The sequence below is a fragment of the Bos indicus genome, chromosome 2, assembly GCF_029378745.1.
Source record: "Bos indicus isolate NIAB-ARS_2022 breed Sahiwal x Tharparkar chromosome 2, NIAB-ARS_B.indTharparkar_mat_pri_1.0, whole genome shotgun sequence".
In the NCBI taxonomy this organism is placed as follows: Eukaryota; Metazoa; Chordata; class Mammalia; order Artiodactyla; family Bovidae; genus Bos; species Bos indicus.
This window is the reverse complement of record NC_091761.1, coordinates 73,001,360-73,578,075: the sequence shown is the minus strand read 5'-3', so window position 1 is coordinate 73,578,075 and position 576,716 is coordinate 73,001,360. Positions and strand designations below refer to the sequence as shown.

Sequence of the window (576,716 nt, the reverse complement as noted above, 5' to 3'; positions counted from 1 at the left end):
ATGTGATCCTGGTTGCAGAGGGTCATAAATCTCTTAGGCTTCTCAGACAGAATTCCAAATAAGGCTCCAGACCTGCACTGTCCACCATGATCACCATGGCCATGTGTCCACTGAGCACTCACAGTGTGGTCAGTCCATATGAAGAGATGCTCTCAGTGTGAAATACACCCCAGATTTCTAAGACTAAAGATGAAAAATTAATTAACTCATTAATAATAAGTTTAGTCATTACTTGATAAGTTAAAATATTTTATTAGAATTGAATGTTTCTCTTTTTTTTTTTAATGTAACTTCTATAACATTTTCAATTATATATGTGCCTCACATTCTGTTTCTGTTGGGCAGTTCTGCTCCGGACATTCAAACCACTGAAAAGATCCTACAACTAACTCAGACCACAACCAATCAATGTATGCCAAAATTATACTACTTACAAACCAACTATCTATGAGAACAACCTGATGACTAGCAGAAAAGATTTTCCACAATTAAAGACACAATGAGATGTGTGGGAGGAATAGAGACATAGCATATCTGGATTCACACCCTTGCGTCAGCAACCTGCATAAGGAGGAACATTATAATCTCAGAGGTCCTCCTGAAGGAGTGAGAATTCTGAGCCCACATGGGTTCCCCAGCCCTACGCTAGAAAGAGGAGCCCCGAGAACATCTAGCTTTCAAAACCAGCAGGGCTTATGTTCAAGAGAACTGGAGGACTACAGGAAACACAGAATCTCTGCTCACAAAGGATGCGTGCAAAATCTCACCCATTCTAAGTCCCAGTGCAGAGGTGGCAGTTTGAAAGTAGCCTGGGTCTGACACTAATTGATCTTGAAGAGCTTCCCAGAGAGAAAGGAGGCAACTGAGATTTCCCCCAAGGGACACTGATGTTGGCAACAGCCATCTAGGGGTGTTCACTCTACCGTGAAACACCAGCGCTGGCAAACACCATCTTGGAAGCTTTTCTCTAGCCGATTAGTGTTGCAGACCCAGCTCTATCCTCCAGTGGACCAGCGCCAGCCCCAGGACATCCTGAGCTACACAGCCAACCATAGAGAAAGCCTACCTTGCCCTCCAGTGGCCCATGGCCATTACACAAGGCATGATCTCACAGACAACCAGGCCAGGAGCCAACCCTGCCTACCAACACATCCACTGAAGTCAGCCTGCCACAAGAGAAGGACCCTCATAGCCAACACACCCCTAGAGCATATACTCTGGTGGCCAGAGAGAAGCATACTGCTGGGCTTCATCAGACATCTATATAAGGCCACTTCTCCAAGGTTGGGAAACATAACTAACCTACCTAACACATAAAGATAAACACAGAGTTGGACAAAATGTAGAGACAGGAGGAATATGTTCCAAACAAAGAAACGGGACATAACTTCAGAAAAAAGAACTAAACAGAACTTCCCTGGTCGTCCAGTGGCTAAGACTCTGTGTTCTTAATGCAAAGGGTCATCCTTTGATTTCTGGTCAGGGAGCTAGATCCCACTTGCCACAACTAAAGATCCAGTATGCCACAATGAAGATGGAAGATCCCATATGCCACAACCAAGACCTAGTGCAGCTAAATAAATAAATAAAAATAAAGTAAAATAAAATACACTATTAGAAGAAGAATGAAAGTAGAGATAAACAATCTAAAGAGTTCAAGGTAATGATTAAAAGATGCTCACCAAACTTGGGGAAAGGATGGATGAATACAGTGAAAATTCTTAGAGGAAATGCTTTCAGCTTTTTACCAGAGTATGATGTTAGCTGTGGGTATGTCACATATGACTTTAATAATGTCAAGATATGCTCCCTCTATACCAACATTGATTTTTCCTGTGGTCATGTATGGATGTGAAAGTTGGACTGTGAAGAAGGCTGAGCGCCGAAGAATTGATGCTTTTGAACTGTGGTGTTGGAGAAGACTCTTGAGAGTCCCTTGGACTGCAAGGAGATCCAACCAGTCCATTCTGAAGGAGATCAGCCCTGGGATTTCTTTGGAAGGAATGATGCTAAAGCTGAAACTCCAGTACTTTGGCCACCTCATGAGAAGAGTTGACTCATTGGAAAAGACTCTGATGCTGGGAGGGATTGGGGGCAAGAGGAGAAGGGGACGACAGAGGATGAGATGGCTGGATGGCATCACTGACTCGATGGATGTGAGTCTCAGTGAACTCCAGGAGTTGGTGATGGACAGGGAGGCCTGGCGTGCTGCGATTCATGGGGTCGCAAAGAGTCGGACATGACTGAGCGACTGATCTGATCTGATACCAACATTGTTGAGAGTTTTTATCATGAATGGATTTGAATTTCATCAGACTTTTCTGCATCTGTTGAGAAGATTATGTAATTTTTATTCTTCAATTTGTTAATGTGCTATCACATTGATTGACTTGCAGATGTTAAACCATCCTTGCATCCCTAACTCATCTCCATCTTGAGAAAGAACAAAGCTGGAAATATCACACTCCCTGACTTCAAAGTATCATACAAAGTTACAGTAATTAAAACACTATGGTTTTGGCACAAAGAGACACATTGATCAATGGAACAAGATAGAGTCCAGAAATAAACTCACACTTACATGGTCAGCAATTCTATGACAAAGGAGGCAAGAATACACAAGAGGGAAAATACAGCCTCTTCAGTAAATGATGTGGGAAAGCTAAAGAGCTGTATGCAAAATAATCAAATCAAACTATTTTCACCATATGCAAAAATAAACTCAAAATGGATCAGACTTAAATGTATGACCTGAAACCATAAAATTCCTAGTAGAAGAAACATAGCATTACATTCTTTGACATATGCCTTAGCAATGTTTTTCTGGATCTTTCTCTTCGGGCAAGGGAAATAAAAGCAAAAATAAACAAATAAGACTACATCAATCTAAAAAGCTTTTGCACACCAAAATGAAAAAGCAGCTTACTGAAAGGGAAAAGATATTTGTAAATAATATATTCAAAAAGGGGCTGATATCCAAAATATACAAAAATTCATACAACTCAATATCAAGCAAACAAACAACCCCAATTTTAAAAAACCAACCCAATTTTTAAAATGGGCAGAGGATTTGAATAGACATTTTTCCAAAGACAGTCAGATAGTCAACAGACATATGAAAAGTTGGTTCAACATCACTAATCATTAATTAAATGCAGATTAAAAAAAAAGAATGGCTATTATCAAAAAGACAAGAAATAAAAAGTGTTGTTGAGGACATGGAGAAAATGGAACCATGTACTATTAATGGGAATGTAAATCGGTCCAGCTACTATGGAAAATAGTATGGAGACTCCTCAAAAGATTAAAACTAGAGCTACCATATGACCCAGCAATTTCACTTTTGGGTATTTACATGAAGAAAACAAAGACACTAATTAAAAATATATATATGCATATCAATATTTATTGCAGTCTTATTTACAATAGTAGCCAAGATATGCATGTGTGCTCAGTTGTGTCTGACTCTTTGAAACCTTATGGGCTGTAACCCTCTAGGCTCCTCTGTCCATGGGATTACCCAGGCAAGAATACTGGAATGGGTTGCCATTTCCTCCTCCAGGGGATCTTCCACACTCAGGGATCAAACTGGAGTCTCCTGCATCTCCTGCACTGGCAGCTCGATTCTTTACCACTGAGCCAAAGCCAAGATATAGAAAGAACCTAAGTGTCTGACTGGTAAATAATTTGTGGTATATGTCTACAATGGAATATTAGCCATAAAAAATGAAATCTTGCCATTTGCTACAACATGGGTGACTCTAAAGGGTATTATGCTAAGTGAAGGAAATCAGACAAACAACGAAGGATCTCACTTCTATGTGGAATCTAAAAAATAAAACAATCAAAATGAAACAAAATAAAAACATACAGGTACAAAGGACAAACAAGTAGAGAGAGGGATGTGAAAAAGGTGAAGGGGATTAACAGTTACAAACCTCCAGTCATAAAATAAATAAGCTGCAGGGATGTAACATACAGTGTAAGGAATATGGTTCATAATATGGTAATAACTTTGCATGGAAACAGATGATTACTAGACTTATGGTGATCACTTCATAATGTGTGCAAATGTCAGATCACTATGTAGTACCCCTGAAATTAACATAATATTGTGTATCAAGTATATTTAAATTTTATTTATTTATTTTACTGTTATTTTTTATGTGAACCATTTTTTAAATCTCTATTGAATTTGTTGCAATATTGCTTCTCTTTTATGTTTTGGTTTTTTGGCCATGAGGCATGTGGGATCCTTGCTGTCCAAAACGGGATTGGACTCACACCCCCTGCAATGGAAGGCAAAGTCCCAACCACTGGACTGCCAGGGAAGTCCCAGTATATTTCAATTTATAAAATAACTGTATGAATAGCTCTGACTGGTTGAACATGGGAAGCCCCCACCCTTCACCCCAATCCTGCCTCTTTCTACTTTTCTAGTTCTTTTTATTTTATTAAAAGGCAGCCTTCAGAATGGGAGAAAATAATAGCAAATGAAGCAACTGACAAACAACTAATCTCAAAAATATACAAGCAACTCCTACAGCTCAACTCCAGAAAAATAAATGACCCAATCAAAAAATGGGCCAAAGAACTAAATAGACATTTCTCCAAAGAAGACATACAGATGGCTAACAAACACATGAAAAGATGCTCAACATCACTCATTATCAGAGAAATGCAAATCAAAACCACTATGAGGTACCATTTCACGCCAGTCAGAATGGCTGCGATCCAAAAGTCTACAAGCAATAAATGCTGGAGAGGGTGTGGAGAAAAGGGAACTCTCTTACACTGTTGGTGGGAATGCAAACTAGTACAGCCACTATGGAGAACAGTGTGGAGATTCCTTCAAAAACTGGAAATAGAACTGCCTTATGATCCAGCAATCCCACTGCTGGGCATACACACTGAGGAAACCAGAAGGGAAAGAGGCACGTGTACCCCAGTGTTCATCGCAGCACTGTTTATAATAGCCAGGACATGGAAGCAACCTAGATGCCCATCAGCAGATGAATGGATAAGAAAGCTGTGGTACATATACACAATGGAGTATTACTCAGCCATTAAAAAGAATACATTTGAATCAGTTCTAATGAGATGGATGAAACTGGAGCCTATTATACAGAGTGAAGTAAGCCAGAAAGAAAAACACCAATACAGTATACTAACGCATATATATGGAATTTAGAAAGATGGTAACAATAACCCTGTGTACGAGACAGCAAAAGAGACACTGATGTATAGATCAGTCTTATGGACTCTGTGGGAGAGGGAGAGGGTGGGGAGATTTGGGAGAATGGCATTGAAACATGTATAATATCATGTATGAAACGAGTTGCCAGTCCAGGTTCGATGCACGATACTGGATGCTTGGGGCTGGTGCACTGGGACGATCCAGAGGGATGGTATGGGGAGGGAGGAGGGAGGAGGGATCAGGATGGGGAACACAGGTATACCTGTGGTGGATTCATTTCGATATTTGGCAAAACTAATATAATATTGTAAAGTTTAAAAATAAAATAAAATTTTAAAAAAAATTAAAAAAATAAAATAAAGTAAAATCATATGTTAAAGGTTTACACATCATTTTATTTTCCATCATCAGTAATGATAGAAGGAATATTTTTAAAAAATGGAATTGTATTCAATGTACATAAAATTTAAATCTATTTTCTTCAAACATATCAGTGAAAAATTTAACTTATTGTTCCTAAATTTCCCAAGAAGTTCTTTTTCTTCAAAAATAAGTAAAATTATCTATTGAAGCTAGCGAAACATAAGTAACAAATACCAAATTTTAAAATCAAATGTACTTAAAGCTTTTTTAATTTTTTCAAATTTAATTTAAAAATTTTAATGATTCATTTATATATAAAATTATTTGTGATTCTGGTGTTCACTATCTATATAAATGCCAAAGTAGAGTATCGTGTTTTGCAGTGTTATATCTAGACATGCATACAATATTGCAAAATGTTCGTCAGCCATCACATGCAATGTTTGTGAATACTGGACTAATCGGTGAGTCCTTCTAATTGGAACGTGAAAAAAAGAAAGAAAACGGGTGTCGACACTATTGGAAAATGACGCTGTTTTGTAAGACTGGAGTATTCACGTGTTCTGAGAGAGAGAATTTGACAATTTAATTAGTCTGTCTTCAAGGGAAAATTTGACAACTTAATTAGCTTTTCTTTTCCTTTACCAAGTGCGTCTGCAACTCAGACCCTCCTTGTGTCCCAAAACAGTGTTCATCTCCAAAATATGCGATGACATAGGCCTCAGACCAGCATCACCTTCCAACATGGTCTACTGTTATGCTGGGGACGGAGACTCAAAGTTTCTGAGGGGCTGTTTCCCTGGTGCCTGAAGGGCTTTAGTCAGGAGAATGGAGGGAGGGAGGGAAGCAGGGAGGAAGGCGGAGAGAGGGAGGGATAAAGCTACCAGAGCTGAACAGACCAAGGTGAGTAGGGGAGTTAGAGTACATGGGTCTATTTGAATAACCAGGAGAATGGAAACTAATAAATAAAAATCAACATTCCCCTTATTAATTCTAGCTACTCATTTTTCCCTGAATTTGACTGACACCCTGTCCTTGGGATGTTAAATGATGCTAGTATGAGGAAGCAGATAGTCTTCATGAAGCAGGAATAAGCACAGGCGAAATCTTGGATCCATACGGGAACTTCAGTGCATGCAGACTTTGACAAGCCCTCTTGGTGTTCTTTTTCCAATGATGACTGAGTTTGCTCACTGCAACTCCTGGTGTTTGGTGTACCACCCGTCAGCTTTCTAATCATTGTTAATTCTATCGCCACAGCAGTTATGAACCATCTGGCACATCCTTCCATTTTCACATGTTACTTACAGATGGCAATTACCCAAGTTAATGTGGCCATTTGGATGGCCAGCTCCTCACTCATTTCCAAGACACAGTTGCAGGGATGACATCATGTGAATATTCCATCAGGGCATTTTAACCCCATCTTCTCCTTTTCCATTTGCAACCCTCCATTTCCAGGGCGGGGGCTCACTGCTCCATGGCAGAAGGTGGCCAGGCCACAAACTCTTTAACAAAACCATAGGCTTAGAAGTCAGGCATTACAAAAAAAGACAAGAAAGGATTTGCTACATGTCTTTTTTTCAACTACATTTTATTGGAGTATAGTTGTGTCAGCTACAAGTTGTCACTTGCCATCACCTCTACAGGATTAAAATATGTGCTGCTGTAGCTGTTGATCTTCAACACTCTCTAAGAAGAAATCAGGGTGGAGACCAGAAGTGAGGCACTCTGTGCTCAAGGGAAATGGAGTGGGCAGGAAAGGACCTGGCAAAACAGGTCTCCAGATAGTTAGATATTAGTTAGATAATTTCAGGAACCGATTTCATGAGCCCAATTCTTGTATCTCCCCATATCTAGAAAAACACTAAAATCATTTGCCGGGGACCAGCCCCGGCTGATCCAGGGTATTCGAAGGAGAGACGGCGTAGGCGCTCCCCGCAATCATTCATGATAATGACTGTTCCTTGTAACTAGCAAAAGCGTCACAAGATTGGTAAAAACCTGGAAAAATATGTACTTGCTTGCATGTATTCCCCCTTCACCAAAATCACATATCCTTCCCCCACTGCCTCTTTGGATCAGATTCTTAGAGCTAACTGAGGTACTGTCTCCCGGGCAGAGGTCCTCATTTTGCCCCAAATAAAATTTAACTCACAACCCTCACACTGTACATTTTTTTTAAGCTGAAAGTTGATTTACATTCTTGAGTTAGTTTCCCGCGTACAGCAAGGTGAATCAGTTGTATGTATACATATATCCACTCTTATTTAGATTCTGTTTCCATATAGGTCATCACAGAGTATTGAGTAAGGTTCCCTGTGCTATGCAGTAGGTGCTTAGTAGTTATCTATTTTATATATAGTAATGTGTATATGTCAATCCCTATCTCCCAACTCATCTCACACCCGCTTTGCCCCTTGATAACCATAAGTTTGATTTCTACATCTGTGCGTCTATTTGTTTGGTAAATAGGTTCATTTTTACCTATTTACAAACAGCTTTTTTAGATTTCAATTATAAGTGATATCATGTGATATCTGTCTTTCTGACTTACTTTACTCACAATGACAATCTCTAAGTCCATCCTTGTTGCTGCAGATGGCATTATTTTGTTCTTTTTTATGACTGAGTACATTTCTTCAGAATCTATCTGATACGTTAGAAGCCAGGCCTGGGTAGGAGATCTGATCAGAAAAGGAAGGAAAAGCCCCCCTTCTGGCCCAGGGAATCCTGGGGAGAGGAGGCTTCTGGCAGGTGATGGGAGTAGGAGAGTGGGTATCAGATGAGGGCAGGGATCCAACTTGACTCCCTTCACCCCAGGATACCAGATGCCACCTTGGAGAGGAGATCGGAGGGGAGAAAGGTGGGGATTAAAAGACTAACATTTTTTTTCCTTAAAGGTTTGAATATGTTGGGACTCCCTTGGTGGTCCAGTGGTTAGGACTCCACACTTCCAAGGCAGGGTGCTAGGATTCGACCTCTGGTCAGGGAACTAGTATCCCACATGCCACAGGGCAGCCAAAAATGTTGCTAATAATAATAATAATAAAATAAGCTTGAAATGCATCAAAAAATTTTTTGAATATGTTACCTAACAAATTAATCAGGCCACACTATTTTAAACCTAGAAGGACTTAAAGTTAATTTAAAGGAACACTGCATTTATGGACAGCTTAAAGAAGCTCTACTTTCTCTAGACGCCTGAGTATGTTTGCAGTCTGCAACCTACAGCCACTTTGGTCAATTCAGATTTTCTCCACTAAAGTTGAATCCATACAAATTTAGATATATAAAATTGATGCTTCCATCAGAGGGACAAATAATTAACTGGGTTCATCTTACAGAGTAAATCAAATTATGGGAGAAATATTTACCTATTTAAAAGAATAAAACTATTAAACATCTCCCAAGCACAATTTACCTACAAAGAAGGTATTTTAGCTCAAGAAGTAGGGTGTGATGCTTAGGCCAGGGTTTGATATGCTAATTATGGCAGTCATCTAGTATGAATTTATTATTAATGTCAGCTAACATTTACCAAGACTTTATTATGGGCGGCCAACATGCTGAACACTTACTTTAGCTCCAGACTGTGAGGGATGTTATTACTCCCTTTCATAAAGGGGAGACAAGAGGAAACAGTCAGAGAAGGCAATGGCAACCGACTCCAGTACTCTTGCCTGGAAAATCGCATGGACGAAGGAGGCTGCAGTCCATGGGGTCGCAAAGAGTCGGACACGACTGAGCGACTTCACTTTCACTTTTCACTTTCCTGCATTGGACAAGGAAATGGCAACCCACTCCAGTGTTCTTGCCTGGAGAATCCCAGGGACAGAGAAGCCTGGTGGGCTTCCGTCTATGGGGTCGCACAGAGTCGGACACGACTGAAGCGACTTAGCAGCAGCAGCAGAGGAAACAGTGGAAGTGTTTATTCTATTTATCGAACTTGCTGTAGAATACACTCTATAGGGTTGTCACTAGCTAGCAAAACAATCAAATCTGTGTAATAACAAGGGACATTTTATTTCTTTTTTTTTTTTGACTTTTTATTTTATTTATTTTTTTTAGCATTTCTTTTTTTTAAATTTTATTTTATTTTTAAACTTTACAATATTGTATTAGTTTTGCCAAATATCAAAATGGATCCGCCACAGGTATACATGTGTTCCTCATCCTGAACCCTCCTCCCTCCTCCCTCCCCATACCTTCCTCTGGGTCGTCCCAGTGCACCAGCCCCAAGCATCCAGTATCGTGCATCGAACCTGGACTGGCACATTTTATTTCCTTTTTTTAATGAAGTATGCTGCTGCTGCTGCTGCTAAGTCGCTTCAGTCGTGTCCGACTCTGTGCGACCTCCATAGACGGCAGCCCACCAGGCTCCCCTGTCCCTGGGATTCTCCAGGCAAGAACACTGGAGTGGGTTGCCATTTCCTTCTCCAGTGCATGAAAGTGAAAAGTGAATGAAGTATAGTTGATTTATAATCTTGTGTTTATTTCTGCAGTACAGCAAAGTGATTCAGTTATATATATATATATATATACATTCTTTTTCATATTCTTTTCCATATGGTTTTTCATAAGGCTGTTGAATATAGTTCCCTGTGCTGTACAGTAGGGCCTTGTTGTTTATCCAGTCTCTATATAATAGTTTGTTTCCACCAATCTTAAGCTACCCCCTCCCCCCGCCCCCACCCCTTGGCAACCAGTCTGTTCTCTGTGTCTGTAAGTCTGTTTCTGTTTTGCAGTTAGATTCATCTGTGCCGTATTTTAGATTCCACATATAATTGATGTCATATGGTATTTGTCTTTCTCTATCTGACTCATTACACTTAGTATGATAATCTCTAGGTCCATCCATGTTGCTGCAAATGCCATTGTTTCATTCTTTTTATGGCTTAGTAGTATTCCATTGTGTATATATTCCATTCTTTAACCAGTCATCTGTCAATGGACATTTAGGTTCTTTCCATGTGAATAGTGCTGCTATGAAAATAAAGGTGCCGTATCCTTTTAGATTAGAGTTTTGTCTGGATATATGCTCATATAATTGCTGAATCATATGGTAGTTCTATTTTTAGTTTTCTGAGGAGCCTCCATACTGTTTTCCACAGTGGCTATGCCAACTTCCATTTCCACCAACAGTGTGGTTCACAAGGGACATTTTTCAATGGAACTCAACAGTATGAGGGTCTTTTATTTGGGGAATCAAAATACCACAGGAATAATTTTTGGATACACAACCTAAAAAAGTTTGTTTTCTTTTTGTTTCTGGGATTTTTTTCCCTTTATTTATTTATTTCAGTTTCTTTGTTTGTCTTCTTCAAGGAATTTAAGACATTTTCTCCCATTGCTAAGATGCAACTCCCTCTGACACAGAGATAAATGGAGGGCTTGACCCCCTCTTAGTGATACCAGAGACTGGACTTGCCAAAACTCTATCACAGGCCAAGGTTACAGACAGTACTGAGCACTTTTCTTGACTAGTTTTTAAGCTCTGAAGGCATGAAAACTCTTCCTTCAGTAAGAAAATACATTTCTTGCTTATTCTAAAATCTTGACTGAAAACTTCCCAATGGCAGCCGCAGCGGAGTCCCCAGTGCACTGCCTCCCTACCTACCCACAGGAGAGGCCTGGAGGGGGAAGGGAGGTTTCACCCCGTTTTGGTCACCCCTGAGAGTAGACTGGAACCTGAACTTTGATCAGGCAAATCTGGCCCTACCACCTATGTGATCTCTGAGTTTTAGCTACCTTAGCCATCAAAAAGGACATAATAAGAATATCTAACTCATAGGTTTGTATGCTGATTATATTAATATCGATAAATGTAGATAAAGTTCTTAACATCATATCTGGCCTGTGTTGAACACTCAGTGAATAGCAGCTATCACTATTTTACTGTGAATAATCACTTCTCAAGTAAAAACAGGGGCTGCACCAAATACTGGCCTAAGTACCATTCACATGGGAATAATCCTGACAGGGAATTTCCCCTTGACTTTCACACTAAAAGACTAAATGGCACTGAGAAAACCATAATTGAACAAGACACATGTATCACAATGTTCATTGCAGCACTATTTACAATAGCTAGAACATGGAAGCAACATAGATGTCTATCAGCAGATGAATGGATAAAGAAGCTGTTATATATATATGGGCTTCCCTGGTAGTTCAGACAGTAAAGAGTCTCCCTACAGTGCAGGAGACCTGGGTTCAATCCTTGGGCCACGAAGATCCCCTGGAGAAGGAAATGGCAACCCACTCCAGTATTCTTGCCTGGAAAGTCCCATGCACAAAGGAGCCTGGCAGGCTACAGTCCATGGGGTCACAAAGAGTTGGACACAACTGAGAGACTTCTCTTCACTTCATGTGTGTGTGTGTGTGTGTGTGTGTGTGTGTGTAGAGTATTACTCAGGCATAAAAAGGAAAAGGAACAAATTTGGTCAGTGCTAATGAGGTGGATGAAACTAGAGCTCATTATACAGAGTGAAGTAAGTCAGAAGAGAAAAATAAATATCGTATTTTAACACATATGTATAAGATCTAGAAAAATGATACTGATGATCCTATTTGCAGCATAGCAAAGGAGACACAGACATAAAGAACAAACTTATGGACACAGGAGCGGGGGTGGGGCAGAGAGGGTGGGACGAATGGAGAGAGTAGCATGTAAGTATATACGCTACTATATGTAAAATAAATAGCCAACGGGAATTTGCTGTATGACTGAGGGAACTCAAACCAGGGCTCTATGACAACCTAGAGGGTTGGGATGGGGTAGGAGGTGGGAGGGAGGTTCAAGAAGGAGGGGACATATGTGTACCTATGGCAGATCCACGTTGCTGTGTGGCAGAAACCAACACAATATTGTAAATCAATTATCCTTCAATTAAAAATATTTGTTTAAAAAAGGCTGAAAGGCAAGAAGATCCTTTTAAAAGCCCTTCATTGATAGAGGGTAGGTCAATTTGTTCAGGTCCGTTCTAGAGACAAGCCAGCTCCTAGTAATTTAAGAAGAAATTCAATATTGTGTCTCAGCCCAAGAAAAAAAGATAATGCTACTCCATTTTTTAAGGGAAATTTGAAAACATCCATAGGGAGCTCCCAACTTCCAATTCTGTATTTAAGAACTGAGCTGATTAGAGGGTTTTGCTATTAAGAAATTGTACAAACTCCACTGTTGATTTTAGAACTTTTTCTGCTCAAAATGGACCTGGTTGTTATAGGAATTATTTTCTTAAGTCACAACAAAATTTTAAGAAGCACATTCATCATCCCAAGGGTGCAACTGTTCACATTTGGATGCATAGCCTAATCTTAATGCTATCTTCCCAGTTTTCTGCTCCTTTTTGCACTAATTTCTTAGAAAAAAAAATTGCAGCAATTGCCTCCTCCAAATTCCTCCCTGGTGGGTCTGCCTTCAGACCTTCCCATCAGCTTTCCACTAAAAGAGCCCTCTTCTCTCTGGTGTTTGCCTCTCTTTCCCTCTCCTTCCTCCTGAAAGCTCTTTCTTTGCTCTGCTTGTAAGATGTCAGTCCTCCAGTCCCCCATTCCCCATCCATTCTTGGCTTGCTTTACAGTTTCTTCTCTTCCTCCAGCCTCTCAGAGATGGAGCACCAGGGGCTCAGTCCTCTTCTCTTCCCTGGGGTCCTTGTCTAGACTTAGGCTTGAAACAGCCCCTCCAAGCTCACTCCTCAGCCCTGCCCTCTCTTCCAATTCCAGACTCCCCTCTGTAACTCTCTACCAAGCATCTCTATTTGGCTGTGCTGTGGACACCTCAAATTCAATACCTGATGCTGAGACCTGATCAGTCCCAGCTCCACCCTTTCAGTTTCCTAGTTAAAAACCCTACAGTTATCTTCTCACACTCCCATCCAGTCTGTCCCCAAAACTGTATCATTTATGATTCAAAATATATCCTAGGAATTCCCATGTGGTCCAGTGATTAGGACTCTGAGCTTTCACTGCTGAAGGCACAGGTTCAGTCCCTGGTAGGGGAACTATGACCCCACAAGCCACACAGCACAGCCCCAAAATAAATAAATGTGAATCTATATCCCATCTCCTACCATTTCTGCTCACCTCTGACACAATCACAGGGGTCCCATTTACTTCCAACTCTCATCTATAGAACTGAAGTCATCTGGACAGCAAGGAAAACAAACCAGTCAATCCTAAAGGAAATCAACCCTGAATATTCATTGGAAGGACTGATGCTGAAGCTGAAGCTCCAATACTTTGGCCACCTGATACGAAGAGCCAACTCGTTGGATAAGACCCTGATGCTGGGAAAGATTGAGGGCAGGAGGAGAAGCGGGTGACAGAGGATGAGGTGGTTGGATGGCATCACTGACTCAATGGACATGAGTTTGAGCAAACTCAGGGAGATAGTGAAGGACAGGAAAGCTTTGTGTGCTGCAGTCCATGGGGTCACAGAGAGTCAGACATGATTGAGTGACTGAACAATCCCGTTGTTCTCTATGGAACAGGATTGTCCAGTGGAAATAGGAGGGGATCACACCCGTAAACTTGCATTTTCTACTAGCCACATCCATGAAAGGAGAATGAAGCAACTGGATTAAGTTTAACAATATATTTATTTAATTCGATATCTATAGCTTCCCTGGCGGCTCCATCAGTAAAGAATCTGCCTGTAATGTAGGAGACCTGAGTTTGACCCCTGGGTTGGAAAGATCCCCTGGAGGAGGGCATGGAAACCCACTCCAGTTTTCTTGCCTGGAGAATCCCACGGACAGAGGAGCCAGGTGGGGTACAGTCCATGGCATCACAAAGAGTTGGACTTATCTAGCCTCAAGAGCCATCTGAAGGGTTCCCAAGTCCTGGATACAGAGGAAACATGGTGACCCCCCGCGACACTGAGATCCAGAAAGACGTGCAGGTGCTGAAGGTATCAGCAGACCAATGCCTGTGTCACTGCAGCAGGCTGGTTGCAAAAACAGCCAGGAAGCCCTGCAGTATATACACGAGGAAGCATCCTTGAGGTATTATGGCTGTGGTCTGGTCATCTCTGAGTGTCTGGAAAACTGCTGGATTTTGGACCTGGGTAGTCAAATTAACTGAGATTGCTATGCTCTTAGTTAGTTTGTTGGTGAGAAGGGACATGTCACTGGAATAGACATGACAGGAGGTCAGGTAGAAGTGGCTAACAAGTACATTGAATATCACATGGAAAAATATGGCTTCCAGGCACCCAATGTGACCTTTATTCATGGCTACATAGAGAAACTGGAAGACGCTGGAATCAAGAATGAGTGTTATGATATTGTGATATCCAATTATGTCATTAACCTTGTACCTAATGAACAGCAAGTGCTGCAGGAGATATATTGAATGTTAAACATGGTGGAAGGCTATATTTCAGTGACATCTTTGCTAGTCTTGAATTGCCAGGAAAAATCAGGACACACAAAGTTTTATGGGGTGAGTGCCTGGGTGGTACTTTGTACTAGAAAGACCTTCCTATCTTTGCCCAAAAAATTGGCTTCTGCCCTCACGTTTGGTCATTGCCAATCTCATTACAGTTCAAAACAAGGATCTAGAAAACGTGATTGGTGACTGCTGCTTTGTTTCTGTAACATTTCACCTCTTCAAATTCCCTAAGACAGGACCAACCAAAAGATGCCAAGTTATTTATAATGGAGGAATCATGGGACACGAAAAAGACTCAATATTTGATACAAATTTAACATTTAAGAAAGATGAAACTGTTGAAGTGGATGAAGAAACAGCAGCTATCTTGAAGAATTCACAATTTGCCCAAGATTTTCTGATCAGGCCAATAGGAGAGAAACTGCCAACCTGTGGAGGCTGTACTGCTTTAGCAGCAAAGGATACAATCACAGATCCATCCAAGGTTGCGCAAGGGTCTGACAATACAAAGTCCAGAAGTCCCCTACTGTTGCTGGTTGCTGTCACAAAGAAATGCTGCGAAAACAACAGCTGTCCAGAAGACAGTGGGCAGGAGGTGACAGAATGAGTTACACGTGTTTAAACCTGCTCTTCTTCATAGCCCATATGACAAGAAAGAACAAATGGCAAAAATCCACTGCATTTCAGATAAAAATAAATGAATTATTTTTACAAAGTGAAAAAAAAGTCCATATATCTAAAATATTGCCATTTCAATGTGTAATCAAATATAAAAATGATGAAGATATTTTAAATTATTTTTTGTACTAAAGAATACAGACTTGGGCTTCCCCCAGTGGCTGAGTAGCAAAGAATCTGCCTATAATGCAGGAACCACAGGAAATGCAGGTTTGATCTCTGGGTTGAGAAAATCCCCTGGAAGAGGGCACAGCAACCCACTCCAGTATTCTTGCTTGGAGAATCCCATGGACAGAGGAGCCTGGCAGGCCACAGTCCATGGGGTCGCAAAGAGTCGGTCACGAATGAAGCAACTTAGCAGCAACAGCAGCAGCAGTATTGAATTCGGCCTTTGAGCCCAGCGTGTATTTTACAGTTACAATGCACTCAGTCCAAAGTAGCCACAATTCAGGTTCTCAGTGGCCACAAGGAGTTAGAGGTTATCATACTGGACAGTGCAGCTATAGAATATAATAAACACAGAAAACATCCCTCCCATTTCTCTTCAAGCAAAAGTAGAACTCCTGGCAGTGGCTTTCAGGACCGTCTGTAATCACACTGCTCTCACCTTTTTGGCCTCACCCCTCCTTGCCTGACTCCAGCCATATTGGATCCCTCAATGGTCCCTGGATGAGCCAGGTACACGTGGCCCCAGGGCCCTTGCAAGGTCCCCTTCACCTGGGGCCTTTCCTATCCCATGGTCACTCCTTCATCCCCCTTCAATCTTTTTTTTTAATTTATTTTATTGGAATATAGTTGATTTACTATGTTGTGTTCATTTCTTCTATACAGCAAAGTGATTCAGTTATACATACATATATTGGGTTGGCCAAAAAGTTCATTCGAGTTTTTTCTTACCATCTTAAAGAAAACCCCAAATGAACGTTTTGACCAACCCAATGCATACTTTTCCATATTCTTTTCCACTATGGTTTATCATATAGTCCCCTGTGCCACACAGTAGGAATTTGTTGTTTATTCACTCCCTCAATCTTAACCCAAATGCTACCTTCTCAGTGAGGCTGTCCAGACTGAGGCTTTTTTCAGACTGAAAACCCTCCACTCACCACCCCTACACACCCTCACCATCCTCTATCTTCCTTAGACGGATCTACTTTCTGTCACACTTTTAACCTCCTAACGTGCCATAAAATCACCTCTCTCCCCACACTAGACTGTCATCTACACGGTTACGTCGGGGTTTTGCTGTGTTTGTTCACTAATGCCTTCCTAGGGCCTAGAGCACTGCCTGGCGACACACAATAAGCACCCATTAAAGATTTGTTGACTCAGATTGTATTTTTTTAATTTAAATTTATTTATTTTAATTAGAGGCTAATTACTTTACAATATTGTATTGGTTTTGCCGTACATCAACATGAATCCACCACAGGTGTAGACAGGTTCCCAATCCTCAGATTGTATTTTTATTCACTTCACACAACACGAAGACTGTTCCTCCACCATTAAATATTCATCTTTATCATCATTTAATGATGGTATGGTATATATCATGTGTAGATAAAGTACATTTTTATTCACCCAACCTAATTGTGAAAATTAAGATATTTCCAGCTTTTCACCATTATGCAGCTATCCTTGGGATCTAGATAAATATTTGTTGGCAAATCTGATTATGTCTGGATCAAAAGAAATGTAATTTGAAAGCCTATTGTTTTTCAATCTCAGGTTTCCCATTATAAGTAAAATTTAATAAGCACTGTAGTTAGAATGTCATGTGCATCTGGGATTCTCTTTGAATAAATTCCTAGCAATGAAATAATGGAGGAAGGCAAACGTTTTTGTTATCATTTTGGTACATATGGACTGTACTTAATTGTTGACTAGCTTTAGCTAGACCAGTGAACTATACATCTTAATCACCTGCATAGTTTTTGTATTTTTTTTATTGACGTATAGGAGGATTATTCTTTTCCATTATAGGTTATTATAAGATACTAAGTATAGTTCCCTATGCTTATTGGTTATCTATTTTACATATAGTAGTGTGTTTATGTTAATCCTGAGCTCTTAATTCATCCCTCATCCCCTTCCCCTTTTGGTAACCATAAGACTGTTTTCTATGTCTGTGAGTCTATTTCTGTTTTGCATGTAAACTCATTTGTATTGATTTTTTTAATTTCACATACAGGTGATATCATACGGTATTTGTCTTTCTATGACTGACTTAACGTAGTATGATAGTCCCTAGGTCCATCTATGTTGTTGCAAATGGCATTACTCCATTCCTTGTTAGGGCTGAGTAAACACTTTCACTCTTCACTTTTCATGCATTGGAGAAGGAAATGGCAACCCACTCCAGTGTTCTTGCCTGGATAATCCCAGGGACGGGGGAGCCTGGTGGGCTGCCATCTATGGGGTCGCACAGAGTCGGACACGACTGAAGCGACTTAGCAGCAGCAGCAGCAAACATCTTTATCCATTCATCTGTCAATGGACATTTAAGTTGCTTAATATCCTGGCTATTGTAAATAGTGCTGCAATGAACATTGGGTTGCAGGTATCTTTTTTAATTAGAGTTTTCATCTTTTTCAGATATATGCCCAGAAGTGGGATTGCTGGATCATATGGCAACTCTATTTTTAGGGTTTAAGAAATCTCCATGCTGCTCTTCGGAATGACTGTACCAACTTACATTCCCAACAGTAGAGAAGCGTTCTTTTTTCCACATCCAAAACAGGACTTTTATTGGACCTGGGACAGTTTCACTTTTTTGATGTGGTCCTTCTAGAATGCACAGCTGCAAACATGTATGTAGACACTAAAGTTTAATTCAACCAACTACACCAAGTCCCACTGTCTCAGCACCAAGTTCCAGGGCAGAGCCACAGGAGAGGGACAACACTTCCTCCCTTCCACCTTGCACTGCACCCATCAGACACTAGTTTCACTGATAACAAGTTGGTGTTGTCCATGCTGGGGTAGTGGGGCACATAAACTAGAAAATGTGCTTCCCTGCAAGTCATTAAGGAGAAAACACCCAACTATCCGAAATGCTTGGGTGTGGTCAGCAGAATTGGAAGGATCAACCGAAGTCCCAGACTTTTTATCAACTGCAAACGTGGACACTTCTGTGGACAAGTCACTTGATTACTCTCTACCTCAGTTTTCCCATCAACTAAGTCCTTCACTGTGGGGATCAAACTATATGTTGTCTAAAGCAACAGTCCCCAGCTTGTTTGGCATCAGGGACCGATTTCTTGGAAGACAATTTTATCGTGGACCAGAGATGTCAGGCGGATGGTTCAGGTGCTAATGCAAGTAACGGGTAGCAGCAGATGAAGTTTCACTCGTTCACCCACCACTCACTACCTGCTCTGCAACCCAGTTCCTAACAGGCCATAGCCCAATACCAGTCCTAGGCCCAGGGGTGGGGACCCTGGATCTAAAGTACTTGGGACAACACCCAGCACAGAGTGCTGCACAGGGACAGCTACAGCCATTTCTTAATACCTCTGTGAGTCTTTATCTTTGCCATCATCATTTTCCATCTACATGTCTGCATTGCAGTGGGAATGTTTGAAGGGGGTGAAAAACATCTTACTCTTTTTGTATATAAAACACAAACATGCACAATATATGAACAGACACATAGTATACCTGTGCTATTAAAGGGTCATGTCATGCCCTGTATATTCAGACAAGCTCTAATATGAAAAGATAATTCACTCCAGTGTTCATTGCAGCCCTATTAACAACAGCTAAGACATGGAAGCAAACTAAATGTCTATCGACAGATGAATTTGAACAAAGAGATGGAACATATACAAAATAGAACACTACTCAGTCATAAAAAAAGAATGAAATGATGTCATTTACAGCAACATGGATGGACCTAGAGTTTATTGTACTAAGTGAAGTAAGTCAGTCCAGTCGCTCATTTGTGTCCGACTCTTTGCGACCCCATGGACTGCAGCATGCCAGGCCTCCCTGTCCATCACCAACACCTGGAGCTTACTCAACTCATGTCCATTGAGTCACTGATGCCATCCAACCATTTCACCCTCTGTCATCCCCTTCTCCTGTCTTCAAATTTCCCAGCATCAGGGTTTTTTCTAAGGAGTCAGTTCTTCACATGAGGTGAACACAGTATAGGAGCTTCAGCATCAGTTCTTCCAATGAATATTCAGGGTTGATTTCCATTAGGATTGACTGGTTTGATCTCCTTGCTGTCCAAGAGACTCTCAAGAGTCTTCTCCAATACCACAGTTCAAAAGCATCAGTTCTTCAGTGCTCAGCTTTCTTTATAGTCCAACTCTCATATCCATACACGACTACTGGAAAAACCATAGCTTTGACTAGATGGACCTTTGTCAGCAAAGTAATGTCTCTGCTTTTTAATATGCTGTCTAGGTTGGTCATAGCTTTTCTTCCAAGGAACAAGTGTCTTAGTTTCATTGCTGCAATCACCATCTGCAGTGATTTTGGAACCCCAAAATATAAAGTCTGTGAGTGTTTCCATTGTTTCCCCATCTATTTGCCATGAAGCGATGGGACCAGATGCCATGATCTCAGTTTTCTGAATGTTGAATTTTAAGTCAACTTTTTCACTCTCCTCTTTCACTTTCATCAAGAGGCTCTTTAGTTCTTCATCCAGCCCAGCATTTCACATGATGTACTCTGCATATAAGGTAAATAAGCAGGGTGACAATACACAGCCTTGATGTATTCCTTTCCTGATTTGAAACCAGTCTGTTTGTTCCATGTCCAGTTCTAATTGTTGCTTCTTGACTTGCATACAGATTTCTCAGGAGGCAGTTAAGTCAGACAAAGACAAATAGCATATGATATCACTTGTATGTGGAATCTAAAATATAACTGTGGAAAATTCTTAAAGAGATGAGAATACCACACCACTTACCTGTCTCCTGAGAAACCTGTATACAGGACAAGAAGCAACAGTTAGAACTGGACATGGGACAACAGAATGGTTCAAAATTGGGAAAGAAGTATGTCAAGACTGTATATTGTCATTCTCTTCATTTAACTTATATTCAGAGTACATCATGGGAAATGCTGGGCTGGATGAATCACAAGCTGGAATCAAGTTTGCTGGGAGAAATATCAATAACCTCAAATATGCAGATGACACACCCTTATGGCAGAAAGCAAAGAGGAACTAAAGAGCCTCTTGATGAAGGTGAAAGAGGAGAGTGAAAAAAATGGCTTAAAACTCAACATTCAAAAAATGAAGATCATGGTGTCTGGTCCCATCACTTCATGGCAAATAGATGGAAAAACAGTGACAGACTTTATTTTGAGGGGCTCCAAAATCACTATGAAAGGTTACTGCTCCCATGAAATTAAAGGACACTTGCTCCTTGGTAGAAAAACTATGACAAACCTAGACAGCATATTTAAAAGCAGAGATATTACTTTGCCAACAAAGGTCCGTACAGTCAAAGCTACCGGTTTTCCAGTAGTCATGTTACAGATGTGAGAGTTGGACCATTAGGAAGGCTAAGCACCAAAGAATTGATGTTTTTCAACTGTGGTGTTGGAGAAGACTCTTGAGAGTCCTTTGGACTGCAAAGAGATCCAACCAATCAATCCTAAAGGAAATAACCCTGAATATTCACTGGAAGGACTGATGCTGAAACTGAAGCTTTAACACTTGGCCACCTGATGCAAAGAGCTGACTCATTAGAAAAGACACTAATGCATGGGAAGATTGAGGGTAGGAAGAGAAAGGGGTGACAAAGGATGAGATGGTTGGATGGCATGACCAATTCAATGGACATAAATTTGAGGAAACTCCCGGAGATAGTGGAGGAGAGAGGAGCCTGGCGAGCTGCAGTCCATGGGGTCACAAGACTTGGACATGACTTAGTGACTGAACAACAACAGAAAATAAACACAAATGAACTTATCTACAAAACAGAAACAGACTCACATAGAGAACATACCTGTGGGTACCAAAGACGGGTAGGGATAATGGGGATGGACTGAGAGTTTGGGATTACCAGATGCAAATTATTATATATAAGATGGACAAACAAGAAGGTCCTACTGTATAGCAGAGGGAACTATGTTCTGTACCCTGTGATAAAGCATAATTGAAAAGAATATTTTTTAAAAATATCAGCCCTGGACCACAAGACTACAGAGCAGACCCACTGTCTTGGACTGCTCGGCCCCCATCAGAGCACCTGCCGAAAGGGCAGAGTTCATACAAAAACTCCTCTCAGTCTCAAGGGATTCCTTAAAAAATCCTCTTTCCCCTCAGGATACACTGAGACATTTCTGTTGTCTTTAGAATGTTTTATTGTTTGGTAGGATTTTTTAAATATAGAAAAAGATTCCTTTCTCTGCACCTTGAATCATATCATGCAGCTGGTTTACTGAGCTGCCTTTGTAGACAGCTGGCTTCAGGAACACCTCTAGTTAGAAACATGTTGAAATCAAAGCAGAATGTCCCAAAATGGAGCCTCACATAGAGGAATTACTCAACAGGTGTTTCTTGACCATACATTAAGCACATTTTATTAATTGAAGTATAGTGGGTTTATAATTTGTGCTGGTTTCAGGTGTACAACAAAGTGATTCAGTTATGTATCTTTGTATTAAGATATATGATAAAAGATCTATGTATTCTTTTAAAGATTTTTTTCCCTTATAGGTTATTACTAAATATTGAGTGTAGTTGCCTGTGCTATATAGTAGGTCCTTCTTGGTTATCTATTTTATATATAGTAGAGACAGGGTTTTTTTTGGTAATCTTGGTTGTCACTTACCTTTATTTTTACAGTAGGGAAGACAGGCCAAAGAACTCCACATCACAAGACCTGCAAGGTCACTCTGCCCACACTGAGGTTCCAGGCTGTGCCCCCAGGAGGCAGCAGGAAAGGGGTGCTGTTGAGACCCCCACAGACTGGGCTGGAACTACCCGGCTGGGTCATGTACATGTATCACTGCCTCTCTGTAAGTTGCATCCTAGCCCACCTGCAGGTCCACAGAGATTCACATCCTGAGAAATGGCATAAACAAAGAGGCAGAGACACAGGGGCCAGGAGGTGCCGGCATCTGGAGCCCCTCTCGGCTGAGCCCTGGGAGGAGGCGGTCAGATGTACAGCTGTAATTACCAACAGCAGGCTTCTTTATTTACACTTTCTCTTCGTTCATGTCTTTAATGAGCTCCTGCTAATGGCACATGTGAATTGGAAAGGCCTTAACTGCGCTTTCAACACCTTGTCATTCTTATGAGCCAATTACAAGGAGCTGCTCATTGCTGATTGCAGTGAACTGAACTGTTCATTACCCTGAACAGGTGTCTCACCAGTAATAATGATCATGATCATCTCCTACAGACAGGAAAGAAGGACGAAATTTAAAGACAATGGGAGGACGGCTCCATACCCTGCTAGCAATAGCAGCCGGTTGGGCAGCACCCAGTCATCCAAAATGCCCTCCCCTGCCCAGACAGATGGTTTTCCTCACTCTTTGAACCTCCTATTTACTATGTTCCAAATACTTAGCAGACTAACTATTGACAAGCCAAGACATGAACACAACCTGATTGTCCATCAACAGACAATTGAATTAAGAAGATGTGAGATACACAAATACACACATATACTTTTACACATATATACAAGGAGATACTATTCAGTCTTTAAAAAATGAAATAATGCCATTTGTAGCAATATGGATGGACCTAGAGATGATCATACTAAGTGAAGAAAGTCAGACAAACACCACATGATATCATTTATATGTGGAATCCAAAATATGACACAAATGAACCCATCTATGAAACAGAAACAGACTCACAGACACAGAGAACAGATTTGTGGTTGCCAAGGGGAGGCAGGAGTGGTGGGGGATGGACTGAGAGTTTGGCATTAGCAGATGCAAACTATTATGTGTAGAATGGATAAACAACATGGTCCTACTGTATAGCACAGGGAATTACATTCAATACCCTGAGATAAACCATGATGGAAAAGAATATGTAAGAGAATGTATATGTATGTACAACTAACTCACTTTGCTGTACAGCAGAAACTGATACAACTTGGCAAATCAACTGAACTTTAATAAAATAAATTTTTAATTAATTAACTAAAATAAAAGGAACAAAGTAGGAAAAAAGAATTTGCCTTTTGAACAAGGTTCCAGATAAGGCTGCTTCTGCTGGTGCCCGAACCACTGGAATAGTGGAATAGTTGTGAGGACAGTGCGTGTGTGCCAAGTGGCTTCAGTTGTGTGGAACTCTTTGCAACCCCGTGGACTGTAGCCCACCAGGTTCCTCTGTCCGTGGGATTTTCCAGGCAAGAGTACTGGAATGGGTTGCCATGCCCTCCTCCAGGGGATTTTCCTGACCCAGGGATCAAACCCATGTCTCCTGCAGCTCCTGTGAGGGAGCCTGTAGTATCAACTTAGGTTCAAATATTGATATAAACTTGCTTTTTACCTCCAATGGGATCATCGGCAGGTCACTAATTCTTTCTGAGCCTCAACTGTAAAATGGGATAAGATTATCTATTTGAGTGTTGCTCAGCTGGAGAAGGCAATGGCACCCCACTCCAGTACTCTTGCCTGGAAAATCCCATGGACGGAGGAGCCTGGTAGGCTGCAGTCCATGGGGTAGCAAAGAGTCAGACATGACTGAGCGACTTCACTTTGACTTTTCACTTTCATGCATTGGAGAAGGAAATGACAACTCACTCCAGTATTCTTGCCTGTAGAATCCCAGGGACGAGGGAGCCTGGTGGGCTGCCGTCTATGGGGTCGCACAGAGTCGGACATGGCTGAAGCGACTTAGCAGCAGCACCAGCAGAGGACAAGCAATGAACAGCTTTCCTGGTGGCTCAGATGGTAAAGAATCTGAATGCAATGTGGGAGTTCTGGGTTCAATCCTGGGTCAGGAAAAACCCCCATTCCCCAAAGGGGAATGGCTACTTGCTCCAGTATTCTTGCCTAGAGAATTCCATGGACAGAAAAGAACCTGGCAGGCTATAGTCATGAGGTTGCAAAGAGTCAGACACAACTGAGTGACTAACACTTTCATTTTCTTTCACTTTCAGAGGACAAACAATGAGCAAGCTAGGACTCATGCAGCAGGCACTCTGTAGCTATTACTGTTTGTTGGAGAGCCTAGGCATCTTGCTGCGTGGCACCAAGTCAAGCATGACAGTCAGAATTGGAACCGACATCTTTCTCCCGAGCTTGGCTGTCTTACTCTGAGGACTTCCTTAACACACTTACCCCACCCCTTGCCCCCAGGGTCCCAGTGCACTTAAGGATGTACCAAAAGGACTTGCCTGGTGGCTCAGTGGATAAGAAATGATGTCGTGGCCATCGTTTGTCCATCCAAGACCACACTTGAATTAGACTGTAAGTGACACAAGATCAAGAACCATGCCTGTCTTCTTTACAACTGTGTACCCAGAAGAGATCCTCAATCAATATCTGTTAGAAGAACAAAGCGCCTAGGTGAGCCCATAGGAAAGATTTTCTCCTTTGCTGCAATGGTTAGCGGGAAATTTCTGAAAGTAGGGAGATGGCCTGAAGCTTTGTTTTTTTAAAAATATTTATCTATTCAGCTGCACAGGGTCTTAGTTGTGGCACACGGTATCTTCAATCTTAGTTGCAGCACGCAGGATCTAGTTCCTTGACCAAGGATTGAACCCAGGCCCCTTTGTTGGGAGCATGAAGTCTTAGCCACGACTACCAGGGAAGTCCCATGATCTGAAGACTTCATTGCAAGTGATAAATGTTAGAGGTCACTGGCTAAGGTACACACTATATTCCAGTTTGCCCAGGACAGTCCTGGTTTCACCTTTTGTCCCATGTAATTAATACTCTGATTCTCAAAGTGTCCATGTTTGGAAAATGAGTCATGTGACCATTTTATCACCAGTCTAAATGAGAGTTGGTGACAGCACAGCGTTGGGATCCAAAAGCAGTCACTCAGACCTCCCAGGTCCCAGCAAGGCACATCACCCAGAAAGAGACAGCCTGAGGTCACTAATAACAAAAAGAATTTAGACATGGGACTACTCTCTCATCCCACCTCCCAACCTCTGCCCTTCGTAGCTTTAAAAACAAGTGCAAAACATACACTCGACCTCACTTGTCATCTGTGAGCCAGAAAGGTCTTTGCCAGAAATTACGTGCTGCTTCAAACTCATTGACATGGACCCTGAGCTGAAGATGAAGCCTTTTCTATTGTGTGCCCTGACACCTCAAGGAAGTAAGGCACATTTATTAATGGTTTTATGTCCCCTGCCCTCTCTCTCCGTTGCACAGGCTGTAAATTAAATAGGAAGGAGATGGAGCAAGGGAAGTAGAATTTCTATTTATTGGGATCAAAGTCACCCCGTCACCACCCCAAATGAGCTTTCCTCCAGCAATGCCATTGAGGCAGCTGGAACTTGGGACCTGCAGGTGCAGCCTAACTCTGCCAGCCTGCCTAGGTCTGTGCCCACAGTCACACATCCTTCAGGCAAGTGGACAAATTCCCTGAGTGCTCAGGCAGTCAGGGGTGCCTCAAATGCAGGTATAGCTGGGATATCCTGGAGAAGGCTGCAACCTGCACTTGAGCTACCTGCTGTCTCAAGGCTGGAAGACAAGAGTGACACATGCCTGAGGTGGCTGAGCGAAATTCAGTCCCCCAGGCTTTTACTGGGTTAAGTGGAACCATTCTGATGTCCAAAATGTGCCCTCACTTGGATGGCTCTATACAAATTCCATAGACCAGTTGGCTTAAATAGCCAACACTTATCTCTCACAATTCTAGAGGTGGGAAGTTGAAAACCAAGGTACCAGCAGGTGTCTGGTGAGAGCCTCTGTTGCCACTTTCTCCCTATATCCTTGTATGGCCTTTCCTTGGCATGTGAGCATGGAGGAGAGAGATGTTCATGTCTCTTCCCTTCTTCTAAGGGCACTAATACCATCAGAGGAGCCCCACCCTCATGATCCCATCTGAACTTACCTCTCAAAGGCCTCAACTCTTAATACGATCACATTGGGACTGAGGGCTTTGACACATGGATTTGGGAACATTCAGCCAGGAACAAAATGCCTATCTGTGGAAGATGAGTCATTTAATAAACATTTACTGTGACCAGCCACAAGACAGGCTGTATTCTGAGTACCAGAGGTACAGCAGCAGTGACTGTAAGAAACTCCCAACCTTCTTCCAATGAGGGGATTGGAAACCATCCAGATGATACAGCTGCCAATGTGTTTATGAATTTACATGCAAAGCAAATCCCTCAGAATCATAGTATCAGATACCATTCCCTGGCAGGCACTGTGGGAGCACTTCACCTTTGTTCCTTCTTCCATTTTAGCCAAGCATGGGAAAGGAAGTTGTAAAGATCAAAGGTGCCAGGAAGGAGAACTTTTTTGTGAACTGTCTCACCTTTTGTTGCAGCTGCTCTAGCTTTGGCATCTCAAAGCTCTGGTATCAACTCTCAAAATCTTGAATGAAATTTCCATGGAGATAGGTCTGTGGCCCCAGTAGGTTTGGCAGGATAATGTTGCTAAGCATATAAGCATCACTTTGAGCTTTCAAATTACAGATTTGAAACCATTGTCATATTGATCCTACAGTGAAATGCACAGTTGACTTCCTTAAAGCCACTGTAAACCTAAAACTACCAAAAACCAAAGCTCCCATTCATCCCAATTCTTAAGGTCAACATGGGTGGCAGTTCAGAGCTGAAGCAAATCCAAAGGCTTTAGGTACAACAGACTTGAGATCAAAGTGATGTGTGACCTTGGGTATGTTACATAATCTCTCTGAAATATGTTTTTTTCACCTGTAAAATGAGAACAGAGACCTTGCAGGTGTATTGAACTATAGCTAATAGATGTAATATGCATAGCACAGAACAATAACAAAGCAACTGGTACTTACTGCCAAAACTAATGTGATTGTCCTTGCTGTTCATCACCATCACTAGTGATTATAAGAGATATAATCCTGCATTGGTAATGTTATGTTGTCTGCATTAGTTGCTCAGTCATATCTGACTCTTTGTGACCCTACGGACCTTAGCCCACCAGGCTCACCTGTTCATGGAATTCTCCAGGAAAGGATTCTGGAATGGGTTGCCAGTCCTTTCTCCAAGGGATCTTCCCAATCCAGGGATCAAACCCAGGTGTCCTGCACTGAAGCAGATTCTACCCTCTGAGCCACCAGGGTAGCCTGTCTGCTATGTGTTGTCTGTAAAATGCATTAAAGTATCTCAGTATGAACAGCATCATGTATTTATGTAAACAAGTTAACTGTAATCTCTATCCAGGGATGGTTGAAGAACACCTGAACCACCTAATTATAAATCAACACTCCAAGAAGAGAGAACCTTCCTACACTTTCTCCATTGGTACAGCCACTATGAAGAGCAGTATGGAGGTTCTAAAAATAGAGCTACCATATGGCCCAGCAATCCCACTCCTGGATATACAGCTGGAGAAAAACACAGCCTGAATGGATACATGCACCCCCAATGTTCATTGTAGCACTGTTTACAATAACCAAGACATGAAAGCCCCTAAATGTCCATCGACAAAGAAATAGATAAAGAAGATGTGGTGCATGTATACTATGGAATATTACTCAGCCATTAAAAAGAATGAAATAATGCCATTTACAGCAACACGGATGGGCCTAGAGATTATCATACTGAGGGAAGTACGTCAGAGAGAAAAGGAGAAATAGCCTATGACATCCCTTATAGGCAGAATCTAAAAATAAAAGATACAAATTAACTTATTTACAGAACAGAAACAGATTCACAGACTTGGAGAACAAACTTATGGTTGCCAAGGAGGAAGATTGAGAGGAAGAGATAGTTAGGGAGTTTGGGATAGATATGTACACACTGCTGAGAAGAGCTAATGCCTATCCTTCTAAACTCTTTCAAAAAATTGCAGAGGAAGGAACACTTACAAGCTCATTCTACAAGGCCAGCATCACCCTGATACCAAAACCAGACAAAGACAACACAAAAAAAGAAAACTACAGGCCAATATCACTGATGAACATAGATGCAAAAATCCTCAACAAAACTTTAGCAAACAGAATTCAGCAACACATCAAAAAGCTCATGCACCATGATCAAGTTGGGTTTATTCCAGGGATGCAAGGATTCTTCAATATATGCAGTCAATCAATGTGATACACCATATTAACAAATAGAAAGATAAAAACTATATGATAATCTCGATAGATGCAGAAAAAGCCTTTGACAAACTTCAGCACCCATTTATGATTAAAACTCTTCAAAAAATGGGCATAGAAGGAACCTACATCAACATAGTAAAGGCCATATATGATAAGCCTACAGCAAAGATTATTCTCAATGGTGAAAAACTGAAAGCATTCCCCCTAAGATCAGGAACAAAACAAGAGTGTCCACCTTACAACTATTATTCAACATAGTTCTGGGAGTCCTAACTACAGCAATCAGAGAAGAAAAAGAAATAAAAGGAATCAAGATCAAAAGAGAAGAAGTAAAGCTCTAACTGTTTGCAGATGACATGATACTGTACACAGAAAACCCTAAATATAGTATCAGAAAATTACTAGAGCTAATCAGTGAATTTAGCAAAATTGCAGGATACAAAAGCAATACACAGAAATCACTTGCATTTCTATATACTAACAATGAAAAATCAGAAAGAGAAATTAAGGAGTCAATCCCATTCACCGCTGCAACAAAAAGAATTAAATATCCAGGAATAAACTTACTTACAGAGAAAGAAGAACTGTACACAGAAAATTATAAGACACTAATGAAATAAATCAAAGATGACATAAACAGATAGAGAGATATTCCATGTTCCTGGGTAGGAAGAATCAATATTGTGAAAAGGACTATACCACCAAATGCAATCTACAGATTCAACGTGATCCCTATCAAATACCAATGGCATTTTTCACAGAACTAGAACAAAAAATTTCACAATTCATATGGAAACACAAAAGACCCTGAATAGCCAAAGCAGTCTTGAGAAAGAATAATGGAGCTGGAGGAATCAACCTTCCTGACTTCTAATTATACTACAGAGCTACGGTCATCAAGACAGTATGGTACTGGCACAAAAACAGAAATATAGACCAATGGAACAAGGTAGAAAGCCCAGAAATAAACCCATGCACATATGAGTACCATATTTTTGACAAAGGAGGCAAGAATATACAATGGGGCAAAGATAGCCTCTTCAATAAATGGTGCCAGGAAAACTGGACAGCTACATGTAAAAGAATGAAATTAGAACACTTCCTAACACCATACACAAAGGTAAACTCAAAATGGATTAAAGACCTAAATGTAAGACCAGAAGCTATAAAACTCTTAGAGGAAAACATAGGCAGAACATTCCATGACATAAATCAAAGAAAGATCCTCTATGACCCACCTCCTAAAGTAACGGAAATAAAAACAAAAGCAAACAAGTGGGACCTGATTAAACTTAAAAGCCTTTGCACAGGAAAGGAAACTATAAGCAAGGTGAAAAGACAACCTCAGAATGGGAGAAAATAATAGCAAATGAAGCAACTGACAAAGGATTAATTTCCAAAATATACAAGCAGCTCATACAACTCAATACCAGAAAAGCAAGCAACCCAATCAAAAAGTGGGAAAAAAGACCTAAACAGACATTTCTCCAAAGAAGATATACAGATGGCTAACAAACACATGAAAAGATGCTCAACATTGCTCATTATTAGAGAAAGGCAAATCAAAACTACAATGAGATATCACCTCACACCAGTCAAAATGGCCCTCATCAAAAAGTCTACAAACAATAAATGCTGGAGAAGATATGGAAAAAGGGGGAATGCTCTTGCACTGTTTGTGGGAATGTAAATTGATATAGCCACTATGGAAGATGATATGGAGATTCATTTAAAAACTAGGAATAAAACCACCATATGACCCAGCAATCCCACTCTTAGGCATATACCCTGAGGAAACCAAAATTGAAAAAAACACATGTATCCCATCGTTCATTGCAGCACTATTTACAATAGCTAGAACATGGAAGCAACCCAGATGCCCATCAATAAGTGAATGAATAAGGAAGTTGTGGTACATATACACGATGGAATATTAGCCATAAAAAGGAATGCATTTGAGTCAATTCTAATGAGGTGGATGAACCTAGAACCTATCATACAGAGTGAAGTAATTCAGAAAGAGAAAGATAAATATGGTTTTCTAATGTACATATATGGAATCTAGAAAAAATGATACTGAAGAATTTATTTACAGGGCAGCAAAGGAGAAACAGACATAGAGAACAGACTTACAGACATGGGGAGAGGAGCGGAGAGGGTGAGACATATGAAAAGAATAACATGGAAATTTACATTACCATATGTAAAATAGACAGCCAACAGGAATTTGCTGTATGGCTCAGGAAACTCAAACAAGGGCTCTGTATCAACCTAGAGGGGTGGGATGGGGAGGGAGATAGAAGGGAGCCTCAAAAGGGAGGGGATATATGTATACCTATAGCTGATTCAAGATTGCTGGGAGAAATATCAATAACCTCAGATATGCAGATGGCACCACCTTTATGCTTCCCTGGTGGCTCAGAGGTTAAAGCGTCTGCCTGGAATGCGGGAGACCCGGGTTCGATCCCTGGGTCGGGAAGATCTCCTGGAGAAGAAAATGGCAACCCACTCCAGTACTCTCGCCTAGAGAATCCCATGGAGGGAGGAGCCTGGTAGGCTACAGTCCATGGGGTCACAAAGAGTCTGACACAACTGAGCGACTTCACTTTCACTCACCACTTTTATGGGCAGAAAGTGAAGAAGAACTAAAGAGCCTCTTGATGAAAAGTGAAAGAGGAGAGTGAAAAAGTTGACTTAAAACTCAACATTCAGAAAACGAAGATCATGGCATCTGGTCCCATCACTTCATGGGAAATAGATGGGGAAACAGTGGAAGTGACAGACTTTATTTTGGGGAGCTCCCAAATCACTGCAGATGGTAACTGCAGCCATGAAATTAAAAGACACTTGCTCCTTGGGAGAAGAACTAGGACTAACCTAGACAGCATTTTAAAAAGCAGAGACATTACTTTGCTGACAAAGGTCCATCTAGTCAAGACTATGGTTTTTCCAGTAGTCATGTATGGATATGAATGTTGGACTATAAAGAAAGCTGAGTACCGAAGACTGATGCTTCTGAACTATGGTGTTGGAGAAGACTCTTGAGAGTCCCTTGGACTGCAAGGAGATCCAACCAGTTCATCCTAAAGGAAATCAGTCCTGAATATTCTTTGGAAGGACTGATGCTGAAGCTGAAACTCCAATACTTTGGCCACCTGATGCAAAGAACTGACTCATTTGAAAAGACCCTGATGCTGGGAAAGATTGAAGGCGGGAGGCAAAGGGGGCGACAGAGGATGAGATGGCTGGATGGCATCATCAACTCAATGGACATGAGTTTGAGTAAACTCCAGGAGTTGGTAATGGACAGGGAAGCCTGGCATGTTGCAGTCCATAGGATCACAAAGAGTCAGACATTACTGAGTGACTGAACTGAACTGAACTGAACTGATGGCTGATTCATGTTGAGGTTTGACAGAAAACAACAAAATTCTGTAAAGCAATTATCCTTCAATTTAAAAAAATAAAATTTTTAATGGATAACAAACAAGGACCTACTATATAGCACCTACTGTATAGCACAGGAAACTGCTCAATGTTATGTGGCAGCCTGGATGGGAGGGGAGTTTGGGGGAGAATGGATACATATATGTGTATGGCTAAGCCCCTTTGCTGTCTACCTGAAACTATCACAATATTGTTAATCTGCTATACTCCAATATAAAATAAAAAGGTTTTTAAAATTTCAAAAATTAGAAGTGGGGCTATTTACAGGGGTTAATTTTTTTCATTTACTTAAAGTGGAAAGAGTCTTATTGAATCACTGATATTCCCTAGTGGCTCAGATGGTAAAGAACCTGCCTTCAAGCAGGAGTCTCAGGTTTGATCCCTGGGTCGGTAAGATCCCCTGGAGAAGGGAATGGCTATCCACTGTAGTATTCTTGCCTGGAGAATGCCATGGATAGAGAAGCCTGGTGGGCTACAGTCCTCGGATTCACAAAGTGTCAGACATGACTGAGTGACTAACACTTTCACTTTCACTGGGTAATATTAATGGCTCATGCTGCTGCTCCTGCTGCTGCTAAGTCGCTTCAGTCGTGTCTGACTCTGTGTGACCCCATAGACGGCAGCCCACCAGGCTGCCCCGTCCCTGGGATTCTCCAGGCAAGAACACTGGAGTGGGTTGCCATTTCCTTCTCCAATGCATAAAAGTGAAAAGTGAAAGTGAAGTCACTCAGTCATGTCCAACTCAGCGACCCCATGGACTGCAGCCTACCAGGCTCCTCCATCCATGGAATTTGCCAGGCAAGAGTACTGGAGTGGGGTGCCATTGCCTTCTCCCATTAATGGTTCATAGGGAATGTGAAATGATACTTTTCCCCCTTTGCTTCTCCTTTACTTTAGTAAACAGATATCACTATTTTAAAAGGCTGATTTATGCTGATGTTTGACAGAAAATGACAAAATTATGTAAAGCAATTATCCTTCAAATAAAAAATAAATAAATTTTAAAAAATAAAAATACACAATAAAATAAATGAGTAAATAAAAAATCCACACTCCAGAATAGAATAAGATGTTGCCTCTCAGAAGTTTTTATCTGTATGGATACCAGAGGATGCACTGTTTAGCCTAAGGAATGAGAGAGAGCACAGTGTCAAATAAGGCTCTCAAGAATCAGAGATCTTACCCAGTATCAAAAATTTTGATACTTTGTCTTTCAAAAATACAAGCAATTGTGAAGCAGAAGTGATGCAAGGAAGGGTCTAGACCCACCCCTGTCCCCGATATAAGCTTCCTAGATTCTTTTTTGTTACATTAACAAGACTCTGGGGTATGGCATGTAGCCACATCTCTCATGCAAAAGGGATACGCTTAGATTAGGAAATATGTCTGTTTTCACACTCAAATTGTCATATAGCCTACTGGACAGTTTCCAGGGAGTCAAAATTTTTGATACTGGGTGAGATCTCTGATTCTTGAGAGCCTTATTTGACCCTGTGCTCTCTCTCATTCCTTAGGCTAAACAGTGCATCCTCTGGTATCCATACAGATAAAAACTTCTGATAAAAAAAATCCCTAGATTCCAAGTTTCCTTATCATAAGCAACCTTACACAGACCAGGTACATCCTGCTAACAACATTCCACAGGTAAGGACTCCCCTGTTAGTTACCATTAATGTTATCTGCATGGCTTGAAATTAGCATGTTTACAAGAACTTTTACCTTCCTTCTTCCTTTCCCAGAGGCATTCCAGCACCCTGCCCAAAGGAAAGGACCAGGCTGAAGGGCTGCTGTGAACCATCCTTTCCCCACTGTGAGAAATATACCTTCACTGGTTCAGTACATGGTACTCAAGGACTGCAATTGGCTAGAAAGGCAGATGGGAGTTCACATCCTTACAAGAAATAATCTGTCAAACCCAGCAGATTTCGTCCATGGCTCCAGGTCTAGACTGCATTCTCTCATCGCCCTCAACATAAGATGCTGTCACCCGACCCAACCAGAAATTTCTGATTCTGCCATCAGAATACTGTTGCCTCTGCTTCTAAGTGAACATTTTTTGCAAGGTGCTTGTCAAAGAGCCTAAGAATTGGGTGTGGACTTGACAAAGTTTACAGAGAGAAGTTGTAGAACTCTTCTGTGCCTGCTTCTAGTAAACACGAATTTGGTAGTAAATAAAGCACCTATAGCAGAACTAGATGTGAAACATATTTTCATTCTAATTCATCACCTGATGGCAAAAGTGAGGGGAAGGGAGGTAGGGTCCCATCTTCTTCAAAACATCAAATTTGCCAGCAATTATTAAAAGGATGACATAGCCAAGATAAGTTGGCAGAGAAATTGGGAGACCCTGGTCCTTGTCCTGCTCTCACTCCCTAGTTGTGCTGCCTTGGCGCAGACAATCACCCTTCCAGCCTCAGTTTTCCGCGTGGACCCAATCCTACTCAGATCTGTTACACAGCAATTTCCTCCCTACTCTGACAGCTTTGTGCCCTGTTGAAGGGACTATGATAAAAAAAAAAAAATAGTGGATGAGGAGGGAGATGGTAGAAATTTGCTTAAACGAAAAATAAGCAAAAGTTGGGGGAAACTAATTATAGCCACATGATTGTGGGGAGAGGGGACATCTGGGTGGACAGGAAGAAGTTTGTTCTTCACTAGCACCTCTTGTCTTAGAGGAAACTGTGACATGAAGAAATCTGAACAGGTAGAAGGAAACAAGACTGTTAATATCTAGGATGATTATATAATTTCTTGACCATACCAGGACTCTTTTGAGAGTGAAAGGGGACATTATGAGGAGCTGCTTCAGAATAGGCACAAACTGTAACAATCCAGGCATATCAGGATGGACAGCCACCTGACCCAGAGCTGCTCTGGTCCTCACAGTGATGGACAAAGTTGGCCGTGGACTTGGTTCCTACCACTAAGAAGGATTAGCGAAGGTAGCAATGGTTTCTTTCAAAGCAAGAACACTGATTTTCAAAAATGAAAACATTCAAGCAAATGTAGAAATATCAAAAAGTAACTTGCCACCATCATTTTTTCACTCTTAATGACTATTTGAGCTTAATTGCCAGTCTTATTTTATCTTCTGTCCTTGATGAAGAACTTCAAATCTTGAGAGAAAAAAAGAGATTTTCCCCTCACCCATGGTATGAATATTTTAAATAGACAGACTAGAAAAGATCTTTCAAGCTTCAATAAAAAGGCCACTCAACTAACCAGACTGCCTTTCATACCATAGTCGTCATTAAAAATTAATCTACTAATTTCACCTTTTCAAATAAATTAGGGAAAGTACTACCTTGCTTCAGGGAAAAATGTATTTATTTGCGAGAGCAAGACTGAACTTGAGTGGAAACACTAAATCAAAAGGGTTGTAATGTAAATGTCTAACAGTAAGAAATGGTTATATAAATTCTAATGCATTCATATATGGGAAAATCATGTAGTCATTAAAGCTAATCATTTAGAATTATATTGACATACAAAGATGTTTATGATATATTAAAGGTATATTGAAACACATCAAATATTTTAAAATCTATTTGATACTAAAAACAAAAAAGAAAAAAAAACTGTCACTCATTTTGGGGGGATAATAAGAGACCAAACCATTATTTTGAAAACTAGGACATAAAGGAAAAGAATAAAGCATCTATCTTGTTCTTCCTGTGCTAATTTTCCCCATGGGTGACCAAATAGTGACTGGAGGAAAATTTATCTTTACAGTTTTATTTATTTAGCTGATAAACAATAGATATGGTAGGATTATAATATATAACAATTTTATATATTATATATTGTCTAATGAATTTATAGATGTATCAGTTTTCTAGAGCTGCCCTGACAATGTACCACAGACCAGGGGTCAGGGGTGCTTAAAATGACAGGAATTTATTTTTTCACAGCTCTGGTGGCTGGAAGTATGATCAAGGCGTCGGCAGCGCTAGTGTGTCTGAAGTGTCCTTTCTTGGCTTGTGGAGCCATCTTCTCCTTGTGTCCCCACATGGTCATCCCTCTGTGTGCGTCTGTGTCCATACTGCCTCTTTGTATCTGTTGTTGTACATTTGTCAAGTTGTGTCTGACTCTTTTGCAACCCCATGGACTGCAGCCCTTCAGGCTCCTCTGTCCATGTAATTTCCCAGGCAAGAATACTGGTGTGGGTTGCCATTGCCTACTCCAGGGGATCCTCCCAACCCAGGGATCGAACCCACATCTGCTGCATTGGCAGGTGGATTCTTTACTTGTGAACACCAGGGAAGCCCCCTGTTTGTATAAGAACACCTAATGACTTCATTTCAACTTAGCCACCTTGCCTCCAAATACAGTTACATTCTGAGGTACTGTGGGTTGGGACTAGAACATATGAATAGGAGGGGGAAAAGAATTCAGCTACAAATAATAGATCTAGGTAACATTTCAAAGTGAGATAGCAGCAGACTTTATGTGCCTCCTGGGTGTGTTCACAATACCATTTATGAAGTAGACTTGACTAATAAGGATGGAATCTGAATCTGATCAAGGTTTGAGATTGAACTAGCAATTTAAGGGAACATTATAAATGATGCCATAGGGAAGAAATCAGCAAAATTCAGACAGAAATTCTATAGAACAGATGACAAGTTTCTTCAACAAGTAAACTGCAAGGAGAAAAAAAAATCAAGGTGGAAACTATGGATGAAAAAGATTGAAGAGACATAACCAAAACAGCCAGTTACAAGTAGAAAACTTGATCCTGATTCAGACAAATCACTGTAAGACAAAGACATTTTAACAGTGACTGATATTTGAGAATTTCTAAGATATTGCTGTTAATTATTTAAGCATGAGAAAAATATTGTTATTTCTGAAGTATCTCTATCTTTTAGGGAGAAAGTTACTGAATAAATTATATGATGGCTAGGATTTGCTTCAAAATAATCTGGGGAGGGGGTAAATTAAAATACAGACAAAACAAGATTAGCCACAAATGAACATTATGCAACCATAAAAATGAATGAAATTCTGCCATTTGCAGCCACAAGGATGGACCTAGAGAATATTATGCTTAGTGATATATAAGTGAGTGAAAAATAAGTCAGACAGAGGAAGACAAATACCATATGGTATCATTTTTATGTGAAATCTAAAGAATAATACAAATAAATGTATATGCAAAACAGACTTACAGATATAGAAAACAAACTAGTGGTTACCAGTGGGGACAGAGAAGGGGGCGGGCAAGATAGGAGTATAGGATTAAAAGATACAAACTACTATGTGTAGAACAGATAAGCAACAAGAATACATTGTACAGGGGCTCCCCTAGTGGCTCAGAGGTAAAGAATCTGCCTGCCAATGCAGGAGACATGGGTTCAATCCCTGGTCCAGGAAGATCCCACATGCCACTGCACAACTAAGCCCCTGACCACAGCTACCGAGCCTGTGCTCTAGAACCCAGGAGCCACAACTACTGAGCCCATGTGCCGAAACTACTGCAGCCCATCCACCCTAGAGCCCATGTTCTACAGCAAGAGAAGTCACCACAATGAGAAGCCCACGCACCGTAACTAGAGAAAAGCCCTCACACAATGATGGAGACTCAGTGCAGACGTACATAAATAAATCAATCAAAATTTAAAAAATGATAGATTGTATAGCACAGGGAAATATAGCCAATGTTTTGTAATAAATCTAAAAATTTTTTTAAGATGAGTCACAAATAGAGAAGCAATATATTATACAATCTGCTTTAGTACATATTTGGAATTTTTCATGATTAAAATATTTTTAAATTAGGGGAAGGAAACATTTAGATCATATATATTATGCTTTATTATGAAAAAGGCAGGGGATGAACATACATATACATGTGCATGATCTTAGGAAGAAAATCAAATGGTAACACATTCAAACCTCTAAGGTTGTCCCTAAGTGGCAGAGTTATGAATCATCACTAATTTTTATACTATTCTTCTTTGTTTACATTTTTAAGGTGTATCAGTTTTTTTGCCATTCAGAAAAATAAGCTACTTTAGTATTTAATAAAATGAAAAATGAACAGTCTTTGAATAAGTGAAAGATCTGCATCCTTCAGGACCTTTGTCGATGGCAATTCTAGAATTATGCATAGAAAAAAGCTTCTTTCTCTGCTCATTCTTACTACTGGAGTCTGGGGGCTATAAGGGCCTCTCCCCCATGGAGTAAGATAACATCTGAGATCACATCAAATCAACTTTCGGATAGTAAAAATGACACCTTTCACAGACATGCCATAAAGAGCATAATTGGACCCATTAAATACAAAGCATGTGAGTTCCAAAGGCTACTGAATAAATAATGTTCCTTAACAAAGTGAGATTGAAGTGTGAACTGACCGAAATGAGAGTTCATTTCCCTTCTGAAAATTTCATTACCTTCCTTCAAAGAGTGAACCAATCAGAGCATTCTCTCCAGCCGGGTTCTCCCAGATCCCATCTACAGAAAGCCATGGATGAGTGGTCGAGAGTCATCTTTGGCAACAGTATCCACCAGAAAGCTTCACTGGGGGGTTGGTTCACACACATTTATTCAGTGCCTTCTGTGTTTGGCCCGCTGATGGAAGGTGGGGGGGCTATGAGGACAGCAGCTAAGAAAAGGCTTTTCAAACACAGCCTTGCTTTGGAAGATTGCAAAGTAGTTGGAATCACACACACACACACACACACACACTTTGCTGATACTACAAAAGCACGAACAAAATTGCAAGCATTCCCTGCTGTTACAGACTGAACTGTCTCTTCCACCCACCTACCTAGGGGCTTCCCAGGTGGCGTTAGTGGTAAAGATAATGCCTGCCAATGCAAAAGATATAAGAGACGCAGGTTCAATCCCTGAGTCGGGAGGATCCCTGGAGTAGGAAATGGCAACCCGTTTCAGTATTCTTGCCTGGAGAATCCCACGGACAGAGCAGCCTGGCAGGCTATATAGTCCATAGGGTCACAAAGAGTAGGCCATGATTGAAGTGACTTAGCATGCACACACACCCACCCACCCAAATCATATGTTGTAGCCTCAGCCCCACTGTGACTGTATTTGGAGATCAGGCTTTTAAGAGGGTCATCAAGGTTAATGAGGTCATAAGAGTGAGGTCCTAATCCAATAGGACCCATGTCCTTACAAGAAGAGATGCCAGAATGTGCATACACAGAGGGAAGGTCATGTCAGGACACAGAGAGAGACAGCCATCTGCCAGGCAAGGAGACAGCTCTCCCCAGAAACCAACCCTGTAGCACCCAGAGCTTGGACTTCCAGCTTCCAGAACTCTAAGAAAATTAATTTCTGCCAGTGAAGCACCCCAGTGAGTGGTAAACTGTTATGACAGGCCTATCAGACTATGACCCGGGCAAATCACCTTTACTCACTTCCACACGTCTTCCTTTCTTTTCAGGAATGGCCATTCTACCTAGGGGACAACAGAAGCAGTGGACACTCCTCTTGGCTGTCCCTCACCACTTCTCAGGATCCCATCCCAAATGTAGGGTGTCTGGGATACCCAAACCCAGAGCAGATCCAGGCTAGGTAGAACCTTTGGGGAAATTAGATCAAGGCCCTCCTCTGAGTCAAGGCCGCAGTGGGGGTGGGAGGAGCACAGCAAGGTGAGGACACACGACTTATAGGAAAACTGGAAAAATTGTGCCCTTTTCTCTGTGTAGGCTCTGCTCCATACCAGGTGCAAGGTTAAGTCAGCAGGGCCCCGTCACCTTGCTACTTGGCCTGATGTCCTTGTGCACAACGCTATGCAGGTCATAAGTGTGGTGTCCTAATCCAAGAGGACTCATGTCCTTACAGAAGAGGAAGATACCATGAATGTACTCCACAGAGGAAAGGTCATGGCAAGACTCAGAAAGATGGCTGTCTGCAAGGTCCAATCCAAACCCTCGACCCATCCTGTTCCCTGAGGCTGTTCACCTCAGCCCAGGGTTACTTCAAGGGGGAGGTGGCAGCACACATAGACACAGGGACAGTAACACCTGGGTTCCTTCCCCTCAGACCCCGCCACCAGCCGCAGCCCTGGTCCCATAGGCAGCAACATTCCACACCCACTACCCACCCGGCAAAGCAGCCCAGGCTAAGTCCGGGTCTTCCCCTAACCTCCTCCCCTGACCACTTTAACTCCCTGGGCCTTTGTTATCCCTACAAGGCTTCAGGGGCAAATGACTGAATGTCCCCAGAAGCACCTAGGAGGGAGCTTCTTATATTATCTGTTTGCTAACTATTAGTGGTAGAGGCTCTCCCTAAGAAGCCACCAGGGTGTTTGGGAGGGGGCGGGCCCATTGACCCTCTCACCCCAGTGGCCCCCACCCCCAAAGCTCTCTGCACAAGTGAGGGCTCTAAATGCTTTTCCAAAATGGCCACCCATGCAAAACTAATATCCTACTCTTACTCTAGTAGTCACATCCATTTGGAAGGACGCTCATATAATCATAGGTTGAAGAATCTGACTCAAGGCTGATTTTTTTTAAAGTGTGAAAATGCACAACACTAGTGTGAGGAAAACACAAATTCAGAGACTGAAGGGTGGTGACTGGGCTCCTCTATGTCTCTCTGCGTTCCTTCCAACCCATTCATGACCAGCTCAAAACTGATCTCGACTCTTCCAACTCCACACCTGAGAATTAAGAATGAGGACGATGCTATATATGAAATCTAGAAAGATGGTGCTGGTGAACCTGCCTACAGGGAAGCAATGGAGATGCAGACATGGAGAGCAGACTTATGGACACAGTGGGGGAAGGAGAAGGTGGAATTATTTGAGAGAGTAGCATTGAAACATACACATTACCATATGTAAAGTAGATTCCAGTGGGAATTTGCTGTGTGACACAGGGAACCCAAAGTCAGTGCTCTGTAACAACCTAGAGGGGTGGGATGGGGAAGGAGGTGGTAAGAGGTTTAAGAGGTTGGGGACATGGGTATGCCTATGGCTGATTCATATTGATGTATGGCATAAGCCACACACAGTATTGTGAAGTAATTATCCTCCAATTAAAAGTAAAATAAAATAAAAAGAATGAGGATGGCCTGCCTCATCATCCAAAAGTATGCAAATAACCAATGCTGGAGAGAGTGTGGAAAAAAAGAACCCTCCTACACTGTTGGTGGGAATGTGAATTGGTGCAGCCACTGTGGAGAACAGTAAAGAGTGCCTTCAGAAAACTAAAAATTAAGTTCTCATATGATCCAACAATCCTACTTCTGGTCATGTATCCAGAGAAAACCATAATTCAAAAAATACATGCACTCTGATATTCACTGCAGCACTACTCACAATAGCCAAGACACGAAAGCAAACTAAATGTCCATTAACAGATGGGTAAAAAAAAATGTGGTACATATATGCAATGGAATACTACTCAGCCATAAAAAAAAATTAAATAATGTCATTTGCAGCAACATGGATGAACACAGAGATTATCACACTAAGTGAAGTAGGTCAGAAAAAGACAAATATCATATGATATCACTTACATAGTAATCTTTTTTAAATGATATAAATGAACTTATTACAGAACAGAAACAGACTTAACAGACATACAGAACAATCTTATAGTTACCAAAGGGAAAGTGGAGGGATAAATTACGAGTTTGGGATTAACATATACACACTCAGTTCAGTTCAGTTCAGTTCAGTCACTCAGTCATGTCCAACTCTTTGCAGCCCCATGGACTGCAGCATGCCAGGCTTCCCTGTCAATCACCAACTCCCAGAGCCTACTCAAAGTCATGTCCATTGCACTGGTGATACCATCCAACCATCTCATCCTCTGTTGTCCCCTTCTCCTCCCGCCTTCAATCTGTCCCACATCAGGGTCTTTCCAAATGAGTCAGTTCTTCACATCAGGTGGCCAAAGTATTGAAGTTTCAGCTTCAGCATCAGTCCTTCCAATGAATATTCAGGAGTAATTTCCTTTAGGATGGACTGGTTGGATCTCCTTGCAGTCCAAGGGACTCTCAAGAGTCTTCTCCAACACCATAGTTCAAAAGCATCAATCCTTCAGTGCTCAGGTTTCTTTATAGTCTAACCCTCACATCCATACATGACTGCTGGAAAAACTATAGCTTTGACTAGACAGACCTTTGTAATGTAACATATGCTTCTGCTGCTGCTAAGTCGCTTCAGTCATGTCTGACTCTGTGGGACCCCATAGACAGCAGCCCACCAGGCTCCACCGTCCTTGGGATTCTCCAGGCAAGAACACTGAAGTGGGTTGCCATTTCCTTCTCCAATGCATGAAAGTGAAAAGTAAAAGTGAAGTCGCTCAGTCATGTCCAATTCTTCGAGACACCATGGACTGCAGCCTAACAGGCTCCTCCACCCATGGGATTTTCCAGCCAAGAGTACTGGAGTGGGGTGCCATTGCCTTCTCCAAATGTAACATATACACACTACTATATACAAAATAAATAACCAATAAGGACCAACTGTATAGCACAGAGAACTATACTCAATATCTTGTAATAACCTATAATGAAAAAGAATGTATGTATGTATATGTGTGTGCTCAGTCACTCAGTCATGTCCTACATTTTGCAACCTCATTGACTGTAGCCAGCCAGGCTCCTCTGTCCATGGGATTTTCCAAGCAATAATACTGGAGCAGATTGCCATTTCCTATTCTAGAGTATCTTCCTGACCTAGGAATTAAACCCACATCTCTTGTGTTTCCTGCATTGGCAGGCGGATTCTTACCTCTGAGCCACCTGGGAAGCCCGTGTGTGTGTGTGTGTGTGTGTGTGTGTGTGTGTGTGTGTGTGATAACTGAAATACTTCGATGTACACTTGAAACTAATATGAAATTGTAAATCAACTCTCCTTCAATTAAAAAAAAAAAGAATGAGTGTAACACTCTCCATCTTGGACATGATCACAGACTGGGCTTATCAATAGACAACAAACTGCACCAAAGGCTTGGCATGATTTGAAAGACATGTTGTAAAGACTTTCCAGCCCAAAAGGTCTCCCTCACCTCCCTGTCAAGTGGCCACCAGCATTGCTTTATTCCATTATCTTCATTCTTGACCCTTTTAAAATGCAACCATTTCTGGGAGCAATGACATAGAAGCTCTTCCTTTTTTCAGTTCATTTTTTTATTGAAGTACAGTTGATTTACAGTGTTGTGTTATTTCAGGTATAGAGCTAAGTTATTTATATATATTTGGCTTCCTTGGTGGCTCAGATGGTAAAGAATCTGCCTGCAATGCAGGAGATGCGGGTTCAATCCCTGGGTAAGGAAGATACCCTGGAGATAAACATATATATATGCACATATATACATATGTGTGTGTGTGTATATACATATATATAGATAGAGAGAGAGATACAGATTCTTTTCCAAAGAAACTCTTGCAATTGCACAGTAGGACAGCAGGCAAAAGAATGGGCTCTGGAGCCAGGCTTAGGGAGTCCCCTCCTAGCTCCAGCACTCACTGATGTGTGGCCTTGGGAAGGTTATTTATCCTCTTCTTGAGTTCCATTTCCTCATCTGTAAGATGAAGATAGTCATAGTACTTTCTTTGTAGGCTTACAGGAACTATTAGCTGAGGTCATGTATAAACTGGTTAGCGTAGTGACTGACATGGAGTTGAGTAATCGGTAACATTAACTCTGATTAGTCCTTAGTCAGTTCAGTTCAGTTCAGTCACTCAGTCGTGTCCGACTCTTTGCGACCCCATGAATTGCAGCACATCAGGCCTCCCTGTCCATCACCAACTCCCGGAGTTCACCCAAACCCATGTCCATCAAGTCGGTGATGCCATCCAGCCATCTCATCCTCTGTCGTCCCCTTCTCCTCTTGCCCCCAATCCCTCCCAGCATCAGAGTCTTTAATACTCAAGTATAAATTTCTCTATCAGCTCAGTTTCTTAGAAGATGACAGAAACACAGACATGGTTGGCTTTAATTAAATGACCAAAAAGTTAGTGAACCTGGCTTCTCCCAGTTGTCACCACTTTCTCTCCAATGTCACCCACTCTCAGGCAGATGCCACCACCCTCCCCATGAGCCATCCTCACTGCATTGCCACCTCCCCTTCCTGTGTCTTGGGGACACAAGGCTCACAAAGAAGGTGAAAAAGCTTCACCGTATCCAAAGCTTAGCCAAGAGCCTGCCCTTGGCCTTGCCTGGAAACTGATACGTGAGGCATAAAATACGAGAGTTGTTGAAAAGCCAAGTCCAGAGTACTTTACAGAGGGCAAGGTGAATGTGGCTGAAATTCTGTCCCTCTACACTGGCTGTAAATTTGATTTAATCAAGAAAGCATGGGTTAAGGATTTAATGGAAACTTGTCTCCAGCTTGGAAAGAAGAGTAAAAAGAAAGCGGTTATTGACATTTTTACTGCCTACAGGAGATGCATGTCTGGCCCAAGTGAGTGAATCAGGAAATCTATCAGCATTGGAAAATGGATGAGGCTCTGATCAATCTCCCGCCCACTCCAATGGAGCTGGGCAGCATCAACCAAGCTGTTCGCCAAGTAGATGCCAGCAGCTCTGCCTCTGGACTTACAGAGCCACTGAGGGCACAGCTATGCTGGAATTTGTTTGAAAACCTATGAAAGGGATGTTTTCTGTCCCTTCTCTGATATGGGCAGGCTTGGAGACTTGGAGGTGAATCCCCCTAGCACATAGATGAATGTGTGTCCCTCTACAAATTAACAGAAGATATCATAGCAGGAATATCCCCCATTCCAAAATACCTCCTCTACCTTTAGATTCACTGCTTTATCTTCCTATTCTTTTTAAAATTTTAAGTATTCTGGGAATAATAAAATGTTAGCATATATTAATGGCAGAAAGTAAATTCATTCATGTAGTTTCTCTCCCCAAGGTGGTGAATCAAAGGCTGGTTGTTGGGGAAGGTTTCAGTATTAGATAGAAGAGTAGAGATGGTGGCAGACCAACATGGGCCCACAGCATGACACTGTTGCTTGGGAGCCAGCCAACATTCCCTCGCTTCCCCTGCATTTGGGTGGTACAGGACTACATTTCCCAGCTCCCCTTGTATTTGGATGGCACCATATATCTTGCCAATGGAATGTGGGCAGAAGTGATACATGTCACTTCAGACTGATCTGGTTGAATATGAGGTGCATAAGTCTTCACATTCTCCCCCTACCTGCCCACTGAGTGACACCAGGCTGGCCTTTTTGTAGCACAAGCAGCACAAGATGGCAAAGTCATAAGATGGAAGCAACTTGGGTCCCTGCAACACTCCTTGGAAGAGAGCTGCCTGACTCAGGAGGAACGTGATGTGAGATCTGGGGGTCAGCCCTCAGCATCATGGCCTTGAAGGAGGAGCACTGGCAGAGAACAGGCCTGCGTGCGGCGTTCTCACTGGTCTGGCTTTGGGGAGTGAGGGCGATAGCACTTTAAAGAAGCGGGGAGAGTGAAGGGCCAGTAGTTACTCACACTGTGGTCAAGAATTCCCAGCCTGTAGCCATCCCGGTCAGGTTACAAGATGTCACTCAGTGAGCAAAAGGAACAGGAATCCAAAGAGGAGTTGTTTTATGAGAAAAAAAAAGTTTTCTGTATTTGGTTGAGAGTGATGGGCTGTTTTCCACTTTTAAGTTTGGTTTTGATTTGGCTTTCGTGAAGCCTGAAACCACACCAAATAAGACATAGTTTCTCTCTCAGCTTCTCTGCATCCCTATGGCTAAAATGCCAAGAAAAATTGTCCTCAACCCACGTTCATGCTGACACACTCATTTCAGTGGTTTTTTGAACCTCCAAGCTGGGATTTAGACCAGGTTATAAAGGGAGGTTAAATGAGGTCATTGATGGTATATATTTTACCCGATAGTCTCCTGCCCCTGGTCTCTGTTACTCTGTTCTCTTCCTATGGGCCAGCTGCTATTCTAGGAACTTGGTATTTGTATACATCAGTAAATGGGAAATCAATAAATGAAACACTATTCAAAATCATTCATCTTCTCAATTAGTTTAAAAATCTTTCAAGTCACTTCTATGAAGATTCCTCCAGCCTCCTCTCTCTATAAATACCGGGGACCAAATGTAGGGTGTGAAAGGTAGAAACCATGTCAAGCAAAATTCTCCCACATCCTAGTTCAGGTTAAGGGTTAGCCCAGATCTGAATCACCTCATTCATCCCACTAACGATTTCTGCTCCAAGCCTTCTTAGGATGAGGTCTGTGAGTGAATTGTTTCTTTCCCTATGAAGGCTTTTGAAAGCCCCAGTTGCTAATTCTCTAACGCACTGAGTTAAGTTCTAAAACACAGACATACACACAAAAAAAGTGATTTATAGTGTATTGAAAGCTCTAATAATCTGTGTTGTGCCAGGCAAATAACAGAAAACACCACCAGCGAAGTGAAGCAAAAAAGAAGTTTAATTGCAGTGCCTTGGCTAGCTCACAGAATCGATGAAGCCTGGAGAATCGGGTTCGGAATAGAGAAGAAAATGAAGGGGAATAAGACTTTGAGAAGCTCAGACCCTGAAAACAGCCTTCTGGGCCCACCACCACTGGTGGCCCTGTCACTGGACTCCTGTCTGTCTCAGCTACAGAGAACCGTGTCTTCCTATCCTGAGCAACCCTGTGGTGCAACTTTCAGGGTCCTGGGCAGGAACATCCAGCTGACTCAGGCTGGGTTCCTGCCTGCACCCTGGTTGCCAGGAAGCCAGGAGAGATGGCACCTGCCTCCCTCCATTTTCTGAAGTGGACTATTTGGATAGTAGTAGGTCAAAAATAATCTGTCCATTCCATGGCATCCCTTTGGCTCCCCAAAATTCCCTCATGTTATTCTTCTCGTATTTAAATCTCCTAAAGGAGGCTTTAACATAATACAATTATCCTTTAAGACACCAAAAGTACTTTCAACTCTCCCCAAGGTGAGGCCACCATATTATTTCAGTTATTTCATATATTTCATAGTATTATATTTCATATTATTTCAAGAATATATATATTCTTTTTCAGATTATTGATCAGGCTTCCCTGGTGGCTCAGATGGTAAAAAATATCTGCCTGCAATGCAGGAGACCTGGGTTCGATCCCTGGATTGGGACGATCCCCTGGAGAAGGGATAGGCTACCCACTCCAGTATTCTGGCCTGGAAAATTCCATGGACTGTATAGTTCATGGGGTCACAAAGAGTCGGACATGACCAAGGGACTTTCACTATCACTATATATACTCTTTTTCAGATTATTAATCATATTATTACTTAATGGCTATTGTTAATCACCAGTCACGTTTTCCTTGGATGTTGATTATCTCACAAAGAATGCAATCTGTACCAATGATGGACAATTCAGGCATCCAAAACAGAGCAGTGAGGAAAATTAAAGGAATAAGGAAGAGGCCTGGCCCTAGTGAAATCACTTCCTAAATAAGGCCTGCTGTTCAGCCAAACTGAAGACACCCTCAAGCACCCGGTTCTCCCAAGTGCACAGGACCTGTGGGGTAACAGGCAGGGGAGAGTTACTCTGGCCACATGGGTCTGCCACATGGGGGAGCCTACACCTGCTCGCAGGCACTCAGCACCACCCAGCTGCATCTCAATCCATTTAGCTTATAATAGCAGATATGAAAATTTCATCAGGTTTTCTGCTTTACTGTTGTGAAATATTAAACATTAATAAATTATTCAGCTCAATGTAAAATACTACAAATGTTCATAGGTTTCATCACGAGGTAGTTCAGCAGCCCGTTTGTTATAGGGCTATTTTGGGCAAAGCAATCTGCTCCAGGAAGCGGGTGTCTTTTTTCTTCTTCCATTATTTGTGTTCCTTAATGGGGAAATGTCTATTCTGGGATTCAGGTGCTACAAATAAGTACATAAGAATGCAGGAATATTGCCCATGGAGCGGCTCTATGCATTCAGGGATGGCTGTGGACTGGATATGGGTGCTGTGTTGGGAGGAAAAGAATGAGCGGAAGGAGTGTGGCCCAAACTTAAGAAGGACAAGGTTGGACATAGAGACCAGACTGGTGGCTGCCAAGGGGAAGGGATGGACTGGAAGATTGGGATTAGCAGATATAAAATATTATATAGAGAATAGATAGCCAAAAGGTCCTAGTGTAGAGCCCAGGGAACTATATTCAATATCTTGTGATAAACCATATTGGAAAAGAATATGAAAAAGAATGTATATCCATGTGTAACTGAGTCACTTTGCTGTACATCCAAGACTAACACAATGTTTTTAATCAACCATGCTCTAATAAAACAAAATTTTTGAAAAGAATTAAAGAAGTGTCTCAGGTGTCCCCAATGTGAGCTTTTTTCTTAGCCTCTGAAGCAGAAGCTCATCACAGGGCTGGCTGGGGCCATGGTGGTTGTTTGGGCATGCACATTCAGTGAATTGACCAGAAGCTGCCAAACCCAGTGTGTTATCCTAGAAGACAAAGGCCATTCCTGAGATAGAAGTCAAGCTGGATGTAGAACCAGCTTGTTGGCCAAGCCGAAGGGCTGACGCAACAGGAGACAGTTGTGTCCTGGGAAACTGAGGAGCTTCCTGGAAAGAGTGTCACCCTAAGAACATAAGACCTCCTGGTCTTTCATTGGAAGAAGTAATTCTGTGCCCAGTCTTGCAGCTAGTTCTCTAAACCTCCCACAGCCCAGCCTCATAACATGTTGTATCTGAGGAAGAAAAAGAAAGACAGTTCAAGTGATGCCAGAAATCCACAACAGGTATTTCAGGACCAGTGTTCCAGCAAAAACTGTTTGGAAGTTGCAACACACCTCAAAGTAAGGAACTGGCAGCTTTCTCGACCCAGGCTGGGCTTTAAAACCTGCTCAATACAACAGACTAGCTTCTCAGGTGGCGCTAGTGGGAAAGAACCTGCCTGCCTATGCAAGAGACGTAAGAGACAAGGGTTTAACTCCTGGGTCGAGAAGATTCCCTAGAGAAGGAAATGGCAACCCACTCTAGTATTCTCGCCTGGAGAAGGCCATGGACAGAGGAGCTTGGTGGGCTACAGTCCATGGGGTCGCAAAGAGTCAGACCAGCTGAAGCAACCTAGCACAATGCAACAGAGTCGCACGGCCCAGCCCCTGTCTTCCCAGTTCCCAGTCATCTTTCCACGCTCTGGACTCCATGCTACCCTGCTGCCCCACCTCCATCCTGCTGCCCCACCTCCATCCTGCTGCCCCGCTCCTACCTCTCACCTAAACGACTTCCAGTACCTCCAACAAGGTATTTGTTTCAATAGTCTCCCCCTTTTGTTTCTCATCCTAGTTGCCTGCAGGTCCTCATGATGGAGGCACCCAAATACCCAATGAAAAATTCAGGAAGATTATTTCTAAAGGAGGCCAGATTTGTGGGGCTGGGCTGTAGACCAGACATGGGTGTGCCAGAGAGGAGCCCAGGGCACCCCTCTTTCTCCTGCCCACCATGGGTTGGTCTAGTCCACACGACCAACCTCAGGGATGATGGGAGCCTACGTGATACCTTTGTGCAAATCAAAAAAGATGCCCCTTCTGAAAAAACCTAAGGTTAAAAAAAATGCTCCTTCTTAAGATAGTTCTTTGCCATTCATAGAAAAAATCATCATCATTTTCTGATATTTATTAAAATGAGGCATTTTACTCCCATTTTTGAGAATTAGCACACCAGACATATAAATCTAGGGTTTCTATTATGTGAATGGTACTCACTTAGATGTGGCATCCTTGGGCAGTGCACAACCCACACAACTGCACATAGAGCCCCTGCTTAGCTTTGCACCTGCTAATGCCAAGGTTACACCCTGAAGCCTGGCCCCTTCCCTCTTCTTTCAGTCATTGAAAGAACCTCTCTTACACACACACAAAGATGTATGAGCCAGCTGTCCACCTGAGTTCCAGAACCAGTTGCTACTTGGACATCTTACTTCCAACCCAACCACACTAGAGGCAGCTGATCCACCTTACACTTCCGACAGTCCCCTCCTGCTGACAGGGAAAGCCCTGGGGACCAGTGTCCTCACTCGCCATCTGGACCACCTTCCACCCCCAGGAAGGACACAAGCCCCAGCATCCGTCAGTGCTCAAAGCCCCTCCTTCAGATCACATCCCCCAACCCTCCATACACCTCGACCACTTCCTTTACCAGCTTTCGCCTCCATGTCCTGCTCCTGTCTGTTGCCCCCATCAGATGGCAGGCTCCTTAAAGACGGGCCTGTCCCTCATCCCTCCTCATAGTTTCAGGGTCACACCTAGTGCTGCTGAGCTGGCCACAGCAGGGATGCCTTGTCCAACCACAAAAAAGCTGGTCTTGCTTTTATACCTTCTTGGGGTTGTGAACATTGAGTCCAGGTCAGGGGAAGCAGGACCCTCAATTGCAGAGGAGGTGGGTGTGCAGAAAGAGCGGAGACTGCTTTTTTTTTTTCCAATTTATTTTGTTGAAGTATAGTTGATTTACAATAGTGTGTTAATTTCTGCAGTATAGCAGTGATTCAGTTATGCATGTATATATTATTTTTCATATTCTTTTCCATTATGGTTTATCACAGGATATTGAATACAGTTCCCTGTGCTCTACAGTAGGACCTTATTGTTTATCTATCCTATATATAATAGTTTGCATCTGCTAACCCCAAACTCCCAATCCATCCCTCCCCCCATGTCCCTCCCCCTTGGCAACCACAAGTCTGTTTGGACGCCGCTTTAAATGCACTAATGTTTAGGAGGGAAGCTGCTCTGCTCTCAGGGCTGGTGTCTTATATCATCCTGCTTCCTGAGAAAGATGTCCTGAGGGCTGTCAATGCCCTCCTGATAACCAGGCCTCCCTGTGGACCTGATTTCACATTCCTCTGGCTCTACCTGCTCATAGGACTCAGGGAACCATCCACGCTTCCCCAGGGAGTGGAAGCTAATGGATGCTTAATTCAATAGTGCTCACATTGTAAAGCACTGGCTAATAAAAAGCATTTATAGAAAATTCAGTGGAGGACTTTACATCCGCACTCCCTCCGTAAAAGCTTGATCGTCTCCCAATGTGACATATTCACGTGGGTGGAGAGGCTGGCTGTGTCCTGCACCAGGCTCACAGCAGAGCATCTGACCCCTTCCTGTCTCCCTCTTGCCCCATAACCTCGTCTTCCATCTTCCCTCCATCTTCCCTCCATCTTCCCCATCCTATAGTGCTGTTTCTAAATGAAATTTTTACAGTGGGTTCAAACTCTGACCATTTCAGGGGGAACCATTTCCAAAGGTGGCGTGTCAACCTAGGGCAGTTGTGGCATCCACAGGGGTTGCTCTTGCCCAGCCAGCTCCCCTCAGAAGAGTCATGAATAGTTTCTGGGGGGACCCAGGAACGATGATGGAGGGAGGGGTGGCTGGGTCTCAGAGTCATGCTGCAGAAGCCTGGACCAGAAAGGAGGTGAGGATGGTGGTCCACCACCAGGGAAGAGAGGGTGGCCTGTGGGGGAGCCGTAGGGAGGCTGGGTTGCTTGTCCTAAGAAATAACATTCCAGAAATCAGAACTTTCTAATTCGGGGAGGACTCCTCTTGAGATGCCAGTTCCATAAGAGAAGGGACTGTTGGTCTTCGTCACTGCACTCTCCCCACCTTAGAGCAGTGCCTGCTGCTGCTGCTGCTGATGATGCTGCTAAGTCACTTAGTGCGCAGTAAATATCAGTCACCTCTGCTGAATGTACAAGTGGACTGATGACTGAACAGACATGATGAGCGAGCCCTCAAGGGAGACGTGGGGACACCATGTGCTGGGCAAACGGCCTTGGGCGTGGTGCTGCTAAGTCAAAGGTGGTTGAATGGATGCCTCTAAGAAGCATCCCCCAGGCCAGGACACCACAACCCAGGGCTGCTGGCCGGGGAGCGCAGCCAGTTCTTCCTGAGCGACCCCTTGTCCCCTCCCTCCATGAACTCTGTAAGATCCAGCCCAGGGCACATCCAGAGCAAGTGTCCAATCCCATTTACTGCCTGCCTCCTTACAGGTCACACCCAGCCAAACCAACCAGGTCCAGGGGACTCTACTTTGAAATGATTCTCATCTGTCTTAGAGGCATATTCCACCTCCAACAGGTTTCTTAGCCAACTTGATGGTACTAAAATAATGTAGGAAATGGGGGCTTGATTTATAATATTGTCTAATTATTGTTATCAAGACTTTTAAGTAATTCCTGCCATACAAACCCTATTGCCTAGGTCTGGGATCCTAGGATTCAGTCAATCCTAAAGTACAATCAGTATGTCTCAGAGGTGGATTTTAAAGTTCACTGATAATGGAAGTCAATGCCCTTCTTGGCACGTGGTGGGCTGTCATGGTATGTTAGCTGATGAACCACTGGGGGAGTGAAAATGCGCATTCCTTTTGACATGTTATTATTATGTTATTTTGACATGTTATTGTGGGTGCCTGGGTACACAGAAGCCCCCCAAAGCTATGTAGGGGCAGACAGCCAATCTGCCAGGGGCCTTTACACATCATTCAGTTCAACCCACAAACAGAAAGAAGCTTACCTTTGGGAAGACAAATGATCCTGAGGGCACACTGCCTGCACTGCTTACTGGTGGCCTCACCTCGGTCAAGACATCACTTTTCCAGACCTCAAGTTACTCATCCATTCATGGGGATAATTCCTTGCTACTTCATGGGGGTGGTGGTGAGAAGTGATAACACAGGTTAAATGTCACTCAGAGAGCAGATGCCCAGTGGATGATGGTTATTATTTTCCAGGTGAGGAAACAGGCCCCAAGGCAAGATGCTGAGCCAGCATGAGCCTATTAGAGATGCTCAGAGGTCCGTGCTCTGCTCAGATGCGGGCCAGGGTCCCAGAGTCTCAGCACTGCCTCTAAGTCCAGGCAATCAGCATGGGGGACCCGGAACTTAGAGTCAGCCCCAGGTCCCCCAAAGGACTAACAATTTCTCCAGCCCTCTCCCCTGACCTCTCTAGAAGGTCAGCGAAGTCTTCTGGCCACATGGAGCTCCTGGGAGCTTGCAGGAACCTCAGCTACAGTAGGTTAAGGCTTGATGAAGTTTGATTTTTTATTAGATGAGCCCAATGAGGTGAAGAGAAATTCTATCTCTTCCAACAGCCCCCTCAGAAACCTTAGCTTCATCAAGGAAACCAAGATTAAGTCTTTTTTTTTTAAATCCCTGCCAGAGAGGCATTGTCTAAATCAGTGCCTTGTCCAATTAAAGAAAACATTTCTTGGCAATAGTTTCTGATGGGGCTCTTATGAGGCGTGGAGTATCCCAGCTTCGTGTAAAATCAGAGGTGATGATGCTGACATTTCAATTAGCTTCGTTTTACTTGAGGGATTTATACCTTTCTCCAGCATAATTACACTTGGAGCTTGTCCTCAAGTCCTCCCACCCTTGACAGTCTCTATCTTCATCTCCTCCTCCAGGAAGACTTCCCTGACCCTCACCCTGCAATCTTAATGACTCATCCTGAACTCTGATGTCCCAGATACTGCATTCTTCAGGCCCCTGATTACAGCTTCTCACACAACCTCCAAAACAAGCTGGCTCTCATCCTTGCATCACACCAGGCTAGCAACACAAGCAAAGTTCCCGTCTTTACAGAGTCTGCTGACGAGTCATGAACAGGCTGTTGCCGAAGCCTGAAAACACTCCCTTCCTAACCAATCTGCATGAACAGACAGCAGAGGGGTCTGAGGGACATTCAGGCTCAGCAAGTTCACCCTAAGAGAGGCCTGAGGACCATCAGGGAACGAAAATGTGCCCTCTGCCCTGCCTGTTACCAGGCATGAGTAGCCAAAAAACAAAAGAATAAAAAAAAAAGACAGAGGATATCTCTGGTGTCAAGAGCTCTGGGTCCAGAGAAAACCAGCACTAAATGCAGAGTGGCTGTACATGTAACCACTGCCCTCTCGGAGGGCACCCAAGGGCCATGGAGGCCCAGAGTTGACATCTAACCCAGCCCGTGGGGTCAGCGAGGGTTTGCAGGAGGGCTGATGTGCCTGGATTTACCACTTGAGTTTACAGCACACTCTCTCACTTTCTCTCTACGAAGCTTCTTGACCCTGAAAGGCAGTCACTGTCCCAGGCCCTACTTACAGACAGGCACTGAGGGAACCGTAGGTCACTGGCCCAAAGCCTGGAGTTCTCTCAGCCCATCTCTCAGCAGTACCAGTTAGCGTTGGATGGGCAGACAGGCTGAAGGGGTTTGATGTAACCAGTCCCCATGCAGGGGGTCCCGACCTGCCCATGGTGCCCACTCCCCGGCCATCTCAGGGATAGTGCCCTTCCCTTCCTGTGGCCCCGGAACCTTTGAGAAGTGTGACCTGCCCTCAGAGTCCCAGCCTCCAAGGACAGTGAGGCTGCCCAACCTGGCGACACCTGCCCCACAGACACTGTGGGTAGTGACGGGGGAGTCCAGGGCCCGGCCCAGCAGCTCTCACAAGGAGTGGGCAGACCACCAAGAGGCTGATGGGCTGGAGGGCAACCATCCTCACCCCCACTCCAGCCCCTGTCAGACTGGCAGCCACAGGCCTTCCCATCAAGGGTCTGGCAGGGACCTCAACCCCTTCAGGGCCTCAGGGGCTCCTTTGCCCACTTTTTCCTGGTCTTCAGGCTTGTGTGTGGCTGGGTAACATTTCGAGATAATCGTGGATGGAAGTACCTTCTCCCTGCCTTTCCCCCTTTCCTTGCTACCCCCAGAGCAGGTAGCTGATTAAGTCCTTTGGTGCCTCAGGGAAGGGACACCCCAGGGCAGAGAAGAGGAAAGAGCGGGTCTTGGTGGATCTTTGTCCCAAAAGTCTAAGCTCTTAGGACAGTGGTCCTTAAACCCCACAGGGTATCAGAACCACCCAGACGGCTGATCTGATACCCAGCCCAGAGTCTCTGCTCCCCAGTCTGAGGTGGGGCCCGAGAACTTCCACTATGGCCAGGTTCCAGGCACGCTGGTGCTGCTGGTCTAGGCAGCCACATTGAAAACCCCTGTCTTCCACCCATCCTTCTCACCTTAGCCATAGATCAGAGACACCTGGGGAGTTTTCCAAACCCCATCCCTGGCATGGTACACCCAAAGATTCTGGTCTCAATGGTCTGGGACAGGGCATGGGCACTGGAAATTCCTCAGTTTTCCCGGGCAGTCCCAGCTAACATCAGGCTCTAGAGCGATGGCCCCCTCAGCCGGGTCCTAGCACTCAGCCCGCCTCTAGGAGCTCACACAGGCCAGCTCCTCACATCCCACTGCTTCAGCATACTCCGTGCCCAGGGATGGCTCTGAGTTTATGCCCTCTGCTCACTGCCTGGAAGGCTCTGCCCCCATGAACTCCTCACTGTCCTCCCTGGGGATCTCACTCAAGCACCCATTGGGAGAAGCCAGCCCCCAAGCCATCTGGGCCCCACTTCTCCCAACCCCTCAAGTTCCCTGCCCACGTTCTGTCCCACCTGCACTGGGTAACAAGCATCACGGATCCAGGTCTCCCCAAGGCCCCAGACTTCAGGACAAGAATTGTGTTTGGTATTCACTTCTGTGTTCCTGTCACTTGGAATAGATTCTGAGCACAGTAAGTGCAGGTTGTTACTTGAAAGAGTCCTGAAATAATTCTCTTTCCACTCTGACCACATTGAGAGGCCCAGATTCAGCCTCAGACACCATATGGCTAAAGAGATCTGGAGCTCATTGGCCTGCAGGAGAAATACTAGTGGGAGACAGGGGGTTACGTTCAAATACCCAAGCGGCTGCAGAAAGGACCAGAGCATGGCTTTCTCCAAGTCACCGGGAGCTGGCCCCTGAAGGTGGAGATTTCAGGGCAAGTTAGGAGCAAGTCATTTCCATGGTGGTCAGAGCTCCCTGAAGAAGGCCTCCGGGCAGCATGCTGCTTTCCTCAGCCTAAGGGGCTGGGAGCAACCCTGTACCCTCCCACCCAGAGCATCCGTCAGTCCATGGTGATCATGGTGACCAGGCTCCCCACAGCTCTGGGAGCAGGCAGAAGCAGCGGACTTGGTGTCAAGATGAGGCATGTGGCTCAATGCCCTTGGTTTGACCAAGCCAGCTATATAAGGAGTGACCCATGCAGATCCCAGACCCCATGCTCAGAAGGACCTGGCTATTGGTTTCATGCTCTGCTGTCACCACCATGAAATTCTTAATAATTATTTTTGACCAGGAGCCCACATTTTCATTCTGTACTGGGCCTTGCAAATTCCATAGAGGGTCCTAGGTCTAGCCTCTCTGTCACTGTGAGCAGGGTGACCTCTCAGCTTCCTCAGCTGCAAACTGGAGACCTCAACCCTTCATGGAACATCAAGGGAAAGATAAGAGGGAGCAAATGGGAAAGCTTTTTGGAAAGGTCCAGCTGCTGTACAAGTGGTGCCTAAAGATCTGTGTTCATGAGGACGGATGGATGGGCTTGCCAGTAATCATCCTGCTACAGCTGCCATGCCTTTCGCATCTCCTCCATGCTCTATGTTTTCATTCAATTTCACAACAAATGAGAGACATGACTGTTTCCAGTGTATGGATGAGGAAAGGGAGGCTCAGAGAAGCTGAGTGATTTGCCCAAAGTGTCACAACTGTGACAAGTGGCAATACCAGGAGCAGAACCCAACCCTGCTGGAACCTAAACCCAGGCACTTCCCTCTGCACCAGTCAGCTTGGGTTCTTGGGGAGGTGTCACCTCCAGGGAGTTTCCTTGGACCAAAGAAATCCAGGGAAAATGAAGCACTGATCTTGGGTTAAAGGCGAGCCCAATTCCAGGCCGGGCCCATCCAGCAATGTCCCTGTGACAGTCCAGCTATTAATCCTGAGTGCTGTCCCTCTCTGCAGGCACTGCCTCAGCTGACCAGTCCCCGGCCCTCCTGTCCTCACCCTCATCCTGTAAGACGTTAATAGATTTCCTATAGCTTCAGGTATAGCAAACCTCTGCTGGTCTGAACTAATGTATTAGTATTTTAAAAAGACTTCTTGGGAATTCTCTATTTCTCTTCCTTATTTTCCCTTTCAGCACCAAAAGAAGAAAACACATGACCTCAATCTGCCAGCCACCTTTGAAAAGAAGGCCCCTCAGGGAAGAACACATTAGCAATCCACATGGCTTATTTAATTATGATGAAAATGCCAAATTATTAAATAGCCAAAAAATACTTTGAATAAAAAGTTGGTGATTACAGTTCCCATTTCATTTTTACCCAAACACATATGGTAGTTTCATAATGCAAGAAATTATTTTCAGACAGAAATAATTACATAGGGCTCTCAGGCCACTTTTAGCAAGGGACCTTGCTATGCACTTTTAAATCACAATTTGTGCTGCTGCTGCTAAGTCACTTCAGTCGTGTCCGACTCTGTGCGACCCCATAGATGGCAGCCCACCAGGCTCCCCCGTCTCTGGGATTCTCCAGGCAAGAACACTGGAGTGGGTTGCCATTTCCTTCTCCAATGCATGAAAGTGAAAAGTGAAAGTGAAGTCGCTCAGTCGTGTATGACCCTCAGCAGTCCCATGGACTGCAGCCTTCCAGGCTCCTCCGTCCGTGGGATTTTCCAGGCAAGAGTACTGGAGTGGGGTGCCATTGCCTTCCCAAAAGCATCCCAAAAGCATCCCAAAAGCATCCTTTGGGAATTGTAAGTTGCCCCAGTCAAAGCTGCATGCACAACTTCCTTCTGCTTGGAAGGATCAGGGTGAAGGTTTCATAAAGATTGGTATGGCTCTGGCTGCAGCCCATTTATAAATGCACATGTGGGTTCTAGACCCAAAGGTAGTTAACCCTGTGCCTGGCTAAGCTGACTGATCAATCAAACAGCTATGAAGAATAAAACAAGATACTTATTTATTTATTTATTTTTTTGATTCATGTTGATATATGGCAAAATACTTTTTTTAATTTTATTTTATTTTTAAACTTTACATAATTGTATTAGTTTTGCCAAATATCAAAATGAATCCACCACAGGTATACATGTGTTCCCCATCCTGAACCCTCCTCCCTCCTCCCTCCCCATACCATCCCTCTGGGTCATCCCAGTGCACTAGCCCCAAGCATCCAGTATCGTGCATCGAACCTGGACTGGCATCTCGTTTCATACATGATATTTTACATGTTTCAATGCCATTCTCCCATATCTTCCCACCCTCTCCCTCTCCCACTGATGTATAGAACAAAATACTTTTTTAAAACGGACTTTCTATTCACTTAATTGACGCAAGAGAAAGCAAAAAAGCAGGATATCAAGAGCCTGTCTCTCTGAGCTTTCTATCCATGCATCTGTTCAGGATAGTTGCTAAATCACTGTTCTTTCCCCGAATATGTGCACAACACATAGCTCCAGGAGTTTTTGAGAAATAACTTCATTCGATCTACTTAACATTTAACAAAGCACCATCTCCTAGTTCTGTACTCTATAGGAATCCAGAGATTTCTTCATCTGCATCTGTCAAGTCTTCTTATTCCTCTATTTGCCCCCGGGACTCCTTGCTGTGAGAGCCCCGTGAGTGATGCTGTGATGTCACTCATGGTAACAGGTGACTGGGCCAAGATTGGACAATTGACCAAAGCTAAGCCAATCAGAATCTCTCTTCCAGAAATTTGGAATTAACAGATTCTAGCCTCTCAAAAGGATGTAAAGCAGGCAGCTGATAGGAGTCGGAAGCCATGATATAACCTGGGAGGAAAGTAGGAAAAGTTGCTCTTCAGAGCAGGAGGATAGAAGAGAGATGGAAAGACGCTTTTACAATGTGTGACTTCCCTAATCTCAAGGCCAGACTGGCCTTCCTACTGCCAACTTCCCAATCTTCCCTTCTATATTACTTTATTTTTTTAAGAGATTTTTTTGGCTGCACCACGTGGATTTGTGGGATCTTAGTTCTCAACCAGGAATCAAACTTGTTCCCCCCACTGTAGAAGAGCAGAGTTCTAATCACTGGACCACCAGGGAGTTATCTTCCCCTGAAATGGAATACTACTCAGTCATAAAAGACTGAAATGATGTCATTTGCAGCAACATGGATGGACCTAGATTATCATACTAAGTGATGTAAGTCAGACAAAGACAAATATCATAGGATATCACTTATACGTGGAATCTATTAATAAAATACAAGACTTCCCTGGTGGCCCAGTGGTTAAGACTCTGTGCTTCCAATGCAGGGAGCACAAGTTCGATGTCTGGTCAGTGAACAAAGATCTTGTAAAACTGCACAGTGTGGCCAGGAAAGCAAAAAACAAGCTAAAATATTATACAAACGAACTTATTTACAAAACAGAGACATAGAAGAAAAACTTCTGGTCACCAAAGGAGAAAGAGGGAGGGATAAATTAGGAATTTGAGGTCAGCAGATGCAAACAATCATACAGAGAGTGGATAAACAACAAGGCCCTGCTGTATAGCGTACATGCGTGGTCACTTGGTCACTCAGTCATGTTTGACTCTGCAACCTCATGGACTATAGCCTGCCAGGCTTCTCTGTCCATGGAATTTTCCAGGTAAGAATATTGGAGTGGGTTGCCATTTCCTACTCTGGGGGATCTTCCTGACCAAGGGACTGAACCTGAGTTTCCTGCATTGGTAGGTGGACTCTTTGCCACTGTGCCACCTGCAAAGCCCTACTGCATAGCACAGGAAACTATATTGAATATCCTGCAATAAACTACAGTGGGAAAGAATATGAAAAAGGATACATATAGATATATACATATCATTGAATTGAATCACTTTGTTGTCCACTGTAAAGGAGAACAATATTGTAAATCAACTATACTTCAATTAACAAAATTAAGATAAATTGAAAAAACAAAACAAAAAAGGAACACAACTTTCTCCCTAGACCTGCCCAGTCAGAAAGTGGGTGGGGCCCAGCCCTGTGTGTCTCACAGCCCTCCAGGTGATTCTGATGCCCGCTCCCTACAGTTTGGGAACCACAGATTTTCTAGGTACCAGGGGCTTTCACAGGCATTCTCTGAGCAGCCCCTCAACATAACCTTCTGAATAACTGCTCTGATCCTGGTCCCACATCCAAGGATGCGGGGCTCCAGGCCATGACCTGGTGGAAGTCACTGGACTAGAGGAGACCCTGGGGGCCTGGCACTCAGGAAGCCTGCCCAGCGCTGTGCTCCCCTTTGCTCCTCCCCATTCAGCTCTCTGTGGGGTGGGTCTCTCCCTTCCTTCCCTGGAGACTTAGTCTCTTCTGGGTCCAGCTCAGGCCCACAGGACTTTTTCTACCACCAAACCCAGGCTCTCCCCTCAGCCTCATCACTCCCTGTCATTCAAGCCCTTTTGGGGAAAAGATTATTCTACACATACAAAGACTGACTTCCTCTCCTTTGATGCATCCCCAGCCTCGAGCTGGGTCACAGCACTCCATGGTTTCCTAACAGTCCCTTTCTAACTCCAGCTTGCACACACAGTTCCCACCATTATACAGACAGCCCACACAGATGGAATTTGTGCCCCAGGAAGCAAGTTTTACCTACGAAGCTTTAGATTTTGGCAGCAATGCAGCTTTCTCAGAAGGAATCCATGCTTAATCAATAATGGGTCATTTATTTTTAAGTGTGAATTGAGAATTAGTAGAAAAACTCCCTGTGTGTTGATAAAACTGATACAACCAGAACATTCACCAGGCTGACCAGAAAGAGCTGAGAGAGGACCAAGGAAGTGCATGCTGCCTCCCCGGAGCCTGGCCTTGTGGATAGCGGTTCTAAGATCAGGAGGAGAGAAGCAAGCGTAGAGGAAGACACTGAGAATTTGAGCAGGTGGGAAAGTACTGAGCTCAAAGATCATAGGTGTAAACAGTTTCCAGCCCCTTTAAACATGACCACGACCTGCATCTCTAGGCCTGAGGGATTGCTTCCCCAGAAATACAGAGGGCCACTCTGCCCATGAGGCAAGCAGAAATATCAGGAATTTAACAGCTGCCAGGAGCAGCCTTTCAACTTAGGAAGTGGTGTATAAATGCCCTGGCTCTCTCCTTGCCCCTGTGATAGGGCAATTCAGAATAAATTTTGCAACAATTCTCAGAATCTCCCTCAAAGATGATTTTCCAGGTGCCCACTGTGTCCGCTGGTTTAACAGGACCCTCTTCACTAACTGTTCCTTCTCTTGCTTACTGAGTTAGTCTCCTAGCAGTATGTTTTCTGAACTTCCCAAATACACTACTTGAACTTAAAAATAAATAAATAAAAAATAAATACAGCCAACACCACCCAGCAGGGTACCCTTGACAACCTATACTTCCACTGCTTACAGACTGTCTGCTTTTGGCCATCACCCTTACCCTGCTGGTACACCCACCTGGAAGAATGTGGGTCCCAGCATCTGAACATAATGGGGCCAGGGGCTTGGAGGAAAAGCAAAATGACAAGTACCAAGTCTGCAGGGCTTGTCCTTGGGAGAGAATTCCTAGGTCCACCTGCTCACAATGTCTCAGGAGCAGACTCGCAACTGAACCAGAGTCGGGGTCCCCGGGGCGGAGGACGGGGGAGGTTTAAATCATGTCCTGCTTCTGCTCTGGGAGGGTCTCTGTACAGAAATGTCAACAGGATCAAAACAAAGTAAACAGGCTGCTCCAATGGGCAGAGGCTCAGCCTCAGATGGACCTGCCCCTGGAGGCCACAGAAGCTCTGAATCAGCTGCATCAAGACAGCAGGGCAGGGCTCTGCTGGTCCCAAATAGTGCTGGACAAATCTAGTGAAGAGAGACAGTAGTGTCTCAGGTGTGAAGGAAACAGGAGATTTTGTTCTCATCCCCAAAAGACGAACAGAGAATCGGGGAATACGGAAGGAAGCCATCAAATATTCAAAAAATAGTGGACCAGCAGTGAGTAATAACTATAATAATAAGCCTGCTACTGCTGCTGCTAAGTCGCTTCAGTCGTGTCCGACTCTGTGCGACCCCATGGACTGCAGCTCACCAGGCTCCTCCATCCATGGGACTTTCCAGGCAAGAGTGCTGGAGTGGGTTGCCATTGCCTTCCCCGAATAATAAGCCTACCTGTGTGTAATAACAGAATGAGAAAATAGCAATGACTGTGTATAAACACCTAGCGGGTGCCTCACCTTGCGCTAGATGATTTCCATAGAAGATCTTGTTTAATACTCACCACATCCTGTAGCATAGAAATGATTACTCCCACCTTGAAGATGAGAACACTGAGGCCCGCTGAGATATCTGGGGGAAGTTGCATGCTGGCTACTGCTGGGCTGGCTCTTCTCTGAACAGCTTTGCTCCTTTCAGTCCATTGCCTTGTGCTTGAGGCCACCAGTCCCCTGTTCTGGATGGCTGCCTTTAGAGAGACCCCCCGGTCCCAATCACTCCAATATACGCCCTTCCTTCTTTCTGAAAGTGTTCACACAACATCTCGGGCTCCTCCACGAAAACTCAGCCTTCACCCAGTCCTAACAGCCCGAAGTCAGGTGGCCTCCTGGGCCCTTGCTCCCTTCACTCATCCCTCTCTCTCTCTCACCTGCTCCATTCAGTTCATTGCCACGTCCCTGCAGCCCAAATGCCGCCACCAGTGCAGGCCAGTGGCCCCATCACCTGGATGGCACAGCTGTTCCTCCAATAGCTCCTCCATCCCTCAGCCAGAATGCACCTCCCAAGATGCAAGATTGACCTGGACCCTTCCCTTTCATGGCACGAATGGCTTCCCGTGGCTCTCAGGGTGGCGCAAAGCCCCTGCTGCACATGGGCTTCCCAGGCCCTTCCCAGTCTGGCCCTACTCCCACTCCAGTCCCCATTCTCACTGTTGGCCACAGACCCTGAAATTGCAAAGCTCTCTTGTGCCACACAGCTCAGCCTGTACAGATCCTTCTCCCTCAACCAGCCTCCTCCTCCCCTCCACCCCATCCTGAGCTCACAATTGCTCCAACTGCTCCACTCGGACTCACCCAGACTGAGTCAAAGGAGCCTCCCCTGGGCTCCCACGGCCCCTTGCTCACCCTATCAAAGCCCCTGTGGTCCTATATAGAAACTGCTCTCTGCTTGCTTGTTTCTGCAGACAAGCCTCATTACTGAGAGTAGGGATCATGTCTTACTGATCATCATGTCCAGTCCCCTGAGAGTGCCTGGTGGGTGCAAACCCCTTCCCCACTCCCTACCCCTCTGCACCACACCCCTTCTCCAGTGCTGAGCCCTCAGTGCTGCAAGAAAGATCTGCTGCATCCTGCCAGTGCCTCCAGCCTAAGCCACCAAGAGTGCCCTTGCAGTGGGACTAGGTTGGGTTTGTTGACTGACTGCAACAGGGGAGAACTCAGGCCGTGGGGAACAAGGGGTATCTCACCCACAGGGTGTTAGAAAGGCCTTCCAGAACTGAGGTTTATGTTCGGTGACCGGGGGAAGGGCTTCACTCTGGACTGGAAGCTGTCAGGAAGCAGGGCTGATGGTCTGACTGGGTACTTTACTAAATCTTGTCTAAAAATTTAGTATTACATGAGGTGGAAGGAGCAGTCACTTTTATTAGCCAGAGTGTAGAGTGCATGCCACTCCTGTGGCCTGGACAGCATCCTTGTGTTTGAGTGCAAACGTGATGACGGAGGGTCTGGTTTTCACCTTGACTCATCGTGGTCACAGAGAGGGCTTCTCTGAGGTCAGTGTCATTGTCATGACACTGATCTTGCTCCTTAGGAGAGCACCAGGCCAGCTGTGGTACAGGCCAGCTTCCAGCCATCGGGCACTGTTGGTCTCTTTCTCCATCTTTTGCCAATCTGTCACGCAGTTAGCTGGTCATGCATCACCACCAGGGCGAGAGGCCGAGCCTTGTTCTTGGCTTCACATTCAAGCCTTGTGCTCCAACCCAGAATTCATGGGTGTAGGAAGTGCAAGTGGCTCTCCCCATGGCCCTAAATCTCCTTTACTCTTTTTGCTCCCCTGACCACCACCCTAAGCTTTTGTTTGGGTATCAGTCCTTTGGTTCCATTGAGTTCCATTCAAGGTAGGTCATGAATGGAGGGGCAGAGGAGATGCCAATTTTGCCACTGGATGGGAAGAAATAGAAAACTGACCTCACTGGTCCTCTCCCCAATGGTGTTTACCCAAAACCATCAAAGCTTCATGCTGCAGGGATCAGCTTCCTCTTGTCATGGATTTTAGAACCCTTTTGCTAAGATACACTCTCTCTTTCTCACACTCTCATGTGCTCACTCTCTCTCTCTACTTTGGATTGTACCACCAGTGGCATCCTATATCAAGAAGACACATTAAGGGAATTAAAAGAATTACCAGAAAGAAATAAACTACAGTGAATAAAGATGAAATCTTCCTTAATTATCTCTGAATCTCCAAATCCTTGAAGTCTGCTCTCTCCACATTGTGCATCTTCTCATTTGTACTGTCTCCCAGTCTCCCCTATGTTATTTGGTTCCCCTGATGAAGTCATAAACCCCCAAGAAGAGACCCGTGCCCCATTATTCTGACAGCTACCCTCCCAGTCCCAGCCCGGGTTGGCTCCCCCACAGTCCTGGCCATACCCATCTGAAATGTTCACAGTCTTCCCAGAATTGTTCTTCTATGGTCCCCACGGGGAGTCCAAAAGCATTTAAACAACTAAGCTTCTTCCAGGAATCTCCAGCTGGGAAGGGGCTGCAGGGGCAACCCCCCCTCTCATGGCGTGGAGCCTGCCCTTTTCTCCCACAGAGAGGCCCAGGGCCAGGCATTGGCCAAGGAGAAAATGTCAGTTGAGGTCCTCTCTCCACCATCACTAAGAGGATACTCCCTTGGCTGCAAGCATCTGAGGATGAGTGCATGGTATAAAATTCTCTTTGAGAATTCAGAAAATTTGCTCCATTCAGAACAATTGGTTCAAAGGAGAAAAACCACGACCTCTTCCTGAAGATGCGGTCTGGTTTTGTGAGTGTGTATTAGGGCAGATGAGGGTGGGAAAGGCAGAGATTCTCTATCAGCTCTCTGATATGTGACAATGGAGACTTCAGCCACCACCTCCATTCCCACAACACTTGTTCTCTGTACTCAACTGTGTCCAAAGCAGCACAGTCATAAACCAAATTTTTCCCAAATTGGTGTTGCTTCCTAACCAGTGTGTAGATTGGGGTTGGGGGCCAGAGACAGAATAACTATGATATCTTCAGGGCAGGACCTTCCTGTTTTGGAGTTAGGCATTCACCCCACAGTTGACTACACCTGGTTGGGCAGACAGACTAAGGTGCCGTCACATTCACAGTCTTAGATCTTAACTCTCCAAGGTCAAAGCCAAAAGCACCAGCATCTCATTTGAGACCAGGAGGCTGTTAAGGCTACCTGTTCATTCACATCTATTCTATGTATGAAAACACATTAAGAAATAGCCAAGCTTGGAAAAATTACAAATTAGGAGAAATTATTTGCATTATAAAAATATTTAATTTTTGGAGGATTTTCTTAAGTAATAAATACTTCTTATACTTTTCAGTTGCATGTTTCCAAGATATTACTTTCTCATCAAAATAAAAACCAGAAAAGTAGAGAAACTGAAAATGAAATTAGCAGATTAAAATGGTAAATACTAAAAAATTTAAATAGTAATAAGCTAAAAGAAAACAGAACTGAGTATATTTTAAACACATAAAAGAGAAAAAAATGTCTAAACTTAAAAAAATAGAACCCACAAAGGAAAATAAACACATCACATAAGTGAGATACACATGGTTAAATTTTAATGTCTAATATTAATACAAACTGATAAAAGCACAAAGCACAAACCATTTAGAAAGAGAAACTATAGTAAACTGTAAACATAGGAGCAAATATTCAACTTCATTGAAAATCAAATAAATATGAATTAAAACAACAGAAGAAAACTTCTTTAGGACATAAACACTTAGCAAAAAATGCCTGTTGTTGATGAAGATGTGGTGAGATGAGCAATAAACTGCATTCCTGGCAAAAGCGTAAACTAGTCTGTCTTGGAAAGAAGTGGAGACATGTATGTGTGTGTGCGTGTATACCTTTTGCCTTTTCTTTAGCTTTGGTATGATATGAATCTGTTATGAGTATATGTATGTATTATGTAATGCACTATAATACATAATATATATCTATAGAACTATACTATATTTTGGCATGTGAAATGGCAAACCACTCCAATATTCTTGCCTGGAGAATCCTATGGACAGAGGGGCCTGGCAGGTTACAGCCCATAGGGTCACAAAGTGTCAGACACAACTGAGGACATGACTGATACTATACATAATGTATTAATACCAGACTATATAAAATGTACAGATGTGCATATTAATGTATATCATGAAAGATTCACATCCTGCCAAAGCCAAAGAAAGAAGTTCAAATGGAGAAAAGACCAAAGACAAAGGCTTTTCTCTGCCACACCAATTAAACTGATACTCATATCTTCTACCAGAAGCAGCATCTGGCTTCTTCTCTTTCTGTGTCCCTTGCCAAGCCTGAAGATGCCGTCACACTGGTTCTTTCCCATGACCATCATCTTCATCAGTGACTCTCACATGTGAGCCTGCATCAGTATATCCTGGAAAGCCGATCAAAATACAGATCACTGGGCCCCACCCCCAGAGTTTCTGCTCTGACAGGTCTGTGGTGGGACCCTAAAATGTTCATCTCAGAAGTCTCCAGGCATGCTGCTATTCCCTGGATCACATTTTGAAAAGTACCAACCTGCACACCATGTATCCTTCTGGGTTTCCCACCAGAGCAGCCTCCTCACTCCTCAACTGTTGTTACTGAACCAGGTTTATTTGCTCAACATACAGCCAACCGAACAGAGACTCGAGGCGACTTTTGAGTGCACGTGCCCAGCTGGAGGGACAGTAGCCCTAACCTGTCTTAACCTTCCGGAGCTTGACCTGAACATGGCTGACTCCAAGTTCCTGAAAAACAACTTGGGCAAACATCTTACAATTCCTACCTCAGAGATGCTCTCTATAGGGATTGTGAAGGGGTACTGTAACATATTGTTTAGGCTACATGGCACTTGGAGGACACACAAGGTTTTGTAAAAACAATTAATGCACGCTTGATCAGTGAAGGCAGGTAACAGTTTATTATTTATTAAACAAGTTACAGTTGAATGCATCTAACTAATGTCTACCCTTGCTTTCACTGGCAGAACAGTGTTATATAGCTGTAATTTTTTTTATTTTATTGAAGTATAATTGATTTACAATGTTGTGTTAATTACTGCTAAATGGTTGTCTGAGGAGGCCTTACAAATAGCTGAGAAAAGAAGAGAAGTGAAAGGCAAAGGAGGAAAAGAAAAATATACTCATCTGAACACAAAGTTCCAAAGAATAGCAAGGAGAGATTAAAAAGCCTTTCTCAGTGACCAATGCAAAGAAATAGAGGAAAACAATAGCATGGGAAAGACTAGAGATCTCTTCAAGAAAATTAGAGATACCAGGGGAGCACTTCATGCAAAGATGGGCACAATAAAGGGCAGAAATGGTGTGGATCTAACAGAAGCAGAAGACATTAAGAAAAGGTGGCAAGAATACAAAAAAGATCTTCACGACCCAGATAACCACAATGTTGTGCTCACTCACCTACAGCCAGAATTCCTGGAGTGCGAAGTCAAGTGAGCCTTAGGAAGCATCACTATGAACAAAGCTAGTGGAGGTGATGGAATTCCAGCTGAGCTATTTCAAGTCCTAAAAGATGATTCTGTGAAAGTGCTACACTCAATATGCCAGCAAATTTGGAAAACTCAGCAGTGGCCACAGGACTGAAAGAGGTCAGTTTTCATTCCAATGCCAAAGAAGGGCAATGCCAAACAATGTTCAAACTACCACATAATTGCACTCATCTCACATGCTAGCAAAGTAATGCTCAAAATTCTCCAAGCGAGGTTTCAACAGTACGTGAACTGAGAACTTCCAGATGTTCAAGCTGGATTTAGAAAAGGCAGAGGAACCAGAGATCAAATTGCCAACATCCACGGGATCACAGAAAATGCAAGAGAGTTCCAGCAAAACATCTACTTCTGTTTTATTGGGCTTCCCAGGTGGCTCAGCTGGTAAAGAATTCACCTGTAATGCAGGAGACCTGGGTTCTATCCCTGGGTTGAGAAGACCCCCTGGAGAAGGGAATGGCTACCCACTCCAATATTCTGGCCTGGAGAATTCCATGGACTGTACAGTTGCAAAGAGTCAGACATGACTGAGCTATTTTCACTTCTTCTTTATTGACTATGCCAAAGCCTTAGACTGTGTGGATCACAACAAACTGTGGAAAATTCTTAAAGAGATGAGAATACCAGACCACCTGACCTGCCTTCTAGAAATCTGTATGCAGGTCAAGAAGCAATAGTTAGAACCAGACATGGAACAACAAACTGATTCCATACTGGGAAAGGAGTACATCAAGGCTATCTGTTGTCACCCTGCTTATTTAACTTATGTGCAGAGTACATCATGTGAAATGCCAGGCTGGATGAATCACAAGCTGGAATCAAGATTGCCGGGAGAAGTATCAATAACTTCAGATATGCAGATGACACTACCCTTATGGTAGAAAGCAAAGAAGAACTAAAGAGACTCTTGATGAAAGTGAAAGAGGAGAATGAAAAAGCTGGCTTAAAACTCAACATTCAAAAAACTAAGATCATGGCATCCAGTACCATCACTTCATGGCAAATAGATGGGGAAACAATAGGAACACTGATAGACTTTATTTTCTTGGGCTCCAAAATCACTGCAGATGGTGACTGCAGCCATGAAATTAAAAGACGCTTGCTCCTTAGAAGAAAAGCTATGACCAACCTAGACAACATATTAAAAAGCAGAGACATTACCTTGCTGACAAAGGTCTGTCTAGTCAAAGCTATGATTTTTCCAGTAGTCGTGTACGGATGTGAGAGTTGGACCATAAAGAAAACTGAGCACCAAAGAATTGATGCTTTTGAACTGTGGTGTTGGAGAAGACCCTTTAGAGTCCCTTGGACTGCAAGGAGATCAAACCAGTCCATCCTAAAGGAAATCAGTTCTGAATATTCATTGGAAGGACTGATGCTGAAGCTGACTAACCAGAACTTTGGCCACCTGATGTGAAGAACTGACTCATTAGAAAAGACCCTGATGCTGGGAAAGATTGAAGGCAGCAGGAAAAGGGGATGACAGATGAGGTGGCTGGATGGCATCACTGACTCGATTGACATGATTATGAGCAGGCTCCAGGAGTTGGTGATGGACAGGGAGGCCTAGCATGCTGCAGTCCATGGGGTATTAGAGAGTCAGACATGACTGAGTGACTGAACTGAGCTGAACTGATACAGCAAAATGATTGTTATACATATATACACATTCTTTTTCATATTCTTTTCCATTATGGTTTATCACAGAACATTGAATATAGTTCCCTGTGATATACAGTAGGATCTTGTTGTTTATCCAGTCTCTACATAATATAACTCTTTGCATCTGATATAGCTCTAAATCAGTCAACAAGCCACACCGCCTCAGCAGGGACACAGAAGTACTTACACCTGATTCCAGGACTTAATATTACCACTAGTGCTCAGATGGAACCCACCTCATTCCTCACAGCACACTCTCCTTTTCTTTAAGGGCAGCAAATCTCAGTCCCTGCGGTAAAGGAACCAATTGCTCCAGATCACTGGATGCCTTGATCTTCCTTCATTCCCTTCTCCTCCCTCTCCCATGCTCATCACCAGGCAGCTATCCTTGGAGGGGATTCCAGAGGGCTAAGAAATGTGTTCCCATCTTGCCTTAGCCAACTTCCAGCTATAGGACCCAGGACAAGTTCCTCCACCAGCTTGAGTTTCAGGATCTCTATTGGCTAATGGACATCAGTGCTGTGATTAAATTGAAAATGAACACAAAAATTCCTACTGGAGCAGTCAGTAAATGCTGCTCATTATTCACTGCCCAGTCTTACTTGCAACCATCCATTCTTCCAGTCAGTAATCCAATCTATCCCATTTGGTCTCTGTTGCTTATGTGCCTTTGCTTTTTCCATGCTGCCAAATGTGTTTGTTTGTCCATGGCTTTATTGAGGTCATATCTGTTTATTGTTTTAAGTCATTCATCCTGAAGTATGAAAAGAGAAAGCCCATCCCTCGTCTCCCCCAGTCCTCAGAGGTAACTGCTGCTAACAGTGTGGAGTCCATCCTTTCCGATCTTTATCCACAAATGTATAAACATATAAATACATATATGTGTTCTATATATTTTTTTCTCCAAAAATAAAGTAGTGCTGGGACTTTTCTAGTGGTCTGGTGGTTAAGATTCTGCCTTGTAAGGCCGGGGACACAGATTTGATTCCTGGTTAAGCAATTAAGATCCCACATGCCATAGGGCAACTAAGCCCTCAAACCACAATTAGAGAAGCCTGCAAGCCACAACTAAGACCCAACACAGCCAAATAAATAAATAATTTAAAAAAAAAAGTATTGCCACATCTTTCTGCAACTTTTTCATTTTCTGTTTTTATACTGAAGATTGTATTTCAGAGACTTCTGGTATCCACCTCAACATGTAAAGAGCTTGGAAGTTGCCACTCCCATCCTTACAAAATGAAGAAAGTTAACAAACTGAAAACCAATGACTTTTCTTAGACCTATAAGAGAATTAAGGTCATAGGGCAAATCACCACCCCTAAATCTGGAGAGACAGGTGAATCCAGACCATCTCAGCTGAGATCACCTTCCCTTGAGCACAGGCTGCTGCAGTCTTCAAGTGCTAGAACTTTCATGGTGACTTTGATGAATGGCTGAAGGTGGAGTGTGAGTGAGGTTAGAAGTGAGACTCCTGGGGCCATAGTTTTAGCAGAAACCCATAGTCATGTGGATTTTACCTCCAGGAACCCCACCAGGTTCTCACAGGAAAGAGATGAGAAAGATCCCCTCTGTCTTTGACAAGGGAGGAACCTAAGTGACCATGGATAAATGAATGGATAAAGATGCAGTGTATATACACAACAGAATGTTATTCAGCTATTTAAAAAAAAGAATAAAATCTTTTCATTTGCAGCAACACGGATAGACCTTGGGTTTCCCCTGTAGCTCAGTTGGTAAAGAACCTGCCTCAATGCAGGAGACCCGAACTTGATCCCTGGATCAGGAAGATCCCCTGGAGAAGGAAATGGCAACCCACTCCAGTATTCTTAACTAGAGAACCCCATGAACAGAGGAGCCTGGCAGGCCACAGTCCATGCGGTCGTAAGAGTTTGACATGACTTAATGACTAAACCACCACCATGTTAAATGAAGTCAGACAGAGAAAGACAAATACCATGTGATTTTATTTATATGTGGAATCTGAAAAACAAAACAGAAACAGACTCATAGAGACAGAGAAAAATCTGGTGGCTGCCAGCAGGAGGAGGGGAGAGGAGGAGAGAAATTGGTGAGGGAGATTAAGAAGTATGAACTTCCAGTTTCAAACTAAATGAGTCAGGTATGAAATGTAGAGTGTGGGGAATATAATCAACAATGATGTAATATCTTTGTATAGTGACAGGTGGTAACTAGACTTATCAAGGTGACTGTTTCAAAATGTATACAAATACAAATCACTATGTTGTATTTCTGAAACTAATACTGTAAGTCATTATACTTAAATTATACATATATATTATATAAAAAATAAGAATGGAAAGGAAAGTAAGAAGAGCTCATCAGAGACACAACAGCAGCTCCCAAATTTTCAAATACAGAACCAGAGAATTGCCAAGGAGTTTATTAAAATTTGGATTTTTGGATCTAATGCCCAGAGACATTGTCAATGGTTCTGGAGTGAGGCCCAGCAATCTGCTTGCAGAGCATCTTCCAGATGATTTTGCACAGAGGTCTCTGTGCCACACCTCAAGACTATACCCTAGAGAAGGCAGAATGGCTTTATCCCATGGAGACGGTGACCAGTGGGTCAGGAAGGAATATTTCGGTTCAGGGGGTCTCATCCCTGGCTGCATATTGGAATCCTCTGGGAAGCTTTTTAAAAACACTAATGCCTAAAAATCCTCATGGATCAGGATCTCTGGGCAGCTGTAGATTTTAAAAGCTCCCCTGTGGATTTTGATGTACGGCCAGGTTGAATATTGCTATGACTGAACAGAAAAGGCTGGCACCTTTCAAATGGCATCACAGAGGTGACCGCCAGTTTGGTCCATGCCTGGCTGCCTGCTCAGGCTGTCCATCACAAACCTTGGTGACTGGGCAGAAAACAATTTGGCTGAAAGCATGCTAGCCAGAATGCACATTTTAAATCCTTCAAACAGTGGACAAAGCTGAAAGCATGGCCAATGCAGCAGAGCAGACATAATTGGCTTTAAATGAATTCAGAACTTTCAAGGAACTCCAAAACCCTGAAAACTTCCTGATAATTTTCTTTTGCAACTTCCTTTGCTGATTTAGTGTTTTTGTTGTTGATTTCCTTTTACAAAAGCAATCCATTCCTATTAAAGAAATGGGAAAATATACACAAGCAAAAAGAAAAAGATAAAGAATATCTGTAATCCACACAAACAAAGACAATAAATAAACACCTTAGAGAGTATCTTTTTAGATCCTTTCTCATGCAGGTGTGTGCATCCATTTTTGTCTAATAGATCTTTCCAACTAATCCCATTAGGCATTTACAGCCATCCAAATCCATCCAAAGTGTCCCTTTTATAAGAAGCATAGAAGGAGGACTAAATGGCCAAAAATTAACTTTGTAAAAGATAAACGTAAGAAAAAATGAAATTCTGAAAAACTATCCAAAACTCCTCAAGGATGCACACATTTTTGCAAACCACTCCAATTATGTTCAAGTATTACCAAAAATGTCCCCCCTCAAATGACATGGATTTTTCATGAAACCATCACTGTGAGGAGCAACCTGACCAATTTAGCCAAATGAGAGTTTTTAGTCTGGGGGGTACCCTGCCCTCATTCCTGCCTCTCAAGACTCATGCCATCCTCCTCTCCGCCACTGAATCCCCTTCACCCTCTTCAGTTTATTCCAATCCTTCCCACCATTAAAGGCCAGTGTCATCTTTCTGCTTTGGGGATTTTTTTTTTAAGTATAGTTAATTTACAATGTCATGTTAGTTTCAAGTATACAGCAATGTGATTCAGCTATACATATACACATACCTATTCTTTTTAAGATTCTTTTCTTTAATAATTCTTTATCATAGAATATTGACTGTAGTTCCCTGTGCTATATATTAATAGTAGGTCCTACATGGTTATTTTATATACAGTGTGTGTATACATTAAACCCAACCCTGAGTTTAAGTCCCCAAACCAGGCCTCCAGGCCCCCAGCAACCAGCCCTGCCGTATTTTCTCTGAGCCCCTCAATATGAATTCTACCTGTGCCTGGAGCTTTTAATCAATTCCCTTTCTAAGCACCTCAGAGTCCCCCATGCACTAATCTCAAGTCCCCACCAAGGTCACTATCCCACCTCCACTGAATCCAGCTTAGCCTCTTCTGTCTGTCTCACAGCATGGAGCATGGTGCTGGGCACACAATAAACAGTCAATAAAATTTTTTTAAGACACTCCATTCATCAGTAAAACTCAGTGGCACACTGCTGCCAATGGGAGGGCCACAGCAGAAGCCTGGACGCTGTCATAAAGGATCCAGTGTTAAGTGGGGACAGAGTAGCTCTGCACTCTGAAAGACAGGCAGCTGGATGGAAATGTGGGGTGACAACCCAAGGTGGAGGACAAAGCTGCCTCCTTTTTGGAGGGCCTCTGGGTTGAACCCTCGACAAAGGCTTTCCCAACACAGTTCTCTAAGCTGCTCAGGGTCAGATAGGGCAGGAGGGGACCAAGATGAGCTGACACTGTCCTGGGAAGGCCATAGAAGCCGTATTGATGAAGACAGGAACCCACAAGGGGTGAGGCAACCAATTCCTGCCAACAAGGAAGAGCAGACTGTGATTCAACTGATGGCAGCCTTAAGTGACTGTATGGTCCTGGAGCCCCTGATAGGGGAGGACAGGAAAACGGGTCCAGGACAGCACTGCTGAAACTTTAAGAGATATTTTTATTCCATGAAAAGATCAGGATGATCCTGCGGCTCAGAACAAGTGGAAAGCAACTATTATATAGAGACTGGATAACCAACAAGGTCCTGCTGTATTGCACAGGGAAGAACAACATTCAATATCCCATGATAAACCATAATGGAAAAGGATATGAAAAAGAACACATACATATATATATATATAACTGAATCACTTTGCTGTGTGCCTGAAACTCACGCAACACTTAAGCCAATAATGCTTCAGTAAAAACTAAATTTTAAAAAAAGAGTAAGGTAGCAATCCAGCTTCATATTTTTCTTAAAAAAACAAAGTAAGTCCTCTAAAAATTCAAGCCTCCTTTTAGAGAAGAGAAGAGAATGCTGGTTTATCAACATCAAGGAGCATCCCCAGAGATCAGGAGGCAAATGTCCCCAGGGGATGACATCAAAATAATTTCATCAGGAAGACTGAAACCCAGGATGATCCAGGAACTGCCAAAATAAATTAGGGCAATAAAGTTGGCTTTTTAAAGAAAGATAAAACTTGTTTTCACAAGAATTCTTTCCAGGGATTGCACCATACTTGTTTAGAAGAAATTTCTTAATAAGTCACTTGGGACAGAAGCTGTGGACTGTAGCAAATTTGCCGAAAGCCATTTCGGAGAAAGTCAATTCTCCAAAACACATGTGGTTGAATGTTTAATTCACTGAATGACCACTTTGACAAACACTGTCAACAAACATGGTAAGATGGGTCCTTATCAGTTTGCTACACGGCTTCACCACACATCCTGCCGCAGGTAAGTGTATTGTGGCTCTTTCCACAGTTTGGCTTCAGGACCTTTCAGGATGAGACTAATTTGTGTACTCTGATTTCAGCAATTGTGCAGCACCTCCTCCTGTGTCCAAGGGACTGGGTTTCTGTCTTCCAGTTTATTTTCACTCACTCCACTGCCTTCTCCATATCACTTAAATCAGAGAGCAGCTACATCAAATGAATATTTTAAGCACGGTTCACATGCTTGGCAGCACTGCTTATCACTCCAGACACGAAAGGATGCCCCTGCTTTTTTACCATTTTATGCTGGTTCAGGGCTTCTCTATTTCATGAACTGTGATTTCAGCCTGCCCACAGAAGTGAGGATGCTGTGTAAGTGCAGACACTGTCTGTATAGGCTGATTTAGACATACGCAAAACCAGAAAGGACAGTGCCCTGCCCCCAAGGGTCAGCCACCCCATCCATTTGACCTGTTAGCCACTAGACTTGAGATCAGCTCTGTATGTGGAATCTAAAATACAACACAAATGAACTTACCTATGAAACAGACTCACAGACATAGAAAATACAGACCTGTGATTGCCAAGGGGGAGTGGGAAAGGGGGAGAGATGGGCTGGGACTGTGGGATTAGCAGGTGCAAACTATTATATATAGAATGGATAAGCAACAAGGTTCTCCTGTAGAGTACAGTGGTATCCCGTGACAAACCATAATGGAAAAGCACATGAACAAGAATATATATGTAAAACTGAATTACTTTGCTATACAACAGAAATTAACACAACATTGTAAATCAACTGCACTTCAATAAAATTATTTTTAAAAGAGAGTCAGGTCTGGGACATGAAACATACAACACTTCACACCCATATACTTGCACCAATTCTATGCAGAAACCCTGCGTGCTCCTTTATAATTCTGAACTTGGATTATCCAGAAACTGATTTTTAGCCAATTAGCACATATCCAAAAAGAGACCTCCCAAGTTAGCCAAAAGTATCTGCGTGTAACCATGCAAGAAGGAAGCAGGCAGAGCGGGTAATGTAATGTACCCGCAACAAGTCCTTGCCCCCTCCCAAACTGTGTGTGTGTGTGTGTGTGTGTTTGTGTTAGCCACTCAGTCATGTCTAACTCTTTGTGACCCCATGAACTATATAACTTGCCAGGCTCCTCTGTCCAGGGAATTCTCCAGGCAAGAGTACTTACTGGAGTGGGCTGCCATTCCCTTTTTCAAGGGATCTTCCTGACCCAGGGATCGAACCCAGGTCTCCCACATTACAGGCAGATCCTTTTTTTTTTTTTTTTTTTAATTTTAGTTGGAGGCAATATTGCTGTGGTTTTTGCCATACATCAACATGAATCAGTACAGGCAGATTCTTTATTGTCTGAGCCACAAGGAAAGACCCGAACTGTAGGTAAAAATCTGCAAAAAGTCATGAAGGGCTTGATGTAAGTGGCTTTCTCAAGAAGAAACAGCGTTCTACATCCAGGGAGCTGGGGGCCAGATAGAAGGGTGTTCTGTAGATGCAGGGTTGCTAAGACAGACAGAAGTCATAGGACCCTGCTGATGTCCCAGAGAGAGCTCTGGATCATCACAGATCAAAGAAGGTAGATTCAGTTAGGTTCAGCCACACCTCTAAGAGGCAGAGGCCCAGGTAACAACTGGGCTCCATGACCCAAGAGGAAACAAGGTTGGCCCACTTGCCTATGTTTAGAGCAAAAAGATGAACAGTAAAAGGGAAGTCCCGGTGCTTAGTGATGTTATTAGATTTATATGATGAAAAGAAGCAGAATTCTACACACTTAGCCTTGCTTTCATTTTCCCTCCCTGGGAAAATGGTCTTTAACTTTGAAACTTGATTATACTGAAAATCAAGGGCAAGGTGGGAGACAGGCAAAGATGCTCACATCCCAATCTCCAGCATCTATGAATATTACCTTTCAGCAAAAGAGACTTTGCAAATACACCTATGGTTGGGGAGATTAATCTGGATCACCTGGTGGGAGCAATATAATCACATTTGTCCTTAAAAAATGGAGAACACTTCCCAGCTGTTGTCAGAGAGAGGAGAGGAAGAAGAAGATATTCAAAGTGTCAAAAGGACTTGACTGCCATTCCTGGTTTTGAAGATGGAGGGAAAAGACACTGACCCCAGGAATTTAGGAACCTCAGAAGCTAGGACCTGCCCTCAGCTGTCAGCCAACAAAGAAATAGAGATCTGAGTTCTACAGCCAACGGAACTAAATTCTGCCAACAGCGCAAAACAACAAGGAAACAGGTCCTCCCTAGAGCCACCAGAAAGGAAGACAGTCCTGCAGACTCTTGATTTTAGATCTATATCAGACTTCTTTTTTTTAACTTTTTTATATTGAAGTAAAGCCAGTTAACAGTGTTGTGATGGTTTCAGGTGCAGAGCAAACTGACTCAGCCACATATATACAGGTATCCATTCTCCCCCAAACTCGGCTCCCATCCAGGCTGCCACCTAACATCAAGCAGAGTTCCCTGAGATATACAGAGGGTCCTTGTTGGTTATCCATTTTAAATACAGCAGTGTGTGCATGAGTATGTACAACCTCAAACTCCCTAAATATCCCTTCCCCTCATCCCTCCCCACTAGTGACCATAAGTCTGTGCTCTAAGTCTATGAGTCTGTTTTTTGTAAATAAGTTCATTTGTAACATTTCTTTATAGAGTCCCAATATAAAGAATGTCATATGATATTTCTCTTTATCGCTCTGTCAGACTTCTGATTCACAGACCTTGAGATAATATATGCATGTTAAGTTGCTTCAGTCATGTTCAACTCTTTGCAACCCCATGGACTATAGCCTACCAAGCTCCTCTCTCCATTGAATTCTCCAGGCAAGAATACTGGAGTGAATCACCATGTCCTCCTTCCAAAGATCTTAATACATCTGTGTTGACTGGCACCACTACATTTGTGGTGATTTTTCACAGCAGTTGTAGAAAACTAACACAGTGAATTAACAAATAAAAAAGAAAGCAAGCAACACCTTTAAATGAGTGCAGATCCCTGGACCTAGATTAATTATGTCAAAGAGGAACAATATTCCGCATGGCCAAGTTAAGAAGCCCTGTTCATTCTATCCTGTTCTTGGAACCTCGAAAGACTCATCAGCATATTAAAGGCTCTGAAAAGTCCTACCAAAAAAAAAATTTACCTTCTTTTTTTTTTGAGAGTCTATACCACTTTTTTTTTTTTTTTACTTTACAATATTGTATTGGTTTTGCCATACATCAACATGAATCCGCCACGGGTGTACACGTGTTCCCAATCCTGAACCCCCCTCCCATCTCCCTCCGCATACCATCCCTCTGGGTCATCCCAGTGCACCAGCCCCAATCATCCTGTATCCTGCATCAAACCTGCATATAAGATCCGTTTCTTATATGATATTATACATGTTTCAGTGCCATTCTCCCAAATCATCCCCCCGCTCCCTCTCCCACAGAGTCCAAAAGACTGTTCAATGTTCATCGCAGCACTGTTTATAATAGCCAGGGCATGGAAGAAACCTAGATGTCCATCAGCAGATGAATGGATAAGAAAGCTGTGGTACATATACACAATGGAGTATTACTCAACCATTAAAAAAAATTTACCTTCTTTAGTCTACCTTTTCCAAACTTATATAACCTCAAAACCCCATTTTGCTATAACATCTGCTGACACCTGGAGACACAGTTCCTGTGGGCTGCTCCTGATGGATCATTTCACTGTTAGGAACCCTTCAGGGACCACACCCCTCCCCCCAGGCCCTTCATAATGAGCTACTTGCCTCTTAGCAGGGCACTCAGTGCCTCCAAGTTCATGCCTGCCAAGCTCTCCAGCCTTGTTTACCAGCAAACCCCCCAAATAGTCTCTGATAATTGACTTATTTTGTATTGTCTTCTTGTAATCATTGTGCTATCTAACCCATTCAGAGCAAAATCCTGCCCCTCTCAGCTTTGCTCTTTCCTTTAATTCCAGTCATACTGAAGAATTTCTCTGGGCTTCATTTTCTCTCACTTCCATTTCTTCCCACATTTTATCTCCTTTGCCTGAAACACAAATTCTCAACTTTCTTTGCCTTGAAGTGTCTTCCATCCCTTGCAATTCTTCTCCAATGCCACTTCCTCCAGGCAGTCCTCCTGACTCTTCCTCACGTGATTCAGTTTAAGAGCCCCTCTATTCTGATCCCCAGCTTAGATCTGTTGTCACAATTGGCCCTCTAAGTGGTAATTTTCAATTTACTTCTCTCCCCTCCTCTCTAGACCATGAGCTCCCAGACAGCAGAAGTCTACACTCCCTCCCAGGCAAGCAGGAGGCCAATGGTTGTGACTGGCCTGGGCAGAAGTGTGAATAAGACAACAACCTAGATGCCCACTGATAGATGATGGATAAAGACAATGTGGTACATGTATATAATAGAATATTATTCAGCCTTTAAAAAGAAGGAGATGCTACCATTTGCAACAGCATGGATAAACCAGGAGAACTTTGTGCTGAGTTAAACAATCCAGTCACAGAAAAACAAATACTTCCTTAATTCACTTCTACATAGAATTGAAAATAGTCATACTCAAAGAAGCAGAGAATTGAAAATGGTGATTGCCAGAAGCTGGCCGGGAAAACGGAGATGTTGGTCACAGGGTACAAATGTTCAGTTATGTAAGATGAATCAGTTCTGGAGACCTAATTTTCCGCAATGTGACTATCATTAATAACCTATGAGGGAGAAAGATTTGAAAAGGAACATAGATACATGCATTCATGTGTATATACACACACACACACACACACACACACACGTATAACTGAATCACTTTACTGTATACCTGAAGTTAACACAATATCATAAATCAAATATACTTCAATTTTTTAAGTTTTTGACTAGGGGAAAAAGAACAATACTGTACCTCACACTTGAAATTTGCTAAGAGAGTTGATCTTACACATTCTTATCACCAAAAAAAAGAAAAAAGAAAAAGACAACTATGTGAAGTGATGGCTTTGTGAATTACTTTGATTGTGGTGATTATTTCACAGTGTAGACAGATATCAAAACAGTGAGTTGCACCTTAAATATATACAATTTTTATTCATCAGTTATACCTCAATAAGGCTGAAATGAAAAAAAAAGAAAAAAACCAGGAGGTGTCTCTGTGAAGATGACTTGAGTTGCAACCAGGATGACAAGGATGACCTGGGTATGGAGATTTTCAGGCAGAGGCAACAGGAGGGACAAAGGCCCTGGGGTTGGAACCAGCTTGGGGTATATGTGCCATGTTGGTGCAAAAGTAGCAAATGGGGGAGACAGACAGAGACTAAAGCAAAGAAGAAAAGGACCCCTGGCCATAAGCTTACAGTGTATTTTCTTTACCCAGAAGGAAGAAGGAAAAAATGGTCGACAGGAAATAGGATCTCCTCCTGTCCTTCAAATGCCCCTGCTCACTGCCACCCCTGAGCTGCTGGTGTTTAGCTGTCATCAGGCAGGTTCTCTGTTCTGTTCCAGGGCCCACATCCACCTCAGATTTTCACTCCGGAGACAGCCCGCCTCTGCTGTAATTTAGCAGAGCGGAAGATTAATTGCTGCGTGGAAAAAGAATCTGTGTTTCCACAGGTGCACTGGGTCTTCCCTCATCCTGTCCTTCCTCGCAGGGAGCCTTGCTCATCCACGCAGTCCAGCGAGAACATTCTGGGAGCTGTGATAAATGAGGCCATTCTTGGCGGAGACATTGTGTTTCCTAATCGGTTAAGAGTGAAATTTCAAGATGTTATTGGTGTAGCTGGTGGGCAGTTCTGCCCCATTTCATCACATTATCTTGAGGGCAGAGAGGCCAAGAGAGTTTGGGGTTTTTTTCTTTGGTGTTTGTTTTTTTTTTTTTTCAATTGCAACTCAGACAAAGGGTAATGGAATGGAATTAACCACATGTCTATGGCTGGAAAGGAAAGGGCAGGCTACCTTCTGAGCTTTCCTGACCCTTTGCTCTGGGGAGACAGAGCTTTCTGGCAAGTTCCTACAGGAAAAACCCGTGGCCAGCCTCAGATCAAGCCATCCAAAGGAACCCCCCCAGAGCAATGTGATGTCCCATTTTTCCCCAAGGAGACTGGATAATGGGAAATGCACTGATTAGGAAGCATAGTTTGCATACTGAGGACTATTGTCATCATTCTTCACGGTTGAAGCCAACATTATGACAAAAGAGAAAATCAATTGTGGGTGCAGTTTACGAGCTAGTGAATTGTTCACCAAGCAGCCAGCGGCCCACCCGATGTCAAGAGTTTCTGTTACTGTTAAAGGTTGTGAACTAAGCTGCATTTTGATGTTCTAGAAACCCTTTCATTTAGATTTGGTTTTAAGCCACTCAGGATTGACCTAGCAATGCTTCTTTCAACACATAGCTTTTATACTTAAGATTAAAACTCACTTTCACGGACTTCTCTGGTGGTCCAGTGGTTAAGACTCTGCACTCCCACTGAAGCAGGGCACAGGTTCGATTCCTGGTCAGGGAACTAAGATCCCATGTGCCTTGTGGCACAGCCTGCATATATACACACACACACACACACACACACACACATATATATATATACACCATATATATATATACATACATATATATATACCATATATATACACACACACACACACACACACATATATATATATATACACCATATATATAATATATGGCTTCCCTGGTGGTTCAATGGTAAAGAATCTGCCTGTCAATGCAGAAGACACGGGTTTGATCCCTGGGTCAGGAAGATCCCCTGGAGAAGGAAATGGCAACCAACTCCAGCATTCTTGCCTAGGAAATCCCATGGACAGGGAAGACTAGCAGGCTATAGTCCACGGGGTCACAAAAGAGTCAGACACGACTTAGCAACCTCCACATTTCCACATATGTCAAATAATTGCCTACTATGGTTCCACATGCTATAAAGACTAAAATAATAAATGATGCTCATGATTTTAAAAAAAAACCTTGGAGGGAGGTTCAAGAGGAGACTTATGCTTACTTATGGCTGATTCACATTGTTGTATGGCAGAAGCCAACATAGCAAAACCAATACAATATTGTAAAGTTAAAAAATAAAATAAAACAAAAAAAAAAAACAAAAGAAAAGATAAATGAATACAGGGATACAATGTACAACACAATGCATATAATTAACACTGTTGTACATTATATATTCAAATTGTTAAAGAGTAAATCCTAAGGGTTCTTACCACAAGGAAAAACTTTTTCTTTTTATAAAAAATATTTTTATCTATGTGAAATGATGGGTCCACTAAACTTATTGTAATAATCATTTCATGATGCATATAAGTCAAGACATTCTGTTGCACATCTTAAATTTATACAGTGTTGTTTGTCAAATATATCTCAATAAATCTGAAAGAAAAAAAAACCTCAGTTTCATTAAATCAGGAAAAGACAAATACTATATGATATCACTTATATGTGGAACCTCAAGTATGACATAAATGAACCTATCTATAAAACAGAAACAAACACAAAGATATAAAGAACAGAACTGAGGTTGCCAAGGGGTGGGGGGCAGGGATGGATTGGGAGTTCAGAGTTAGCAGATGCAGACTATTATACAATGAATGAACAAGATCCTCCTGTACAGCACAGGGAACTATATTCAATATCCTGCAAAAAACCATAATGGAAAAGAACATGAAAAAGAATGTATATATGTATAACTGAGTTACTTTGCTATACTGCAGTAATTAACATGTTATAAGTCAACTATACTTCAATAAAATCATTTCTAAAAACTAGCCTTCATCATGAAAGAAACATTTTTAAAAATAACTTTGTGATTGAAAGTCTGAAGTTTCCTGACTTCTAACCCTTTTTCCGGTTGAAGCAAGTAGGTTTATAATGAAGTGAGTCTATCATCTATTTCATAGATGCTGTTAGGAAAAATTAAGAATATATGGAAAGTACACAATGGACACTCATAAATGTGAAGTCTCTTCGTTCCACATATCTGACCTGTACAAAGAGTCTGAACTTATCTTAAAGGCTAAAGCAGCAGCAGCACTTTCAGAAACTTCAAAGGTTGATATGTAAAATTCAGATTTCAGAGCCAAACAGACCTGGTGAAATCCTGGCTTCTGCTCCAATTACTGTATAATACCTCTCTAAAGCTCAGTGTTCTCATGTATAAAATGAAGGTATGAATAGTATGTATCAGTTCAGTTCAGTTCAGTCACTCAGTCGTGTCTTTGCAACCCATGAATTGCAGCACGCCAGGCCTCCCTGTCCATCACCAACTCCCGGAATTCACTCAAACTCACGTCCATCAAGTCGGTGATGCCATCCAGCCATCTCATCCTCTGTCATCCCCTTCTCCTCCTGCCCCCAATCCCTCCCAGCATCAGTCTTTTCCAAGGAGTCAACTCTTCGCATGAGGTGGCCAAAGTGCTGGAGTTTCAGCTTTAGCATCATTCCTTCCAAAGAACACCCAGGACTGATCTCCTTTAGAATGGACTGGTTGGATCTCCTTGCAGTCCAAGGGGCTCTCAAGAGTCGTCTCCAATACCACAGTTCAAAAGCATCAATTCTTCACAGTCAAACTCTCACATCTATACACGACTACTGGAAAAACCATAGCCTTGACTAGACAGACTTTGTTGGCAAACTAATGTCTCTGCTTTTCAATATGCTATCTAGGTTGGTCATAACTTTCCTTCCAAAGAGTAAGCGTCTTTTAATTTCATGGCTGCAATCACCATCTGCAGTGATTTTGGAGCCCAGAAAAATAAAGTCTGACACTGTTTCCACTGTTTCCCCATCTATTTCCCATGAAGTGATGGGACCAGATGCCATGATCTTTGTTTTCTGAATGTTGGGCTTTAAGCCAACTTTTTCACTCTCCTCTTTCACTTTCAAGAGGCTTTTTAGTTCCCCTTCACTTTCTGACATAAGGGTGGTGTCTTCTGCATATCTGAGGTTATTGATATTTCTCCCAGCAATCTTGATTCCAGCTTGTGCTTCTTCCAGTCCAGCATTTCTAATGATGTACTCTGCATATAAGTTAAATAAGCAGGGTGACAATATACAGCCTTGACGTACTCCTTGTCCTATTTGGAACCAGTCTGTTGTTCCATGTCCAGTTCTAACTGTTGCTTCCTGACCTGCATATATATAGTATAAATGAATAGTATTGTATATACCCCACTAGAGTTTGGTCAAGGTAAGGTAAAATATGTGTGTATCAGACCCAGCCTAGAAGAAACCATCTATAAAATGAAAGTGTTGTCTCTTCAGGCCTGAAAAGGATGGAGCAAACCACCAGCTGAAAACCAGTGTCTTGCCCTTCTGGAATGGTTCTGGTGCGCTCTGAGTCATCATCTCTTGCAGGGAATTTCCCAGTTTTGATCTTTGAGACCCCATCCTGAGCCAGTAGCAAGTTATCTTCTCCAGGAGCAAATGCATGCATTATGGAATTTATAATGGACATTTTGCTGCTGTCAATTATTCCTGGGGTTACTGGGCATGAGGCTGACATTTGATTCAGAGCCAAGGTCCAGCCAAGATGCTCGCAGGTGATATATTTCATCGTCGCCATCAGTTAAGGATGGCTGCTCCCCAGAAGGGCTCCCTTTCCTCTCAGAACCCGAGACATGAGATCCTGGGTTCTCAGAACCTCCTGCACTGTCTCTCCCGCCCAGCTTCTCTTCCTGGTGGGGGTGGGGGGTACAGACTCCTCCCTTCCTCTCCTCACTCTTGACAGGAGACGGAGGGGCTTCCTGAGTGGGCTTCCCTTGAGTAGTACTGTCCCTGAGAGAATAATGTGAAGATGAACTTTTTCATTGTCACCTTTGCAGGCTGCACCTTGTGGCTGGGAAGCTCTTCAGGTCATTCATTTACTGGGTCGTCCACTCACCAAACACATGCTGAGTATCCACGGCGTACCCCCAGAGACCCCGCTCAGTCCAGTAGGACAGATGTGGACAGGTTCTTTCCCTGGGGCTGAGCATGCTCAGTCTCCAGGTTAGATCAATCTAGATGCAAACCATGCCTCTATCTGCTGGACCTCTGCAGTGTCTCTGAGCATGTTTTCTCATCTGCTAAAAAGGACAATGTTAACACCCATCCCAGAGTTGCTGAGATTTCTATGCATCCTGGTGTATCCTACAACCCTGATCCACCCCCTCTGCTCCCCCTACACACAATTCCAGAGCCCTCTGAGCTAGTCAGCTCCAGCTGAAGTTCATGTCCAGGCCCCCACAAGAATAATGCTGCCCAAGCTGCCATCTTGGTCATGACTGGTTTCCTTCTCGGCCAGCCTCTTACTCTGCTTTCCCTCCCCTCCAGGAGGCCTGAGCCTCTATCCCTTGGTCAGTCTCCTGGCCTCCACCTGATGTTGCCCCTCCCTCCTGGGGAGACCCCAGTGGCAGACCCCGCCCCTCCTCCTCTACTGTGTCCCCTGCAGGTCTTGGGGGCTTTGTTCTGCCAGATCCATTATGGCCTCCTGCAAAAAGGAAACAGAATCTGGAGCTAAAGGCTTCTCTCTGAGATATTCCCATTCTGGATCAAGCTTTGAGTGTGGACCCAACTCCCCCCGGCAAGTGGGAAAAAAAGAAGAGCAGGGTTTTCTGTGTACCTCACAGGGTAGCCAGCAATCAAGATAGAATAATATCAGGGGCACAGAAAAGCTTACACACCCCGAAATTCCTCCCTTACCTGCTCACTGATGCCTGAAATTACTTCCACAGAAAACAACATGCTTTATTCCACAATTAGAAGTAAGCCTTTAAATGTAGATTTCTCTGGTCGAAAAAACACAATGATTGCACTCATACTGAAGTATAAATCAATGATTCTCAAGGGAACAGAGGTGTGTGTCCTTCTCCTGAGGCAGAGGATTTAGGACAGCTGCAATTCTTTAAAGGCCTCTTCCATAGCCTAACCTAGGTTCAGAACTTCAAGAGGGCAGTTGGGTGGCGCCTATCAAAATGTTAAATATAGATACCCTTTGACCCAACAATTCCTCTTCTCAGTCTCTCCCTAGAGACACTATTGTGCGTGTGGGAAGCAGTAGGTACCAGAACGTTCCCTGAATCATAATTTGTAACAATAAAAAAAATAAGAATCAATTTACATGCTTATTAATAAGGACTTGTCTTAATAACCTATAGATTTCTGTGCTATAGAATACTATGTAGTGTTTACAAGCAAATAAGGTGAAGCTACCACCACTGGCGTAGTATGACCTTCAAGACATTTTAGAAGCAAAAACAAGCAAGCTGCAAAACAATGCACAAACAATAATAGTATTCATGTAGAAAGAAAGCAGACCAACTTATTTCTATAGAGAGTTGTGACAGTATATAAAGGCACAAGGAAAAGATCTGGAAAGATACACCTCTGAGATAAGCACATTTACCTCTTGGAGGGTCTTAGAATTGAAGGTGGTGTTTAAGAGGGTCTTTAGCTTTATCAGAATTTTACCTACAATGATAACATATTCAGGAAATATTTGCATAGTTCAAGGTATTTTTGGTAGTATCACAGAATCCTATGTTTGGAAAAAACCGTTTATAATCATAAGACAAGTACAATATTAAAGCTGGACATTGGGATTAACAAATACACACTATATATATAAAATAGATAACCAACAGGACCTATTGTATAGCACAGGGAACTCTGCTCAATATTCTGTAATAACCTATAAGAGAAAGAGAATATATATACATACATATATATATATAACTGAATCACTGTGCTGTACACCTGAAACTAGCACAGCATTGTGAGTCAATTAGACTATTACTGCAATTAAAATTTAATTTCTTAAATTTAATAATAAATAAATATATTGAAGCTAGACAGTTTTTAAAGCAATGGGTCATGGGCTAAAAAAAAATCTTTTAAGGTAATGGGTCAAGGGGGAATGGGGAGAGATAATTAGGAGTTTGGCATTAATGGATACACACTACTGTATATAAAATAAACAACAAGGACCTATTGTACAGCACAGGGAACTATACTCATTTGGCAAACACTGAAATGATAGCAATGTAACAACAATAATATTTTGCAAATTTGAAAATTATTTTCTCTTTTGCCTTCCTGATTATATAGTCTTCATTCTAGTTAGTCAGATGCATTCATTCGTACTTATTTGTTACAGAAAAAATGCAAAGGAAATGAATGAGGTAATTATTCTCTTCCTAGAGTGCAAAACATGATTTGTAGCAAAGCAATATGCTTGAAAGACGGGTGTGTCAGAGAGGCGAGAGTTTCCAATTCCTTTAGCTCTGACGTGGTGTATCAAGGGCAAAGCCTACGGGGTCTGTGACTCGGAATCTCTGCCACAGTCCACCAGATGAGGGAAGATAGTCCCTGTAACATGACAGGCAGGTCAGGGAGGTCGCAGCCTTGGGAGAGGAGCAGCATTAAGCCGCATCCCCTTTCCAGTCTGAAAGTCTAAGAATCAAACAGCGAGGACTAGAGCAAAACTGAGGGCATTCTTCTTGACTTGCCTTTCCAGGCTGGGGTGGTCAGCCAACAAGGAGAGCCCTGAGGGCATGAGGAGCTCCATGTGACTCCCCGGGTTGAGCTCTGGAAGGAGTGCCCCCATAAACATCCCTGAAACAGCCAGAGGACACCTCACCCAGGAACCCAGGAGACAATTCCCTGATCATCCACTCCATCTCAGGGAGAAGCCAGGAAGGAAGCAGAACATCAGAGAATCCTGAGACATAGGCAACTGTATCCAAGCAGAGAGACCAAGAATAGGTGTTGGGAGGATGCAGAGAAATGATAGACTGTAAAATGGTGCAGCTGCTGTGGAAACTGCCGTGGCAGCTTCTCAAATACCAAGCATGGAGTTGCTGTATGACCCAACAATTGCATTCCTAAGAGACGCAAAACATAGGTCCCAAGAAAAGCTGCACAAGAGCATTCATAGCACTGTTATTCACAATGGACAAAAGATGTGTAGAAAACATACTTATGGTTACCAAAGGGGATTGGGGCAGGGGGAGAAATAAATTAGGAGTTTGGGATTAATGGATACACACTGCTGTATATAAAACAAACCACAAGGACCTACTGTATAGCACAGGGAACTATACTCATCATTTTGTAATAATCTATAAGGGAAAAGAGTGTAGGTATAACTAAATGTATAGAATTTATACATATATATATATACTGAATCACTTGCTGTACACATGAAACTAATGCAGCACTGTAAATTAATTATACTCCAATTTTAAAAGTGGAGCCCATCCAGTTGTCCATTAATTAATGAATGAACAAATAAAATAATGATTTTGATCCATACAATGGAATATTACTTGGCCACAAAAATGAAGTACTGATATGTGCTACAACATGGATGAATCTTGAAAACACTGTATTGAGAAGCCAGTCACAAAAGACCACATATTATATGATTCCATTTTCATGAAGTGTTAGAACTGGCAAATCTATAGAGACAAAAATAGACCTGTGGTTTCCCTGAAGCTGAGAGAATTGGGCCAAAATGGGGAGTGTTTATTTTGTAGTGAAATTGTCCTATAATTGATTGCGGTGATGGCTGCACAGCTCTGTAAATCTACTAGAAGTCACTGAAGTCTACATTTTAAATGGGTGGATTATGTTTAGGTTAAGTAGTTGAAGGGCTTCCCCAGTGGTTCAGCAGTAAAGAATCTGCCTGCAATGCAGGAGACATCTTGCTGGTTCGATCCCTGGGTCTGGAAGATCCTCTGGAGGAGTGTATGGCAATCCACTCCAGTATTCTCACCTGGAGAATCCCATGGACAGAGAAGCCTGGCGGGCTACAATGCATGGGGTTGCAAAGAGTCTGACATGACTGAAGCGACCAAGCATATATACACAATGTAGTTGAAAATAGGAAAAGAGGTATAAAAAAGAGAGAATGAAGAAGCAGATGGTTTTGAAGCTGTATTTTATAGCAAGTTAGCTAAAGCAAACTATAAACAAAGGGAATTTTCTGGCAGTCCCATGGTTAGGACTCTGCCCTCTCACTGCCAAGGGCCTGGGTTCCATCCATGTTTAGGGAACTAAGATCCCATAAGCCATGCAGCACAGCCAAAAGGGAAAAAAAAAAACAAAAACCCTTAAAAACATATAAGAGACTCTGGACTTTCATGGCTCCTACCTTTACAGTTTTGCTCCTTACAGATACTTGACATAGTAGCTCTTGCCAGTTTCTAGAGTCACAAATTGCAACATCATATCCTCAAGGCTGTCTTGAGGGAGGAAGTTGCTGGGCTTGTGAGCATGGCAGACCGCCCATATCTGCTCCTCCAAAATAACCCTGTCTTCTTCCTTCATTGTAACATACACAATCATTTTTATAAGTGATGAACACTTGATTCTTTGCAAAAAATGACACCCAAAAGACAGCCAACTGCGTCTGTGGGTGAGGAGAGTGAAGAGAAAAGTGAAAAGGGCTAATAAAAAAGTAGATGCAGGGACTTCTCCAGTGGTCCAGTGATTAATATTCCACATTTTCCAATGCAGAAGGCACAGATTCAATTCATGGTGGGGGTATTAAGATCCCAAATATTGCAGCCAAAAAAAAAGTGTTTTTAATATATGTATACTGTGGCTCAGATCATGAACTCCTTATAGCAAAATCCAAACTTAAATTGACAAAAGTAGGGAAAACCACTAGGCCATTCAGATATGACCTAAATCAAATCCCTTATGATCATACAGTGGAAGTGACAAATAGATTCAAGGGTTTAGATCTGATAGAGTGCCTGAAGATCTGTGGATGAAGGTTTATAACATTGTATAGGAGACAGAGATCCTAAACTATCCCCAAGAAAAAGAAATGCAAAAAGGCAAAATGGTTGTCTGAGGAGGAGGCCTTACAAATAGCTGAGAAAATAAGAGAAGTGAAAGACAAAGGAGAAAAGGAAAGATATACCCATGTGAATGCAGAGTTCCAAAGAATGGCAAGGAGAGATAAGAAAGTCTTCCTAAGTGAACAATGCAAAGAAATAGAGGAAAACAATAGAATGGGAGAGACTAAAGATCCCTTCAAAAAAAAATTAGAGCTACCAAGGAAACATTTCATGCAAAGATGGGCTCAATAAAGGACAGAAATGGTATGGATCTAACAGAACCAGAAGATATTAAGAAAAGGTGGCAAGAATACACAGAAGAGCTATACAAAAAAGATCTTAACGACCCAGATAACCACAATGTTGTGATCAATCACCTACAGCCAGACATCTTGGAGTGTGAGTCAAATGGGCCTTAAGAAAGCTTCACTACAAACAAAGCTAGTGAAGGTGATGGAATTCCAACTGAGCTGTTTCAAGTCCTAAAAGATGATGCTGTGAAAGTGCCCCACTCAACATGCCAGCAAATTTGGAAAACTCAACAATGGCCACAGGACTGGAAAAGGTCAGTTTTCATTCCAATCTCAAAGAAGGGCAATGCCAAAGAATGTTCAAACTACCATACAATTGCATTCATCTCACATACTAGCAAAGTAATGCTCAAAATTCTCCAAACTAGACTTCAACAGTACGTGAAACAAGAACTCCCAGATGTTCAAGCTGGATTTAGCAAAGGCAGAGGAACAAGAGATCAAATTGCCAACATCCACTGGATCATACAAAAAGCAATAGAATTCCAGAAATACTTCTACTTCTGCTTCATTGACGATGCTAAAGTCTTTCACTGTGTGGATCACAGCAAACTGTGGAAAATTCTTAAAGAGATGGGAATACCAGACCACCTTACCTGCCTCCTGAGAAACCTGTATGCAGGTCAAGAAGCAACAGTTAGAAGTGCACATGGAACAATGGCCTGGTTCAAAATTGGGAAAGAGTTATGTCAAGGCTGTATATTGTCACCCTGCTTATTTAACTTATATGCAGAGTACATCATGTGAAACGCTGGGCTGGATGAAGCACAGGCTGTAATCAAGATCATCGAGGGAAATATCAATAACTTCAGATATGCAGATGACACCACCCTTATGGCAGAGAGTGAAGAACTAAAGAGCTTCTTGATGAAAATAAAAGAAGAGAGTGAAAAAGATGGCTTAAAACTCAAAATTCAAAAACCAAAGATCATGGCTTCCAGTCCCATCACTTCATGGCAAATAGATAGGAAAACAATAGAAACATTGACAGACTTTATTTTCTTGGGCTCCAAAATCACTGCAGATGGTGACTGCAGCCATGAAATTAAAAGATGCTTACTCCTTGGAAGAAAAGCTATGACCAACCTAGACAGCATTTTTTTTTAAACTTTACATAATTGTATTAGTTTTGCCAAATATCAAAATGAATCCACCACAGGTATACATGTGGTCCCCATCCTGAACCCTCCTCCCTCCTCCCTCCCCATACCATCCCTCTGGGTTGTCCCAGTGCACTAGAGACAGCATTTTAAAAAGCAGAGACATTACTTTGCTGACAAAGGTCCATCCGGTCAAAGCTATGGTTTTTCCAATAGTCATGTATGGATGTGAGTTGGACCATAAAGAAGGCTGAGCATCGAAGAATTGATGCTTTTGAGTTGTGGTGTTGGAGAAGACTCTTCAGAGTCCCCTGGTCTGTAAGGAGCTCAAATCAGTCAATCCTAAAAGAAATCAGTTCCTAATATTCATTGGAAGGACTGATGCTGAAGCAAAAGCTCCAATACTTTGGCCACCTGATGAGAAGAACTGACTCACTGTAAAGGACTCTGATGCTGGGAAATCTTGAAGGCAGAAGAAGAGGATGACAGAGGATGAGATGGTTTGATGGCATCACCGACTCAAGGGACATGAATTTGAGCAAGCTCCGAGAGTTGGTGATGGACAGGGAAGCCTGGCGTGCTGCAGTCCATGGGGTGCAAAGATTCAGAAACAACTGAGCAACTGAACAACAATACATGGATGGACCTAGAGGTTATCATACTATGGAAAAGTAAGTCTGAAAGAGAAGGAAAAATACTATATGATATCACTTACATGTGGAATCTAAAACGCAACACAAATATCAAACAGAAACAGACTCACAGACATAGAGAACAGACTTCTGGTTGCCAAAGGAGTGAAGGATGGGGGATGGATGGATTAGTAGCTTGGTATTAGCAGATGCAAACTAATATACAAGATGAATAAGCAACAAGGTCCTAATGTGTAGCACAGGGACTTATATGCAATATCCTGTGATAAACCATAATGGAAAAGAATACGAAAAAGAATATATGTATGTATAACCAAATGACACTGCTGTACAGCAGAAATTAACACAGCATTGTAAATCAATTATCCTTCAGTTAAAAAAAAATTGTTTTAAGTAGATGTTTTAACAGTGATCCTTCTTGTAAGGAAGGGTTAAGTTCTCAGGACATAAGTGTCCAAAACGACAGCCATCTTCTTTGATGGAAATATATAAATTGAGGGAAGCAGAAACTTGGAAACCAGGGGCACCAAGCCTTAACAAGATGCAGTTCAGTAAGAAAACCATGTTCCTGAATCCTCCCCAAGGACAGGCACTGTTCAAGGCACGGCAGGACCCTTGGAAAGCCAGTTCACCCTGTGTGGGCACTTGCAACCTGAACTGTAATGCGAGACCCAAACACTAGAAAATTTAAATAGAAATTCAAGAGAAAAAGACTTCAGGAGAGCAGCAGAAGACAGCCACCAGGCAGGACATGATTAATCGCTGAATGAACTGTGTGGCTGCATAGAGCTGGTGGAGTCCCGAGGCAGGAGAGGATATTATAGGGCAGGATGAAGCCTACATAAAAATAAAAGACCATCTGAGTAAGAAAATTGCAAGAGGCCTTAAGAAGACTGGCCTAGAAAAAGAAAAACATCATACAATATCACTTATATGTGAAATCTTAAAAAATGATACAAATGAACTTATTTGCAAAACAGAAATAGATTTACAAACACAGAAAACAAACTTATGGTTACCAAAGGGGGAGAGGGGGTGATAAATTAAAAGTACAGGGTTAACATATACACACTACTATAAATGAAATAATTAACAAGAACCTACTGTGTGACATGCAGAAATATATTCAATGTCTTGAGATAATCTACAATGGAAACTAATCTGACAAAGAATATGTGTCTTTGTATAATTGAATCATTTTGCTATGCACCTGAAGCTAACACAACATTGTAAATCAACTATAACTTCAATTTTTAAAAAACAGGTTTTTAAAAAAAAAGAAGGCAGAAGGGGGAAAGAGGAACATTTAGAAAGATGTTATGAAACATGAAAAATGAATAACAAAATTAAAAAGAACATTGCTTTTTAAAAAAAAAAGTAGACTGGCCTAGAAATATTTTGCCGTTTGATACTTTTTAATTGAACTTGTCTTTCCCATTGCAGTCTCAGTTCCTTCTTACAGACCCCAGAGTCTATTTTGCAGCCTGGATTCCCTGGTCATCTGTGAGCTGGTCACCTCTTGACAGGGAGGGAAAGGTATGGGGAGCAAAAGGACTCATATGAGTTCCAGCACACCCCCATTAAAGCTTGCTGCCGCCTCCCCATCCTCATCCCTTTAGGATGGCCAAACTAGCATCCCTTTGACCTCCCACTGTATTTCCCAAGTTCCTAGGGACTTGCATCAGAAAATTCCCATCAGTCTTCATGAGATCGGTAAAACCTAGCCTTACTGCCTCATTCCCACTGAAAGATGCAATGAGAAATGCACCGTGACCTTGAGAAGGCCAAGCTACTATCTTAGTCCATTGCAGAAAGCCAGCATCATTGCCCCTAGGAAGCCACGCCCATGGCAGGGAGCCAGAGGCTGACTCTGCGGCAGCCTATTAGGGAGACATGCAGAGAAGCAAAGGAAAGGAATTATCTATGCCCCAAGCCACCTGCTTGGACCTGCACATGCTTTTTTAATCTTCATGGTAAGACTTCAAGTTAGGTAAAATTATTCACATTTTATAGTGGTCAGATCAGATCAGATCAGATCAGTCGCTCAGTCATGTCCGACTCTTTGCGACCACATGAATCGCAGCACGCCAGGCCTCCCTGTCCATCACCAACTCCCGGAGTTCACTCAGACTCACGTCCATCGAGTCAGTGATGCCATCCAGCCATCCCATCCTCTGTCGTCCCCTTCTCCTCCTGCCCCCAATCACTCCCAGCATCAGAGTCTTTTCCAATGAGTCAACTCTTCACATTAGGTGGCCAAAGTACTGGAGTTTCAGCCTTAGCATCATTCCTTCCAAAGAAATCCCAGGGCTGATCTCCTTCAGAATGGACTGGTTGGATCTCCTTGCAGTCCAAGGGACTCTCAAGAGTCTTCTCCAACATCACAGTTCAAAAGCATCAATTCTTCGGCGCTCAGCCTTCTTCACAGTCCAACTCTCACATCCATACATGACCACAGGAAAAATCATAGCCTTGACTAGACGAACCTTTGTTGGCAAAGTAATGTCTCTGCTTTTGAATATGCTCTCTAGGTTGATCATAACTTTCCTTCCAAGGAGTAAGCGTCTTTTAATTTCATGGCTGCAGTCACCATCTGCAGTGATTTTGGAGCCCAGAAAAATAAAGTCTGACACTGTTTCCCCATCTATTTCCCATGAAGTGTTGGGACCAGATGCCATGATCTTCGTTTTCTGAATGTTGAGCTTTAAGCCAACTTTTTCACTCTCCCCTTTCACTTTCATCAAGAGGCTTTTTAGTTCCTCTTCACTTTCTGCCATAAGGGTGGTGTCATCTGCATATCTGAGGTTATTGATATTTCTCCCTGCAATCTTTATTCCAGCTTGTGCTTCTTCCAGTCCAGCATTTCTCATGATGTACTCTGCATATAAGTTAAATAAGCATAATGACAATATACAGCCTTGACGTACTTCTTTTCCTATTTGGAACCAATCTGTTGTTCCATGTCCAGTTCTAACTGTTGCTTCCTGACCTGCATACAAATTTCTCAAGAGGCAGATCAGGTGGTCTGGTATTCCCATCTCTTGAAGAATTTTCCACAGTTTATTGTGATCCACACAGTCAAACGCTTTGGCATATAGTGGTAGAAACAGTATATTTCACCAGTTGGGTTATGCCTCTGGGGCTGTCTGATCACCAGAACCCTGCTCTTTCCATTTTACTACACTGCCCTGCCTCAAGTCACAGCCCATCAGATCTTATTTTCTGTCTCTGCTGAAGACAATGGCACCCCACTCCAGTACTCTTGCCTGGAAAATGTCATGGACGGAGGAGCCTTGTAGGCTGCAGTCCATGGGGTCGCTAGGAGTCGGACACGACTGAGCAACTTCACTTTCACTTTTCACTTTCATGCATTAGAGAAGGAAATGGCAACCCACTCCAGTGTTCTTGCCTGGAAAATCCCTGGGACGGGGGATCCTGGTGGGCTGCGGTCTCTGGGGTCACTCAGAGTCAGACACGACTGAAGTGACTTAGCAGCAGCAGCAGCAGCAGCTGAAGAAATCAATAAATATGATCATTATTATAACACCAGTGATTTTGTTCTGGGCCAGATGCTATGCCAGAAGCTGCACTTGTATTATTGTCATACTTCAAAACAGAAACTTGTCAGGGAGTTAATTACTATTTCCATTTTACTGCTATGGATAGAGAGGATTGTATTAGTGAGTTTGGGTGAGGTTCAACCCAAAACCTCAGTAGCTTCACAAAATCCATGTTGCTCCTCATACTAATGTCTAACAGGCATCAGTAGGGACTTTGCTATACCTACTCAATGACCCAGATTAATGGAGATTTTGCCATTTTACAGATACACCATCTAGAACTCAGCCTTCCTCATAATTCAGCAACAAAAGTCAAGCACAGTGAACTCACATCTATTCTTCTATACTTCCATAAAGAAGAAATAACTTCCACTAAAATGCAAGGAGGTAGACAGGGATGTGTGCAGGAGCACTTGGATGTTAGGTGAGTAATTAACGTCACTTCCAGGTCTCTATTAGGTTAAGAATATTGTACTAAACCACAGAGCTCTGACTTGAAACTGGTCTGTGTCTCTTCAAAGTTCATGACCCATGGGGAATCCTGAAAGATAACTGCTTTAAGTCCATCAGAATCACTTACGGATCCCTCCAATTAAGACATAGTGTCTGGAAGGCGCACCCAGGGCTGCAGGAAGCTATAAATGTTCTTACTGTCCTCCATCACGGATTTTTGTGATGTCCCAAAGACCTGATTACTCTCAACCCTCCAGCATGAGAATTTGCTCTCTTTGGCAGATTTACCCCAGCCTCATGTAACTGCAGTTATTTCTGGGCTGCATTGCCCCTGCAGGCAAAAAGTTTTATGCTGCTTGTCTCTTTATTTGTATGTTTATATCTCACCCCATTCTATAAAGATGTGCTGCAGCATAATCAAAAAAATGCCTAGAAAATAAGTTTTAAAAATCAATCTGTGAAAAAATCGGGGTTGAGAAAAATAAAGATGGGAAAAATGAGATGAAGTTGAGGATAATGATACTGTACAAACTGCATACTGCTGGGTTCTACGCACTTGCTTCGATAAAGTCAAACATGTTTTCTGAGCTTTCAGGAAGCCAATGAAAGAAGGAAACCAAGAGTACCCAATCCATAAATACCTATAAGATTACAAACCAGCCAAATATTCAGGGGAAGCTTATCTTTTCCTGGCGCTCACACCTGATAGAAATCTTCCCATGCATCCACCCAAAGAGAATACAGCAAGAGAGAGAGAGACTACGTGTGTGGGTGTGTGGGTGTGGTATGTGTGTGTGCATGGGGGATGGGGTGAGGGGGACCGGCTGTAAAGGCAGTTCCAGAAAATAAAGGGCATAGCAATGTCTGATGAAACTCTGAATAGTCTTGGAAACAGATGGAACATAGGTTAACTGGAGTTAGAAAACTTCATTTGAGTCCAGGATGGAAACTTCCTGGACTTTTGTGATTCCCAGAGATCTGATTTCTCTCAACCCTCCAGCATGAGAATCTGCTCTCTTTGGAAGATTTACCCCAGCTTCATGTAACTGCATTTATTTCTGGGCTGTGTTGCCCCTGTAGACAAAAGTTTTGTGCTTGGATGGAACTTCCACCAGAAAACAGAGGTATCTGGCCAAAGAGAAAAAAAATCAGAAAAGAAACAAGAAACCCATGAAAACTTCAAGCAAATGTGAATGATTTTGCCTCCTCTTGATAGAATAAGGATGGGTTTTGCTCCACAAGACATTCAATTTAGAAATGAGAGGCAAAACAACATGGCAGCCAGGGATGCTTGCAGATTTCAGAGTCCAAATGGAAACAAATGCACCCCAGGAAGTACCAGGAAAGTGGGAGTCAAAGTCCAAAATCCTCCAACATTGAAACACTGTAGCTAGCTGACAGATGTCCACCAGACTATAAACATATCTGCTTAGCTAATGGAGTCTTCTGAGTTTCTATTACCAGTCACCAAATACACGGTTGTCTGTTCTAGATGAAATATAGTAATAAAAGTATGTGAGGAGTGCTGGTCTTAAGTCTGATGTTCTCAGGAATATTAGAAAAGGATATGTCAAAAACAGCATAATTAGAGGATCAGGCAAGTTACACACCTTATCTTTAATCCATGTCACAACCCCAAGCAGTAGGTATTATTACCTTCCAAAGACAGCTTCACAAATGGCGGTACTGAAGTGAGGAACAGGGAGTAATTTGACTGGTGTCGTACAGCTCATGAGGGGAGACTGGAGAAGTCTACCTTATCACTGGCTACTGCCATTGACTGTGGCTTTTCTTAACATAAAACCACCTTTTGACATCCAGGTAAATGGAATAAATGAAAATAGAAATAAAAATGCATTGAAATTCTAAGATAGAAAAGTAAACATACACTTTCATTTTTGGTCCCTCTGAAACCCACTGAAAACAAAAAAAAACGAATTTTTTTAATACATCAAACCATGGGATAAAGAACAAAGGATGAAGTCTCTGTATCAAAATTTTGGAAACAGGAAAGCAGATGGATGAGGGAGAATTGATTTAGAAGGATTAAGAACACAGAATCCTTCGCTGGCAGTAGGGAGAGATAAGAAGCATCCAAACTTCCCCCACACAAGGCTTACAAGATTCGGGAATTAGAGATATCCAATCCCTCTGGACTATAAATAGGGTTGATAGAAAGCCCACAGTGGAAGTCACTCAGTTCAGTTCAGTTCAGTCGCTCAGTCGTGTCCGACTCTTTGTGACCGCATGGACTGCAGCACGCCAGGCCTTCCTGTCCATCAGCAACTTCCAGAGTTTATTCAAACTCATGCCCATTGAGTCAGTGATGCCATCCAACCATCTCATCCTCTGTCGTCCCCTTTTCCTCCCACCTTCAATCTTTCCCAGCATCAGGGTCTTTTCAGATGGTTCAGTTCTTCTCATTAGGTGGCCAAAGTATTGGAGTTTCAGCTTCAACATCAGTTCTTCCAACAAATATTCAGGACTGATTTCCTTGAGGATGGACTGGTTGTCCATGGAAGTTGCTCAGTCGTGTCCAACTCTTTGCGACCCCATGGACTATACAGTCCATGAAATTCTGCAGGCCAGAATACAGGAGTGGGTAGCCTTTCCCTTCTCCAGGGGATCTTCCCAACCCAGGGATCAAACTCAGGTCTCCCACATTGCAGACAGATTCTTTACCAGATGAGCCACAAGAGAAGCCCAGAAAGTTCATATAAAAGCCAAATTCCACACAGCCTTGGACTGCTCCCCCTCCACCCAGCAGAAAACCAGAAGCTTGTTCTTTGGAGAGGATAAAACAGTGTCTGGACCAGAGATGCCAGGCACAGTACAAGCTGGAAAAACAGTTTTTAAAAGAAGTGGTTCAACTGCACATTTGCACATGGAATTATGACACTCACTGATCACTATCAGCCACATGAAAATATTCAAAACCAGAGACCGGAGAGATCTCTGGGAAAATTCCCAAAGATGCTGACCTTGAGGGGTACCCCAGTGGAACAGCCCAGCCTGATTAGCATACGTTGAAAACGAGCCACAGTGTCCAAACTGCCTATCAGTCTTAACAGCCTCAGTATGGATTTTGTGTGAACAATGATTATCAGACATTAGAGGAAAGCTTCCAACATGAACACCAGACACCAAAACAAAATTAGAAGACTATATAAGGGAAGATAACATCAAAACAAACTATCATTAATATCCTCAGATATTACCCATGTATGCATGAAATCAGAGGGGTTTTTTAACTTATCTTTCAGATAACAAAAAAAGGCTCTTGGAAATTAAAAATATGAAAAAAAATATGAGAAACTCCACAGAAGGTGTGGAATACAAAATCAAGGATGTATACCAAATTACAGTAACAGGATAGAAAATGAAAGATGTAAAACGTAGGATGTTGAAATAATCACATATCAAAGATTTTATTTAATTCATCAATTAGTGAGAAAACTAAAATGTTACAAATGGTTTAATGGAGAAACCAAAGAGCAGACACATAAATATATAGTCAGGAATACTGAAAATGTGTTAATAGATGTAAAACTGGTTTCTGGAGGAAAGGGAGGATTCTGCATACACACCAGACAAAATTTATTTGCATCTCTATAGAAAGGATCATTTGCATTATTACGGGTTTTCTACAACTTAAGAAGTTGCAAAATGGCTCAAAGAAAATGAAAGAGAGAGACCTTTTCTAGAATCAGATAACCCAGAAAGTGCACTATATAGAATACTCAGTACACTTTTTTCCTTACACAGAGAGAAAAGATAAGAAATTTAGAAAAACTTTCCAGTGTCCAGCGTTCAACTAATAGTAAACTTAGAAAAAGAAAACAAAGAAAACTTAAGGAGAAAATCATCAAAGAAATAATTCAGGAAAATATCCCAAAACTAAAGGATTAAAAGGGTTCATTTTTTGCCTAGATATTATTATACTAAGTGAAGTAAATCAGAAAAAGAAAGACAAATACCAAGTTACATCACTTATAGTACTAGTTTAGTCACTAAGTCATGTCTGACTCTTGCGACCCCGTGGACTGTAGCCCGCCAGGCTTTTCAGTCCATGGGATTTTTCAGGCAAGAATACTGAAGTGGGTTGCCATTTCCCTCCCTAGGGGATCTTCCCAACCCAGGGATTGAACCAGGGTCTCCTGCACTGTAGGTGGTCTCCTGCATCGCAAGCATATTTTTTTTTTACCGACTGAGTGACCAGGGAAATCTATATCGCTTACATGTGGAATCTAAAATATGACACAAATGAACTTATTTACAAAAGAGAAAGAGACTTACAAACATAAAGAACACACTGTGATTGCCAAGGGGGAGGAGTGGTGGAGGAGGGATGGATTGCGAGCTTGGGATTAGTAGATGCAAACTATTATATATCAAACGGATAAACAAGGTCCTACTGTATAGCACAGGGAACTATATTCTCTATCCTGTGATAAATCATAATAGAAAATAGTATGACAAACAATGTATATATATGTAAAATTGAATCATTTTGCTGTACAGCAGAAATTAACACATTGTAAATCAATTATATACTCCAATTAAAAATGATAAAATTTTAAAAAGAAAAAAGGGCCCATTTTTTTAAGAAACTTACCTAAACTCTTGAAACTATTCACTTAAAATGTTTGCATTTGTTGTATGCAAATTAAACCCCAATAAAGTTGATGTGTTTTAAAAAGGGATCTCAAGTCCTATCTATTTTAGTGGATGAACTAAGACCCACACAAAGATATTTACCATGAAAGTTTAAATCTTTGGATACAAAGAGAAGGTTCTACAAGCTTTCCTAGAATAAAAACCTGAATTACAAAAGATTTTTAAAAGTCAAATAGGGGCTTCCCTGGTAGCTCAGTGGTAAAGAATCTGCCTGCCAACACAGGAGATTTGGGTTCGATCCTTGGTGCGAGAAGATTCCACATGCTGCGGGACAACTGAGCGCTTGTACCACAAGGGCTACTGAGCCTATGTGCCACAACTACTGAAGCCCTAGTAGTTGTGGAAGCTCTAGAACCTGTGCTTTGCAACAGGAAGAGCCACTGCAATGAGAAGCTGAGCGCCGCAACTAGAGAATAGCCCCTGCTCCCTGAAACCAGAAAAAAACTCATGCAGCAACTAAGACCTAGCACAACCAAATAAATAAATAAAATTCTTAAAAAGAAAAAAGAATAAAATCATTTATCACAGTAAAAAAAAGGTCTTAAGACAAATAGTTTTAAACTTTTTGAAAGTTAGAAGATAATAAAGAAATGTCCTCGAAATGACAAAAGAAAACTTTTTCCCATTTAAAACTTCAGACTCATGTGGCAACATGGATGGACCTAGGGATTATCATACTAAGTGAAGCAAGCCAGACAGACAGAGAAAGCCACAGATCATACGACATCACTCACATGTGGAATCTAAAAAAGAAAACATACAAATGAACTTATCTACAAAAAGAAAGATACTCACAAACATAGGAAACAAACTTACAGTTACCAAAGCAGAAAGGTGGTCTGGGAGGGATAAATTAGGTGCTAGGATTAGTAGATATAAAGTGCCGTATATATGTAGTAGCTTGGTGGTTCAGACAGAAAAGAATCTGCCTGCCAATGCAGAAAACCCATGTTCGATTCCTGGGTAGAGAAGATCCCCTGGAGGAAGAAATGCCAACCCACTCCAGTATTCTTGCCTGGAAAATCCCATGGACAGAGGAGCCTGGTAGGCTACAGTCCACAGGGTTGCAAAGAGTCGGACATGTCTGAGCAAGTAACACACAAGAGAACAGTAGATATATGTATCTGCTATATAGAAAGAGTAGCTTATATAGCTGATACATATATATATATATAGTGTAAATATAGTAGTTTATATCTGCTATATAGAGAGAGACAAACAACAAGAACCTACTGTACAGCACAGGGAACTATAGTCAATATTTTACAATAACCTATAAGGGAAAAGAATCTGAAAAGGACAAATACATGTATATATATGTATAACTGAATCACTGTGTTGTAAACCAGAAACTAACACAATACTATAAATCAATTTTAATTTTAAAAAGTAAAAATAAGTGAAATATGAAAGAATCAAAAATAAAATGAAATTTCACACTCAGCTACCATAAATACGTGCAATCAGTTCAGTTCAGTTCAGTTGCTCAGGGGTGTCCGACTGACTGTTTGCAACCCCCTGAATCACAGCATGCCAGGCCTTCCTGTCCATCACAAACTCCCAGAGTTCACTCAGACTCACATCCATCGAGTCAGTGATACCATCCAGCCATCTCATCCTCTGTTGTCCCCTTCTCCTCCTGCCCCCAATCCCTCCCAGCATCAGAGTCTTTTCCAATGAGTCAGTTCTTCCCATGAGGTGGCCAAAGTACTGGAGTTTCAGCTTTAGCATCATTCCCTCCAAAGAAATCCCAGGGCTGATCTCCTTCAGAATGGACTGGTTGGATCTCCTTGCAGTCCAAAGGACTCTCAAGAGTCTTCTCCACATCACAGTTCAAAAGCATCAATTCTTCGGCGCTCAGCCTTCATCACAGTCCAACTCTCACATCCATACATGACCACTGGAAAAACCATAGCCTTGACTAGATGGACCTTTGTTGGCAAACTAATGTCTCTGCTTTTGAATATGCTCTCTAGGTTGGTCATAACTTTCCTTCCAAGGAGTAAGCGTCTTTTAATTTCATGGCTGCAGTCACCATCTGTAGTGATTTTGGAGCCCAGAAAAATAAAGTCTGACACTGTTTCCACTGTTTCCCCATTTATTTCCCATGAAGTGATGGGACCAGATGCCATGATCTTCGTTTTCTGAATGTTGAGCTTTAAGCCAACTTTTTCACTCTCCCCTTTCACTTTCATCAAGAGGCTTTTTAGTTCCTCTTCACTTTCTGCCATAAGGGTGGTGTCATCTGCATATCTGAAGTTATTGATATTTCTCCTGGCAATCTTGATTTCAGCTTGTGTTTCTTCCAGTCCAGCATTTCTCATGATGTACTCTGCATATAAGTTAAATAAGCAGGGTGACAATATACAACGCTGACGTACTCCTTTTCCTATTTGGAACCAGTCTGTTGTTCCATGTCCAGTTCTAACTCTTGCTTCCTGACCTGCATACAGATTTCTCAAGAGGCAGGTCAGGTGGTCTGGTATTCCCATCTCTTGAAGAATTTTCCACAGTTGATTGTGATCTACACAGTCAAAGGCTTTGGCATAGTCAAGAAAGCAGAAATAGATGTTTTTCTGGAACTCTCTTGCTTTTTCCATGATCCAGCGGATGTTGGCAATTTGATCTCTGGTTCCTCTGCCTTTTCTAAAACCAGCTTGAACATCTGGGAGTTCACGGTTCACATATTGCTGAAGTCTGGCTTGAAGAATTTTGAGCATGACTTTACTAGCGTGTGAGATGAGTGCCACTGTGCGGTAGTTTGAGCATTCTTTGGCATTGCCTTTCTTTGCGATTGGAATGAAAACTGACCTTTTCCAGTCCTGTGGCCACTGCTGAGTTTTCCAAATTTGCTGGCATATTGAGTGCAGCACTTTCACAGCATCATCTTTCAGGATTTGAAATAGCTCAACTGGAATTCCATCACCTCCACTAGCTTTGTTCATAGTGATGCTTTCTAAGGCCCACTTGACTTCACATTCCAGGATGTCTGGCTCTAGGTGAGTGATCACACCATCGTGATTATCTGGGTCGTGAAGATCTTTTTTGTACAGTTTTTCTGTGTATTCTTGCCACCTCTTCTTAATATCTTCTGCTTCTGTTAGGTCCATACCATTTCTGTCCTTTATCGAGCCCATCTTTGCATGAAATATTCCCTTGGTATCTCTAATTTTCTTGAAGAGATCTCTAGTCTTTCCCATTCTGTTGTTTTCCTCTATTTCTTTGCACTGATCGCTGAGGAAGGCTTTCTTATCTCTTCTTGCTATTCTTTGGAACTCTGCACTCAGTTGTTTATATCTTTCCTTTTCTCCTTTGTTTTTCGCTTCTCTTCTTTTCACAGCTATTTGTAAGGCCTCCCCAGACAGCCATTTTGCTTTTTTGCATTTCTTTTCCATGGGGATGGTCTTGATCCCTGTCTCCTGTACAATGTCACGAACCTCCTTCCATAGTTCATCAGGCACTCTATCTATCAGATCTAGTCCCTTAAATCTATTTTTCACTTCCACTGTATAATCATAAGGGATTTGATTTAGGTCATATCTGAATGGTTTAGTGGTTTTCCCTACTTTCTTCAATTTAAGTCTAAATTTGGTAATAAGGAGTTCATGATCTGAGCCACAGCCAGCTCCTGGTCTTGTTTTTGCTGACTGTATAGAGCTGATCCATCTTTGGCTGCAAAGAACATAATCAATCTGATTTTGGTGTTGACCATCTGGTGATGTCCATGTGTAGAGTCTTCTCTTGTGTTGTTGGAAAAGGGTGTTTGCTATGACCAGTGCATTTTCTTGGCAAAACTCTATTAGTCTTTGCCCTGCTTCATTCCATATTCCAAGGCCAAATTTGCCTGTTGCTCCAGGTGTTTCTTGACTTCCTACTTTTGCATTCCAGTCCCCTATAATGAAAAAGACATCTTTTTTGGGTGTTAGTTCTTAAAAGTCCTGTAGGTCTTCATAGACCCGTTCAACTTCAGCTTCTTCAGCGTTACTGGTTGGGGCATAGACTTGGATTACTGTGATATTGAATGGTTTGCCTTGGAAACGAACAGAGATCATTCTGTCGTATTTGAGATTGCATCCAAGTACTGCATTTCAGACTCTTTTGTTGACCATGATGGCTACTCCATTTCTTCTGAGGGATTCCTGCCCACAGTAGTAGATATAAAGGTCATCTGAGTTAAATTCACCCATTCCAGTCCATTTCAGTTCGCTGATTCCTAGAATGTCGACATTCACTCTTGCCATCTCTTGTTTGACCACTTCCAATTTGCCTTGATTCATGGACCTGACATTCCAGGTTCCTATGCAATATTGCTCTTTACAGCATCGGACCTTGCTTCTATCACCAGTCACATCCACAACTGGATATTGTTTTTGCTTTGGCTCCATCCCTTCATTCTTTCTGGAGTTATTTCTCCACTGATCTCCAGTAGCATATTGGGCACCTACTGACCTGGGGAGTTTCTCTTTCAGTATCCTATAATTTTGCCTTTTCATACTGTTCATGGGGTTCTCAAGGCAAGAATACTGAAGTGGTTTGCCATTCCCTTCTCCAGTGGACCACATTCTGTCAGATCTCTCTACCATGACCCGCCCGTCTTGGGTTGCCCCACGGGCATGGCTTAGTTTCATTGAGTTAGACAAGGCTGTGGTCCTAGTGTGATTAGATTGACTAGTTTTCTGTGAGTATGGTTTCAGTGTGTCTGCCCTCTGATGTCCTCTTGCAACACCTACCATCTTACTTGGGTTTCTCTTACCTTGGATGTGGGGTATCTCTTCACGGTGCTCCAGCAAAGCGCAGCCGCTGCTCCTTATCTTAGATGAGGGGTATTTCCTCACTGCTGCCCTTCCTGACCTTCAACGTGGGATAGTACCTCTAGGCCCTCCTGCGCCTGTGCAACCACCGCTCCTTGGACGTGGGGTTGGTCCTCCCAGCCGCTGCCCCTGACCTCAGACGGCGGGTAGCTCCTCTCGGCCGCCCCCTCTGACCTCGGACGTGGGGTAGCTCCTCCCGGCCACCGCCCCTGACCTCAGACTTGGGTAGCTCTTCTCCGCTGTTCCTGCCCTGTGGCAGCCTGGAACTCCTGGCCGCTGCCCCTGACCTCGGAAGTGGAGTAACTCCTCTTGGCCACTGCCCTTTGGGCATGGGGTCCTCCCGGCTTCTGCCCCTGACCTCGGACGTGGGGTAGCTCCTTTTGGCTGCACTTAGTGCGCCGGTCGCAGCCACCATGTCCCTCCCAAAAAGCTGTACCTCCCTTGTACTATTTCAAGTGTCTGTTGGAGGCTGTAGTCCATCAAATAAAGGTAGTAAACATACAGAAAAGGCTTGGGACACAGCACAAGAAAGAGGTAGGGGAGAATCCCTCAGTTGATGATACTGAAAGACTGCACAGTGATGCTGGGTGCCAGGTGCCAAGGGCAACCAGGGCACCAGGAGCAGATGAGCAGCCCCCAGGAGACAGTCTTTCCAGAAAACAAGCCAGTTCAGACAGCCAATGCATCTGAATCTATTGGGAAGATATTTAGATAATTGGCAAAGCATTTTGAGGTTAAACAAACGATGAAGAGTTAGAAAATTAGGCAAACAACCAAAAGCAAGAGCCTTCCTAACAAGGAAAACAAAACTAATACAGGAAGTAAATGTTATCTCGCTGTATTTTTTGATCAACCATGGCTATCTTTACATTTCCATAATAGTAGAAATGCCAAATAATGATGTAATTCAAATTCTGACACAATCATGTTGGAAAGATGGAGGACATGAGAAGGGGTGTGTATATGATGGGGTGATATAGTCAAATCTTTATCTTCTACAAAGAAGGTTCAGTAGAAACTTTGTTTTAAATCAAGAAGTAACAATAATAGCTGGTTATTGGGTGATATTGCAGATGGTGACTGCAACCATGAAATTAAAAGATAATTGCTCCTTGAAAGAAAAGCTATGACCAACTTAGACAGCATATTAAAAAGCAGAGGCATTATTGTGCCAAAAAGGTCGGTCCATCTAGTCAAAACTATGGTTTTTCCAGCAGTCATGTATGGATGTAAGAGTTGCACTATAAATAAAGCTGAGCACTGAAGAATTGATGCTTTTGAACTGTGGTGTTGGAGAAGAACTCTTGAGAGTCCCTTGGACTGCAAGGAGGTCAAACCAGTCAATCATAAAAGAAATCAGTCCTGAATATTCTTTGGAAGAACTGATGCTAAAGCTGAAGCTCTAATACTTTGGCCACCTGATGAGAACTGACTTATTGGTAAAGACCCTGATGCTGGGAAAGATTGAAGGCAGGAGGAGAAGGGGACAACAGAGGATGAGCTGGTTGGATGGCATCACTGAATAGATGGACATGAGTTTGAACAAGCTCCAGGAACCAGTGATGGACAGGGAAACCTGGCGTGCTGCAGTCTATGGGGTCACAAAAAGTCAGACATGACCGAGGGACTGAACTGATTGGGTGATAATGGAAGTAATCCAAAAAAATTGGTTAAAAGATGTTGGGACTTTCCTGGCAGTTCAGTGGTTAAAACTCCACACTTCCAATGCAGGGGGCACAGGTTCAATCCCTGGCTGGGGAATAAAGATCTCATATGCCATGCAGCAAGGTAAAAAAAAAAAAAAGAGGTTGACAGTACTCACATATGTTTTTCAGTCGTTAAGTCATGTCCGACCCCATGGACTGCAGCACTCCAGGCTTCCTTGTTCTTCACTGTCTCCCAGTTTGCTCAAATTCATGTCCAGTGAGTTGGTGATGCTATCTAACCATCTTATCCTCTTCTGCCCTCTTCTCCTTTTGCCTTCAATCTTTCCCAAAATCAGGGTCTTTTCCAATGAGTCATACTCACATATGCAGAGGATAAAATAGTGGGGACTCAGGGTGTCTCAGAAGAGAGCTGTTTTTTTATCTTTTCATTTCTTTAAGTTCTATGCATGAACAACTTTAATAAACATAACTTTTTAAAGAAAAAGAATGCATTGACAAAGCTATTATTACAAGTTTTTCACACCGAAGGAAAGTAGGGTTTCTTTTTACTAATTCCAAGAATCCATCTCCCACACTTATCTTAAAATTCTACAGTATCTCCAAGCCATAGTTGGCTAAAAGCTGTTGGGTCCTAAGCAGAAGCACAGTAACCCAGTCTCTGAATTTTTGCCTTTAATAACATAAGACGCAAGCCCCTCTGGGTGGGAAGAGGCCTGGTGTGCTGCTCAAAACATCAATATTTTACTTCCCAGTCATCAATCATTCACCAGCAGCCAGCAAACAGCACCTTCCAAGGGAGTATCTCCTGGTCTCCGTCCAGCACCAGGACCATCAATATTTTATGGCTGGGAGATGAAGTTGCTACACAGACACATTATCTCTGCCCAGGTAGCATACAGAGAAGCTCTTCCCTCCTCTGGGCAGCTCTGGAGCACCTGGCCGACCCTCACACTGCTCCAGGTCTTCCTATGAGCCCTGGAATCAAAGCATCACAGGCTGGAGCATGTAGGCACCTGCAGAGATGCTCCTCCACAAGGGACATCAGGGCAGCCTTTGAAGTGCTCTCAGTGCTTTCCACTGTTCATGGCTGTCTTCACCCCGAACCTCCTCCTTCCCAGACTTCAGGCATAACCAAGGTGTAAACTGAAGTTTTGGCTGATGGGACCTAAAATCCCTCCCATTCATCAAAAAGCACTTACTGAACAATGTGCCAGAAAACTAGAGAGGTGCTGGGAATACAAGATATGTTTGTGAGTATACCTGTCATCTCTCATGTTCTAAGCTTTTGCATACCAGTCATTGTTGTGGGCATTTTACAGGTGTGACTTCTTATTTTTGGCCTCACCATGCAGTATGTGAGATCGTAGTTCCCAGGGATCGAACCCAAGCCCCCTGCATTGGAAGCATGGAGTCTTAACCACTGGACTGCCGGGGAAGTCCTTAATTTTTTTTTTAATGCAGCTCATATTGTGTTGCACATTTTTATGCAGAGACCATGTATACACAAATCATAGACAAAGCTTTTTGCTTTCTATTTTTGTTTTAACTTTTATTTTGTGTTGGTCTATAGTTGATTTACAATGTTGTGTTAGTTTCAGGTGTATAGCAAAAATGCTTCAGTTATACATATGTCTATTCTTTCTCAAATTCTTTCCCCATTTAGGTTATTACAGACTATTGAGTAGAGTTCCCTGTGCTATACAGCAGGTCCTTGTTGGTTATCCATTTAAATATGCATGCATACTAAGTCGCTTCAGTTGTGACTGACTGTTTGTGACCCATGGACTGCAGCCTGCCAGGTCCTCTGTTCATGGGATTCTCCAGGCAAGAATACTGGAGTGGGTTGCCATGCCTTCCTCCAGGGGATTTTCCTGACCCAGCGACCAAACCTGCGGTCTCTTACGTCTCCTGCTTCGGTAGGCAGCCACTGCCTTTACCACTAGCGCCACAGCCTTTACAACTAGTGCCATCTGGGAAGCCCATTTTAAATACAGTAGTGTGAGAAATACAAAGGATCATAAGAGACTACTATCAGCAATTATATGCCAATAAAATGGACAACGTGGAAGAAATGGACAAATTCTTAGAAAAGTACAACTTTCCAAAACTCGACCAGGAAGAAATAGAAAATCTTAACAGACCCATCACAAGCACGGAAATTGAAACTGTAATCAAAAATCTTCCAGCAAACAAAAGCCCCGGTCCAGACGGCTTCACAGATGAATTCTACCAAAAATTTAGAGAAGAGCTAACACCTATCCTGCTCAAACTCTTCCAGAAAATTGCAGAGGAAGGTAAACTTCCAAACTCATTCTATGAAGCCACCATCACCCTAATACCAAAACCTGATAAAGATCCCACAAAAAAAAGAAAACTACAGGCCAATATCACTGATGAACATAGATGCAAAAATCCTTAACAAAATTCTAGCAATCAGAATCCAACAACACATTAAAAAGATCATACACCATGACCAAGTGGGCTTTATCCCAGGGATGCAAGGATTCTTCAATATCCGCAAATCAATCAATGTAATATACCACATTAACAAATTGAAAAATAAAAACCATATGATTATCTCAATAGATGCAGAGAAAGCCTTTGACAAAATTCAACACCCATTTATGATAAAAACTCTCCAGAAAGCAGGAATAGAAGGAACATACCTCAACATAATAAAAGCTATATATGACAAACCCACAGCAAACATTATCCTCAATGGTGAAAAATTGAAAGCATTTCCTCTAAAGTCAGGAACAAGACAAGGGTGCCCACTTTCACCATTACTATTCAACATAGTTTTGGAAGTTTTGGCCACAGCAATCAGAGCAGAAAAAGAAATAAAAGGAATCCAAATTGGAAAAGAAGAAGTAAAACTCTCACTATTTGCAGATGACATGATCCTCTACATAAAAAACCCTAAAGACTCCACTAGAAAATTACTAGAATTAATCAATGATTATAGTAAAGTTGCAGGATATAAAATCAACACACAGAAATCCCTTGCATTCCTATACACTAATAATGAGAAAACAGAAAGAGAAATTAAGGAAACAATTCCATTCACCCTTGCAACGGAAAGAATAAAATACTTAGGAATATATCTACCTAAAGAAACTAAAGACCTATATATAGAAAACTATAAAACACTGGTGAAAGAAATCAAAGAGGACACTAATAGATGGAGAAATATACCATGTTCATGGATTGGAAGAATCAATATAGTGAAAATGAGTATACTACCCAAAACAATTTATAGATTCAATGCAATCCCTATCAAGCTACCAACAGTATTCTTCACAGAGTTAGAACAAATAATTTCACAGTTTGTATGGAAATACAAAAAACCTCGAATAGCCAAAGCGATCTTGAGAAAGAAGAATGGAACTGGAGGAATCAACCTACCTGACTTCAGGCTCTACTACAAAGCCACAGTTATCAAGACAGTATGGTACTGGCACAAAGACAAAAATATAGATCAATGGAACAAAATAGAAAGCCCAGAGATAAATCCACGCACATATGGACACCTTATCTTTGACAAAGGAGGCAAGAATATACAATGGATTAAAGACAATCTCTTTAACAAGTGGTGCTGGGAAATCTGGTCAACCACTTGTAAAAGAATGAAACTAGATCACTTTCTAACACCATACACAAAAATAAACTCAAAATGGATTAAAGATCTAAACGTAAGACCAGAAACTATAAAACTCCTAGAGGAGAATATAGGCAAAACACTCTCTGACATACATCACAGCAGGATCCTCTATGACCCACCTCCCAGAATATTGGAAATAAAAGCAAAAATAAACAAATGGGACCTAATTAACCTTAAAAGCTTCTGCACATCAAAGGAAACTATTAGCAAGGTGAAGAGACAGCCTTCAGAATGGGAGAAAATAATAGCAAATGAAGCAACCGACAAACAACTAATCTCAAAAATATACAAGCAACTCCTACAGCTCAACTCCAGAAAAATAAACGACCCAATCAAAAAATGGGCCAAAGAACTAAACAGACATTTCTCCAAAGAAGACACACAGAGGGCTAACAAACACATGAAAAGATGCTCAACATCACTCATTATCAGAGAAATGCAAAGCAAAACCACTATGAGGTACCATTTCACACCAGTCAGAATGGCTGCGATCCAAAAGTCTACAAGCAATAAATGCTGGAGAGGGTGTGGAGAAAAGGGAACCCTCTTACACTGTTGGTGGGAATGCAAACTAGTACAGCCACTATGGAGAACAGTGTGGAGATTCCTTAAAAAACTGGAAATAGAACTGCCTTATGATCCAGCAATCCCACTGCTGGGCATACACACTGAGGAAACCAGAAGGGAAAGAGACACGTGTACCCCAGTGTTCATCGCAGCACTGTTTATAATAGCCAGGACATGGAAGCAACCCAGATGCCCATCAGCAGATGAATAGATAAGAAAGCTGTGGTACATATACACAATGGAGTATTACTCAGCCATTAAAAAGAAAACATTTGAATCAGTTCTAATGAGGTGGATGAAACTGGAGCCTATTATACAGAGTGAAGTAAGCCAGAAGGAAAAACACCAATACAGTATAATAACACATATATATGGAATTTAGAAAGATGGTAACAATAACCCTGTGTACGAGACAGCAAAAGAGACACTGATGTATAGAACAGTCTTATGGACTCTATGGGAGAGGGAGAGGGTGGTAAGATTTGGGAGAATGGCATTGAAACATGTAAAATATCATGTATGAAACGAGATGCCAGTCCAGGTTCGATGCACGATACTGGATGCTTGGGGCTAGTGCACTGGGACGACCCAGAGGGATGGTATGGGGAGGGAGGAGGGAGGAGGGTTCAGGATGGGGCACACATGTATACCTGTGGCGGATTCATTTTGATATTTGGCAAAACTAATACAATTATGTAAAGTTTAAAAAATAAAAAATAAAATAAAATAGAAATTTTTTTTAAAAAAGGAATAAATAAATAAATACAGTAATGTGTATATGTCTTGAAACAATGGCTACTTTTACTTTTTGCTTTTATTGGCAATATATGCCATAATACTTTCTGATCTACTCAGCCTATGATCTTTAAAAATAAGATTTTATGACACCTTAATTGGTAGCAGTCCAACAGGTTAAAAATGCTTTTCTAGAGGCTCTCTAAGTATGATCTCCAACACCACAACTCCATATGTCATTCCCTATGACGGTGTGAACTTTAATTTTAATATCAAGTTAAAATGTAATTAAATTATACTTCGAGGTAGATGAATAGTCAGTCTAAGGGACTTCAGAAAAGATCTTACTTATTTTGTCCTTATCAAGTGTATCGAGCAATTATGTACAACCAATACATTGCATCCATCTACAGAGTATAATTCTATAAGTTGTGACAGTTGTCTACAGCTCTGAATCCATCAAGATACAGCACATTCTGTCAGGCCCTAAAAGTGTCTTCATGCCCTTTTGTAGTCCACACCTCAGATGGTAAAGAATCTGCTTGCAGTATAGGAGACCCAGGTTCAAGCCCTCAGTAGGGAAGAACCCGTGGAGGACACGACTGAGTGACTAGCACTTTCCTCACTCTAACTCCATCCCCAGGCAACCCCTGATCTGCTCCTTGTCACTATAAATTAGGTTGTACTTTATATAAATGGAATAATCCAGAATGAATTCTTTTCTTCAGCTCCTTATACTCAACATAATCACTCTGAGATTTATCCATGCCAATGTGTGTATCAGTAGATCATTCACATGATATTTTGAAACCTTTCCATTCTATGGAGAGACCACATTTTGTATATCATTCACTCACTGATGAACATTTGAAGTGCTTCCAGATTTTAGCCTTTATGAACAAAGCTGCTGTGAACATTCATGTCCAGCTCTTTGTGTGGACATGTGTTTTCACTTCTCTTGGGTAGATATCTAGAAATAGAATGCTTGGATCATATTATAGATGTATGTTTTACTGCTTTAGTATTTTCTGATTATCAGATGTATGATTCTTTTGAATGACACACCAAGAATAGATGGGTTCCCTTCTACACTGCAGGTAGGAATGCAAATTGGTGCAACCACTGTGGAGAACAGTATGGATATTTCTTTAAAAACTAAAAAAAGAGTTACTATATCATCCTGAAATCCCACTCCTAGGCATATATTTGGGAAAAAACATAATTCAAAAAGATACATGCACCTGAATGTATATAGCAGAACTATTCACAATAGCCAAGACCTGGAAGCAAAGTAAACGTCCATCGACAAGTGGATGGATAAAGAAGATATGGTATATGTATATACAATGGAATACTTGTTGTTTAGTCGCTAAATCATGTCCAACTCTTCTGTGACCCCATGGACTGTAGCCCACCAGGCTCCTCTGTCCATGGGATTTCTCAGGCAAGAATACTGAGTAGGTTGCCATTTGCTTCTTTAGGGGATCTGCCCTACCCAGGGCTCAAACCTGCATCTCCTACATTGCAGGTGGATTGTTTACCACTGAGCCACCTGGGAAGCCCACAATGGAATACCACTCAGGCATAAAAAAGAATGAAATCCTGCCATTTGCAGCAACATGGATGGACCTAGAGATTATCACACTAAAGGAAGTAAGTCAGAAAGAGAAAGATAAATGCCAAATGATATCACTTACATGTGGAATCTAAAATAGGACACAAATAAACTGAGTCCCCACCTGCAATGCGGGAGACCCGGGTTTGATTACTGGGTTGGGAAGATCCCCTGGAAGAGGGCATGGAAACCCACTCCAGTATTCTTGCCTGGAGAATCCCCATGGACAGAGGAGCCTGGCAGGCTACAGTCCATGGAGTCGCAAAGAGTTGGACACAACTGAGCAACTAAGCACAGCACAGCACAAACTGTGTCCACCAAACAGAAAAAGACTCACAGACACAGAGAACAGACCTGTTCTGTCCCAAGGGGAAGGGGAATGGGAGAGGGATGAATCGGGAGTTTAGGATTAGAAAGAAAGATGCTAACTATAATATATAAAATGGATAAGGTCCTAGTGTATAGCACAGGGAACTATATTCACTATCTGGTTATCAAACAGAACAGAAAAGATGAATAAAGAATGTATATGTATGTACAACTGAATCACTTTGCTAGACAGTAGGAATTAACACGAGGTTTTAAATCAACTATACTTCAATAAAATAATTTTTTAAAAAACAAGAGTTAATATGTTGGACCACACATGCTCATTTCTGAATCAAGATGTACTCTGCTGCTTCGAGGCACCTACAAAACAATTAGATAGTCATGGGACCACCTGAGTTCTTATCCAAGCCATAGAGAGGAACTCCTCAGTGAGAACAATTTAAGGTGGTTTTGGTTTTAGTCACTAAGTTGTGTCTGACTCTTGCAAACCCATGGACTGTAGCCTGCCAGGCTCCTCTGTCCATGGGATTCTCCAAGCATGACTGCTGGAGTGGGTTGCCATTTCCTTCTCCAGGGGATCTTCCCAAGCCAGGAATCAAACCTGGGTCCCGTGCATTGCAGGTAGATTCTTTACTGACTGAGCTACAAGGGAAGCCCTCGTAATAAAATGAAAATAAGATGAAGTTGCATCCTGGTTATATGCCTCTATTCATCCTTGTTCAGCACACCAATTACAAACATTATTAACAACCAAACTATGGACAACTAAGCAGTGTTTACAGAGAATGAGGACTCACACAAAGATCTCCAAGACGTATTATTATGTGGCAGAAAAGCTAGCTGCAAAACAATACTTCAAGCATAATTACTTTTATCTGTTTTTAAAAAACGTATACAGATGTGTGTGTGTCTGTGTGTAAACGTGTGAGACAGAGAAGCTCTCTGCTCCCTCAACCCCCTTTGCTCAACCCCATCCTCACTCCAAATGTGAAAGAGGTCTTTTAGTTCAAAGACACATCAGAGTTCTGTATGAAAAATGATCGGTAGCACAGGAGAGATTTGCCTCACATATAGGCACTCTTCTCTGATGGACAGAAGGACATCACCCACCATTGTCAGGCAAGGATGAAGACAGGAACAGGTCTCTCAGGTTTGGACTTAGAGTTGGAAGTAGATGAAGCACCCTGACTGAGGAGCAGAAAAGGAACATCCTGACTGAGGGCAGGGGACACAATGGGTGGGGACTCCTCGCTCACTGAGCTGAAAGACCAGAATCAGAACAACAAGGAAATATTTTGCATCAACCTCTGTACTTGAAAGCTACGGATCAGCTAACAGCAGTCCTCTGGTCCTTCAGGGAATAGCCTACATGCACACCCTCCAGGCGTGTGAGAGCATGTTGCACTCACATGCTAGCAAACTAATGCTCAAAATTCTCCAAGCCAGGCTTCAACAGTACATGAACCGTGAACTTCCAGATATTCAAGTTGGATTTAGAAAAGGCAGAGGAACAAGAGATGAAGTTGCCAACATCCATTGGATCATAGAAAAAGCAAGAGAATTTTAGAAAAATATCTACTTCTGCTTTATTGATTACACCAAAGCCTTTGACTGTGTAGATCACAACAAACTGTGGAAAATTTTCAAAGAGATGGGAACACCAGACCACCTTACCTGCTTCGTGAGAAACCTACATGCAAGTCAAGAAGCAACAGTTAGAACCTGACATGGAACAACAGACTGATTCCAAATTGGGAAAGGAGTACATAAAAGCTGTATATTGTCACCCTACTTATTTAACTTATATGCAAAGCACAGAATGAGAAATGCCAGGCTGGATGAAGCACAAGCCGAAATCAAGATTGCCAAAGAAATACCAATAACCTCAGATATGCAGATGATACCACCCTTATGGCAGAAAGTAAAGAGGAACTAAAGAGCCCCTTGATGAAAGTGAAAGAGGAGAGTGAAAAAGCTGGCTTAAAACTCAAGATTCAAAAAACTAAGATCATGGCATCCAGTCCCATCACTTCATGGCAAATAGATGGAGAAACAATGGAAACAGCGACAGACTTTATTTTCTCGGGCTCCAAAATCACTGAAGATGGTGAGTGCAGCCTAGACTGCACTATTAAAAAGCAGAGACATTGTTTTGCTGACAGAGGTCCAAGTAGTCAAAGCTATGGTTTTTCCAGTAGTCATGTACAGATGTGAGAGTTGGACTATAAAAAAAGCTGAGTACTGAAGAACTGATGCTTTTGAACTGTGGTGTTGGAGAAGAACTTCTGAGAGTCCCTTGGACTGCAAGGAGACCATACCAGTCAATCCTAAAGGAAATCAGTCCTGAATATTCATTGGAAGGACTGATGTTGAAGCTGAAACTCCAATACTTTGGCCACCTAATGGGAAGAACTGACTCATTGGTAAAGACCCTGATGCCAGGAAAGATTGAAGGCAGGAGGAGAAGAGGATGACAGAGGATGAGTTGGTTGGATGGCATCACTGACTCAATGGACATGAGTTTGAGCAAGCTCTGGGAGTTGGTGATGGACAGGGAAGCCTGGCATGCTGCAGTTCATGGGGCTGCAAAGAGTTGGACACGACTGAGCAACTAAACTGACCTAAACTGACACTCTCCAGGCACAAGGCACAAAAAATGACCTTCAGATGGAAAAGTTCATGGAAGGGCGTAACAGGAAGCACACTCCTCTGCTAACAGTGGTCACAGTAGGGCACTCAATTGGGGACCAGAGAAGACAGATGGGCCCAGGAAGGAATAGGAAGGAAATTTCCATTCTTCATCCTATGTTTATGTTGAAATAAGATTTACAACAAATATGTGAACATGGGGTGCTTTTGTGGTTTTTATCATATGGTCAATTTGAATCAAAAAACTGAAGGCTGCAAGGGGGAAAAGGGGGTAGGATAAATTGGGAGATTGGGATTGACACATACACACTACTACATATAACAGATAACTAATAAGAACCTACTGTGTAGCACAGGGAACTCTATTCGGTGCTCTGTAATGAGCTATGTGGGAATGGAGTCTACAAGACAGTGGACACATGTATACATATGGCTGATTCACTGAGGCCGCCACTCAGCCTCCCAGTGAACGTGGGCTCAATACACCTGGCGGCTGAACTAATTCCACGGGACTGAGCACCAGCACTGAAGGGTAGGCCAGTCAACTGCTTGGATGAAATTCCCTTCAAAAAGTCCTAATCTTAGAGGATCAATTGAGACTGCTCTAACTTATATTAATCTTAGAAAATCATGTATTTAGCAAAAGGTAAAGCGGAGAAGGCAATGGCACCCCACTCCAGTACTTTTGCCTAGAAAATCCCATGGACAGAGGAGCCTGGTGGGCTGCAGTCCATAGGGTCGCTAGAGTCGGACACAACTGAGCGACTTCACTTTCACTTTTCATTTAATGCATTGGAGAAGGAAATGGCAACCCACTCCGGTGTTCTTGCCTGGAGAATCCCAGGGATGGTGGGAGCCTGATGGGCTGCCGTCTATGGGGTCGCACAGAGCCGGACACGACTGAAGCAACTTAGCAGCAGCAGCAGCAGACTTTAAAGAGTGTTCAGTCACAAGAGATCTTAAGTAAGCATGGCACTTTGAAAAGCAGTCTGACAGGACCTCTGAAGGTCAAATACACAGTTATCATAGAACCTAGCAATCTCACTCCTAGGTTATACACCCAAAGGAAGTTAAAACATAAATTCACAAAAAACTTATAACTGAATGTTCACAACAGAGTTATTCCTATGAGTCAAAAACAGAAAGAGCTCAAATGCTCAGCAAATGATGAACGAATAAACAAAATGTGGTCTATCCACACAATAGGATATTATTTAACCACGAAAAGGGATGAAGTTCTGCCACACATTATGACATGGATGAACCTTGAAAGCATTATGCTGACAGAAGCAAGACACAAAAGGCACACATCATATGATTCATGTATATGAAATGTCCAGAATAGGTAAATTTACAGATACGGACTTCTCTGGTGGTAGATAAGAATCCGCCTGTCAGTGCAGGGGGCACTGGTTCAATATCTGGTCCGGGAAGATCCCACATGCCACGGGGCAACTAAGCCCACGCGCCACAATTACTGAGCCCGTGCTCTAGAGTCCTCATGCTGCAACTACTGAAGCCCACAGGCCTAGAGCCCATGCTCTGCAACAAAAGAAGCCACAGCAACGAGAAGCCCACAGCAAAGATTAGCCCTTGGTCGCCACAACTAAAGAAAGCCTGTGCAAAAAAAAAAGCGACAAAGACCCGGTGCAGCCAAAAACAAATAAATAAATATACACAGATACAGAAACACACTGGCTGCCAGGGAATGGGAATGAGGAGAAGGTTAGAAGTTGATGGCTGAAAATAAAATAGTTTTATTTTCTTAATTGAAATATATTTGATTTACAGTGTTGTGTTAGTTTCAAGTGTAGAGCAAAGTGATTCCATTATGCATATACATATATTCATTCTTTTTCAGATTCTTTTCCCATATAAGTTATTATAAAATATTGAATATCATTTCCTGTGCTATACAGTACATCCTTGTTGATTATCTATTTTACATATAACAGTGTTTATATGTTAATCCCAATTTATCATTCCCCCCACCAAGATGATCTTTTTAGGTGATGAAAATGACTAAAATTGATTGTGATGATGGTTACACAACTCAGCCAATATGCTAAAAAAACACTGAATCGCATGTTTTAAATGAGTAAATTGTGTGGTAGGTGAATTATTTCTCAATAAAGCCATTGGGAAAAGGGAGAAAGAGATCTTTAAATAAGGTCCAGCTCACTCACTAATATCAAGATAGCTTTCCTTAGATCTCAGCTAGAATGCAGCCTAAGTGTTTTGCTGTTCACTTGTTCATTCATTCAACAAATATATATGAGGCCCAACGTAAGTGCCAGGCACTAATCTGGCAGTGAGGACACAGCTGTGAACAGTCACCAGCAAGAAATATGACTGTTATTAACAGATGGTGATAAGGAACCTGGAGAAAACAAATCAGGCCAAGGGGAGGTGGGCAAAGAGGGCCTGGCCTGGCCTCATCCTTCTCAGGGTGCTCAGGGACTGAGCCGAGGCCTGAGGGGAGCAGCTCGTGCAGGACGCATAGTAGCCGCAGGAACAGCAACTCCTCATGCAGGGAATGTTTCTCTCTAGTCCTCATAGTCTTCATTTAGAGGTGGGGTACCAGAGGCTGAGAAGTTACATCTTAAGCCCCCATCACTGGCAAATCTGATACAGGAGCCCAGTATCAAAGGCGGGGTGGAGTGGTATAAATTCAGCTCCCCAAACCAAACTGAATACACTTCTTTTCTTTGTTTTCTTTTTCCTTTTTCTCTTTTTTGAAATTGAAATACAGTTGATTTACAACGTTGTGTTTTTTTCTGCAGTACAGAGAAGTTTTGATTCAGTTATACATATAAATACATTATTCTTACATTCTTTTCCATTATGGTTTATCATGGGATATTGAATATAGTTCCCTGTGCTATACAGTAGGACTTTGTTGTTTATCCATTCTATGATAATAGTTTGTATCTCCTAATCCTAAGCCCCCAATCCATCCCTCTCCCACACCCCTGCCCTTTGGCAACCACCAGTCTGTGACTGTGAGCCTGTTTCTATTCTGTAGATAAGTTCAATTGTGTCATGTTAGATCCCACATGTAGGTAACATCATGTGTGAATATCCTTTTTTTCTTCTCACTCTCCCTCTCCACAGCCAGCTTCCATTTCTCAAAAAAGTGTTTGTTCATTAGCCCTGAAAAGAAAAGAGGATCTTTCCCAGAGGAGGTCAGTCTGTGGAGGGCAATGAGGGATTTGGTTCGCCGCTGCCCCTTTTTCAGGGCATCTGACTGCAAAGGCACAAAAGAAAGGCCCTGATTGAAAGGTGTGTGTGAGCATCTCCAGCTGACACTCAGGGCAGGGCCTAACCACCCACCCTTGATGAGAGTTCAGTGTTCATGACTGTACAGACTGTGCTGGGAATTACAGCACCAGGAAAAGCAAGATGACTCAACTGCAATATGCCATCTAGCAAAATGTTCACTTAGAGTTTATTTTATCAGAAATAAATCAATTTATATGAAATCCTGTCACTCCTCTCCAGACGGGTCCCCAGAGCCCGGATTATGGGGTCCCAAACAAAGGAAACTCCACAGATGGGAGAGATGAGGGCTGATCATCACTGGAAGATGAGCCATTGCAGAAAATGGTCTTCCCAAAACTCAAGCTCTCCTATCACCTTTAAAGTCTGTGTGGGAAGAAAGGGTAAATCCAGACAGACAGGAAGTAGCTGAGTGGTTGCCTGGGGCAGAGAATAGTATTAACTGCTCACAGCGGCAAGGGATCTCATTGGGAGGAATGGAAAACTTCTAAAAACGGATTATGGTAATGGCTGCACGACTCAGTAAATTTACTAAAAAATGAGTGAATTTTATGGCATCGTAAATTATTTTTTTAAAGTTTGCATGAGATGAAAAGTTACATTTGGGGGCAAGGGTGGCCATTGTAAAACATGACAGAGCATTTGCAGCAACACGGATGGACCTAGAGATTATCATGAAGGTAATGTACCTCAGAAAAAGACAAGTATCAGAGGATATCACTTAAACATGGAATCTAAAATACGACACAAGTGAGCTTATTTACAAAACAGATTCACAGATATAGAAAGCAATCTAATATTATGATTACCAAAGGGGAAAGGAGGTGGAGGGTGGGATAAATGAACAGTTTTAGATTAACAGATACACAATACTACACATAAAATAAACAATAAGGACATAGCATATAGCACAGAGAAGTATATCTTGTAATAACCTATAATGGAAAAGAATCTGAGAAAGAATATAAATGTTATATATACAAAATCAAGTCACTTTGCTATACCCTTGAAAATACTTCAATAAAGTAATTTTCTTTAACGTATGCTTTGGATAAAGAAAAAAAATAAAAATAAATAAAAGATGGCTGAAAATTCTTTGATGTCTCTCCCATTGAGAGGTGGGGTCTATACCCCTTCCACTTGAAGGTTTCTGATAGCATCTACCAGCAGAGGAGCCTGGCAGTGACACTGTGTGACTTCCGCCTTGTTAGCTGGGACCCTCCCCCAAGGCCCCAGGCTGGGAGGAGGTTCAGGCAGTAACCCCAGCTGAGCCAGCATGCAGGTCATCCTCATCCAGACTCAGGTGAGGAAGACTTCAAACCCCAGTCATTTGAGTCTTCCCAGTTGACAACCAAGACATTGTGGTGAGACGAGCTGCTCTGGCAGTGTCCCCTCCAAATTCCTGACCTGCAGTTTGTCGACTCTTATTTATATCTTATTTATAGCTTATGTCTGTTAACAGGGTAGTGACAGCAGGGTTGCAGAGAGTTGACCAGAGCTGTCATGGCTGGGACAGGATGTCCAAGTTCATCACAGACAGTCTAAAACAGAACTCAGCACCTGGGGCATCAGATTCTCCAGCCCCTACTCAGGGGGAGTTCCTTCTATATCTGCCACACAGCTATTTATCAGCACTTGAAGACATCGGCTGTTGCCATGAATCAATGAGCATCTCCAAAACAAAGAAAAAGAATTTTTTTTTTTAAATGAGCATTGCCACTCCCTTCCCAACCTAAGCCTTCCTTGGCTTCAACAAACATAAAACAGCCAGCCACACAATGAAGGACTTCTTTGCCATCATTTCCTAGCAATTGCTCCCACACCAGGGGCTGAGACAGACAGATGAATACCTAGTAGTCCTCCCCTCTGGAGACCACACAGTCTTATGAGAAAAACATATGTATCATCTTTGCCATTATTTACCTAACTTCTATTATTATTTTAACATCCATCTTCCCCACTGGACTGTCAACTCCTCGAGGAACTGGGTCTCTTCTGTTCACTTAGTTATTCCCAGCAGGCACTTGATAAATATTTACTGAGTGATTTTATTGAATTGCCAAGTAATAATCTCTTCAACACTGGAGAAGGAAATGGCAACCCACTCCAGTACTCTTGCCTAGAAGATTCCACGGATGGAGGAGCCTGGTGGGCTGCAGACCATGGGGTCATGAAGAGTCAGACACGACTGTGCAACTTCACGACACGAATTCACGAATCTCTTCAAAAGAGGTTGAAACAAGATCCTGAGCTATTGATGGGTGATATCCTTCCTAAAGCAACCTAGGCAAATGGGCAGGGTTTCAGAGGAGAAATGAAACACCCAGAACAAGGTCAGGGAAGGCTGTATGGGCCCCTCCCAGGAGCAACTCCCTTGTATTTAGACCAGCTACCATCTCCCTAGGCTCTGTTTCATCCCTCTCTGGGCTTTGTGACCCAGAGAAATAGCCCAGACCTACCTGAATGTACAGATGTGAGAATTGGACCATAAAGAAGGCTGAGTGCCAAAGAATTGATGCTTTTGAACTGTGGTGTTGGAGAAGACTCTTGAGAGTCCCTTGGACAGCAAGGAGATCAAACCTAAAGAAAGAGAGTCAATCCTAAAGAAAATCAACCCTGAATACTCATTGGAAGGACTGATGCTGAAGCTGAAGCTCCAATACTTGGGCCACCTGATGTGAAGGGCCAACTCACTGGAAAAGACCCTGATACTGGGAAAAATAGAAGCCAGGAGGAGAAGGGGACAACAGAGGATGAGATGGTTGGATGGCTCATTGACTCAATGGACCTGAGTTTAAGCAAACTCCAAAAGATGGTGAACAGGGAAGCCTGGCATGCTGCAGTTCAAGGGGTCGCAAAGAGTCGACACAACTTAACAACTGAACAACAACCTAAATATCAGCAGTACCAATAAAAGTAGGCTCCTGCTTACAAGTTCAGGGAACAGAAATACCAGGCCATGAATGTATTCCCTATTTATGTTTTTAGTTATGAAAAATGCATCTATTTCTTACCAGTTGTATAAGGAACTTCTTGTTTGTCATTCTAAAATTCCACTGTTTCAAGCTTCAAGGTTCCTCTCTGTCTAGCCCCCGAGATCTTTGTGAACAAAGTCAAATTTATAACTCCCCATCCCTCTCTCCCTCCTCCCCTGTACCATCAGCCACAATCTCCTGAAACCAGAGCAGCATCAGGCTCACAGACTGAACTCAGATCTCAGACTTTGGGCTGTCTTCCTCACCATCATTTTCATTTTCGTGCTGAATTTTACAGACCTTTTCAATTTCAGAGATGAGGAGGAACAGCCTCGGATGAGAGCAGATGAGACCCACATTAGCAGTCCGGTGAGCACGTGCTCAGCCAGGGAAGCCCGCCCCCATCCCACCCCACCCCAAACCCACCCCAGGTGGCGGAGATGAGCAGCCCTCCTCCCACTCGCCGCCGCATTAGAATGGAGTTAGAGTCAATCCTCACCAGGTCTGGTAGACCCCAGTGGCAAAGATAACAACGCCGCCACTCAGCCAGGCTGCCAGCCTCTGACTCTGTTCTGCCGCCGGTATATCTGCCCGCTATAATTAGATCACTGGAGACCTTGCCAATGAAAAAGATTCATCCTGGCTTCCTTTCTCTCCCCGGGACTCTAGGCTGCCTCCTTAATCCCTGAATCAGGTCTCCCCTCTGGGCTCTGAATGAGTAAAGAGAGGCCAGGAGATACTTCCTTCCGAGGAGCACTTCTTCCTACTCTTGGCTCCAGAGGGGGAAATCTTTCTTTCCCATTTTGCTGACTTGTTCCCCTCTTTTTCCCTAATTTTTTTTTAAGATTATCCTCCTAAAAGAATTTTCAGGTGGAAAATTTGGGAAGTTCAGATAAGTTCAAAGAGCTTGTGAATTCTTTGACCATATATGACTTTCTTTTTCTTTCATGTCTTTGGTTTGCAAACTGAGTCATTGGATGGCTTTGTTCTCCCTAGCAAACCCATCACCCCTTACCCCAACTGGCCTGCTCCACTCACACAAACAGCTCTTCCTCCCCTTTCCTGTTTGCCCATTTCTGTTCCCCTCTAACCTTAAAAGAGCCTAATTATAGGAATGATATCACTAGGCAATTTAACCTAACTACCGACTTGCACACCATGCCTGGTCTAACCTGTTGATTCTTTTCCTAGATCAAAGGAAGTAAGAATAAAGAATGAAGTATTTAAAGAATGACTAGCTCTCTATCTCCGATAGCCCCTTTAGCAATCCTGAAGGCAGATCTCACAGACAAGATAACATATGAAGGCAGTCAGATGGTCTGCACGCAATGGACAAGGATGTATACACAACCTCCTGCCTCGATGAGTCACTGAGATTCTCCCCAATCCCCCCTTTTCTCCTTTAAAAACTGTCTCATGTGAGCAGAATCTTGGGAGTTGGTCTCAGCACACAAGTCCATCTTCTCCCCAGATTGCTGGCTTTGCTGATTAAAGCAACTTTACTTTCTACTGACTTTTACCTCTGAACTATTGGCTTTTGAGCTGCGTGCTGATGAACCTGAGTTGGGTAACACTCAGACTGAAAGCAGATGTCCTCTGGGGCACAGGCAATGAAGATTCCAGGCCAGGCCTGGATCCACTAGCCCAGCTGGCTTACTCGAATTCCATGGACCTCAGGTTATCAGCCAGAAAATGATGTCAACTTCACAGAGTTTTGAGTCGATCAAACAAGATGACAGTTCTATCCCCACACTTAATGAATGCTCAGTGAAAGTTATCTCCCAACCCCTTTCATGGCCCCACCTCCATCCCCCAGCTATGCAGCCAAAGCTGCAAAATAGAAGTAATGCATTCCAGGTACAGAAGTGTCTATCTGAACAAGTGATTGTCACCTCAGGTCTCCCCAAAGCTGAGAACACCAAGGTGTGCCTGCTTCAGGTTCCAGGGAGAGTGTGCCAAGCAGCAGGTAAGCCTTAAAATGAACAAAAGAGAGTTGTGGTGAGCTGGGAACATTTTTCATGTGGCCTGTTTGAGTTATAACAGGACAGTGAGAACTTGAGAGTCATAGTCAAGAAGGCAAATGTAGGTGCTCTTGAATGCGGGCAAGAAGAAGAGCAACTTTCAGAACAAATGTTCATCTTAGAGGCACTCTCCCCAGAAATAATTCCAAAGTTCAGCTTTTTATAAAAAGTGAACATTAGGAACTTAACAATACATAATTTATGAAGGGCAATTTTGCCATATGCAGCAAAATCTTTTAAAATATGTATGTACTTTGACCCAGCAATTTCATTTCCAAGAATTTATCCCAAAGAGATAGTGATGCCAAATGCAATGTGGGGAGTCTGACTTCTGCTTCAAACAGACTAACTAAAAAGACATTTGTGAAACTACCAAGAAAGTTTGACGTTTGACTTCTGGCTGGATATTGGATAATACTCAGAAATCATTATTCATTTTTTATTAACTAAATTCTATGGAGTTTACTTTTATTAACTAAACTTTATTCAGATTGCCGTAGGGTTTTTTTAATTCTTTTTTTTTTCCTTTCTTTTGGCTTGCTGGCCTTCAGTCAGAACCTGAGCTTCCTCTAGTTGTTTGTTATGGTGTGTTGGCTTCTCACTGAAGGGGCTTCTTTAGTTGTGGCCTGCAAATTCACCAGTTGTGACGCATGGGCTTAGTTGCTCTGCAGTGCATGGGATCTTCCCAGACCAGGGACTGAATCCATGACCCCTGCATTGGCAGGTGGATTCTTAACCACTGGACCACCAGGGAAGTCCTTAATTCTTTTAATTTATGTTATTGCTAACTGTAGTAAAATACACATAACATAAAATGTGTCATCTTAACCATTTCTAGGTGTACGGTTCAATGGCATTAAGTACATTACACTACTATGCAACCTTCACAACCATCCATCTCCAGGACTCTTTTTATCTTCCCAAAATGAAATTCTAGGCCTATTAAACATTCATTCCCTCCTCCCTCAGCTCCAGGCAACCACATTCTACTTTCTATCAATATGAATGTGACTATTCTCAGTTCAGTTCAGTTCACTCTCTCAGTTGTGTCCAACTCTTTGCAACCCCATGGACTGCAGCACACCAGGCCTCCATGTCCATCACCAACTCCCATAGCTTACTCAAACTCATGTCCCTTGAGTCAGTGATGCCATCCAACCATCTCCTCCTCTATTGTCCCCTTCTCTTCCTGCCTTCAATCTTTCCCACATCAGGGTCTTTTCCAATGAGTCAGTTCTTCACATCAGGTGCCCAAAGTACTGGAGTTTCAGCTTCAGTGTCAGTCCTTCCAATGATTATTCAAGACTGATTTCTTTTCAGATGGACTGGTTGGGTCTCCTTGCAGTCCAAGGGACTCTCAAGAGTCTTCTCCAACACCACAGTTCAAAATCATCAATTCTTCAGTGCTCAACTTTCTTTGTAGTCCAACTCTCACATCCATACATGACCACTGGAAAAAGCATAGCCTTGACTAGATGGACCTTTGTTGGCAAAGTAATGTCTCTGCTGTCTAGGTTGTTTAATATGCTGTCTAGGTTGGTCATTACTTTTCTTCCAAGGAGTAAGCGCCTTTTATTTCATGGCTGAAATCACCATCTGCAGTGATTTTGCAGCCAAAAAAATAAAGTCTGACACTCTTTCCACTGTTTTTCCATCTATTTGACATGAAGTGATGGGATCACACGATGGTGTGATCACTGACCTAGAGCCAGACATCCTGGAATGTGAAGTCAAGTGGGCCTTAGAAAGCATCACTACGAACAAAGCTAGTGGGGGTGATGGAATTCCAGTTGAGCTCTTTCAAATCCTGAAAGATGATGCTGTGAAAGTGCTACACTCAATGTGCCAGCAAATTTGGAAAACTCAGCAGTGGCCACAGGACTGGAAAAGGTCAGTTTTCATTCCAATCGCAAAGAAAGGCACTGCCAAAGACTGCTCAAACTACCGCACAATGGCACTCATCTCACACGCTAGTAAAGTAATGCTCAAAATTCTCCAAGCCAGGCTTCAGCAATACATGAACCGTGAACTTCCTGGTGTTCAAGCTGGTTTTAGAAAAGGCAGAGGAACCAGAGACCAAATTACCAACATCCGCTGGATCATGGAAAAAAGCAAGAGAGTTCCAGAGAAACATCTATTTCTGCTTTATTGACTATGCCAAAGCCTTTGACTGTGTGGATCACAATAAACTGTGGAAAATTCTTCAAGAGATGGGAATACCAGACCACCTGGCCTGCCTCTTGAGAAATCTGTGTGCAGGTCAGGAAGTAACAGTTAGAACTGGACATGGAACAACAGACTGGTTCCAAATAGGAAAAGGAGTATGTCAAGGCTGTGTATTGTCACCCTGCTTATTTAACTTATATGCAGAGTACATCATGAGAAATGCTGGACTGGAAGAAACACAAGCTGAAATCAAGATTGCCGGGAGAGATATCAATAACCTCAGATATGCAGATGACACCACCATTATGGCAGAAAGTGAAGAGGAACTAAAAAGCCTCTTGATGAAAGTGAAAGGGGAGAGTGAAAAAGTTGGCTTAAAGCTCAACATTCAGAAAAGGAAGATCGTGGCATCTGGTCCCATCACTTCATGGGAAATAGATGGGGAAACAGTGGAAACAGTGGCAGACTTTATTTTTGGGGGCTCCAAAATCACTGCAGATGGTGACTGCAGCCATGAAATTAAAAGACGCTTACTCCTTGGAAGGAAAGTTATGACCAACCTAGATAGCATATTCAAAAGCAGAGACATTACTTTGCCAACAAAGGTCCATCTAGTCAAGGCTATGGTTTTTCCAGTGGTCGTGTATGGATGTGAGAGTTGGACTGTGAAGAAGGCTGAGCACCGAAGAATTGATGCTTTTGAACTGTGGTGTTGGAGAAGACTCTTGACAGTACCCTGGACTACAAGGAGATCCAACCAGTCCATTCTGAAGGAGATCAGTCCTGGGATTTCTTTGGCAGGAATGATGCTAAAGCTGAAACTCCAGTACTTTGGCCACCTCATGTGAAGAGTTGACTCATTGGAAAAGACTCTGATGCTGGGAGGGACTGGGGGCAGGAGGAGAAGGGGACGACAGAGGATGAGATGGCTGGATGGCATCACTGACTTGATGGACGTGAGTCTGGGTGACCTCCGGGAGTTGGTGATGGACAAGGAGGCCTGGCGTGCTGCGATTCATGGAGTCGCAAAGAATCAGACAGGACTGAGTGACTGAACTAAACTGAACTGATGGGATCAAATGTCATGATCTTTGTTTTCTGAATGTTGAGTTTTAAGCCAACTTTTTCACTCTCTTCTTTCACTTTCATCAAGAGGCTTTTTAGTTCCTCTTCACTTTCTGCCATAAGGGTGGTGTCCTCTGCATACCTGAGGTTACTGATATTTCTCCCAGCAATCTTGATTCCAGCTTGTGCTTCTTCCAGCCCAGCATTTCTCATGATGTACTCTGCATATAAGTTAAATAAGCAGGGTGACAATATACAGGCTTGACATACTCCTTTTCCTATTTGGAACCAGTCTGTTGTTCCATGTCCAGTTCTAACTGTTGCTTCCTGACCTGCATACAGATTTCTCAAGAGGCAGGTCAGGTGGTCTGGTATTCCCATCTCTTTCAGAATTTTCCACAGGTTATTGTGATCCACACAGTCAAAGGCTTTGGCATAGTCAATAAAGCAGAAATAGATGTTTTTCTGGAACTCTCTTGCTTTTTCAATGATCCAGTGAATGTTGGCAATTTGATCTCTGGTTCCTCTGCCTTTTCTAAAACCAGCTTGAACATCTGGAAGTTCACACTTCACATATTGCCGAAGTCTGGCTTGGAGAATTTTGAGCATTACTTTACTAGCATGTGAGATGAGTGCAATTGTGCAGTCAGTTCAGTTCAGTCACTCAGTCATGTCCGACTCTTTGCGACCCCATGAATCACAGCATGCCAGGCCTCCCTGTCCATCACCAACTCCCAGAGTTCACCCATACTCACATCCATCAAGTCAGTGATGCCATCCAGCCATCTCATCCTCTGTCGTTCCCTTCTCCTCCTGCCCCCAATCCCTCCCAGCATCAGAGTCTTTTCCAATGAGTCAAGTCTTCGCATCAGGTGGCCAAAGTACTGGAGTTTCAGCTTTAGCATCATTCCTGCCAAAGAAATCCCAGGGCTGATCTCCTTCAGAATGGACTGGTTGGGAGGGAGAGGGTGGGAAGATTTGGGAGAATGACATTGAAACATGTAAAATATCATGTAAGAAACGAGTTGCCAGTCCAGGTTCGATGCACGATACTGGATGCTTGGGGCTAGTGCACTGGGACGACCCAGAGGGATGGTATGGGGAGGGAGGAGGGAGGAGGGTTCAGGATGGGGCACACATGTATACCTGTGGCGGATTCATTTTGATATTTGGCAAAACTAATACAATTATGTAAAGTTTAAAAATATAATAAAATTAAAAAAAAAAAAAAAAGATTGGACTGGTTGGATCTCCTTGCAGTCCAAGGGACTCTCAAGAGTCTTCTCCAACACCACAGTTCAAAAGCATCAATTCTTTGGCACTCAGCTTTCTTTATAGTCCGACTCTCACATCCATACATGACCACTGGAAAAACCATAGCCTTGACTAGACGAACCTTTGTTGGCAAAGTAATGTCTCTGCTTTTCAATATGCTATCTAGGAGTTTGAGCATTCTTTGGCATTGCCTTTCTTAGGGACTGGAATGAAAATTGACCTTTTCCAGTCCTGTGGTCACTGCTGAGTTTTCCAAATTTGCTGGCATATTGAGTGCAGCACTTTCAAGCATCATCTTTTAAGATCTGAAATAGCTCAACTGGAATTCCATCACCTCCACTAGCTTTGTTCGTAGTGTTGCTTCCTAAGGCCCACCTGACTTCACATTCCAGGATGTCTGGCTCTAAGTGAGTGATCACACCATCGTGACTATCTGGGTCATGAAGATCTTTTTTGTACAGTTCTTCTGTGTATTCTTGCCACCTCTTCTTAATCTCTTCTGCTTCTGTTAGGTCCATATCATTTCTGTCCTTTATTGAGCCCATCTTTGCATGAAATGTTCCTTTGGTATCTCTAATTTTCTTGAAGAGATCTCTAGTCTTTCCTGTTCTATTGTTTTCCTCAATTTCTTTGCACTGATCACTAGGAAGGCTTTCTTATCTCTCCTTGCTATTCTTTGGAACAACACAAGAAAAGACTCTACACATGGACATCACCAGATGGTCAACACTGAAATCAGATTGATTATATTCTTTGCAGCCAAAGATGGAGAAGCTCTATACAGTCAGCAAAAACAAGACTGGGTGCTGACTGTGGCTCAGATCATGAACTCCTTATTGCCAAATTCAGACTTAAATTGAAGAAAGTAGGGGAAACCACTAGACCATTCAGGTATGACCTAAATCAATCCCTAACGATTATACAGTGGAAGTGAGAAATAGATTTAAGGGACTAGATCTGACAGACAGAGTGCCTGATGAACTATGGACAGAGGTTCATGACATTGTACAGAATACAGGGAGTAAGACCATCCCCAAGAAAAAGAAATGCAAAAAAGCACAATGGCTGTCTGAGGAGGCCTTACAAATAGCTGTGAAAAGAAGAGAAACAAAAAGCAGAGAAGAAAAGGAAAGATATACCCATTTGAATGCAGTGTTCCAAAGAATAGCAAGGAGAGATAAGAAAGCCTTCCTCAGTGATCAGTGCAAAGAAATTGAGGAAAACAGTAGAATGGGAAAGCTTTAAGTCAGAGGTTTCCATAAGCCCCTCCCCCTTTGGATTCAATTAATTTGCTAGAGCAACTCACAGAACTCAGAGGAACCTTTTACTTACTGGACTAATGTTCAGCACAAAAGGATATAACTTTGAAAGAGCCAGATGGAGGAGATGCACAGGGCAAGATGTGGGGAAAAGGGACTGAGCTTCATGTCTTCTCCAGACGCCAGTCTCCCTGAGTCACCATGTGTTCATAAACCCAAACCCAGTCCCTTCCTGTTTAATGAAGGCTTAATTATACATTATAGGCATGAGTGTGTGCGTGTATGCTCTACAGCATCTGACCATTTGAGACCCACCAGGCTCTTCTGTCCTTGGGATTCTCCAGGCAAGAATACTCGAGTGGGTTGCTATTTCCCCCTCTAGGGGATCTTCCCAACCCATGGATCAAAACTGCATCTCCTGCATTAGCAGGCAGATTCTTTACCTCTGATCCACCTGGGAAGACCTATACAGTATAGGCAGGATTGAATAAATCATTGGCCATTGGCAATTGATTCAACTTCCAGCCCCTCTCTCCTCCTGGTAAGTCAGTGGGGTGAGGCTGAAAATTCCAATCCTAAAGTCGTGTGGTTGGTTCTCCTGTGAGTCAGCTCCCATCCAGAGGATGGGTCCAAGTCATCCCATGAACATAACAGAAGATACCTCTATCATTCTCATCTCTTAGGAAATTTCAAGATTTCTAGAAGCTCTGTGCCAGAAATAGAACCATAGAAGTGTTCTTATTATAAGTCACACTATCACCTATTCCATTGTATCCCATTGTATTCCACCACGTATTATTTATCCATCCATGCATCAATGGATATTTGGGTTGCTTCCATGTTTTGACTTTTGTGAATAATACTTTTGTGAACATGAATGTGCAAATATCTCTCTGAGACCCTGCATTCAATTCTTTTGGGGAAAATTATTCCTAATTTTGGTAATGGAATTGTGGAGATGTAACTAAAACAAGAGAGAAACCTGGTCTCTTAGAGATACATTCTGAAGTATTTGTGGAAGAAATTATAACAGTTTAAATTTGCAATAGATGCAGTAGGAATGAGAGGAAACAAAATTGGGCATTTATATCATTACCAAAGTTGGGCAGTGGGTATTTGGGAGTTTGCTACTCTATTTTTTACTCTTGTGTTAGCTTGAAATCTTTCATTAAGAAAACATTTTAGGGCATTCCCTAGTGGTCCAGTGCTTAGGACTCTGTGCTTCCATGGTCAAGGAATTAAGAACCCAATGCCATAAGGTGCAGACAAAAAAATTTTTCAATTTTAAAAATAAACAAAATTAAAACTAAAGTTTAAAAACAGAAATGCTAATGGGTGCAAAGATGTATATTCATAGCAAAGCAGAATGCAAACTAAATGTGCAATAGTAAAGGTTTGTTAAATAAGTTATGATACAGTTATCATAGAGAATATACAAAGCAGTCTTTTAAAAAAAATTTATTCAAGTATATGTTACTTACAAGGATAGACATTTTTAATGTATTATAAAATATTAAAAAGCAAGCCTATAAAAATTATGTGAAGCATGTTTCTACTTTTGTTTTAAAACAAGCATACAGAAGGCTGTAACCAAGATACTATCAGAGATGACCTTGTATTGATAATAGTGGGATTAAGGGTAATCTTGTCTTTGTTTACTGGCATTTTCCAATTTCTCTACGATGAGCATGAGTTATTTGGTGAGAAATATTTTTAAAAGAAGGCATTACATCTGCATTCATGGCCACCTTGACCATTTCTTCATCTTCTCTTCCTATGTTTAGTGTATGTGTATGTTGCCTCCTTAAGTGACTAATGTCCATTTGCTGTTCAGTCGCTAAGTCATGTCCGCCTCTTTGCGACTACATGCACTGAGGCACCAGGCTCCTCTGTCTTCCAATTTCTCCCAGAATTTGCTCAAATTCAAGTCCACTGCATCTGTGAAGCTACCTAACTATCTCATCTTCAGTCACCTTCTGCTTCTTTTGCCTTCAATCTTTCCCAGCATCAGGGTCTTTTCCAATGATTCAGCTCTTTGCATCAGGTGGCCAAAGTATTGGAGCTTTAGCTTCAGCGTCAGTCCTTTCAATGAATATTCAGGGTTGATTTCCTTTAAGAACGGTTCACATATTGCTGGAATCAAGATTGCCAGGAGAAATATCAATAACCTCAGATATGCAGATGACACCACCCTTATGGCAGAAAGTGAAGAGGAACTAAAAAGCCTCTTGATGAAAGTGAAAGGGGAGAGTGAAAAAGTTGGCTTAAAGCTCAACATTCAGAAAACGAAGATCATGGCATCTGGTCCCATCACTTCATGGGAAATAGATGGGGAAACAGTGGAAACAGTGTCAGACTTTATTTTGGGGGGCTCCTAAATCACTGAAGATGGTGATTGCAGCCGTGAAATTAAAAGACGCTTACTCCTTGGAAGGAAAGTTATGACCAACCTAGATAACATTCAAAAGCAGAGACATTAGTTTGCCAACAAAGGTCCATCTAGTCAAGGCTATGGTTTTTCCTGTGATCATGTATGGATGTGAGAGATGGACTGTGAAGAAAGCTAAGTGCCAAAGAATTGATGCTTTTGAACTGTGGTGTTGGAGAAGACTCTTGAGAATCCCTTGGACTGCAAGGAGATGCAACCAGTCCATCCTAAAGGAGATCAGTCCTGGATGTTCTTTGGAAGGACTGATGCTGAAGCTGAAACTCCAATACTTTGGCCACCTCACGCGAAGAGTTGACTCATTGGAAAAGACCCTGATGCTGGGAGGGATTGGGGGCAGGAGGAGAAGGGGACGACAGAGGATGAGATGGCTGGATGGCATCACCGACTGAATGGACATGAGTTTGGGTAAACTCCGGGACTTGGTGATGGACAGGGGGGCCTGGCATGATGCGATTCATGGGGTAGCAAATAGTCAGACATGACTGAGCGACTGAACTGAACTGATAACTGAATCACTTTACTATACACTTGAAACTAACACAACATGGTAAATCAACTATACTTCAATTTTTTAAAATCCAAAAGAAAAATCCTTTGCTTAGTCAAATAACCTACTTCAGAAGAATCTAAGTCCATGATTTTATTTTCCTTACTACTCTCGTTCACTCGCACGTGCAAGGTGGAGTTTTCCAGAGGCCGTGTGAACGTGCCAGAACAACAGATTGAATGTAGAAGCAGAGAGGTATCCACCATCCTCCAGGAAGCCTGCCATTACAGAAACTTGCAAACAGGTTATTGTTGCTGTTTTTTTTTTCAAAGAATTAATGAATATTTTTTAAATGTCTCAATTTTAAATTCTAAATTCAGTAAATCTCCATAAATATAATCCTCAGAAACAAAATATTTTGGGGTATCCTCCACAATTTTTTAAAGTGTAAAGGAATACTGAGACCAAAAGTTTTTTGAGAACCCCTTTCTTAAAAACAAGCAAACAACACAGCAGCAATTCTTTGTGTGTGTGTATGTGTGGCTTTATTCTGTTTTTCCAATTCTTTATTTTTTATTGATGTATAGTTGATTTACACTGGTATATATTTCTGCTGTACAGCAAAGTGATTCAGTTCTACAAATAGATGCATTCTTTTTTATATATTCTTTTTGATTATGGTTTATCACAGAATATTGAGTATAGCTCCCTGTGCTATACAGTAAGAACGTGTTTTTTATCCATTCTATGTATAATAGTACCCATCTGCTAACCCCAAATCCTCATTCCATCCCTCCCTACCCCCCCTCCCCTTTGGCAACCACAAGTTTGTTCTCTATGTCTGTGAGTCTGCTTCTATTCTGTAAATATGTTCATTTGTGTCATATTTTAGATTCCACATATAAGCAATATCATGTGATACTTGCCTTTCTCTGCTGATTATTCACTGAGTATGAAAATCTCTAGGTCCAACATGTTGCTGCAAATGTCATTATTTAATCCTTTATGACTAATATTCCATTGTATATATATTTATATTTATATATACCACATCTTCTTTATCCACTCTTCTGTTGACAGACACTTCAGCACAACAGTAATTCTTAATAAGAACATAAAGTAATAAAAAGGACACAACGGCAGTAGGTTGAGGACCTGGACCCCAGAACTGAGCAATGCTCAGAGCCCTGAACAGCCTTGTTTTGGGTTTCTCCCTTTCTGGGGTCAGGGGCCTCATGACTTTATTTTCCTTTGGATGCTGGCCTCTCCTCCCTCCCTAAACCCTGATTTCTCTATTCTTCTTTCCCATACAAGACAGAAATGGCTTCCGAGGGGCCTCCATCACGACTAATATGACCCCATTGGCCTACCTCGACTTTGACAAAGTGCAGAGTCCTAACCGCTGGAGCACCAGGGAATTCCCTAAATAACCCCCTCTTGATACCGAAATCCTGGTATTCTAGGCTTACCGAAGTTTGACCCCAACAAACCACCCTAACATCGAACACCTGTCCCTCCTCCCCAACCCTGCATTCCAGCTCTTTCTGGCATACTTCCTTTTCCTTCCTTCCCTTGATGGCATTGACCCACCCATCACAAATGCCCTCCTCTGTTTCCTTATGACTAAGCCCTTCCCCTCCCAAATCACAGCTTCAGGACCACTTCTTCCTGGAAGCATTCCCCACTCACCATCATCAGCCTTCCTCCCTCCAAGCCCCTCTTGGGACCCTTAGTTCTCTCTTATGGCCCATATCAGATTACAGCTGCCTTGAGGGCCTGTGGCATAATAAAAAATAAATATGTGGTTTCTGGTCCCAGTTTCTGGCACAGAGCTCCTAAAACCTTTGGAATTTACTGATTTGATGTGAATGGGATGGATGGGATGAGGGGAGGGGCTTAATAGTTTCACGATGGAGGCTGGTGCCCAAAAATACCAACCAGTGATTAGAAGGTTAGAACTTTCCACCCCTCCTAGACCTCTGAGGAGGAGAGAGGATATGGAGATTGAGTTCATCAGTTGCCAATGGCCAAAGATTTTATCAATCAGGCTTGCATATGAAAGCTCCATAAAAAACCCTGAACAATGGAGTTCAGAGAGCTTCCAGGTTGGTGGCAGGTGGAGTACTGGGAGAGTGATGGGCACAGGAGCCCTGTATGTGCCCCCCGTATCTCACCCTGCACATCTCTTTCATTTGACTATTCCTGTGTGGTATCCATTATAATAAACCAGTAAATGTAAGATTGAACCTGGCAAGGAGTTGTGAGAACTTCCCAGGGTAAGACCAGTCAGAAGTACAGGTAGTCCCTGGGACTTGCAGGTGGCATCTGAAATTGAGGCAGTCTTATGGAACTGAGTCCTTCACTTGTGGGGTCTGTGCCACCTCCAGAAAGTAGTGTCAGGATTGAAATGCATGGTTGGACACCCAAGTGGTGTTGGAGAATGGCAGAATTAGCACGGGAAAAACACATTTGGTGTCAGAAGTGGTGTCACTCCTGGGACTTCCCTGCTTGTCCAGTGGCTGAGACTCCACACTCCCAATGCAGAAGGCCTGGGTTCCATCCCTGGTCAGGGAAGTAGATCTCATATGCCACAGCTTAAGATCCCGTGTGCCATAGCGAAGACTTAAGATCCCAAGTGTTACAACTAAGACTTGGCACAGCCAAATTAATTAAATTAAAAAAAAAAAACAACAAGAAGAAGTGGTGTCACTCCCTTTTATGGGCTACCAGGAATCATGCCACAGACAGTAAAGGAAAAGGCATGCCAGTATGGTAGAGGACAGGGCACAGACAGCCTGGCCTGACACTGCCAGGCAATGTCATACCAGGCCAGGCTCTGTGCACTTCACTTTCATTATAAAGAACTGAGACCCATTATCTCTGAGGCCCCTTCCTATCTAAAATGAGTTAGTTAGTTCCAGTCTGTGATTTTATGAAGCCTTGGAACTCAGGTCATTGTCAGTAGCAATCCTTCCCAGGATTGTATTTGATGAGTGGAGTGTCTATACATACTGACTTAAGATGGTGGGGCGGGGTGTGGGGGAAGGCACCCAATTGATTTTTGCCAAAATCAATTCTTTTTGAAAAATTAGGAATAATTTAATTTAAAAACCACACACTTTTTAAAGCACCAAAATCAGCTAGGAGAATTTGTTTCTCCTAAGTAAGCAACAGACTCGGTCATTAAATCTCTACTGGATTTTCTTTTTTCCAGGGAAGTTTCTTCTTATTTGCTGCCCATATATTTCAAGCTTTTAATTTGGGTATTAATTTGTCAGTCCTCCCTGCCGTGGTTCCCAAGGCTTCTCAGTCCAGAATCGTTTGTGACTTTAACAGAGACACTACTGGTCTCTCCTGGGTCATTAATAAAGTGGCTTAGGGGAGCGGGGTCCCACAGCTGCCCCTGCATGACAGATGATTGTTGGTCTTCACCCTTCACTGCCTCTCCTCTGTGTTTCTAAACTGCACCATCATGTCCTACAGAGCCAATGGAAACCATCATTTTTCAGGCCTCTTGGAGGAGAGGGTCACCTTCCCACTGCACCTGTTTCCTCCTGCACCTGTGCTCACTAGACCTTCCATCATTCACCTCCGTCTTCCCCACAGCATCTCTCCCCTTCTCCCCACATCTCACAATATACCAGCAGCCACTGACTGGCTGGTTTGGAGAAATCCATGTGCCACGTGCACAGATGCCCCATTCCATTCCCCCTCCTTCATCTGTCAGTGAATCCACATCCCCTGATCCTTGCCTGAGCCCCGGGTCTCCTAGTATTTCAGAGAGATGCACATAGCCGCATGGACCACAGACAGCCACTCCTGAGTCCCCACACGTGGGGGGTGATATAGGACAGCGTGTAAGGCTAGGCAAGAATGGCTCCTGGGGCACCTGAGAGTTACACCTGTCACATTTTAAGGCTGTAGCACAGAGAGTGCAAAGAGCACCTGACAGGGGCATTCAAAGAGGGGGGCTTCTCAGGACTGCCCCTCTTCCTTAAGGGCAATGTGCCCAGGTAGTGGCTGAGGCACTCACCTGCCCAAAGTGATTTCCTGCCCGATAGCTGGAAGCCCAAGGTCAGGAAAGAGGGGCTTCACAAGCCTCTTAGACTCCTGAAACGTCATCCTGAAACCTGTGCCTACATACCTGACGTGGTCGCAGAACTACCATTAGCAAGGCACATCCCCTGGATCCCACATCCAGGATTGGGGGCCCTCCTCCTCTACCCACTAGGTCCCCCTGCAGCACAGATGATAAGAAAATGAATAGGTATTGAGCACACCCAGCCCCATAGTACCTTGAGTTTGCACAATCTGAAAGCTCCTAAATTCCAGGGTCTCAGGGAGTCTGAGTGCAGCAGATGTAGTCACAGCCAACATCCCAGGGGAGAGAAGCTATCTTCCTGTTCAAGGACTTGGCCTCCAGGAGACCTAGGTGCACATGTAAACACACACACAGCTCACACACACATTAGCTAGGTCAGGCCCTGCCTCTCCAGTCCTGCTCATTAATCATCCTGTTCACCTGTCTAACTCTCTCCTCACCCTCACCATCTCTCACCTCAACCCCTGTCAGTCCCCATGTTAGGGGAACCATGGACTGAAACCACCCTTCTTGGCCAAGCTCCATAGAAACCAGTTGCATGAGTTATCTTAAACGTAAGGCCCTGGTAATAAACACGGAATTACCAATAACAAGCTACCACCAACCAGGTAATGGTGACCTCCTTCAAAAGGACTCGTGCCAGCAAGCCCCACGGCTCCCAGGACTGTGGTATTCAGTGCCCCTGACCCCACGGTAGGCCACTGTCAACCCACACCTCTGCCAGAAACTCTGGTCACTCACAGGCAATCTGGCTCAGTCTCTTGTGGGGTCACTACTCCTTTCTCCTGTGTACACAAGGTGTACACAAGGTTTAGTTTGTGCCTTCCAAGAGTCTGTTTCCCCAGTCCTGTGGAAGTTCTGTAATCAAATCCTACTGGCCTTCAAGGTCAAATTCCTTGGGGGTTCTCAGTCCCTTTGCCAGATCCCCAGGTTAGGGAATCTGTTGTGGGCCCTAGAACTTTTGCAATAGTTCAAGAACTTCTTTAATATAATTGTTCTCCAGTTTGTGGGTCATCTGCTCGGTGGCTGTATGGTGGAGCTAATGGTGACCTCCTCCAAGAGGATTTATGCCACATGCCATGCCTCCCAGGTCTGCTGCCACCAGAGTCCCTCCTGTCCCCACAGCAGGCCACTGCTGACCCATGCCTCTGCAAGAGACACCTAAACACTCAAAGGCAGGTCTGGCTCAGTCTCTGTGGGGCCTCTGGGTCCTGGTGTGCACAAGGTTTTGCTTAAGCCCTCCGAGTGTCTCTGGCAGGTATGGGGTTTGATTCTAAATGTGATCTTGCCCCTCCTACCATCTTGTTGGGGTTTCTCCTTTGTCCTTGGATGTTGAGTATCTTTTTGGTGGGATCCAACATTCTCCTCTCCATGGTTGCTCAGTGAGTTGCAATTTTGGAGTTCTCGCAAGAGAAGACAAGCACACATCCTTCTACTCCAACATCTGTTGACTGCTGCTGCTGCTGCTGCTGCTAAGTCACTTCAGTCGTGTCCAACTCAGTGCAACCCCATAGATGGCAGCCCACCAGGCTCCCCCATCCCTGGGATTCTCCAGGCAAGAACACTGGAGTGGGTTGCCATTTCCTTCTCCAATGCATGAAAGTGAAAAGTGAAAGTGAAGTCACTCAGTCATGTCTGACTCTTCGCAACCCCCTGGACTGCAGCCTCCGAGGCTCCTCCATCCATGGGATTTTCAAGGCAAGAGTACTGGAGTGGGTTGCCATTGCCTTCTCCTGGATATATACAAAAAAAGATCTTAATGGTCCAGATAACCACAATGATGTGATCACTCACCTAGAGCAAGACAACCTGGAGTGAGAAGTCAAATGGGTTTTAGGAAGCATCACTATGAACAAAGCTAGTGGAGGTGATGGAATTCCAACTGAGATATTTCAAGTCCTAAAAGATGATGCTGTGAAAATGCTGCACTCAATATGCCAGCAAATTTGGAAAACTCAGCAGTGACCACAGGACTAGAAAAGATCAGTTTTTATTCCAATCCCAAAGAAAAGCAATGCCAAAGAATGTTTAAACTACCACACAACCGCACTCATTTCACATGCTAGCAAAGTAATGCTCAAAATTCTCAAAGCTAGGCTTCAACAGCATATGAACTGAGAACTTCCAAATGTTCAAGCTGAATTTAGAAAAGGGAGAGGAACCAGAGATCAAATTGCCAATATCCATTGAACCTTAGGGAAAGCAAGGGAATTCCAGAAATACAACTATTTCTGCTTTATTGACTATGCCAAAGCCTTTGCCTGTGTAGATCACAACAAACCATGGAAAATTCTTAAAGAGATGGCAACACCAGACCACCTTACCTGCTTCCTGAGAAATCTGTATACATGTCAAGAAGCAACAGTTAGAACCTGACATGGAACAACAGACTGGTCCCAAATTGGGAAAGGAGTACATCAGGGCTGTATATTGTCACCCTGCTTATCTAACTTATATGCAGAGTACATCATGAGAAATGATGGGCTGAATGAAGCACAAGGTGGAATCAAGATTGCCAGGAGAAATATCAATAACCTCAGATATGCAGATGACACCACCCTTATGGCAGAAAGTGAAGAAGAACCAAAGAGCCCCTTGATGAAAGTCAAAGAGGAGAGTGAAAAGGCTGGCTTAAAATTCAACATCCAAAAAACTAAGATCATGGCATCCAGCCCCATCACTTCTTGGCAAATAGATGGAGAAACAATGGAAAGAGTTACAGACTTTATTTTCTTGGACTCCAAAATCACTGCAGATGGTGACTGCAGCCAAGGAATTAAAAGACACTTCCTCCTTGGAAGAAAAGCTATTACCAACCTAGACAGCATATTAAAAAGCAGAAACATTACTTTGCCAACAAAGGTCCGTCTCGTCAAAGCTATGGTTTTTCCAGTAGTCATGTATAGATGTGAGAGTTGGACTGTGAAGAAGGCTGAGCACCAAAGAATTGATGCTTTTGAACTGTGGTGTTGGAGAAGAGCCTTGAGAGTCCTTTGGACTGCAAGGAGATTAAACCAGTCAATCCTAAAAGAAATCAGTCCTGAATATTCATTGGAAGGACTGATGCTGAAGCTGAAACGCCAATACTTTGACCACCTGATTTGAATAACTGACTCATTTGAAAAGACCCTGATGCTGAGAAAGATTGAAGGCAGGTGGAGAAAGGAATGACAGAGGATGAGATGGTTGGATGGCTTCACCAACTCAATAGACATGAGTTTGAGTAAGCTCTGGGAGTTGGTGATGGACAGGGAAGCCTGGCATGCTGCAGTCCATGGGGTCGCAAAGGAGTCGGATATGACTGAGAGACTGATCTGAACTGAACCACAAACCAGAAGAATTCAGGAAAGGTCAGAAGGAGGGAAGAAATGCCATGTGTTCTACCAACCTCCCAGAATCCTCATTGCTGGCATCAACTTTGGCTGGTGATGCATGCCACCAAGAAAGATCTTGAGTCAGAATGATTGGCAGAGACAACCTGGAAACTAACCCCATCGCCATAAAACCTGAGACTGTGAGCCAAATGGCAGAGCAATTCTCCTGAGTTCCCTTACCCTGCTGCTCTCCCCCTAGGAGCTCCTTCTCAATAGTCTCTTGCTTTGTCAGCACACGTGTCTCCTCAGACAGTACATTTCTGAGTGTTTGACAAGAGCCCTCTCTCAGGCCCCCAAAGGGGTCCCCCTTCCTGTAATACCTGGATCCCCAACCCTTGACAGCCTTCCAAATAGATAACCCAAATGATGCTGTGTGATCTGAGGCTCAGGGGGCATTGTGCTCTCAGCCTTCTCTGCTACCAGCCCCCAGAATGTTTTCTCCTGCATCTCAGGCAGTCTTCCTGGGTGCTCCTTCTTACAAGTATCCAACTGCAGAGGGGACAGCACCCCAAAAAGGACAGCAAGGCTTTGAGGACAGACAGAGTTGGTTTAACTCTGAGATGAGTTACTGAGCCTCAGCTTTTTCATCTGTACAATTGAAACTGAGCAGGACCCTGTGGGGCTCCTGGGTACAGAAGCCTTTCTGTGTCCCCTGTTTCTTGATTACAGGAAATAGGCTTCATTCAGCCTCCATGACCTTCCTCAAGTTCCAGAGGGCAGGTTTAGTTGCTAATCAGGGAAGGAAAGAGATGCAGAGACAAGGGAGGAACAGCCAGGTAACAATAGTGCAGCCCTGGGGCAAGGTCCTGGCTCCTCACCAAGGGATATACCTAAAAATATCTCTGAACTGCGTGGAGATACTGAAACCCCCACCAGGTGAAGTTAACTGTATGCTGCCCACAAGCACATAGACCCCCCAGACAGATTGGAACCTGAAGGTTGATGATGCAGACTCCCACCTACCTCACCACCAACCAATCCAAAGAATGTCCACAAGCTGATCATACCCTCCTCTTTGAATCTTTTTTTTTTTTAATTTAAAAAAAAATTTTTTTTAAACTTTACATAATTGTATTAGTTTTGCCAAATATCAAAATGAATCCGCCACAGGTATACATGTGTTCCCCATCCTGAGCCCTCCTCCCACCTCCCTCCCCATACCATCCCTCTGGGTCGTCCCAGTGCACTAGCCCCAAGCATCCAGTATCATGCACCGAACCTGGACTGGCATCTAGTTTTATACATGATATTTTACATGTTTAAACTCCTCACTACTACCTCCAGATTAAGACACTTAATTTTGAGAGCATTAGCCCACTGTGGCCCCCTTTGCCTGGCAAAGCAATAAAGTTGTTCTTTTTTACTTCACCCCAAACTCTGTCTTCAAGATTTAACTCAGTGTCGAGGTGCAGAGGCCAGAATTGGCTTCACAACAAAGATAATGTTAGGACTGTCTGTCTTCCAGGGCTCTTGGGAAGGGGTACAAGCATAGCCAAATGCCAACCCCAGTGGCTAGCACATGGTGCTGCAAGGTGAGTGGGGTTTATAGTTGTTACCTTCATCCCTCCTGGAATACACAGTCTACAGTCTCTGATTCAATCACCCAGTCTCTGACCAGTAACTTGAGGGACAAACTGGAATTCAGGGGCGGATGCTTTGCAAGGTTCCTGAAACTTAGTGTTGCCAGATCCATCAAATAAATAACAAGATATCCAGTTACCCTTGAACTTCAGATATATGGCAATTTTGAGTGTAACTATATCTCAAGTATTGCGTGGGACATATGTGTATTTTTTAAAGTATTCATTGTTTTTCTGCAATTCAAAGGCAACTGGGCATCCTGACTATTACCTGGCAACGTTAGTCAGACTCTCATGTGATGGATCAGATTGCTGTCAGCCCAACCATACCTTATCTTGGAGGCTCTGCCCTATTCTCCACTATGAAAATACTAAGAATATCGCTGAGAAGCTCGAGTGAGATGCTTCCCGACACTTTGACAGTGGCTTAGGGAGGAATCTCAGTGTGTGAGGATATACACAGGAAGCTTTCATTTTCCGCTGGCCTGCTGAGTTCACTCACAACCTCCCCATCCAATTCCAGCTGGGGAGCAGCTCCCATAATGACATCCCAGTTGGATTCCCTAATATTGTGGTCATTTGCAGTTAATTAAAGTAACAGGCATTCTGGCTTTTAAGGCTCAATCCTATTCATCTTAGAACTTCAGTCTCATTTTCAAGTCAAGGCACAGCCACCCACTCCTCCAGCAGAAGCCAAGATCACAGACCTTGGAGGTAGGAGGATGAGTCAGGATGGAGGTGCTGACTTCACCCACCCTCTTCTCATGTTTGACCCTCTGGAGTTGGGGTGGGAGGATGAAGGAAGGCAGATGCCCCTCCCATGGCTGCCTGGGGAGGCTGTGGTCCTCTCCTGGAGCCTAACATGCCACAGCAAGGAGGCATGAAGCCCCTTGTGGGAGGCACTCCATCTTCCAGCTGAAACCCAGCCATGGGGCCCCCTGCACCCTTCTCTAATAACAACACCTCTGGCTACAGAGTTCCAGGCCAGCCAAGCCTGTTCCGTCACTCCCTATGGAGCCCACAGGCAAGAACAGGCTCCGGCAAGCCATGGCCAGCTCACCACCTATTATGCAGTCTATGAGCTAGGAAAGATCTGGGGATTTTTTAATCTGTGGGTTTAAAATCTTTAAGCTTACTTGATTTTGTCTCTTGACCTGCAAAACTTAAAACTGTTACTATCTTGTCCCTTTCAGAGAAATGTTGACCTTTCCTGGGTAGCGTTTGATCCTTGATAAAAACCTGGTTTGACAAACAGTCTGTAAAATACATTTTGGGAATAATTAGGGAGTTTTTACTATGAACTGGTCTTAGTGGTATTAGAAAATGTGTTAGAGATGTGTGCTGAATTATTCAGAGTTGAAATGTCGTAATGAGTGTAATTTACTTTAAATACTTCAATAAAGCAGATGAAGCAAATATGGTAAAATGTTAATGATTGTAAAGTTTAGGTGATGGATTTCATTATACCATCCTCATTACTAGATGTTTGAAATTCTCCTAATTAAAAATTAGGAAATTAATATACACCTTCCTCTTTTTCACCTTCCCTAGCTAACCCATCATCTAACTCCTGTCTGTTTAATTTTACTCTCTAAATTGCTCTCACATTCATCCCCCTCCTTCATCCCAACTGCCATAGTTTCAGCCCAGGCTTTCGTCAAAGACCACAGAGACATTTTGTATGGAAATAAAACAACAAGTAGCCCTAAACATGATTCCTTCTTTCAATGAATGTTCATGAAACACCTGCTACGTGTCAGGCTCTGAGTAGGCTCTGGTTTGCAGCAATGACCACACAGAGCTCAGTCCTCCCAGGTCACCAGCCTTCAACAGCAGTCACTACTTCCCGTAAGCATGGATGTTTGTGATAAGGTCCCCAGATCATCCTGAAAGTGTGTCCTTATGCTCTGAGCATCCTGGACTCACTCACTCCAGAAAGATTTCCATGAAAATATTTTTCATTTCTTTTATTGACTTTGTCCTGAAAGGTCGCTCTCAGGGGTCCTTTTCCTTTGTGCTGAGCCTTCAGGCTTCCCTCTCCTACCTTGCCATTCAGTCCCCAATGTACCATGGCTCTTTCCGATGCTGTGCTGGTGAAGTTTCAAGAACTAGCGTTTTGGAGAGGAGAGAGAAAACCCCGATGTGTCTGTTTGCCAGTTTCTGTGATGTAAATTCTCCCATTTAACCCAAATTACCAACATTTTGGCCCAGGATAACATGAAAATGGGGAGAGATGTATACATCACTCAGAGTTTTTGTCTGGTGGTGGTGATGGTGTGTTTTTTTTCCTGGCTGCACCATGAGGCTGGCAAATCTTAGTTCCCAGACCAGGGATCAAACCCAAGACCCTGCAGTGGAAGCTCGGAGTCTAAGCACTGAACCACCAGGAAGTCCCATAATTCAGTATTTCTATCATTCACTTACAATAGGTGGAAATATCCTCCAGAGCATAAAAAATAGCAAAAGATAATAAAATAACGAGAAAGTGATGGTGTTGAATATGCATTATCTTTTTAAAGTATCATTTATGTTATTGATGTTTATATGATTTAGTATTCAATAATGGCTGAATTGAACAACGGGCTTGCAAAATTCCTGCTCTCATGAGCTGGTACAATCCTGCCCCACTGCACCAACCATGGTACATCAAGGGATAAGACTGAATGGACTGGGATGGAATTGACCTCGGCTGAGTTCATTTAAACTAAATTGTCCAAATTCAATACCTAGGTCTCCCCATTTGAGCTGGCCAAGGAGTAGCTAGAAGCTGGACCACTCCCCACCTGAGCCACTTGGACGTTCCCTAATGCTCTCTAGGTCCCTCACCTGCCACATGCACTTGCCCTACCTCCCATTCAGGGCCATGTGAAGAAGCAGCTGAAGTGATACATAATAGCTGTGCACATGCTAGCACTTTTTCTAGAACGCACTCTAGAAAAATTTTGGGTTCTGCAAAATTGCACACTATAATTTTTTTAAACAGTGTTTACAAGAAAAGTAGGATTCAGGGCAGAATGGCCTCACATTGTAACCGTTGCACTAATAAAACTAGCAGCCTGCTAAAAACACCCACAGGCTCAGTGCCCTACCTGGGTGCTCTAGTTTCCCAGCTAGCCCATCCCTCGAACCCTTAAGCTCTGGAGCTTGGCTTCCTCCTCCAGAGGCAGGTCTTTGCATCAGAATTTAAATCATGATCCAGGATGCAGCCTGCCTTGTCCATCTTGTTTGAACACAATGGGAAATGTCTTCCCAGTTTCATCACAGCTGCAGACAGACACCCTCTTCAGACAGCTTAACGGTGTGGAAAGTGTAAGTTCTTTTTTTTTTTTTTTAACTGAAGTGTAATTTACAATGTTGTGTTAGCTTCAACGCTACAGCAAAGTGATTCGGTTACATATATATATATATATATGTGTGTGTGTGTGTGTGTGTGTGTGTATTCTTTCAGATTCTCTTCCACTATAGGTAATTACAAGATATTGAATATAGATACCTGTGTCTTTATTGGTTGTCTATTTTATATATAGTAATGTGTATCTGTTGACTTGCCTGGTGGCTCAGACAGTGAAGAATCTGCCTGCCATGAGGGAGATTCAGGTTCGACCCCTATGTTGGGAAGATCCCTGGAGAAGGGAATGGCAACCTACACCAGTATTCTTGCCTAGACAATCCCATGGACAGAGGAGCTTGGTGGGCTACAGTACATGAGGTCACAAAGAGTCGGCTATGACTGAGCAACTGACACTCAGATTAATGTATATCTGTTAATCCCAAACTCCTAATTTATCCCTCCCCACTTTTCCCCCTTGGCAACCATAAAGTTGTTTTCTGTGTCTATGAGTCTATTTCTGTTTTGTAAATAAGTTAATTTGTATCATTTTTTTAGATTTCAAAAGTGGTATCATATGCTATTTGTCTTTCTGTGTCTGATTTATCTCACTTAGCTTGATAATCTCTGGGTCTAGCCAAGTTGCTGCAAATGGAATTATTTTATTCTTATGGCTAATATTAAGTATAGGTTCTTAAAGTCCCCAAACAAGCCTTTATTTGCACAAAAGGAAGCCCTTGTGCAGAATTTTTGGCTTTTATTCCTTAATGTCTTCTTATACTGCCAAGGCTTTCTCTTTTGTTGTGGGAAATCTTGCCCCTTGCCACCCCTGGATGGCCTCAATCCTTACTGAGAAAAAGTATCAGTCCTCCCATATTACTGATGCCATTCCTCTAGTTACCAGACTTGTGTGAATTAATTTACCTCTGCTGTGGCTTAGAAACAGTTACTTGGAATAAAAAATTATTTTCTTTCTCCTCAAAAGCCCCACAGTACCTACAAAGCCCTTAAGTGGAGGAGGGGGCCAGGGCTTCAGGAATTATGGAACTGAAAACATAGCTTTCTTTACTTAGCAAGAGGTACCCCTCATTAGCAAATCTATATTTAGGATTACACATTCCTTCAGGATAAACACTCCCTGCACCTGCTTGGCATCAAGAAAGAGAAATGAGTCATTCATTTCCAAAAAGGGGCACTAGGCCCCCGTTACCACTTCACACACACACACACACACACACACACACACACACACATGCACACACACTGCTTCCAAAGCTACAGGTCTTCACTTGACCCACAAAAAGTCATAAATCCAAAACAAAAGGGCCCAAACTTCAAATCCTTAAGAAGTAATAAAAAATCCCCAGTGCTCTCCAGGAATTTTTTTTTTTCATTTTTTTGACCATCTCCATTTTGTAAAACCCTCTCTCCTCATTATCAAGTCAATTGAATACATGTTTATTGAATAATTACTGTGTCAGGCCTTGTGCTAGAAGCTAGAAACCTAGGAAAGAGATTCTGTTTAGAAAGCCTGGGATTTATATGATCAATTCAAGAAGATTTTCATTAACATTTATTTTAACTATGACTCCTGAATGTGATAAGCTCCTTAGGCTGTTCTCTCAAGCCCTTGGACCTGGGGTTCCCTCTACTCAGAGAGAATAGGAGAGACATAAAAATAAATTACTGAGGGGGAGGGGTAAATTAAGAGTTTGGAATTAACATGTGCACACTACTATTATAAAGTAAATAGCAAATAAGAGCCTACTCTATAGCATAGGTTGCCATATTGAATATCTTATAATTATAATGGAAAAGAATCTGAGAAAGAATATATACATACATACATATATATATATATAACTGAATCACTTTGCTGTACATCTGAAACTAATACAACAGTGTAAGTCAACTATACTTCAATAGAAAAAAATAATAATAATTACAGAATACTCTTACACCTGAATATGAATATAAAAATGTTAAATAGATTATTAGCAAATAGAAAATGAGAATCACACTGAGAAATATTTTTTAAAGAGGTTTAAACTTCCAGTTATAAGCCAAATAAGACATGGGGATGTAATAGACAGCATAAGGAATATAGTCAATAACATAGTGATAATTTTGTGTGGTGACAGATGGTTACCAGACATCATGGTGATCATTTCATAATGTATGTAAATGTCAAATCACTATGTTGTACACCTGAATCCAATGTAATATTGTATGTCATCTGTACTTCAATAAAAAGAAAAAAGAGGGGAAAAAAGAAATAAAATTACTGTGCAGCTTAAAAGTAGCAACATTCAAAATGCCTGCAAGTTGGGAATTTCCTGGCAGTTCCTGGTGGTTAAGACTCAGAACTTCCACTGCTGATGGCATGGGTTCAACCCCTGGCCAGGGAACTAAGTTCCCACAAGCCATGTGGCACAGCCAAACACACACACACACACACACACACACACACACACACACACACACACATACATATAAGTATACATATACCTATATGTACGTATACAGGTTGAAAAGGAAGACAGAGAGGGAAGTAATTAACTTTCATAGTCAGGATTCTGGGAGGCCAGGAATGATTTCCTAGAGACGGTGATACTTTAGATGAGTTTTGATTGATGCAAAGGAGTTTGCCAGTCAAACTGTGATTGGCAGGCCTCTACAAGGAAAGGGAATAGCAACCACTAAAGAGATGACTCAGAGGTGACTGAAAGGAGAACTTTATCTAAGCCTTCTCGAAGGAGGGATCCCCAAGCACTCTAGAGCAGTTTCTCAACCTCAGCACTGTTGATACTTTGGACTGGATGATTCTGTGAATGGCTGGGGCTGTCTTGTGCATTGCAGGAATATTGGGCAGCGTAATCTGTATGCAGGTCAGGAAACAACAGTTCGAACTGGACATGGAACAACAGACTGGTTCCAAATAGGAAAAGGAGTACGTCAAGGCTGTATATTGTCACCCTGTTTATTTAACTTATATGCAGAGTACATCATGAGAAATGCTGGGCTGGATATAGCACAAGCTGGAATCAAGATTGCCGGGAGAAATATCAATAATCTCAGATATGCAGATGACACCACCCTTATGGCAGAAAGTGAAGAGGAACTAAAAAGCCTCTTGATGAAGATGAAAGAGGTGAGTGAAAAAGTTGGCTTAAAGCTCAACATTCAGAAAACTAAGATCATGGCATCTGGTCCCATCACTTCATGGGAAATAGATGGGAAAACAGTGGAAAGAGTGGCAGACTTTATTTTTGGGGGCTCCAAAATCACTGCAGATGGTGATTGCAGCCATGAAATTAAAAGATGCTTAACTCCTTGGAAGGAAAGTTTTGACCAACCTAGATAGCATATTGAAAAGCAGAGACATTACTTTGCCAACAAAGGTCAATCTAGTCAAGGCTATGGTTTTTCCAGTAGTCATGTATGGATGTGAGAGTTGGACTGTGAAGAAAGCTGAGTGCTGAAGAATTGATGCTTTTGAACTGTGGTGTTGGAGAAGACTCTTGAGAGTCCCTTGGACTGCAAGGAGATCGAACCAGTCCATTCTGAAGGAGATCAGCCCTGGGATTTCTTTGGAAGGAATGATGCTAAGGCTGAAACTCCAGTACTTTGGCCACCTCATGCGAAGAGCTGACTCCTTGGAAAAGACTCAGATGCTGGGAGGGATTGGGGGCAGGAGGAGAAGGGGATGACAAAGGATGAGATGGCTGGATGGCATCACTGACTTGATGGACGTGAGTCTGAGTGAACTCCGGGAGTTGGTGATGGACAGGGAGGCCTGGCATGCTGTGATTCATGGGGTCTCAAAGAGTCAGACACAACTGAGCGACTGAACTGAACTGAACTGAACTGGCCTCTAAACATTGGATACCAACAGAACTGGTCCCCAGGTGGTAACAATCCCAAGTGTATTGTCTCTAGTCATTAATTCTGCTATGACACAGGGATAAAAATTTGGGCAGAGGGCCTACAGCGGGAAGGGAGAATGGATATCCCTTGTATCCTGTGGGTATTACATCAGTGGCTTCCCAAGCAGCTCACAGCCTGGCTGAGGTTCAGTGCAACTGCTCTGGGTGTTTTCACAGAGTAGGGAAATTGACTGAGTCATAAATATCAAGGACAGACACAGAGGCCCAGGGGTCCAAGGTATTGGGAAGACAGCTTCCTCTCTGTCCCAGACGTGGCATCCATCACACAGGGAAGCGTGAACTACCTCATTTCAGACAGTGATTCAGGGGAGCAGCCAGGAATTATGTGGAGCCAGGCCTGAGGTCAGAGGTGCAGTATGAATGTTTCCAGCATGTCTTTGCTGTCTGAGAGATGTTGGTCACTGTGCGGGTCACCCGCACAGCCTTTGGAGAGGGCATGGAAAGAGAGATCGCGGAGTCATTTCAGGGGCCGCCTCTGTCTCTGGTGGGTTAACTAAGGGTCCTTTCCCGTCCCCTTCAGGGCACATTTCCTAGTCGCGCATAGGAAAACAATCATGGCTCAAGAAAAGGGAGTGGGTCCACACTGGCAGTCAGGACTGAGTACACAAGTCTTAGGATGACCCAACTCATGCCCTGGGGACAGAATCAAGTTTCACAAGCCTGGGGATTCCAAGCCAAGTTACCTGAGGGATCCAGCCAGTTCTCCGAGGACTCGTCTCTTATCTCAACCCTTCATGTCCAAAGCTCTCCCCACTGCAAAGGCGACTAACCCTTCCACTGTGAACCAAGCCCCCCACCTCTGCCCACACTGCTCCCTCCAACCACATGCATCTCCTCCTGCCCCACAAACACCACAAACACAGCAGAGCTTCAAGACGCCATCCAGACACCCAGCCCCTCTTGCCCCTCCCCTTAGAGAAAAGTGTCCCCTCCAACCAGTCCCCGCAAGATGTCTGTCAGCCCACCACCCCAGTTTGTTGTCCCTCTCCTAGGCAGACCTCAAGCCCTGGAAGGCCAAGACCATTCTTCCTCCTTCTGATCCCAGCACCAAGCTTGGTGCCCATACAGAACAGGTGTCCACATGTCTGCTGAATGGGTACTGTCACTGTGTGCTCATTTAGGGTGTAAATGGCTAACAGTGCTCAAGTTCTTACCCCAGATGACAGAGGCATCCTCATGCGACCTTGAGCGCCTTCACACAGAGGAGGTGCTGGGGTATATGGGAAACATGAGATTCTCTGGACTAGCCCTGAGGGCTCTCTGGCCACAATTTCCTATTTCCCACCCTGTTACAGGGCATGTGCAGGCTGCCTCTTGCAACAGTAAGGACCTAGACACGTGCTAATAGCCTTGGGAGGAAAAATGCAGGGTTTATTTTCCCAGATACTTGGAACATTTTGGAGACTGAGTTAGCAAAGTGGTGAATGTTGAAAGCTCTTTCCAGAAGCCTATGGAAACTCAGGCAAATATATAAACAACAAGGTCCTTCTGTATAGCACCGGGAACTGTACTCACCATCCTGGGATAAACCATAATGGAAAGGAATGTGAAAAAGAATGTCTATATATACACATGTATAACTTTGCTGTATAGCAGAAATTACCACAACACTGTAACTCAACTATATTTCAATAAAATAATTTTTTAACAGAAGGGAAATACTTGAATACTATTCCAAAAGGGGATTCAGTGCAAATCAGAAAAGGTTTTACACACGATGCTTTTCGGCCATCTGCTGAAAGATGGTTATGGTGACTATGCAGCCCTGCAGTGCCTGCATTTCCAGAGAGCCCTGGAGGTGTGCTCTGTGAAGCACAGTCCACACACTGTGGGTGCTGCTGGGTGAGCTTCATGGTCAGGAAGCCAAAGTCAAGGCCTCAGGGACTGAACCTCCCCTGCAGCCAACAGGCCCATGAGGCCATGTCCACTGAGGTGGGACCATGCCCACTGAACTGGGACCACGTCCACTGAGCTGGGACCATGGAGAGAGCAGTCAGGACAGTCTCTTAACACTGACTAAGGATCAGGCCACTTCAAAGAAGATTCTGCATTGTTCTATTTGGATTATGTAACTTTGAGAGAGTAAGAGAAAAGGAAATGCAGGAGTCAGCCAACATGTTCAGAATTTTCTCACTGAACATTTTATGTTTCTTCTTAGGAAAACAGAAGCAGAGAATTCCTGGTTCTGAAAAATGGTGAAAGCTAACAGATGACCCTTCTGCCACAAATACATAGATGATACATTAAATAAAAATGCATTTTTTAGGAATCAGTTCAGCTATGCCTGTAATTAATAGACTATTTTAGAATGGTTTCTATTTATAGAAAAATTGAACAGAAAGTAGTTTCTATATTACCTCCTACACTGCACGCAGACACACAAATTTTATCATGCATCAGCATGGTACATAAAAATGCAGTTTTTAAATTTTCATTGGGCAAAAATTTGATTTATAATGGGTTAGTTATATTGGGTTAGTTTCAGGTGTACAGCAAACTGAATCAGTTACACATATACATATATCCGTCCTTCTTCAGATTCTTTTCCCTTATAGGTTACTACGGGATACTGAGTAGAGTTGCCTATGCTATACAGTAGGTCCGTATTAGTTATCTATTTTGTATATAGTAGTGTGTATATGTTAATCCCAATCTCCTAATTTAAAAAATTATTTTTTACTTTTTCCCATAAGTCAGATGAAATAGTCATTAGAAACCCAAGTCCCAAATAAGAGTTGGGAGGAAATAAACCAGTGATAGACAAGTAACCAGCCCAGAGGAACAGGAGCAGAGGAGCTGGGTCCTTATTTAACACTGATAAAAACATCCACCAGCAGGGACTTCCCTGGTAGTCCAGCAGTTAGGACTCTGAGCTTCCACTTAAGGGAGCACAGTTTCGATCCCTGGTTGGGGAACTAAGATTCTGCGTGCCCCAAGGTAAGGCGAAATAAATTAATAAATAAAAGACAGCTGTTGTCATTATTTTCTTTTAAAAATCCACCAGTGAGTGGAGGTAGGTGGTTGACACCCATTTCTTTTCCAGTCACCACACCCACATAATGAGGCCACTTCTTCTTTTTTAGTGGCCACATGTAAGTAGAAATCAATGTGGTTGAGCAAGGGACAGTGGATCATCTGTAAATTCCCCAGACTGCTGGTCTGGCAGTCATTCTGCAAACTGCCTATCTCTTCCTGCCACAGAATGCAGCTTTAATGAGCATTATTTCTATTATCTGTTTCCAAAAGCAAAATAGATAGCCACATACGAAGTGGACTTGGAGGACTTCCTACCCCAAAATGTCTCCACCACTAGCCAATGGCAGCCCAAAGTTGCACCAACAAAGATTCACTGTTTGGGATTAAACATTCAAAAGACAAATAGAGATTAGGGGCCGAGGAGGGGGAAGTCTGAGCACCTGCTGGATATAGAGGAAAAGGAAGGGGTGGTGACAGACAGTGGGGGCACCAAGACCAGTTCTGCGGGCTTTGCCCCTTGGCCGAGGCCTGAAGCAGAGACGCGCTTGGGAAACTCCTGTGGCCAAGAGCCAGGGAGAGGCGTGTGGAGTCACGGCCCAGAGTAAATCAGTGCAGAGAAAATTAAGAGGATCAATAAAAGAGTTTAATGAAACATAAACAGGTTCAGGGAAGGCTTAAAAAAATCCACAGTCAATCCACAGCAGATTGTTAAGGAGCATCTCTGACGCTTGGAGGTTGATGTTCTGGAAAAACAGCCACACCCTCTTCACAGCCACCCGGGAGCCCTGCCAGAGGAGGGATGGGGACTCTCTTGACAAATTGTGAGTTCAGAACAGGGAAGGAAAGGCTGTCCTCCAAATATTGCCAGGCCCACCTCACTTGTCATGGCAGGAGGACACAGATGTGGAAGGAGCAGAGCAGATGCCAGTTCCAAAGCACATGTGCTTTGCACCCTGTCCCCAGCCTGGGAGGCACCTGTGCACCCTGTCCCCAGCCTGGGAGGCAACGGGACAGATGTGCAGCCCCTCACCCTGCCAGCAGTTCCCCTGGTCCCAGCTCAGCGTCCCCTCCCATTAGGATGCAAGAACACGGGGTCACAACAATTCTGTGACCCAAGAGTGCCAATCAGGCCCTCTTTCAGCCCCTATACCTCATCATCTGATGCAGTCGCCCACGTTGATACAGCATAGACTACAAACAGGTCTATGCTAAACCTACACAAACTCCTCAAACTACCAACCTCTTGCCTACCTTGCCCCCAATATCCTCAGGTTCTGGAGAAATTAAAATGGAGGTAGTCTTGTTCAGGCTTCAGAAGTAGGGGAGCAGGCCTCTGACTGACTTCTGACCTTGCCTGGACCCTGCCTGTACTACATCCCTGCCTGCACGCACACCAATCATTATCAGCAAGCCAAGTGGCAGTTTAGAAAAGAAAAGGAGTGGGTCTTGGAATTCCTTGAACCCCTGGGACCCTGGCCAGCCCCCTCCGGTCTAAGAAAATCATATGACTCACAAGGTGAAACAAACAGCATTGTAAAAGTTAAAGAGAAACCAGAGTGGCATTTTTGCATGCAAACTGATGATCATATGTTTGCATCCTCGGATTATAAGCAGGAGCCCCCAAAATAGCAATTTGAAGTCTCATCCATGGGGTGGATCCACCATCAGGGACCCTTTCCCAATAGGGACTCCAGATGCTGCCATTCAGGACTTCCCAGAGCTGTTCAAGTCTGGATATAAATTGATTTTATTTATATATTTATATATTTATATATATATATATATGTGTGTGTGTGTGTGTGTGTGTGTGGTTTCTTTTGTTAATGAATCTTTTGAACCTATAATGAAAGTAAAACTTTTGGCAAAACACCAGGATTCCAGGACTCTGCTCAGAGGGGAGAAACCATCTGCCTGCTGGCCTGCCTGACTCTGACTTTCCCACCAGTCCCACTCTTCTCAAAGGTGGAAGGAAAGGCTGTCAACAGCTGCCTGCCCAGCTAAAGCCCTTCTAGCAAATGTTCCGCCCTCCTTAGGACAGCCTCAGTGCAACCAGGCTAGAAGGAAAAGTTTTGTCTCTTTGACAAGAAGAAAACCCTAGGATCAAGGCCACAGCATTGGGCTGTAAATATGGAGCCGTAGAAAAGAAAGCACTGAATACAACCTGGCATGTTCTCCCATTGTAAACTGTGCAGCTTACTCTTCTCCAGATGCTTCCAGCTTCCAAGGAATTGGGAGCTGAGTCTGCCTAGACAGAGTTCTCTGGAGTTGGCTGGGTACAAGGTGAAGTCCCCACCTCCAAACACTGGAGGTTCATTCCCCACAACCTTGATTTCTGCCCACTGGTCTCCCTCAACACCACCCAACCCAACCAGGGAGCCTGGCTGGTTGGGCAGGCCCAGAGGGTCTTGCATCAGAAGGCAAGAAGGCAGACAGAGGGCATCTGTTTCTACTTAGAGGCAGTGGGACCCAGCCTGGATCTCCCAGTTCCCAGAATCAATGTCCCAACTATGTGGGGTCAACCAGATCAGGGGACAGCATGATCCCTGTCCACATCACTACACGGGCCTTAACGTTCACATCAGCGTCCTCTCACCGGCCAACCCTGGAGATGCAGCATTCCTCCAAACAAACTCTCCCTGACCCAGATCAATATATTTGTGGCCTGATTTGTCTCTTGTTCTGCAAGAAGAAACTCAGACTGAGACAGTCTGGGACCTGGGATCCTTTGCTGCAGTGCTTGCACCTGGAAAAACATCTCCTCAAGCAACAAAATAGAAAAAAACTATAAGGGACTAAAATTATTGTGTGCACTCACAGGTGGAGCAAAATTATGGGCAAGGAGATACAAAAGACCAAAAATGCAACTGCTACTTCTGAAGAGTCAGGAACAAAAGCAGGGGGGTCAAGAGCAAAAGCAGGGTACTTCACAGGCCCCCTCCACACAGCACCACCAAAGGGGTAGGCAAACCACCTAAGCCACCTCTCCAGCTGGACCCCTGGACTCACCTTTTACCCTCATCCCCCTATAAGGAATCAGCTCACCCCTCACTCAGGGAGCAATCATTCAAAGGAACCTATTACATATCTGTTTTAATTCCTTCACGTAGCCAGATTAGCCCAAATAAAGCTTTGCTTGAATTTTTTGTCTGGTCTTTGATCAATTTCTACAGATTGAGGAAGGCCAACAACACTGGTCAGTATCAAGATCTTAAAATATTCCAAGCCTGAGAATAATAACTTTGATAATTCTGCTTGCAGCCCCCTTTTCCTCCCTCTTGATGACTCCCCAGTATCTGCCTCTGAACCGTTTTCCCACCCAGGCCACAGCCCTGGTCTCACAATGGCCAGGCTTTCCAATTACAACCAACAGGGCACAAAAACACTAGCCAGATTTTTAGGGATTCCTGACAAGACAAATAAAGTGGGTTTGTATTGAGCAGTCTCCACTCAGCGATGCAGAAACCGCCTCCTGCTTCACTTGAAATGATTGGTGAAGGCTTTGAGAGAAGAAAAGAGAACAACAGAAAGAAGATGTGGGGCTTCCCTGGTAGTCCAGTGGTTAAGCCTTCAAGCTTCCACTTCAGGGACTGTGGATTCAGTCCCTGGTTGGGGAACTAAGATCTCACATGCTGCTCGGAACCCAACACTGCCAGTCTGCAACCTGCCCATCGCTGACCGCTAAAAGCCAAGCCCATCCTCCCCACTTCCAAATCTCTCTGAAACTTGGTGATGCTTCTGCTCAATCCCAGATGTCCTTCCCTTCTCCCCTGTGGTGGCTAGGTGACCCAGGGAGAGGGTCCCATGACAGAGCAGAAAGGATATAGGCCCAGAAGGAGAATGATGAGGGCTGGGAGTGACGGTGGTCCAGTTTTTCTGACTTGCTTTCCCCAAACTTCAGAGCATGGTTTTCTCTGACTCCTTGTGCCAATGGGTTGGAACACAAGCAACAAGACACCACATCACTCAGAATGAGAGCATCATCCTGTGCGGCTTCTGCAGCTGAAAGCAGGTTTCCCATCAGGCCCACATACCCATGGTTACGATGCTCCAGCAGGTAACACATTGACAGCACCTCAGAGTCCTCATTTGTAAAATGGAGTGGACAGAAGGACCTAGTTTGGAGAGTTGATGCAAGGTCTAAATTAAAAGGATGTGGATATGAAATTCACTCAGTCGTATCTGACTCATTGAGACCCCATGGACTGCAGCACCCCAGGCTTCACTGTCCATCATCAACTCCTGGAGTTTGCTCAAACTTATGTCCATTGAGTTGGTGATGCCATCCAACCATCTCATCCTCTGTCATCACCTTCTCTTCCTGCCTTCAATCTTTCCCAGCATCAGGGTCTTTTCCAAAGAGTCAGTTCTTCACATCAGGTGGCCAAAGTATTGTAGTACATGGAATTCTCCAGGCCAGAATACTGGAGTGGGTAGCCCTTCCCTTCTTCAGGAGATCTTCCCAACCCAGGAATTCAACCCAGGTCTCTGGCATTGCAGGCAGATTCTTTACCAGCTGAGCCACAAGGGAAGCCTAAGAATACTGGCATGGGCAGCCTATCCCTTCTCCAGCCGGTCTTCCCATCCCAGGAATCAAACCAAGGTCTCCTGCATTGCAGGCTGATTCTTTACCAACTAAGCATTCAGGGAAGCCCTCTAAATGAAGACGTATACACACAAAACTTAGCATAGAAATGGGCATTTACTAAGTGATCAATATGTGATGGCCAGTATCCACTTGATGAGGGAGAGACGAAGAGCTCTGTCCACATCCTCATCCTTGACAGGTCTGCACAGTGCCTGCGTCATCTAGCAGGGCTATAGGACCAGGTCTGGCACCTGGAGAAGCTGTGGGCAAAGCTGGACTATTTTCTCATCCCTTTGGCTCATAGTGTGTGCGTGTGTGCTCAGTCACTTCAGTCGTGTCCAACTCTTTGAGAACCCATGGACTGTAGTCCACCAGGCTCCTCTGTCCATGGGATTCTCCAGGCAAGAATACTGGAGTGGGTTGCCATTTCCTTCTCCAGTCATAGTACAGGCATCTGCGAAAAAAAGGAAAGAAAGAAAGAAAAGAAAAGGCTTGCTTTATAGGACAGCTCTGCCCTTTCTGGCCCCTTCTTTTGCCCCAAGGAAATTTCTGGTCTTTGAAAGCCAGGCTTTGTACCATCCTCCAATTTATTTCCTACGGCTTAGTCCACTTCTAGAGACTAGACTCCCCAAACAGCTCAAGATTTCAAGATTTCCATTTTCTTTATTGCTTTGCTTCTTCCTTCTCTATTTTTCATATCCTGTGCCTCTTTTCGTGTCTAGCTAAAGACTCGAGTCTCATTAACCTTGCTGGCCTTCACCTCCTCCACAGAGCACCTGGGCGTCAAAACGTTATAAGCTGGGTGTCACTCAAACCTACATCAGGCATCATTCCAACAGCAAGGAGCAGAATCAGAAGCAGCAGGACCAGAGCTGCAATCAGGAGCATATACAGGTAGGGGTAGGCAAGGTGAGAACTGAAACCGAATCTGGCCTCTGTACCCCAGCACGGAATTCAGTCTCAGAGACAGAGTTTTGGGTGACACAGGAAAGAACAGCTTTATTGCTTTACCAGGCAAAGGGGGCCTCAGTGGGCTAATGCCTTCAAGACTGTGTGTCCCCACCTGGATCAGGTGGTGAGGAGTTTTATAGCAATGGTTCAAAGAGAAGGGTGTAATCAACTCATGGACAGTTGGTGGTGAGGTAATCAGGAGTCAGCATTGTCAACCTTCTGATTCCAACTGATCTGGGTCCACCTGCTTGTGGGCAGGGAACAGTTAACCTCTCCCACCTGGTAGGGGCTTCAGTACCTGCAAAACAGCTCGAAGGTACTGTTGTGTGTGTCCCTTGAGGGAGAACCAGAATGCTGCCCCAAGGCTGCACTGATGTTTCTTGGCTGCTTCTCCTTGTCTCTGCACCCCTCTCTTCCCTGATCAGCAACTGTTTGAACCTGCCCTTTGGAACTCAGGGACGATTGTGGAGGCTGAACAAAGCCTGTTTCCTGTAATCAAGAAATGGGGGACACAGAAAGGCTTTTGTGCCCAGGAGCCCCACAGGGTCCTGCTTGGTTTCAGGCCCAGCCATGCCAAGGTTGAGGGGGCAGCTGCCACTCTGGATGTCAACCAGTTTTACCACCCTCTGACCTTTGTCTAGACCCAGCTCTCTCCAGGAGCATCCCCGTGCTCAGGGGGAAAGAGGTTCCCTGAGAGAGGAGGATAGTGCCACTGTGGACACCGTCATCAGACCAGCATCTGTGCCCCATCACTTCTATTTAGCCAGGAGGTCCTCCCATCCCAGCCCCACCAGTCCATCTTTATAAAGACATCTCTTGGGCCACAGGTCACAAAGAGACCCATCCAGATACTGCCCCCGCAACCCGACACACTCAGGAGAAGGAAACCTGGTCCACGCCCAGCAGTCATGGTTTTTCCAACCTCTGCAAGGCCATGGAGACTTCACTCAGAAGAGAGGGAGGGAGGCCGAGAAAGAAGGGCTAGGAAGCAAGTATAAACATTCCACAGGAGGCATGTGCAATTCCCACCAGCCCCACAGTCAGGCAGGAGCAAAGCTGGCTGGCCCTCCAGAAGATGGTTAGGGGACCCTGGGCCTGAGAGTGAGAGTGAGGCAGGAGAGAGATGGGCCCCCAGACTGAACAGCTGGAGAATATCCCCTTGGACAAATACTCCAAGATGAAAAAGAGAAGGAGCTGAGCCCTGCCCAGATAGGAGACCACATATTTCTCATTCTCGACATCAGGGAGACCTTTCCAACTATACAAACACAGATAAGGCTCCTTGGAGGTAAAAAAGGGAGGGGTGCCACCCTATAGTAGGTGATGCCAACTTACCCATAGGCCTCTTCCACACACAATGGGAGGACCCTGAGATAAATCAAATACAGACTCAGTATCAGGAAGAATGGGAATATTGGCCAAAGGAAACCCAGACGAAATGCCCCACATAAGTGATTCAAACTACACGTGAAAGCACAGCTCTCTCTCTGAGCTCGCCCATGACTCTATCCACATGTATTCTTTTTCTCCCTCCTAATAAACACTTTCTTGTTTTGCTACTTTCCATTTTTTTGTAGAAATTCATTTTCTGCAAAGCCATTCGACCAGGGCCTAGTGACTAAGATTCAGCACCCTCCGTGTCACAGCCCAACCTCAATCTCTGGTTGGGAACCAAATTGCTGCTTCAAGCTGCTGCAGGTCGAGGTCACCTGAGATCAAGGATAGCAAGCAGCAGGGGACACGAGGTCAGAAGATGAAGCTGTGGCCCTGAGCAGAACCACAGAAGACCCTGGAAAGGCCGTGCAAAGACGCCTCCAAGGCTGAAACTTTGAAAAGTGTGGACAAGAGCCTCATGGACTGAACTGGGGGCAGGGCAAGTCAGCTTCCCTAATGCCAGTTTGGTATGCACGGGAACCAGACAACTCTCTGACACGCATTTTGCTGTTTTGCTCAGTATTGTTTGTTCGTTGGCTTGCTTTCATTCTGTGTCCTTTCCCGATTTTGGCTTACTCATTGACATCATGTTCTACTGAGGATTATGTGCTTCAGAAGCTTAGGGAAAGGCCATGGAGCTCGGGCTGGATCTGGACATCGAAGCATCTCTGAGAGCTTACTGCTGGTGGAATCATTTGTGTCCAGTGCCATCTTCTGGCCATATCTGAGAATTGCCCCTAACCAAACTAAAGGGCCTGCTGCTACTGCTGCTGCTGCTGCTGCTAAGTCGCTTCAGTCATGTACGACTCTGTGCGACCCCACAGACAGTGGCCCACCAGGCTCCCCCGTCCTGGGGATTCTCCAGGCAAGAACACTGGGAGTGGGTTGCCATTTCCTTCTCCAATCCATGAAAGTGAAAAGTGAAAGTGAAGTCTCTCAGTCGTGTCCGACTCTTAGCGACCTCATGGACTGCAGCCTACCAGGTTCCTCGGTCCATGGGATTCTCCAAGCAAGAGTACTGGAATGGGGTGCCATTGCCTTCTCCGACTAAAGGGCCTACTTGCCTGCAATGCTGATAAAAAGCCTTTCTCTCGACTTCTAGTTCAGGGAAAAGGCCAGTCTAACTTAACTAAGTCTGAGCTAGAGATTATTTCTAAGTGAAACAATGTTTTAAAACTTCAGTAGCTTGTAGGAACTGTTGCTGGGCCAGGAAGCAAAGCTAAGACTTGGTCCGTTCTTCTAGGAAACTCTGAAACAGTTCTTAAAGATTCAGCTTGTAGCTCATCCTCATTTTAGCCAATACCTACATAAAATCAGTTTTACATGTGAAAATAACTCTCTGGGTTTTGCCCCTAAGCTCAATGATCCACCTCTCCAAGCCAGTCCCCAAGACCCCTCACCACCCAGCACTTAATGCCTTGGGCTGTAGGAGCAAAAATCATATCTCCCCAAGGCCATGCACTCCTTGGAGATCTAGTCTTGCTGTGGCGCAAGCATGTCCAGGTGCCAGTGTCATCTCTGCATTTAGCGGCCAGACGGGGTTTCTCCTGCAAACACCCACCTCCCACAGGAATCACAAACTTGGACAGCCAGACCCAGCGATGCCACTTCTAGGGATATATCCTCCAGAGAAATATACAAGCGTGGAATAGTATTTGTATAAAGTTATCATAGTGCTGTTGTTTTAAATAGCAAAACATTAGCAATAATCTGGGCTTCCAGAATGGAAAAGTTCAGTTTGTAAAGAATCTGCCTTCAATGAAGGAGACCCTGGTTCGAATCCTGGGTTGGGAAGATCTACTGAAGAAGGGATAGGCTACCCACTCTGGTATTCTTGGGCTTCCCTTATGGCTCAGCTGGTGAAGAATCTGCCTGCCATGCGGGAGACCTGGGTTCAATACCTGGGCTGGGGAGATCCCCTAAAGAAGGGAAAGGCTACCCACTCCAGTATTCTGGCATGGAGAATTCCATGGACTCTATTGTCTGTGGGGTCACAAAGAGTTGTACACAACTGAGAAACTTTCACTTTCATCAATAATCTACATGCCTTTCACCAAGAGAATATAAAATAAATTGTGGATTGCAACATAACATGTATATGCATGCTCAGTCATTTCAGTCATGTCAACTCTTTTCGACCCTATGGACTGTGGCTTATTAGGCTCCTCTGTCCATGGGATTCTCCAGGCAAGAATACTGGAGTAAGTTGCTTTGCCCTCTTCCTGACCAAGAGATAGAACCAGCATCTCCTGTGTCTCCTGCATTGGCAGGCAGATTCTTTATCCACTGAGTCACTTGGGAAGCCCAACATATATATGCATATTCTTATATAATATATATTCTTTTTAATAAAAGACATACAAAAGAACAAAATGAAAAGATCTCCAAGATATATTTTATATGAAAACAGAGTACATAGTATGCCAGCACACACGAGTATGTGTGGATGGATGGAGAGATAGATAGATAATATATGTAATCTAATATTTCTAGGAAAGTATAAGAAAAAACAAAAATATTGGAGCCTTTAAGGAAGGGAACTGAGTGTATGCAGACAGGAATGAGAGGAAGACTTTTTAAATTTTAAAACAACTTATTCTAAATAAGTATATTTACTTCTTCAAAGGTAAAAAAAGAAAAAAGAATAACCCCTGTCACATAGAAGCCGACCAGGAGCTAGAATCCACCTGCAATGCAGGAGACCTGGGTTCAATCCCTGGGTTGAGAAGATCCCTTGGAGAAGGGAAAAGCTACCCACTCCAGTATTCTGGCCTGGAAGATTCCATGGACTCTATAGTTCATGGGGTCTCAAAAAGTCGGACACAACTGAGTGAGTTTCATAAGAGCTAGAAGGGAAGCTGCTGTGAAAGTGCTGCACTCAATATGCAGCAAATTTGGAAAACTCAGCAGTGGCCACAGGACTGGAAAAGGTCAGTTTTCATTCCAATCCCAAAGAAAGGCAATGCCAAAGAATGCTCAAACTACCGCAAAATTGCACTCATCTCACACGCTAGTAAAGTAATGCTCAAAATTCTCCAAGCCAGGCTTCAGCAATACGTGAACCGTGAACTTCCAGATGTTCAAGCTGGTTTTAGAAAAGGCAGAGGAACCAGAGACCAAATTACCAACATCTGCTGGATCATGGAAAAAGCAAGAGAGTTCCAGAGAAACATCTATTTCTGCTTTATTGACTATGCCAAAGCCTTTGACTGTGTGGATCACAATCAACTGTGGAAAATTCTGAAAGAGATGGGAATACCAGACCACCTGACCTGCCTTTTGAGAAATTTGAATGCAGGTCAGGAAGCAAGAGTTAGAACTGGACATGGAACAACAGACTGGTTCCAAATAGGAAAACAAGTACGTCAAGGCTGTATATTGTCACCCTGTTTATTTAACTTATATGCAGAGTACATCATGAGAAATGCTGGGCTGGAGGAAGCACAAGCTGAAATCAAGATTGCCAGGAGAAATATCAATAACCTCAGATATGCAGATGACACCACCCTTATGGCAGAAAGTGAAGAGGAACTAAACAGCCTCTTGATGAAAGTGAAAGAGGAGAGTGAAAAAGTTGGCTTAAAACTCATCATTCAGAAAATGAAGATCGTGGCATCTGGTCCCATCACTTCATGGGAAATAGATGGGGAAACAGTGGAAACAGTGTCAGACTTTACCTTTTGGGGCTCCAAAATCACTGTAGATGGTGACTGCAGCCATGAAATTAAAATATGCTTACTCCTTGGAAGAAAAGTTATGACCAACCTAGATAGCATATTCAAAAGCAGAGACATTAGTTTGCCAACAAAGGTCCGTCTAGTCAAGGCTATGGTTTTTCCAGTGGTCATGTATGGATGTGAGAGTTGGACTGTGAAGAAGGCTGAGCACCGAAGAATTGATGCTTTTGAACTGTGGTGTTGGAGAAGACTCTTGAGAGTCCCTTGGACTGCAAGGAGATTGAACCAGTCCATTCTGAAGGAGATCAGCCCTGGGATTTCTTTGGAAGGAATGATGCTAAAGCTGAAACTCCAGTACTTTGGCCACCTCATGCGAAGAGTTGACTCCCTGGAAAAGACTCTGATGCTGGGAGGGATAGGGGGCAGGAGGAGAAGGGGACGACAGAGGATGAGATGGCTGGATGGCATCACTGACTCAATGGACGTGAGTCTGAGTGAACTCCGGGAGTTGGTGATGGACAGGGAGGCCTGGCGTGCTGCGATTCATGGGGTCGCAAAAGAGTTGGACACGACTGAGCGACTGAACTGAACTGAGAAGGGAAGCATTCCATGGTGGACCATAAGCAGAAAATGAATGACACACTTTGTAGATAGACTGAAAATTTTAAGCTGTTCTCTGTAGTTTCTTCTTTCATTATTCCAGGGCTTTCCATAAAGTACTTTTGAACTCTCCTGGCTTGTTTCAATTATGCTGCAAGATTTAGCTTGCAATACCAAAAATGCTAAGATACAGGTTCTGCCTTCAAAGAGTTTCTGGTTTGTTGAGGTTAAGAAATGCTTATAGTATGTCACAGGAAATAAATTTGGATTATCTATTGCTGTGAAGCCAACTATCACAAATATAGTGTCTTAAAACAATATTTTATGGGAATTCCTTGTGGCCCATTGGTTAGGACTCTGTGTTTTCACTGTCACAGCCCAGATTCAATCCCTGTTTGAGGAACTAAGATCCCACAATGCACCTGTCATGGCCAACAAAAGAAAACAACAGCAACAAACAATTGTTTGTCACTATTCCCTTGTTTCATGGGTTAAGTGGATCCGCTGAGAGATTTTTATTGTGGATCTTTCAAGTAGTTGCAGTCTAAACTTATGGTGACTGGAGTTGGAGTCATCTGAAGGCTCAACTGGGCTGGACAGTGAAGATGGTGCTTCACTCACACATTTGGCTCCACAGCTGGGTGCTGACCCAAGGCCCTGTAAGCCCCTCACTGGGCTATTTTGCTTCCTCACAGCATGGCCATCATGATGATAAATGGCTTCTCCCAGAAGCCATGAGGCTTCTTATGGCAAAATCTCAGGAGTTAGGCAAGGTCTCTTCTGCTGCATTGGCCAAAAGCAAGTCATGGGGCTACCCAGAGTCAAGGGGAGACCGAGCAAGGCGTGAACACCGGCAGGTATGGTTCATCAGGGGGTCACCGCTGGAGAATGGTCCCTCCAAGCTAAGATAAAAACAAGTCCAGGGTGTCATAGAAGCCCAGATCTAGACCCCAGAGCTTCTTCTTCAGAGGAATGTTTTCATGCTTTTAAAGAAAAAGCTTGTTGGAGAGATATTATGCAAATTTCAAACCTGGACAAATGAGGGAACCCATCAGAAGTACTGCAAACCTTGTTTCTCATTTACTGCATTTGAGCGACACTTGGCCAAAAACAAAAAACCACACATCTAAGAACCAATTTTATTTAGCTGAAAACTGAGGAGCTTCTGGAATGTCAAGGCAGAGTCAAAGAACCCCCATGATGACACATGGGAAGATCTCTGCATCCTCAAGACTAGCCCCTTTTCTCCCCCAAAAGCACAGGCTCACACATATCCTCTGAAAAAAGAAAGACTGTATCATCTTCCTCCCTGTCCTGATCTCCTGAAACAAGACCACCATCACTGCTGGGCTTGCTTTACCCAGAAATGGACCCAAAAAATCAACAAGGAAGTTATTCAAAATCTTTAAAATGCTGATGAGATTCATCCTCCATATCCATTCAGACACATATGATATAAAGAGAATAGAGGAACTTCCCTGGTCCAGTGGCTAAGACTCCAAGCTCCCAATGCAGGGGTCCTGGGTTTGATCCCTAGTCAGGGAACTAGATCCCACATGCCACAACCAAAATATCCTGCATGCCGCAAGTGAGATCCAATGCAGCCAAGTAAATAAATATTTTTAGTAAGAAAGAGAATAGAACACAAATAGAATATCTTACAAAATTAATAAAAATAGCATATTTTGAACAAGATTTAATGATACCTTAAATCACAATAGATTATTAACTGAAAAGAGTAAAGATGCACTAACCCAACAGTGTACTCCAATAAAATGTTTTTTAAAAAGAAAGATACAAATATATTCACAGTATTTATCAACACAGAGGAAAAAAGATGAGTGGAAAATACACTGAAAATACACAGTGGAAAATACAGTGAGTATAAAAAACACTGAAAATACAGTGGAAAATACTTAGTGGTAATAAACAAAATAATACAGTGGTAATTCTCTCCAGTGGTAAGATTAGAGAAGAATATTATTCTTTATCCATTCCTCTATTTTATACAATAATCTTATATAGACCTTCTATATTCAGAAAAAAAATTCCATATATGCACATGTATCTACTGTGATCTCTCAAAATCCACTTTCCCAATTCCCACTGAGAATTTCCCTGTTGACTCTTGTTTGAGTTGACAGCTGGACCAAGGAATAGTACGTGGGAGATTCTGATGGTTTCTCTAGGCTGACAGCAGTCTACTCTTCGGATTCTGCTCTGGTCCTTGTTATTAGTACAAAGGAGCTGGTTAAAATGTCAAGCCACATATGACCATGTGGCAGGGCAGGAGGGCAGCTGGGACAAGGGGTTGGCATGATGAGGAGGGCTGTTTGGGCAGTAGCTTGAATAAAAGACATTCGAAGGCTAAGAACAAAGTCAAAAGTAGAGCAGAAGCAAGAGCATGAACATCCTCCTCCAGAACTCTCTTGGCCTATCCACTCTACACTCTCCCTCTCAAAGGCACACTGCTGACTTTCTGCACCTCACAATGGGCATCTTGTATTGTCACCATAATTATCGCCATCAGTGTCATAATCACCACCACCATTATCATAATTATCACCACTGTCGTCATCACCATCATCACCATCATTACCACCATCTTCCCACCTGGAATATTAAGTATGATCTCATTTAATCCCCCTAACAAACTGTTGTACAGGGATCATTAGCTACTTTTTAGAGATGAGAAAACTGAGAATCGGGGAAGAAAAGTGCCTTGTCTTAGGTCAAACAGCATAGTAGTCAAGTCAGCGGGAGCTATTTGATTCCCAGTTCTGCCACTTCTGGTTGTGTGACCTTGAATGAAGTGTTTAATCTTTCTCTGTGCCTCAGTCTCTTCATATGTAAAACAGAGACATTAATAGCGCCTACCTATATTTGTTTCCTATTGCTGTTGTGACAAATTACCACAAATTTACTGGCTTAAAGCAACACACATTTTTTCTGTTTTAGTTTCGAAGGTCAGAAGTCCAAAATGATTCCTATGGGGCTGACATCAAGGCATCCACAGGGCTGGTTCCTGCTGGAGGTTCCAGCAAAAAATCTGTGCCTCACCTCTTTGACCTTTCTAAAGACTGCTTCTTCCCCCTTCCTCCATCTTCTCTTCTCCCTGATCTCCTATCTCTGTCCCTCATGATCACATCAACCCTGATCACATCACTCTGATCATCCTGGATAACCTCTCCACTTCCAGATACTTCATCACATCTGCAAAGTCTCTTACCAGGTAAGGGAACATACTTACAGGTTCCAGAAATCAGTATGTGAACATCTTGAGGGAGGAGGCATTATTCAGCCTAAGAAGGTTGTTGTAAGCATAAGTGAAATAAAATAAAGGGAGGACTAGAGAACTCCATCTGGTATAATGCTGTATGTGTGTGAAAGCGAAAGCGTTAATCACTCGGTTGTGTCCACCTCTTTGCAACTCCATGACTGTAGCCTGCCAGACTCCTCTGTCCATAGAATTCTCCAGGCAAGAATACTGGAGTGGGTTGCCATTCCCTTCTCCAGGGGATCTTCGCAACTCAGGAATTGAACCTAGGTTATCTGTCATTGCAGGCAAATTCTTTATCATCTGAGCTACCAGGGATGGCAAAGAGTTTAGCTACTGTTATTCAGTTCCGTTCAGTTCAGTTCAGTCACTCAGTCGCGTCTGACTCTTTGCAACCCCATGAATCGCAGCACGCCAGGCCTCCCTGTCCATCACCAACTCCCGGAGTTCACTCAGACTCACATCCATCGAGTCAGTGATGCCATCAAGCCATCTCATCCTCTGTCGTCCCCTTCTCCTCCTGCCCCCAATCCCTCCCAGCATCAGAGTCTTTTCCAAGGAGTCAACTCTTCACATGAGGTGGCCAAAGTACTGGGTTTCAGCTTCAGCATCATTCCTTCCAAAGAAATCCCAGGGCTGATCTCCTTCAGAATGGACTGGTTCGATCTCCTTGCAGTCCAAGGGACTCTCAAGAGTCTTCTCCAACACCACAGTTCAAAAGCATCAATTCTTTGGCGCTCAACCTTCTTCACAGTCCAACTCTCACATCCATACATGACTACTGGAGAAACCATAACCTTGACTAGACTGACCTTTGCTGGCAAAGTGATGTTTCTGCTTTTTTAATATGCTATCTAGATTGGTCATAACTTTCCTTCCAAGGAGTAAGTGTCTTTTAATTTCATGGCTGCAGTCACCATCTGCAGTGATTTTGGAGCCCCCAAAAAAGTAAAGTCTGACACTGTTTCCACTGTTTCCCCATCTATTTCCCATGAAGTGATGGGACCAGATGCCATAATCTTCGTTTTCTGAATGTTGAACTTTAAGCCAACTTTTTCACTCTCCTCTTTCACTTTCATCAAGAGGCTTTTTAGTTCCTCTTCACTTTCTGCCATAAGGGTGGTGTCATCTGCATATCTGAAGTTATTGATATTTCTCCTGGCAATCTTGATTCCAGCTTCTGCTTCTTCCAGCCCAGCATTTCTCATGATGTACTCTGCATAGAAGTTAAATAAGCAGGGTGACAGTACACAGCCTTGACGTACTCCTTTTCCTATTTGGAACCAGTCTGTTGTTCCATGTCCAGTTCTAACTCTTGCTTCCTGACCTGCATTCAAATTTCTCAAGAGGCAGGTCAGGTGGTCTGGTATTCCCATCTCTTTCAGAATTTTCCACGGTTTATTGTGATCCACACAGTCAAAGGCTTTGGCATAGTCAAGAAAGCAGAAGTAGATGTTTCTCTGGCACTCTCTTGCTTTTTCCATGATCCAGCGGATGTTGACAATTTGGTCTCTGGTTCCTCTGCCTTTTCTAAAACCAGCTTGAACATCTGGAAGTTCACGGTTCATGTACTGCTGAAGGCTGGCTTGGAGAATTTTGAGCCTTACTTTACTAGCGTGTGAGATGAGTGCAATTGTGTGGTAACTTGAGCATTCTTTGGCATTGCCTTTCTTTGGGATTGGAATGAAAACTGACCTTTTCCAGTCCTGTGGCCACTGCTGACTTTTCCAAATTTGCTGGCATATTGAGTGTAGCACTTTCACAGCATCATCTTTCAGGATTTGGAATAGCTCAACTGGAATTCCATCACCTCCACTAGCTTTGTTCATAGTGATGCTTTCTAAGGCCCACTTGACTTCACATTCCAGGATGTCTGGCTCTAGGTGAGTGATCACACCATCGTGATTATCTTGGTCATGAAGATCTTTTTTGTACAGTTCTTCTGTGTATTCTTGCCACCTCTTCTTAATATCTTCTGCTTTTGTTAGGTCCATACCATTTCTGTCCTTTATTGAGCCCATCTTTGCATGAAATGTTCCCTTGGTATCTCTAATTTTCTTGAAGAGAACTCTCCTCTTTCCCATTCTGTTGTTTTCCTCTATTTCTTTGCATTGATCGCTGAAGAAGGCTTTCTTATCTCTTCTTGCTATTCTTTGGAACTCTGCATTCAGATGCTTATATCTTTCCTTTTCTCCTTTGCTTTTCGCTTCTCTTCTTTTCACAGCTATTTGTAAGGCCTTCCCAGACAGCCATTTTGCTTTTCTGCATTTCTTTTCCATGGGGATAGTCTTGATCCCTGTCTCCTGTACCATGTCATGAACCTCCGTCCATAGTTCATCAGGCACTCTGTCTATCAGATCTAGTCCCTTAAATCTATTTCTCACTTCCTCTGTATAATCATAAGGGATTTGATTTAGGTCATACCTGAATGGTCTAGTGGTTTTCCCTACTTTCTTCAATTTAAGTCTGAATTTGGCTATAAGGAGCTCATGATTTGAGCCACAGTCAGCTCACAGTCTTGTTTTTGATGACTGTATAGAGCTTCTCCATCTTTGGCTGCAAAGAATATAATCAATCTGATTTCAGTGTTGACCAAGTAACATCAGTCAACACCAAGTATTACCGGTGTAATCCAAGTCTATGCCCCAACCAGTAATGCTGAAGAAGCTGAAGTTGAACGGTTCTATGAAGACCTACAAGACCTTTTAGAACTAACACCCAAAAAAGATGTCCTTTTCATTATAGGGGACTGGAATGCAAAAGTAGGAAGTCGAGAAACACCTGGAATAACCAATGGAATACAGAATGAAGCAGGGCAAAGGCTAATAGAGTTTTGCCAAGAGAACGCACTGGTCATAGCAAACACCCTCTTCCAACAACACAAGAAAAGACTCTACACATGGACATCACCAGATGGTCAACACCAGCTCCCAGAGTTTACCCACACTTATGTCCATTGAGTCGGTGATGCCATCTAACCATCTCATCCTCTGTTGTCCCTTTCTCCTCCTGCCTTCATTCTTTCCCAACATCAGGGTCTTTTAAAATGAGTCAGCTCTTTGCATCAGGTGGCCAAAATATTGGAGTTCAGCTTCAACGTCAGTCCCTCCAATGAATACCCAGGACTGATCTCCTTTAGGATGGACTGGTTGGATCTTCTTGAAGTCCAAGGGACTCTCAAGAGTCTTCTCCAACACCACAGTTCAAAAGCATCAATTCTTTGGCGCTCAGCTTTCTTTATAGTCCAACTCTCACATCTATACATGACTACTGGAAAAACCATAACCTTGACTAGACTGACCTTTGCTGGCAAAGTGATGTCTCTGCTTTTTAATATGCTATCTAGATTGGTCATAACTTTCCTTCCAAGGAGTAAGCGTCTTTTAATTTCATGGCTGCAGTCACCATCTGCAAAGATTTTGGAGCCCCCCAAAATAAAGTCTGACACTGTTTCCACTGTTTCCTCATCTGTTTGCTATGAAGTGATGGGACCAGATGCCATGATCTTCGTTTTCTGAATGTTGAGCTTTAAGCCAACTTTTTCACTCTCCCCTTTCACCTTCATCAAGAGGCTCTTTAGTTCTTCTTCACTTTCTAAGGGTGGTGTCATCTGCATATCTGTGGTTATTGACATTTCTCCCGGCAATCTTGATTTCAGCTTGTGCTATATCCAGCCCAGCATTTCTCATGATGTACTCTGCATATAAGTTAAATAAGCAGGGTGACAATATACAGCCTTGACGTACTTCTTTTCCTATTTGGAACCAGTCTGTTGTTCCATATCCAGTTCTAACTGTTACTTCCTGCATACAGGTTTCTCAAGAGGCAGGTCAGGTGGTCTGGTATTCCCATCTCTTTCAGAATTTTCCACAGTTTATTGTGATCCACACAGTCAAAGGCTTTGGCATTGTCAATAAAGCAGAAATGGATGTTTTTCTGGAACTCTCTTGCCTTTTCCATGATCCAGCAGATGTTGGCAATTTGATCTCTGGTTCCTCTGCTTTTTCTAAAACCAGCTTGAACATCTGGAAGTTCACAGTTCACATATTGCTCAAGCCTGGCTTTACTAGCGTGTGAGATGGATGCAATTGTGCGGTAGTTTGAGCTTAGCGATACTTCTAAGGCCCACTTGACTTCACATTCCAGGATGCCTGGCTCTCGGTGAGTGATCACACCATTGTAATTAGCTACTGTTGTTAATAAGTCACAAATACACACATACAAAATGTCATATAGCTGAGATTTTATTCCATTACAAAGAAAAGCCCAGATGTCATAGGAACTATAAAAGCCTCAAGTAGGGGGAAAATCCCAGATGGGAAAAAAGTCTCGCCTGGTTCTGCAACAGACCCAGCAGCATCTATCTGGATTCCTTAATTAGGAAGTGTTTATGATTTACAAGTCTATTGGTTTTGACCTTGACCAAGAAGATAACACAGAATGCCAGACATGATCTCTGAATTATGGAAGGAACTGGGCTCCTAAGCTTTTATCAGGGTTGAGATGTTTCCCCAGGCAGAGCTACAAACATAAACAGAATCATAAGTCATGCCCTCAAGCTTTAATAGCAAGTTGGGGAGCTTCTCCCACCATCTGAAAGGGCAAATAGGCTCTTATTAATTTTATCCCATCACTTAGCATTTCTGATGGTTTTGACATTCTTTTAAAAAAAATGAGTGACTGCTTGAAAAAAAGGTTTACTGTTTGGAAGACAGCTGGTGAAACAGAAGGAGGGGAGAGCTGGGTTGGAAGCCACCAAACCTGGACTCCCATCCATTCTCTGAACCAACATCTGCAAACCAGAATGGGCCCTTCCTCCCCTCCCCTTCTCTCTTCCCCTCCCCCTCCCTCCTCCCCTCCCCCTCACTCCTCCTATGCCCCTCCCCCTCACTCCTCTTCTCCTCCACCCTCCCCCCTCCTCTCTCCCCTGGCTGGGCCTCAGTTTTCTCAGCAGTAAAATGAAGGATGAGACGGTTGAATGGCATCACCAACTCAGTGGACATGAATTTGAACAAACTCCGGGAGCTAGGTGAAGGATAGGGAAGCCTGGAGTGCTGCATTCCCTGGGGTCACAAAGATTCAGACACGACTTAATGACTGAACAACAACAAAATGAAGGAGCTGAGGTCCCCCCAGCTTCTGATATTAGATCATTCATTGATTCAGTTCTTCTGAAATGCCTTCCTCTTTCCCCTGCTCTCTCTTTTTCTTCAAGAGCACCAACACTTTCATCTTTTTTTTCTTCCCCCAAAAGAAAACACTTTGAAAACACTCATTATTTCTAATTTTCACAAGTTTATCTGATTTGAACAGATAGTGGAAGAAACATGGATTTGTGTTCTGGCTCTGTCATTTACCCTCTGTGTTCTTGTGAGCAAATCACTTAACCTCTCTGATTTCCCAACCCTAAAACACAGATCATTCCTCCTTTTAGGAATATTGCAAGACTTAAAAAAATGAAAAGGACTTAGAATAGTGCCTCCCACATAGCAAGCGTTTAATTAAAACTGACATTTTTAAATTTAAAAGTAGTTCATTAGAATTTATTTTTTAGGCCACATGTGGCATCCAGGATCTTACTTCCTCAACCAGGGATCAAACCTGTGCCCCCTGCACTGGGAGCATAAAGTCTTAACCACTGGACCACCAAGAAAGTCCCTTAACTGTTATTATTATCATTATTCATGTGCATGCTCAGTCACTTCAGTCATGCATGACTCTTTGTGACCCCATGGACTCTAGCCTTTGTGACCCCATGGGCTCCTCTGTCCATGGGATTTTCCCTGCAAGAATACTGGAGTGGGTTGCCATGCCCTCCTCCAGGGGATCTTCCCCAATCAAGGGTCGAATCAGTGTCTTCTGTTTCTCCTGCACTGCAGGCAGTTTCTTTACCTACCCCGGAAGCCCCATTATCATTATATACAATGTTGTTATTATTATTCTTTTTTTCGGTGGATCTCCTATATCCTAACTTTTGGTGATTTTAATAAAGGCATTTTGAAAATGTCGTTTCAGATGACAAAGTTTCCTGTCCTAATTGACGTCCTTCTTCTAGGAAGAAAGGAAAGAAAGAAGAAAAAGAGGAAGCTAGGGAGGGTAGGAAGGACTAAGAGAGGGAGAAAGAAAATTCAAACACCCAACATCAAAGGGATTTAATCACGATGGAAGAAAGATACCATTAGGAGCTGTAATTTCTGGCTTTCAAGAAATTATATCCACTTGAAAAGGAGCATTGAACTTGTACCTCCTTAGGAGAAAAATAAACAGCTTTCTGGAGGGTTAGGAGATATTTTTACATGAAAATTGAGTTTGTTTAAATGTCAGGAAAAGTGATTAGAATATTTGAGTTTCTCCTGCAAATATGGCAGCAGCTGGCCTGGAAGATTTTCAGTCAACTTTACTGATGGCAAATTTGACTACAAGTGAAATGGGCAGAAAAAAGTTCAGGCCCCTGATGGCATCTAGCTGGCAGCCAATCAGGAAGCAGATGACATCACCCACCTCCAGAGACCTGTCTCAGGCCTCTACCCTGCTCTACCCTACCCTAGAGGGCTCCCTCTCCCAAACACAGGACTCTCATATGGCATCTGCCTTCCCCACAGAGAGAGCAATTCTGATCAAACTACTGAGCAAGTATTTGCATTTTATGGGGTTTTATCTAATTACAAAGCCAATACATGTTTATTACAAATAGTTTGATAACATGAGACTAAAAAAGTAATTTTATTTAATCATTTCCCCACTCAAACTCAATCTCATCATCTAAGAAGACTGCAGTAAATATTTCAGGACTAGGAAGATACTTCTTCAGCATTACAAAGAATGGCTGCTGCTACTGCTAAGTCACTTCAGTCGTGTCTGACTCTGTGCGACCCCATAGACGGCAGCCCACTAGGCTCCGCCGTCCCTGGGATTCTCCAGGCAAGAACACCGGAGTGGGTTGCCATTTCCTTCTCCAGTGCATGAAAGTGAAAAGTGAAAGTGAAGTCACTCAGTCGTGTCCAACTCTTAGCGATCCCATGGACTGCAGCCCACCAGGTTCCTCCATCCATGGGATTTTCCAGGCAAGAGTACTGGAGTAGGGTGCCATTGCCTTCTCCCAAAGAATGGCTATTTCAACCCAACTGTCCATAGCATCCATTACAGTGAAATTCTAAAGCAGCATTTCCCAAAGTGAGTCTCTAGAGCACCAATACATGAAAGGTGCTACCAAACAAAGAAAGGAGGAGTCCCCAACACCCACTTCTCAGACATGCAATGAAAACTGTCATACCTAAGACCCAGAAGCTGTGCAAAATACAAGCAAACAAACACTTTTTAAAAATTTTACCAAGCATTACCCAAAACATCCTGAGAACCCAGAATCCTATGGAACACACTTTAGGATACATTGCATTTTTTAAATAATTGATTTAAATTTTATTTATTTATTTACTTATTTTTCTTTGCTGCACTGGGTCTTCATTGCTTTGTGCAGCTTCTGTAGTTGTGGTGAGCAGGGGCTACTCTTTGTACCAATGCGTGGGCTTCTCATTGCAGTGACTTCTCATGCTGCAGGGCACAGGCTCTAGGCACACGGGCTTTTGTAATTGCAGCATGCGGGCTCAGTAATTGTGGTACACGGCCTGTTGCTCCATAGCATGTGGAATCATCCCAGACTATAAGTCGAACCTGTGTCCCCTGCATTGGCAAGTGGATTCCTATCCACTGTGCTACCAAGGAAGTCTTATGACAATTATTATATATGCTTTTTCTAGATTATTTTTTTCTTAGCCAATACTATAACACATGAAAATGGAAATAATTGGAACTTTTAGAATGGCACAGAGAAAAATCATGTTGTTGGCAGATGTTTTAGCTACAAATTACAAAGAGTAAGCTCTAAAATTATTAGAATTAGTAACAATTCAACAAAGTTGCTAAAAGCCAAGTATTAAAAATAATGGATTTTCTATAGCATGGTAATAATTAATTAAACAAGTCAAAATATTGAATCACAACAATAATTTTTTACTTATGGAGATATGTCTATAATGAAAAAGAGTAACATTTTCATTAGAGAGATGAGGCTGTGTTTTATCAGTAATGCTTGAGAAAGAATGCTTAAAGAAGGGATTTAGTGTGAATTTAAGGAAAGAGCAAAGAAATTTTGAAGTTGGCCTGTCAGTTGAAAAATGGTGTGAGTCTTCCTTCTGGCCTCCGTGGTTTCTTATGAGAAATCCTCTGTCATTTGAATCATTTCGTGTTTATATATAATGCCTCCCATCTTTCCATAGGCTTTCAAGATTTTTTCTTTATATTTTTTCTTTGTCTTTAGTTTTTGATTTTGATGTGTCTTGGCATAGATTTCTTTGTATTATTCTATTTGGATACACTCGGCTTCTAGAATAAATAAGCTTATGTCTTTTGCCAACATTGGGAAGTTTTCAACCATTTTTCCAAATCTTTTTGGCCCACATTTTATCCTCTCCTTCCAGGACTCTAATGATACAAATATTAAATCCTCTGTTACTGCCCCACAGGTCCCTGAGACTCTTTTCATGTCTTTTTTGGTCTATTTTCTCTGTGTTATTCAGATCAGGCAATTTGTATTGTTCTGTCTTCAAGTTCATTGATTTTTTTCCCCTCTTTTATATTTGTTCTGCTATTAAGCACACCCAACGACTTTTTTATTTCAGTTCTTGTATTTTTCAATTCTAAAATTTCCACTTGGTTTTTCTTTATATCTTCTATTTCTTTAATGAGACTATTTTTTTCCTTTGTTTCAAACATGTTTGCTATTGCTTATTAAAGCATTTTCATAGTGGTTGCTGTAGAATCTAAATTCTGAATCATTTCCATATTGGTGTCTGTTGATTGCCTTTTCTCATTCAGATTGAAATATTCTTGGTTCTTGGTTTGAGGAGTGATTTTAATTGTATGTATATTTTGGGTGTTATTCTATAACAATATGGACTCTACTTAACCTTCTTTTTTACAGACAGTCACCCTTTTAGGTGTGGTATGCAGGTCTAAATGGAGCAGAAGTTCCCTACTGGGCCCCACAGACACCATCCCAGCAAAAGCAGAACACAAACTCACACCACTTCATTGTCTCCAGGTTATGATGGAAACATGCCTCCTCCAGATGGGGCCAGAAGTCCAGCTCACCACTCAGCCCCACCAGCACCACCAGGAACTGGGGAATTCAGCGGAAACTCAGAGGGAGTTTTTCCCTTGGTATTTGGCAGCAATGGGGTGGGTACTAGCTGCTGGGCTGCCCTTTTCTCAGACCTTTGGTTAGAGTGAGCAGGCTTTCTACGGGGTTTATTTCTGGTTATGCCTGTTGATAGTTTCAGATTGCTGGCCACACAGACACAGGAACACCTGGACTATCACATGCCAAGTGTCCTAAAGACCTTCCTAAAAAGCTGTCAATAGAAGGAGGCAAAGTGGTATTCCTGTCAGTATTCCTGTAAAACACAGATGCTTTACTGATATTTTCAGTTTTTTTCTTTTTTTAAACAGCTATATTGAGATATAGTTGTTTAACTATGTATATATATATAGCTATATATATATATATAGGTCACATGCCATAGAATTTGCCTAAAATTTAATGCTTTTTATTCATAGAATTGTGCATTCCTCATCACAATCAATTTTAAAATACAGTTCACCCTTGTGGGGGAAGGAAAGAGTGGGATGAACAGAGAAAGTAGCGTCAGCATATATACATTACCATGTGTAAAATAGATAGCTGGTGAGAAGTTGCTATATAACACAGGGAGCCCAGCTTGGTGCTCTGTGATGACATAGAGGGGTGGCATGCGGGGAGAGGAGGAAGGCTCAAGAGGGAGGTGATATATGTATAATATAATTACAGTTGATTTGTGTTGTTGTACAGCAGAAACCAACACCACATTGTAAAGCAGTTATTCTCCAACTAAAAAATAAATTTAAAAAGAATACAGCTCACCCTTTATCAACATGGGTTTGAACTGCACAGGTCCACTTATATACAAATTTTTTTCAATAAACATACTGGAAAGATCTTTGGAGATTTGCAACAGTTTGAAAAACCCCACAAACAAACCATGTAGCCTAGAAATGCCAAAAAAAAAAAAAGCATTCCATATGTCATGAATGCATGAGATTTACGTAAATACTAGTCTATTGTATCATTTACTATCATAAAGTATGCACAAATCTATTATTAAAAGTTAAGATTTATCAAAACTTACACAAACACTTCCCAAAAATGACACCATTTGCAGCCAAGAGAAATGTAAACAAACAAAAAGATGCAGAATTAAATCATAACTGCATAAAATTAACTGAAGTACATACTGTACTGGTATAACATTTTTATAGTCACCTCCTGTGGCTCTGGAGGGTGAATTCAAGTGTTATGAGTACCCACTTGAAACTCCATGTGACACTAATCATCTCCACGTGAGAAGTTAATCTCACAAGTAAATTACATACCACAGTAAAAAGTGATGCCTCACAGTTCTTGTGTATTTTTCATCACGTTTAGTACAATACCATAAACCTTGAGTAACACCAAGAGACCTGTACAAAGTACCACCAATGATGCTAGAAGTGCCCCTAAGAAGCAGAGAAAAGTCCTGATGTAACAAGAGAAAGTTGAATTGTCTGATATAGACCATGGACTGAGGTCTGCAGCTGTAGTTACCACCATTTCAAGATAAATGAGTCCAATATAAGGATCATTATAAAAAAGCAAAAGGAAATTTGTGAAGCCATTGTGAGCTACACCAGCAGGCATTAAAACTTTCCACTTTCGGCAAAATATTTTTAAACCTCATATTGAAAATGCAGCTGTATGGGGGTATAGGATGGCTATAAGAAAGACAAATCTATAGACTCTAGTATGACTGGAGAAAAAGCAAAGTCATTATGGGACTGTGCTGTGCTGTGCTTAGTCGCTCAGTCGTGTCCGACTCTTTGAGATCCCATGGACTGCAGCCCGCCAGGCTCCTCTTTGTGTGGGGATTCTCCAGGCAAGAATACTGGAATAGGTTGCCATGCCCTCCTCCAGAGGATCTTCCCAACCCAGGGATCGAACCCAGGTGTCCTGCATTGCAGGTAGATTCTTCACCATCTGAGCCACCAGGAAGCCCTCATTACAGGAAAACTTAAAGCAAAAAGAAAGTGAAGGATCCAAAGCTGGAGATTTAAAGCCAGCAAAGGGTGGTCTGATAATTTTAGAAAAGTGTTTAGTTTTTAAAATGTCAAGAAAACAAGAGAAGCAGCTTCTGCCAACCAAGAGGCACCTGACAAGTACCCAGAGGCCATGAAGAAAGTCACTTAGAAGAAAGGACATCTGCCTGAATGGGTTTTTAATGCGGACAAAAGTGCCCTATTCTGGGGGTGGGGGAAATGCCACAAAGGACATCTATCAGTAAGGAAGAGAAGTGAGCACCAGGATTTAAGGCAGGAAATGATAGGCTAACTTGTTTTGTGCAAATGTAGTTGGGTTTATGATCAGGACTGACCTTATCTATAAAGCCGCTGACCCCCCAAAACCTTGAAGGGAAAAGATAAAACACCAGCTGCCAGTCTCTAGGTTGGACAGCAAGAAGGTCTGGATAATGAGAGCACTTTTTCTGTATTGATTTCATCGACGCTTTGACCTTGAAGTCAGTAAGTACCTTGCCAGTAAGGGACTACCTTTTAAAAGTTCTTTTGATATTGGGCAATGCTCCTGGCCACCTAGAAACCTTAAGCTCAACACCAGCGGCATCAAAGTGGTCTGCTTGTATACAAATACAGCATCTCTAATTCAGCCTCTATATCAGGGTGACACAAGAACCTTTAAGGCTCATTACACCCAGTACTATATGGAAAGGATTGTCAGGACTATGGAAGAGAACCCCGATAGAGAGAACATCAAGATAGCCTGGAAGGATTATATCACTGAAGATGCCATCCTTGTTATAGAAAAAACCATAAAAGCCACCATGCTTTTTATTATTTTTTAAACAATAAATCTTTATTGTTTTGGGCTCCAAACTTTATTTTTGGGGGCTCCAAAATCACTGCAGATGGTGACTGCAGCCATGAAATTAAAAGACACTTGCTCCTTGGAAGAAAAGTTATGACCAACCTACACAGCATATTAAAAAGCAGAGACATTACTTTGCCAACAAAGGTCTATCTAATCAAAGCTATGGTTTTTCCAGTAGTCATGTATGGATGTAAGAGCTGAACTATAAAGAAAGCTGAGCACCGAAGAATTGATGCTTTCGAACTGTAGTGTTGGAGAAGACTCTTGAGAGTCCCTTGGACTGCAAGGAGATCCAACCGGTTAATCATAAAGGAAATCAATCCTGAATATTCATTGGAAGGACTGATGCTGAAGCTGAAACTCCAATACTTTAGCCACCTGATGCAAAGAATTGACTCATTTGAAAAGACTCTGATACTGGTAAAGATTGAAAGCAGAAGGAGAAGGGGACAACAGAGGATGAGATGGGTGGATGGCATCACCAATTCAATGGAAATGAGTCTGAGTGAACTCCAGGAGTTGGTGATGGACAGGGAGGCCTGGCGTGCTGCAGTCCACGGGGTCACAAAGAGTCTGACACGATTGAGCAACTGAACTGAACTGAAACAATAAATCACCTTTGGTTTCTAAATTTCGTCCTCCTCTTCTATAAAAGTGGCATGTGCGTGCATGCTCAGTCCCTTCAGTTGTGTCCTTTGCGACCCCATGGACTGTTGCGCACAGGCTCCTCAGTCCATGGGATTCTCCAGGCAAGAATACTGGAGTGGATTACCATGCCCTCCTCCAGGGGATCTTCCCCACGAAAGGATCAAACCTGCATCTCTTGTGTATCCTGCACTGCAGGCAGATTCTTTACTGCTGAACCACCAGGGAAGCCCTATAAAATTGGCACAGTATCTAGCTTTCAGATTTCTTGTGAAGATAAACAAACACAAGGCACCTAAGATAGCATCTAGTACACAACTGAAGACTGGTTCATGTTATCTTTTATAATAGGAGAAAATCAACTTTATTTTAAATTTATGAACAAATAAATGCATAGTAAATATATATGCTACCTGGCAATGGTTCCTATGGTCATCTATCCATGAATTCAATTAATGTCTCCTGAGAGCCAACTATACACCAGGCACTACTCTTGCCACATTCACCCAGACTGGTTGCTGGATAAATGTTCTGACACTCCTGGATGCTGAGAAGAGAATGTTTGAAGACAGGAAGGTTCAGATGAGCAGGTGCATTGCAACCACAGCTCTGGGGAAGGGAGAGAGAAATGTGAAAACACCCGACCAGGGAGATGGGACATTTTGAACATGCTTGCACCATCCTCAGGGGGATACTTGAATTAGAACCTAATCACAATTAACCTTGGAGACCTTGGAGACTTATTCTTCTACCCCTATATCTAATCCTTGACCCACAGAGCCACAGATGGCCAGACCCAATGTTATGAGGTGGGAGTCAGGCTGACATCTAGCTGAGAGCCACTGAACTCATTTGCTAGGGCTGCCATACCAAATACCACAGAGCAGGGGGTGCTTACACAACAGAAATTTATTCCTCACAGTTCTGGAGACTGGAAGTCCAAGGTCAAAGCGGTAGCAGGTTTGGTTTTTCTTGAGGCCTCTCTGCGTGGCTTGTAGAAAGCCATCTTCTTTCTCACTATGTCCTCATGTGGTCTTTCTTATGTGCATACACCCCAGTGTCTCTTCATGTGTCCAAATTTCCTCTTCTTATACAAACATCACTCAAGTTAGAGCCCACCCATAGGACTTCAGTTAACCACAGTTACATCTTTAAAGGCTCAATCTCCAAATATAGTCACATTCCGAGGTATTGCAGATTAGAATTTCAACATATAAATTTGGAGGGAACATAGTTCAGCCTATAACAGCCACCAAGAAAGCCTATCTTTCAATAGGGAGTTGTCTTGTGTAACAAGAAGTCTAGAAGTAGTTGTTCAAGACTGGTACTCAAAAATGTGATCAAGGACTCTGTTCCTCCTATCTTCCCACCCTCCTGCCCTAATTTAGTTTTCAGCCTCAAAGTCACACTTTCACTCCAAGCAGGAAGCTGCAGAAGCAGAGGGCCAAAGGTTATGCTAGTTACACCACGCCCCTTTTCAACACTTTCCTCCACTCCAACCTTCATGGCCAGGATGACATCACATGGTCGCCTCTAGCTGCAAGGGAGTCTTGGGAGATAAGCATGTTTCACTGGGCTTATGGTTTCTGTGATAACACCAGACTCTATTGGTAAAGGAGAAAGGAGAATGCTATTGGGTAAGAACAAGCAGTGCCTTCCACAAGTAAAGCAGTGAAGATGCTATTTTTCTAATGGTGGGCACTAGAAGTCCTTGAGGAGGAGTGTGCTGGGCTGCTGGCAAAATACTGAGATAATTATTTTGGGAGGAAGCCAACCCCACACTCTGGTGTCAGTTAACATCTAGCTATTAGAGGAAGGGGAAGCTGTGCCCTGTAATCAGGAGGAAGTACTTGGAGCTTCCAGAGGCCAACAGGGATGGAGGGATTCAACCAGAAATAGATTTGGGGGAGCAAGAAAGGAAAAGAAAAGTTAGTGAGATTGGAAAATCAGGGGGAAAGATGGGCAACTGAAAATTTAAAAAAGAAAAGCCTGGTAGTAGAAGGGCCAAGATGGGACTGAAATCAAGTAGGACCCTGTGGGGCTCCCAGGTACAAATCCTTTCTATGTCTCCTGTTTCTTACTCTTAGGAAATAGGTTTTATTCAGCCTCTTTGTCCTTCCCTGAGTTCCAAAGGGCAGACTCAAGCAGTTTCCAATCAGAGGAGGAAGGAGATGCTGAGACAAAGGAGTCTTGGGGCACCATCCTCGTTCCTCAAGGAATATACATAACAACCTATCTTTAGTTCTGCAAGAACTAAGGCCCCCACCAAGGTGAAGGATGGAATGATGATGATGACCCTCCTGATTTCAATCAACTAAAGCTTGGACTCTGTTGACGTTGGCCCCAGTTCTATGCTGAATTTTCTTCTGCTCAAGCCCCCTTCCTGAATATGCAAGTACCCTTAGCTTAAAACTGTTCGGGGAGAAACTGCTTTGAGGAAGACCCCAAGTGTTCTCCTTGCTTTCCACAAGTAATTAAGCCTTCCTTCTCCCAAGCTTTGGTTTGGTTGTGTCTATTGGCTCAACACTTACCAAGAGGCAAACCCAGTTTTCAGGTAACAAGTTTGGCAATTCTGGCAGGATCTCTCTCTCCTAACCCCCTGGGATAACAAAATACCTAGAGAGTAAGCAATGTCTGTAGACAGTGAAAAGTAAACCCCTCCTCCTCCCCCTCCTGAATCTTTGGCAAAGTCTACTTTGCTAACGAACATTTAGTTGGGGTGGGGGCACTCTGGAAAGGCATGGATTTTCAGGTCAGAATCAGTTGTGGCCGCACAGAGATTACTCACAGTTTCCTGCTTAAAGCAGGAAATTAAGAGTCTCTGGGAATCCACAGAAATGAGGGGCATATGTTGGGCTTTCCTAGACCTGGGGCTGATGAAGGACTGAACCAAGGGGTCTGAGGGCCCTAGCCATTGTCCAGGCCTCATAAGGGAAAGATAGTGGCTGGAAGAGACATGACTTCTTTCTGAGATCTTTCTTCCACTGACACCTGAGCTGGGTAAGAGGAAGCCAGCAGCTATAGAGAGATAGTCCCAAATCTCTCCTCTCCAAGTCACCTCGGTTTGTCCTGGGAGAGAATCTTTGAAGGGTCTGCTCTCAGTCAACTTCCCTGGAACAAAGTGGTTCTACTAATCTTCCCCCCAGTACACATGCCCCATCTCCCTCCTGTGCTCTATAGTTTATGTAGTATTGATATCATCTGGCACACTATCTTACATATGTATTTGTTTACTGTTTCAATTCAAATAGAAGCTGTGCAATGGCAGGATTTTGCTTGTTTCCTTCCTTCCCATATTCCTAGCTCTTTGCACACAGTAGCTGTTCAGTTAACATGTCACATGAATCAGTCATCAATTTTCTAGACAAGTCTAGAAGATTAGACAAGATTAGCTGAAATTAATGAAGTCAGCCCCAAAGGCATTAGCCTTTTAATTTATATATATCCAGAAGTTTAGAATAACTTAAATACTCAAATTAATTGTCTTTAAGTGAGGGGATCTCAGACAAATTGACAGACTGCTGTGGGAGATGTTTGAAAGCAGACAAAACTTCCTGCCCCACCTCCAGACACCCCATGAAATCAGCAACTTGCTCCCCAGAGGTAACTCCTATGGCAGAGATGCGTGGGCAGCTGAGTAGGTCCCAGGCCACTTCTCCTTCCAGGGATCATGTGCCCCCTCCACAGACCTGAGCCTACAGCCAGCCAGCCTCCACCTTGCAAGTTCTAAGACATCATTCTGGGGGAGTTTATGGCGTTATTAATATGGAAATATGCAGGGTGCTGCGGCCAGCAGCTCGCCCCTTTATTAATGGCAGTTATTCACAGCCCGGGAGTCAAAGGCGTTTCTGCTTGGGTACTCATTAAAACTGGCCCCATAAAGAATAGGAGAAGGGCAATAAATCAACCCTGGACGCAGCCACCTCATCTCCCTGGTGCTGGGGGGTTGTCGCCACCAGAAAGTGGGATGACAACCAAAGAAGTAATCTCAGATCCTGCTGACTGAGTAGTGAACTGGACAGGCCACTCCCTCAACCGCCACCTCGGTGCCACCCTGGCCCCCACTCCATTCCTGAGGAGGGAGGCCGGGACTGGGTCCTGTCACTTTGAGACTCTCCAGCAACTAAGGGGTGAAAAAAGACAGGAGAATCACACCACCTCAGAAACCCTGCCTGCCACCTACCCTGCTCTTCCCACAAGTCCTGTGAATCCCTGGAGTAAGAACCCCCTGGGTCATTAGGGTGACAGATGAATATTGACTCGGTACCCACTTCTGCAGGAAAGTGTGGACCAGTCCCTTGACTTGTCTCACAGATATGGAAATGAATAACATCTATGTGGGATTTGTGGTTTACAAAAATGTGTTGTCATTGTTTTTTAAGTTTTCCATCCTACTTCACACTCCATACATGTTGAGTCACAACTTTTTGTGTCATGATAATAATGTTTATCATTATTATTATTACTGTGACTACTATTAGGAGAAGAGATTCCATTACTTTGTAGAAGCTTCAAGCAAGACTACTTAAAGAATTTATCCAAGAAAGTATAAATGTTTCCAAATGATAGTCAGTCGTGACTTTCATTTATCAATGGCTGCAGAACAAATTGCCCCATTTTAAAAAAATTAATTTTATGGAAGTATAGTTGATTTACAATGTGTTAATTTCTGCTGTATAGCAAAGGGACTCAGTTATATATATATATATATATATATATATATACACACATACACACACACACACATATGTATACATAGGCATGCTCAGTTGCTTCAGTCCTGTCCAACTCTTTGCAACTCCATGGACTGTAGCCTGCCAGACTCATCTGCCCATGGGATTCTCCAGGCAAGAATACTGGAGTGGGTTGCCATGCCCTCCTCCAGGGGATCCTCCCAATCCAGGGGTTGAACCCAAGTCTCCAGCATCTCCTGCATTGCTGGCAGATTCTCTACTGCTGAGCTACCAGCAAAGCCCCCACCACCACCACACACACACACACATATATATTCTTTTTTAAATCTTCTTCCATTATGGTTTATCACAGGATGTTGAATACAGTTCCCTGTGCTCTACAGCAGGACCTTATTGGTTACCCATCCTGTGTGTAATAGTTTGCATCTGCTAACACCAAACTCCCACTCCATCCGTCCCCCACCCTTCCTTCCCCTCGGCAACCATAAGCCTGTTCTCTGTGTCTGTGAGTATGTTTCTGTTTGATAGATGAGTTCATTTGTGTCACATTTTAGATTTCACATGAAAGTGATAGATACGGTGTTTGTCTTTGTCTGTCTGACTTACTTAACTATGATCATCTGTTGGTCCATCCATGTTGCTGCAAATGGCGTTATTTCACTCTTTTCTGTGACTGCAAACTATCTCAGTTTGCTGACTTAAAACAATTTGTCATTTCTTGTGTTCTTGTGGGTTCCCTCAGCTCAGCTTCTTGACACAACAACTGGATCTTAAGACGACCCACACAAAAGATGCAAGGCCTCTGAAGGTCTCGGCCAAGGAGTCCCACTGTGTCCCACCTACCACATTCCATGGATCAAAGGCACGGGGCCACCCCAGATGCAAGGGAAAAGGAAGCAGACTTCCCCCTTGATGGGAGAGATGGCCATCTTGTTGCCGCCATCCTGGCTGTCCATCTGCCACAGCCCATACCCTTTGACAAAGGAGACCCACTTTCTCCCTGCGCCACTGTGTGCTCATCACCTCGCCTATGCCAGTCTCCACTTTCTTGCTGGTAAAGTGGAGATACTGGGGTCTGACTGACCTAAAGGGAACTGGGTTAGAGTGTAGCCTTTTAAAATTCCCTTCCAAAGGTGAGAGTCTGTCTCCCACTGCCTCACAAATGCTTTCAATCAAAAATGCTTTGGGGGGAATTCCCTGGTGGTCCAGTGGCTAGGACTCAGCACTTTCACTGCCAGGGCCCAGGTTCAACCCCTGGTCAGGGAACTAAGGTCCTGCGAGCTGCATGATGCAGCCAAAAAAAAAAAATTGTAGATGAACATCTATCTCCCCTCCACCAGCAAGTCATAAATTTTAAACTATGTTTAGTGATCTTTTACTTCTGCAATGAGGTCAGAACCAAGAGACTTGGCTGAATTTGTTCCTAACACTTTTTTTGACCCATCTTTTTCTACCAGATGGAAAGGAAAATAAGGGTCAAGAGTCAAATATGAGGCTCTTTCTCAGTATATCCCTAGGAAAGCACAAGACTGACAAGTGAAAGGGGAATTACATCATATCTGAGGAAAAGAGATATGAGCACTAGGTTATTGAACCCAAATGGACACGAGTTACAGGAGAGGGGTGGGGGGAATGAGTGACCCACACAGATGATAAGAAGGTCATCCCTTGTAAAGGGTCCTTTATTGGCCCATGTGTGCAACAAAAACAAAAAATCTTAGTTTTCAAAAAAAGGAAAAATTTTAAAGTGTTTTAAACACAAATTCTTTTATACAAACTCCAAATATTGTTAAATAAACTTATTCATGTAGCCAACCAAAAGCTCCCTGAAAATTCCAAAATTTACTCACGTAAATCACTTGTCTCATGCACCTCCGTGCCACTGCTTGTTGTTTTTTCTTTTATCTTCACATAAAATGTCATCAAAGCACCAAATAAATTTGATTTGTAGGTACAGCGTGTCTCATACCCATAACCCTTAGCTGTCTGTGTGCCGGCATCTCGTCCTGGGCTCTGAATATATCTCCACAATACCTGGAAGAGCTCATTAGCGCAGGATCCCATGAACTCAACAGAAGAATGAGTTACGAGCAGTTGAACCTTCACCATCACACGGAACCGCGTTCTGAGCATCAGCATATACAAACTAACTACATGGCAGGACCTTAGAATTAATTTTCAGGCTTTTCACCTGAGGAACCAGTGCAAACACAAAACTGAGCATCTCCTCCTGCCCTTTTACCAAGTCTTCGACACAAGGAAGCAGCTTCCTTTTGATCCGGACCCATATTGTTTCTGGCTGGAAATTCACAGAAAATCTCTGCAAAGGTTGTAACATAAAATATCAATTACATACCAAATATTCTATTTGTAATCATGTTAAGGGTTGTCTCCGCCAGTATCTTCCTTCTGTCAGTTGTTATGTGGCCCTGAGAAAGCTCTTCTGGAGCTTCTTCACCGCTTCGTGTTTGGTCCACATTCAATTCACTTGAGGGCATCTTGGAATAAGTTTCTGGGCCCTCAGGGACCACACAGCCGCTGGCCCGTGGGCAACACAAGTGCTAAACTCCGAAGCACGAGCAGCGCTAGAGCTGGCTGAGGCTCTGTGGTCGCTAGTCCCTTGGCTCTTGTTGTGTGAACGAGCAAATAAGACCCAGAGAAGTCATGTATTCTATTTACATGAGTTGCAAAGAATAAAACTGAATCTCCTATAAAGAAGTGGGGAGGGGGGTATAATGGAATACTACTCTACCATAAGAAAGAGTGAAATAATGCCATCTGCAGCAACATAGATAGACTTAAAGATTATTATACTCAGTGAGAAAGACAAACACCATATGATATCACCACTTATACGTGGAATCTAAAATATAACATAAATGAACATACCTGCCAAACAGAAAGAGACTCACAGACATAGAGAACAGATGTCTGGTTGCCAAGGCAGAGAAGAGATGGATTAAGAGTTTGGGGTTAGCAGATGTAAACTATTATACAGAGAATGGATAAAAACAAGGTCCTACTGGATAACACAGGGAACTATATTCAATATCTTGTGATAAACCTTAATGGAAAAGAATAAGAAAATGGAAATTTATATTTAACTGAATCACCTTTCCATACAGCAGAAAATAACACAATATTATAAATCAATAAAATAAACTTTTTAAGTACCAAAACATTTAAAAAAAGAAAACATCATGAACCTCCTGAATCCTCAGCAACTCAAATGGGACAGACTTTGGGTATTAGACTCACCACAGAGACTCTGCCAGGAGTGGGGATCTCTTGATTCTGTTGTCCCCTCTCAGGCCCAGGCCTCCCTCTGTCCCCACCTTCTAAGTGTCCTTTTGCAGCCCTCCCTGGACATGGCTGACATATGTCTTGTGTAAGTGTCCACAGGCAGGGCCAGCTTCCTGAGGGTGTGACCTGAGTGTAGAAGGGCCCATGCTGGATTACTTTAAGATTTTTTTTTTTTTTATGTAGACCATCTTAAAAGTCTTTATTGAATTTGTTACAATATTGCTTCTGTTTTATGTTTTGGTTTTTTGGCCACAAGGCGTATGGGATCCTAGCTCCCTAATGAGGGATCGAACCCACAACCCCTGCATTGGAAGGCAAAGACTTAATCACTGGACCACCAGGGAAGTCCCTTCGCCTCCAGCCTCCATACTTGGTTTAATATTCTAACACCATCATCTTGAAAGTCTTAGTCATTTTGGATCCTGGAAACCCATTTTCATTTTGCTCTGGGCCCTGTAAATTATATAGCCAGTCCTATCCACAGTTCATACAATAAAATAGTCACCTTCAACTAGATAGCAAAGAATACAAAGCTTAAAACTCTCCCTCACATCTTGAGCGGGCAGAACACAGACTTATTCCAGAGCAACAGGGACCTCCCCCACAGCTGTCTCCCAACGGGGACAGAGCAAAGAGATCAGTAAGAATCACTGCTCAAAAGTGAGTCAGATATATGTCAGGAAAGCTGGGGAATCAGTGCCCTAAATCAATGGGGATCAAGACTATTTTTATGGAGATGTAGCAGATTATATCATAAAAAAATCCCAGGTGGTCAAAAACTACAAACTTCCAGTTGTAAGATAAATCCTAGGGATGTAATGTAAAGCCTGGTGATGATAGTTAACAATACTCTATTGTATATTTGAAAGTTGCCAAGAGAGTTGATCTTAAAAGTTCTCATCACAAGAAAAAAACAAATGTAACTATGTGTGGTGATAGGTATTAACTGAACTTATTATAATAATCATTTTGGAATATATACACTTATTAGATCATTATGTTGTATGCTCAAAAGTAATACAATGTTATATGTCAATTATATCTCAATTTTTTTAAATCTCAAAATTAAAAAAAAAAATCATTGCTGAGAAGCCCCTATCCCTGTGCTGGGAACTCAGGGAAACGACCCTCGTTCCTGACACCCAACCACCTATCTGCAGCTGATGCAACCTTGAGCTAATTAACTAACCTCTTCTCTTCAATTATAAAAGCAATAAATGCACATTACAGAAAAAGTGCAGAAAAACAAAAGGAAAGAGCACCTCTAACCTTATTATCTAAGTACCAGCGTTGTTAACACATTTGCCAGTCTTCTTTCTCTAAGTTTCACTCTTTCAGATATGTAAGAATGGCCCACCTTCTTCCCCTTCCCCCCAAAAAGAATTTGGGTAACCTTGGGAAGTTTCTACTGCTGGTTGCCTAGAAAGCAGATTGAAAGGGTGGAGAAATAGTAGATGACCTCAAGGGTGGTGAGAGAAGCTGGGTGTTGTCCAGACACCAAGGCTCTTGGGAGGGCTGCTCTCTCTGGATCGAGAGGGGGCCCCAGAGAAGGACCTAGACAGGCCACCCAGCCTGTGACAGATGGTCTCCACCCTAAGTGCATCCTGCTCACTGGTTGCTACCCCAACTCAGATGACCAGGAAGTGGAATGAAAACAGGGAAGGAGAAATCTTCTATTGTAGGAGAGATTGTCAGAGGTAAGCAAACACGGGCTGGCAGGTCAATCTTCAAACCACAGCCCTCCTAGATGAATAGAAGAAATGGCCGTTTCTGAGGCCAGCATCTTTCCAGGACCAGAGGTGGGGCCTTCCATGAGGCTGGTGGGGGATGAGTTGGGAGATAGGAGGAAGGCACTGCAGGTCAGTCTCCAACTGACCCTGCGGGCTGATGGCATCTGGGAAATACCTGCAATATTAAGAGTGGATCAGAGTGTATGTAATGGTCTATGCTGTTTCTTCATGAAGCCTTATATCATAAATGATTTTCCACCTCATTATTAATCCTCATAAACTTTATAATTTTCCATTCCATGGATATACCACAATCAATTTGACAATGCAATGAACATCTTAGGAATTAAAGATTTTCCACATTTAGAATTATTTCCTTAGGCTATAATCCCAGGAGAAAAAATTAGATGAAAAGTATTGTACTTTTTTAAGTCACTCAATATACCAATTTCCAAATGACCCCAATTTGCAATTCACAGTTTTGGCTGAAAACTCTGTACAAAGGAGAAAATATGAATATAAGATGTCTGCCCTCTCTTGGCTACGCAGCGTCCAAAGCTGCTTGCCACCCAGGCTGTTGGCACATGGTCATCTTGGCTACAATTTTTGCACCCACATTCCTTTGTTTGTGTTAATTTTTCAAGCCTAGTTCTTTCCTGAGCCCAAGCTTGACTTGTCAGTCAATTCTGCGTGTTACTCGGTGGTCTTCCAAGGAATAACCTTTTCTGCTCAGGTTAGCAGGTGTCTAGTCCTGATGCTTCCAAGCAAGCGCCCTGACTAATAAACCACCTCGAGCAGACCTGTGCTGGTGCCCACACTGTGAGCCCTCGAGACAAAACAGACTTGCTCAGGGAGACAAATACAACCCCAGGGTAGTTGTGAGAAGGTAGATGGAGACCAGTAGACGTGTCCCGTCACCTCCTCCCACCTCTACTCCTCTGAGAGGGAATCCAGGATGATTACTGCTCCACTGGTGGCCAGGAGTTTGTCTTGCTGAGTGGCCCCCCACCAGCAGGGACCTCAAGGAGGCTGGGGAAGTGGGGAAAGAAAATAGAGAAGAGACCTGGCCAAAGACAGAGTCCAGCAGAGAGGATGCAGGAGAGAGATGCTGAATCTGGAAATCAATTACATCACGCTGAGTGGAGTGTCATGTAACCCCCAAACCGTTCTCCCCTTAAAGTCCTCTCTAAAACTCTAAGAAGTTTCTACCTCTCAGGGTCTTCTCTGCAACTAGCACCTTGAAACTGAGCCTTTATTGTTATTTATGCAGAGACAAGTCATCATCCAGCTCCTCTGCCTCCCAGACCTGGCCTTGTGGCCTCCACACTCCCAGGATATAAAACCACATTCAGTCATCTTTTCAAGTAAGAAGCCCACCTGTTCCTCAGGGGCCACAGTGCCCCCTTCATAAAGGCTGAAACAGCTGAGGAACTGCTCCTGCAGATCCAGAACATGGGGAAGTAGGGACTGGCATCATCTCTGTAACTAACAGGGAGACAGGAAGGGCAGGTCCTGCTGGCCTGTGGCTCTCCACTGCTGGCCCACACAGTGCCATGTGTTACCCCCGCAGGGTTAGCTTGATTTCTTTGAATTAGCTGCCAATTTTTTGTAAGTTCTCTCTCTCTCTTTTTTAATTAAAATATAGTTGATTTGTTGCTGTTGTTTAGTCTCTAAATCATGTCCAACTCTTTTGAGACCCCACGGACTGCAGCCTACCAGCCTATTCTGTCCATCAGATTTCCCAGGCAAGAATATTGGAGTGTGTTGCCATTTCTTTCTCCAGGGAGTCTTCCCAACCCTGGTGGCTCAACAGTAAGAATCTGCCTGCCCAGCAGGAAATGTGGGTTCAATCCCTGGTCAGGGAAGGATCAATATGTGTATACTATATACATTATATATTTTTTTAATTTTTTAGACTTTATTTTGTATTGTGTCATAGCTGTTAATATTGTGATAGTTTCAGGTGAACAGAGAAGGAACTCAAGCATGCATATACATATATCCATTCTCCCCCAGACTCCCCTACCAACCAGGCTGCTACATAATATTGAGCAGAGTTCCATATTCATACACTAGGACCTTGTTGGTTATCCATTTTAAATACAGCAGTGTATACATGTCCATTCCAAACTCCCTAACATCCTTTCCCCCATTCTTCCTCCTACCCTGCAACAGTAAGATTGTTCTTTAAGTCTGTGAGTCTCTTTCTGTTTTGTAAATAATTTTACTTGTATCATTTCTTTTTAAATCCTGCATATCAGAGATGTCATATATTTTTCCTTCTCTGACTTACTTCACTCAGTGTGACATTCTCTAGGTCCATCCATGTTGCCACAAATGGCATTATTTAATTCTTTTTAATGGCTGAGTAATATTCCATTGTATATATGTACCACATTTTCTTTATCCATTCCTCTGTCGATGGATATTTAGGTTGCTTCCATGTCTTGGCTATTGTAAACAGTGCTTCAATGAATACTGGGGTGCATATATTCTCTCAGATAATGTTTTTCTCCAGATATATGCATAGCAGTGGGATTGCAGGATCTTGTGGTAGTTCTATTTTTAGTTTTTTAAGGAACCTCCATACTGTTCTCCATAGTTTAGTTCAGTTCAGTTCTGTCACTCAGTCGTGTCCGACTCTTTGTGACCCCATGAAGTGCAGCACGCCAGGCCTCCCTGTCCATCACCAACTCCAGGAGTTCACTCAGACTCACGTCCATCGGTGAGTCGGTGATGCCATCCAGTCATCTCATCTTCTGTCGTCCCCTTCTCCTCCTGCCCCCAATCCCTCCCATCATCAGAGTCTTTTCCAGTGAGTCAACTCTTCGCATGAGGTGGCCAAAGTACTAGAGTTTCAGTAGGAGCTACACCAATTTACATTCCCACCAACAGTGTAGGAAGGTTCCCTTCTCTCCACATTCTTTCCAGCATTTATTGTTTGTGAATTTTTTGATGATAGTCATTCTGGCTAATGAGAGGTGGTATTTCATTGTAGTTTTTATTTCTTTATACATTTATATATATATGTGTATATATATATACACACACACATATTCTTTTTCATATTTTTTTCAAAGGATATTGAGTACGGTTTCCTGTGTTGTACAGTTAAGACCTTATTGTTTATTCATTCTATATATAAGAGTTTGCATCTGCTAATCCCAAACTCCCAATCTTTCCCTCCACCACCCCACCCTCCCCTTGTAATCGCCAATATTTAAATTTTGGCTGCTGCTCTCAAGAATCAGGAGACCTGGAAGCTCTGGGCCCACATGTCTGCAGCAGCATAGGCCACCCAGAGACAGAGTGTGTGCACTGTAGCAGCCCGCAGACCTGTTCTCTCCTGTCTTTTCCACAACAGAGGGCCTGGGCCATCCCCAACTAACCTGCATGGGGCTGGGGTTAAATGGAAGGCAGACCCAGTGGAGGCACTACGCAAGGGCAGCCTCTTTCTGTTCTCACCTCCGTGATCCACTTTTTTCACTTACCCGTCATCACAAAAGCAGTTAGCAACAAAGGAAAAGCAACAGAACAGCAATCAGCTATCTTCTGATGGGAAATCTAACCATGACCAGAGGCTGAAGCACTGGGAAGCCAAACCTTGTTCGAACATCCTCTTACCTAACAGCGGCAAAGAGAGGTTCCCATAGCAACTGGAGCTCTGGCCTCAGTGGTGAGTTTTCTCTGCCTGATGCTAACTACTGTGTTCAGAAAGCAGGAAAAAAGACAAAGACAGTTGAGCAAAGGCCCACAAGCAGAAAAACTGCTTTTTCATGAGCTCTCTTCTGTAGTCAACTTCCCACTGATCAGAGTGGCCAGCTGCTTCTGAATCACGACCTCTAAATCTGGGAGTACGGAGGGCTCTCTGACCCCCAAACACGGGTCACTTTCTCTTCCTCCCTCGTGTTTTGCAACAGCCCTCCCTACACTGTCTTGTGTAGCCCCCACACTGTAAGCAATCACTCAGTCGATGAGCACTTAATTGAGCATCTACTATGTGAACAGAACAAATGTGGTCCCTTTTGCAGGCAAATCACAACAGCTGTGATGGCCACTCTGAGGGGAAAATGCTGGTGGCTATGAGTGAGCCTCATTCACAATGAAAGAGGCTGAAGTTCTCTGTGAGGAAGGACCATTTACCCTGAGACCAGAGGATGAACAGGAGGAAGCTGGGCTGTGAGCTTTCCCAAAAGCAGAGCAAGTAGAAAGGCACCAAGGTGCACAAAACGTAGGCTGCTGGGGGGAAGCTCAGTAAACGAGGGGGGACAGTGGCCAAGCTGAAGCTGGGGACAGAGTGGTAGGGCTGGCCTGCATGGGGCCTTAGAGCCTCAGCAATTATTTTATGTTAAGTGCAATGGAAATGCAATTCAGGATTTCTAACAGTTGCAGTATGAAGAAAGATTAGAAAAGAGATCATGACAGGGTGATTTAAGTAGTGTCAGGCAAGGTGGAGGAAAGGAAGTGATTTGAGATAATTTTTTATGTAGACTTGACAAGCCTCTGTGATAGGGACAGGAGGCCAGGGAAGAGTATTCAAGCTCACTCCTAGAAATTAATTTTTCTAAGGTGTAAAATGGCTCTTAAATATATGAAAAGATGCTCAACCAGGCTCACAATAAAGGAAATACAAATTAAAACCACAAGGAGATTCTTTCCATGTCTGGGCAATTGTAAATAATGCCTCTATGAACATAGGGGTGCATGTGTCCTTTTGAATTAGAATTTGTCCAGGTATATTCCCAGAAGTGAAATTGTTGGGTCATATGGGAATTCTAGTTTTAGTGTTTTGAGGAAACTCCATACTGTTTTCTATAGCAGCTGCACCAATTTACATTCCCACCAATAGTGTACAAAGGTTCCCTTTTCTCCACATCCTTGCCAACATTTATTATTTGTAGACTTATTGAACCTAAGGGCCCATCAACAGATGAATGGATAAAGAGGATGTGGTACATATATACAATAGAACACTCATGTCCATCGAGTCAGTGATGCAGAGGGAGGAAAGATCAAAGCACATAAGAGATAAATAGTATGCTATATTTTGCAGAAGACTAAGTGGAAGATTCATTTGTTTGCATCTGCTTATATTTTCAAAAAGAAACATGGAAGCACAAGCAAGCAAAGAAAAATAAATGTACTGGACATCAACCAAACGACAAATATTGTATACCAATGCACGTATGTAGAATCTGAAAAAACTGGTATAGAGAATCTTATTTACAAAGCAGAAACAGACACAGACATAGAGAACAAACCTATGGATACCAAAGAGAAAAGGGGTGGGATGGGAGGAGTTGGGAGATTGGGACTGACACATATACATTATTGATACTACATATAAAATAGATAACTAATGAGAAACTACTTATAGCACAGGGAACACCACTCTGTGATGACCTAAATGGGAAGGAAATCCTAAAAAAACAAGATATATATATGTATACATATAGCTGGTTCATTTTGCCTACAGCAGAAACTAATACCACACTGTAAAGCAACTATACTCCAACTAAAAATTTTTTTTAAACACAGCACCAGGGAAGTGAAAAGACAGACAACAGAATGGAAGATAATCATTAGCAAATCATGTATCGGATAAGAGACTTGTATCTAAAATATATGTGTTTAGTCGTTTGTCACGTCTGACTCTTTGCAACCCCATGAACTGTAGCCCGACAGGCTCCTCGGTCCATGGAATTCTCCAGGCAAGAATACTGGAGTGGGTTGTCATTTCCTTTTCCAGGGGATCTTCCCAACCCAGGGATCAAAACTGCGTCTCCCATGTCTCCTGTGTCTCTGGATTGCAGGCAGATTCTTTACCCACTGAGCCCCCTGGGAAGTCCAGAATTTATAAAGAAACTCTTATAATTCAACAATTAAAAGACAAATAGACTTGAATAGACAAAAGACTTGAATAGACATTTTTCCAAGAAGAGACACAATTGGTCAAAAAGTTATGGAAAGATGCTCAGCATCATTAGTCATCAGGGAAATGCAAATCAAAACTACAGTGAGAGGAAAAAAAAAAAAAAAACTACAGTGAGATGCCAGTTTCTACCCCTGGGATGGCTATCATCAAAAAGTCAGATAGAAGCCAGTAGGAGCCTGAAACGTCCTGTAACTGCTGAAGATTCTTCAATCACTGTGTCAAGCGACAGAGACGTTTCTTTTTTTTCATATGATGAAGATCAGGGATCTAAACTTATCCAAAAACCTAGAGAGGCACCATTTGTCCCATTGGAATGATGGGTTTTGCAGCAATTGTTACATATGTATTATATAAATTGAAGAGCAAAGCAAATACTAACGTGTCTGTTCATCTGATCCACATGCATGTAGCGGTCACAGACTTTGTTGTGGGAACAATGACTTTCGATATGGAATATTCCCTGTATAGAAAATTCTGGGCAAAACTTAAACCTCCAAAGAGGAGATACTGCCTTGGTCTTGGTGGTGGTGCTTGCTTTAGCTAGACATCTCATATAGAGGTGATACGTCTATGTTGAAAATAAATTGTTTGGGTCAGACAAGAACATGGGAATTTGAATACTGTCTTCCTTTCTTGCAGGCTTGTACTGGGTACAAAGGCAGGCCATTCCTGAGGATGCCACTCCAGAAGAGAGTGGTGATGAGGGTAAGAAGACCCTGATAAGCGAATCTCATTGTGTTCCTCAAACAAACAAACTGCCTGTAAGGAACAGTTCTCTGACTCTGATGAGGAGGGAGAAGGCGGTTGCAAGAACTCTTCCAACTTCAAAAAAGCGGAGAATCAAAACAGAAGATGAGAAGGATAAAGACCAAGAAGAGAAAAAAGAAGTCACAGAAGGGGAGAAAACCAAGGAGAAGCAAGAAGCCAAAGGAGGAGGTCAAGGTGGCCTTAACAGACTTCTCCAGTTCTGGCTTCTTACCAAGTCCTCCACCTTTATCTTTCAATCCCTAAAATTGGATATTTTTTATTTTTATGTGCATTTATATAAAATATATTAAATATAATACCACACATCTTGGATCGTGTGTGGTTCGGTGGTTCTTGGTTGTGCAGAGAATTAGTTGTGCCCCATCTTCACAGCTAGATTTTCAAAACTTTCAGCATAGGCAACCCTACACAGCCTTCCAGTTCTGTCATCCAAGAAATGATGACTGCTCTACTTACCTGCGATAGGTATCATTTACTGAGCCCTTATTACGTGCCTAACACTGTGCTAAGAGCTTTACATATTTCATTTTATCCTTATGTGATTTTGTAAGGTAAACATTATCTGTATAGTATATGCCATAATAAACCAGTGATCACTAACACCCTGTACAGTGCTTACAATGTGCTAAGCCACTGTTCAATAGAAATATTATGTGAGCCACATATATAATTTAAAATTTCTAATTGCCACATCAAAAAATTCTAAATGGTAAAAATTGTTTTTTTAATTTTTATTTTATATTGGAGTATAGTTGATTTACAACGTTATGTTAGTATCAGGTATACAGATGCTGCTGCTAAGTTGCTTCAGTCGTGGCTGACTCTGTGCAACCCCATAGACAGCAGCCCACCAAGCTCCCCCCATCCTTGGGATTCTCCAGGCAATAACACTGGAGTGGATTGCCATTTCCTTCTCCAATGCATGAAAGTGAAAAGTGAAAGTGAAGTTGCTCAGTCATGTCCGACTCCTAGCGACCCCATGGACTGCAGCCCACCAGGCTCCTCCATCCATGGGATTTTCCAAGCAAGAGTGCTGGAGTGGGTTGCCATTGCCTTCTCCAGGTATACAGTAATGTGATTCAATTATACATACAGATGTATCTATTCTTTATTCTTTTCCCACATAGGTTGTTACAGAATATTGAGTAGAATTCCCTATGCTATTCAGTAGGACCTTGTTGACATTGATATCTATTGATATTATTTATTTTATATATAGTAGTGTGTATATGGGCTTCCCTGGTGGCTCAGATGGTAAAGTATCTGCCTGCAATGCAGGACACTCGGGTTCGATCCCGTGATCAGGAAGTTCCTCTGGAGAAGGGAATGACTACCCATCCCACTGTTCTTGCCTGGAGAATTCCATGGACAGAGGAATCTGGCGGGCTACAACACATGGGGTGGCAAAAAGTCAGACACGACTGAGCGACTAACACTTTCACTTTTCAGTGTGTGAAGTGAAGTGAAGTCGCTCAGTCGTATCCGACTCTTAGCGACCCCATGGACTGTAGCCCACCAGGCTCCTCCATCCATGGAATTTTCTAGGCAAGAATACTGGAGTGGGTTGCCATTTCCTTCTTCAGGGTATCTTCCCAACCCGGGGATCAAACCTGGGTCTCCCACGTTGCAGACAGACGCTTTACCAGATGTTGACATTTATTTTAAAAGATTTTATTTAAAAAATCCTAAAGGCAAGGAAAAAAACATAAAAAATATATTAAACCATATTCAGCAGACTTAATATTAATAACATCATTGGAATCAATATTGTGAAACTGTTACAGAGAGAGAAATGGATAGAGACACAGACAGTAGGACAAGGGATATAAGAAACTATGATTATATCATCCAGCACAAAAAAGTTTAGAGTAAGACAGAAGAGATACAAGCAGAAATTTCAGACTTAAAACCTGATAATCTATAAACTGAATTGGAAATATAAAAATAAACTTATGCATTATTTTTCCATTTTAAAAGCATGTCTTGGATAAACAAGGTCCTTCCTACTGTACAACATGGGGAGTATATTCAATATTCTGTAATAAAGCATAAGGGAAAAGAATATGAAAAAGAACACACATATGTATAACTGAGTCACTCTGCTGTACACCAGAACTAACACAACACTGTGAATCAACTATATGCCAATAATAAATAAGTAAATGTTTTTAAAATATGTCCTAGCAGTGTCTACTCAAAAGGTCCAACAGCAGTGATAAGCAGGAGCAGCCAGCACTCCTCGTGCCCACACTGGGTCTCCAAACACCATTTCTCATTAACAGAAAACCAGATACCCTGGAGACTGAATAATGAGTCTGGAGTATCTTAGGTTTGAATGTATAAAGCATTCAAACACTCCTAACTGCATCAAAATGTTACAGAAATTATTCTACTTAAGTTCACAAAGAGGCAAAATACACCCACTGTCAAGTCAGGAGATAGTGAAGGACAGGGAAACCTGGTGTGCTGCAATCCATGAGGTTGCAAAGAGTCAGACACAACTGACCAACTAAACGACAAAGTATACAGTTCAGGAGCGTTAAGGGCATTCACATTGCTATGCAATCCATCTCCAGAACTTTTTCGTCTTGCAAAACTGAAACTCTGTGTTTATCAAACACTAACTTCCCATGGCGCCTTTTCCCAGCCCTGGCATCCACCCTTCTATTTTCTGTCTCTATCTGTTTGACTACTCTAGGGACCTCATATAAGAGGAATCTTACATATTCGGTATTTGTCTTTTCCTGATTGGCTCATTTCACTCAACATAATGACCTCAATATCCATCCATTCTGTAGGATGTGTCAGAATTCCATTCCTTTTTAACGCTGAATAAAACACCTGGAGTAACAGGCAAATTTGGCCTTGGAATACAGAATGAAGCAGGGCAAAGACTAAAAGAGTTTTGCCAAGAAAATGCACTGGTCATAGCAAACACCCTCTTCCAACAACACAAGAGAAGACTCTACATATGGACCTCACCAGATGGTCAACACCGAAATCAGATTGATTATATTCTTTGCAGCCAAAGATGGAGAAGCTCTATACAGTCAGCAAAAGCAAGACCAGGAGCTGACTGTGGCTCAGATCATGAACTCCTTATTACCAAATTCAGACTTAAATTGAAGAAAGTAGGGAAAACCACTAGACCATTCAAGTATGACCTAAATCAAATCCCTTATGACTATACAGTGGGGGTGAGAAATAGATTTAAGGGCCTAAATTTGATAGATAGAGTGCCTGATGAACTATGGAAGGAGGTTCGTGACATTGTACAGGAGACAGGGATCAAGACCATCCCCATGGAAAAGAAATGCAAAAAAGAAAAACGGCTGTCTGGGAAGGCCTTACAAATAGCTGTGAAAAGAAGAGAAGTGAAAAGAAAAGGAGAAAAGGAAAGATATAAGCATCTGAATGCAGAGTTCCAAAGAATAGCAAGAAGAGATAAGAAAGCCTTCCTCAGCGATCAATGCCAAGAAATAGAGGAAAACAACAGAATGGGAAAGACTAGAGATCTCTTCAAGAAAATTAGAGCTACCAAGGGAACATTTCATACAAAGATGGGTTCAATAAAGGACAGAAATGGTATGGACCTAACAGAAGCAGAAGATATTAAGAAGAGGTGGCAAGAATACACAGAAGAACTGTACAAAAAAGATCTTCACGACCCAGATAATCACGATGGTGTGATCACTCACCTAGAGCCAGACATCCTGGAATGTGAAGTCAAGTGGGCCTTAGAAAGCATCACTACGAACAAAGCTAGTGGAAGTGATGGAATTCCAGTTGAGCTATTTCAAATCCTGAAAGATGATGCTGTGAAAGTGCTACACTCAATATGCCAGCAAATTTGGAAAACTCAGCAATGGCCACAGGACTGGAAAAGGTCACTTTTCATTCCAATCCCAAAGAAAGGCAATGCCAAAGAATGCTCAAACTACCACACAATTGCACTCATCTCACATGCTAGTAAAGTAATGCTCAAAGTTCTCCAAGCCAGGCTTCAGCAATACGTGAACCGTGAACTTCCTGATGTTCAAGCTGGATTTAGAAAAGGCAGAGGAACCAGAGATCAAATTGCCAACATCTGCTGGATCATGGAAAAAGCAAGAGAGTTCCAGAAAAACATCTATTTCTGCTTTCTTGACTATGCCAGAGCCTTTGACTGTGTGGATCACAATAAACTGTGGAAAATTCTGAAAGAGATGGGAATACCAGACCACCTGACCTGCCTCTTGAGAAATCTGTATGCAGGTCAGGAAGCAAGAGTTAGAACTGGACATGGAACAACAGACTGGTTGTTGTTCCAACAACCAGTTCCAACAGACTGGTTCCTGGTTCCAAATAGGAAAAGGAGTACGTCAAGGCTGTATATTGTCATTATGCTTATTTAACTTATATGCAGAGTACATCATGAGAAATGCTGGGCTGGAAGAAACACAAGCTGGAATCAAGATTGCTGGGAGAAATACCAATAACCTCAGATATGCAGATGACACCACCCTTATGGTAGAAAGTGAAGAGGAACTAAAAAGCCTCTTGATGAAAGTGAAAGTGGAGAGTGAAAAAGTTGGCTTAAAGCTCAACATTCAGAAAACGAAGATCATGGCATCTGGTCCCATCACTTCATGGGAAATAGATGGGGAAACAGTGTCAGACTTTACTTTTTTGGGCTCCAAAATCACTGCAGATGGTGACTGCAGCCATGAAATTAAAAGACGCTTACTCCTTGGAAGGAAAGTTATGACCAAACTAGATAGCATATTCAAAAGCAGAGACATCACTTTGCCAACAAAGGTCCGTCTAGTCAAGGCTATGGTTTTTCCAGTGGTCATGTATGGATGTGAGAGTTGGACTGTGAAGAAGGCTGAGCGCCGAAGAATTGATGCTTTTGAACTGTGGTGCTGGAGAAGACTCTTCAGAGTCCCTTGGACTGCAAGGAGGTCCAACCAGTCCATCTGAAGGAGATCAGACCTGGGATTTCTTTGGAGAGAATGATGCTAAAGCTGAAACTCCAGTACTTTGGCCACCTCATGCGAAGAGTTGACTCATTGGAAAAGACTCTGATGCTGGGAGGGATTGGGGGAAGGAGGAGAAGGGGAGGACAGAGGACGAGATGGCTGGATGGCATCACTGACTCAATGGACATGAGTCTGAGTGAACTCTAGGAGTTTGTGATGGACAGGGAGGCCTGGCGTGCTGCGATTCATAGGGTCGCAGAGTCGGACATGACTGAGCGACTGAACTGAACTGAACTGAATATTCCATTGGAGGTATATACAGTACTTTTTTTTATCCATTCACCCACCCATGGACACTGGAGTTTCTTCCACCTCTTGGCTATTGTGAATATGCTGCTATAAACTTAGGTGTGCAAATATCCCTTGGAGATCCTACTTTCAATTTTTTTGGATATGTACCCAGAAGTGGAATTGCTAAATATAATGATTCTATTTTTAATTTTTTGAGGAATATGCTTACATTTTTTCTTATCCTATCCCTATGCTTACATTTTTATCTAGCTGTGTACTTGAGATTTGTGCAGTATATAGAACATATGCTACTCATTGATCAGTAAGAATCAAAATGGTGTTTTTCTTTCTGGCTTACTTCACTCTGTATAATAGGCTCCAGTTTCATCCACCTCATTAGAACTGATTCAAATGTATTCTTTTTAATGGCTGAGTAATACTCCATTGTGGATGACCCAGAGGGATAGTATGAGGAGGGAGGTGGGAGAGGGGTTCAGGATTGGGAACACATGTACACCCATGGTGGATTCATGTTGATGTATGGCAAAACCAATACAATATTGTAAAGTAAAAAAAAAGAAATTAAAAAAAAAGAAAATGGTATGACCACTTAAGAAAATAAATTAATAAAGTTAAATATACACCTATCACATGACCCAGCAATTTCATTTGTAGATTTTTATCCAAGAGAAATAAAAACATATCCACACATGGGAATTCCCTGGTGGTCTAGTTGTTAGGACTCCAAGCTTCCAATGCCAGGAGCCTGGATTCAATCCCTGGTTGGGGAACTAAGATTCTGTGTGCAGCACAGCCAAAAAAAAACACATGGCCACACAGAGACCTGTATGGGAATGTTTACAGCAGCTCTCTTCATAATACCCAAACATCTAATCACTGGTGAATGGATACATTGTGGTACATACATACAAAGTAGTCTACTCAGCAACAGGAAAGGAAAAACTACTGATCTGCAAAAACCATACATGAATCTCAAAAGTATTATACTAAGTGAAAGAAGTCAGACACAAAAGCTACATACTATACATTTCTATGAATGTATATGGTGACTATACATGGTGACAAAGCAGATTAGTGGTTGCCAGAAGCCAGGGTTCAGGAAGAGGGCTGACAGTAAGGAGATACAGGAGACCTTTTGGGATTGGCAGAATTGTCCTACATTTTGATAGTGGTGGTGATTACATGATTATAGTCAAACCTCAACAAAATTGTATGCTTAAAACTGGTGAATTTTTTTAATTTAAATTGTACCTCTGCATCAGAATTTAATACAACATTGTAAATCGACTATACTTGTTTAACATAGATAAATAAGTAAAAATAAGAGCAGTTCATAACAAGAGAGTTAAAGTTTACAGCCCTTTAAGGAGGAAATGAACATTCTCATGCTTTCCTTAAGCTTTGTGCAACGATGCATCTTGCCTAAGAACGGGCCTTCATTTAGGTTGGGAACTAATAATCACACTGCACAATGTTTTACTCACGGATTTGCTTTTCTTAGGCTCTACGTTAATGATTATAATTGTAACAAATCATGCCTCGGAACCTGTTTCTCAAGACCTTGTACCCCTGATTACACAGCAACAGTATATCTTGCCCAGAGACATCGCCCAGGACCTGTTCTCCCTGGCTGATCTTATGCCAAAGTTATCTTATGATGGATGCCTTGGGAAAGGATCTGGTGGAACTCTTAGAACCTTGAGGTATTCCTTTTATCTATTCTCAGCAGCCAGATGAGAAGTATATAAGGCCCCGCTTAAACTAGTGAGGTGGGTACTCTCCTACCCGCTTCTGATGTCTGTTAGAAGCTTTTTCTGTCACTTTCACTTTAAATAAAATCTACACAAAGCACTGAGTGACTGAGACTGTCTTTGGCCCCGGAGTTAAATCTTCTTCGGAGACCACAAATACGGCAGCACTGTTCACCATTCACCACTAAGCTATCAGTAGCTTTAGTATAGCTTCTGGGAGCTGTTCTATATATTTCCAATAAATTCTTTTTTTAAGATTTTTAACTTAACTGAAGTTACATTCATTTATCACATTATATGCTTCATGTTTAAAATATTATTTCTACTTCTGTATATCCTATAGTGGGATCACCACCAAAAATTTAGTTTCCATCCATCCTCACTCCCAATCACAACTCTGTTCTCTTTATCTATGTGTTTGTTTTTGTTTGGTGTGGTTTTTTCACTTATTTGACAGTTTTTGTTTGCTTATTAGTTTTTTATATTATATATATGAATGAAATCATATTCTATTTGTTATCATTCTTGTAGCTAAAGACTTCTAGCTAATTCTTAGTTATTACTAGATGCCCAGCTGGCAGGATATAACCAGGAAGAAAGCCACCACAAAATCTCAAAGATGTCCATAATCTTAAAACAAAATGTATGCAGATTTTACTCATCAGCTTCCCAACAAATGGGAGCTAAGATAGCTCCAAGTTGTCCAATATAAATAAGTAGTCTGGGGATTTCCCTGGTGGTCTAGTGGCTAAGACTCTGCTCTCCCAATGCAGGGGGCCTGGGCTCCATCCTTGGTCAGGGAACTAGATTGCATATGCCACAACTAAGATTCTGCATGCTGCAACTAAGATCCAACACAGCCAAATAAATAACTTAAAAAAAAAAGTCTGAGATACAATATGAAGAAAAGATATAAAATATTTCATTAGTAATTTTTGTTTTGATTTTCACCTGAAATACTTTTTATATATTAGGTTAATAAAACATTAAAAGTAAAAGTAAACAAATAAGCAACCTGATTTTTATCTGTCAAGCCTCACCCCCATTTATCTCTCCAAGTCTCTCCCGATACATATGAATGACTTCTTCCCAGTGTCTGAGGCCTGGGCTACAGCTGACTCCATCTAGACACTTAAATGACCACATCGCCTAACTGGGATCTGCCACCCATCTTTTTTAAGGATATAAGATTCTTCAGTTCTTCTCTCGGGTCTCCTCTGTAGCCCTTTCCCATCCAGCTTCCTACAGAGGCAAGAGTTTGCTACAACTGCAGTATAATGAGAGGCTGAGAAGAGACAAAGAGGCAAGAAATTGGGGTCCCAATGGGCCAGGCTCTAGAGTATCAGACTCTATTCTCTGTGCTTATGGAAACGTTTTTGACACCTGAGGGGCTAGCATCCTACTTTATCTATTCTCCAAAAACACTCCACACTTTGCTAAGATAAAATTTGAATGATGTACTTAATGAAAGTGAAAGTTGCTCAGTCGTGTCAGACTCTCTGTGACCCCACAGTCTGTAGGCCCCATCAGGCTCCTCTGTCCATGGAATTCTCCAGGCAAGAAAACTGGAGTGAGTAGCCATCCCCTTCTCCAGGGGATCTTTCCAACCCAGGGATCGAAATCAGGTCTCCCACATTGCAGGCAGATTCTTTAATGTCTGAGCACACCAGGGAAGCCCAGAGGTACTTCATGTATTCCGTCAATTTAAAGTATCTGTTGAGCCTCTTTTACATGCCAGGCACTAGTGCAAGAGGCTGGCATTCAGTGATGAGCAAGACACAAGTCTGCCGACAAGGCAGTCAGATGGAGGTGGTGATGCAGTCCAGCAGGAGTGAGTACAGTGCAATCACAGCATCATAGGAGCCGTGTGTACACAGTGCCATTTACAGAGCCCTGATGCTGGGGGCAGGGCCTGCAAGTGAGCCTGCTCAAGGATCCTTCAAGCTTGAACCACTTAGCTGGCTGGGGTCTCAGTTCATCCTCTGCTCAGCCCCACACCTCAAGACGGCCTTCCTGGATGCTTTCATCACTGATATGCAGGAATTTTCATTACCCACCTGAAGTCACTCAGTATCTTAACTTCTTTTCCACATTTCAAGAGTAGAATTCTCTGCTTTTGCAGTTTCTCAGCCTTGGCACTGTTAACATGTAGGATTGTTTTTTCTTGATTGCAAAGGCTGTCCTGTGCCTCGTAAGGAAGTTTAGCGGCATCCCTGGCTTCCACCCACTAGATGCCAGAGGCACTTCCTTCCCACTGTTGTGATAACCAAAACTGTTTTCAGACACTGCCCAGAACCCCTGGGCCCCCAGCTGAAAAATCACTGCTCTTTGCTGTTCACAGATTTGAAGAGCTCTGGAGGCCTCTGAATGTGCCCCCTTTGAGTGTAGAGGTCTGCTTCTCACCAGAGTCATCAGTAGAGCCTTTGGTGAACTCCAACCCACTATGGCCGAGCTCCAAGTAGCCCAGAAAGCAGTGCTCAGAGATATGCAGGGAGGCTGCTCGAGGAGGAAGACTCTGTTATCAGAGTCTCCCATGCAGCCCGAGGAGCGTCTGCTCAATCCATCAGGACACCAGCAGCCATGGAGTGCATTAGAGCAGGCAAGGGACCAGAATCAGACTTGAGGATGATACTGGGGCCAAAGAATACTTGGCAGATTAGAGCAATGATAGTTTGGAAGCAGTGGACCAGCAGGCTTTTGGGACCGGCCTGGCAACAAGTGATGGCATTCTGATGGGGTAAAGTGGTGGAGTTGACTGGAGATCTACTGGGAACAGGTGGAGAGTGGAGAGGCCAGGGGAGAAGGGGCCTCAAGGCTGAGGCACTGGGGGTACTGGCAGGGCTGGCACTAGTCAGCTGAGCAGGGTCTGAGCCATGGCCTGGCAAGGGGCCAGTCATGTGGGCCTCTGTGCTCCATGCTTGTTTCTTCCTCTAGAAACGGAGATGAGATGAAACATCATGTGTACCCCCTATACACAGAGCCTGGCAGGCACTGGTGCATCTCCACACAGGGTCCCTGACAAAGACAGGGAAACCATGTGAGCAAACTGGGGAGTATATGGCAAGATCAGCTTTGGTTGTTTGTTAAGGTCTAATCTGCATACAATAAAATTCATCCCCTTTTTTTTCTGAAAAGGTAGGGCTTAGTCCTTGGCTGCCTCTTTCTGCACGGGGGCCATGAAATTGCTCAGCTCGTCTCTTTCCCTCTCTGCAGGGACGTGTTCTCATCCTTTTCTTGGTGGACTTGACAGCCTACTTGTCCTTGGAGAGCTTGAGCAGCTCCATGGCCCTCCGCTTCTAAGGGGTCACACACCCCCAGATCGTGTCCCACACGAATTTAATGCGCCTGGGGGAGCACCCATGGTAGCAGCTGTGCTCAGCTTGCTCACGTTCCTGTCCACTTTGTGGCCCTAGTTGAGGCCCATGGCCATAGGGTAGCACAGAAGCATGGCTGCTGCTCTTCAATGGCTGCCATGGCGGAAGAAAATTCATCCTTTTAAAGTGCAAAGTTCATTGCTTTTTGGTAAATTCATAAAGTTATACAAACATCACCTCTATATAATTCTAGAACACCTCATCACCCCAAAAAAGAACCTCCATGCCCATTAACAGCCACTCCTCATTCTCTCCTCTCATTACCACGGCAACCATGAACCCACCGTCACTCAGTTCAGGTCAGTTGCTCAGTCTTTCTGACTCTTTGCGACCCCTTGGACTGCAGTACGCCAGGCTTCCCTGTCCGTCACCATCACCCAGAGCTTACTCAAACTCATGTCCTTTGAGTCAGTGATGCCATCCAACATCTCATCCTCTGTCGTCCCCTTCTCCTCCCACCTTCAATCTTTCCTAGCATCAGGGTCTTTTCCAATGAGTCAGTTCTTCACATCAGATGGCCAAAGTATTGTAGTTTCAGCTTCAGCATCAGTCCTTCCAGTGAATATTCAGGACTGATTTCCTTTAGGATGGACTGGTTTGATCTCCTTGAAGTCCAAGGGACTCTCAAGTCTTCTCCAACACCACAGTTCAAAAGCATCCATTCTTCAGCGTTCAGCTTTCTTTATGGTCCAACTCTCACATCCATACATGACTACTGAAAAACCATAGCTTTGAATAGACGGGCCTTAGTTGGCAAATAAATGTCTCTGCTTTTTAATATGCTGTCAAGGTTGGTCATAGCGTTTCTTCCAAGGAGCAAGCGTCTTTTAATTTCATGGCTGCAGTCACCATCTGCACCATCTGCAGTGATTTTGGAGCCCAAGAAGATAAAAGTCTGTCACTGTTTCCATTGTTTCCCCATCTATTTTCCATGAAGAGATGGGACTGGATGTCATGATCTTCGTTTTTTGAATGTTGAGTTTTAAGCCAGCTTTTTCACTCTCACCTTTCACTTTCATCAAGAGGCTCTTCAGTTCCTCTTCACTTTCTGCCATAGGGTGGTGCCATCTGTGTATCTGAGGTTATTGATGTTTCTCCTGACAATCTTGATTCCAGCTTGTGCTTCATCCAGCCTGGCATTTTGCATGATGTACTCTGCATAAAACTTAAATAAGTAGGGTGACAATATACAGCCTTTCCCAATTTGGAACCAGTCTGTTGTTCCATATCTAGTTCTAACTGTTGCTTCTTGACCTACATACAGATTTCTCAGGAGGCAGGTAAGATGGTCTGGTATTCCCATCTCTTGAAGAATTTTCCAGTTTGTTGTGATCTACACAGTCAAAAGCTTTGGCATAATCAATAAAGCAGAAGTAGATGTTTTTCTGGAATTCTCTTGCTTCTGTTACTAGAGTTCCCTCTACTAAATGGAATCACATAGTATGTGGTCTTTTGTGGCTGGCTTCTTTCATGTTGTATGTTTTCAAGGTTCACCTGTGCCGTAGCATGTATCTGGACTTTGTTCTCTTTTATTGCCAAATAATACTCCATTGTATGAATATAACACATTTTGTTATCCATTCATTAGTTGATGGACAGTTAGATTATTTCCACTCTTTCACTATTATGATTAATGCTGTAGCAATCATGTATAAGCCTTTGCAGAAACACGTTTTCAACTTCTAAGTATTTACCTAGGAGTGGAATTGCCGGGTCATATGGTTAACTCTATGTTTAACACTTTAAAGAACTGCCAGACTGTTTTCCAAAGCAGCACAAGATCATTCTGAACCCTTGGTGCTGAGGTGTCAAAGCAGCAATCAGAATTCAAGACTAGACAAAAGCAGACGAGTCTGCAAGTGAATGACAACAGCGAGAACTCCTGGGAAAATCTTCGCCTTCATTTTCTGGGTCACAGTTTCCTGAAGGGTCAGAGACTGTATTACAGGATAGCATAAAAGTCAATGAGATGAATGTAAAAATACTTTCACAAAGCAGAATGTGACAAATCATTTTCTGATTTCATAGGAATATCCAACTGCAATATATTTGTTTCAATAATCCAAACTGGAATTCCAATAATTTGTATGAAAGGGATGATGTAAAATGTGCTACTGAAGAACAGACGCAGTTTAAATGTAGAACCTAAATATCTCCATGGAGTTTGGTGAGCACTGGAGACCAATTTATCTCCTGCACCTTTGTGGAAGGCACTCAGGAAAAAAAACAGACATGTTGATTAGCTAAAGGATAATACTAGGACTTCCCTGGCAGTCCAGTGATTAAGACTCCATGCTTCCACTGCAGGGGGCAAGGGCTTGATCTATGATCAGGGAACTAAAATCCCACATTCTGTATAGCATGACCAAAAACTAAATAAAGGATAATATTTCTGATCAAAGTTAATAGTAGAATCCATAATAAAGTTTGGATTTATTTTATCTCAAAGTTTTTTTAAGGCCAGTCATACATTTGGGATTTAAAAAATGTATATGCATCTCTAAGACTTTTTGTAATTATCCAATTTTCTACAATTGATTATACATTTATTTTTTTTTCATATTTCTTTTATAATCACAGTAGGAACACAAGTCAAAAAAGGGAAAAATATATAAAACATCAAAAAGCAATGGTCTGCACATTGACATATTTCTCAGAGTGTTTGCATAATCCTAGTCAGCTCTGACTGAATGCCAGGCAGTATGATCTATTCTCTCCTTCCAATGTATATAAAATATACAAGGATTAAAGGCAAAGTTCTTCTAGGGTCAGCTTAGAAAATGTTCCTGCCAGTCCTCTTCCCTTCTCTTTGTTTTCCTTTGGTGAGAGTATTTGGGAAGTATTCATTTTTCCAGACTGTTTCCAGTTGAAGGAAGGGTTGAAACCTTCCGCAATTTGAAGGTAACTTTGTTTTCAGCCACACCTCACAGTCTATGGAATCTTAGTTGCCCAATCAAGGACTGAACTCAGGCCCTGACAGCATGGTGTCCTAAGCACTGGACTGCCAGAGAAGTCCTATGAAGCCTTAAAGTTTATTGATCTTAGTTGTCTTTAACACTATGAGTTTTTGTCTTGTGTCAATTTTTTCAGTTCAGTTCAGTTCAGTTCAGTCGCTCAGTCGTGTCCGACTCTTTGCGACCCCATGAATTGCAGCATACCAGGCCTCCCTGTCCATCATCAACTCCCGGAGTTCACCCAGACTCACGTCCATCCAGTCAGTGATGCCATCCAGCCATCTCATCCTCTGTCGTCCCCTTCTCCTCCTGCCCCCAATCCCTCCCAGCATCAGAGTCTTTTCCAATGAGTCAACTCTTCGCATGAGGTGGCCAAAGTACTGGAGTTTCAGCCTTAGCATCGTTCCTTCCAAAGAAATCCCAGGGCTGATCTCCTTCAGAATGGACTGGTTGGATCTCCTTGTAGTCCAAGGGACTCTCAAGAGTCTTCTCCAACACCACAGTTCAAAAGCATCAATTCTTTGGTGCTCAGCCTTCTTCACAGTCCAACTCTCACATCCATACATGACCACTGGAAAAACCATAGCCTTGACTAGACAGACCTTTGTTGGCAAAGTGATGTCTCTGCTTTTGAATATGCTATCTAGGTTGGTCATAACTTTCCTTCCAAGGAGCAAGCGTCTTTTAATTTCATGGCTGCAGTCACCATCTGCAGTGATTTTGGAGCCCCAAAGAATAAAGTCTGACACTGTTTCCACTGTTTCCCCATCTATTTCCCATGAAGTGATGGGACCAGATGCCATGATCTTCGTTTTCTGAATGTTGAGCTTTAAGCCAACTTTTTCACTCTCCTCTTTCACTTGCATCAAGAGGCTTTTGAGTTCCTCTTCACTTTCTGCCATAAGGGTGGTGTTATCTGCATATCTGAGGTTATTGATATTTCTCCCGGCAATCTTGATTCCAGCTTGTGCTTCTTCCAGCCCAGCATTTCTTATGATGTGCTCTGCATATAAGTTAAATAAGCAGGGTGACAATATACAGCCTTGACGTACTCCTTTTCCTATTTGGAACCAGTCTGTTGTTCCATGTCCAGTTCTAACTCTTGCTTCCTGACCTGCATACAGATTTCTCAAGAGGCAGGTCAGGTGGTCTGGTATTACCATCTCTTTCAGAATTTTCCACAGTTTATTGTGATCCACACAGTCAAAGGCTCTGGCATAGTCAAGAAAGCAGAAATAGATGTTTTTCTGGAACTCTCTTGCTTTTTCCATGATCCATCAGATGTTGGCAATTTGATCTCTGGTTCCTCTGCCTTTTCTAAATCCAGCTTGAACATCAGGAAGTTCACGGTTCACGTATTGCTGAAGCCTGGCTTGGAGAATTTTGAGCATTACTTTACTAGCATGTGAGATGAGTGCAATTGTGTGGTAGTTTGAGCATTCTTTGGCATTGCCTTTCTTTGGGATTGGAATGAAAAGTGACCTTTTCCAGTCCTGTGGCCACTGCTGACTTTTCCAAATTTGCTGGCATATTGAGTGTAGCACTTTCACAGCATCATCTTTCAGGATTTGAAATAGCTCAACTGGAATTCCATCACCTCCACTAGCTTTGTTCATAGTGATGCTTTCTAAGGTCCACTTGACTTCACATTCCAGGATGTCTGGCTCTACGTCAGTGATCACACCATCGTGATCATGTGGGTCATGAAGATCTCTTTTGTACAGTTCTGTATATTCTTGTGTCAATTTTAGGTCTAATTAAATAGCTTTTGATTACAATAGAAAGAAAGTGAAATCGCTCAGTCGTGTCTGACTCTTTGTGACCCCATGGACTGTAGCCTACCAGATCCTCCCTCCATAGGATTCTCCAGGCAAGAGTACTGGAGTGAGTTGCCATTTCCTTCTCCAGGGGATGTTCCCAACCCAGGGATTGAACTCGGGTCTCCCGCATTCCAGGCAGACGCTTTAACCTCTGAGCCACCAAGGAAGCCCAATAGAACGGCCCAAATCACTGACTGCTCCCCCAAACAACCCCTGAATGATTTAAACAATCTTGCAGTCATCCCCCAGAAAGCAAAAACAAACACCCTGGTCTCTGTATTTCTCAAAATATGAGAATGAAAAATACTCTGGCTTCACTTTGATTGTCAGGATGAGCAGAAAGTTCATCCTTGGAAGGTTTGACAACAGGAACGAGGCAGAGGAGGCTGAAGGAGTCTTTACTGACTCCTGAACAGAGCTGGCTGGCCAGTCTAGCTGGCATGTCTAGATGGTGAGGCCAGCCTTCTGTCACCAAAACACACAGCTGAAATGGATGAATGCAGGACTCTAGCCAGAGCAGATAGCTGCAGGTAAATGTTAATTAACATTAAATGACACCAGATCATGAAGGGGCAGGGTAAATTAGGAGGAGAAATGACCAAGAAGGGACTTCCCTGGCAGTTCAGTACTTAGGACTCTGCGCTTCCACTGCAGGGGGTGAAGCTTCCATCCCTAGTTGAGGAACTAAGATACTGCAACCCATGTGGTATGGCCAAAAAAGAAATGTGACAAAGGAAGTAACTAACATGCCCAACTTTCTTGTCTGGGGATTCTACTTATTTTCAGTTTCGTTTCCCTTCAGTCAAAATCTTTAAAGTCTTTATAGTAAGTAAAGGATTTCCATGGCAATAGGAAGAAGCAGTATATGTACGTCATATTTCTGTTGGACCCTGTTCCTGCCTGGATAGCCCCGAACCAGAGGGAGTAACACAGGCCATCCTCTCTATGCTGTCAACCAGACACTGGCTCCTTAGGACAGTTCCGAGTGCAGACCTCCCCAGTGCTCTCCCACACCTCTCCCCCTTTCCAAGTGAAAAGTGTGAATGCGTTAGTTCCTCAGTTGTATCCGACTCTTTGCACCCATGGACTACGGCCTGCCAGACTTCTCTGTCCATGGGATTCTCCAGGCAAGAATACTGGAGTGGGTATCCATTCCCTTTTCCTGGGGACCTTCTTGACTCAGGGATCAAACCCAGGTCTCCTGCATCACAGGCAGATTCTTTACTGTCTAAGCCACCAGAGAAGCCTCCTTCCAGACAGAAGAGGATTCAAACGTCTACTGTATCTACAGGGCCCTAAATTCTAAGCCAAAAAGTACAGCACCCTGTGCAATCAGTCCACATCATAATCAACTCAACACTTGCAAAAGTGAGCTTCACGTCTTCCCCCAGAAGCTACCTCCAAGATTCCCATGTTTGTTCTTCTAGCAGCTCAGGAAGTTTTGACTCCTTTCACCTCCTCTTCCCTTGCCTTAGTCCATTCAGGATGTGGTAACAAAAATAGCATAGGCTGAGTGGCTTAAACAGAAATTGACATCTGGCAGTTCTGGAGGCCAGGAAGTCCAAGGTCAAGGTGCCGGCAGCTTCAGTGTCTGGTGAGGGTCTGATTCCTGGTTCATAGCCAGTTGTCTTCTGGCTGTGTCCTTACATAACAGAGGGTGAAAGGCTCTTGGGGTCCCTTTTACAAGGGCACTAGTAACACTGATGAGGGCTCCACCCTCATGACCTAATCACCTCCCACCAGCCCACCGTCAAATACAGTTAAGTTCCCTACATACAAACCTTCAAATTGTGAACTTTGAAAGATTTCAAACTGCATTCACACATCCAATCACGTAAGTTAGTTGTGTCTGGTGTGCGTCGTCACATGCCATCAGGTGGATGTGTTTATGTACTTTATAGTACTGTATTGATAGAGTACAGTGGTGCAGTATCTTTATTTCAAGCCCAGAATCTGTGCCAACAACATCAGGCATGAGTGAAATTGCAGCTCGTCCTCCGTCTCCTACTGCTGACTATCCATCAGCTCTACCATCTCCCAATTCCTCTCCCTCCTCCAGTCGGTAACTCTTCTGGCCTGTTTACTCAATGCCAGCCCCTGTATGCCAGCTGTTGTACTTTTCAAGAACTGTACTGTAAGATTAAATTTTTTTTTTTATTTTTTATGTATTTGTGTGAAAAATGATTATAAAGCTATTACAGTTCAGTACTACATAGCTGACTGTGTTGGTTGGGTACCCAGACTAACTTTGCTGGACTTACAAACGTGCTCTCAGAACAGAAACCATTCGTATGTAGGGGACTTACTGTATCAATCAACTGAGGATTAGGATTCTGCATATGAATTTGAGGGGAGACATAAAGCATCCAGTCCACAGCATCTATCTGCCGGTAGCTCCAATCAGCAGTAAGTTTACTTTTTTTTTTTTTTAATACTTTTTAAAATTTATTTTTTACTGTCTTCGTTGCTGCAAGGGCTTTTCTCTAGGCATGGCGAGCAGGGGTTGCTCTCTAGTTGCAGTGCACAGGCTTACTTTGGTGGCTTCTCCTGTTGCTGAGCACAGGATCTAGGACACATGGGCTTCAACAGATGCACACGCAGGCTCAGTGGTTTTGGCTCCCAGGCTCTAGAGCTCAGGCTCCGTAGTTGAGGCACACAGGCTTAGCTGCTCTGAGGCATGTGGGATCTTCCTGGATCAGAGATCGAACAACAGTCTCCTGCACTGGCAGGCAGACTTTATCACTGAGCCACCTAGGAAGCCCCAGAATATCCACACTATTCAGGAATAAAAAGGAACAAACTACTAACATGAAGTGAAAAGACATGAGGGACCATATACTCTACCATCCCACTTATAATAAGATATCCAGAACAGGCAAATTTATAAAGAAAGAAATTAGACCAGTGGCTGCCTGGGGCTGAGAATGGGAACAGGGATATCTTGGGAAGATAAAAATGTTCTAAAACTGATTTATGATCATCTTTGCACTGTCTGGTAAATCAAATCATTGAATAGTTCACTTATGAGTCCATTTTACATGTGAAATGTATTTTAATAAAGCTGTCAAAATTTTTTAATTAGACACTCAGTTGAATATTCATCTTACTTGTTAATGTATTTTCTAGCCACCCTTTCCCCTGAAATAGACCCTAATCTTGAGGGCAAGACCAAATCTCCCACATATTACATGAAATTTTAATACAAATTACATATAATCCAAAGCTATACACATACTGTGTTCACAACGATTTGTGGATATGACTTTGCTTTGTCAGGCTATCGGGTGACTGTAACCATCAAGAGCATCAAGGAAGAGAGGGTGCGTGAGGATGGACTGGCAGAATAACTGCATTTGAATCCCAGCTCCTCTAGATGTGAACTCAGGGAACTGCCCGCTGTGAGCCCAATCTCCAGGTCTGAAGTAGGAAAAGGGTTTCCCAGGTAGTGCTAGTGGTAAAGAACCCATCTGGCAGTGCAGGAGATGCAAAAGATGCGGGTTCAGTCCCTGGGTGGGGAAGATCCCTTGGAGGAGGACATGGCAATCCACTCCAGTATTCTTGCCTAGAGAATCCCCTGGACAGAGAGGCCTGATGGGCTACAGTCCATAGGGTCACAAAGAGTCAGACACAACTGAAGCAACTTAGCACACGTGCATGCAAATGGGGGGAAATGTGGTAGTAACCTCATAAGGTTGATCAGAGGATGAAATGAGATGATCTGAATAAAACTTTTAGCATGCTGCTTGGAACATGTTACAGCTCACTGAATCTTGATTTAAAACACAAAAGCCCAATCACAAACACACACACACCAGAGGAATCTCTTCACACAGGAAACACCTTCAACAACAGGGGACGACTACAGATGACCCACCCTCGTCCGTCACCCACCAGGCAGCAAGTGGCCTTGTGTCATCTCTTCTCCCTTCCAAGCCCAGTGAAATGCATGTGTGACCAGAAATACTACTCTTAATCATCTAACAAGAGGAGCTGAACAGCACCCACAGTTTTCATCATTTAGTTTGTCTGCCTCTCCACCCTCTATCCTACAAAGGTGAGATTCCACTTCCTGGCCCCCTTGGCATGAACAGGGTCACAGTTCTAACCAGTGAATGAGAGAAAATGACATGTCACTTCCAAACCGGAGCACGTGTTTGGACAAGACTCTCCCGAAGTAACTAGCAAAAGGTCCAGTTGGCAGCTGCTGTCAGTGAGCTACGTGAGGACAGCATGGAGTGGGTCCCCCGCTAACCTGTGACAGATGAGGAGCCTGAGTGGGAAATACACGTGCTCTGTAGTGCTCTGCATCACCCAGCCTCGCCTAAGTCACAAGGCTCATGGACTCGTGGTGCCTGCAGAGCAGCCAATTGAGATGTTCAGGACTCTGGGTGTGAGGGAAATGGGAGAGCGCTTTGGGGAACCCAAGCACATTGTGTCATAGATAAATCAGGGGGGCTGGAGGATGAGTGGAGCTTAGGAAAGTCACAAGCCCGACAAAGTCACAAGGCGCTCAGGCTGTGAAAATGTACATTTTTAATCTCTCACCTAAAAACCTAAGATACTTTACTCCCCTAGCTTCTGTGATGAGCCACTCTCCCTGTTCTGTCACCCTCTCTGACCACTTTATCTTCCCGTGGGCTCCACTTCCTCTGCCTCCCTGTCCCCTCCCCTTGCTGGTAACCAGGGCTCTGTCCTCAGCTCCACATGCCCTCTTAATGCTTATTACAATGAATACTAAGAAAATAAATTATTTCAGGCTCAGGGAAAAATCTTACTTGGTGTGAGGCATGATAGTGATGCTCTACCTGGGACAAACAGTGTAGTCTAGACCAAGAAAGAAGAAAGTTGAAGAAAGTTGTAACTTCTGAGTGCACAATCATGAAACAGTGCAAAAAGAGCCATATCCGAATCATCTCTTTAGCCAAGTGAAGGTCTCAAAACACAGCCAAAGGAGCTTTTGTTCTTTATTACATTCCCCTAAGCATCACTCATTGTTTAAGGCAGGGCAAATCCTGTCAAGTATTTATGGAGCTCTTTTCTTCTCCTTATAAATAAATAAATCTGTAAAGAAAGCATCCACTAATCTCTGTTTTCTCTAACCTGCTTGATTTTCTAAAGTTAAAAAAAGCAATCCTGGTGTCCTGAAACCACAGCCAAGGCTTCTCAACATTTTCAGTTAAAATACCTGTTATTTCCCAACCAGGGGAGAGCACACCACCATTACCTATACTTACAGCACACAGCTCAGTGCTGTTGACTTCTAACTATCACAGGGTAGTGTGTGCTCATTGCCCTGGTCTTCTTCAGCCGCAAAAATATTCAGAACTTGGGACTTCCGCAGTAGTCCTGTGGCTAAGACTACATACTTCCAACTCAGGGGGTGTGGGTTCTATCCCTGGTCAGGGAACCGGGCTCCTATATGCCAAATGGCATGCAAAAAAATTTTAAAAGAAAAAAACACTCAGAACTTACTGTCCACATAGAAGAGTTCTCATGGCAACACACTAAGTGACAAAAAGACCAAAAAATAAAAGAAACTGTTTTTATTGCTTTACAACAAGCCAGCAACAGACACAACACAATAATCACACATAACACTTGACATCCCCAAATGGTGTACAAAACCAGAACATGCTCCTCCACTTAAAATCTATTTGTGAAAACTGAAATCCAAAACTTCTCCCAAGAACTTTACTATTCTCAAGCAGAATCAATACTTTAAAGAAGCAAAGAAAACTAGTATCAAACTTACTGCATATGTCTGATCACATAATTCAGAACCTTTTACGCTCAATCCAGGCAGTGCTATTACTGCACATTTTAGATGGCCATCCTAGGTACTTTAAGACTCCAACAACTTTCTTCTTTCCACAAATTCTTTGCAGAAAGAGCTGTCAAGAAAATTGTTCTAAAACCCAACAATGCACAGCAATTTATGCCTCATTTCTACTTTTTTCCTCATAATGGAAAATTTGGCCGTCCTTAACTCAGCCTGATAACAACTCCAATGCCCATGCCGAAAATCCTACTTACAAACAGGAAACCTAAACTCATATTAGGCATGAGAGGGTGACACTTCTAAGTAGTTCCTATTATTCTGGACACACTGGCACCTTCCTTTCAATGAGCTCCAAGATACTGTGGTTTAAGTCACCATAATTCAACAGCAAGTTACATGGCAAGTACTACCTGAAAATGGGGGATGGGGAGGGTGCGGGTTGCAGGGGATGGGCGCTGTGCCAGTAAGATATATGTGACTTGCCCAAAACTGGAATAATTAACAACCTGAGAGGATTGTTTATTCTTAAAAATATGACCACGTCAGCTACTTTTTGCCTTTTAATTCAAGGTTTTCTCTTTCTTCCAGACAAAGCACAGCATTCTTCTCTCAGAATATCACCTGTCAGGGTGTTGAGAATTAACTGACTGAGAGGCTGCACACTCCCAGACCTACAGGTCTACCTGGCCATTAGGTAAGAGGTTTCACACTCAGAAATATATGAAATGTTTAAGATGCATGTGGAGAAGATGTTTAATTCTGCAACATCAGAATGTTAAGGCAACATCAGAAAATGGGTGTTTCAGAACCCTACCCCTAGTCCCCACCTGGTAAACATAGCCAGATGATGCTACTCAATCCTTATTACCAAACTGTCCAAAATAACCTGTTGAACTTGTCTTTGAAGTTTAATCTCTGATATTTTGATGGCAGTGAGATAGAACCCTGGGACTATACTTGCCTTGCAAAAAAATTCAACACCTGATTTACTCACAAGGCTTAAAATAAGGAAGGAAAATATAAAATAAGTTGTCCTTCACTTGGCAACCATCCGTTTAATTATCTGTTTTTACACTGTATCCAGGCCACACCTGGATATGGATGGCTAATGTGGAAATAGAAAACACAAGGATCACTCCTGGAAGAATCACAAACAAGACAATGAAGTTCTCAATCAGCACATCGACAGCATCAGGGTAAGCAAGAAAAGAACTTTACCAAGAGATCAACATGTACGTTTTCTGACAAAACTGAAGTATACTGAGTTACAGGGCAAATTCACTGAAAACAACAAAGAAAAACCTGTCTTTGTAAAGGCTATTCTGTCACCCCCTAAAAAGTGTTTCAACTCTGATACACCACACAACCGGTTAAGAAAATGAAGCGCGGTGTTTAGCGACGGGACATTCTAACTATCATGGGAGGCGCTGGGCTGGGCCTGGTGGGCACCACTGGAGTTAGCAGGGCTGGGGGGGAGCCCCCTACTTCTCCACGCAGGCTGCTGCCGTCTCCTTGTTGAAACCCCGGATGGAGAGGTCGTAGACTACCTCCTCCACTTTCTTCACGTCATACTTCAGGCCATCGTAGCGCTTCCTCAGGGAATCGTTTTTGAGGTTGAGGAGGCGGAAGCCGGAGTCCAGCTCGTTGATGAAGGTGGAGATGTGCAGGGGCCGGGAGTAGTCTCCGGCAGTCACACTGTTGACAGACAACCTCGACTGTGGGACAGAAGAGGAACGTCACAGCAGGGCTCTTCCTCCAAGTCACAGCCACGAGGCCGGTGCACCACATGACTTGTCCACACTATCCCTCATAATTACAGTTTTGACAACTGCTCGGTATTACTTACTTACTTAAAACTTAAGAAATCATTCCCCTTTTGATGGAGTTTCTGTGGTCTCCCGACTTCTCATAAATAAGGTTAGAGTAAATTCCTTTATAACAGCTTTCTTCTGCTTTTGATTTATTTTTATAGGACAATTTCTTGGAGTGGAATTAAGGGGTAAAAGACAATAACAACTAGTAAAAGTTCTATAGTTAATTGTTCCCCAAAACAACTATATAAAGGAACAGTTACCAGGAATATATACTGTGCCACTGCTCTGAAAGGAAGAAGTTGTTCTCATCTTTTTAAATCGCATAATATCAAGTGTGCAAGGCCACCTCATTGTCTGAATTGCCATCCCAGCAAAACATTAACACACACAGTACGCAGTCAATGACTACCCTGTGACCGACAGATGGCTTAGAAAAGAATGGGACATCTGAATTTTTGTACCCATTTAAAAAAACTGACAATGATGTGGAAAGATCAAAAAGAGCAAATGGCAAATCACTAAGCTTCTTACCAGTTCACTAGCGAGAATGAGAACTCCTGAGAGATAATCTTCCACATCCAAGTGAAATCCCTTCTCCCGATCAGGCTCAACTGAAAAATGTGACACGGTAAAGACAGGGTCATGATGGAAATGTAACTTACACCTAAAATTTTTTTTAAATACACACACATATACACAAGTACAATTTCTCTCAAAGTAAAAATAGGAGTATTTCAAAACTATCTTTTAAATGTAGACATATCCTTGGTAACAGACCTCACTGTAGAATCTTTGAGCTCTCAAGCAAAATTCAGTCTTTCATTTCGTTTTTCTTAAAGTAATACCACCAAGAATAGTATCCTGTTATGCATGAGAATAGCTTTTAGAAGGTATGCGTTGAAACATTTAAGAAGTCACGGGATCTATACCTGACTTCCAAACAGTTCAAACATGCCCCCAACACACAGTGAGGAGACTACACAGACAGGGCAAAACGTGAACAAGCAGAGGATCTCAGTGGGAGTAAGCAGGTGTTCACTTTCAACTTTTCTGTAGACTTAAAATTTTTAAAAACTAAAAGAAACGCCCAAGTACACAGAGCAAGCCCCTACATATTTTTAGTTTTCATCTGTCCAAGAAACCAGTTTTCCACTTAGTTCTCATTTGTTTCCATAAACAGAAAGCCCCTCCCACCAAAAATTAAACCGATCATGTGGATGGACACGACTGAGGACACTCACTGCCTAGGATCTCTGTAACCGCTTCTCGGGTCACTAGGGTTTCGGACTCCAAGTACACAACAAACGCTGCCAAGAAGACCAAGCGCTGCAGCACAAACCTCCAGTGCTCGTGAAACCTGCAGTGAGTGCAAGGGACCAGGTGTTAGAAAAGACAGGCACAGGACAATCACAGCCAAACACATGAGGCACGGGACCCTTTTTCAAATAAAACCTTATGTGAAACTCCAAAATATAAAATGTGTTAAGAACAATACAACATTTAAGTATTATATATAGATGGATTTAGTGTACATTTTGCCAGTCCAAATTTATAACAATTATTTATTATAATTTTAATATATAAGAAGCACGGTCCAATTCTGATGAATGCAAAAATTTACAACCAAATGTTATAGACAAGAGCAACTGTGCTTTAGAAGTTTAATCGGTGAACAATGATACTGCTCTGAGAAAAATAAATGCTGGCAAATGCAAATTGATGAGAACTGCAACGTACATCAGCCTCAGCATCTCAGTCCTACACTCTGAACTGAATGCAGGGTATCAAGAAACTCCAAAAAAAAAGAAAAAGAAACTCCAGCTTCACACACATGAGAAAGAACTACCGTCACTAAACAGGTGACCTTAAAACGTTGGGAATACAGTAGTTAAAGTGAGCGAGGAGACTGAAAAAGAAAAAAGAAATTTTATAACCCCTTGATGTTTATGCTATGCCTCCTGATTTTCAAATGTGGCAACAAATTCAAAAACATCTTTCAACACAACCTAGGTCAAACCAAACATTTTGAGGGCCAAATCAGCCAGAGGGCAGCCTGTATGTGAACGCCAAACTCCATGCTCTCTAAAGACCCTGCCAATTCTACTGTTCTATTCTCTAAGCGCCCACTATTAACCTTACAGCAGGGGTCAGCAAACCTTTTCTAAGACTGAGACTTTCTGGGTCACATTCAGTCTCTGTCACACTCTTATTTCTTTTTTTTTTTTTCTTAGGTAACTCTTTAAAATATAAATATATTTATACAAAATATAAAAGGTCACGGTAGTTTGCCAGCCCCTCCCTATCTTTCAACAATCTTGTGAGGTTACACTACCCACTCCCCACATACCTGTCTTAAGTATTTCTTGCCCTAACGTATCCTAAAAGAACATTGTCTCTAGTGAGAAAGCAAGTCTAAATAGAAAGTTTAGGTTCCTATTTACCATATTTCATCAACACTCAGTTTTTCCCAGTTTAACACCTGTGAAATCAGGAAGTATTAAACAATCTAAAACCTGTGAAATCAGGAAGTATTAAAGTATTAAACAAACATGTTTCATAATTATGAATAATAACAATCTTTTCCCTAATAATACAAAACATAACATTGTTTCTTAAAATTAATAGTGTTGTAGATTTAATAAAATAATGGCATAAAATATTAGCTGCATATGTTACTTGGCAGCAAAATTCAATATTCAGTTTATACATATACACTGCCACTTAATTCCATAATCTTAATAGCATAGATTCGGCCCATCCAACTTTACAAGTAACTTCAATAAACTAAAAAAATATTCTCCATTTTGACCTTCACATAATACATATTTTATTTTTATTACTTTCTCATTGCAAAAATTACATGTTCCTTAAGAAAATTATGAAAGTAAAAGGGAGAAAAAGAAAGTCAGCAATTTTGTCACCATTAAAATACTACCACTATTAACAGTTCCTTTTCCTCTCTGTTGTTTCTTCTAAGTAGGATTGTCATCTAAATCTAAGCAATCATTTAGTCCACATAAATTTTTCTCTTGCCTTCTTTTACTTAATGTTATACAAGATGCTACTTGTCTTACAAACCTGTAATACTGTTCAGCAGGAAACTTGGTCTTCAAAGACGTTAGATGTGTTTTTACTGTACCAAAATGTTCTCGAGCTTTCAAACACCTTTTTGGAACTGATCACAAAAAGATAGTCAAATGAAGTAATGAAAGACTTACCAAATTTCAAACACAGTTCTTGCTTAACAATCTATGCAGTCTACCTGGAAATAAATCAATTTTTTTAAATCTCATGAGCAAATGTAGAGCATGCATCTCTGCTATCAACCTGGCTCTCAAAATTTCATATCTAGTTTCCCTACTGAAAAATAAACAACAAAAAATTGCTAAAAGGGGGTATGTCAGGAAACACACTGGCAAACTTATAAATTAACTAATCTTTAAGCTGCCTTTCCTAGTCAGTCGCCAAAGGATGCCTAAAATTGGATTTTGAAGGCTCCTATATTTGGTCAAGGACTTCCCTGGTGGCTCAGATGGTAAAGCATCTGCCTACAATGCGGGAGACCCAGGTTCAATCCCTGGGTTTGGGAAGATCTCCTGGAGAAGGAAATGGCACCCCACTCCAGTATTCTTCCCTGGAAAATCCCATAGACGGAGGAGCCTGGTAGGCTACAGTCCATGGGCTCGCAAAGAGTTGGACACGACTGAGCGACTTCACTTAGCACTTATACTTGGTCAAAAAGCAGCTTTAGGACTTCTTTGCAAGTTCAGTGGTTAACACTCCATGCTTCCACTGCAGGGTGCAAGGATTCAATCCCTGTTTGGGGAACTAAGATTCCACATGTCACACGATGTGATCAAAAAATTTAAAAAAAAGTTTTAACAGCTTTATTCTCAATCAGGCTGACCAACTCCCTATCTCTCACAAAAATGACTTACCCCCGACACCTGTTAGCTACATTATGAAATAATTCTTAATCTGAAAACACATTTCACTTCTTTTAACTGTGTTATCTTTTACAATAGAGATTCCATTTCTAAACTTCCTATACTCTATCTCCATTCAAGAGACTGACTGTAAACACTGTGACAACATTTTACACTGGCCATTTTATTATCTAAAAGTACATACTAAATCACATTCAATGACTGAAAGATTGGTGTTAAGAAAAAGCCAAATAAAAGTTGCTATATACACAAGAGAACTATGGAACTACCACAATTATCATCAGAACTACACCACTAGAGAAAACATTCCTAATCCAACCTATGTGAAAGCATAAAATCAACAAAAATACAGAGAATTCCATAAACCTATAAAATGATCAACTCACTTATTTCTCCAATTTTTACTCACCATAAAAACATGAGGAACAATTTTCATAGTTAAACCTTACAGATTTGATATGTCTTCTGATTGTAAATTAACTCTTTAGATGAAAGACTGACAGAGTGGATAAAACCTTCCAAATCAAAACAAAGAACTTACTGTCCTGAAACCCAGCACCCTGATGGACCCCTTGAAGTAGAGTTAAAATCTCTCGAGCTGTTTGTTCTAAACTCTGTACAACTTTTCGGATTTCCTAGAAAGAATCAGATCAAAATATCAAATAAATTCAACATAAGTATTATATTATCATAGCCTCAAACCAAACATACTAGATAGTATATTTGATCTATGACACCTTCACATACATTTTAAACACTATCAACCTTTACAATGACACAAATGGTGCACAAGACTTATTCAGAACTGAATTCTGACTTTTCTACCTTCTCTATGAGATCTTCAGGAAGTCATTAAAACACATGAGATTCCTCATACAGATTTCAAACGGTAATAGCCACCCACTCGCCCCAAATATCCCATTGGAACACTGAAGGAGATGAGGTATCCAGACATAAACCAAAAAGAGAAAAACGTCCAGACACAACACAGGACTGAGTATTTTTCATTCATTCATTTTACAAATATTCACTGAGCACTTGTATGACTAGGGAACCAAGCAAATGGTCCCTTCTTTCCTGCAGTTGCATCAAGCGGGAGGCATTTAAAAAGTAACAACCGCACAAATTAATGCGCTACTATAAGTAAACATAACAGGAAAAAGATCCTTTTGATTGTGAGGTCAAGAAGATGACCAGAAAAAAAGAGTGGAAAAGAAACGCATTCCAGGAAAAGCAAGCAGTGCTTGCAAAAGTCCCGAGGCAGGACGCTATTTGGGGAACTGGAAGAATAAAAGGGAGGTAGCGTGACCATAGCATACAACAGAAGGAGTAAAATGAGACTGGAGAGACCCGTGGGCCACAGTTGGATCTGGATTTTTATCCTACGTGGAATGAGAAGCCATAGTAGAGTTTTAAAGAGAAATGGCCACACGTGCTTTTAAGACACCAATAACCCACACAAGAAACACGTGTTGTCTGAGTCCCACGCGCTGAGGGTTCGACATAAAAATGAATTAAAAATGAGAAAAACTGACACCCAAATAAGGTAGGTGATGCTGAAGAGCCGAGCCCTGAACACAGGGAACCAGGACCTGGCAGCAGAATCGGGGGCGGGAGCAAAGAGGTGCCCTAAGCCAAACGAGAAGGGTAGGAACCACCCCCGGAGGCTTCCCCACCGCTCGAATCAGAGCGACGGAGGAGGGCCGGGCGTCGCGGCCCAGCTAGGCAAAGAGAGGGGAAGGGATATGGGGAGACGGGGGCTCGCCTCTCGGATGTCCTGCTCGGCAGCCAAAAAGCCCTGCAGCTCCACGAAGATCTCGCTCACAGACATGGCGCCGGCCGCACGACCGTCAGCCAGGGCTGCGAGGGTGGCCGGCACAGTGCGTTCCGGAGACAACCTGCGCCTTCAGTTGCAACGTCCCGCCGCCACCGCCGCTGCCGCTGAGTCCACCGGGCCCTACACAGAGGCTGTCGCTGGGGTCCTCCCAGGCCCGCGGCGCCCAGGAAGCCGGGCTGTCCGCCGCGATGCCTGAGACGCTGGCCGGAAGGCAAAGCATGATGGGCGGGGCTCTTCGACAGGCATCGCTGGAAACAACCCGGGAGAGGTCCTCGGCGCACGTGGGCCTAAGAGAGGTGGGGACTTGGGCTAAGAAGTGTGGAACCATCCTGCTGTTAGCTAGTCGTTTCCTCCGTCAGTGTCATGCTATGTGTTTGGTCCCAGGAGCTGTGCACGATACCAAAACCTGAGGTCTCTTATATGAAATCATGTTAAGTTCAGTCGCTCAGTCGTGTCCGACTGTTTGCGACCCCGTGGACTGCAGCACATCAGGCTTCCTTATACATCACCAACTGCCGGAGCTTGCTCAGACGCCCTGTCCAGCCAGTCGGTAGTGCCATCCGACCATCATCCTCTCTCTTCCCCTTCTCCTCCTGCCTTCAATAAGGGTCTTTTCCCATTAAGTCAGTTCTTCGCATCAGGTGGCCAAAGTATTGGAGTTTCTGCTTCAGCATGAATTCTTCCAGTCAATATTCAGGACTCATTTTCTTTAAGATTGACTGATTGGATCTCCTTGCAGTCCAAGGGACTCTCAAGAGTCTTCTCCAACACCACAGTTCAAAAACTTAAATTCTTCAGCGCTCAGATTTCTTTATGGTCCAACTTTCACATCCATTCATGACTACTGGAAAAAACAGCTTTGACTAGATGGACCTTTGTTGGCAAAGTAATGTCTCAGCTTTTCAATATGCTGTCTAGGTTGGTCATAGCTTTTCTTCCAAGGAACAAGCATCTTTTAATTTCATGGCTGCAGTCACCATCTGCAGTGATTTTTGGAGCCCAAGAAAATAAAGTCTGTCACTGTTTCCATTGTTTCCCCTATTTGCCATGATGTAATGGGACCAGGTGCCATGATCTTTTTTTGAATGTTGAGTTTAAGCCAGCTTTTTCACTCCTCTTTCACTGTCATCAAGAGGCTCTTCAGTTCCTCTTCACTTTCTGCCATAAGGGTGGTGTCATCTGCTGTATCTGAGGTTACTGCTGCTGCTGCTGCTGCTAAGTCACTTCAGTCGTGTCCGACTCTGTGCGACCCCATAGACGGCAGCCAACCAGGCTCCTCCGTCCCTGGGATTCTCCAGGCAAGAACACTGGAGTGGGTTGCCATTTCCTTCTCCAATGCATGAAAGTGAAAAGTGAAAGTCAAATTGCTCCGTCGTGTCTGACTCTTCGCGACCCCATGGACTGCAGCCCACCAGGCTCCTCCGCCCATGGGATTTTCCAGGCAAGAGTACTGGAGTGGGGTGCCACTGCCTTCTCCGGAGGTTACTGAGGTTACTTGTAATATCTAATAAAATGTGTTATGTAAATAGTTGTTTAAAATAATGTGTAAATAGTTCCCAGTACACAGAAAATTAAAGTTTTACTTTTCATAACTCTGGAATTCAGTATTTTCTCTCTGGGGTTGGTTAAATCTGCCCATGTGAAACCACAGATTCAGAGGGCTGACTGTACAAGGTGTTTTGTCTTACAGCAGTTGGTAGGAAGATGCTTCAGTCCTGAAGGGTATGCGGATTCCAATCTTTGGAAAAACATTCGTCTCTGCAAAAAATACTCGGGAAAAATAAAAGTTATGCAGGACTGGAACAATAGGATGGATTAAGAGTAAAAATTTTCTCTTTGTACTTTTTTTTTTTTAAGTTTAACATCCCTGTAGGATTGTATTGCATTTTTTAAGATCATATGAATTTTTAAGCATTTCGAGTGTGAAGTTTCTCTTCTCAACTAACACTTTTCCTCCATTCTCCTTCCTTGAGGCAAGACTTTTTGTCTGACCAAATTCCATACATGTACCCTACAGACTGGAGCAGGAAATGGCAACCCACTCCAGTATTCTTGCCTGGAGAATCCCATGAACACATGAGCCTGGCTAGCTACGGTCCATGTGGTTACAAAGACTCACACAACATGACTTAACAACTAAACAACAACAACCCTACAGATATGTGTGTGTAGGGTGGACTCCAAATGAATTTAAATGATTACTTATATCAACTAAATGATACCTTATTGTTTGCTTTGTCCCACATGTTATTCTAAAACTTTACATGAAGGATCTAAAACTTTACATGAAGGACTTATGCAAATCTGATACTATTTTTATCTTATAAATGATAAGATGGTTGAGAGGTGGGGGAGGGGCAAATACAGACAGGATTAAGAGGTACAAACTACAAGTTATAAAATAGATAAGTTAACAGACGTAATGTACAGCACAGCGAAAAAGCCAATGTTTTATAATAATTTATATGGATGATATCTATAAAATCACCAAATTATTAAATTATATACTTGCAGTTAATATAATAAGTGAACTATACTTTGATAGTATAATTATACTGCCCACATTGAAGGTCAGGAAGGGCAGTGGTGAGGAGATATCCCTCGTCCAAGGTAAGGAGCAATGGCTGCACTTTGCTGGAGCAGCTGTGAAGAGATACCCCACGCCCAAGGTAAGAGAAACCCAAGTAAGATGGTAGGTGTTGCAAGAGGACATCAGAGGGCAGACACACTGAAACCATACTCACAGAAAACTTAGTCAATCTAATCACACTACGACCACAGCCTTGTCTAACTCAATGAAACTAAGCCATGCCCGTGGGGCAACCCAAGACAGGCGGGTCATGGTAGAGAGATCTGACAGAATGTGGTCCACTGGAGAGGGGAATGGCAAACCACTTCAGTATTCTTGCCTTGAGAACCCCATGAACAGTATGAAAAGGCAAAATTATAGAATACTGAAAGAGAAACTCCCCAGGTCAGTAAGTTCCCATTATGCTACTGGAGATCAGTGGAGAAATAACTCAAGAAAGAAAGAAGGGATGGAGCCAAAGAAAACAATACCCAGCTGTGGATGTGACTGGTGATAGAAGTAAGGTCCGATGCGGTAAAGAGCAATATTGCATAGGAACCTGGAATGTCAGGTCCATGAATCAAGGCAAATTGGAAGTGGTCAAACAAGAGATGGCAGGAGTGAATGTTGACATTCTAGGAATCATCGAACTCAAATGGACTGGAATGGGTGAATTTAACTCAGATGACCATTATATCTACTACTGTGGGCAGGAATCCCTCAGAAGAAATGGAGTGGCCATGATGGTCAACAAAAGAGTCCAAAATGCAGTACTTGGATGCAATCTCAAAAACAACAGAATGATCTCTGTTCATTTCCAAGGCAAACCATTTAATGTCACAGTAATCCAAGTCTATGCCCCAACCAGTAACGCTGAAGAAGCTGAAGTTGAACGGGTCTATGAAGACCTACAAGACCTTTTAGAACTAACACCCAAAAAAGATGTCCTTTTCATTATAGGGGACTGGAATGCAAAAGTAGGAAGTCAAGAAACACCTGGAGTAACAGGCAAATTTGGCCTTGGAATACAGAATGAAGCAGGGCAAAGACTAATAGAGTTTTGCCAAGAAAACGCACTGGTCATAAAAAACACCCTCTTCCAACAATACAAGAGAAGACTCTATACATGGACATCACCAGATGGTCAACACCGAAATAAAATTGATTATGTTCTTTGCAGCCAAAGATGGAGAGGCTCTATACAGTCAGCAAAAACAAGACCAGGAGCTGACTGTGGCTCAGACCATGAACTCCTTATTGCCAAATTAGGACTTAAATTGAAGAAAGTAGGGAAAACCACTAGACTATTCAGATATGACCTAAATCAAATCCCTTATGATTATACAGTGGAAGTGAGAAATAGATTTAAGGGCCTAGATCTGATAGATAGAGTGCCTGATGAACTATGGAAGGAGGTTCATGACATTGTACAGGAGACAGGGATCAAGACCATTCCCATAGAAAAGAAATGCAAAAAAGCAAAATGGCTATCTGGGGAGGCCTTACAAATAGCTGTGAAAAGAAGAGAAGTGAAAAGCAAAGGAGAAAAGGAAAGATATAAACATCTGAATGCAGAGTTCCAAAGAACAGCAAGAAGAGATAAGAAAGCCTTCCTCAGCGATCAATGCCAAGAAATAGAGGAAAACAACAGAATGGGAAAGACTAGGGATCTCTTCAAGAAAATCAGAGATACCAAAGGAACATTTCATGCAAAGATGAGCTCAATAAAGGACAGAAATGGTATGGACCTAACAGAAGCAGAAGATATTAAGAAGAGGTGGCAAGAATACACAGAAGAACTGTACAAAAAAGATCTTCACGACCCAGATAATCACGATGGTGTGATCACTGACCTAGAGCCAGACATCCTGGAATGTGAAGTCAAGTGGGCCTTAGAAAGCATCACTACGAACAAAGCTAGTGGAGGTGATGGAATTTCAGTTGAGCTATTTCAAATCTTGAAAGATGATGCTGTGAAAGTGCTACACTCAGTATGCCAGCAAATTTGGAAAAGTCAGCAGTGGCCACAGGACTGGAAAAGGTCACTTTTCATTCCAATCCCAAAGAAAGGCAATGCCAAAGAATGCTCAAACTACCGCACAATTGCACTCATCTACACGCTAGTAAAGTAATGCTCAAATTCTCCAAGCCAGGCTTCAGCAATATGTGACCGTGAACTTCCTAATGTTCAAGCTGGTTTTAGAAAAGGCAGAGGAACCAGAGATCAAATTGCCAATATCCGCTGGATCATGGAAAAAGCAAGAGAGTTCCAGAAAAACATCTATTTCTGCTTTCTTGACTATGCCAAAGCCTTTGACTGTGTGGATCACAATAAACTGTGGAAAATTCTGAAAGAGATGGTAATACCAGACCGCCTGATCTGCCTCTTGAAAAATTTGTATGCAGGTCAGGAAGCAACAGTTAGAACTGGACATGGAACAACAGACTGGTTCCAAATAGGAAAAGGAGTTCATCAAGGCTGTACATTGTCACCCTGTTTATTTAACTTATATGCAGAGTACATCATGAGAAATGCTGGACTGGAAGAAACACAAGCTGGAATCAAGATTGCCGGGAGAAATATCAATAACCTCAGATATGCAGATGACACCACCCTTATGGCAGAAAGTGAAGAGGAACTAAAAGCTTCTTGATGAAAGTGAAAAAGGAGAGTGAAAACAGTTGGCTTAAAGCTCAACATTCAGAAAACGAAGATCATGGCATCTGCTTCCGTCACTTCATGGGATATAGATGGGGAAACAGTGGAAACAATGTCAGACTTTATTTTTGGGGGCTCCAAAATCACTGCAGATGGTGATTGCAGCCATGAAATTAAAAGACGCTTACTCCTTGGAAGGAAAGTTATGACCAACCTAGATAGCATATTGAAAAGCAGAGACATTACTTTGCCAACAAAGGTTCATCTAGTCAAGGCTATGGTTTTTCCAGTGGTCATGTATGGATGTGAGAGTTGGACTGTGAAGAAAGCTGAGTGCCAAAGAATTGATGCTTTTGAACTATGGTGTTGGAGAAGATTCTTGAGAATCCCTTGGACTGCAAGGAGATCCAACCAGTCCATTCTGAAGGAGATCAGCCCTGGGATTTCTTTGGAAGGAATGATGCTAAAGCTCAAACTCCTGTACTTTGGCCACCTCATGCGAAGAGTTGACTCATTGGAAAAGACTGATGCTGGGAGGGATTGGGGGCAGGAGGAGAAGGGGACGACAGAGGATGAGATGGCTGGATGGCATCACTGACTCGATGGACGTTACTCTGAGTGAACTCCGGGAGTTGGTGATGGACAGGGAGGCCTGGCGTGCTGCAATTCATGGGGTCGCAAAGAGTCGGACACAACTGATCGACTGAACTGAACTGACTGATACTTTGATAAAAAAGAAAAACTGAAAGTCAGAATTTAAGAAATAAGATCATTCTTTTGTTAAGTCCTATTTTTAAAATTCTTGACATATTTTGTCAAATCACTTTTCAAAGACATTGAACAAATTTCCATTCCCCTGCCACCAGGGCCTGAAGCAGCCAGTTTGCCTGCACTCCCTCAGTGTGAATATTAACACTGTAGACATTTGGGGCTAATTTAAGGGTGAAAATAAACCTCTTTTAATAGTACTGAGGACAGTGTGATGGGTGGTGCACGTCTGCAAGGTTCTTTGAAGAGCAAAAGAGGCCAGAAAGGAGCGTGGTTGGGAGCTGTGGCCTGCAGTCTGAGGACAGGAGAAAGGGTTAGGGAGTCAGTGCAAAGAGAGAAAAACGAGATGGGCCTGGAGCTGTGTACCCATGAGGGTTTGGATTTTTTTTCTGATTTTAGTTATTTTTGGCTGTGCTACAAGGGCTTTTTTCTAGTTGCAAAGAGCAGGGGCTGCTTTTTGTTGCACTGTGTGTGGGCTTCTCAGTATAGTGGCTTCTCTCGTGGTGCGCAGGCTCTAGGGCATGCAGGTGTCAGCAGCTGCTGCCAGAGGGCTCAATAGTTGCTGTTCCTGGGCTCAATAGTTGTGGCACCTGGCCTTTGTTGCTCGGTGGCATGTGAGATCTGCCCAAACCAGGGACTGAACCCATGTCTCCTACATTGGCAGGCAGATTCTTTACCACTGAGCCACCAGGGAAGCCCCCATGAGGTTTTAATTTACAGAGGTGACATAGTGACAACTGGAAAGGCCAGTGCCACTGAAAGAAGAATTTATTACTTACATTTCCTGAGAGGACAGGGCACCATGCCATGCAGGACCACATGGGGAAGCACAAGGCTTACTCAGGAGGCAGAAGCAGGAGCAAGGAAAGCCAAGCCAGAGCCTGTGTCTGTGAGTACTTTGAATGCTTCTGGTGGGCTTCTGACTATAGGCGTGGTCTCAAGTCACCTCATACCTGGCCCTGGCATGACTTAGGGCAAGGAACCAATATTGGCTTTGTACATGAGATTCAGGTAAGGAGATGCTCCAGGCTGAGCCTTTGCTAGCCCTGGGAGAAATAGTCCCTCTGCAGCCAGCTGGCTTTTTTAAAATTTATTTTGTAATCAAATATAGTTGATTTACCATCTTGTGCTAGTTTCTGGGACACAGCAAAGTGACTCAGTTATATAGATATTCTTTTTCATATTTTTTTTGCTGTTATGGTTTATCACAGGATATTGATATTGTGCTAAACAGTAGGACTTTGTTGTCTATCCATTATATATATAATAGTTTGCATCTGCTAATCCCAAACTGCCAGCAAGCTTGTTAAGGTGTCAAAACAGAAAAAGAGAAAATACAAACATGATTAATACAGGCTAGGAAGGGGGCACCAGGATTTGGACTACAGGCCCTTCAGGACCCAGGACACCAGGGCCCACATCCCTCACTGAAGGGCTGGAAAGGATTCTGGGGTGAAAGAGGGCATTGGTGAGTCAGCCCAGTGGTTTTCCCAGGGAATCTGAACCCTCTGGGCAGCACCCACTCTCCACGCTTCCCACCCCTATCTCCCAGAGGCCCACCCAGCTTCACCAGGGTCACTGCCACACTTGGTATCTGGATTTGGGGCCTGTGCAGGACATTAAACACAGCATAGGGCAGGGTGTGCCCCAGGTGACAGACATCCACAGGACAGAGGAAGAAAATTTCCCTTCCAGCCTCAGGTCATGGGCCCTAAGTGGTCTGCAGACTGAATGTTTAGTTTGTCAGGTGACATGCATTGAGGCTGCACAGTTGAAGCTGGTGACACAGATGAGAATCGCTCCACACTTCTTCCCCTAAAACTGTGCCTTTCAGTCCCACATGAGAAGCCCTGTAACTAAGCAAGGGACAGTCCGGCAGGGCCAAGGGTGGGGTAGGGGAGTCTGCCCTCTTTAGTGGCAGCAGCTGGGTTCACGTAGCTGGGCTCTCATCCCGAGGGTGACATGTTGGATGACCCCACAGGGATCAGGCAGAGAGATGGAAGGGGAGGAGAATAGGGAAAGAGGAAGGTGGGCAGAGCTGGGCAGGCACCTTGGACCTTGTCGGTGCCCACCTGGTCTCCTCTCCTCCAGCCCTCAGCCCCACCCCACAGAGCCCTCTCCTCCCATGGCCCAGCTCCCCAGACACTCAGCACATCCTGCCTTGCCCTGCAGGTGGTCCCACTCTGCCATCCACCCCCCTAACCCCCACCCCCCACCCCCTGCCATCAACCCCAGCAAGCAGCCCTTGCTGTGCTGGGCCCCCAGCCCATAGGTGATGATAGTGGCACCATGGGAAAGACGTGCCCATATTCTATCCCAAGTGAGGGGTGGCATGGGAAGACAGAGGGGGAGAAAGATGGGGAGAACTGCAGTGAGCTCACTCAACAGTCCACTTGGTCTGGGGAAGTGCCTGGGAGGCATTTGTTACACGTTGTTAAGTGACTGGGGTGGGGTGGCGCTGGCAATGAGTGCTGGGGACAGATGCCAAGGCAGTGTGTATGGGACAGTCTAACTCAGTGAGAACCATCTCACCCAAGTAGCCTCCCCATTCTACATGCAAATCAGGAGGAAGGAAGAGAGGGAGGAAAACAGGGAAAGAAGTTAAGAAGGAGAGAAGGAAGGAAGAGACAAATATAGGCAGCCCACGTCTATTACCTGGGCATGTGGAAGGCCAGCTGCCATTCTGATCATTAGTACTGATGCTGCTGCCACTAAACAGTACAGACTCCCCCACCTCCACCCAGGAAACTTAACAATCATCTCAACCAAAATCTTATTTATGGCTGAGAAAACTGAGGTACCACCTGAGAGGAGGAGGATTTTTCCCCAGGCACATGGCCAAGGGTCTAGTGGGCTTCTGGATTCTCTGACCAGAAGAGCACAACTCCTATGATCCCTGGGCTCTAGACAGCAAAGTCAGAGGAGAATGAGATGGTCCCTGGCAGGGCCAGAGCATACGTCATTGAAGGCGCTGTGACTGACTCAAGCTCAGAAAGGGGAAAATGAAACAGGTCTGGGATGCAGTGAGGATTCAAGGGCTGAGACTCTGTCCCCAGTTAAGGGCAGACTTCTATGATCAGGTGAAGGCCAAGGGGAGGGTGTCCTGGTAGCTTTCTATGAACATCCAAGAGTTCTTCCACTACCTCGTGGTAAGGTGTCAAGTAAGCCCCAAGATTAATCAAAGTGTTTTCCTCAGAACATCATTTAAGGCTGCACCAAAGTGGTAACTGTATTCGTTTCCTAAGGCTGCCATTACAAATGACCACAAACTGGGTGGCTGGAAACAACAGAAATGTCTTCTCCCACAGTTCTAGAGGCTAGAAATCCAAGTCCCAGATTTTGGCAGAGCCATTCTCTTGAAGACTCTAGGGAAGAATAGTCCCTTACCTCTTCCAGCAATTCCTGGTGTTCCTCAGTTTATGACATCTCTCCAATCTCTGCCTCCATCATCACGTGGCATTATCCGTGTGTGTGTGTGTGTGTGTGTGTGTCCAAGTTTCCTTATTATAAGGACACTAATCATTGGATTAGGGCCCACCTTATTCCATAACAACCTCATCTGAACATGATTACATCAGCAAAGATCCTGTCTGCATCACAGGTGTTGAGGTGAAGACTTAAACATATCTTTTGAGGGGACAGCAATTCAACCCAGTTCAGTGATCAGTTCCCCATGTCTCTACTCCTGATAATCAAAGTGTAATCCACAGAGCATCAGCCTCACCTGGGAGCTTGTTAGAAAGACAGAACCTGAGGCCCTGCCCCCCCCCCTCCCCCCAGGAATCAGAATTGGCAATCCGCATGCTCACTCAATTTTGATAAGACTTGTGTCACCACCTGATCCTTTGGAGGCCAGGAATTCCTGAAGCGGGTCGGAGAAATCTGAGAGGGGATCTCCCAGAAGATCCCGTCAGTTTGCCGTCTTCCCCTACTCTGCTCCTCCTTTTCCCTCCCCATAGGAACTAAGAGATGTCAGGAATAGAGGGGGCTGTTCACACACACACACACACACACACACACACACACGGAAGGGACCCTCAGGGAACCGTAGAACCTGCTCTGTATCCTAGACCAGTATCTGACTCATACATCAAACATCTAATTTTGAGAACAGCCAAGAGGCCAGCCCTGCAACAATGCAAGGAGTGAAAGCCATCTCCTGTAGGCAACAGAAGACGACACCCTTGCTAAAAGCATCAGATCAGCTTAGAAAAGCCCTCCCAAGGGGAGTTCCCGGACACAGAGCTGACCTCGTTGGCAGGTAGAATCACTGTCAGGCAGGATATCTAAATATTGAGCAGCCAGGCGAATGAGCACCTCCAAATGGAGGCAACCCTGAACGTGCCAGACGACACCTGCCAGCCGAGAAGCCCCTTGAGCCCTTTCACCTCGCTGCGCCACGCCCTATGCCTCGCCCCCGCGCTACGCTGTCGCCCAGGCTCCGCCCCCGCGCCGTGCACCCAGGCTCCGCCCCCGCGCCGTGCACCCAGGCTCCGCCCCGGAGCCGTGCCGCAGGCCCCGCCCTCCCTTCCGCTTTGGGGAAGCAGAGGGTCTGGCGTTTCCGGGTGTACCGCGTGGGTCTCGTCGGAGTACGAGCTGGCGGCATGGCGGCGTTCGGTGGCCCGGCAAAGCCACTCCTGTCCCTAAACCCGCAGGAGGATGCCAAATTTAAAAAGGAGGTGGCTCAGGTTCGTCGGCGTGCGACCAAGGTGAGCGGCCGGCGCGGGCCCGACCGCGAGGAGAGGTGGCGGACCGGGTCTGGGTGTCCCGCCCGCGCGCCTCGGCCTCCCCAAGCGTGTGCTTCGTCCGGCGTCACCCAGGTCGGGACCCGACCTCAAGAGCTTGCGGGCCGAGGTTTCCTCGGGAGGACCGAGAAGTGACGGCTTTGGGCCGCGCGGACTTTAGGGTCCTTACGGAGGTAAGGTAAGGAGTGGATATCGCGGGGATGCTCGAAGAGAGGAGAGCCAGCTGTTGGGTCAGCCCTCGTCCCGCGGATCAGCTCCAGTCCTACTTCGGCTGGGCCCCCGAACTGGGGAGGTTTGTTTGCCTGGTTAGTGGTTTTGGAATTCTTAAAAGACAGTATTACCCAAGTTCTATTTGCTGTTTGGGGGCCCTGATATCAAGTTCAATAATATCTGCCCAAGATTTTATCATAAAATGTACATGGGAAAGCTTAAAAGTCTGTGTTACCGAAGGCAGGGATTCGAGGACAGAGATACTAAAAGGTTAGTAGGCTTCGTGGAGGTTTACTGACGTCTTAAAATTGTTTCTTTACTTGGGTGCGAGTAAATGGTGATCTGCAAACAATATTGAAGGGTATGTTTGTTAGAGTTCTTAGGCCAGATTTTATCTGTTAATTCAGCGTGTAGTTACTGAGTATTCGTGCTCGGAGAGGGAAGCTGAGAAGACAGGCTACTGCTTGGCGATTGTCTTCGAGGACACCCTTTTTTTTTTTTTTTTCCATTGGAGTTTAGTTGATTTACAGTGTTGTGTTAATCTCTCCTGGGGTGTTGAATATAGTTCCCTGTGCTATACCGTAGGACCTTGTTGTTTATCCATTTTCCATATAATAGTTTGCATCTGCTAACCCTAAACTCCCACTCCTCCCCCATCCCGCTCCCCCCCCCGGGCAACCATAAGTCTCTTCACTATTATTCTTTATAGTTTCTGTTGTGGTAAGTGGAAATACAGGGTAGGTTTTTGATCTCTTGTCTTAATCTAAGAGCAGAGTTTCACAAGTTTTGTTGCAGTGTGATTTTTTTTTTAATTAAAAACATATATATATATATATATATATTTCCCTGGTCTTTATGTTTTCAGCAACAGGAGAAACAAAAACCTACTCCTGGAGTAATCTATGTGGGCCACTTACCACCAACCCTTTATGAAACCCAGATCCGAGCATATTTTTCCCAATTTGGCACTGTTACAAGATTCAGACTGTCCAGGAGTAAAAAGGTAAGATTTTTGTATTGAATTAGATTGTTTTATTTTCCAAAAGCATATCATCCTTGACAGGTTTTGGAGCATGTTTGCATGTTCGATTATCACACTTCATTCCAGAAAGGGATTGGATAAGGTCTAAAACCTGAAGCAGATGGAAAACAAAATTAGTATTCCTGTGAATGTGTATTTTACTTTTTTTTTTTTTAAGGTAATTGCCTCAGTTCCTCAAATAAAATTGGCAATCCTAGTGAGTCCTTTTTATCCTGTAACTACTAACCCAAGGGTTCATGAACTTAAGTGTGAGGCTGGACTCTACACCTTACTGGTTCTGTGACTTTGGGCAAATTCTATAACCTGCGTGCTTGTTTTCTGATTTAAAATATGAGCAAAATTGCACTAGCCTCTCAGGAGTATTGAATCAAAGCTTAAATGAGGTAATAAGTATAAGATTCTTAGAACAGTGCCTGATACACAAAGTATTGTAAAAATGTCACTGTATCATACCTACCTCCTAATAAAGATTTGTGTGGTTTATTTCAGTAATAGGGTGTGGCCAACTTTATTTTTTTCCCACATACAATACTTGTAACCACAGAATTCTTGTTATTGGAATCTCTTTTTTTCTTGATACAGTTTTTTCACATTTTACCACTTAAGTTACAACAGAACAGTTAACTACTTGTCCCTGCTCTGTTGTCACTGCCTGAATATGCTGCAGTTTGTTTATCCACCCTCTTGTTGAACGTTAGCTTTCTTCCAGTCTTGTCGATGAAACTGCTGGGAACATTCTTTGTGCAGGTATAGGTGACTTTCTCTTGAATAGTATTTTTCAGACCTTGAATCCACAATAAGAAGTAAGTTTTACAGCACAAGCCAGCACACATGAACCTGTACGTAAACATTAACTGAAATAAAAATCTAGGAAGATAATACTTAATTTTCCCATTCAGTTTATTTAAAAATACTTTTCTGGCATAATAAATTGATTCTGCTGCCCTTTAAAAGGGCAACTTTTAAACTCTTCAAACTCTGAGTTTGAAAAATAGCACTTTATAATATATCCTCTGGATGAGTGTAGAATGATCTGCCTAATTTTTAGTGAGATTCAGTCAGTTCAGTCGCTCAGTCATGTCCAGCTTTTTGCGACCCCGTGAATCACAGCACGCCAGGCCTCCCTGTCCATCACCAACTCCCAGAGTCCACCCAAACCCATGTCCATTGAGTCGGTGATGCCATCCAACCATCTCATCCTCTGTCATCCCATTCTCCTCCTGCCCTCAATCTTTCCCAACATTAGGGTCTTTACCAGTGAGTCAGCCCTTCGCTTCAGGTCGCTAGAGTATTGGAGTTTCAGCTTCCAATTAGTCCTTCAGGGCTGATTTCCTTTCGGATGGACTGGTTGGATCTCCTTGCAGTCCAAGGGACTCTCAAGAGTCTTCTCCAACACCACAGTGCAAAAGCATCAATTCTGTGCTCAGCTTTCTTCACAGTCCAACTCTCACATCCATACATGACCACAGGAAAAACCACAGCCTTGACTAGACGGACCTTTGTTGACAAAGTGATGTCTCTGCTTTTCAATATGCTGTGTAGGTTGGTCATAACTTTCCTTCCACGAAGTAAGCGTCTTTTAATTTCATGGCTGCAGTCACCGTCTGCAGTGAGTTTGGAGCCCAGAAAAATAAAGTCGGCCACTGTTTCCACTGTTTCCCCATCTATTTGCATGAAGTGATGGGACCAGATGCCATGATCTTCGTTTTCTGAATGCTGAGCTTTAGCCAACTTTTTCACTCTGCTCTTTCACTTCCATCAAGAGGCTCTTTAGTTCTTCAATCTCTGCCATAAGGGTGGTGTCATCTGCATATCTGAGGTTATTGATATTTCTCCCGGCAATCTTGATTCCAGCTTGTGTTTCTTCCAGTCCAGCATTTCTCATGATGTACTCTGCATATAAGTTAAATAAGCAGGGTGACAATATGCAGCCTTGACGTACTCCTTTTCCTATTGGGAACCAGTCTGTTGTTCCATGTCCAGTTCTGACTGTTGCTTCCTGACCTGCATATAGGTTTGTCAAGAGGCAGGTCAGGTGGTCTGGTATTCCCATCTCTTTCAGAATTTTCCACAGTTTATTGTGATGCACACAGTCAAAGGCTTTGGCATAGTCAAGAAAGCAGAAATAGATGTTTTTTTTGTTTTTTGTTTTTTTTTTCTAATTTTATTTTTAAACTTTACATAATTGTATTAGTTTTGCCAAATATCAAAATGAATCCGCCACAGGTATACATGTGTTCCCCATCCTGAACCCTCTTCCCTCCTCCCTCCCCATACCATCCCTCTGGATCGTCCCAGTGCACTAGCCCCAAGCATCCAGTATCGTGCACGGAACTCTCTTCCTTTTTCGATGATCCTTCGGATATTGGCAATTTGATCTCTGATTCCTCTGCCTTTTCTAAAACCAGCTTGAACATCTAGAAGTTCACAGTTCACATATTGCTGAAGCCTGGCTTGGAGAATTTTAAGCATTACTTTACTAGCACGTGAGATGAATGCAGTAGTGAGATTGAGTATCATTATTTGTTTATCAGCCTTTGGTGTTCTGTGAAACACTTATTCATGTTTTTGCCCTTATTGTTTTTTTCAAAGACTTTTTTTTCTGCCTTTTGTGGGTTGTTATTTTGTAAGTGTTTTTCCATAAAGAAGTGCAGTTGTGTTCACCAGCCTTGTGTTCTGAAAATGTTGACAGGGAAGTAGAAAGGAAAGTGTAATGAACATCCTCCCTTGGATTCACTCATTGTTAATATCCTGATACACTAGCTTCATCTCTTCTCATGTCTATAAAAACGTACATACTTTTTTGGGTTTTTAACCTTTTGAAGAAAGTGATAGTTGTAATACTTTAATATAAATACATCATCATAAATCTAAGAATAAGGACATTGTGCTGCTGCTAAGTCGCTTCAGTTGTGTCTGACTCTGTGCGACCCCATAGACAGCAGCCCACCAGGCTCCCCTGTTCCTGGGATTCTCCAGGCAAGAACACTGGAGTGGGTTGCCATTTCCTTCTCCGAAGGACATTGTGCTACATAATCACAAAATGATAATCTCATTTACTGCCCCTCTTCAAATATCTGCAATAGTCCCTGCCATTCTGGGATCTAGTTAGGGTTTATGCATTGCACTTGATCGTTTATCTCTTCATCCTATGTAGAACAGTCTCTCTACCCCTGTTTTGCTTGTTTGGTTTTTCTTGACATTGGCTCTTTTAAAGAGTTGAGGCCAGTTTTCTTAGAAAGTCTGCTCCTTGATGCAGTGCACTGAAATGTAACATTTCCAGCTTTGTTGCATATTATAAAGCTACCCACCCCAGTTTTGACTATCTGCTTGGTATTTCTAACTTTCTTGGATTACTAGGTCAAGGTTTTGGCTTTTGAGTGTTTGGTTTGGGGGACACTTGACATGTATTTTCACATCAGATTTCAAAAGATTTATTATAGTGTCTTACACTCCACCATCGTTCCCCTCCTGAGTGAGAGTTGGGATGGTAGGAGGATTGTCAGACATTTAAAGTTTTACCAGAATCATCCTGTTGCAGATAACTAACCTGAGACTCTAGGTGGTGGCTGTGTCCTGATTGTTAGTCACTAGCACAGCTAGGAGTCAGCCTCCTGGCTCCCAACTCTTGTTAAGCCACACAGCCTGTGAATGGTTTCTTATTTCCAGGATCACATGACCAGTTTTGAGCCATATCCGAAAATAGTTTGTTTAATGCAAGATTGTAAAGTTTTCCTAGTTGTTGTCACTAAGAATTGGAACTGTAGAGGAGGGAAAGTTCTTTTTCTACTGCCCTAGGCTGAGACCCTATAAATTGGACTGAAAAACAGATTAAAAAGAGACTAAAATGTTTGCTTACTCATGGGAGTGCTCAAAGAAAGGGTTGTGAGAACTTTGAGGAGTGACAAGATGAGGGAACAGTGCTTTGAGTTTATGTGGTTGCAAGTTGTGGGGAGGCAAATATCAGGAGGCTCATAAGAATTCTAAAGTCCAAATGCCCAGGTTTGGATCTTAGTGATAAAATCTGCTTAGTAAAGTTTCTTGTGTGGATTCCTCTAACATCTTTCTGATAGAAGGGAGAGGACACCTTTCTAAATTTGTGTCCTGTTTTTAGGTAAATAAGGGGAGGGCAGAGTTTCTTGTTCTATTTCTCAGTACCTTCAGCTCAATAATTATTTGCCAGAGGAGCAGATGTGGGGTAGGCATACCCTGCCACCCTAAAGTAACATGTATTGACTACTTGACAAAAGTGTGGAGCACTTGCCAGTTATTTTGTGTTTTCATGGCAACTCTATGAGAGTGTTTATTTTATCCTCATTTTAGGAAAAACTGAGGCTTAAACATTCCTTATCTGAGTGTCAGAGCTAAGATTCAAACCTGAGCATTTGGACTTTAGAACTCCTGTTAGCAAGCTCATTATGTTGCGGTGTAGAGGCCAGAACCCAGCATGTGTGTCTCTGAGAGAGTGGTCCCTGGTCCTGTGCCCTCAGCTGTGGAGATAGTCAGTCGTTGTTAAACATGACAGTGAATGCGATGTTTTATTGATGGGCTGGGAGACACTGACTTAATTTCTTTCCTTTTTTTTTCATATAAATGGGAATTACATTACCTGTATTTTTGTGACGCATTTATTCCATCTCCCAAGTAGATGGATAATATGACCACCCATGAGGTCAATGAATAAAGGACTATGGAGCCTACCAGATTCCTTTATGTTGGCTGTTGCTACTGAATAAATTCCAACTATAATCCCAGGAAATCTTCAAAACCAGAGGCAAATTTAGACTATTTTGGATCTTTTCTTTCCCTGTAACAGTCTGCACACTATGTGATTTGAAGTTGAAAATTAAAGGTGTCTTAATGTTATTCCTTAATGCTATTCCTACTGGGAATTCCCTGGTAGCTCAGTCAGTATCTGCCTGCTGTGCAGGACACCCAGGTTCAATCCCTGGATCGGGAAGATCCCCTGAAGAAGGAAATGGCAACCCACTCTAGTATTCTTGCCTGGAAAATCCCATGAACAGAGGAGCCTGGCAGGCTACAGTCCATGGTGTCGCAGGAGTCGGACACAGCTAATGTACATTAATGACATTTTAGGGGTTTGGTGGCACATTAGTATGTAATTGTTCTGCTTTTTGTGGTGGATTTGTCATTGCAGACTGGAAATAGCAAAGGCTACGGCTTTGTGGAGTTTGAATCTGAAGATGTTGCCAAAATAGCTGCTGAAACAATGAACAACTACCTTTTTGGTGAAAGACTCTTGAAGTGTAAGTACCCGATTCTTAGCCTGTGGGATTTCAGGGATGCTCCTGCTGATGGTGGCTGCGGTGAGAAGTTGCTTAGCTGCTTGGACGTCCCACCTCATCCCTGGGATGAGTCTCCTAAGTAGTGGTGCAACAATTTAAGTGCATTTTCAAGATAGGTTTGAACTGGAATTTTAAGATTTCTGGAGTGAGAGCTGTTTTCTGCTGAGATGGAGTTGGAACAGTTTCCTTAAGGAGTAAATAGGAAGGGCTTCCTGGTGAGGTGTGGGAGGCTTCCCTGAGGAAGAGTCATTAAAGTTGGAACCTGAAGATTAAATAACAGCCAGGTGAAGGGGTGGAACTGAGAATTTGGTGGGGGGACAGCAAATGCCAAACCAGTGACAAACGTAATTGCCTTCAAAGAGCGTAGCAAGAAAATAGATGAATAAAGGTCAGGTTACCAGAAGCCATGTAAAGCACAGTTTAGAATACATGCCGAGGACAGCAGAAACCACTAATGGTCCTAGACAGGATGATGTTCAGGGTGAGGAGTCACATGTCAGCCAGTCTTCATGGCCTTGGCTGAAGCTCCCCTGCAGAGAAACCATTGGAAGTACAAGGGCAACAGTAGCAGATGAGAGGTTCATCCTGCAGGAGGTGGAGCTCCCACCGACCCGCCTCCCCAGAGCAGCTCATCCAGAGCCAGCACCCAGGTCACACCTCTCCATCTTAGTTCCTATTGCTGTGAGAGAGGGTCCCAGGAGCCCCCTGAGATCCTGGGTGTTATTCACACGTGAAAAATGTGGCTCTTGCCAGGACGAAGTGGGTGATTGGGTGACCACGTGTGTGAGATCCCTGCTGTGCTCCACCTGACTTCTGAAGGGTGGCAAAAACAGTGCCAAACTCCGATGTGAGGTGTTAGCCACATCCCCACCTTTTCTTTTTTTTGCAGGGGAGTAGTTTGTCTTGGAGGTGATCCCAGGGAAATACTTGTAAGGAGTGAAGATTTGACAGTCAGTAAAGGAAGGAAGGAAGTCAGTAAAGGGTATTTTAGCAAGCAGGTTATTTAGGCATTTGGGCTCCTTCCTGCTGGTCACCTTGGGAAACAGAATTATCCCAGCTGACAAGCACAGAAACTGGGATATTTGTGTACCATCTATCACTGGTGGAGGGTAGATCCCAGGGATTTTGGCTTCCCTGCATAAGGGGCTCAGTGTGCATCCCTAAACAGAGAGATACAGATAAGCAGTGAGCTGCCTTAGTCCTGGGCAGGTGCCTGGAGGATATGAGCCAGAAGGTAAGAGCTTCTGCTGTCGTGAGTCACACAGTCTAAAAGTGGGAGTCCTTTTAGCTTTGGGAACCCTAAGACTTAATTTCCACACTCTCCTCTATGCACTCGTCTTGTTCACTCATGTATCTCTAGTCCTGGAATCGTTCTTGGCACACAGTGAGTGAGTGGTGGGTAATTGTGGGCTGCCTGACTTTCCCTTGGGTACCTGCTTTTTTCTTTCAGGCTTCTCCTTGTAAATGGGGGACACATCAATTTGAGTATGCTACAAGTGACACAAGGGAGAGTCTGGAGTTCTCATTAAAATCCTCTCCCTCCTACTTGATTGAAAACTTTTTTTTTCTTTCTTTTTTAATTGTAGGTCATTTTATACCACCTGAAAAGGTACATGAAGAACTTTTTAGAGAGTGGCATATGCCATTTAAAAGGCCATCATATCCAGCAGTGAAACGGTACAATCAGAATCGGTCACTTGTTCAAAAGCTACGGATGGAGGAGCGGTTTAAAAAGAAGGAAAAATTACTCAGGAAGAGATTGGCTAAAAAGGGGATTGATTATAATTTCCCTTCATTGGTGTGTATTCCTTTGTATAAAATGTCTAACCCAGTATCTCCCCCTACGAGGTTTTGACTGAATTTTTGATACTGCAGTCATTGTAGGCTTGTCTTTGTAGGTTTGTCAAGCAGTCCTAGTATTTCCTGTTACACTACACAGGGGAGGAAATCCTGAACGGGATTAACCAATTTGCAACACGTACCTGATTTAGTAGTTTTAGATGATTGAGTGAAACCTTATTTGACTGAAAACCATAATGCTTGTAGATTACTAGTAAAGGTGTCATTGCCAGGATTAAATGTTTGGTTTATTGTATGTTACCAGTAAATACCAAGACTGTAAAATGACCATCCTTTATATGCCATTTTAGTTAAAATTTTGTTTCATGGTCCTTTTAAGTTGGAAATAGTCCTAAAAGTCTATGTCAGAATTAACTAATAAGCATATGTATAATGATCTAATGGTAAGTTTTAAAATATACATATGTGAGACTGCTAGTTTTACAACTTCTTTTTCTATTACTTCTGTATGCTTACTTAGGTTAAGGTATTACATAAAAATGAGGAAAATGCTTCAAACACTGGTCCTCAAAATTCCAGAAAGCACCAGGTAAAACTTTTGCTTATCATATTACCCACTTGATATTAGAAAAAGATAAATGGGGAAGTCCATTGAGGACCACTACATCTAGTCAACACGCAGATTGATGTAGTCTCTTAAAATTTATTGAAGGCTTTACGTAAGAAGAAGAAAGCCGCTTCAGTCACTCCTGAGACTCCTGAGAAGGCTGTGGATAGCCAGGTAAGATTGTCCTCAGTATTCTGGGAATCCAGTATTGCAGTTTAAAGGAGGAAAGGCAGTTGCTGCTACTGTCGCTTTGCTTGCTTAGTCTTGTAACGAAGTGTGATCAGCACCTAAGCGCTTGATCATGTGCAGCTATATCATCAAATGATGGAAACAGGCCAAAAATAATATGTGTAACTTATAAAAATAGAGGAGTGGTGGCGGGAGAGGGTCATTCCTAATATCTTCCCACATTTATGTATTATAATCTTTCACTTGAACCCAGGGTCCCACACCAGTTTGTACACCAGCATTTTTGGAGAAACGAAAATCTGAAGTGGCTAAAATGAATGATGATGATAAAGATAATGAAATAGTTTTCAAACAGCCCGTATCTGGTGTAAAAGAAGAAACACAGGAGACTCAATCACCTGCAAGTTCAAAGAAAAAAAGACGAAGGAAACACAATCAGTGATTTTTTTTTTAATGTGTATAGTTCTTCTGAAAAGATGATTTTATTAAGAAGACTAATTCTTTATATTTAACTGGGTACAGTGGAATGCAACCAGTAACAAGATAGTTGGGAAAAAACTGTCAATTCAAGTCCCTGAGGAAAGCAGTCGGTGATTCTGGCTCCCCTGCCCTTGCTGGAATGCAGGGGTGCACACCAGTTTACAGCAGCCAGGCTTCCGCTGCCTCTTGTCCTGTCCCTAGTTTTCTTTGCAGTTTTCACAGGTGCTTTTAGTTACTCTGCCTGGAGAGAAAATCACTATTAACTGCTGGTTTAAGTACTAAACTGTAACCTTTGTTGTTACCATCAAATAAAGAAAATCTTGCTTGACCATCAAAATAGTTCTCTATTAGACCAAGCGCATTTAACCCATCAGATGGCTGAAACTAGAAGTCAAATTCTATGGGGAGTGAGAAGGAGGTGTCAGTACTAATAGACACTCATTTATGTATATACGATCATTTTTACCAATGTTAAATTAGTTTGTGGTGGGCTGGCATGGATTAATTAATAACTACCATCTTATATCAGTATCATCAATCAGGAATTTGGTTTCAAGATTCATGTAGTGACCACCTGATAAACTTTTTCTGTTTTTTGTATGCAAGGGGAACTTGGATATCCTGAAATAAAAAATGTTGGGTTTTGCCTTTGAATGATCTTTTAAGGTTTTGATACCCTTGAAATGTGTCAGCTAATTGAAGTGAAGTAAAAATCTCTGAGTCATGTCCGACTCTTTGCGACCCCGGGGACTAATACAGTACAGTCCATGGAATTCTCCAGGACAGAATACTGGAGCGGGTGGCCTTTCCCTTCTCCAGGAGATCTTTCCAACCCAGGGATTGAACCCAGGTCTCATGCATTGCAGGTGGATTCATTACCAGCTGAGCCACAAGGGATCAGCTAATTCAGTTTCATTAAAAGGATTCATTACCACCAAACGTTTTTTCATGTAATATTTGTTACATATTATGATGATAATACTGACCTAGGTGAATCAGTTTTAATACACAGAGAGCATAGGGACTTGCCTGGTGGTCCAGTGGTTAAGAATTTGCCAGTCAGTGCAAGGGACACAGGTTCATCCCTGGTCAAGATTCTACATGCCACAGAGCAACTGAACCTGCGCACTTAGAGCCCATTCTCCGCAACAAGAGAAGCCACTGCAGTGAGAAGCCTGTGCCCTGCAACTTGAGACCAGCCCCTGCTCACTGCAACTAGAGAAAGCCCACAAGTACCAACAGAGCCACACGCACCCAAAAATAAACATACAAAGAACATCTTAGCTCTAGATTAGTCCCTATACAGACTATGTTCATTATGTTTAATTAAATTGAATGAGTAACAGAACTGCCTAACTCTTTGAACCATGTCTGAATTTGTGGATCTAGAAGTCCATCTGGTTTCCATTCTGGGAAAGCACCAGATAAGCTTACCAATGCAGCCTGACAGATTTTTATTATTTCCCTGTTTCCTGACCTACTGCCCAGACACTCCTCTTCCAGCATTGTACTGATCATCATCACTTGACGTGTGAGGAGTTTTTTGATGTACCCTGGAGCTGGATGGGGAGAGGGGTTTTTAGCATATATCATGGCAAAGAAATAGAGTTGAACTTAACATTTTCCTGGGGACTGTATTAGGAGCATTTGTCAAAGTAGTGTGGGGTTGATCCTCAGATTTTGTAGGGAAAAAATCAAGAATCTGGAAGTTGTAACCGTGGCTGATGGATCATGAGTGTGTCTCACTGCAGTACGGCAAAGGCTGTTCAAGGACTGACAGGTGGGCACAGCAGGGCTCTGTCCCCTGTGCAGTGATGCCCATGGCTGCTCTCAGCCCACAAGTGTGATGAATGTATACAAGTAATTTGCACTTTCTATAGGCAGAAAAAATCACAAGGCCCAAACCTAACTACATCATGGGGCAGCCTGTGGCCCTCAAAGCGACCAGTTATCCTGCTGCCCAATCCAACCCGCTGCAGGGTTTTGTTTTACATTTTTAAATAGTTGAAAAGATTGAGAAGTGAGTTTTAGGAAGTTCCCTGGTAGGGATCCTGCAAGCTGCCCATGCCACTAAAAAAAACAGTTAAGGGTAGGGATAGATAATTTAGGAATTTGGGATTAACATACACACCACTGTATATGAAACAGATAACAAACAAGAACCTGTTGTATAGCACAGGAAGCTGTACTCAATATCTTGTAATAACCCATAATGGAAAACAATCTGAAAATGAATACACATATAAACTGAATCACTTTGCTGTATGTCTGAAACTAACTTTGTAACTTCAATTTTTTAAAAAAGAAGAAGCTATAGCCTGGGTGCAAATATTTTCAAAGGACTTTTTATCCAGAATGGACCTCTGAAAAACAAGCAGCCTGAATTGTCTTACAGAACCCAATTTCTGCGTTCTGATAATAAAATGAAAAGTAATACAAGCTGTTTCCTTTTTTCCAGCTCTGAGGCATCTTATTTCCCCGACCAGGGGTTAGACTGCTACTGCAGTGAAAGTGCTGAGTCTTAACCGCTGGACCTCCAGGGAATTCCCCAGACTATTTTCAATACTTGTATTTCCATTAAGGACTCAGGTTTGATAGATGTGTGATGATAATGAACATTTATTAAATCCTTGCATGTGTATTAGCTCATTTAATCAGGACAACCTATGAAGTTAGGCAGTTCTGTTCCTATCTGAACAATGAGACTGAAGCCCAGAGAGCTTAAAGAACTTGCCCAGAAATAGCATATGGTGAGCCAATTCAACTGACTTCTTTTGACGTCCTTCCAACAAAATGGGCATGAAAGCTAGATTGTTAGTGACAGTGGGAAAAAGGAAAGACGCAAAAGCTTTGTGCTGACATGGGCTGGTGACTGGAATGGAGGCAGAAGTGGGGCACTGGGGCAGGCGTGGGAGGAGGTGAAAAGTTCGGTTCTTCGGAGCTCAGTTTTGAAGCAGCTGTCAGCAACCTAACACTAGATGGCAGCAGATCCCAGGCGCTTTAAATCTACAGTCCTCTCCGTTCGTTTAAGAAGCTAGCAAAATGCAAACTTATTAAAGGGGTTTATACCCTAATTATTTTTTAAACAAGACTTCCCTGAGAAAAACTATTATGTGTAGAATGGGTTAACAGCAAGGTCCTACTGAGTAGTACTGGGAACTATATTCAATATCCTGATAAACCTTAATGGAAATTAATGTTAAAAAATAGTATATATATGTATAACTGAGTCACTGTTGTATGGATGGGATTAACACAACATTGTAAATCAACTACATTTCAATTTAAAAGAAATGACCTCCCTGAGAAGCATCTTTTTACACACCCACACAGCACCAATTTCTAGACAACCAAAGATAGAAACTGCCACTGTGAAATGACTCTTAAGCAACAGGGTGCTTAGTAACATTCTTTGGGTAATTGGTTATTGTTAAAAACATACTCGCAAAAGGATGTCAGATAACCAGTAACACAACATACTGATGAAATGAACCGTGATCGTTTCTAGCTTATGAAGTTGCGTGTAGTTATGAATAAGCATAGCTTAGGGTCATTGGACAATAATTATGGGAAAATGGTTTTATAATTTGGTGTTCCCCAGTGTGTATTAGAATTTGGTGGCTGTATTTAAAAAGTTCATACAAGAGAATTTAGCTTTACTGTTGTCATCATTGTAAACAATCTTTAGCTCATTCTATTCAGAGTACTTCCTGTTGTCCACACACTATGCTCATTTAGGTTTTTTATTCATGAGGCCCAAATTAAAAGCACAAAATAAACAGATTGGGGCTTTTTTTCTTTTTTCCCACCATGCAGCTTACAAGGTCTTAGTTTTTCAAACAGGAATCGAACCCTGTTTTACAGGCCCTTGGCAGTGAGAGCTCAGAGTCTTAACCACTGGACCACCAGGAAATTCCCTGGGACATTTTTCTATTTCAATTAGTAAATCTAAACATTTGAAATTATTTTCAAGTTCTATCTAGGTGTTATATTTCTGGCCATTTTCCTCTTAGGAACAAAAACAGAAACAAAACATAATTGTTTGGGAAGTCAGGGCTTCAGTTGGCTTCAGTTCAGGGCTTCAGTTACTGCTCCATTGATCCAGAGAATATTTCACATGCTTATCTACAAATTTCTCCTGACTCAGGAAGCAATCTGTTTTAGAAACAAATTGCTCACCAAGTATCTGGGTGGCCTGCACTGCCTCTGTGTGTGTTGACAGAAAGAAGGAAATGTGTTCTGTGTTATGGAAGTTACATTTTTGTGCTCATAAGTGGCCAAGTTTAGAATTTCCCCTGTTAAGAATAAGTGCTGTCAACCCTACCATGCCCAGGAAAAGAAGTTCAGACATTCGATACTTGCCAAACATAGTTTCCACAGCAAATGTGCCCTGAGCGACGCTGCTGGTCTCTGGCGGCTCCATTCACAGGTTCTACTATGACTTGAGCACCAGAGGAAAGAGCTGTGGCCTTGGGTCAAGGGAAGAAGCACAGCTTTTGGACGAGAAACAAGGGAACAATCTGAATTGTCCATCCAAGAGAGAAACTATTCAGATGGTTTTTGGCAGGGGTATAGGATCATCACTGATGATTTTTTTCTTCTGGAGGAAGGTGTCAATTTTTCTTCTATTTTTGCTTTAACACTTAGCTAGATGATAAATATTGTGGTTTTTTTCTAATTAGCTTTAAAAAAAAGACTGCCAATGCATGTCTGGTACAATAAAAAATGCAAGCAAGTTGTTTAGTAAATGCAAATTGTAGAAGTGTTTCCTACCTTGCATATTTGTACAGAGCTAGTTATCTGATTTAATGTTAATGTAGAATCAGCCATATAAAGGCATGTTACTCACCTAGCTCATTATTTAAGGTTTTCTGGTGACTTTTTATTTTTTTTCAATTTTAAGTTATTGCCTGAATAGGTACTACACGCAAAAGGTAGAAAAGTTTGAATTGTTCCAACCGAGTGAAACATCAATCTGTCCATCCTGTTCAATTGCTCGCTGGGCTCCACCCCACCAGCCATGTCCCTCAGCTGGAGAAGTGCTCCCCCTTCGTCCTCTTGGGGTGCTGCCTCCCCAGGAAGCTGCCCAGTTTCTGGAAAAAAGAAGCCTTTTTTGTTTCCTCTTCATTGTTTGTTTGTTGTTGTTTACTTGCTAAGTCGTTTCTTTGCAACCCCGTGGACTGTAGCACTCCAGGCTTCCCTGTCCTTCACCATCTCCCAGAGCTTGCTCAAACTCACGTCCATAGAGTTGGTGATGCCATCCAACCATCTCATCCTCTGTCGCCCCCTTCTCCTCCTGCCCTCAATCTTTCCCAGCATCAGGATCTTTTCCAGTGAGTTGACTCTTGGCATCAGGTGACCAAAGTACTGGAGCTTCATTCAGCTTCAACAGCCCATTCCAAGTGCCAGTATTCCTAAGGGTAGGAGCTTTGTCCTAGTAATGGTTATACCCCAGTGATTGAAACAATGCTGGTACATCATATTTGTTTCATTAACTCAATGAGATAGCCCCCACTGTCACAACTCAAGAAAGCCTGCACAAAGCATGAAGACCCAGTGTAGCCCTAAATCAAATTTTAAAAAGATACCAGTGTAAATGGCACAGAGTTGGCGAAGAAGGCAGTGGGAGGAATGAGGGGGAAGGAAAGTGATGCCAGATGGGGCAGGTCCTCAGAAGCCATTGTTAATTGTTAGCCTTGACCCTGTGTAAGACAAAGAGCACTGGTGAATTTACATTTGGTGGCGAGGGGGTGGGTGGGTGTCTGTGTGGCACAGCTTGCGGGATCTTAGCTCCCCAACCAGGGATGAACCCTGACCAAGGCAGTAGAAGTGCTGACTCCTAACCACTGGACTTCCAGGGAATTCCTGGTGGGTATACATTTTCAAGGGATCCCTGCTATACTGAAAACAGACTGAAAAACCACCCAAGAAGAAGTTGATGCCCAGGCCTTCATCCAGTGGGCATCCATAGTGGGCTGGACCAGGGTGATACAATGAAAGAGACGAGGGGTGCTCGACTTGGAGATGGTGTGAAGGTAGACAGATTTGCTGATGTTGGCATGGTGTGAGAGGGAAAAAAAGAGAAGTTTGACACCAACTATTTTGGCCACAGCATCTGGAAAAACAGAGCTGCACTGACTGAGATGAAACCTGTGAGAAGGTGCTTCAAGGAAGGTCGGGGACCAGCAGCTACATGCCAGGTGGAAGTCAGAGGTGCCCATCAGACTGCCTGGAGATGTTCCTGAACTCAAGTCCGGCTGCTGCTGCTCAAAAATCGATGACTGAGGGAATCCCCTGGGGGTCAGTGGCTAGGACTCCGTCCTTTCGCTGCTGAGGACATGGGTTCAATCTCTGGTCAGGAAACTAAGATCTCGAAACTGTGCAGCCATAAAAAGAATAAATAAATGTTTAAGAGAGAGACAAATGTAGGTAGAAAGGAAAGTTGCCTTTAATCAGAATGAGGGCAATCTAGAGATGGTGGGCTCAGTGTACCCATACACCACCTCTGAAGATTTTGCTCGGCCATGAAAGTTGTTTGTTTGTTTTTTTAATAATTTTATTTATTCATTTTTGGCTGTGCTGGGTCTTTGTTGCTATGCAAGATTTTTTCTCATTGCAGTGAGCAGGGGCTACTCTCTAGGTATGCTTCCGGGGTTTCTCATTCCAGTGGCTCCTGTTGCTGCAGAGCACAGGCTCTAGAGCGCACAGGGCTTCAGTAGTAGCAGCTCCCAGGCTCTAGAGCACAGGCTCAGTAACTGTGGTGCACGGCCTTAGTTGCTCCAAGGCACATGGGATCTTCCTGGAGGATCCAGCCCGTGTCTCCTGCGTTGGCAGGCAGATTCTTTACCACTGAGCCACCAGGGAAGTCCGGCCATGAAAGTTTTTAAAGGGAAAGAGGGAAGTAATCTCAGTGAATCACTGAGGTGAGGGGTCAGAGTGGCTGCCACCCTTTACTGTGTACAGGCTGCTGCTAGGACTGCTCCTGATGCTATCTGTTTACACAGTTTATTCCTGAGATTACTGAAGGGGAAGCTGGGGAAGAGATCTGGTCATCTGTTAATTACTTGTTCATTTCTCTTCTTTGATCTATGGAAAGAACCAATACGTTAGACAAGGTATTGTGTGATTAAAAGATCTGAAAGGTATGCTAGGGCCAGAACTGAGTAGATCATGGGGGCGCCTGGTTTAAGGTTAATAACAAGACAAAGGGGCCTCCTGCAGAAACCTCTTTCCTGCCAAAAGCCACTTACAGAGATGACAGGTGCAATTGGACATACAGTCTGATATTCAGTGGAGACCTCTGAGCTGAAGACAAAGATTCAGGTTACAGTCCTAAGACCTAGTGAGCCCTAGAGGAGGTGGTGAGGGAGCTGGGGTACTCTAGTACATGGAGGTCAGGGTGAGGGGCAGGAGCCAGTCAAAGCAGGAGAATCGAAGTAAGATGGGAGGACAACCAGGACACAGAGGGCCTGGAAGTCAAGTGAAGATGGTGCCACTGGACAGGTCAAGGAAGATGAAGCCTAGGACGGACAGCTGGATTCATTAATGTGGCAGTGACTTGCAAAGGGACATCTAAGCTCATTTCCAGCCCTGAAGTTTTATGACTATCCGTTTGGTTTATGCAGTCTTCCCAGATGACTCAAGCAGTAAAGAATACGCCTGCAGTGCAGGAAACACAGGAGAATTGAGTTTGATCTCTGGGTTGAGAAGATTCCCCTGGAGGAGGAAATGGCAGCCCACTTCAGTATTCTTGCCTGGAGAATCCCATGGACAGAGAAACCTGGCAGGCTACAGTCCATGGGTCACAGAGTCGGACACAACTGAGTGACTAACACTTGGTTTATGCAAGTTACTCTGTTTTGAATTAAACAATTAAATAATGAACAGTCAAATCCTTCTTTCAACACAGTCCCCGCCCTCTCCCTGCTTCTTGTAGAATAAGGGCAGGAAGCACGGAATCCTCTTCCAGTCAATCTCTAACGCCATTACTCCTTCAGACGTTAATTCTGCTTAGAGACTCAAGCTTTTAGATTGGAGTCAGGATACAAACCCACTTTAGCCTAGTTTCAATGTCTCTATCCTCATTACATGTTTCTTTCCAGAGACATCCTGAAACTTCTGGAAGTTACAAATCAGTCTTTTCATCCATCTTCTGCTCCAAATTAGAAAAATTTGACACCTACATAAGGATGTTCTTTTTATTTTCCTCCAGATACTTTGATGCTGCTGCTTGGTCTGAAAAGCATCATTCCTCTAATCAAGAATTACATATTTGAGACAATTAGGGCCAAGGCTAAGACACAGGATCCCATAGGAGGGAGCAAGGCAATTAGGAGCCAGGCTCACAGAAGACCATAATTTGTTTTTGTTTTTGTTTTTTTTCATATAAGCAGTGCTTTAATAGCATTGGAGTTTGTATGTTGTTTCATTATATGTTACTTATATGTTGTTTTATTAAGTTTATATGTTTTTCATTTTCATTCAATTCAAACTATTTTTTAACTTCCCTTCTGCTTTATTCTTTGACCTGGATTGTTTAAGAGTATGTTATTAAGTTTCCAAATATTTGAGAATTTTCCACATTTTTTGTTACTGATTTTTAAATTAATTCCATTGTCTAAAGATAACATACTTTATATGATTTTAATCATTTTAAATTTATTTAGGCCTGTTTTATGACTCATAATGTAATATATATATGGGTAGATAGTCTGTGTGCATTTGACAAAAATATCCATTCTGCTGTCAAGAGAATTGTTCCATAATCTCCAACTAGGTCAAGTTAGTTGATAGTATTGCTCAAGCTTTTATGTTTACTAATTTTCTGTCCGATTATCAATTATCAAAAAAAGAGTGTTGAATTACTAACTATAATTATGAATTTGAGAAGACCACAGTTTTGTTGTTGGTGATTAGGGAGCCTCTGTCCAACTTCTGGGATACGTGGCATCCAAACTTATGTAACATAAATTCCTCCTCTGTGAGTCTTTAGCCTGCCTTGATCAGGCATCCTTGATCTGTGTGCTTGGTCCTCATGATTTGTACTCTCCCTCAGGAAGATCCAGCTACATGCCCTGAATTTGACTACAGACATGATCACTAATGTGTCAGAGTTTAATGGGCAGAGTGCTTTATTTCTTAATGCTACATGAGATAACGGGGTGTCTGACAATACACAGGTGTCTCCACTTCAGTTAAGTGTGATACTAGCTGCATGCAGACCCCGTGCCAGACATGCACGCAGCTGTAGGTACCCTGTCTGTGTGCACCACGCTCTCTGATCATCTCCTTCTCTTACCTCCCAACACACTATTTTTTTTTAATTGATATTAGCTACTTGTTACGTTCTTATTTCTTTTAATGGCCCAATGGAAATTTTTCTCGGCAACCCATCTTCCTTTCTTGGAAATGGCACTCTGATTGCCTTTTAGTTTTTCTTACACTGGATTAATTTTTTTTCGTCCCAGGTAATGAAATTGAGACACTTTGGGTAAAGCCTGGGCCTGGGTGCCGATGGAGCAGGACACCTGGGGAGGAAATCAGGGACCGGGGCCTCCCTGGCCCTGCAGGAGCTCACCAGCTGCCTCAGCCTTGCCCCTTCGCCTCCCTGAGCCTAGGTGTTTGGATCAGGCCAAGAAGTTAGGCACCGAGGTGGCCAGTCTCTGAGGTCTCTTTGGCCCTCACTTCTAGAGATCTTCACTGGCATTCCACCATGGATGCATACTCACCAGAAAGGAAGTTCTCCTCGCCCTCAGTCTGCCTGGTGATGGGAAAGATCTGAGACCTGGCTGGCCTGAGGATGCAAAGTAAACATACCCCCCATGACTACATCCCTGACCCCACTGCTGAGGGCTCCCCTCCACAGGTCAGTATGGTGCCCAGATTGCTGGTTGGAAGTGAGTTTGAGCTGTGAGGAGCCGAGGGACACTCCCCACTGTGGTGACTACTTATCTGCCTGTCTCCCTGGGACTGGGTCTTTATCCTCCTCCAGCCAACCCCTCTTTCACAGCCAGCCATCAACAGCACAGAACAGGTGCCCAGGAAGTGCCCATTGAGTGAGTAGGCCATATGTGAATGACTAAAGACAGTATAAGTGAGAGAAATGCCTAATCAGCTTAATGGGAAGGAGGAAAGCAAAGCAGACGACTATCTGACGCCACTCTGACTCTGGGAAGACCTGAGATTCAGCACACTGACAGCCAGCATGCTGGGTATTTGCTCAACAGAAAAAGAATGTGAGGGCAGTCTGCGTGGTTTCTGCCTCCTCCCCCCAGTTGTCTTGAATTGACCACCTCTCTCCATGACCGATCCCTGTGGTTTGAATGGAGTGACCCTGCCCAGGCCACATGGACAGGTGTGTTACAGGCTTTGAGTGGCTTCCCTAGGACTCCTGCTAGAACAGTTGGGAATAGGCTTCTGGACTCCCAGCACACAAGCCTTGGGTTGCCAGTGGGCATCTTAACACTGCAGGGAGCTCCAGCCTGAGAATAAAACCAATTCCAAAGAAAGCCGAATGGGTTTCTGACACACTCATTAGAATCCCTTGCTCCAGCCAAGCCCAACATCCCCTGAACTTTCCAGTTAGATGGGCCAGTAATTTCCTTTTCTTCCCCCTTAAAGCAGTTTGAATTGAGCTTCTGTGACAGATAACCAAAGATGTGCTGACAAAGCATCTTTTTTTTTTTGGCCACACCACATGGCATGTGGGATCTTAGTTCCCTGACCAGGGATAGAACCCACATCCACTGCCCTGGAAGCACAGAGTCTTAACCCCTGTGATCTCAGGTGGCCTTGGCCTGCACTGGCTTGGAGCCGGCTTGGGTTCCCAACCAGAGATTGAGGCTGGGTCGTGGCGGTGAAAGCACCAGATCTCAGCTACTAGACCGTGGTCAGTGACAAGGCCCCAGAATTTCGGCTTTACAGAAAAGAATTTCCTCAAAAATGATAAGTAGTGAAGCCAGTAAAGTATTTATTAGGAAGAAAAAGAGTACAGTATGTGTGGAGACACACGGGCAGACTCAGAGGGAGAGGCCCTGAGTTGCTGAGTCAGTCACATCCTCATTTCTTCCCGGTTTCCTTTGACCAATCATTATGACTTGTCTGGTTCACAGTCCGTATTTGGTGTATCTCAGGATCCTCCCATGTGTTCACATGCATCTCTTAGCCAGACAGATTCTACTGCAAAGTCCTATGGGTAGAACATCCCTTGACATGACTCCTCTTTGGCCTCTGAGGAGCCTTTCCTTATGCATGTGTGGAAAAGGAGGTCCCCTGACTTTGGGAACGAGAAATATGTGGTCTGTGCAGGGTCCAGCCTCCTCCCTTAATTGCCCTGCTATTCTCATCTTGGACTTTTGGTCAATAGAGAATGAATCTCCAATTACTTAACCCTGGGATGGGGCCCATCTGCCTCCTGCCTCAAGTGGACTGCCAGGGAAGTCCCAGATTTTTAAAAACTGGCAGTTTCGAAATAACCACAGGCTTTGAAGAGTCAAGTTTTATCAGAACAAACAGCATTGGAAAATATACTCTCAGAGGGGAGCCTGAGAACCATGCTGGAAAATAGGCAGGGGTCCCCAGCCGTTCCAGGTCCTTCTGGGCTGACGTGGCCAGGCTTGGGGACCACAGGGGTTAAGAACATTCCTCCCCTCCTTCCACTCCTCCTGTGGTCCTCCTGCAAGCAGGTGTTGCTATCTTTAAACAGGGCTTCTAAAAGTCTCAGCAAGCTGAGGGCAAGGGGCTCTAGAAGCCTGCAAGGAGTGGGGTGGGGGTCCCTGACACCTGTTTTGCTAGTAAAATGCAAGGAAGCCCACACAGACTCTTGCCACCCCCTAGTGTGGCCAATGGGGGAGTATCCCCATCCCCCTGTTTGCATTGTAAACATGTCTTGAATAATTTAGCCCCTCTTTTTCTGGTTAAACATTACCCACAGCTGCCTGCTGGATGGAAAAAGCACCCAACAAATCACTCAGCAGGTATGTGTCAGTGAAGAATTCCTCACTCGCTCACCAGCAGGATGCTGACCTTTCGTTTTAACAGCCTGGGGGTGGGAGGCCCTGAAAGTCACTTGTGCAGAGCGTGGAGGTCGCTGCTCATTGATCCTCCCAGAGGCTCCATGTGTCTAGAAACTGATGTCGTAAGGACCTCACATATCCAGCAGGCAGGTCCTTTAAGCAGGCAACATGGGCCCAGTAGCAAACTTACTTGTTTTTCCTTCCAAAAACTGTGTTTTCAGAGAAAAAAATTAAAAATTTGCTTTGCTATCCAGTGGTAGATGGAAGCTTGGTAGCTTCTCACATGTCCCTCAGAAACAAAACAGACTTTAATGTCACCTTACTGATGGTACTTATTGCTGGGAAGGTTGACATTATTTGGAATACATGCCAGGTCCTGGGAGATGCTTTGAACATACTCTTCTCGCATGTGTGTGTATGCTGTGTCTTGGTGGTGTCCGACTCTTTGTGACCTCATGGACTGTAGCCCGCCAGGCTCCTCTGTCCATGGAATTTTCCAGGCAAGAATAGTGGAGTGGGGTTGCTGTTTCCTACACGAGGAGATCTTCCCAACCCAGGGATCAAACCTGTGACTCATATCTCCTTTACTGGCAGGCAGATTCTTTGCTCTACCCAGCAAGCCCCACTCATCTTGTTTATAGTTCCCTAAAACATATACCTGTAAAGATAGACTTTATTTTTAGTGCAAAAATACCACACAGACAAGCCAACTCAAACCTAAGCAAATGGCTTAGTAAATGGCTAAGCAAATGGCTCAGACCTCAGAGTTTGTTGGCAGAAGAGAGCACATCCCCTGGGTCCACTGGACCCAAAATCCTATGTTCTGTATACTTTTTGCCACCTCCAATCTATAAATAAAGGAATAGCAAAAGTTAATTTATTCGTTTATTTTTAAAAAACTATTTTATGGAAATAAAGTTGATTTTTTATATTGTGTTAATTTCAGGTGCACAGCAGAGTGACTCAGTTATATATACATGTATATATTCTTTTTCAGAATCTTTTCCATTATAGGTTATTATAATATATTGAATAGAATTACCTGTGCTATACAATAGATCCTTGTTGGTTATCTATTTTATATATATTCAGTTCAGTTTAGTCACTCAGTCGTGTCCGACTCTTTGCGACCCCATGAATCACAGCATGCCAGGCCTCCCCGTCCATCACCAACTCCCGGAGTTTACCCAAACTCATGTGCATCGAGTCGGTGATGCCATCCAGCCATCTCATCCTCTGTCATCCCCTTCTCCTCCTGCCCCCAATCCCTCCCAGCATCAGGGTCTTTTCCAATGAGTCAACTCTTCGCATGAGGTGGCCAAAGTATTGGAGTTTCAGCCTCAGCATCAGTCCTTCCAATGAACACCCAGGACTGGTCCCCTTTAGGATGGACTGGTTGGATCTCCTTGCAGTCCAAGGGACTCGCAAGAGTCTTCTCCAGCACCACAGTTCAAAAGCATCAATTCTTCAGCGCTCAGCTTTCTTCACAGTCCAACTCTCACATCCATACATGACCACAGGAAAAACCATAGCCTTGACTAGACAGACCTTTGTTGGCAAAGTGATGTCTCTGCTTTTGAATATGCTATCTAGGTTGGTCATAACTTTCCTTCCAAAGAGTAAGCATCTTTTAATTTCATGGCTGCAGTCACCATCTGCAGTGATTTTGGAGCCCCCCAAAATAAAGTCTGCCGCTGTTTCCACTGTTTCCCCATCTATTTCCCATGAAGTGATGTATTAATGTGTCTATATTCATCCCAAACTCCTAATTTATCCCTCCTCTCTTTTCCCCTTTGGTAACCATAAATTTGTTTTCTGTGTCCATGAGTTATTTCTGTTTTATAGATAAGTTCATTTTTGTCATATTTTAGATTCCACCTATAAGTAATATCATATGATATTTGTCTTTCTCTTTCTGGCTTACTTCACCAAGTATGATAATCTTTAGTTTCATCCTTGTGAAAATTTAAATTAAGGATGAAAACTGTAAATTGAGTTTTCCTTTCTTGGTATTCTAAAAGCACTTACTGTCTCTTCACCATTTTAAAAAATCAGCTTTATTGAGATATTTTACATATGGTGAAATTCTATTTATTTTATTTTTTAAATGTTAAGTGTACAGTTGAAGGAGTTTGCACAAATGCACACACTAGTGACAGCAGCAGTGTTCAAGATACAGAACACTTCCTTCACCCCAAAGTCCCTCAGGCCCCTTTGCTGCCGACCCCCTCCCGGTACCCCTGCCTCCCAGCAAACACTGGTCTCATTTCTGACCCCAGAGTTTGCCTGTGTGTATGAATGGAATCGTAGGGCAGGCACTCATTTTGGTCTGTTTCTTTCACAGGACAGAATGCTCTCGTGATCATCTGTGGACCAGTATTTTGTCTTCTTCTCTGCGTGATGTCCTGAATGAAGCAGTTTATCCCTTCACCAGCTGAGGGACGTGTGGACTATTTCCGTCTTCTACTGTCATTAGTGAAGCTGCTCTAAACATCGGTGTACAAGACTTTGAAAATATATTTTTGTTTCTCTTGGGTAAATACCCAGGAGTGGAATCTCTAATTACGAGATAAATGCATTACAAGTTTGTAGAAACCCACCAAACTATTTCCAAAGCAAGTTTATGTTTCTAACAGTGCTGTATGAGGTCCCCAGTTGCTCCACATCCTTGCCAACACTTGGTAGAGTCTTTTTTTTTTTTTAATTTTTACTTTTATTCTACGCACCTGCCCAGGGATTGAACCTAGGCCTTCGGCAGTGAGAACATGGAGTCCTAGTCACTGGACCACCAGGGAAATCCTGGTAGAATCTTATTAAGGTTAGCCATTCTAGTAGGTATTTAGAGAGATCTTGTTGTAGTTTTGATTGCCGCCCTTCGTTTTCTCAGAGAATATAGGCAGTCAGCTCAGAGCTCAGGATGTGTTCTTGTGGCCTTATCTAAAGGCTGAAGCTGGGGAGGTAGCTCCCATGGACCCAAGTCAAAACATGTGGAGACCGACATGGACAACAGACTTGACTGCAAGGCTGAGGGGATGGGATGGGAGTTTGTGATTAGCGGATGCAGATGATTGCATACAGAATGGATAAACGGCAAGGTTCTAATGTGCTCGATGTGTTAGTTTCAAGTGCACAGCAAAGTGATTCAGCTATGCATATGTATATATATATATTCTTTTTCAGATTCTTTTCCATTATGGGTTATTACAAGATGTTGAATATAGTTCCTTGTGCTATACAGCAGGACCTTGTTTATCTGTTTTATGTGCTGCTGCTAAATCGTTTCAGTCGTGTCTGACTCTGCACAACCCTATGGACAGCAGCCCACCAGGCTCCCTATCCCTGGGATTCTCCAGGCAAGAACACTGGAGTGGATTGCCATTTCCTTCTTCAACGCATGCATGCATGCTAAGTCACTTTAGTCGTGTCTGACTCTGCGCGACCCTGTGGACAGCAGCCCACCAGGCTCCTCTGTCCACGGGATTCTCTAGGCAAGAATGCTGGAGGGGGTTGCCATTTCCTTCTCCAATTTTATGTGCAGTAATGTATATATGTTACATTACTGTGTATATGTTACATCTGCAAAGAGTCAGACAGGACTAAGTGACTGAACAATGTGTATACGTTAATCCCTAATTCCAAATTTACCCCTCCCCACCCTCCCTTGGGTAACTGTAAATTCATTCTCTATGTCTGTGTGTTTCTGTTTTGTAAGTAAGTCCATCTATATCATATTTTACTTGTTTGTTGGCAGCACCGTGTGGTTTGCAGGATCTTTGTTCCCTGACCAGGGATTGAATCCGGGCCCTCAGTAGTTGAAAGCGCTGAGTCCTAATCATTGGACTGCCAGGAAAATTTCCTGTATCATTTTTTTTTTCACTTATCACACATAAGTGATATCATATGATATTTGTCTTCCTCTGACATCAGTTTTTGGTTTTTTTTTTTAACCCATTTCAGATTGTGTTTTATAAAATCACTCTTCTGGCAGGAAGGAAAATGAGTCGGAAGGGATGAGACTCCCCTAGGTAGCTTTTTACAGACGCATAGATGGGAGGCTTTGAGAAAATTAGAAAACTTGCGGCTACTTTCTCATTAGCAGACACAGGGGCTGCGGGAAAAGAATTGTAAGGAGGAAGAACCTTTGAGTGTACCAGGCAAACTGAGTTCACAGAGGAAACGTGAACCCGGCCAGCCTTGGAAGGGGAGTGAGTGGCAGGGCCAGAAGGAAATGACCGTCCTGTGGACACCTGCTGCTGACCCTGCTCTGGGGACTGGGGACCCAGTGGTGGAAGGGGAGGGCAAGGCAAAAGCGTAGTTCTTGTGTCCTCAGCTGAGATGATGAAGTAAATCCTCACAGGAAGGGAGTTGTAAGTAGTGGTTAGTTATCTTTAGAAATAATTCTGACGACACTCGATTCATTCGATATTCATTTGCAAAGTGGCTGAACTGACTGGCACTGTGTTGTCTGAGAGTTGCTCACAGGTTAGGGAAGTTCCTTGGTTATCCAGTGGTTAGGACTTGGCACTCTCACTGCCGGGGCCCTCAGTTAATCCCTGGTTGGGCAACTGAGATCCTACCCTGCAAGCTGCGTGGTGCAGCAAAAAAAAAAAAAAAAGTTGCTCACAGGTTAGTAAGTGAGTGAAGGGAGCTGACCATTGTTTCTAGGAGTGTTTCCTTGGGTCTCTTATCTGTTTATTTGTAAGCTCTTGCTGGGATTGAACCTGGGCCTAGACATCCCCAAGGAAACAGGCCTGAAGCCAACATTCCTGCAACATCCCTTGGACAAGGTGAAGTTCACTGCATAACTTTGCAAGATGAATTAACACGGTGTTTATCTGCCAGGATTCCAGGGTCCTGGGCCCTGAGAGGCTACATCCTCAGCTCTGGTTCCCAGAAGCCACCCAAGCACCTATCTGACCCCCACCCTCAGAGCAGGCTGAGGTGGTGTCGCCCCCAGGGAGACTCTAGCAAGATTAAGAGGTCACAGAAGTATACCCATGCCAATCAATGGCACAGCTCCCGGCTCACCAGATTTATCAAGAGGCCAATCAGCTCTCAGCGCTCCCAGGGAGAAAAATGCTCATTTATTGGGAGAACAGAAAGTGGAGCTTTGGCTGAAACCACTTTGCCTTCAACAGCAACTTTTTAATCCCTTTGTCTGGTGCATGAAATCAGTTCCCAGAACACAGCGTTTATTAATAACTGTGGGACTTTTTCCCAGTCTCCAGATCAATTGGCAGAAGCCTCTGGTTCCTTCCTTCTGGATGCTTCTATCATTTAGAGCTGAGAAGTGGTCGGCTCCTTGAAACCCATATAGTTTTTTACATGACTTGGGAATTGCTCAGCGCCCTCTCCCCAGCCCATCCTAACAAACCCAATCCACCAGGAGGCCTTGCCCACTGTCTGTCGTCCTTGGCTGGCTCAGCCTGCTGGCGTCTTTGCTTCTGCTGAGACGCCCCGCTCTCTGCAGGGCAGTGCAAAGTGTGCCTCTCCTCCAGGCTAGCTGCTCACTGCCAAGTGCAGGCCCGAGTGTTGACAGGGATCCGTGGAGCCAGCCTGATTTAGAATAAGGTCACTTTGAGCTGGTTCCTCTCCTGTGGCTGGTGGAGGCCCCAGAGGCAGCTGTTGGGTAGGTGCTAAGCAAGGCCCAGGTCTCACCCTGGGCACATGGGGGATGCTGTGCCAGCAGTTCCCTTGAAGAAAGAGTGTCGTAAATAGGTCTTCCTCCAGAGCTGCCCCTGTCCTCTTCCTCTTCCTCTTCCCCACCCCTCCTGGGGGCCTAGCCATGCCCATGGTTTCCCCAGGCACCTCTGACTTCTACCCTCCAAGCTCCATATCACCCCATGCCTGCTGGTTGTACCCTCAGAGATGGCTCACCGGTACCCTAACCCCAGCATGGCACAGGGGGAGGGGCAGGCCTGGGGTCACCTCCTGGTCCCACGCCTATTGTGTCCCTGTGAAGAAACTAACAGAAGAACACCCACCTGGTAAGGATGGGTGACAGTGGGTGCAGAGTCCTGTTCACACACACACACACAGAGGGATGCTCAGGCTGATTCCCTCTTCCCCACAAACCTGCTTCCCGCGCCCCCCCACTTCCTCTATCAGTCAATAGCATCATCACTCTCTCAGTCACTCAGACTGAATGACAAAGCAGTTTTCGTGTCCATTTTTTTTATTAGTCTATATTTTCCTTCTGTGGGAAATGATACGTAACATAGAAGTTGCTGTTTTAACCATCTTTCAATGTACAGTAACATTAAGTATAACACATTCACATTGTTGTACTGCCACCATCTGTCTCCAGAACGTCCCTGTCTTCCCCAGCTGAAACTCTGGGCCCACTAAACACTAACCTCCACTCCCTCCTCCAGCCCCTGGCTCCCACCCTTCTACTTTCCGTCTCTATGAATGTTGACTATTCTAGGTGCCTCATGTAAGTGGAAGCATCTAGGACTGGTTGATTTCACAGAGCATAACATCCTCAAGGTTCATCCACGTTGTAGCTGGTGTTAAGGATTTCCCTCCTTTCTTAAGGCTGAATAATATTTCATGGTATGGATATACCAAACTGAAAAAAACCCATTCTTTGGTCTATTTTTAATAGGGCTTTTGGAAAGGAAATTAATACCAAGTTTTAAAACCCACATATTCCAGAGGAGGGGGCAGTGAGAGCGTGTCTCCTCCCACCAGCCCTCTGATGCTCCCCCTGCAGTGACCTCCCAATTCACCCTCTTGTGTGTGCCCACTGCATGTCCCTGGTTGCCTGCCCGATACCTTCCAGCTCTTACTGGTTTATCTGACCCAGTCTGCCATCTGGGAACTGTCTTGCTGGGCAAGGCAAGCCTTGGCTGTGGCCTTCACTCATGAGGCATTAAATCTGTGGATTCATGGCCATTCATTCAATGCCATTCATCAGTTTGGAGAGTCTTTTAACAATAGGAAGACTTTTGGTCCATGAATACATGATGTCTTTCCATCTACCTAAGTCTTCCTTAATTTCTTTAAACAATGTTTACTGTACAGATTTTCTACTTCTTCTGTTAAATCTATTCCTAAGTATTTCATTCTTCACCTTGATGCTATTAGAAGTGAATTGTTGGGATGTCCCTAGTGGTCCAGTTGTTGGGACTTGGAGTTTCCCTGCAAGGGGTATGGGTTTGATCCCTAGTCAGGGAACTCAGTTCAGTTCAGTCGCTCAGTTGTGTCTGACTCTTTGTGACCTCATGGACTGCGGCACGCCAGGCCTCCCTGTCCATTGCCAACTCCTGGAGTTTACTCAAACTCATGTCCATTGAGTCGGTGATGCCATCCAACCATCTCATCCCCTTTCATCCCCTTCTCCTTGCTTCAATCTTTCCAAGCATCAGGGTCTTTTCAAATGAGTCAGTTCTTTGCATCAGGTGGCCAAAGTATTAGAGTTTCAGCTTCAGCACCAGTCCTTCCAATGAATATTCAGGACTCATTTCCTTTAGGATGGACTGGTTTGATCTCCTTACAGTCCAAGGGACTCTTAAGAGTCAGTCTTCTCCAACACCATAGTTCAAAAGCATCAATTCTTTGGCACTCAGCTTTCTTTATAGTCCGACTCTCACATCCATACATGACTACTGGAAAAACCATAGCCTTGACTAGATGGACCTCTGTTGGCAAAGTAATGTCTCTACTTTTTAATATGCTGTCTAGGTTGGTCATAGCTTTTCTTCCAAAGAGCAAGTGTCTTTTAATTTCATGACTGCAATCACCACCTGCAGTGATTTTGGAGACCAAGAAAATAAAGTCTGTCCCTGTTTCCACTGTTTCCCCATCTATTTGCCATGAAGTGATGGGACCAGATGCCATGACCTTAGTTTTCTAAGTGTTGAGTTTTAAGCCAACTTTTTCACTCTCTTCTTTCACTTTCATCAAGAGGTCCTTTAATTCTTCGCTTTCTGCCATAAGGGTGGTGTCATCTGCATATCTGAGATTATTGATATTTCTCCTGGCAATCTTGATTCCAGCTTGTGCTTCATCCAGCCCAGCGTTTCTCATGATGTACTCTGCATATAAGTTAAATATGTTGGGGAACTGAGATCCCGCAACTCCTGAGGCTGGCAGAAAAAAGAAAAAGTGGAATTGTTTTCTTCATTTTCAAAGTAAATGTCTTTTTGCTTCACTGGGATCCGTTGGAATCCTCTCCTGATGGACGCTGTTTTACTTAGTGGCACTGAGTGATGACGGAGGCCTTGCGAAGGCAGGCGTCCAAGGCCTGGATCTCTGTGGGACATGTGTGAATTCCTTGAAGAAGCTGCAGGTCTCCACAGAGCACATTCCTTGGTGTGGGATACTGATCTCCAGTTTAATGGTTCCAATCTCGCTCCGACTCAGCTCCTAATGGCATCCCCCATACCCTTTCTGGGTTTTCTTCCCTTCACTGTGCATCCATTTGGGTAGGATTCAAGAGTGATAGCTCAAATGCATTTAGCTCCCACTCTGTTAAGTTGACAGATAGAGGCTGTCTTTCCAGATCTTGTAACTTACTGTAAGAAATAATAATTGTACTGCACCAAGGCACAGGGAAGGAAGAATAACCTCATGGGACCAGTAGAGAATCTAGAATATATGTCAAAAGTGGCATTACCTTCCTTCGGGAAAAGGATGGTACTTTCAAGAAACGGTTATAGAGCAGTTGGTTGTTTATTTGGAAAAAAAATTAGTTTCGGTTCTCACTGCACACAAAAGTAAATTCTAGGTACAAAGTTTGTTAAAACAACAACAACAACAACAACAAAGCTTACAAAAGCTAGAGGGAAATACTGGAGAATATCTTTATGACACTAAATTAAATCAAGGAAAGATGTTTTAAAAAAAAAAAAAAAGGCAGAAAATTTCCCCCATGGCCCAGTGTTTAAGACTCTGTGCTCCACTGCAGAGGGCATGGGTTCGATCTTTGGTCAGGGAGCTAAGATGTCGGGGAGCTAAGATCCCACATGCCACATGTTGTGGCCAAAAAAAACCCCACAAAACAAAATAAATTTAAAAAGAAACAATAAGCATTTAAAAAAGGAAAAGATTAATTAATCAGGAAAAACACTGTTATAAAAGTGAAAAAAATCAATCAAGTTCCAGACTGGGAGAAGATATTGGCTGTATATGACTAATGAAGGACTGATATCTACGAAAAATTTCTAAACATCAATAATAAAAAGACAAGTAGCACATCTGAAAAAGTAGTCCAGGCACAAAAGGAGATCCAGATTGCCTGTGGCCACATAGAAAGATACTTAACTGTATGAGGAACCAGGGAAATGCAAATTAACACCGTGAAGAAATACCATTTACATTCTTCAGATCAGTAAAAAAAAAAGTGATTAGTGAAAATTTACAGTGCTAGTGCTGGACATGCTGATATTCTGCTGGTTATTTTTGAGCTTTTCTTGTTAAGTTGAGGATGTGCACACACTAATGCTTTGTAAACATCACTAGGAAACTTGCACTCAGGGATCAGAAGGGAGTTTTATAAAATTGTTTATAGTAGTGAGGTTAGACAACAACCACAAACAAAACTAAACCCCTCAAAACTCACTGTGCTGTGCTGTGCTTAGTTGCTCAGTCATGTCTGACTCTTTGTGACCCCGTGGACTATAGCCCACCAGGCTCCTCTGTCCATGGGGATTCTACAGGCAAGAATACTGGAGTGGGTTGCCATGCCCTCCTCCAGGGAATCTCCCCAACCCAGGGATCCAACTCAGGTCTCCCACATTGCAGTCAGATTCTTTACCATCTGAGCTACCAGGGAAGCCCAAGAATACTGGACTGGGTAGGTCAAGAAGCAACAGTTAGAACCAGTCATGGAACAGTGGACTGGTTCCAAATTGGGAAAGGAGTACATCAAGGCTGTATATTGTCACCCTGTTTATTTAACTTATATGCAGAGTACATCATGTGAAATACCATGCTGGATGGAACACAAGCTGGAATCAAGACTGCGGGAAGAAATATCAACAACCTCAGATATGCAGATGACACCACCCTTACAGCAGAAAGTGAAGAGGAACTCAAGAGCCTCTTGATGAAAGTGAAAGAGGAGAGTGAAAAAGCTGGCTTAAAACTCAACATCCAGAAAAACTAAGACCATGGCATCTTGTCCCATCACTTCATGCAAATAGATGAAACAGTGGAAACAGTGACAGACTTTATTTTCTTGGGCTCCAAAATCACTGCAGATGGTGACTGCAGCCATGAAATTAAACAACACTTACTCCTTGGAAAAACTCCTATGGCCAACCTAGACAGCATATTAAATAAGCAGAGACATTACTTTGCCCACAAAGGCCTGTCTAGTCAAAGCTATGTTTTTTCCAGGAGTCATGTATGGATGTGAGTATTGGACTATAAAGAAAGCTGAGTGCCAAAGAATTGATGCTTTTGAACTGTGGTGTTGGAGAAGACTCTTGAGAGTCCCTAGGGTTGCAAGGAGATCCAACCAGTCCATCCTAAAGGAAATCAGTCCTGAATATTCACTGGAAGTACTGATGCTGAAGCTGAAGCTCCAATACGTTGGCCACCTAATGCGAAGAACTGACTCATTAGAAAAGACCCTCATGCTGGGAAAGATTGAAGGCAGGAGGAGAAGGAGACGACAGAGGATGAAATGTTTGGATGGCATCACCAACTTGATGGACATGAGTTTGAGAAAGCTCCAGGAGTTGGTGATGGACAGGGAAGCCTAGTGTGCTGCAGTCCGTGGGGTTGCAAAGAGTCAGACATGACTGAGCGACTGAACTGGACCTATCCCTTCTCCAGGGAATCTTCCTGACCCAGGAATCGAACTGGGGTCTCCTGCATTGCAGGAGGATTCTTTACCAGCTGAGCTACCAGGGAAGCCCCCAAAGTCACTTGTCTGTTAATAGGAGATTAGATAAATATGAAAACATTCATACAATGGAATACCACAGAGTAGTTAAATAGATGACCTAGGGGAATTGCCTGATGGTCCAGTAGTTAGGAACTCTGTGATTTCACTGCTGAGGGCCCAGGTTCATCCCTAGTGGGAACACTAAGATCCCACATGCCCCACAGCATGGTCAAAAATAAATAAAAAAATCAAGGAATGCTGGGGACTTTCCTGGTGGTCCAATGGTTAAGAATCTGCCTTGCAATGCAGGGGATGGAGGTTCAATCCCTGGTTGGGGAACTAAGATCCCACATTCTGCAGAACAGCTAAGCCTGTGTGCCACAACTACTGAGCCTGTGAACCATAATCAGAGAATCTACGTACCGCAAGGAAAGATCCAGCATGACACAAGGAAGCCCCAATGCAGTCAAATAAATACATTTTTTTAAAAAGGAATGCTAATATTGACCTTTTAAAAAATAGGGAAACAGATGACCTGAAGCTATCCTCTTTATTCACAGGGAAAAAAAATCTTAAAAATACAGTACTGAGTGGAAAAAAATAAAAATAAAAAATAAATAAATAAATAAAATTAAATTAAATTTAAAAAAAAGAAAAACAATAATAAAATTAACTCTTACAATTTATAAAAAAAATATTAGAGAGAGTAAGTAGCAGAAAGATATATACAATATGATAGCATTCATATAAAACTTAAAATATGAACAAATTTTTAAAATACTATCACAGATACATTTATAAATGTATGCATAAACACAAGAACAGGTTTGGAAATATAGGCACCAAATTCTGTAGAAGGAAATGGGGTCAGGTGGGCTACACAAAGTTCATCATAGTTTCTCTTCTTTTTTGTCTGCCTGAAATTCTTCACTCGAAGCCAGCAAACCAAAACATAGTAACTCTCAGTGTTGTGAGACAGCCCCAAATTAAATATTCCACCAACTCCTTTATTCTGTTCTCATTTCAGCCTGTTGCTGTTGTTGTTCAGTCACCCAATTGTGTCCAACTCTTTGAGACCCCATGGACTGAAGCATGGCAGGCTTCCCTGTCTCTCACCATCTCCCGAAATTTGCCCAAGTTCATGATCATTGCATCAGTGATGCCGTTGAGCCATCTCATCCTCTGATACCCTCTTTTCTTTCTGCCCTCAATCTTTCCCACCATCAGGGACTTTTCCAATGAGTCGTCTATTCGCATCAGTTCAGTTCAGTTCAATTCAGTTGCTCAGTCATGTCTGACTGTTTGCGACCCCATGAATCACAGCACGCCAGGCCTCCCTGTCCATCACCAACTCCCGGAGTTCACTCAGACTCATGTCCATCGAGTCGGTGATGCCATCCAGCCATCTCATCCTCTGTCGTCCCCTTCTCCTCCTGCCCCTAATCCCTCCCGGCATCAGAGTCTTTTCCAAGGAGTCAACTCTTCGCATGAGGTGGCCAAAGTACTGGAGTTTCAGCTTTAGCATCATTCCTTCCAAAGAAATCCCAGGGCTGATCTCCTTCAGAATGGACTGGTTGGATCTCCTGGCAGTCCAAGGGACTCTCAAGAGTCTTCTCCAACACCACAGTTCAAAAGCATCAATTCTTTGGCGTTCAGCCTTCCCCACAGTCCAACTCTCACATCCATACATGACCACTGGAAAAACCATAGCCTTGACTAGATGAACCTTTGTTGGCAAAGTAATGTCTCTGCTTTTGAATATGCTATCTAGGTTGGTCATAACTTTCCTTCCAAGGAGTAAGCGTCTTTTAATTTCATGGCTGCAGTCACCATCTGCAGTGATTTTGGAGCCCCCAAAAATAAAGTCTGACACTGTTTCCACTGTTTCCCCATCTATTTCCCATGAAGTGATGGGATGACCAATATACTGGAGCTTCAGCTTTAGCATTAGTCCTTCCAGTGAATATTCATTTCAGCCTACAGCTTTCACAAAAGGTTGTCTGTCCTCAGCCAGGTGGCATAATCAGTTTTTAACTTTAACTTGTGACTAATACTGTCCTTTGTCTTGGGGAAGCCAAGGACTTGCTTCCAGTGAGCAAGTCTGTACAGGAATTTCTCCCCACTTTTACAGCCACTGTCTTCCATTCAAAATTCTCCAACTTGTTCCCTAATTCTCAGAGAAATGGGTATTAATGTGCCGGATATAGGATACCTTTATGAACATCAGGTCAGAGTGTGGCTTGTCAAATGTACACGTTGGCCAGCTTTAACACGACTGAAACAGAGTCAGGATCATCCAGTCCTGGTTCTGAACCTCTGTCTACCCATCTGTGCAAGACCTAAGGTGAATCTCTTCACTGCTTTGGCTTCAGTTTTCTCACAAAGAGGAGTGGTGGATTAAATTGTTCCTAAGGTACCTTCTTGAGTACCAACTTTCCATGAGTCTAAGGCAGAATCTGAGGCACTGTCAAAAAATGCCTTGGCTCTGACATTTCCCTCTTCTGTCATTTCCACCAGGCTGGTTGGATAAATACTGGTGCTCGCCAATCTCTGGACAACATTTAGGGAATGCTGTATTTTTCATATATCCAAGCTGAAAGTACAAAGAGGAAAAAAGTTACTCTACCTGCCACAAGACAAACGTCTTGGCTGTTCACCTAGGTTTGGAGTAGCACTGTTTCTGTAACTTATACACCAGCAATTTTCTGGTAACCCTCCTGACGTGGCCGGTAGTCTCTTTGCAGTAAAAATTTTCTGCTTCTTTCCTGTTTGGCACTAAGAGGAATCTAATTTATATTCTGAGGTATAGTACACACATTTTATATTTAAATTGAGATATTGTGTTATCAATGGACCAAGAGGAACCATTGTTAAGAAAGGTATCATCTTGTCTTTGACTGTTACAAATGTAAAATATTATGTTCATGAAACTGTCAGATTCTAGTCAGACCTGTTAGTTTCAAGAGTTGGCAGCAACCTGCTGCCATCAGGAATTACAGGTTGAAAGCAACTGACATCAGTTGAATTCACATGGTGTTTGAATTCAAAAGAAATGAGATGGGCAAGTGGAGTTTACCTGTCACATAGTTAAGAGCAGGGAGGATGCCTAACCCCGGATGACTCAAAATGACAGCGCAGCGTGGTACATGTTGTAGAGAAAGGCAGTGCAGCCAAATTCATGAGAGAAGGAGATGCTAGGGATGGGAGGTAGCTACATCATGCCAAACAAAGGCAAATTCAGAGAATTTGAAAAACAAAAATACATTTGCAGGTTAGTGACAGTGACAGTGAACAGACTAGTATTGTGTATGCTATCATTTATTCAAAAATTAGATGAAGCAAGGGAAATCCCCTGTGATCCAGTGGTTAGGACACAGCACTTTCATAGCTAGGGGCTGGGTTCAGTCCTTGGTCAGGGAATTAAGATCCTGCAAGCTGTGGGGCATGGCCAAAAAAAAAAAAAAATTCAGTTTGGTTCAGTTGCTCAGTCGTGTCTGACTCTTTGTGACCCCATGAACTACAGCACGCCAGGCCTCCCTGTCCATCACCAACTCCCTGAGTTCACTCAAACTCACGTCCATCGAGTCGGTGATGCCATCCAGCCATCTCATCCTCTGTCGTCCCCTTCTCCTCCTGCCCCCAATCCCTCCCAGCATCAGAGTCTTTTCCAATGAGTCAACTCTTCACATGAGGTGGCCAAAGTACTGGAGTTTCAGCTTTAGCATCATTCCTTCCAAAGAACAACCAGGACTGATTAGATGAAGTAATAAGGAAAACAAAAATATGGCACGAATATTAGTAGATTATTTGAAAAGAAGAGAAAGGACCTGAGTTACTGCAGGCCCCTGAAGGCAAGAGAATTTCATCCAAGAATAGAAAACTCTGAATAAGTAAGACTAGGTAGGAAATACCAATACAAACCTTACAAATAATTTTAAAAGTTGCTGATTTCTTAAGGCATTGTTTAACTTTTTAAACTGTGAGTTGGCAGAGTAACACATTCCACCTCTCTTTCAAGTACTACTTGGTATAATTAAGGTGGCAAAAACAAGAATAGAAGGAACACAGTTGTGTCGTTCAAGTCAAAGTTCCCCATGAATGCCACCTGAAATTTGCAACAGATAGTTGGAATTATTTTATTCCTAATATATGTGAACAATAAGACAAGGGTCTGTTATTTTTACCAAAGCGAATATGGTAGAGTAGTTTCATTTACACATTCTGATCTATCTAATGTGTTCTTTTCTCACTTTGCTATCTGACTGTGAAGTGTGTTTATGTATGTGTGTGTGTGTGTGTGTGTGTGCGCGCGTGAGATGGTCCATCTAGCAAAATGTGCCCAATTTTAAAATATTATGTAAAACTCCAAATTACTTGTTAAAATGGAAATATTTAGAGTTGCTTAAAAATATGAGAACAAATAAACCCTATCCAAAATAGGAACCTGTCTAAATCATCATTCTAGTTCTGAGAATCTGATGATGTCATAATGGTAAGTTTCCAGCGTTTTGTTTATTTGGTTTAGGCTCAGGAACATTCTCTTTTACTCCTCCTCAGCTTTTGTTGACCCACCTACACCCGTGAAGTACCCTGCTTTCTGTTCCATCGTTATAGTAACTGTATAGACTAGTGATTGTTGTTTTCCATACCAAACTGACTTCCTTGAGTGTAAAAACTGTGTCTTTCCAGCTATGCTTACCCAGGGGCACATCAGGTTCTATCTAAAGAGAGGCTATTGGATGATGTATAAATGCAAGTGGACTTTGATAAAGTGGCTCATCGATAAAGACTCTTCCTGCAATGCAGGAGATGCAAGAGACATGGGTTCAATTCTTGGGTCAGGACGATCCCCTGGAGGAGGGCACGACAACCCACCACAGTATTCTTGCCTGAAGAATCCCATGGACAGAGGAGCCTAGCAGGCTACAGTCCTATCAGGTGGCAAAGAGTCAGATACAACTGAAGCAACTGAGGATGCGTGCATGCATAAATGAAAGCAGATTGTCCCTGCACTTGACAATGAAGACTCTAAACAATTCTTTGCATTTGGATGGGTAGATCAGGCAGTGGCACGAGTTCATCTGTAAGTTGCCATGATCCAATGTTGCTCAAGAGACCTCGCAGATGGAAGTTCAAAAAGAAATCCTAAAACTAAAATTCTAAGTCCAGTTATGTTTGGAATATGCCATTTGACCCTATGAAGGTGTGAGGAATGACCTTCAAAAAGCCTGAGCAGATCCAGATTTTGACACACTGGATGACAGGGAAGCTTCAAAGGATTATTTGATCGTTTGTTTTGTAGCAGAGTTACCCATCGAACCACCTAGATTTGTCAAGCTTCTCAGGGTAAGAACACTGAATTTTATACAACCTTTGTTACTGAGAAGTGGGTTTTTGTAATATCAGTTGCACTAGTTGTGACAACATTGGAAACCAGAACTGTGTCTCCATTAAAAGTGAAGTGACTCTGGTGCTTGGGGCTGAGTGGCTTGTCTGTGTGGCCAGCTATGAGGGTGCCCCTCCTCTACCAGCTCTCCAGTAACTGCTTCTGTGGTGTTTTAAGAGGGGCACTCCGGCAGCAGAGCACTTTGACAGGTGAGGAAACCCAGGAGAGGCAGACCTGTATTGTCTCCTCAGGTAGGTGATGCTTACCGGAAAGTCAAGTAATAAGCGTAATTGCTCTCCAGGGAGTGGTTACCAACACAATTAAGCAAACTAGTTTCCAATCTCCTGTTTTCGTCACATGCAAAAGACACACCCCACCTTTGCCTACACATTTCTGTAATACACAGCACTTCTGTAGCAAAGAAAATACTGTTTCTCCAATTTACAAATCCAGATTTCAAGGGGCTATGACACCAATGTGCAAAGTATATATTGCTGCTGTTCTTGCTGAATTTTAATTTCTGGAGGCACACAGTGTTTTCTTTTTCTCTGAGATTACTGAAGAAGATTAAGGAAGGCTGTCTATTTAGAGGTAACTACCTATTACCAAAGTATTTAGGTTAACCTAGACTGGAATATACTGCCTAACTGAGTCATAGGAAGACAAACAAATCTTTCCACTCAGCATTTAGTGATTTCTGTTTGTTAGGACATGCTATCAGACATATGCTATCAAATCCTTAAGAATAACATAAAAAATCACAAAAATACATGTTAATAGAATAAAATGAAGAATATCAACATTTGTTTTTTAAAAATGACAATTTTACCACCCAGACATAATCAGTTAGTGATATTTTGATGTGTTTGCTTCCAGAACATTTTCTATGCCCAAGCTGAACAGCCTATGTGAGCTGGTGCCTAGGTACCCATAAACCAGTTGTTAAGTAAAACATAAACAGAAAGCAGATAAAAACAGGTAGAGCTGATAAAAAAGAATGAAATAATGCCATTTGCAGCAACATGAATGGATGTAGAGCTTGTCACACTGAATGAATTAAGCCAGACAAAGGCAAATATATGACATTGCTTATATGTGGAATCTAAAAAACGGATACAAATGAACTAACATACAAAATAGAAAGAGACGCAGAGACATAGAAAACAAACTCATGGTTACCAAAAGGGAAAGGGGAGTGGGGGCTGGATAAATTAAGAGGTTGGGATCAACATACACACACTACAAAACAGGGCTTCCCAGGGGCAGTAGTGATAAAGAACCTGCTTGCCAATGCAGGAGGCACGAGAGACGTGGGTTCGATCCCTGGGTTGGGAAAATCCCCTGGAGGAGGAAATGGCAACCCACTCCAGTATTCTTGCCTGGAGAATCCCATGGACAGAGGACCCCAGTGGACTACTTACAGTCCATAAGGTTGCAAAGAGTCGGACATGAGTGAAGCGACACACACGTATAAAATAAATAACGAGGACCTACTGAATAGCACAGGGAACTATACTCGGTATTCTGTAATAACCTATAAGGGAAAGAATTTGACAATATATACATGTATAACTGAATCACTATGCTGTATGTCTGAAACTAAAATGATATTGTAAATCAACTTATACTTCAATTTTTAAAAAGGAGGAAAAAAAAGGTAGAGTTGAAGATGTTAATTAAAATGTCATCCTTAAAAATGTGAAAAAATCAAGAAAATACTTAAAATTATAAAGCTCCTTGTAGGGCTCTAAAAAAAATTATTTGGCTGCATCAGGTCTTAGTTACAGCATGCAGGATTTTAGTTGCAGCATGTGGGATCTGTTCCCCGGCCAAGCATTGAACCCGGGCCCCCCTGCATTGGGAGCTTGGAGTGTTAGCCACTGAACCACTAGGGAAGTCCCTACTGTAGGGCTATAGAGATCACTAGTACAATCTTTTATTCTGTGCATAGGATCTGGACAGAGAATATGACCAGCTGAGAGCAAGCACAACCAGAACTAGAATCCAGGAACCAAGGCTTTTGGCATGATCTCCCTGCTCTCACAATGCTTTTTAAACTGACTTTATTTTATACAGGACAGGATTTAATGATCAATAAACTCTGCCTTTGAAATGAACCTGTGAGGGGAATGATAATATATTGTAAGTATATCCTTTTTAACCCAGCCAAATGATTTTTGGTAGAACTTAAGTTCACTAAAAGCAGTCCTCCATAGTTTATGTCCCCATTATATGGATAGGAAAACTGAGGCACAAAAGGGAAGATGATTTGCTAAGGATGCTCAGCCAGTCTGCGGCAGAATTGTGAGTAGATCTCATCTCCTGACTTCAAGGCTCTAAAAATAATGTAGGATGTCATAATCACCAAAAGAGAACTTCAAAAAAAATCTCACATACTACGGATCAGTGGTCACCCAGTTACTTTGCCTTCCTTAGTCTACCTTCAACTGGACTAGTTCCGATTGTGATAAAGAATCTAGGCAGTACTCAGCAATGACTGTCAACTTCACAAAAACAGACTGTAGGATGATGTGACTCCTGATGGATATGTGATGTAGTTTTGCCAGAAAATTCAAATTTGAGTCAGAATAAAGCATACATAACCATCAAGTGTCTAGGAGGTAGAAGAATATGTTAAGACTCCCAGGAATATAATCAGAAAAATCTAGAATGTGGGAAACCTACAGGACAAATAACTTGGCTTCTTCAAAAAATAAGTACCAAGGAAAAATGAGATTGAAGGTGGAAATATACACATTAAAAAAGATCTAAGAGACAAGTAAGTCAAATGGCATGTATTGGCATTGTTTGGATCCTGATTTGAACAAACTGCTTTTAAAAAAAAGACACACTTTTTTTACATTACATTAATACCAACCTTACAGAATAAAAAAGATCATAAGAGAACTTTATGAACAACTGAATGCCAACACATTTTATAACTTAGATGAAATTGATACATTCCTAGAGGGGTACAAACTATTGAAACTGACTTAAGAGGAAATAGAAAATCTGAATAGACTTATAACAAGAGATTGAATTAGTAATAAACTAACAAAACTACCCACAAAGCAAAGCTAGAGTGGTTCAGTGGTAAAGAATCCACCTGCCAATGTAGAAAAAGTAAAGTCCAGACAGTTTCACTAGTGAATTTTATGGAACTTTTATTTATTTATTTTTTGTTTTTGGCTGTGCTGGGTCTTCCTTGCTTCATGCAAACTTTCTGTAGTCACGGTGAGCCAGGGCTACTCTTCATTGCGGTGCACCGGCTTCTCACTGCGGTGGCTTCTCTTGCTGCAGAGCACAGGGCCTAGGACCTGTGGGCTTCAGCAGTTGTGGTGCATGAGCTTAGTTGCCAGATGGCACGTGGAATCTTCCTGGATGAGGGAGCGAACCTGCGTTCCCTGCATTTACAGGCAGATTCTTAACCACTGAGCCACAAGGGAAGTCCGAAACTTTTTGTTGTTGTTGTTGTTGCTATTTAAATTGATTTCATTTATTTTTGTATCATTCTTTTGTTAGATCCCACATATAAGTGATATCATATGATATTTATCTTTTTCTGCCTGACTGACTTCACTTAGCATAATAATCTCCAGGTCTGTCCATGTTGCTGCAGATGGCATTATTTTATTCCTTTTAATGATTGAATAACTAAAACACCTGGAGAAGGAACTGGCAACCCACTCCAGTATTCTTGCCTGGAGAATCCCATGGACAGAGGAGCCTGGCAGGCTACAGTCGGTGCAGTCATCAGAGTCGGACACGACTGAACGAATAAGCACAGAACAGCACACAATTGAAACATTTAAAACAGAATAAACAGCAATATTTTAAAAACTCTTCCAAAAAAAGAGAGGAGGGAATACTTTTCAAATCAACTCAACTCATTCTGTATGGCCATTATTATTCTGGTACCAAAAACAAAGACATCACGAGAAAATTAGAGACCAATATATCTTATGAATATAGATGCAAAAGTCTTCAACAACATACTAGCAAATAAAAAATTAAGCAACATATTAAAAGGTTTATATACATGACCACGGAGAAGGCAATGGCACCCCACTCCAGTACTCTTGCCTGGAAAATCCCATGGACGGAGGAGCCTGGTGGGCTGCAATCCATGGGGTTGCTAAGAGTCAGACATGACTTCACTTTCACTTTTCACTTTCATGCATTGAAGAAGGAAATGGCAACCCACTCTAGTGTTCTTGCCTGGAGAATCCCAGGGATGGGGGAGCCTGGTGGGCTGCCGTCTATGGGGTCGCACAGAGTCGGACACGACTGAAGCGACTTAGAAGCATACATGACCAAGTGGGATTTATCCAAGCTTGGTCTGACATTTAAAAATCAATGTAATACACAATATTAATACAATTCTAGATAAACTTATAAGAGACCATCCTCAATCTGATAATGACCATACATGAAAAACCTACAGCTAACATCATATAATAGTAAAAGACTGAATATTCTCTCCCTAAGATCATGAACAAGACAAGGACGTCCATTCTCAACACTTCTAGTCAACATTGTACCAGAAGTTCTAGTTGGGAAAATTAGACAAGAAAATGAAATAAAAAGGATCCAGATTGGAAAGGAGGAATGAAAAAGAATATCTATTTCCTTAAGAGTTCCCTGGTGGCCTACTGGTTAGAATTCTGGGCTTTCACTGCTGTGGCCCAGGTTCAATCCCTGGTCAGGGAACTGAGATCCTGGAGGCTGTGTGCTGCTGCTGCTGCTAAGTCACCTCAGTCGTGTCTGACTCTGTGCGACCCCATAGATGGCAGCCCGCTAGGCTCCGCCGTCCCTGGGAGGCTGTTTAGCATGACAAAAAAAAAAAAAAATCAATATGCAGATGACATGACTTTGTATATAGAAAATGCTGAGGATGCCACTAAGAATCTAATAAATGAGTCCAGCAAGGTTGCAGGATACATAATTAATATGCACAAATTAATTATATTTCTATGTTCACTCACAATGAACATTCTGAAAATGAAATTAAGAAAATAATTCCAGGGAGGCGGCTACATCGGCAGTGGCCCAGAGCTGAGCCACAACCCCAGACTCAGCCTCCCTCCTTGGCGTTACCGCCACTGCTGCAGTCATGGCTGCTGATGGGGTGAACCAGTGCTTACCTCTGCTGTCTGCATCCCATTTGGGAAACATCACTCTCATGGTCCCACCATACGTACAAGAAAGCAGCCCCAGAGGAGACATGAGTTCAGTTCCTGGGCCGGGAAGATCCCACATGCCGAGGAGCAACTAAGCCTATGCACCACAACTACTGACCTGTGCTCTAGAGCCTGGGAGCCACAACTGCAGAGCCCATGTGCCACAACTACTGGAGTTTGCATGCCCTAGAGCCTGTGCTCCACGGAAAGAGAAGCCCCTACCATGAGAAGCCCTTGCACCGCAACTAGAGAGAAGTTCCGCACCTGCTCCCCACCCCTGCAATTAAAGCAATGCAGATCCAGAGCAGCCAAATAAATAAAAAATAAAATTATATGTAAAAAAGAAAAGAAAGAAAACAATTCCATTTATAATAGTACCAAAAAAGAAAATATATAGGAATAGATATTCTGCAAATGAATTGCAGAAGTTATACTATAAAAACTACACATTGTTAAAAGTAATGAAGATAAGTCAGATAAATGGAAAGATATTCCACATTCATGAATCAGAAGACTTAATATCAATTGGCAAAACTCTCCAAACTGCTCTACAGAGCCAAAGCAATGCTTATTAAAACTACAACTGCCTTTTTTGCAGAAATGGACAGGCTGATAGCAAAATTTATATGGAAATTCAAGAAACTCCAAATACCAAAACAATCCAAAAAGAAAAATAAAGTTGAAGGACTTACATTGCTTGATTTTAAAAATTTAATATAAACCTACAGTAATCAAAATGGTATACTACTGGCATAAGAACACGTATCAGTGGAGTAGAATTTGCAGTTCAGAAATAAACCCGTATATTTATGGCCAATTGTTTTCTTTATATTGAAGTATAGTTGATTTACAATGCTGTGCCAGTCTGTGTTATACAGCAGTGACTCAGTTATACACATGTATACATTCTTTTCTTATATTAGGACCCTGTTGTTAATCCATTCTAAATGTAATAGTTTGCATCTACCAACCTCAAACTCCCAGTCCACCCCTCGCCCCCAATCTCTTGGCAACCACAAGTCTCTTCTCTACAGCTATGAGTCTGTTTCCGTTTTATAAGTAGGTTCATTTGTGCCACATATATTTTTTGGCCATGCTGAGTCTTTGTTGCTGCGTGGGATTTTCTGTAGTTGTGGTGACTGGGGGCTACTCTCTAGCTGTGGTGCATGGGCTTCTCACTGTGGTGGCTTCTCTTGTTGTGGATCATGGGCTCTAGAGAGACTCAGCTTCAGTGTTGCAGTGTGTGGGCTCAATAGCTGCAGTTCCCAGGCTCTGGAGCACAGGCTTAATAGTTGTGCTCAGGCTTAGTTGCTCCGAGGCATATAGCATTTGCCCAGACCAGGGATTGAACTGATGTCTCCTGCATTGGCAAGCAGATTCTTCACTCCTTAGCCACCAGTGACGCCCCGTGCCATATTTTGGATTATACATATAAGTGATATCAGATGGTATTTGTCTTTCTCTTTCTGACTTCACTTAGGATAATAATCTCTAGTTGCATCCACATTGCTACAAAATGGCATAATTTCATTATTTTTTATGGCTGAATGGTATTCTATTATATATATATATATATATATATATATATATATATGTATACACACACACACACACTACATTTTTATCTATTTATCTGTCTATGGATATCGCACAATTGCACTCATCTCACATGCTAGTAAAGTAATGCTTAAAATTCTCCAAGCCAGGCTTCAGCAATATGTGAACCGTGAACTTCCAGATGTTCAAGCTAGCTTTAGAAATGGTAGAGGAACCAGAGATCAAATTGCCAACATCCGCTGGATCATCAAAAAAGCAAGCGTTCCAGAAAAACACCTATTTCTGCTTGATTGACTATGCCAAAGCCTTTGACTGTGTGGATCACAATAAACTGTGGACAATTCTTCAAGAAATGGTCATACCAGACCACCTGACCTGCCTCTTGAGAAACCTGTATGCAGGTCAGGAAGAAACAGTTAGAACTGAACATGGAACAACAGACTGGTTCCAAACAGGAAAAGGAGTATGTCAAGGCTGTATATTGTCACCCTGCTTATTTAACTTATATGCAGAGTACATCATGAGAAATGCTGGGCTGGAAGAAGCACAAGCTGGAATCAAGATTGCCGGGAGAAATATCAGTAACCTCAGGTATGCAGATGACACCACCCTTATGGCAGAAAGTGAAGGAGAACTAAACAGCCTCTTGATGAAAGTGAAAGAGGAGAGTAAAAAAGTTGGCTTAAAGCTCAACATTCAGAAAACCTAGATCATGGCATGTGTTCCCATCACTTCATGACAGATAGATGGGGAAACAGTGGAAACAGTGGCTGACTTTATTTTTCTGGGCTCCAAAATCACTGCATATGGTGATTGCTGCCATGAAATTAAAAGATACTTACTCCTGGAAGGGAAGTTATGACCAACCTAGATAGCATATTGAAAAGCAGAGACATTACTTTGCCAACAAAGGTCCGTCTAGTCAAGGCTATGGTTTTTCCAGTGGTCATGTATGGATGTGAGAGTTGGACTATAAAGAAAGCTGAGTGCCAAAGAATTGATGCTTTTGAACTGTGGAGAAGACTCTTGAGAGTCCCTTGGACTGCAAGGAGATCCAACCAGTCCATCCTAAAGAAGATCAGTCCTGAGTGTTCATTGGAAGGACTGATGTTGAAGCTGAAACTCCAATACTTTGGCCACCTGATGCGAAGAGCTGACTCATTGGAAAAGACCCTGATGCTGGCAAAGATTGAAGGCAGGAGGAGAAGGGGACGAAAGAGGGTGAGATCGTTGGATGGCATCATCGACTCGGTGGACATGGGTTTGGGTGGACTCCCGGAGTTGGTGATGGACAGGGAGGCCTGGCGTGCTGCAGTTCATGGGGTCGCAAAGAATCAGACACGACTGACTGAACTGAACTGATGGACGTTTATATTGTTCCCATGTGCTGGCTATTGTGGACAGTGCTTCTATGGACATAGGGGTGCATGTGTCTCTTCGAATTATAGTTTTCTTCAGGTATATTATCAGGAGTGGGATTGTTGGATCATATGGTAGCACTGTTTTTAGTTTTTTGAGGGATCTCAATACTGTTTTTCATCAGATCATAGTGTACCAAATTGCATTCCCACCAACAGTGTAGGAGGTTTTCTTTCTCTCCATACCCTCTCCGGCATTTGTTATCTGTAGCCTGTTTAATGGTGGTCATTCTGACCAGTGTGAGGTGGTACCTCATTGTAGCTTTGATTTGTATTTCTGTAACAGTTAGCAATACTGAGCATCTTTTCATGTGCATGTTGGCCATCTGTATGCCTTTTTTGGAGAATTGTCTATTTAGGACTTCTGCTCATTTTCTGATTGGGTTGTTTGTTATTGAGTTGTATGAGCTATTTGTATGTTTTGGAAACTAAGCCCTTGTTGGTCACATGGTTTGCAAATATTTTCTCTTATTTTGTAGGTTGCCGTTTCGTTTTGTTTCTAGTGTCCTTTGCTGTGCAAAAGCTTTTAAGTTAGATAAAGTTCCATTTGCTTATTTTTGCTTTTATTTCTGTTTCCTTGGGATACTGACTTAAGAAAACATTGCTACGATTTATATCATGTCCAAATAAAATCTTGTAATAGAATGTTCAGAATGCCATTATGTATAATAACCAAAAAGTGGGTTGAAACAACCTAATGTCTATCAGCTAATGAATGGATAAGCAAAATGTGGCATACATACATAATGGAATTTTGACAATAAAAAGGAATGAGGTAATATGACATGTTACAATATAGGTGAATTTTTAAAACATGCTAAATAAAAGAAGCCAGTCATATATTGCACAATTCCATTTACATAAAATGTTCAGAATAGGCAAATCTATGATAAAAAGTAGATTGGTGGTTGCCTACGACTGGATAGTGACTGCCAATGAGTATAGGGATTTTGGGGGGTGGGTGATGATTATATATCTCTTTAAATGTACTGAAGACTATCAAACTGTGTACTTTAAGTGGGTGAATTATATGTAATATGAATTATACGTCAATACACATGGTAGCAAGAAAAATTATGGGATAATTAGGGAAATTTGAAGATTGACAGGGTAGTGATAATACCAGTTATTACAGTTGAACTGCATGGGTCCATTTACACATGGATCTGAGGTTGGTTAAATCCATGGATATGGAACCCTGGATTTGGAGGGCCAACTGTGAGACTTAAGCATCTATGGATTTTATTATCTGCTGCAGGTTCTGGAACCAATCTCCCATGGACATTGAGGGATGTGCTATACTGTTAATTTTTCAAGCGTGATAATGGCATTGAGGTTATGTTTATTAAAAAATTGTCTTTTTACAATACTAAAATATTTGTGGGTTTAAATAATTAGAAACAACTCTTTTGAGCCTACCTATCACTTTATCACCTGGCTTTTCTGCCCCTCACCTTAAACTCCTTCTCCAAATTACCTATTGACCCCCTATCCCCACTTCTGTCCCTACAATTGTCTTTTGAACCAGTTCCAAGCAGGCTTTCATCCTCAGCATTGTAGAGCTGTAGCCAACAGTCAATTACAGCCAGTGAGTGCAGATATCCTCTTGTATTCTCAAGTTTTGCATTCACAGATTCAACCAACCAGGGATCATAAATATATATTTTTTTAATTATAGAATGTTCCAGAAACCAAAACCTGATTTTTCCATGTTCTGGCAACTATTTACATTGCATTAGGTAAAGTCATCCAGAGATGTTTTAAAGTATATGGGAGGATATGCACATAGGTTATATGTAAATACTATGTTGTTATTAAAATAAGAGACTTGAGCATCCAGAAGGATCCTGGCACCAATTCCCTCTCCAAGGGTGACTTAACTGACTCGGTTGCTTTTCCTCTTATTTCAGTTGCTGCTTTCTATTTCCTTTCCTAGTTTCATGACCATCTTGATCTCTAAATGCTACAGTGTCCCAGGACTCAGTTCTTAGATAATTTTTTTCAAATTTCTACTTATCTAGATGATCTCATGGCTCTAATGTTCTCTAAATGCTGGCATCTCCCATGACATGCCCAGCCTGCACCTTTTTTTGGAATTCCAGATTCATATTCCTAACTTTCTTCCTGATATTTCTATGTGTTAATTTGATATGCATCTCCAAATTTGAATTTGTCTCTTCTCATTCCCAACTGGTTCCTCTGTTTCCCCATTTCAATAAACAGCAACTTCAAACTGCTCAGGCCAAAAATCTTGGGAATCACTCTGGGTTCTCTCTCATTCCCTACAAGAACTGAGCCATCAAATCCATGTGCCTGAGTGCACACAGACACCTCGCCCTTCCACTACTTGTACTTTTCCCAAGTCACCTTGTCGCTCACTTGGGGTATTTTACTAGTCTCCTAAGTTGTCCCCCTCTTGCTCCCCTACAATCTATTCTCAAAATAGAAGCTAAAGTGAGTCTATAAAAACAGAAATTGATAAGCAAGGTCCTGTTGTATAGCACAGGGAACTAATTCAATATCCTATGATAAATCATAATGGTAAATACGAAAAAGAATGTATATATATGTATAACTGATTTACTTTGCTACACAGCAGAAATTAACACAATTGTAAATCAACTGTACTTCAATTAAATAAATAAAAAAATAGAAGTCAAATCATGTTTCCCTTCTGCTTAAAAACTTACCAGTGGCTCCCCATCTTACTTAAAGCCAAAATTCTTACATTGCCCTTGAAATCCACAATTTGGACTGAAGCCCCTGAATGTCACAATTTGGCATTCTCTTACCTCTGACCTCATTTCCTACTTTCCCCTCGCACACATTGCTTCTGCTACTCTGGCTTTTCAGTTCTTAGAAAATAGTAGGTGTCTGTCTCAGAAGGATTGCTGCACTGGCCTCTACCTGGAATGCCCTTCTCCCAGGGAAAGGACATTGCTTGCTCTCTCAAATCCTTCACACACTTGCTGTATACTTCTCAGTGCCCCTCCCCCTTGTGCTATTTAAACAGAAATTCCTTTCCCTATCCTCAGCACTCCTTAATTAATTTCCTGCTTCAGGTTTTCCATATTTATTCTACCTGGCTCAGTACATATTTTATTTATTGCTACTCTGCTTTCTATCTCCTCTTCCCAAAAACAAAGATTTTTTTCCTACTTTGCTCAGTGGTTGGCACACAATCAGTACAGAGTATTTGTGATGTGTTAATGCTGTTTATATTGCAGTTACATTCTCTGACTCCTTGTTTAACTGACACTAGCTTCTTGGGAGTTTGGCCGTGTCCCTGAGGAAAGTGAAACTAATTGAACAGACTGACCACTCAGACTGCTGTAAAAGAGCCCAAAGCACAGAGTGGGAATTCTACAGGTTCAGGTTTCGGTTGCAGCCTTGGTACCAATCAGCCATTAGGCGTTGGGCAAATCATTTTTTCTTTCTGGTCTTCTATTTACTCATCTGCTAAATGGAGCTCATTGCTTCAAATGACCTCACAGGATTTTTGAGAAAGCAAAAGTTAAAGATGAAGTGTTGAGTAGGAAATGGTGTGTCTCATTATTTTCTCTATTATAGACAAGGATCTACTTACCTGGAATTTTATAATTTTTAAGAGCAATGTGTAGGCCTGGACTAAAACTCAAGTGTTCTTTTAGGAAACTTGGAAGATGCAGATTTGCTGTGTTAAGCTTTTTTACACATCAGTAATTTGAGAGTGGAAGGTCTTGCTGTTAGCCTATTCTTTCTCCTGTGAAACCTCCCTCTCACATGTGAACTACTGTTTTTTAGCATTCTTGTCCAAAGAAGTGAATAGTCACTGCCCATGGGTGCCCAGCTCCTGTAGAAGTTTGTTTTCTGATCACTTGTGTGTATGTATGGTTGGTGAGCTTCCCCTCAGCCCATCTGTATCCCAGAACCTTGGTTTCCTCACTTGTAAAATGATGTTAATAACTGGCTGTTTATTTTATGGATTCAATGACATATCAATAATTTACATAAAGCGGTAGTACAATGCCTAGCATATATTAAAGCTTCCGAAATGCTTCCTGTAAATGGAGACTGCATTGAGCTGCCACACTCAGGGTCACTTTCTAACACAGTTCTTCCACTGTGTTACTACCCCTAGTTGAGGACCTAAAACAATGTGGCTCTCTCTACCTGATTTCAAAATATTCCCCACCCTATTGAAAGCAGAGTTCAAAGAGATATTTGTACACTTTTGTCCACAGAAGCATTATTCACAGTAGCCAAAAGGTATAAGTAACCCAAGGGTTCATTTTGGGAATATATATATATATATCTCATACATACAATGGAATATTATTTAATTTTAAAAAGCAAGGAAATTCTGGGATGTCTCTGGCAGTCCAGTGGTTAAGACTCAGTGCTTCCACTGTAGGAGGTTCCATTCCTGGTTGGTTAAGATCCTGAATGTTGTGGGGTGTGGTCAAAAAGGAAGCCTAAAGAATTTATAGATTATTACAATGAATAATGTGGCAAAAAAGGTGGGGCAGGGAAATTCTGACACCTGCTTCAACATGAAAGCAGGATATTATGCTTAGTGAAATAGTGTAATAAGTCAGTCACAAAAGGAACATGATTCCAATTACATGAGGAACCTCAACAGTCAAATTTATAGAGAGAGTAAGAGTGGTTGCCAGAGGCTGGGGCAGGATAGGGACGGGGCTGTTTAAAGGGTAAAGGATTCCAGATTCCTACAGTTGAATTCTGAAGACGGTAGCACAGCAGTGTAAATGTACATAACTATACACTTAAAAATGAATGGTAAATTTTATATCATGTGTATTTTATCACATTAAAAATCAGACATTCCTGTGACCTAACTGGCGGTCCAGTGGTTAAAACTATGAGCTTCAATGCAGGGGGCACAGGTTCTACCCTGGTCAAGGAACTAAAATCCCACATGCCACGTGGTGGGGCCAGAAATATTAAAAAAATTGAACATTCCCCATCCTAGTTACCAACATTACTTTCCACTTGTCTTTTCCGCCCCCCCCCCCCCCACCCCCCCCCCCCACAATTCAGTTAGGCTGCTCTCTTCATTGCACTCAGTAAAACGTCCACTGCCTCCTGAGCCCTTGCCCCGTGCTATCTTCTCTGGAAAGCTCTTTTATCACCACCCAGCGGCTGGCGTCTATGGGGTCGCACAGAGACGGACACGACTGAAGTGACTTAGCAGTAGCTGCAGCGGTTTTCATAAGGTCGCTTGTGCTTTCTCCAAAAGATGTCCTCCTTTCTAGATCTATACAGGAGTCACCTCCTACTTGCCATCGCTACTCCTTCAGCCCACAGTCCGCTCCCTTTCCTGCACTCCACAGAGGAGTCTACATAAGTCTTGTTTTAACTGAGTCTCTCCAAGCACATCATCTAAGTCCTGGACCTTTACAGGTAAGATCTCACGGGTGTCCACACACCCCACTAGCAGGAGCTCCGGACATGAGAATCGAGACGGAGGGAAGCCAACTCACACTCTGAGTGGGTTCCCCGGAGCAGTGTGCAATCTCAAGAAAGCTTTCAATGTCAAATTACAAGTGAGGGTAGGCGCCCGACGCAGCAAAACTGTGTGCCCTTCGAGATCCTTAAAGGGGAGCCCCGCAACTTGCACAGCTTTTAAACCTCCGAGACACTCTCCCACACTTCTTCCAAGAGAAAGGCGAGAGAGGGGATGGAAGCCGCCTGTTCTGTGCAGGCACTCAAGGAAGAAAGTCTCCAGGGTTTCCGAGGCTTCCAGGAGAAGTCTCCAGGGCTGGCTCGGCTTCAAAGAGGGCAAAGAACCGTTAAAAAGTTGTGCTTCCGGCTCCAGCGCCCGCGCCTACCCGAAAAGTGAAGGGGGAGCCTCGGTACGGAGAGTCACAAGGCACAATTTCCTTCGCCCTGGACGCCCAGATGGTGCGCCGAGCGCGTAACCCAGAAGTGAAAGGCCGGTTCCCTCAGGTAGAAGACCTCCTCGCCCCCACCGGAGGAAGTTCCTGCTGGACGCCTTTTACCCAAGCTTTCCTGGTTCTTCCTGAGGTCTACGCTCCCTGCTTTCTGGTGCCCTACTGCCATGGCTGCTTAGATTCAATCCTCTCTGCCTAGCCTGAGTTTTGTCGCAACTCGCCGGGGGTCCAACTTCAGCCTGGCCGCCCTTTTCTTAAAGAACCTTTCCCTACGGGTCCCCACCAGGGCCAATTGACGTTCTCCGAGTAGGCAAGAGCTCTAGGGACTGGCAGGTCCCGAATCCCGTCTCAGCCAGGGCGGCGCCTGCGCCGGGCGTTACCATAGAGAAGCAGGCGCCTCTCTGCTCTCGGTTTACACACTCTATGGTCCAGCCGGGTCGTGGCGGTAAGGGGAAAAAAGGGAGACCTCATTGCGCAGGCGCCCTGGGCTTCTAATTTTTTTTTTTTTTTAATCCCCGCACCAAGCGCTTAACCTCATTGGGGTGGAGGAGAAGGCGGCGGCCGTCTGGTCCGCAGCGGCAACAGGAGCGAATAATACGGCCGTAAGTGCTCGGTTAGGACGAGGGTGTGTAGACCCCAGGCCTCCCAGGCCCCTGCCCCCCTCGCGGTGGTGGGCACCGAAGCTGGGTGGGGGCTAGGTCCAGCGCTGTCATCCGCTCTTGGGTGCACTTTGGGGGGAGGGGGGCGGCCCTTAGGTGGGAGCTGGGCGGGGAACGGGAGTGGAGGACTGTTTATCCAGCCCGCAGATCGCTGATCCCACGCTGCTTTGCAGGGGGTTGGGGGTGGGTCTGGGGTCAGCCTGGCTTTGTGTGCCCCTCTGTCTTCTCTCCTGGACCCCACCCCGGGCCCCCTTCCCGACCCGAGTCTCGGGCCTGGTAGGAGAAGCCGCGTTTGAGAAGAGCCGGGGCTTGCGAGGGGAGGGGGCGAGAGGGAGAGGGAGAAACCCCCCACAACTACTACTGGCCGAGTGGTGGGTGTGGAGAAAGATCGGGAGGGAAGGGGTCCAGCCGGGCCAGACAAAGCCGAGCGCGGGCCGGGCGGGATGCGCAGGGTGCCGGAGGTCCCCGGGCCCGCAGCGAGCTGCTTCGGAGGCTGGGAAAGCGGACAAGTGCTGAGTTAAGCCTTGTGCAGCCTCCTCAACTTGCCTTTGTTGTTCTTCGGTATTGGCAGGGACGCTCTGACGGAGAGGAGTGTGTGATCTTGCACGTTAGCCTGGTTGGTACAATGGAACTCATCACATTTTGCTTTCTCGTTTTCCAAGCCCCTCGGATGAGTCTGGGGTTTTCCAGAGTCTCACTTATTACATAATTTTAAAACAACAACAACAACAACTTGTGTTTATTCCTAAAATTAAAAACAAAAATTAGGTGGAGCTTTGAAACATGTTTTATTGCATCTGGGTGAGTTTTTCTGTCGTGAGGTTCGTTCATTAATGTTGACCATTTGTAGAACCTGTGAGCTCTTTAAAGATGATACTTAAATTTGTAGATATGACATCCAGAGCTCTAGATTTCTCTAGTCCTTTGGGAGGCAGTGATGCAGAAGAGTCAGAAGTGAGAAATAGTTGCTTGCTGCCGTGTCCCTTGCACCCTGTTTGAGTGCCAGAATCTGGTATAAATAATGGCTTTAGAAATTGTTGCTTTTATTACAGTTATTGTGACATTTACTGTCCTCTTGGTCAGAGAAATCCTGGACAGTGGGCTCCTTTTGCTTGTCAAGGGAGTGGAGAAAAGTAACATTGATGCAGAGACCGTATAGATAAGAAAAATAACATCACAGTGTCCCAGAGTTACTGGATATTACTTATCTTTTCCATTTGCTAAGAAAGATTTAAATTTTGGTGAGCTGTTTGCTTATCATCTTTGTAAGATCGTGTAGTTGCACCTTTTTTTTAGCAATTGTTACTCAATGTTCAGTTTCTGAAATTCATAGCTTATCAGCGAACATGTAGATGTTTTAGGATTTTAAAGTTTTAATTTTTGTTGAGTTTTCAGCTGTAGTTTTGTATTCTCCCAGAATCCTTTGAAGAGACTGTTGGTGGTGGAGTTGTCAAATATTTTATCTCCATGTTACAATCTAAGTGGTAGTGAATAGGGAAAAAGCCTTTGCACCTTAAATTAGTGTTAGAACTGAAAACCTCCGTCTCCTAGAGTGCCAAGATTTTGGCCACAGGCTCAACTTTACCTGAAAGAGGTAGACATTTTTTTGTACTAACAAGAAGCAAAAATCTGAAGCTTGGTTTTTATGCTTGAGTAACTACTGCCATAGAATCTCTTAAGTGTAGTTCAGATGATGGGAACTTGCTTTTTATAGAGCAAGATTTCAGATCCTTAAAATAGTTTGACAGGGATGTTGAGACATGAATGGCCAGAAGACCATTAAGTTTATTGTTCACATGTGTTATGTTTTGTTCACTGGTTTGGGATTTAGATTTATTTCCCTTTAATCCTTTGTTCATTTTCAGCCCCCCCCCCCTTTTTTTAGATGGCTCAATCTCACAGTTTATAAGTTGGGTGAGATAGTTTTTTGTACCTGAGACATAATTTTTTCAGACTCCATTTATTCTTAACAGTCTAATACTTATAAAGTTGTAGCTTTTTAGATTGATGGATAATGCTTTTTATTTCATAGTACTATTGGTAAATGTTTTAATCATTTAAGGGATGATAACATTAGGCTCAGAGCTGAGTTTTGATAACAACTTTGATGATTGCAAGTGTGGTAGTCACATAGTGTAAAGAATAGACAGTAGCAGAAAATAATGTTTGAAAACAGAATCACTGATGATTCAGTCTTTGGTTTGTAAAATGTAATTTAAGAAAGTAAACTAACTTTTCTTTATTGAATGCAACCAGGTCAGCATCCATAAAGAGTGTGTGTGTTTGGTTAACTGACCTCTAAAGGCCTTTTCTTTTTAGCACCTCGATTTCTTGAGTGTTAGCTGTGTCTTTACACTGCAGGGCTTTCTTCACCTCTTTGAGCTCAGACCAGTACTGCCAGGCTGAATGTTCCTGCTCCTCAGATTCTTATGGCACCTCCACAGAATCCACTTTCCCACAAGCATCTTTAGGGATCCACTTTCCCACAGGCATCCCTGAAGATGTAGCTCAGATGTGTTCAAACGGCAGCATTTCTTCCATAATACTTCTGTTGACTTTTCTCCTGTTTCTTGCCTGGAAGTCTCCTCACTCCTTGTTGATTCCTATTGTATCCATTACCTTCCTCCTGGGAAGATTCTTCTGGTGATTTATTCTTCTCTAGGTCCTGGAAGGTCTTGGGAATTTGTAGAAGACTTTGTAGTAGCCTCTGTGCTTGGACTACTGGCCTTGTGTAACCAGTCTCTGTAGAAAGTGTGAAGGAATAAACCAGTGTATCTTAACTTAGAATAAAAGGATTGGAGCCTTGGAAGAGCTCTTAGAGGCCCTATAGTCCAACATCCTGCCTTTTGTCTACTGTATTCTGGTCTTGAGCCTCAAACCGCAGCCTGCTTTCCTGTCACTGGACAGGTCTTGATTGCTGGAAAGATATCCTAGACTGTCTCCACTCTGCCCCTCCCCTTATGCCTGTTGATCTTAGTACTCTCTGAAGCAACATGAATCAAATATGTTTCTTTTCCATGAAATAGTCTTTCATTTCCTAGGACAGTCATCAAGCCTTTTCTAGATTTATTGATTAATTTATTAAACCCTTTCTTTAGTTCCCTGGTGGCTTAGCTGGTCAAGAATCTGCCTGCCGTGTGGGAGACCTGGGTTCGATCTCTGGGTTGGGAAGATCCCGAGGAGAAGGGAACAGCTTCCCACTCCAGTATTCTGGACTGGAGAATTCCATGGACTCTATAGTCCATGGGTTGCAAAGAGTTGGACACAACTGAGCGACTTTCACTTTCAGGAACCACAAGGATATAGCTGAAAAGACATACATGGGTCCCATGCTCAAGGGCTCACTCACAGAGCAATGGAGGAGACAGATAAAATGTTACAAATTCCGTCCCTGTGATGCTGAAGAATGTAAACAGCCCTAGGCCCTTTGTCCCTTTGTGGTTTAAGCTGATATCACCTAAACTAGATATCACTGTGCTCTCTTTAGACAACTCTTGTTTGATGGTCCTTTAAATGTAGTATATGAAATAAAGCAGAATTTGATATGACCTGACCAGAATATATAGTTCCTGTCTTAGGTTAGGAAACTGTATCAAGGATTTTCAGACATGTGAGCTTTCTGGTTCTGTCACTTCCTAGCCCTGTGGCTTTGGGCCATGGGCCAGTTAGATCATCTCTTTGTATTTTAATAATTTCATCTACAAAAGGAGGGTGAAGGGCAGGCAGTGTTAATAGCAGCATCTTCTTATAGGGCTGTGTGAGGATGAAGTGAGATAACATATGTAAGATGCTGAGAATAGTGACTGGCATATACTGAGTAAGTATATGGACTTCCTGTCATGTATTCATGGTAAGAGTTAATGTAATAATAATAGCAGTAACTGGGACTTCCCTGGAGTCCAGTGGTTAAGACTCTGAGCTCCCAGTGCAGGGATAATGGGTTTGATCCCTGGTCAGGAAACTAACATCCTGCATGCTACAAGATGCGGCCAAAAAAAAAAAAAGCAATTATCACATTGCCAGAATCACTTGGAGAGGGTCTTAAAATACAAATGGCCTGGTCTTATTTATTGCTAGCCACCCAGAGATTTTGGTCAGTTAAGTCTTCGTCGGCCTGGGCGGCCACAATTTTTTAACAATCCTAAGGTAAATCTGGAAAACCCAGTTTGAAAGTCCTGCATTCTATGTTAATTTTGTCAGTGATTGCATTTGCTTTTACAAATTAAAAAAATTACCAGGTAACAGTCATAGATTCTCCTAAAAGATTTGAACATGGAAGTAAAGGGGAAGGTCTGGCCCCAGATCCTGCTGAGCCCCAGGGCAGGCGATACATCCTCTTATTACCAGTTCGGAGTATGTCTCCTAAACATGGTTACCCTTGTTTGTAGGAACATCTTCATAACACTAACAGCCAGATTTGAGGTAACAAACCCTGGATTTTCAAAACACTTTTACATTCTTAATCTTCTTTGTTCCCTTCAAAAAATCCCGTGAGGTAGGCAGTGGAAATACCACGATTATCCTGTCAATTTACAAATGAGAACCCAAGACCTCGGAGTTATATCCCAGTACATGGTGGAACGAGGATGAGAACTGGGCCTTCAGTTTCTCAGCCTGATGTTCTTTTTGTGTAAATTGTCTCTTAGCGACATCACTTTACACCTTATATTGAAGTTGTGGTTCTGAAGTTGCCTAATCATTTTTGCCATGTGAAATCCGCCAGACCAGGTTTCCTCTCTCCTTCAGTGTGTTTATACTTGCTTTTTAAAAAATGTAAATTTAAGATTTAATAGTTAATATGTTAAGATTTATCTTTTTGTGAAAGAAAATTTAGAACTGGCCTGTGCCCATCTTGCTACCATGGTACGCTTGGGTGCGTTTATCTTCATTCAGCATGACTGAGGTCAGTGAATCTGCCTTCTACCTCTAGAAGGGTTGCCCAGTTAACTTTCTAAGCAGAATGAGTTAAACTTATTTGTAATCTTATTACAATAATATGGCAATAATACAGAAAGTTGAGAGACCAGACAGGGGAAAACCTATATCAAGCCATCCTAACACAGGGTTTTTCTTCTTTTTTTTTTGTAATCCAAACACGTTTTTTGTATGTACTGAAGTAAAATTGACATGCAACAATATGTTGGTTTCCAAGTGTGTAGCATAGTGATTCAGTATTTTTGTATATTGTGAAATGATCATAATAAGTCAAGATCCATCACCTTACAGAATTTTTTTTCCTTGGATGAGAACTTTTAAAATGTAATCTATTAGAAACTTTCAAATGTACAGTACAGTATTGTTAAACTGTGGTCATCATGCCATACATTTGTTTTATAACTAGAAGTTTGTACCTGTTGATACCTTTCACCCATTTGTCCCCCTGCCCCACTTCCCTACCTCCAGGATTTTTCATAGTGTCCTGTCCATATGTCCCTGTTTTTTAGTAAGTCTTTTTAGGTCTTCTGTGTTCTATGAATGAAAGTGAAAGTGAAGTCGCTCAGTTGTGTCCGACTCTTTGCGACCCCTTGGACTGCAGCCCCTGCAGGTTCCTCTGTCCGTGGGATTTTCCAGGCAAGAATACTGGAGTAGGTTGCCATTTCCATCTCCAGTGTAATGACATGGTGTGCATCATTTTGATTTTTAATAGCTTTGTCATATTTGATTGGATAATGGCAGATTTTGGTAAACTGGGATCCTTATTTTTTGGCTGTGCCTCACAACTTGTGGGGTCTTAGTTCCCTGACTAGAGATTGAATCTGGGCCCTTGGCAGTGAGAGTGGACTCCTAGCCACTGGACTGCCAGGAAATTCCTGGTAAACCAGGATCCTTGATATGCAGGTATATATATATTTTTATATATTATATATCAAGGTACATAATACTCTATATTACAACAGTGGCTGTTTTTGCCATGTAGTGTGCTTTTTTGTGTTGTTTCCTTTGGATCAGTTCTAAGAAGTGAGAATATTGGGTGACTTTTGATACATATTGCCTGAATGCTGACCAAAAGCTTGTATCAGTTAATAATTACCCCAGCAACTTAAGAGTGCTTGATAACTGTGGCTTTGTAGTAGAGCCTGAAGTCAGGTAGGTTGATTCCTCCAGTTCCATTCTTCTTTCTCAAGATCGCTTTGGCTATTCGAGGTTTTTTGTATTTCCATACAAATTGTGAAATTATTTGTTCTAGCTCTGTGAAGAATACCGTTGGTAGCTTGATAGGGATTGCATTGAATCTATAAATTGCTTTGGGTAGTATACTCATTTTCACTATATTGATTCTTCCAATCCATGAACATGGTATATTTCTCCATCTATTAGTGTCCTCTTTGATTTCTTTCACCAGTGTTTTATAGTTTTCTATATATAGGTCTTTAGTTTCTTTAGGTAGATATATTCCTAAGTATTTTATTCTTTCCGTTGCAATGGTGAATGGAATTGTTTCCTTAATTTCTCTTTCTGTTTTCTCATTATTAGTGTATAGGAATGCAAGGGATTTCTGTGTGTTGATTTTATATCCTGCAATTTTACTATAGTCATTGATTAGTTCTAGTAATTTTCTGATGGAGTCTTTAGGGTTTTCTATGTAGAGGATCATGTCATCTGCAAATAGTGAGAGTTTTACTTCTTCTTTTCCAATTTGGATTCCTTTTATTTCTTTTTCTGCTCTGATTGCTGTGGCCAAAACTTCCAAAACTATGTTGAATAGTAATGGTGAAAGTGGGCACCCTTGTCTTGTTCCTGACTTTAGAGGAAATGCTTTCAATTTTTCACCATTGAGGATAATGTTTGCTGTGGGTTTGTCATATATAGCTTTTATTATGTTGAGGTATGTTCCTTCTATTCCTGCTTTCTGGAGAGTTTTTATCATAAATGGGTGTTGAATTTTGTCAAAGGCTTTCTCTGCATCTATTGAGATAATCATATGGTTTTTATTTTTCAATTTGTTAATATGGTGTATTACATTGATTGATTTGCAGATATTGAAGAATCCTTGCATCCCTGGGATAAAGCCCACTTGGTCATGGTGTATGATCTTTTTAATGTGTTGTTGGATTCTGATTGCTAGAATTTTGTTAAGGATTTTTGCATCTATGTTCATCAGTGATATTGGCCTGTAGTTTTCTTTTTTTGTGGGATCTTTGTCAGGTTTTGGTATTAGGGTGATGGTGGCCTCATAGAATGAGTTTGGAAGTTTACCTTCCTCTGCAATTTTCTGGAAGAGTTTGAGCAGGATAGGTGTTAGCTCTTCTCTAAATTTTTGGTAGAATTCAGCTGTGAAGCCATCTGGACCTGGGCTTTTGTTTGCTGGAAGATTTTTGATTACAGTTTCAATTTCCGTGCTTGTGATGGGTCTGTTAAGATTTTCTATTTCTTCCTGGTCGAGTTTTGGAAAGTTGTACTTTTCTAAGAATTTGTCCATTTCTTCCACGTTGTCCATTTTATTGGCATGTAATTGTTGATAGTAGTCTCTTAATGGAACAAAATAGAAAGCCCAGAGATAAATCCACGCACATATGGACACCTTATCTTTGACAAAGGAGGCAAGAATATACAATAGATTAAAGACAATCTCTTTAACAAGTGGTGCTGGGAAAACTGGTCAACCACTTGTAAAAGAATGAAACTAGACCACTTTCTAACACCATACACAAAAATAAACTCAAAATGGATTAATGATCTAAACATAAGACCAGAAACTATAAAACTCCTAGAGGAGAACATAGGCAAAACACTCTCTGACATACATCACAGCAGGATCCTCTATGACCCACCTCCCAGAATATCGGAAATAAAAGCAAAAATAAACAAATGGGACCTAATTAAACTTAAAAGCTTCTGCACATCAAAGGAAACTATCAGCAAGGTGAAAAGACAGCCTTCAGAATGGGAGAAAATAATAGCAAATGAAGCAACTGACAAACAACTAATCTCAAAAATATACAAGCAACTCCTACAGCTCAATTCCAGAAAAATAAATGACCCAATCAAAAAATGGGCCAAAGAACTAAATAGACATTTCTCCAAAGAAGACATACAGATGGCTAACAAACACATGAAAAGATGCTCAACATCACTTATTATCAGAGAAATGCAAATCAAGACCACTATGAGGTACCATTTCACACCAGTCAGAATGGCTGCGATCCAAAAGTCTACAAATAATAAATGTTGGAGAGGGTGTGGAGAAAAGGGAACCCTCTTACACTGTTGGTGGGAATGCAAACTAGTACAGCCACTATGGAGAACAGTGTGGAGATTCCTTAAAAAACTGGAAATAGAACTGCCTTATGATCCAGCAATCCCACTGCTGGGCATACACACTGAGGAAACCAGAAGGGAAAGAGACACGTGTACCCCAATGTTCATCGCAGCACTGTTTATAATAGCCAGGACATGGAAGCAACCTAGATGTCCATCAGCAGATGAATGGATAAGAAAGCTGTGGTACATATACACAATGGAGTATTACTCAGCCATTAAAAAGAATTCATTTGAATCAGTTCTAATGAGGTGGATGAAACTGGAGCCTATTATACAGAGTGAAGTAAGCCAGAAGGAAAAACACCAATACAGTATACTAACACATATATATGGAATTTAGAAAGATGATAACAATAACCCTGTGTTCGAGACAGCAAAAGAGACACTGATGTATGGAACAGTCTTATGGACTCTGTGGGAGAGGGAGAGGGTGGGAAGATTTGGGAGAATGGCATTGAAACATGTAAAGTATCATGTATGAAACGAGTTGCCAGTCCAGGTTCAATGCACGATACTGGATGCTTGGGGCTAGTGCACTGGGACGACCCAGAGGGATGCTATGGGGAGGGAGGAGGGAGGAGGGTTCAGGATGGGGAGCACATGTATACCTGTGATGGATTCATTTTGATATTTGGCAAAACTAATACAATTATGTAAAGTTTTAAAATAAAATTAAAAAAAAAAGAAATTAAAGGAAAAAAAATAACCTTCATAACAATGTTGTGGAATGTCAAAAAAAAAAAAAAGAAAAGAAAAATGTAATTTAAAGTCAAAAAAAAAAAAGAGTGCTTGACAAAAATTTTACCAAGTTCTGGTAATAAAATTTACCTTTTTTGTTTCCTGTGAGAAGTATAGAACATACAGGTTGAATTGGATTTTACCTGCAGGCGATCGCTTTCACGTCCATGGTTTCCATGTCCTGTGTTGCCAAAGCTACTGTGTTTTTCGATAGGCATGGAGGAAGACACAGCTCTTGCTTTGTGAGGCAGACTGGTCTGTTTGTCAACATCAGAATGTAGTCTTAGGACATCTCTGTACCTTCCCTTCAAGTGTTTCTTTAAACAGTTGTGCTCAAGGGCCTTTGCTGAAATACCTCGTGACTGGAATATTTGGTAGCAGGGGTGAGACATCTGTGTCTTTAACAGATTCTTCAAGTGATGCTGAGGCCACCAGAGCCTGAGAGCTGCCTCAGACCTTCTAACTGACTTTCTGCTCAGTTCCCCCACAGAGCATGTCTCTCCTGTGGGTGGAGGCAGGGCTTCGTTGTGAACAGAGGCTTGTTGTCTAGAGAGGAGTGAATTGTCTAGCAGCTTCCTTCCTAATGTAGAGTAGCTCGGTTCATTGTGCAAACAATAAGCCAGTCTTTCCAAGAGTCGTTGAACTGCATAGAAACAGCTCCTTCTCTGAAATCTGTGTTTTATTTGAGTTCTGAAAATCATAGAATTCTCCAGACCCAAGCCATATCCTGCCAAGCCTTTGGTTGGCCCAAGGGTGGCAAACAGACCTCTTGTCCTGGTGGTAAGAACCATTATGGACTGAACACCCAGCATGAGGCAGGCACTAGGCTGGGTGCCATGGGTGCTCTTTTGGCAAGTCTTATGGCAGCATTTAAAGGTAGATGCTATTTTCATTTTACAATGAGAGGAAGTTGAGCCTTAGTTAGAGCACTCGAGTAATCTGTCCATGGTTATGCAGCTGCAAAGTAGCAGAGTTTGGCTCTTGGATTCTTCAGTTTCCTTTCCACTTATCTCTGTTTTTTCCAGCACAAGTTATTTTTCTTGCAGGAAAGGTCAGTGGGCAGTCTTGGGGGAAAGTCTGCTGCTAGAGCATCTGGAGAGGCCTCTTCTCTGGTTAGGAAGGATGTAGGGATGTAGTCTTCTTATGAGGGTTACCATGAGGGTTGTTGGATCGGGAACCTACAGTCCCTTTTGGACTTGAGTGCTTGATTTGAGATCCACCCTTGGACAGGCCAGACTCCTTAAGACTTTATATAAACTCTTTTTTTCTTTTTACTTTGGCAAGATATGCTATTGTAACCATTTTAAAGTATACAGGTGAGTGGCATTAATAACATTCACTTAGGGCAGCAGTCATCACAGTCTGTTTCCAAATCTTTTCCATCACCCCAAACAGAAACTCTGTAAGCAGTAAATCCTCATTCTTCCTACTTTCTCAGGCCCTGGTCTCTATGAATTTGCCTATTCTGGCTATTTCATTAAATTGGAATAATTATATGTCCTTTTGTGAGTAGTTTATTTCACTTAACATAATATTTTCAAGGTTCATTTATATTGTAACCTGTGTCAGAATGTTATTCCTTCTTAATTGGTAATAGTATTCAATTGTATGAACACTCCAGTTTATTTATCCCTTCACCTGCTGTTGGAATTTGGGTTGTTTCCACTTTCTGACTGTTGTGACTGTAATGTATGTTGGTTCACAAATTTGTTTGAATCTGTTTTTAATTCTTCTGAGTGTATACCTAGGAGTAGAATTACTGGATCATGTGATAATTCTGTGTTTAACTTTTTGAGGAACTGCCTAATTTTCCACAGTGGCTGTACCTTTTTACATTTCCAGCAGTTTTGTACAAGGGTTTCAATTTCTCCATGTCCTTGTCAACACTTGTTATCTCTGTTTGTTTTTTAAAAATTATAGCTATCTTAGTAGGTGTGAGGTAGTACTCACTGTGGTTTTGATTTTTATTTCCCTACTAACTAAGGTGTTGAGCATCTTTTCTTGTGCTTATTGACATTTTGTATATCTTCTTTGGAGAAATATACATGCAAATCCTTTGCCCATTAAAAAATTGAAGTATAGTTAATTTATAATGTTGTGTTTCTGGTTTACAACAAAGTGTGTCAGTTATACGTATGTATATATACTTTCATATTTTTTCCATTATAGCTTACTACAAGATATTGAATATAGTTCCCTGTGCTATACAGTAAGACCTTGCTGTTCTCCTTTGTCCATTTTTATTTATTTAGTTAGTTATTTTTGGCTGCACTGGGTTTTCGTTGCTGCACGCGGGCTTTCTCAGTTGTGGTGAGAGGAGGGTCCTCTCTAGTTGTGGTGTGCGGGCTTCTCATTGCAGTGGCTTCTCTTGTGTAGAGCATGGGGCTCTAAGGCGCACAGGCTTCCATATGGTATGGGCCTTTGCTCATTTTTAAACTGGATTGTGAGAATGTCTTGGACAGAAGAGCCTGGCGGGCTACAGTCCATAGAGTCGCAGAGAGTTGGACATGCCTGCAGCAATTGAGCACATGTGTGTCTTTTTGGTTTAGAGTTTTAGGAGGTCTTATTAGATGCAGGAGGAGAAGGGGACGACAGAGGATGAGATGGCTGGATGGCATCACTGACTCGATGCACATGAGTTTGGGTGAACTTCTGGAGCTGGTGATGGACAGGGAAGCCTAGCGTGCTGCAATTCATGGGGTCGCAAAGAGTCGGACATGACTGAGTGACTGAACTGAACTGAACTGAACTGAAATATTCTGAACATTAAGCTCTTACCAGATGTATGATTTGCAGATATTTTCTCCCACTCATTCTGTAGGTTGTCTTTCCACTTTCTTGATAATGTCCTTAGTAATTTTGATGAAATCCAATTAATCAATTTTTTCATGCTTTTCATGTCATATCTAAGGATTGATTGCCAAATCTAAGGTCATGGAGATTTATTCTTATGTTTTCTTCTTAGAGTTTTATAGATCCAGCTCTCCATTCATCTTCGTGACCCATTTCGAGTTGGTCTGTGTGAACGGTGTGAGGGTCAGGTCTAACTTTGTTGTTTTGTACGTGGCTGTCCAGTTGTCCCAGCGCCAGTCTTCCCAGGTGGCGCTAGTGGTAAAGAACCGCCTGCCAATGCAGGAGACACAAAAGATACAGGTTAGATCCAGGGGTCGGCAAGGTCCCCTAGCATAGGAAATGGCAACCCACTTCAGAATTCTTGCCTAGAGAATCGCATGGACAGAGGAGCCTGGTGGGCTTCAGTCCATGTGGTTGCAAAGAGTCAGACAGTCAGACTGAAGGGAGTTAGCACAGCACAATGAAAACTGTACTTATCCTCTGTTATCACTTGGCATGTATATTGTGCTTTGGGTTTTTGACCTCACCCGCCTCAATTTCAGCACCCTCCTGCCCCTCCCTACTTTCTTCCCTAGTGACAGGATTCATGGATGTTGTATATTATAGCTTTGCTGCCTGACACATAAGATACACTTAGTAAATGTGAGTTCCCTTTCTTTAGATTTTGTCTAGTCTCGTGTTCCAATGTAGATTATAAGGACCTTCAGAGTAGACTGTATATTTCTTTGTTTTCCAATTTCTAACCTTCTTTTCTCCCCTATTCACTCTAATGCCCAGTTCAGTACTGTGTAAGGGATGTGCTTAAGTTTTATTGACTGAATTGTGAAGTTAAACTTAGATCTTTGCAAATATATTTGGGTAATTGCAGAAAATTAATCTTTTCTTTGGCTGTACTTTGCAACTTGTGGGGTTTTTTTTGTTTGTTTGTTTTTGTTTTGTTTTTCTGGTTCACTGAACAGGGATTGAACTCTGGCTCTCGGCAGTGAAAGTGCTAAGTCTTAATCACTGGACTGCCATGGAATTTCCAGAAAATTATTCTTAAAAGATTAGTGATCAATATATTATAAAGTTCTTTAAGATTTAAAATTCAGGTCCTTTTAAGTCATCTTCCTAAATGTGGGGATTGATACCTTTCAAATGCCATAGGAATTTGTTTTATATGTGACATTTGATACATGGATAAGCCTCAGGCTGCACAGGGGTTCATTTCATGGATGACTGAAACATTTTTAACTTGTTATTTATGATTATGATGAGTTTTAAATTGGGAATTTTACTCACTTTAGATGTGATTTTTGTATATCTAGATCTTGCTTTTTCATTTTTGACAAATGCTCTTAATTTCAAAGATTATTTTAAATTTGTGTGATGAGTGTATATCACTTTGTAATAGGAAAATTAAGTATCATTAGAAAATTCTTCTTTTGCCTAGAAATCCTAAAAGTTAACTGGTGGAAAAGTATCTGATCTTTCTCTCTGAGTCTGTATCATCAGATTTCCCTCCCTCACACTCTTTAGTGTTCCGAAAAGTCTAATGTTACTTGTCCTAAGTGATCAGACCTCCCTTGGGAATCCATTTTATAATCTGCCATCCAGATACCCAGGAGGGGAAGGCTCATTTCAAAGGTTGGCCTTGGTTGTTTTGTTTTCTGGTAGGTTTTGACTCCTAAGTAGGTATTTCTTAGCATCTTGTTATATAAACACTTTTATCATGAGATTCTCGTTATTCATCCAGTGCTTATTTTAGTAGATCCTTATTATTAACAGTGAAAACAAAGGAAGGAATTATTTTATTCTTGTATTTTCTAGTTCTGAACGATGTAACAACATCAGAGAGGCCAGAGCAAACCCAGTACTTGAGATGCTTTCGAGCTAATTGTCAACCAACAGAGTGATTCAGCAAGAGCTTGACCTCCCTTAGTAGGAATAATGGCTTATGCCAGGGAGAGTGGGAAGCAGAGATGCTGACCGTTTTCTTTTGCTACCTCTGGCCTTATTTATGGAGACTTTGGGCCTGGTGTGTAGCTTAATCTAAAGCTATGTCTTTGTCTAAAAAGTCTTGATTTATGAAGTATTTTTATTATTTAATAGATCCCTGTCCAGACATGGGATCCCATTCAGAGGAGGGTGGCCCTTTATAAAAAGAAATGTGCTCGTGCCCTGCTGTTCCCTGTGGAGTTGATGTTGGCTGATGAGGGTGGTATTTTAGCCTGTTGCTGATTGAACTCACCTAATGGTGGTGAATGCCAGTGGCCTGTGAGTGCATTTATAAAGTGAACATGATGGGAAAATCTTTTTATCCTCTCATTCATTTCAGAATTTGGAGTTGACTTCTGAAATTGCCAAAGAAGTTGATTTCTGAAATTGTTTGACAGAATAACAGTGTTTAGCTGAATTGTATAGTGATTATTTTGTGGAATCATGGAAGAGCGAGTAAGCCCTGGAAGATGAGACACATCTTGTGATCATTTGCTTGCTAGATCTGTTTTGGGGTGGCATGGGTGACCGAAGGGGATGCAGAAAGTGCGTACATAGATGTTCATGAGAGTGGGCCTAAAACACAGAGAGCCCTTAATGAGAACTACTGCTGTTAAAATAAGAGAGTTACTCTAGGGTGTATCTGGGTAATTAGTAGAGAATGGACTGTGTACCCTGATCAGAATCCTCAGTAAACTTCACTGTTTGTGCCTGAGGACAGAAAGTGGGGCTGACAGCCCTGTTCCCAAAGAGCTCCACTCCAAGGAAGGGGGCAATTGAAGAGATGGTTAGAGTGCCCTGTTGGGTATGTTGAATCCATATGGGGGACTGAAGAAGGAAGGGCTGCTCATCTGGAGTAGGAGAAGGATGTGTTCCTTCCTGTTTTCATCTGAAGAATCTGAGGCCCTGAACAGGTCCACACTCCCCGGTTGGGCGCTCTGGGGCCTGTCTGTTGCCTTCCATTTATGAGAGAGCTGTGTTAGCTGGAGACCGAGTTTGTGACAATGGACAGGGAGCCACGTTAACCCCATGGTCTAATGTGAAGTGGCCAGGGAAGCAGCCTTGCTGAGAGAAGCCTGAAACTAACCACTTACAGAGAACGCTGAGTCTTCATAAAATCCAGACTCTTCTATTATCAGGTCTTTACTTGAATCACCAACTAATCTTTCAGTTTTAGAATTTTGAGGGTGGGGATTAGACATTGTGCTTTTGGAAAGTTGGTTGCTATTGAGATGGCTTCTGGATAGTTATGGCATTATTAAAATTATATATATATATAATATATAATTATATATATATATTTATAAAAATATATATATAAATATATATATAATATATATATATAATTTTTACTGTAGTTGCAAGCTTATTACATGAATTATTGGTTGTAAAATTTTTTTTAAAGCATACCTCCAAGGTATTCTTGTGGGCCTTATGAGCAAGTTTAAATCTTGTTTGTGAAAGTTCCATTCATTTGTTTAAATTACCTAAAAAGAAGAGAGAACTTCTAGTTAAATGAATTAAATTTTTAAAATTATAAAATATTTTTTTCAACAAATAATACATACACATAATTTAAAATGCAGGCTTCCTCTTCTCCTGTCTGCCATCCACCCTCCCCTGGAGACCCCAGTGTTATTCATTATGTGTGTGAAGTAGTGCATATATATGCCCTCTCTCCACTCTCCTTTTTTGTACAGATGTTGACTATTGAATTTTGCTTTTTTTTTTTTTTTTACATTAATGTATCTTGGAAATTAGTCTATGTCTGTACATTAAAGGCTTCTTCATTTGTTTTTTGAAAATGAAGAGTATGGTTGAATAGTATGCGGTTGTATAGCATACCATAATTTACTCAGCCCTCTATTAAGGAACATTTAGTTTTTTCTAGGCTTTTGCATTTATAAAACTATGCTGTGAAGAATAATCCTGTAATTATTTTGCATGTGTATTAATAAATTCTTATAAGTTGACATTTGGGTTGAAAATTGTATCATTAATATTGTGAGAGATATTGTCAATTATCCATCTTAGAGATTTTAATAAAACCTACATGGCAGTAAGAGAATACTGTAGTTAATACACTTCAAACTAATTATATAGAAGCATATGACCTAAGAGTAGTTTTGTAGACATGTATGACTCTGTCTTGTTATTTTTGAATTAAAACATGGCTATAGTTCAGTGATCAAAAATGAATTGAGCACTTTTTTCTTATTGCTTGTGGGAGGGTTTTTTTGCCAGTTTTGTTGTTGTTGCCAGTTTTTGATTTTGCAAGAATTCCAAGACTGAAAGAGCTTAGGAAATACACTTGCTTCCCTTTGCATGCACAGTAAGTCACTTTAGTCTTTTCCCACTCTTTACAACACTATGGACTGTACCCTCCAGGCTCTTTGTCCATGGGATTCTCCAGGCAAGAGTACTGAAGTGGGTTGCCATGCTCTCCTCCAGGGATCAAACTCGTGTCTCTTAGGTCTCCTGCATTGGCAGGCAGGTTCTTTACCACTAGCGCCACTTGAGAAGCCCTTGCTTCCCTATTGGTGTTAGCAGTGCTGTCTTATAGAGATGAGTGTAGGCATGGACATGGACAGCTTGCTGAATGACTAGCTTTTAAAATGTTTTTTAGTTCTTTGTAGTAACTGATGATACCTATGGTTTCAGGATTCTAGTTCATTATGACTTTACAAATAACTTTCTGGTATTTATTGGACCCAGTTATGCTTATACTGGAAAGAATATTAACATACTTCTTAATGTGTTAAAATGTGTATTTCCTTTGACTAGATAATATATGTACATGGTAAGAAAGTTTAAAAAATGCACCAGGATAGAGAGTGAAATGTAAGCCTTCCTCCACCCTTTTTATCATTCTTCCACATCCCATTCCCAGAGGCAGCTGCAGTTTCTAGCTTCTGAAATGGTCTTCTAGATAACCTGTGCGTGTGCGGGCTGGCAATGATACTCTGTTATGACCACTGTTATTTATTTATTTAATTAAAATTGTTTTGTGTGCTGGGTCTTGCTGTGTTGTGCAAGCTCTCGTCTTGTTAGGGCATGCAGGCTTCTCTTGTTGCAGATTACGGACTCCAGAGCTCACAGGCTCAGTAGTTGTGGTGTGCAGGCTTAGTTGCTCCACAGCACGTGGGGTTTTTAGTTCCCTGACCAGGGGTTGAACCCACATCCCCTGTGTTGCAAGAGGAATTCTTAACCATTGGACCACCAGGAAATTCCCCAGGACCACTGTTACTTCAGCATTTTCTTTTCTTTTAAAAATTTTTAATTGATGTATGTTGATTTACAATGTTGTATTAGTTTCTGGTGTACAGCAAAGTGATACCATTACCCATATATCTTCTTGTATTCTTTTCATTATGATTTATTACAGCATATTGATTATAGTTCTTTGTACAATACAGAAGGACATTGTTGGCCGTGTATTTTACATATAGTAGTGTGTCTCTGCTAGTCTCAAACCCCTAATTTATGCTTCCCCCACCCCTTTTTCCTTTTGGTAAACATAAGTTTGTTTTCTGTGTCTGTGAGTCTGTTTTGTAAATAAGTTCATTTGTATCATATTTTAGATTCCACATGCAAGTGATGTCCTGATACTTGTCTTTCTCTGTCGGACTTCGGTTAGTATGAAAGTGTCTAGTCCATCCGTGTTGCTGCACATGGCATTATTTGATTCCTTACTGACTGAGTAGTGTTCCATGGCATCCGTGTACCACGTCTCCATTCATCTGTTTGTGGACATTCAGTTTGTTTCTATGCCTTGGTTATTGTGAATAGCGCTGCTGTGAACATTGGGGTGAACGTATCTTTTCAAATTAGAATTTTCTCCAGGTAAATGACAATGAGTGGGATTCCTGGATTGTATGGTAACTCTAGTTTTAGTTTTTTTAAGGAAAAAACTGCTCTCCATCGTGACTGTACCAGTTTACATTCCCACCAACAGTGTAGGAGGGTTCCCTCTTCTCCAAACCTTCTCCAGCATTGATTATTTACAGACTTGGTTGGTCATCCTGACCAGTGTGAGATGATATCCCATTGTAGTTTTGATTAGCATTTCTCTAATAGTCAGCAGTATTGAGCAGCTTTTTGTGTGTCTATTGGCCATTTGTATGTCTTCTTTAGAGAAATGTCTATTTAAGCCTTCTGCCTATTTTTTGTTTAGGTTTTTGGTTTTTTGTTATTGAGTTGTAAGAACTGTTTGTATATTTTGGATATTAATCTCTTTTTGGTAGTAGTATTTGCAAATTTTTCCTCTCATTCTGAACATTGTCTTTTAATTTTGTTTATGATTTCCTTTGCTATGCAAAGGCTTGTAAGTTTGATTAGATCCTGTTTGTTTCTTTTGGGGGGACTGACCTAAGGAAACCTTGCCGTGACTTAGGTCAGAGAGTTCGGCCATGTTCTCTTCTAGAAGTTTTATGATGTCGTGTCTTGTATTTAAGTCTTTAAGCCATTTTGAGTTTATTTTTTGTATGGTTTGAGCATGTGTTCTAACTTCATTGATTTGCATGCAGCTGTCCAGCTTTCCCAACAACCACTCGATGAAAAGACTGTCTTTTCTCTATTGTGTATTCCACCTCCTTTGTCGAAGGTCAGTTGACTGTAGGTGTGTATGTTTATTTCTGGGTTTAACATATTTTTAAAAAAATTACATAAATAGTACATTTTCATTGTAGAAAAATAGAGTGTGAATGCTTTGGTGTGTTTCTTTCCATACTTTTTCCGTGCATCAAGAATGTAAGTGACTATTTTTTATGTAACAAACAAACAAAAAAATCATAAATGTGTAGTTTTCTAGTTTGCTTTTTTTCCCCCACCAAATTGATTGTAGATATTTTTCCAGGCCAAGAAGTGTGTGTTTTCACTTTGGTTTTCAGTGTCTTCATGGTGTGCTGTTGTTTGGATGTACTGCAATGTCTTTTAGAATTTCCTTTTCTGAAACATTTATTTTTATCAAATTTTCATGAACAGCTGCAGTAAACAACTTTATACATTTTAATGTACTTAACAAATTATTTCCTTAAATGAATTCTTAGCTTTGGACCTTCTGGATTAAGACAAATATTGAAAGCTTATTGATAGATGTTTCCAAATTGTCCTAGATAGTTATGAATTTTATTCTCAACAGTGTGTTAAAATGTGTATTTGATTATATTAAATTACATTCTTAAGTGATGTTTAAAAAATTATTTATTTACTCTTTTTTTTTTTTTTGATTGTGCTGGGTCTTCATTGCTGTGTGGACTTTGCTGTAGTTGTGGAGAGTGGGGCTACTCTCCGGGTGCGGAGAGCAGGGGCCGCTTTCTAGTTGCGATGCGTTGGCGGCTCGTTGTGGTGGCTTCTTTTGTTGCAGAGCATCAGCTCTTGGGTGCATGGGCTTCAGTAGTTGCGGTTCCTGGGCTCTAGAGCACAGGTGCAATAGTTGTGCTCTGGCTTAGTTGTTCCGAGGCATGTGGGATCTGCCCAGATCAGGGATTGAACCCATGTCTCCTGCACTGTCAGGCAGATTCTTTACCATTGAACCATCAGGGAAGCCCTTAAGTGATTTGTTTAAGTGTGGGACTAGAGTTAGGTTTATTTTTTGTATTTTAAAGAAAACCATGTTAGTGATGAGTAGGAGTAAATCAATGTTGGAAAAATATTGAGGCACTCACGACTCAATTTGAAAAGTGAACATCTTTATGTACAGTTCAGTACATACTAACATAGGCAAGGCACAGACCTCTTTTTGTCCTTTTTCTTTTGGAAATTTTTTCCCTAAATTCAGAAAATATGAATATAAAAATGTTATTGTAGTAATAGCAGTGTTCTGTTATAGTTGATCTGAGAAATACAGCAAAATTTCCCTACCTGTTATGTGTAAGCTTAGTAAAGTACAGATTTAAAGTCTGTATGCTTGAAATCTGGTTGAATGGTTGATGGGTTGGAAGCCACATGTGGAGTTGTGTTTTCAGTGTCCTTGTCACTTAGCTGATGTTGCCAATTATTTTTCTCTGCCAGGTCACTTACACTGCACTGAAAAGATAGGAAGCTAACCCTAATAAGATTCAATGATTAAATAAATCTGTAAAGCCTTATTTCAATTTTTTATCTTCAGCATGTACAGAGTTCCTTATCATTGAAAGCTCTGTGACTGTAGGTCTTCTCAGTTCATCAGGTTCTGTGTCTCCAGTCTGAATCTTTCTGGAGCAAGGAATAAGAAGCAAAGAAAATGATTTGGGGGTGAGAGTAATAGAGCATGTTTTCATGGCAGTGCACCTGTAAGAGCATTCCCTGGGGCACTCTTATGTTTGTTTCACTATTGTAGTCTTTCTTTTTTCTTTGTCTTCTGAGGAGTCATCAGAAAAGTAGCTGATCTTCCAGGAAAACACTGTGGTATACTGTGTTGAAATAGATTGTTCACTTGTCTTTCCCTCCCTAGTGGACCTGGAGCTCATTGACAGCAGCATCTGGCAGATTGGCTGGCACCTTAGGTGTTCAGTGAACTTAAGCCTGTCCACATTATGTGCATTTTTTTCACTTTTTCCTTTTTTCATTTTGGAATAATTATATATTCACAGGAAGTGGCAAAAATAGTAACAGAATGTTTCTGTTCACCCTTCAGCTAGTTTCCCTCAGTGGTTACGAGTTACCCTTTTTCTTCTTTTTCTTTCCCACTTTTGACAATACCTTTAGCTTGCCATAGGCATCTGTGGGAAGTACTGAGCTCTCCGAGCTAAGGATTGCTGACAATTAGGTTTACTTCTGGGAGTGCCTGTGGTTCTTCCTCTTTGTTCTTTGTTTCTGGAGCCCCTGCTTAGTATGTGTCGCTGTGCCAGGAGGAGTTGCTGCTCTCTGTTCAGGCTATTCTGTTACTTTGGGATCATTAAATGTGGTGTATGTATGCTTCCTCTGTAGATCTTTTTCCTAAGTTATGTGTGCATACGTGCTAAGTCACTTCAGTTGTGTCTGACTCTATGCGTCCCCATGGACTGTAGCCTGCCAATCTCCTCTGTTCATGGAATTCTCCAGGTAAGAATAGTGGAGTAGATTGCTGTGCCCTCCTCCAGGGGATCTTCCTGACCCAGGGATAGAATCTGCATCTCCTGAATTGTACGTGGATTCTTTATCCACTAAGCCACCTGGGAAGTCCAAGTTATCTGTACACAGGTCTAAAGTACATAGAGAGTTGTGTGTATTCTTGATGAGAAAGCAGTGGCTGTGACCTGGTGGAAATAGTCCTGGATTTGGAGTTAAAAGCTGAGATTCAAATATTGATTCTGTTTCATACTGTGTGACCCTGGAATTTTCCTTGCTTCTGAATCTGTAAGTAGGCGTGACAGTAACAGTCTTAAAGAAGTTTTGTAGGGGAATAAAGAAGGTACCATTTGTATAATCACTTAGTGGATTGGAAAGTGCTATTCAAATGTAAAGTACCTGTGCTTATTTTGAATTGCTGAAATGAAACCCAAATTTTAAACTATTGCTGTGTTACTTCTCTATAGCTTGACTTCTTTATTCAGTAGCAGAAAAAAACTCCCCATGCTTTTTATACCCCAAGCCCTCTTACACCTTCTGTTTTTACACTGAATAACCAGTACTTAATAGGGTTTTCTTTTTCTCTTGTGGGTGTAACCCAGCTCCCTTGGGAAATTTGGGATGGCCGTGTCAGCTGTCATGCTATCAAATGACGTATCAAATGCTCTCCTCTCCTCTTATGCACCTAAGCCTGGGGATTTAATGTTTCAGAACCTGTTAGGAAATCTCTTGTGTGAGTATATATGCTCTTTTCTGCTAACCTTTTTGGTACGTTTCACTCTTAGAAACCAACTCTTAATATGGTGCTTAAAACTGAGATTTCTATTTTTAAAGAGAAGACCTCATCTATATATACATGAAGTGAAGTGAAGTCTCTCAGTTGTGTCTGACTCTTTTCGACCCTGTGGATTATAGCCTACCAGGCTCCTCTGTCCATGGGATTTTCCAAGCAAGGGTACTGGAATGGGTTGCCATTTCCTTCTCCAGGGGATCTTCCCAACCCAGGGATTGAACCCAGGTCTCCCGCGTTGTAAGTGGATGCTTTACCATCTGAGCCACTAGGGAAGTCCATATATATATACATATATATATATATATGTATATATATATATGCACAAATATATATATGGAGTAACTAACCAGTATAAAAATGGGAGATAATATGAAAATTTTAAGATTTATTTTATCTGTTTTTTGGCTGCACTATGCAGTCTGCAGAATCTTAGTTCCCCAACCAGGTATTGAACCCAAGCCACAGAATTGAAAGTGCGAGTCCTAACCACTCGATCGCCAGGGAATTCCCTGAAAAATTTAAGATTTAGATAACTGGCAGTTGTTTTTTTAAAAGTGCTCCAGTTGCAGATAGATTCTCTTGAATCATTAAGGGACAGACACCTACAGAACACCACATTCAATACAGATGAGTACGCATTGTTCTCAAGTACATGTGAACCATTCTCCCGGATAGATTATATGTTGTGCCGTAAAACAAGATTCAGCAACTTTAAAAGGATGGATGTCATTTAAAGTATGTGCTCTGAACTACAGTGGAATGAAAGTAGGTATCACTAACAGAGGGAAATTGGGAAATTCACATGTGTGGAAATTAAACAGTGCATTCCTAAATCACCAATGGATAAAAGAGGAAATCACAAGGAAAATTAGGAATTAGTCTGAAATGACTGAGAACAAAAATACAATGTAAAATGGTAGTACTGGTGGCACAATATTGTGAACGTACTGCTGGCTGTGCTGCATACTTGAAAGTAGCTAAAATGGTACATTTTATGTCTGGTTTACCACAATTAAAAAAAACCCTGCCATAATTCATTGTTTAAGAATGAATGTTGATTTAGCACTTACACAAAATTAAGCACCATACCATAACTTTGGGGATGCAGTGAAAGCAGTGCTTAGAGGGAAATTTATAGCTATAAACAGCTATATTAAAAAGAAATATCTTCAATCAGTAATCTAAACCTCCATCTTAAGAAACTAGTAAGAGAACAAACTAATCTAAAAGCAAGCAGAGGAAGAAAAAAGTGAACACTAATTTAGAAATAAATGAAATAGAAAAGCAAAAATCAACAGACCAAGAATTGAAGAGATCTATGAAATTGAGAAACCTTAAGCTAGTCTGGCCAAGAGAAACAAAGACAAGACTCAAATTAATAAAATCAGGAATGAAAGAGAGGACATCACTACCAACCTTACAGAAATAAAAAGGAATGAGAGAATACTAGGAACAATTACATGCCAACAAATTAGACAACACAAATAAAATGTGTGCATTCCTGGATATTGACTCAAAAAAAGAAAAAAGAAAAAGAAAATCTGAATAGTCCAATAGCAATAAAGATATTTAATTAAAAATCAGGAAACATCTCACAAAGAGCTCCAGCTCAGATGACCTCATATTTGGTGATTCTGTCAAATCTACCAAATGCAAATTCTCCACAAACTCTTTCAAAATAAAAAAGTAAATAGAATGTCTCTAGTTTATCTTTTGAGGATATTATTATTCTGTTAACAAAATCATACAAAGACATGATGAGAAAAGAAAATTACAGACCAGTATCCTTTATGATTATAGATGCAAAAAAAAAAAAAAAAATTCTCAATAAAATTGAGGCAAACTGAATCCAGCATCATATCAGAAGGATTATACACTATATGGCCAATTAGAATTTATCCCAGGAATGCAGGGTTGGTTTAACATGTGGAAATCAGTGTAACCATAATAGTAAAAGACGAAAATCACATTATCATCATAGTTGTTGCTGCTTAGTCACTAAGTTATGTCTGACTCCTTGCAACCCAGTGGACTGTGGCACACCAGGATTTCCTGTCCTTCACCATCTCTCAGAGTTTGCTCAAACTCATGTCCATTGAGTTAGTTGGTGATGCCATCCAATCCTCTCATCCTCTTTCATCCCCTTCTCGTCCTTCCTTCAATCTTTACCAGCATCAGGGTCTTTTCCAATGAGTCAGCTATTTGCATCAGGTGGCCAAAGTATTGGAGCTTCAGTTTCAGTATCAGTCCTTCCAATGAATATTCAGGGTTGATTTCCTTTAGGATTGACTGGTTTATTCTCCTTTCTGTCCAAGGGACTCTCAAGAGCCTTTTCCAGCACCAGAGTTCCAGAGCATCAATTCTTTGATGCTGGTCCAGCTCTCACATCTGTTTGTGACTACTAGAAAAACCATAGCTTTGACGGTATGGACCTTTGTCAGCAAAGTGATGTCTCTGCTTTTTAATACACCATCTAGTTTTGTCATAGCTTTTCTTCCAAGGAGCAGTTGTCTTAATTTCATGGCTGCAGTCACTGTCCGCAGTGATTTTGAAGCCCAAGAAAATTAAGTCTGTCACTATTTCCATTGTTTCCCTGTCTATTTGCCATGAAGTGATGGAACCAGATGCCACGATCTTATTTTTTGAATGTTGAATTTTAAGCCAGCTTTTTCACTCTCCTCTTTCACTTTCATCAAGAGGCTCTTTAGTTCCTTTTCGCTTTCTACCTTTAGAGTAGTATCATCTGCATATCTGAGGCTGTTGATATTTCTCCCGGCAATCTTGATTCCAGCTTGTGATTCATCCAGCTTGGCATTTCGCATGATGTACTTTGTACATAAGTTAAATAAACAGGGTGACAATATACAGCCTTAATGTACTCGTTTCCCAATTTTGAACCAGTCCGTTGTTGCATGTCTGATTCTAACTGTTGCTTCTTGACCTGCATACAGGTTTCTCAGGAGGCAGGTAAGGTGGTCTGGTATTCCCATCTCTTTAAGAATTTTCCATAGTTTGTTGTGATACACACAGTCAAAGGCTTTAGTGTAGTCAGTGAAGCAGAAGTAGATGTTTTTCTGGAATTTCCTTGCTTTTTCTATGATCCAGTGGATGTTGACAGTTTGCTCTCTGGTTCCTCTGCCTTTTCTGAATCTAACTTGTACATCTGGAAGTTCTCCAGGAACATACTGTTGAAGCCTAGCTTGAAGGATTTTGAACATCATCACAATAGGTAAAGGAAAAGCATTTGACAAAATCTTACCCCTTTACTTGATAAAAACACTTAGCAAACTAGAAATAGAAGGGAGCTTCTTGGTGTGATAAAAGCCACTGATGAATACCCATGAAAACCCTCAGTTGATGCCATACTTTGTGATAAAAATTGAATTTTTTCCAAGATCAGAAACAAGAAAAGGATGTCATTTTATGTCATGTCTATTCAACATTGTACGGAAACTTCTAACTGCGGCAGTTAGACAAGGAAATAAAGGGCATCCAGGTTGGAAAAGAAGTAAAAAAATCTATTTGCAGATTACATGATCTTGTAAGGAATCCACTATAAGGCAATTGAAACTAATAAATGAATTCAGTTAGGTTGTAGGATACAAAATCAGTATATAAAAATCAGTTGTATTTCTATACACTTTCAATGAATAATCCAAAAATGAAACTAAGAAGATAGTTCAATTCACAGAAGCATCAAAAAGAATGAAAAAGAATAAACTTAACAAAGAAGTATAAAACATATATTCTGAAAGAGAGAAAACATCATTGAAAGAAATTAAAGATCTAAATAAATGGAAAGACATCCTATATTCATGGATCAAATGACCTAATATGACACTATTCCCCAAATTGATTTGACACACTCCCTATTAAAATCCCAGCTGCCTCTTTGGAGAAGTTGGCAAGCTGATCTTCCTATTCATATGGTAATACAAGGGACCCTGAATAGTCAAAACAGTTTTGAAAAGGAAGAACAAAGTTGGTGGACTTAGCCTACTACAAAGCTATCGTAAGCAAACCAGTGGAATAGAATGTAAGTCCAGAAATAAATACTTAACATTTATAGTCAATTGATTTTCAACAAGAGTGCAAAGACAATTCAATAAAGAATAGTTTTTTCAGCAAATGATGCTGGGACAAGTTGATAGCCACATGCATAAGAATGAATTTGGACCATTTGTTCATATATATATATATACACTCAATCATAGATCAGAATGTAACACTTGAAACTATAAAATTCTTAGAAGAAAGAGTAGATACAAGTCGTTATGACCTTAGATTAGACAGTAGATTCTGTTTTTTTCTTTTATTGTAGTAGAATAGGTGATGGTTTCTTAGGTATGACATCTAAAGCACAAACAACAAAAGAAGAAAAAAATAGGTGAATTGGACTTTACAAAAATTTAGAACTTTGTTTCAAATGATACCATCAAGAAAGTGAAACCACACCCCATAGAATGAGAGAAAATATTTGAGAATCATTTATCTGATAAACTTTTATCCTGAGTATATAAAAAATTTTACAATCAAGAATAAAGTCAACCCAATTAAACAGGCAAAGAATTTGATTAGACATTTCTCCAAAGAAGATGCTGAAATGTCCAGCAAGCCCTTGAAAGAAGCCCAAATTCTTTGTTGTTAGGGAAATGCCCATCCAAACCACAGTGAGGTACTGCTTCATACCCTCTAGGGTGGCTTTGATAAAAAGGATGGACGATAAGTGTTACTGAAAACATGGAGAAATTGGAACCCTCATCTACTGCTGTGGCAGTGTAAAATGGTGTAGCCACTTTGGAAAACAGTTTGGTAGTTCTTCAAAACACTAAACATGGTTATCATATCCGGTAGCCTAGTTAACGCTGCTATTTGTATATCAAAATTGGAAAGTTGTCCTCATAATACTTGTTCAGGAGTGTTCATACCATTATTCATAAATAGCCAAAAAGTAGATGCAATCCTAATATTCATCAGCAGATAACTACATGAGCAAATTCTGGTACAGCTATTCGATGGAATATTATTCAGCCACAAAAAGGAATGAAATACTGATACATGCAATGAGATGGATAAACCTTCAAGATAGTCTGCTAAGTGAAAGAAGTCAGACATGGAGGACACATATTTTATGACTCTGTTTATATGAAGTGTCCAGAGTAGGCAGATCCATTCGATCAGAAAGTGGATTTTCAGTTTTCATGGGTTTGGGAGAGCAGGTTGGAGAATGACTGCTAGAGGATGATAGAAGTTTCATTTTGGAATGATTATGTTCTAGAATTAAGTAATGGTGATGGTTGCACAACTTTGTGAATTTATTTACAACTGCTGAATTACATACACTTTAAAGGGTACAATTTAATGATTTGTGATTTATAGTTCAAAAATCATGTAAAGGAGTCATTTTTACTAAAAGTCGTTGTAAGGAGTCATTCAGGTTTATTGATCTGTTTTTCTGGGAAACAAAGATGGTCATTACTATGATACTGTATGAGAAGTTCTTTGAAAAATACAATAGAAGTGAATGTTGTGGGACTACCTTGGTGGTCCAGTGGTTAAGACTATGTGCTTCTAATGCATGGGGCGCAGGTTTGATCCATGGTCAAGGATCTAAGATCCCATGTGGGATCTTAGACAAGTTGTGGACAAAAAGAAAAAGTAAATGCTGCTTGATTGAATTCCCTCTTTCTGGAAGAGCCAACATATTCATCACTGTAATAAGGTTTGTCTAACAAGTGGTTCTCTGCCGAGATCTCTTGTGTTCATGTAAGACCCTTCCTTGGGAATCTGTAATCTATATTACTGTTCTCTCCTACCCAGGGAAACTGTCTCTATAGTATAACAGTTTGGTATACTGTGGTTGACATCTCTCTTGTGGGAGAAGTCAGCAGTCAGTGGAGAGGTATCTTTCTCATCAATTAATTACTCTTGGTCTCACAGTTGTTGAATGAGTAAGGTAGATTTATGAAATAACTGCTTTTCTGTTTAACATTCTTAAAATGTTTGCCTTTTTCTTTATAGAAAATATGAAAAGTAGAGGAAGTTACTAAAAAATAGGAGATAAACTCATGTAAACCTGTTATTCAGAGGTTACATGTTAATCTTTTACGTACTCTATTTTTTTTCCTGTAATTGTTTCACATGTAGGCTATGTCATATTATATGTATATAAATGCCATACTGTACATTGTATATGCTATATGTATAACTGTATATATAATGCAGTTTCCGGAGAAGGCAATGGCACCCCACTCCAGTACTCTTGCTTGGAAAATCCCATGGACGGAGGAGCCTGTTAGGCTGCAGTCCATGGGGTCGCTAAGAGTCAGACATGACTGAGCGACTTCACTTTCACTTTTCACTTTCATGCATTGGAGAAGGAAATGGCAATCCACTCCAGTGTTCTTGCCTGGAGAATCCCAGGGACGGGGGAGCTTGGTGGGCTGCCATCTATGGGGTCACACAGAGTCGGACACGACTGAAGTGACTTAGCATAGCATAGCATAGCAATGCAGTTTCATATCCTAGACTTGTTTAATTACTACTTTTATGCAGGTATTTTTTTTCCACATAGACTTCAGCTTTACAATTCTTTTGAAGAAATTAAAGTATTTTCGATTTTTAAAAATTTCTGATAATTTTAAACATGTTCAAAAGTGGAGCGAATGGTGTAACATATTCTCATGTACCTATCAACATGCTTCAGCAATTTTCAGTGTTTGTCCATCTTGTTTCACCTTTGAGGAAGTTTTGAGGGTTAGAATAGAAGCAATTCTTCTCATTATCAACCAGAGGAGAAACAAAAAGTAAAACTATGTTCTCCTTCTGTAGTTCACAGAAAAAAATACTTAAACTATCTGAAAAATTAGTAAAAAATTACCTCCTTAAAATATTAGTGAAGGCAGGTAGTAATCATTCTTGTGCAGTGTTTATTTTCTTCTATTTTTTAATAGTATATATACAGTAATGTGTGGAGGGCATGGCAGCCCACTCCAGTACTCTTGCCTGGAGAATCCCCATGGACAGAGGAGCCTGGTGGGCTGTAGTCCGTGGGGTCGCAGAGTCGGACACAGCTAAGCGACTAAGCAGAGCACAGCATGTGTAGTAATGTGGAGCTGCCTTTTTTTTTTTTAATTTCTGTACTTTCTGTCTCTTCCATTATGTAGTTTTTAACCACATAATTTGTGGAAGTAACTAATCCACCAGTTCCATCTTCTTGGGAATTTAAAACTTCTTGTTTTACACTTCATTGACAGTTATATATTATATTCTGTAATACTGAACTGGAGAAGGACATGGCAACCCACTCCAATATCCTTGCCTGGAAGATCCCATAGACAGAGGAGCCTGGTGGGCTATAGTCCATAGGGTCACAAAGACTCAGACACAGTAATACTGAAAGGGAGATTTTCCTTCAGTATCAAATGGTAATGCCTCATTTTTGAATAATATTTCTCTCTTTGTAATTATAAAAGTAGCATATATTTTCTATATTACTCATAGAAAAAATTTAGAAAGTACAGAAAAGTACAAAGAAAAAATCCTAGTACCAGAAATTAGCCAACATTAATTATTTATTTCTGTTCATATGACCTTTCCTTTTAATATTGAACTTCATCCTTTTATTCACTTTTGGGCGTTTACATCATATATTAGAGTTGTTCTTTTGTCATGACTTCTCTGTAGTTAATTATTGTTCACTCTGGGGTGAGTGAGAGAGGGAGGGAGGGAGAAGGGAGTTCAACAAGATTTTTTTTTCCTCTCACAGAGTAATCTTGTGATAACTTGAGTAATTCCAGATTTTAATGATCTTTTCAATAAATGTATGCTCACCCAGAGTCTCCTGATTCTGCATTTCCAAGATGACATATGCAGAGCTCCCTGAAAGCCACAACACTGTTGACCTTTGGTGCCCAGTTGGCTGCTGGGCCTTGTCTGCTCAGCGCCAGACTTTCTGAGAATAAGAACTCTTTTCAGTGTCCAGCTCTGTGGAAGTGGGATTTCTGGTATCTGTTAGTTGAGAAAAATTATCAGGCTCAAAGTAAGAATTTAGAAATACTTTTACATTATTTTTGCATTTAAAGATTCATAACTGCATGTACATAAGTTTGAAAATATGGCTAGGAATACTTAGCTTGTGGATAAGTCATGGTTTGTGTCTGAACTAAATTAAAATCTCAGACAGCATTTTAATCACTCCATCTCTCACCTTAGGGGCAGCGTCAGTAGTGTTTACAGGTTGGGAACCAGTGCTTTGGCTTTTCCAAATTGCTTCTTTTCTTTTGAATAGGCCACAGTCTGTCATTTTTGTGTCTGTGTGCTTTGTCCACATATATTTACGCATTCCTTTTATCTGAAATGTTTTTTGCATTCTCCCAAGCCCCCCACCTCCCATTCCCCAAGAAGAAACTGAATTCAGTTAATGGTTGCCAATGAGTATTTTCTTTTGATTTTCAACTCAAGCAGACTTTATTCATTCAACAACTACTTCTTGAGTGCTCTGTTTGTACCAGACATAGTTGTAGGCATTAGGTTAACAAAATAAACAAGATCCCCTCATTTATAAGGCTTGACAGTCCTGTGGGAAGATCAGCCAGCAAATAGGTAAATAGACATATGATAAATTTTAACTTGTTGTGAGTGCTTTGAAGGAAGAGGACAGGATGCAGTGGTAAGGGACCCACTAGAGTGGTCATTAAACGACTTACTGAGGAGGTAACATTGAAGCTGAGGTGACTGGGCAATATAGGCATCAGGACTGTGTTTCAGGCAGAAGGACCAGCGAGAGCGAAGGCCCTGGAACTTCGCTGGTGGTCCAGTGCTTCCCAATGCAGGGATACCAGATTCAATCCCTGTTTCAGGGAAAAAGATCCCACATGCTGCAGCTAAGAGTTCCAGTGCTGCAACTGAGATTTGGCATGCTACAAATAAAGATCCCACTCTGCATGCCGCAACCAAGACCCGGCGCAGCCACACGAACAGAGAGTGAAGGCTCTGAAGTGGTAGAGAGTTTGGGACTGAAAAGAGGCCAGTGCCTGAGCCTGGTGTTCAGAGATATTTGACCCAGGCATTCAAATTTGGGAGTCATCAATTCTATAGGCTTTAAAAGTTTTTATGGAAATGGATGCACATTATTTTGGGGTGAGCCAAGTGAAAAGGGGAGAGGCTTTGGACTGAGCTGCTCACCAGAGCTCTGGGAGAGAGACAAAGATGATTACAGAAACTTGAGTAGGTGCTCAGCCAGAGGAGTCACAGCAAGGCAGTGCTCATTTGTTTTCATGAAAATGGAAAATTTTTCAGAAGGAAGGAGTGGTCAGCTTTGGGATGCTTCTGAGAGGTGGAGTTAGTGAAGAAGAGGAAAGTATTACTGGGATCTGCCAGCAGGGCAGTCACTGGTGATCCTGACAAGGGGAAACCCGAGGAGAGGTCCAAGGGGTGAACAGGAAGTGCCTCTGTGCAGCTCGCTGGTGGAGCGAGATTAAAGGGGCAGAAATCTGCTTAAAGGGGCTTCACTCTTTCTGGTGTCCCTGATGGAAGGCCTGTGAGCTCAAGAGGGCCTGTTAAAGACGGATGATTTAGAGAGTCTCAGCTGCTGGGAGGGAGCCGACCGAGGAGAGCTTGCAGATGCTGGAGAGCAGGCAACTGAAAAGGTTCAGAAGGCAAAACACGAGCGTTGTCCCATTATCAGAGGAGATGCTGGTGGCTGTTCTGATTTGCTGGTGAAGATCTCAGTTGTCTGGTCCTGTCTACTTTACCAATGGAGTAGGAGGTGAGGCTGTCGGGAGAGAGCTGCAGGGTAGGATAGGGTAGATGGGTGCTTGTAGAGAAAAAGGCAAACAGGCTTCCCAGAGAATGTGAGTGGGAATGTTGCTGGTGATCAGGGCCTTTCTGAATTTTGAGATGATCAATTAAAACCAGACTGGTTGGATATGTGTGTGTTCTCTTCCACATGGTCACCCCTGAAGGCCTGAGAAGGCAGCTGCTTCAGAGCATCGATTCACCCAAGGTTTGGGATTACTAGGCAGCTACTACAGAGAGAGAGACAGTGGAGGGTAGTGCCATGCTATTAACGCCCACGTGGAATTTAATCCAGCCTCAAAGGGGAGTGAGATTGAGAAGTTTATCTGATTAACGAGGTTGAGGCAGTGCCCTTGAACAGAAGAGCTGGAGGGATGGGCAGTTGTGGTGGGGAAGGAGGATCACGTGGTAAGGGACTGAGAGGCAGGAAGATGTGCTGCTATAGAGAGCAGAAAGCTGGAAGGAGGGATGTCGTCAGCCCTAGGAGGGGGCAGTCAGTACAGAGATGAGAGGAGCTGAGGTAGGAGGCAGGGAGGCTGGAGGCTCCGTGTGCTCTGGGTGAGGAGCATCTATGTGGGCCCAGGCGTGGAAGCCAGGCCCCGGGGAGTGGCTGCCCAACTGCCTGGTGTGCGGGGCAGGTCCTGTCCTGGAACACCCAGTTGGATTCCCTCAATCAGTGTCTCCTCCTTCTCTGCCACCGAGCACCTTCTTCAGGCCTCTGGTTTAGGGCTATCCTTACCGTGCCACCGTAATCTGTATTTCTGTCTTTTTGTCCTTTGAGGCAACGACCTCCTTGCAGCCTTGACTCTGCTTTCCTGCAGTTAGCCTCGTACATGTGTCAGCTCACTGAGTGACCTTGTGGCTGCTGGCAAGTGGGGTGCAGATCGGCCCAGGGGAGAGAGGCTTGCCTGGGACGTCTGTATAAGTCCACACCGTGTTGAAATTGTAGATTGTTATAGTGCAGAAGGTTGTCTTATTGATGGAAACAGCTGCTTTTGATGAGTGTGAATAAATTCTGCTCATTTCTGGCTTTCAGAGTTGGCTTGTCAGGTATGCTGTCTGCTTTCTCTGATTCTGCCAGGGAGACTTTTGATGTGTTTATTGATTCACTGGTGCTGGAAATATTACATTGTAGTTCTGTGCTGTGATTTAGAATATTATTTCATTACAGCTTCCTGAGTGCTTTGTAATATGATTTCTTGTTTCTTAATCCTCTACTTCTCATGCTCCATATGCTATAACTATCTAACATTTTCATATTTTAAGTTCTTAAGTACCCGTGCTGTGGACTTTTAGTGATGCAGTAGTATACTATCATAGTATAATGAAAATATTACTAACTTTAGGGCCAGGCAGATCTGGTGTTCAGTTACTGCCTGGTAGTTATTAGCTTTTACATTTTGGGCAAAGATGTTTTGGGTGTATTTTTGTTGTTGTTGTTGGCAGCACGCGCCACAGTGGCTTACAGGACCTTAGTTCCCTGACCAGGGATTGAACTTGGGCCCTGGCAGTGAAAGCTCAGAGTCCTAACCACTGGACCACCAGGGAATTCCCCTCTAAGCTACATTACTCTTTTCTTTTTTTAAAAACGCTGTTCGCTTTGGCTGCACTGGGTCTTTGTTACAGTACATGGCTCTAGAGTATGTAGGCTCAGCAGTTGCAGTGCTTGGGCTTAGCTGTGGCATGTGGGATCCTGTTCCCTGACCAGGAATTGAACCCAGGCCCTCCTGCATTGGGAGTGCAGATGCTTAGCCACTGGACCACCAGTGAAGTCGCTTAAGCTTCATTTCTTTGTCTTCAAAGTGGGAAATAATGCCTGCCCATTCCTTACAGGTGTCTCGCTGTCTCTGTCACCGCACTTCTCCCCTCAGCCATTCACAGGTTCCCACCTCCCTCACTTGCTTATGTTTTTTCCCCGCTCAAGTGCCTTAACTGATGTGTGACATCCTGTCCACGTTTCAAGACAGAGCTCCAGTTGAGCCTTGTGTAAATGGTTTTGACATGGTCTTCCAGGCTTTCTTGATTTATCCCTTCCCTAAGTGATTATAGTACTTACTCATAGCCCTTATGTGGCAGTATGGCATTCTGTCTGTGAAGTCTTCTATGTATCCTGTGTGTGTTGAATTCTTACACTGACAAGCTTTTTGTGAGTGTGTATATCTTGTTCTCTCCAAGTAAGTTGGAAGTATTTTCAAGTCAAGTCATAGATTATAGTTATTTCTTTTGTATCTTCTGTGGTTCAGTTCAGTTCAGCCACTCAGTCATGTCCAACTCTTTGCGACCCCATGGACTGCAGCATGCCAGGCCTCCCTGTCCATCACCAACTCCCAGAGTTTACTCAAACTTATGTCCGTTGAGTCGGTGATGCCATCCAACCATCTCATCCTCTATCATCCCCTTATGGTCCTGCCTTCAATCTTCCCCAGCATCAGGGTCTTTTCCAATGAGTTAGCTCTTCGCATCAGGTGGCCAAAGTACTGGAGCTTCAGCTTCAGCATCAGTACTTCCAGTGAATATTCAGGACTGATTTCCCTTAGGATGGACTGGTTGGATCTCCTTGCAGTCCAAGGGACTCTCAAGAGTCTTCTCCAACAGTACAGTTCAAAAGCATCAATTCTTAGGCACTCAGCTTTCTTTATAGTCCATCTCTCACATCCATACATGACTACTGGAAAAACCATAGCTTTGACTAGACAGACCTTTGTTGGCAAAATAATGTCTCTGCTTTTTAATATGCTGTCTAGATTGGTCATAATTTTCTTCCAAGGAGTAAGCGTCTTTAATTTCATGGCTGCAGTCACCATCTGGAGTGATTTTGGAGCCCCCCAAAATAGAATCTGTCACTGTTTCCATTGCTTCCCCATATATTTGCCATGAACTGATGGGACCGGATGCCATGATCTTCGTTTTCTGAATGTTGAGTTTCAAGCCAACTGTTTCACTCTCTTCTTTTACTTTCATCAAGAGGCTCTTCAGTTCCTCTTCGTTTTCTGCCATAAGGGTGATGTCATCTGCATTATCTGAGGTTGTTGATATTTCTTCTGGCAATCTTGATTCTAGCTTGTGCTTCATCCAGCCTGGCATTTCACATGATGTATTCTGCATGTAAGTTAAATAAGCAGGGTGACAATATACAGCCTTGATGTACTCCTTTCCTGATTTGGACCCAGTCTGTTGTTCCATGTCCAGTTCTAACTGTTGCTTCCTGACCTGCATATAGATTTCTCAGGAGGCAGGTCAGGTGGTCTGGTATTCCCATCTCTTGAAGAATTTTCCATAGTTTGTTGTGATCCACATGGTCAAAGGCTTTGGCATAGTCAATAAAGCAGAAGTAGATGTTTCTACTGTGGTAAGATGTGATGTATCATAAATTGTTGAGTAAATAAAAGTAATCAAGATGATGGGTAACCAAAGAAGATAAATGTATTTACCTCATTCAGGTATTCATTGTACAAATGTCTACAGACTGCACGTGTAAGATTGAAACACATTGCTGCACTCTTTTGAGGCTCCTGTTAACTGGTAGAATCCATTTTCTCACACTTTTATTTTGGGCTGGCCTTGTGACTTGCTTTGACAGTGGACTGTGGCAGAAGTGAATTGCAGGTTCTGCCTCCTGGGCCTTGTGAGGCCTGGCAGTCTTCCCTTTGCCATCTTGGAATGCTCCAACCACATGTACTGAACTACAGACTATATTACTGGGTTGTTAGAGATCACGTGTGGCAAGAGGTCCAGCCAACAGCCAGCATCATTGCCTCAGACATGTAGGTGATGCCATTGTAGACTCTTCAGCCTCAGTCAGGCTGGCATACAGCAGCAGCTACCTGAGTGATCCCAGGTAAGATTAGCAGAAGAACCTCCTGCTGAGCCCAGCCTATCATAGACTTGTAAGAAATGTCAACTTGTTACTGTTCTAAGTCACTAGTGAAAATGGCCCTACTACCTTTTTAAACTTCTTTTATGGAGAAGCCTTTAGTAGACTTGGAAGTTCAGAGCTCACAGCTGATTTTTGTTCTCTGCCCCACCCTCCATTGTCTTCACTCCTTTCTGGCGGTGACCTAAGTGCCACAGAGTAGTAGCTATAAGAAAGAGGTTCAAGAGAGAGCTATATATATATATATTTATTTTTTTTTTTTTTTAAATGCCCTGTGCAAGCTTTTCTGATCTTGAATCTTATTTGATGAATATGGAGCCACTCATCTCCCCATTGCCACCCTGGAAGTGCAGAGTCAAGACTGGAGGCTGTCTGACACATGTCCCTTACATCAGGCTGTCCTGCTGTGTGTTTCATTCTTGTTGAAGCTGGTATTTTTTAAGTTCTTTCTGTTGGCCTGTGGCAGAATTGTGCTGCTTCTTATGATGTAACTGTAAATACTTAAGAAACTCTTCCTGGGGGTGCAGAGGGAGAACACGTGTACTTATTTGTTGGGTAGCTAAAAATACCTGTGAAGGAAGGCACGGGAAGTTAGCAACACCTTTTGCTTTTAGGTGGGGAAATGTGGCCGGGGGATGGGAGTAGGGGCGAGATGTCTTGCACTTTTGTGCAAGAGAGGATCACCCATTACTTTTTTTTTTTAATTAAAGAAAAAGAACAAAGAGGACCCAGTTTGCTTAATGCTTTGGGGCTTCCAGTGTCATTCTGTGGATTTCATACACAGGAGTTTGTGACCTGCTTCTGAGTGTGGTAAACCTTTACTGCATAACTACTGTCAAGAAGCATATACTTACTTGTTAGAAATCATATGGAATTCCAGCTGAAGGTGAAGTTTTTATATAATACGTTTTTTTTTTTAATAAAATTTATAATACGTATTTTTAAAAATAACGGGAAAGAGCCTTAAATGCATGGGCTCCTTCCTCTCCTGGGAGTGGAGACTTTGCTATCTGGCCTGTTGCTTCCCAGCTCACCATGAAGTCTGACCTCCTTTCCCTGAGTTGGGACAGAACTAGGCCAGACTTGTAATAACAAGGATTTGAAGGTAGGAAAGGGAGACTTCCGGCTATGCAACCTTGGAAAATCACTTACCTTTGCCTCATTTTCCCCACCTGTAAAATAGGGATGTGTTAATGCCTACTTTATGGAAGTGGTTGGAGAATCAGAGATAAACTGTATAAATCATCTTGGCATAGAGCCTGACCCCTCATGTTGATGCTCAAAACTGATACCATCACTGTCATTACTGGTTAGTGTCTGCTGATTTTGGGCCCTTTGAAGGAGTAAGGGATATGAAATTCTTTTCACCGAGAATGAAAGACGTTTAGAGGAATAAGGAGTGATCAGTTATCTGCTGGTGTAACAGAGCACCACAAATTGGATGGCTTAAAGTATGAGTGAACAGTTTCTCATCATTCTGTGGTTTGACCAGGTGGCTTTTGTCTCCTTAGATGTATTTGTGTATCTGCAGTCAGACAGTGACTGGTAATGCTGAGTGGTCCCCCATGGACTCACTCCCATGTCTGGTGGTTGCTGCGGGCTGCTGTTTGGAGCGAGTTGGTTCTCCACTAATGGCTTCTTGTGCTCAGGAGGCTAGACCAGCTTCCTCACAGCATGGCAGTCACGCACGCTCCGGGGTCAAATCTCAGTTCATTTCTGCCGTCTCTGATTTCCCACTGGCCAGAGCAAGTCTCAGGACTCATCCCAGGGTCACTGGGGAGGATGAGGTTCCGTCTCGATGGAGGAGGAACAGCAAAGCCTTTGCAACCATTTTTAATCTACCAGTCTTGACCTTAACTAGCTTCTTGGCGAATATTGGGCCCGGAAAGAAAAGGTTCTATTGGTTTCTCCAGTTTTCATGTATTGCTGATATCTTCATTAGTCTGACATGGGAGCTGATTAAGGAAGTGGGGGTATTTTGTTTGGACTGAAAATTGGAGTGAAGGGTAATGGCTGCTTTGCTATATATGAAGACCTTTCCTGTGACGGAAGGACAAGTTCCATGGCATGGACATGACTGGAAAGCGATATCTCCTCCACTTAAGGAAGGACTGCCATGTGAGACATCAAGGCTTCTTGATTGGAAGGAAAGCAGAAAACGGGTAATCAGGGGCTAGGGACTTTGCAGAAGTGTTTTCCTCATTGGATGACTTGACTCATCTCTCATTCTAGGACTTGGAAAGAGCACTGTGGTTTTTTGCTAAGAGTGGAGGTGGGGTGGGTGACAGGAAGGGATAAAAACCTTGTGCACAGACTGGAAGAGTTACCCTGCCCTGAATTTCAGTCACTTGATTTATAAGATCAGATTTACCTGCTGAACCCCTGAGAGTTCACACTGACTGTTGGTGTGAAGAACATTTCTGTTTAGTACAGTGTTAGGGTTGCTGCATCTTGAAGATTGGTTTTCTGTGCATCTTCTTGGGTTAGGAATTGAGAAAAGACGTTGAAAAAATAAACATGTACAGTTGTTCCAGGAGCTGTAGATTAAATAGTCTGCCCATTCAGCCTGTCTAGTAAAAATGACTTTGGTACCTCCTCACATAGTTTGAGTTGTGCTATGCCAAGGGTGGTTTTGAGGTCTCCTAATTCTGTAGCAAAACACCAGGCCCAGTTGGTGCTTCTGCCCGTGGAGAACACTGTGTCAACAATGTGGTCAGAGTGTGAGCCTCTCCCCTTCTCCCTGTTGGTCACTTCTCTGGAGGAGGAGGCAGGGACCACTACCTGCTCGCCCTTTGTAAAGCTGCTGAGCAGGTGTAGGTGTCGCCTTTGACTTTGATTGTTGTTACTGGGCCAGCCAGTTTGGTCAGTGTTGTTTCTGTGGAGCCTGCCTCACTTCCTGCACTTGGATTGTAGGAAGCTGAGAGACAGGCTACAGTACGTACAGGGACTCAGACACAGTGGTGTTTGGTTTTTGGTGGGGAGCAGAATTTAAGGTACACATAAATCATCCAGCTGAAGCAAAAGCTTGCTCTTCTGACTGGTGCATTTAAAGCTGGAAAATTGTGAAAAACCTCAACCCACCAACTGTGAAGCTCATTGGTTCTTTGCTTTGGGCTTCGACGTTCTTCCTGATATAAATAATAATTATGTTATTCTGACATGTTTGCCAAGTGTTCATGCTTCTCGCTCCACTTGTGCTTAGAAACGATGCTGCAGCGCGAATGCTTTGTCTTTGATTAAATGTTTCCCAACATTTGAGCGTTTTGTTATCTGTGCTGATGTGTTTTTCTCTTCTCTTGCTTTTCAGAATGGACTGCTGAATTATGAAGTATTTCAGACCCAGGAGGAGAGCGTCACTCTGCCACTCATTCCTTTCTCCTCTACTAGTTATTTAAATTGGACTTTTAATATCCTCCCAGCTGCTCTTCAGCCACACATGGTGCATTGCTGCCATTCCTCGGATTGCATCTTTGACACACAGGCTCTTAGTAACCTTCAGCAAACAAAGAGGCCGCCTCCGGGGGCCGCTCACGGGGAGGGCGTCACCCCCACCGCCCTCTAGCTTCTGCGGCTCTGGATTGGAATTCCGCCATGGAGCCTCGCATGGAGGCCTGCCTGGCACAGGTGCTGCAGAAGGATGTGGGGAAACGACTGCAGGTTGGCCAAGAACTGATAGACTATTTCTCAGACAAACAGAAGTCTGCCGACCTCGAGCATGACCAGACCATGTTAGACAAACTTGTGGACGGACTCGCTACCTCTTGGGTGAACTCTAGCAATTATAAGGTAAGCCGTGTGCAAGAGGATGCTCTTCTAGGTGGCTGGGCTACCTAGCAGGGGTCAAAATGGGTCCTTTGAAGAGTCCTTTGAGAGCCATCAGCATGATTGATCCCTTGGTTTCCACTAAGACACTCAGTCACGTTGTGGCTTTTGGACATTTCATTCTAGAGCAAGTAGAGTTTTCTTTGATTTTTGTTGGGGATCAAAACACCCTTATTCTTCAGTGCACTGAGAGATGGCCCTGTGACCAGATAAAGAGAGGCTTTTATGTGGAAAAGGTGCAAGTATTTGAAGCCTTGAAGTTAAAGTGACTATCATGTCTTGCAGTGAGTGGCTCTTTGTGAATAACAAGTGGCCTCATTGATTTTCTTGGGGTTGGGGATTGGGATTGGCAGTAGGATGAGGGCTTCTTACCTTCAGGCTCCTATTTTGAAGTTGGCCCAGGTACCTGGCCAGCAATAGTATGGTTTGCCAAGGACTCTCCTGAGACCTGTTTGTGATGGCCTGGAGGGTATCCTTCAGGTTCCAAAGGTCAGGACTCCTCAGGTGCCCTTGGTGGGTGGGAAGGGAGCAGACAGGGTCCTATGACGCAAATGAGTTGTGAACCTTGTTGCCATTCAAAGACTGAGTTTTCATGAAGGAAAACTGGACTGGACTTGAAGTGCTGAAGGGGTGTCATTTCTCCCCCTCGTCCCCCTCCCCAGCCTTTAGTGTGTTAAGAAGCTGGCCCCTTTGGATCTAGGTTGAGATGGAAGACAGAGTGGGCTGTTTGCATGGTTGCTAATAGGTGCTATAGACCTTACAGACAAAGGGGCTTCCAGACACAGGACCTTCTGTGATTTTTTTTTCATTGTACCAGTCTTCTGACACATATGGACTTATAACGGCTGCTTACAGGATTTCTTTATTTGCTCTAATATAGACTTTGTTTTCCAATTACATTGAATCTTGATCTTATCTAAGAGTCAGCAGGCTTTAGATTTATTAAGGGTGTTTACCTCGGTCCCTAATATTTCATTTAGAACTGGACGTAAAGTTTACCTTCCTTGACTTTGAAAGTTGAGCTTAAATTTTGTCTGTTTCATTCATCTGTTTATTCATTTAGCTGACTTTAATAAGTACCTCTTACCTGGTCTGTGTTGGTGCTGGGTGGTGGGAGTGTTGCAGAGGGCAAGGGCGAGGTAGACTAGTGACGTCTCTGAGGTCTGTGAAGTCACCCTTTCTGTGTGCAAATTAGGATGCTTCTGGCTCAGAGTGACTGAATGCCGACTTAGTTGACTTAAAGTTTGCATAAGGAGATTGAGTAATTGCCTTTAAAAACTTAAGAAGTCCACATAGTTAAAGCAATTGCTAGGGAAGAAGAGTGACTGCTTATGTCTTTTACTTGGGAGGAAACCTTCTCTGAAGCTCCCCAGCAGACTTTTTTACATTACATTACTGCATAACTGGGAATGGACAGATGTCCACAGTGGCCTTCAGCCATCACGCTTCACCTCCTGGTCTCATGAAGGGGTTCAGCCTCCCCTGAGCCAAACCTGTGGCTGTGTGGAGGGGTTGGGTACCAGACTCCTGCTAGGAAGAAGGAGGCGAGGCAAGGGGCAGAGGTACATGGATGTTAAATAAGTAACCCACAGGTTTGCTGTACAGGGAGCTTTCTTAACCTCCCTGAGCCTGAGTTTCCTCATCCATAATGTGGGAAAGTTATTAGATGCACTAAATGAGAGTGAATATACAGTTATTACGGAGAAGGAAATGGCAGCTCACTCCGGTATTCTTGCCTGGAGAATCCTATGGGCAGAGGAACCCGATGGGCTGCTGTCCATGGGGTTGCAGAGTCGGTCATGACTGAAGTGACTTAGCATGCATGCATACAGTTATTATATGCCAGCCACATAATCAGCTTTCAGACATTGACAGTGTCAAGACTTGGTTTCTGTCGTCACTAAACTCGTAGTCTGGAAGTGGTGGGTAAGGATATATGAGTGAATGGTTACAATCAGTGTTGCGTGTGCAGTAATAAAGTGAAAGAAAGTGTTAGTTGCTCAGTCGTGCCCAGCTCTTTTGAGACCCAATGGACTGCAGCCCGCCAGGCTCCTTTGTTCATGGGATCTTCCAGGCAAGGACACTGGAGGGGTTTGCCAGTTTCCTTCTCCGTGGGATCTTCCCGACCCAGGGATCGAACCCAGGTCTCCTGCACTGCAGGTGGATTCTTTACCAGCTGAGCTATCAGGGAAGCAGTAATAAAGATGCAAGGAATTGGTGGGAAGACAGAAGAGAGTAGTAACACTGTCTAGAGGAACCCAGAGGTTTTGAAGACTGGGTTGATTATTCATAATAGGAATTGTAGGGTCACAGTGGAGTGAAAGATTAAGACTTGAGAACCTTTGTGAAGTAATTTCCAAGAAAGACAGCTCTGGGAAGGAAAGGAAAACAGGGTTTGCTGCTGATTTGCATGTGGTCATGGACAAGTCATTTTACCTGTCTGTGCAGGGCAGGTGTTTGACTAGGTCTTCACTCAGGAGCCTCAATCTCTGATAGCTTGTTTGACTTCATACTGATGGCTTTGGCGTCAAGGCCACGTCGTGTGGTTCTGATCTTACCTAGTGCTGAGCACCCCTCTGGTCTGTAAGGTCTCTTAAGTGTGGTGACCATGTGCCTTGTTCACACCTAAAGCCCAGAACCTGAAACACTGCAGGTGCTCAGCACATCCTAGTTCCCTGCGTGAACTCAGGAATTTAGGGGCATTCTTGGCAAATTTTCCTGGTTGCTTTACTGAAATCTGGAAGTGTATTTTTAAGGGACCTACAGCTGTTTTTTTTTTTTTCCTTAATCATGGATTGAGATTACTTAGTCAGAGCCTGAAGTACACTTCAGGTTTTATTTGAAGGGATTCACTTTGTAATAGGCAATTCTCTGAAGCTTGGCTTCTTGACATTTGTTTTTTTCTTTTTAAATTCAGAACTAAAAAGATAAGGGGAAAAGAGAAGCACTTTTGACCTTCCAAAATGATAACACTTAGGTATTGTTATTCCTTTTCCTAGTAAGAGAATGTGATGAATGCCAACATACTGTCTTATTTTAAAAAATAGTTTGCTGGAGCCTGGATCACGTTACCTTTGAGTATTAATGTGGTAGACAGGTTTGTACCTGGTTTTGATTAAGGTTTAATAGCTACTGATTCTTGCTTATTTACCATATGCATTTAATATCTCATTTAATCTTCATAACATTCCTGCAAGGTAGATGTGGTATCCTGATTTTATACATGAGGTCACGGAAATTACTGAGAATTAACGAGATAATTTCTCTTTGTGATCATGGAACTGGGATTTAAATGTATGACTCTGATTTCCTAGCCAGTGTTTCTTTCATTAGAATAGAGGTCAGCAAACTTTCTTAAAGATCACATGGTAAATGTTTTAGGCTTGGTGGGCCCTGTGGTCTTCTTGTAAATATTTAACTTGTTTGGGCCATTGTAAATGCAAAAGCAGCCCCAGATAATGTGTTTGTGAGTGGCGGTAGCTGTGTTCCAGCAAGACTTAATTTACACAAACAGATGGAGGTCGGCAGCCCCTGGACCGTAGTTTACGAGCCCCGGCACTGACTGAGGCACTGAGTGCCTGCGGTGTGTAGATACTTTCCTCACTGGTGGGAACTGTTCGTGATTCATTTGCGAGAAGAGTGAGCCTTATAATTTGTACCTAATTTGGGAATAGGGGAAGCCATCATTTTGATAGAACTCAGTTTGCTTTTGGAGCATCTTATATGATATTTTAGGAAGCTTTTCTGGCTCTTTCATGCAGACTCATTTTAGGGTCAGTATATGTTCTGTTAACCTGTCACTGATTACTGTGAGCTGACTTTGCTGAAATCAGCCTCTGTGCACTGGTACCAGATTGAATCTCAGAGACAGAGTTTTGGGTGAAGTAGAAAAGAATAGCGTTGTTGCTTTGCTTGGCAAAAGAGGCACAGCAGGCTTCTGCCCCCTAAAACTAGATGTCCCAGAGGTGGAACCAGGACCTTGCCTCAGGGCTGCACTGTGTTTCTTGGCCGCTCCTCCCTTGTCTCTGCATCCCTTCCCTTCCTGGATTAGCAACTGTTCCATCTGAACTCAGGGAAAGTCGAGGAGGCTGATCGTGCCCAGGAGCCCCTACAGTTGGCTTTGGACGTTGTTGGGTCATCTTGGGGAATGAGTAATTGGTTATTTAAATACTGTCCTCATACAGCTGGAACACCCCAGGACTACACTGTGGGGATGCTTTTCACCCCCATCCCCAATCCAGGGTGTCACTGTGTGGACTTTGTAAGTCCTTTGTGATGTCACAGTGACTGTGGGAAACACGGAAGAGATGGAGTCTTTATTTGTTTATGAGACTTCTTTTCTAGATTGTGTGTGTGTGTGTGTGTGTGTATGCTCAGTTGTGTCCAACTCTACAGACTGTAGCCTGCCAGGCTCCTCTGTCCATGGGATTCTCCAGGCAAGAATACTGGAGTGGGTAGCCATTCCCTTCTCCAGGGGGTCTTCCCAACCCAGGGATTGAACCCGGGTTTCCTGCATTGCAGGCAGATTCTTTACCGTCTGAGCCACCAGTACCAGTAGTTATGCTAAATATGTGTTCATTTTTAACTTATTATCACAAGATGAGATGGATCTTGGTATATTCATTTAACAAATGAGAACATTGATGTACAGATAAATCAGGTAACTTGATCAAGATGACAGAGCTAGTAATCAAGGTTTCTGGGCCTTGAACCTAAGTCTCATGCAGTGACTGAAGTGAATTAAGCACTGATCCTGTGTGGATAGTGCCCTGAGGGCTGGGTATCCCTGGGGGAAAGATAGGCCAGGCACGGTCCCTTCCTCACAGTGGAAGTGCTGGGCCAGTGCTGGGCAGCCTCACTCTGTCTGAATCTGATACATGCGGACTCCAGCCCAGGGCATTGTTGTCTCAAGGCCCAGGCCATGCTGACTTGAAATTTGTAGGATCTCTTTTAACTGAGGGCTTCCTTAATCTCTCCCCTAATGGTCTTAGTGGTCTAAAGGTAGGACTGTAAGGAATCTATAAAGTTGGAGAGGCCTTGATGGAAAGATGGGGTTAAATGGGACCAGAAAGGATCAAAAGGAGTGAATTGCAAATTCAGAGTGACTTCTCTTCCTTCTTGTTCATTCGTGTCTAGCAGCACTGTCTCAGTATAGACTGTAGAAAGTTTCGTCTCTTTTATAGCTGCTCTGTGGAGCACAGTATGACCACTGCCCTGGTTCAGGTGCCCTTTCTGGCCTGAGGGGAGGGTGCTAACAGATAAGGGAGGCTCCTCTGTGCCCCTTGCCTATCTCTAGAACCTTGACTTTCATTGAGGTTTTAATTTTCCCCCTGGTGTCCTTGAGAGAAGAGCCAGAAAGGATGATTGGATTCAGATTAAGTGACTTCTGTTTCTGGCTCTCTGCTTGGTGCTGCCACAGTGATGAGGCTTCTCAGAGGCTGTTCCTTTTCCCCAGGTTTTCCCTGCTGCCTTGTCCCATCGGTTGCAAAAGTTGAATTTTTCTGGGTATAGTTTAAAGACAGGTGCCTCTCTTCTAAGTAGGAAAGCTGCAGTGAGTGGTACTCAACAAAAACAAAAGCAAAGCAAAAAAAAAAAAAAAAAAAAAGCCAGGAAGAATTATTTTAAGAAAATTTATATGACTTGTCAAATAAAAATGGTGTCCTTTATGTATGTAATTAATGGCATTTCTTCCTGAGTGTGTGTGTATGTATATGCAAGGGCAGCAAAGTGCATTGGAAGTAGTTCAGATTGGAAGATGAACAGTCTGAATTCTCATCCTGGTTCTGCTATTTAGCCTTTTGAGCAAGTCAGTCTACTCATCTGTGAAATGAGTCTGGTGATAGCTGGTGCATAGCATTGTTATGAGGGTGCAGGGAGCCTGTAGATGAAGGTGTCAGGGCCGCTTGGAGTGAGCGTGTGGTCAGTGAGAGGAGGATGATGAGGATATGCAGTTACTGGGCCCAAAGACGACAAGATCTGTAGAAAGTGAACCTTTATGTGGGACTGAGTTTGTGTGCCTTCCTTAGTCCTGGTCAGCCTGTTCCTTGGAGCAGAGGCCTTGGATCCTTTGTAACAAGATATGAATCCTTAAACCATGCACTGTTGATAACAGAGGACCTGAGCAGAGCAGCAGCTGGCCTGGAATTCTAAGAGTGAGTTTAAAACCTACTGGCAAAGGCAGTCTGCTGATGGAAGACCCCTGTTTTCAGAGGGTTTCATTTGTTCTTTTTATTTTTAACTAATATTTCACCTTGTTTCAGAAAGCTCAAATTGAAATAAGGATACATATAATGAAATCATAAATTGAATGTCAGAGCAAAAAGAAAGAGAAACAGCTAGGGTGAGAGCACAGAGCCGACAATGAGGCTGATAAATCCGTGATTTTGATGTTTATGAATAGCTCACTTTTATGAAGCACTCATATCAGGATCCGTGAAGCACTTCTTGTTCATTGCTTTGTTTAATCATGAGGCAAGTACCCCTAATAAGCTCTGGGATTGCTCCCATTCAACAGCTGGGAACTGCTTAAGAGCAGAGAAGCAACTTGCCCAGGGTCACAGAACTGGAAAGTTATTTAATCTGGATAGTCTGTCCTTGGAGCCCACATCCGTAGCAGAGCAATACTGCTTCCTTTATAATGCTGCAACAATATTTATAGTATATTTATCAGAGCAAAAGAGTGTTATGGTGTACCCCACAGCTAACAGTGATGACTTTAGGAGACTGGGTCCTGAGTGACAGAGAAGCAGCTCATTTTGTACTTTAATAAAAAACCAAAACGATTTAAGATAAGTGTATTTAAAACAGTTTTTTGACTGGTCCTAATGGAATCTTGACCTTATATACTGTTTAACCTCTTTATTTTGGAAGATAGTCAAACCTACAGGGAAGTTTCACAAAACTGGAAAAAAGCATTGTTTACTATAGCCAAGATATGGAAGCAGCCTAAGTGTCCATTAATGGATGAATTGGTTGGCCAAAAAGTTAGGGTTTTTCTGTAAAATGTTATAGAAAAACCCAAAGGAACTTTTTGACCAACTCAATACGATGGAATATTATTCAGGCATAAAAAAGAATGAAATAATGTTATTTGTGACCTGGATGGACCTTGAGGATATAATGCTAAGTGAACTAAGACAGAAAAAGACAAATACATCCTGTATTATCTCACTTATATGTGGAATCTAAACAAAACAAAACACAAACCAAGTTCACAAATGTCTGCCAGAGGCAATAGTTGGGGCTTGGGCAAAATAGGTAAAGGGAGTCGAAAGGTACAAATGTCCAGCTCTAAAATTACTGAGTCCTGGTGGTGTAATGCACAGCATGGTGAAGTCAGGAATGCTGCCTTGCATAGTTGAAACTTGATAAGATAATAAATCTTAAAAGTTCCCATTATAAGAAAAAAAAATTCTGTAAATGTGTGTAGTGATGGATGTTAAGTAGATTTACCGTGGTGATCATTCACAGTGTATACAAATACTGAATCATTATGTTGTCCTCCTGAAACTAACATAATGTTGTGTGTCAATACCTCAAACCCTTCCCCACACCCAAACATTCCAGTGCAGAGTTTCCATGTGTTTCATCCAGACCCCAGTGGCAGTACTTCACCACTTGTTTATCTTCTCTGTATGTGAACTGTTGGACAGGAAGTGGTAGACCTTGTGCTCCGTCACTCCTAAATATTCATGTTTCCTAAAGACAAGGGCATTCACTTATATAGTCTTAATGCAGGTCTTGGAGAAGGAAATGGCAACCCACTCCAGTGTTCTTGCCTGGAGAATCCCAGGGACAGCAAAGCCTGGTGGGTTTGCAACCTCTGTGGGGTTGCACAGAGTCGGACACGACTGAAGCGACTTAGTAGTAGTAGTAGTAGTAGTAGTAGTAGTAGTAGTAATGCAGGTCTAGGACCTTAATGCAGGTCCTAATACTGTATTAGGATTGATAAGAGTACTAATCCCTGGAGGAGGAAATGGCAGCCTGCTCCAGCATTCTTGCCTGGAGAATCCCGTGGACAGAGGAGCCTGGAGAGCTACAGTTCATGGGGTTGCAAAGAGTGGGACACGCCTGAGCACACACACATGATCCAGTCTGTGAATCTTATGCATGTTTCACCTATTGTCCTGCTAATGTCCTTTATAGCAAAAGAAAGAAAAACTGTGGTCTACAATTAAGCTCCCCGGCTGCATTTTCATTCTCACTTGTATGGTCTCCTTTGACATCTGTCTTTGTCTTTCTTGACTTAATACTGGGCTGTTTCTTTTGTACAGTCCTTCCATTTGAGCTTGTTTTCTGCTTCTCATGGTTCGATTGGTTGTGTGTTTTGCAGTGGGAAAACCATGGAAGTGATCATTGTGTCATATCAGAAGGCACGTAATATCTTTGTCCTAGTTGGTAAAGAGATGTTTGCCAGGTTACTTCTGAAACGTGTTATTTTTTCCTCTTATAATGAATAGGTATCTTGTGGGGAGATATTTTGAGACTATGTAAATATCCTGTCTAGCTTTAGTATTTGTTGATGATCCTTGCCTAAGATAATTATTTGGATGCTAAAGGGTGATTTTCTGATTCCATCATTTCTTCTCCATTTATCAGTTGGCTTCATTTACTTTTGAAATGTATATCCAACTTATATGCAGAGTACATCATGAGAAACGCTGGACTGGAAGAAACACAAGTGGGAATCAAGATTGCCGGGAGAAATATCAATAATCTCAGATATGCAGATGACACCACCCTTATGGCAGAAAGTGAAGAGGAACTGAAAAGCCTCTTGATGAAAGTGAAAGTGGAGAGTGAAAAAGTTGGCTTAAAGCTCAACATTCAGAAAACGAAGATCATGGCATCCGGTCCCATCACTAAATGGGAAGTAGATGGGGAAACAGTGTCAGACTTTATTTTTCTGGGCTCCAAAATCACTGCAGATGGTGACTGCAGCCATCAAATTAAAAGATGCTTACTCCTTGGAAGGAAAGTTATGACCAACCTAGATAGCATATTCAAAAGCAGAGACATTACTTTGCCAACAAAGGTCCGTCTAGTCAAGGCTATGGTTTTTCTTGTGGTCATGTATGGATGTGAGGGTTGGACTGTGAAGAAAGCTGAGCACCAAAGAATTGATGCTTTTGAACTGTGGTGTTGGAGAAGACTCTTGAGAGTCCCTTGGACTGCAAGGAGATCCAACCAGTCCATTCTGAAGGAGATCAGCCCTGGGATTTCTTTGGAAGGAATGATGCTAAAGCTGAAACTCCAGTACTTTGGCCACCTCATGCGAAGAGTTGACTCCTTGGAAAAGACTCTGATGCTGGGAGGGATTGGGGGCAAGAGGAGAAGGGGACGACAGAGGATGAGATGGCTGGATGGCATCACTGACTCGATGGACGTGAGTCTGGGTGAACTACAGGAGTTGGTGATGGACAGGGAGGCCTGGCGTGCTGTGATTCATAGGGTCGCAAAGAGTCGGACACGACTTAGCAATTGATCTGATCTGAAATGATAGCAGGAATTAAGTGTATACTTTGATAGTTATCCCCAAAAGGAGCTACTGTGAAGAAGAAAATGTTTAAAATTAGTCTTTTGTAGGTACATTTATATTCATAAAGAATTTAAGGCTGCCTAATTGGACTGTGAAGAATGCTGAGCACCGAAGAACTGATGCTTTTGAACTGCGGTGTTGGAGAAGACTCTTGAGAGTTCTTTGGACTGCAAGGAGATCCAACCAGTCCATTCTGAAGGAGATCAGCCCTGGGATTTCTTTGGAAGGAATGATGCTAAAACTGAAACTCCAGTACTTTGGCCACCTCATGCGAAGAGTTGACTCATTGGAAAAGACTCTGATGCTGGGAGGGATTGGGGGCAGGAGGAGAAGGGGACGACAGAGGATGAGATGGCTGGATGGCATCACCGACTCGATGGACGTGAGTCTCAGTGAACTCCGGGAGTTGGTGATGGACAGGGAGGCCTGACGTGCTGCGATTCATGGGGTTGCAAAGAGTCGGACACAACTGAGCGACTGAACTGAACTGAACTGAATCCTTTGTGAACAGAAAATTAATGTGATGAAATTTGGTTTGGACTCTGGGCTTCCTGGAAGGCAAATAGAAACAGAGATGAAAGGAAAAAAAAAGAAACAGAGAGATGGTTATCTTTCTGTGTATTTTAAACAACTGTGGAAGGAATATAGAAAGGTAAATAACAATAGAATGTCTTCTTGGATTTAGCAGGATATTAAAGGACACTTTGTATGAGGAAGAGAAAGAAGAGTATGGAAAACACATGGAATAGAAGACAGTACCGAAGGAGGGGCAGGTTCCTGTGGACACAGTTGAGCAGTAGCTGTTGTGTGTTGTTTAGTCCCTCAGTCAGTCGTGTCTGACTCTTTTCAACTCCTAGACTATATGTAGCCCGCCAGGCTCCTCTGTCCATGGGATTTCCCAGTCAAGAGTACTGGAGTAGGTTGCCATTTCCTTCTCCAGGGGATCTTCCCGACCCAGGGATTGAACCCATGACTCCTGCATTGGCAGGTGGATTCTTTTACCACTGAGCCCCCAGGGAAGCCCTCACTAGTTACAGCTTTGGGCTAAGGGGGAAATTGTCAGGTGGCATCCAAGGTGACTAGGTAAGCAAGAGCTGACTGATAGCACTGAGTTAATCTTCTTAACAGGTTAAGTAGAGGAAGAGTCTGTGACAAGGACCACAGCAAAGAATCCAGAGAAACTGGATGAAACTGGCTTGAATAGACATGGGAATCGACCTGGAGGAATTATCTGGCTACAGCTGACTTTCACCAGGGATTTGGGGTAGGGGCAAAGACAGCTATCTGTTGTGGCCCAGATGCCTGGGGTTATAGATGGGTAGGTAGTGCTTGGTGCCAGGCCTGGTGGTGGGTCGAAATTTGTGTTTAATCATCTTTAAAGGCTTTGTGGAAGAGAGGGGCTTTGGGCGTTTTTTGGATGAGAGAAGGGAGATAGCTCAGTGACTCAATAAGCAGCGTGTCACGGGTGTCCTTAGTAGAGGTGATGTTCTGAGAGGAGTGGCATGTTCTGCACTCGTAGGGTGGAGCTAGAGCCCCAGGTAGGGAGTGCCTGGCCTCTGGCACCTTAGGAGGCCTGGGAACCAACTGGAGGGGGAATGGAAGCCATTGAAGGGCCAGAAACTCTGGGTGCTGATGTGGGTGGTGTAGACTCAGCTGAGTTGATGTAGCTTTAATGCATGCTTTTCTTCCATGAGTTTTTAGCTATCATTTCTTTATCCGTAGTTGTCAACATCTAGGCACAAGCCTCACTGCACTGAGCATCGTTGAACATGCGCACACTCTTGCCCTCTTGTGTGTGTCTGCGCTGGAACTTCTGAAGAGTTGAATTGATGGGTCGGAGTGGGCCACGTTGCCCACCCACCGGTGCTGTGTGAGTGCCCTGGAACCAGTCCAGGGTGTTATTTTCCTGAATGTTTTTTCCTTTTCACTGGGCAAGTGAAACGATGTCTCTGTGTTGCCAGGAGCAGTGTTGGAGAACCTTTCTACTGCTTCTGACCTTTCAGATAAAAGCAAGTCTTATAAGGATATAAAATAAATAATTTTATTTTTGTTAATCTCATTTCCTCCTTACATGATTGATGCAAATAGGTTCTGTCTGGGCCATCTTAAGACATTAACAGGGTAGGGGACGTCATTAGTCAGGAGGAGGGCATACGCATACCTTTACAAAGGCTACCCTGAAGTGGATTAAAGAAGTGGGATCTCTGTTGTCATTTATTTCCATTAGCTGTTCTTTCTTTTCTTTTTTTAAACACAAATAAGAGAGTTATAAGGAAAAAACAACCGTAATCCATTTCTTCTTAATGCTCCTTCCTTTTTCCAAGTGCTTTCACATCTACCAGAACCTAAATATCAGTTCATCCTCACTGGGCTTAGATGGGAGATGCTGAAGAAAGCTAAGTGGATAGTCAGTTGGTTTTTGTTGGGCAGTGAGGGTAGGTGCGTGATTCTGTTCAATTCTTCGTATAATTTTAGCCCAACCCAAGGAGTATTTTTTTAACAGCTTTGTAAAGAAAAGAACTGATATTAACCTTTCTGATTGTGATGAGGAAGTCAGGTAGACTTTGATTGAGTAGTAACTCAGTTCAAACCAGTTTAAGCCAGAGAGGGTGTTACTGGGGCAGACCACTGGCTGGGAGGGGTGTTGGGATGGACTACTGTGGCAGCAACATGGGGTGGGGCGTGAGGGGTCTTGCTCTGTCTGGCCGGTGGCTTCTGGGACACTCCGTTCAGCATTGCTCTCGGCCACCATGGCCCCACCTCACATCTTGTAGCCCCATCACCAGGGGCAAGAGTCTCTATTCTCCCAGCTTGGAGTAAATCACCTCTCCAAGCCCTTGGACCACTCACTGTGGCCAGGGAGGTGTGCTGCTGCAAGGAAATGGTGGCCTTGCTCAGAAAACATCTGTGTCAAGGGCTGGGAGAAGTCGTTGGATGGGTTCCCCTAGCAGAAAGAGGGCTTGGCTGGGGACAAGTGGCCTGAGCGTGACCACTGTGGGAACGATGAGCTTCATGGGAACTTCGTGTCTTTTTACTGGAGAGGCTGCAGGGGCTTCCATGCTGCTGCTGCTGCTAAGTCGCTTGAGTCGAGTCTGACTCTGTGCGACCCCATAGACGGCAGCCCACCAGGCTCCCCCGTCCCTGGGATTCTCCAGGCAAGAACACTGGAGTGGGTTGCCATTTCCTTCTCCAATGCATGAAAGTGAAAAGTGAAAGTGAAGTCGCTCAGTCGTGTCTGACTCTAGCCACCCCATGGACTGCAGCCCACCAGGCTCCTCCGTCCATGGGATTTTCTAGGCAAAAGTACTGGAGTGGGGTGCCATTGCCTTCTCCGAGGGGCCTCCATGGACAGCCCAGAAATTGGGATCAGAGCCCTGGACTCACACCACAGCTCTTGTACCTGTTGATGAGGCCTCTGCTCCTCGTGCTCAGGAGTCAGCACCCTGAGGCGGGCCCCTCACTTCTGGGCTGGCATCTCTGTGTGCGCCTCACTTCTTCTCTCCTCTGATGACCCCATGTTATGTGGGCTTTTAGCTCTGTCATCCAGTGAGAGCTTTCCCGTCTTTCCCAGCCCCTTTAAACTGAGAACTTGTCCTTAGTGTCTATTATACCAGTTTTTGTAATTCTGGTACCAAAATGCTAGTGTTTTTATGGATATAATGCCCTTCTTTCAGTAGTTTAAACATCTGAAATCTGGATCACATATATTTTGCTGGACTTAGAGATTCACATGCTGCTTTTTAACGTTTCAGACGTGCTCATGCTTACCATTTGCCTGTTCGGTTAAAACCATTCCTTCGTGTCTTGCTGTAACTAAGGAAATGGCAATTAACATGAGTGAAATTGAGGCTCTTATGTTTATTCATCACTTCCATTTTTCTGCGAGCCAGCTTGGGCCTTTCATTTCTGTCAGAGCTCCAAATGGAATAATTTTACAATTAGGAGGGGAGCGGTGATGTTCAGGAGATTGATTCTGAGGAGATTGCCTCGGGGACAGGAAGGGGATAACTCCTGGCTGCTTTCCAGCCTCCCCAGGTCTGGGTGGCTTCCTTGTGTCAGGGGCTAGACTCCTGCTCTTCTTCCCTGAAGCTCCAGGCCTGTTCTTTTTGTCCAGGCCTTTTTTCCCCCCAGGACTACTTATTTTAACCAGAATCAGCCTTCCCTCCCAGTTATGCTACTTTGAGAGAAGTGTGTTCAGAGCAGGTGGGTGAAAGGTAGTTCGCTTTCCAGGGAGTAATGCTTGGGGCCAATGCCAGACATGCTCCCAACCCATCCCTGGGGCCGCTCCCAGCTGGCTCTGTGTGGGACCCTGTTGCTTCATAAAATGAATGAGGAGGTTTAGACTTCTAGAGCCGCAAAGTGCAGGGGGATGTGGGCACAATGGGGACACGCCCCCACACCAAGGACAGCTGAGGTACAGGGATTTTTAAAAAAAATGCTTATTGAACTGTTTCTTAATGCTTATTTAGTTCAAGAAACTAAACTGTGTATATGCATCACTGATGCACATGGGGGTTATATGTTGCTTTAACATCTGTGCTTTAACTCTCCATGTACATCCGTACATAAATGATTTAGACTTAACATTTTCAAATACAGAAAGAATGGCATGATGCCACAAAAACACTGGCATTTTGGTACTAGAGTTCCAAGGAGAAGTCTGGTATGGCATGTACCAGACTATTAATGGAGTGTTTTTAAGGGGGAGGAGAGCATTTAAGGGAAAAAGGAATGTTTACATTACTACTTCATTAAGTATTTTCAGTCTTGGAGCTCTTTTTGGTAACACCTTGGCAATTAAAACCTCGCAGAGTCGGACACAAATGAGTGACTTTCATTTGACAATTAAAAATCCTTTTTCTTTTTAAGAATTTAGGCCCTCAAAAGTGTTCTTTCCACAGATCAGCTTTATTCATATTAGAGATGTGATTCTGCCTAGGACTGTTCTCATTAATAGCAGAGCAAGTGTAGTGATCAGGTTGAAGGTGGAGGAACAGGAAGCTGTCGAGAAGATGCTCTGGAGAGAAACCTTGAGTGCCGTGGGAGAAGGATTTGTTTTTTGAGGCCCATCGTTAATAATTTCATTTAAAAAATGTATTCAAGTATAGTTGATTTTCAACATTGTAATTTCTAGTGTACAGCAAGGTGATTCAGTTATGTACATATATACATTCTTTTCCTATGTACTTTTCCTTTTATGGTTTATCACAGAATGTTGAGTATATTTCCCTATGCTATACAGTAGGACTTTGTTGATCATCCATCCTGTATACACTAGTTTGTATCTGCCAGGATTTACTTTTATAGACTGAGATCTTGATCCCTTTCTGCAGAAAAAAATTGAACTGTTTCTTTAGCCAGCCCCCAAACGAGGTGCTCCCTGTTTAGGGCAGGGGTGCACTATGGACATGGGACACCGGCACAGCTGGGCTCCCGTGTTCTGTCTCCGTGGAGCCTTGATCTAGAATCTTACTTTGACGATCGCTTTCATAGCTTTTGAAATTGTGTCCTGCCTCTGACTACTCTGGCTATTGTTCCTTATCAATTGCTGGTAAATGCACCCAAGATGCGGAGATGTTTAGGAAGCCCTTTGTGATATTGGGACTTCCACTCATCAGTTCCTAGTTGATTCTCTCTCTCTTTTTTTTTTCCTCCTTTTTTGTTTGAAGGTGAGTCTGGTTCTGTAAAATACATAATTTCTCTTGGACGAGTTAAGAGCTTAGATTCTGGGGCCAGATGGCCAGGGTTAGAGGGCCTGCTCCTTCCCTTGCTCTCCCACTCAATGGCTGTGTGATGCTGGGTTACTTAACCTCTCCAGGTCTCAGTTTTTCATCTATAAAATGGGGACGATACCCATCTTAGGCTTGTGGTGAGGGTGAAAGAGTCCGTGAACAGGCAGTGTTTGACAGCTGCATGCTGCTGTAATTGCAGGCTTGCTGGTTTTACGGTGATAATCCTTCATTTCTCTGTGGTTGGACCAGCACTACCACCACTTGCTTTTGGTTACCTGTTATGACATTATCGACTCAGTGAACGTGAATTTGAGCAAACTTTTGATAGTGAAGCACAGGGAAGCCTGGCCTGCTGCAGTCCATGGGGTTGCAAAGAGTCGGACACAACTGAGCAACTGAGTAACAACAAATGGGTTTAAATGGTCCCAGAACCATCAAACAGTGGCAGAAAGAGAGGCCGCAGGGGAAGAAGCCTGTGGTTGCAAAGCAGCCTCATCTCGGGACAGTGCATTTAAGGGCGCTTTGGTGGTGCGTCTCTGCAGGGCACTGGGTGCCAGTTCACTGGCCCCTGCCTCTCTGTGCATTGACATACACTAAGGTGGGCAATGGGGTGTTTCCTCCCTCCCCCTCTCCCTCACATTTCATTGAGATGTGACTGACATATAACATCGTATTACCTTACAGTAGGAACATAATGATTTGTTGTGAAAGGATCACCGCAAGAAATCTAGAGAGCAAACATCACCTGATATAGTTACATACATTTCTTTCTTGTGATGATAACTTTTCAAATATACTCTCTTAGCAACTTTCAGCTACAGAATACATTGTTGTTAACTGTAGCGGTCATGCTAAGCAGTACATCCCCAGGATGTAATGTTTATTTTATTATTTAAAATTTAGTTTACTTAAGTATAATTGATCTACTGCTCTGTTAGTTTCAGGTGAAAAACAGAGCAATTTGATGTTTCTGTACATTACAAAGTGATCTCCTCTCCCTCCCTTTCTCCGATGAGCACAGAAATGATCACAGTGAAGAACAAAAGAGAACACCTGTGAACGGGAGCGGGACAGGGCTGGGGTTGGGGAGACAGTAGCCTGGTGGGTGTTCTATGAAAAGAGGAAGGTGGTTTTGCTTGAATGGAGTTAAAAGTGAATTAGAAGCATTTGCGCATTTTGCCAAAATGAATAACTAGTGAGGGAGATTGTGGAAAAGGAGCTGTCTGAATATCATGAAGAGAGTCACCAGATATTTGATCTCCTGCCCTGTGTCAGAAATAATAATAGGTTTCCATATGCTTTGTTCTTAACCCTACTTCCTAGAAATTGGCTAGTCCTGAGACCCCTCAGGGTTAGGTGATGTCCTCTAGCCACAGTGCACAGGACTGGACTTTACTGGATGTTTATAGGGTGGCAAGGCCTTTGCGTCCCTCATTCAGCCTCAAGAAGATTGAGGCTGAATCCATCTTGTTCAGGGGTTAAGTTCAGCAGCTGCTTGTGAGACAGAGGCATCGCAGTGTCTCATCACAGTGACTGGTGTCCACACGTAAGTGAGAAAAGCACCAGGTGAGGACTCCAGGTGGGCTAGCATTCTGTTTCAACAGCTAGAAGAGTAATGTTGATTACCTTAGAACCAAGATTAGGAAGAAAACATTTATTTATTTCTTACTAAGAACAAAGGAGCCTTTTGGAAAGGAGAGAAATGATTCTAGGTATTATTTATTTATTTAAAAAATTTTAATTTTATTGAAATATAGTTGATTTACAATGTTGTATTAGTTCCTGGTGGACAATAGTAATTCAGTTACACGTACATATGTATTCTTTTTTATGTTGTTTTCCATTATGGTTTATCACAGGATATTGAACATAGTTCCCTGTGCTGTACAGTAGGACCTTGTTGTTTCTTTAGGTACTATTTAATGGTACCTCTGAGGTCAGAAGGAAATAGCTTAATAATAGTGGAGCAGCAGATAAGGTAAAGTAAATAAGCAACCTTATTTTTAAAAATGAAGGCCCTTGCCAGGGTCAAATTCATGTTTTTTTGGGTGGCTTTGTTTTAATATTTGATTTGGACTCTCCGTGAGGTTTCGGCAAGGAAGCTTTGTTTTATGTTAATTTTAAAAAGTAATATGCATTTGGACTGAGATAAAGAATTGGAAGTTCCTGCTTGAATTATTTGGCTGGGTCAGTAGTTGACAGTGGGCCCTGGAGTCTCGCTTCTCATTTACATTCTGACCTGCCATCTGTCCGTCTGTCCGGGAGGGCTTGCTGCCTGCAGGTTCGGCTTGGGGTGCAGTGGCCTTCTTCCTGAAATGTACCCCCTGCTCTGGGGTCACCTTTGTGAGATGCTGATCTGCCAGAGAAGAGCATCTAAAGGTGAAAGTCAAGGTCGGCTCTATCAGACAGCCATTGCCAAAGTGACACGGTCAGACAGAGTGGATCTTCCCTCCCCACAGTCTTGGTACTAGAGGTCAGGGGACAGCTCTGATTGCAAGCTTAGGATAGGAGAGAGTGCTTTTTGACTGATTGAGGGCATGGCCTTTCATTTCTAAATGGTTTAAAGAATTTATGGCCCATTGTTTGTTCATTCCAAAGTCCTAATGATATGGGTGATATTTTTTTCTCAGACAGGAATGTGGGTTTTGGCAGTGACTCTGCATCACAATGACTTGGAAATAACCAAGTCCTTTGGAACCAAAATGAAAATGTGTGGCCTCTGCACGGGATGTGTGTCTGTGACAGAAATGTGTGCATGGCAAATAAAAAATCATTTTAAATTAGAAATAGTGGCTTCAGATTGGGGAAATTTCAAATATATAGCATGAGGAGAATATGAGATGTGTGTGTGTGTAAATACTTACATCTGTTTATCAGGAAGATGGTGTACTGCCCTCAGGGACCGTTTGTAAAGACTTTTCAGTGGGGAAATGCTGATGGAAAGATGTAAAGTGAAAAAGGCAGGTGCAAAATTTAGATACAGCAAGATCTCAACTGTGCACAAATGTGTAGGAAAAATGGTCTGGAAAGAACTGTGTGAAAATTTGAATGGTATTAGTCTATATAAGGAGATTATAGATGGTAAGTTTTCTTCTTTACATTCCTGTAATTTCTAAATTTTTCACGGTAGAGGCATGTGTTACTTTTATAAACAGAGACTTAAAACATTTTCTTCTTCAGCTGCTTTTGAGAAGATATTGGTCGGGAAGTAATAGGGATGACGTATCATCTATATTGTTTACTGCAGGAGGAAATGAATAGGAGTTGGATTTGTTGCACAACTGCATGTGTGAAATTAAGGAGGATCACCGGTAACTTACAGCAGTACCTTAATTTTTCTCTTGTGGAATTACGGTAACAATAAATTATGGTAACATTTCATACTATACGGAAATATGACTGATCCCCAAGTGGTATTGCAGTTAGGGTCACAAATCCACTCAGCATATTCAACTACGTCAGCCCTACTTTTTCTCCATCAATTTTCATCTAATTACTCTAAAAAGAGAAAAAAAAAATCTGTAGAGAATCTGTTATGCATTCAACACAAGAAATGTTGTGATAAGTTTTGCCAACTAAGTGAGCAAACATTGGTATGAATTTAGCTTATCTTGATGACTTACTTACTTTTTTTTTTTTTAACATTTAGTTTATCTTTTTGTGGTAATTGCTAGATTTTACTTTGCTGTTGCCTCAGAATTTTGAGATGGAAGAGTGAAATACGCCATGACCACATGTTCAGAGTTGATCAGCGGTGCAGTCAGAGGAAGCCAGTGCTGTCTGTGTGATTTGATTCCTGCGTTATAGTAAAAGGAAGATTAACTCAAGAGGAAAGTGCTGATTTATCTTCAGCAATGCATACATGTGAAGCTGAAGCGTATTCTTTATATAGTTCAAGCCGTCAGAATGGGGATCTTATGCCATTAAAGAATGTATTGCCTCTTCCTATCCCCTTCCCTAACAAATCAACCTTGATAACGATTATAATTGCATTAGCGATTGCCGGGGTCTGAGCAAAGAGGTGGGATGTGGGAAGCATGGAGTGGTTGCTGACGGTAACGGGGTTCTTTTGGGTGATGAAGACGTTCTGGAATTAGATGGCAGTGACAGCTGTGCAGCCATGTGCATATACTGAAAATCACTGGACTGAACATGTTAAAAGGATGACTTCTATGGTGTGCGAATGATGTCTCAACTTTTAAAAAAGGAACACGAGAAGGAGAAGGGACTCCATATGTGAAGGATTCCCATATGTGTCCTGTGAACTTCTTTTAGTCCTATTAGTATTTAATAGTAAATTACAGAGAAGCCTAGTTCTCCCAGAGAAGTCTGAGAGAAGGCTGAATTTTCACAGACATTTGACATGAGAGTTAAAAAAATCCCATGTGTTTAAATCATCAGTCCTGTCTAAAATGTTACAACGAAAAGACAAGCTAAGGACGTGGATAATGTCATACTTCAAAGATCTGTTTTAGGAGAACCATGATGGGGATGTATTAATGAAGACTGCCTTCTGTTTTAAACTTTAAAATGAAACAAACATGTATTAGGTGTAAATATATAATTAAGTGAAGGAAGAGAAAGGAAGTAGGTGGGTTTTGGATTTTTAAAAACGAGGGTTTTTTTTTTTATTAATTTATTTTAATTGGAGGCTAATTACTTTACAATATTTTAGTGATTTTGCCCTGCATTGACATGAATCAGCCACGGATGTACATGTGTTCCCCATCCTGAACCCCCCATCCACCTCCCTCCCCATCTCATTCCTCAGGGTCAACCCAGTGCACCAGCCCTGAGCGCCCTGTCTCATGCATCGAACTTGGGCTGGCGATCTATTTCACATATGGTAATATACATGTTTCAATGCTAGTCTCTCAAATCATCCCACCTTCGCCTTCTCCCACTGAGTCCAAAAGTCTGTTCTTTACATCTGTGTCTCTTTTGCTGTCTCGCATATAGGGTCATCATTAGCATCTTTCTAAATTCCATATATATGCATTAATATACTGTATTGGTGTTTTTCTTTCTGACTGACTTCACTCTGCTCCAGTTTCATCCACCTCATTAGAACTGATTCAAATGCATTCTTTTTAATAGCTGAGTAATATTCCATTGTGTATATGTACCACATCTTTCCTAGCCATTCGTCTGCTGATGGGCATCTGGGTTGCTTGCATGTCCTGGCTATTGTAAACAGTGCTGCAATAAACATTGGGGTACACGTGTCTCTTTCAATTCTGATTTCCTCGGTGTGTATGCCCACCAGTGGGATTGCTGGGTCATATGGCAGTTCTGTTTCCAGTTTTTAAAGGAATCTCCACCCTGTTCTCCATAGTGGCTGTACTAGTTTGCATTCCAACCAACAGTGTAAGAGGGTTCCTTTTTCTCCGCACCCTCTCCAGCATTTAAAAAATGAGGATATTTTAAAATATTTTTTTAAAGCAACAATTGCTTTATTGTGGTTGTCAAGTGGGGAAAAAAATAAGAGATGTAACAACTTTTGAATGTCTGGTTATTTGCCAAATTTTGTGGTAATCGCTTTCAGTATTTTATTCCATTTAAGCACCATAATAACCATATTTTCAACCATATTTCAAATTTGGGAAACCACAAAAAACTCAACTATTCACTGCCCATACTCCCTTAAAAAACTGCAGTTGTATGAGTGAATGCCTTCAGAAGTTCCCAAAGAACAATGACATCCAGTATATTGCCCCCAGAGATCACACACCTGGTGAACGTCCTCTGGGCATTTTCCTGTACGTGTATCACTGTAGAATTACACTGTGTTGTTCTACCGTCTGTTATTTGTTAATTTGTTTTACTCAGTGTAAAAAGTTGTAGGATTTTGGGGGCAGTAAAATATGGCTGTTTTTATGGTCTCGTGTTCAACTTCACTTTCACTTTTCACTTTCATGCACTGGAGAAGGAAATGGCAACCCACACCAGTATTCTTACCTGGAGAATCCCAGGAACAGGAGCCTGGTGGGCCGCCGTCTGTGGGGTCGCACAGAGTTGGACATGACTGACTCGACTTAGCAGCAGCAGCAGCACGATCTCATGTTATTCCTTTTTTACGTGCATAATGATTTACCTGATTAGTCTGAGATTTAGCTTGTTTGCACATTTTCACCATTTAAACAACACTGTGATGAGTATTCCTGTATAAGGGGTGTATTTTTTCCCCAACCTCTGGTTATGAGTTTTTCCCCAATATGCACGAAAGTAATGAGAATAAAACAGTGAATCCCATATATCCAGCTTCAACAGCTATCAGTGTTCTATAATTCTTGTTTCATCCGTGCTTTCTCCACTTTTCTCCCCTTAAAGTGTTTTAAAGCACATTCCACAAGTCTTAGTGTTTTACCTGTAAATATTTCAATACATGCTACATGCTAAGTCCTTCAGTCATGTCTGACTCTTTGCGACCCTATGGACCACTATAGCCTTTCAGGCTCCTCTGTCCATGGGATTTTCCAAGCAAGAATACCGGGGTGGGCTGCAGATTCCTTCTCCATTTCAATACATAATTCTGAATAAAAAAAGTACCTACAATGTCATTATCACACCCAACAAACTTCCTAATTCCTTAATATCTTATAACTACTGTAGGTTCAGTTATCATCTGTTTCAAAATTATCTTTTTGTAGTTGATTTTTTATAATTCATATCCAAGTGATGTCACATGTTACATTTAAATTTTTGTTAAAATTGATGTTTCTCCCCTACCCACCTTTTATCTATAGAGTTTATTTGTTGAAGAAACTGTATTGGTTGTCCTGTAGAAGCTGCCTTATTCTGGATTTAACTGATTGCATTTTTATGTCATTGTGTCATCTAGCATATTCTTCTGTTTCTGGAAAGCTGATCATTAGGCCTGATTCTGCTGCTAAGTTGCTTCAGTCGTGTCCGACTCTGTGCGACCCCATAGACGGCGGCCCACCAGGCTCCCCCATCCCTGGGATTCTCCAGGCAAGAACACTGGAGTGGGTTGCCTTTTCCTTCTCCAGTGCATGAAAGGGAAAAGTGAAAGTGAAGTCGCTCAGTCGTGTCCGACTCTTCGCGACCCCATGGACTGTAGCCTACCAGGCTCCTCCGTCCATGGGATTTTCCAGGCAAGAGTACTGGAGTGGGGTGCCATTGCCTTCTCCAATAGAAGATTCTAGGGCTTCCCTAATGGCTCAGTGGGTAAAGAAGCCACCTGCAATGCAGGAGACACTGGAAATGCAGGCTTGATCCATGTGTCAGGAAGATCCCCTGGATGAGGAGATGGCCACCCACTCTAGTATTCTTGCCTGGGAAATGCCACGGACAGAGGAGCTGGGCGGGCTACAATCCAAAGAGTTGCAAAGTGTTGGGCATGACTGCGTGGCTAAACAAGCAAGCAAGCAAGCAAGCGAGACCTGTTCCTAGAGGCTTGATTAGCTTCAGTGTTTCTCTCAGTTAACTACTGATTCCTCGGTACTGGTGTGTTCATCTGTCTGTGTCATGTTAGTGGGTCCTTACTGGCTGGTCATCCTACTTCTGGTGATGCCAGGATTGATCTGTGGGTTCAGGTGTCCTCACGGATTCCTCTGTTTTATGATTTCTTACTTTTAGTAGTTTCTAGTAGCAATTGATGATTGCTGCCTATATTATTTCATTAGATGGCAATAGGACAGTTTTCCAATTGTGTCATTTCTTTTAATTCTGTTATTAGTATTTATTCACTGTGGTTCTTCTATAAAGAACCTTGCCTCATCAACTAGTTGGTTACTCTGAAACACAGTCCATATAGAAAAGGCACTTTGCTTTATTCTTTCCTTCAGTTTATCAGTGTTTAGAACGTGAGCTGGTGCCTACCAGCTTCCAAAGTTGTCCAAAGAGGGTCTTTTTAGTATCAGTATAATTGATGAATTTAAACATATCCATTGTGTTCGACCATTACATTTGAGCATCTTCTTGGTCCCATATCTGGCCACAGAAGAACTTTAAAGTCATGTCAAAAGGGCACAGAGCCAATTTGAAAGGGCTGTTTTCCAGTAAAAGGAATTGGGGGTGCCTTAGAGAAATGGTTGATTCCGGGTCTAGGCAGGAATTGCCCAAGATGAGCCTGACATCTTGGGCAAGTCTGACATCTTGTCAGACTTAAAGGCCCGGAGGCGCTTTTAATCTGGTTTCCCTCCATGGAACTTAGCTATTTGTGTGTGGCTCCCCAGTAGAGCTGAGCTTCCAGAGAGCAGGGACAGACTGTGTTTCGTTTTTGAAGTTTCATAACCCAGAGCTATCCTCGCTGGAGGTTCTGCATCCCACCCCCAAACCCCTCCCCAACATGAAACTAAACAAGACTCAGCCGGGAGGTGCTCCTGGGACTTGAGAAAGGCACCATTTCCTCAGCTGCAGTGGTTTCCCCAGTGGCCTTCCAGGACCTGTGAGTGACGTCCTGACAGCTGGCTCTGGTGACTTGGAATCCAGTCTTCCTGTGGCTTTTTCTCCTGTGTCCTTCGGCAAGGCATGGAAAAGTCATGGAATTGACTGGGCCTGGACCACAGATTTTATGGATCAGCTGGGCTGTAGGCCCAAATCAGACCCTGGGCCATCAGTTGGTTAAGAATGGAGGCATAGTATGGGGCTCACACTGCTCTTTTCTCTCCCCTCTTTTCCCTCTTGCATGGGGTAGTCGAAGTTTTATTTGTGTCTTAGAACTAATTCTCTTGTATTTTACGGCTCTATTTTTCTTTTTTTCTTTCAGAGATGAATTTCTTTATTGCATATGTTATGGTCCATAAATTTGCGTCTCTTCAAACTTATTTCTCAACCTTCAGACTAGAACACACTGTTCTATATGACTTCAAAGCTTTCCCTTAGAGCATTTATCATAGCTTAACTTATCTTGTGATGATTTGATTAGTGTCATAATGATTAATGTCATAATTTCTCTCTGTGTCTTTTTTTTTTTTTTTTGGCTGCACCACATCGTGCATGGGATCTTAATTCCCTGACCCGGGATCAAAGCTGTGTCCCCTGCAGTGGAAGCGCGGAGTCTTAACCACTAGATTGTCAGGAGAATTCCTTTTTTTTTTTTTAAAGTAATTTTACCTATAACTTTCTTGGAATATAGTTGTTCGGTAAAGTTGTCTAATAAATGAACAATCCCCTACCTTTTCTGATACCATGTCCATGAGACCTTTTCTGCTCATGGTATTTGATGAGGTTTTTTGGTAGTTAAATGAGAAGAATATAAGAGAAAGCTGCTGCTGCTGCCAAGTCGCTTCAGTTGTGTCCGACTCTGTGCGACCCCATAGAGCCCATTAGGCTCCCACCATCCCTGGGATTCTCCAGGCAAGAACACTGGAGCGGGTTGCCATTTCCTTCTCCAATGCATGAAAGTGAAAAGTGAAAGTGAAGTCGCTCAGTAAGTGTCTGACTCTTTGTTACCCCGTGGACTGCAGCCTACCTGGCTCTGCCGTCCAAGGGATATTCCAGGCAAGAGTACTGGAGTGGGGTGCCATTGCCTTCTCCAAAGAGAAAGCTAGGTTGCATAATAATATATTATAGAGACCTGACTGTCAGGGTGTCATGGGTTGGCCCTGGCCTCTGTCGTGCTTCTGATAGCATCACTCATTTTGCAGTCATAGCAGGGAGCTTGCAGCTTCTGGTGTTGGGTGAGGTCTTAATGTGTCTCCTCTGGAGTTCATAACATGAAGCTGTCCTGTAGGTTGTGACGCTTGGTTTATTATTGGTGCCCCCGAGATGCTGTTACTTGAATGGAATCAGTTTAGGAGCCTTTAACCTTGCACTTCCTCCTTCCACCCTCCTTTGGTGGGACAAACAAATGTTTACACTGAGTTGTGAACACATGGATGTGGACTCAGGCAGGTTGCTTTATCTGAGCCTTGCGTCTATCTCTGTGCAGTGGAGACTCAGCAACGATGCAGGTCTTCCCTCCTCTCCGGACTGTGTGTAAAGCTGGAGATGGAGGAGTGATTCACTCTTTTCCTCTTACTTTCTCCTTTTTTACTTTGTGGTCACTGAGATTTGGGATCCTTAACATTTCTATGCTTTTACCTTTAAGTATTTAGCTCCAAAGCTTCCCTTTTTTTTTATTTGTTACATTCTGAGAATAGCAAGGAGAGATAAGAAAGCCTTCCTCAGCGATCAATGCAAAGAAATAGAGGAAAACAACAGAGTGGGAAAAACTAGAGATCTCTTCAAGAAAATTAGAGATACCAAGGGAACATTTCATGCAAAGATGGGCTCGAAAAGGACAGAAATGGTATGGACCTAACAGAAGCAGAAGATATTAAGAAGAGGTCACAAGAATATACAGAAGAACTGTACAAAAAAGATCTTCACGACCCAGATAATCACAATGGTGTGATCACTCACCTAGAACCAGACATCCTTGAATGTGAAGTCAAATGGGCCTTAGAAAGCATCACTATGAACAAAGCTAGTGGAGGTGATAGAATTCCAGTTGAGCTCTTTCAGATCCTGAAAGATGATGCTGTGAAAGTGCTGCACTCAATATGCCAGCAAATTTGGAAAAGTCAGCAGTGGCCACAGGACTGGAAAAGGTCACTTTTCATTCCAATCCCAAAGAAAGGCGATGCCAAAGAATGCTCAAACTGCCACACAATTGCACTCATCTCACACACTAGTAAAGTAATGCTCAAAATTCTCTAAGCCAGGCTTCAGCAATATGTGAACCGTGAACTTCCAGATGTTCAAGCTGGATTTAGAAAAGGCAGAGGAACCAGAGATCAAATTGCCAACATCCGCTGGATCATGGAAAAAGCAAGAGAGTTCCAGAAAAACATCTATTTCTGCTTTATTGACTATGCCAAAGCCTTTGACTGTGTGGATCACAATAAACTGTAGAAAATTCTGAAAGAGATGGGAATACCAGACCACCTGACCTGCCTCTTGAGAAACCTGTTTGCAGGTCAGGAAGCAACAGTTAGAACTGGACATGGAACAACAGACTGGTTCCAAATAGGAAAAGGAGTATGTCAAGCCTGTATATTGTCACCCTGCTTATTTAACTTCTATGCAGAGTACATCATGAGAAACGCTGGACTGGAAGAAGCACAAGCTGGAATCAAGATTGCTGGGAGAAATATCAATAACCTCAGGTATGCAGATGACACCACCCTTATGGCAGAAAGTGAAGAGGAACTCAAAAGCCTCTTGATGAAAGTGAAAGAGGAGAGTGAAAAAGTTGGCTTAAAGCTCAACATTCAGAAAACGAGGATCATGGCATCTGGTCCCATCACTTCATGGCAAATGGATGGGGAAACAGTGTAAACAGTGGCTGACTTTATTTTTCTGGGCTCCAAAATCACTGCAGATGGTGATTGTAGCCATGAAATTAAAAGATGCTTACTCCTTGGAAGGAAAGTTATGACCAACCTAGATAGCATATTCAAAAGCAGAGACATTACTTTGCCAACAAAGGTCCAGCTGGTCAAGGCTATGGTTTTTCCAGTGGTCAGGTATGGATGTGAGAGTTGGACTGTGAAGAAAGCTGAGCGCCGAAGAATTGATGCTTTTGAACTGTGGTGTTGGAGAAGACTCTTGAGAGTCCCTTGGACTGCAAGGAGATCCAACCAGTCCATTCTAAAGGAGATCAGTCCTGGGTGTTCATTGGAAGGAATGATGCGAAAGCTGAAACTCCAGCACTTTGGCCACCTGATGCAAAGAGTTGACTCATTGGAAAAGACTCTGATGCTGGGAGGGATTGGGGGCAGGAGGAGAAGGGGACGACAGAGGATGAGATGGCTGGATGGCATCACTGACTTGATGGACATGAGTTTGAGTGAACTCTGGGAGTTGGTGATGGACAGGGAGGCCTGGCGTGCTGCAATTCATGGGGTTTCAAAGAGCTGGACACGACTGAGTGACTGAATTGAACTGGACTAACTGATGTGGCTAAAGTAGATTGTGTTTCATAGGACAGAGCTGTCTACTTTGTGTGTTTTTTTCCCTTTAATTTTAAAGGATCCCCTGCTTAAAAAATTGAGATAGTAAAGATTCATGCAGTTGAAACTGTACAACACTTAGACCCACGGACATAGAAAATGAGCTTGTGGTTATCAAAGAGGGGCTGGGGGAGGATAAATTAGGAGTTTGGAATCAACATATACATAACTGCTATTTAAAAAAATAGATAATGAACAGTGTTTTAATGTATAGCCCAGGGAGCTATACTCATTATTTTATAATAACATACAATGGAAAATAATCTGAAAAAGAAAAGATGCATGTGTATATGTATAACTGAATTACTGTTCTGTGCACCTGAAACTAACATAACTTTGTAAATCTACTGTTGTTGTTTAGTCACTAAGTTGTGTCTGACTCTTTTGTAAGTTCATGAACTGTAGCCCAGCAGGCTCCTCTGTCCATGGGATTCTCCAGGCAAGAATGCTGGATCTCTTTTTCAGGGGATCTTCCCGACCCAGGGATTGAACCCACGGCTCCTGACACGTCTCCTGCATTGCAGGTGGATTCTTTACCACTGAGTCCCTGGGAAAGCCCAAAGCAACTATACTTCAATAAAAAATAAAAATAAAAAGAATATGCACCTATTTGAAAAGAGTGGAAGAGCATGAAAGTGAAGTCGCTCAGTCATGTCCGACTCTTAGCGACCCCATGGACTGCAGCCTACCAGGCCCCTCCGTCCATGGGATTTTCCAGGCAAGAGTACTGGAGTGGGGTGCCATTGCCTTCTCCAGTGGAAAAGCATAAGGAAAATGTAAATCTCACCAGTTACTTCATCTGCACTTAACTTCCAAACTTTTCCCTTTCTTTTCATTCCAGCCTCCTCTGACATAAGACTCAGACACCCCTTTTCCCCTCCCTGGCCAGTTGCAGTAGCTCCCTGACAGGTCTCCATCTCCAGGCCAAGTAAGCTTCCTAAAACACAGGCGGTTATGTCCATCCCTGCTGGAGGCCTTGGCAGCTCTGCCCCCGGCAGAACAAAGCCTGGACACCTGTTCCTGATTCTCAAAGCTATCTAATATTAACTTTTCTCCCACTGTGTTCCCCACACACCTCGGCCATACCTCAGTGTCCCCCCGCCCTCACCTCCCCTGGTATCTTCCCCTGCTCCCTACTCTCTTTCTTCTGTAGGGATGGCCTCTTCTTGGCCTTGTCAAACCCCTTTAGTTTGAAGGTTGAAGGCTCAGCTTTGAAGGTTGATGGCCTCTTCTTGGCCTTGTCAGACCCCTTTAGTTTAATGGTTGAAAGCTCAGCTTCAATGCTACGGTATCTGTAGAGCCTGTGCCGATTTTTCACAGTTGAGATGACTTTGCGCAATGGTTGATGCTCCCATAGTGCTTAGACCCCAGTTCATATTTGCCAGACCAGGTTTTACCTTAAACTGTGGCTATCTGCATATTTGTTTCAGCTATATTGTCGATGTTTTGTGGTTGAGAGCCACATTTTATTTGTTTTTGTATCTCTGAACCACTTGCTTACACAGAAGGACCCTGGATATCTTATAGTAATTACTTATTAAATTTAATTATGTGCAGCTGCTTGCCTGTATTTCCATGGCTTTTTTTCTTTTTCTCTGTACTTTTTGTTTAGTCTGCCTTGTCATTTTTAAAAATCACTAAGATAACATTTGCTCCTGTAGTCATATCCTAATGCAGTATAATATTACGAGAAGGACTAGCTGTGGCATAAATTTGTAGAAACGGTCTCTGCAAGGCAGGGGGAATTTAATGGACCTTCAGATCCCATGGGTGGTACTCATTTCTCAGGAGTATGAAGTGATGTGAGGTAGCCAGTGGGAGGGGACACCTGGGAATCAGCCAGGAACTGCCCTTGTTTCCTTCCTATCTAGTAAATCTGCAAAATGAGTTTTGGTTGGATGACTGCCTTGGCATCTATCCTAACCTTTGTTAGTAATTTAAGAACTTGATTTTATATTGTGATGTGTTGCCAGAAAATTCCAACTAGAAAAATCATGAGTGTCCCATAAGATCACATGGAAGGAAGTATAGAAATACAAAGTGTAGTTCTGACGTGAAAGCAATATAGATTCACTCACACCCTACCCACTTTTGCAGGGGGAAGCCGGGCTTCCTAATTGTACTCAGAACTGTGTCTGCTCTGTGATGGAGGAGGCCTGGCAGGCAGGGAGCCCCATGGATCATTAAGATCATTAGATTCTGTCTGCAGCTGTTAGAAAACGAGCATTCATGCGTGTGGGACTCTACCATGTTGCATAAATGCTCAGTGTGAATAACTGTGGCCACAGAGCATTTTTGCTTTAGAGAAAGGAAACTTTTTGCAGCCAAGGGAAGATGGCCTTCAGCTTTGAGAAACACTGCCCTCCTGAGTGGAACACTAAATCCCAGGTTGTGGGATTCCTTCCTCCTGCCATGGTAGTAGCTTCCAGTAGTGTAAAGGAGGGACACTTTTTACTCTGTGAACAAGAGAGTATCAACTGTCCGTTTCCTTCCAGAGAGAGAGGGAGAGAGGGAGGGAGCATGAGGACTGGCTCAGATGCTGCAGGCTACTGTTAGTGATATTTAGATACTTAGATATCTCCCCCTCTCTTTTACCCCTAAAGTTGAAACTAAAACACCAACTTTGAAATATTCACACTTAGCCTCCATTTTACAGAGGAGGAAACTGAGGCATTCAGAGGAAATAATTTACCTACAGTTACATAGCTAGTAAGTAGAACAGTCTAGGTCCAAAGTATGCATTCTTAACTACTGTGCAGTATTGTCATGTCAGTTTAAAAACAAGATTGGCCATGGTTCTTGGAACCAACCTTTCATTTTAAAGTTTTTTAAAATTTATTGTATTGAACTATAATCGATTTACAATGTTTTCTTAATTTCTGCTCTTCAGCAAAGTGATTCAGTTCTCTGTATACACACACACACATTTGTATACACATTGTTTTTCATATTCTTTTCCCTTATGGTTTATCACAAGATATTGAATATTGTTCCTTTGTGTGGGTTGGTAAAGAATCCATCTGCAATGCAGAAGACCTGGGTTTGATCCTTAGATCGGGAAAATCCCCTTGAGAAGGGCATGGCAGCCCACTCCAGTGTTCTTACCTGGAAAATCCCATGGACAGAGGAGCCTGGTGGGCTACAGTCCATGGGGTCGCAGAGCTGGACACGACTTCAGCAACTAACACTGTCACCTTCTCACCCCCTGTGTTATACAGTAGGACCTGTTGTTTGTCCATTCTGTATATAATTTTAATAGTTTGCACCTGCTAATCCCAAACTCCCAACCCATCCCTCCCTACCCGACTCCACCCCCTGCCCGGAACCAACATTTTAGAATCCTGTCTTAGAGGATATATGCCACCAGCTTAGGACACTGAAAGGCTGTTGCTTATCACCTTGTCCTTCCAAACTCTGCCACCTCCCAAACTGAAACTTTTGGAGATAGTTTTATCTCTCCCAAGTGTATCAGCAGCAAGTGAAGGCAGGACCTGACAGTTATAGAAGACTTCTTCTTGTGATGATTCTGGGCCTCGTCTGGTCTTGGAAAGGAACTCTTCAGCTTCAGCTCAGCACAGTGACTGTGTCTGTAACGGTGACCCTGAGACATCAAAAACAGCTCAGTTCAGAACATTCTCTGTAATAGACATGTCTGCTACATTTTGGGAGATTTCCATGAGCTACGGAGAAGGCAGTGGCACCCCACTCTAGTACTCCTGCCTGGAAAATCCCATGGATGGAGGAGCCTGGAAGGCTGTAGTCCGTGGGGTTGCTGAGGGTCGGACACGACTGAGCGACTTCACTTTCACTTTTCACTTTCATGCATTGGAGAAGGAAATGGCAACCCACTCCAGTGTTCTTGACTGGAGAATCCCAGGGACGGGGGAGCCTGGTGGGCTGCCGTCTGTGGGGTCACACAGAGTCAGACACGACTGAAGTGACTTAGCAGCAGCCATGAGCTAAATAGGAAGTTCAGACGTTTGGGACCAGTCCTCAGTTATCTTAGAGAAATCTCACCTGGTGGACTCACCTGTTCTCTTGGATGTGGGCCTGTGACTTGCTGAGTACTGGGCGTCTGCTAAAATGGCTGTGCTCATTAAAGAAATCTTTTTTGCATTTCTCCTTCCTCCTGTCTAGAACACAGTGTGTTCCTTACCTGACATCAAAGGCACTTTGAGTTTTTTGAGGATCATTAGCAAAATCTGATTAGACTGGCCCAGTGTGAGGGCCGTGAGGCTCTTAAGGCCTCCTCTGGTGTTGTGGTCAAAAGTGTCCCCCAAGGTCCACGAAGGAGGGAGACTGGGGCTTCCCAACCCCACCGGGTGGAGGTAGCTCCTGACCCTTCTGTCTGGGCTCCATGAGCCCCTTCTGTCACTATGCAGCTATGAATGTAAGAGCCTGTTCCAGTGGTGAAGTTCTCTGGCAAGTGTGTGGACTCTTCCGTATGGGGCCTTTCCCCCTCTTCGCTTTCAGGAAACATTTAATAGTGAGGAAAGAAAGGCCTTCATTTTCCTCTGTTTTTTTGTTACACTGGTATAAAAGCATGCAGCTGTTAGAAGATCATCAGTCTATCGAAACTTTTCTAGTCTCCCAACCCCATCTAAGAAGACAGAGGTCGTCACACAAAGGGAGAGACATTGCAGCATCTTAGCCAAGATAGATTATTGAGCCCTTGGTGTTATGTGGAGCTCTGTAGGTGTTTCTTTTCTTCCTGAATACCTCTTTATAACCCAGATTTCTCTTTGGGTTCCTTGGTTTAGTCATGGCATGGATAATTGGGTTACAGATTTATTTGCCCATTTCACAAATTTGTTTTGAGAACATATTTGCCAGTTGTTGAGGAGAGAAAATTATATTCTGGCTTCTGAACAAGTGATTATAGCAGTCAATATGGTTTGCATCCAAGGACCCTGTGTTTGATGGTATGGCTGACCAGTTAGGAGAGGTGCCCGCAGACAGCCCGAGGCTTCCCTTCTGTGGGAGGAGGCTGTGGAAGCCCCCCTCCTATGGTGGCCAGGGAGCTGGGTCTTAACAGATGCACAGGATTTGGGCTGGCTGAAGTGAAGTGGCAGGTGTGGCTGAAGCAGGCTGGGAAGACTCCACCTTGATGGGCTTGGTCTATGAGGTCACACGCCACCCTTCCCAGTCACGTGGTGCTGCAGGAGGCCTTGGCTGGGTTCCTCTGAGAGCCAGGCGCTGAGCACAGAGTGTTTGTTCACTGCATGAAGGAGGCTGGGGATGATGGCAGAAGCTGACGTCTGCTGGACAGTTCTCTGTCCCAGGCCAGTGCTTAGCTCTCGTAGGCAAGTCATTTAACTTCATCCTCACACCATCTTGTTTCTGTTGTAATCCCCCTTCAATGGTGAAGGTTAACTGGCATCAAAAACCTGGCTACTAGCTTCAGAACTCAAACGCTTTACTAAACAGTGCTTAGAAGGATAGGCAGGGAGGGGCTGGACCTCAGAGGGCGAGAAAGCACCTGTGCCCCGATGCTTAAAGTTGGGTTTTCACAGGCTGTGAGAAAGCAGTGAAGGGTTTTGAGCAGGCTTCTGGCGTGTCTGAGCTGCACTTGGGAACGTTAAAAAATTATGGTGGTATCCGAGCTGACCTGGGAACGACTGGAGGTTACTAGGAAATAGCTCAGTGAGATGGGTGGTAGTGAGGTTGGGAGTGGCTTGTTGGGGTGCCTGGGGGGAAAGCTGTGTAATAATTTGAGTCCTTGGCATTGGAATGTAGATGTTATCACCAAAAGTCATGGTGGCATCTGAGAGTAATTTAAACTTGAGCTTGTGCTTTGCACATGACAGGTCCTTAAGATAATAAATGGGTTTCATTTTCTCTACAATGCCTACTCTTTAGAACCTTGAATTTCCCTGAACTGTGGATGTCTTATGTGCAGACATCTGAGGTGTTATGCCTGAGAACGATACCGTTTTAGTTCTCCGTCGTAGCTCCCCTTGAAATCAGAGCCTTTCAGAAAAAGAGAGGCCTGAGTCATTCCATTACATGTTTGTAGTTGGTAGATTAGTAATACAGAGTACAGTGCAGTACAGAACACCCACTGTACAACATACTGGAGCTGTGTTGTTCATAAAGTAATTCCAGGATGGATAAGAGTGACGCTTCACATTCTGTCCCAACGTGCGATCTGATCACAGGGCCTAAGAAATGCAAGGCCCTTTCAGGTGGGACTGGAGCCTCCATTTCCACTCGTTTCTCTCTCTGTCCCTGCCCCCCCCCCCCCCCCCCCCCCCCCGCCTTCACTGTGGGAGAACCTTGAAACAGTTGGCACCTGAGTAGTTTGTGGGCTTGTTTCATTAGAATTGCTTGGTAACTTGCATGAAACCAGTGAAATCTAAGAAGGGTGCTGGAGATCCATTAATAGGACTCACAGCTGTCAGTCTCGGAGAAGCCGAGGCTGGAGCCCTGTGCCGACTCTTCTGCAAGCTTGTTTCTGGCCTTGGCCTTCCAAGAGCAGTCTGGTAGGACATCTTTACTCCTGCTTTCTGGACGTTTCCTCCTGAAATGAGAAACAGGCCCCAGGGCCCTTGTTTATACCTTCCCTGTGGATGAATTGTGACACGCTTTCCAAGGAGGAAGGGAAAGGACTTAGAACAGGTTTAGGTTCTTCCTCTGTGTGTATCGTGATCTCAGGATTGTGGAGCGGGCAGGTCTCCAGGCCACGACTGAGGAGCTGTGCTGGAATTGCTTAGCAGGAGGCCAGCTGGTGGGGCGGCGCTGTGGGGAGAAAGCTCTGGGCTCGTGCGTGGGAGCAGCTGTTGTGGCAGCTCTCGGCCCGGGGACAGCCCTGCCCAGCAAGGACAGGGGACAGGGAAGGTCACGGGTAGCTTGGGGACACAGTTTGAGGGCAGGACATCAGTTGGCTGGGGTGTGGAGGAGCTTCATTTCAAAGATAATTTAGGGTTTTTTTTCTTTTTTAATTAAAAAGTGCGCCTTCTTCGTCAGGTGCGCACCTGCCGCTGACGCCTGAGCCGCTGCCCCCTGGAGTCTGCGACAGCGGCCCCCGTAGAAACAGTCCACAAAATGCTGTCTACACCTTTAGAATGAAGGGAGAAGGCAGTCAGTTGCTCTGTTGCTCAGCCAGCGTTTCCTGAGGGCCCCTTGGCTTGGGGCATCTGCGGCAGGACAGGGCCTGGCCTCGGCCTGGCAGACACCTGCCTCGGAGTCTGTCCGGCCGTTTCCCTGAGCCAGGCCCCGTTTGTGCCTGCTGTCCCGGTATCATTGTTAACAGCACGACCATCCACACCCACTGTACCCCAGTGTGGGTGGTACATTATTTGCTTACCTTCCTCCCGGTCTAGTGGTGAGAGACAAGTGTGTGATCATTTTATCACAGAATTTCCATGGAATTGAGCCTGATGTGCAGAGGGGCCCAGCCTGGCCGGTTGGTGGACCCCTTCCCATGCCCCCACCCCCATGCCTGCTGCCTCCCTCGGTGCCCCCTCAAGTACCTGCTTTCTCCCCTTCCTCCTACTGTTCTGACCCTTTGCAGCCTCATAGCTGTCCTCAGGGCCCAGAACTTACCCAGGGTCAAGGCAGATGAACACCTATCCCCGTTGGAGTCCCCTTGGAACAGATTGTGGGGTGCAACCTCCCGTCTGTTCTTTTGGAATTGTCTTTGGGGAACATTTTCATTTCCTGACAGCCCCTTGAGTTTCCCTCCAGCCCATCCCCATTGTTTTGGAAAGAATCTTCCGTGCTTCTCTGCTGTCATTTTGATGGGCAGTCAGGAGGAAAGGTGGATGCACAGGTGTGCTTAGACTCCTGCCTTCAGCTTGGCCTGCCGCTAGACCCCACTTTCTGGGAAGAAGACCTGGTGCAGTAAAAGGAGCTGGACTGTGGAGCCCCCCAGACTTGGGTATGAGGACGGCCATGCCATTGCTGAGATTGGGATGCAGAGCACAGGATGGTCTTAAAGGCCCCTTCTGCTTGAAACCCTCAGTAATTCCTCTGCAGTGGTTTTGAGTTAGGGAGATGCCCTGATTGCAGAAGTCAAACCACTTTAGGGTCATGACCGAAGATGCTCCAGTGCTGGGCTAGAGAGATGAATTGACAATCTTAGAATGTGAATCCTAAAGGAGCCTTTGTAGAAGAATGGGTAAATGCTGGCTTTTCTGTTTCTTTTGCTTTGCCTCCTTGCCTCCCAGCTGGTACTAAATTATTTGAAATAATTCCATTGTGAACTTTTAATTTTCATCCCTGCCCTTTCTAGTTTATTTTCCCTCAGGTGTGGTCCTGCCTACTTTTGCAATTCGGAATCAGAATTAGATATGACTCGGAAGTGGTGCAGAAAAGACTGGCTTCTCCAGAGCTGAGAATTCACACCTAGTTCCCAGTGCCTTTCTGTTTTCCTAAAGGCTGGAAGTTAGAAGAAATTAGAGAAGCAAGTTTATTTTGATTTCTCTGTCCTGCCTTTAAGCTTTCTACACTAGAACAAGTTGGCTTATTTTTCATAAGTGAATTCATTAAATGTGCAGGCGTGTATATTTTTTTACTCTTTGGCAAGGCTGCCGGCTCTGTGTGTTTGAAAGCATGAATGAACTTGTGGACTGGAAGGAAAGGCACTCAGTTCACAGGCGCAGGCTTCTGCTGGTTCTTCGCGCCCCCTCACTTTCCACACTGTCACTTGCCCTCTAATAACATCACCTGGCTTTTACCCGACTCTCATGATGTAGGCACCACCAGCAAATTATCTGACAGTTCTCTTACGGCAGAGGAAGGAGCTGAGACCCAGGAGGGCCCGGTGACTCCCTTCACAGATTCTGAAAGAACAAAATCAAACAAAGGCGGGGAGGATTCCCGGCACTCTGCTGCATCACTGAGAGCTAGAGCTTGAAAACAAAACCCCAATAGCAGTGAAACCCCAGAGGACAAAGGCCCAGCTTAAGTGAAGCTCGCCTGTTGTGTTTCTGCGCTCCTGTTTGATCCCATAGTAAATAATTGAAGAATTTGGAATAGCTCCCAAATGGAAATGTTTCCCAGTCATATCCATCTGAGAGTGTTTGGAAGAGCTGTTCAGTATTCCACCCAGTTGAGTTTTCATCAAGGGAAAAAAGAACTAAGTGTTACAGTAACCCTGTTGTGTTCTAGCCCAGCTGTGGCTTTGGAGTTTCTGTTTTTGTCTGGGTGACTAGATAAATCATTGAAAGGCAGAATACAGGGAAAAGGATGAGAAAAGGATGTAGTGGGGAGAACCAAATTAGTGAATATGCCTGTTTCACAGCGATGTGCTAAGTATAAGTACTTCCTCTGAGTCAGCTCCCCCAGTCCTGGGCAGAGCAAGCCTCTCCTCCCACAAATGTTCATCAGCGCAGGAGAGCAGGTGGTTACAGTCAGTCCGGTTCCTGGACTGTCTGGCCCTGGGTTTTGGTCTAAGGAGACAGAGGCAGCCACCAGCTTGTCAGGCTGTTTCATTAGAGTCCGTAGTAAAGAAATCTATTTTATGTTGCAGCCCTTAGAAACACCTTAAGACCATAGTCAGAGGACAGACGATCCATCCTGAGAGAAACCCCGGAACACTAGAACACCTTCTGTCATGTGAAGCCCTAACAGAAATGAAACCTCCAGCTCCTGTACCGGGAGTCGCTGGTTCCCTAATGAAAGCCACTTCCCCTTTGATTTTAGCATACCTGTGCCCACGGCAGCCAGGTAGCAACCCTGGCCCTCGTAGTGGATGTGCCAGTCATGGGAGGAAACAGATGATTTTCCAGAGGAGAGAACAGTGAACATACAAAATTATAGCTTTATTTATACACTTTATATATACACTTTATATATAAAGTGGGGGTTTCAAAACCCCCACTTTAAATACCAGCATATCCTTCATTTAGGAAGCCTGGACTCACCAGCCCTCTTCTCATCTCCCAATGCTCGTCTTACTGTATTGTTTTGTCTCCGAGTTTTCCTTTATTGCTGGTGGTACAAGATCAGTGCCCCTCCAGATACTCTTAAGTCACTGCAGTATTTGGGGTCAGGGAGCAGGGTGGGGAGGAGGGCCTTTGGAGGGGCTCTGCAGCCAGGGAGCCTTCTTCCCAGAGACTTTAGTCATGCGTCTTACTCCTGATTCAGGAAAGATGGATCTTGAAAACCAAAGATACAGGCACCTGTGAAAGTTTTCTTTAACTTGGTTTTATGAAAAGTTTCAAACCCACACAGAAGTAGAGAGACTGTTGTAAGGCATCCACACACACTCGTCATCTGGCTGCAGTGGTTGCTGGTCCCTTGCTACTCTCAGAATACCTGTTCTAGACGTGAGTCTCTGCTGGTGGTGGTGGAAATACTGGAGGCAGAGCGATATCCTTGGATGTGGGTCCCCCTCCACTTTGCAGACAAAACTCCACCAGAAAACAGTCTTCCATTCTTCACTGGCTGGCAGCCTCTCAGGAGATTTATATTTGTTTATTGTTTAACATTTAAAATATTAAAGAATTTTGTATCATGTCTTGAACTAGAAAATTATAGGCGTTTGTTGTGGGAGGAAGCACAAGGTAAAAGGCTTGTTTTTTCTCGTACAAACACACCTGCACACAAACGATCCGTGTAGAGTTCTTAAAAAAAAAAAAAGGTCTATATACATAATGTTTTGTAGCTGTTTTTTGGATTAACTCTGTTTCATAGCATGACTTGTCAATTTCTGCAGAGAAAGGCAGCTGGAATTTTGATAGCAAATAACTTGAATCTGTAGATAAATTTAGAGACTGTTGCCATCCTAATATTATTAAGTCTTCAATTCCATGAACAAAAGATGTCTTTCCATTTATTTAGGTCTTCTTGAATTTCATTCAGTGGTATTTTGTAGTTTTGAGTGTACAGATCTTTCCCTTTTTGGGTTAAATTTGTGCTATTTTAAATGGAATTGTTTTCTTAATTTCATTTTTGGTTTGTCCATTGCTGGTATATTCATTATCATTTTTAATTATGAAAATAGAAAACATCCATATATAACTCATTTATCTTAGTTACCTTGATGAATATTTAGGCTTATTTTTAATGTTTTCCTTTCACAAAATAATGCTGTAGTGGCCATTGTGTCTACACTATGCTGTTTTCCATACCGTGTTAAAGTGTTTGAAATTGATTCCTAAAGACGAACTCACTAGGCCAACATTTATAGAGGTTAAAAATTTGATATATGGAACCTCCCTGGTGGTCTGGTAATTAAGAATCTGCCCTCCCATTCAGGGGATATGGGTTTGAGTCTTGATCGGGGAACTATGATCCCACATGCGGGGGACAGCTAACTCCCTGTGCTGCAGCTACTGAGTCCGTACGCTGCAGTGAAGAGCCCACATGTGCAATAGAGGTCATGTGTGCCGCAAGTAGGACCCAATGAAGCCAAAGAAAAAATAAACTATTTAAAAAAATGGATAGATATCAAATTGTGTGCCAAAATGCTGTATCACTTACAGTTACCAAGCTTGCAAGCAACTTGTTAGTATCTATTTCCAGGAACCCTCCCCAAACCTTGGAGTTATTAATCTTTTAAAATGTATTTGGGGAGTTCCTTCATAGCCTAATGGTTAGCATTCTGGGCTTTCCCTGCCATGGCTTGGATTCAGTCTCTGGTTGGGAAACTGATATCCCAAAAGCCCTGAAGCATGGCCAAGAAATAAAGTAAATAAAGTGGTGTTAAAATGTATCGTGATCTGATAAGTTATAAATGGTGTATCATTATTTTTATTTGCAATCTTTTGGTTAAAAGAAGATGCGTACCTTTTAATGTTTATTGCCTTTTTTTTTTAATAGAAATAGTCTATTGGATGTCTTTTGCCTATTTAAAATTTTTGTCTTTTTTTCTTAATTATTTCTAGGTTTTAAAAAGTATCATGGTATAATCCTTTACCATATATTTTACAGATATATTTTGCCTAGTTTGTTGTTTTTTTACTTGTGTTTATTTTTTCTTTCCCTTTTAGGAATATGGCATTTCTCTTTATCTGTGCCTTTTTAATGCCCATTAGTAAAATGTTTTATAGTTTCTTCACATAAGTTCTATGATTCAGTCCTAATTACCTTAGGTTTTTGTTGCAGTCACGAATTTAATTTTTTCCATTAAACTTTCTTCCTGATCCCAATTGGTACAATAAAAACGACATAGATTTTTCTTCATTTTTAGAGGATTTGGCCACTTGTTCTCTTGTCAGTTCTAATTTTCAGTTGATCCTCTTGGATATTTTTAGTAGACAATTTTGTTTTTGCAGGTAGCAATAATAATATTGTCTCATTTTCTAGTTCTCTTGATCTCTCTATGCTTTCTTTTTTTGTATTGTATCGCTCAGTCCTGTCAGGTTGGTAATAGGAACATCTCTTATCTCCACCCTGTCCCCGCCTCTCATGGGCACGCCCCTGGTGTTTTCAGTCTGGGGTCCTGCTGTTGGTTTCTAATAGGATACCTTTGCTTTGTTGAAAGATGTTTCCTCCAATTCTTCAGTTGCTAATAGATCATAGTCATAATCAAAAGTAGAAATGAGGGTTAAAGTTTTTATTTCCTTTCCTTCATTTCCACTGGCTAATTCACGCTGGTGCTGCGCCTTGTCACCTCATTTTCTTCCCTGGGATTCCCCTCTTCTCGGTGCCCTTTCCTACCCACACCTTTATTGTTCATAATTTCCCTTCCTCCATTCCCCAGAACAATCCAGGGCAGCCTCAACTATTTATTTTACAAATATCTCAGATGTTTATGATAAGGAGGGCACTTAAATTTTGTGATGGACATTTAGAGTGTTTCAGTTATGTTAAGATTTCTGGGGGTTGGCTGCTGTCAGCACACCCCAGCACCTGACGCCTGCACAGTCAAAAGAGCTTTCCGTCAAAGCTGGCCTAACACACTCACTGTGGTTAGCTGCCTGAGTGTCTGTCTGCCGTGTCGCGCCTGGGCAGGCCTTGGATCATCAGGCTTTGGCCTCCACGTTCTAGCATCTCTCCCAGCATCCTCCAGCTTCTCCTCTGCCGTCCTTTCCGTGGTGTGCCCTGCAACATCTGTCAGTTATAAACGCATTCCCTTATGTTCTTCATCTCCTCCTTCAGTCTGTAGAATATGTGTGTGTGTCTACCATTCTAGGAAGAAACAACCACCATCTTACTTGACCAGCAGAGTCTTCAGGCTGCCTTACTGAGTTTTGCCTGAGTCTTGCCACTGGGAGTTTCCTGCATTCTGTCTCAACTGACATCCCCATCACTCTTTATTCCACGTGTCTGACCTCTCCTTCCATGAACTTGTGGATGGGTGCAGGAATTGCCAAAACCATCTTGATCTCCTGTGACTTCTTATGTGATCAAGCCCTAATTGGCGAAGCTCTCTTCTTCACTGCCTTTTGTTGCCACCTCTGTTCTTTTCTCCTTCTTTTTTAAGTTTTTACTTTTTTGCTGCACCACAAGGCATGTTGAATCCTAGTTCCCTGACCACGGGTCATACTCGTGCCCCCTGTATTGGAAGCACGAAGTCTTAACCACTGAACCACCAGGAATGTTCCGAGTCCTTCTTTTCTTCTAGCAACCCTTTTTCATCTACTTGGTAGATACCTCTGCCTGCAGTCCTTGCAGATATCAAGATACCCACCTCAGTCTTCCCTCTGCATGCTGTGTGTTCTCACGGGGAATTCTCCTTCATGTGGGTGTTCCCAGAGACTTCTGTGCACCCTGCATTGCCCTCGTGGGCTTCAAGCAGACCTGTGCCTGCAGCGTATTTATGTGTTGATACCCCATCAGGCACCTGCAGCTCAGCATGTCAGAAGCGATTCAGCTCCTTCTGCAGTCACACAGACCTCATGGTACGACCACCAGCTTTGCTGCTCAGCTCAGAAACCTGCGATCTCTGCCCTCGTTATGCCCAGAGCCCTCTCTGCCTCCAGTTCATCCTCCCCATCTTTGCAAAGATGAGCGTGTAAAACTGCAGATATATCATTTCACACTCCTCTGTCCTCATCCCTTTCCTGCTTCCATCCCATCCCCTTCTTTTTTCCAAACTTTCAAATCTTGCAGTGATTCCCCAACACTTCAGGATGAAATTCCTAAGTTCTTACGATGCTTTGAACTTTTTTAAATCTCATGAGATGGTCATATAGACTTCTTAATTCCTAGGATAACCTCTGTCAGTGTGTTCATTGACTAACTGCTGGATTTGATTTGCTACTATTTTGAATTTCTTTCTCTTATAAGTGGGATTGGATGAGTTTCTTTAACTTTGCATGTGACTCTTGCCCAGTTTTGTAGTACAGTTTTGCTAACTTTTAGAGTGAGTTGGGACTCTTCTACCTCTCAATGCTAGCAGGTTTATGGATGGAGATATAATTTCTCACAGGGTGGAAAGGAAAAATGCTTTCTTCCGATTTGATGGCGGTGAAGTGAAGTGAAAGTTACTCAGTCATGTCTGACTCTTTGCGACCCCATGGACTATATAGTCCATGGACTTCTCTAGGCCAGAATACTAGAGTGGGTAGCCTTTCCCTTCTCCAGGGGATATTCCCAAATCAGGGATTGAACCAGGTCTCCCGCATTGCAGGCAGATTCTTTACTAGCTGAGCCACAAGGAAAGCCCAAGAATACTGGAGTGGGTAGCCTATCTCTTCTCCAGTGGATCTTCTTGACCCAGGAATCAAACCGGGGTCTCCTGTATTGCAGGTGGATTCTTTACTAACTGAACTATCAGGGAAGCCTCTATGATGATGGTGAGCACAGCAATGTCACCAACAGGGACAATGCTATTTTGGACCCAGCACTCTAGTGAAGAAACAATCGCGAGGACAAATGAAACACTGTAGACCATACAAACCATTTTGCAGCTCACATGCCTACAGACCTTCTAACATTGGCCTTTGTCAATTTTGATTTGTCCCTTGGTTTGTCCTGCAAATACTCTTAAAATTAGGGGGAAAAGGACTATGTTAAAATATACATAACATAAAACTTAGCACATTAACTGCTTTTTTGGGAGTGGGCCACTCCCGTCAGGCTTATGGGATTGAACCTGGGCCACAGCAGCAAAAGTGCCAAGTCCCAACCACTAGACTGCCAGGGAATTCCCTCAACTGCTTTTAACTGTACAGCTTAGTGGCTTTAGGTGTATTCACAGGGATGTTCAACCATGACCATTACCCATCTCCAGAACCTTTTCATCAGCCCAAAAGGCATTCATTAAACAATAACTTTCCATTTCCCCTCCCATCAGCTGCTGCTAACTGCTACTTTACTTTCTTTCTGTTTTTCTTTAATTGAAGTATTGTTGATTTATAATAGTATGCAAGTGTCAGGGGTGTGTGTGTGTGTGTGTGTGTGTGTGTTTGGCTCAGTCGTGTGATCAGAGGTGTGTGTGTGTGTGTGTATGTGTGTGTGTTGGCTCAGTCGTGTGATCCCATGGCTTGTAACCTGCCAGGCTCCTCTGTCCATGGGATTTTCCAGGCAAGGATACTGGAGTGGGTTGCTATTTCCTACTCCAGGGGATCTTCTTGACTCAGGAAGACCCGCATCTCTTGCGTTCCCTGCCTTGGCAAGCAGATTCTTTACTACTGCCCCACCCGGGCATACACAATTCTACTTGCTGTCTCTGAGAATTTGTCATTTCTTGGTACCTCCTATATACAGAAGCATACAGTATGTGTCCTTTTGTGTTTGGTGTATTTCACTTGTCTTAATGTTTGTAGGTGCTTTGAACATGATTTTTATCTCAGAATGAAGGGCAGGGTGTGTTTACTGTGTGTGGTTCCCTGTGCCCTACAGTTGAAATCGATTGCGTCAGTGATTCTCCCAGTCACCTGCAGAAGGCAGTATATTAGGTGTCACATCACAGATATATGCATGGAGTTTGAGGTGGTAACTTTCTTGCGGGCCCAAACCACGGTGGTGCCATGGTTTGAACCCAGTTTTGTTCGACTCCAAAGCCTACTTATGCTCTGTCTGCCACTTAGATCTCCACCTTAGCTTTGTACCCCACCCCATTCTGGGCTTCTGAAGGTGGAAATTTCTGCCGGGCTTGTCTTGAACTTTGTGGCTTGCACGTCTTACTCCATGTGGTTCATATCTTGTCTACCTCCATCACAGTGACCTGAAAGCTTTCTCCTTGAGTTTAGACACAGGGTGGCCATCAGGTACTCTGAGTAGTAGTTTTGCTGATAGGTACAGTTCAGTGAATTGATTTTCCATAAAATGTTCTTCAGATACGTAGCACAGTGGAAGCTTCGATTCCCAAGATCATTCTTAACAAAGCATCCTGAGCAGAGTGTGGTGGGATTTGGCTAGCTCTGAATGCTTCTTAAGTTTGAATCTGAAGAACCTGGGAATCCATCATTTTAACTTTCACTTCTCCCTTGATTGCAGTAAGATGCTTCCTAAGCCATGGGATCCTGGAAGGTTTCTCTGTGACCCACTGTTCCCTCATTTCCCATTCAGTTCAGTTCAGTTCAGTCACTCAGTCGCGTCCAACTCTTTGCGACCCCGTGAATCGCAGCACGCTATGCCTCCTGTCCATCACCAGCTCCCGGAGTTCACTCAAACTCACGTCCATCCAGTTGGTAATGCTATCCAGCCATCTCATCCTCTGTCGTCCCCTTCTCCTCCCACCCTCAATCCTTCCCAGCATCAGGGTCTTTTCCAGTGAGTCAGCTCTTTGCATGAGGTGGCCAAAGTATTGGAGTTTCAGCTTCAACATCAGTCCTTCCAGTGAACTCTGTTAGAATGGACTGGTTGGATCTCCTTGCAGTCCAAGGGACTCTCAAGAGTCTTCTCCAACACCACAGTTCAAAAGCATCAATTCTTTGGTGCTCAGCTTTCTTCATAGTCCAATTCTCACATCCATACATGACAACTGGAAAAACCATAGCCTTGACTAGACGGACCTTTGTTGGCAGAGTAATATCTCTGCTTTTTAATATTCTGTCTAGATTGGTCATAACTTTCCTTCTAAGGAGTAAGCGTCTTTTAATTTCATGGCTGCAATCACCATCTGCAGTGATGTTGGAGCCCCAAAAGATAAAGTCTGACACTGTTTCCACTGTTTCCCCGTCTATATCCCCTGAAGTGATGGAACCAGATGCCATGATCTTCGTTTTCTGAATGTTGAGCTTTAAGCCAACTTTTTCACTCTCCTCTTTCACTTTCTTCAAGAGGCTCTTTAGTTCTTCTTCACTTTCTTCCATAAGGGTGGTGTCATCTGCATATCTGAGGTTACTGATATTTCTCCCGGCAGTCTTGATTCCAGCTTGTGCTTCTTCCAGCCCAGTGTTTCTCATGATGTACTCTGCATATAAGTTAAATATGCAGGGTGACAATATACAGGCTTGACGTACTCCTTTTCCTATTTGGGGAAGCTAAGGGACGACAGAGGATGAGATGGCTGCATGGCACCACTGACTCGATGGACGTGAGTTTGAGTGAACTCCGGGAGTTGGTGACGGACAGGGAGGCCTGGCGTGCTGCAATTCATGGGGTTGCAAAGAGTTGGACACGACTGAGAGACTGAACTGAACTGAACTGAAAGCTTCTCGCTCTTGAGGCCGCTTTCACCTTTTAGATGACTGGGCTTCACAGTGGGTGCTGGGCAGGTCCTGGCACTGCACTAAGTGAGTTTTCTAAGTGAGAAATAAAGCAGATTGATGGGGTTCACTCCGTTATTCAACAAATAAGGTTCTGGGCTATAGCATTCAATAATTGGATACAAATTCTCTTCTTCATGAAGCTCATGTTTCACTTGGGAGAAAGAACCCATAAGCAAGTTAACTGAGTGAATTTTATAGACTACTGGGAAATGGAAAGAGCTGCTTTTTAGAAAAATACAGCCTGAGTGGGCCAAGGGCATGTGTACATGCCCACAATGTTCTTTAAGGTGGTCAGAGTGGGCCTGGCTGAGAACATGGCTTTGGGGCAGAGATGTGAGTGGGTGCTGGGATGGGGTGGGTGGCAGCCTTGGGGAATAGCATTTCAGGTAGAGAGAGTCTGGTGCAGAGAGGGGGCCCCATCTAGGGCAACGGAGGAGCAGCCAGGAGGCCGGTGAAGGGAGGGAGTGGCTGTCGGAAAGACGAGTTCCTGTGCAGCACTGGGAGGCATTGGCGGGTTCTCAGCGAAGGACTTGGTTAGCTTTTAGATGGACATCCTGGTCGTGTGGTGCGAGTAGAAGGAGAGGAACCCAGGATGGAGGGATACACACAGGGTCGCGTGACAGTACTTTTTACTGTCTGTGGTGTTGATTGGAGTGCACAGTTCATGCTGCTTTCATCAGGGTCCCCACAACCCAGGCTGCTGACTGGTACCAACCTGTAGCCTGTTAGGAACCAGGCCCCACGGCAGGGCGCGAATGAGTGAAGCTTCCCCCGCCACTCTCCATCACTTGCATTACTGCCTGAACCACCCCTACCTTTGGCAAATGTAGTGAATTCTTCGGTGATCCCATCATGGAAGATGATTTCTTCTTCATAGAAGAAGAAATGAAAGATTTCTCCCATGATGCAGAAAGATCTGAGTAGAGTTCTTTTAAATCTAGTAACTGATTTTTTTTTCAGCTTTACTAAAATATAATTTACATAACATTTATCTACTAAGTGTACAACTCAATTAGTTTTTAGTAAGTTTACAGAGTTGTACACCCATCACCACAATCCACCGTTAGAACTTTTCTCCATCACTCTAAAAGGTCCCTTGTATCCATTTATGGTCAGCCCCCATCCTCACCCCCAGCTGTAGGCAACCATTTATCTATTTTCTGTCTCTTGAGGATTTAGCTTTTCTGAGCCTTTCATATAAATGAAATCGTACAATATATAGTCTTTATGTCTGATTTCTTTTATTTAGCATCCTCTTTTCAAGGTTCATGTATAACATAGCATCTGTCACTACGTTTGTTCCTCTTTATTGTTGAATGGTGAATGGTATTTAACTGAATGGATTACCACATTTTGTTTGTTTATTCATCAGCTGATGGATATTTGGATTATTACCACCTTTTGGCTATTAAGAATAATACCTACTTTTTCCAGAAGTGCAGCCATAGGCAGGCAGATGGTTCTCTGGAGTGAGTACACACGAGAATGATTTTAGTTTTGGGAGCATCTTTATAAACTTTATGTTCTTCCTTTGCCCTTTTGTAAGACTGATGGATTAATGAATATTATTTGAGCCAGATAATAGCCAAGTGACCTTTCCATTCCCTGTTTCCTTATCTGCGAAGTAAGGATATTTATAGGTGTAGTGCTTGGCACAGGGAATTGTAAGGATTAAGTAAGATAGTGAAGAGAATACGTGCAAGGAAATGGTTAATCTCCCCTATTACCCCGCCTACCCCACTCACGTTATCTCTGAGGAAGTGGTAGAGCTGAGAGAGACTATGTGAGGACCACCCTGCTTTCAGGAGTGTGTGGTCTTATTGGGGAGAGATGTGGAGTGCAGGTGAAGGAGCAGAGGCCAGGTGAACTCCTGGACCAGGCTAGCTGGGTGGGTTTCTCAGAAGAATTAGGACCTCGGCTTGGAGGAGGGGAGCAGGGAGGCTCCTAGAAGAGTCCGGGCAACTGGGAGAGCCATAGGCCTGGCTGGCTGGGGCTGGCTGGAAGAGATGGGGGTGGAGGTCGGCTTAGGGGCATACTGGGAGAATTGTAAAAGCCCATGTGGAACGCTTGGATCTGTGTTTACCACCTTGGGCAACCATGAATGTTTTGGTGCCTGATTTCATGTTTATGGGGTGGGTATAGATGAGGGATGTTGCAGATTTAGGGGTCTTTGGCCAGATTAGACCCATGAAATGTTTTTTTTTTTTTTTTTTTGGAGGGGATTTCCCAGTCATTTAAATTCATTCAGACAATTCAGTTCAGTCACTCAGTTGTGTCTGACTCTTTGCGACCCCATGGACTGCGGCACACCAGGCTTCCCTGTCCATCACCAACCCCAGAGCTTACTCAAACTTATGTCCATTGAATCCGTGATGCCATCCAACCATCTCATCCTCTTGTCGTCTCCTTCTCCGCCTACTTTCAATCTTTCCCAGCATCAGGGTCTTTTCTGGTGAGTCAGTTCTTTGCATCAGGTGACCAAAATATTGGAGTTTCTGCTTCAGCATCAGTCCTTCCAGTGACTATTCAGGACTGATTTCCTTTAGGATGGACTGGTTGAATCTCTTTGCAATCCAAGGGACTCTGAAGAATCTTCTCCAACACCACAGTTCAAAAGCATCAATTCTTAGGCACTCAGCTTTCATTAGGAGAAGGCAATGGCAACCCACTCCAGTATTCTTGCCTGGAGAATCCCAGGGACGGGGGAGCCTGGTGGGCTGCTGTCTATGGGGTCGCACAGAGTCGGACACAACTGAAGCGACTTAGCAGCAGCAGCAACAACAGCTTTCATTATAGTCCACCTCTCACATCCATACATCACTACTGGAAAAACCAGAGCTCTGATTAGACGGACCTTTGTCAGCAAAGTAATGTCTCTGCTTTTTAATATGCTGTTTTGGTTGGTCATAGCTTTTCTTCCAAGGAGCAAGCGTCTTTTAATTTCATGGCTGCAGTCACCATCTGCAAATGATTTTGGAGCCCAAGAAGATAAAGTGTTTCACTGTTTCCATTGTTTCCCCATCTATTTGCCATGAAGTGAAAGAACTGGATGCCATGATCTTCGTTTTCTGGATGTTGAGTTTTAAGCCAGCTTTTTCACTATCTTCTTTTACTTTCATCAAGAGGCTTTTCAGTTCCTCTTCATTTCTGCCATAAGGGTGATGTCATCTGCATATCTGAGGTTATTGATATTTCTTCTGGTAATCTTGATTCCAGCTTGTGCTTCATTCACCCTGGCATTTCACATGATGTACTCTGCATATAAGTTAAATGATCAGGGTGACAATGTACAGCCTTGAAGTACTCCTTTCCCAATTTGGAACCAGTCTGTTGTCCCATGTCTCTTTCTACCTGTTGCTTCTTGACCTGCATACAGATTTCTGAGGAGGCAGGTAAGGTTGTCTGGTATTCCCATCTCTTGAAGGATTTTCCACAGTTTGTTGTGATCTACACAGTCAAAGGCTTTGGTGTAATCAATAAGCAGAAATAGATGTTTTTCTGGAATTTAATGGATGTTTGCAATTTGATCTCTGGTTCCTCTGCCTTTTCTAAATACAGCTTGACCATCTGGAAGTTCACGGTTCACATATTGCTGAAGCCTGGCTTGGAGAATTTTGAGCATTACTTTACTAGCATGTGAGATGAGTTCGATTATGTGGTAGTTTGAGCATTCTTTGGCATTGCCCTTCTTTGGGATTGGAATGAACACTGACCTTTTCCAGTCTTGTGGCCACTGCTGAGTTTCCAAATTTGTTGGCATATTGAGTGCAGCACTTTCACAGCATCATCTTTCCGGATTTGAAATAGCTCAACTGGCATTCCATCACCTCCACTAGCTTTGTTCCTAGTGATGCTTCCTAAGGCCCACTTGACTTCACATTCCAGGATGTCTGGTTCTAGGTGAGTGATCACACCATCATGGTTATCTGGGTCATGAAGATCTTTTTTGTATAGTTTTTCTGTATATTCTTGCCACCTCTTCTTAATGTCTTCTGTTTCTGTTAGATCCATACCATTTCTGTCCTTTATTGTCCCTATCTTTGCATGAAATGTTCCCTTGGTATCTCTCATTTTCTTGAACAGATATCTAGTCTTTCCCATTCTATTGTTTCCTCTATTTCTTTGCGTTGATCACTGAGAAAGGCTTTCTTATCTCTCCTTGCTCTGCTTTGGAACTCTGCATTCAGATGGGTATTATCTTCTTTACCTTTAGCTTCTCGTCTTTTCTCAGCTGTTTGTAAGGCCTCCTCAGACAACCGTTTTTCCTTTTTGCATTTCTTTTTCTTGGGCACAGTCTTGATCACTGCCTTCTGTACAATGTCATGAATTTCTGTCCATAGTTTTCAAATAGTTGCCAGTGTTTAAAATCTGGAGATCTGGCCACACTAACCTTGATTCTCACATAGGATCACATAAGCAGCACGTCTAGAGGAGTTCAGGTTTCCATGGTTACAAGGCTGCCTCATCTCTCCCTGCTGGAATTTGCCCCCAGTGGTCTGGAGCCGTGCTGGCCAGCATGGTAGCCATGTATGGCTATTGAAAGTTACATTAAGTAAATTAACGTGTTAAGGAAAATTTAAAATTCTTTTTCCCATTCACACGTCACTTGCTCAGTAGCCTCCTATAGTTGGTGGCTACTGATTTGGACAGTATAGATCTTGATGGAAAATTCCTTTCACTGCTGAAGATTGTATTGGACTGGTCCATATTTTTAAACAAAGGTTACTGACTGCCTTGAACTGTGTTAAACCCTGGTCTCCTGGCCTCACTGGGCCGTTAATGCTCTTGTGTAAAATGAAGTGCTTTGAGATGGATGATCTGAAGTTTCTTTCTTTTAAACTATTTTTTAATTTGTTTGGCTGCACCAGGTCTTAGTTGCAGCATGTGGGTCTAGTTCCTTGACCAGGGATTGAAGCTGGCTCCCCTGCACTGGCAGCATGGAGTCTTAGCCACTCCACCACTAGGGAAGTCCCTGAAGTTTCTTCCTAATGGTAAGACCCCAGTATGTGGGCAACAACAGTAACAAGCCTATCACTTCATTAGTCCCATTAATCTAATATCAATTATTTATATTTTGTGCTCAAAAACTCTCTGGAGGCCATTCCAGAAGAGGGATTTAAATTGTAAGCTGCTCGGTGGCATCTGGTTGGCCTGGGTGTCCCAGGACTCCCTGGGTGGTGCTTTGAAGGACAGCAAGTTTGGGTGAATAATTCTCCAGTGTCACATGAATACACAGGGTCATTGACTTTTATCACTCTGTTCTTGAGTATATGTGTTGTGCTCTTATTCTTGAAATTGCAAATGATCACATTGTAAGAGTTCCGTTAATTTCCTCCTTACTTAATAAGGTTGCAGTGTAGAGTCTTACAATAACAACAAAAAGAAAAAAATGTCTAGAGTGAGCATCCTGTAGCACCTTAGGGCACCTAGCACATTAAGGTAAAAATAATGCTGGGGACTCCTTGGTGGTCCAGTGATGAGGTCACCTTGCTTCCAGTGCAGGGGGCGCAGGTTGTATCCCCAGTTGAGGAACTAAGATCCTGCAAGCCACATGGCGTGGCAAAAAAAAAAAAGTGGGCATCAAGTGTACAGTGTGTGTTCTTTTGGAGAACTCATCCTAAGGCGGTAACGTGTTGAAGTCTGTATTCATTGAAGTATTGATGAAAATAATGACTGTTGGTAGGGGCTTGGCAGATTGGTCCAGTGATCCTGTTGCTTGTATACAACAGGATATCCAGCCACTGAAGGTGGGGTTGTAGATCACTATGTATTGATTTGGGGCTAATTCCATGCCATATGAACCCATTTATATAAAATTCATAGCACACACACGTGCATATGCGTGCGTGCAAGATGTCTTGAGGGACAGTCATCAGAATATTGGTACTTGGGGGACTTCCCTGGTGGTCCAGTGGTTAAGACTATGCTTCTACTGTAGGGGCCTTGGGTTTGATCCCCGGTCCAACTTATTATCCTGCATGCCTCATGGTGTGGCTAAAAGAAAAAGAAGAAGAGGACTATTGACAGTTGGGTGATGAGATTTCAGGCCCCTCACTTTCTTCTTTGGGGTTACGACCCCCCGCCCCGGTACTGTTCCTCTCTTTCCTCAAAGGGCTGTGCTTTGTTGTTTTTGTTTTTTTCAAAGCGTTGCTCTCGATCCCTGGTGGTCCATTGGTTAAAAATCCACCTGCCAATTTAGGCAAGACAGGTTCGATCCCTGGTCTGGAAAGATCCCACATACCATGGAGCGACTAAGCCTGTGGACCACGACTACTGAGCCTGCACCGCACTCTAAAGCCCGTGAGTCACAACCACTGAGCCCATGTGCCACACTTGTTGAAGCCCTTGCACCCTAGAGCACGCACAGCACAGCAGGAGAAGCCACTGCAACTAAAGAATAGCCCCTGCAAAGACCCAGCACAGCCAGAAATTTAAAAAAAAAAAAAAATGTGCTGCTCTCATAAAGAAGGGAACAGACACTTACTGAGTGCTTACAGCATGTAAGGCATTTTGCTAAAACTTTTAACCCTCTTGTGCACTCTTTGAGGTAAACATGTGATTATTCTGACTTCATGAATGAAGCATGTGAGGTCTGGAGATTGAGCATCTCTGCTGGACAGTAGATGTGGATCTGTGCTCACAACGCCCTTGGACTTTTTCCTGTTTGGGGCATTATCAGAGCATCAGACATGTTTGGAGCTGAGACCAGCTCTATCTCTGGCATTGGCAGAGGAGAGATGTGACCTGCTTAAGGTCTTCAGCTAGCTAGAGAAAGACAAAGAAGACTAAAAAATGGGGTTTTGTGATATTGTGATTATGCTGTAGTGAGATTGACCTTGATCAAGTCAGGAGGCTTTTCTTTTTCAGTTCAATTACTGTTGACTTTATTACCTTAGGTAAGTCTCTTTACCTCTTTTAAAATTTTCCTTATTTTCAAAATAAGGGTAATATGTTCCACACCTCAGATTATTTTAAGATTATTCAGATTCATCCAAAAGTACCTTAAAAACAATAAAGTATAATATGAGTGCAATATAATTCTGTTACTCCAGCTAATCCAGCCTTCCATGACTCAGGAAGTGACCTGTTCTTCCTTGTCTCTTATGGACATTTTTTTTTTTTTTTTTTTTTGAGAAAAAAATGAAATATTTCTTTCTCTATCATTAAATGGATCTCATTGTGGAGAGAGAACTGTGGTAGATTGCATTTGGGGGCTTTGACTTGTAGTTTGTAAGTAAGTAAGGTACTTGGACAAGAGGTCCCAGCCACTTGTCACAGACTTACATGTAGGTAGAGTGGTCCAGGTCACTCCCACTTTTATAGTTTTAAAAACCTTAAAAATAATTGGAACTATATATAGAAAGTGTGCAGTGTACAAAGGCACAGTTTAAAGAGTTGTCCTGAAGCTAACAGCTGTTTGATTGCTCCTCAGGACAAGAATTGGAGTACTGCCAGTGCTCCCAGAGTTACCACTCTCCTAACATTCGTGGCGTCGCTCTTTTGCTCTTCTTTTTAGTTTTATTGTCTAAATATGCAGCTTAAAATTAGAGTTTATGTTTGTATATATTTGGCATCTGGCATTTTCACTCACTGTTGGATATATCTGTATTGTTGAGGGTAGCTTTGATTCACTTATTTTGATTGTTTATTGTTCTTCCTAGCATGAAAACCACAACTTTCACATTCTACAGTAGATGGGCATCTGGATTTCTAGTTTTTGGCTGTTATGGATGGGGCTGCTCTGAGCATTTTTGTGCATTTCACCTTTTGTACCTGTGCGTGCATTTCTGTTGGGCATATGCCTGGCAGAAGAGGGAGAAGGGGGCAACAGAGGATGAAATGTTTGGATGGCATCACTGACTCAATGGACATGAGTTTGAGTAAACTCTGGGAACTGGTGATGGGCAGGGAAGCCTGGTGTGCTCCAGTCCATGGGGTTGCAGAGGGTCAGACATGACTGAGCGACTGAACTGAGCTGATGACTAGCAGTGGGGTAGCTGTGTATATACTTCACATTTGGGAGCTAAACCAAGATGTTTTTTGAAGTGTTGGTTTTACCAGGTTATATTCCTCCCAGCACGTGTGAGAGGTTCCACGGTAACACGTTCTTGTCAACACTTGGTCTGTGGGTCTTTAATTTTAGCCATGCAGGGAGTATGTAGTAGTCTCATTATATTTTATTGGGTTGGCCAAAAAGTTCATTTGTGATTTTCCATAAGATCTTACAGAAAAACCAAAATGAACTTTTTGGCCAGTCCAGTAACTTGTGTTTCTCTGACAAGTAATCGAGGTTGAACAACTTTTCATATATTTATGAACAAAAGATATAAAATATTTTGCCCATTTTTCTACTGGGTTGTCTGTTGATTGGGCTTGTAGATGATCTCTGTGTATCCCAGAATCAAGCCTGTTGTTGTTTATTTGTTTTATTAATATTGTTTTCCAATATGTCTTGACTTGCCTTTTACTTTCTTAGGATGTTTCAGTGTAACATGGTCCCTGATTTTAACGTGGTCCTGTGCATGGATTTCTCTTTTAATGGTTTATTGTCTGTTGTGTCCTGAAGCTGTTTTCTGATGTCACTTTTTGAAAGCTTTATTGTGTTGTTTTCCACACTTAAATCTGTAACCAGGAGTTCATTTTTATGTATGGGTTGAGAAAGAAGTCAGTTGCTTTTTTATTCCAGATGGATATCAGAGCTTTTTTATTCCAGATGGATATCAGTTGACCCGGGATTCTTAGTCCAGTGTAACGCCTACTTTGTCATAAAGAAAGGGCCTATCTATGCACTAGTCTGTTTCTGTCTTCTCTTCTGTAGGAAATCTTGATTTTCTGTGGGAGTGAGTTTTACCATCTTGTGTCCTGCCCTTTGCATTTCCACATAGATTTGGAATCAGCTTGTGAACTTCCTAAAGATAAATTACAGTTGGAATTTTGAGTGAAATTTTGTATGTAGATCAATTTGGGAAAAATGGAAATTTTGCAATATTGATTATTCCAACCTGTAGTTTCTCCCTCCATTTATTTTAATCATTTTTAATTTTTTTATTAGTCTGTAGCTTTGGGAGCAGAGAATTATTTTGGCTAGATTTATTCTTAGGTGTTAATTTTTATGCGATCAAAAATGGAAACTTGAAAAATTTCCTTTCTGACTTACTGTTAGTGTAGAAAAGTAGTTGAATTTTTTTTTTTTCCTTTTTGGTATATTGACTTTGTATTAATCAGTCTTGCTAAACTCACTTACAGTATACCTGTAGATCTTCTTGATTTTCTACTTATAATTTGACAATTTTGCTTCTTCTCTGTGAGTTTTATACCTTTCATTTTTTCCCTTGCCATAAAGCTTTAGCGAGGACCTTAGATACAGTGTTGAAAAGAAGATGCAGAATGGACTTTTTGGTCCTGTTCCCCATATCAAAGCGTAAGCTTTCAGTATTTCATCAATTATGATGTTCAGTTTGACCCTTGAATTAAAATCTGGCTATTTCTACCATTTAGCTGTTGGGAATAATGCAGCTCAGAATGTGATTGTTCAAGTAGTTATTGGAATCTTTGTTTTTATTTATTTGGGGTTTATATCTAAAAGTGGAATTGCTGGATCACATGGTAATTCTGTGTTTAATTTTTGGGGGAGCTTCCATACCATTTTCCACAGTGACTGTACCAACTGTACATTCCTACCAACAATGCATGCATAGAGTCCCAGTTTCCCCACATTCTCACCAACACTTGTTGTTTTCTGTTTTTTGTTTTTGTATTTTGGGGGATACTAGTGACCCAGATGGGCATCAGCTCTTGCTTCTGGTCTCTTGCTGACCTCTTCTTTTGAATCCATTGAAACTTATTATTCTGTTTTCTCTATGCTTAGTCTCTTATCTACTGTTTTGAATTTTCCATCCTTTTGTTTCTCTGGGCTTCATTCTGGAATTTTTCTGCAGACTTACTTTCCCATTAATTCCCTTTTCATCTGTGTCTAGTGTGTTTTTAAGTCCATCCATCCAGTACTTAATTTTGGACATTGCATTGTTTGGTTCTTTTAAAAATTTGTGTCACTTTTCGAAAGTAATCCCGTCTCCCCCTTATTTTAATCTTAAGTATTTTGTCTTCTTATACATAGTAAGAATTATTCTGCTTCTAATTATTCTCACGTGGATCTTCATTTCTGCAAGTTTCCGTTTATAGGTGTCCTGTGTGCCTGATTATCTTTGGTTGTGCTTTGGACATTGTGTTTGAGAATTTTTTATAGAAGTAAATTGAGGACTAAACTAGAATTATGTTCTCTCCGTCCAGAAATGATTTGTGCTTTTATCTTCCAGGGGTTTTAGGGCATCAGCAATCTAATAAAATCATTTATATCTGCTGTCAGGGATTGGTATTTTTCTAGGTCACCCAGTTTCTTGAAAATTGGTCTGCAGTACATCTGAAGGCTGTTTTATTTCCAGTTCACTCTCCAAATGTATAGCATTTGGATTTCCAACCCAAAGTGTAGGGGGTTGTTTGAGAATGTATGTTCTAGATCCAAGTGGTTATCACAAGTAATTCTCAGTGTCTTGTTGCCCCTTTCCAGTGTATAAACAGCCCTGGACTCTCTCTGGATTTTAGTTTTCTTATGTTGTTTTGTGACTTGGCAGTTTTTCTGTGCCTTCTTAGTTCTCCAGTGTTTCCAAGCAGATGTACTTTTATGTGAAATTCCGCATTTGTAGTTGTTTTTAGCATGAGGGGTGGCCTGAGTTAGTTATTACCTCCTTTTAAAAGTTATAGGATAAAGGAACTATGTTAGCCCTTGAACACATCTGTTCCAAACCTAATTCATTACTAGTTAGTAAAGTAGGGGTTTATTATCACTTACCATGAATCCAGTATCATGCTGTGCATTAGGGAAGTTTCAAGGAAATACCAGGCATGGTATTCCTTACATTCAAGGACATTTAGCTGGGGACACAAACATAAACTTAAAATTAGATCGAATATTGAAGGAGACAAGGGTCATGCAGGATTGCTGGTTTAGTGAAAACTATGGATAGAGTGAGAGGTGTGAGCTGACCCTCTCTCTGCCTGGCCATCTTCCCATGGTGGGCACAGTGCCCTGGCACTCCCTGCTGTACATTGCAGCTCTTCTTTTGCTCCTGCACTGTATTTAAGACGCGTCTGAGGCCCTTCTGGAGCTGCTTCCCCTGCCCCCTCCCAAGTCCTCAGGCTCCAGCTGTTCCACTCTTCCCACCTTCACGCCTCACTCTTCTCTCTGCTGGGAGGTCTTCTCTTCCTTTGGTGTGAGGCCAATTCTTCACAGCTTATTAGCCTTGTGCAGTGCAAGCCCTCCTGAAAACCTCCCCTGCCAGCCCAGGCCCTCTCCCCAGGAATCCTAGGCGTGGCCTCCGTTGATCTGAATCAGTACATTTGGCCCCTGCACTGGCAGTGACCATGGTTTGGGGCTAACAACTATCATGTGGGTCATCTGGCCCTTTCCATGCACCAAGCACTATTTCAAGCACTTCATGTGCACACAGTGACCTTCACTGTAGCTGTTACTGTGTCCCCATTTAACAGGTCAGAAAACTGAGGCACAGAGAGGCTTCACAGCTCCTAATTAGAGTTGTCTTCTGAGCAATGACTTTGTTCATCTCTCCCTTTCTTCAGTAGGGAAATGAGAATGTAGAAGAAGGGCCTGAACTGTGAAGATAAACATTTGTGGGTTGGCTCTCCTTTCCTGCCCCCACTGGGGCCGTGACTAAGGGTGAAGTAGACAAGTGTATGTGGGGTGATTTGTTTTTCTGTGAAGGTGCCTGGGACTGTGCTCTGCCCTCTCCATCCCAGGTCCCTGGGGCTTGCTGCATCCATCAGCCTTGTCTTCCGGAGCAGTCTCTGGACGCCCCCAGTCTGTTTGGGTGGGAATTTTGGGGAACGTTGCTGCCTAGGATTTAGTCAGGCCTGCTCTGCTCAGACCTGCCAGTAAACCTCCATCTTGAAAAAGTTTAAAGTTTGTTTTCCCGAATTCCACAAGTGGGTAAACTGACATGGGCTGTCATATTTGAAAAGACCATAGTCCTCTTACATCACAGTCTTGTGGGAGTTCTGAAGGGATGTGGTGAGAACTGAAGCCCGTTATTAATATTTCTGTAATGAATAGCACTCCCCCCTCCAACTGGTGGTGCACCCAGACACATGCTTAGGATTTCATCAGGGAAAAGCCAGTTCCTAATAATTGAGAGTTTGCTCTTTTTTTGAAAAAATAAACTTAAATTTTTAGGACAGTTTTGGATTTACGGAAAAATTGCAAAGGTAGTAGAGTCCCCAATGTATCTATCCCACATCGAGCCTCCCCATCATATATCATTGTTAATAAAGCAATATTGATAGGTTGTGATTAACTGAAGTCCGTAGTTTAGTCAAATCTTTTAAAATTTTATCTAATGTCCGTTGTCTATTCTAGGCTTCCATCTAGGATTTGTTGTTTTGGTTGCTAAGTCATGTACAACTCTTTTGTGACCCCCCTGGACTGTAGCCCACCATGGGATTTCCCAGGCAAGAAGACTGAAGTGGGTTGCCATTTCCTCCTTCAGGGAATCTTCTCAACCCGGAAATCTAACCTGCATCTCTTGCATTGGCAGGCATGACCTAGGAAGCTCATACTCTATCTAATTGTCTCCTAGGCTTCTCTTGGCAGTGACAAGGAAGAAGGAAATTTAACTTTCCTTCTTTTTGCTGACTTTGAGGGTTTTGAGATGTATTGGTAAGATATTTTGTAGGCTGTCCCTCTATGGGAATCTGATATTGTTATTAGACTGGGCTTGTGGGTCTTCAAGCTAAGGATCACAGACCTAAAGCCCCGGTTTATCACATACCAAGCATACACACCTCCAGCCTGATTGGTTGTTGATGTTGACCTTGATGATCTGGCTGAGGTACCAATACCCTTTGTCAAGCTTTTCCCACTGTACTATTACTCCTCCTACTCTTTAGCTACTCCCCCTACTCTTTAGAGCTTTGGAAGGAAATGAATGTGTGATTCCTCATCTTCTGTAGCTCATAAATGAAGTCATTAAAGTGTTTTTTTTTTTGTTTGTTTGTTTTTTTTTTACTGTTATAGGCTTTAAAAAAAACCTGTAACAAAACAATGCTCTCTTTATACAAAAACTTAAAAATTATGCCCTTTTAATATCTTTAAGTCACCAATCCCTTAGAAGGACAGTATGTGTATTGCGGTTATTATTGGGCAAATTTTGATTCCTTTGTTTTGAAACAGTGACTTTAAAGCTGAATAGAAAAGCCTGCTGTTTTTACTTGTCGCACAAGGACGAGTTGGCGGGGTGGGGGGGTTAAGAATCACGTTACTGTGTAAAAGAGAACACAACTGAAAGTGAAAGTGAAGTCGCTCAGTTGTGTCCGACTCTGCGACCCCATGGACTGTAGCCTACCATGCTCCTCCGCCCAGGGGATTTTCCAGGCGGTGTCATTGCCTTCTCCGGAGGATCTTTCTGACCCAGGGATCGAACCAGTGTCTCCCGCACTGTAGGCAGAGCCTGTACCGTTTGAGCCAGCAGGGAAATCACAGTACGGTACCTGTGTTCTTTTACAATTAGGTGCGAGCACGTGTCCCGTGCGGTGTGTTACTTGCTCAGTGGTGTCCGACTCTGTAATTCCACGGACTATATGTAGTCAGCTAGGCTCTTTTGTCTACTGGATTCTCAAGATTAGGAGTACTGGAGGCTACTAACAACTTCTGCAATCCGGGCGCCAGAAGGAGACAAAGAAACAATAAGGATTTAGCTAGTTTTTCATTGGGAAAGCGTGTGGGTTGTGAAAACTCAGAACTCTGTTCTGTCAGCTCGAAGCGCCACCTAGGGATTTTCTTACTAGTACTACAGCTCACATTTTAAGAAACTGTCTTTATAACAAACAAATCGTGGAAAAAGAGATTTTTCTTTTTTCCAAAAATTGCACCGTGATAAAGCTGCGCTTTAGCCGGTGCGGGCGTGTTGTATAGGTGTTAGCAGTACTGTCCTCACTAAGCGTTCATCGGACAGTAGCGCAACCCCAAGAAAAGGATGGTTGGTAGAAGCTTCGCGCGAGGCGCGAGTAGCAGGCGCCAACACTGGGTAAGCTTGTGGCGACCAATTCACCAGTGCCGCCGCAGCCGCCCGGCAGCCGGTGAACCTCCGCTGATCACGGCTTCCGAAGCTCGCCCCAAAACTTTGTTTTCGGAGGCTCGGAAGGTCACAAAGAGGCCGTTCAGTGGTACCCAGAAGGCTACGCGCCGGCCGCGAGCTGATTTGCATACGCGCGCCCTGACGGGGCGGGGCCTCGGCGGGAGCTCCCGCCTTCCTGGGCTGGCGTTCGGAGCCGGCTCGCGGTGTCGGTGTTTGAGTAGCGTCTAGCAGAAGACTCTGGTGTTAGCTCTGTAAACCGCCCCTTCGGACAAGAGCGGCCCTCTTCCTGATACCCACCTTCACCCTCGGGTCGGCGCTCGCTCGGGCTCCCGGGCTGCGTCTGAGCCAGAGATGCGGGGGCGTGCCTGCAACTGGCGGGCGAGGGCGCCGAGCCCGCGTGGGCCGCTGACGAGAGCCCGCTGTTTGTTGTTGCAGGTGGTTCTCCTGGGCATGGACATCCTGTCCGCGCTGGTCACCCGGCTGCAGGATCGGTTCAAGGCGCAGATCGGTACAGGTGAGCTCTCTCCTCCTCCCATCTCGGCCTTCACTGGGTCTCCCCACACCCTGCACGTGGCTGTACCCACCCCATAGCCAGCCCTCGTTCAGCCCCCCACCTTTTCTTTCTAGCCCCCCTCTCCCCGGCTCGCCCCCACCTCCTCCTGCATGTGTAGATGCTGCACCGCTGCCCTTGCTCCCCTCGTGGGCACGCCTGGATCTGCCGCCTCCGCGCACCTGCTGGCATCCCCCCCAACCCCCGCCCCCTTTCCATACCTTTCTGCTGTCTTTTTCCATCTTCCTGTTCTAGTACTAGCTATTACTTTTATTTCTTATGCCAATTAGCCATCATGCTGTGGTGCCAACCAAACCCTGTTTGCCTCTGACCCTTCTCTTGGAGAGCCATTGCCTTTTCTCTTTGAGAGTCTTAGAGATCCGACGCAGCTGTATTTTTAAACAGTTTATTGTTACTACGACCGTTTTCACTTTGGTTGTCAGTGTCATTTCAAGTGTGTGGTAAACGACCACTTTTATTTTGAAGGGAAAATAGTGTCAGAATAATGAAATAAAAATAACATCAGGTTTCAAAGGTTAAGAGACGATTTTATTCCCAATCTCTGGGCATTCATAATAACAAAACAAGCCCTAACCCTTTCCTTTTAGCATTTCTCGTTACAACAGGTACACATATATTTGTGAATTTCTGTTAACTTTCTGGTCAATGTGCACGTTTAGGTAAAGTCATGAGCTCTTCCCACTCTGCCATAAACCGTGTATCCGCAAATAAAAATCCCTCTTACTTTTATTAACTTGATTACTTAATACCAAATTAGATGAATTGTTCAGGGTTATTTTCTGTAAAAGAAATTTCTAATAGACTTTTAGAAGAAGCAAAGTGAGTTGACCTCTGACATCCAAGTGCCCTTGGAACAGCAGCGATAGCCCACCCAAGCTGTGGGGAGGAAGGGCAGGCAGAGAGCTGCATTCTGTCTGATGAGCATGCAGAGATGTTATGTAAAATGAAAAGCAGACTGAGCCTTAAGTGTCTGTTCTTCCACCCCCAAGCAGATGCACTGGGGCCTCTCTCTCTTACCTGGATTTCCTTTTGTGTTGACTCTTTCCTGCCTAGGTCGTCCATCGACATCCATTTTAATAACATTCCAGCAGCTTAGAAACACATTGGGAACTTCCCAGAGGAAGGTGGCATAAGGAAGAAGACAAATAGAGTGTCCATGCAAAGGATTTTTGCAAATTCTCATTGTAGCTCCCATGAATTTGAGCAGGAGGAGATTTATAGGGGTTGGTGCTTGATGTGCATCATAGAGTGATATGCATCATTTAGGTCAGGATTTTGAGATATCTTGTTAATTGAAATACCCACAGTTGGGGACTTCAGGCCACCAGAGTATGTTTTCATTTGATCAAGTTGCATTTTAATTTCCAGTGCTGCCGAGTTTAATAGACAGACTGGGAGATGCTAAAGACTCTGTGAGGGAGCAAGACCAGGCCCTGCTGCTGAAGATCATGGATCAGGCTGCTAATCCCCAGGTGAGACTGGGGTGTTCCTGCAAAATGTCCATGGGTTTCAGAGAAAAAAAAATTATGGTATTTCATCTAGCCCCACTTTCCCCCCATAGGATATTTACAGAGGGTGTGCCTTTGAATAAACTAGTGAACTTAACATGGGTATGGAGTGCTTGGTTTAATTTCTTAGACTCAAGCTCATTTATGTAATTGACTCTTTGTGTCTCTGAAAAGATGCAGCTGTGATGTCAGGGCCATCAGCAGCCTGGCTGCAGCCCTGGCCCATGTCTGCTGGTGAGCTGGGCTGCTGGGACAGACAGCCAGGGATACAGCTCTGTCTTACCTATCCAGCAGACCATTGTTGGGGGGTGGGGCAGGGTGAGACAGTGTGAAGAGAAACTTTCCCAGGGAAGGTAAAACCTAGACTAATTTGGGAAGCAGAGCAGGTTAGCACAGGGGTGGGCACAGCTCTTCTGGCCAAGAGAGCAGCGTTGAGTAAGTGACCTTTGGTAAGTCACCCAGCCTCTTCTGCTTCATTTTCCTCACCCAGTAACTGAGGACAGTCCCACCTCTTTTTCAGGGTTGTCGGGAAAATTAAATGCAATTACATAAAGGAATGTATTTTGAAAGGTTTTAGCTTGGTATAGAAACCTATGCTACCATTTTCCAAAAAGCTCCCCAGAGGGCTAGTGGAAGCGGGGAGGGATATGGCACCTGTTGTGAGGTTCCTGCCCTGGGGGCCCCTGGCTTGGATGGGCTGCAGCAGCCTCCTCCTCTCCTCTCCCCCCCTTACCTCTGCTGTCTGCAGTACGTGTGGGACCGGATGCTGGGCGGCTTCAAGCACAAGAACTTTCGCACCCGGGAAGGCACGTGTCTCTGCCTCGTGGCCACCCTCAACGCGTAAGTCTGGGTGGGGCCTGAGGGCTTCCTTGGCCAAGCTTTTGTGTTTGTAACTTTTAACTTTGAAATCATCGTATATTTATAGGAAGATGTAGAGAAGTGTCCTGGGAGGTGCCTCGTACCCACCCACTGTCTTGCGAGTCTGTAGTGCAGGGTCCAGACCAGGAAGTCGGTGTTGATATGAGCTTGTTCAGGTTCCTCCAGTGACACACGTGTGTTCTGTGTGTGCCCAACTCTGTCATGAGTGCAGCTCCAGATAACTCGCTGCCACGTTCATGGGCAGACCTGTACCTCACCCCAGCCCTCTCACATTGCTGTTCTAGCCAGTCCCCAACGTCTGCCAGCCAGTCACCTGTTCTCCAGCTCTGAGATTTTATTAAGAATGTTATATGAATGGAATCACACAGAATGTGACCCTTTGAGATCAACTTTGTTTGTTTTCCTCACAGCATAATTCCCTTGAGATTGTATATGTGCTGTGGCTGAACAGTTCATTGCTTTTTATTGCCAAGTAGAATTCCCCGGTATAGATGTATCATAATGTATTTAACCATTTACCTGTTGAATACTTCCAGTTTTGGGTTATTATAAATAAAACTGTTATAAATACATGTACCAGTTTCTGCCTGAACAGAAGTTATCATTTATTTTGGGTGAGTGCCCGAGAGTGCAATTGCTGGATCATTTATCAAGTTTGTTTTTAGTTTTTAAGAGAAGCTCTTAGCTATTTTCTATAGTTGTCTGTACTGTTATACATTCCCACTGTCAGTGGTTGAATGATGTAGTTTCTTCAGAAACTAGCGTTGAATGTTATCACTGTCTTTAATTTTAACCATTTTGGTATGCAAGTAGTCCATGTCATTGTGGTTTTGCTTCCTTAATGACTGTTGACGTTTTAAAATTAAAAATTACAGATCACCTTTCCTGATTATGAAAGTATTACTGTATATGTCACAGAAAATCTGCATGAAGAAGAAAGTGATCATTGTCTATAATTCTGCTACCTTCAGATAATCACTGTTAACATGTAGCATTTTGTTCCAGACTTTAGAGTTTTATTATTTTTTTAAAAACAAAATGGATAGTGTAATGTTTACATTACTTGGTAGATTCTTTCCCCTCTTAATGTGCTAGATTTTTCAGGGTCATTAATTATGGCGTATGTCTGAAGCTTTTAAAAAATGTTTCTAGCCTTTGATAACAATTGTTTCACTTATTTATCCTAAGGGAGTAATCCGAGGGTAGTCAAAGAGAGTTGTATTGAGAGAGCATGTCTGTGGCTGCGCTTATGGTGGTGAACAGTTGCCAGTAGCTTAGTTATTCTTCAACAGGGCAGTGTCCTCTCAGCCGTTCGTTGCAGCGTTTTCATCAAGCGGTCATTACCTGATGTAACGGTCTGTTGTAGCAGAGAACTGCAAACGCTGCAGGGAGAGGGAGAGGGTTAGCGGAGGGCTCCAGGGACCTGCCTGGTAGCACAGTGAGTCAGGCAGAGTAGGAACCATCATGGGACAAATAGTGATGCCAGCACGGTGGAACCCCACTGGGCCAGGCTCCGGCTTCGGCTTGGAGGGACACCAAGTGCAGGGGAGACTTGTGAGACGCACTCACAGTCTTGGACTCTGTGCAGAGGGCTTTTGGGCATGTGTTTATTTTGGAAGCACGTAAGGGAGGATAAGGAGTGAGCCTTGGTGAGAGATAGTGGTGGGGGTAGGGGAGGTGGCCTTCTGTCTTCTGTTTTCACCACCAGTAAAGCATTCCTTTTGTTTTCAGCTCTGGAGCTCATACGTTAACACTAAGCAAGATCGTGCCACATATATGTAACCTACTAGGAGATCCCAACAGCCAGGTGAGTGTATTTAGCAAGAAAGGAAAATCGTTGGTTTCACAGAGTGAAGGTGCATTTTGGTGATGTGTGGGTTGCAATTATTGGGTTAGTGCCCAGTAGTGCCCAATATCTGGTGTCTTGGGTAGACCTGGGAGCCACTCTGCTCTTCTCTCCAGGTCGGGATGGGACCCCCATTAGCCTGTAAAGTGACATCATCCAGACCAGCCTCCAAGAGAAGGACACTGTGGTCACCATCTGTGTAGCCAGAGAGGTGGGCATGGGGGAGGGAGCAGTGACCCCCTCCCAGAGAGGGAGAGGTGGGCTGTACAGGGCATGGGGGCACTTCTCAGAGGTGATGGAAAGGTGCCATGTTTCGCTTTGGGTGGTGGCCACACTGGTGCCCCATTGATGTTTTATGTAAATTAAAACAAAAACTGAAAAACAGCAAAATACCACTTCCCTAGTGTCAGGGCAGGTGGGGGCGGTGTTGGTGAGCGGTGAGCCCAGCTCAGAAGCACTGTTCCTCTCTAGGTCACTCCTAGTGTCATCAAGGGCCCTGGCTGTCGCCTTAGTTCACACAGCCGCTTAGATAAAGGGGCTTAACGTGGGACAGTGACTTACAGAAGTGTACACTTTGACCCTTGAACAGTATGGGTTCAGAGCACACAGGTCCACCTTCAGGCTGAGGTTCATAGGATACACTGCTATACTGCATGGACCCTGGTAATCTGGATCCAAGGAGGCTGAACCACGCATGCGTGGAGGGTTGGCGCCCTGACCCCCGCCTTGTCCAGGGGTCGAATGTACTCTGGGAACAACGTCTCAGTTTCAGCCTTGACTGGCAGCAACTGAAGTGCACTCCATGGACAAGTCTGCATTCCTCTCGCTGCCCCCAGCTCAGCTCCGAGGGCCCAGGGTCTGAACACTTCCTGCCCTCTCCTCCTTCCATGTCTCTGCCCTTTATCCCTACATTCCTGCCTCCTTTCTGGGGCTCTGCTGTGCTGCCCATTCCTGCTCGATGCTGGGCTATGCTGGTCTCTCTCGCCTGCACCCACTCTCTTCTTTCTATTCATCCTTTACCCAACCTTTATTGAGAACACTTGACATTGGAAATGTGATTTTCAGATATTTTTATTTTTTGAATTATGCTTTATTGTGCAACATTAATTTAAAAATACCAGAATCTACTTTTTAAAAAGATTCTAACTTACCAAATGAACTGTTTTGCCTTTTTGCCCCCTTAATGTCTTGTCTCTACTTTGTTTTCTGTGGGAAAAATAATTTCTGCAGGCTATACTCTGAGGCTGTGACTGCTGCTACATGGTGTCCTGTCCTTCTGTAGAGCAGGAACGCCAGCCGGGCTGGCTGAGGCGCTTTGTTCCTCACTCACGTGCTTACCTGGTGGCTCAGAAAGTAAAGGGGGAAGGAAATGGCAGCCCACTCCAGTATTCTTGCCTAGAGAATCCCGTGGACAGAGGAGCCTGGTGGGCCACTGTCCACAGGGTCGCACAGAGTCAGACATGACTGAAGCGACTTAGCATGCATGCATGCGTTGGAGACAGAAATGGCAACCCACTCCAATATTCTTGCCTGGAGAATCCCAGGGACAGAGGAGCCTGGTGGGCTGCCATCTATGGGGTCGCACAGAGTCAGATACGACTGAAGCAACTTGGTGGCGGCAGCAGCAGACAGTAAAGAATCTGCCACAATGTGGGAGACCTGGGTTCAGTCCCTGGGTTGGGAAGATCCCCTGGAGGAGGGCATGGCAATCCACTCCAGTATTCTTGCCTGGAGAATCCCATGGACAGAGGAGCCTGGCAGGCTGTAGTCCATGTTGTTGCAAAGAGTCAGACACAACTAAGCCACTAAGCGCAGCACAGGTGCTTACTCTGGTCTGACAGGTGATGTGAGTATTCACGCTGGGCCTGGGAGACAGAATGGGGGTCGGTGAGGCCGGGTTTAGCGAGCAGTCATTGGCCATCTGGAGTAGACAGCATCTGTAGCCAGAGTTTCCCACACTGAGTTTCCCACACTGAGCATCCGAGGAGCCTGTGTGTTCACATCTACCTGAGGAGGGTTTCTCTGTACGTGAGCGAGTGTGTGCAGACACACAGGCCCAAGGGCCTTATCGCCACCCCTGGGGATGCCACCTGCTCCCCCGACACCAACCCCCCCAAGTTGTCCCTCCTCCTGGGGGTGTCTGTCCATGTGCTTGTGCTCCTGACTTTACTTGCGTTTTCTTGTCCGTCTTTCCTGCTAGTCTCTAAACCATCAAGGTCCAGATTACCCTGTCTCCTCTTTATCATCCCAGGACTGCGTGGATTCTCCAGAGCTGTTTGCATGGCTTTTCCCTCTTAGTTGTGGACATCTCAGGCTGTTGAGGACAGTTGTATCTTCCTGGTGCTGTCACTGCACTGGGTGCCTAGCATTATGGTCAGCTTCCATCCAGCTCTCAGTCCTTTGGTGGTGGTGGTATGTGTGTGTGTGGGTGGGGTGGGGTGGGGGGGGGGTGGTTAGAGGGCTCTGCATGGTCCCGCACGTGGCTCCTCACGTCAGTGGGATTTAACTTTAAGGTGAGCCCTGTAGACACTCCTGCTCCAGAGGATGTGAGTCCTTTGATTGTGGTCTCACTGTACAGTGACCCAGCTCCTCAGAGTGGACCCCACACACAGGCTCTGTGTGGCTTAGAATGCTTTTGGCTGCTGAAAGTAATTCAGTCAGGAGAGCAGCGGGGACAATGTATTATCCCCTGTAAAGGGGGCCCAAGGGAGGGAGGCTGCAGGGCTTGTTAGCAGTTGTGTGATGTCCCCGGGCCTGTGCGTGCCTCGTCTTCTGCTGGGCTGCCCACCCCTAGAGCTTTCTTCTCTGCAGCTCTGCTCATAGGCCTGGCACGGGTGTAGTCCAGCTATATGTGTGTCCGGCCCTCCTGGCAGATGAAAATGTGGTGCTCCTCTGTCCCTGTCGTGTTTTCAGCTTTTTTATATCGAAAGGTTCACATTTAGGTAAAGTGGAGAGAGGGTTGTACTGCACCCCCTTGTGCCATCACGCAGCCTCAGCAGCGGACCTCTCAAGGCCAGTTTACTTTCATCACTTTTGCTCCCCCACCCCATCATTTGGAAGCAGAATGCATTGAATGGATGATTTTGAAGGAAGTCTTAGACATCAGGTGATTTAGTTCTTGACTACTCCAAAAGGAACGGGCTCCCCACCTAATCTTGACACCACTGTTGCTTCCTGCCCCTGTAGAATGACTCGTTCCCCCATGTCATTAAATGCTCAGTCCACGTGCACTTTTCCCTGCGGGTCTCCTGTGGTATAGTGTTCCCTGCGTTTCTTTCCCCAAGTGGAGAGACGTTTTCCAGAAGCTTTCCTCAGGTTTCCTGTCGTATCTCGTGGTTGAGAGTTGTATCTTGGGGGAGGGACAGGAGGATGGGGTGGCTTTACACTCACGAGATGTTACCTTCCTAGCTGAAGTCAGGGCTTCCCCCTTTGGGGTGTGGGTTGCAGAACAGGGCCTATGTCTGTTGCCTAGGAGTACAGGGCAAAGGCAGCCAGCAGTCTTGAGACACTTGCTCAATAGGGCGTCCCTCGCCAGATTGGAGAAGGAAATGGCAAATCCACTCCAGTATTCTTGCTGGAAAATCCCATGGACAGAGGACCCTGGTAGGCTATAGTCCATGGGGTCAAAAAGAGTCGACACGACTAAGCAACTTCACTCTCACTTTCTGCCAGATAGGGGAAACTCCAGTTCTGCCTGGAAACCTCTGATATATCTTCATTAGCTGCCCAGCTGGCCTCAAGCAGTGAGGTATCCCATCTGCAGGCCCTCACCACCCATCTGCTGTCTGTTTTCCTGAGGAGTTTGATCTGCGTCTTCAAAGCCTGAAAGCATCTTGCAGTGCCTGAGGACCAGCATTGATCTCAATGTTCTCTGCAGTTGGCCCTGGGCTGGGCTGGCTGTGCTTGGGTGCCAGGCGGGTGGGAGAGTGAAGTCCCTGGTGAGGGTTTGACCAGCACCTGAGAAGTGGGTGGGTTGGTGGCTATGGGGGATGGGGTGACTTTTGCCTTGCAGGAGTTTCTGGGGCCCTCCTTTTCCCTGAGGGTGAGGTGTCCCCTTGAGTTTCAGGCTGTGTAGGGAGCCTGTTTCCTGCCATTCACATCTGGGTGTAGTGTAAAGAGGTGAAGTGATAGACACGTCCTGGGGCCCTCATCTTTTGCTACCTGAGTGGTCTGAGCTGTTGGGGTTCCTTTGCAAGGTGAGCCTGTGGGTGGCCAGAAGCCAGACTGGGACCTACATCATTGTATGTAGAGGTGAGCACTGCTTTATCCCTTAAGCCTCAATTGACTTGCTTTAGGGACACTTGTCTTCTCAGCTGGGTTACAGTACTCTGTAGTGCCACACACAGTCTCTTCTGTGATTCTTGAATTGAGGGTCGTTTAACTGACCCCGTAGCTTTCTGAGCCTGACAAGTAGTTATTTAAAGGCTAAGGTTGTTAGTCTGAAAGATGTAGATAATACCAGCTGCACCAGCCATTGTGTTGAGTGCTTCACATTCAGGACCACAGGGCACAAACGGCTGGCCTGAACTTGAATTTCAGCCTATAGGTGGGTGTGTGTGTGTGTCTATACACGTGTCTGCAGGGTGATTTTTACTTTTGGAGTTTGGACAGTTTTACATTTGGGAGATGTGTATTTCTGATTTTTCTCCAAAGAGTGAGGATGAGGCAGAGCTGTACTTGCAGCACCCCAGTATGTGTGCCCCCATGGCCACGAGCTGGCGGCATGCTGGCAGCTGCCTGTCTGCGGCCACACTCCCCTGTCCTCTGCCCTTGGGGTCCCCTCCCGGGGTCCTGGGTCCTCATCCTCTCACCCTGTTGTGCCCATCGTGTTATCTGCTGGGCCATGTGGCACACTAGTTTGGCACCTAATAGGCAGTCAGATATTTGTTGAATTGAATCCATTATGTTTTTAACCCCAAAGCAACCTTCCAGTTATGAAGGAGGAAATTGAGATTAAAAGAGTTTAAATATTTTTTTTTAATTTTATTTTATTTTTAAACTTTACAATATTGTATTGGTTTTGCCAAATATCGAAATGAATCCGCCACAGGTATACATGTGTTCCCCATCCTGAACCCTCCTATCTCCTCCCTCCCCATACCATCCCTCTGGGTCGTCCCATTGCACCAGCCCCAAGCATCCAGTATCGTGCATCGAACCTGGACTGGCGACTCGTTTCATACATGATACGAGTTTAAATATTTTGTCTAAAGTTATATAGTCCCTAAATGGCCAAGTAGGTCCTGAGAGCTACTTTGACTCTGAGGCTAGTAATTCTGTTGATTGACTGAATGAATGAGTGATTCTTTGAATTCTGTAGTGCTTTACAGTTTTCTGAAGTTACACACACAATTTCATATAGTAGTCCCGTAATAGCCCCCTTTTCACACCTGTATTGCCCCTGCCCCCTTCCCTCTCCTTGCTGGCAGCCGCTAGTGTGTTTTCTCTATCCAAACATTTCTTTTTTGATTTATTCACTAGTTTGTTGTGTTTTTTAGATTCCACATATAAGTGATATCAGTGTTTGCCTTTCTCTGTCTGACTTATTCCACTTAGAAGGCTAGTCATTTTTTCACTAAATCCCTTAAACTCTTTACAGCCCAGACTTGTAAGTAGCAGACAGGATATTGATTGCTCTTTAAAGAGTTTCCCCAGTGTGATCCGCTCTGGCTCTGAGCAGATATCATGATTAGAAAGTAAGCAGTGGTGATGCACCTGTCATTGATTTCAGACAGTGGCATTGACTGCTTTGGTAAGATGTGCATGTCTCAATATGAAAATGTTTCCTGACATCAGAAATTATTCCCTTTCCAAAATAATCTGGTAATCTCTGTTATTCAGCTCAGGCTACCATGGCAGAATACCATAGACGGGGAGGCTTGAACAAGTGAAACTTGTTTCTGGCAGTCCTGGATCAGGGTGCCAGCATGGCCGGCTCTGGTGAGGGTTCTCATCCCATTTTGCAGACAGACAGAGCTCTCTTGACGTCTCTCTTATAAAGACAGGCCTCCTGTTGTATCAGGCCCATTCTTACGACTTCATTTAACCTGAATTCCCTTCTTCACAGGCCCTGTCTCTGTCTGCAGTTACATTGGGCTTCAATAGAGGAATTTTTCGGGGGCTGGCAGTGGTGGGGGAGGGGTGTCACAGACATAATTCGGTACATAGCATCAAGTTTTAAGTGAGAAGATAGTAAGAACCTGGAATTTGGCTATCTATCACAAGGGAAAAAATGTGAGTAAAATTACCTGTCATGCACTACTGTTAATCATAGGGTGACTTGCAGTGTTCAGGACTGTAAATTGTCTGTATTCCTACTTCCTTCCTCTCTCCTTCACTCTCTGTTTCTTTGATTTCATTGCTTGAGACCAAATCTGGAATCATGTTGTTCTCCTGTCTGTCCCTGCTCTCCTCCCCTGGGTACCCCCCACAGGCTGGCCTTGAATTCATTGGATTAAAATTTTTTTTTCTTTCCACCTTTTTACTGGCAAAATTTTAGACCTGTAGAAAAATGGAAAGGTTAGTATAGTGAACAGCTATGTTTACCATTTAACATTTTGTCACATTTGTTTCATAAGTCAACATGGATACTTATGCACACATGTACACACACATACACAGAGAAATTTTTTATTCTTGAACCATTTGAAAGTATCTAGCACACATGATCTTTTTACTCCTATATAATAACAGAGATATTTTTATATAATCACATGTTGTTTTCACATGAGAAATTTAGCATTGATAAACTATTAAGTTAGTGCAAAAGTAATTGCAGTTTTGGTCCATAGATTTTAAATCGTTATAACTAGGCTCAAACACATCTTTATTAGTCAGAATATGAACCATTGCAATCAACATACTTTGCCAACGAGAAGTAAGTTTGTTTATTCCTGTAGCATAAAAATCCATGCTTTGGGATTCGACGAACTCTTGGAAAGCATTTCCTGCCTCCTGGTTTTTAAGTGTTTTCCCTGCAAAAAGTTGTAGAGATTTTTGAAGAGGTTGTAGTAGGTTGGTGAGAGGTCAGGTGAACATGGAGGATAAGGCAAAATGTCATAGCCCAGTTTGTTCAACTTTTGAAGCTTTGGCTGTGTAACATGATCAGGTGTTGTTGTGGGGAAGGATTGGGCCCATTCTGTCGACCCATTCTAGCTGCAGGCATTGCAGTTTCCAGTGCGTTTCCTCCATCTGCTGAGCATACTTCTCAGATGTAATGGTTTCACTGGAATTCTGAAAGCTGTAGTGGATCAGACGGGCAGGAGACCACCAAAGAGTGACCATGACCTTTTTTTGGGGCACGTCTGGCTTTGAGAAGTGCTTTGGAGCTTCTTCTCAATCCAACCACGGAGCTGGTCATTGCTGATTGTTGTATAAAATCCACTTTTAATTGCCTGCCAGGCTCCTCTGTCCATAGAATTCTCTAGGCAAGAATACTGGAGTGGGTTGCCATTTTTTTCCCAGGGGTTTAATTGCAAATCACAATGCAATTGAGAAATGGTTTGTTGTCATATAGAATAAAAGAAGATGACAATTCAAAACAAGTTTTTTTAAATTTTCGATCAGCTCATGAGGCACCCACTTATCGAGCTTTTCCACCTTTCCAATTTGCTTCAAATGCTGACTGATCAGAATTATCAATGTTGAGTTCTTTGGCAACTTCTCTTGTAGTTGTAAGAGGATCGGCTTCGATGATTACTGTCAATTAGTTGTTGTCAACTTCCAGTGGCCGGCCACTGCACTCCTCATCTGCAAGGCTCTTGTCTTCTTTGCAGAACTTCTTGAACCACCACTGCACTGTATGTTCATTAGCAGTTCCTGGGCCAAATGTGTTGTTGATGTTGCAAGTTGTCTGCACTGTTTTACGACCCATTTTGAACTCAAATAAAAATGACTCAAATTTACTTTTTGTGTAACATCATTTGTATAGTCTTAAATATAAACAACATGTAATAAGTCATTAGCAATAAAACAAAATGAGAAATGTGCATTAAAATGATGTATAACACAACCACATTTATTTAAGAATGTATTCCAATATCAAATGGCAAAGTTCAACAATCCAAAATCCCAGTTACTTTTGCACCAGCCTAATGTTTGGTATATATACAATCCATATTCGGGTTCCCCCATTTTCTGTTTGTTTTTGTTTTAAATAAAGTTCATTCTGTCTCTGGAGCCTTATTTATCCGGACCTGTTCCCCCCTGTCTGTGTTTGGCCAGACTGCTGCCTTGAGCTTCCTGAAGCTTATGCTGTGCTGCTCCGCCTTCATGCGTCCGCACTGGCTGGTTAACCTTGTTTGGAGCCTGTCTCATCCCATTTCTTCCTGCTGAAATGCTGTGTTTCTAAGCACATTTTAAGTGGTTCCTTCCTCTTCCATAAAATGTTTCTTGGTATCCTCTGGTGTGCCCACTCCCCTCTACTGTGTGAGCTCTCTGTACTCTTTTGTATAACATTTATTACATCCTGTCCTGTATTAAATGTAGAATTTATGGACTTTTTTCCCATCTACCTTTTAGAACTTTGCACTTCTTGAATACAGGTGCTATGTAACCTTTACCACACTTTTCTGTTGCTAAGTATTTAATTGGCCTACATCCAGAATGCTTTACATGGTGTTTTTTTTGTTTGTTTGTTTGTTTTAAGAATAATTCACTTATTTATAGTGTTTTCCACTTTGGTCTGAAATTTCTAGTTTCCATACATCATCTTAAAGGATGAAAAGAACTAAGGGGTATAGACTTTAACATGGACACAGGGTTGGGATCTGAATTTTTTTTCCATACTCTCTGGAGTTGTGCCCACAGAGTCAGAGCTGTCAAAGTACGGCTTTGTCTCATCCCATGTCTCTAAGGGGTTGTGTTCAGAGTCATGTTGGTGAGTGGGTGATGAACTTGGGGTGTTGGATAGCCTGTTGTGTCCGCAGCAGGAAGCACTGGGGAATGACACAGAGCAGCTGTAAGATCTCTTCTTTTACATCTAGGTTCGAGATGCAGCAATAAACAGCTTAGTGGAAATTTACAGACATGTAGGAGAACGTGTGAGGGCAGATCTCAGTAAAAAAGGATTGCCACAGTCCCGGTGAGTTCAGACTTTTTCCTTTCTCTTGCTGTTTCCCCTCCTCTTTCTCAGTTAACATCATGGTTTGCACTGCTTATTTTGTTATGGGGTAATTTTTTTGAAAGACTCTATGGTGAGAAGATTGATGGATGGCGATCTTGTCCAGATCATGTCTCAGGGGTCCCCTTTCATTCCACTTGCTCAAAAGTAAGACTTTCTCACCCAGACATCTGACCTGGTCCCATGCCACAGACTGTTTTTAGAAGCATATTTAAAAGTGACCGGTGTTGAAAGATTTTGCATTCTCTGGGTTCATGTGGTTCTACATTTCGTATGTACATGGAACCTGGTATCTTGGGGGCTTAGAATGTATTTGTTTGAATGCAGCCTTTCCCAGATAAATCTGGATAGAAATATATAAGTGAGAATTCTGGACATCTTTGAGATGTTAGCCTTCTGGCTAGTAATGCCAGTTTCAACATCCAAGTCTCCAGTGGAAGGAGATTATTGTCTTACCATATCCAGAGTCCCCTTGAGTCCACAGATGTTTCTGTTGTCAAACTTTTAAAAATAATGAAAAATCAGTTATCTATGATTTTTAACTATGATGTACAAATTTTATACCAAATGAATTTTAAACCTTTTGACTGTCTAATTGGGAGAAAGTAATATGAAAACCCTGGGAAGTTAGGCCTGGATGGGACTCACCAAGTGGTTTATCTGGACCTGTCATTGTGCCCATGGGGACAGCTGAGACCCAGTGACAGGAAGTGACTGGAGACATGACCCAGCTAGAAAGTCAGGGCTCAGGCTGATATCCTGTGCTTCGTTTTTTCTATCCATTCCACAAATGAGCTTGCAGAGTATTAGGCATCTCCATCTGAGGCAAAATATTGAGATACACAGGAGCCATCTGTCTTGACGTCCCTCAGTTGGGTGTGATGGAAGTGGGCGACTGACCCTGCAGTCAGGGTGCCAGTGGCATTTGAGGGCGGACATCCTTCCTTGTTGAGTGTCACATCTGACCCCAGTGTTGCTTTCATCATGGTCCCTGGGCCTTTGTTTTTTTTTTAAAGCACTACAGAACAGTAGAAGGTGCTGGGGATACTCTGTGCTAGCAGACAACGTGATCCATGCACCCTGGGGGAGGGGTCAGCAGTTAGTGTGGTGGACACCAGCCATTTCCACTGAAGCCTTTCAGTGGACAGGGTCAACAGACAAGAATACAACTACTTTTCATGTTTTTTACATGAAGGTAATCTGTGAGAACGGGTTTTTAATTCCTGTATTTTATGAACCTCCACCTTGTAGTCTCTGAATATATGGTGAGAACACTTGGGAGGGAGATGAACTACAAAGTATTGACCAGGCTCTAGGGAAAACTGGAGACTGCAGGGAAGCAGGGGCTAGTTAGTGATGATGTCACCATAATTGTTGGGGAAATGGGTCTTGGGCCGTGAGAACCTCTCCTGCCCAAGGTCTGGTGGCACCATGCTGAGTGCCTCATGGTGAGTCTAGGCCATGGCCGGCCTGTCTTCCCCATGGGATTCCTGTGTCATGTTCAGCGGTCGCTACAGCAGCTGACAGCTGGGAATGTGACATGGTGAAACCAAGGTCTAGCGAGGTGGGCACAGAGGGTAACTCACATTGTAGACTGAGGCATCCTTACATAGGCCTGCATGTGGGGTCGGCCTGGACTCTGCCTGGACACTAGAATGTGGAGCTGCCCGTTATGTCCACAGAGCGGGGTCGGAAGTCTGGCCTGGGTGTGGCTGCCCACCTGCCTTCCTGTTGGGACTCTGGCATTTGTGGAGCCTTTGGCAGTGCTGGGTGAACAGCCCCCACAAACCCTGGCCCTCAGATGTAATGAGCTTGCCTAATGCCAGCATTCCATGTGTCTTGTCCCTGCTTGTGGCTGGGAATTGAGCATGTCCTGTGTGACTCCACCAGGAGAAACTCCACGAATCTTGAGTCTAGTTTCCTCTGGTCCTCACCCCTTTGCTGATTTTCTTTTCTGTCCTTTTACATTGTAATAATCACAGCTGTCAGTGTGACTCTGTGCCAAGGCCCTGAATCCTCCTGGTGAGTTGTGGAACCTGGACTGGTCTTAGGGACACCACAGAGTGAGTTAGGTATGGTCCTGGAGCTGGGGCTAGAGCCTTCTCTTGCAGACTCCCAGTCATAGTTTTTTCCCCACTGTCAACCCTACTTCCTTAAAAAAAAAAAAAGATTAAAAAGAAGTAACAGAAGAGTTAGTGCCTCTGTGATTAGGAATGAGAGTTTCCACTGTCTCATGTTAGCTGAAATCCTTCCTCAAATTCTGGACCAAAAGGAGAGGGTAAGCCTAAGGAAGTGACCCACAGCTTTACAGCTGGATACTTTGAGTATCCTAGACTTCTTTTACATCATTATAGGTTTTTTGTTGTTGTTACGTGAGCATAGAAGAGTCTTTAGCTTGGCAAGATTCCATAGCACTAACAAAATACTGTGGAATTTGCTTAAGGTTTTCTAAAACTTGCCTTTAGTCCTGGAATAAAAAATGTTGTCCTCTAGCAGCTGTTCTTGGCAGTCCAGTGGTTAAGAATCCACGAGTCCATTTCAGGGGACACAATTTTGATACCTGGTTGGGGAACTGGGGTCCCATATGCCGTGCAATGCAGCAGAAAAAGAGAAAATGTTGTCTTCTTATGAGTTTGTTCATTGAGTGAGTACTGTATTTGAGAAGCTTAATTGTGTCTCTAGGAAATAAATACATGATGAAAAAGGATGCCTTTCTCATGTCAGCTAACTGATGTAGTAAGAGTGATCTGATTTAGGCAGCAGTTTTCTTTGCTCATTTCACAAAGGAGAGAGAGTTGCGTATTCTTCAGCTTCACTTTGAAGGAGCTGGAATCATCCTCTGGGGCCATGTGTTCAATTCTTATTTGAGTATGTCATCTACTGGCTAAAGTCACTTTCATCCAGAGGAGAGAGGAGATATTCAGCCCAATCTCTATCTTAGGTGTCCCCTATGTGGGATCTCAGCACAGCTGAGCTGCGAATGTCAGTCAGCATAGTATTTGGACATTTTCTGTTGTTTTACATGTATTGTTTTCACAGTTGACATGCATGACGTGTTCAGAAACCAAGTACTACATGATTCACTTCTCACTGTCCATTTTAAGAGGCCATATCGCAGTAGGATATTTGTGAGGTGTCTCTGGATCTAAAGAAAATGTCGGTAGATTCCTGTCACTTACTCTCCAAGGCGTCCCTTCACAGGCAGATGCTGTCTGCCCACGTGGATACTCACTGTCACCCCACTGTGTATGCCAGAAAATATTTCTATTCCATGCCAGAAAATATTTCTATTCCATGTGGTATGATTTAGTTTGTGAGGCTTTGGCAAAATGATTGCTGGTGTGAAATTTCTTCTGGAACCATCATTTGGGAACCAAGCTCCTGAAACAGCAGCTGCTTTAAATCTAATGATAGTTTTAAGTTCTGCTGCTGCTGCTGCTAAGTTGCTTCAGTCATGTCCGACTCTGTGCGACCTCATAGATGGCAGCCCACCAGGCTCCCCCGTCCCTGGGATTCTCCAGGCAAGAACACGGAGTGGGTTGCTATTTCCTTCTTCAGTGCATGAAAGTGAAAAGTGAAAGTGAAGTCGCTCAATCGTGCCTGACTCTTAGCGACCCCATGGCCTGCAGCCTACCAGGCTCCTCCGTCCATGGGATTTTCCAGGCAAGAGTACTGGAGTGGGGTGCCATTCTAGATAGTGCTAAAACATGCCGTTGGATGCATTTTAACTCTTTGGAGAACTTTCTTTGTGAGCCTGCAGTTTTGAATATAGCTCTCATAGTATTTGTTTATAAAAACCTTGGAAACATTCACTAGACGTTATTATCTAATGATTGTATTGTTAAGGGGAGAACTGAAGCTTTCTTATTTTTGGTTTTAATTTGCTTGCTAAAATTTTGGTGTTAACAGGGAGGGCCCAGGGCAAAAGCAGATGAGAAATGTGCTCTGTAACACCCCTCTCATTTCTTTTTTTAAAAAATTTGTTTTTGGCTGCACTGGGTCTTTGTTGCTACTTGAAGCCTTTCTCTAGTTGTGGAGAATGGGACTACTCATGCAGCGCTCAGGCTTCTTATTGTAGTGGTTTTTCTTGTTGGAAAGCATGAGCTCTAACATGGGCTCAGTAGCTGTGGCTCACAGGCTTTGTTGGCTCCGCAGCATGTGGGGTCTTCCCGGACCAGGGATCAAACCCATGTTCCTTGCATTCGCAGGCAGATTCTTAAGCCCTAGAGCATTAGTGAAGTCCACCCCTCTCATTTCTAAATTTTATTTTCTGCAAGTCATTCATACAGAGAGGGTTGACTAGATTTACAAGATACATTGAAAAAAAGGGCAGTTTCTTATCTCTTCTGCCACTTTTCCTGTTTTTACTGACTCTTCTGTATCTGTTGCTTTGTCTCTAAGTACTATGCTATTTCTTAGTTTTTTGTCACTCTTAAGAATTTTACTTCACATTATGAAGGGTGAATTTCAGTTCTTTCCTCCTACCCTCCCTCAGGTATACTTACCCTCTCTACATCCACCAAACCTAGTCATGTCTTCATTTTGATTAGGACACCGTTGTGTTTCTTCTGTCACTGTGCATGCCGTTCACAGCTCATTGTTTATATTTGGTGAACCATGATGACTTTACCTCCCCGCCCCCCACCCCCACCCCATGGTTTCCCGGGGTTTGTCTGACTTTCACCTGGGTAGTTGTCTGTATGCATCTCCTGCGCTTGGCTGTCTACATACTGCCAGGTCAGGTATGTCTCCTTGAGCCTGCCCTTCCCGTCCTCACCAGCCACCTCTTCTGCCTTTTGTTTTATCATCCTCCTGGGGCTGCACTGCATCTTTCTCGGCAGGTGCACCTACTGATTCTTGGAGACATCGTCTTTCTTGGTTTTCTCCCTCACCAGTAACTTTCTGAGGAAAGATGTGGAGAAGAATAGTTTTTTGAGTCTGAGAATATCTTTATTCTCTCTTGATATTGATAGTTTGTCAGGGTCTAGAAATCTAGAAGTCCTTTTTTTCGTCCAAAATGTGGAAGCTAATGTGCCTCCCTCCCCTAATTAAGTCCCAGCTTTCAGTGTTTCTAGTGAGAAGTCCATAGTCACTCTGATTTTTTGGTCATATGTTGTCACTTTGCTTCTCTTTGTTCTCATCGTTGATCTGAAACTTGATAGTAGACCTTATGTGAGACTAGTTTCTTATGCATTTGGAGGGCCTTTCACAATGGACCCTCATGTTGTCTAGTTCAGGGCAGGTTTCTTTATAATGACCTCTTGGACTAGTTGATCCTCTCATCCTCTTATTTTTCTCTCCCATTTATGGCTTCTTAGTTTTGCCCTGTGAGTAATGCTGCGGTGAAATTGGGTGTGTAAATATCTGTTCCATTCCCTGCTTTCAGTTCTTTGGGTATATAGTCTGAGAAGCTGGAGCAAGTGGTAATTCTTTGTGTAAGTTTTTTGAGGAACTGCCATTCTGTTCTGTAGCTGTTGCACCAGTTTGGATTTCTGTCAGCAGCGTACATCCTTGCCAAAAATTGTTATTTTCTGGTTTATTTTGATAAATAGCCATTCTAATGGGTTTCTCATTGTGGTTTTGATCCTCATAGAATTTTTGTTGGAACTTTGTTGAAAATGAACTGACCATTAATGTAAAGATTTCTTTCTGTTCACTTCTATTCCATTGACCTATCCATTGATCTATTCCATTGCCTGTCCTACTAGTAGTACATTGTCTTGATTAATGTAACTGCGTAGAAAATTTTGAAGTCAGAGTTTGTTCTTTCTAAGATTGTTTTGGCAATTTTGGGTGCCTTACATGTCCTTGTGAATTTTAGGTTGTATTTGTCAATTTCTGCCTGAAAAAGTCACCTGGGATTTTGGTAGGAAATGAATCTGTAATGAGTTTGGGCAATATTATCATCTTAATAACATTGTCTTCCAATCCATGAACATGGAATGTCTTTCCATTTTTAGAAGTGTTTAATTACTTTAAATGATTGCTCAGTAGTGTCCAGAGGACATGACTTGTGCTTCTTTTGTTAAATTTATTCCTTGTGTTTTCTCTTGGTGCTATTCTAAGTAGAATTTCTTTTCTTATTTTCAATTTCAGATGGTTCATCATTAATGTATATAGATTATAGTTTGTTTGTTTGTTTTATATTGGTCTTGAATCCTGCAACCTTGCTGAACTCCCTGGTTCTAATGGTTTTACTGTGGACTTCTTGGGATTTTTTAATACAAGATATGTCAGCTGCCAGTAGAGAGAGTTTGTACCTCTTAATCCCCAACTACATATAATCCCTCACCCTTACCTCTTCCCACTGGTAACTGCTAGTTTGTTTTCCATATCTGTGAGTCTGGTTTTTTGTATGTTTTGTTCACTAGTTTTATCTTTATTCCACACATAAGTGATGGCATACTGTGTTTGTCTTTTTCTGACTGGCTTATTTCCTTTGGTATGTTATACTTTCATTTTCATTCATCTCAAGGTACTATCTAATCTCCCTTTTATTTTCATCTGACCTGTTTGTTATTAGGGCTGTTGTATTAAATTCCAACATTATTTCTATTTGTTATTCATTTCTACTTTTGTCCTGTTATGGTCATAAATCATAATTTCTGTGTTCCATGGTTTTAGTTCTTTGAAATTTACTGGAGCTTGTTTTATGGCCCAGTATGTGGTCTGTCCTAGAGAATATTCCAGGTGCACTTGATAGGAATCTGTATTCTGTTGTTATTGAAACATGCAATATCGAAATCGTCTCTTAATACGGGTGACTTATTTCTCTCTTCACTTCTGTCACTTTTTGTGTTATATATTTGGAGGCTCTGTTCTTGAAAGTGAAAGTTGCTCAGTCATGTCCAACTCTTTGCAACCCCATGTGAGCTATACAGTCCATGGAATTCTCTAGGCTAGAATACTGGCGTGGGTAGCATTCCCTTCTCCAGGGAATCTTTGCAACTCAGGGATTGAACCCAGGTCTCCCACATTGCAGGCAGATTGTTTACCAGCTGAGCCATGAGGGAAGCCCTTGAATACTGGAGTGGGTAGCCTATCCCTTCTCTAGCGGATCTTCCTGACCCAGGAATCAAACCAGGGTCTTGACCTTTTTGTATCATATATTTGGGGGCTCTGTTCTTAGATGCCTATAATTACGTCTTTCTGATAAATTGATCCTTCTGTCAATGTAAAATGTCCTTCTTTGTCCCTGATAGTACTTTTTGTCTTGAAGTCTATACTGTCTGATAGCCACCCTGGGTCTCTTTTGAACACTTTTTTCCATGGATTATCTTTTTATATCCTTTGGCTTTCAGCCCTTTTGTCTTTGTGACTGAAATGAATCTCTTGTACACAGCATACAGTTGGGTCTTGATTGTTTATTGAGCCTGAAAATCTTTGTCATTTAATTGAAGTATTTAATTCTATTCATATTTAATGTACTACTGATAAAGTAGACTTTATTTCTGCTATCTTACATTGCTTTTTGTGTTTTATATGCCAAGACTTTTTTATTTTTCTGTTCTTCCAGTGCTGCCTTATTTTGTAATAAGCAGATACTTTCTAGTATGCCAGTTTAATTTTCCTTCTATTTTTTTATGGAATTATTAGTGTTTGTTCTGGGAATTTCAATTTACATCTTAAATTATAGCAGTCTAATTTGAATTATTAATTTTAGAATTAAAAACTTTACTCCTACATAGCTCTGTTTTCTTCTCTATTGCTGTTCTTTTTAATGCATATTACATCTTTGTACATTATAAGCTATCCAGCATATAGTTTTCTAATTACTGCTTTGTGTAAGTGTCCTTTTAAGTCATGTAGGACCAGAGGACAGTAAACAATTAAAAAAAAATTGTACTGTATTTTATATTTACCTATGTTTTGTATTTGTTGTTGTTTAGTTGCTAAGTTGTGTCTGACTCTTCTGTGACCCCATGGACTATAGCCTGCCAGGCTTCTCTGTCCTTAGGATTTCCCAGATAAGAATACTGGAATATTGGTTGTCATTTTTTTCCCTGGGGAATCTTCCTGACCCAGGGATTGAATCCAGGTCTCCTGCATTGGCAGGCAGATACTTTACCACTGAGCCGCCAGGGAAGCCCGTGTTTTATATTTATATTTGTAGTATTAGTCACCTCTTGTTATCTGTTGGGGATTGGTTCCAGGACCCACTGTGGATGTCAGAAGTTCATTGATATGTGAGTTTGTTATATAATTGGGGTAGTACTTGTGTATAACGTATGTGTATACTTTAAATTGTCTCTAGATTACTTATAATAGTACCTAATACAGTGTAAATTCTATGTAAATAGTAGCTGGCATGTGGAAAATTCAAGTTTTCGTTTTCAATTCAGTTCAGTCATTCAGTCATGTCAGACTCTTTGCGACCCCATGGAGCACAGCACGCCAGGCCCCCCGTCCATCACCAACTCCTAGAGTTTACCCAAACTCATGTCCATCAAGTCGGCGATGCCATCCAACCATCTCATCCTCTGTTGTCCCCTTCTCTTCCTGCCCTCAAATCTTTCCCAGCATCAGGATGTTTGATTTTGGAACTGTCTAAAATGAAAAAAAAGTCTTTTTGATCCACCATTGGTTGACTCCCTGAATGTAGAACCCATAGACATAGAAGGCTGACTGAACTTTTACTGGTGTTCTTTATGTCTTCATGTGAATCTGGGCTATTGTATTGTGTTCGTTCATTTAAAGCTGAAGGAGTCTGTTATTTTATTTTTTGCTTATTGAGAAATGTCTGAAATTCTCCTTCATATTCTTCTACTACCCAGGTCTGCACTTTATTATATTGGCAGTATGGCTTCATGTAAAGACTGAAATACTTTTGGTCCAGAGACACTTCTCTGCTTCATTTTTTGAAGGGTAATTTTCTTGGGTATAGAATTCTTGGCTGAGATTTTTAGGTTTAGGGCTTATATTCCCACAACTGTCTGATTTCCATTGTTTTAAATGAAAAATCAGTTGTTAGTGTTATTGGGGAGCCCATGTATTGTGACAGATGGCTTCTTAATTGTTGTTTTCAAAGTATTCTCATGGTCTTTTTTAAAAAACAATTATATTTTTTGTTGTGCTGGGTCTTCATTGCTGCACTTGGGCTTTCTCTAGTTGCAGTAAGAGGGGGCTGCTCTTTGGTGTGGTGCGTGAGCTTCCCATTGCAGTGGCTTCTTCTGTTGCAGAGCACAGGCTCTGGGTGCACAGGCTGTAGTAGTTGTTGTACAAGGGATCAGTAGTTGAGGGGCACAGGCTTCATTGCTCTGCAGGATGTGGAATCTTCCCAGACCAGAGACTGAACCTGTGCCCCTGCTTTGGCAGTTGGATTTGCATCCACTGTACCACCAGGAAAGTCCTTCTCTTGGTCTTTTCTTTTCAGCACTTTGCTTTTCATGTGTCTGGGTTGGAATCTCTTTTAAGTTTATCCTATTGCAAGCCTGTTGAACTTCCTGAATTTGGAACATTTTTGGTCATTATTTCTTCACATATTCTTTTTGTCCTTTTTCCTTTCCCCTCTCCTTCTGGGATTCCCATTGAGTGTATGTGGGTATAATAAGAAGATAATCTCATAGGCTCTGTTTATTATTACCTTTTCCTGTTCATTTTTCTTCTGTTTTTCAGACATGATAGTGTCAATTGACTCATCTTCAAGTTTGCTGCTGCTTTGTTCTCTGAGATCACTCAAGTCACTGTTGAGCCTCTAGTGAATTTTTAATTTCAGTTGTCTATGAATTTTGAGAATTTCCGTGATTCTTTCTTGGGTTTTTCTGTCTCTACATTGATATTCTCTGTTTGGTGAGACCTTGGTTCTTATATTTTCCTTTATTAATAATGGTTGATTTCAAGTATTCATCTAGTTAGTCCTTTAAGGTTAGTTTCTGTGACTGATTTTTTTCCCCTGTGTATGGGCCATATTTACTTGTTTCTTTATGTGTCTCATAAGTACTTTGTTGAAACTGAACACTTAAGATTATGCATTGTGACAATTTTGAGAATCACATTCTTCACCTCTCCTCAGGCTTGCTGTTAGTGGTGCTTATCATTTTTGTTGCTCACTGCTTACTTAGTGACTTCATAATTCTATAAAGTCTGTATATTTGGTTGTGTGTGGCTACTATTGTCTTCTCTGCTTGGCTGGGTTAGTGTTCAGCTGATGATTAGAAGTTTCCCTTTCGTTGTCTTTGCTGAAGGCTCTCTGTGTTGGAACATACTTTCAGTGTTTTGGCAGGCAGTTTATACATTTCTGCCTTTAGATCTCTTTACTGCTGCTTGTGCAGAGTCTTAAGGTCAACCAGAGGTGAGACATTAGTGCCGTAGTCCTTCGTGGGCATGCACACAGCCTTGCCCATGTATGTGATCTTGTACATTCCCAGGAATTTGTCAGAGCTTTTCAGAGTTTCCTGAGAACATCTCCTCTTCCAGTTTTTCCTTGTAAGTTTTTTTGACAGTTTCTTTGCCTGGAATGTTATTGCCATCTCAGGCAGCTGCCGTGTTAAACAGTTGTGAATTCTTTTTGACTGTGGCCTCAGGAAGAAAGATCTCTCACTGAGCATGCTCTGAATGAGGTCAGGTAAAGACAAGCCCTGTGAATGGGGGTTCAGGAATATGCCAGACAGATCATCAGAAAATGACAGTTATCAGCCCTGGGATTTCTTTGGAAGGAATGATGCTAAAAATGAAACTCCAGTACTTTGGCCACCTCATGCAAAGAGTTGACTCCTTGGAAAAGACTCTGATGCTAGGAGGGATTGGGGGCAGGAGGAGAAGGGGACGACAGAGGATGAGATGGCTGGATGGCATCACTGACTCCATGGACGTGAGTCTGGGTGAACTCCGGGAGTTGGTGATGGACAGGGAGGCCTGGCGTGCTGTGATTCATGGGGTCGCAAAGAGTCAGACACAACTGAGCGACCGAACTGAACTGAACTGGGAATGGGGATTTTTTTAAGGGTCTCCAGGCTTCTTCAATTCAGAATTTCTAGTGGTTGTGAGTCTGCTGGGTTTCAAACTGCCATGATTGTGAGGCTGTTCGTTTTCAGCCTGAGTTGAAAATGGAAATAGGGCCCTTCCAAAGCAATGGAAAGCTTGCTGTTCTTACCAAGATTCAGCCTTTTTTGCTTGAAAAATGCTTGGATTGTTACAAGCCTTTGTTTAATTTCCAGAGTTTTGGAAAACTTGATTTTGTCTGATTTTGCTGATGTTTTCTTTACTTCCTTGAAGGACCAAATTTTCAAAGGTTCTTAGGGTACCTTTTTGAAAGGATCCTCCCTTGTTTGCTTTTATGACTATAATATTTTCTCATTTATTTGGAGATGTAAATAATGTATTAAAAAAAACTGTTCATAGTCTCCCCTCTAAATTGAGGAGCTTCCCTGATAGCTCGGTTGGTAAAGAATCCGCCTGCAATGCAGGAGACCCTGGTTCAATTCCTGGGTCGGGAAGATCCGCTGGAGAAGGGATAGGCTACCTACTCCAGTGTTCTTGGGCTTCCTTAGTGCACTGCTCAGCTGGTAAAGAATCTTCTAGCAGTGTGGAAGACCTGGGTTTGATCCCTGGGTTGGAAAGATGCCCTGGAGAAGGGAAATGCTACCCACTCCAGTATTCTGGCCTGGAGAATTCCATGGACTGTAAAGTCTCTTCTCTAAATTGAAGTTTTGGGGTATCTGTCTGTTCAGTTTAGTCTGTCTTTTTCATATTAGAAGTTTTGCTGATGTATCATAATCCTTGGTTACCTGCTCATATTTAAGAGTAGCAGACTGAAAAGCCAGTTATAAGCTGAATGTATAGGTAGAGCTTGTTTACCATGAGACTGCTAGTATTTGCTTTTAGGACATTATTTTAAAATTATAAGCTATTCTAAGATGGGATAATTTGATCACACTTTTGCAGTAAAATAAACACCAATTGTGTTGAGTTGAATATAAAATTTAAATTCAGAAAAACCAGGGTAAAAATGGTATTGGATTATTTGTCAAACTAGTGAAGAAATTTATTTTATATTTGAGATCCACAGATTTAAAATTTAAAAAGTGCAAAAAATTGGTGTCTTCAGCAGGTAATCATTAGCTATGTATTCAGTGTCTCTGAACATATAAAACTCACCTGTTAGACTTGTGCAGATTGATAGGTTCCAAAAGAGGCGTTTTGTATAGCTGTACTCAGAGCAAGTAGACAAAAGCCATTCTTAAGGGAGGTTTATTGGTGTTGAACTGTCATGAAGCCAGATTACTGCTCCCTGAAGGCGACCATCTTGACAGGAGCTATGGTCTAGGCATTACTGAGCAGTGAACAAGGCAGCTGTGAGACAGGAACATGAAAGCAGGGGGAAGGCATGCCTGCTTGCCTGAAGTAACTCTGAATTAAGGTGCAGGTGCCAACAATGGTAATCATTTTAGCATTTTCAGGCCTGGTTGTTGGGCCTGCTGGTTATGGGTAATGTGGCCACTGTGAGTAGATATCACCTGAGGTCTGCATAGAGTTTGCAGATGCTTCCACTGTTGCCATGGATAATGGTGAATACTCTCCTAGGAATGGAAGAAATACTCACCCCCTCCCAGTGATTTCAGGGAAAACCAGCTGGAGATCTCCTTTGTCCCTGCTGGGCAGACTTGCAGGCCTGCTCACGTCAGAGGGTATAGTTGTGACTCAACAAAGTGGTAACTTGGTCAGGGCAGACCCCGGCAACCTGTATAGGGATATTATTTATGGGCTTGTTAAGCCATTGGGAGTCTTTGTACTTAGAAAAGGGAAGGCGATGGACATCTTAAGAACTTGATTCTAAGACATCTTGCCAGATTTTCAGTGAAACCTGGAGTAGAAAGTGAGTGGTAGTGTTACTCATCTGGTCCAGGAGTGACAAATCTTTAATTCAGTGCCCATTGTGACACATTGGTGATAGCTGTCCGGAGCAGTTCTGAGGAGGATTCTGAGGGTACATCTGGGTACCTGGAGAGATGGGTTGAAAAGATCACTATCTGTCAAGAGATGGGAAGCAGGAGAGGCAGTGCATCAGGCTGGTTCACCTCCTTCATTTTACCTCTGTTTACTGCTGAGTATTTTGGGTCCTCTGTATCTTAGAATGTCACAGTGTAAGTAGACTAGAATGAAGTAGAGGTAAATAGGTGCTCTCGATGGTGGGAACTTTCCAGTCTCAGCACCCAGTTAGCTCAGTGCTGGCCCAGTGAATGAATGCACGTGTGAGTTGACACTAGAGTGTGTGAACTACCTGGCTTTCCACCTTTAGGGTGAGGGGCAGCAGCAGGTACCAGCCCTCTTTTGTGGTGACATCACCCTCTTGCATGATGATGCTTGGTGTGCACAGAATACCAAAGATGATACAGGTCCCATCCCTGCTCCCAAAGGGCTTCCATCCTGATTTGAAAGGAAATCAAACCTGTTTGAAGTGATTAGAACTTGCATGACAGGCTGGTTTGTAAGAAAGTGCTAACATTTCTAGTCTGGTCGCTGAAATGGGTAGCGCAAGTTTGAATGCAAAAATGCATGACTTTGTAATCTCAGCCTTTATGCTTATTCCAATATATCTGTATTTTGCTTGGAAAAGCCTCTTTTTTTCTTGACTTTTCCTACAAGGTAGGATTCCAACCCATCCCAGTTCCTCGCATTTTTGGTATCACTAGGATGGACTATTTGGACTAGTTAAGGAGTTTTGCTGCTTTCAAAATGTCAAAGTTAAAGTGATCCAATAATAGAAAATATGTATCATGTGGATTTTTAAGCTGAAGATTATCCAGTCACAACATTTACTTTTAGACAAGTTATAGCATTTTTTAAAAATAAGCAGAAGTCACAGAAAAGGCTTTGTATTGTAGTATCAATGCATTCTGAAAATCTGTACTCCAAGTTATCAGCAGTATGTGCTTAGAAATAGGAGAAACAAATATTTTTCATGATGCATGCATTTTGTTTGGAGATGTCACAGTTTAATATAATGTCTGAGAGCCTGGCCTCTGGTTCTTACTCTTGGGGCTGGCATCACCACCCTGACCAGCTGTATCACTTTAAGTAAGGGGGTCTGGATTTCTCCATCTGTAAAATGGGTATGATAATTTATAATTTCTTATACAGCTGTTACAAGAATTAAAGGAGATCTTTCAGTTGGAGCCATTAGGTCGGTGCTTGGCTTAAGCATGGCTCATTTCTTGTTGGCATAGTTACTGTTATTAGATGGGTCTCAATGAGTAAGACTCAACTTCACATTAGTATAAAATATAATTGTAAACAGTGATGGTTAATAGTTTATATATATATTTTTCATACAGGTTGAATGTAATTTTTACAAAATTTGATGAAGTCCAAAAATCTGGAAACATGATACAGTCTGCGAATGGTGAGTAGAAAAAGCAACCATTCTACTTGTGCTTTTCCAGGTTTGCTTTTAGCCTAAGGAATGCTATATTCTGATTCTGAACAGCTGGATTTGATATTGTGCTAAGTGTTTCTGGGTGTGAGCATTTAATCTCCATTTACCCACCTTCCCAGGCTGGAAAAGATGATCTTGTCATTGACTTTCTTCCACAACCTACACTGAATCCATTAGCTAAATTATTGGCTTATTTTAAAAATGCATCCAGAATCCCAAAGATTCCCAGTGTAACCACTGCTCTTCCTCTGGTTCAGGGCATTGTGGCATTTTACCTGCGCACTTGTGGCAGCTCCTAACCAGGATGGTTGGTTTTACTCTCTCAAAGCCTGCTTTTCACTCAGCAGCTAGAGTGATCCTTTTAGAATGCAGTGCAAGTGATGTCAGTCCTTTGTTCATTCAGAATCCTCTGAAGGTTGCCCAGCTCAGGGGCTCACGGTGTGCTGCGGGCCTGTGTGGTCTGGTGCATTCCCCCATTCTGAGATCATCTTGTATTGTTCTTCTCAGAAGTTCTCTTGGCTCCAGCCCATTGGCCTCCTAGCTAATTTGTAACATTTTACATTTGTCCTGCTTCAGGGCCTCTGTGCTTATGATTCCTTCTGCTTGAGACACTTGTCCCTGGCTGTCATTTAGGGCTGCCTTCTTACTCCATTCAGGTCTCAGCTGCAGGCTCCCTTCATTACACAGATGTCAAGAACAGCGTACCCAGTATTGTGAGGGAATGCACTCTGTACTCACCCTGCTTGATTTTCTTTCTTAATGTATTATAGTATTACAAAAATATCTTTTTGTTTGTTCATGAGGGTAGGAATTTTGTTTATTCTCTTCTTTATCCTTAGTGCCTTTTGGGAATCATCAAAAAGTCTGTTGCCATCAAGAACTTTTCTAGTCTTGGATACCTCGTTGTATGATAGCCATTTCACAATTGCTGGGGATCTTAGATCATAGTATAGTTTTTACATTTTGAGGTTGTTTTAAAAGTTTGAGTGATTTCTCCCAGAGTGACATGGTACCTAAAGGCAGAGTAGGGACAGAATCCAGGTCTTGTGACTCATACTCCAGCTTGCATACCCATTGTTGTTAGTAAGGAATTGTCTTTAAATAGCTTGTTTCTTATAAAACACTTTTAATAACCCTCATTTCTTTTTTGTACATTTGTAAAAACATAGCATTCAAAAAAAGATTAATTATGATTTAGCTATCACCAACAAAGTTATTTTTCTTTACTAATTAATTTTCCTGTAATTCTATAACGTATATTTAACCATGGCATACTTTATATTTTGTGTGTGTCTGTGTAGTTTGTGTGGTTTTCTAGTTAAAACTTGTTGGCATCAAGATATAAAGTACTGGGCAATGAGGTAGGAGGGGTGGCAGAAGCTGAGTTTGTGTTTCCTGACTTTATTGTATGTGAGACAGCATCTCATTATAATGCTGACACTGGGGACAAAGACCACATCCACATTGGAGGCCTGCCTGGAGGATTTTGTATCTATCAAGTCAAGGTAGTGCTCACTTGTGTTCAATTCTTTCCAACCCTATAGACTGTAGCTCCCCTCACCAGGCTTCTCTGTATGTATATCTATACCTATACATACATATATTAATACACACACACACACTTTATGAGTATTTTTTCCTCCATTTTATTGAGAAATAATCGACATACATTGTATAAGGACTATATAAGTTTAAGGCATACAGCATGGTGGATTGATTCATGTATACTTTGAATATTCTATGATTTTTTTATTTTAATTTATTTTTATGTATTTATTTTTGGCCTCACTGCACATACCATGGGGGATCTTAGTTCTCCCACCAGGGACTGAAGCCATGCCTCTTGCATTGGAAGCACAGAGTCTTAACTCCTGGATCGCCGGGGAAGTCCCTATTCTATGAGTTTTAATGAACATGACAATATGAATCCTGTGGCTCTGGGTAGTTCTCAGCAATGTTTTAATCTAATTGTCTCAGTAAGAATATTGCCCCCAGTTTCCTTATTTTTGTGGAATGTGGGTGTGTGTGTATGTCCGTGTATGTGTATGTATGTGGTATAGAGGTAGGGTTGAGGGTGAAAACAGTTCTGTTATGCATCTATATTAAAAACAGACAGTTTGTGAGAAAGCCTTAACGCAAAATTTATTAGAGACTTGTTCAGCTTTTTACTGTAGAGGCATACTTAGAAGATACTGTGGGTTTGGTTCCCGACCACTAAAATAAAGCAAATACTGCAATAAAATGGGTCATATGAAGTTTTTCATTTCCCTGCACTTATAAAGTTATATTTACACCAAACTAGTTGTTTTTAGTGTGTGATAGCATTATATCTGAAAAAAAGGAAATGTATGTACCTTAATTAAAAAATGCTTTATTGCTAAAAAAGGATACTAACTATCACCTTGACCATTCAGTGAGTCATAATCATTTTAAGATAGTAACTTTAATGATCACTGATCACAGATCACCATAACAAATAGTACTAGTAATGGAAAAGTGACACAGAGACACGAAGTGAGCAAGTGCTGTTTGGGAAAATAGCTTCAGTAGATTTGCATGTTGCAAGTTTGCCACAAACCCTTCAAGTGAAAAAAAAGGAAGGAAGGAAGGAAGGGAGGAAAAAACATTGCAGTGTTTGCAAAGTGCAGTAAAATGAGAGATACCTGTTGATTCATATTCTTACGGTTTTAATTGTTAGAGCCAGAATAGAATAATCTAAGGTATATGTATAAAGGCTTTAGAATTCCTAACCCAAATAATTTAAGTCTGTCATCGGTAACTTTGGGAGATCAGTAAGATGTTTACTCACTGTCATCTACAAGCAGGAACAGTTTTGAAGTCTTTCAGATGTGTATTCTTTTCCTTTTCTTGCCTAAGTGCACTGGCTGGAAGCTTAAAGTAAGAATGGTGAGAATGGAGCTCCTTGCCTGGTTCCCAGTCCTAGGTTTTTTATGACTAAGTTTGATGTTAACTGTAGGTTTTTGATAGTGCTCATTGATTCCTGTTCATCTGAGTTTTTATCATAGCTAGGTGTTAGAATTTTTCCCCATATCATCCGCCGATTTTGAATATTAAGATATAATTCATACCGAAAGAATTCACCTTTTAAAAGTGGTTTTTCATATATTCAGAAAATCTTATACTTATCACCACTATCTAATCCCAGAATATTGTCATCAGCCCCAGGAAACCTTGTGCCCATTAGCACTAACTAGTTCCCTTTCCTTCCGGTCCCTGACAGCCTACCTTCTGCAAAACAGCAGATTTGCCTGTTGTGGACATTTTGTATAAATGGAATCATATGGTTTATAGCTTCTTTCACTTCACATAATGTTTTCAAGGTTCATCCGCCTGGTGTGTATGTATATGTGTGTGTGTGTGTGTGTGTGTGTGTGTGTGTGTGTGTGTGTGTGTGTGTATATATATATATCAGTATTTCATTTCTTTTTATGGCTGAATAATATTTCTTTCTATAATTATTCTGTGTTTTGTTTATCCACTCATCAGTTGAAGGACATTTGGGTTGAGGTTTGAGTTTTTCAGCTGTGGTGTTTTCAAGATTGTTTTGACCCTTCTGGGTTCCTTGCATTTCCATATGGATTGTAGGATCCTGATAGGGACTATGTTGGACCTGTAGACCATTTTTAAGGAATATTGTCATCTAAACAGCATTCAGCCTTCTAGTCCATTAACATAAGATACCTTTCAGTTTATGTAGGTCTTGAAGTTATTTCAACAGTGTTTTGTAGTTTTCAGTGTACAAGTCTTGCACTGATTTTGTTAAATTTATTCCTGGGTGTTTCATTCTATTCCTACATATCTTGTTTTTTGGTGGTATTGTAAATGGGATTGTTTCTTCATTTTATTTTTGGATTGTTTAATGTCAGTATATAGAAAAATAGTAGAATTTTATATTTGATCTTGTATTTGGCAGTCTTGTTCAACTTGTTTATTCTCTTGATTTTCCCCTTCAGTGGCTTCCTTAGGATTTTCTATTTACAAGATCATTTAATCTGTGAATAGAGATTGTTTTTTACTTTCTAATCTGGATGCCTTTTAGGGTTGTTGGGGTTTTTCCCCCCCCAAAATGCTTCTTTGGCTTCTGTTGAGCCTGATGATATTGTGAGTTACAGTGCTTTTTTTTTTTAAATGGTAAACTGTTCTCTCATACTTGGAAATAAATCCCACTTGGTCCATAGTGTACAGTTCTTTGTGTACAGTTCAGTTTGTCATTACGATGTTGAGGAATTTTGCATCTAACTTCATGAAAGAGGTTGGCCCACACTTTTTCTCACTCTCCTCCCCCAACTTGTCTGGCCTATTTTGAGTGTCTTTCAGTAAAACCAGGCATATCTATATGTCTTCATCTAGTTTTTCTCGTTGCTTTGCCTCTCTCTTCCCCTGTACAGCAGACCCTGAGTGGTTTGCGTCAAAAAACACAAAATTCAGCTGAGTAAATTTTAACAATCTAATTGGCTTTATTGAATGAGTCTTGAGTTGGGCGGCATCCCATCTGGTGAGTGTGAAAAGGAAAGATTTTTAAAGGCAAGACAAGGAGGTCATAAACAGAAAAGATTATTTCAGGCTAAAGTAATGCCCCTGTGGGGGATGGGATGGGGCTGTGTGGCAGTGACCTCATCTTCCTCTGGGGGCTGGAGGACGCCCCGGAGACAGATGAGCTCATTGGTGCAGGCCGGGAAATTCCTGACCCACCACAGGACACTGCAGTCAGGGAACGTGGGCGCTGCACTCTGGTGGTGGGGCGTAGTGTAAGTGCCTGTGTTTTGGGCCTGTGGGTTTTTTTTTAACATCTGTATTCTGTGTCTCAGTCTCTTCACCTTGTAATCACTCCTTGGCCCTCTAGTCTCGTGGTCCCGTCATGTCACTGAGGCAGCCGCTGGCACTGTCACCAGGTGGCCTCTGTGCTGCTCGCCCTGCTGACGTTTCCCAGTCTGCACCCAACCGAGTCACTCACCTTGCCTCCTCATCCTTCCTCCTTGGCTCCTCTGGCCTCACCTCATTCTAATTTGTTACTGTTGTTGGGCTGTTCTTTCTAGATGTCCTTCCTTTGTTTAATGTCTGCCACTTAAATTCTGAAAGCTTAGTCCTAGGCCTGTTTCTTTCTCAGGCAGTGCTCTCCTTTGGGTGGTAATTATGTATGACTAGAACTTCATTGCATTGGAGAAGGAAATGGCAACCCACTCCAGTGTTCTTGCCTGGAGAATCCCAGGGACGGGGGAGCCTGGTGGGCTGTTGTCTATGGGGTCACACAGAGTGGACATGACTGAAGCGACTTAGCAGCAGCAGCAGAACTTCATTGACTAGCCAGATAATGCATCTCTTGCCCACACCTTGTCTTAGTGTTACTATGCGATGTGAAGGAGCTGCCTGTCTGACATTTCTTCTTGTATTGGAGACATGGTATCTAAATCCAGATTCACATTCTTCCTGTTGTTCAAAGACAAAACCCCAGACACCTAAACGCAACCTTATCCTTGATCTTCTCTGTACGTCTTCCACTGTCTGTCCAGGCATGTAAATCAGAACTTGCCTGTTGTCCCAAAGGCCTCATCTTCCTCCCTGCCTGTATGTGTCATCAATGGTTCTTGTGGCTGTTGACACTTCTCACTGTCTCCAGCACTCTGATCCCATCTATCTAAAACCACCTGCTCACTGTCCTTCTGCCTTCCTCCTGCCTGCCCCCATCCCCAAGTCTGTTCTATTTGTTGTAGGACATTGCCCAAAGGAGAACCAACTTTTTTCTCTTGAAAATTGTTTTGTAGTGGAAGAGACTGAGGCCAGAAGATCTACTGTTCCCTTCACCCAGGACAGTATTAAAAACATTTAAATATTACCTGCACTGTCACTTTGATGTTCGTTTGTGAAGTATTCACTTTTCCGAAGTCTGAGCAGATCAGACCTGCACTTTCTTGGAGGTGGACACAGTTTGTAGCCAAACTCTATGAACACACAATAGAGTGTGTGCTGCTGAGCAAGAGGTCTTCTGACCACCCTTCCCTTTTCATTTCTTTGTTTGGAAAACATTAAGTGTACATTAATGTAGATAGATGAGAGTAATGGACCCCCGTGTGGCCACCAGCCAACTTCACCAGTTGTCAGCATACAGCTTGTCTTGTTTTATCTCCCATCTGTCAGAAATAATGGGCTGTATGAAGAAGAGCTAGAATACATTATGTCATTCAAGTCAGATTCAAGATGCGAGCATGGCCCTTTATATTGAGTGTATTTTAGTAGAAACATTAAAATAGAAAGTAAGCATCAGTTCCAGATTAGGTATATTCTTTTTAGAAATTGTGCAAGTATTAATCTCCTGAAAATATCCAGCCCATTGTTACCATCAGCTTCCAAGAACAGAGAAAAACAGTTAAAATTGGTTACTCTGTTTCAAGAGAAAGGAAAAGACATTAATAATGCCATGTTAGTTCTGTGGTGATGGTAGCTGGAGAGGGTAGGCTTCAGTCCCATAAAGGGGTTAGTTGAAGAGTCTTTCAGAACATTTCTGTATTGCAGGCAGATTCTGCCTCCTGCCCTTCCTGCTTACTTTTTTCCTTTTTTAATCTTTTTACTATTTCAATTCATTGCTCTCAAGGTAACCCAAATCCTTCCCAGTCTGCTGTAGCCACACTGTCTAGCCCTGCAGCCTCATCTCAGTCTGGCCACCCCCTTGGGCCGCCTGTGGTTCCCTGTCCTCTTTATCCTTCCTCTTAAGATCCTGGTATAGGACTCTGCTTTCTCCTCTTAGTTCACCACTTCTCACTCTGTCCAGCTCAGCTGTGTGACTGAGAGCACATTGCTTCACTCCTGGGAGCCAGCTTGGTCCTTCGTTGTGCAGAGTAAGTGAGATCAGATGTCACATCTCCCAGTACAGCGCCTGGAAGGGGGTTGGTACTCAAAGTGATAGGTTTCTCCTCTCTTGCTCCATTTTCTGGGTATATTCATTTTTTCTTAATTATAAAGAACATCGTTTGAGAATAACTGTCATACTTCTGTTTCTTGTGGAGTATTGGATTATTTTGGACTTGTTGTCTTTTTTGGACATTTCAGGTGGATGGAACATACAGTCAGTGTTGATTTCTGTGTAGCTTATCTCACTTGACAGAACGTTTTCAGAGCTTGTGCATGTTGTGGAGTGCATCAGTACCTCTCTTCCATTGCTTGGCTGGGCCACATTTTGTTTATTGTGTTCAGCAGACATTTGGATGGTTTCTTCCTTTTTGGTATGGTGAATAGTTTACACATTTTTGTTGAGCATATGTTTTCAATCCTTTTGAGTATATACCTAGAAGTAGAATTGCTGGATCCTGTGGCATTTCTGTGTTCACAGAATTATTCCTCCTATTGAGGAACTGTCAAACTGTTTCCCATCACGGTTTCCCCATTTTTTATTTCCACCAGCGATGTGTGAGGGTTCCATTTTCTCCACATCCTCTCCAGCAAAACAAAACATACACTGTTTTCTTTCTTTTTTAAAAAAAATTAGTCATTGTAGTGGGTGTGAAGTGGTGTCTCATTATTTTGATTTGCATTTCCCTCATGACTAATGATGTTGAGTGTATTTTCATGTACTTGTTGGTTGTTTCTACAAACGATCTTATTTGAAAAGCTCTATTCAAGTCCTTTGCCCATTTCTAAATTGGTTTACTTGTGTTTTTATTGTTGAGCTATAAGAGTTCTTTTCATATACTAGATTATAAGACTCTTACTAGATATTTGATTTACAAATATTCTTTTTCCAGTTTTTGGTTGTGTTTCACTTTCTTGGCATCTAAGGTTTTAATTTGGATGAATTCTAATTTATCTATTTTTTGTTGTTGTTGCTTGTGAACAATAAAGCTCCTTTAAGTAAGAAATAAAAGCTCTGGATTTGAGCTAAGTTGAAAGGAACTATTAATGTAATAGCAATACACTTAGGGAAGAAATGGGTTTTGTCCTGGGTTGTAATTCTCTTGACATGTTCAAAACTATGTTTTAAGGTGTGTAATTGATTATATAAATGCCAAAGACTTCATTTTTCACAAGTATTAGACTTGTGACGAAAACAGCAGTGAAAAAGCATCTGAGCAGCAGTTGGGGGTGAGTGACCTGGCTGTAATGGAATACTTCATCTTTGTGTGATTCTTTTTTGTTGCTAGGTTACCTGAAGGCCTTTGAGTTTTGAGTGGCAGGAATATGAGAGTTAAAAATACGTTGTTTTGTAGATGTTTCTTTTTTTCCATCTCCATGTAATTAGCAAACCCCTTGAAGCAAAAATTACAGTTTTTCCTTCTTATGGGTTTCAAAAAGCAAATTATTTTCTATGTACATTTTTAAATCATGCAGATGTGCGTATGCTCATGGGAGAATTGGATTTTCAGCATGAAAGAGCCAGTAATTATAGACTAGTCATTGTCCTTTATCTGCAGCCACTTAATGATCTTTAATTGGGGTTGATTGAAATGAGGCCCATAGATGTTAATTTGGTTAAAAATGTGCATGCTTTTGAGTTTCTTGAGGAAAGCTAACATGCTTATGAGGAAAGAATGAAACTGTCATGCTGGTTAAATCTATGAAAATTCTATAATAAATCTGTAGCTAAAGAAAAGTACTTATTTGCTGACAAACTATAAACTAGATAATAATCATAAAATTATTGACCCTAACCCATGAATGTATCTAGGGTATCACTTTGCTGTAAAATGCAGCCTGCCTTCTTTTGTTTTACTAAAATAATTTGTTATTTGAAAAGTGTTAGATATCATTTCTAAGTTGTTGGAAATGAGAAATAAAAGTGTGAAAGCAGATAGACTCAACGGTGAATTGTTAGGTAAGCTCTGAACTGTTGTCCAGTGTAGCTAGGACAAAGCATTAATTTAAAGGTAAATTGATGGTCTTTTCTTTATTAAGAAGCTAAACCATTATTGTATAGTATTTTAAAACAGTGATTGTGAGTAAGTGGATCAAGTGCTGATAATGGGCTCCCCCTGCTTGTTTATTAGAGTCTGCATATTACAAGGCTTGGGATTCTGGTTCAGTGTCTTAGAAAAGTGTTTCCATAGTCACGGCTGTGGGGATGATATATCACAAGACTGGCAAGCTTGCTGTGCTGCCCAGGGAGACCACCCCCTAGAACAGCCTGGAAGAAACTGTTTCCTGATGCTAGCTTCAGTAGCTCAAGCTGCAGGTGACAGCTTACGTTATCATCCTCCGGGTGGAAATAAGATAGCCTTTGTACTTTATTTTTATTTAAAGTTTATGTTAAGAAATTCTCTTTTTCCATGGGGTGGGGGTTGAGCAAGTAGTTGGTTAAAATTTTTTTCCACACCAGTTTTAAAGAAGGTTCTCTGACATGAGTAACGTCAGCTAGAGAAAGGCCCCTGCCCCTTAAACAAGTCACTGTTCTTTATAGGGTAGGCTTTTATTTTGGAATAGGGCGGCCGCTGTCCTTGGTGCTTGGATCGCACTGGAGAAGCCTGTGGGTGGAGAGTTTGCTGAGGCGTCAGGGGCTGTGTGTGAGCAGGTGTAGCTTTCAGAGCAGTGTTTTCACTTGTGCCTCCATCACTGACAGTCATGACCGCTGGGAAAGGTAGGCTGTTCTAATATATTCTGGAAAGTGTTTGTAATTACTGCTGTTTAACTCAGAAAAAAGATATTTATGGTATTTTATCATTGCTTTGATAACTAAAGATCATGGGTGAAACAGGCAAATAATTGTTATGACTGTTTGCATTGAGGCAGGGAAAAATTTTGAAACTTGTGGCTATGTTAATGTTTATGTTGACCCACAAGGACTAGGAGAGAGGAATTGGGCATAGGAAGCTGAGATTAGCTGTGTTTTCATCAGCCTCTGGGTATTTATGTGCTTTTTAACTTTTTCCCTGTCTCTTGTATTCACAGTAAACGGCTCATGAAAATAAATTCTTTTGCAATTACAAGACATTTGCTAGTAAGTATAGGCTGTCTTTTTTTTTTTTTTTTTTTAGTATAGGCTGTCTTGAAAGGAATCTACTATAGTTTCCCAACAGAGGGTAGAAAAAAGTACATATAAACAGGGTAGTGGAGGGGTTGAATCTGTCTTGAGAATCATTGTATAAAAAATTTTTCCTTTTTAAAGATTTGCATTTTTTTTTTAATGTAAAAATGGAACTGGAAAACTATGAAAGAGGCATTGTATATCACAGGTCTTAATTGATTAGCCTTCGGTCTTTCCACGGAGGTTTGGCCCAGGTTTTGGGAACATTGAGAGGATGTGAAAGAGCTCCATGTGAACAAGGTTTGTGTTGGAAGAAGAATGCTCCATGTCTTGCTTTCCTGTGGGATGGGTTTCCTGGCAGGCTTTTAATTCGTTGTCTCAATGTTTCCAAACCCTTCAGCTGAAGCAGGTATTAAGCAGAGTAAATTGTGCACAGTAACAAGTGTTCATTTGTCTCCCTGTGGGGAAGCTGGCGTGCATGCAGCTCATCTGCTCTGTGTTCTTTTGTCCTGGATGGTGAAGGTGTGTATCTGTCTTCTGAAACTTAGTTTAGTTGAGTTTGCTGAAAACAGTCATACTGAAGTGCTGGATTATGCTTGTTAATTATATTTTAAAATTGAGAATTGAAAGCATATACTGCTAGTGCTCATTTTTATTTTCCTCCTTATTACAGTATTCTGTAATCAGGTTAAGTTGCTGTAGGAAATCAATACCCGGGAAGGAGAGCTAAATAATTCATGTGCTGAAGTGACCTCTTTCAGAACCCATCATTTGAGGATTTGGAAGTGTGTTACTTAGAAGTAGCATTTGTTTTATGTTGTATTTTACATTTTTTTTTTTTAAACAACAGGTAAATATAATTATCTAGTAGGTGATTTTATGTTCAAGATTATGGAGAAAACCTTATGGCTCTGAGTTTAAAATAAAGACTATTCTCTCATTTGATAATTCCTTTCAGATGACCTACCTCTATAGTCACTGTTATCTGGAATGCAGGCTTTAAAAGCACTGGTACCTTTTACCCTAGGGAGCTGCAGATGCAGTAGGAAACAACAGTTAAATGCTGTTTATTGTAGCAGGGCATATTCGAATCTTCCTCTGTCTGCCCATGTTCAATAAGGAGCCCACAACAGTCTGCAAAATATAATGCCAACCATTTTCTACTATGGTGGTGTGTATTTTAGTATTTTCAAAGTGTTTTTCCAAATGTCTTTTGTTTTTATTTTCAGATTTTCCCAGCAGCCCCATGAGAAGTAGGTGGGGGGACGGGAGGTTTGAGTTCTCTAGCTGGGCTGGTGGCCCTGGACTTGGCCACCTTAGACCTACCTTCCTGCCAGCAAGTGTCACCCAGCTGTTGTGATAAAATCCTGACTTTAGTTTATTTTTTTGATTCTGAAATTGTGCCATTTTTAATATAGATGCCTTAGGGAATAATTAAAAACTGTAAGCATTCAAAGAAATATTATTAAAATAGGCATTAGCCCATTTAGACAAATAGTATTTTAGACAGTTTGAAAATATGCCATCCCTAATCAGTTGTTCGCTCAGTGATGGATGGGTAGGAGGTGAGTGGGGTGTTCTGGGATTGGAAATCATCATACGAACATGGTGAGTTTGTTTTTGAACGCAGTGTGGTCTTCTTGGAGGGGAACGTGCAGGGGAAGATGGCAGGGGCCTTCTGGGCCATTCTAACAAGCTGAGGCTTTTGTTGCAGGCTGTTCATGTCTCAGATTTCAACTGGGCAGAGACTGAGGCAGGGTGACCAACTTTAATGTTACCACATGTAACATAACAATAGCCAAACAGCTCCATTGTCTCTCTTGTTTCAGAAAACAAGGGACACTTAACACCAGTTACAAAAAAAGAAAATTAAAATGATGTAATTTAGAATAAATGCTGTCCTTTTAAGTGAAATAAATTTACCTCTGAGACATTTGGAAGTTTTTCCTGAAAGTTCTCAGTTTGGCGCAGACTGGTTAAATTATCCAAAAACTGTTACTTGTCCTGTAAGTAGGTTTGGGGTCTAGGTGACTGAATCATAAGTGGAGAAGTGTGAGTAGGTGTGTGGACTTCAGAATCCCTTTGTCTGAGTGTGTGTATGTGTGTGTGTGTAGGGGGACCTGGGCAGGTGGCTGGTCTGTGAGCCCTGGTTTCCTTGTGTTCCAAGTGGGGGCGGTTAGTGACTCCTGTGCCACTCCGAGGAGTGAATGATGCACGTAACCAGTTGGTATGGCCCGTGAATACTGTCTAGTGTGTTACGGGGGTGCAGTGGCGGAGCATCTGCCTGCTAGTGTAGGAGACGCAGGAGATTCAGTTTCAATTCCTGGGTTAGGAAGATCCCCTGGAGGAGGAAATGGCAACCCACTCCAGTGTTCTTGCCTGAAAATCCCATGGACAGAGGAGCCTGGTGGGCTGCAATCCATGGCATTGCAAAGAGTTGGACATGCCTTAGTGACTGAGCACACACAAACCTGTTATGGGGACACAATCTAATGGGAGGGGAAAGTTGGGTTTAAGTTTTGAAATGATGCAGTTGATGTTCTTGTTTAGATGTGAAAGTTCCCTCCAGAGAAACAAGATACAGAAGCAGATGGAGAATAAGGTATCTTAAAAAGAATCTGCCACTCTGTGCCCCTGTCTTGGTTTCTACCACCACCAAGCTCCACAGGGATTGCAGATCCTAGGGCTGGAACAAGGAGTGTATGCAGTAAGCCTGGGTGTCCTGTAGAGCCAGACAGTAAGAACGTGCCCTGACAAAACAAAAATGATGGTTTGTCAGCGATCACAGGCGGCAGCTGAAAAGTGCCACAGACTAGAGCAAGAACAGTTTGAGCCATGAAGTGGTGCTGGATTATAATCCAGAGCACAAGTGTTGATGAGGGTGTAATGATGCATATCAATGACTGACTAAGTATATAAACAAGGGAAAGAGTTAAAATAAGTCTATAAGCAAGTCTCCATGCAGAATGAATGTAAATCATTTCTGTGGCCAGCCCCCCAGGGGAGGGGAGCGTGACTCCCGGCTTTGTGTGTGCTGTGCATGGTGTTGCCTTCCACAGGAGACGGTGTGGGAAGGGGAACAGCGCCCTTCCAGAGCAGAAACCTGACACACACCTGTTGGGGGCCAGAGTGAGGTACTCCGCCCTTGACAAAGGTCATGAGGAAGGAGGCTCGACGTACGCAAAGTCGGGATCGAGCCTCAGGAGTCCCCCTGGAAATCCTCAAGCATCTACCCCCATAACCAGAGCCTGTGCCTACTTTACTACTTTGTGCTCTCACCTACATCTCTGACTTTACGGGGGGCTGTCCCCCACCACCTCTTTCGGAGAAGGAGTTAACCTAGAGCTCCAGTTAATAATAATTCCTGGGCGTGATAAGAGTGTTTTAACTTACAAACTCCTCTGAAGGTTCTCTAGCCTGCCTGACAGGCTCGTCCGGCCACATGTGATTGCTCACAGCCTCCCAACCGTGAGAGGCACGAGATGCTTTAAACCCTCTAAAAACAGGTTCTTTAGAGAAGTTAGAAAACTATAAGTATAAGTATAGTGGGCTGATTAGAAATTGTGTTGGTGAAGGGTTTTTCATTTGTTGAGCCAATGTTTGTTGCTATGTCTCCACATCCCCTGCCCTTACACACATTAATGAATATATAGAAGAAATAAGTATTAACATTTGATATTAATCACGTTAGACCTTAGGCTAAGTAAATTCTTTCCTTAACTAAAACCCACTACACCGTCACCCTATAGGAATGTAACTTTATTTGGGTGGTGTCTGTTTTAAGAATAATCACCCCTGGAGAAATAAGTCTCCTGGTTGACTGACTGTTGTCACAAGGAGAGGGTCATAAATTGTCAGCAGGCCCCCCTGGCCAGAAGATGATGTAACACCCCTAAGACCTCTGTATACATTTGTATGAAGCACCTGACTTTGATAAAAGTCAGGACTGCTGACCCCGCGTGACTTTTGCATAACATCTCAGTGTATAAAAGTAGACCATGGCAAATAAAGAATTGGGATCAGTTTCTCGAAATACTGGTCTCCCCATGTCTCTCTCTCTCTCACTCTGGCTGAGTCTCCATCTGGAGTGCGGAACCCACCATGCTTACTAATTATGCCTGGGCTTCTAAGATCCGACCGGGGAGGCCTCAGTGTCTCCTCTCCTTCGGGAGAACGGAAGGACGCCTGTGGCCTACGTAAGTGGTGCAAACTTCTTGTCTTGAAGTTTTATTGGTCTCCCGAGTAAACCAAGCTACTCAGCCTCTTTTCTCCACTGAATTTTCCTACTGAGCTATCCTCATTCTATCACTCTTTATATCCTTAATTAACGTTTAATTAAGCAATTGTTTCCTGATCTTCGCCTACGCCGTCTCTCCTTCGAATACCCTGGATCAGCCGGGGCTGGTCCCCGGCACACACCGCCTCAGCCAGGTGACTGAGGCCAGATCAGCAGACTTGTCGACCACGTGTACTCTGGACAAGATGTGAGGAGAATGGCATTTTACCTCTGAGCATCTTCTTTCTCAACCCATAAGCTCTATGTACACTTGGGAACCTCAGGCAAACCCAAATTGAAGGACTTTCTGTAAACTACCCAACCCGCACTCCTTGAACTGTCAAGGTCGTCTAAAACAAGGAAGTCTGAGAAATGGCACAACCCAGAGGAGTGTGGTGGTGATTAAATGTCATGTGGTGTCCTGGATAGGGTCCTGGGACAGAGAAAGGATGGTGGGGAAAGTAGGGAACTCTGAGAAAACCTGCTCATGGACTTTAATAATGATGTATCAATATTGGTTCATTAATTATAACCAATTCCCCAGACTATGTTAACAACAGGGAGACAGGGCGTGGGGAATAGGGGACCCTCTGTACTGTCTTTACAACTTTTCTGTAACTTGGATCCTATTCCAAAACAGAAGCTTCATTAAAACCCAAACCTGGAATTCCCTAATGCTCCAGTGGCTGGGACTCCGTACTTCCACTGCAGGGGGCCTGGGTTTGGGGGAACTAGGATTCCATAAGCCTCCATGGCCAAAACAAAACAAAAATAAAACAAAATGCTGGAAAGTAGTAAGGGAGTTGGCTAGAGAAGCTTTTTAATCTCATTTTGTTTTCTTCTAATATTTCAATTATTTAACCATGTTTATACATTTGTTGATTTTGTTCTTTTGAAAGAGCCTGGAAAATCCCATGGACAGAGGAGCCCGGTAGGCTGCAGTCCATGGGGTCGCTCAGAGTCGGACAGGACTGAGCGACTTCACTTTCACTTTTCACCTTCATGCATTGGAGAAGGAAATGGCAACCCACTCCAGTGTTCTTGCCTGGAGAATCCCAGGGACAGGGGAGCCTGGTGGGCTGCCGTCTATGGAGTTGCACAGAGTTGGACACGACTGAAGCGACTTAGCAGCAGCAGCAGCAGCAGCAGCAGCAGAGTTTGTCTAGGGGGTAGAATTCATTGTATTGTCAGAATCTTACCTCTTATTTGACTCTGCATGCGTGCTCAGTTGAGTCCGACTCTTTGCAACCCCAAAGACTGTAACCCACCAGGCTCCAAGCTCCTCTGTCCATGGAATTTTCCAGGCAGAAATACTGGAGTGGGTTACCATTTCCTCCTCCAGAGTCTCTTCCTAACTGAGAGGTCAAATCCATGTCTCCTGCTTTGGCAAGCAGATTCTTTACCACTGCACCACAAAGCTGTCTAGGTGGTGAGACTAGGTGCTCTTAATGGTTAATGTTCTGTGTATTTGAAACATCTGTTGTTATTTTTTTTTAAAAAGACTGGAGGCAAAGAGACTGATTTGGACACTATTTTAATAGCAGAAATCCAGGTAAGAGGTGAGGCACACCTGAATGAGGACAGCCTCAGCGTGGTGGGAGTGGTGGTGAAGGTGAGAGCCAGGGGGGCTCTCTGGCCACATTTCAGGATGATGTGGGGGGAGATGGCTGCCTGACTGAGTGGTGCTGGGACTGGCTGTAGCAGGGCACTTGGGGAGTGAGCAGTTTTGAGGATGGAGAAATGATTGTAGTTTTAGACACTAGAACTTAGAATTCTATTTGTACGTGAGTTCCAAGTTGATATGTATCTTAGAGTAGGGATGGAGCTGGTATTAGAGGATTATAATTTATTAGAATGTAGGTGTTTCTTTTCAGTTGTCATCTTATTTTTCTGTCTTTTTATATTAGAATGTGACATTTGCTTCTCTTGGCTTCTTGAGAATGCAGTCATTAAATCAGGGATGGAGGATTTGAAGGATTATTGCATGAGAGGCAGACAGCTCTGGGTGCAGTCACTTTAATATGAGAAGATGTTCTGGTTGGGAACCTCTTCCAAATTTGGCTCTGGATTTTTCCAGCTGACTTGCTTTTGCTCCTGTGTAGTGGTTGTCGAGAAGAATTGGGTCAGGGTTGGTACAGTGATAATTAAAATGACATTTCCAGATGAATGCAAGATGTAGGTCTGATATTTGTGGGGTTTGGGTTCTGACATTAATTAAGCACAGTACCCCTTTAGGGCAAGTTCAAAGGTAACATAAGTTGTATAGTCAAAAGGAGAAAAGAATGTTGAATCAGTGAAACAATCCATTGCGATTTTTGTCACTGTGACATTCAGAGATTATCCGAGGTGTTGAAAGATTAGTTGCCACTTCTGGAAGTTCAGTTTTCAGTCATCAGTATGCAGACTTCGTTCACAGCAATTCACGGTGCTTAAAACGTCCCCCTTTTCCTATGAAATAGTAAACATGTCCACATATGTTCACTGAAAATAAATGTCTTCACTGTAGTTAGTTTTTGAGCACTTTTGTGAGAAGTGAAATGAAAGTTGCTCAGTTGTGTCCAACTCTTTGCTACCCCATGGACTGTAGCCTGCCAGGCTCCTCTGTCCATGGGATTCTCCAGGCAAGAATACTGGAGTGGGTTGCCATTCCCTTCTCCAAGGGATCTTCCTAACCCAGGGATCGAACTTCAGTCTCCAGCATTGCTGGTGGATTTGTGAGAAGTAACTACCGAGTTAAATCCCCTACTATAACTTATTACCATGTAGACAATTAAGGTCGTTATAATTAGTAATCACGGCAGTCTATGTGCCTGTGCTATCTTGGGATCAGTTCTGACTGCCGCTTGGGTTGTCTCAGCCCAGGGGCCGATATACTAGGGCTTCACACATGTGGATCCCACTGGAGTCCACGCTGTTGTCACCCAGCTTAATTAACATCTGCTCAGTTTCCACACGCAACCTTGCGGAGACTTCTCAGGGTCCCTTCCCTGGGCCTCTGAAGCCTCACCGTGGCTGTCAGCTCTGAGAGTGGAAGTGCTTCAGTCTCTGAACTGTCAGCATCCGGTTCAGGGTCACGTGAACATCTTCTGAATACACAGATCATGGGTGTGTGAGTGATAGTTATTCTATAGATGAAAGACAAGCATAGAGAAGTTTACTAACTTGTCCAAACTAAGAAATGGTGCCAGGTTTTGAAGTCTGGAGAAGAACTCTCTGAAATCTGTGCATTTTACCTCTCTGCGCGCTGCCTCCCAAAGCTAGAGTCACATGGGGAAGATTGAACTCCATTTACTGTTTGGTTTTCTCAGTGTGACCACATAGTAGCTGGTTTATGCTGTGCTAGAAATGCCAGACCTTTATCCAGCATGAAATCATTGACTGTGAGGTCAGAAGGCTCTCCCTGGCCCATCCTCCTGGTGGACGTGCACAGAGGCTGGGTCTAGACTCCGCCGTCACCCAGCGGCCCGCATGAGTGTACCACCTCTGCACACAGCCACCTCTGGCACAGATGCCCAGACATTGAAAACAGATCTACTCACTAGTCTTTGGAGTTGAGAGAATTGATTGAACAAGACAGAAAAAATAGTAAAATAGTTGGAATGGGCTTCACGAGCTCTTCTTATAGCCAGGTTCAAGGGCTGAGTAAGTGTATACATTTGATTTTTATAAAAATGAAATTGGAAAAGAAAACAATCAAAAGATCCTCTTTTTTAATCCTAAAGTCTTTGTTTGGCACCTTTAGTTTACTTGGGTTTCTTTGTACAAAAGTGTGAAGTAGGTTTGAGTGTGGCTAGGATAGGCGGTCACAGCAGCATTTCGACTGCTTTGTAATCATGTAAATAATTGCAGCGTTGTGAATTCCCAAGTAGCTATGAGAATAAGTTCAATGAAATATACTAGGGCCTTAGCAGCAGTAAATTGGTTTTAAGTCTGTGTGTATTATAGTTATTCAAAGGCCGTATTCTTACAAAAACTATAGAAAACCATCAACTACCTATAATGTGACTTAACTTTTCAGATGGTGAGATAGGAATTCAAATTTGAATGAAAATTGCACTAGAGAAAGAAGACATAATAATAGTTGGAGAAAATGTAACAGATTCAAACTCTTAAACATTTACTCAGAGATAGTTTCTAGGAAAGAGCGCCAAATTCTTTAAAAAACACGGTGGATTTTTGTTTGTTATGGTGGTTAATTCTTTCTTGGAATCTCTTTTCGAACTATCTTGAGCTTGACTGATCTGTGTTTCATAGGATTTAGGGTAATCTTTTGACAATCTTGTTTCCTAGAAGAAAAGCCTTGAAAGGAGTTAAAAATTCATGCCTGATGAATATGAGTCAGTAGTGAATTGACTTTAATTTTCTACCAGACTGTGTGTAGGGGCCGAAGCACGATGGATTCCAAGTTGTATGAGGATTGTCTTCTACCCCAGAGCACCTGTTGCATCTAGAAGAGAGAGCGTGGCTTAGGTGACCAGTGAGTTAAGCCTCCTGTCCCTTTTCCTCCTCTGGCTGATTGGCCTGGGGTTGGGTGGCTGGTGAAAGAGCAGCAGGATGGTCCCAGGTCCCCGCTCTGGGACCCTCATGGGCGATGGGAGCATGAGAGGGAGAGCTACCCCCTGGGGTGGCTCCTCCTGCGTTTCTCTTACCCTGGATGTGTCCAGAGCCCTGATAGAATGTAAAGCCAGGTCTTCCATCTGGCCAGAGTTTGTGGGGCTCACCAGTCCATGTTAATACAGAGACAGTTTGAGTCTTCCCTGAGCTCCATGGCCAGCTCTTCTGGCAGAAAGGCTGGTCCATCCTGGTCTTCCCTGCTGCTCCCCTGAGAGCCCTCTGATACTCAGGATGATAAAGTAGCCATCTCTTTGTGCCCTCCCTTTTGACTGGTTCCACGAAGAAGTTTATAGTCTCTTTGAGGTGTGTAGGGAGATAACTCTTCTTCAAGACTGATCTTCTGTACCTGCTATTGCTATGTTGCTGTGGGTTCTTTTCTTTGGGGAAGGCTTTGTATTAACATGGTTAGTTTAAGTTGGGCATCTAAACAGGTCAAGAGATGCCAACTTGAATAACTCAAACTTCTGGACATGACTTGGAGACTTTGCCTTCAGTCCTTTGTTCCCTGGTGCCCAGGATGGGGACAGTCCCAGAACTCTGGGGCTCCTGGACACATCTGTGAGCCTTGGCCCCTGGCTGGTTTGTTCACTGTCCCTGTCAGAAGTCCCTTGCCCCTCCTACATTTGTCCACAAGGAGTCTTTGGAATGTATTCTCTCTGCCTGTGTGCTCTCTCCGCGGGGCTGTCTACCATGTGCCTGCACTGTGTAGGCTGTGTGCCCATTTAGAGCATTTCACAGTCCCAGTTCATGATAAGTCCTCCACTGTCAGACCCAAGCAATGGAGTGAGTCATGTCAGAGTGTGGGTGGGAGGGCACAGTGGATCCTTTCTGAGTTTACTTGTCTCTGTTCTCTGTGCCCCTTTTCTGTATTCACTTGGCACATCCTGTGCGTGACTTGAGCAAAGCATCACACTGAGTCATGGCTGCTGTGAGTTGTGTGTGTCTGTTTCCCACGCTGGACTGTGAACTCCAGGATAAAAGCCACGCTTTTCTACCTTCCTCCCAGTTCCCTGCAGAGTACCTGGCACAGAGGTGTACTTGGTAAATAGATGGTGAAGAGATGAGGGAAGGAAGCTGCATGTGTTGTGCTCTTAGTGTTCAGTACAGTAACACCCCTCCCCACACCCCACCCTCTCACAGAGAGGAGACTTGCTCCCAGGCATGCATCCAGTTTTATTTTAGAAGCAACAAAGGGAATACAGAGACCAGATCACCTCTCAGGTGACCCTGTGCCCTGAACTTGAACTTCCAAGTCACAGGGAGGCCACAGAGAGTTTAGGAAGAATTTAAAAGTTGATGCCTCTTGGGGGAAGCAGATACCTAATTTAGCTTTTTTTCTTTTCTTTGTAAATAATGCATTTCTTTCGTGACCCTGAAAAAGTTGTCGTTGAGACCATCCCAGAGCTTTTTGACAAGGGAGCAGGTAGATCCTTTCATTTTGGAACCATCTGTAGGGAAGGTGGTTTAAGGCCTCCTTCTGTTTCTCAAAAAATGTTCATACATTTCTTTTCACTGTATAATCTGAATTACTTCTGTGCCACAATCTTCTGATCCATGAACGTGAAATGTCTTTCCATTTAGTAGGTCTTTAATTTCTCTCAATAACATTACATATTTTTCAGCAAACATGCAAACATTCTTTTTGTTAAAATTACTATTTTATTTTTCTTAATGCTATTGTTAATTGAATTACTTTCTTAATTTCATTTTTGAATTGTTCACTGCTGATGTATAAAAATACAATGAGTTTTTCTGTATTGGTTTTAATCCTGCAGTCTCTCTGAAATAATTTATTTGTCCTACTAGTTTTTTAGTGAATTCCTTAGAACTTTATATATGCAGATTATGTCATCTGTGAAGAGAGATAATTTTATTTCTTCTTATCTAATCCAGATGTTTTTTCTATCCTAATTGTCCTGGCTAGAACCTTGAGTATACTGTTGAATAGAAGTAGTGAGAGCAGGCTTCTTATCTTGTTCCTGATCTTAGGGGGAAAGCATATAGTCTGTCCCTGTTAAATAAGATTTAATAGTGTGCTTTTTGTATTTTGTAGCTGGTCTTCATCAGGTCAAGGGAGTTCCCTTCCAGTCCCTGTTTGTGGTATTTTTAGCATGAAAGCATCTCCCCAATATTGGAAATACATTTTGGTACATCTGTTGAACATGTGTTTTTGTCTTTTAGCCTGTTAATATGATGTATTAATAAATTAATTAAGTTTTATATATTAAACCAATATTACATTCTTGGGCTAAATCCTACTTGGCCATAGTGATAATTTTTTATATGTTGCTAGCTTTGGTTTGCTAATATTTTGTTGAGGATTTCTGTGTCTATAGTCATAAGAGATACTGATGGCTCTGTGTTTAGGAAATTATCTTAAGTAATTTTCTTAGGTAAGCAAGCATCTGTTACAAGAATTAAATAAAATGATGCACAGAAAGGTCTGAGCAGAGGTGCTCATCACACAGTGGCTAGTTTATGTGAGTTGCTGTTTTTTGTGGTCGTTTATCATCACGACTCTGATCCTAGGATCTTGAGTCAGACAGACATAGACCTGAACTCTTCCTTCACCCCCTTACTTATTAGTTGTGTGACTTTAGGCACTGCTGTTTGGATGTGTTAAGATTTTCCATCTTTAATGTGGAGTCATGATGGTGCTTCTCTCTTGGGGTTGTCAGGAGGATCCGACGAGGGCCCCCAACACAGGGCCCGGCACACAGGTATGTATAGACATAAGTATGCGTTCACTGTTGCCACTTTAGACACATGACTGCAGTGGCGTTTTGAGGGTGAAAGATTTGAAATAATCAAGCTATTTGTAAGTGATTGATCAAATATTATAGATGTGAGCAGTGTAATAATAGTCTTTAAAATGGATTAGACTGATATAGAAAAATGCTAAATATTGGTAGTGGGCAGAATGGTTTTTGTGCACGTGTGTGTATATTGACAGGTTTGTATATACACTGAAGTCTAGAAATGCATGTATATATCTCATATATCATTGTGAATAGTCTTATTTTGGGGGTTGTACTTTGACTTTAATTTTTAAATAGGTTTATGCTTTATCAGAAAAAAAATAAAGATATTTCTGACTGGTGGAAAATCAAGAAGGTTAAAAAACATTTAGGGTTGTATTTAGGGGGCCTCCCTGGTAGCTCAGTAGGTAAAGAACCTACCTGTGGTGCAAGAGACCCGGGTTCGATCCCTGGGTCAAGAAGATCCCCTGGAGAAGGAAATGGCAAACTACTGCAATATCCTTGCCTGAAAAATCCCATGGACAGAGGAGCCTGGTGGGCTGCAGTCCATGGGGGTTGCAAAGAATCGGGCACAACTGAGCGACTAACACTTTGACTTTTCAGGGTTGTATTTACCTTACTCTCTTCCTCAGACATTTTTATAACTTTATTTGATTTTATTATCCAGTGAAGGCTTATGCATTTTTAGAAGTCATGAAAGCTGAAAAAGATACATGAAGGATGGTTTGCATTCATTCGGAAGTTTTGACTTCTTTCCTGTGGACTGCCAAAGTTAAATATTTGATAGCCCTACCGTCTGTTGGCCCAGGCTCCGTTGTGGGTATTAGGAATACCAGAGAAGTACCAGCTGGTCTCTGCCCCAGGGACAGAGACAGAACAAATCTCCACACAGATCATTACAGGGTGAGACGGAGTAAAGGCACATGCATGGCTGTGCAGCCCAGGGCAGGACAGAGTCGGGCAGGATCACAGAGAATGGTGTATTCACAATTACATAGGAGTGTGCTTGGCATATGGGGTCATCAGCAGTGGCTTAGAGCTGTGACAGATCAAGACAAGAAACTTGGGGATTTACAAAAAGCAGCCTGCCTTTGAGCTTGTTATCGTGGCTCCGTGCAGCCCCCTCTTGGGAGTACTAATTATACTCCAGTTACTAGGCTGCCACATTTCTCATTCCCTTGGAGGAGAATTTCAGTAACAAGGAGTGGGTGAAACTGAGAGCCTGTTAGCAACATCAGCTTCCACAGGGTGCTCCCTCATGTAGGGAGACAGAGTGGGTTGTCTTTGTGTAGAAATGAGGCATTTTCTCTCCATTGGCTTTCTGTGGGTCAGAGTCTGCCTCAGGAGTGAAGAGAGGAACAGCTTGGTGGTTTAGGTTCCGGCCTCCCTGGCAGATGGATAATGGAGAACAACTGTCTCTTAGTTTCTGTGACATTTTGTTTGTCCTCACAGATGTGTGTATACATTTCTAAGTGGACAGTATATGTCAGAACTTGTAATTCCAAGTTCTATACACCGAACTCAAAGTCAGTCTTTAGAGTGGTATTTTTTTCCTGTCTCTTCGGTACCTGAAACTGTAGTCACAGTGGTGTGTAATGGTCTTTGATGACTTTTGACCCAAAGAGTCTGTGTGTGGCTTGTTGCTTTGTATTGTCCCAATCCAGTCTGATTGCAGTTCAGTCCTGAGGCTGCTGGGGCTCTGCTGGGCCTTCCTTAGCGGTTCAGATCTGAGTTGGGAGGCTGGTGAAGAGGCTGCTTCTGCCTGCCTGTGCTTGAGGCTAATCACCAGCGTCTGTCCAGCATCTGGACCGCTGTTCAGGGCTTCAGTGCAAGTTTACAAACTTACTCAGTTTTGAGAATTATGCTACTTTGCTGCTGAGTCCACAAATGACTGTACTACTCTGGACTTTTAATTTTTTCAAAAGGTCCCGTCTCTCCTGTGTTTTAAAATCTCTTTTGTATCTTCAGTTCTTTTGGGCACGCTATTCTACTGCTATTTGCATTTCCCTGTGCCTGCTAATTGGGTTATCAGGAGTGATTGAGAGTTGGATGAAAAGTACACTGTGACACTGTAGAAATTTCATGTGTAATTTTTAAATGTCTTGTCCCAATTCTGTAAAAGGGGGAGTAGAGGTCGGGTGATTTTTAAAACATTGGAGGAACTGAAGGTGCCAATAAGCTTATCCGAGCTTATCCGAGAGCTTATCCTAAGCTGTCACGTGAGAGAAGTGACCCTCAGAATGACAGCCTTGCAGTGGTGTCTGGAGATAGAATTAATTATTTCTTTGGGTTCAGAGAGAACCCATCCTTCTCTGAGAACATTTTCTATGTAACAGATGTTGTCTTGATGTGTGAAAAATTTTAAATTGATGTAATAGCACAAGCTCGCATAGCTAAAAATACTCATTCTCACACATGTGTTTGCCTTAGTTAAAGCTCTAGAAAAAGAGCCTCTATTCTAACAAATGTCTGCTTAGCTGAAAAGCCTAAAGAAAATGGGAATTTAAGGGACTTGTAGAGTTCAGTATGGATTGATTTAGTTGAAAGATACTGAAACATTTTAGACCATGAGGCCCCTCATCCTGGACTGGATCCATAGTGGACGCCCTCTGCACAGCACAGCAGCCAACACAGCTTATTTGTCCAGGTCAGGAACGGCATCTTCTACATCAGAGAAATTTAACCCCAATTAACTGAAACTGGATGAATACTTTTTGTAGGGCCTAACCCCCTTCTGAATTTGATTTTAATTTCTGGGTGTCCCAGAAGCTAGGAACCATAGGGGATACTTATTTGTAGATGGTGTACTAGTTTTCAAATAATAGGTTCAATTGACTTTTGTCCTCCAAACACCTTTTTGGGCGAAGCATCTCTAAACTTAAAGCAGTGTGTCCAACTGTTAATCTTGTAAATGAATATTCCCTTTTCCTTGTTCCCCTGAATTTTGGACTCAGATAGACAATGTGAATCACTTTGTTTGTTGGTGCACGAGTCACACGAGCAGCCATGTAATCTTGCTATCACATCGTCGTGGTGATGAGTGCTTGGTATCGTGCTCTTAGCTTGTGGCCTTGTGACGTGTGACTTGACCCCTGTGCTGGCACCGGTGTTCTAGGCGGGTTCAAGGATTTTTCTTAATGCGTGTTTGCTTTTTATCGTGTCTGTTTATCTGTTGGGCTTTCAACCATCACTTCTCATTCCCATCACTGTGTTTAACTACTGTGTTCTGAGCCCCCTTCTATTTTTGTATTTATTTACTTCTGACCTGGTTAGAAATTTAGGTAAGTCAGTCCATCAGATTTGTTTTCGTAGAGAAGTAAAGAGGCTAAGTTGGAACTAATGGAGCTCGGTTTCTAAAATCCCTCCACTGGCTGCCTGTTCCCCTTCCCTTCCTTGGGAGCCGTTTCCATGTGGGCACTGGTGATGAAGCAGCTGCCGCCTGGTGCAGCATGTGCAGCGTAACATCTGCAATGAGTGTGAACAATTTGTGATGAGCTGTTAAAACTACAAGCTCTTTGAGGACAGACCCTGAACTGCTTCCATTCCCTTCTTACTTGCCCCTTTTCTGTGTAGCTCCCCCTCCAGCAACATATGTCCTAATGCCCCACCCCCACCCCGTGCCCACATGCCAACAAGGATGCTTTCTCTGGCCATGGGATATTCTGACTGTAACATGAGAATACGAGGAGGATAGAAACCAAATGTTGAGTGTTTTAATCTTTGCTTTAAACAGTTATCTTTTGCAGTAATTCAAGTATAAGAATAAAGCCTTACATTACTTGCACATTTGCTCTCACCAGTACCCTTCATTTCTTAGTGTAATTCCAAGTTTCCATTTCATACCATTTTCCTTTTGCCTGGAGGGCGTCAGCGTTTCCTGGAGTGAGTCTGCTGGTGATGAGTTCTGCTTTCATTCAGTCTCTATTCTTAAAAGGTATTTTTGCTGGATGTAGCTAGGTTAATACCTTTCTTTTGCCATTTTAAAGATGCCATTCTGTTGTCTTCTTACATACGGGACTTCTGATGAAGCCTGTTGTCATTTTGTCCCTCTATAGAATGTGTATTTTTCCCTCTGGCTTCTGCTGATGATGTAGTTTCACTATGTCAGACTTGTGGATATGGTAATAGAATGCAGCCATGCTCAGTCCTTCACAGGTGTCCCTTGGCATGTGCTGTGCACCCTATTACCAGGTACTGCTTACTGCTGAACCGTTAGTGGAGTCCTGCTCAGCCATTGGTCGGTGCCACAGTGCGCCTCTTTCCCCAGCGAGCAACTGTCCATGAACGACCTTAAGTGGCCCATTCAACCAGTGATGGGAGGGGTGGTGGTCTTCAGGCAGAGAGTGAGGTAAGAGGTGGATACTGGCCTTCTCCCCAGGGCCCTCTCACTCAGCCTCATCTCAGTGGTTGAGTTGGAGGGGCCCAGGGAACAGGCTGGCAGCTGTGTCCTGCAGGGCTCCAGAGCCCTGGCCATGGCTGCCCACTGGCCGGGCCCAGGCCTTGAGGAGGCTGTGAACCTCTCCCCATCCCCAACTCTGTGACCTAATGGCAGTGGCCATCTGCATAGGATGCAGTCTGTAGGACGTGTACCCTGCTGTCTGGGCAGCCTGAGGAGCCTGAGGGCCAGTTGGGTCCTGGGCGCCTGGCTCCCTCAGTGATGACAGCTGGGCGGGGTCCGAGGACCTGGCCCTGAGGGAGCTGCCAGCTAAGTTCTGCCTCCTCTTAGCAGGACCTGGACCTCAGAGGGAGAAAGTTGTAACTTGGGGGTGAGCCCTTTCTTGTCAGAACAGAGAATAACATTTGTTTGGTGAAGGTTTACAGGAACATCATTACCTGACTTTGACCTGACTTCAAGAACAAAAGATCTGAAACTAAGAAGTTAGCAAACAACTCACCATGCCCCTGCCTTACCTTCCTTGGGAAAGGATTCTGCTGAAAGTTTTTAGGGAGTCTGAGGTTTTTAAGGCATGAGCCACACATCTCCTTGTTCAGTTCGGTTCAGTTGCTCAGTTGTGTCTGACTCTTTATGACCCCATGAATCACAGCAAGCCAGGCCTCCCTGTCCATCACCAACTCCTGGAGTTCACTTGTGGTGCTGCTAATAAGTCACTTCAGTTGTGTCCAACTCTGTGCGACCCCAGAGACAGCAGCCCACCAGGCTCCCCCATCACTGGGATTCTTGAGGCAAGAACACTGGAGTGGGTTGCCATTTCCTTCTCCAATGCATGAAAGTGAAAAATGAAAGTGAAGTCGCTCAGTTGTGTCCATCTCCTAGCGACCCCATGGACTGCAGCTTACCAGGCTCCTCCATCCATGGGATTTGCCAGGCAAGAGTACTGGAGTGGGTTGCCATTGCCTTCTCCAGAGTTCACTTGTAGGGCCCCACAATAAACCTTTTTGTTACAGAGCCCAAGCTCATTCTGCTCACCACCTGACAGGCCAGTAAATCGGAAGATAAGTTGTTGTAACAAGGAATAATGACTTTAACCGGGAAGCTAGCAGACTGAGAAGATGGCAGACTTGAGCATCTCGAAAACCATCTTCCCTCCTTCCAAATTAGGGCTCCTTTTATATACAAGATGGGAGGGGGAGGAGCCCACTGTGGTGCTGATCAGTGGCTGAGCAGGACAGCTGACAGTTGGCTCACTGAGGGTCCCTTGCTTGGGGGAGGGGCCTACTATGGCGCCTGCCAGTGGCTGAGCAGGGCAGCTACAGCTCATGCCTGCCTTGCTGCTGTTTCATCCTGAGAAGAAAGGTGCAACTCCTGACCGATGCCGGGTCTGAAGAAGTACCAGGTTGCTCTAGCAACGTCATCCTCTGGTACTTGGTGGAGCTAGGTGTGAAGACCTTGACCTTGGTGGTCAAGCAGAGGTGGTTGACATGACTATTACTGGGATCGCTGACTGAGGTGGCGGGTGCCATGGGCTCAGCCTGCCACTGGCTTCACTGGTCAGCTCCTGACCGATGAGGTAGCCAGAAGCTGGTGTTTCCAGAGCGGGGCTCCTGCCTGCCTGCTTGGTGGCAGACACAGGCTGGTCTGGTGGGCTGGGCACAGAACGTGTGGCGATGGAGTGGTCCCTGCACCAGGGACGGAGGAGGGAAGGGCCCACCATGCCTCAGGTTTGGTCTGGGGAGGCCACTGTTAACGCTTCTGCGCTCCACACTCCAGCGTTTTGGTATGTGGCCTCACTGTGTGTGACACACAGACACTTGAATTTGGTGACAAGTATCATCCTACAGGTCTCTGAGACTACTCCTCTTAGTTCTCCACCCTCCCTTTTGATATCTATGTTTAATTTTGATTAATTTTTTATTGCCATGTGTGTGTAAATTCTCTCATTTTCCCCCTTCTTTTGCAGTGCCTAACCTGCTTTGAATCCCATTTCAATGATATTTTCATTTCGGCTACTGTATATTCTTAATTTCTAGAAGTTCCATTTGGTTCTTTGAACTAGCTTCCTTTTCTTTCATTACACCTGTGAGTTCCTTTAATTCTTGAACATGGATATAGCAGGTTTCATGTTCGTATCTGAGAGTTCCATTGTCTCTGTCATTTCTTGGTGGGTCACTATTTTCTGATGGTTTTCCCTCCTGATTATGGGCCACATTGCTCTGCTTCTCAACTGTTCAGGAAATTTTGATTAGTATGTTATGTATCGTGACTGCTACATTATTGAGGATCCATGGTTGGTTGTGTTTATTTAAAGAATGTTTGGCAAGGCAGTTAAGTCACTTGCAAATCTAATATCCTTAAGCCCTGTTTTTAAGCTCTGAGAGGACAATTTGGTGTATTAGTTCAGCCCCCCTACTAAGGCCTGCTGTCTCTGGGGTCTCTACTGAATGCATTCGGTGAGTCGCTGAAAACACCCCAACTCTGGTGCTCGAAAATCTTCCCCTTTGTGTAAACTTTGCAAGTTGTTCAAATTACAGTTTCCTGGTCATTTTGTACCCTCCCTTAGGGAATTTCATTCACATATATGTGGCCCAGAACTTAGGACATTTCTAGAGCTCTCTTTCTATGGGGCTTCCTCTTTTTCAGCACTCCACCCTGTAACTTCCAGCCACCTCAGCTTCCCTGAAGTCTGATCCTCATTTTTTCCGCTTCGCAAGACTGCCAGGTTCATTTTGGGTTCCTCTTCCCCATAAGGGGTGACCTGGAAATGTTCACCAGGCAGGAAGTTGGAGTGATTAAAGAGCTCACCTTGTTTGTTTCCCTTCTCTGAGATGTCACAGTTCTATACTGCCTGTTGTCTTCTGAAAGTAGTTGTTTTATATATTCTGTGTGGCTTCTAGGAAGAGGTTAGGTCTTTGCTAACCCATCATTGTTGCAGGTGGAAGCCCCTGGGATTCAGTGAAATTGACCCATGAAAATAATTCTCAGTAACTGCACGCAGTTCCATACAGCATGCCTACCTGTGTTAGAGAACTAAAGGCAAATTATATGTGTTTCTGGGTGAAGCGTAGCTGTGGTCGCATCCCTTATAATTTACCTTCCCCACCGTCTGGAGCTGTCACTGATCTCCGAGGAGTGATGACCACAGTTCCACAGCCTCTGTGCTCTTGGGCTCCCCGAGGACAGACAGGCTGCTTCTGCTGTCAGTGCTCAGTGGGTGACCTCCTTCTGTATTTTAAGACCAGGTTTTACTCTTGCGTCCAGGCTTCCCTGGTGGCTCAGATGGTAAAGTATCTGTCTGCAGTGTGGGAGACCCAGTTTCGATCCCTGGGTTGGGAAGATCCCCTGGAGAAGGAAGTGGCAACACACTCCAGTCCTCTTGCCTGGAAAATCCCATGGACGGAGGAGCCTAGTAGGCTATAGCCCGTGGGGTCGCAAAGAGTCAGACAGGACTGAGTGACTTCACTTTTTTTTTTTCTCATTTTTTACTCTTTTACTTTTTACACTTTTACTAGTGTGCTCTGCAATTTAATAATCACTTTTGAGTCTGTATGGGAAGTCTGTGCTAAAAGACCACTGAACATCTGAATCAGTAAGACACTGATGCATGGATTGAAGAAGCCATCTGTGAAACAGCACAGCTTGCCAGGTGGTCAGAAGTGTAAAGGCATGTGGAGGGAAGCTAATCTGCATAGGATTCTGCATTTGTGAGGATGTGATTCCTCCTTTGTTGTTGTTTTGTTGACTAGTCACTCAGTTGAGTCCAACTCATTTAGACCCCAGGGACTGTAGCTCACCAGGCTCCTCTGTCCATGGGATTTCCCAAGCAAGAATATTGGAGTAGGTTGCCATTTCCTTCTCTAGGGTATCTTCTCAATCCAGGGATTGAACTCACATCTCCTGCTTGGCAGGTGGATTCTTTACCACTGAGCCACCTTAGAAGCCCAGTTTCTCCCTTACTGTTGAATAAAAGGACCCCTATGATTTGAAGTAGATTGTTGGTGAGCTGTAAGGAACATTCACTTTCACTTTCACTTAACACTAGAGTCTTAGGTAGACACAAAACTTGGCTGTGGATAGTTCAGCTGAGAAGCAACTAGATCAAGAAAAACAGATTATTTCTATCTGTTTTTGGTCAACAGTTACTTACTTTAGACTTACTGGTAAAGAACTAAGCCCTTTTTCAGAAATCATGAATATCGCCAGCTATGGATGTTAATTTTCTTTGTTTGTTTGTTTTTAGTAACTCCTAAGTTCTTTATATATCCTCCTGACTGACCCACACATGCTACATAAGCCCCTAGTGCTCTGTATAGTGCACTGTGATAGCTTTAACTTTTTTGTCATCAAAATGCTGTTCATCAGTATGCTCAAAGATGATTTCTTTATATATATATATATATATTTTTTTTTTTAATACAACTTGAGGAATATTGATGGGATCTACTGCTGTCTAAGGAATTCCCTTATAGCTCAGTCAGTAAAGAATCTGCCTGCAATGCAGGAGACCCAGGTTTGATTCCTGGGTTGGGAAGATCCCCTGGAGAAGGAAATGGCAACCCAGTCCAGTATTCTTGCCTGGAGAATCCCATGGACAGAGGAGCCTGGTGGGCTATAGTCCATGGGGTTGCAGGAGTCAGACATGACTTAGAGACTAAACCACCACTACTGCTATCTAGAAAATTTAGAAGTTAATGAATTTATTGAAGAAAAAAAAAAAAGCTTAATTTCGCTAAAGTGCAACACTGAAGAAGAGGTTGTTTTGGGGGGAGAAGCCTATCAAATTTTGTTTGAAATTTTAATATGGTAGTATTTTCAGTGTTGGCAAGAATGTGGCAAGAAACTCTGAATTTTCAGGAAAAGTATGTATTTATATGAACTTACTGAAGATAACTTGAGTAGTATACATCAAAAGCTTTTATATTCTGACTCAGTAATATTGCTTCTAGAAATTATTTTTCTTAAAGTTATTAAATATTCAAACAAAAACGCATGTAGAAAGGTGTCTGTTGCAGTATTATTTCTAAGCATAAGATATTAGAATATCCCTAACTGTCTTAGCAATGAAAATGTTTTTTATTTGTAGCATTTTCCAATTGCAAAGTACTATGGAACCATTAAAATGGCATTTATGAAGAATATTTCATCATGTGGTAAAATGTACATTTGAAATAAGCAATTTTCTAAAATGGAATATAAGGCGTACATTAACTATTAAAAAGTACATGAAAGAATGGCCAGAAATATACCAGATTGTTAAAGTAACTGTTCCTACATGATAGTTTCATGAGAGGTTGCTTTCTTCTTTATGATTTTTCTGTTTTCTGAAATTGGAGTGGAAAGCATTCCTGATATGTGAAAGTTAACAGGGTGTTCGTAGCTGCATTCTTGACTCACCTAAGGCTTTTCTAGACCCTGGGTGGACATCTCAGATTCCAGAAGAGAAGGCAAACCATTAATCTCTAAATAAAACTAGTTGCTGTTTTCACTTGAGATGAAAAAGTACTTAAAAATTAAAAAAAAAGAAAAAATTTCTTTGCTTACTCTTTAGATAAAAACTTTGATGATGAAGATTCTGTGGATGGTAATAGACCTTCTTCCGCCAGCTCTACGTCATCCAAAGCTCCAGCAAGCTCACGGAGAAACGTTGGAATGGGGACCACCCGTAGACTCGGCTCCTCCTCTCTTGGATCTAAGTCTTCAGGTAAGACCAAGCCCAAGCACAGTGCTGCGTGGTCCGCTGTGTAGGAGCTTAAAGCAGATGCGCATGCTGCTCACCTTCTGTGTCCTTTAGAGGTGCAGTAATTCTGTGGGCAGTATGAGTCCACTTTCTCTTCCTTAAGTAAATTGGTTCTCATCTATGGATGCTGATAAGCTGGTAGAATGTACGTCTGAGCTGCTGTGTTGCATGTTTGCTGGGGCAGAATCTTTGGGTGTGTGAATCCACCACGGAGCAGAGCTCATGGTATCCTAATGGCCTTGGGCTCCTGCCATGCCTGATGATACTTGCATGATATCAGCCAATTTCTGTGTCTCAGGACTGAGATTGTCTAGAAGTTAAATTGTCTTTAAAATGTATTTTGTTCCTGCAAGTAAGATTGTTCCTTATGAAACCTTGTAAGATACCGAATTAGTCAATGGTCAAGATTAGCTAGCTCCCTGAGGCTTTGAAAATAAATTTATAAGGATAAATTTCTTTATCCTTCTCTTCCATCCCCTAATTTAGACTGTTTTGGGTCCTTGTTATATATAGCTTTCATTTTGCTGTCACATTTAAGTTTATACACAAATTACCTACTTAAAAAATTTTTTTCATTGAAGTATAGTTGATTAACAGTATAGTGAAAATTACTTACTTTTTACTTTCGAACCATGCTTACTGTTAGCATTGGGCTTTTGAGCTTGGCTGGATGAACTAATCAGTTAAAGCTAGAGTGAGGACCAGCATCAGAATGCTGCCTCCTTGGGCTGGTCTTTCTTGCTGTCTGAACAGGCCTTGGATGTTGGTGTCCCAGCTTGTCAGCTTGGTGCCCCCACAACCTCTGCCCTACCGTCTCTGTGTTGGGGGAGCTGCTATTCTTAGTTCTTCCTAATCTTTTATGTTTTTTTCGAAATGTATTTTTTTTTTCAAATTTATTTTAACTGATGGATAATTTATAATTATTTTAACTGGAGGATAATAATTTATTATTAACTGGATGATAATTACTTTATAATGTTGTGTTGACTTCTGCCATACAAAAATGTGAATCAGTCATAGTTATAACTATATCCCTTTCCTCTTGAGCACCCCCCACGCCACCCCTTGCCATCCCATGCCTCTTGGTCATCTTTTATTTTTTGGTTCATTTAAAATATATACATTTTGTTGTTGTTGTTGTTAAAGAGCTTAAATTCATACAACATAAAATCAACCATTTTAAAGGTAACAATTCATTACCATTTATTATATTCATAGTGTTGGGCAACCACCACCTCTATCTAGTTTCCACACAGTTTTGAAACTAGACCCCATTAAAGGTCTTTCAAAAAAAGACCCTATTAAAATTCTCCCCATTCCTTCCTTCCTCAGCTCTGGCGATCCCTCCAGTCTATGTTATTGCTCTATGCTTTCAGCTATTCTAGGAATTTCAGAGAAACGGAGCCATCCAATATGTTGTCTCTTGTGTCTGGCTCCTTTCACTTGGCATAATGTTTTTGGAGTTCATCTCTGCTGGAGCGTGTATCAGTACTTTTTTTTTTAATGGCTGAACAGTCTTTCTAATCCGTTTTCTTGATCTGTCTTTGAGTAGCATCTATTCTACAAACTAAGCTTAGAAAATTTCTGTGTGATCAGACCATGTCTTTTTGTTCCCATTCCTTACCTGTTCCCCTTCCAACGATCCCACCTGTGTAGATTGTACAGAGATACCAACCCTGTCTTTCCCTCAGGCCTGATCTTGCCTTTTTCCATTTTGTTTAGCATCGTAGTTGTGATTTCCCTGTTGACTTCTCATCAGACTCCATGGGCCCAGGCCTGTGTATGGCCCCAAGCCCTCTTTGACATGCAGCTCTCTGCTTCACACAGAAAGGCGCTCCGTGTTTGTCAGCTTGGTGGGATCCAGGCCTAACCTAAAGCACACAGAGCACCACTCACAGTGTGTTACTATTTTCTGTCTGTAATTGACTTGTGAATGCAGAGAAATACTCATCAAGCATGATGACAAGTATTTACCACAAGCATCAGTTGTCTTTAAAGCCTTTTCTGTCTAGGTGGTCCATCAGGACCCCAGATGCCAACTAAGTTGTCAGGTAGGAAGCTCTGGAAAAGCACTCAGACTAACCAGTATAAATCATTAATGATGGTTACAGGGATGACTGTAGATGGCCATTCAGAAACCTTTAATATGAAGAAAAAACATCTGGTAAAATATCACTTGACTTTCATGTGTGAAGTGACATATTAACAGAAAGAAAAAGCTTTCTCCTGAATGATAGCAATTGTTGGGTCAATTTGCAACTGGCATATAAATGAAAAATTGACACATTATTGTGATTTTAAAAGGAAATGAAAATTTTTTTCCTTGAAAATATTTTGAGACTAATATGAAGTTGAGGTGAAACCATTAAATTCTTTAGAACTTATTTGAATGTTTCACAAATTTTGTTATGTTGGATTCCTAACAATGATATGATTTCATTTATTCCCTGAAGAATTGGAATTTCTATTATATGTTCATTAGGAATCTTTGAAAAGACTTATATATTAATACGGGGCTTCCCAGGTGGTGCTAGTGGTAAAGAACCTGCCTGCCATTGCAGGAGACGCAGGAGACGTGGATTTGATCCCTGGAGGAGGGCATGGCAACCCACTCCAGTATGCAGGCCTGGAGAATCTCACAGACAGAGGAGTCTGGTGGGCTATGGTCTGTAGGGTCACAAAGGGATGGACATGGCTGAAGCAACTTGGACGCACACACATAGATTAATACAATATAAATCACCTAAATCCTTTAAAGTCTATACAACTGATCTTCCTTAAGCAAGTACTATCTTTAGATGACTTTAAGCTAATATATGTTATACTGTAAAACTATTATACTTTATCTTAATATTGAAAGTCAGTAATACTTGTCTGTGCCACAAAACTCTAAACTTTTATTGACTTAAAAAAGTTACAAATCTTCCAAAATATAATTTTGATTTTGTGTATGAGTCCTCCAGTGCACACTGTTTACATTTTAAAAATTGATGTTTTTTTATAGCTGCAAAAGAAGGAGCTGGTGCTGTTGATGAAGAGGATTTTATTAAAGCATTTGACGATGTGCCTGTAGTCCAGGTGAGTGAAGATGTTTGGTTTGATTAAAAAGGATGGGCTTATTCTTCAGATTTCATTTTTCAAGCATGTGACACACACAGTTTCTTAGTAGGTAGGGTAATTCTGACTATCAAGACCACAGGAGGTCTAGGGTTTGCAGGCTAGGAAATGTTAGGGCCTCTCAGAACTGAAATGGATGACCTTCCAGTTAGAACTGGTGAGAAGTGGCTTGCTCCACTAGTGAGTTCGTGAGTCAGGTCACACAGAAGAGGGGGAAATAAGTGACTCCATTCCAAGAGAGAACAAAGAAGCATGCTTATGTCGGTATTTTCCTTAGAGAAGTCTGTAAATTTGAAGAATGTAGGTTTCTGAAAGGTATAAAAAATGTTTTCATAAAACCTTAGTTTATACCATCGTGATACTTCCCTTAAGTACCTGACATGTGAAGCAGAGATGACTTACAGAACTCACTGTAAACTGCTTTGTGCCCCAGCATTGTCTCTGGTTGATGGGGGCTTGTGGTCCATTGGATGTCGGTGCTCAGGATCCCTCCAGCACTTGGTATCTGTGTGTGTCCCTTGTCACCCACTGCTTAGTTGCCATGTGTATACAAAGCAGATAGCAGGTGTTTTAGGTTCAGGTTCATCCTTATGTCCTTGACCTTCCTATCATGCCTTACTCTTGGTGGATTTTTTCCTCCCCCTTACTGTCTTTGGAGTAAGATACCAGGATAAATGAGAAAATAGGTTTGAAAGTGTTTAAGGTTACAAGCATAGACACACCTTGCTGTATTGCCCTTCACGGTGTTGTGCTTGTAAATGCTGCAGTTTCACATCTATGGGCACCTTGCCTCAAGCATGTGTACGGTGCCGCTTCCCCATCAGCATTTGCTCACCTTGTGTCTCTGTCATGTTTGGTAATTCTCACAACAGTTCAACTCTCCATCAGCAAAAAGATTACAGTTCTCTGAAGACTCAGATGATGGTTAGCATTTGTTTTTTTTTTTTTTTTTTTGGCAATAAAGGATTTTTAAAGTATGCACACGGCCTTTTTAGACAGTGGGCATACTTTAATTGGGCAGTTAATAGACTGCAGTATAGGAAAATCTTTGTGACTCACTTCATTGTGATTTTCACTTTATTGCACCTGCAGTGCACTGAAGACACTAGAACTGACCTGGCAGTGTCTCTGAGGTCTGCCAGTATAGTGTGGTGTTACAAAAAAAACAAATCAGTGACTTGTGCATCTCCGCCCACTCCCCAGTGGGCTTCTTTCTCGGTTGTGCATGATATCATCTGTTATGGTAAAGCTGCATTTGAGGTGAGGTTATCCATATACGGGCATCAGAGCTGGTGAGTTTACATTCACGGTGGAAACTCATTCTGTGGCAAGCCTGTCTAGATGTTATCTCCGAGGTCCTTTTCTGAAAAATGAAATGATTTCTTTTACTATACTTAACAGATGCTCTTGACTTCAGTTAATTAAGAAATAATCTTTGTTTATTCAGCAAATTTTCTCATATTAATTGTAAATTAATTTTGCTTACAGATTTATTCCAGCCGAGACCTTGAGGAGTCCATAAACAAAATTAGGGAAATATTATCTGATGACAAGCATGATTGGGAGCAAAGAGTAAATGCTGTAAGCTGCCAACTTTGTGATTACATTTGCATTAGATATTTAAATATTATAAATACTTTATTATGAAATTGGGGTTCAACTGTAATGAATTTTAAGTAGTCAGTATTTTAAATATAAGGTACCATATTCACAGTTTGCCTTTTTAATAGATTACCTCACTTCTGTTTTTAAAACATGCCCACTTCTATCTTTTTGTGCATCTTGTACTTTTAACAAAGTCCTGCCTGTGGCATGGCCACTACTCTCGCCTTAGTAAAGGTTTAATTTTGCGATCCTTGGCCAGGGAAGCAGCTTCTTAGTGACTTACAGTGAGTGTCCCTGTTGCCCTTTCTTTCTTCATAGCACTTCTGCCCCTTCTGTTTTTAAAAGTACATTAATGACAAGTTGTCCGAACATTAAAGTGAACAGCATTTGGTGAAGGTATGTCTTTTCTGAGGAAGGTGATTGTGCACTGGTTGTCCAGCAGGAAGCAAGTTAGGAACATGGCTGCTGTGTCTGTTTCAGATGCCCTCCAGCCCCTTCAGTAACAGATACAGTGTGGGTACTTTGACCAACAGTGGGGGCGCTTCTTCCTGTGAAAGTGAAAGTTGCTCAATCGTGTCTGACTGTTTGCAACCCCATGGACTATACAGTCCATGGAATTCTCCAGGCCAGAATACTGGAGTGGGTGGCTGTTCCCTTCTCCAAGGCATCCCTGTTCCCTGTTCCCAGCCCAGGGATCAAACCCAGGTCTCCTGCATTGTAGGTGGATTCTTTACCAGCTGAGCTACTTTCCTGTGATTCATGCAGTAAATGGTGGTTGGATTGGGTGTTGGGAAAGGGGAACTTAGGGAAGGAGCTTTTTTACAGGCTACAATGAGATTTCAGTTATTTTTATCCTTAGTATCAGAGCATCTGTAAATACTCTAAAATGTTCCAATTAAAAAATACATTTTGTAGAATTATAATGCATTTATCACAGATGCTAATTTTTAAAAATTACTTTTTCTTATTTATGATACCTAGATTTCTTCAGTATGTTAGCTACTATTTAGTTGGTCTAATTCTAATTGGAAAACTGTATCATTTAACTTTATTGTTGATCCTTGAATATTTGTTGGCTTCAATTATTTTGTATTTCTGTTCTAAGGATTGTTTTGTCTGTCTCTTAATTTTTCTACCCCATTAGCTAAAAAAGATTAGATCTTTACTCTTGGCTGGTGCTGCCGAGTATGATAACTTCTTCCAGCACTTACGGCTTTTGGACGGAGCCTTTAAACTGTCCGCTAAGGATCTACGGTCTCAGGTAGTGCGGGAGGCTTGTATCACGCTGGGGTAAGGACTACGACGCTCCCGGTTCTCACATAATAAAGTAGCTGTGTCACAGAGCTTCAGAGATGGGTCACAGAATAATACATCCACTGGGATGTATATAATATAATACATATTATATAATATGTGTTATTATATATATGATAAATATTATATAATAAGTAATACACATGCCTGTCGCCTGGTCTCCAAGACTGATTCTATTTACACCCTGTTAGTACTTTTACAGTGTTTCCTGACCAGTTATGTTATTGACAGAGGGGATTTTTGCAAAAAATTAACACCTGTGGCATCAGTAGTACATCTCTGGTCGATAATGTGTTGTGTGACAGATTTTAAATTTTACTCAGTGACTTAGCTCTGAAGCCTCTGCTTTAAACTTGAAACAATTATTAATAATATGGAAAAATGAAATCTTATAAACTTCTGTTCTCAGCCTTTTCATTGATTTTGCTGGCAGAATATAGCACAATCAATAGAATTTTTGTTTGTTCCTATTGAATTCAATAGAAGAGTGGCTTTGCAGCTGTTCAAAATTTTGACCTCAGATATTGAAGCCTGAATGTTATATGCTGAAAATAAAAGAGCAAAAGAAAAAAAAGAGGCTAAGGGTGCTTTGTCATATTTATGTTTTATTAGTATTTATTTTTTGCTATTTGAAGAATAATTAGTGGGAAATGATTTATTTGTTTATTTTTTAAAAAGCAGTTCTTGGTGAGTGGCTATATGTAAAGTCCTCTGCATGTGCTTGGGGAATATTTGTATTTTACTTAGACTTGTTTTTATCCTTAGATGACTTCATACAAAGGCTCTAAAATGTTAAAAGATTTATATATTACACTGTTCCCAAGAACTTTGGTTCAGTCCAGTGTTCATTTCTCATTGCAGGCATCTGTCATCAGTGCTGGGGAATAAGTTTGACCATGGAGCTGAAGCCATTATGCCAACTATCTTTAATTTAATTCCAAATAGTGCCAAAATTATGGCCACCTCTGGTGTTGTAGCTGTTAGGTTAATCATCCGGGTGAGTATGTTTTGGAGCCGTATGTATTGTAGAATAAGCAAGTGGTAAATATTGGTGGTAGATAAGCAGTTATCAGAGACGTTTCCCATTTGAGTGATTATGTATGTGGAATCCCACTGTATGTACGGTATTGCCCCACCCTCACCTTCCCTTGCTTAACTGTCACATGTGAGCCTTTTCAGTTCCCTGGAGTGAATTACAGGTGTGGTGTACAGTTACTGACCTGTTGCTCATCCTCTCATCATTGGTTTTAAGCATTTGAGCACTTGTATCTGCTTCTGAGTTCTGTGTGTGTCCAGGTATTACTCCTGTTCTTCCCTCCTTAGTCCCCAACTGTTCATTTTAGGTATTTGTGCTTGTGGCTTTGTATTCATCTAGCATCTTTATTTAAATAGTTGTACATAAGCCTAAAAAAGAAAGATTATCTTCAGTTAAGTTTTCAAAGCACTAATTTATTTAATCTGAGTAATTAGCCAAGTAACTTATATGTAGATTTTCAATAAAACCTGACAGCTCACAAAGCGTTAAAGTGAAGTTCTTCATATCACCTTCTCCCCATGTCAAGTCCCTTTTCCCTAGAGGCAGCCCTCAAAACTGGAGCTTGATGATGCTAACTGAAATCTTCCCAGAATATTTGTGATTATTGTGGGTTACTTTCTTTGCATTATTTTAGTTCTTACTGTTTACAGTGCCCATTTCAGATATTAAACCAAAAGCCGTTACTGGACATATCCATTGAAATGGTATTAAAATACATTGGTCTACTGACTGCTTTTTACTCGCTTAGATTTATACTGCTCAGATAGTTTAGGCTTCATACCACTGATTTGTTTTGATTTTAGACTGACTTAACACATATCATCATGTTGTCTGTTTTGGCTCTGTACTTTTCATGCCCTTTGTAAGTGTCCAGTGAAATTCTTTCTCCTTTTTAAACTCAGTGAAATTCTAATCTTAATGTATTAGGTGCTTTACATAGGTGAGTAAGGAAGTGATTATCTCAGTTTTGTATTTTCAAGTGTTCGCCTCTGTGTTTTGATCTTTTCCACAGCACACACACATCCCTAGGCTAATACCTGTCATAACAAGCAACTGTACCTCCAAGTCTGTTGCAGTTAGAAGGTAAACTTTTAATGAATTTTCTAATTATTTTTGAATTGTTTTAAAACCAAAACGAATTTCAAATTTCTCTCCATCTAAAAAGTTCATATTTGAAATAATTAATATTATTTAATATTGCCATAATAAATGCCCTTGGCTTGAAAGGTCATGATCAAAATTATAATGGAAAGTGAATTTGGACAGCTTAAGTTATTTTTGTATGTGTGTGAGAGCAAGTGTATGTGCGGTATTTGGGAGAGGTGGGATGGGGGCGTGTCCCCACATACACTTTCTTCCTGTGCTGGTCCCTCTGCCTCTGTCATTGGTCTACCCCATCCCCCTGAATGAAGGCAGTAGCTGCCTGCCTGGAAAAGACATTATAAAATGAGTGGTAGTTATTTATGTTAACATAGGTAGGAGGAGGTGTATGTTATCTGCAGCTTCTGATGTGATTCTAGAGATTCTGAGGCCTGACTAGTCACCTGCTGTGCTGCACAGTGAGGGGAGGTAGACCCCGAAGGTCAGCCTGAGCAGCCAGCTGGGCTTTGTCTCAGGTCCACATGAGCTATGTGTGATGTCAGGGCTGTGTGCTTCTGGCTGGGATCTGTGGGGTCTGGACTGGTGACTCCACAGAGTCCTTCAAATTGTGAAATGTGTGGACTGTCTTCCCAGGAAAGTGTAAGTACACAGAAGTTTCACGTGAGTTTTCAGACAGTTCATGGGCTGAAGCTTCTTGGTGGACCAGATCAAGGGCATTATGGGGTAAATTAATGGCAGACCTAGGCAGCAGCCTTGTGGCCCCATCCCTGCGTTCTGGGTTTTGATCTAGCCCAACAGGAAGGCCTGTCACTTCATGGCTGCCCCGTTTCTGTCCTTTCCTGGGCTGGCACATTGGACCCCCACAGGATTTCTCCGGTGCAGGGGTCTTTCTGAGCATGAAGCAGCCCCCATCACCATCTTATTAACAGCCACGTGCAAGGCAAGAGAAAAGAGAAAGGGAATGAGCTGGCTGTGTAAGTCAGGAAGAAAGACATGTTCTTCCACTGAAAAGGCTTAATTTTTCAAAAGTGTGGCTCAGTGGCATGGCTGAGGAGTGTGGTCAACCATTGACCCACAGTCCAGCCACCCTAGAGGGCAGAGCAGCTCCAGCTCCCCAAGAGACGAGTGTGTGGAGCTAGCGAGGTAGAGGCTGTTGGTGGATTTCCCACATACCTGGGGACAGAGTTCTGCGGATTCACAGTAACTTAGGTAGAAGGGGCTTAGTGTTTGGTGGAAGCTTAATGAATGGTAACCATCATGAGAATTTGCTGCTGCTTCTGTTACATTGTCACTGCAGATTTAGGATTCCAGGAGCACTTTGGAAAGTGTTTCCTTTGTGAAAGGCAGTGAGGTGACACAGATCTTTGTGGGGAACATTATAGGATGTTTAGTGTATTAGTTGACTTAGGCTACATAACAAAAATACGATACATGGAGTGGGCCTAAACAACAGAAATGTATTTTCTCAGTTCTGGAAGCTGGAATTCTGAGATCCAGGTGCCAACAGGTGGTTTCTAATGGGAGTAGCTTGCAGATGGCTGTTTTCTTGCTGTCTTCATGATGCAGAATGTGTTTGTGTTTGTGTAAGAGAAAGAGCTCTAGTGTTTCTTCTTGAAAGAAAGAAAGTGAAGTCGCTCAGTCGTTTCTGACTCTTTGCGACCCCATGGGCTGTAGCCTACCAGCCTCCTCCATCCATGGGATTTTCTGGGCAAGAGTACTGGAGTGGGCTGCCATTTCCTTCTCCAGGAGATCTTCCCAACCCAGGGATGGAACCCAGGTCTCCCGCATTGTAGGCAGACGCTTTACCATCTGAGCCACCAGGGAGGTCAGTGTTTCTTCTTACAGGGCCCCTAATCCTAAGAGCATCACTTTCATGACCCCATGTGAACCTCATGACCACCTGAGGGCCCCATCTCCAAATACCATCATACTGGGGTTTAGGGCATCAATATGAGAGTTCAGGGATGACACTTTGGTTCCTAACATGTAAAAATTCTAGCCTGTGGTGCTCGATGTGAGTAGCAGCATGCAATCACCATGACAGTAGAAATGCCACCCCCTTCACCAGCTTCTTAGCCATACACTTAGATTGGCATTTTTGTCTGTAGTCAAAGTGAGTCTCATCAGAGCCGTGTGTCTTAATGCTGAAAAAAGAGTACTAGGGACCATGCCCTCAGAAAGGAAAAGAGAGCAAGAAGGCAGTGAAAAGGCAGTGGTTTCTGTCCTGTATTCAGCCAGTACCTAGCTTTGCTTCATAGAATTTGTAAGAAATGAATTGCCTACTCTCCCTCCCTTTAAGAAGTTTATAATTTAGTTGGAGGTGTTAAAAACAATAATGCAAAGCAATGTAAGAGTGAATTACAGCATACATATTTTATGGATTTAGGCATTCAGAGAGCACTGATCAAAACTAGCTGATGGACTTCTTTGGTGGTCCAGTGGTTGGAATCCACCTGCTCCTGCAGGGGAATGGGTTCAGTCCCTGGTCCAGGAAGATTCTACATGCCCTGGGACAACAAAGCCTGTACACCACAAGTACTGAACCCACATGCCGCAACTCCTGAGGCCCTGCATGCTCTGGAGCCCATGCTCTGCAACAGGAGAAGCCACTGCACTAAGAAACCTGTGTACCACAACTGGAGAGTAGCCCCTGCTCACTGCAACTGGAGAAAGCCCACACCAAGCAGAAAAGATCCAGTGCAGCCAAAAATTATAAAATAAATGAAACCAGCCTTATTAAAACAAACAAACTAGCTGATACATTTCCAAGGAGCCTCATAGACAAGTTAAAAAAAACGGAGTTGCTTTTTGAATGATGAGTAGTAGTTGGTGAAGAAAAGAGACAAGATCTAACCAGATGTGCTTAAGTAATGCAGTATTTAAATAATGACAGTGTTGATGTACTTCTCTATATGATTTTAGTCTAAAAACTTGAAAACAAAGCCTAATTTACAGGGGATGCATGCATGCTAAGTCGCGTCAGTCGTGTCCAACTCTTTGCAACCCTATGGACCATGGCTTGCCAGTCTTCTCTGTCCATGGGATTTTCCAGGCAAGAATACTAGACTGGGTGGCTCTGTCCTCCTTCAGGGGATCTTCTGACCCAGGGATTGAACCCGCATCTCTTATGCCTCCTGCATTGGCAGGCAGGTTCTTTACCACTAGCACCACCTGGGAAGCCCTTACAGTGGATATTCTTGATTAAATAGATTGTTTTGAAACTCATTGAAGACAAGAATTAGCACTAAAGATGCATGTATCCACTAAGAAATAAGTATTAATAAATATGAGCATATATACACACACATTAAAGGGAAGAAAAATCTATACCAGGAAATGACATGGGACAAAGGGCAAAGGTAGTGTGACCATGGCCTGGGTGAGGGTGGGGACAGTGATGCTGAGAAAGGGGTGTGAGCAGAGGTCAGCATCTTTCCTGGAGAAAGTCTATTCACAACCCCCACCCCCACTGTTAGCAGCCCTGGGGCTGAGCTGAGTGACTCCCTAGAGCTCTCCCAGAGCCCTTGTGCTCCAGGCATATAGCAGCTGTTTTTGTCTGTCCTGCTCACTGGATTGTGTCTCAGTTAACATTGTGTGTCCAGCATCTAGCATAGGGTAAGGGTTTATTAAAGATATATAGAGTGAGTAATTGTATGCATTATGAGATTTTTGAATTGGGAAGATCATGGGAAAGAAAGTTTGATCATTAAGAGAAAGATTGCCTTCTGATTGGTTTCCTTGAATGGGTTCCTTAAGTCTAATAATATTTATTCCTACAAAGAATTATTCTGGAATTTAGAAAAAGGAAATGATGAAGACGTAGGCTCTGAAGTGGTGGTATAACCCTAGGGAGATTAGTCCAACGTTGTTTTTTTGTGTGTACACTCAGGCCAAGAAAGAGCACAGAAGTGGAAAGGTTTGAAAAGAAAGAATCTTGAGATTGAAGAGAGGAAACTGGCCAAGTAGCTAGAGAAAAACCTGTTTTAAATACTTGGCAGGAAAATTTGGTAAACACTTTGTTTTCCAGGAAATTTTTAACTTTCTTTGTAGAAGGCATTCTATGAAATTAATGCAAAGACTAATTCCCAGATATTGTAATGTATGTTGATCTTTTGTGCCCGTGTAGCTCTATTTGAGGTAGAATAAAAAAGCACACGGCAGTGACACACCTGTTCAGTAGCATTGCTCTGAAGCTCAAGTTTCTGATCTGAAGGGAACTCTTATATCCTGTCTCTGTATCCTTGTGATTATTTTTTTTTTGACCACCATAGGTGCTTAATTATGTTGATTTGCTTTGGTTTTCAGTCAATTTTGATTCCATTTTTATGTTCCATTTTTTTGAATCATGAAAATTATAAGAAATTTGCTGATTATAAAAAGGAGTCTTGGGTCACTTAAGGAAAAAGCTGTTTTCATAAACAGACAAATGACATATTTTTCTTTTCACAATTTTCAGACGCTGCTTTGAATTTTTAGATCTACTTTTACAAGAATGGCAGACACATTCATTGGAACGGTAAACATCTGATTTGCTGGTTTTCCCTCTGAATTGAATCTTGAGTTTAATGTCTCAGCTAGTGATCCAGCCCACTCTCTATAAGAAGTGAAGGAATCAGTGCATTTATTCACATGGTTGCTGATGGTGTTTCTCCTGATGTGAGGCACATACCACTGGCAGAGGCTATTAGTGAGTTCCTTTGACTGTCATGTTAGCCTGGGCATGTGGACAGGGTGTCCTGGGACATTGCACAGCCAGGACTCACTGTGCTAACTCTGATCATCCTGCCCCCTGACATCCTGTCAGTCCCAACCAGGTAAATGTTTATAGCTGCTCTTAGTAGGTGAAGGGTAACTTGAAAATCCTTACAGGGATTTTACTCATTTGAAAGGTTTTCTTTTTGATCCGTTTGTATCAGAAAGTCAGCAGTTTTCTCTTTATTCAGGCTGGTGTGTGTTAAGTTTCACATCCTCATGATAAAATGTAGGATTACCCCAGAATTCATAAAGAAGCTTGTCTGTATTTTGACAAGCCATTTTTAGTTCCTATCAATTTTATGTGCCTGTTATTTTTTCTGAGTTAAGTTTGGAGATGACAGACAATGATACTGTGCCACTCAGTCTTTAATGGTGTGTTGCATAGTCGTGAAGAACTTTACAGCATCTTAGACATGTTATGAGTAGTGGACTTGAACATGTAGAGCCCCCCTGGAGTCCAGTTCAGCCCTGCAGGCCTCACTTTGGATCTAGAAGGTAGTCACACTTTTAAAAAGCATTTTGTTGTTCTTTTATCTCTTGGGTATTATACCCTCTTGATCTGGTGATAGTATTGGGATTTAGAGGGGAAGATGGAATGAGGGATTGAACGTGGGGACAGGTGAGCAAGACAGAAAACGATGATTCACTCAGCTGTGGCTTCCAGTGTTTACTCACTTCATGGCTTAGCTTTGGCACTAGGCAGGTTCTCGCCAGGTATTTACTGAAAGCGTGACGGGATGAGGCAGAGAGTCTGATGCTGGTGAAATGGGTACCTACTGTTTGTCCTGTGAGAATATTCAGTTATTGGTCTTTTTCTTCAAACTGTTCAGTATTCAATGAGAGAATTTTAATGCTATCTTCTTAGAGTAGAATCTAACTGAAAAGAACACCTGTATATAAAATGTTTACATCATTTCATAAAATAGTTCATGTCATATAGTGGAAAAACATTCTTTAATTATAGAGACGTGATGCAGAAATCCTTTTCAGTGTTAAGATTATTATTATCTCATTATAATTCCCATAGAAACCTATGGAAAAGTAGAGTTTTTCCCATGGAAAAGTAGAATTTTTTTTGTTTGTTTGTTTGAATTCATAAAAATTGAGCTAAGTAAGTGTGGCCTGAAAAATACCAGTCATTACTAAAAGAAAAGAATCCCAGGAGGGTCTGTTCATGGGGAACGGGATGGGACAGAATCAGAAGTTAATTAGCAAATGTGCTGGTTTTCTAGGCTGCACGTTTGTCAACTCTGTGGGCCAAAGGTTCTACCTTCTTGTTGCCATTTTGAAGTTATTTCTCACACCTGTTTTTATCTGCGTAACACTGTATTAATGATGTACTGCTTTCATTTCTAACTATACAGACACATATCAGTATTAGCTGAAACGATAAAGAAGGGAATACATGATGCTGATTCAGAAGCAAGGATAGAAGCCAGAAAGTAAGTGTCTGTTGAACACCACTTTCTTAAGTCATTGCTTTTCTATTTCAGGTTCACTGTCCAGATTGCCTTATAAAAGTTCATTAAGTCACACGAACATGGCTTGCTAATCATGACTTTGTTAAGTGACCCAAAAGACCATTTCACAATACTTCTCTAATTTTTTGTTTCAGAGGTTGTGGAGTGCCCAGGCCTGAGAGCCTGATTGGTACTATTTGAACATAAATGGGACTGACGTAGACAGCCGAAAAAGCTCATTTTTTAATTTATGAGACATTATCACATGAGCCAGAAAAGCACTTGCCTGCATGTCCCATGTCTTCTCTTACTCACCCAGCTCTGTTAGTCCCCAGTGGCTTGTTGATTTACTGTGAAAACTCCCCATCACGGGGATTCTTAGCCAGGGACTACATCTCTGCCAGGGTCAGGTGGGCGCCTGGAAAGTGGATAAGGGTGGCTCAGACTGACTGCAGTCCACAGCTCACTGTCCTGCTCATGTTTGGAGTCATCTTACCACTAGGACTGGCTGTGATGCAGCCAGGAGGGTGTGGCCCCCACATCCCACGCCTTTCTGGGAGTCATCGTGCCATCCTGACTGTAAATAGCAGTTTTAAGTTTGATGCTCAGATGTCTTCTCTCAGACAGCACAAAGATGCATACTTCCTCTATTGCTTTGGGGCTATTTTTCTCTGTGCTTTTGTGGCTGGCTAGCTCTTCTATTTTTTTTTTTTTTTTGACTGTGCTGCACAGCTTGGGAGATCTTAGTTCCCCAACAGGGGACTGAACATGTGCCCCTCTTGCAGTGGAAGCCCTAGTCCTAACACTGGGCCACCAGGAAAGTCCCTGGCTCTTGTGATAACACACATTCCACCAGTGCTTACCTCTTGGAGCACTATGGATTATTCAGCTGCATATACCTACCTGACCTGGCTCTCAACTGCTCTTTGCTCTCAGTTAAGGTCTGATTCCCTGGTTCTGAGTGTGTGGAGGGCCTCATTCTTCACCCTGAAGCACAACCTCATTTGGGGAAGTTCCTACCCGAATAAGTGACTTAATTAGGAATGGATTTGTTAATGATTTACTTATGCTCTTTTTGTCCTTATTTTATATTTCGTGCCCCCCCCCATTTTTTTCTAGTTTTTTAATCATAACACAGTATACCTTTCAGATGGTTGTGAGCATCATCCTGTTTTTCTTTTTTATATGTTAACCTAAAGCCGTTTTAAATACTTTGAGCCAGGGAGTGCCACATGCATTTTGCTTCCATGAACCAGTCCCCTCACATTCTAGGTGTAATTCTAGATGTTTTAGCTCTGTCTTCCCTAGTCTTCCCAGTCTTGCAGGTTGGACTCTTTGATTTCTATGTTCTTAATGAGACTGAGAGTCAGACAGATGGAAGAACTTGCCTAGAGTCACAGAGCCAGTAGGTCGCGGGTGAGGAGTCAGAGCAGTGCTCCTCGATTCACTCGCTCCCTTACGCCGCTGCGGCTGCTGCTCACCGGAGCTGAGGTCAGTCCCTGACGGTGTCCTGTGTGACCTGCTGCCCGTGACAGGAAGCCTGTGTTTTCCAGGTGTTACTGGGGTTTCCACAGTCACTTCAGCAGGGAAGCAGAGCACCTGTACCACACGCTGGAGTCCTCCTACCAGAAGGCCCTGCAGACCCACCTAAAGAGCTCGGACAGCGTGGTGTCACTGCCACAGTCGGACCGCTCATCCTCCAGCTCCCAGGAGAGTCTCAAGTAAGTGCTCCTGCTATGCTCTTCATCTGTGTGGGGTTTACAATGAAAATTTTGCTGCCTGAGCACGTGGACGAGCACCTCGTCCTCTTGAATGTGTATGTGCCTGTTATCATTTCCCCCTTAATTCAGATGGAGCCTAGTACTGGGGAAGATGCTGTGGGGCATCGTAAGAAACAGGTGGCCTGGTCCGTGGTCCTTGGTCCCTGATCCCTGCCACAGGTGGTTTGTAGTGAAATATGCATGTCAGTCCTGGCACAGTTTTGGAGCAATACAAGCACAAGCAAATCGGGCCAAGTACCTTCTAGGAGAGTGTAAGCATTAACTTGGAGACAGCTTTGGAAGGGAGGGCATTCAGACTCTGGGGCTGAATATACTACTATCTTCATTCTTTATTTCTATTTTCTAAGACTTCTTGCCATGTGTTTGAAAGGTAGTCCGAAGTACAGTACTGAAGCTTTTCTGAAATTGTGATTTTTTAAGATTGTGGTCCAGATTACCCGTAGAATTCTGAGAAGTCTGAAATAATTCTTTGTGATCGTAATTTCCTATTGTATATTTTACCTGTATTAATGCAGATACAGTGCACTTTTGATAATAGATGTGTTCCTTTATTTTCAGTCGGCCGCTCTCTGCCAAAAGAAGTCCTACTGGCAGTACCACCTCCAGAGGTAAGGTGGGCACCACGGGGAAGGCTTCGGTGTCTGGGCCTGGGGTGGGCTGTGCAGTGGCTGGAAGCCAGCTACTGCTCCCAGGTCTGCAGAAGGTCTGCCCTGTTTTGTGCTCCCACGTTCCCAGCAGAGCAAGGATGGCTTGTCAGAGTGACTCAGGCAGGCAGACCTGTCCTTCTCACCCTCCCTAACCCCTGTACTTGGTGCTGTCATGGGGCGTGTGTGTGTGTGTGTGTGTATGTGTGTGTTTGATGCTTTTGTGCTCTGAGCACTGGCTGGGATGCTCCAAGCACCCAGGACCTGGCAGCTTTGGGGAGTGGGGAGGGGGATGTTCCCTGAAATGGGGGTGGGGGGTGGTTTGTGCCCGGGGGGTGGGAGGGCGCCTTCATACCACCTTAGGAGGACATTGGCCAGATGCAAATGAGTTTTCATTGTTTGATTACTCTTCTGGATCACAACTGTGGTCCATTTCTGTGGGATCTATGGTTTTGCTTATGAAGGTGTATGGAGTTATGGTCACTTGTCGTTCCCTTCAGCACCAGCTAAGCTCTGTCGAGTGACCAGGAGCTACTGTTGGACAGTGCTCTGTGCTCCAGCCTTTGTGAAAACCTGATGTTTGTTTTCAGGGGACGCGGTGCTTGAAGGTCTAGCGCAGCCCTTACTGTCCTTGCTAAAGCTCACTCCTCCCCCTGCAGCTTCCACGGTCAGCACCAAGTCTGCATCCACCGCGGGGTCCCTGCAGCGGTCTCGAAGCGACATCGATGTGAATGCAGCTGCCAGCGCCAAATCCAAGATCTCCTCGGCTGCCGGCACAGCACCCTTCAGCTCGGCGGCGGCCTTACCTCCGGGCTCGTATGCGTCCTTAGGTAACCAGACCTCTGAGACCCTTCCCTCCAGGTCTGCCATTCGAGATGACACTTAACCTCAGATTAGATTGATTTACAGAGCAAATGACCAGAAACTGTAAGTGAGGCAGGTCTCGCGGTTGCAGGGCTAATGTTTCAGAGTTAAGTGACCCTGTGTGCTGACTGCTGGTTTACAGCCACCCTTGGGTGAGTGTCCTCTCTGCTGGGGCATCAGTGGTGCGTCCCCCCTGTGTCATGTGCCCCTTCCAGCATCCCAGCCTCCTCCCTTGTGGCCAGAGCTGGGTTTCCTCCCCTCCTGTCCTGGGGTGGGGTGCAGAGCTTGACTGTTCAGTGAGGCTTTGCCTGGAGTGGGCACAGGGAGGGGGTAACAAGGGGCTCCAAAGGAGTGGGAGGACTTTCTGACCAGCATAATGTATCACACAAAAGGGTGTTGTCTGTCCCCCTGTGTCACCTTGGGAGAAGCATGCACAGACTCTAAGGATATATCACAAAAGATTTAAAAACTTACTTTCAAAAGAATTAGTGTCTGATAGCATGGTAGACTGAATACCTGTTGTAAGGCTTATAGTTTATTTCAGTTTATTTTTGTTAAAGCAGAGTTGTTCAAAGCCAAAGTCTAGAGACTTAGCATGATTCATTTTATTTGGGATTTTAAGGAAGTGAATGTGATTTAAACTTCATGAAACATCGAGACTTACTGCTCTTGTGGTTTACAAACTAACCCCAAAGTCAGTTCCACAACTGACATCTAAGATCATGGGAGCAGAGTGAGAGAATACCAAGCAAATTAGTGGGCCTGACGGGCACTTAGTGACCTTGACCAAGCCAAGCAGCTTTGAATCTATTTCCTCCACCCATAAATTAGTTAGGGCTATTAAATAATAGCCACCTGTTAACACATGTGGTAGGGACAAATGAAATTATATAGAAGTCTTTTGTAAACTATTATCCTATAAGATGAAGGAAACTGTGGCTGTGAGAGGAATGTTATTAATTTAAAAGGTAAGGTTTATAGTGTGGAATGTTGTTAAATCAGTCTTGTCTTCTCTACAGAAGTATCTTACTGAGACTGGGAACATATCCAATAAGAGCTCTCCTTTTATGTTGTTTATTTAACTGTTACACCATCACGTAGTGTGTTTAGGCTCTTGTGTTGATGTGTGATCACTGAGCAAGACAGAAGTCAGAAGTCTGTCCTCTGTGAAGGCTTTCTGTTCATTTTAGTTCTGTTTGATCCACCTTGAGGATCTATAGTTAGTATTTGCTTCATTGTTTGAAAACAGTAGTCCTTGTTTTTCTGTGCATATTAAAGCTGTTTTAACTTGGACCCTGTGGGCTCCACTTGGAGCTTGTAAAAGCTCTCGGGTCTTCCAGATGATGAGACTGGAGTATTCCCCACTCTCCATCACCTGAGAGCTTGACCTCAGTTTTCCTGATGTCCAGATCCATAAAAACCAAGCAAAATCAGCCCCGCAGTATAACACAGTCCTTCTGAGAAGCTGTTACAGGTCCTACTGAGGTGGACACACCACGTCTGTGCAGGAAGGAGTATAGTGTTAAAGCTGATGATCCTTTTCCCAACTTCTAGAGTCCAAACACATGAGGGGAGACACGGAGCCCCTAGGCCTCGACTCAGGTACCGAGCTGGACCGTGTGGCTGGGCTGGGTGCTGCTATGCCAGCTTCTGGGGCTGCTGACTCACTGCCTCTGCCCTCTGGGTGTCCGTAGTTCCCCCCGTTTTTCTGCTAGTACAATACTTTGTTCCAAGAAAAAGGGACTCTCAGAGGATGAAAGAAAATGAAACTGAAAGTTGCTCAGTTGTGTCCGACTCTTTGCCATCCCATGGACTACACAGTCCATGGAATTCTCCAGGCCAGAATACTGGAGTGGGTAGCCTTTCCCTTCTTCAGGGGATTTTCCCAACCCTGGATCGAACCCAGGTCTCCCGCATTGCAGGTGGATTTTTTACCACCAGGGAAGCCCAAGGAGGATGAGGTTGGCCAAATCAAAAACACAGTCCATCAGCCAAGGCCTGACCCTGGGTTGTCCTTTCGTGTGGTGTTTTCTGAAGGCAAAAAGTACATTCTCCTAAGCTGATTTCAATAGACACTTACTTGCTTCAGACTGTGCTTTGCTGTTGAACTTGTTTCCCTTTTAATTTTATTTTAAATTGTACTTTTGCTTTTTTGGTAGCTAATAATAACATTCTGCTTTTTAATTTTTTTGATGTTACTAACTGTTCCCTGTTATCCCTTCCCTTGTTTTTTTAATTTGCTTAAAGATGGTACTGCCACTAAAGCGGAGGGTAAGCGGTTTGTCTCTGTGAAGAGGTGTGTCCCCACGAGTGTTGCCTGGTGCCCTCGCCCTCCCTGGGGTCCCTGCATGACACGTTGCACGCGTTTCCCTCCACTCTTCCTCCGCCTGTCTCCACCGGGTCTTGCCTTCCCTTTACCTGAACGCTCCCCTCCTTTCTTGTTCAGTCGTTGTGTTTGTGGATTTGGGCTCCAGTGTGCTATCCATAGCGTGTCACTCTGAGCCCACACTGGGAGGAGCATCCCTGTGAACCTCGTAGGTGACTCATCTCAGGTTTTGTCACTCCTGAAGCACCACCTCCACTTGATTCCTCCTCTTCACTTTGTGCTTTTGTGGGCCTTTCAGGATTGACCTTTCCTCTTGTAAACATAAGTTTCAGTGTCAATTGGCAATGCAGGTTAAAGGCTGGTAAAGGTTTTTTAGCAGGTAATTTCTAGACGCTAAAAAAAAAAATTGTTTTCTCTCCCTTGAAGCTACTGAATTATATGATACTGTTTCTGTTTGTCCCACTGATGCCAGCCCCATTCGTTCATTTACTCTCATTCATCCACTCATCAACCTGGGTTAAATGCCTTCTCTGTGCTCTGTTCTCTGGGACACACAGGAATATAACTGGTGGAAGAAATACACATCCCCACATCCACTTTGTTTTCTCTTTGTGTTGATCTCAAGAGGCTCTTTCTGATGTTTGATTCTTTTGAATTTTAGACGGAGCTCTTCCTTTCAGTACAGTTCTTTGATTAGCACATGATAGACATGATCAGTTTTGCAAAGTCTCTAGATAGTAAGCATGATGTTTCAGATAATTGAAATATAGAGTTATCTCATTTGCGTAAGGTAATGGCTTAGATTCAGCAACCCTCAGGATAGTGATTTAACAATTAGGAACTGCTAGATTAAGTTCCTGTGTTACATTTAGCCCCTCTAAAGGCCAGCCAGCAGAGTAGACTGGGTTTTATCTCGAGATGTGCAGCTCACAGTGCTTTTAATTCATATACTACTTTCTAAGAAATTCACAAAGGAAAAATTCAAATGAAATTTTTAAAAGACATGTAGTCTCAAGATCAGTGTTCTTTAATTTTATCTCATCATAAAAATCTAGAATCTTGCTTACAAGAACAGAGTCCTAGGTGCTGCCCCTTGAAAATTCTGATTAAGTTTGGAACAAACAAGGAACCTGAATTTTCAACAAGCTCCACTGACGGTTCTTAGAGTTGGATAAGCTTTTGAAATGAGAAGTTTCCAAAATGAAAAATGGACAAAAGGCCTGTGTCGTGCTAAGCCCGCCATTGTGATAGAAGACTGAGGCTAGGTGTGGTTTTCTTCCAGTTTTTAGTTGAAACAAGTCATTTTATATTTCTTTTTCTCCAAGAAAGAATCTTAAGTATTTCCTCAGGCTAGATGAACAGGGAATAGAGTAGGATACAATAATAATGCAGGTGAGACGGAAAGTTAGAGACATGATGTGGGAATTTCCACATTTTTTTGCAGAGTGCCCTGGTTGATTTCATATATCTGTACCAGAGATTGGAAGTCAGCCTGTTATTCCACCCAGCAGTGGAGATTTTACACTTTTTTTTTTTCCTTCAGTTTTCTTTTACCTGTCTTTTACCTTTAGCTTTCTTTTACCTGTTCAGGGTAAGGTCAGAGGGTTGCTTGCTCAGTTATTGTGCTGGAAGCTGAGGACAAGAAGTCTCTTTCTGGTTCTCCTTCTGGTAGGAAAGTGGAGGATGATCTGTGGGCCCTTAATCATACAGAATTCAGAATTAGCCAGAATCCCATGTGGGTCGGCTTTGGTTCCAGGGCCATCCAGACTGTCACAGCGCTGGCGGGTCAGAACCTCCAGCCTTGTGTGATGATGAGATGGAAAATAGAGGCCTTGGGAGCCCTTTCAACTGTCATTTCTTTCTGTTTCACCTGTGAAATTTAGCAGGCTGCTTAGAAAAGCTCCATAACAGCGAACACCACTTAGCATCTTGTCAAGTTTCCTGTCTGAATTTTTAGGATCATTTTGAGTCTTTTGAAAATTTGTTAATATGTGCGTTGACTACCTGTTACGGTAGCTCTTAGGACAAGCACTAGATACTTGCGTCAGGAGGCAGAAATTTAAATCGGTAGTTGGAAGCTCTGAATTCAAAATTCAGACAATACATTTGAAGCCTGGTGACTCCCTTGTTACAGTGATTGAGAAAAATAAATATTCTCTGGAGGTTCCTTATCGCACACATGAAGTAGCTATCCTGACATTTACGACTAATCAGAAAAATGTTTTTTGCGAAGAACTCAAAGCTCAACTTTTGAACAAAAATTTATTTCCAGGTCATCTTTCAGTGTGTTATGTTCAGTGACTTGGAGGATTTGGAAGAAGAAAACATTGATATTATCTGTTTTGCCATTTGTGAGAGAGTTTGTAATCAATCACCACTGACCCTTGAACAGCATGGGTTTGTAGCGTGTGGGCCCACTTGTAGGCGGCTTGTTTTCAGTAAGCATGCAGTCCTGCACGGTCTGCACTCAGTTGCTCTGGGATATGGAGGCAGCTGTGGGACTTGAGCATCTGTGCACTAGCACATCCCAGCAGGCCCTGGAACAGTCCCCGCAGGCACAGAGGCCCCTGCAGATACTCAGCTTGTGAAGAAAATGAATGATTCTTATCTTATCGCTTGCTTTTTTTTTTTTTTAATTTAACTGCTGGGTTCAGGAAAAGTATTATTCATATTTTTTTCCAAAATAATTTAAAATGAAGTTAAAGTACTTAAAAAATAACTTCAGTGACCTGTGGATACTGATGACTTAATTGATGGTTTCAGAGAATAAGTTATCATATGTTATTAAATGGTCAATGGCCATGCTTAACTATTGGTGATTTTCATTAAGATTACATGATTAAAAAAAGACTCTGCAACCTTGTCTGCTCTTTAGGAAAAGAAACTTAGATTTTGGTTCCATTTTACTGGGAAATAAAACGTTTGGTATTGCTGTATATTTATCCAAGCAATTTTAAGTGATTAGCCTTTTTGCACAATGAAAAAATGTGCCTATATATAGAAATAAAAGTGTTAAACTTCTTTTACTTTTATCTTTAAAAAATATGATAAAAGTTATTTTTGTAGAGAGATAGAGGTAGCAAACTTACAAGTGCTCAACTTTGCAACTTTCTTTCACAAATGCCACGTGTGAGTGCAGTCGAGTGTATTGTGCCCCAGCCAGTGAGTGTGAAGCAGTTCATGGGCCTAGAGGTCCCAGCTCGAGAGTGAAATTTACGTGAAGGGCTTTGCATTCTTACATCTCCACGTGGAGCTCAGGCAGGAGCACAGAGACTCGAATGATGGGAGGCTGTTGAATGATTTTTAACTGTCTTCGGCTAGGTTGAACGTGGGAGAACCATGCTTCCAAGTTAAACCAGTATACCCGGTTCATTTCCTGTCCTGAGGGCTTTTCTAAAAGAATGGCAGTGTGACTGGAAGCAGTTTTCAGCAGCACCATTAAAAGGCCATGATATACAGGTGGTGTTTGATCCTTCCACATAAGTCAAAGGCTGCACTTCTCCAGGTCTCTGTTTTCCTATGGATCTGCTTTTCTCTAGATATATGCATTCTCTAAATGCCTCTCTTGTCTCTCCTTCCAGAATTTTCCCCCCTGATATCCCATTTCAATATCTTTTACTTTTGCTGGCTTTTTTTTTTTCCCCACATCTTCTTTCTGTCTTTGTCAAAACACAGTATGAATGAATATGTCATTAACAGGTCATGGTGTAGAACTGAAGTATATTTTTAGTTTGTTTATTGAATAGACTTTATTTTTCCTAAAGACTATAGACTATTCTATATCATCTCTTTAAAACATATGCAGGTATTTTTAGTAATATTGCCAAATTAATATAAGTACTGAAACTAAACCTCTTCCAATAAAGGAAATATACTTCTTGTTGTTATTGTTAAGTTGCTAAGTCATGTCTGACTTTTTGCAACCTCATGAACTGCAGCACGCCAGATTTCCCTGTCCTATGTCTTCTGGAGTTTGCTCAAATTCGTGTTCATGGAGTCAGTGATGCTATCTAACCATGTCATGGATAGTTTCATATATATATATATCTGAGTACAATACAACAGAGACCCTTTAAACTTCCAAAAACTGATTTTAAGGATGCTCTGAGATTTCTTATGTAATACCTCAGTGAGAGTTAAGAGTTATCGCTAAGACAGCATTTTAGCAGTACTATATATCCATGAAAAGGTGGGTTTGGGGGGAAAAAACCTTTTTATCTTCAAACTGACATGATCTCTCTCTTGACTTTGTCCCAAGCAAAGCAAAAACCAGTCTTCCCTAATTTGTAACTAAACTTTCTTCTCACACAAGTTGTGCTGTCAGTTTATCTTACCTGTGTTATCTAGAAACCCCAACCTGATGGATTAAAATGGTCTGCATTTATAGCTCCCAAGGATGCCTGACAGTAGCAAACACTGAACTTCTACAGAGAAAGCCACTCTCAAATCTGGTTTCTTAGGGTTCTCACAGATTAAAGTATGCCAAGTATGAGCTCATAGTCTAAAATTACATCTATGATGAGTGATAAACAGCAAAGCAAAAGAATAAAAACATAATCTCTTTAATACTTAAGGGTCTTTTATATAATATAAAGTTGCTATACTTAAATGATTAAAAGAAATAAGAAACTTGTATATTTAGCAGTATGCAGAATTCAGTAGTCTAAATGATCTTCCCAACTGAGAACAGATCACTCATCGCAGTGAAGCCACACATCTACATGCTTTAGCAAGAGCAGAAACCCCAAGAGATGAGAGCCAAAGCTGGTTTGCATCTTGAGGTTTTGACTGAATCCTGGAGACCTGGGGCATTGCTATGAGTGTTTAGGGCATGGAGTGACAGAAAGTAAGCTCGAACTCACCCAAGACCTATGTCATCACTGGTGAACAAGAGGTTAACTCTACTAAATAGAAGAGGGTGAGGGAATCTACCCAATCTACCTCAGTTACTGGGTGGAGCAGGGAAAGTTATCTTCTCTGAAAATCTGCAACCATAAATTGGGTCTTCATGCAGATTTTTGCTCAGAATTTATGCTACTTTTGTTATATGAAAAATCCAAATAGATAAGTCAGTTTAAAGTGGCTGTGAATTGCTTGTCTCCATAGGACACTAGCAGAAGCAAACATAGATCCTCATCAGAAGAACTCAACTTCAGTATAGATCTTAAAGAGTTCCCATCAAGTTCCAAGAAAGAAACCACTTTGTTGTCTTGATATTTAAAGAAATAAAAACTTGGAAAGACAAGCAGGGTAGTAAGAGGTTTAGCCCAGGCTAAATACTTTCTTTAAAAAAAAAAAAGTACTTTCAAACCTTATAGCTTTGAACATTCAAATATATGTACTGAACATTCAAATGAATGTATTGAGCAGCTCAGTACATCCAGGAAAATAATCTTATATCAGAAGGTGAAAATAAAGCATTTAATAATTTAATTTAAAAAACAAACATTTTTCACAAATCCTTAGCAATTGGGAATGAGTTTTCTTAACTTGTTGAAATATAGTTTTTATGAAATTCCAGAATTAAAAAAAAAAGGCAAAACTGTGGCTCAAGATAACAAAACCCACTTTGTACTCCTTTTTAGCATTGTGCTCTGTGTTCCAAAACAGCAGGTAAAGTAATCAAAGGGTAGAGTTTGAAGGGAGAAAACAGAAGTCTCATTTGAAGGTGGTTTTCTATTTAGATAATGCCAAATAATCTACATGTAAATGGGTAGAATTAATAAAAGTTTAGCGAGATTCCTAGAGTTAAGATCAATATACAGTGGTTGTATTCTTGTTTGTGAACAAATTAGGAGATACAATTTAATAAACTAAATTCTGTATAATAAAAATAAGGCCCCTTTGAAGAAGTCTACAAAATTGTGTAAAGCTTTTGGGAAAATTTATAAAGCTTTATAGAAAAACACTGAAGAAAGTGATATAGAGAAAACAGTAATGAATGGAAAGTTTGATATCATAAAGCTGTCTTTCCCAAAAAAATTAATCCCAGGTTCCACAATTCTAGTCAGACTTTCACCCCGTCTATTTATTGCATGTTCACATGCATATGCAAGAGAGCAATGATCTTAGTTTTCTGAATGTTGAGCTTTAAGCCAACTCTTTCACTCTCCTTCACTTCGATCAAGAGGCTTTTTAGTTCCTCTTCACTTTATGCCATAAGGGTGGTATCATCTGCATATCTGAGGTCATTGACATTTCTCCCGGCAATCTTGATTCCAGCTTGAGCTTCATCCAGCCCAGCATTTTGCAAGATGTACTCTGCATATAAATTAAATGAGCAGGGTGATAATATACAGCCTTGACGTGCTCCTTTCCCAATTTGGAACCAGTCCGTTGTTCCATGTCTGGTTCTAACTATTGCTTCTTGACCTGCATACAGATTTCTCAGAAGTCGGGTAAGGTGGTCTGGTATTCCCATCTCTTTTAAGAATTTTCCACAGTTTGTTGTGATCTATATATACAGTGAAAGGCTTTCATGTAGTCAATAAAGCAGAAGTAGATGTTTTTCTAGAATTCCCTCGCTTTTTCTATAATACAATGGATGTTGGCAATTTGGTCTCTGGTTCCTCTGCCTTTTCTAAATCCAGCTTGAACATCTGGAATTCTTCAGTTCACATAGTGTTGAAGCCTAACTTGAAAATTTTGAGCATTATCTTGCTAACATGTGAACTGAGTGCAGTTATATAGTAGTTTGAGCATTCTTTGGCATTGCCTTTCTTTGGGATTGGAATGAAAACTGACCTTTTCCAGTCCTGTGGCCACTGCTGAGTTTTCCAAATTTGCTGCATGTTGAGTGCAGCACTTTCACAGCATCTTCTTTTAGGATTTAAAATAGCTCAACTGGAATTCCATCACCTCCACTAGCTTTGTTCCTAGTAATGCTTCCTAAGGCCCACTTCACACTGCAGAATGTGTGGCTCTAGGTGAGTGACCACACCATCATGGTTATCCAGGTTATTAAGAGCTTTTTTGTATAGCTCTTCTGTGTATTCCTGCCACCTCCCTCCTCTTAATCTCTTTTACTTCTGTTTCTGTCCTCTATTGTGCCCATCTTTGCATGAAGTGTTCCCTTTGTATCTCTAATTTTCTTAAAGAGATCTCTAGTCTTCCTGATTCTATTAATTTCCTCTGTTTCTTTGCATTGTTCAGTTAAGAAGGCTTTCTTACTTCTCCTTGCTATTCTCTGGAACTCTGCATTCAGTTGGATATATCCTCCCCTTGTGTTAGTTGCTCAGTCATGTCCAACTGTCTCGACCCCATGGACTGTAGCCCACCGTGCTCCTCTGTCCATGGAATTCTCCAGGCAAGAATACTGGAATGGGTTGCCATTCCCTTCTCCAGGGGATATCTTCTCTTTACTCCTTTGCTTTTCATTTCTCTTCTTTTCTCAGTTATGTGTAAGGCCTTGTCAGACGACCATTTTGCCTTCTTGCATTTTTTTTTCTTGGGGATGGTTTTGGTCACCACAAAACTGTAATAGTGTAATTCCTATACAGTATTATAAACGTCTGTCCATAGTTCTTCAGGCACTCTTTCAGATCTAATTCCTTAAATCTATTTGTCACTCCCACTGTATAATCATAAGGAATTTGATTTAGGTCATACCTGAATGGCCTAGTGGTTTTTACTACTTTCTTCAATTTAAGCCTGAAATTTGCAATAAGGAGCTCATGATCTGAGGCACAATCAGCTCCAGGTCTTGTTTCTGCGGAATGTGTAGAGAGAGCTTCTCCATATTCAACTGCAAAGAATATAATCAATCTGATTTCTGTATTGACCATCTGGTGATAGTCATGTGTAGAGTCATCTCTCGTGTTGTTGGAAGAGGGTGTTTGCTATGACCAGTGCATTCTCTTGGCAAAATTCTTGTTATCCTTTGACCTGCTTCATTGTGTACTCCAAGGCCAAACTTGCCTGTTACTCCAGGTATCTCTGAACATCCTACTTTTCTATTCCAATCCACTATGATGAAAAAAACACCTTTTGGGGGTGTTAGTTCTAGAAGGTCTTGTAGCTCTTCATAGAAACATTGGACTTCAGCTTCTTTGGAATTAGTGGTTGGGGCATAGACTTGTATTATGTGACGTTAAATGATTTTCCTTGGAAACAAACCGACATCATTCTGTCGTTTTTGAGTCTGCACGCAAGTACTGCATTTTGATCTCTTTTGTTGACTTTGAGGGCTACCCTATTTCTTCTAAGGGATTTTTGCCCACAGTAGTAGATGTTATGGTCATCAGAGTTAAATTCGCCCATTCCTATTCATTTTAGTTCATTGATTTGTAAAGATGTTGATGTTCATTCCTGCCATCTCCTGCTTATGTACGTCCAGTTTACCTTGATTCATGGACCTGGCATTCTAGGTTCCTATGCAGTATTGTTCTTTACAACATCAGACTTTACTTTCTCCACCAGACACATCTATACTAATTTTAATATAGATTCTAGAATTTTTAGGTCTTTCATTCAATTTCTCTTAAAAGTCATTGATTCTTTCTAGCTTTCTTCTTCTTCTTTTTTTTTTTAAAATTAAGTGCCATACTTTATTTTATTGTTCCTTACCTTCATTTCTTGAACCTTTTTCAAGCTTTCGAATTTGTTTTCCTGTATTGCCTTTCTGCAGGTTTCCTCAGTTGATGAGGTCGATGTGCTTTTGAACAACATAAGAAGCCAGTGGGAGTTCAGATTGTTTTGTGTTTTCCCTATCAGTTTGGTATTCTGATTGAATTATGGAAGTTTAGCATTTTGTGTCCCTTTGAAAACAAAGAATCCCTGAATTTAAAAATTAATTTTTAATCATTCTACTCTTACCATCAATGATTGATTGTTTATGAATTCATTTTTATATTGTTTCATGCTTTAATAATTGGCATTAACACATTGCTTTACATACAGTGTCAAATTTTTTTCGTAAATACTTATGACATTACATTATTTTTAGGTCATTTCTCTAGGTACTCCTAATATTGATTCTTTTAATAAACTTCATCTTTTGTAACCTAGAAACTTGCTGGCATACATGCTTTAAAATAGAAGTTTAATTCTATTTATCAAGACAATATTTATTGTCCAGGGTGTTGTAGTTTTTGTTGATTGCCAGGTTAAGAAGATTTTTTGTTTATTTGTTTGTTTTCCATTTACTCTTTTTTTCCCCTATAGTGTTTTTATGAAGATGACAGCTAATATTCTTTTTTGCTTTTTGGAAATATGACAGATTATGTAGACAACAGGAGAGAGAATTTAATTTTAAAAAATTGTGGAAAAATTATTCAGGTGACTGTGAATATAGAATATGCTGAAATAGTTGAAACAAAAGCACCTGATAGGTGCATGAGTATCTCTGGGGAGCTTCTGACATGTCTGTAGAATTTGTGTATACAGACCAGTACACATGTGTGTGTCAAGACCACACATAGGGGAGACCTGCTGCCCTGGAGGTGACTCAGCCCATGCCCCTTGTTTGCGGTCTGGGTGCTTTTCTGAGTGGGTCGCACTTACTGGAAACATTATGGAAGCACTGTGTTTGCTGTGTCCTCCAGGTCGGATCCGCACGCGACGGCAGAGCTCCGGGAGTGCCACCAACGTCGCCTCTACACCTGCCGATAGTCGGGGCCGCAGTCGCGCCAAAGTGGTCTCGCAGTCCCAGCGTAAGAAGTATATTTTATGCTGTCTGTTATCTTAGTTTTATCCAACTTCTGCAGTTGGAAATTTGTATTATTTTTATCGACTTTAGAGGAAAAACACATTTTTGTGACGCTAAGACACTGAATGATCTTTATGTATGTTGGATAAGTTTACAGAACGGAGTATTCCAGTATCTACCTGTGTCTCCTTTCCAAGCGACTTACATTCTGTTTAAATTTTGTAAGCAGTGAAATGTAGTTTCTCTTCTTCCCCTCAAGCCTTTCAAGTTGAAATGTGTCTGGGCTATGACCCGTTTTGCTGTTGATGAGGACTCCTGATGTAATTTAAGAACAGCACCCTGGAGGTGACTGCTCATGCTGAGGTCTCTTTCCAGTGGCAAGAAGTAAATCCATTCAGAGCTCCCCCTAGCCCGCTGTGCTAACACATCACCCTGCTCCTCTCTTCCTGCCAGTGTGGGCTCTTGCTTTTGCTCAGCTGCCCTCGCTTCCATTATTGCTTCTCTGTATATGTCAAGCCACTTGATTCTTAGCATCACCCATGAGAGCACCCATGCATGGGATCAGTGTATCCTCATCCAGGATCCAGTCCTGATGTCTCACTTCCTGGCCCCATAGGCTTCCCTGTCTGTGCACATGGAGTGGGGCGGGTGTCAGGGTCCTCCTGGGCAGGGCAACCATGCCTGAGGAAGGCTGCCCTTCCCTCAGCAATGCTCTCATCAGCTGATGGTGTCTGCCTGGCTTGTGTAGAGAGTGGCTAGTCAGCAGCCAGTCCTTAGTTCCTCTCATAGATGCTTAGAAGTTCTTTCTCAGCTCCTCCTGAATTTAGGTACTTTCTCAGGTCCCCTTGATAATTAAGAGTCCTCATGTTGAAACAAGCTTTTATTTTCTTTCTGAAAAGAAAGTGCAAAGTCAGTCATATTATTGGAAGGCTATACAACCCAGGCTTGTCTGATACAGAAGCCCATGCTTTTAGTGTCTTACACCATGCAGTACAACATAAGTTGTGCAGGTGTAGTTCAGAAACTTCTGCTTAGGGAGTAATATCCTGGCTCTGGTTGTTCTGTTGAACTCTAGTGATGCCTGGAGTCACAGATAGATATAATACTCAGGTCACAGGACTCATATCTTAGCACAAGGAAGTTTTTCTTGACAGAAAATGTTTAGGACTCAGAGAATAGGTCAATATGTTTGAATTTAGTTGAATTAAAAAAATGTCTCAACCCTTCAGCTGTACAAGTTTATTTTCTTCCATGGAAAAAGTTGAACAGTGTTTTTTATGTTTTTTTATGTCTGCTATTCATTGGCAATGGTCTCTGCAGGGGTTCCTGCCCCTCGCTGGGTCTTCTGCTTAAGAGGTGGCGAAAATAAAGTCCCTTCTGTAGTGGGAAATGATAGAGCTTTAATTTTTCAGTATTATAAAAATATTGCACCTTGCATTGGGGACCCATTTTAACTCTTCAGTTTTATTTTATTCCCCAAATGCCACTCACAGGAAAGAGACACCACCAGCAAATGATCAAGCCTGGACCTTAAACTTATAGATATAAATCAGATATTTTTTAAAAATTATTTTAATAGGAGGTAAATATGAACACATCTGTATATTTTACAAATGTAGATATACTAGCATTCATAGTTCAGGTTTAAGAGTAAGTAGGTTTCATTAATATTAAATTTAGGACAATAGCATATTTTAAATAGCTGAGGATTTAACTATGTGAGGATTAATATTTAAATATTGAAGAATTTGGCATTAGACATTGTTAAGATGAAACTAGTTAGCAGCAGTTTCTTTCACTTTGTTGATGTTTATGGAGCCCTTCCTATGGTGAGCACCGTGTACAGTGGTATAGAACACAGATGGTAAGTCACTTGCTGGAACTTCCCTGGTGGTCCAGTGGTTGAGACTCCATACTTCCACTGCAGGGGCCATGGTCAGGGAACTAAGATCCTGCATGCCGTGCATGGCGGCCAAAACAAAAGTAAGAAAAAAAAAGATGCCATCACTTCTGCCAGGCTGCTCAGAGCTAGAGAGCAGGTGCCCCCCATGGGGCCCAGCACTACCTCAGTCTTCCCTGTATCTCATCCACCTGCTCTGTGCCTGGCGCAGGATAGGTTCATAAGTGTTTTCATGTTTCATGGACAGATACAAAATAAATGCTAATACAGTATGATGTGTATAAAATAAAAACAAGTACAGAAGTAGACTAGGAGGAACAAGACCTAGGAAAAACAGCTTTTGCTAATGTGTTTGTAAACAGACCCATTTGTGCTATGTTGCATGCTGACCTCTGTATTGTGTTATTGTCTTTTAATCCACTTTTTGCCTGTCCTTTGGTCTGCTCTCATAACCCAGGATCCAGATCTGCTAATCCTGCTGGTGGTAAGACATTTCTCTTCTTGCTGGTTTTTTGTTTGTTTGTTTTTTGCATTTTCCCACACCCCATGTGCCTCGCACAATATTAATTTCTCTCTTTATTATGAGCTTAATCTTTCTCCATTTTTTCTGTATGTTCAAATTCTAGTGTTTGAAATGGATTTCTTTTCTCCTTTTATACATCCTAATAGTTTGTGTGCTCAAATTTTATGGGCAAAATTAATAGATCCTAAAGTAGGTTCTTCATGATAATGTGTGTTGATAATTTTTATAATGAATTTCACTTAAATTGTAGTTAAGTCATTAAAAAGTACTAATTTTGGTAAGTAGTCATCTTGGTGTTTCATTTGAATTATGGAAGGGTGTGTGTGTAATTTCCAGGTAAGTTTTATTTCAAAGGTTTCTACTGTCCAGATCATTCTTATTCTTCTGCATAATAATGTGTGCTTGATATTTATGAATTTTGTTGCCTTCTGTACTTAAGGGGATGATCTACCTAAGTTAATGACTGCCATTTGGGTATATTGATCTGATCCTTAGATTTGCTGCTTGCTTTAAGAAAGAATTTTGTTTTACAAGAAATGGTTGTATAAGTATCTAGTCACTTAGCCATTTATAAAAATTGCTAACTATATATTATGGGTTTTTGTTTTTGTTTTAACTTTTATTGGAGTATAGTTGATTTATAACATTGTGTTGGTTTCAGATGTACGGAAAAGGGAATCTGTTATATGTATGCATATATCCACTTTTTTTTTAAGAATCTTTTCCTATATACATCATTACAGAGTACTGAGTAGAGTTCCCTGTGCTATACAGTAGGTCCTAAATTAGTTGTATATTTTATATATAGTAGTGTGTGTCTGTCAATCCCAATCTCTCCAAGTTTATCCCTCCTGCTGCTGCCTTCCCCATATTATGTTTTTGATTTCTCATTTTACTGCATACATATCACAGAATGTATTCTGCATAATTTCTACTTTTGTAGGGTTTTTGAGCCTTCCTTTGAGACTTAGTACATAGTTTTTATGGAAATGTACAAGAGAACGTACATCTGTTTGTCGGACTGTACGTTTGTGTGTATGGAAAGGTATGTTTATGCATATCTATATGGTTTTGACTGCTCTGTCATTTTATGACTAGTATGTTAATCTTTTATTGATATTAATCTTTCTGAGAGGTATGTAAATAATTACGGTCTTTTCAGTTTCTCTCTGTATTTTTATTATTTTATATCTCAGGGCTGTGTTACTTGTAGCATAAAGTTTCATGATTATTATATCTTTAAGGATAATTATTTTCTTTTTGAAGTTCAGTGTTTTATTCTATTTTGTTATTTTATGTATGTTGTCTCTTACAAGCAACATGCAGTTGAATTTCATTTCAGTTTTTTTAGACCAACCCAGGAATCTCTGTCTTTTAATAGATAAATGTAATCAGGCCACATTTATTATGATTACTGGTATATTTGAGATTATTACTACCATTTTATTTTGTAATTTTTGTTTACCATATTTCTGCCCCCTTTTCCATTTGTTACATTAATGGAATCTTAGATCCATTTTCCTTCATTAATGTTTAAGAAATTTTTGTTATATTTCTATTCTTTTAGCCATTTTTAACATATCCACTCCTTTAGGAAGCAAAACAATTATTTAATAAACACCTTTGTGATTATTGGTAGAAATTTGTTATAGAATAGGGAGACTTTTTGTTCTGAACCTGAGCTTATTCTTTTGAATCAGAAATTTGGCAGCCATTTTGATAGAATTCCATCATTCGTTCTTCTGTGTAAATATTTATTATAATTTGATGTTCTTTTATGCTCCTTCATTTTTAAAAAATATTAATGATATTATCAACTAGAAAACTATTTTTACACAAAGTTTTTTTGGTATTTGATCGGAACTACTGTGTAAAGTGACTTCTGAAATTACTTATTTCTTGATTTACGTTCATTATTCAATTTTGTTTTGGTTTACTTTTAGCTGGCAGCCGATCCAGTTCCCCAGGGAAATTGTTGGGAAGTGGTTATAGTGGCCTTACTGGGGGTTCCTCAAGAGGCCCACCTGTGACACCCTCTTCAGAAAAACGAAGCAAGATTCCCAGGAGTCAGGGATGTAGTCGAGAAACAAGTCCAAACCGCATAGGATTAGGTAAGAATTCTCAAAGGTCTTAAAACACCATTCCCAACCTGGTCGTAAGTTTCCTGTAGGAAATAGCTATTTTTGAACTGAGGATGTCATTTTGTCTGTGTTAAAAAGACATTTCAGTGTGTGCTTTTTACAGATTGCAGCATGTTTAGTTTTCATTTATGACTAAAAAATACGTGGAGTTTACCTTCAAAGTCATGGGAAAGAATCACACCATTGTAGGCTTCTATGTTTGAGAATCATTTTGTAAAACCTTAAAATTGGGAGAATGGGCAGGATTTTTTCTTCCCAGTTAGAAGCAGTGCTGCTTTTTCTTTCACTGAATAGCACTAAGTAGCCATTAACCAGTACTCTTGCCTGGAGAATCCCAGGGACGGGGGAGCCTGGTGGGCTGCCATCTGTGGGGTCGCACAGAGTCGGACACGACTGAAGCGACTTAGCAGCAGCAGCCATTAACCTATGTAAAATTTCAAAAGCAATTTGTAGGGTCCACCTCTGGAGGAGGGCATGGCAACCCACTCCACTATCCTTGCCTGGAGAACCCCATGGACAGAGGAGCCTAGCAGGCTACAGTCCATTGGGTCACAGGGAATTGGACAGAACTGAAGTGACTGAACATGCACGCACGCAGGGTACACATTTATTTTGATTTTGATCTTCTCTAACCTAACTAGTGAAACTTACCATCAAAGAATATGTGTAGTTACTTTTGCCATAATATTGTTCAAACATAATCATCAAAAAGAGGAAAACTATTTTGTGTTGTAGTATTTAGTTTCTTTGTAATAGTGTGTAGAGTAGTGTGAATATGAATAACTCTCAGCAGCTTAACAGCCTCTTACTCTATTAACATCTAACTTGTATGCTACCTTCTTAATAAAAAAGTTAGAAGTCTTTTGTAACACTTTGTGAAAAATCTGTGTTCAGACTCATATTTTTACCTCCTTTCTAAGAGTGAAAACCTACTAATGTGAAATCAGAGCACTATATTCTTTAGTCCTGTTGGCTTATCTGTCTCCTTTATTCATTTATCTTATCAACAGCTTTTACATGAATGTTTACTATGATGTGTTGGGAATATTGTGAAACCTTTTAATTAGAAGAGAAATGTAATATATTCAACTTGTGACTTCAAAGAGCTTGTGGTCTTAGAGGCGAAAATGTGAGACCATTTGACAGATATTCTGACGGGTGCTCTGGGCCATAGAACAGGAATGTTCTAGGGCCCTTGTCTGCCCCACTCCTCCCAGATTTCCTTCCAAGGCAGGCTTCCCAGAGAAAGTCGTGTTTCGATGAGGTATAAGGTGGCAATAGGTATGGCGGGGAGATGAGGAGAATCTACCTCCTCAGGTAGAGAGTAGCCTGTGCAGACGCAGTCAGACAAGAGGGAGCATAGTGTACTGTGGGACCTCTGGTGATTCCTCTGACGGTAGCTGAGGAAGTTTGACAGGGTAGGTGGGAGATGGGGCAGGACAACTGGTAGGGTCCAGCTCACAAATGTCCTTGAGGGCTGCCTGAGCTTCAGGAAGGCAGGAACAGTTATTTATGAAGTAGCATCAATAGGATTTGGTTTAACCAACATTTCTGAAACAAATAAGAAATGTGATCAAGCCATGGTTTTGTTAATTCTATGCAGTGCTGACTTTCTGTGGGCATTACATCATATGGTCCTTGAGCTGAACAGCTATTTAGCTCTGGCATGGGGCTACAACCAGAGAAAATACCATGACTGGAATATCTAAATTTCAGATTTGTTGCTATAAAATAGGTGTATTTAGATCTGGTTTTGCTTGGGAAATACATTTGATTTCAAATCTAGATGTGAAGTTTCAGCTGTCCTTTTTCCATAATTAATTTTATAAGATTATAGAATGTTTTTTGGCAACCCAGATTTGTTTCATACTTTTAAAAATTCTTTTTGGGGGGAGATTTTACTCTTTATATTTATTAAAGATGCCATTTTTACTGCCTTCTTGAAATTGGGAAATAATCCGACCTTGATTATCTGACATAACTCTAGGACCTGGTTGTCTGTGGTCTTAACTGTGAATTGTGCATTGTGCATTGTGGGTAGTTGAAAAGATAGCATTTCATAAGCCATAAAAAAAGTCGTTTGGAACATCATCCATCACAAAAAACTAAAGAGGAGCCTGTTGCCTTCCAGAGAGTTCTGATCTGAAACATTATTTCGAAGAAAGTTGTTTCCTTGGTGCTCATTAAGAGGATTAGTTCCGGGTGGAGCTTTGAGGTCATACATCCAATTCTGGTTAAAGAAGATACTTTATGTAAATATTTGCACATTGTGAGAATATATATGCACAGATTATAAAAATATGTATAAGTAAAGTGTATCTCCACTTCTTCCTCTGTCACTACTTAAAGATTCCATTTTATAGAGTGTCATATTAGCATATTTCTGTAATAGAGTGTATGCTTCTTCTCTCATTTAATATATACTGGGTATATGCTTTGTGTCTATAAACATTTGATTCATTATACTCCAAAAAGTTAGGAACACTTTTTAAGTACATTTTCTGTAATCCTCAAACCAGTTTATAGTTTTAATCATAGCTAAACTAGGCTTGGAATTTGCATTGAGAATTGATTCTAGTTGTCTGCAAATTATATTGGTTAATCTATTCTTTTTTGTTTGAAATAATATTTTTTAACTAAATTTTCTTATCTGTGATGAAAGTGATGTCAGAAGTCTTCTACTTTAGCATTTAAGGTTTCTTAAGCAAAATAGAATGTAATTCCTGTTGGATAACTTAAGAGGCAAACCCTGCCATGTTTTTCCTTCTTGACGTCTATTACTTCATAAACTAATGAGATAGATGAGTGTATGTGTGAATTGTTTATTCTGTTTATGATAAAGTCACATGAATAGCTTGATATCTATAGCAATTACATTTTGAAAGTTTGCCTTTGGTTCCCTTCTTTCCTCTGCTTTTGATAGTTCTTATAGGATATTACCTTGAAAGACAAGAGTCAGGATTTCCCTTGAAACATTATAAAAGTAGAGTGTCACTCAAGAAATAAAAACTAGTCAGATGGTTTTTTCCAGGCTTCTCAGCATTCCTTGTAAGCACAGGACTTGACTCCCTAAGAATGGTGCTTTCAGAAAGTTCAGGCGGCACATGTGTTTTTATTGTCTCTTCCCCCTCTGTCACCCCTTTGCCATAACAGATTCTTATGTAGAATGTTCAGTGTGGGCACTCAATGAAAAGACAGAGTGATGCAGAATACTGTGTTTTAGCTTTGACTACCTAATTAATTACAGCCCGAAAAACTTTTATATACTTATTTTAAATCCTCCTTGTAGATTAGTCTTTGGAAGTGGTCTACAAGTGGAATTTTTTTCCTCTTGTGTTTAATTATCCAATATTTGAACTGTTGGTTTCATCACTAAGTGTACTTAAATGAAGCTTGGGGCAAAATCGTGAACAGAATTGTAAGCAGCATTCTTTTTTTCCATACTACTGTTGCCATATGTTAAAGGAGCCAGTCAGCACAAATGGGTGAAAGACCCTTCTCTGAGTCAAACACCAGGACAGTAAACCTTGTTAAGAATTGTGTTTGCTGTTATTTCAGATCACGTCTGCTTATTCCTTCTCATGCTCTTCACTGTCTTCACAAAGCAAGCTCAGCCCACAGAGAGAGCAGAGAACTCATTGCTGTAGTATACCTGTTAAGGGTGTGAGAGCTGTGTAAAAATTCAGATGTGATCAGGCAAAAACTAGAAGAAACTGATTGATTGAGCATGCACATATGTGAAAAACTATCAGAACTGCTCTTCCTACTTTTTGATTGTGTTGGAGTAGGCAATGGAATAGGACTAGAGCTTCACATATGCCTTTCAGCAAGGAATGCAGAAGTACCTACATTACGTTCCTGTACCCTTTTCATTTAAATGGTGGGGAATCTTTCTCTCTCTCACCTTCCTAAGCAGAGGCGGAGGCCCAGAGAGGCTGAGCAGCTGGATCATTGAGTTAGCATGGAGCTGGGCAGGGGGACGCGGGGGGGCATTTATCCATTGGAAGTGGGATTGGTCCCCTAAGGATAAGTGTTATGTCTTGCAGTTTTTAAGCAACTTGTCATTTACTGAAGGGGTCAGTAGATATTCCCTAGTTTTTTAAGGTGCTAAATCAAACATTTAGCACCTGTTGCCTTGGTTGTTATTGTAGAAGTTGTTCAGAATGTTATCAGAAATTGCTGATTAGTCGTTAGTGCTGCTTTGAGTGAAAAGCCAGTACTTCCACATCACTATAGCAAAATAAAGATAAGTTTAGGAATTCCTGAAAGTGAAAATGTTAGTACTCAGTCGTGTCCGACTCTTTGTGATCTCATGGACTGTAGCCTCCCAGGCTCCTCTGTCCATGGAATTCTCTAGGCAAGAATACTGGAATGGGTTGCCATTTCCTTCTCCAGGGTATCTTCCCCACCCAGGGATTGAACCTGGGTCTCCTGGATTGTGGGCAGACTCTTTACCGACTAAGCCACCAGGGAAGACTGGTGAATCCCACATGAAGCCCTGTTTTGACTGACAGCTCAGCTTGCATCCTGCACTTGACCTTGCCTTGCTCACCAGCACAGACCCAAGCTTTTGGACATGACTTAGGTACCTTTAGGGTCTAATTCACCTCTGGCACTGAGCAGAGAACACAATAGGAAGTTGATTTGGCTTTTCACTTCCACATTCTTCTAAGTCAGGCAGTTTTATGATTCTGGTTTGTAAGACATTCTTGTTATAGTTTGGCCGTAAATCTACCTTTTCTCTGAAGTCATAGGCTATGCTCACTGTAATGTAGTAAACATTGCTATTTTCACATCAGTGAATCAGGTTATTTTTTTCTTATATTTCTGACAAAGTAATTTCTGTCTAGTCTAGAATTAGTAGATCCTCTCAAGATGGAAGTGTTTGTTCCCATCAGCTATCACGTAAGTGGCTACACGCTTTCAGTTTGCAAAGTTGTTTCTGAGTATTTTCCCAGTACTGCGTTCCTGTTTCCTCAAAGTGAGTTGAAAAATAAGGGCATCATGATCTTTTCTGAGATTTATGGCCAAGTTATATTAGCCCTTAGGCTTCGTAGGATTCTGTCTTGTCAGTATCCTATGACATGAGAAGGTAATTAGTTCTTTTCAGGCCAGTGGCTGATATTCAGCATGAGTATTGAAGTTATCAGGCCACTTGCCGTAGACTTAGGTGTGAGGCTGGGTAAGTGGAGGCACCTGGGGAGGGATGACAGGCAGATCTCTCTGGCTTCCCATAGGAAAAACAGGAATTAATGTCAAGGCCACTGAATGAAGGTTATTGGTCCCGATTTTTTATGTTTGTTGGTTTAGTAATTATGTTTGCAGCATCTACACACTGGTTTGAAGTAGGCAGGTTCTGTAGCTGGGTCAGTCCTTGTGACTTCTGTTTGTAAAGACGGCCAGGCTGGAAGCAGTGAACCCTCTTAATTAGGTAAGTTCATGAAGCTAAGTGACCAGAGCCTTTATTCTGTTTTTTAATCCAAATTAAATTATCTTTCTAAGGACCCATTGCATATGAAAATGACTATGGCCTTTTATTATCCTCTTGTGGAGAAGTTAAAGCCATAAAAACTGATCATCTCTGGAAGACTTTTGACGTTGTATTTTCTGATACCAGTTTGCTCTTTGGAGAGCTTTCTTTGCCTTTCTCACCTTTAGGTGCTCTTTCACCTTCCTGCTGCAGTTCACAGCTCTGTGAGGCAGTGAGCAAGTTGAGTTTTGCCTACACCCCTCCTATTGTTGTCAGTGAGGCCCAAGCAGGGCCAGACATGGGCCATGTCGTGATCGTGCAAACGGAATGTGACTGACCGTGTGTGAGTTTCTCTGTCTTCATTAAACTTGTTCCCCTTCTCTGAAACCCCTCATGCTGCACGCTAGCACGGAGCAGCCGTATCCCTCGACCCAGCACGAGTCAGGGGTGCAGCCGCGATGCCAGCCGTGAGAGCAGCCGGGATACGAGCCCTGCTCGGGGCTTCGCGCCGCTCGGTGAGTACCCGCCAGCTGGGCACCCCGAGCGCCCCACCCTGCCAGGCCCAACCGCCAGCCTCTGTCCTTCCACCACCGTCCCGTGAGCCTCTGCTCTCCATCCTCTTCCTGAGCCACCCTTGTACCCCTCTGCATGCTCAGATTTTGGCTTTCCCAGTTTTTATTTATCAGAGGGAAAAAGCACCACCTCACTCTGTACCGTTGTCACTTGGGACCACTGGCTCCTGGGTAAGCCCACCTGTGAGGTCATTGCCAGTGTGAGGTGAAGCTCAGCCAGAGATCACTGTGCTTCAGACTTGAGTGCATTCAGGGCGTATCGCAGTCGTTGAATTTCTACAACTTGTTTTCATCTTACAAGGCATCAGTTCATGTGTGAGTCACTTCAAAGGACAAAAAGTAAAATCATGATAACATTTAGGAAGGTAAACGTGTTCACTTTGGGTGTAGGAACGTTAATCAGAAAAGCAGCATGATTATCAGCTGTCCTTCTGTTGAATGAGTCCTTTCAAAACTTTCTTTAGAGCAGTCTACAAATTGCTTTTGGATAAACTGACAAGGTGTATGTATAGCACACCTCGATGTTCACTGTTAATTATTAAGAAATTTTCCTTTTTCCTGGGCTCCACGGGCTCTAATGTTTGTGACCCACTGCCACCCGAGGACAAAAAAAAATCACAATATTTGGTGGCCATGGTGCATTATAAGTACTTACTTCTGATCACCAGTTGGGTGCCAGTTGGAGCTGTCTGACACACCCACATTCAGTTTTTCTTATAGCCAGAATTTGTATTTTAACAATTTCTAGTATTCAGGAAAAACAAGATAAAAAGAGAAACATGTATCCTGTATAGATATTGAATTTACTTTTTCTATTTAGTTTTAATAGTCCTGCCTTTCTCTAAAATGGACATATACCTTTTCACTTTGCACTGTCAACACACATTTTCACAAAAACGAAATGTTTTGTATTCTTCAGTAGTGGTGTTCTAGTCGTTTGGCATATTTAGTGCTGTGCAGTTGTCTATTTTTGTCGTGATAAGCATGGCAAGTAAGGTAGAAATCATCCTATAATGCTTGGGCCTAGGCCTTAAGTTATTATCTGGAGCTGTGAACTTCAACAGTCTGTTATTTTGACTCTAATTGTGAGGCAGGTCTTTCAAATATAAAAATGTCACTGTGGAAGATGGATGGTGGAGCAAAAGCATTAGGTCTTAATATTTTCCTCTGTCTCCTTCTGATATCATACACTTCTTCCCCGGATCTTTTTTCCCCCAAATCAATAATTAAAATCTAAATCTATTTCTTCGTGAACACTGTCCTTCGTGGAGTTCTCAGAAAGAGCAGGAAAACAGATGTAGGGCCCTCTAGACAGTCCACCAGACTTGGTGAGGAGATACCTGTGTGAGTGTCCTACTTGCTGAGCACAAGGGCCTGAGAGGGGCACAAATTACCTGGCCCCTCCCAGCTCTTGCACAGCAGTCTCAAGTGTTAGATCAGAATCCTCAAAAACATCAGGGGCAACAATGATGGTTTTTTTCTGTAAGAACTGGTTATTTTTCCTTTCAAATTATGGCTATGTATGCATCCTTGTTCATGATTTGACCTTCCAAATAACTTAGAATTGAACACTGCAGTCTGTTTATTGGTCATTTTGTCTCTTAGAGGCAGTTCAGTGTTTTTATTTCCTCAGACATTGCTGTGTTTGTTACTGCCCATGGAAGCAGCCTTTGTGACCCTAGTCTGTGGCCCAGGCAAGATGTGCTGGACTCTTGAGGTCTTCACGGGACTCTGAGGAGCTGAGGGACCCAGCTCCTAGTTTCCACTCAGGTGTTTTCTGATGACAGCCCGGGTTGTGATGTGTCATTGCTGCTACCGCAGCTGGAGTTGTGGCTGTGGGTGCTTCTCTTTCTGATAATCTCTAGCCACCAGCATAGTCTTCTGTGTGGTCAGGGCAGGAGTTAACATCTTTTCAGCTCAGTTTTTAGACCATGCCTTTTTGGGGGGGGGGGGGGGGTTAAATCTGTTTATAAAATTTCTGTCCAGCTCAGAACAGCAGCAGTGCTTATATGTCCCTGCACCATTCTGAGCAGTCAGTGGGCACATAACCCTTGTGGGTCCTGTTCAGCCTCTGGGACAGGTATCATCGCCCCTCTTTTACAAATGACACAACTGAGCCTGGGAAAAGAGTCCACTTTCTACAGATCACACAATTCTGACTTCAGAGCTTGGCTGTTCCTCCACCTCATCCGAGGCGTCTTTTTCTTGTTCCTGCAAAGTGAGCTGAATGCTTTCTGAGGCCTCCCCAGGCCCAGGTACGGAGAAAGCACTCTGCTTGGCTGTGTTTCCAGGCTTGACCAGAGGACCCGAGAATTCATGTACAAACCCCAGAGGTTGCTGCCCCTTAGAGAACCTCCTGTGCCCTTTAGAGGGTGTGATGTTTCCTTCTTCTCACTCACTTTAATATTCATTTTGTACCCCCTTTATAAATCCGTGAGATTTTGTATTAGTGCCCCCTTTGAATCAACTTACATAGCCAACCTTCACTTTTTAAAAGAAAAGGAACAGAAGTAACTGTTTTGCTGACTGCATATTGGGTTTGAGTTTATAGGGTGTTTTGTTTTGTGTAGTTTTTGGCTGGGCTGGGTCTTTGCGGCTGTGCAGGCTGTCTCTCGTTGCAGTGAGTGGGGGTTACTCTCTGGTTGTGGTGCACGGGCTTCTCATTGCAGTGGCTTCTCTTGTTGCAGAGCATGGGCTCTGCAGTGTAGGCTCAGGAGTTATTGCATGTGGGCCCCTGTGGCATGTGAAATCTTCCTGGACCGGGGATCAACCTGTGTCACCTGCATTGAAGGTGAATTCTTAACCACTGGACCATTAGGACATCCTGTATTTTTCTTAAAAACTTGTTTTGGACCATTTTAATGATATTAATATATATTTAAATGGTTACGGTGACAACTTTTGGGAAGATTAAGGGCTTTAGGACTCTGCTGTCAGTGAGGCTTTTACGTAAGTGGGTCCACTTGGATTCCATTGTGGGATGTTCACTTGAGTACATGACACATAAGAACTCATTACATGACATATTTGTGTAGAATATTCTGTTGAAACAGAACTAAAGGACAGCTTCATAACCTTCAGGTGTTGCTTAAACACTGTTTCCAGTTTAAACTCTCAGGATATGATACCATTGTGCTTGTTTAAGAAATGAGTAGTTTGTTTCAGTCTTACACAATATTTTGTCAGTTTCCTTATTTAAGGAAAGTGATTATTTTGTAATATCTGTTCTAGAGCTTGCTGACTTATTTTTGTGCATCTTGAGAAATTAGGGATTTTCTTTTTCTTTTGCATGCTGATAAAAATTTATCCTCACTGACCAGATGACCTTTGCTGTTTAGTATCTCTTATCCTGCAGATACGCATGTTTCATAAAGTGACATGAGCTTAAATAAATAGTAATATTGAAGAGTTTGAGGCTTTACCATTCCATGAGTAACTGTGTGTTAGCATTTGAGGTTTCTGGGCTCTGGCTATGCAGGTGGAAGGCAGCATGGCTTAGTGTCACTCTGGGAAACCTGTGAACTTCCTGTGTTGCAGTCACTGTGTTCCTTCCCAGTAATGATTAGAAGCATGTTACTTTTTCCCCCCCCCTGAGGTAAGAAAAAGCCTTATGTTGCATGGTACTCCAGTCAATAAATTCAGGTTTGGACCCAAGCCTGTATTTCATAATTATTTCTAAAAGTCGTTCCCTCCACACGAGTCTGGAGTTTGGTATGTATTTTCTCAGATTGATGTATTGATGTGATTATTATGAGGCTTGTTAGTAAAATAATATTTAACATCTAAGGGTGAAGTAGAGTTTATGCTTGACCATTGCTGTGACCACCAACACTGTGCTTCTGTTGCTACCACGGTTTATTCTGTGCCTGGCACTGTTTCAAGTGTTTGGTGTATAAGCTCTCTTAACTCTCTTAACTCCCAAGAGGAGGGTACCACTGTTAGCCCCATTTTACAGGTGAGAACTAAGACACAGAGAGGTTTAGTACTTTGCCCAAGGCCCATACAACTAGTTGTGATCTGACCGGGACCTGCCCTCTCCCACCTTCCATGTGTCACAGAGCTGGTGCTCACAACCGGAGTCCTGAGCTGCCTCTCCAAGGAAGGCTGTTAAACTTACTGCAGCTAACTTTCCAACAGTTAAACAATGAGGTAATTAATAATTAGGATATTTGTGCAACAGAACAACAAACATGTTGACTAGGGAAAATGGAATTATAGTTGTTGACCCCCCCTTTTTTAAATCAATCAATTTTTGTTCTGTGAAGCATAAAGTATTTTATTATTTTTTAATGACGTACAGTTGATTTACAGGGTTGTATTAATTACTGCTACACAGCAGAGTGACTCAGTTATACATTTATATACATTCTTTTGTTCATATTCTTTTCCATGATGGTTTATTGCAGGATATTGAACCTAGTTCCCTATGCTATACAGTAGGAGCTTGTTGTCTATCCATTTTCTATATAAAAGCCCCCTTCTTGTGACTTCATGCTGTTTCTGTTGAGAGAACATTGTGAACTTCTTTGCTTCTGTATATGGTGCATGGTTGCGTGTGCATTGCATACCGACGAGAGGTATAACCCATGCTGCTGCTGCCCCTCTGGTGTGGCCCCTGACGTCCTTCCTGTGCATAGTCCATGGTGGCTGTAGTGGCTCCTGTCATGGACGTGCACCTGAGGTGTGGGCCGCTGGGTGCACAGGCCGGGGATCGGCGCTCGCTGTCCATTCATCTCCAACACCATCTCTTTTCATGAGGAAGCACGGCTGTGTTGGGAGCAGCCCTCGTGCCCTCCGGCCTGTGGCCGCTGCTGTCTGAGGTTCTCATGTGTTAACCCTGTGGGTGTTGCCGTTCCTTTTACCTGCAGCCTCTCGACGTCATTCCAGGTCCACTAGTGCTCTCGCCACGGCTGACTCTGTGGGGCAGTCAGGTGAACACGTGTTCATGCATGCCTGTCTCACACTCATTGTCACATTTGTTCCCATCTTATTCGCTAGCAATTGGCATGGATGCACCTCATATTTTCCCCCCCTCAGTGTGCTTCTGTTTTTTTAAGTTGTTGAATGTTTATGGTTCTGTTAATAGGCTATAGATGCTTTGTAGCTTGTTTGACATCATTTATCTAGTGTTCATATTTATGTTAAAACAGAAGGATGGGGAAGCACTTCCGCCCTTGCTTTCAGTCCCTCCTGCAGGAAAGCAGCAGCCCCAGATAGGTGTCCTGAAGTATCCCTAGGAGAATTGGGGTATGGACCTCATCCAACAGAGGCTTTTGTCTCTCAGTCTTTGCTCCCAGTAAAGTGGTGTCTATGAATGCTAGTTATTCCTGTCCAGTTTTCATTACTTGGAGGTACTATTTAGTCACCAGATGTTCAATTATAGCATACCCCTTTTCACATGGATTGAAGGAAGTGGATTGCCCTGAAACTTTTATGGAAAAACAAGTCATGGTTGCCATTGCCTTCTCCATTGTGTGAAAGTGAAAAGTGAAAGTGAAGTCGCTTAGTCGTGTCCCGACTCGTAGCGACCCCATGGACTACAGCCTACCAGGCTCCTCCATCCATGGGATTTTCTAGGCAAGAGTACTGGAGCGGCTTGCCATTGCCTTCTCCGATTATGATAATCAAGTCAGGCCAAAGGTAGCCTTTGCAGCCTGCAGACTCGAAACACTGCCTCAACCCCATTTTAACAATACCCAAATAAATGCCCTGGTTGGCCATTAGGGCAGAAATAACATACAGTAATGCTCAATCTGCCAGATTTAACTGCCATCATTTTGATAAACTAATAATCCCTCATGACTACAGTTTTATCAACTGAGTATGAGGCATCATCTCTTAAATCTGACTGTTGATGATGACAACTGTGACCAGTTTACTGAGTTAGTGTCTCTGTTTTTTCTCTAAATGAACCACCTGTGCATTTTATTATGTGTTCTTTGGTTAGGACATTCCCCTAAAGATTATGGGCCAGGCTGAGGGCACAGTTAAATGTATCCATCTCTTGGAAAGTGAATGGTACCAGAGAGAACATAGAGCAGATTTTGGTCAGGTGAAAACAAAAGGCTTATAAATTTTCTTCACTCCAAACATTTCCCCTTAAGATTTGATTCAGTTATCTATGATAAATATCTGCAGTCACCATGTGTGGTGAAGCTATACACATCTGAGAAGCACAGAATAATTGCTTTGTTCTTACAGTTTTAATTTTGTGTCTGAAGAATCACTCTTATCCCTGGAGCAAGATTTGCTGGCATGAGATCTATTTTTTTTTTAAGATTATGTTTTATTTAAGTTTATGCTGGGTAATTTCTAAATGGCTTATGACTGGATTACTTTCATTCTGTTACTCATAAATCCCTTACTATCTACCCTTTTTTAATGAAAAAAGAGAAAGACTTGAACAATGATCATTTATAAAACTGTGCATCATAAATCTCAAATTTCTAACTGTTTCATATTTGAACTGATAATTTATATTATAGAGAGAGATATAATTGATTTTATACAGCATGTTATCACCTTTTAAACATATACATAATGATGACATTCAGTATAATCAACTGCATTAAAAAAGGGGATAGTATAACATGCAATTTTTGTTTCTCTATAAAAATTCATAATTGTATAACTTTTGATTAGTAGTTAAATTTTTCCCCCATTCTGTGGCAGTGGAAGATATGTTTTAAAACTGACAATTTTAAAAAGCTAAATTAAAGTTCACCAGGTTGTAGGTGATATCTTGTTTACCTATCCAAATTTTAAATATATCGTTTTATAAGAAAGATCAATTATGTAAGACAGACTTTAGCTTTCTGTCTCCCTCCCCCCCACCAAATGCCTTCATTATTAGAATATGGCAAATACAGAGATTTTCCTTGTCCAAACAGTGTCTTATTTGTTAAAGTGTTTTTAATCTTAACATTTTAAATAAGAATCATTTACTGGATTGCTTTGTCTTGAGCTGCCACAGCGGTGAGCAGCGTGGACTCACAAGGGCAGTGAGTTTCGAGTAATCTGTGTCCAAATAAAGCCCTGTCCTGAAGTGAAAAAACCTTTACCAGTAGATACCCTTACCAGTTTCTCCTGCATTGTTTTAATCTCAGCCTTTCGGAAGGAAGGCTGGACAGTTCATGTAAAGGGACTTGTGAAAGTTAGTCTTTTTGGATTCAGTGCTTTCACTGCCAGAGGCGCGGATTCCATCTCTGGTCAGGGAACTAAGATCCTGCAAGCCTCATGGAACGGCCAAAGAAAAGAGTCTTTATTATCCATGAAGGTTAATAAGCTTATAATAGTTGTTTGAACCACTAAAATTGGAAAATTTTTTTGCATTCTGTCCATTTTGTTCACACATATAAAGATTATCATTTAAAAATCCTCTGAGGGACTTCGCAAAAATTTATATTATCTGAATGATTAATGTTTTGCAGTGAAGATACTAGCTTTTTGTGGTGAAGATTAAATAATTTTAATATATTGATTTTTAAATAACCTTTGGTGACGCAGGCATCATGATGAACAGATATCTAAAATTAATTGAGCTTAATAACAAACAGTAGTGACAGTAATGAAAATTTGCACAGAGATCAGTGTAATACATTGGATTCAAATTTTATCTGTTTATTACATATTGCATTAGAACTCATTTATCAAACCATAGAGCTTTCTAATTAGTTTGATCAAATATCAGGGCTTCTTTTGCCACTAGAGAGAATACTAAATAGGTGAAAAGGCTCAACTCATGGCCCAGTTCCCTTCTATAATAAGTTCCCCTCTCCAGCCTATATCTCAGCACTTTTCCAAAATAAAATATCATTAAAGAACCATTTCAATTGTCAGAATGCAACCATATTAAATGTGAACATTGTAATCTCTGCCACTGGTAAACAAGTCAAGTGTAGTTGAAACTACAAGCCAACTGCAGTAAAAACTGGCCAGGGATTTTTCAGTGTTTCTGTCCAGTATGGGATGAGGCAAGGGCCATTGCAAAGAAATGAAAACACTTGAATTAAAATGACATATATTTTTGCTTTTGTTTTTTACCTAGACCGCTTTGGGCTCGGCCAGGCAGGAAGAATTCCTGGTTCTGTGAATGCCATGCGGGTTCTGAGCACCAGTACAGATCTGGAAGCTGCTGTTGCTGATGCTTTGGTAAGAGGCCCGATGTGTGTGGAGTCTCTTTGAATTACTGACCTACATTTTTCTCTGTCTTCACAGGAAGTAGCCTCCAAATCAGGTCACTAAGTCTTCTTTGATACTGTTTGAAATCGTGTAAATATTGGGTAAATTTAGGTTATTCCTTTCTTCTTAAACTTTTAACCCTGTACGTAAGTGAAGACTGGCCTTTCGAGCCACGTTAACGTCAAGAGTGTCTTCTCTGCTCTTCAGTAACAAGGAGGTTTGGATGACATTGGGCTTCTCTGATGTCATTGGGCTTCTTCTTTTCCTTTTTTATCCATTTTTTTTCAGCATTTCCTTTTTGCCCCTTCTTTTGCTTCTGTTGCTTTACGGGCTTTGATGGCATAGCCTAAGCACATCATTGTATAATAGTAGGTCATAGACTTTGTGGTTTGAAACTCTTGCATTCCATTACCATCACTAGTTGTTCCGTATGATTTTGTTTATTTGTTTGAATGAGTCCTTAAGTCATTATTTACAGAAACTTTCCCAGATTTTAAGATGAACTTTTTGAGAATATGAAGGACTAGTGGAGTATGTTTTTTTCTTTCATTGTTATAATGTAATATTTTAAAAAGCAATATAAAGTGATTAGAGGTCCTTAAATTTATGCTTCCAGCAAAAAGTTCCTCAGTAGAATCAGCTTGTGGTCAATTTGCCTTATAAAGATGCATTTCAGCGGGTAGTAACACAGCCTCTTGTTTCTTCTGGTTTATGTGCTCAGCATTTAAAATAGACATGCTTTAGAGAACTGTCTGATCTCTGGTGTTACTTGTACTGTTTTAAGAGAAAAGCATTATAATACCCTGCTTTCAGATCCTGAGGTTTTAAATCCAGCCCTGTTTTCATTTGATCAAAACTTCATAGTGTGTGGCTTCAGGAATTCTACCTCTCATCCCTCCTGGCCCTCCCTCATTTATTCTTGCTCAGCCAGGTTTCTCTGACAAACATCTGTGAGCAAGCAGTCTTCCAGTCTCCTAGTGCTTTCCTGATGAGGGCTGCCCCTCATCAGCCAGGTCTGTTCATCAGCCTTGGGTGTGGAAGGACTCTTCCTGGCAGGTACTGGAGTTCAGGATAATTGCTTTAAGTAGGACTTCAAGAGTCACAAGAGACTTTATCAAGTCAAGAGACTTTATGAAGCGGTTTTCCTTCCAAGTTGCAGCATTTGGAATTTGTTTCTTACCTATTCTGGGACTTTTAAGAAGTGGGAACCAGTGGGGTGAGAAGTGATGGATGTGCAAAGCCCTTGGTGAGACAGCACTTCGGTTGGGGTTGGGGAAGGGGGGAGGGCTGTGTTTCCTTGTTTCTTAAAGATCCGCCCCAGGAACACTGCACAAAGTGCCAGGAGGCAGAGCAGGACTCAAGAATTTGGGCTTTGCCGTTGCCTGACTTGGGCTTTTCTCTGAGCTGTGGCTCTCCTTACACTCCCACTGCCCTTACGATATTTTGTCCAAACCTCTTGGTCTCTTCCCATGACCTGCTTCAGAAGACAGCGCCAGGATGGTACTCAGTCCCTGCCTCACAGAAAGGAAGTCCCGGGACAGAAGCTTTCCTAGGAACAGACAACAGAGTTAATAGCAACATTTGGAATGTGCCTCAGTGGTGTGGGGAGAGTTGCAGCAAAGAATTATAGAGCAGATACTGGAATGTCTCATAAGAGGTGCAAGAGGGTTAGGAAATGCCATTGTGAAAGCATTCTTTGTTATTTGCTTGATATGAATTGCTTGCTAACCTGTATTTTTGGTTTGCTAATATATGTTTTGCTGTACACTTTTGTTGCAAGAACAATCCCCACATATGCTTCTGACATAATTCTCTATGCTTTTTCCCCATCCTTCAATATTTTCCTGCCTACAGCTGTTAGGAGACTCCAGGAGCAAGGTACCAGTGCTTTAACTTTTGTTTTATAACTTTTTTTTTCTGTTGTGAGTATATTTCCTTTAGGAGCTGGTAAAAGCAACAAAAATGTAGCCTAGTGTAGAAGTTCTGTTCTGAACTGTGATTTTGTGAAAACTAGTGGTGCTTTTGCTAGTGATAGAACTGGTCATATCTCACATGTGTTTGAGCATTGTTTTCCAACATCAAGTTCTGTCCATTATCATCCTAGTGTTTCATTTTACTAACCTAGGTTTTGTCTCACGTCATTATTTCATGAGTGGATACATTCAGCATTTTCCTTATCTTAGGAATCTAGTTTATGTATAAATGAGATGGCTGTGTAATTATCATCCTAACAAGGATACTTTTAAGCATGAGGGAGGGTGCCATTAATAATTAACTGGGGACAGTAGGTGGAAGGCAGAGCCGTCCCAGGTAAGTTGTGATGTGTGTACAAGTCACATTCCTAGGAAGTTACACTGGTGCAGTTTAAGCCCGTAGCTACTTGTTTTCCTCTTAGAGAAATTAAATTTTATCTGTTTTATATAGTTCTTGCTATATAATTTTGGGATTTAACTTAATAGTTTTATATTCAGGGTAAGAGACATGAATGAAGTGGGTATTCTAGTCTAAGGAGGCCTAGTAGTGTTGTAAAACTGTGAGTCATTAATAAAAATGGTATAGATTTTTTGAGAATCCTTTTATATAGGACACTACACCACTGACATTGCAGTGTCAGATGTTCTTAAGGGAGCATGAATTTTCAAACAAATTTACTTAGAGACCATGTTCAAGACAGGTTGCTTTTGGTTGGGGAAGGGTGGTGGGCTCACAGACTCAGTGTGTCAGGTGCTGAGCTAGGCTGTTTAGCATATAATTCCACTTAATCCTGACAACAAGCCTCTGAGAATGGTAATCAGTATTATCTCAGGGAAAGGTTAGGAGGCTTTCTGAAGTCACATGGTGGGTCCATGTTACTGAGAGGGCCGTACACCGCACTAAAGATCACGCTCCTTCTTCTGCTGTGGGTTGCTCTGCTTACTACTCACTCTACCTACCAGAAGTCTGCTGTTCTGTTTCCATTTCCCTAATCTGTAAGCAAAGGGAAGGTGTGGGTGCATGTGCCCATGTGTGTGTTTGTGTGTGTGTGTATCTACATTTAACTCTTCGTTGTTGATTTTGTGTGGTAAGACTCATGTTGCCTTTCCATTTCTTCCCCAACCCCTCCTTGGATCTGGCAGAAGAAGCCTGTGAGGAGAAGATACGAGCCCTATGGGATGTATTCTGATGATGACGCCAACAGCGACGCCTCCAGCGTGTGCTCGGAGCGCTCGTATGGCTCCCGGAATGGGGGTATCCCCCACTACCTGCGCCAGACAGAGGACGTGGCTGAGGTGCTCAACCACTGTGCCAGCTCCAACTGGGCTGAGAGGAAGGAAGGGCTGCTGGGTCTGCAGAACCTGCTAAAGAGCCAGAGAACGCTGAGGTAGGATGGGAGGCCAGGTTCCTTCAGATTGAGCCTGACACGGATGCATTGTCATCTATGGGGCAGGCCCAAGAGAGGCCAGGATGGCTCAGATGTGGTCTTTGCCTTCCAGAGAACTTAAATATTGGGCAAACACTCCATAGCTTATTAGGTCTAGGAAACATTTGGTTCACCATGGCTCAGATTTGTCTAGTAGGTGTTTTGAGAAAACTCAGAACAGTTTGTGGTTTAGGTAAAACATAAAAACAACTCTGAAGTTAGTACAGTTTATTTACACTTCAGAGACATGAATAAAATGATGCCAGTCTCAGTCTAAAATGTTTTCATGTGCATGTGCATATGTATAGTTTTTATAAATATGCAGAGTAGAGAGACACTCAAATGGAGAACTCCAAAGTGGTACAGCATTATCTCTAGAATTGATTATTTTTGCTTTTGTTTTTGTTTCTGTATTTCATAAATTTTCTAAAATAGGCATGTATTGCATATACCAAAAACACATGTTTATAACATATTTCATCAGATCTAAGGTACCACTGACACACCATTATTTTATATCTAAGAAGAAATGCTTTTTATAAGACCATGACAGTACTGATATGTCATTGATTGCAGGGTGAACCTCATGGTTAGAGAGATATTTGAAGTATAGTCTGTTACATTCTTTCGATAATTTTTTTAAGCAATGCTGTGAGACTAGTTACGTGTTTCTGTTCATGGATGGCTCTGCAAAACTCTGTGAGCATGGACTGACGAGTCACTGGGCTTCAAGTGTGGCCGTCTATAGTCAGTGTGACCCCTGCCATATTCCTTCCTGCCACCTAAACTCCCTGCCCCCCTTTATTCATTTGATTCTGTGCATGCACATTCCTGCTGAAGTGTAGGTCACCTCTGGTGGTCTAGTGATCTGTCAGAAAACAAAAACGATGAAATGTCCTTATTCTCCAATAATCTCCTTAATTCTGGTGGCCCCAGTTTCTTGGTTCTTAGTGTTCTTCAAGTGTCCATTGAAGAAGCTCTAGGAATCTATTGATTAACATTAGTCTGGTCTGGATTTCATTGTTAGCAATGTTAAAAGGACCACTGGATCTGAGAGGGCATGGTATGGGGAAGAAGGTAACACTTTCTGATCAAAATTTGAAGTACAGACAGGATTCGGTAGTGCAGTTCAGGGTAGGAAACGTCACAGGGGCACTGATGTGAAGTGAGTGTGTGCTTGGCTCAGGTGCTGTAGCAGGTAGAGAGTTAGCAGTGGTTTGTGGTACTGAAATGGGTATAAAGATATCACAGTACTTTGACTAAAACAGAAGTGAGACTAAAATCCAGGTCTGTCTGACCCCGCTGCACATGCTTTTCTGAATTGACCCGACTACCTTTCATCTGTTGCGTGTGGAAATGAAGTGAGCAGGATTTGGTGTCTGGCTTTGCCATATGTGCATGTGTGTAAACTTACGTGATCACACTCTGAGATTCAGTTTCATTTTAGAACAAGACCAGAATTGGTGTGATTTCTTATTCCTGTGTAATTCCGTCAAATTAAAATTTAGATAATTCATTTGTAGAAAAAAAGGTGTTACATAAAAATTAGGTAAAACATGTTAAATGAAATAAAAGGATTTAGAGAAGCTATAACTACTTTCAGTGTTGACTTATTAAATATTAAATTGATTTCATTTTATTTCCTAGTCGAGTAGAATTGAAAAGATTGTGTGAGATTTTCACCCGAATGTTTGCTGACCCTCACAGCAAGGTAAGGTCTGAGAACCTGCCCACTTGTAACCTCTTTGCATGTCTTTCTATATAATACACTACTTCAGAGTGGGAGAACAGCCCCGCCATGCAGTGTAGCCCTTCCAGACTTATTTTAACAGTAGTTTATATCTTTTGAAGACAGAATTCTTAGAAACTTCTCTTGTCCATACAGTGTCATTAATAAAGTGCATTTCATGTAAGGATTACCCTGGAGAGAATCAGATGTAGTCTTTTATTCACTCAGCGAACAGTTTTGCATACTTCATGGAAGTACGTAGGCTGGATGCTAGGAGGTAACAGTGTATTATAACGCCTTTTTAGAAAGTTACAGTAGTGAAGAAAATAATCAAGTATACAAATATTTTTTTGGTACCCATGTACAATTTGTCTGTATAGAACAAGATAGAAAAATGATAGCATTTATAGAATGGATTTACTGAAAAGCCACATCAAATATTTCTCCAAATAGATTGCCACTTCTAAGAATTTGCTAGACGGTGGCCACCCAGCTGATGCCCATGCCTCTGGGGGGCCTGAGGGCCGCCTTTTGACAAGGGCACCCTGCTGAGTACCCCAGAGTGAGAGACAAGCCCTTTCTAGGAGTGGAGCTGAGAGCAAGACCCTTGACAAAAGTTTACTCGGAGTCTAGATTTTAAATAAAAGCCAGAGTTTGGGAGGAAGCCTTTGAAGGTGTTGGATGGTTTTAGAGACAGAAAACAAGAGGAGTGAAGATATCAGGAAAGTAAAAGGGTGGATAAAGGACCAAAACAACCTTCAGTTCAGTTCAGTTCAGTTGCTCAGTCATGTCCAACTCCTTGCAACCCCATGGACCACAGCACGCCAGGCCTCCCTGTCCATCACCAACTCACAGAGTTTACCTGAACTCATGTCCATCAAGTCAGTGATGCCATCCAACCATCTCATCCTCTGTCGTCCCCTTCTCCTCCTGCCCTCATCTTTCCCAGCATCAGAGTCTTTTCAAATGAGTCAGTTCTTGGCATCAGGTGGCCAAAGTATTGGAGTTTCAGCTTCAACATCAGTCCTTCCAATGAACACTCAGGACTGGTCTCCTTTAGGATGGACTGGTTGGACCTCCTTGCAGTCCAAGGGACTCTCAAGAGTCTTCTCCAACACCACAGTTCAATAGCATCAGTTCTTCAGTGCTCAGCTTTCTTTATAGTCCAACTCTCACATCCATACATGACTACTGGAAAAACCATAGCCTTGACTAGACAGACCTTGGTTGGCAAAGTAATGTCTCCACTTTTTAATTTGCTGTCTGGGTTGGCCATAACTTGCCTTCCAAGGAGTATGCATCTTTTAATTTCATGGCTGCAGTCACCATCTGCACTGATTTTGGAGCCCCCAAAAAATAAACTCTGCCACTATTTCCACTGTGTCCCCATCTAATTGCCATGAAGTGATGGGACCAGATGCCATGATCTTAGTTTTCTGAATGTTGAGCTTTAAGCCAACTTTTTCACTCTCCTCTTTCACTTTCATCAAGAGGCTCTTTAGTTCTTCGCTTTTTGCCATAAGAGTGGTGTCATCTGCATATCTGAGGTTATGGATATTTCTCCTGACAATCTTGGTTCCAGCTTGTGCTTCTTTCAGCCCAGCGTTTCTCATGATGTAGTCGGCATATAATAAGTTAAATAAGCAGGGTGATAATATACAGCCTTGATGTATTCCTTTCCGAATTTGGAACCAGTCTGTTGTGCCATGTCCAGTTCTAACTGTCGCTTCCTGACCTGCATACAGGTTTCTCAAGAGGCAGGTCAGGTGGTCTGGTATTCCCGTCTCTTTCAGAATTCTCCACAGTTTTTTGTGATCCACACAGTCAAAGGCTTTGGCATAGTCAATAAAGCAGAAATAGATGTTTTTCTGGAACTCTCTTGCTTTTTCGATGATCCAGTGGATGTTGGCAATTTGATCTCTGGTTTCTCTGCCTTTTCTAAACCAGCTTAAACATCTGGAAGTTCACAGTTCAAGTATTGCTGAAGCCTAACTTGGAGAATTTTGAGCATTACTTTACTAGCATGTAAGATGAGTGCATTGTGCAGTAGTTTGAGCATTCTTTGCCATTGCCTTTCTTTGGGATTGGAATGAAAACTGACTTTTTCCAGTCCTGTGGCCACTGCTGAGTTTTCCAAATTTGCTGGCATATTGAGTGCAGCACTTGCACAGCATCATCTTTCAGGATTTGAAATAGCTCAACTGGAATTCTATCACCTCCACTAGCTTTGTTTGTAGTGATGCTTTCTAAGGCCCACTTGACTTCACATTCCAGGATGTCTGGCTCTAGGTCAGTGATCACACCATTGTGATTATCTGGGTCATGAAGATCTTTTTTGTACAGTTCTTCTGTGTATTCTCGCCACCTCTTCTTAATATCTTCTGCTTCTGTTAGGTCCATACCATTTCTGTCCTTATTGAGCCCATCTTCGCATGAAATGTCGGAGAAGGCAATGGCACCCCACTCCAGTACTCTTGCTTGGAAAATCCCATGAACAGAGGAGCCTGTTAGGCTGCAATCCATGGGGTCTCTAAGAGTCGGACACGACTGAGCGACTTCACTTTCACTTTTCACTTTCGTGCATTGGAGAAGGAAATGGCAACCCACTCCAGTGTTCTTGCCTGGAGAATCCCAGGGATGGGGGAGCCTGGTGGGCTGCCGTCTATGGGGTCGCACAGAGTCAGACATGACTGAAGTGACTTAGCATAGCATAGCATCGCATGAAATGTTCCCTTGGTATCTCTAATTTATCTTTAAGAGATCTCTAGTCTTTCCCATTCTATTATTTTCCTCTATTTCTTTGCACTGATCACTGAGGAAGGCTTTCTTATCTCTCCTTGCTATTCTTTGGAACTCTGCATTCAAATGGGTATATCTTTCCTCCTCTCCTTTGCTTTTCGCTTCTCTTCTTTTCTCAGCTATTTGTAAGGCCTCCTCAGACAGCCATTTTGCTTTTTTGTGTTTCTTTTTCTTGGGGATGGTCTTGGGTCTTGGGGATCCCTGTCTCCTGTACAATATCATGAACCTCTGTCCATAGTTCATCAGGCACTGTCTATCAGATCTAGTCCCTTAAATCTACTTGTCACTTCCACTGTATAATCATAAGGTATTTGATTTAGGTCATACCTGAATGGTCTAGTGGTTTTCCCCACTTTCTTCAATTTAAGTCTGAATTTGGCAATAAGGAGTTCATGATCTGAGCCACAGTCCACTTCCAGTCTTGTTTTTGCTGACTGTATAGAGCTTCTCCATCTTTGGCTGCAAAGAATATAATTAACCTGATTTCGGCATTAGCCATCTAGTGATGTCCATGTGTAGAGTCTTCTCTTGTGTCATTGGAAGAGGGTGTTTGCTATGACCAGTGCGTTCTCTTGGCAAAACTCTATTAGCCTTTGCCCTGCTTCATTCTGTACTCCAGGGCCAAATTTGCATGTTGCTCCAGGTGTTTCTTGACTTCTACTTTTGCATTCCAGTCCCCTATAATGAAAAGGACATCTTTTTTGGATGTTAGTTCTAAAACGTCTTGTAGGGTCTTCATAGAACTGTTCAACTTCCATAGAAATTGAGAAAACCTAAAATCAACACAAGCAAATCTTAAAATACTTGATGTGCAAGCTTTAACTATCTTATACTATCGTTTTCCTAGTAAAAATGGTCTCTTCTAAGTCCTACCAGGGGAAGGAAACCTGTCATGGCCAGAAGCCTAGGCAGTCATCATCTCCCTTCTTTTCCTGCCCTTTCCTCCTTGTGGAAATTGTCCATGAAATGTCAGTCATCCACCTGCTGTGCTCTCATTCCACACTGGCTGAGCACCCACTCTGGGTTAGGGGTACAGAAAACATTGCACCCCTCCCTTGCTTCTGAGATGCTCACCAGAGCAGGGGAGAGTGAACACAGGGATTCTCCTATTTTTTGCTGGGGGGCAACAATTCTCCTCAGTATTGGTCTTGAAACACGTCTTAAAATTCCTGTTTTGACCCTCACAACAAGGTTGACATTCACAATATTAATAAAGTCCAAGAAGCATCGATTTTAAAAGCCACATAGATGTTCAGAGATAAAATTATCAAGATTTTCTGTAAGATAATATTATGAGCAGTAAGATTTAAAGCATAAGACTCGTAAGATATATAGCATAAGGGATATTAGGTGGATTTGGACATTGATGAAATTTCTATTACCTGTCACCTCTAGATTGCTGATTCAGAACATGAGGATAAAGAATGTGAGGATAAAGAAGGAAATTTGTTTCCATCAGAAGGCTCTTGTACAGTGAGTTTGGAGGTCTCAGTTTAGTTAATATTTGCTAGCTGCCTTAGTGCTAAGCCAGGAGTCCTGCAGCTGGGACTCATGACTTCTCTCTGAGCTGTCTCCCGAGAGACCCCTGGTGGTTAATAGTTCCTGCGCTATACCTGAGTAAGTCTACAATAGCTGGTTTGTCCCAGCAGAACACAACTCATTAACCAAATAGGGACACAGTGCTACCATTTACCTCTCTGAAATTGGTTCAGGGATAAGCCACTGTGAACTTTGTCTCACAGGAGGTAGCAGTGATGATCGCACCGTGGTGTGAGAATTATGTCAGCTGTCAGTCTGTTTTATTCTAAGCTGTACTCTTTGATAATATTAGTATAGTTTTTATAATATCTTTTTATAGAGATAACACTTTGTAATATCTGAATTGGCATACATCAAAATAGATGATAGAAATGAAAAGCAATAGGTATGCAAGTTTTTTTTTCCTTACCCTACAGTAATAGTTGTTGAATGCTAGAAATGAAATAAATATAGTGGTTAAAAGGGTTTTTTAAAGAGAGAGAGAAGGAAGGAAGGAAGGCTGGCCTCCAAGATTAGACTCATACTTTTCAACAAAGTTAATATCTCTCTGTACTGGATTTTAAAGGCATGTAGAGGGAGGGGAGAGGATTTTGTCAGTTCATAGCCTTTTCAGGCCTTTTAGGAAACTGCATGAAAATGATATGACTTCACTGTGGACTAACATGGACTCTGTTTCGTTGCATGGCCTGGTTTGCGGTGGAATTCACAACAGAGAGTAAGTTCCAACCCCTTTTCCTTTATCTCTTTTCGGTACTACGTTTGCCGTCTATGCCGTGTCCAGTTGTTAACATTGTCACCGAAGTTAGGAGTCTGGGCAAAGGCCAATTGGGCATTTTCACGTTTTGAAGACTTGGGAGGAAATTATGAATTAAACATGTGAAATACTTGGTTTCCCTTTGTGTGTAGGTTTTCAGTATGTTTTTGGAGACCCTTGTGGATTTTATAATAATTCATAAGGATGACCTGCAAGACTGGCTTTTTGTTCTTCTCACACAATTACTGAAGAAAATGGGAGCGGATTTACTTGGATCTGTGCAAGCAAAAGTTCAGAAGGCTCTTGATGTCACAAGGCAAGTGTTTGGGGCAAGATTGTGTTCTCCCAGCTTTTGATATATAATGACATATGGCATCATGTAAGTTTTAAGTGTACAGCATGAGGATTTGATACATGTGTATATTGCTAAATGATTAGTACAGTGTTAATATTTATATCCTTCACCTCACTTAATTACTATTTTTTGTTGCATATGTGGTAAAAAACATTTAAGATACATTCTCTTAACAAGTGTATGATACAATATCATTACCTGTGATCAACATGCTATATGTTTGACCCCTAGAACTTATTCATGTCATAACTGTAACTGGAAGTTTGTGCCCTTTGACCAGTATCTCCCCATCTCCTCCATCCCTAGGGTCTGGCAACCACCATTCTACTCTCTGTTTCTATGGGTTTGACTTTTTTTTTTTTAATTCTGTAGATAAGTGATATCATACAGTATTTGTCTTTCTCTGACTTATTTCACGTAGCATAATACCCTCAAGTTTCATCCATGTTGTCACAAATGGCATAGTTTCCTTCTTTTTTATGGTGAAATAATATTCTGTTTATATACGCACCACATTTTCTTTATCCATTCACCCATCAACACACTGAGGTTGTTTTCGTGCCTCGGTGATTGTGAATGGTGCTGCAGGGAACAGAGGTCAGATGGCTCTCTCTCCTTTTTTTGTTTTTTGGCCACACACTGTGGCTTGTGGGATCTCAGTTTCCTGATCTTAAATTGAACATGGATCAGAGAAGCGAAAGCCCGGAATCCTAACAATTAGGCTACCAGGGAGCTCCCTAGTTTTAGTTTTTTGAGAAGCATCCTTACTGTTTTCCATAGTGGCTGCACCAATTTACATTTCCACCAGCAGCAGTTATCTTTTTGATAATAGCCGTTCTAACAAGTATGAGACAATATCTCACTGTAGTTTTTATTTGCATTTTTCTAATAATCAGTGATGTTGAGCACTTTTTTGTGTACTTTTTGGCCATTTGTATATCATCTTTGGAAAAATGTCTATTTGGTTGGGGAGGAGGGAACTAGACCATTTTGACATTAGGAAACTCTTTGTAGATGGTTTCTTGTCACTCTGTTACCTGTAGTTTTTGTCACCCACTTGAATATCTTCTTTCTGACTTAATACCCATATTCTCTTGTTAGCATTGAAATTCCCAACAATTCATGAGATGAAATACATACATCTTTGAGTTGGCATTATTCTGGTGAATGCCTAAGACGTCCACCCTCCGTTTGCTGTGGGAAAAGGGGGAGGTGTTCTATGTGTTATTTCTTTGATGTGTAGCCAATATGAGTCACTTAAATCATGTATATTAAGTATGTTTTGCCTCCAGAAGTGGTCCTCAGAGCCTCCTGGATACAGATAGTTGTGGGACAAAAGGATGTGCTGTTGGATTGTTTACTTTTTATTAATCAGTATAATGATGGTACTACTAAGACCCAGTGTGTACCATACACTTTATATTTTTCTTGTATTATTTTATTTAAATTTCAGATCAGTCCTGTGATTTTATAGACGTAACCCTACATCCCTTTTATTTTCACTATACTTTTGTACACTGAGAAAAGTCTCTTAAAGGGAGTCTAAAGAGAGCAATACATATACTCAGCCTCAATATAATATGTTTTTCTGTTGCATTATCTTTCCTATTACCATGGAAGGCATGTCTGCATCAGGAACAAGGGATCCTTTGGGCAGTTTTAAAATCATATGGGTAATTTTTAAGGAAGGGAGTGCTAACTTTCATTCTCCAAGAGCCCTCAAGGCTACCCAGTTGGATCACATACACGAGATGATGACAAGACACAGAATCGGTCCCAAGTGAGAAGTGGAGCTGGAGTGGGACTCTTAGGGCCACAGGCTGCTGTGTATGTCTGTAGCTGGCGGGCGTGTGTCTGGTGAGTGTCCCCAGGCACTCGTCTCTGCTGACGCACACAGTTGGCTCACAGGCTATTACCCAGCAAAGACCTCAGGGGATAGATGGTGCAGGCAGCCTCGTCAGGGTATAAAGGGTAGGCTTGGGTGTTGGAGCTCTTTCTTAAGTGAGCAGTTTTCCAGAAGGTACCTGGAGAAGGAGCTAAACAAATCCTGAGAAGGCAAGTAAGCATTTCTTCCTTACTTCATTGCTTCGTTTATGTGTTTTGGGACTTCTAAGAAGATTTCTCTTTTTCTAACTTTTCTATGTTATGTGTATTACTTTAGTATTTATTACATAAAATGAAAAGTAATGTTTAAAAGTAAACAGGTTTGCTTTTTACGTGTGTTAATCTGTTTTTTAGTTTCTTACATGATTTTACATTACTTTTTGTAAGAAATCTTTCTTTAAAATACTTTCTTCTTTTTATAAACCTAGGGACTCCTTTCCATTTGATCAACAATTTAACATTTTGATGCGATTTATTGTGGATCAGACTCAAACTCCTAACCTCAAGGTCAGTAACTTTGTCATTATAGTTCAACTTCTAGAATTCAAATTTGCTTAAACTATACTTTTTCAGACATGACTCATATTTGGCTGTTAGTAAATCTGCTATGAGCACCGTGTGCCCTTTTCTCTTGGTGTGGTGCCTAGTGCTGGTTTACTCGGTAAGGACGTGCTTCACTGTATTTCAGACTGCTGAGATGGTTGTACCATATTATATTCCGGCCAGCAGTGTCTGAGAACTCCCAATTATTTCACGTCCTCACCAACATTTGCGTGTTATTACTGTTTCACAGTTAATGTTTAAACTAGGAAATTTTGATGTATTGAAATAGCTATCTTATTAGAATGTTTTTAACATTAACATTATAACACAGGTAAATTAGCTGTTAGATGTTTTGTAATGTAAAAAATGTAAGAACAAGACTGATAGTATTTGAAGGAGGATGTGTTCCTTTGAATCAGATCAGGTACACTGTCCATTCTTTGATCACCAGTTTCTGTCAAGGTTTTGCTGCTGCTGCTGCTAAGTCGCTTCAGTCGTGTCCGACTCTATGCGACCCCGTAAATGGCAGCCCACCAGGCTCCTCTGTCCCTGGGATTCTCCAGGCAAGAATACTGGAGTGCGTTGTCATTTCCTTCTCCAATGCATGCATGCCTGCTCCAACTCTGTGCAACCCTATGGACAGCAGCCCTCTAGGCTCCTCTGTCCACAGGATTCTCCAAGCAAGAATACTGGAGAGGGTTGCCATTTCCTTCTCCCATCAAGGTTTTAGGAGAAGCCTACTTCCCTGGTGGCTCAGACAGTAAAGCATCTGCCTACAATGTGGGAGACCCAGGTTCAATCCCTGGATCGGGAAGATCTCCTGGAGAAGGAAATGGCAACTCACTCCAGTATTCTTGCCTGGAAAAATCCCATGGACAGAGGAGCCTGGTAGACTACAGTCCATGGGGTTGCAAAGAGTTGGACATGACTGAGTGACTTCACCTTCACCTTCAATAAATAATAGCCTGTTTCTCCTGAGGTCAAAGCCAAGTGAGATATCAGTGGAGAAGTTAGGGCAGAACATCACCCTGATTGCCTTCAGTGCTGCCTTGCAAGACCTGGCCTAGAGTGGCTAAAAATCAAAACATAGAGTTGTTCGTGCCCACTCTGTCAGTGGCAGAACTGGGGGTCCCTCGGTCCCCCCGAGTGGGCTCTTGCTCAGCAAGTGTCCTGGCGTGTCAGAAGATCAGGGCCTGCTTAAATGCAGGGCCCCCTTCCTGTCCCAGACTTCCGGGTCAGTCATCCATGCTTTTCCCTGCTGCAGGCTCCCTGTGTAGGAACATAAGTCCAGGTCGTGTGTACTTCTCTGAGCACCAATAAGAGTCCTGTTCAAAAATGTGTGAAGTGTACTTACTGTTTGTAATTACTGGTTCTTTCAGGTCAAAGTTGCAATCCTGAAGTACATTGAGTCTCTTGCCAGGCAGATGGACCCAACAGATTTCATAAACTCTAGTGAGACAAGGCTTGCTGTTTCTAGAATTATAACCTGGACAACAGAACCAAAGAGTTCAGACGTGAGAAAGGTATGTCCCAAAGCGCCAGGCACAGCTTTAATCACAGCCTTTTCTTAGGTGTGAATTAGAGGAATTTATGGGAATGTTCAAACCACCTCCATACCTACATGCAAACCTCTCTCTTTCCTTTTCTACGAAACCAAGACTTTGCTCCTACCCCTATCTTCTCTGTCCAGGACCACCTTATTCCAGTCTTTCCGTATCAAAATGAAAACCTGAAATCTTGTGTCATGGGAGACACCCTGATACCAAAATGTTGTATTGTTGCTTTTTTTTAATCAGCTAAAGATAAATACTTGCTCATGGCACATTGAGAGGCAGGTAATGCAGTTTAAGGGAGCACAGGATGTTAGCATTTCTATTCCTAGGTAGTATTCTGCCTCAGGACTACTATGAAGATGAATTCATACATGTTGAAAGCATGGTCAGTTCCTGACATGTGATAAGCACACAGGAAGTGTGAGTTATCACTGTGCTTATTGCTTCTATTCTCTTCCTGTCCATGTCCTGTTCTTCTGTGTTTGAGTTTCACACATGGCCATCATTCTTTTACTTTATATGTAAACTAACTAGCCCAACTAGCCTTTAAAAATTACTTTTAAGTCAGATTTCTCAGTTCTACTTTTAGACTAAAAGTATTTGATTTTGATTATTTGTGTATAATCATGAACCTTGCATTTTTCTCCCCCTAGTATACTTCCTTCATAGCCAACTCTATAGCCAAAATAGTCCTTTGGCCTTGGGATAGAATTAATAATGTGGACCACTTAGGTCAAGGCAGGGTTAAGGATGATTCTAAGCAGTGTTAGCAAGATTGCTTTGCACCTGAACACCTACCTGCTTAGCACCTGCCTCCTAGAGTCCAAGGAGGAGAATCAAAGAATCACCCATAATGTTTCTTTGGGAGAATTACAGCCCATATAATTCTCCAGCCATTATATAGTATTAATTATAAACGAAGTTCTCCAAGGTTAAAGAAACAAGGATGAATTTTATTAATGCACTCATTCAAAATTATTGTTCTGGTATTAAATAATATTTTAAATTTATGATCCTTTTATAAAATTTTTCAGTATTTATCAAAAGAACATTTCACTGGCAACCTTTAACTATTAAGCCTCTTTGGGATTAGAGGGGTACAGTAGGAGGTGGTAAAATGATTTGGTTGATTGGAAAGTCAAAGTATTTCTGTTACGGTTTTCAAAATCATAGATCAACCAATGTATACAAAAACCTTCCTGTATTTAGGCATAGCAAGTAAATATGTGTGTGTCTATGTGAGTTTGTGTTTCGTAATTGAGTGTTACTCAAGTGTTCCCTCCTGTGGGGCTGAAGGATACTTAATACTTGCGTGTTATCATGATTAGGGCCTGTATGGGAACAGCTGACTGTGGTCATGATGTCTACTTTCTCTGGACATGCCCATTAAAAATTTGAACTAGGATTTATTGTCCTAACTTTTGTAATCAGGACACTAGAGAAATGTTTCAAAGTTATCCAGCCTGGGACATCAAAACACTCAAGTTACTTTAATACTATGCTCAGTCGCTTCAGTTGCGTCCAACTCTTTGCAACCATATGGACTGTAGCACATCAGGCTCCTCTGTCCATGAGATTCTCCAGGCAAGAATACTGGAGTGGGTTGCCGTGCCCTCCTCCAGGGGATCTTCCCAACCCAGGGATTGAACCCACATCTCCTTAAATCTCCTGCATTGGCAGGTGTGTTCTTTACCACTAGTGCCACCTGGGAAGCCCACTTTAAAATACTAGCTTAAGTCAATTATGGTTAGGATGTTTAACGCTGAGATCACATAACTTATTTACTGTTTGATCTTCAACACTTAATTTCAGTTATTTTGGATCATACTGTGCTACTGTGCAAACCCTGTTCTGCACTGGCACTCCACCTCCATGTCTGCCCTTCCATCTTCCCCTCCCCCGTTGTGAGGACTGCTAAAACACCTCATCTTCAGGCTGAGCTCAAACCTGGGCTCAAGGACAGTAATCCAGGGCTTCAGAGGAAGTTGAAAAGCTTTTTTTTTTTTTTTTGTCAGTAGTCCTCAGCCCTGGCTGCAATAAAAACCAGTCTCAATTCCTATGCTGTACCCAAAGTCACTTGACTTAATTAGTACAAAGTGGAGTATGGACGTTGTTTTGTGTCTGATTGGAGTTCCTTCCGCACATGGCTGATTTTTAATGCACAGTGTTAATAAGAATTAACACTTATTTAATAAGTATAACACTTTAATAAGCAGCCTGTTATTTTAGACCACTTCCCCTAAGATTGACCCTCAGACCTATAGACTGCTGATGTGGTCTTGACCTGTTGCTGCTGGTTTTCACAAGACCCCAGCTAGGTCCTCATCATCTTTAGGACCAGGCCTGGTCTTGCTGTTCCCTGAACCTCCCCCATCTCCCTACTTATGCCCAACACCTAGAATGATACCTATAGGAACAAAGTAAGCATTTTAAGAAGTATTTTAAATGAATTAATGAATAAGTACCTGAAGAGAAATGATCTAATTTCAAATAACATTTCAAAGTCACCATTTTCAAAACCACAGGCTTGGAAGTTCTCCTCTATTGGCTTCTATATTAGTTTCATATTGCATAACCTATTACCACAGACTTAGCTGATTGAAACTACAAAAATTTATAATCTCACAATTCTGTGGGTTAGAAGTCTGGCACATGTTCTCTGGATTCTCTGCTTAGTCTTCCCAGACAGAAATCAAGATATTGCCTGGGTCTTCAGTCTCACTTGAGACGTAGGATTCTCTTCCAACTCCCTGGTTCTTGGCCTAAGTCAGTTCATTACTGGTGAGGGCTATGGTACCTGTTTTTTTGCCCACTGTCAGCAGGGGGCGGTCACAGCTCATGGAGGCCACCCCCATACCTGGCCTGGCAATTTGCTTCTGCAAAGCCAGCAGAAGACATAATGTCCTAAAATTTCCTAAATTTTATGAAAAACATTAATCTGCACATCTAAGAAGCTCAACCAAATCCAAGTACACTTTAAGAAAAAGAAAAAAAAAAAAAAGATTCACACCTAGACATAATCAAACTGCTGAAAATGAAACAGAAGCTCATGGGAGCTGCCCAAGGAAGCGGCTCAGCATAGCCCAGATCCTCAGTAAGACAAACAGCTGCTTTCTCATCCAAAACCTTGGAGAACGAAGGCAGCCTGTTGACTTTAATGGTGCTGAAAGCAAAGAAAAGTCAACTAAGAATTCTCTGTTCAACAAAATTATTCTTTAAGAACAAAAGATAAATTACAAAGAAACCAGCAGGAGATTCTCATGTTAATCTCTGTGACTGCTTGCAGTGGCTCACCTGATTAGGTCAGATCCACCCAGGATAATCTGCCCTTTAACCAAAAATCAACTGATTAGGGAGGGACTAATTGTACCGGCAAAATCCCTTCGTCCTTGTAAGGTAATTGTGGGAATGGTGTTCATCACTCACCTTAGGAGAGGGGATTGTGCAGGGCTTACTCACCAGGAGGCTGGAATCTTGGGGTCCACCTTAGTGTTCTGCCACCCAAGGCTTTGGTCTCCTTTTCAGTGGGTTGGCATGAATCTTCCATGGTTAGTTATTTGGTAATTCCTTAGGCACTTTCTTACCTAACGACACATTTGTGTTGGGTTCAGTTTAGCAGATGCATCTTTGCTTTTTAATCATCCAAGATATCTGTGGATTAGATTGTTTGGCTTTAAGTTGTATCCATCTAGCCCTGGCTAGTAAAGTACTGTTACTTGATTTAAATAGGCTTGTTAAAGCACAATATTCAAATATATGTTCCTTTGCCCCATAGCTGCCTCTCACAAACTGTGCATTAAGGCACTGCAGATTAATCTTTCCTGGAGTTAGAGCTACTTCTATTTAAATGCCCTGTTTTGATGTTCCATCCACTGCATATTTCATACAGGTATAGATGCTATTGTAAGTGATCCAACTGCCTTATCCAAGAACTTGAGATGTGTTGGAAATATTGTCTAAATGAATGTCATGCCTAAATAAGTTAAAATACTTAGAAATTGTGATATGGTCTACATCACTCTATGCTAAGATTAAAATTGTCATTATTTTAAAGCTATAGAAAAAGAAAACAGGCACCATTTTTATCTGGATAATTTAATGCTTTAAAGATATGCTTACTTATCTCTTTTAAGTAGAAGTATGTTTTGACTCACCTGTCATTTACAGAATGTATCAGGTACTAGGAGAACATCTTGGTGATTTAAAAGCACTTTCTGATTATGAACCAAATTCTCCTGTTGGTGTTCTGATTTAATTTCCTAAGAGTAGAGTGAGGTGTTACCTTCTAAATACTAGAAGCACCCTACAGTCTGAAATCAATTTAGTAAACTCTCATTTTGGCTGTATCATCAGACAGTACTAATTTTATACAACCAATACTTGGGAAGTTTGCAGGTGGTGTAACTTGTTCTCCGTATCTCATATTTGGTTCTCCGTATCTCATATTTGGGAAAGTACATTAGAATCAGTTTAAGCTGATACAACTCTGCTTTGCTGACTTAAGCGTTTTTAATATTTTGTTTTCCCTTTTATGTCAGTGTTCTAGGGTGTTTCATATTGGAGAGAGTTGGGTGTTTAAATATTTAAGATGTGAAGGAGGGAAGAAGCACAAGCAAAACTGAAGCCCAAGCCTGTCACCAGTGAGGTGTGCTTCGCTGGCCAAGACTGACTTGGACTCGGTGGGAAAACCCCACCCAGACTCTAACTGGCCTGCTGTATTCCTGAAGTAACTGTTTCCATTTTTTAACTCTGAGAGCCCTTATAGCTGTGTTGGCCAAATTATAAAGAGGCACACTAGACCTTTCTTAAGGCGCTGTGTGTGTTGAGGCAGTACAATATATTCACAGAAGAAAGTAGATTCTAGAGTTTGACCTCTATTGACTTCTGCCTCTGCTGCTTTTTAGAGGCTTTTTAGCCTCTGAATTCTTGTTTAAAATCCATAAAATAGGAATAATGGTACTTGCTTTAGTCACTATTGGGAGGACCAATTACAATAGAGCATATAAAATCCTAGATAAATACTGCTTTGTTTTTGTAGTTTAAGCTGTTACTCTTTGAGGGTTGCTTTGGTTTGCTGCTGCTTCACATTTTTTCCAGCATTAGGGAGATTTCTTTTTCCCTGTTAAGTCAAAAGGAATGCAGTAATGACAATAGAATTTTTAATGGTGTGTTTATATTTTCAGGCTCAGAATCCCTGTGTGTTTCCTTATGTGATTCTCTAACACTGAGCACTGGCTTTGTCAAATGAACTAACAGGTTTGGCCCCCAAAGGTTGTTTTGAGAAATGCAGGGAATAATGGCATGACACAGAAAGCTAAAAATGATGAAGATGCTGTTGCCTGGAGGAGGAGAAGTATATAAACAGCTTTCGAAAGTTGGCATTGCTAATTGAAAAAAATGTAAATCTCTGATTATAGATAGGCAGCTGTCCTAATCTAAAAGCTCAGAGTTTTAATACCATTGAATGAGATTTGAATCTTAGCTTAATTGTGACTGCCTTGCTCAAGTCTCACTTTAATCTCTTTGCAAGAGCCCTACTTCCAGGAGGGGTTGTGATTATGAAGGACTTAGGGGATGATTGAGATTTAAAACTGGTAGTTACTGATATTATTCTTAAGAATCCTGTTACTGTTCTATTACTATTTTTCAGTAGGGAACCACGTTAGGCATTACTGACAACTATTCATAGACTTTTAGATTATACAATCTCTCTCTCTCTTTCATATATATATGTGTATATATATATACACACACATGACTTTAGAAACTAAGCCAAACACTTGGGAGCTTATCAATAACCATGGTTTTAAGTGTGTGCTTCTTGCCTCTGATTAAACCCTGCCCCTCTCCTGTCTGTCCATCCTGCTTTAGCATAGTCGAGTAGGGGAAGATTTACCCATAAGGGCGGCCTCGACCTGCTCTGGGCCTGGAGAAGGAAACTTGGAAGAAAATTGTAAACAGGTAGATTTGAAACTGTATACTAATTTGCAAAAAGACACATCACTGTTTGCATTTAGATTATTAATCTTGATTACACTTGTGAAGACACTGAGAAGATTTGGGAAAAACCTAAAGTTAACATAATAATATGTAAGAAAGAATGTGTGTGTGTGCGTGCATGTGTGCATGTGCCTGTATAAAAGTATTGTGTTTTGGTGTGTTTTATAATTAATTGCCTTCCCAAAGAAATAGCCATATTGCAGACAGACTTCTACCATAGTTTAACACAATAGCAAAGGAGAGATGCTGAATTTAAAATGTTGGAAGGTTTTGAAATACCTTCTCTTTGGTGATTTTTCTAAAGCAGTTTTAATCACACTCTGAAGGGAGCAGTAATAGATGTTTACTTAATTAGAAAACTCCCTTTCCTCTCAAATTTTAAATTTCCCTAGTTAATGCCAACACTGAAGCATTTGTCAAAGTTTTATTGATCTCTTCTCTGGAAGAATCCTTTTCTGCTGTGCGGTACAGGCCGTTGATAACCCTGCAGGTTCTTTTCAGACAACTAGCAGGATTTGGAGACCCTTTTACCTTCACCGTCTTAAGTTCTCCTGTGGGGGCCATTTCCTGTTAGGTCACCATGTAATCTTTAAGACACGTGGCCCCAAGAGTTAGTTACGTGTTAGAAAGCATCAGCAGCAGAGTTTCTGGTCTGGCTTTTTAATGGCCCTTCCTCTCATGGGGCAAGGGCTCAAAGATGGAACAGGCACAGCAATGACACCCTCTGGCTTTTGACTCATCATTGATCATGAGGTCTGGCCCAGGCTGTTTAAAATGAATTTCTCCATGAAATTCTCCAGGCCAGAATACTGGAGTGGGTACCCTTTCCCTTCTCCAGGGGATCTTCCTAACCCAGGGATCGAACCCAGGTCTCCTGCATTGCAGGCGGATTCTTTTCCAACTAAGCTATCAGGGAAGCTCCAAATTTCTCCAACCCATCCCCATGTTTGGAATTATTCCTGCAGGGAGGAGCATATTGATGATGATGACAAATATAACCCAGTTTTTATCCTTGCCTGAGTGTTCTGGTATTGACTCCTCACTGATACAGAGTTGTAGGTAAAATATTTTAGGGTCGTAACAGTCTCATTTCTTTTAGAACTTTGATGTGAAATCTTTTAAAAATAACATTTAAATGATACTTTCTATCCATTTCTGGAGCATGGATCTCAGAAAAAAGATTTTACTTTGAAAACAGCTTTAAAGCTGTATGAAATCATTTATAATTTATATTTTGGAAAGTGCAAAAATAAATTATATTCATTTTATGTTTATAAAACCATATACCATCTGTCCACTGAATTTTCAGAATTCCTTGTCTTTCTATTTGATTTCTCATGGAAATTCACCTTCAGGTTATTGAGGGAAGGCTCTTCAGTGGGTAGAAGTTGAAGTCTGCTGCTCTTTGTTTTCCCATGTGACGGAAGGCACTAATGTCAAGTAGCCTGAATTAGCACAATTTCTAGGCCTGTCACCTTGCAGCCTTCTTTTTCCTAAAAGACTCCACCAGTTTCATAATTTGCTTTGTGAAAAACCCCAAGTAAGTTTTATCTTGTCATTCTGGGGAGAAATTAGGTCTAAAGACAGTGGCCCATTCCATGTAAAAACGTACTATTAAAAAATGTAATGATGCATTTTATAGTTTTCTAATGCCATTTGCAGTAAACAAAATAGAAGTGCCTAAACTGTCTTAATTTAATTGGTGATATTGATTTTTCCCTGCCAAAACTCAAGTCTGCTTCTTTGCTTCTCTTTGAAGTGCAGTGTTTTCTGTATGCATTTTTTTCCTAGCATCAGTAAGACTTTTTACTTGCATGTTTTTTTTACTTGTACTACTTTTTACTTTGCACAGTTACTACAGTCATGCACAGGTTACTTTGCATGATTTGGGTAATTTGCCTTTATACAAATCATACTAACAGTACATTAAGTTGATGGTGAAATGGAGTTCTTCAGATAATGGTTTCTTAAAACTGTTTTAATAATGCAGAAATGTTTATTTCAGTTCAATCAATAATAATATTTTTTGTCTGTGTCATAAAAGGACACTGGCCCTTCCAATTTAATTTTAATGGAAAGGATATAAAGGACCATGTTTAGAAGTCAAGAGAAAAAGTAAGATGCTTTTGCCCAATGTTGTGCTTAAAGACATTATAAAAGAAAATTTTCAATTGTGTAAAAAATGTTATTCTACTGATTTTTAATTTTTAATTTTGGTTAAATGCATATGGGTATTTGGATTTTTTTTTTCCTTCTCCAGGCACAAAATAGTAGTTTTGTCTTAACTGGACCTAAAATTAATTTTAACATTATAAAATCATTGAAATTTTTTTTGGAGTTTATTTGCAAAAAATCTCAGCAATCATGTTTTTATGTAATATTCTATATAGTGGAAAAATATTTAGAATAATTGCTTCAATCCTAAATATTACAATCTTTAGAAATATAAATTATTAAAAGATTTTCATATAGCATTTTCCTTTCTTTAGACTCTTAGAAAATTGTAAGAAACGCCAGTTAGTACTTCCTAAAGTTTTCTTTTGGCATAGTTTTTCCAAGTCAGAACACTTGTGACTGATTCCGCAGGCATTACGCTAATAGCAGACATGTAACCTACTAGGGAAGCCAGGGTTCCACTTGAGTGCTGTTGCTCTAGCCGCTTGCTCGTCCCCACATGGCTGCTAGCAACCTTGAGTCATCCTGCATGTGTTGTCTCTCTAGTCAAGAAAAGTAGAACAGTTTCCAAAAGGCAGAGGAGTAAATCTGGTTTGCTCTGCAAAGACTGTCTCTGTCCTCAATGCACAGATGTAAAAGTAGGAGTTTTTCAGATGTACCTGAACTCTCTTTTTTTCTAGTTTTTCTTACTTACTGGGAAAAGTAGTTTTATAAGACAAAGCCGTGGAGGCTTGTTTAGAAACTTGTTCTTTGCAGGGTATACTGGGAGCCTCATCTGATTCTGACTTACTAGGGTGACCAGTCTTAAGCCTTTTCAGATTTTTTGATTGTTTGACCCTAGTCCTGGAAACAGAGAAGTTGCAGGAGTTTACTGTTAACATCCTGTGGGAAACTAAGGCCAGTGTGTTCAGCGAAACCAGGGCTTATTTTCCATATCAAAATTAGGCTATTTATAATTGATTACCATCAATTATAGTGTTTTCTCTAGGTGCTTTTTGCCTTTTTTTGTGTGTGTGTGTGGCACAAATGTTATTATTTACTCATACAAAGCAGTTTTCTTTTAAAAATAATTTTAGAACTTCCCTGGTGGTCCAGTGGTTAGGACTCAGAGCTTTCACTGCCAAGGACCTGGATTCAGTCCCTGGTTGGGGAACTATTATAAGATCCTGCAAGTCATGTGGCTTGGCCAAAATAAATAAATAAACAATTTTAATGAGCATTTTGACCAAGATAGGCAATTGCACGTAACACAAATTAATCGTTTCTTCTGTTTCTAGGCAGCACAAATTGTGCTCATCTCTCTGTTTGAATTGAACACTCCTGAATTTACCATGTTACTTGGTGCCTTGCCAAAAACATTCCAGGATGGTGCCACCAAACTCCTGCATAACCACCTCAAGAATTCCAGTAACACCAGTGTGGTGAGTGCTTTGGTCACAGTTGGTAACCACCACTTACTCCTCATCTAGAACCTGCTCTAATGGAATAGCCAGTTTTCCTGTTCTCTTGCAATAGATCATGGGCAGCCAGAGTGTGGGGGCCATGTCTGATCCTGCTGTATTCCCAGTGAATGAATCTGGTATTTAAACATGGCCTTTCTGTCAAGTCAGGTTGTTTAGTTAAACGTCTATGAAGTCATTCAGGCAGTTATTGAGGAACTTAGTTTTTTTCACTCTGTAAAGATGCAAATGCTGAATTGTGTCTGTTACTCTAGCACAGCTGACAGCAGTCACTCAGCTTCGGGATTGCCTATAGGACAGTTACCGATTTTCGGTTCATATGCACTTAAAAAATGAACTTTTCTGCAAAAAAATCACCTTGATTATGCAAAATATGTCCATTTATTTACATGTGGGTTCCAAGGCCAGGGGCAAGTGGAACTGTGTTCTATATTTATCTCTTGAGTGATGGAGCTCTTCTGCCTTCACTCAGGGCTCTCCAAGCAACACCATTGGCCGGACTCCCTCCAGACACCCCAGCAGCCGGACCAGCCCCCTGACCTCACCCACCAACTGCTCCCATGGTGGCCTATCTCCAAGGTAAAGCAGTTTCAACAGTGAAGACACTAAAGCACCCCCATGTCTCTTCTAGCTAATTTTCAGATTATAGACTGAGCTTAATACCAAAAAGTGTATGGGTACCAGGAGCCCACAGGTCCTAGTCTTCACCCATATCTTAACTGTGTAATTGATTTTGGGCAAAGCAGTTAACTTCTGTGGCAAAATGAGCAGTTTCTGCTGAATGGTCTCTGAGAGTTCTTCTAGCTCTAAACACTTTCTAGTACCTTAAAAATTTTTAAACCAAAAGTTATATTTAGTCCTGTTTAACATAGAAGCTCTTTAGCTGTTGTGTGAGCAATAGCAGCACCTTAAGGTATTTGACCATCTAAGTAAAATCCTTTATAATTGTCCAGAGTCTGGGGTAGTTTCCAGCCAAGTGGCCGTTCCAAGCATGGTTGCTTTCATCCTAGGCTCATGGTTGAAGTAGAATGCTGCTCTGAGGAGGGATTAAGAGCCTGGGAACTAAAAATGGATCAACATTTTCAGACTCCTGTTGGGGCCATGTGAACATCGGCCTTACAGGGTCTGAGGCAGTGACTTGAGAAGATACTTTGCCTCAAGTTCTTTAGATAACATTTGCATCTGACCAGAGCCTTTAGAAGTCTCTGTGTGATGGTTTTCGTGACCGCCTGGACTGTGTTGAAGTTTCTCATGGTCTCATTCATGGTGGCCCTGTAGGCTGCAGTTTTTAGGAAAGAGCCAGTACCTGGTCGTGGAAGGGTCACACATGTGTGTTTGTTTCATGACATTAGGACTTTGGGTTGCTGATGCCAGGATCTTAAAATCAGAGGAAAATCTTACAAGTATACCATCCCCCTTTAAGAGTTACCTCTTTAGTTGGAAGATAACAATATGGAAGTACCTTTAAGTTTAGATTTTTTTGATGCTCGAGAGTCTTCCAAACTCTGCTGTCCTTACTGCTGAAGTTCTGTTCAGTTTCTCAAGTTATCATATAAATATTTTAGAAAATGTCAGATTTGTATTTTTCTCTTAGAGAAGCGAAATATTTTGTATACTTATAGTATCTCAGTGTTTATATTGCCTGAGGTCCCCCTGGCACTGTATTTAGGTAGACCGAAGTAACATTGTGTTTCCAAATTTGGTCTGTGTGGTCATGATTTCAGCAGGCTAATCTAATTAAACAGTTGGGACCAGAAAGTAATGAAAACATGTCTTACTTTTCCCAAGTATGACTGAGACTCAGCCAACTTTTTATCTGTATCTAAATAAATGGTTTGTCTTAAATAACCCCAGAGTTGGCAGTAAAATCATAGAATTCTCTTCCTTCGTAGGAGAAAATTTGTGGAAAACTTGTATTCTCTATAAATTGTTGCTTTTGTTTAGAAGTGATACTTCTGAAACATTGACAAATCTGTTCTTCCATAATACTCAGTTCATACTTACTTTTTAGTTATTTCACTAATAAGGTTGCACATTCTTTATGTAATGAAGGATAAATTTCAGATTAAATATTTTGTTATTATATGTGCTGATAGTTTAAGTGAAAGATTGGGGGTGGGGGAGCTGCTAGTATAAGCCATGAGAGCTAAGAATTGGCTAGGTATTTTTAAATTTCATGGATCTCCAAATTATTTTAAAACTCTAATTTATTTTTCCAGGTCACCATTCATTCTTAACTAGCCTGATCTAAATTTTTACTGTTAGGGTTACCAGGTGAGTGTAAGAAATAAGAAGTTTTTTTTTTCAGTATTAAAAAGTCCAAGTGAGGCTGAAATATTTTCTTACCAACAAATTGTTCTGTAAGAAATTACTTAGTTATGTAGTTTCTGTCTTTCTTTTTAAACAGAATATGCCCCAGTCAGTGTGTAACTAGCCAGAATGACCTAAGCCAACTTGAACTCATTGGGAAAAATCATTTTTCTCACAGCTAAAACTGTCCAGAAGTAGAAAAAGCTGCCTCATGTCATCATATCATAGGAAATATTCAAATAGGATGCATACTTTCTACCAGGAAATTTATGAAAGAAATGAACTCTTGCACTAATTAGGACAATGTATTAGGTCACCACATTGTAAGTAGGCGATGGACAAATACCACCAGATATAAATCTGGTTATTTTTTTGAGTAGTGCTCTTGAAACATGTATTTTTCTATTCTGCTGTTCTTTTGAATTATCTTGACCATTTGATGTTAGTTTTTTGTTCTTAAACGGAAGAGTTCTTGCCAATTCTTCATTTTAAGTCAATTTCGAGTATCAAAATGAAGCTTTTTTAAGCCCCAAAGTTCTACCCTCAGATTATGATGCTAATAAGAAGATAGTCTAACATGATGACACGTTTGAGTTTTTTTTTTTTTTTTTTTTTTAATTGCTAGTGAGAAAGTCATTTTTATCAACCTGGTAGATAACATTAGAGAAGCCACAGCTAACAGGTCAACCTTCTGTGGAAATTCCATCCGTCGGTTATCCTTTTCTGTGAGAAGGAAGAATTATTGTTTATTCCCATTGAGCAGACAGACACTGCTGGGTCTTTGGAGAGAAGACTTATGGTCTGAAGTGTTCCATAAATTAAATATATGTTTACATTTTAGCTCCATTTAGTGGGATTGATGTTAAATGAAAAAGAGTTGCTAGGGGCTTCAGCAATTACGTGAAGTCTGTTCCCTTTAAGATAGAAAAAGCGCGTGGCTGTCCTTATTTGAGTCTGCTGTGCGCTCTCAGTGAACATGCCTTAGGATGCTAAGTAGGTAACATCTGGTAACCAGCAATAAGAGGTAATTTCAGGCAGATTTTACACTCAGTCCATCAGATGATGAGGAGTGTGCACCGACTCAAAGTGGGGATCAGCCTGGAGACCCCCTCCCACGTTGAGGTGCTGGGGCATCTGCTTGATAAAACCCTATGGGCAGAACTCCAGCTTGAGGGGGTCGTCTATGTCCTCTTGTGTCCCTGACTCAGTGTGTGGCCTGGGGGATGCCTTTAGGGCCCTTCTGTGCTCCAGTGGCCGCTCCCTCCACACCTTGGTTTCCTTATGACGTGGGGCCACCACTGTCCTCAGCTGGAGACGAGCCTTGGACCACTGCTCCTGAACTGTGATAAGTGCCAGGGCGGGTGTGCTGCTCTGAAAATGCTGCCCTAGTCCTCTGGCCCCACCCCGTGGCCTCCTATCACACCTACAGGCAGTTCGGTTCACACCTTTCCCATCTTCCTGGGTCTACTGAATTGCAGCAGATGCTAGAACTCAGGCGGGGCCTCTGCATGCCCAGGTCACTTGCTGAGTGAGGAGTACCTGTGCTCAGATGCACTTTAAACGTCTTATCAGGTCACACGAGCAGGGGGCTTAGGTTTTCTGTCCCTCCTGCCTGAGCCAGCCAGTGGGTTGTGCTCCCCCGTTCTCTCGCGGTGCTGTTCTCTTAGGGGGAAGTTACTCGTGGCACCTCTGGACCCCATCTGAGGGTCCCAGTGGGGAAGCATGGTGTTCCCTGCCTGAGTGTTCTGGTGGGTGGTACAGTCTCTGAGACTCTGCTGTGGTTCCCTTGGTCCTGTTTGATTCAGGCCCATAGTTCTTCTTTGGGTTCCTTCTAAAATAATTGATTGCATTATCTGAAAGTAAACATCTGTGGTTTTTTTGCATGTAAGCATTTATAAGTTCCTTTACACACACACACACACTCCTATATACTTGGAATCTCATGTGATTTAAAAATGTAAATACAGAACTGAGTGAGGAAAGAATGAGAAGTCTTGATGGAGGACCAAATTGTAAAATAAAGTTGGTCCTTTTCTTCTGAATGGTGAAGTGTAAATTTGGGTAGAACCTTGTCCCAAAGGGATGAGACTGTAGGACATGTAGAGTATAGTGCCTCCCTGCCCCCTTTGCCTGTTCTGTGTCTCTTTCTGACTCTCCTCTTCTGATCACTGCAGTCGGTTATGGGGTTGCAATGCCGATGGGCTGTCGAGGCACCCACCTCCCTTTCCTCAGCCTAACTCCATCCCCACCGCTCCCTCCCACAAGACTCTCAGGCGCTCTTACTCTCCCAGGTAACAAGCCACCTGTCCCACTTGTCTGAGGTGTCACAATATTATTGCACTTCCAAGGTCGTCTCAGGTCTCTGGGGAAGCCTCTCCGCCGCCTCCGGCCGAGACCAGCAGGGTAGAGCCTTGGTGAGAAGTGTGAGCAGGTGCGTGACCTCGGTCAGACCTCATGAGGATGGCTTCTACTTTGCCCCTAGGGCAAGGAACTGTTGCATCACCTGACCACATTCATCAGCATCTTCACTTGCAAGCCCTCAGCCCAGGGCAGTGCTCAGCCTCCTAAAGGTGCCTGCACCACCCAGCGGTGCACTGTGTCCCCAGCCGGCTGCATGGGCCTGCTCCTTCCCACATTGCACTTGTGGCCTCGGTCCTGCTCTCAGTGGTGTGGGATGTCTTTCCTGCTGTCCTGCATGTGGTAATAGTCTGAAGACTGAGATCCAGAAAAGCAGCCCCAAGAAGTCGCTCCCTATTATAGCTCATTAAAGGGGCTGCTCCAAGCAGGAGAGCTGTGGGGTCCCCACAGGCTGCCAGTGGAATGCGACAGATCAGATGGGGAATCCATGGTATGAAGGGAGGGTCCATGTATTTCTGTAGTTACCTGTTTGAGGGTCTCTAGGTGCTTTTTGTAAAGGTCGAAAGATCAGAGAATCCCTTCCCTGTTGGCTCCTGATACATGAGCAGAGTACAGGGCAGCCTGTTCCCTCTGTGCTATGTGAGATGAGTCTTGCCTCTGTGACAGGACAGGGTTAAGACAAAACAGAAAAGAAATGTGTTATTTTCGAATGCCTTGGAGATTTCACAGAAGATTTACATTCTTACCTTTGTATGCTCAGCATAGTGAACAAGTAAACAAGTCAGCTAAATATTTTAACAGCATTTTCCTTTTGAAACTCTCGCAGCTCTGAAAGTAACCCCTCAAGTGTGCAGGTGCCCCTGTGATGACATATAGATGCACAGGGACGGGCAGGGGCATGTGGACAGTGAGGCAGCTGCCGTCCTCAGTGCAAATAAAGCACGTCACTGCCGTTTGTTAAAGGTTGGTCATGCCTCGAAGTGTAAGACCAGTTTATTGACTGTCTCCCAGTATACTGACCTGTGTGCCTTACTGGGCACCAAGCTTCACCCCCAGGCAATCAATCTTCCCATCTAGCCATGAAGACCGCCCTCCAGAGGACATCTGTTCCTGAATCACTTTTCACACTTGGGTACACAAACAAGTACCCAGTGCTTTAGCTAATGCTTCATAAATGGCTATAACTTCTGTTAATGTTGGAGGGAGAGAGAGTGGACCAGAGACACTGACACTTAGAAAACCTGTCTGTTACATCAAACTAAGAAAGAGGAAGTCTGTCTCTTTGCCAAAACCCTATTGATGTCATGAACAGAAACAGTTATCCTTATTCCATACCTGGTATCTCTTTGCTACACATGACAAAGAAGAACGTCTCAGAAGGCACACTTCTGTCCCAGCTTCTCTTTTCTTGGCGACCCAATTTCATGTGCCCCGCCCCCACCTACGCTCTGCATCCTTCTCAGCAGGGTGAGTCCAGAACTTTATTCTGCCTGGTATCTAGTGCCCTGGCCAGACCTCGGATCCGTGACTACTGACTGATTGAGCAACTTTTCCTAATCTAAAGAACCCTATGAAAATCTTTCTGGAGTCTAATCACAGTGTTTATAGATGACTAAGACCTGGCCTTTGACCTAAGGGATTATACCTCCAAGCTAAAACAAGACAGAATGTGGGGGCAGGTGACAGACTGGGGGTTACTGCCCCAGTGTTTTCTAAGTAAAGCTGCTGCATCCCTCTTGCTGTCCCCTTACATGTACTACTTGTTGGGGTCATACCACCTGTGATTCCCTGATGACAGCATCCACAGAGGGTTCCTTCTTCCCCACGCAGTAAGGGCTCGTGGGTATTGACTTGAAGAAACACAATTGCCAGGACGTGAAATGGCAAGGAAAGCAGCCTTATATGTTTCCCTTTAGAGGAAAATAATCCTGTCTCTCACCTGGAGCTCACAGTTTCCACTTCATACCAAGGAGATACTTCAAAACTCAAGCTAGTGAGTCTAAAAGAAGTGTCACCGCAGATTGTACTTGGCTGTGCACAGGTTCTCCAAAATTGGAAGTCCGAGTTGGTTTATTAATTGAAAGTAAGAATGAGGACCATTAACTGGCAGAATCCTTTATTTTCATATTTTAAAAAAAGAGGCTACTATCATGCTAAAGTTATGTGACTCAAATGAATTATTTTTAAGGAAGTTCAGGTTAAAAATAATGGGGTGAACTACGTGAAAGCCAGCATCTTCTGAAGCGACATGGAGAATAATATTGTGACATCCCTTAAAAGCTGAACGTTCCCCAGACTTCCTCCTGTCCATCCCTGCATTCTTCCCATGTTTGTTCCTTTTGCATGGGCTGTGTTATTTTTTTTGATTGTTGTTGTTAAAAGTATTTTAAGGCATCTTTTGACATCTTATATACATATTTTTTTGTTTAAGTCATATTCAGTCTTTATTTATAAAACATAGTGTACTGGCCAGATGTATAAATGCCTTTGCTCACACATAAGCTAGTGTTGTGGTGTTTTAGAAGGAGGGGTGGATGGTGTCAGGGAGCCCCTGTGCTCTACAGTCGTACTCCCTTCACATTAAAGCAATATTGCCTTAGATAACCTTATGAACTTAGAAGGGGTTGAAATCTTGAATTCTGTTCAAGTTTTTGATTCCACCTCCTGTCAATGTGTACATGGAGTCTTAACTATAAATGTGTTGAAGTTCACGTTTCTTTTTGTTTGATGCCAGAGCCAGTCTTTGAGTTGGCATGTGTTTTTGTGAACTCTCCAAGTACAGTTAGGGTGTTTTCTTTCATTCATCAGAAAAGAAGGATGCCTGCTGCCTGGGCCAGAAGGTTGCAAAGACAGTAAATTCATCTCAGAGAGTGAATTCAGATCTTGTGCTCTCGCAGGACCCATCCAGTCTTAGAAACCACTCAGGTCATTACAACTTCCAGCCAGTAGAGGTCTGGCTAATTCAAGTGAGAACTGTTCAAGTATTGTTCATCTGCCCAAACCTTAGACAACAGCAACAACAAAAAAGTGTGTGTATTGAGGGGAAGGTTGGTAAACATGGTTTGTGTTTAAGTTACAGGAAACTTTCTTCTTAACAGAATGTACAAGTCTGGGTGTATTGCTCTTGGGGGAGGAGTGGTTCCCACCAGTGGATGACTGGTTTCAGTTATTTCTCTTCTGAAGAACAGAGAGATTGCTGTTCTTTAGTCCTTAATAATGAATGCCATTGAATGTTTATTTATATACAGCCAAGGATTCTCTTTGGACTTCCCTTGTGGCTCAGCTGGTAAAGAATCCACCTGCAATGCGGGAGACCTGGGTTCAATCCCTGGGTTGGGAAGGATCCCCTGGAGAAGGGAAAGACTACCCACTCCATTATTTTGGCCTGGAGAATTCCATGGACACAATCCATGGGGTCGCAAAGAGTCGGACATGACTGAGTGACTTTCACTTTCAAGGATTCTTTTAATGTCCCTGGCAATTCTCAGTTGTAACTCAAGACTTTCTTCAAATTTAGACCAACTTATCTGATCTTTTCTTGAATACTTTCTTGGGACAAGTGATGTTTAAGTAACAGTTTTTCGGCCTGGCTCCCTTGAATTATTTGCAGGGAGGGAAGGTGATGGTTTTGTTCTTAGGCTCTTCCGTCTCTCTCAGTGTACTTTGCAAACATCTAAAGGGCACTCTATTGTACACTGCATTATCCCAGGAGGATTTTTGCCTTATTCTGTGTTTTGCTGTGCTAGATGTCTCCATGGACAAGAGCTGATGTCATTTTTCTGTAAGGGACAGATATTTCTTACTTTCTGAGGTGCTTTTAGGTGTTCATCTGGAAGTGTGACTCATCTTTATAAGATCTGCTTTTGTTGTAAAACTCCCAGAGTCTGCATCTAGAAGAGTTTGGTTGTGCAAGCAAATTACTGGGTTAGATGGAAGGGTGTCAGGAGTGCATTGGTGGATCTGACTTTGAGTCATTCTCTACTCTGGGGTTTCATTTTTACAGGTTTCAGATACTGGTAAGCAAAATCCAGCCTTGTACAGTCGTGTGCTTCGCTCCTTTAAAATTTGTCTGTAACACTAGCTTTCTTTTCATTTATTTGTACATTTGAGACCAGTAACAACCAAACTACTTTTTTCCATCTTCAAGGTATGAAAGTTATTTTTCCACGTCCATTACCTCATGCATCATCACTGGTTGTCACTCTTTGAGTTCTTGCATTCTCGTGGTTGCTGTTTTCCCACTGCACTGGCTCTTATTGAGTGCTGATGTCGTGTGTTTGGGGCCAGATCTGACGAGGAAGATGTGTAATTAAGTTGTCCGGTGGTGGTGCTCTAACAAAAGATGTCTCCTTATTATTCCAAATCACCTAAAGAAACTATAATTATATCTTATTCTGTAAATTATTAGAAGTAATTTTTACCCATACCCCAATTTTATGTGTGTGCCTCAATTTAAGGAATAAAATATTTTTGATCTATAGCATGCTGGACTATGATACTGAAAACCTGAACTCTGAAGAAATCTATAGTTCTTTGCGTGGAGTGACAGAAGCCATTGAAAAGTTTAGTTTTCGAAGCCAAGAGGATCTGAATGAGCCCATTAAAAGAGATGGCAGAAAGGACTGCGATATTGTGAGTATCCACAGGCTGACAGAGGGAGGGCTGTGTATAGTCACCACCTGGAGCGGTAGGGACCTCTGTGTCCATCCAGGGATAATCCTGAACACTGAGCACTGGGATTACTGAACCCCAACGTTATTTTTATCTCATAGTTAGAATAGTGTGATTTTAAGAGGCCCAGGGCAGCTTTGTGAAATTGCAGTGTAGCCCGCAGCTATCTTGTGAAGAATGTTAAATGCCCTTTTTCTCAGTTGGCTTCCATTATCCTGGACATGTTTATGTTCCTCTGATGTGATAAAAACAGTGCGCCTGCACCCGACGCCAGTGTGGTGCTCCAGGAGCTGCAGTCTCCTGTAGAGGCAGGCAGGGTGGCAGCAAACTGTCCTGGGGGAGGAGCGATCAGGGCCAGTCTGGGTGCTCCGGATGAATCTGCAGAGGAGATGATGTCACCTTCTGAGCATGAAGACTGTGAGGTGCTTGTCGTAGTCCTAGAGAAGTCTGTGAGGAGGCAGGAGGATGGGGGTGGACACAGGAGGATGTCCCCTGGGGGGTGGCGGCAGTGAACATGGCGGGCGTGCCCTGGATGGGGGAGAAGGAGCTGCACAGGCTTCTCTGGAGTTGACTGAAGAATCTCTGAAGGATTTTTAACCAGGGAAGTGGCATGGTCACACATACATTTTAGAAGGATTGCTGAGACCCTAAGATGGAACATGACTCCAGAGGAAGTTGAGTTGGGTAGCTCATGAGCAGAAATAGAAGAGCCAGAGTCTCTGGCAAGGACTGTTGAGGACATGCTGCTGCAATTCAGTGAGATAATATGGGGGGTGGGAACATGATGAAACGTTGACGCAAACAGCCATTAGGCTTTCAGACATACCAGTCTGGCGTTGAGGCTGGTGATTTGGGCTGGTGGTGGAGGTTTGAGAGACATTGACTAGTTGCCTGCTGGTAACTAAAGAAAAGCAAGTGAAGTCAGCCAAGTGGAAGGAAGGACAAAATCCTAAGGAGCATCAACACTAAGGGAAAGACAGAAGAAAAGGAGTCAAGAAGGACCAAAGATTAGCGGAGGGGAGTGTGGCATCATGGAATATGAGGGGAACTTTCAGGAAGGACATCCAGCCAAAAGGGTATCAATTGATATAATGTACCAAGTTAAGAAAGTTAGATTTTGTTCTTAAACGTGATTAGTGTTAGGAGTTTTTCACTTTCTTTTTTTATTGTCTGAAGTTTTTAAAACCCTTTTATAAATAATTTTTTCATTATATTAGTAATGTATGTTTTACTTTTGAGAGTTACAAAGAGACAAAAATTATCTGGGACTTCTCTGGTGGAACAGTGGCTAACACTCTGTGCTGCCAGTGCAGGGGGCCTGGGTTCAATCCCTGGTCAGGGAATGAGACCCCGCATGCCACAACTAAGACCTGGCACAGCTAAAATAAAATAATTTTTAAAAAAAATTATCTATGAAACATCTTATACCACGAGAAAACTCCTGTTCAGTCTTCTATGCATATATTTATAAATTCTTTTTTATCTTAATTATGTTAGGACAAGATCTTTTGGGCAGGGTGTGTAAGAACCAGTGCATCCTAGCATTGGTTCTACCAGGTGTATATCTAAAGGAATTGAAAGCAAAAACATGAACAGACATTTGTGCACCAGTATTCAGAATGATGTTAGTCATAGTAGCACAAAGGTGGAAGCAATCCAAGTATCCATCAACAAATAAATGGATAAACAAAATGCAATATGTACTGCAGTATTGTTCAGCCATAAAAAGGAACATAATACTATGTATGTGTTAGAACATGAATGGACCTTGAAAACGTCTTGCTAAGTGAAATAAGCCAGATAGAGAAAGACAAATACCGTGTGATTCCACTTACATGAGGTCCCTAGAGTAGTCAAATTCATAAAGACAGACAGTAGAACAGAGACTACAGGGCTGGAAGGGCCAGGGAGTTATTAATGGTAACAGAGTTTTGGTTGGGTAAGATGAAAAAAGTTTTGCCTAAAATATGACACAGTGGTAATGCTTACACACCATTGTGAATGTATTTAATGTTACTAAGTTAGACACTTAATGAATTAACTAATTTAAATGATTTGACATATATGTCATATATACATACACACACAGTTTTTGTGTGGTTTTTTTTACTACAATTAAAAAAAAATCCACAAATGCATAGGCATAAAATGAGAGAGATGTATCTTACCGACAAGCACAAATAAAAATTTTGCCATAGGAATCACCAGTGGGGTGTGGCTGCCTGGAAATGTTTCCTCCACTGTTCTGTAGTCACACATCTGACTTGAGGAAAGTGACCATTTTGCTCTTTCCACTGCAGTCAGCCACACTTTCTCTGCTAACCTGTAAAGGGTGCCGGATAGGCCAGCGTACTCAGAAGAAGGGACCCCCTGAGAATGGAGCCGGTCAGAAACATGACACAAGGGCCAGGGGACCAGAGCTTTAATTAGTTTTACACAAAACTCAGAAATATATTAGGAAAACATTTTCAGAAAATATTAAAGAACTGTTCTTTGACCAGCATAAAGACCAGCTCTGAGAGTCAGAAACACCTGAGGGAAGAGCTATCTGCCTGGGGGATGCTGAGTTCTCTGTAGGTAGAGATCTCATCACTGTAGGGAATATATCAGGGGACTCGCGGGTGGTGGCACTCTAATAACAGTGGGGTCGTGCACAGCCCCTAGCCCATGGCCGTTTGCTATGCCCTGCTACCTGTACCCCGTTACCAGGCAGCACTTACTGCGAGGCCGCTAATGGTTGCTGAGCCATTGGTCAGTGCTACAGTAGGCCCCTCCCCCAAGCAAGGAACTGTCAATGAGTGACCTTCAGTGGCCCATTCAGCCAGTGGTCAGCGGAATGGTAATGGGCAGGTGGAGAGTGGATTCCGGCCTTCCCCGTCCAGGGCTGTCCAGCTCACCTGGCCGTGAGGTGAGCTAGAGAGTGGGGGCACCCAGGGGACATGCTGGGGACTGTGTCCTGCAGGGCTCCAGAGCCCTCACCAAGGCCACCCACTGGCTTGAGGCAGCCATGAACCTCTCCCCATCCCCGCCTCTGTGACCTGATGCCAGTGGACATCTGTATAGGACGCAGTCTGTAGGACCTGGGCCCCAGCATCTGGGCGACCTGAGGGGCTTCAGGGCCAGTTGGGTCCTCGGCACCTGGCTCCCTCAGTGATGACAGCTGGACAGAGTCTGAGGACCTCAGCCTGAGGGAGCCGCCAGCTGAGTTCTGTCTCTTAGCAGGATCTGGACCTCAGAGGATGAAAGTTGTCCCTTGGGACCTCACCCTTTTTTGTCAGAACAGAGAATAAGGAACTAAGGGAACTAAGCTAGGGAACTAAGGGAACAGGGAACTAAGAGTTAGAATGTTTGAACTAAAGATGCTGCATGCCACAACTAGGACCCGATGCGGCCAAATAAATAAATATTAAATTAAAAAACAAAAAACCAATAACATTCACTTGGTGGAGATTTACAGGAACATCATTACATGACCTGATCTCAAGAAAAAGGATTTAACCCCAACAAGTTTGCAATAACTAACCACGCCCCTCCCTCATCTTCCCTAGAAAAGAGATTTGCTGAAAGCTTTGGGAAGTCTCAGGGGTTTTTAAGGCAGGAGCCACCCATCTCCTTGCTTGGCCCTGCGGTAAACCTTTCTCTGCTCCAGACCCTAACATTTTGGTGGTGTTTGGCCTCACTGTACATCAGGTACACAGACCTGCATTTTGGTAATAGTCTCCAGAGGGTCATCAGGGGAGCATCCATCCATGGTGGTATGTCAGGGTGTCAGTGAGAGAAAACTCTTCCTGGTGGTGGTAAAAGTATTCCACTGGGGTGTTGGCCTCTGAGGTTCCTTGAGAACTGGGGGTTTCAGGTATACAGCTTGCCTTCTCCAGGGGCTCCTCAGAAGTTCGTGGCGCTAATCTCAAAAATATTTGTCGAATTAGTCATCCAGTACCAAGGAAAACAGACATTCTGTGTGAACTAAGGAATGGTTAGATGAAAACATAAGTATGTTCTGTCCCTTTGGAGGTCACTTAGGAGTTAGATATTTACAAATTGAAACACTAACAACTGTACTTGTATCAGCAGCCAGATTTCAAGTGAGAAATTTCTGGCTCTGCTAATACTTGTGAAGATTTAGACAAAGGAACTGAGAGTGTGCTGTGCCCCAGGTATCCCGTGACGGTGGCATCGCCTCCCCTGCCACCGAGGGCCGGGGCGGCAGCGAGGTGGTGGAAGGAGGCCGGACGGCTCTGGACAACAAGACCTCCCTCCTCAACACCCAGCCCCCTCGCGCCTTCCCAGGGCCACGGGCGCGTGACTACAGCCCCTACCCCTACTCGGACACCATCAGCGCCTATGACAAGACAGCCCTGAAGGAGGCCGTGTTCGACGACGACATGGAGCAACTACGAGATGGTGAGTCTCTCCCAGCTTGATGCCCCTGGCAGGATAGCTCTGGGCACACACAGCATGTGGGATGGAGCAGAGAGGCCTGCCTTGCTCTGCTCGTCTGAGGTCCTGTCGTGTGCCCAGGAGCAGGGGGCACGTGGAGGGCCTATGGGGAAGGCTTTGTGAAGAATCAGGCCTCAAGCTGGTGGTGATGAGCACGGGCATAGGCAATGGGGACACTGACCGTTTGGCTTCTGGTGGGCATGTCCCCATCCTGGGCTGTGGCCAGACGTCCCAGAGCCCTGCAAGGAGACTGCCTGCTGGTCTCTCGCGTTACTGGACCTGCGGTTGGGGAAGGGATCTAATGTGCCCTGGGGCCCTGCTGGCTATGTGCTGGCTGCTGAGATAGAGGGATCCTTCCCATTGTTCCAAGTAGGAAACTGAGGTTCAGAAAGGGAGAGTTACTTGCCCCAAGTAGAACATACTTGATACAGAACAGAACTGCTCTGGGTATTTTTCTGACTCTTGTGTTAAGACCATTATTGAGTAACAAGTGAGTGAGTATGTGTTGATAGGATAGTCATTTTACTTAGAACCTAACTTTTCCTTTTTTCACCTCACTGTCATGTTCATATGTTTTAGTTAATTTTAATTAGTTTTTTAAAGTTTTATATATGTATACTTTGTTTCCAAGCCTGTTATTTTATGTTGTTTTTCAATTTTGAATGAAGACTTCAGTTAGAACCTTAAATCAGAATTCTAAGCAGTTAGCATTCAGCGAAGGCCTACTGTGTGTCAAGAAGGGTGTGGCTTGCCAAAGACACAGAAATGAGACACAGCCCCTGGCCCCAGAGCTGAATGCCTTTCCCCTTTCCTTTAAGGGGAAACCGACCCATTGTGGTGGCAGACATAGAGGAGAGGGCTGTGTTACCAGTGGATGCTGAATTGGAGGGGAGGGGAGCAGGAAAGGAAGAAAACGGTGCTGTCCGTGTGCCAAGCAGTGATGGGAAAACTGTCTGAAAGCACAGGTAGCTTCAGGGACGTGAGAGTGTGGCCCCTTGGCCTGTGGATTGCTACTCACTGGTGGGGAGCAGCTCAGTCTACCCAGCTGTCTGCTGGGCAGGAGGCTAGCAGTGGAGGGCTTATTTGGATTTGTACTTTCTGGGAGCCGTGGACCTTTTCCCCTCATTACTCATAGGATTGATACAGTGTTTAACTTACCCAGTTGTCAGTCTTATTTAAGACAGACGAGACGAGGATGTCGGCTATAGTTATCCACCAACTGTACACTTAAAGGCTTAAAGGAAAAGGTGGGATAGCAGGGGAGAGACGAGAGGGTTCTTTAAGACATAAACTTCCTTGGTGTTTGTTCTTCAGTCTTAGAAGGTTAGAAGCTTAAGAAGAGTACAAGTTTAGGTTTCTAATGGTTTGTCTTTGTGTTTCATCCATTCTATTTAAAGTGAGTATTTAAGTGTATTGAGGTCTCTTAAAAAAAACATGTAAAGAGAAAGGATATGTTCCTCTGCTGTACAGACCGTGGTCAAGTCCCGACAGGCGTTACACTGCATGATGTCGGCAGACTTTGCGGTCTGTGAATAGCTAGTCTGTGGGTTGCCTGGACGCTGTGATCCATGTGTGTTTACGCTCTGGACACTGAAGCAGGGAATGAATATTGACGAATCAGATGTGGTGGTGGAGGGCCTTGAGGAAACTGTGCTAAGGGGCTCTGAGGGTAGTGAGGGTGTCCCTGCTGGAGCCTGGCTGAGGCCAGGTGCAGGGAGTAGAGCTGGGAAGAAGACAGTCCAGGAGGGGTTTTGGGGGGTTTTTCCTGTTTGTCTGAAATAGGAGGGTAAAAAAGTCAGGCTGAGTAGAGAGAGGCACTGCCTGTTGGTCCCTGCGTCCTAGATGCCTCTTTTCACGTCTGTTTTCACCATTGAGCTGGTGAGGGTACCTGCTGAGGGTGTAGAGTGAGGCTAGTGCCACAGGGCGTGGTGTGGGCCAGTGGGGACCTCCCAGAGGCTGGAGAGCAGGGCGGGGTCCTGTTAACAGGGCTGAGCATCTGTCTTGTGTCCCCCAAGTGCCCATTGACCACTCGGACCTGGTGGCAGACCTCCTGAAGGAGCTGTCCAACCACAACGAGCGGGTGGAGGAGCGGAAGGGCGCATTGCTGGAGTTGCTCAAGATCACGCGTGAGGACAGCCTGGGCGTCTGGGAGGAGCACTTCAAGACCATCCTGCTGTTGCTGCTCGAGACACTCGGGGACAAGGATGTGAGCTGCCCGCCTTCCTGTCTGTCCTGGAGCCACGGCTCCCCTCTACTCTGTGCCACGCCTCCCGTCCCGGGGCCCCGGCTCCCCTCCACTCTGTGCCATGCCTTCCGTCCCGGGGCCCCGGCTCCCCTCCACTCTCTGTGCCACGCCTCTCATCCCAGGGCCCTGGCTCCTCTCCACTCTCTGTGCTATGCTTCCTGTTGACACCCAGACAGTTCTCAGGTTTTCTGAGCCTCGGTTAGTAAGGTGGTGTTCTTACTGGGGACAAGCCCTGTCCTGGCTTCAATGCGGGGTTTTCTGTAATAGGGTTTGTAGTCGTTGAGGGAAACTTGTTCCTGCTTCAGGTCACTTTCACAAAATGTCTTAAGACTTTGTTAATGTAGAATGTGAAGTTGTTTTTTTTTTTTTAATAATGGGATTTTTTTCTTAGGGGTTTTCTTTATGGTTCTATGCAGTTGAGAAATGAGACGTTTGTTTTTGGAAGACCCACTAAATGCTGCCTTCCCTGGGGCTCCCTCTTGGTTCACCGTTGCATGTGTTAGTGGTTCCAGCAACAGATTCCAAAAGCAGAGATTATAACTATTTTCTGTTACCCTCCATTGTTATTTTTAAAATAGAAAGCCTTCTCCACACTGTGACATTTGAACATGACGAACTAGGTGTTTGCACCCGGCCTGGTTCGTCATCTGCATGTGGTACCTCTTAGATGACCCTTCCAGGGGTGAGCACCCTGATCAGAGGCCACCTCCCCTCCACCCACCCCGACCCAGTGTGGCTGCTCTCTTGTGTGGCAGCAGGAATGACTGTTGAGACTTCCCTGAATTAACCTCTAGAAGTAAGAATCGATCTCTGTGCTCTGGGCTTCGTGTAGGCCAGCAGAAACACAAGTGCAGTAAGTGTGGTGAGCAGCTCAGGGACAGGACCAGGCAGATTTTGAGGAAGTTGGCCATGGCCGAGGGTCGAGGTCATGCCAGGGTCACATTGATGGTGACTTTAATGGAAGGCAGGTGAGCATAGGCTGGTGAATGTCATAATGACTCCACTGGCTCTCTGCTGCTTAGATTGAGTGGTTTGGCGTAGGGCGAATAAAGGTGGAAGGACGGTGATGAAAGATCTGTCTTCGTTTTTCTTAAAACAAAGTACGTATTGGCTCCTGGAGTCCTTGTACTGGTTGGGCTTTGTCGGGAGAGCGGCAATGTCAGGGAAAGGGCAGGGGATGGTGTGTGAGCGTGTGGCTTGTACAGGTGAGTGACAGGGAATCAGGATGTACCGTTTGGCTCTATTTGGTGTAAACTCCATCCTCTTTTGTTGAGATTAGGCGTCTGTTTGGAATGGCTTTCCTCCAGACGCATGACTCGAGCTTTAAGCAGCTCTGCACAGGTTCCCCTCCCCCATGACCTGCTCACCTCAAAGGTCAGGAGTATCGACAGATCTCCACTGTCCTGGCAGGAAAGTCCACTGTCTGCCAGGGCAGGTTGATGAGATGTGTAGGTCCTCTTCATCTGTTCTTTTATGTATTTTACAAATATGTACCTAACTCTCAGAAACCCTGAAAAACCCTGGGAGATTGATATGAACTTAATCATCCTCATGCGGGCCTAATTTGGCTTATGTGGGAAGCCGTCCTGGGGTCTCTCTTAGGTGCTGGGTCCCAGGATGTCCCCAGAGGCACCGCACCTGTCCTCATGGAGCTGGCTGTCTGGGGACCCTGTTTGCATTCAGCCTGGAATACGTATCGCAGTGCCTGCAGGTGCCAAGAAAGCCCAGGCCTGGGACCTGGTGTCGGGCCCTGCTGACCGTGTGCGCAGGGAGGTGCCGGAGCTGTTTGCTCATGTCTTCTTTCCTCTCGCCCCAGCATTCCATCCGAGCATTGGCTCTCAGAGTGTTGCGGGAAATCCTGAGAAACCAGCCAGCGAGGTTTAAAAACTACGCGGAGCTGACGATCATGAAGACACTGGAAGCCCACAAAGACTCCCACAAGGAGGTGAGCCGGGTCCAGGGTGCACACCCCTGCGTCCGTCCTGATGTCTGAGCTGCGGTGGAGAGCCAGTGCACCTGCAGGTTCCCCCAGCTGGGCTCTCAACTGCTGTCCAGCGCGCCGCACCCTCCCCCTGCAGTCAGGACCAGGGATGCCCTCGGCCAGCCCTCAACTCAAAGCCCCGCTTTCCTTGGTAGCTGTCATCACATGTTGTCCCCAGGGGAGTTAGGCGAGACTGGCACGTGTGAGTGTCCCCCCTCCCCTGGCAATGCGCTCCACTCTGCGGGCTCTGGGACCTGGTAGCAGCTCTGCCTGCTCCACCAACTCCTGGATGTGAGAAACTCACTCTGCTGGGGTTCCCGCTCCTCAGGCCTGTCTCAGAACACGTGTTTCTGGGCTCGGACTTGTGTGTAGATGGTGGACAGACCACGCATTGTCCAGTCACTTGTTGAACTGTCCCGGTATCTGTTACTCCCAGTCCTTTGAGTATCGAGAGGCCACCAGAGAGTGGGGAGGTGGGTGGAGCTGTCCTAAAAGAAAATGATTTCAGTGCCACCCTTCCAGTAAAGTTCACTATGGACAGCAACCGTTTTATTTAGAGGTTTACAAAACTTGATGTGATAGATAATGGGTTTGACCCCTAAGTGAGACATAAACCACGTGGTCAGTTCAGTCTTGGCTCCTGTGTGACTCTCGTGAGCACACTCATGGATTAAAGGAATTGTGATTAGAACAGTTCTTATATTCACAGCAAGAATCAGACCCTAAATTGTGGTGTTTTTTCTGTTCAGCAGTTACGTGACTGCTTCTGAACACAGACGGTCTGGCCTCCTCAGATTCCCGCCCGACTGCAGGCTCAGCGAGGCTGAGGCTGCTGCTCTGTCCAGGCATGTCTCCACCCAGCAGTCCTAGCAAAACACAGGGGTATAAGCGATAGGTGTGTGTGCAAACCCCTAACGTATACTTCTAACGTCTGGCTCAGTGGCCTGATGGTGATCATCATCACTCACATTTGAACAAAACACTTTGCACTTAAAATAACTCTTTTGAAACAATGTAAAGACCAGATTAGCTGCTGGCAGTCAACATAATTGTCAAGGACCAGATAAGCTGACAGTGGTCAACAGAAGTGTTCCCAGGTGAGGAAGAGGTTCCAGGAGTTCCCGTCCTTTGTCAGGTGATGCACACGTGTCAGCTTTTGGCAGAACCAAGATGCAAACTAGGCCTTGTGTCTTGTAAGGGGCAAACAGGCCCATGCTGACTTTTGTTTTAAACCATAATGGCCTCTCCTTAATGAGAATACATGATCAAAAAATGAAATAAAATGGATGATCTCTTACATGCATATGATATCAGTTGTTTTCAGCGGGCAGACATAACTGAGAATGTGGCATTAAGGTGAAGCCTTGTGTGGCAGCCCTTCTGCCCTGTGTGGCAGCCACTGGCCATCTGCTTGGGAGATGTTTGTCTTCACAGTGGCTGCCCTGATGTTAACCTTCAGAACCTGGACAGTGGACCCTGACAAGCACACATTACTGATTGCATGAGGGGTTCTTGTTTTTTTCCCCTGCAAGACAAGAGGTAGAGGAGAGAAGGTTCTCAGCTGTGAAGTCCTTTAGGTTGCCTAAGGGACACAAGCAGAAAATACCTGCTGCCTGAAGCAAATCTAGCAGCACTTGGTTGTGGGGAATTCTTGTGACCCAGGGTCTCCACGCAGCTGTCACTGATTTCCTGATAAGGCAGGTGGAGGAAACATTGTGTCCTGAAAGGAGTGCCGTTGCTGGCGGGCCTCCCTGCTTTGCATACCTACAGACTCACCTTGACTTGCTGCCCACGTCTTTTCCCTTATGAAACTCCACGCTGTCACTTTGCCAGAAACTCCTAACTTGGGCACCTGTGTGTTTCTGTTGGCATATGAAATTAACATCACATACAGTGTGTCTTTAGTTATTATATTTTCTCACCAGTACATTCAAACATTTATTCAGACATCATTCTCATATTTATTGGAAAGGATCCAAGGTGTTTCTAGACCCAGTTACTAGTCAGACAGAGCCCGAGTTTCTTCCTGTCCAGTTGGTGCTTCCAAAGTGTGCTCATCCTGGGCCATAGCTCCTGGAAACTCCTCCATAAGAAGCTAGTTTTGTGTTCACAGGAGATGAAGGAGATGGACTGGCAGGTTAACAAGGAGCTGCTGTGAGAGACCTTGTCACCAAATATGTCCTCCCTTGGCTGCTGTGGCAGGCCCTGGCATGATGCACACTAGTTCCAGCCGTGGGCCTGTAGCAATGAAGGACTTCTTGAAATATGGTTTCTAATAGGTTGAAACATGTCATACAGCCTTTAGGGAAGATGCTTAAAGCAGGGCTGCTAAGTTGTCTTGCTTTTTTCCCATAAGCTGAGGGCTGTGTTCTCAGGGTCTTTAGCAGGAGCTATGTGTGCAAAACACTATCACTGAAACATGCCAGGGGCTAAATCTGTCTCATCATGACTCATCCTAAGCTAACATAGACATTTTACAATAAGCAAGATAGAGGATTTGGGGACCGATTTAGAGTTTTTGTTTAAAAAGTTGGTGTCTATCAGGTTAAGTATGTTTTCATATTCCCTATTTGAATACATAGATTTCTTAAATTATCTAACTCTGTGTTTTTATCTTTTTAGTAAATAAAATTTGCTGTTGCGTTTCAACTGCTCATTAATGAAGTTGCTGTGGTTTACAGTAGTGTTAGCTTTTAGCAAACATCTACGGGCGAAGGCCTTGATAGCGACCTTTTTAAGATCCTATGCCCACTCTCTGTTTCTCAAAAAAAAAACTTTAACTTCAGTGCTTCTTATCTTAGAACTTGTAATCCGTCTCTTAGGGCTGGTACCGAATCTGTCCATCAATGATTAAGAGAGGATTTAGATCTGGTATGAGCATTGATACTATGAATGCGGTTCTGGGGTCAGTGGGAGCACGAATATAGAGATGGAAAGCTGGGTTTTCCATCCAGCATCCGGCCTCCAGCCTTGCTGTCTGTTTGGTCCCCATTGTGTAGTATGGCTGCCGCAGAATCAGATAGGGGACCTGAAAGCTCATGTCTTAACACTGTCAAACGCTGTACAGACTTTGCTTCATAAAGCTGTCTTCAGACGTCTCTGTCGTCTCAGAGGCAGACAGATGATGTACAAATTATTAATCATTTTATACACATTTAATGTAAGATAGCCGTTGCTCCCAGACACCATGGCTTACACACGGTAGCCAGAGTGTTGAGGTCCTCGGTCAGTGTTCTGTTTGAACTTTAGAGAAGCATCAACTCTGTTTCTTTGAAAATATTCTTTTGAAATCAGTTCTAATGAGGTGAATGAAACTGGAGCCTATTATACAGAGTGAAGTAAGCCAGAAAGAAAAACCCCAATACAGTATACGTATACATATGGAATTTAGAAAGATGGTAACGATAACCCTGTATGCGAGACAGCAAAAGAGACACAGATGTATAGAACAGTCTTTTGGACTCTGTGGGAGAGGGTGAGGGTGGGATAATTTGGGAGAATGGCATTGAAACATGTATCATATCATATGTGAAACGAATCGCCAGTCCAGGTTCGATGCAGGATACAGTATGCTCGGGACTGGTGCACTGGGATGACCCAGAGGGATGGTATGGGGAGGGAGGTGGGAGGGGGGTTCAGGATGGGGAACACGTGTACACCCTTGGAGGATTCATATTGATGTATGGCAAAACCACTACAATATTGTAAAGTAATTACCCTCCAATTAAAATAAATAAACTTATATTAAAAAAAAAAAAGAAAATATTCTTTCGGGCCATAATATTGGCCAACACAATATACCTTGACCATTAGGCTTTGCTTTCACTGACCTCAGCCATGGTAGTGAACATTCAATTACATTTGCCTGTTAAAAGAGAAAAATATCAGCCTCATTGTGGGGTCACCAGATCTTGTTTGCCCCACAGAAGTCTTGGTGCTTAAGGCATCAGAATCCAGCCTCAGGTGGTTTGGCTTCTTTGGGGAAGTTTGATTCTTAAATATAATATAAAACAACCACTGTTATGTCTCCTGGGGTTTTATTTTGAAATCATTTCTAGTTAATTTAATATTTTAAGTTTGCAGAGAATTAAAAAAACTAAACCAGATGACATTTTTAAAATGGAACTTTTCAGGACCTCTTGGCAAATAGGCCTGCACAAAGCAATGGTGTGTGAGAGAAAACACTTGAGAGATGAGCTGATGTTCTGCTTCAAATCCCAGTCAAAATCACTCTGACCATGGTACCAGATCCTTGGCTCTGGAATGGCGTTTAGAAGCTTCTTGGGGCAGCAGCCACGTGTCAGTGGGTTCTGGCGAACAGTGCATTGTGAGTGTGTGGAGAGATTACTTCACCTCTCTGGACCTTGGTTTTCCTAATCTGTTAGCCCAGGGAGTGGACTGCATGGTTATCTGCGTGTCATCTGGCCTCAAGATAATAGAGGCTGCTATTGAATAACAAGCCTAAACCTTCCTAGATTCCAAATCTCCAGTTTTCTTTGGGCCCAATCTTGGCATGTGGCCAGAAGCCCTATTTCCTTTGTAACTTGTAGCCTTGTAACAAAAAGACAAAACCAGAAACCTATATAGTCGTTTAAAAGGTCAAAGTTGCTGAGCCAGTCTGACACTCACAGCACAAACTCTAGTAAATGTTTTATTATTGGAGGCACAGGGGAGGGGGGTGGGGAGTGTTTTAGACTTAAAGGAACTTATGGTTTAGTTCAGGTTAGAGCAAAGGACTCCACCAGGGGTCCAGAGAGAAGTGCACTGGGAGTTTGGGGTGGACTGGGAGGGGCGCCCAGGGAGAGCGCTGACAGCAGAGAGTCAAGCAGCGAGCCTGAGTGCGGGCCTTGGGCCGGGAGGACATGTCTGGGCTGGGTCTGCTGGACCAAAATGGCCCCAGGGGTGGCCGGGACATGCCAGGCACAGTGTCCAGCCCTGAGAGACGGCAGCTGCTGCCCCACAGTTACTCAGGGCAAGGAGACACAGCCCCTCCTCTCTGGTGCATCTACCTCCGAGGAACCAGATGTGACACCTGCCCTTTACTTCCATAGCCTCAGAAAGAGTGTCTTACTGAGAGAGAACTTGTCTGGAGAAAGCAATCAAGTGGTTTGGTGTAGGGCAAATAAAGGTGGAAGGATGATGATGAAAGATCTGTTTAACATCAGAGCCTTGGGGTCTGGAGACTCAGGTCCTCATTCTACGTTGACCAGTTGGTTAGCTGAGTAGCTGGAGATGGGTCTCAGCTCCCTGAACATCAGAAGTGCTGGCACTCAAGGTGAACTGGGGCTACAGGACGCCTGCCCCTTGTAGGACTGACATTCATGTCAAGGGAGTGAGGAGGCTAACGCTGTTCAAAACTGCAGACGCGGTCCTTTTAATCCTCTTCCTCTGAAGTAGATAGACCGGTTCTGAATAGAATTGGGGTTTTCCTGTTTTATGTAAACCAGAAATTGCTGCATTTCTTGAAGTACATGTCAGAAGGCTATTGAAATTTGGGTGAATTAACTGTGGGCTGTGTTATTGGGCTCCCAACTGGGCTCCCATATTGGCTGAATCTCTTGGTGTCCACTCTGGAGTGTCCATCACACTCCTGCATTTGAGGCCAGGAAATACCAGGAATTGATGGGTTTTGGGAGACACAGAGGAGCCTTCTGTGTGCTGCCCATCTTCAGCCTCCTTGACTCCTCTAGGGACCAGCCAGCCCAGCGTTCCTGGCATCCTCCAGGGCAGCAGACATGGCCACCTCCTGGGCGTCCAGCCCCTCTGACTCCACAGCTTTGTTCCCTGTTGGCTGTGATTCCACCCCTTGAGGTGGGACAGAGTAAGTCTCCACCTCAGAGCCTTACCACACTTGAGACGGTGTTGCCCTCAATCTGCCCCTGGAGGGGAGAGTGTGATGGCTGTGTGGTTAGAGACCGTTTCATGCAGACTCTGCCTTTTGAAATCGTGCATGTGTATTTTCAAGAGAAAATACTCACTAGGTAGGGTAGGGAGATAAAGTGTCACCATCCAAACTGATATCAGCATACTTGATTCAGGTCCCCCCCACTTCATTTTACTTATGAGGGAAACAGGTCCAGACAGTATAAGAAGCATCCCTCAGGTTCACCTCACTCATTGGTGACAGAGCTGGGTCCCCGAACTTGGACCCTGAAGCTTTTTCCTTCCCTCCCTCCCTCTGGGGCCAGGCCTGACAGACGGGGACTGGTCCCTGGCGGTGACCATCTCACCAGAGAGACAGCCTCCCCACCATGGTGGGCACACATCCCCATCATCTTCCCTGTTTTGTGAGGTCTTCCCGGCTTTCCCCAGAAGGTGGCGCCAGTGTCTCACTTAGCTTTTAAATGATTGGGACTGAACTAGGTGTACTTTGGAGAAGGAAATGGCAACGCACTCCAGTATTCTTGCCTGGAGAATCCCATGGACAGAGGAACCAGGCTTCCCTGTCCATGGGGTCGAAAGAGTCGGATACGACTTAGTGACTAAACTACTACTACTAATTAAGTGTACCTGCTTGTCGTCATTTCTGAACATTTGCTTGCTTGTTTATGTTAGCCAGTTACACTGGCGTGCCTGTAACAGAGTGCAGTCAGTCTTTGTGAACTTAAAGCATGCAGTTCAAATTGTGACAGGTTCTGTGCTCTCAAAGAAACCTTATCTTTAAGCAAACATTCATCAATATTCTGAGTAATGATCTCATTTTAAAAAAAGTTAGATAAGGAAATTATGCTTTTCCGAGGTAGACACTGTAAATTCACTGACTTTGAAAAAAAAGAATTCCTGTGTTTCTACCAAACTGCAAAAAAATCAGCAGAATTGGAACCGTTTTGGTCACTTAGGGTTGGTAATGACCCAGAAGTCTGCCTGACCCCACTGTCTCTCATCATCTTCACCCTCTCTGAGAACTCATCTTTGCCCCTTCTGGCCTCCGTGTCTACCGAAGAGTACTATCCTCCTTTCTCTCTGTTGCCTGTGTTTACTTTGCTTTCTGTTTGCTTACATTTATAATCTTTGCTTCTTATGTTACATAGACCACAGGGGTGAAACTTAAAGTTCACCGTGAGTCAGGCAGCCAGCCAGCAGCCGGGAGCTTGGCATGTAGAGGGAAGTCAAGAGCACCAACCCCTGTGCCAAAAACAGCGTCTGCCTTGGGAAACTTGCTCCAGCCTCAGTGAAAGAGGGGCCTCAGACGGACCTTGAAGTGCAGCTTCTGGCATTTTCTCTTCAGGCATTTTCAGAAAACCTATGTTTGATTAAATGCTTCCTGCAAGCAACTTCAAGAATTCCTGGAGTTTTATCAGAGGAAGTTCTCCTTGGGTTCAGGTTTCAGCTCCACATACCCGAGCTGGTCTGTTTACCAGCAGCTCCCTGCAGGTTAACTCCTGTGACCTGGATGAGAGTGAAGCTTGGAAAGGTTGGTGGGGAGGAGGAAACCCTCACGAGAGAGCCTCACTGCGAACCTGGCCGTTTATCTCCCTGTCTGGTCAGTGCCCTTTGCAACCCTGAGGTGCGCCGGGAGGTTTCTGCTTTACTCCTGTCAGGACTTAAGTGAAGCTGCCAGGACTCCATTCCCAGTCTCTCTCTCCTGCCGCCCAGCTATCTCTACTTCTTAGTGGCCTCCTAAATTGCTCGACATTAGTGTTTTCCAGTTTGGGATATTATCAATGAAATCATCCAGTATTTTCTGACCCTTTCATTTTTTTCCCCCCATGTTTAAAAACTAAGACCTCAGATTTCATCAGTTAGTATTACTCAGTTTTCTGACCAGTATGTTGTGACACCTATGAACAGTGATTTCTTACAGTTGAAGGGCATTGGTGTTCCACTGCAGGGCCAGGTTAGAGAAGGGATGGACCCCTCTTCCACTATCTGCCTAGCTGTGTATCACAGGCCAGACGCTTGGCTTTCCCAAGTATGCTGTGGACGGACCACAGTCCTCAGGACACACATGAGCTGAGGAAGAAGAAGAGCACTTCATCTAGTGATTGCTGCATGATGGGGCCCTTCTAATGATATGCTGTTGTTCTCCAAACAAACCGATCACGGCAAAAACTAACCTGAACTCAAGTCTGTTTTCCAAAGGACAGATCTGTTCCCCTTTCGTTGTGTCACCCAGAATGGACCTTCTGGGCCTTGTACAGTTGATTTCTCCAAAGCCCAACTTGGTCCTCTGGAGAGGTCTTGACTTCCTCCTCATTTTCTGGGCCAGCTCCTCCATTGAAACATGTAAATGCAGATCAGCGAGGCATGCCCTGGAGCTGACTATGCCAGTGGTGAACATTTACACACATACACACACACACGCGCGTGCGCTGTGGGAAAATGAGTTGGACCAACATTTATTAAGCACTTAGTGCATAATGGACACTGTTGGGCATGGGGGATAGAAGATGGCTGAGATGGGAACTGACCTCCAAGGAGCCCTTAGTCTAGTCGGGGAGACAGTGTCATCAGAGCATGTAAGTGCAGTGGTCAGGGTGCACCTGGGGGCTCTGTTGAGGTGAGTGCATCCTGCCGGTCAAGTGGCGCACATAGGTGAGCACCAGTGAGAAAAAGTGAAGGGAGCAGACTGGGCACTCAAGTGGCTGGCAGGGCTCCGGCTCGCCCCACTTCCTTCCATCTGCTCCTGGCCAGCTGCAAGGTAGCAGACCCCGCCCTTGGGACCCCGCCTGCTTCTGTGGCCTCGCCTGCTGCCTCCTGAACCTTTGCATCCTCATGCAGCCCCTCAGCGCCGACCACCCATCTTGCCCAGCACCACCTTTGCCTCTGAGGCCTGTGCTCAGCTCGGCTGCTGCCACCCCGGAATGCGTGAACACACGAATGCACACAGGTTGGGGAAGGATAGTAGGAAAAAATTACCAAGGCTATAAAGTTTCTAAGGATCTTATGAGCTGGAGCACAGAATATGACTCTTTTAGAGCAAGGTTACCTCTTTGCAGCTGCTCCTCCGGTTGACTCTGTTGACGTGAAAGCATAGCCAGGGGTAGGGGTGGTGGCGGGGGGTTTCCAGTACTAGGCGCTATGTGCCTGTCGCTTGGCCTTTGAAATGTGTGTTGCGGTGTGGAGCTCACTCACATGGGGGCATATTTCAGGTGGTGAGGGCTGCCGAGGAGGCCGCATCCACGCTGGCCAGTTCCATCCACCCAGAGCAGTGCATCAAAGTGCTGTGCCCCATCGTCCAGACAGCTGACTACCCCATCAACCTGGCCGCCATCAAGATGCAGACCAAAGTTGTTGAGAGGATCGCCAAGGAGTCCTTGCTGCAGCTCCTCGCAGACATCATCCCAGGCCTGCTGCAGGTGGGCCCCTCGTGGCGGCCTGGCCACTCAGCACACAGGGGCGGGCGGGGTGGGCCACGCCCTGCGGGACCCTCGGCATCTTGTCTGTCTCTTCTGGGCCACCCTTCCTGAATGCAGAGGAAGTTCTGGGCGGCCCAGATCTGTGGCCTACAGAATGAACTTTCTGTTTACTGTGAACATGTTTTGATCTTTCTTTGTTGTTCATTCCTTACTGCACGGCTGATGGGCACAGCCCTGGGCAGGGTGAGCCGTGGAACCCAACATCAAACAGTGGTTCTTGTCCTAATCTGTCCAACAAATAGTAATTGAAACCCTTGTAAGTGTGAGGCATTGAGTTAAATAGACTCTGGAAGGCAAGGTGCCGCCTTCTGTTGGGACCCTACCTCAAGTCGTTGACAGCCCTCTCTGGGACTTGGTACTCCCGTACGAACAGCTGCAGGTCAGGGCCGGTGCTGCGTGCTAAGTTACTGGGGTGGATGTGGGTGGTTCTGAGATCTGGGTGGAGGCTGATCTCTAGGTTTAAGGGCTCAGAGAAGAGGTGGTTTAGACTTGGGCCCTAGAGAGAGATTTCAGTGGAGAAAGTAGACAGACATTAGCTTTACACTTAATAAACGCTGCTGTTTGCTGAGCACTGGGCTCAGGAATTTAAACACACACAGCCGAGGACTGGATTATTCCAGGCAGAGGGAAAGGCGCAAAGTCTGAAAGGTCCCAAAGGCTGCTTGGAGAAAAGCAGACAGTCCCATCTGGGTTTGGGGAGGTAGGAGGCAGGTTGTGGTCCAGCTGGAGAGGGATGTGGAGGTCCGTCTCACTGCAGAACGATCCATGGATAGTGGAGAGTTTTATCCACAGAGTGAGTGACCTAGTTCTCATTTCTTTAAAGAGATTTGCACATGTGAGATTTGCTTTACCATGGTGAGGAGAAGCCACTTACTTTCCCCCTTAATTTCCTTTTTTCACTGTGTTCTCTCACAACGTTTCTTGGCTGGTGCTGCCAACGTTTTTTGGCAGCTCATGATACAGCATCGTTCTGTGTGGAGGAGACCAGTTCGCCAGCCTCCTGCCTCCCACCCCAAAACCAGCTCACTCTTGACACTATTGCATGTGGCCTCTTTGGGGCAAGAGCTCTCGAGATTCATCGGCAGAGCTCTGGGGCATTCAGACCGCTCCCAGCAAGGCTGAGATTGAAGTGTGAGAGTGTGGAAACATTGATGAAATACTGTCAGTCAGGCAAAGCTTTGATCTCGCTTTCCTCTCTATGTCCCTCTGGTTGTAGGGTTACGACAACACCGAGAGCAGCGTGCGCAAGGCCAGCGTGTTTTGCTTAGTGGCAATTTATTCCGTAATCGGAGAAGAGTTGAAACCTCACCTGGCACAGCTTACGGGGAGCAAGGTATGTATAGTGTTACACGGGTGGGTCGTGCACCTGGGCCTACCAGCGTGTCCCAGACCCACTGCCCTGCAGTTCTGGGCTCCAGACAAACTTGCTCAGCGTGTGTGAGCTAGCTGGGCCTTACTGTCCAGGGTCGCGTCTCTAAAGACAGAGTGCACAACTGTGTAGTGAAGTCACCTAGGTACGACACAGTCTCTTGTCACTCCTATTTTTAACATGATAGTTTTGAACTTCTAATTTATCCCCAAAAGGAAGATGACTTTGTTTCGAAACCAGCTTGTTTTCTGTCTCTGAAACACTAAGGACATTTGCCTGCTGGCTTCACGCCTGTCTGGGTGGGCTTTGGGTCCTGTGGGTCAGTGTAATGATGGCTGCCTCTCACTGTGTGCCCAGCGCGTCCCGTGTTCGTGATGGCATCTCTGCAGGGTGAGGACGCTGATTCTGCACATGACCCACCTGGGGGCCCGTGGTGGTCATACTTCCTCTTGTTCCTTCTAGAATCGGGCACAAAATGAGACAAAGGGACTGTTGGCTCATGGAAGATGAGAGTGTCTAGAGTGCTTGCTGGTTTAAAAATAAGCTCAAATCTGATGAACCCGATGCGGAGAGAGGATAGCCACCCTTGATCTCAGGCCGTGGGGCCAGGAGTTGGGCCGTGGTGAGGCACCTGCCTCGGGGACTGCCTGGGGAAAATGTGTCACCGTAAAGTTACAGAGGGCCCAGGCACGGGTATGAATACAAAAGCACGGAGCCTGAAATATCTGGCCTTCCTCCTTAGCAAAGAAGGAAGCAGCAGGTGAAGCCTCGTGGCTTTTCAAGTAGGCCTGTTCCTTTGGCACAGTTGGTGAGCATCTCCACTCACTGAGTTCTGGGCAGAGCTGGCTCTCCCGCCTTTGTCCAGAGCAGGGCTCACACTCTCAGTGCTGCCAACATTTCGGGGCACTTCATGGTGGGGGCACCATCCCTGAGGTCCCAGGAGCACACCCCACCCTCAGCTGATGTCCCCACACCTGGTCAGGTGTCCCTTTGGGAAAGAGTCAGCCTTGGTAGAGAACCACTGGTCCAGAAGAAGATATATCAGCAACTGGGCTGGAAGGTCTGAGCAGAGCAGGTGTGGTGGGGGTGCTTCACCTGGATCCATTTCCCGTGTTCTTCCCATCACTGCCCCTGCAGAGGTGCTTGCCCAGCCCTTCCTGACCACAGCTTGCAGAACGATGAGCCGAGAGTGCCCAGCAGTGTACGGGCCAGGAGCACCTGCCTCTGCTGCTGCCATCAGGGATCCATGGCTGTTGCGTAGCAGCAGTGGGGCCCTCACAGACAGTCTTCATAAAGGGAATTAGATTTGTAAAAAGGAAAATTCATCCAAAAATAATGTTTTCCAGATCTCAGTTTTCTGGTACTTTCTACTCTCAGGAGTAAGGGAGCTGTCATCTCGCTTGACCCCACTAACAAGGGGCTGAGAAAATGGAGGTGTCTTCTCACCCCTGTCCTGTGGTTGACCTGCTGCCCCTTGGAATGGTGGCGTAGGGTCTGGAGCTCAGTCCTGATCAGAGCCAGTGTTCCCACCTCCCCACTGATGACATTAGTCAGCTCGGAGTGCTGAGGGAGGCTGACCTGACACCTGTCCGCTATGGCAGCACAGTGCTTCCAGTCATTCCAGTTTTTATATGAGATAGTTCCGATGTGTTAACAGGAACTTTGTAAGACTCTAATGCACATCTCCTAAAACAAACAAACACCCCCCTCCCACCCACACCCCCAGAATGGGTAGCTGACGGCATGTGGTGCTAAGTTAGAAACGGTCAAGCTGTGGCTTCCTGTTTCTGTCACCAGGCCTGTCAGAACCCCTTCTACTACTACTTAAATGAAGTTGATAAGTGATATCAGGTTCTGTAGAGGAAGGCCTGATGGAAGGTTGGAGTGGGGGGACTTGTGAGGTGTATCTTGGAAGTGTCCCATTGCCATGGCAGCAATACTAGCTTTAGGATCAGAAAACCTGCCTTCTGGTCTCTGTCTCCCACTTACTAGCTGTATGACTATGAGCAACCTTTCCTTTCCATTCTCTCTCTTGGTAAAATATATGTAATGTGAAATTTACTATCTTAACCATGTGTTAGTGTGCAGTTCACAGACGCCAAGTACATTCATATTATTCATATTCATCCCCACCATCCATCTCCAGAGCACTTTTCATCTTGGAAAACTGAAATCCATTAAATAATATTCCCCAGGTCCCCAGTCCGTCAACCACCACTCTACTTTCTTTGGTGTGAATACTTATAAGTAGAATCCTACAGTGTTTGTCTATTTGTGACTGGTTTATTTCACTGAGGATAATGTTCTCTAGGCTCATCCATGTTGTAGCAGGTATCAGAATCTCCTTTCATTTTAAGGCTGAATATAGTCTGCTGAATGTACATAATAGCATGTTGCTCGCCCATTCCTTGGTAATGGCCTTGTGGATTGTTTCCGTGCTCTGGCTTTTGTGAACATGGGGGTACAGATGTCCTTTGAGACCCCCTGTTAATTCTTTTGGGTTTTTTAGTAGAACTGCAGGATCATATGGTAACTGCCAGCTGCACCATCTTAGATTCCCACCGACAGTGCACAGGGTTTTAGTTTCTCCACATCCACTTGTTCTGTTCACTTTTCTTTGGTAGCCATCCTCATGGCTGTGTGAGGCAGCATTTCACTGTAGTTTTGCTTTGCATTTCCCTAATGATCCGTGATGTTGAGCATCTTTTCATATGCTTGTTGGCCAGTTGCATATCTTCATCAGAGAAATGTTTATTCTAGTCTTTTGCCCATTTTAAAATTATGTTGCTTGGTTTTGTTGTTGTTGATGTTATTGTTGAATTAACAGAAGTTCTGTCTATATTCTGGATATTAACCCCTTGACCTTTGATGCACAGCTTTTTTTTAATTTTAGTGAAATCCAATTTGTCTGTTATTTTTTTGCCTATGCTTTTGCTGTCATATTCAATAATCAATTTCCAAATCTATAGTGAAGTTTTTGCCCTTTGTTTTCTTCTAATCATTTTATAGTTTTAGCTTTTAATGGAGGTCTCTGATCCATTTTGAGTTAATTTTTGCATATGGTATTATATAAGAGTCCAACTTCATTCTTCTGTGTGTGGATATTCAGCTTTCCCAGTTCCGTTTGTTGAAAAGACTTTCTGTTTCTGCAGAAAACCGCATTGGGATTTTGATAGGGATTCCATTGAATGTATAGATAGCTTTGGGTAGTTTTGATCTCATAATGTTGTCTTCCAACCCATGAACATGGGATGTCTTTTTTTAACCTCTATATGTAATGAGTTGTTTTTAATTTTTAATTGAGATAAAAATGAACATATGAAATTGTATTAGTTTTGGATGTACAGCATAATTATTTGATATTTATTTATATTGCAAAATGATCACCCAGTAAGTCTAGGTAACAGCTGTCATACACATAGCTACACGATTTTTTTTTTCTTGTGGTGACAGATTTTAAGATCTACTCTGTTAGTGACTTTCACATACACAGTATTCTTACTATAGTCACCATACTGTATAGTACATGGCGTGTCTTTTTGTTTGTGTTTTTAATTACTTTCAATAAAATCTGGTAGTTTTTCTTGTACAGTTCTTTCACTTCCTTGTGTTAATTCCTAAGTGTTTTATTCTTTTTGATTCTATTGTAAATGGAATTGTTTTTCTTAGCTTCATTTTTAGTGTACAGAAGTGCAATTGATTTTTGCTCATTGATTTTGTAGTCTGCTAGTTTGCTGAATTTCTTTATTAGTCTTAACAATTTTTTGTGGAATTGTTGAGATTTTATACATATGAGATCACAGTCATCTCTTGGTATCCCACAGGGATGGGTTTCAGAACCTGTCACAGATAGCAAACTCTGCACGTGCTCAAGTCCTGTACCTGTCATTCTACCTCTGGGATTTTTCAGCTGACCACAGATTGTGTCGTGCTGTGTGTATTGAACAACATCCATGTATAAGCGCATCTTCATAGTTCAAACCTGTGTTGCTCAAGGGTCAACTGTGTATCATCTTTGAACAAAGATAATTTTGCTTCTTCCTTTCCAATGTGAATGCCTTTCTTTCCTTTTCCTGCCTAATTGTTCTGGCTGGAACTTATGTGTTAATAGAAATGGTGAAAGCAAGCATCCTCTGCCTTGTTCCTCATCTTAAAGTTGTCAGTCTTTTACCATCGAGCATAATATTCACTGTTTGGGTCTCTCATATATAGCTTTTGATATATTGAGGTGCAGGCATAGAGATGGTATGGATTTGGTTCCAAACAGTTGAAATAAAGCAAGTATTGCAATAAAGCAGATTGCACAAATTTTTTGGTTTCCCAAGGTATATAAAAGTTATATGTGTACTATACTGTAGTCTGTTAAGAGTTCAGTAGCATTATGTCTGAAAATATCAGTATCTTAACAGAAATGCTAGCCATCATCTGAGCTTTCAGTGAGTCATAATCGTTTTGCTTGTGGAGGACCTGGCCTCTATGTGGATGGCTGCCGACTAATCAGGGTGGTGGTTGCTGAAGGTTGTAGTGGCTGTGTCTTATTTTAAGACAACAATGAAGTTTGCCAAATCGATTGACTCTGCTTTCACGGTTTCTCCGTAGCAGCAATACTGTTTGATAGCATTTTATACACAGTAGAAAAAATTGAAGTCAATCTTCTCAAACCTGCCTCTGTTTAATCCACTAAGTTTATGTAATATTCTAAATCCTTTGTTGTCATTTCAACAGTCTTCACAGCATCTTCACCAAGAGTAGATTCCATCTCAAGAAACCACTTTGTTCATCCGTAAGAAGCAGCTCCTTATCTATTAAAGTTTTACCATGAGGTTTCAGCAATTCAGTCCCATCTTTAGGCTCCACCTCTAATTCTAGTTCTCTTACTCTTTCTATCACATCTGCAGTTCCTTCCTGCACTGAAGTCTGGAACCCCTCAAAGTCATCCAGGAGGGATGGAATCAACTTCTTTCAAACTCCTTTTAATGTTGATATTTTGACTTCTTTGTTCTTCATGGCATCTAGAATGCTGAATCCTTTCTAGAAGGTTTACAGATGACTGCTCAGATCCATCAGAGGAGTCACTATGGCAGCGATTGCCTTACAAAATATTTTTCTTAAATAGTAAGACTTGAAAGTCAAAATCAGTCCTTGATCCTTGGGCTGCAGAAAGAGTGTTAAGTTATTAGCACATGTGAAATCAACCTTAATTTTGTTACATCTTCATCAGAGCTCTTGGGTGACCAGGTACACTGTCAGTGAACAGTAATATTTTGAAAGGAATCTTTTTTTCTGAGCTGTAGGTCTCAACAGTGGGCTTAAAACATTCAGTCAGTCCTGTTATAAACAGATGCACTGTCATCCAGGCTTTGTTGTTCCATTTATGGAGCACAGGCAGAGTAGATTGAGCATAATTCTTAAGAGCCCTGGGATTTTCAGAATGGTAAGTGAGCACTGGCTTTATTTTAAAGACACCAGCTGTGTTAGCTCCTAGTAAGAGTCAGCCTCTGAAGTTTTGAAGCCAGGCATTGACTTCTCCTCTTTGGTGGTCAAAGTACTACATGGCATCTTGTTCCAATATAAGACAATTTGCCTGTGTTGAAAATCTGTTGTTTCATGTAGCCACCTTCATGAATTATCTTAGCTAAATCCTCTGGATAACTTGCTGCAGCTTCTGCATTAGCAGTTGCTGCTTCACCTCACACTTTAATGTTAGGGAAACAGCATCTTTCTTTAAACCTCATGAACCAACTTCTGCCAAGTTCAGACTTTTTTCCAGCAACTCGTTCATCTCTCTTAGCCTTCCTAGAATGGAAGGAGAGGGTCTCGATCTGTATTAGGTTTTGGCTTAAGGGAATGTTGTGACTGTTTGATCTTCTATCCAGACCACTTTCTCCATATCAGCAGTAAGGCTATTTTGCTTTTGCTTTCTTATCATTCATGTGTTCACTGGGTAGCACTTTCAGTTTCTTTTGAGAACTTTTCCTTTGCATTCACAACTTGGCTAACTGTTTGATGCAAGAGGCCTAGCTTTTGGCCTGTCTCAACTTTCAATATGCATTTCTTACAAAGCTTAATCATTTCTAGCAAGAGAAGAGCAACTCTTTCACTTAAACACTTAAGGCCATGGTAGGGTTTTTAATTGGCCTAAGTTCAATGCGATTGTGTCTCGGGGAATATAGGAAGGCTCATGTACAGGGAGAGAGACAGGGAGATGGTGCACGAGTCAGAACATACACATCTGTGGATGAAGTTTGCTGTCTTCATATGGACATGGTTCATGGCACCCCAAACAACTGCTGCAGTCGTTATATCAAAGAACACTGATTACAGATCACCATAGAGTGTAATAATGATGAAAAAATCTGAAATAATTGTAGGAATTACCCAAATGGGACAGTGACGTGTAGGCAGCAAATGCTGTTGGAAAATGGCACTGATGAACTTGCTTGATGCAGGTGTTCACAGACCTTCAATTTGGGGGGAAAAAGCACTGTCTTCAAAGTACAATAAAGTGAAGCACAGCAAAACAAAATACGCCTGTACTTTCCTTCTATTCCTAGTTTGTGTGGTATTTTTATTTTGAAAAAGTATTGAATTTTGCCAAATACTTTTTCTATGTCAATTGAAATGATCCTTTGATTTTTTTTTCCCCTTTCATTCTGTTAATATGGTATATTCGGTTCAGTTCAGTTCAGTTGCTCAGTCGTGTCCGACTTTTTGCGACCCCCATGAGTCGCAGCACGCCAAGCCTCCCTGTCCATCACCAACTCCCAGAGTTCACTCAAAGTCATGTCCATCGAGTCGGTGATGCCATCCAGCCATCTCATCCTCTGTCGTCCCCTTCTCCTCCTGCCCCCAATCCCTCCCAGCATCAGAGTCTTTTCCAATGAGTCAACTCTTCGCATGAGGTGGCCAAAGTACTGGAGTTTCAGCTTTAGCATCATTCCTTCCAAAGAAATCCCAAGGCTGATCTCCTTTAGAATGTGGTATATTATATTTATTAATTTTTGTATGTTGGATCACTGTTGGAATATTGATCTGTAGTTTTCTTATCTTTTTCTGACTTTGCTATCAGGACAAAGCTGACTTCATAGCATGAATTCAGAAGTATTTTTTCCTCAAAATTTTCTAAAAAAAATTGAGGATTGTGTTAGTTCTCTAAATGTTGGTAGAATTCACCAGTGAGGCCATCTGATCTGGGCCATGAAACTGTTCTCCCTTCTGCAAGCTTGACGTTCTATTCTTTTTCTAGTCCCTTAAGATACGTTGTTAGGTTGTTGAAACGTAGCTTTCTTCCTTTTTAAGTGTAAGCTTGTAGCTCATGTAGCCGTGAGCTTCCCTCGCTGCACTGCTTTTGCTGCGTCCCATGTGTTTGTGTTTTCATCCCTTTTGTGTTTTCATTTTCATCTGTCTCAAGATATTTTCTAATTTCCTTTGTGATTTATCCTTTAACCCATTGGTTGTTGGAATAACACGTGTTATTCAGTTTCCACAAACTTGTGGATTTTTTGGTTTTCTTTCTGCTACTAATCTGACTTCATCTATTGTGGTCAGAAAAGGTACTTTGTGACATCTCTTTTTTAATTTATTGAGATTCAATCTGTGGCCTAACATATAGTCTATCTTGGGAAGGTCTCATCTTAGGGTGTTTTGCATATTTCTTTTATATTTAGTTGATTTATTGTGTTGTTCAAACCCTCTATAGTGGAATATTGAAGCCTCTCAACTATTATTATAAAACTGTTTCTCCCTTCAGTGCTGTCAGTTTTTGCTTCTCTGTTTTGATGGCATATTCTTAGATGTATAATTATAAATATTATAATTTCCTGCTTTGTGGATCTTTTATTAATCCTTGTGTTTCTTATAACCTTTTTTGATTTAAGCTGTATTTTGCCTAATATTAGTATAGCTACCTTGTACTCTTGATTACTGTTTGCATAGAATATCCTTTTCTATTCTTTCACTTTGAACTATTTGTGTCTTTGGATCTAAAATGAGTCTATAGTAGACAAAATATAGTTGAATCACGCTCTTTGAAAAAATCCATTTTGCTGATCTCTGTCTTTTGATTGGAAAATTTAACTCATTCACATTTAAAGCATTTACTGATGAGGAAGAGATTTCTGTCATTTTGGTATTTGTTTTCTGTATGCATAATAGCTTTTTTGCCCCTCATTTTCTGTATTACTGTTTTCTTTTGTGTTTGTTTGCTTTTTATACTGAAATGTTTAATTCTTTTCTCATTTCCCTTTGTGTATATTCTATACCTGTTTTCTTTGTGGATTACATTTGATATCCTAAAATTATAATCCTGTAATGTGAATTTATACCAACTCATTGGGCAAGCTCTCTGAATCCCAGCCATTTCATTTGTAAAATAGGAGAACCTGTTTTCAGAGGATTGGTTTGATGTTCGAATATGATTAAAGCTTGTAAACTCAGGGCTTAAAAGGGGTTCTGAGTTGCAAATAACTATTAACAATGTTTAGAAGTTCATTTTAACCTGTCTTTCATAGAAATATAACTATCCTGTTTTCTAGATCACTTTTTTCTTCTTTAAAGAATACTTGATTCAGTAAGTATGTATTAGGAACCTGCTGCCTTCAGCATGTGGGAAACACAAAACCTTGTTCTCCCCTGAAGTAGCATCAAATAGAGCTGAGGATCAGGACTGGCACATGGGGAGACTTTACAGAGGTCCAAGAGTGACCAGTGGACACCGTGAGACAGGTTCTGGTTGCTGGGTCAGGGGCCTACTGGAGCAGGAGGAAAGGGAGACTTCCTGGAGGAAGCGGGACTATCCTGGGCCTGGCTAGGCAAGGAGGGAAGGATGAACTACAGGCAGGAGCAGTGTGAACAGCTTGGGTAAGAGAAGGAGCAGGGTACTCAGGGGACATGTTTTCTAAGCAGGGAGCTACCTGGAAGGTGTATCACTTATTTTGCAAGTGATTGAGTCAAGGCTCAGGAAATGTTTACCTGAAGTCACAGAACTAGTGTTGGAGTTGGAGTTGGTTATCTGCTGGATCTGCTGAGCCTCAGGCCAGTATTTTGTTGAATGTACCAAAGTTTCTCTTGAAGCTGGCTGGCCCTGGTCATATCCTCCTGAGCCTTTGAGCATTAAGAACCTGTGTAAAGTGAAAGCACCTTGATCAGCACACTGACTATTACGTTAAAAGGTCTAAGATTTTGAAAGGTGTGGAATGAAACACAAGCTGGGATATGTCGTGTGAATTCATGGCACTCTCCCCTGCAGATGAAAAGAGCTAAATCCTGATGTGGGGAGACCCCAGATGGGCTGTTGCATGAAGCCAGCGAACTCCAGGACGCTCAGGGCAGAGCTCTCAGACCAGCTATACATTCTGGGCTCCATGTCTGTTTGACCATGTGCCTTGCTGGGGCTCAGGGAGACTGCCTCGTGAGGAGCACTGCTGGTTGCTGGCATTCTTAATATGGTCAGGCACACTATAGACATCAGGTTATTGGTATTCAACAAATATTCTAAGAACTTTTCCTGATAGCTCAGTTGGTAAAGAATCCACCTACAATGCAGGAGATCCTGGTTCCATTCCTGGGTCGGGAAGATCTGCTGGAGAAGAGATAGGCTACCCACTCCAGTATTCTTGGGCTTCCCTTGTGGCTCAGCTGGTAAAGAATCCACCTGCAATGCAGGAGACCTGGGTTGGGAAGATCCCCTGGAGAAGGGAAAGGCTTTCCACTCCAGTATTCTGGCCTGGAGAATTCCATGGACTGTATAACAGTCCATGGGTTCGCAAAGAGTCAGACATGACTGAGTGAGTTTCACTTCACTACTATGTATGTTACATGCTGCTTTAGGTGTTTTGAGGGTCCAGGGGGGCTTAAGTTAGAACCAAATGAGATGTGGAAGGCCTGTTGTGGGGAAGCACTGTGCCCAACGAAGGTATATTGTATAGTGATGCAGCATCTGACCTCTGGGAGAGGTCTTGTTGGAAAGGTCCAGCCCACTGGTGCCCCCAGCATAAGGCGGCATGTGCTGAGCCACAGTGGGCAGAGCGGGGTCCCAGGGGCAGGAGGACCAAGGGTGCAGATGAGGGCAGCCTGAAGGTGGGCCTCAGATGCTGTGTAAATCAGCAGGTGTCATGTCCGTGGACAGAAGCAGGTGCAGACGAGGTGTGTGATGGGGAAGGAGCAACTTCTGCAAAGGTGTGAGGATAGAAATCCTGACCTCTGACCTTAGCTTAGTTTCTTTATCCCAATAGAGTAGGCATTATACCCTCTCCTCCTGCTGGCTTGGTTGGAGCCGCACCGGCTGCCTTGCCCCCGAGTGTGTGGGTCTGCCTCTAGAGAGCCTTTTTGCAGGCAGCCCTGAGGCCCACCTCGTGGTAGCAGGTGTCCCTCTTTTCCTGATAACCTCTCATGCCCCCTCCTCTAATCTGACCTCCCAATCGCCCACTGGCCCCAGGCAGGTGGTTTGGACGAGTGGTAGGCACTTAGGGAATGTCTGTGCAGTGACTTTCTCCACTAAGGGACGTGCTGTTTTCTTATGGTCACCTGGGCTTTCTTGCTTACTTTCTGATTTTCTTCCTTCTCATCCATTTGTATTTTTTCTTTGCAGATGAAGCTGCTCAACTTATACATAAAGAGGGCGCAGACCACGAACAGCAACAGCAGCTCCTCCTCTGATGTCTCCACCCACAGCTAATGCAACGCCAGAATCTCTGTGTAGCCCTGGAAGCAATCGGTGGTGCCTCAGAGACCTCCCCTCCACTCCCCCTCCAACCCCCCATCGGCTGCCCAGTCAGTACCAGGAGGCCCGCAAATATTTATTACAATCAGTATTTTGATCCCTTCCAGCTTTTGTGTAGAATCCTACTGGTATTGAATGTAAGGGAAGCAAGGCCTGTATTTCATCTTCCTACAGAACAAAACAAAAGGAGTAAGAGAAGAGCCATACTCAAACCGTCTCATCCAGCCTGCTGAGGTTGTAAAACCGTGTGTGTGGGGTGCAGTTCTTAAAAGTCAGAGCTCTCTAGCTGATACATGGTAGAAAGTAGCGTTTTCTCTTCAGTTAATAACAGGTTTGAGGAGGTTGTATTGAGCTGTGTTTCTCTTTCATTCTGGCTCCCTTCCCTCTGGATCTGGCCTGTGTGGGGCAGAGCCCACGCCCTTCACAACTGACACCACGAAAGGGTTTTATATGTTTTAGGTTGCATTTTGAGACTACTAAGAATATGGGTCAAGTCTTGGCAAGAAATGAGAAAAAAGCCCGAAGATGGCCTTTTAACGAACATGTCATATTTTGCTTACACTCTGCAGCCTGGGGGCTGGCACCCTTCACTGCCTCCTTCCAGGATGGGTTCCCAGCTCCTCCAAACAGCCCCACCGATGCCACCCCTTCCCCAGAGCTGCCGGGGCAGAGATCTGTGACAGTTGAGATCCAAACACAGAAATCCAGGTAAACGATAGCCTCAGTTAGTATGTGCTTGAAGTGGGACTTCACGCAGCATTGAAAACACAAGAGGAGCTGCTGGTTTTACTGCTGAGATCCTGGGAAACACTATTGAACAGCACTGCCCCTGGAGGCTCAGGTCTAGTGCCGTCTTGTCTCCTTTCCCCAAGCTGCGCCCAAGCTGCTTGATTCCACAGTGTTCTGTCAGTCTGATAATTGGCAACTCTGCCATCTCAGTTTTGACTTCTTTAATTTGGGATTGAGATCAAAGAAAAATCTAAAGAGACCAGGTTATCAGGATCATTTTTTTTAAGTTTTGTGAACTGAAGTACTTCCTCGATCATCTGTTGAAATAATCATGGTTTAAGGAAAAAGTAATTATGATGTGCAGCAAATTGCAGAAAAACAGGATTTGAACCAGTTTAGAGTCTGTTTTTCCTTCAGTGAGAAACTTACCCTTTAAAATGTTTTCTTGAGGGTTTCATTGCTTCAGTAAAGGTAACTACAGATCTCAAGTCTGTATAACTTAAGTTTCAAGTAGAATTCTTCAAACCAAATGGAAATTCTTTTTGCAATCATGGAAACATTTTAGACCCTCTGAACTGGTTTTTCCATATTTCCTTATGGAAATGCATTCAGTTCTTTTTCCCATGCCTGTTCTGATGTTAATTTTTAATGAGGTGTTTGCTGCTCAGGTGCAGAATCTCGGCAACTGCCAGGTTGTATGGTTCCCGCCTCTGAGCTCTAGCTTGACGTTGGAAGTCGTGAAAGACACTGTAGCAGAACATAACTTGTTTTCATTCAGAATTTATTTTAGATACTTTATTTGGAAATAGGCACTGAAAATGGAGGTCCAGGAGCAGTGAGGCTGGGGTGCCTTCACTGCGTGCGTGTGGGTGTGTGTGTGGGTGTGTGTAGGGGGTATCCTGCACATGTAGGAGGTGCCCCGCTGCTGCTGTTGAGAGAACTTCAGGGGTGTGTTTTAAGTGATCAAACATTGTTGACTCTTGGCTCAAAACAGCAGGACCAGGCCTTACTTCCATTGATAAATACCATTTGTTTGTTCATATGTCGCTTTTGGGGTTTCTTTCTTACCCCCTACAAACAAGTCCAAGTGTCTGATGACTCTTCTGGGGCAGAAACTGTGTTTTTTCCTGCCTAGTGTGTGTAGAAAGGCCTTTCTCCTTCCGCTTGTGGACACCCAGGTTACTGCGGCCCCCTACCCTGGAGTCAGGAAGGACCTTGAGCATGGCCGTGTGTCCTCCTGGCGCTCACAAAGGGCTCGCCTTGAATGTCACTTGCCCAACCTCGGTCTCCCAGTGCAGAGGGAGCCGCCACCCCCAGGTCTCTGGGCCTCCTGGGAGGAGACTCGCATGCAGCCACAACCTCAGGGGGCCACCCCCTCCAACCGACAGCTGCAACTGCCCTGCCTGGCCGCCGCCTCCCCGCAGGCCTCCTGTCTGGATGAAACAACAGAACACAAGCGAGCAAAGCACCCAAAACTCTTGTCTGCCTCCCCTGTTCGCCTGACTGTCTGGGGCCCTGAGAAGCCCACTGATGCCACCACTGGGGCCAGGTCACCTGGCTCCTGCTTCCCCTCCCACTGTGGCCCGCGGGAGGCACACGGCCTTCCTGGGGCACCGTAGCCACAGGCGCCTGCCACAGCCCCACTAGCTTCTCAGTCATGCAGGCAATGCAGCTGCACCTGATTTGTCTCCTAAATCTTTTTCTTTCCCCGCCGCCCTTTATTTATCAAGCATAATATTACACATTAAAGAAGAGCAAATAAGAACTTTGTAGAACCTCACCAGGACTTTGCTAACGATGATATTTGAAAATGAGAACAACGCTCTGAAAAATATCCACCACCAAAATAGTTTTGTTGGCACTGTTCACACGCATGGTCCCCCACATCCCCAGGTTGGGTTTTTGTTTTTTGGTTTTGGTTTTTTTGGGGGCTTTTTCATGTTACATCCATATCTGTATTTATATCTTATTTGTTTCACCTTCAAGTGTATCATGGCAAATGTACAGATTTTCTTTTTTTTGTTAATAATGTGCTAGGATTTGCTAAAAAAGGAAACACAAAAACCCTTTTGAGTTTGCCCTAGAATAAATGAGACTTAATTCAGTTTCTGACGTCCAAGTGGTCTTTTTTGTTGGATGCCCTGTAGGTAGTATATCCCATCTCTGGGACATCAGAACAAGGCCACATTTCTGAAGGACTGAGGGGCTATTTTGGGGATCTCATGAGGTCAACTGATGGGACTGCAGGGGGACGCCTGTGCCCTAGGGGCCAGGGGCCGAGAACAGGCTGGAGGCAGGATAGAACTCTCGGGGAAGGGTTTGGGGCCCCCTGTCAGCTGCAGGCCTGCAGAGGAACAGGTGCACGACCAAAGGGTGCTGGCCCCACCTCTTTGGCATCTCATTTTGATTTAAGAACGATTTTGAGTCTTCACTTCTGTGATGCATCTCAGTTTCCCTGCCTGGTGACTGTGAGCCCCTTCTCCCCTGTGGCCCACCTCCTCCTGCCCACTGGACGTGAGCTCATGATTGGTATAAAAGTCAAGAGCTGGGTTCAAATTTCTGCTCTCTCCCTCGCCCCCTCGGGCCACTATTCTCATGGATAAACCTGACTGAGTCGGACCTCATGGAGGTGCTGGGACGGCCCGTGAGTGACGTAAGTGAAGCTGCAGCCTAGCCCTTTGCTGCCGGCAAAGGGACACAAAGGAAGCTGAGCCCCCCCCGCCCCCGCAACACCCCCTCCTCATCCCTGGGGCCTGGTGTGCCCAGCACCCATTACTCAGAAGCAGATGTGCCATCTCTACATTTGAGTTTCTAACCCCTGCAGCCCCTCTTATCTCAAGGCTGCTCAGCAGCCGTGGCTGAGGGGGTGGGCACAGATGCCCGCCGTAATCAGCGGGGCTTGACTTGGGATCTGAACAACCTTCTCTCCAGAGGAAAGACCCCTTTCCACTCTCACAGTTCTGCTCACAAGTGTAGGTTTCAGGACCCCCTGAGGCTGTCCAGGGGTTCCACAGGGAAAATGTGCGACTTACGCTGCTCTCGCCCTTCCCAGGTCATGAGTGGAGGGGGTGGGAAAGTGGAGCAGTGGCTGACAGGAAGCATTAATTAACATCACGGATGAGGCACTTAGACTTCTTAAGTGTTGTCATCTGTGGCATCTTACTGGTTCTCAGACCAGTTGTGAGATGCAGGTGAAGGACTTGCTGTCATGTCCCCGCTCCAGGTGGGCAAGCTGAGACCCAGGCACAGTGCCAGCTGGGTGGAGATGAGGGGAGTGGGGGCCTGACCGCAGGCTCCTGCCTCATCCTGCCTCCTCACCCTTCATACATCTCTGACCTCCCTGTGGGCAGCTCAGAGTCCCCTGGGGAGCTGCTGAAGCAGAAGGCAGAGTCCCACCCGGGTGTTGTTTCTGTAGGGCCTGGGGCCTGGGCATTTGTCATTAGTTCCTGGGTGGTGCTGGTGCTGACGGACTGCAAGCATAGTTGGAGAATCATCGTGGAACATTTTTCTGAAAACGAGACAGGTGGTTTGGTCCCCAGATTTGGACACTCTTTGAGACAGGCTGTTGCAGCAAATAGCGCTGGACTTCGGGAACATCAGCCATACAACCCCTGATGTATCCAGCCAAGCATCTAGACCAGGACCTCTCTGTCTGCCGTGAGCAGAGGGAAGCCAGGAGTGTCTCGGGCAGAGGGGACGTATGACCCCCTGGGCATAAAGCTTCCCTCCCACCCAGCCTAAGCCTGGACCCTGCCTGCCTTCCCATTTCCTCCAGTATTTATTAACTCCTACTGCAGTGGCTCCAGGCAAGAACGGACAAAGGTCATGTGAATCGGCATCTAATCCCAGATTATGTATTTAAAAAACATTAAAATGCTTCCACACCAGTGCCCTCTGCGGACACCGGGCCTGCTGCCAGTACTGAGGCCCCGGAGGTGGATTCCATGGGACACTGGGCCCCTCTACAGGGGCTGAGTTCCTGAGCAGACTCCCAGCAGCTCTGGGATCCCCCTGCCCCCCTGGGTGTCCCACAGGGGGTGAGGGGTGGGGCAGGAAGGGCTGTAGACCTGGGCCCTGACAGTGTCACCTCCCCCAGCAATGTTCAGGCCCCAGTGGCTGCTTTGCCTGGAAAACTTGGAAGTCTTTGCTGACTTACCTGCCTGAAGCCTCATAACAACCTTGAGAGGTCGGTCCCACGATTACTCCTGTTTTGCAGATGGGAAGTAGAGGCACAGAGAGGTTGAGTAACTTATCTAAGGTCACAGAGCTAACAAAGTAAAGTGACAGTGTTCGTACTCAGTTGTGTCTGACTCGTGACCCCATGACCTGTAGCCTGCCAGGCTCTTCTGTCTGTGACATTCTCCAGGCAAGAATACTGGAGTGGCTTGCCTTTTTCTTCTCCAGGGGATCCTCCCGACCCAGGGATAGAACCTGAGTCTCCCACATTGCAGGCAGATTCTTTACCTTCTGAGCCACCAGGGAAGCCCACAAGAGGCAAAGCTGAGATTCAAACCCAGGACATCCCCTCTGGCCTGAACTAGAGTCTCATCTTATGTCTCTGTCCCTTCTTAAAGCTTCTGTTTCCATACACCTCTCATATTAGTGAGGAATGGTGCCTGGTCAAAGGTCTGCTGAGCTGTTTGGCATCACACTCATGGTAAACATTTCTGGAATCCCCCTGGGGTCCAGCGCCCAGGCCTCACAAGGAGGGGAAGGCTCACCTGGGCGCAGGATGTCTGGGTTGTGAATCTAACTCTGTTTCGGGGTCTGTGACTTTGGCTGAATGACTCCAGATTAGGATGACCTCAGCTTCTTCCTCTAGAATCCTAGTGGCAGAGAATTGAGATGGGTCCAGTGTGTGTGTGTGTGGGGGGGGGGGGGGGGTTGGCGGGGTTGGGGGGGAGGGGTGGGCACATGAAGATTAGCATAAAGTTCTTGGACCCTCAACTCTTAGCTCCCGCCTTCCTCTTTCACCCCGTTCTGGGTCACTGCACCCCAGTAACTTTCCTGCCTCGGGGCCTTTGCATTTGTTCTCCCTTTCTCTGATCCCTTTCCTTGCCCCCTTTGTGCGCCCGCATACGCGCACATACACACCCCAATATGTGGACTTCTTTTGACTAACTTTCATGGGAAATAGATGGGGAAACAGTGGAAACAGTGTCAGACTTTATTTTTCTGGGCTCCAAAATCACTACAGATGGTGACTGCAGCCATGAAATTAAAAGATGCTTACTCCTTGGAAGGAAAGTTATGACCAACCTAGATAGCGTATTCAAAAGCAGAGACATTACTCTGCCAACAAAGGTTCGTCTAGTCAAGGCTATGGTTTCTCCTGTGGTCATGTATGGATGTGAGAGTTGGACTGTGAAAAGGCTGAGCGCCGAAGAATTGATGCTTTTGAACTGTGGTGTTGGAGAAGACTCTTGAGAGTCCCTTGGACTGCAAGGAGATCAGCCCTGGGATTTCTTTGGAAGAAATGATGCTAAAGCTGAAACTCCAGTACTTTGGCCACCTCATGCAAAGAATTGACTCATTGGAAAAGACTCTGATGCTGGGAGGGATTGGGGGCAGGAGGAGAAGGGGACGACACAGGATGAGATGGCTGGATGGCATCACTGACTCAGTGGATGTGAGTCTGGGTGAACTCAGGGAGTTGGTGATGGACAGGGAGGCCTGGCGTGCTGCAATTCATGGGGTCACAAAGAGTCGGACACGACTGAGCAACTGATCTGATCTGATCTGATTTGACTAACTTTATGGACGTTTTAGATCTTGGCTTAAATGCCAGGTTTATTTATATACTTTAGAGAAGTATATAAATTAGTCCTTTTATTTTCCCCTCCTAACACTCATCACACACTTTATGTGTGCAGATTTTTTGTCTGGTTTTCCTAGATCTGTGGGCAAGAACCAGGCCCGTCTCATGTCCCTCTGTAGTCCTAACACTTGGCTCATGTAACCTGGCTCACAGTGGGTGCTGAATGAATGAACGCATGGCTAGCTTGGCTGTATCCTTTGTACCGAAGGATGCAGTCACCACTGCTGTACCATCTGGGTTCAATTCCCGGTGCTCGTTTGACCTCAGGCATGTTTTCTAACCTCTTCCTGCCTCTACATCTTCCTCTGAATGGACAGAGTGCTAATGGCAGCAGTACCTTTCTCACAGAATATTCATAAATCACTCAAAAAGAAAGGTGCCCTGGGCACTGCCTGGATTGCAAAGTCATTATTTTTTAATTGAAGTACAGTTGATTTACAATGTGGTGCTAACTTTTGCTATACAGCAAAGTGATTCCCTATACATATATACACATACATATATACATATATATATATATATATATTCTTTTTCATTCTCTTTTCCATTACAGTTTATCACAGGATTTTTGAATATAGTTCCCTGTGCTCTACAGTAGGACCTTGTTTTTTATCAGCCATTACTTTGTATTCAGTGATCAATTAGACCAATTAAGTAGGGGAGAGAGCTTGACCTTGGAGTTGGCATGGGTTCCCATGCTGTCTTCCCCATTTCTGTGTAGTTGGCCCTCTGTATCCAGAGATGTGAAACCTGCAGAGACAGAGGGCTGATTTAATCTCAAGGGCATCTCTCAGCTTCTATCAGCCCTAACGTCATGGGGCAGCATGGCCAATGTGGCAAACAGTTTGGCATTCTCTGATAAGATTGAAGATTCATATACCTTACAACTTATCAGCCCCACTTGTGGGGCAGGCCCTGAACAAGGCCAGTGAGTGTTCCTGAAGACTCAGTAACAGGATTCTCAAAGGCCAAACAGGGCATAGCCCGGATGGGCCCCGGAAGCAGGGTGTGCAAGAATTAGCAAGATGGTTACATCATGGAATCTGACACAGAAGCGAACACAAGTGAACTGCTGGTGGGTTCACCCTCATGATAACTCAGGAAAATCAGTTTGAGGGGAAGTAAAAGCATTGCAGAACAATGGGTAGAGTCTTATTTTTTAAAGGTGAAAATAACCCAAACTAACCAAGTATATTTTAGAGACACATAGGCTGTGACAAAACCCCACAAAGTATGTAGATATGAAACAAGCTTCCAAGAGTGTTGTGTGATTGTGGAGGCAGGCATCAAAAATCCTGAACAGTAACCATGGAAACCAGATCAATAAAATCCTACTTGGAGTTTATAGTGCAGAAAAGAGCATTTCACAAACTGGGAGATTTCAAAGCCCAAACTGATAATGCTTGTGTCACAGGATGGTTTATAAAGTGAGAATGGGAAAGTTGTTTAACCTTTTATGTTGATCAGTTATTACAGTAGGACTTTTCCGATGGCAGGGAATTGGTTAAAAGTGATTATCTTATATCGTTTTAGGAAGATGACTTCAGTTTCTTTTATGACTGTCAAAGGCATTTACAAGAAACAAGTTAACACTGTTCATTTATGTTTATGAAATAAGCTAGGTGCGCTGGGCTTGCAAGTTTCCGTCTGCCAGAGCACTTTCCAGTTTCATCTCTGTTTTGCTTGAACACAGGGGAACAGGACAAGGAGCCTCATGGTGATGATGTTTTGGGTCATAATTTGGGTGATGGAGTCACACGTGTTTTATTTATTTTTAATCAATTTATTTATTATAATTGGAGGCTAAATTTTTTTTACTGGTTAGCTTTTTTTATTAAATTAATTAATTTATTATAATTGGAGGCTAATTACTTTACAATATTGTAGTGGTTTTTGCCATACATTGACATGAATCAGCCATGGGTGTACATGTGTTCCCCATCCTGAACCCCCTTCCCACCTCCCTTCCCCTCCCATCCCTCAGGGTCATCCCAGTGCACCAGCCCTGAGCACCCTGTCTCATGCATCAAAACTGGACTGGCGATCTATGTCACCTATGATAATATATATGTTTCAATTCTATTCTGTCAAATCATCCCACCGTTGCCTTCTCCCACAGAGTCCAAAAGTCTGTTATGTACATCTGTGTCTCTTTTGTCTCCCATATAGGGTCATCGTTACCATCTTTCTAAATTCCATATATATGCATTAATATACTGTACTGGTGTTTTTCTTTCTGACTTACTTCACTCTGTATAATAGGCTCCAGTTTTATCCACCTCATTAGAACTGACTCAAATGCATTCTTTTTAACAGCTAAGTAGTATTCCATTGTGTATATGTACCACAGCTTTCTTATCCATTCATCTGCTGATGGACATCTAGATTGCCTCCATGTCCTGGCTACTGCAAACAGTGCTGTGATGAACATTGGGGTACACGTGCTCTTTCAATTCTGGTTTCCCCAGCAGTGGGATTGCTGGGTCATATGGCAGTTCTATTTTCAGTTTTTTAAGGAATCTCCACACTGTTCTCCATAGTGGCTGTACTAGTTTGCATTCCCACCAACAGTGTAAGAGAGTTCCCTTTCCTCCACACCCTCTCCAGCATTTATTGTTTGTAGACTTTTTGATGGCAGCCATTCTTTTTATATATATATATAAATTTCTTTATTTTAAATGGAGGCTAATTACTTTACAATATTGTATTGGTTTTGCCATACATCAACATGAATCTGCTATGGGTGTACATGTGTTCCCCATCCTGAACCCCCCTCCCACCTCCCTCCCCATACCATCCCTCTGGGTCATCCCAGTGCACCAGCCCCAAGCTTCCTGTATCCTGCATCGAACCTGGACTGGTGATTCATTTCACATATGATATGATATATGTTTCAATGCCATTCTCCCAAATCATCCCACCCTCGCCCTCTCCCACAGAGTCCAAAAGACTGTTCTATACATCTGTGTCTCTTTTGCTGTCTTGCATACAGGGTTGTTGTTACCGTCTTTCTAAATTCCATATATATGCGTTAGTATACTGTATTGGTGTTTTTCTTTCTGGCTTACTTCACTCTGTATAATAGGCTCCAGTTTCATCCACCTCATTAGAACTGATTCAAATGTATTCTTTTTAATGGCTGAGTAATACTCCATTGTGTATATGTACCACAACTTTCTTATCCATTCATCTGCTGATGGACATCTAGGTTGCTTCCATATCCTGGCTATTATAAACAGTGCTTCGATGAACAGTGGGGTACACGTGTCTCTTTCAATCCTTGGTGTGTATGCCCAGCAGTGGGATTGCTGGGTCGTGAGAGTTGGACTGTGAAGAAGGCTTAGCGCCAAAGAATTGATGCTTTTGAACTGTGGTGTTGGAGAAGACTCTTGAGAGTCCCTTGGACTGCAAGGAGATCCAACCAGTCCATTCTGAAGAGATCAGCCCTGGGATTTCTTTGGAAGGAATGATGCTAAAACTGAAACTCCAGTACTTTGGCCACCTCATGCGAAGAGTTGACTCATTGGAAAAGACTGATGCTGGGAGGGATTGGGAGCAGGAGGAGAAGGGGACGATAGAGGATGAGATGGCTGGATGGCATCACTGACTCGATGGACGTGAGTCTGGGTGAACTCAGGGAGTTGGTGATGGACAGGGAGGCCTGGCGTGCTGCGATTCATGGGGTCGCAAAGAGTCGGACACGACTGAGCAACTGATCTGATCTGATCTGATGGCAGTTCTATTTCCAGTTTTTTAAGGAATCTCCACACTGTTCTCCATAGTGGCTGTACTAGTTTGCATTCCCACCAACAGTGTAAGAGAGTTCCCTTTCCTCCGCACCCTCTCCAGCATTTATTGCTTGTAGACTTTTGAATCCCAGCCATTCTGACTGGCGTGAGATGCTACCTCATTGTGGTTTTGATTTGCATTTCTCTGATAATGAGTGATGTTGAGCATCTTTTCATGTGTTTGTTAGCCATCTGAATGTCTTCTTTGGAGAAATGTCTGTTTAGTTCTTTGGCCCATTTTTTGATTGGGTCATTTATTTTTCTGGAATTGAGCTGCAGGAGCTGCTTGTATATTTTTGAGATTAATTGTCAGTTGCTTTGTTTGCTATTATTTTTTCCCATTCTGAAGGCTGTCTTTTCACCTTGTTTATAGTTTCCTTCATTGTGCAAAAGCTTTTAAGTTTAATTCGGACCCATTTGTTTATTTTGGCTTTTATTTCCATTACTTTGGGAGGTGGGTCATAGAGGATCCTGCTGTGATTTATGTCAGAGAGTGTTTTGTCTATGTTTTTCTCTAGGAGTTTTATAGTTTCTGATCTTACATTTAGATCTTTAATCCATTTTGAGTTTATTTTTGTGTATGGTGTTAGAAAGTGTTCTAGTTTCATTCTTTTACAAGTGGTTGACCAGTTTTCCCAGCACCACTTGTTAAAGAGAGTGTCTTTTCTCCATTGTATATTCTTGTGGAGGCTAATTTTTATAGCTTGTAACCAACCTTTATGTAATATGTTTTCTCTCATAGTATCAAATATTTCATAATTTAAAAACAAAAAGATATGTGAGCATGCTAAGTTGATGAGTTATTTGATGATTTGATGAGTCTATTAATCCTTTGGATTAGCATAGAGATAGAAACTCCCCAGTTTTAAACTCTTGTAGGTAATTTGCAGATCTCTGAGAATACATCTGGAGAGCATCCTTCAAGGAATTCTGTGCCACATGGGACCATGTGTGGTCCTAACAGGCCTGTGTCTGAGCAGAGGCTCTGGATACAGGTTACCACCTTTTAGAGGACACCCTCTCTGCACAGAACAAGGGGAAGGGATGAGCATGCAAGATCTTCTTAGCACCAGTTTCTCACAGCCCCTTGGGCCCCTAAACACTAGGGCAGTTTTGTCCCTGTGGCCACCTGTTCCTCACTCCTCTCCCACCCAGTTATATCTCTTATTGTTGTTGTTGAGTCACTTAGTCATGTCTGACTCTTTGCAACCCCATGACTACCTCACACCAGGCTTCCCTGTCCTTCACCATCTCCCAGAGTTTGCTCAAGTTCATGTTCATTGTGTTGGTGATGCCATCCAACCGTCTCATCCTCTACCACCCCCTTCTCCTCCTGCCTTCAATCTTTCCCAGCATCAGGGTCTTTTCTAGTGAGTCAGCTCTTTGCATCAGGTGGCCAAAGTATTGGAGCTGGATCTTCAGCTTCAGTATCAGTCCTTCCAATGAATATTCAGGATTGATTTCCTTTAGGATTGACTTGTTTGACAAAGCCCCTTTGCCATGACAAGGCTGTGATCCATGAAGGAGTATACCCCCTAATCAAGGCCAAAAGGTGACATGGTTCAATGTTCTCCAAGTTGAGATGGATCACAGAAGGTCTTGCGTTTTCAGTCAAGTCTGAGTTGCTTCATATTCTTTGTAAGACACACTCCAAGAAGGATACACCTGGAGAGAGATGTCCATAGGGTGATGGTCGCTCCTGGAAACATCAGGCTGCAGAGGAGAGATGCTGAGTGTGAGAAGGACTGATATGCTTCACACCTTTCCCTTCTAGCATGCTTTCCTCTATGGCTGGGCCAAACTCTCTTGGTGCTGGGTTCTATGTGTGCCTGGGCTCTGCCAAGGAGATGTGTCTCTGAGAAGGGAAGCAGCATTTGTTGAGGATGGACACAACCTTGGGGGTGGGGCTGCTCAGGTACAGGTTCTAGATGATCCCCAGTGTCATAGCTACCAAGTAGCAGCCGCACCACCAAGGTTCATCCCTTTATCTGGGAAGGAATTATCCTTGTCTACCGTTGTTCCTGGCTAAGTGGCACCCAATTAAGTCCCCTGGCTCTAGCAAAGATAATGTCCACTCTGTTAAGAATCTGCTTAAACTAACTGGTATTCCATCATTTGTAATTGAGAACCCTGAGTAATAGCAAGACATACAACTCAAATGTCCAGCTGAAGACAAAAAAACTAAATAAACATTGGCTTAACCTTTGGATGAAATACTATCCAGCCATGTAAAAGTGTATGTCTAAAACACTTTTAGGACTTCCCGATTGGTCCAGTGGTTAAGAATTCACTTTCCAAAGCAGGGAACTCAGATTCAATCCTTGGTCAGAAAATTAAGATCCCACAGGCCATGGGGCAACAAAGCCCATGAACTGCAATAAGAGAAGCCCACACACTGCAACAAAGAGCCAGCACAGTCAAAATAAAAAACAAAAAATTCTTAAAGGTGTGGAGTAAATGCTCACACAAATCAAGTGGAAAATGAAAAGAGAGGGAGAATTCCCTTATCTGGTAATGGTGTAATGGATAAATTGGGGTAAACTCTTCTGCAGAAGGTAACAAAAAAAATCTGGCCAAAATATTTTGAGAATTTGATTAAAGCCATCAGAGATTTAACAAAGTAGTGAAAAATTACAAGGAATTAGCAGGAAATGACAGAAATCTGGAGAGATAGGCTGGTAGTGTTTGCTCATTCAGAAGAGAAAACCAAGACAATAGAGATGTTGGACAAGGCTTCTGACAACCTCACTCCTCAGAAGTAACACTATCCACTGCTGATGCCCCAAGTTCCTGGCAGAAACAAACACAACACTCCTCTGGAGGAAGATACTATCTAGGCCACAAAAATACTTATACAATTTTTCAAATATGCTATTCAGCACACAATAAATAGGAAAGTGCTATATGAAGGGGCAAAACCAACAGAAACAATAGACAAGGGATGAATACCAACAAGGGTCTTCTCTTATAGCCCAGACAGTAAAGAATCTGCCTGCATTGCAGGAGACCCAGGTTTGATCCCTAGGCTGGGAAGATCCCCTGGAGAAGGAAATGGCAACCCACTCCAATATTCTTGGCACTGGTATTCTACCCGCTCCAGTGGAATTCCATGGATAGAGGAGCCTGGCAGGCTATAGGCCATGGGGTCACAAAGAGTTGGACATGAATGAACAACTAACACAGACAAATAGCCACAAAGGCTTCAACTGTTGAATTACCAAACACAGACTTTAAAATATCCTTATTTAACATGTCTAAAGAGATAAAAGATAAGATTCAGAATTTCTACAGAGAACTGGAAACTTTAAAAAAGCTACTATAAGAAATTTTTTTAAAGGATATGGTACAAGTTTTTAAATTCTTGGATTGAAAAATACATTAGCTGCAATTAACTGACTCTATGAGGCAGGGACTTCCCTGGTGGTCCAGTGGTTAAGACTCCACACTTCCACTGCAGGGGGCACAGTTTCAGGCATTGGTTGGAGAACTAAGATCCCACATGCTACATTGTGTGGCCAAAGACAGACAGACAGACAGACAGACAAGGCAAAACAACTCTTTAACAGCAGATTAGACACAGCTGAAAAGATAATTAATGAACTGGAAGGTAGACTAGAAGACAATATCAGGAATAAAGCATAAAGATATTTAAAAAATGGAAAATACAGAAGAAATAGTAAGAAACATAGATATGTAAAAGATGTAAAATCCATATAATGGGAAACTTAGAGTGAAGTAGGAAGAGATTTAAGCAGAAGCAATATGTTAAAAGATAATAGCTGAGAATTTTTCAAAATTACAAAGACCCCAAACTGCAAATTAAAAATTCCATTGAAGTCCAGTAAGCAGGACTGGGTTGAAGGTACACTTACTTGCATGACCCCGTGATTGACTTCATCCTTAAATTTTGTGCTATAAGCATCTCATTGCCTTGCTCTAATTTTGATCCTTCCAGTAAAGGCAAATAAAATAAGCAAATGTAGGTACATCATAATAAAACTTCATAAAAACAAGACAAAGGGAAAATCTTGAAAGCACTTATAGAAAAACAAAGATTACGTTCAAAGAAGCAATGAGATTATCAGCTGACTTTTCAGCAGAAACAATAGAAAAACAGAAGAAAATAGAATTCTATACCCAACAAAAACATTCTGTCTGGCAGAAAATGAAATAAAATTTCACACAAATAAAAAGCAATAAAATTCTTCATGGGTAGACCTGTATTTTAGAAAATGTTAAAGGGATTCCTCCAGGCAGAAAGAAATGATCTCAAATATTAGGGTTTTGTTACAGAAAGGACTATGCTGCTGCTGCTGCTGCTAAGTTGCTTCAGTCGTGTCCAAGTCTGTGCCACCCCATAGACAGCAGCCCACCAGGCTCCTCTGTCCCTGGGATTCTCCAGGCAAGAACACTGGAGTGGGTTGCCATTGCCTTCTCCAATGCATGAAAGTGAAAAGTGAAAGTGAAGTCGCTCAGTTGTGTCGGACTCTCAGCGACCCCATGGACTGGAGCCTACCAGGCTACTCTGTCCATGGGATTTTCCAGGCAAGAACACTGGAGTGGGGTGCCATTGCCTTCTCTGTACAGAAAGGACTATAGATTGATTGAAATGGTAATTATGAGGACGATTTAAAAGATTCTGTGTGAAAAAAAAAAAAACAATAATAATGTCCTGTGGGGAGTTCCTTGGCAGTCCAGTGGTTAGGATTCCAAGTTTTCACTACAAGGGGCACAGGTTTGATCTCTGGTTGGGGAACTAAGATCCCACAAGCTGTGCCCCACCCCCCAAAAAAAGCCTCATGGATTTTAAAATGTATATGGAATTAAAAATCCATAAAAAGGGCACAAAAATTAAAAGGGATCCAAATGAAGTCAAGTGTTCTATAGAAGAAAATAAAAGTACTGATTAACATGTGGTTTTGAAAAGTTACCGATGGACTTTGAAACTTTAAGAAAATCTTAAAAATAAAGTCGCAGGTTCAGATATTTGGTGTATGTGCTTGGCTGAAGAGCCAATGGGGCGAAGCTACCTACCATCTATGGGATTATGACTGAACGCCTCTAAGTCAGAAGGCCACCCAGGCAGAACGATCCGGCAGCGCCGCGAGAGCCTCGGTTGGCCTCGGAAGCCTCGGTTGGCCTTGGATAGCCGGTCCCCCGCGGTCCCCGGCGACGGGACGTCGCCCGCGTCCCTCGGGGCGGGGCGCGGCGCCATGCGCCGCGCGTTGGGACCAGGGTCCGCTGCAGAGAGCCCTTCGTCCCGGGACACCGGGCGCGGCCGGAAAGGCGACCGCCCCCTCGCCCGTCACGCACCGCATATTCGCGGAGAACCTGGTGCTAAACCATTGGTAGACGACCTGCTTCTGGGTCGGGTTTCGTACCTAGCAGAGCAGCTCCCTCGCTGCGATCTATTGAAAGTCAACCTTCGACACAAGGGTTTGTAAAAAAAATAACTAAAGTTGAAACAAGGTGTAACTTTCAAACTAATATAAAGAAAGAGGTTTTATAATAAAAACAATTCATTCTAAAGAAGTCAAAATTAATAGAAAAGGAAATAGGAAAAATAGAAAGCACATAGTAAGATGTTAGATATAAGTCAATATCCTACTAATTACATTAAATACAAATGGGACAGAACACAACAATGAAATGACAAAAATATTAGACTGGATTTTAAAAAACCACAAGTATATGTTCTTTCCAAGAGATAGATCTAAACTTGAGTACACAGGTAAGTTGAAAATCAGGTTAGAAAAAGATATATCGTGCAAGCACAACATTTAAAACATAAATAACCCAATGGATGAAGAGACGTTATAGCAGAAATTAGAAAAATTTTTAACTGATAAAAGAAAAAAATTTTAACTAAATGATGCATTTCGAAATGCAGCCAAAGCCCAGCTCAGAGGAGAATTTTAGCCTTGGATGTGTATGTTAGAAAAAAAGGAAAAGCTGAAAATGTATAAGTTATTCATCTCAAGATGTTAGAAAAAGAATAGCAAAATAATGAGAAAAATAATATAATGCTGAAAACAATTAAATAAAAAACATGTATTAGGAAGGATCAATAAAGCAAAAAGTTGACTATTTAAAAAGACTAATATAATTAACACTTCAAAATCGATGAAACTTTGGCAAGATTAACTGATGAAAAGGCACAAATTATTAATATCAAAAATAAAAAAGGAACATCATCAAAGATCCTATAGGTGTTAAAAAGATCAGATCAGATCAGTCGCTCAGTCGTGTCCGACTCTTTGCGACCCCATGAATTGCAGCACGCAAGGCCTCCCTGTCCATCACCAACTCCCGGAGTTCACCCAGACTCACGTCCATCGAGTCAGTGATGCCATCCAGCCATCTCATCCTCTGTCATCCCCTTCTCCTCCTGCCCCCAATCTCTCCCAGCATCAGAGTCTTTTCCAATGAGTCAACTCTTCGCATGAGGTGGCCAAAGTACTGGACTTTCAGCTTCAGCATCATTCCTTCCAAAGAAATCCCAGGGCTGATCTCCTTCAGAATGGACTGGTTGGATCTCCTTACAGTCCAAGGGACTCTCAAGAGTCTTCTCCAACACCACAGTTCAAAAGCATCAATTCTTCGGCACTCAGCCTTCTTCACAGTCCAACTCTCACATCCATACATGACCACAGGAAAAACCATAGCCTTGACTAGACGAACCTTTGTTGGCAAAGTAATGTCTCTGCTTTTCAATATGCTATCTAGGTTGGTCATAACTTTCCTTCCAAGGAGTAAGCGTCTTTTAATTTCATGGCTGCAATCACCATCTGCGGTGATTTTGGAGCCCAGAAAAATAAAGTCTGACACTGTTTCCACTGTTTCCCCATCTATTTCCCATGAAATGGTGGGACCGGATGCCATGATCTTCGTTTTCTGAATGTTGAGCTTTAAGCCAACTTTTTCACTCTCCTCTTTCACTTTCATCAAGAGGCTTTTGAGTTCCTCTTCACTTTCTGCCATTAGGGTGGTATCATCTGCATATCTGAGGTTATTGATATTTCTCCCGGCAATCTTGATTCCAGTTAGTGTTTCTTCCAGTCCAGCGTTTCTCATGATGTACTCTGCATATAAGTTAATTAAACAGGGTGACAATATACAGCCTTGACGAACTCCTTTTCCTATTTGGAACCAGTCTGTTGTTCCATGTCCAGTTCTAACTGTTGCTTCCTGACCTGCATACAAATTTCTCAAGAGGCAGGTCAGGTGGTCTGGTATTCCCATCTCTTTCAGAATTTTCCACAGTTGATTGTGATCCACACAGTCAAAGGCTTTGGCATAGTCAATAAAGCAGAAATAGATGTTTTTCTGGAACTCTCTTGCTTTTCCCATGATCCAGCGGATGTTGGCAATTTGATCTCTGGTTCCTCTGCCTTTTCTAAAACCAGCTTGAACATCAGGAAGTTCACGGTTCACATATTGCTGAAGCCTGGCTTGGAGAATTTTAAGCATTACTTTACTAGCATGTGAGATGAATGCAATTGTGCGGTAGTTTGAACATTCTTTGGCATTGGCTTTCTTTGGGATTGGAATGAAAAGTGACCTTTTCCAGTCCTGTGGCCACTGCTGAGTTTTCCAAATTTGCTTGTATATTAAGTGCAGCACTTTCACAGCATCATCTTTCAGGATTTGGAATAGCTCAACTGGAATTCCATCACCTCCACTAGCTTTGTTCGTAGTGATGCTTTCTAAGGCCCACTTGACTTCACATTCCAGGATGTCTGGCTCTAGGTCAGTGATCACACCATCGTGATTATCTGGGTCATGAAGATCTTTTTTGTACAGTTCTGTGTATTCTTGCCATCTGTTCTTAATATCTTCTGCTTCTTTTAAGTCCATACCATTTCTGTCCTTTATCGAGC

At 42.7% G+C, this 576,716-nt stretch overlaps 3 protein-coding genes, 2 non-coding genes and 1 pseudogene across 21 annotated transcripts; 4 read left to right on the top strand and 2 right to left on the bottom strand.

Moving 5' to 3' along the window:
- Nucleotides 1-14,485: 14,485 nt before the first annotated feature.
- LOC109575447 (arsenite methyltransferase pseudogene) lies at nt 14,486-15,560 on the top strand (annotated as a pseudogene).
- A 170,327-nt stretch (nt 15,561-185,887) lies between these two features.
- Nucleotides 185,888-185,959, top strand: TRNAE-UUC (transfer RNA glutamic acid (anticodon UUC)). Its single transcript has one exon. It is a non-coding gene; the product is annotated as a tRNA-Glu (tRNA).
- Nucleotides 185,960-217,129: 31,170 nt separating this feature from the next.
- TSN (translin) lies at nt 217,130-225,141 on the bottom strand. Of its 2 annotated transcripts, XM_019974103.2 has the most exons (6): nt 224,907-225,133; nt 223,683-223,776; nt 222,273-222,369; nt 220,436-220,551; nt 219,726-219,805; nt 217,130-219,095 (listed from the first exon to the last, which is right to left on the bottom strand). In XM_019974103.2, exons 1-6 carry the CDS (start codon nt 224,970-224,972, stop codon nt 218,862-218,864), a joined length of 687 nt encoding a protein of 228 aa, XP_019829662.1. In that variant the 5' UTR covers nt 224,973-225,133; the 3' UTR covers nt 217,130-218,861. The 2 variants fall into 2 exon arrangements, with proteins under 2 accessions (XP_019829662.1, XP_019829670.2); XM_019974111.2 differs by lacking the exon at nt 219,726-219,805 and having other exon boundaries at nt 224,907-225,141.
- A 10,359-nt stretch (nt 225,142-235,500) lies between these two features.
- NIFK (nucleolar protein interacting with the FHA domain of MKI67) lies at nt 235,501-246,007 on the top strand. 2 transcript variants are annotated; one of them, XM_019974093.2, is made up of 7 exons: nt 235,502-235,683; nt 236,795-236,932; nt 242,130-242,238; nt 243,864-244,075; nt 244,598-244,666; nt 244,790-244,858; nt 245,127-246,007. In XM_019974093.2, exons 1-7 carry the CDS (start codon nt 235,579-235,581, stop codon nt 245,313-245,315), a joined length of 891 nt encoding a protein of 296 aa, XP_019829652.2. In that variant the 5' UTR covers nt 235,502-235,578; the 3' UTR covers nt 245,316-246,007. The 2 variants fall into 2 exon arrangements, with proteins under 2 accessions (XP_070625309.1, XP_019829652.2); XM_070769208.1 differs by lacking the exon at nt 236,795-236,932 and having other exon boundaries at nt 235,501-235,683.
- Nucleotides 246,008-287,932: 41,925 nt separating this feature from the next.
- On the top strand, nt 287,933-561,335 carry CLASP1 (cytoplasmic linker associated protein 1). Of its 15 annotated transcripts, XM_070769105.1 has the most exons (42): nt 287,933-288,241; nt 326,930-327,408; nt 386,806-386,884; nt 388,310-388,413; nt 389,198-389,289; nt 391,060-391,135; nt 400,159-400,256; nt 414,569-414,636; nt 446,233-446,385; nt 449,426-449,499; nt 451,027-451,119; nt 452,288-452,433; nt 453,319-453,454; nt 454,506-454,576; nt 459,051-459,110; nt 460,714-460,791; nt 462,363-462,530; nt 463,149-463,198; nt 463,894-464,064; nt 465,653-465,700; nt 475,967-476,074; nt 478,428-478,454; nt 480,437-480,604; nt 486,512-486,619; nt 491,545-491,607; nt 494,724-494,827; nt 496,712-496,735; nt 497,974-498,218; nt 499,905-499,968; nt 505,231-505,394; nt 507,746-507,824; nt 509,240-509,383; nt 515,285-515,374; nt 518,866-519,009; nt 519,521-519,627; nt 528,198-528,348; nt 532,545-532,791; nt 534,843-535,033; nt 536,889-537,017; nt 546,146-546,352; nt 547,629-547,745; nt 558,370-561,335. In XM_070769105.1, the coding sequence occupies exons 2-42, from the start codon at nt 327,214-327,216 to the stop codon at nt 558,454-558,456; spliced, it is 4,728 nt and encodes a 1,575-aa protein (XP_070625206.1). In that variant the 5' UTR covers nt 287,933-288,241; nt 326,930-327,213; the 3' UTR covers nt 558,457-561,335. The 15 variants fall into 15 exon arrangements, with proteins under 15 accessions (XP_070625206.1, XP_070625211.1, XP_070625215.1 ...); XM_070769110.1 differs by lacking the exon at nt 478,428-478,454 and having other exon boundaries at nt 288,047-288,241; XM_070769114.1 differs by lacking the exons at nt 465,653-465,700; nt 478,428-478,454 and having other exon boundaries at nt 288,050-288,241.
- Nucleotides 386,148-386,273, bottom strand: LOC139179256 (U4atac minor spliceosomal RNA). The gene has a single exon (XR_011563650.1). It is a non-coding gene; the product is annotated as a U4atac minor spliceosomal RNA (small nuclear RNA).
- Nucleotides 561,336-576,716: the final 15,381 nt, after the last annotated feature.

Bases quoted from the DNA above. Each gene is read 5' to 3' on its own strand.
- TSN (XM_019974103.2), bottom strand. From the start codon at position 224,972: ATGTCTGTGAGCGAGATCTTCGTGGAGCTGCAGGGCTTTTTGGCTGCC. The intron at 220,552-222,272 runs GTTTGTAAGACA...CACTCACTGCAG, and splicing joins CCTGCTGAACAGTATTACAG to GTTTCACGAGCACTGGAGGT. The intron at 219,806-220,435 runs GTGAGTGTCCTC...CACATTTTTCAG, and splicing joins GGTTACAGAGATCCTAGGCA to TTGAGCCTGATCGGGAGAAG.
- NIFK (XM_019974093.2), top strand. From the start codon at position 235,579: ATGGCGGCGTTCGGTGGCCCGGCAAAGCCACTCCTGTCCCTAAACCCG. The intron at 236,933-242,129 runs GTAAGATTTTTG...TTGTCATTGCAG, and splicing joins GACTGTCCAGGAGTAAAAAG to ACTGGAAATAGCAAAGGCTA. The intron at 242,239-243,863 runs GTAAGTACCCGA...TTTTAATTGTAG, and splicing joins TGGTGAAAGACTCTTGAAGT to GTCATTTTATACCACCTGAA.
- CLASP1 (XM_070769105.1), top strand. From the start codon at position 327,214: ATGGAGCCTCGCATGGAGGCCTGCCTGGCACAGGTGCTGCAGAAGGAT. The intron at 499,969-505,230 runs GTAAGGTCTGAG...CTTTGTGTGTAG, and splicing joins TTGCTGACCCTCACAGCAAG to GTTTTCAGTATGTTTTTGGA. The intron at 546,353-547,628 runs GTGGGCCCCTCG...CTCTGGTTGTAG, and splicing joins TCATCCCAGGCCTGCTGCAG to GGTTACGACAACACCGAGAG.